Source organism: Carassius carassius, chromosome 11, assembly GCF_963082965.1.
Source record: "Carassius carassius chromosome 11, fCarCar2.1, whole genome shotgun sequence".
NCBI lineage: Eukaryota > Metazoa > Chordata > Actinopteri > Cypriniformes > Cyprinidae > Carassius > Carassius carassius.
In genome coordinates this window covers 10339074-10862624 of record NC_081765.1, presented here as the reverse complement: position 1 = coordinate 10862624, position 523551 = coordinate 10339074, and the positions used below count along the sequence as shown (strand labels likewise).

The 523551-nt window shown below is 39.5% G+C and overlaps 6 protein-coding genes and 2 long non-coding RNA genes across 10 annotated transcripts; 4 read left to right on the top strand and 4 right to left on the bottom strand.

Annotated features, from left to right (window-relative positions):
• Nucleotides 1-9330: 9330 nt before the first annotated feature.
• Nucleotides 9331-70236, bottom strand: LOC132152749 (UDP-glucuronic acid decarboxylase 1-like). Its single transcript, XM_059561614.1, has 15 exons — nt 69541-70236; nt 55492-55519; nt 54589-54637; nt 51669-51712; nt 49035-49095; nt 47005-47185; nt 37435-37539; nt 34282-34341; nt 32216-32337; nt 20742-20861; nt 18848-18891; nt 11779-11839; nt 10040-10097; nt 9853-9956; nt 9331-9715 (listed from the first exon to the last, which is right to left on the bottom strand). Exons 1-15 carry the CDS (start codon nt 69617-69619, stop codon nt 9584-9586), a joined length of 1248 nt encoding a protein of 415 aa, XP_059417597.1. The 5' UTR covers nt 69620-70236; the 3' UTR covers nt 9331-9583.
• A 31541-nt stretch (nt 70237-101777) lies between these two features.
• Nucleotides 101778-507522, top strand: LOC132152750 (vertebrate ancient opsin-like). Its single transcript, XM_059561616.1, has 5 exons — nt 101778-102296; nt 134405-134730; nt 140089-140322; nt 157373-157576; nt 507410-507522. Exons 1-5 carry the CDS (start codon nt 101924-101926, stop codon nt 507455-507457), a joined length of 1185 nt encoding a protein of 394 aa, XP_059417599.1. The 5' UTR covers nt 101778-101923; the 3' UTR covers nt 507458-507522.
• Nucleotides 146659-233028, bottom strand: LOC132152748 (beta-galactoside alpha-2,6-sialyltransferase 2). 2 transcript variants are annotated; one of them, XM_059561613.1, is made up of 6 exons: nt 232891-233028; nt 173009-174020; nt 167347-167444; nt 164415-164516; nt 161206-161380; nt 146659-148153 (listed from the first exon to the last, which is right to left on the bottom strand). In XM_059561613.1, exons 2-6 carry the CDS (start codon nt 173916-173918, stop codon nt 147906-147908), a joined length of 1533 nt encoding a protein of 510 aa, XP_059417596.1. In that variant the 5' UTR covers nt 173919-174020; nt 232891-233028; the 3' UTR covers nt 146659-147905. The 2 variants fall into 2 exon arrangements, with proteins under 2 accessions (XP_059417596.1, XP_059417595.1); XM_059561612.1 differs by lacking the exon at nt 232891-233028 and adding an exon at nt 174390-174890.
• On the top strand, nt 227513-229489 carry LOC132152753 (uncharacterized). The gene is made up of 2 exons (XR_009436573.1): nt 227513-227806; nt 228779-229489. It is a non-coding gene; the product is annotated as an uncharacterized LOC132152753 (long non-coding RNA).
• LOC132152396 (Golgi pH regulator-like) lies at nt 312686-319240 on the top strand. Its single transcript, XM_059561168.1, has 14 exons — nt 312686-312892; nt 313768-313827; nt 313917-314020; nt 314099-314205; nt 314487-314588; nt 314821-314941; nt 315038-315118; nt 315696-315805; nt 316476-316564; nt 316826-316918; nt 317015-317110; nt 317479-317568; nt 317774-317839; nt 318774-319240. Exons 1-14 carry the CDS (start codon nt 312851-312853, stop codon nt 318978-318980), a joined length of 1368 nt encoding a protein of 455 aa, XP_059417151.1. The 5' UTR covers nt 312686-312850; the 3' UTR covers nt 318981-319240.
• On the bottom strand, nt 326828-331914 carry LOC132152395 (uncharacterized). The gene is made up of 4 exons (XR_009436501.1): nt 331821-331914; nt 331635-331715; nt 329773-329802; nt 326828-327108 (listed from the first exon to the last, which is right to left on the bottom strand). It is a non-coding gene; the product is annotated as an uncharacterized LOC132152395 (long non-coding RNA).
• LOC132152394 (Na(+)/H(+) exchange regulatory cofactor NHE-RF3-like) lies at nt 340206-346966 on the bottom strand. 2 transcript variants are annotated; one of them, XM_059561167.1, is made up of 9 exons: nt 346829-346966; nt 345622-345833; nt 345302-345530; nt 344579-344715; nt 343927-344122; nt 342698-342894; nt 341897-342109; nt 341299-341625; nt 340206-340664 (listed from the first exon to the last, which is right to left on the bottom strand). In XM_059561167.1, exons 2-9 carry the CDS (start codon nt 345826-345828, stop codon nt 340593-340595), a joined length of 1578 nt encoding a protein of 525 aa, XP_059417150.1. In that variant the 5' UTR covers nt 345829-345833; nt 346829-346966; the 3' UTR covers nt 340206-340592. The 2 variants fall into 2 exon arrangements, with proteins under 2 accessions (XP_059417150.1, XP_059417149.1); XM_059561166.1 differs by lacking the exon at nt 346829-346966 and having other exon boundaries at nt 345622-345929.
• Nucleotides 384138-394728, top strand: LOC132152752 (cholecystokinin receptor-like). The gene is made up of 2 exons (XM_059561618.1): nt 384138-384390; nt 394050-394728. The coding sequence occupies exons 1-2, from the start codon at nt 384309-384311 to the stop codon at nt 394577-394579; spliced, it is 612 nt and encodes a 203-aa protein (XP_059417601.1). The 5' UTR covers nt 384138-384308; the 3' UTR covers nt 394580-394728.
• Nucleotides 507523-523551: the final 16029 nt, after the last annotated feature.

Sequence of the window (523551 nt, the reverse complement as noted above, 5' to 3'; positions counted from 1 at the left end):
CTCGCTCATTCTTTAATTCTCGCACACTAACTGTCTTCGCAAATGATCCATGTGATTCAAAGATGTTTACTGTTAGTACAACATTAAGCACATTTTGTAAATCAATGAGTTCAGAGTACAGCAATAAATACACTTTGCGCAAAAAACATTTGGATTTATTTTAGCAGAGTTCAGGAGCTAAAGCGGTTTCGTAATCAAATATTAATGTACTATGAGGATTTAACAATAGAAGGATACAACAAGCTTCTCTTCTTGTAAATGAGTCTGGTCGATGTCACATTGACATTTTCTACTTATTTTTTATATTGTTCAGCTTTCAGATAACTGAAACCAACTGGGATAAGTCCCATGTCCACCAAATTATAATCTTAACTGTCTCAAGGAAGCACTGAAAGATCAAACGAGCTTGAAGTCTGAGACTGAGGGAAGGCAAGAGCTCAGCTGTGGAGGAGTTAAATGACATTAGTGTTTCATGGTGTGTTTTACTGCTGACTGATTTACTTGTCAGGTTTCTTCATGTTCTTTTATGGCTTCCTATACTGTATACAGCTCCATGTTTGTAGGTTTATTTCATGTTCTCGTCAGGCTCTGTTATCTGTGCTGTACATCCAGCTCAGAGGGGTTTCAGTGAGTCAGCTTTCAATCATTTTCTCACCATTTAATCTTCAACTGTGAAATGTCATCACTATGACACTATTTCCACATTTTAGCAGGCTATACCTAAAATTTTACATGGCTGATTAAAATACATACTGTTGTGTACTTTTCTATATTAAAATGATTTCTCTTATACCAGTTTTTACTGAAATGTCAACACTGAACTGATTTTCATCAAAATTAAAATGATCCCTTTTTTCTTTTGAGGAGAGTGGTGCTCTCTAGGTCCACACTGAAACAACTGCCCATCCTAAATTTGTGTTTCCTTTTATTGGAGTAATGCGTTTGTGAAAGTCACTAAGCCCTACATGGACAAGGAGATTTAAACTATTTACATTCTAAGAATAACCCACTGTGAGCTGACCAAACATTCACAAGCAAAGTTCAGATCTTTCCACGTTGAAAAAGTAGTTTGATGTCAGTCTATATCCCTTGCTTCATTATGGAGAATTAGAGCAACAGCTCTGCTCATCTCTTTTCAAAAAAAGTACAATGCAAAAGTATAACAATCCTGAAATATTATACACAACATCACACTATTTAATATGAAACATAATCACTGCAAAGTGCAAATAAACTATCCAACTGCACTGAATGTCTGGCCTCAAAACACAGAGTATCACAAAACAGTGGGTTAACACAACACTTTGGGGGTTCGTCCAGCTGGTGCTACAACTTAAATGGTTCAAAATAACTTCCAAATATCTGTCCACTGTAGTGGATGCAATGTCTGGGACATGAATCATGACATCCCTCTGCTGTTACTCCTGCTCATGTAAGATGATATAATCCTGTAGCCAGAAAAAGGCTCTAATAAACCAGGCTTAGGTCTCCTGGATTACCTGAAACGCAGCTAACAACCAACAAATTGTTGGTGCTGCAAATTAGTGTGTGCTCACAATTCTCCTACCTCACCCTCTGGGCCTGTAAACGTAGCCTCCTGACCACTAACTGCCATTGTCTGTTTCCAGGCTATGTGTCCCATGAGATCAGCTTGATGAGGAAGATCAAACTTCACCTCCACTGTCTGAAACAAAGAGCTCCAACAATTCCAGAGTGTGTCCAGTCCAAACAACACATTCATCTGCTGTATACACACCACAGTCTGCATGAGCCAATACTAAAATCATCTCTTTTCACAAAACCGGTGCTTTTCTGTTACGGTTTAAAACACGCACCGATGTAGCAGAAAACATCTGGGTCATGTTTGCATTTTCTTCTGTCACTGGACATAATTCTAACTTTGAATTCAGGATTAGGCCTAAAATAATATTATTATAACTAATTATGGTTTTGAACATTTTCTGAGAATTGAACAAACTGTTCTAACCTAACTCAGAGGAAGTAGGATTATTATGATATTATATTATTATTATATTATTTATGTATTTGTATTTATTTATTTTATGAGGATTAAGGGAAAAAAGACCTCTTCCCCTTACAAATGGTTTCCAAATGTAAAAAAAAAAACAAAAAAAAGGAAGAAAGAAAAGTGTCATGTGCTACTGCAAAACGTGCGCTATTTTTGGAATAAGCACCCAAAATTACTAAGAAACAAATATTGGGTTTCATGCAGAAAATATGTTTCAGGGCAGTGCCATTGGAGTACATTTTACAATAAAATATATCTTAAAGTCTTTCTGCTTCAAAATTGTATGTTTAATTTAGTGTGTACCTCCCAGTTCTTTGTAAGTATTTGCACATTTTTTCCAAGTACAGTGAATCACACATCAGGGGCTTGGCAACAGTATAATAAATCAAGATTAGGAGATTTAAAGAACTGTAGGATTATGTTTCGCCATGAAAAGCTGCAACTCCATTTAATGTGGAAAAATACTAATGCTGCACATGTGTAAGCAGTTAAATATACAAGGAGACTGGGTCTTTCTGTTAGTCGACTTGGTTTACAGTAAATTACCAACTGCAGTATTCATTGAGAGCCGTTTGTGGGCTTCCCTCGTGCTCTCTCCTCTCTGTAAATTTGCTTGCAGATCAACGCCGTTGTGCAAATTGACAGAGAAGAAGACAAGAAGCCATGCTTCCTGAAAAGTTTTACCTTCGCCTGCTCTTTGTGATTCTATTGATGACTTGGGAAGTCGTGGCCTAGTGGTTAGAGAGTTTGACTCCTGACTCTAAGGTTGTGGGTTTGAGTCTTGGGCCAGCAATACCACAACTGAGGTGCCCTTGATCAAGGCACTGAACCCCAACTGCTCCCTGGGTGCTGCAGCATAAATGGCTGCCCACTGCTCCGGGTGTGTGTTCAAAGTGTGTGTGTGCACTTTGGATGGGTTAAATGCAGAGCATGAATTCTGAGTATGGGTCACCATACTTGGCTGTATTTCATGTCACTTTATTGGCACTCTCTGGTAACTTTTCCCCCCTTCTCATTCTTTCTTGCACTTTACAGCTCAATTGTTTCATAAAAAAATGTCAGCTACAAGTTTCTTGCAGTCTAGGCATGTCTGAAGTATGCATGTGGGTGAGAGTTTGAATGCATTAAAAATGTTTTGTTTTTGAATGAAGGTCTGAAAATATAGCTGGATGTCTCTTACATTTGTCTTCTTGATAAATATTCATGTCCTCTATGGTTTTGTGTAAATGTGTAGCGCTGAGAGTTAAAAAAAAAAAAAAAAACGAATAATGCAGGTGATACAATAGAAAACCACGTTGAATCAAAATTAATCAGTGGCTTGGATGTCACGTGCCTGAAACTAAAATAATGCAATAAACATTAACCAAATAACAGAGATTCTAACACAAAAAATGACAGCAACCCACCGCTTACAGACTGCCATTAACACAGTCAGTTACAATCAGTACCTAATTATATTTATATATCTACTTGTTTTATGAAACTCAAGTCAATTTAATATCAGTTGCTGTAATACTTATAATTCCATAAAGATATGAGTGTTTTTGTGTTCTTTATATAAAACTGTCTCTGTATGTTTCACTTCTTTATCACATGCATGTTTTATGATGTTTGTGAAAACTGCTGTCAGTAAATGCAAGGCTTTGTTTTTCCAGCCTGCATTCTGAGGGGTTGATGTTGTGTGTTGTGTACACAATAACACATCAATAACACATCAATAAGGGACGGTATTCCTTTGTTCCTTTTCTTGGTTCGCTTAATTCTTTACAATTTCTGTAGTTCCCTAAATATAAAATGAACAAAACGCAAGGAATACTGAGCAGATAACCAGTCATTATTGTAAAATAAACATTAAAAAGCGATCAGTTGGATTCCCAATGTGAAACCCAACCCCATTTCTTACCCAATAAATAAACAGATAATGGTCAGGAAAAATTGATTTGTGAGTAAATGATCTTGTTAAATTATATTCAATTTCTCCATAGGGAACTTATTTTTAAAGTTTAAAGCTCTGAAGTTTTTAAATGTATGCTTTTGTTGAAGGATTAGCATCAGTTCGTATTATTTCAACATATTTTTAAAGTACTATTATGTAACAGTGGAATATGCAGTAAAAAAATTAAAAAAAAAACTACTCACGACGCTATACAGAAAAATTTTAAGCTAATTGTGCCTCTCGAAGCACCATATAATCAAAACGCACCCTATGAACTCAAAATAATTAAATATTAGTGTTTGTCTGACTGTATGCATATCTTGCAATAAACTAAAATATTGTTTCTATAGATAAAATCAACAAAATTTTAATAGTTTTATGCTTCATGGGATTGTAGTTCTTTCCTTCACTAAATCCGTTTAACAGTCTTGTACCTTTCAAATACTTTTTTGCTTCAAGATAAAAGTATGATGTAATTCAAGATGTAATGTTGTGATTCATCTCAGGTGGTCCGTTTGGTCCATGACATCTCTGAATCTCTGTGGGGAAAATGAGTGGAAAAATACTTGCAGAAACATCACCGCTGAAAAGGTTGAGGCACTAATGCACTCCATGGAGTTAAATCAAATCTACAGGATTGCCTTGTTACATATACAGCCAATGTAAGCGGCCAGAGTTGTTGTTTTTTTTTAAACGTATATACATTTAAATCACTTTGTGAATTCAGTTGTGACCTCTCAATGTATTTTTGTGTCTTTAAGGGATTGATGGCATTTTCAGATTGAAAACAATGTTGCTGCAAAAACAGCATTAATAGATCTACACTCACCCAAAGGATTAGGAACACCATACTAATACTGTGTTTGACCCCCTTTCGCCTTCAGAACTGCTTTAATTCTACGTGGCATTGATTCAACGAGGTGCTGAAAGCATTCTTTAGAAATGTTGGCCCATATTGATAGAATAGCATCTTGCAGTTGATGGAGATTTGTGGGATGCACATCCAGGGCACGAAGCTCCCGTTCCACCACATCCCAAAGATGATCTATTGGGTTGAGATCTGGTGACTGTGGGGGCCATTTGAGTACAGTGAGCTCATTGTCATGTTCAAGAAACCAATTTGAAATGATTTGAGCTTTGTGACATGGTGCATTATCCTGCTGGAAGTAGCCATCAGAGGATGGGTACATTGTGGTCATAAAGCGACGGACATGGTCAGAAACAATCCTCAGGTAGGCCGTGGCATTTAAACAATGCCCAATTGGCACTAAGGAGCCTAAAGTGTGCCAAGAAAACATCCCCCACACCATTACACCACCACCACCAGCCTGCATGATGGATCCATGTTCTCATTCTGTTTACTCCAAATTCTGACTCTACCATCTGAATGTCTCAACAGAAATCGAGACTCATCAGACCAGGCAACATTTTTCCAGTCTTCAACTGTCCAATTTTGGTGAGCTCGTGCAAATTGTAGCCTCTTTTTCCTATTTGTAGTGGGGATGAGTGGTACCCGGTGGGGTCTTCTGCTGTTGTACCCCATCCGCCTCAAGGTTGTGCATGTTGTGGCTTCACAGATGCTTTGCTGCATACCTCGGTTGTAACGAGTGGTTATTTCAGTCAAAGTTGCTCTTTTATCAGCTTGAATCAGTCGACCCATTCTCCTCTGACCTCTAGCATCAACAAGGCATTTTCGCTCACAGGACTGCCACATACGGGATGTTTTTCCCTTTTCACACCATTCTTTGTAAACCCTAGAAATGGTTGTTGGTGAAAATCCCAGTAACTGAGCAGATTGTGAAATACTCAGACCGACCCGTCTGGCACCAACAACCATGCCACGCTTAAAATAGCTTAAATCACCTTTCTTTCCCATTCTGACATTCAGTTTGGAGTTCAGGAGATTGTCTTGACCAGGACCACACCCCTAAATGCATGAAGCAACTGCCATGTGATTGGTTGATTAGATAATTGCATTAATGAGAAATTGAACAGGTGTTCCTAATAATCCTTTAGATGAGTGTATACTAATTGTCCTTGATCATCATTCACAAGAGGATAATTACACCAGAGCAGAAAAGCATTGTATATCTGTGATGACACATCTTAAAAAGCAAATTGATTAAACAGTAAATTATATAATAATGTTCTGTGCATTTCAGTGACTCTGAATCATATAATCATGATCTTTTCGCTTGAACCTTTTCCTTCAGAGACTCGAAACGGATCTGGCCTACTGGAAGGACCACTACCAGTCCAGTGACCAGGGTCTCCAGCATCCCTCTCCCACAGGGCCTCGTGGCGCTGGCTCATACAGGCACGGGCCAAATGTCAACTATGACTACTACTAAAACACCAAGAATATGTTTCCAAGACATAACTGCTCTACACAGTGATGTCAGCTTGCTTCCAGCTGCAGCTTGTGCTTCCTCTTGAGAAAATCAAGAAAAAAAAAGTCAATTTTATAGTTCTATCATCATTTACTTGAAAATATCTATCGATCGATCTATCTATCTATCTATCTATCTATCTATCTATCTATCTATCTATCTATCTATCTATCTATCTATCTATCTATCTATCTCTCTATCTATCATAAATATTGAGCAGCAAATCATCATATTAGAATGACTTCTGAAGGACATGTGACACTGAAGACTAAGTAATGATGCTGAAAAATCACAGTCAAGTCAAGTCACCTTTATTTATATAGCGCTTTAAACAAAATAAAATTGCGTCAAAGCAACTGAACAACATTCATTAGGAAAACAGTGTGTCAATAATGCAAAATGATAGTTAAAGGCAGTTCATCATTGAATTCAGTGATGTCATCTCTGTTCAGTTAAATAGTGTCTATGCATTTATTTGCAATCAAGTCAACGATATCGCTGTAGATGAAGTGACCCCAACTAAGCAAGCCAGAGGCGACAGCGGCAAGGAACCGAAACTCCATCGGTGACAGAATGGAGAAAAAAACCTTGGGAGAAACCAGGCTCAGTTGGGGGGCCAGTTCTCCTCTGACCAGACAAAACCAGTAGTTCAGTAGTTCAGAATCATCTGTTTCCTGTGGTCTTGTCCTGGTGGTCCTTTGAGACAAGGTCTTTACAGGGGATCTGTATCTGGGGCTCTAGTTGTCCTGGTCTCCGCTGTCTTTCAGGGCTGTATAGGTCCTTTCTAGGTGCTGATCCACCATCTGGTCTGGATACGTACTGTATCCGGGTGACTGCAGTGACCCTCTGATCTGGATACAGACTGGATCTGGTGGCTACGGTGACCTCGGAATAAGAGAGAAACAGACAAATATTAGCGTAGATGCCATTCTTCTAATGATGTAACAAGTACATAGGGTGTTATGGGAAGTGTTTGCTGTTCCGGTTTACCTAATTAATGCAGCCTAAAAATCCTTTAACGGATTTGGATATTAAAAGCATATTAGTATGTTATGTGTAAGCCAGGTTAAAGAGATGGGTCTTTAATCTAGATTTAAACTGCAAGAGTGTGTCTGCCTCCCGAACAATGTTATGTAGGTTATTCCAGAGTTTAGGCGCCAAATAGGAAAAGGATCTGCCGCCCGCAGTTGATTTTGATATTCTAGGCATTATCAAATTGCCTGAGTTTTGAAAACGTAGCGGACGTAGAGGATTATAATGTAAAAGGAGCTCATTCAAACACTGAGGTGCTAAACCATTCAGGGCTTTATAAGTAATAAGCAATATTTTAAAATCTATACGATGTTTGATAGGGAGCCAGTGCAGTGTTGACAGGACCGGGCTAATATGGTCATACTTCCTGGTTCTAGTAAGAACTCTTGCTGCTGCATTTTGGACTAGCTGTAGTTTGTTTACTAAGCGTGCAGAACAACTACCCAATAAAGCATTACAATAATCTAACCTTGAGGTCATAAATGCATGGATTAACATTTCTGCATTTGACATTGAGAGCATAGGCCGTAATTTAGATATATTTTTGAGATGGAAAAATGCAATTTTACAAATGCTAGAAACGTGGCTTTCTAAGGAAAGATTGCGATCAAATAGCACACCTAGGTTCCTAACTGATGACGAAGAATTGACAGAGCAACCATCAAGTCTTAGACAGTGTTCTAGGTTATTACAAGCGGAGATTTTAGGTCCTATAATTAACACCTATGTTTTTTCAGAATTTAGCAGTAAGAAATTACTCGTCATCCAGTTTTTTTATATCGACTATGCATTCCATTAGTTTTTCAAATTGGTGTGTTTCACCGGGCCGCGAAGAAATATAGAGCTGAGTATCATCAGCATAACAGTGAAAGCTAACACCATGTTTCCTGATGAGATCTCCCAAGGGTAACATATAAAGCGTGAAGAGTAGCGGCCCTAGTACTGAGCCTTGAGGTACTCCATACTGCACGTGTGATCGATATGATACATCTTCATTTACTGCTACGAACTGATGGCGGTCATATAAGTACGATTTAAACCATGCTAATGCACTTCCACTGATGCCAACAAAGTGTTCAAGTCTATGCAAAAGAATGTTGTGGTCAATTGTGTCAAACGCAGCACTAAGATCCAATAAAACTAATAGAGAGATACACCCACGATCAGATGATAAGAGCAGATCATTTGTAACTCTAAGGAGAGCAGTCTCAGTACTATGATACGGTCTAAATCCTGACTGGAAATCCTCACATATACCATTTTTCTCTAAGAAGGAATATAATTGTGAGGATACCACCTTTTCTAGTATCTTGGACAGAAAAGGGAGATTTGAGATTGGAATCTCGAATAAATTACGTTTTAAAATGGAATAGAAAACTGTTATTTAAAATTGTATTAATGTTTCACAATAGTACTGTTTTGACTTTATTTGTGATCAAATAAATTCAGACTTGATAAACTAAAAGATACAAAACAACAGACAACTTCAGTAATGAAGAAGAGAGAGCGAGAGAGAAATGGATTTATGAATAGAAATGTAGCAGAGGACAGTCATTAGGCAGAAGAACAGAGAAAGTGAGTTTAAAAATACAATACAGTAAAAATCACAGTAAATATTTTATTAAAATATTCTTTTCACATGACATTAATAATAGGTTCAAAGTGCTGTATGAAGTTTCACAAAGGTAACAACAGATTTTGCTCAAAATCATCACAAAGATTAAAGCAGAATGAACATTTTCCAAAGCTTTTCTTTTATCCATCTCCTCAAATTTCTTGACAGAGCTGGATGAGGTTTCCTGCTCCAGTCCAGACATTAAAGATCTTTAAATAATTTCCATAATTTCCTACAGGTGTCCATTCAACAAACACACCTCTAGCTTTGACAATGATAAAAAAAATAGATTAAATCGGCACAGAATGTAAAAAAAGCCTGTGAAGATCTAAGCTTGCTTTAAATAACAAACGGACAACCGACGAACAAAAGTGCAAGGCAAAGTCTATAAATCAGATATCTTTGAGGCACACTTGACTGAAAAACAAACTCTTTAGAGACAGCTCTCTGCCTGAGCTCCATTTCAAAATATTCGCAAAAACATCAGAAGAATAATATTTTTCTAAAAGTTTGAGGTGGGAAACCCACGCTGTATAATGGCTGCTGAACGTCCATAGTCCTCCTGAGATCAACACAATTCATCAGATGTGTCTGGCTCTTCCTTTCTTCATGCGTGCAGCCTTGGGTTTGGGTATATACTGATTGTTGGCTTGATGCTCCAGCTCTCTGCTGAAGTACTGGATGGTTTTGTTCAAGCCTTCCTCCAGTGGCACCTGCAAACACATAATTCATAGTCCAATAAGATGTGTTATATCTGGATCAACCATAACTGAGACTTTCATGCATGCATACAAGATTTTTTAACACACAAAATGGTCCCAATATTCATGATGATCAGTTCATAACTCACCACAGGTTCCCAGCCCAGAAGCATTTTGGCCTTGCGGATGTCTGGCCGTCTTCTCTGTGGATCATCTTGTGCTTCTGGAAGGAACTGAATATGACTGCGGCTCACTGCGGAGACGATCAGCGGTGTGATGTTATTTTAATCACAGATTCTTAAACCCCATTCGCAATTTTATAGAATATCTACTAACCAACTAGACTCTTAATAAGCTGCGCAAACTCCAGTATGGTGTGTTCCTCTGGATTTCCCTAAAGATGAGAGAAAAGAAGGGGAGAGAGATCAACAGGTTTAGGTTGGAGAGGAACCTGAACTGAATCAGACTGAAGGCCAAGCAATTCAGATGAAAGACAACGTGCCAGGTGGAAAGTGCTATCAGCTCAAAAGTAATATAAAGGTTAGAAAAATAGCACTGAAAAATGGAAATAACGTGGCAGGCAATAGACTATGGTGTTTTTTAAATGTATAATATTTGTTCAGTCCACATTGCACAAATTTACTTGTTTCATCATGACAGACATTTTCATGTCAATCAAATGACTAAAAATTTGCTGTTTTAGTTAATATTAATTACTACATGTGCTAATACATTTTAAGTCGTATGAATTATTAATGTATTATAGAACAAACAAACAATGATGAATATTACATTTGTAAATTTACAGTAGGTTTTTAAAAGCTGTAGAAAAAAATTGAGTGCTGAATCGCTTAAAAATAAAATCCATAGGTTTCTGTAATAATCGTCTTTTTTATTTACTGTATACATATATACATACATATACACACACACACACACACACACATACATATATATATATATATATACAGTGAGTCGTCTCTCTTTCTATCTTGCTATATATATATATATATATATACATACAGTACAGATGAAAAGTTTGGAAACATTACTATTTTTAATGTTTTTGAAAGAAGTTTCTTCTGCTCATCAAGCCTGCATCTATTTGATCAAAAATACAGAAAAAATTTAATATTGTGATATATTATTACAATTTAAAATAATTGTTTTTAAATTTATTTAAATTATCATTTATTTCTGTGATGCAAAGCTGAATTTTTAGGATCATTATCACATGATCCTTTAGAAATTATTCTAATATGATGATTCATTATCAAAGTTGGAAACAGTTCTGCTGCTTAATATTTTTTCAGAACATGTGATACTTTTTTAGGATACTTTGATGAATAAAAAGTAAAAAAAATAAAAAAATATAAAATATAAATATTTTGTAATAACAATATACACTACTGGTCAGTAATTTGGGGTCAGTAATTTTTTCTTTCTTTTTTTAAAATAAAATCAATACTTTTATTCAGCAAGGATGTGTTAAATTGATAAAAAAAGTGATAGTAAAGAAAATATATTATTAGAATATATATTATTAGAATTTGTTTTTTTTTTTAATAAATGCAGTTCTTTTTAACCTTTTATTCATCAAATATATTAGACAGCAGAACTGTTTCCAACATTCATAATAAATCAGAATATTAGAATGATTTCTAAATGATCATGTGATAGACCGGATGTCACATGTGACACTGAAGGCTGGAGTAATGATGCTGAAAATTCAGCTTTGCATCACAGGAATAAATTATTTTTTAAAGTATATTCAAATAGAAAACTATTATTTTAAGTTGTAATAATATTTCACAATATTACTGTTTTTTTCTGTATTTTTGATCAAATAAATGCAGGCTTGATGAGCAGAAGAAACTTCTTTCAAAAACATTAAAAATAGTAATGTTTCCAAACTTTTGGTCTGTACTATATTACTATATATATATATATATATATATATATATATATATATATATATATATATATATATATATATAGCAAGAGAAAAAGGGAGACGACTCACTGTGTGAATAGCCCTGGAGGCAAAATTAATTCAGGAAAAATGCTAAACTCACCAGGTTAACTGGACTACTGATGTTACTATTCATCAGGGACACCAGGCCGTTCACTAGATCACTGGGAAGGAAGAAAAAGAAACACCTAAACCAAAGTATGTGGCCTCATGAAAGCACAGTGAAAGAATGATGCAGATGTGATGCCTCCAAAGGAAATAAAATGAAAAAGACTATTTAAACTCATTAATTGAATAGAGGCCTTTGGCAGTTTGTAAATCCAGTTGTATGATTGAGTCACAGTTCATTTCCTCTTCAGGGTGTTTCAAACACATATTTGTGAATTCCTTCAGTGTGTGTGTGTGTGTGTGTGTGTGGGCATGAACACAGTGGGGCAGCTGAGAGTCAAACCTTCAGCTTCAACATCAGCTTTTCAATTCAGTGTAAGACTCTCAGCACACATCCAATCCATTCAGTCTCAGAGAGGTGACAGCACCATGATGCTAAGACCATTAATAACAGTCTTTCAGTAACACCTCAGGTGTTGTCATCTACACCTCCACAAGGACAAAGGAACCAAATGAACACTGCTAGTTCAAGTCAAGTGTGAATTACGATACTTAAGACCTTTTCATTTGATATGACGAGGCTTAATTGGACGCAATGCAGATTGTGAGTAACAAATGGTTAAGGCTCACAAGGTCAGTTCAGCTTTGAGAGACCCAGCAGCCTACAGCGAGAGGAAGCTTGAGAGAAGTGTGCAATATCCCTCAAGTTCAGTTGTCTGCCTCCACTAACTTCTCTAATAACTGTCCAATACACATGAGAAATGATAAAGCATTTATTAGATCGATTGGTTTCTTTGGACCCTTTTCACATTTCCGGGAATCTCAAAATCAAAAAGCCATAGTTGACATTGCTGGGTAAACATCATGGTGAACCAACATTTTTTTAGTTTTGCGTAAAAGATTTGCGTTCACTCCCTCAGCCTATTTATTAGAAACAATCAAGTGTTAACAAGTTAATAAGATAATGAAAACAAAAAATGTACATTACTGTATATCTGTAAAAAATGTAAATATAAAAAATATATATATATAAATTTTTTTTTTGAAAAGGGTAAATTTTTGCACAAATGGACCCTTGTAGCCCCAGCCACCGTGCAATCTCATTGGCCCAAAATGCCACTCGCCGTTACTGCATTTCTAAACACACTTCAAAACTCTCTTGATTAGCCATTATTTTGTCAAGTGGAGCAGTTTTGCTGCTTGACACAGTAATGGCTCAGTGTGAAAAAAACGGCTTGTTGTTGGAAAAAGTGCTAGTTGCTTTGTGCCTGGTTCGAAACCTATGGATTTATTAAATAGAGAAGATGTATTGTGCAAGGCAGTCATCAATCAGTTATTATATTGGTGCAATTTGAATAACATTATGTTTAGGTAAAACTGGCAAGGGTTTTGTGCCCCATAACAAATATTCTCGTAGCAGGCCTTTTCTCAACAGTCTTGCCTAAAGCATGGGCTGTCAGAAAATGAATGAACTTATAAAGGGGACTGACAGAAACAAACTATTACTCATACTCAAGGGAAGCAGATTTTCATAGCCGTCTTAAGTGTTGATCACATCCCACTCATTTGTCCTTCACACATGAATTAGACCTCACACTGTGATCTCAATAGTCTCAGTGATCAGAGTTAAAATTTCTGATTGGCAAATGACAAAACGGTTAAAACAAATCCCAAAGTTTTACATTACACAAGGGGCTTGAGCAGCACAGTCTGAAATTAATAATTCTCCTGTCCGCATCCAATTTGAACAAACAGACTGTCATGCATAAGCATTCGTATTCAGACTACAATTTCACACTTCAGCAGATCTAACAGCTCGATCCGCTGTGCGAGGTTCATAAAAATAAAATTAAATGTAAGTCTTGTTGAAATGATATAGATGTCTGTTTGCTGAATGCCTACGATATGTGGAAAAGTGTTAGAGGACTACAACACTTTTTCATTTAGTTTTCATCTGTTAAACAAAGCCTGTAATGAAAACAGAGAATAAGATCTCTTTAAACATCTGCGCTCAGGTGCTGGAGTTCTCAGAGCTGTCAAAATAAAAGACACGGCACTGTTAAAATAATGTCCGATTGGAACACTTACTGGCCAAACAGAAAAAAATAAATAATTCACAGCTGATCCAGATAAAAAAAAAAAATGAGACTATGAGATCAATTATATGGGTATATCTTCTCTTCACAGAGTGTACACTGCTTTTTTGAGATAACTCTCCAGCATTTTTGTATCTTCAGGATGAATCAAACCATGCAGCGAAGCTATTTCTCCTGGAGCGGTGTGGGCTCTGACTCTGGCAGGGGTATCAGAGCCTGTAAAAAGCCAAGTTTTCAAACAATCCCCATGTTTATGAGTTCAGGAGTGGCCAAATCAACAGTTTGGTACATTCTGAGACAAAAAGATCACACTGGTGAGCTCAGCAATATAAAAAGGCCTGGACGTCCATGCAAGGCAACTGTGGTGGATGACTGGAGGATTCTTTCAATATTTTGTTTTTTGATAAAATCATAAGAACATGCAGAAACTAAGAAATAATTTCTTTCCATTAAGATGTTTATTTTGTTCAGGAAAAATGACTGGAAAAGTGTAAAGAATTCAAAAAACGTGAAGTGTTTGTCATGTTCTGACCATAAAGAGTCAATCACCTGATCTCAACCCAATTGAGCAGGTTTTACTTGCTGAAGACAAAGCTAAAGGCGAAAGACCCAGAAACAAGCAATAATTGAAGTCAGCTGCAGTAAAGGCCAGGTAAAGCATCACAAAGAAGAAAGCCCAGTCTTTGGTGATGTCTATTTATAAATAGTAGATAAATAGTAGTTGCTATTTCGTGGTCTAAAACATGAAAGAAAGCCATTATAACACTTGCATGAAAAGTGTAGAAAACACTGAACACAACTATGGGGCACAGTTGTGCTGCAGCAAGCATTACAAAAGAGAAATTAACTTCAAGGTTGATCCAGGTAAATGTGTGCAAATGTATTCCTATATCTTGTCTGGAGCACCCAAATCACTAAATCCGCCCCTTCAAACCAATGCAAAAATCTGAATTATTAACAGAGCAGATACAATACCTATAATCATTCAACATTTTAATTAATACCTTTAAATGTGAGGTTTATCATTTTTATTTATTTATTTTTTTTGACAAGACTTTATGTTAAGAAACATTCCTAATTTAAAATCTGTCCTTCGTTGTTAATGTGATTATTTTAATGTTTAATGTTGTTGGGGATGTCGTTAAAAATGTTGAATGTTAAAATAGGGGTCACTTGGAAAAAAGGTTAGGAACCACTGCTTTAAAGCATGCAAATAAATAGATATTTACATATTAAGAGACTGTATAAAGGAAATGCTCCCTCTAAATATCAAACTCACTATATGGTGATTGGTAATATTGCAAAGCCATTGTACCTGCGGGGTGCAATATGAACGCACCCTACATTTCCTTCTGATTTATTATGCTGCTTGAATGTGGCTGAATCATGATTATAATGAACTTACCAATGTCATAACTGTCAAAACCACTTCCTTTAGTGGGGTGATTACTGGCCTGTAGAATATGCTGTATATGAACATACTGTTAAAAGCTGGACATAGCTTTTAGATAATCGTTACTTTCTGAGGACTGTGGCGTCAGAAAGTCAGAAGTCTGAAAAGACTCACAGAGGAAAGCTGGAGAAAAAATTCTGCAGTCAATCCCATGTCTCATGTTACACAGTTCTAATTAAGTGAACTCTGCTTGCTTTTACAGGAGATTGTTTGTTCTACCAAGATAGTGAGACTTCAAATAACCAACGATGAATCTGATATCCCACCCCGCCAGAGTGATGAGTCTTCTAAGTATGGAGCCAAGGAGCAATATACCTCTAGATTAAATATTTTAAGTGTATTAAATTATCACATACTGTACAAACAATATATATATAGACCTAGTCTTGCACAAGTCATCTTTTTTTCTTTTCAAGTACATATTTTAAGTTTTTAACTTTAACATATGATTATGTAACCTACGTGTTTTACAGATCTCTGTACAAGTGTTAAGACACTGATTTTGATCGTATTAACAGGGCTTAATGCTGAAATTTTCTACTGGTCCGGTTCGGCCAGTGGTACATTTTCACAGGACTTGCCACAATCAATCAATCAATCAATCAATCAATCAATCAATCAGACTTATTGTTTTCATTGTTGACTGTAACATTGTATTGTAATAAATAACCATTTTGCACAAATAGGTACAATAGTTCAAAGATAAAACGTTACTGTGGGAAATATGCTTCAAAGACTGGGCAAAATAGGGATGAAATCCAAAAGATCTGTCAATAACGTGCTGCTGACGAGCACGAAAACTAGCCATTTATTGGGCATTTCTTGTCCTCCCAGATGTTTTGTTTTTCCTTATTACTATGGTGTCCTTTACGTCTATTAAAAATAACATCTTTATTTGCCTCTATATTTTTGAAAGGTATCTTTTCTTGTGTTTTTGTTCAGCCATTTTGTCAGTGCTTTATTATAGACTTATATGATTGCTAATTCACAACAGAAGACGATTATTAGGTTGAACGTTCAGAATACGATCCCATAGGTTATATTTCAGCACGAATTTCGCGAATGGACAGCGACTCTTAAGTAGCACGTAGAACGCGTTCATGTCAAGTAAAGTTTTTGGGAAAAGCATGTGGAATTGCGGCGAGCAAAGATACATTGTTATCGGGAAACTCGACCCAGATCAGATTTAAGCATTCATTAAAGTGAATCGGTTCAAAGGAGTCATTAGTTCGCAAATCGGACGAGTCATTAGTGGACAGATATGCTCATATGCTCCGCGCATATAACGTTACTCCCAAATATATTTTTAGGTCGCACAGATTAAATTTCAGAAGCATATGCGACAAAAATGTTGGCAATTTCTTACCTTGTAGAAGCTGCTAAACTTTCTAGCTAGAAGTAAGCAATAACCAACATGGCGTTACTTTGCTAAGTTAGCCCAGAATCGTTTAACATTAATGTTATGGAATCATGACAAAAGTGATCAATTGATTGGTTACATTTTACTAGACTTGCATATAAAAATGAAAGACAATATATTGGATTTGCTTACATGAATCACCCGTGTTCACGGTCTTCGTCAGTCAACTGAAGCTGTTCACGTGAGTAGATGGTTGACATGACGACATGATTCAAAGGCACAAAAACGTTGACAGCGGTGAGCGATCATTATTTTTATCAATACCCGACCCATCGCAACCGCCTACACCCCGAAACCAAAATCTTAGCTTTTTGATCAGTCAGTCAAGCATTCAAACACCAGCCAATGAAATTGCCATTTGCGCATTAGCTCCGCCCACTACCGGAGAAACTGGCATATCTCCTGCTTGTTCGAAAAAGTTGAATAATAACTTCTGTTATTATCAATGAAGCTGTCTACATTGTCAAATGAGTCTCTTACTTGCATTGCACGTACATCTGCCCTTTGTTATTTATGATGAGAGAATTCAGTCAGCTAGTGCAAACACTGAACAAAACTCTGGCACTTTAGCGATGACTTATATGAATGCTTCTGATTGGTCATTGCATTTATAAACTCAACAGAATCTTGTGTGAGTGTTTAGAATCTGCAGCACTAAAAACCGAGCAGAAAGAAATATGATGCATTACAAAAAGATCTAACTGTAATGCTGCGATAAATTACATTTTTATTTCATTTTCACTTTATTTGTGACAGCTATAACAGATTTAGGCTATATCATTTTCCCCGAAAAGAGAGAACCAACTCAAAACAAAGATTTAATCACAAATTATTGATATTACTGGTTTATTCAACAGAAATACTGGACACAAACGGATAATAACTGCTAAAATACTCGCAGGAAAAATGTTTCTCATGGTATGCACAGTGTGTACAGCCGCACACCTGCAGGTGCCAATGATTTCGACCACTCTGTTTCATAAACAGGGTTGGTGCTACAAGATGGCTCTGCCAGACCACTGTACTCCCTCTTTCAAAATTGTATATTTCACCAGACTATGCCAACAGACTGGGGAAATTGATATCACCCCCCCATTCCCCATTCCGATTTGGTCAGTTTTGGAACAGGGTTGGCTTACCAACAGTATGTTCAGATTCAAAGACAGGTCCCCTCAAATATATATTTTAAAATGTAAGAAGCCATTTATCCTATGAAAATTAAAAAATATATATTATCAATAATATGTAAAACATCCAGAACATATATAAAACCTGTTAACTCTGTCCCTACCACTGACTGGATTTTCCATCATTTATGACAACGCATTAGAGTACTATTAGCTGCATAAACCAGACAGTCTTTATTAAGCAAAATGAAACAGTAATGAGAAATTCTGTATATTTAGAGCATATGTTTATGTAACATATATGTATATATAAGGATATACGTATATCCATATCCACCAGTCATTTGCGTTTTCCCTAGTATAGTTTCATAGAAATCACATTGGGATGAGTCCAAAGACCATTAATAAATGTTAAATTTGCTTCCTCCAAAGCAACACCATATTATCAGTCTGTACACAACTTCACTCCAGCCTTTTAAATAAAAAACAGTGTTCAGCCTTTGAAATACTTTCAATGCAATTACCAGAGGGCATTAGTAATCCCATCAAAAGCAGACCTCCGTCCTTGAAAACACCATGGAGCAATTTGTTAGGAAGGTCTGTTTTTCCCTGAGGTTTATTTCATTAAGACAAAAGCTGGGACTGTACTGATCAGACTCATTTGCATGTTTTATTTGTGCTGTTATTTTTGACATTACAGAGACTGTATGGGGTTTTTCTCTACTCTTATCATTCACATGCACAATAACATTAGAAGGAACAATAGACAAAACTAGAGGTGACATGAAAATGGAAGGAAATGGAAAGAAAAAAAGGGACAAATAGATGTATTTTATAGATTTTTCTTCAAGTTCATGGTAGTTGTACATTTTTTTATAGTGCTTTTCATCCTATTTACTTTTGCATGTGAACAAAACAAATGAATACCCACTCATACATCTATTGTAGTTTTCTTTATCAGTGCTTACCTCACATACTGGAAAGCTCTTGTCTGAGAACCTGAACCATAAACCTGAAAAAAGTGCAGGAGAAACAAATAGAATCACAATCAGTCATCAGAGCACATGCAAGAGAAGGAGCTTCTACAAGGTGGCTGTGGAACAGTCAATAAGTATGAAAAATCTCCAAGTCAGAGTTCACATTTCTGTATTAATTTTTTTTTCTGAAGGTAGAAATGGGAAACAGCACATCTGGGTTCAACTGGATAGACTAACAAAAACATTAAAGCCCAGTTCAAACAACATGATTTTAGATGTCGGCAGATTGCTGTGCTGCATGAATAGCTGTCTGTCTTGAAATCGTTGTGTGTCATCGTCACTATGTGACACTATGTAAATGATCCGCAACATGCGATGACACACTACATGAGCTGACAACAACTGTCACCCAGTGACTCTATTCGGTCCCCCAACCACGTTCTGTCATAAAAAAAAAACTTATGCGAGAAGTGAAATGGTTGTTTATTTGAAAATGGATGTTAGGAAGAAAGTGCCACGAGCTATTTGGCATAACAGGCAACAATGACACTTAAATTATCAGTGCACCACTGCGCCACTGAAAAGGCTCCCTGACATACAGCTAAAGTTCAAAAGCACCATTTTTGCATTTGAAATTAATCTAATATTCCTTTTTTTTTTCTTCAAATCTACTCATCACAAGCATGCACGGCACTCATTTCAACATTTGTTTGTGTTCGCTGTCTGCTTGTCACTTATAACTAGGGTTGGGTGTCGTTTGAATTTGATCAATTCCGATTCCAAATCTGCTTATCCATTCCCAGTTTAGATTCCAATGTGGTTAAAAAAAGAAAGAAAAAAAGAAAAAGATATTTAAACATTTAGATAGTTAGACATGTATTCTGTCGCTTTTTGCAAAACATTTAGTTGCAACTGAATACCATGAACAAAAATCAGCAGGCAACATAAAATCTGGACTTGATTAAGAGCTGTTTGTTTGCAAAATAGAGCTGCACAATTCTGGATGAATTGAGATTTTTTAATTCATAAATTACATGCGATTTTTTTTTAAACAAAAATAATGTAATTTATGAATGAACGATTCAATGACTCACTTAATATTTACTCGTTTCATTATTGGATGAATCAGTGTTTTTGAATGAATCTCTTTAATGATTCAAAGACAAATAGATTTTTTTAACAGCTAATTTTTGCCACCTACTGGTGTAACAAATGAAAGCAATAAATCTTTATTTGAAATGTCAAACTACTTTCAAAAGGAGATTTACTGTATTTTAATTGCTGCATAACACATCAGTGTTTATATCCAAACTATAAACTTTTATCCTAGTACTTCTATGATGAACAAAAAAGTTGATCACACTGGTGTGATCGCACACGTCAAAGGTTTAACAGCTGAACTGTTGTCATTTAGGAAAGATAACGTTGGATTTTGAATCGTGTTTGCGATCTTTAACAATCTCTTTATTTAAAGTGCTGTCGTGTTGGTAAAGATACCTCTCAGTAATCGATAGGCGGAAATTTTTATTTAATTCTGGAATTGGAATCGATTTTCGATACCCAACCCTATGCAAAAAGTGAGACAATATTATTTAATTGTATTTAAAATGCCAGAATTAAATTAACCATTAACCAGTAGGTTTAGAAAAAAAGGCATCATTCTGTACAGATGCCAATTATATGTAGATTAAAAAATAACTAAATAAACAAATGTAATAAATGTGTTTTTTTTATGCGCGTTTAATTTCACAAAGCCATAAATTGAAATTATACCCATTTGTAAGTCTGTTCGAGTCTGAAATGAGTCAAAGGAATAACTGAGAGTTAGGTGGTTTAATTAACATTGCATTTGGTTCATTATTTTAACGAGGTGAATGGGTCTTACCGTCAGCGGCTCTCCTTGTAAAGCCTGCAGAATGAAATTACTGACCACTCGCCCGTCATTCATGTGCATGCGAGACCCGAAGGTGTTGAAGATCCGAGCTACTCTCACCTCCACACCTTCCTGTGAGACACAGAATCATGCAAACCCTATGAACACCATGAGTTCAGCAGCAAGTGTTAATTAATCCACAAACTGTGACTATTCTGGATTATATGCAGTTGTAGCTCAAAATGTATTACTAGAGTTTCACTGATTCTTTGTATTGACAATACTGCACTGATACATGAGCTCCTTGTAATCAGGTTATCCCATAGTACAGATCTCCCAAAGAAAATGATCTGTGTATCTGACTCAGAATATTTAATTTGTGTAGTCAATGTGAGGTGCAATGTTAAATACAGTGCTAATTTCGTTAACGAAGACCACAACGAAAAATATTCGTTAACAAAAAAATTTTCTGTGACTAAGAGGAGATGTTGACGGGCTAAAAATAATATCTGATGACATTTACAAAATTAAGATAACAAACAAGGTGTGCTGTCTGCAGCCTTTGCGCTGATCTTCATTTACAAACTTAACATTAAAATGAACTGTAACTCAGTGAATACTCAACGAAGAGAGTAAACTGTAAACTACAAATATTCTGTGATAAAGTAATCCATATGAAAACAATGCGATGTCCGTTTTTCATGTCTCCCTTCATTATCTTCTAATGTGACCACGCCCCCGCACTAAACACTTTATTCAGATTCTAATGTTTCACTGAAGCGCACGGCTTGAATACGCCACACAACAGACGACAACGCAGAGAGACTGTTCTTCAAGTTTTTTTTTATTTTACTGTTTGCTTCGCGATGAGAGGAATAAGACATAATTCACCCCAAAAAGATGTGATGTGGTTGAGGATTTGAGATTTCCTCAGAAAAAAAGAATGAAGCACTTTATTCAGCAGCGATCATAAACATGAGTAAGTCTCTTTTTATTTATTTATATACTTGTACTAGTTTTCCCATAACGTGTAAACATTTTACTAGTTAGACTTTTTCCAAACTATAATTATAATTATAAAAGTAGGGACTAAAAGTTGACAAAAATGCAATGACTTTTCGTCGAGTAAAACTAGACTAAAACTATGAAAGACTCAAATTACTAAAATGTGTCTAAGACTTAAGCATTTTCGTCTCTGACCAAGACTAAATCAAAAATGCCTGCCAAAATTAACACTAGTTAAACAAGGTATTAAAAACCACAGAGCATTTCAAAACAGGGCTGTAGCTGGGGTTTGCGGGGCCCTGGTGAAGGTTGTATCAGTGGGCCCTGTTTGAAATTGTTTAATTTGTGTGTTCGTTCTTATTATTTATTAGTGCTATTTACACAGTTTACGTTTTTTTCAAGTCTGTAGGTTTCCCGGTACAGAAAACGAATAATCAAATGTAAAATAACACTGCATAGTCTTCAATGTAAAATAAAATATACAACCAAACCATAATGTATTCAGACACCATCAAAATTTCTCACATTATCACAGTTTATTTGCTATAGTTTGGAAAATGGTAATAAAATATGACGAACTCAACCAACCAAAACTTCAGACAACTGTATGACAATATTTACACAACTATCAATACTTTGTTGACCAGTTACCAAGCAATGCTTAATTTTGTTCAGAATGTGGTGTGAAAGGTTGCATTAGCAATTCAGGAAAAAAAAAAAACATAAGCAATACAATGTGCTTTGTATGGTAATTAATAATTTTTGGTCCCAATTTTATTATTATTATTATTAATCAATTTCACTAGTAGTCCACTGTATGAAGAATTTTGGGGTATAATATGTCACAGTTCACTTTAGCTATACTCACTTACATAAATGTATTATAGTGTTCTGCACCTACTAGTAAAAAATATAAAAAAAATTATATCTGGTGTCTGAATAATTGTTGGTTTGACTGTGCATTAATTCTTGTTAAAAATACAAAGTACAAGATCAGTGAGTGATTTTCTTTCTTTTATTTTCTTGGATGAACATTACAGCAGATAGCTAAATTAGGCGCGGTCACTTTAAGAGACAATGAATGCATCCAATACAATACACATCCCATTTTTTTCTAAACTGTTTACTTTCACTTAAGACATAACCAACAGTTTTTTTTAACATACTTTCCAAGACGGGTATTTTGACATATTTTGTATGTATTTGTCGGTGCAAGAGCAAAACGAGGCAAATTCGGTGTTCAAGCGTTGAGACCAGAATACTGCGGAGCTGAATTGGGCTCTTTCACGTCCTTTTCTGTCTGTTTAAACTGCGATTTGCATTTGTTCGTTCATGTGCAGGAGGAACTTCGAGGAGAACTTCGCAAAGGAGAGTTCGGTTCAGTGTTGCTAAACGCGGATCTCTCTCCGCGTGCGCACCGAGCACAGCGCGCGAGTAACAGCTTCTCAGTTGAGCTTTTCCACGTCTTGTGTTTTAATGCTAACTATTTTTTAATTAAACTATTTTTAATGTTTAAACTGACAAGTGGCAAGGCTTAAAAACACTTGAAAATTATAAGCTTTCGTGAACACAAGCAGCAGTGGCCTGTCAACTGTCCTAGGCGCCTTTGCTTTACCATGATGGGCTGTATTCTTATATAGTTCATACACTTAAAAGTGTCTGGAGCTGAAAACAAACCACTAGGAAGACAAGCAATGTAAGAGATTATTTGAACTTGTTATAAGGGAAACGCCGGTATGAATTTTTATACCGGTTTAAAAGGGAAACATTACAAATTAAACGACAACAGATCCTCAATATCCAAACAAACAGATTACCCCAAAATAACGTTTTTACACATGAAAGTTGATAATATATAGGTACAAATTAAGCTTTTCTTGTGATTTTGCCATCTGTCATGTGTACAGATACTTGTCATGCATGAGAAATCCGATTAAACCTGATTATGTAGACTACAAGTCACATCTCATGACTTAAATCCAGAAGAATACAATACAAATAAGTCTAAATTAATTAGACTTCAAAATACCTTCTTTTACATTTTTAAAAGAAGAAAACTTCATACAGGTTTGGAACATCATGAGGGTGAATTAATTATGACAGAATGTCCAATTTCGGGATGAACTAGGCATATACTTTTAATTTGTGCTAACATTAATAATTAAAGTAATGATATAGCATCAATCAGTCATGATCATTTAATGGCATCTCTGGGGTGGCTGAGTGTGTCATGAAGTGTCTCTAGGTCGGAAAAGGTTGACAACTTCTACTCAAACACACTCTACCATCTTGAAGTAACACATCACTTAGTATTCTCCACAATGCCCCAAGCTTGCCAAACTAAGCAATCTCAATTAAGACAGGGTGTAAAGGCCAGAAGACATGGTCACATCAATAAAATAAGAAAAATAATAATCAAAAGAAAGATCACAGGGAAGAAGCAAAGCAAAGAAGTCAATAATTTAAACTGTTTATTTCTGTTCAAATAGCATCCCTATTCAATGGAACTGCAAAAATAATGACGTTTCAAAACATGTTTCCCAAAGACCCCTATGGACCCGTCTGCATCACATAATTCAGGGAATTTAAAATATGAATGGCTTACTTATGATCTCTGCATAATGAAATGGGACAGGACAAAATATTTTAAAATCTACATCTTACCACTATTCCTTTAAACAATGCACAGTGCACAAACTACAAAGTCCAATTACACACATTTTAGGCATGTAGAATAATGCAAGTAGACTTTTTATTATTATTACGTAATTGTGGCATCAGTAATTGTATTAGGATCAATTGTGCAGCCCTAATGTTTATTAGAAATCTGTTAAGTGACCATGCCTCCAAAATTCACTATTCTTATTTTTCCACAGACTGTGTGAGGGTTAGTAACTGAACTAACAAAGACTGGTTTTGAAACAACATAAGAGAGAGACTGGGATTTAACAAGAATAGTTGGATTTTTGGGTCAAGCAGCTCTATAATGAACTATGTGGACATGAATAAAAACATGAAAACTCATGAATAGCATTATAAATGAAGGATGGGCAGCAAAAATGCCAGACTACACGTAACAAGCATAAAACAAGGACAGCCTATTTAAGTGGCCTTTTTAGCAAGGAAAGGCACTCGCCTGATTGCAAGGCTATCATGTGATTACAGAACATGTGCGTGAGCATGACACATTTCAGTTGTGATGACAAGGCCATGTGTGGCCATGATTTCACCACCAGTAAGACAAGACACCTAAAGCAAGTATGTGATACAAATGCATAAAATGTTAGGCAACTATAATAGCCTTGGTTCTCAGATGACTTGAAAAATCTCTGATGACAATAAAAATGCATAAACCTTAAAAAAAAAAAAGAGATAAAATAAAATAAATAAAATCAGTAGGCTGTGCTGTGTACACAAAACAAGTTGCGACTCAAGTCATTTCCTGATTTCAGGCCCAGTTTTTGCACCCCTCTTAAATTTTTGTCAATTTTTGTCAATACCAACTCACGTTAAAGATGTGTGGGGATTAAATCAATGTGTGGCGAAGTTAATCACATTTCGATCAAAAATGACACCTTCAAAATAGCCTGGAAGAAAACTGTAAGGAATAGTTTGCAGCATGAGAGCAAAGCTGTCTTCAGGGAAAGAAGCTTCACATCAATGCTTTCCATTAGTTTGAATGAGGACTGAGAGAGCATTTTCAGAGCAATGACAGGTCTCAACAATACCGGAAAGCTGCAATTCAGGCTCCTGGTGACTGAGGTGACAGCAGAGACAAAGACATGAATTACAGCCACAGCCAGAGCCATAAGGCCAAACAGACGAAGGAAGCTCGTAAAGGAAACTGCTCGATAAGTGCTGGTGATGTAAGGGATGGAGAGACGGCACAAGGGATTGCAGTGGACTAATTAAGTCATTTGGAAGAAAGGCACATCACAACACATGGAGGTCAAAGGTGACACATATGTGTTTTACCAACCTGCAATTCTACAAAGTGGACTTCCATGAATATAATAGCTACTCAAACAAAACAAATGAGACATGGGCTAATTGAAATTAAGTACACATATAAGTATTTGTGATTTTTTGGTGCAAAGTAAACACAATGCTGTCAGAGCTGTGGAAGTGTAGTGGACATGCTCTTGATATGTTGAAGCCACAGCATTCATCTGGGTTAAACTAATTTAGCAGATAAGTCACTAGTTTACATGGACCCTACTAATCTGATCGTAATAGGACTAGAAGCACAATCAGAATAAAAAGTCACATGTAAACAGGTCAATCGGATTGAATTGGCCAGATCAGACTTAAATCAGATCAGACTTTGATCGGATTGTAAGGGGTGGTTTATTCCTTTTGTAATCCAAGTGAGAGGACATGTAAACACTTGATCGGATTGAAAACCTAAAATGGAAAGTACTGTGTATGTGCAGTGATGTAGAAATAGCGTAATGACGTATGATGCACAGAACTTGCTGTTCTTCCTGGTGAATAAAGTGTCATAAATGAGTGTTTTATCATCATAAAACTCCCCTTTCACTCAGCGTCTGTGAAGTGGAGCAGCACAATATCCCACCAGTCCTTGTTTAAGACTCTCATCAACAGACGACTGGTTCTGGGTGCAGGAAGGGCCACTTTTACAGTTTTATTATGTAAGCAGTACATATTAACCTGACCACTTTATTCAGCGTCTGTGGAAACATTATGTTCAGATTCGTCAATCAGAATGAATTCATTCCGATGGAAGCAGAGGTGTCCATGTAAACATACCTACTTTTAGGTGATGCAGGTAGCAAAGAACAGACACATGATTGTCTTAGGGTTTGTGTGTGTCTGTATTTGCACTCTGATCACATATGCAATTGTTTTTCCGTTTTTAAACATTTAAATATAACAAAAATTTATTTTACACATTTAAAGCATTATCATATAACATATCACATTTCAAATTATTTAACAAATGATTGCATATTTTATCATCATCAAACAATATTGTTTGTATTGTAGCCTTAGTAAATAGCATAAGCCATAAGCAATAAGTACAGCTCCCATTCACCATGTCCTCTGAGCATTCACTTAGCATCTAGAAGATCAATATTTTAATGGATTTATTCATCCATCTAAACAATGTATAACAACACCTTTAAGTTTGAAATTGTGAAAGTTAGAGATTTTACCTGAAAAATTAAATACTTCAAACACAAATTAGTGATAATGTAAGGTTGGAGAACAACAGAGTCTGTCCGGAGTCAGAAAGCAAAGCGCAATCAGATAAATAGGAAGGTCAATTGTTATGGATGGAAGGAAATGCATGAATGGAAGAGTGAATAGAATGAAGAGTAAATCTAACTGAGCATAAATGATTCCAGGGGACTGATGGAAGTACCTTCACTAGCCAAATGATCACGCCTCAGATACAGAGATTAACATGGGTGAGAGACAAATGGACTGATATGTATAAAAAAAGACATCCCCGTTGTGCAGGAAAGGAAAATAAAAGTAATATGCCAGATGCCACAACTCAGATGATATTCAAATGAATCTTGTGAGGGAGCATTTCTCATGTGGTGATACGCAGAGTGACAATGTATGTGTTAGAGGAACAGTGAATATAAAGACAATCTGAGAGTGACACCAAATGAAGAAAAACATAAAATACGTTGCACCAAAGGCTGGTGACAATCAATCATAAAATAATGTTTAACAAGATGACATAGGCAGGAAATTAAGATGTCACATAGATCCAGAGAGCCAGATGATTGTTGTTGGGATCACATCTTTTAGGTAGTGCCAAGATGTTTAACAGGCAGCCCGATAGACTTTATTTTGTCATTGCATTATATTAATCCGCTAAAGTGAGATTAAAGTACTGTTTTTGGTAACACTTTGTTAACGTAGCCGCTAAATATGGTACATTTGATGTGAGAGATGCTCTACCACATCCAACCAGATATGTCTAGACATATTCAATTCAAGTTTATTTGTATACTTATTTGTATATTGAGGGAAAAGCACAGGCCCTGCAGTAAAAAAAAACAAAGGTCCATCGATGCTGAAATAGCAGAGTATCTTGGCAGCCGACTTGCAGACAAACCAGATTAAGACAATTCTGCTTCAGTGGTGGCAGTTCAACAAAGAGCGCTTTTCTGTCCTCTCAAAATTTGCGCGTTTTATTTGGAAAAATTCTAGTGTGCCATCAGAGAGGGCATTCAGTGTGTGTGGGCGGATCTCGGAAGATGCACAAGTCTGGGACTGCAGACAAGTCTGCAATATACTTTTCATTCATAGTAATATGGAGTAAGCAAAGCAAGGCCCAGTGATCAAATTAATTTGTTTAAGTAGTCTACATTTTATATATATATATGTGTGTGTGTGTGTGTGTGTGTGTATGTATATATATATATATATATATATATATATATATATATATATATATATATATATATATATATATATATATATATATATATATATATTTGTATTATTTATTTACATTTTGGCAATAGCCTGTTAAGCAAGCTATTGAGAATGTGAAATCTGTGAAATTTTATTTCATTTTGTATTTAATTTGTAAAATTATATCTAGCCTATTTTCAAAGTTCTCTGTGTTTATTTATTTAATGTTAAAGTTATTTTCTAGTTAATCATTTGGTGTATGTATGCATGTATGTATAAAGTCTGCGGGGGCGGGTGGGAGTGGACACAAACATTGCAGGTGGGAGTGGAACACATAGGTTGCGGGAGCAGGCGGGAGTGGACAAACATTGCGGGTGCGGGCGGGAGTGGACACAAACATTACGGGTGTGGGTGGGAGTGGACACAAACATTACGGATGCGGGCGGGAGTGGACACAAACATTGCGGGTGTGGGTGGGAGTGGACACAAACATTGCGGGTGGGAGTGGACACAAACATTACGGGTGCGGGCGGGAGTGGACACAAACATTACTGGTGCGTGTGGGAGTGGACACAAACATTACTGGTGCGTGTGGGAGTGGACACAAACATTGCGGGTGCGGGCGGGAGTGGACACAAACATTACGGGTGTGGATGGGAGTGGACACAAACATTACGGGTGCGGGCGGGAGTGGACACAAACATTACGGGTGTGGGTGGGAGTGGACAACATTACGGGTGTGGGCGGGAGTGGACACAAACATTACGGGTGTGGGTGGGAGTGGACACAAACATTGCGGGTGGGAGTGGACACAAACAATACGGGTGCGGGCGGGAGTGGACACAAACATTACTGGTGAGGGTGGGAGTGGACACAAACATTACGGGTGCGGGTGGGAGTGGACACAAACATTACGGGTGCGGGTGGGAGTGGACAAACATTATGGGTGCGGGCAGGAGTGGACACAAACATTACGGGTGTGGGTGGGAGTGGACACAAACATTACTGGTGCGTGTGGGAGTGGACACAAACATTCCGGGTGCGGGCGGGAGTCGACACAAACATTGCGGGTGCGGGCGGGAGTGGACAACATTACGGGTGTGGGCGGGAGTGGACACAAACATTACGGGTGTGGGTGGGAGTGGACACAAACATTGCGGGTGGGAGTGGACACAAACAATACGGGTGCGGGCGGGAGTGGACACAAACATTACTGGTGAGGGTGGGAGTGGACACAAACATTACGGGTGCGGGTGGGAGTGGACAAACATTATGGGTGCGGGCGGGAGTGGACACAAACATTACGGGTGTGGGTGGGAGAGGACACAAACATTGCGGGTGCGGGCGGGAGCGGACACAAATATTACGGGTGCGGGCGGGAGTGGACACAAACATTACGGGTGCGGGCGGGAGTGGACACAAACATTACGGGTGTGGGTGGGAGTGGACACAAACATTACTGGTGCGTGTGGGAGTGGACACAAACATTACTGGTGCGTGTGGGAGTGGACACAAACATTGCGGGTGCGGGCGGGAGTGGACAAACATTGCGGGTGCGGGCGGGAGTGGACACAAACATTGCGGGTGCGGGCGGGAGTGGACAAACATTGCGGGTGCGGGCGGGAGTGGACACAAACATTACGGGTGTGGGTGGGAGTGGACACAAACATTGCGGGTGCGGGCGGGAGTGGACACAAACATTACTGGTGAGGGTGGGAGTGGACACAAACATTACTGGTGCGGGTGGGAGTGGACACAAACATTGCGGGTGCGAGTGGACAAACATTGCGGGTGGGAGTGGACACAAACATTGCGGGTGCGGGCGGGAGTGGACACAAACATTACGGGTGTGGGTGGGAGTGGACACAAACATTACGGGTGCGGGCGGGAGTGGACACAAACATTACGGGTGTGGGTGGGAGTGGACACAACATTACGGGTGTGGGTGGGAGTGGACACAAACATTGCGGGTGCGGGCGGGAGTGGACACAAACATTACGGGTGTGGGTGGGAGTGGACACAAACATTGCGGGTGGGAGTGGACACAAACAATACGGGTGCGGGCGGGAGTGGACACAAACATTACGGGTGCGGGTGGGAGTGGACACAAACATTACGGGTGCGGGTGGGAGTGGACAAACATTATGGGTGCGGGCGGGAGTGGACACAAACATTACGGGTGCGGGCGGGAGTGGACACAAACATTACGGGTGCGGGCGGGAGTGGACACAAACATTACGGGTGTGGGTGGGAGTGGACACAAACATTACTGGTGCGTGTGGGAGTGGACACAAACATTACTGGTGCGTGTGGGAGTGGACACAAACATTGCGGGTGCGGGCGGGAGTGGACAAACATTGCGGGTGCGGGCGGGAGTGGACAAACATTGCGGGTGCGGGCGGGAGTGGACAAACATTGCGGGTGCGGGCGGGAGTGGACACAAACATTACGGGTGTGGGTGGGAGTGGACACAAACATTGCGGGTGCGGGCGGGAGTGGACACAAACATTACTGGTGAGGGTGGGAGTGGACAAACATTACGAGTGCGGGTGGGAGTGGACACAAACATTACGGGTGCGGGTGGGAGTGGACACAAACATTACGGGTGCGGGCGGGAGTGGACACAAACATTGCGGGTGCGGGCGGGAGTGGACACAAACATTGCGGGTGGGAGTGGACACAAACATTACGGGTGCGGGTGGGAGTGGACACAAACATTACAGGTGCGGGCGGCATTGGACACATACATTACTGGTGCGGGCGGGAGTGGACACAAACATTACGGGTGCGGGCGGGAGTGGACACAAACATTACTGGTGCGGGTGGGAGTGGACACAAACATTACGGGTGTGGGTGGGAGTGGACACAAACATTACGGGTGCGGATGGGAGTGGAAACAAACATTACAGGTGACAAAACAATACATATAACACATACAAAATCGCATCATACTACATTAGATTACAAATCCAAGTCAATAATCACATATCTGATTTTCCTTAAGCCATACTTTAAGCGTGGTTTTAAAAATAATAAGGGCCTTATCATACACCCAGTGCAATGCGACGCAAAGCGTACATGTACATGACATGAGTTTGCTTTACTCAAATGGCCTCCACAGTCACCAGATCTCAATCCAATAGAGCAGCTTTAGGATGTGGTGGAACAGGAGATTCGCATCATGGATGTGCAGCCAACAAATCTGCAGCAACTGTGTGATGCTACCATGTAAATATGAACCAAAATCTCTGAGGAATGTTTCCAACACCTTGTTGAATCTATGCCATGAAGAATTAAGGCAGTTCTGAAGGCAAAAGGTGGCCAACCTGGTACAAGAAAGGTGTATAAAGTGGCCAGTGAGTGAGTGAGTGAGTGTGTGTGTGTGTGTGTATATATATATAGATTATTCGAGATCGAGAGAGAGAGGAATTTTTATTTTATTAATGTACTAATAGATAAGCTTAATCTTATCACATTTAAAGAGCCATCCAAAGTAGGTTATTTTTCCATATGTGTGATTATTCCCATAAATTTAGAATGACTTTTAGTACAAAAGTCATTGGTCAATCATGATTTGTTCATGAAAATGTTCGTATGCAGATTCCAAGCACAAATTCATGTATGGATGAGACCCACTGTTTCCATCTAAAAATGCTGCCAATGGTTTGGATTACCATTTCCATTTCACATTCAGTTTCTCATCAAACCCTGCATCCAGCTATGCTGCTGTGAGGTTGACCAACTCCCTTGTTTTCATCCCATACAAATATTTGTCACTCCTCCAAGTATAGAAATTTTAGCCCTTTGATGTATAAAGAATAGCAGAGATTCTTGCATCATTTCTTCAAGTGCTAAATGGCTTTGGAGGTCAAAGTTCAGTTTGTGACTTTATACATTATATGTATTCTTAGTTTCTCTGGTAATTGGGTCTTCATCTTTATGTTGCTTGGGTAAGAAAGTGACAGGACAGAACATGGAGTAGACTGGCTTAATACACCTTAAGAGCTGGATAAATAAACTTAAATGCATAAATCCAACTTATAAACAGTGGCAAGCAGTAATAAATTGGGGGATATCATCCTTACCTGTTTCATGTAGGCATAACACATTGTCTCAGCAACACGTTTTCCTTCATCATAACAGGCCCGGGGGCCAATAGGGTTTACATGACCCCAGTACTCCTCATTCTGGGGATGCACCTCTGGGTCTAATTGAAAACACAAAGATACAAATATGATATATGATACACAACCCCCTTTGGGTCTGTGTATTACATGGACTTGTAAAACAAGAGGGAGAACTAAAACATAATATATAACTAAAATATAACATCCAGACACCCATTTCATTGACATAAAAAAAGAAAAAAAATGTTTTGCTCTAAACATTCATGTCAAAATTATACAACACCCAAAAGCCATATTTTGTAGAGAATATTTTATAGCCTCTAAGTGTTCAAGCTTGTGTCATGTCTCTACTTCAATCTTGGCCAACTCCTCACCAAAGCTTCCAGATCACTGAATTTTGGATGAGATTGAACAGGCCACTCAAGAACATTCTACGACCAAACTCTGAACTAAGCTTCAGTAGATTTGGATGTATATTTTCAGATGGTTGCCCTTCTGGAAAGTCCAATGATCATCATGCTTTAGTCTATGCAACAAAGGCATCATAATATTTGCCAAAAATTGCCTACTACTAACATAAAGAATCAATGATGTCTTTCATATAGGGATGGGCATTTTTGTCAAATTCTCATTTCTATAATCGATTGGTCTCAATATCTGGGAAAAAGAGGACGTATGGTCATCCTATCTAAAATGAACCACTTTATAAAGCTGAAGAGTGAATGAACACCAGTAAATTAAAGCCCATTCTATGACATATCTTATGTGATTAATGATATATTAGATACACAACATAAAATAATATTACAACTTCTATCTGCACAAAAGAATGCAAATGCAAGTGAACTTCAACTAAGTGAAGCACTGTACGCTGAATCTCGCATACACTTTTCCATTGAGAGCATGCTGAAAAATTCAGGTTTTTTTTCCGCAGTAAATTGAGGCTGTGATCAAACATTTTATTCTGTTGATGAGTTTGTGCTTTTTATTCAATGCCCTTCAACGCCCTCAAATATATATATATGCGTTAACGGGAGATTCTTATCGGGCGATAAAAAAAATATCACCGTTAATCTATTCCCAAAGTTGGGTTGGGAGCTGGGTCTATACTAGGCAAGCTATGATGACTTTTACCTTGATATTTTAGGGCGGATTTATGCCTAGCCGAATTGCACTATAGGGGGTGAGAACGAGTCTTCGAACCTGTGTATATGCCTACTGTGAAATTACCACATCAAACGTGACATGCTAACATGGATGCAGCTGAACCCGCCGGGTTTGCTTCAGGGAATTTTTATTTTTATTTTTTAGAAGCTTCCCAATGGAAACCTTGACAAGACCCACGCCTGTTTCACACATACTCCGTCTGCAGTGTGTATGCAGTCCGTGTGCGTTTCGTATGTGGTGCTGAAGCAGCACGGACTTATACTCATTGTGCTTTCACACAGGACGCGTTTGCAGTCCGCTACTCGGTACGTGAACGATCGCTGCACTGCTGCAGACACACCGCTCCTGGAGCGCACGGACGGACCGCAACCGGGTGAACACTGGAATCCGTTAACATGGGTGAGTAAAAAAATATGCAACGCATACGGAGTATGTGTGAAACAGGCGTAAGGTTGTTTGCACCTTGTTCAATGTGGAATTAGTTTACAGCTTTCTCAAGCACTTTGTGATGCATTTTGGAAACAGGAGATGAGCCCCTGGTCTAATGCACCACCTGTCTTGAGAAACCCATTCTAAAAGACTTACTTTTAGTCATTATTTTATTGGGCACACATTAGCACACATATTCTGAATGCCTTTGGCAGAATTCAAATGAGCCATTTTAATCTAGATTAATTCCAAGGAACTTGTATTGTCTTGAAAATGTTCTTGTAGCCATCAACTTTCTACTGTAACAAAGCAATTTATTCTCAGTTTTTGCGAGAGCTCTTTTGACTAGGGCATATTTGCTACTAAATTATAAATTTTAGCACATGCATGGGCACTTTTTGTTTTAACAATTTTGTTTTGACATGTACCTCCATACACTTCTGAAGTTGAGGCAAGGAGTAAACGAGCTCCAACTCGCTTGGCCAATCCTGTGAATACAGAGAGACATGAGCAAATCAGTTGTTCAATTGTATCTAAGCAGATAAAGTTTGACTCATCAATCAATATGTGACTCCCATTGGGTGAGTCCGAAAAAACTAAGCCAGACATCAATCAAAAAGGTACTGCAAGAAAAAAGCAAAGATATCACGATCAGGATATCAGTCAAAGAAAAAAAGTCAATTTATTACAAAAGGACAGGATGTACAATATAAACAATTATCTGCACACTGATGCATTGAAATTTAATTTAAGCTTATATTTCCCCTGACAGAAACACATCTGTGTAGAACATTTTATTATATTAGTCAATGCACATATCATAGCAGTTGCAGTTCGGAAGTGGCACTAAAGGTTAATGCTCCATTATATTTGAAAATAATATATCCTCTATACTAAACCTAATCAATAGTGTGAGGAAAGAACAAACCTGAAATAAAAATGCATTTGCCAAAGAAACCATGTCATCATAAAACGGATCGTTCTATACTTGATTGATGCTGCTGTTGAGCTAATTTTTTTGTGTTTTCAGGGAGCCAAATTTATACTAAGTAATATCAGTAAGATATCGGTAGTATCTTTCTATGATCGCTTTCTGGTTTTGCAGCCACAGCAAATGGATTAAAATAGAGACCATCTTATGCCAACAGCCACTGGATTTGCTAACATATGTTACTATGGAGACCTTAGATTGTGACTTATGGCCAATGTCCCTTTTTCATGACACTGAAAATATGACAGTTCTGGACAGGAAAAATATACTTTGTAATGGCCCCTTAACCCTATCAAGTCGATTAACGCGGATACGCGTTTTGAGTCATTTTCTTAAATTACAAGAACTTAAATTACACTTTCAGTTTTAATTGTACAGATAAGAGCAATACATCAATCGAATCTGTAAAGGGTCTACTTTTTTTTGGATACAGACATAATAACAACAAAACTTTGTGCACTTATAAAATAAAGATAACAAACAAGGTGCGCTGTCTGCAGCCTTTGTCTGCGCTGATCTTCTTTTACAAACACGTCATTTAAATGAACTGTAACTCCGTGAATACTCAACGAAAATACATGAGAGAGATATCTATAGAAAGCTTGACATGTCTATTTTTAAACTAAACAAGTGCCGCCGAAAACAGATATTCTGTGATAAAGTAATCCATATGAAAACAACGCGATGTCTGTTTTTCATGTCTCCCTTCATTATATCTAATGTGACCACGCCCCCGCGCCGAACGCGCTATTCAGATTCAAACTGAAGCGCGCGGCTTGAATACGCCCATAACAGAAGAAAAAGCAGCCAGACTGTTCAAGTTTTTTTTATTTTACTGTTTGCTTCGCGATGAGAGGAATAACACATAATTCACCCCAAAAAGATGTGATGTGGTTGAGGATTTGAGAAATGGATTTCCTCAGAAAAAAAGAATGAAGCACTTTATTCAGCAGAGACCATAAACATGAGTAAGTCTCTTTTTATTTATTTATATACTTGTACTAGTTTTCACATAACGTGTAAACGTTTTACTAGTTAGACTTTTTCCAAATTATAATTCCTGACTAAATGTATAATCAAGTGAAACATTATGAAGTTTCAATAACAATATACAACACTATACCCTTCGAAAGCTTGATGTAAATAATATAAATGTAACAAATAGATAACTGTAACAAATGTAAAAACAATGCTTTTCTTTCCATTTATTCCCCCTAAAAACCCAGGAAAATATTCTCAGCTCTTTTCAACATTAATAATAATGATGATAATAATAACAACAAACGTTTTTTTTTTTTTTTTTTGTAGAAAATAAGATTGTTAAAAGGATTTCTGAAGGATTGTGTGACTGGAGTATTGATGCCAAACAATTTGTTTGAAAGTCAGCTTTGATTGTTTCTAATAAACTGTTTAACTGCTCCCCCAAGTGGATATTAAATTATGTTGTGGGATAATTAAATATATTCTTAATAAACTACAAACATAATATTATATAGATTTATTTTGTTCTCACATTCTCTCTTGTAACTCCTCACTCACAGTGGCACAGATGACTGAATGGCTCATTATGCAGCTCATTATGCGGGCCTTTGTCTTCTCAGGTGTAAATCACAATGATATTCATGGTAGTTGACGCCTACTCGCATATGACTTTTACCAACAAAAAGTGTCTTAGAAAATTTAAATCAATATATTGTTTTCTGTGAGTGAGTAAACAAGATGATTTTCACATCATTTAGAAAGTTTCAAAACCAGTTCTCAAAAATCCCGGGAACCATTGTTCTTTATGTGTTTTTTTGCCTTATTCAAGCATTTTAACATTTTTAGTTTTTCACTAACCACGCATAATATTTTTTTTCTCAAAAACACAATCATGTACATACATGCATTTCACATATTATTACAGCCCAGTTTGTGCTGATTACAGTGAGATTAGTCTTTACCCATTTAGATATTTATAAGAAACTGAAAAAAGCACAAATGTCAAGGCATGACAAAACTTCTCCAGGCCCCAAAAATACCCTTAGACTCCAGAGGGTTAAACCTGCTTGTCTTGAACCAGAAACCACTATTGTCATTCAACCAAAACGTTTAAGTTACAAATACGCATAGTAACATGCTAGAAGTAATACATTTAAATAAACTGGTTTAATCCAAGTCTTCTGAAAAGGCACAAGCACTTTAAATGATTTGATTAATGGATGCTCAAATTTGCTAGCTTGATTCACAAGAACCCTTGAGGCTTGTTCTTGTGCATCAATCAATACAGTTGAGCTTCTGTTTACCATATCTAATGTGCTCTATGTATGTGCACTGATCAATGCTCATGTGTGGATAGAGGCCTAAATTAAATCCGCTTCTCATATAAAGTGATTGTGTCTCTTCAGAGGGCTTAGATTTAAAAGCTCTATTTCACATGGATTATGTATCCTAAACTTTCTGATATGTCATAGTTTTAGGGGAGCAGACTTTCAATGAAGGGATGGAAATCTCTCAGGTTCCATTAAAAATATCTTAATTTTATGTTTCGTACATTAAAAAAAAGTCCAAGGACATGAACAGAGAATTTAAATGTTCCTATGATACATACCTAGCATGTTGAGAGTTCCAATAGTATTAGTTTTCAGTGTCTTGATAGGGTTATACATGTAGTTGGGTGGCGATGCAGGTGAGGCCAAATGATATATCTGGTCAACTGAGAAAAGAGGGGTACAAAAAAAACCAGACATTTGAGAGGAGAAACTATTTATTGAGCCATGTTCCATTCAGCACCAATCCTACTGCCAAAGGATAGACTGCACAGATAAAAATCAAAAACACACATTAGTATTTATGCCAATATAAACATCATCCAACTGCACAATGATTACAGATACTCAATTAGGCCTGAAGCAAATCCAAAACAAAAGCCTAAATACATGGTAACCATCTGCCCATTCGTATGCCCAATCAAATGAGTCTTGTTAATGCAAATTATTGTTTTGCGGCGTATTATGGCTAAAGACAGTTAATGCACAATCTTATTCATTCCATGAATCTATAATTAGGCACCAAAGTTGCTCAAATATTGTCCTCTTCCAAGAGAAATGACAGTGCACTCAAAATGCTACTGGCATTCATCCACCGGACCAATGCCATAGAAGGCTTACTGTATGCTGTAAACTGCATGAAAATACATCATTCTTTTGCGCGCACACGTTAACACACATACATATTAGAAAGGTCATGTTCAACAATATCTTCCATTACCATCACCATTTTTCATTGCTCTATCCATATCTAGTCTGATGTGAAGAAAGATGAATGTGACTAGTGGGGCGGGGCCGATATGGAAGTAAAATAATGACTTATGTCTTTGAAACAAAAAAGCATGCTGAATAGCACTATCTAAAAAAATAATCCATTGAATTAACAGTTCTTGCATTTTAATGCCTTGTATTTCCAGGGCTTGCATCTTTAGGTCCTGAAATTTAATATAGTTGTTCGTTTAAGCTGTGAATATTTCAATTAAAAATATTTCACACACTTTTTCATAATTAAAAAATCAATAATTCATATTCACGTTCCAGAATTCACTTCCAAAATATTAAATCGGTTAAAAAATACGATATAATATTCGACAGACAAATTTCGGTCCATTTTATTTCACTTTCCAAATTCGCTTCCACAAATTCAGTGGTTAAAATTCGGCAGATAATTGGCCCTTTCACATCCGGGAGCTGCAGGAATAGCAGTAGAGCACAGAGGCATGATCTCCAACTGCTGTCAGTCGCTCACCAGCAGGTGGTGCAAGCGGCTGTTATATAAGGCCAAAACAACAGGTGGATTAAGTAATACAGTTACAAAAACTGATCTGCAGAAATTAAGCAAGCGCTAGGTAGAAGTTTTGATTATCGGGGCATGTGGAAAAGCTGATTGTGCGTATGTTTATTTCAACCTCTTTGCTGTTACCAAGTAAGCAGCATTCAAAGGAGATTATAATAGTGTTTTACCCAACGCTGAATTACAGAACTAACATTACATCTAAGGAAGACACATATTGCTTTCGGTTGTTTAGTTTCCGTAACTTTGTGTCATGGCTTTTGCGTGCTGAGCTGTAATACTGGGGATCCCCTCACGTCACACTCCAGGATTCCCCAATGACGAGTAATGCTTCTCAGTCAAAAAATACTGTGATATAAGACCTCAGATCTCAGAATACATTGTATTGATGATTATGCAAACTATATAGACAGTTAAGCAGATGTAAAATATGAACGAACGCTCAAGGTTTCACACGGTTTCCCTCAGAAATCTGTTAAAGAAAAGAAAACACATTACGTGGCTCAGCGCACTAACAGTGACAGCGATTAAAAGACAAAACTCACATCTGACTGATGATGCAAACTATATACAGACAGATGAGGATATGAACGCAAGTTACGGAACAAGAAAAAGTGCATGTTATATATATAAAATAATTTATTTAATTTATTTAAAAAATAATTAATGAATGAATAAGGGGCCATTCACATATCGCGCCTAATAACGCGTGGAAAAGGCTATGTGCGCCACTTTCTCCTTTTTTCCAAAGCGCTCGGGCAGAAGCTCTCCTGAGGCTAAGCAACAATGACGCGCTCTCTCCATGAAGACGCGGAAATTTCAGCAAAGGATAAATGGATTTGCAGCACAAAAAAAATCGGTTTCAGTAGCTCTGATACTAAGTTTATTTCAAAGTGGCAATCCATATACAGCTATGATCAGCTGGTCCTTCATCTTGGCTGAGCTTTCAACGTTCAGGGAAAGGATGAAGCTGAATGTTTAGTTCTTGTCACATGACCTGCGGTGCACTTGTGGCATTCTGAAAGTTGAGATGTTTTTAACTCGATGCAGTGTGGATGCGCCTGGAAAAAACGGGGCCGCGTCGCACCGCGTGCGCATCGCGACCGCGTCGCTTCCATTATGAGCGCGCATACCGCGTGCCTACATTGGAAATAACGAAATTGAGCATGCAAAAGACGCGATATGTGAACGCCCCCTAAGAACTGCGGTCTTCTACTTCAAATATGCCGTGGAGAATCACAGAAAGTGACCGAATTCAAGAACATTGTTGCGGCATCTCTCAAGCAACGAATAAACACCGCTAACTTGGAGAATGCAGTGAAAACTCCTCTTCTCGCGTCTGCCCTAGACCCTCGGCACAAACATCTCAGGTTTCTCGATGAAAACATGAGAGAAGTAAGAAAAAAAACTTTTTTGAACATTATCAGAACATTTTCCTTGATGCGAGTGGTGCGGATGCAGTCGCCACGATGAAGAGGATGCAATGCCCACTCGTTGGAAAAGGCTGAGCCAGTTCTTCAGCAATGATTACAGAGAGTCCAGCCGAGACGAGTGGGAACAGTTCTTGCTGGAGCCATGTATTCCACCAGATGAGGATCGTATTCAGTGGTGAAACGAAAACACGAAGCGCTTCACAAAACGTATTCGCTTAGCACACCGTTATTGTGAGTCCCGACAACGTCTGTGCCGTCAGAGCGCGTTTTCTCCGCGGCCGGCCTTATTGTTAACAGACTAAGGAGCCGGCTTTCCCCCGATCATGTTTACATGCCCGTGTTTCTTAACAAGAACATGTAAAACAATAAAAAAAAGCAAAAAAGATTTGCTGACAGTTTAAAAGTTAAGTGTACAATATAATTGCTGCAGGCTGCTTTACCCTGTACTTTTATTTGTTTGCACGCATTGTTAAAGGTTTTCAGCTACAAAACACGACGTGTAATGTTCAAGCTTAGTGTGTGTACGCTTGTTCAAAATGACGAAAACAAATGTTGCTGAAAAATAACGTCTGACTCATTAAACTTAATTTAAATAAACAAATATTCGAATATTCTTTTTTTGTGAGCTCAAATATTCGAATGTGATATTTGTGGAAAACGCCCATCCCTAGTAAGTCAGTCTTGTATCTAGCAATGTACTACAACTGTTGGAACATGAAAACCCTTTCCAGGGATCTTTAAAATGTAAATAATTGTATACTGTAAATATATGAAGGGAGGTATTGGCAAAATCTCACCTGTAGAAAATCACTATGAGAAATACAAGATTAAGAATTTGACTGTGTTATTAAAAATTTTAATTAAAACACATTGGACCTTTTAACCCAGTCAGTGGAATTGTCAGATGGTCCCTTGGGTGCGATAGCACGTCAATAATTTCTTCAGTTTAAATTTTCAGAATATACCTAGATTGTTTTTAACTCATTTTTTTATGTTAATATAAATTGGTTGCATATTGTTAAAACTAATCGTGGTATGACTGTCGACTTTATAGATCAGCGGTAATGGAAATCAATTATAAAGAAAATGCAGCGCATTGGATTCTTTTTGACCCCATTTGCTTGCCTGTATATAGTTTGCATAATCATCAATACAATGTATTCTGAGATCTGAGGTCTTATATCACAGTATTATTTGACTGAGAAGCATTACTCGTCATTGGGGAATCCTGGAGTGTGACGTGAGGGGATCCCCAGTATTACAGCTCAGCACGCAAAAGCCATGACACAAAGTTACGGAAACTAAACAACCGAAAGCAATATGTGTCTTCCTTAGATGTAATGTTAGTTCTGTAATTCAGCGTTGGGTAAAACACCATTATAATCTCCTTTGAATGCTGCTTACTTGGTAACAGCAAAGAGGTTAAAATAAACATACGCACAATCAGCTTTTCCACATGCCCCGATAATCAAAACTTCTACCTAGCGCTTGCTTAATTTCTGCAGATCAGTTTTTGTAACTGTATTACTTAATCCACCTGTTGCTTTGGCCTTATATAACAGCCGCTTGCACCACCTGCTGGTGAGCGACTGACAGCAGTTGGAGATCATGCCTCTGTGCTCTACTGCTATTCCTGCAGCTCCCGGATGTGAAAGGGCCAATTATCTGCCGAATTTTAACCACTGAATTTGTGGAAGCGAATTTGGAAAGTGAAATAAAATGGACCGAAATTTGCCTGTCGAATATTATACATCGTATTTTTTTAACCGATTTAATATTTTGGAAGTGAATTCTGGAACGTGAATATGAATTATTGATTTTTTAATTATGAAAAGGTGTGTGAAATATTTTCAATTGAAATATTCACAGCTTAAATGAACAACTATATAAAATTTCAGGACCTAACAATGCAAGCCCTGGAAATACAAGGCATTAAAATGCAAGTACTGTTAATGCAATGCATTATTTTTCAGTTAGTGCTATTCAGCATGCTTTTTTGTTTCAAAGACATAAGTCATTATTTTACTTCCATAGGCCGAGAGCCGTGGGAACGGAGCGAGGCCAGTGGAGTGATTGGAAATGAGTGACACCTGCTCCACTCACCAGTCTCGAGTCCCACGGAGGAGATGGAAGGATATAAAACAGGAGCGACGACAGTGACGGACAAGAGAGGACCAGGCCTGGATTTTTGTTTGTGTTTATTTTGATTATTAAAGTCTTATTTGATTGTCCGCCGGTTCCCGCCTCCTCCTTCCCGATGAATATGAAGTTTGGAATGTATTACAATGAATAGTAATACATTCCAAAGGAAGGATGTGACTCAAAGCATAGGTGAGACAATATAATGAATGCATAATAAACACAATAAACAGACAAGTTCTCTTTCACTCTGAACAACCTCGATGCAGTGATAGCCAGGGATCAGTTAAAGAGGGCTGAGAAAGGAGATGAGTCAAAAAAGTAACTGAGGTTGAATAGGAATGACAAATCAAAAAGCGGAGAGATGCTGGTGCTGTGCTTTAGTTGGCATGGAGGAACGGAGCAAGAATCCCATAAGGTCTTCAAACTTTTTCAGGCCAAGGACTCAGTGATATAGAGTACAGAGATAAAGCAGAGACCCAACACACTGTATGTGTTGCCATTTTTTGTCTGCCCTATCATAATATGCTTAAAGTACCAAATTAATGCATTTGCATACTTTATTATGCTCTAAAGCACAGCTTATCCTTTAAGCTTTAAATCAAAAGCTATCAATATAATCATGAATAATGAGTAAATTTCTTGTAAAATAAATTTAATTTTACAATCAACCTTAAACCTCTTTTGTGTTGTTAAATTGATTTAACTTAGTTTTTTTAGATTCAAACAATTTTATAATAAGTTTCTTAAGATAAATTCTAAGAAGCTCATAAAAGTTCAGCTCTTAAAGAGTTAGTTCACCCAAAAATCAAAATTATGTCATTAATAACTTACCCTCATGTTGTTCCAAACCCGCAAGACCTCCGTTCATCTTTGGAACACAGTTTAAGATATTTTAGATTTAGTCCAAGAGCTCTCAGTCCCTCCATTGAAGCTGTGTGTACGGTACACTGTCCATGTCCAGAAAGGTAAGAAAAACATCATCAAAGTAGTCCATGTGACATCAGAGGTTCAGTTAGAATTTGTTGAAGAATCAAAAATATATTTTGGTCCAAAAAAAAATACGCGTTCACAACACTGCAGTGTAGTGATGTCCGGTTCGCGGACGAATCATTCGATTTAACCGGTTCTTCTTAGTGAACCGGTTGAACCAGTTCACCAAATCGAACTGAATCATTTTAAACTGTCTCCAATAAGCATTAATCCACAAATTACTTAAGCTGTTAACTTTTTTTATGTTAACATTTTTAGAACTGAAGATGAACACCGAGCAGAGCCAGTTAATGAACGAAAGATTGACTCATTCTTGAGTCAAGAACCGGTTGCATCTGTTTTCGGCTCACCAGTACACTGAACCAAGAACCGTTTCTGCCGATTCACATCCGATTTGAGAACCGAAGAGGCGATGATACTGCGCATGTGTGATTCAGCGTGAAGCAGATCGACACACAGAGCGTCTGAACCAAACTGATTCTTTTGGTGATTGATTCTGAACTGATTCTGTGCCAATGTTATGAGCCCAGGTAAACCGAAGGCTTGAATCAAGGGCAATCATCGCCAATGACATCATTATGTCGAGCGCAAAAGAACCCATGAAACGAACTGAACTTCCCATAACTACTGCAGTGACTTACATCAGCAGCGTCACTGCGGAGTCATGAATGCGGATGGACAACAGACCCGGAAGAGAATACAATGCTGAATAAAGTCGTAGTTTTTGTTATTTTTGGACCAAAATGTTTTTTAGATGCTTCAACAAATTCTAACTAACCCTCTGATGTCACATGGACTACTTTAATTATGTTTTTATTATCTTTCTGGACATGGACAGTATACCGTACATACATTTTCAATGGAGGGACAGAAACCTCTCGGACTAAATCTAAAATATCTTAAACTGTGTTCCGAAGATGAACGGAGGTCTTACGGGGTTGGAACGACATGAGGGTAAGTTATCACCAGGGTTTCTGCACCTAGGAACCACACAATTTGTGTTAGCTACACTTTCAACATATCTCCATTAGATTTATTTTACTACTACTAGAAAATAGAAATTACTTTTAATGTACCTTCTGATCACACTGCAAAAGTCTTTTGTCTTGTTTTCCAATATGTCTAAATAACTTTTTCATTTGGTCGCAACAGCACATGATTTGCTTTTTGGTTTATTTTTTATTTAGATTTTATTTTTTTGTTTGTTTTTGCTACAACATGGGATTAATCAATGCATGCTGATGAATGGTTTTTCAGTCATCAAAGTTTATAGTTATATGGTAAAAAATGTAAGATTAACATCAACCTGTTCTTTTTGAGTATTATTTCTGAACTGAAAATTGTGAACAGGAGTACCTCATTTGCTATGTTATAAGCTTGGCTTCAGAGTTCAGACGCTATCACTTGCAAATTTACAATCTTGGCATCACGTTTTACAAGAAAAGATAATTGTCTGTTGTGCTCACATCTATATACCCAGGACCCGGGGGGGACTTTCAAAACAGAGGCAGTGCTCACAGAGGCAGTAGAATCTAAATCATTTTCCTCTGTCTTTTTTTGAAAGCCTTTACACTTCTCATAATGATACCAGTCTGACTGGTTAAAAACACTGGGAGGATTTTTATCATTATAGGTTGGTTGAGTACACACACTGCCAACAAACATTTCAGTTCTAACAACTTGTAAAAGTGCATGTAGCATCGGATGAGCCCTTTAAAGGGAATGGGAAATGAGACATTGATTGGTTTACTGCACATTAAGCCCAAAGCACCACCATAACTCATTAAGTTTGTGGAACTCACTAAGTTTAACCAAGCAATCTCAAAGTTTTAGCACAGAAAGTTATTAAGCTAAATGGGTTCAAGTTAGCTGTACTTAAAATAATGAGTATTTTTCAACATTTTAGAGTGATCCATTAGGTGGGATCGATCTGCAACGTAAATCTGACTGGAGAAGCACATGGAAAGGTGAGTCAGTTCATGTTTAAATTAAAGTATTTTGGTTACCTGGACTTTCAGTGAAGGAACAGAAGTCTCTAAGGTTTCCTTAAAAGTTTGAAAAGTTTGAAAGACAAAGACTAATCTTTAGTCTTTTTTAATCTTTAGGTTTTGGAATGACACGAGGGAGAGTACATTTTCAGTTTTGGGTGAAACATCCCTTTAAGCTTGTGTTTGCACAAACATTTTTACAATGATTTTAATTGAAGTTATACATTATTGAACCTTGGTCAAAAATGTTTTTATACACTTAGAACATTGTAATATTGTGAAATTTTTTTTATCCTTGATAAGAGTTTCTTTTATATAGTTGCACAACTAATTATTTTAAGTGAACAGTACTTAAGTATACTTTATTAACAAGTTTTCTGTACAAATTGTTTTAAGTTATGCAAACTTAAAATTAACACACAACTTAAAAATTTTAAGGCAATTGGTTTCCTAACTTTCTCTAAGTAAAGTCAACTTATTTCATTTTACAGTGTAGGTACAACACTTTAAGCCTGGGACACACCAAGCCGATGCCGACGAACTAGCGTTGATGAAAGCCAACTGTGTTGTCGCCTCGCGTCGGGGTAAAAAGCTGCAGTTGAACACACGAGAGAACTACTGCCGACTGTTAGGTAGAATGCGCGTTCTGCGCCTGCATGTAAATGAGACAACTGTCTATTTCTGCAGATATATTCTTCTATATTCGTCATTCAAAAAGGGAAACTGACGCTGCCGGCTGAAGTTATACAAACCGTAAACAAAGCAGCGGGTGCTTACTGTTTTGAATATTAATCCTGCTAAACACTTTCTTTGTTCCACTCCTCTCGTGTTAATATTGAAATATTCGCCAAGGAACAATCAGGTAAGATGACATATCATTAGAACAGCCTCTATCTGTACCGTTTGACTTTGCTCGCTGTTTTGCTATTATTCTCGTCCACTGACTCGTTCACTAAGCTGAACAGCCAATCAGAGTTCCCTCTTTCACCGACGGCCCGATGCCGATTCAACATGTCGAATCAGCAGAAGAAAAGCAGACGAGGACCAATTTCAGCCGACGGTGTGGAAAACACACTGAGGAAACTTAGTCGGTCGACGCACAAAAACTGCCCTACGGCCGACCGTCGGCTTGGTGTGTTCCAGGCTTTAGGATCATGCGCCCAGCGTGCAGACCATTTTTCCTGTTGTTAAACTAGCAAAAGTGGATTCGGACACACCCTAAGCGCACTTGCACTGTGCACTTTAGACCATGTGCTTAGATCTTTAAAATACGGCCCAGTTAATTTAATACGACAGAAGAAAGTCAATACAATTTTGGGTGGCAGACAAAAGAGAGTTTAAATTAAAAATTAAATTAAATTCATGCATTTAGCAGATGCTTTTATCCAAAGCGACTTACAGTGCATTCAGGCTATCAATTTTTACCTATCATGTGTTCCCGGGGAATCGAACCCCCAACCTTGCGCTTGATAGCACAGTGCTCTACCAATTGAGCAGGAACACAGTTCAGCATACTGGTTTTAGGTATCAGACAAAACTCTGCTGGCTAGCTCCGGATCCCAGACAAAACAGATACCTTCTGATGAGATCTAGAAAAGAGACTGGATCAAATATTCTTGGCACGAAGTTTTGTTTTAACATTTTTGGCATAATCAACAGGATGTTAGCACAATCTAACACAAGGATGCTGTAACACTTTTATGTGTTTCTCCAACACATTGCTATAAATGTGTGTCTAAATTAAATAACATTTTGCTAAGTGAGCAATCATGTGAATACACGCACCTTCAATATAAAGAGGCTCCACCACATCATGGTTGATCAGTTCAAAGTTCTCATGGCCGATCCAGTGCTCAACATTGCGCTTGCGGCCAGTGAAGAAATTATCCACCACTGTCACTTCATGACCATCCATCATCAGCTTATCAGTGAGGTGCGAGCCCACGAATCCTGCCCCACCCGTGATCTATTAGAGTGTATATAATTTCACATGTCAACATTACTGAAATATACAGTTGAAACTAGCTATTTACATACACTTCAGAAAAAATACAAAAACTTTTATTTCTTTACTGTGATACATTAAATCAGAGTAAACTTTTTTCGTTTTTAGATCAATAAATATATTTAAAAGAAATAGTTTTGCATTTCTTAAATGTCAGAATCACGCAAATATATTTTTTTTTATTTTTTTTTTATCACTTTCATCAAAGTCATAAGTATACATACACTTCCTTAGTATTTGGTAGAATTGCCCCAAAACTGTTTCACTTGGGCCAAACGTTTTGGCTTCCACAAGCTTTCTACAGTAGTTTACTGGAATATTGTCCCACTCCTCTTGACAGAACTGGCATCTTGACAGCCTTCTTTCTTGCACTCACCTTTTCAGTGCCTCACACAAATGTTATATGGGAATGAGATCAGGGCCACTTGTGATGGCCACTCCAATACCTTGACTTTGTTGTCCTTAAACCACTTTGTAACTAATTTGGAGGTATGCTTGGGGTCATTGTCCATTTGGAAGACCCATTTGTAACCAAGCTTTAACTTCCTGGCTGATGTCTTCAGATTTTGCTTCAATATATCCACATACTTTTCTTTTCGCATGATGCCATCTGTTTTGTGAAGTGCACCAGTCCCTTTTGCAGCAAAGCAGCCCAACAACATTATACTACCATCCCCATACTTCACAGTTGGGATGGTGTTCTGAGACTTCAAAGCTTCGCCCTTTTTCATCCAAATATAATGTTTATCATTATGGCTGAACAGTTCAATTTTTGCTTTGTTGTTCCTCTCTGGGACTATATATATATATATAGTCCTCTCTGGGACTATATATAATACTAGCATATTATTGTCTGAACGGATGAATGTGGGACCTTAAGGCATCTGGAAATTGCACCTAAGGAAGAGCCACACTTGTGGAGGTCCACATTTTTTTTTCCTGATGTCTTGGTTGATTTCTCTTGAATTTCCGATGATGTCAAAGAAAGAGGCTCTGTTTTAATAATGCATCCACAAATGCGCCACCAATTAACTCAAATAGAATAATTTAACCTATCAGAAGCTTCTTAAGCTCAGAATGCAATCATCAGGAGTTTTCTTTTTGTTTAAAGACACAATAAACTTAGTGTATGTATACATCTGACTTTGATACATGCAAATTCTCCCTCGCTCAATTCTGACATTTAACAAATGCAAAAAATATGGTAATATTTATTGATCTAAAACAGAAAAAGTTTATTCTGATTTAATGTATGACAGTAAAGAAGTGTATGTAAATATCTGGTTTCAACTGTATATAGTTATAAATTACATTTTGTTTACTTAATTTGAGATACATTTTAAATAAGCAGCGGTCACACAGGACTGAATCACAACATGCGGTTAAATAAGCACAGTGTGTAATCAGAGGAATAGAGCAGTCTTTCTACTCCCTGCTGTTTCTGGTTTCCTCAATGCTTCTATCTACAATTCAGTCTCAATTTTCTGGGTGCAATGCTGCCTACTGAAAAACTTCCTACTACCTACTATAGTTATTTCATGGTTACGCATAGACAAATTACTTTTGCTTTAATCTGACATGGTAATCATATAAACACAGTAGATTTTATTCAATAACATTTCAGTTGGGAAAAAATGCCACTGATCTGCCAAAAAGTGGAAAATGAACAAACAAATGGCGATTAACTATGAAGATCAACTATAATTTAGTAAGGAGCGTGGGATTCCATTTATATCTGACAGACAGATGTACATGTATTATTGAAGCAGTAGTTTCTAAACACTAAAGAAGATTGAAAAGAACTTCTCACCAAAATCCTCTTTCGGTCCTTCTCGGATAAGAATTTCACAGGTGGATACTTCTGGGTAAAACTGTAAAATGAAAAATAAATAAATAAATACAGTACAGACCAAAAGTTTGGAAACATTACTATTTTTAATGTTTTTGAAAGAAGTTTATTCTGCTCATCAAGCCTGCATTTATTTGATCAAAAATACAGAAAAAATAGTAATATTGTGAAATATTATTACAACTTAAAATAATAGTTTTCTATTTGAATATACTTAAAAAAAATAATTTATTCCTGTGATGCAAAGCTGAATTTTCAGCATCATTACTCCATTCTTCAGTGTCACATGTAACAGCCAGATGTAATGATCATTTAGAAATCATTCTAATATTCTGATTTATTTTGAGTGTTGGAAACAGTTCTGCTGTCTAATATATTTGATGAATAAAAGGTTAAAAAGAACTGCATTTATTCAAAAATAAAAAAAAATTCTAATAATATATATTCTAATAATATATTTTCTTTACTATCACTTTTTATCAATTTAACACATCCTTGCTGAATAAAAGTATTGATTTTATTTTTTTAAAAAAGAAAGAAAAAAAATTACTGACCAGTAGTGTATATTGTTATTACAAAATATTTTTTTTTTACTTTTTATTCATTAAAGTATCCTAAAAAAGTATCACATGTTCTGAAAAAATATTAAGCGGCAGAACTGTTTCCAACTTTGATAATGAATCATCATATTAGACTGATTTCTAAAGGATCATGTGATATTGATCCTAAAAATTCAGCTTTGCATCACAGAAATAAATTATAATTAATATAAATTTTTTTCTGTATTTTTGATCAAATAAATGCAGGCTTGATGAGCAGAATTCTTTCAAAAACATTAAAAAATTCAAATAAGCATGATTCAAGACAATTATCTTCTATACCTCAACAGCACACTATACAGTATAGATACTTGAGTGCAAGGAAATCAATGCTGATGAAAAAAGACCTCAAGAACTGGATTTTAAACATTACATTCTTCTATACATTAAATTCTTACCGCCACCTATCTCTCAAATGGACCATTGACTCTATCTACAATCTCCATTAGGAGTGCCAATAGTCCATGTGAGAGATAGGTGGCGGTAATGCATTTAAAAAGTCTGAGATAAGCCATAAATCAAGGAGAAGAAGCTGATACCTCAGGAACCTGCTGCTGTGAAGCACGTTCACAAGAGTTCTAACAGTTCAGATATTGTGTGAATCAGAGGTAAAAAAAAACCTATGTATGTATCAATGTATTGTCATGAGCCGCAGGGTTTTACTCTTATAGATTCTGTTACAATTGCCATCCATTGTACAACTGAGAGACTGCACCAGCTGAAGTTAAAAATCATAATTTGTGTTCTACTAAAGAAACTAAGTCACCTACATTTCGGATGCCCTGGGGGTCAGCAGATAAAAATCTAATTTTCATTTTGGGTGATCTATCCCTTTAAGAACAAAATAACATCAATTCATCCCTCACAAAAATCTGTACCACTGCCCTTCCGAAGAGCTCTATTTATAATCATCAGTTTTCATTTCCTATTTTCTGTAAACCTGACTTCATGTTTTTAGCCTTTGCAGCTGATTTCTTTAATTGTGTGATTTGTGTCCTGCATGTAGAGATGCATTATATGTATTAGTGCTATATGTTATGTTAGATCAAGCTCAAGTGAAGAGAAACTACAGAGTTCTATCCAAAAGTTCACCCTCTTGCTCAAGTTATCAGGAATTAACTCCAAAACACTACTTTAGGGAAGCAGTGAATTGACACTTTTTTGAGCAGTGCCAGAATGAACAGCATAAACCTGTAGAAAGCGAAAAAAAAGGGGCTAAAGTTGTCACTGCCAAACAGGACAATCATTAATCCTTCCTCTCACATGCGTTTTCCCACAGAAACAGTAAGTAAAAATATATATATATATATATTTTAGGAGCACAGCCATGCTGATAATGCTGATGATAAATTAAAAAGTGACAACATATTTTTTGTTGTTGTTGTTGTTGTTGTTATTTTGGCAAAACTGATTTAGTTTTAGTAGGGAAAAAAAATAGATTCATTTCATACTGCAGCAATGAGATTTAAGCCCATTTTATTAATTTTATAACACAGATAATTTATACTGAGATGATTTCAGTGTTGGGATTAGTCAGAGCCCCGGGCAAATAAAACAGCATCATGTAATCTCCTACTGGTCTGGCTGAGATGTGCTAAAGTGAAGAGTAAGAGACGGCCACATTCTTCGGAGATTTCACATCTCATTAAAAAAATTACAAATAAAATAAATAACGGAGGAAAGATTGTGGAGCACATCATGCTTCAGCTCGTCTTTTCATCCATTCACCCCTGCTTAAGCTTCTCAAGGTTGTCTGTTTTAAGACACGCGACATCACGAAGCAAACTCGCTGTGTAATTTCAGGTTGAGAAATATCCTATCCATATGATTACTTTCTTATCGGGGCTTTTTCCTCACTACTGCAAAACGTATTTGTCAAGTGTGGCCACATTCAAAAATATTTTTTATCTGTTAAAGACCATGGTATGATATGAAGCACACCCAGACATGAAGCTAGCATAGTGTAGACATTTGTGGGTGTAAAATAAACACATACCTAAGCTCAAGTTCCCGTATCTTCTCCCTGAGAGGTGCCACTGCCTGTAATCAAGAGAGTTAGATATGACGGCAAGAATAGGACAGGATGGGCAAAGAAAATAAACATGAGACACAAAGAAACAAACAAAGAGAAATAAGCGGGCACAAATAAATTTATAAAGAGTGAGGTGGAATATACCCATTAGCCAGGTGAGACTGGGACAGTTAAAGCCTCCTAAAGAAAGCTTAACAGAGACAATGGCAGAAATGTATCTCTAACTGAGACAGTCTTGTAAGTTGTTGTGAAAAAAGGCCAAAATTACCCGAATTGTCCTGACTGAATAAAATACACCATCGTTTACACTACCATTCAAAAATGTAGGGTTGATAAGATTTTATGTTTTAGAAAGAAGTGCCTACTAAAGCTGCATTTATTTGATCAAAAATAAAGTACTATTGGGTAATTAATACATTATATCAAATAACAATAGAATACAATTTAATAATTATTAAAATTAAAATGAATTGTTTTCTATTTTAATATATTTTAATATATAATACATTTTTCTATTTGAATGTTTATGCTGAATGTTCAGCATCATTACTTCAGTCTTCAGTGTCACATGATCCTTCAGAAATTATTTAATATGCTGATTTTGTGCTCAAGAAGCATTTTTTTCTTATTACTAATGTTAAAATCGTTTGTGCTACTTGCTACTTGATATAGAAACTGTTTTTTTTATTCTTTGATTAATAGAAAGTTCAAAATAACATTTTTTTTTTAATTAATTAAACATTAAATGTCTTTACAATTACTTTTGTTCAATTTAATGCACATTATCTGAATATACATTTTATTATATCCCCTTGACCTAAAAAAAAATTAAATAAAAAAATAATTAAATAGTAATGTTTCCAAACTTTTGGTCTGTACTGTATATATATATATATATATATATATATATATATATATATATATATATGTTAAATGATGGCCAAAATGGCAAACATTAGCCTTAAAAAAGCGAAAGTCAAGATCTTGGGCAAAGAACATCTCTAAACCCTAACACCTCTTTAAATGAAATATCAAACGTCAGGCAGAGGAATAAATGTTAACGTTTCTAAAAGCTATCACAGATGCTGACAAATAAGCCTCAGTAGGTGTTGACACACTTTGATCCATAATGTCAAGCAGATAGGGTAAATGTGGTTTCTAATGAGCTTTTGGAAGGTGATAAGCAGACATCTGGGATCTATAATGAGAAGACAGAGATCAGAGTTCTACAGACATTTAATGTGAATGTATGTGTACAAACACCAGCATGAGTTGAATTAAATGGGTTTCAACCAGTTTACACTTTCTCAAACATGTTGCAAATTTGGTAGAAGTAAAAATACAGCCATCTACATTGGGTGGTTTTCAGAGCGTTGCCATGGGTGTTCTGGGTGGTTTCTTATACTGGACCACATCTGATATCCTGGCATCTATGATCTGCTTCTTTTCTACAATTTATACCAATGCAATATGTTCACCTGTTTAGTTATCCTTCAGGTGAAAACAGTTCATCTGATTGCTAAGAAATGTAACAGGTTATTTCAACTCAACTAGCCCCCTGATTTGAATTAACATTCATGTCTAAAGCGTAGTGATAAGGATTGAGCCATGTGTCATATTTTAAAAGCAACATGAAGAGTTGCCCTTTGTTGTTGAGTGAACCAGGATATTAAAAAATAATGTTGGATAGGACTTGATCCATCTGAAATGAATAGGATAGTGAAAAGCTGTTTCTGGTGACAGGTGACTGAAAAGGGAAGGGATTGGTGACTTCAGTGCCCTGTGTGTGTGTGTCATATGGTCATGACTTGAGACTGTTTTACAGCCAAAGAACACAAAGATGCTTAAGGCCAAATTTACTAAAAGCTTGGACCAATGCAAACCCTCTTTTGGTGTTAAAAACTATACTGTCAGGATTTACTAAAATGTGCAGTAAAAAAGTAGTTATTAAAATGTTTGGACACACTAATTTTTGTGACTGACCTTTATGCATGTGCATTTGGAAGAGTTTTCCCTTTCAGAGGCAAAATCTATGGGAGGAGACTATTTAAATGAACCACATCATGTGATTTTTTAAGTTTTGAGCTATTTACTGTTATTTTTGCCATAATTTATATATATATATATATATATATAAAAAAAGAAAAGCTGATTTAGTTGAGCTGCTCTTGGAAGATTGCATTGGTCAATATGGAAATGATCCAGTTGTGTTTATGTTCTTTACTTGTGCTTTAATTGTGCTCTCATATTAACTTGCCCTCTTTTGTAAATCTGGCCTTTAATATATTGAGCCAATTTCAGAAAACACATTTTTTTTATTCATTTCTTTGTGAGTTTGTTGCGTTAGGATTGGTGGTGTGTGATCCTCAGTTGTTTAGTGTATCTCAGTTGTTTAGTGTATGACGCCCAGTTTTGCTTTGTAACCATTTACAAAGTCAGCAAGTGTATGATGCCTACAGTGTTTAAAAATCTGTTCAGTGTAGTGTATTCCAGCCTTTACCTGTTACCCTCTGCAACACAGCATTGTCATAATGCTTTTCACAAACAAAGTCTGGGTAACATCACACATGTAGTCAGAACAGCATCACACACAGAGAAAGAGTATTTGGGGTTTCCAAGCAGAGCGTAATACAGATCAGCACTGCTTGTTACTTGACCCCTGACTAGGAAACTTAATTGCTATCAAATTAATCAGTAATTAAAAACTTAATTATAATACACTCTTGGGTAGCTGCACAATGTTTTCAGAAAGCCTGAAGTGTGGACATCAACTGTTATGTACATTTGGTTTCCAGTGAAAATAAGGCAGGACTTTACACTAAATGAAATTTGAAAAAGTAAACTACAAAAAAAGGGGGAAAAATAACAGCTTGTGCTAACAAACCTCATCTATCCTCTGCTCAGTCTTCATTTCTCTGTGTTCCTGTATAGACCTGGGGAAAAACACACACAAAAACAGATGGCTTTAACACAGCCACACAGATACACAAGTACACAAAGATTCACACTTGCACAGCAGAGCTTACTGAAGCACACAATACTCTTCTTCAGTTTAGTCTGGACACATGATGAAGATGCTCACAGTCAACAGTACCGCATGACAGCAGTTGATCTATCCCAAAGCTTGTTTTGCACGGCCTAGTGATTAGGTCTAATCTCTTTCTGGTTAATGCATTGTGCAGTGGTCATTCATGCAGGGTTTTAGCTACATTGGCTTCAATCAGAATCAAAGAACAGAACAGTTCAACCACTAATCACTTACAACATACCCAGAACTTGTAAATGTGATTAATCTTAATGAAATGGGATTTTCAAAAATAAGGAAATTGATTTTATTCATCTGGAAATTACTTAACTTTGAAAAGTAGGCATTGCATTAAATATCATGGGTTTGTTTGCATATTTTACCATATGTAAACCTATGGTTACAAACTCTGTCTTCAAGTCATAATACTTGTTTTTTTGAGTGTGATTAAAAAAAAAAAAAAAAAACCTTTGATATCATTATATATATATTAAAAATTCCTATAGGTATTGCTATAATTTTGCTACCTTGAAATATTTTGGGCAAGATCATTGTGTAGTGCTGTTATTGTGACAGCAAGAGAAAATATAATAAAAAGGTTTTGATAAGCAGCCCATGATAAGCAGCCCATCTGAACAGAATGACTGAAATCTACTACTTTTTCCACTGATATCTACTATTTTTATTCATTTTTAATTTTGCTGTAGAGTAAGCTGCAAAACTGTGTGAAACATCTTTTCTACGAAAAGAAATTATAATTACCTTATATTTGCGTAGGTTCCCCAGACAGCTAAAAGAAGAAAGAGAAGACATCAAAATCAAACCAAATATAATTACCATTACAACATCATTAATTAAAAAATACATAGTCAAAGTGTTGGACCACGAAGCAGGTGTTAATAAGTCTGTTTAGCTGAAAAGGGAAGATATATGTTCTCAGTTCATGTCCAATATTCATAGCAGAAAGAATAGGAGAGAGAAAATGTTTGTTTCTGAAAATAATTAGAAAATTGCTATTTAAAAAACAGTATTAAGCTGCAGAATGGAGAAGGAAGATGGGAAAACAGAAAACACAACAACGGCTTCTGAGCCATTTAGTTTATTTTTTTTTTCTCATGGAGTTAAAAGCATACAAAATCTCCACAAATGCATGCTGCAATTGAACATTAAATGCATCAAAATGAACAAATATGAAAAAATGGGTTTTATAAGCTCACAAAGCATTACACAAATACACATATCTTATGATAGTTATAATTTAAATGCACAAAAATATGCTTAGCAGTTTACATCTGTACCCTGCAGTGATAATATATATGAATGTGCATTTTCATTTCTTGAGTGTTATTTTTGCTGTGTTAATATAAGCATTTTGATCGGTTATTTTAAATGATCTCTTAAAACGCCATGCAGAAACTCTTTCTAAAGTGAAAAACACGAACAAGTCTAAATTACTTCACATGCTCTCACAGTTTGAAGCATCTGTCATAGGAAAACTACACATACTGGTGGAAATTATTAAGAGAAGCATCTTCTCCCAAGGATCGCCATCTCATGAATAATTATGAGACACTGACAATTTAGTGATGTACTATAATCTGACATGAAGATTTTAAATCCTGAAGACGAAAAAAAAAAAAGTTGCTAAGTTTCATGACCCTTTAACAATGTTTAGACATTTAAAATGCCAGTAAAATGTAACTGAAAGCAGTCTCTGGCTGCATTTACATGCACCCAGATAATCAGTTTGTAATCAGATTGACAGCTTAATCGGATTGAAAAACATTCATATAAACACCTTAATCAATCCGATTGAGCTCGATTCAAATGAAATTTTGATCGGATTGAAGGGGGTAGTTTATTCCTCTTCCAATATGATTGAGAGTGCATGTAAACACTCGATCGGATTGAACCACGAAACTGAAAGGACTGCGCATGTGCAAGGACATAGAAATAACGTAATGACATATGACGCACGGAAGGAGCGGCTCTTCCTTTTGAATAAAGTGTAGTATAAATGTGTGTCTCGTCATTTTAAAACCCCCCTCTACTCGGCAACTGTGAAGTGGAGCAAGACAACCTTGTTTTGGATACTCATCCACAGGCAAACCATTTGGGCGCGGGGAGTGGCATTTTTTTCTCACAAACAGTGAGAAACTTGATATTATATGTCACTTTCATTATTTGAGCTGTGTGTGCATGTAAAAAAAAATCTATTCAAGCATTCATGTAAACACTACAATCAGATTCATCAATCTTAATGAATTCAGTCCAATTGAATCAAAAGGTTTGCATGTAAACAGTCACTTTTTTGGATTCTGGACTGTGCTTTTGCTGTTACTACAGTACTTTAAGTCCAGATTGCTTCTGTCTCAAAGACAATATGAACAAAGACACACACATAAGTGATAGAATACAAGTTAAATGGTAACACTTTACAATAAGGTTCATTAGTTAACTACTTGAACTTTTCTCACACAGAACAACCTCCTTGACAGCAACCAATCTGGCTTCAGAAGTGGACATTCATCCGAGACTGCCTTGCTCTCAGTTGTTGAAGCTCTAAGACTGTCAAGAGCGGATTCCAAATCTTCAGTACTTATCTTGCTTGATCTGTCCGCTGCTTTTGACATGGTTAACCACCAGGTCCTCTGTCAACCCTACTGGCAAAGGGCATCTCAGGAATCGCACTCCATTGGTTAGAGTCTTACCTATCAGATAGGTCCTTCAAAGTATCTTGGTGAGGTGAGGTGTCCAAGTCACAACATCTGACTACTGGGGTGCCTCAGGGCTCAGTTTTTGGACCAATTCTCTTCTCTGTCTACATTGCATCATTAGGTTCTGTCATTCAGAAACATGGCTTTTCATACCACTGCTATGCTATTGACACTCAACTCTACCTCTCATTTCATCCTGATGATCCGATGATAGCTGCTCGCATCTTAGCTTGTATGACAGATATTTCTTGCTGGATGAAGGACCATCACCTTCAGCTCAACTTTGCAGAGACATGCGTGTGGTTTCAGCAAACCCATCGTTTGATCAAAATTTTACCATCCAGTTAGGCACATAACTCCTTAACACCATAACTCCTTCAAAAACAGCCATAAACCTTGGAGTTATAATTGATGATCAGCTGACTTTCTCAGACCACATTGCTAATGCTGATGCTGCACAACTCCCTGTTAAAGCTCTTGTTCTGTCCAGGCTAGACTATTGCAATATTCTCTTGGAAGGTCTTCCAGCCAGTTCTATCAAACCTTTACAATTCATCCAGAATGCGGCAGCAAGATGAATTTTTAATGAGGTAAGGTAAGGTAAACTTTTATTGTCCTCAGTAGGGAAATTTGTCTTGGCCCATGCTGCAACACATTAGACAAATACAATTCAGAAAATACACAGAATATTGGATACATAAACTTACAGCGCCATACTTCCTCTATTTAACAACTTCACAGACACTGGGATAAAAGAGTTTTTAAATCTCTTTAATCTGCAGCGAGGAACTCTGAACCTCCTGCCAGAAGGCAACAACTCATACTCTGTATTCAAAACATGGGGAAAATCAAAGACAATCCTCTCAGCGTGTCTTACAGTGGCATGTTCGTACATTGTTTGCAATGGTGTCCATTCATTCACTCCTATAATTTTCCAAGCAGTATGTATCATTCGTATCAGCTTTGATCTCGATTGCACAGATAAATTCCCAAACCATACTGTGATACAATATCTGATTAAACTCTCAATTACTGCCTGGTAAAAGATTACCATACATTTTTGATCAATCCCATGAATAGGGCTGGACGATTAATCGAAAAGTAATCGAAACCGAAATTCAGAACCTCTAACCGACTTCATTTTCCCATGTCGGTTATTTCATTTTTTTAATCCTGTTAATACTTCCCCCTTAAAAGCATACTACCGCGTGTGTAGCCACCAGTTTTGCCAACTTGGCAACTTTGTCGCTAGATTTAGTGACTTTTTCCAAAAAAGCGACTAGTGACAAATCTAGCGACTTTTTGGCAAAACTTTATTTAGTCTCTGAGACTCCTGCCGCACAAGCGTGAGCTCTCTCTCTCCCAGCGTGCACAACACCTCTCTTCTGTATCTGCTTTGTTCAGCGAGCGCAGAGAGGAGCAGCACATTCAGTAAAAAAAGAGAAGATATTCTGTCCCTTCTAACATTATCATATGTTTATTTGATTTCATTAGACAATGCTGTGAATAGGATTTTAGTGCAGATTAATGTTTGAGACCTGGTTATGTAGTCTTAATGGACCGCGTTTGAGACATTATAATATTAATTCCGTTGTCTGTTGTCAACAGAAACATTAAAATATGTTAATAAAAACTGTTTTATTGAGAATTTAGCTGAATTAAAATGCAGTATGTGAGCATAGGGAGGCAATACATACGACGCACTAACGTCATGCATATGCTAATTAGAAACTTTTCAGGCGGGGTTTAGCTACTTTCCACTGAAAGAAGTTGGCAACACTGGTAGCCACACGGCTCTGCCCCGTCCAGTCAGTGGCAAAAAAGCAAAACACGGAGGTGAACGCGGGTTCAACACATAGTGATGGTGCACGAGTGGTGAGCCTTGCATCTTCACTAAACTTTGTCAGTTGTTTTTGTTTTATGGTTTGGACATTCAAGCGATTAAACGATCGGATGTGTATTATTATATTGAGCTACCATGTTCGCGCAGCTGCATTGTGGCACGAACACTCATATAAACAGTAGCTGTGAAGATCACGCGCACAGAGGAACGCAGAAACTAGTTGTCAGCGCTGTCCTGTGATTTATCACTAAAGTAGCTTAGAATCTCAAAACTTATTGTAGCATATTTTTATACTTTAAGAAACTAGGCTATTTACAACCCACAGCTTCACAATAATAAAAAAAACGGTACGACTAATTCACACACGCAATCACTCATACTGGTACTGTGCTAATTTGTCTTTATCTGATCTTTATTTATCTCTTACACCGAGCAATAATCTGTAAGAAATGTTACGAACATAGATAAAATAACTGCTGATAGTGAGCTATGATGTCAGAAATATAAAAAAATATATATAAATATATAAAAAAAAATCTCACCTTTAGTAGTCAATAATATTCATAGTACAAACCTTGTCAGTGAACTATGAGGGGAAAAAAAAAATAGAAACAAAATAATCGTAACCGATGTAAAATGTTCAATCAATCGAGGTTTTGATTTTAGGCCATAATCGTGCAGCCCTACCCATGAACTCTCAGACGACGTAAAAAATGCAATCTTTGTTGTATCTTACTACAGAGATTATCCACATGTATATGCCATGTTAGTGAATCATCAAAAAAGACACCAAGATATTTATGAGCCTAAAAGAATGCACGTCACACCTCTGTTTATCAATTTGCACTGGCTACCAATAGCTTCTCGCTAGTGTTGTCACAGTACCAAAATTTCAGTATTCGGTACCGATATCAGTGAAAATCCACGTTTCTCGGTACCAATTTTGGTACAAAAGCAAAACACAAAAATATGCTAATTAACAAAAAAAAAACTTTTTAGAACTAAAAATAAACCCAATGCAATTTACAATTGTGTTTAAAGTTTTACTAAAAGTAATATAATTATGAAAAACAGTAAATAAGTTTCACACAAATTTAATTTGTCTTATAATTAATGAAATGTAAACATAAAAAAAGATAAATAATTGATTTATTCAAATTGATTTAATCAAAAATTTTTGATTTGCTATTAAAATTAATACATGGAAGAAATATTGTGTAATTTATTTCTTTAAAAATAAAGTTTTATACATTTTTTCAACAGTAGTAGCAGTATCACATACATTCTACTAAATAATGGTAATATTTCTAGCACAATGACTTTATGTAAAAACTAACTTTTATTTTGATGGGTTACCGTGAATACCTTTGAGACGGCAGATGCTGAAATTACTGCAAGCGTCAGGCGGTTCAGTCTATGTAGTAAACAAACCCGCACGTCTCTGCCATTCATTCATTCACACAGAGAACATGCAGAATTCATATTTCAACCAACTTTTGCAGCTTAACATTTACAGATACTGGTCCATATGGAGATTTGATTTGATTAATTTATGCTAACTTTGACATTTTCTGCTTCGCGGAAATCATAGCGCTGTATGCGTAAAGAACCGGGTTGAATGGGTACTCGGTACCACCAGTACTTAAAGAAACCTGGTACCGTGACATCTTTCTTTTTTTAATACCGAATTGGTACCGAAGTACTGGGTCTTTTGACAACACAACTGCTCACATAAAATTCAAGGCATCGATGTTTATTTACAAAACCACCATTGGCTCTGCACCTATTTACCTAAATTCATTACTTTAGACTTCAGAAGGTTGGGCTCTGTGTGTGGTGGCTCTTGATGCCTTGACGCCAGCCTTAGTCCATTCCTTGTGAAGTTCACTCAAATTCTTGAATCAATTTTCTCACAGTTGGTTGTGCATCTAGCTTAAAATATAATTTTATAGCTCCTTTTTTCATTCTTGTTCAGTTGTAAATACCATTAAATTTAAGAATTTCTTGTGGAGTGATGGAAACTAAATAGACTATTGTTTATATTGTCTGTAAATGTTTTGTTATATTAACTGGTATTTAATATATATAAATTAATGCAACTGTTTGCAACTACAAGGTTAACAGGTGTTTTTTGAGTTAGATCAATTTCTCTTTCATGAGATTACTTTTTCTGTAAAAAAAAATTTCTCTGTCATTTCTCATTTCTCAGCCAAAACTTTTATCAATGTACAATCATTCATACGATGGGATTGGCAGCATACAGATGTTTCATGAATTACATATGAATGTGTCATAATTTGATTTGTGCGCTCAGATCTGTGCTCATTTCTACGCTAGATTGATAATTGAGGCCCGCTGTCTCTATCGAGTAACTCTTCAATCAATCGACTTACTGATCAAAGCACATATATGTAGAAAAGATTGACTTGGGTAGGTGAGGCTCAACCTTCATATATAAATCATTATTATGAACATTAATAATGTAAAGAAGAGACCTTTACTCTTTTTAATAAATTAAATAAAAATAAAACCTATTTCTCTCTAAAACATGCACAAGGCCACATACTGGAAAGACAAACATCTGAGACCTGCCAATACACATCAAACATGAGAGTAAGAACTGAAAAAAGAAAATAAGAAAAAGAAAAGCAACTACGATTGCAAGACAATGGAACTTACGATCATAGTTAGCTAACAATGCCTTTGGCAATGCAATGCAGTTTGTCTGTACTGCTCAGACAATAAAAAAAAAATCATGATCATGAATAAATAATTGGGATATTGCCATATCGCCCACCCCTATCTGGTTATCCCATAAAGAGATACAGGGATGCACGATATATACATGTACTATATTGTTATACCTATTATACCTGATGTTTTGCTGCAGGTAGGAGGTAATGGTAGACTAGTTTGTCAAGGTCACTCTCTAAGTGAACATTTCTGTTGAGTCCAGGGGCCTCTTTAGGGATCCCAAAAAACTGGAGCAGTCATTTCGCAAAAAAGCATTCCCTATGACCCAAATACATCTTTCTGAAATTCTCCATCCTGGTTTTCGGGTCTACAGTGATTTAAAACTCAAGCCTATGTTAGTGGTTGCAATTGTGTCTTTAGAATCTTGGCAGAGTATTTTCCAAAATTATAGTATTATTCAAAAGTGAGAATTAAAAAAATGAAATGTACTTATTAACATGCTTTACAAGTGGAAACAATGGGAGAAATAGTACCTGAAAAAGCAGAAAAGAATTGAAACCAAATGACAGAAAGACAAAAACCAAGCATAAACATATGCTATTTATGACCCAGTTGCTAATTTAAAAAAAAAAAAAAAAAATTTTTAATTTTTTTTTTTGCTAATTAAGGAAGCTAGTCTGTAGACTTACTTCTAAAGCAAACTATTAAAAGTAATTAACATTATACTCAAGAGTTGATAGGTAGCAGTGCCGAGTCTAACATCATTGTGGTATTGATACTAGGGCTATAGCTATCGAATATTTTAGTAATCGAGTATTCTACCAAAAATTCCATCGATTAATCGAGTAATCGGATAAAATGTGTGCATTTAAAGTGCAATATTACTTATGCAAGAGAAAATAAGACTCCTGGGTCTCTTAAAATTAACAACTAAGTTTCCTTTTTTAGAAATTTTTATTTTTATTTTTTAAATGCATAGAATGCAATGCATACTTCAAAAACAAACATTTAATTAGTACCCATTGTTTCTCTGTCTGTACTTGTACTGTGAACAATGACAATAAAGTTGACAGATGAATTAAGTGCATTTAAGTGCCATTCAGTTGGGGTTTTAAATAAAGCATTTTCTGAGAAGCACATTAAACACATAAAACATTAATTTAATGTATCTTTTAATTATTGAAAATTAACTTAACTTTTTGGTAAATAAAGGGGATTTACTATTAAAAATAAAACATGGAAGAAATGTTGTGTGATTAAACCTTAAACATTTTTTTTTCTTTTTTTGGTAGTAGGCTATGTACATTCTGCTGAACAAGTCTTTAACCGGACTTTTATTTTGACAGGTTGACGTACCTTTACAGTTCTGTGTATGTGATGTGATGCTAGTTTTACTCAAATCAAACGGTCAAATGCTCATGAAGTGACTGTCAGAGCAGTTCTGGAGATGTTGTTCATGTGTTCACGTCCTTATTTAGTGAGACAGCAAACGCTGAAATTACCGGAGCGTAGAGTCTAGAAAATGCGCGAAATATGCGTTCAGCTTGGTTTCAGTTTTGATGTAAACAAGATCTTCTCCACATTGATGTTCTCTCTCTTTTTTTTTTTTTTCTTTTTTGTAGTGGCTTCAAACTGGATAGGCTAACATAACCTTATAATGCAATTCCACATACATCATCATCGCATCTCGTGTGCCACTAATAAAGATCAAGTATACTTCGGCCGTCCGCACACAGTCTGCATTATGTCCTTTTCGTCATCCAAGTGCGGGCATTTTTTGAGACCGCGGACGGTGCTCGTACACGAGGTGAAAGATGAGACAGCAGCTACTGTGTGTCGAGCTCGTCCGCCTTTGAAATTTGTGTAGACACGGCGAGATGGAATGGAACACAGACTGTGAAGTACCGGGGCTCATAAGGCAGCTTCCTTAATGCACACCTAAAATGTGGATGTGGATTTTTATTTTAAATTCAACGAATATTCGAAAAACTATTTTTTTGAAAGCCTATGTGATTTGTTGTTGTTGAAATTTAATCTTAAACACAGCCATGTTGAAGCCTGCAGTAAATGTTTTGCATTATGGCAGTCCACTCTGCTTATTGTTTTTCGAAAATGTTGCACTCCTGTTTGTCATTTTGCACGTATCTTCACGCCAATAAATCATCAGAAATATTGGTCTTTACCAATATATTGAATCTTTACATTCCTCCTGCCTGTTGTCCGTGGATTTACCTATATTTGGTGTTTTTTCCGTATAAAACTTATTTAGACATGCAAAATCGATTTTACAATCGATTCAATGAACACTCCTCACTCAAATCAAACAGGATTTTTTTCACAAAAGTCACAACCCAAGAAAGCGAAGTAAACGGTCTCTCATTTGTAGGTTGCATTGATACCTAGTGGTGGATGCAAGTAAAACAGTATAACAGTACCTCATTTTTTTCTTCTCACCTGAAATTCATGCAATAAACATGTTTTTGACAAAGATTTAAATTTGTTTGTGGTCTATATAGCCTGCATCAAAATGAGGCTTGCAATGATGCGCCCAAAGGCACGGGTCGAAGACCCAGTCAGTGACGTCACGATATGCTAATTTGTTTAAATTCATATCTACGTCATCACATCACAAAATTTTTTTTTTTACATTGAAACTTGAAAAAAAAAATATAGAACGACCTACTGACCTTTTTTTTTTTTTTATTACTGTTACTGCAAACCAAAATATTTTTAAGGATGGCCTTAGACGTAAAGAGCAGACTGATTGCTATAAAAAGGAGGGAAGAAGCGCTTCCAATTATTGTGTTCTTGTTAGCAATGGTTACCTCCAAAGAAACACATGCAGCCATCATCGCTTTGCTTAAAAATGACCATTTACTGGATCATCAAGAACTTGCAGTGAAAAAGTCTTTAGGACAAGGTGTCCAGCAAGTGCCAGGACTGTCAGCTACAGAATTGTGTCCCCAGCAGTGCAGAGCTTGCTCAGGAATGGCAGCAGGTTGGTGTGAAAGCATCTGTACATAGTGAGGCCAAGACTTTTGGACAATGGCTTGGTGTCAAGAAGGGCAGCAAAGAAGCCACTTCTCTCCAAGAAAAACATCAAGGACAGACTGAAATTCTGCAGGATGTACAAGGATTGGACAGCAGAAGACTGGTGCAAAGTTATTTTCTCTGATGAAGCTCCCTTCTGACTTTTTGGGACATCTGGAAAATCATTTGTTCTGAGAAGAAAAGGTTAAAGCTACTATGAGCCCTGCATTGTGCCAACAGTGAAGCACCCTGATACCATCCATGTGTGGGGTTGCTTTTCAACCAAGTGAGTGGGGTTGGGATAATTCTGCCCCAAAACACTGCCATGAATAAAGAATGGTATCAAAACGTCCTGCAACAATGACTTCCAATGATCCATGAGCAATTTGGTGATGATCCATGCATTTTCCAGCATGATGGAGCACTATGTCACAAAGCAAGAGTGATAAAGAAGTGGCTTGAAGATAATAGAATTGAAATTGTGGCCAGGCAATTCCCCGGATCTCAATCCCATAGAGGACCCACAAATTGTGATCAACTCCAAGAACTAATAAGGCAAGAATGGAACGCCATCAATCAGGATATGGCCCAGAATCTAATATCCAGCATGCCAGAGCGAACTGCAGAGGTCATGAAAAACAAAGGGTCAACACTGTAAATATTGACTCATATTTTTTTGATAAAAGCCTTTAAAACTTATGATATGTTTGTCATTATTTTTCAATAGACCAAAGAAACATGTGGAAAAATTATCTAATAATACTAAAGCAGCAAACTGTGCAGGCATTTATCACTGTCAAAACTTTTGGCCATGACATTCCTTAAGTATTTTAATATATGAATTATAGAAATTTATATTATTTAAGCATGGGCAGTTGAATGTGTTCTCATGTTACCAGTTCTCTGATGTTGGTTAGTGTTCATAATGACATGCAGATAATCCTACAAAACTGTTTTATTTAAAAATTATTTATTTATACATTTTGATGATTTAATTAATCATCCGATTTTCATCAACTCACACAGCCTGCAGTTCCCTCATGAACCCGTCCCACATATAAGGAACTGCTTGCTTTTTCGATCAAGACACACTCCAGCAAGAAAGACTCACCAGCAGAGAGCAAAATTAAAAGGACAATCTCTTTAATAATCTGCTTCACTTATTAGCATCACATGAATAGTGTGATGAATAGGCATCTAATTCAACTATCAAGCTGAATACGGAATAATCTGTAAATGTGCCTTTACGCACAGGTCTTTTCAACAGAAGAGCATTTACTGAGCAAAGAATACAGAGTAATGAATTACTAATGCAAGTATAAATGCAGAATGATGCCAGCAAACATATGCTGGTACCCAGTGCCAATTATAAGATGGTCCTGACCACAAACCTTTTCAAATTTTCTGTACTTTTTGAGAAAGAGCAATAATATGAATGAAAGAATATTCAACAGGGGCGATCCTGTTCAGTGCATAATTACCATTATAATCGATAATTATACTGGACAACGGTCACCGTCATGGCAGTGCAAGCCCAACGACTGCCTGGGATATTTTAAACAGGAAGGAAGTTGATTTCTAGTGTTTAGAGCTATTAACTCAGCAGGGAGATGCCGTGGGTGGTGATGCACCCTGCACTCAGCGACCCTCTCCGATTCTCCAGTGACTTACAAGTGAAAATGGATAGTGAGAAATGTGTATAAGATGAATGGTGCTTTTAATGCAGAATACAGCCTGAACTATTCTTATAAAATGAGACAACATTTCTACATATTCTATTATTAATAAATAATTCTTTAAATAGCAATCATCATCTTTCTCAGACAAACAGCTATTTATTTTTCCCCTTACTCATGCAGCCCTAAATAAACTATCAAACAAAACGATGACCTATACATGCCCATTTAGCTAAATCATCCTCTCATTTTTATGATGAACCAATCATCTGGTATGTCTTGTGAGCAGGCAAAAGAGGGACACAAAGCAGACTAACAATGCTTATTTGGGTCATCGCATGTAATCGCACATTCATTCAGGCTAATAATGGACACAACGTTCTTTCTAATCAGAACTGAATTACTTCAAAAAGATACCTCTTCAAACACAAATGTCCAATCTGATGTTTTATGTTTGACCTCCAACTAGAGCTAACATCGAGACTGCCAGATTCCTTTTCTAATAGACCATATGCACGATTACTTTCTGTTTTTTTTTTCCAGACTAACAAAACTACAGCAGCAACAAGTCTGGGTTGTATAAAACTTAAACAATGTAGTTTTTAAATTTAATCTTAACATTTAAAAATATTCAATGTATTATTTATTTGCTATAACTTTTTCATTTGTATTTAACTATATAGGTATTTGAATAATTCAGCATAATAGACTGTTGTCTGGCCTTATTTATTTATTTAAATGACAAGCGACTTTGTGACTTCCTGCACTTGCTATACTTCAGTGCTGTAAAGTACTAAATTCGTTATAATATTTATTTTGTAATAAATCAAAATACGTGAAAAAAATAAATAAAACTAGGGTGTTGAAATGGCAGCTGCAGCCAATGACTGGCACATTTCTTCATATCGTCTTCATACATTAGAAAGTAATGTAGATTTTACTGCACAACGTTGAGAAATAATAAATGCTTTACATTTTTTTTAAGATTTAAAAAATGTGCTCATGAAGGTAAGAGGTTGATTATCGAGAATACCATTACAATGTCGTTTAAGAGATTAGCATAACTGTCCACACAGTTACGATAGTGTTTATTTGTCAGCCTTCAAATGTACAGTTACGTGTCTGAGTACTTTCCTGGGATTACCAGCCTCTACATATAAAACTATATGTTCTTTAATAACATGAAACTGTATGTTAATTCCGCTATCATTATTTACGGTTTTGCAATTATTTTGTTTCTCAGTTTCGGTGAGAGTCTCTACCTATGTTTAGCAGATATAAAATGAGCTTCACCGGAAGATTACGAGCTGGCTTATCTTTATCCGGAAATTCTAGCGCTCTGTGCAAATGGTCAATTGTGTGTAGGGGTGGCAATATGGAAAAAATATCATATCAGTTTTTTTTTTTCCAGGAAAATCACAATTCGCGATTTTATCACAATTCTTCGTCATGTTGGTTTTACTATTTTTCAAGTTGTCTGAGCAGTACAGCCAAACTATAATAATTTACCCATTTAAAAAATAAAAGCCTTACAAGTTCACAAAATATAAAACAAAAAAGAACGGCAGATATTTAGGCCAAAGTGAGCGAAGATAAAATCTTCTTTCTCATTATTTTATTAGTTGTTAAAAAATAAGAACAAAGATACACATTACAGATACACATAATATACAAAATAAAACAAACAGTGCTTTATTTTCAGGTACAGTAGGTGTATTTAGCAGTAGCATAAAAATAAACGATAAATTATTGATTCTTATTAAAGCAACTGCATTAAAATTCTTCAGTCAAAAGCAGAGAGTGATTTTTTCTCTTTGTGCTCTGTTGTTTTATTAACAATAAAGAGACAGTTCACCCAAAAAAGATAATTCTGATATCATTTACTCGCTCTCAACCTTAATGAAAACCTCTTTCCCTAGAGCTGTCACATAACACAAAGTTGACCATGTCACATTACAGTTAAAAAATAGGTAACATTTAATTATGACACTGCCAAAACAGTAACTGCTGCTAAAATATTATAAACTCCCCCTGGCCAGTACATTTACCAACACACACACGGGGGTCAAAAAACTTTTTTTGTGTTTGTTTTCATTTTGTAAAACTAAAACTAAACTTTTGTAATTTCCATTTCCATAACTCTATGTACTAAAGTTAACATAACTAAAACTTAAATAATAATATCAATAAAATATTATTATTTTGGATTAACAGATAATATTATAAATGTACAAAAACACAAATTTACTCAAATTTTAAATAAAGTTTCATGAAAACTGAATATATATATATATATATATATATAATATTTCAAAACATTAATAAAAACTATAATAGTATCTAAATTATAGCAAAATAACACTAGACTTGGATTACACTCACGAAAAGCAATTTTAACATTAATTTAATAATTTAAACTTTATTAATTGTCAAACATTAAAGTTCATGAAAGATTATTCCATGATTGACAATTGATATTTCCATGTTTTTGCCAGACTGTGGAAGCACTGCATGGTACCAGCATGATATTTTAGGATAGAACCACAGCTCTTTGGGCATGTAACTTTAGAAAACCATGATATTTTGGACATGTGCCACGGAAAGTACATACAATTGGGCACAATGGATTTACCATCTGATACAATAGCTGAACTTAATTGATAGTACTTTTCTGAAGGGGAGTGGAGAGAAAGTGTGGTAAACGCATTTCCATGATTGAAATCCACGACATGTTATTAAATCCAATTACTTATAACCAAGTTTTCCATTGTTGTAGAAGCGGAGTACATGATATAGACAGACAGCTAGGAAGGTTTCATCTCATGCCAATCTGTCAGTGTCATATACTCACATGCGATGTAAGCGATGAGCGCGAGGACGATGAGGATCTTCATCATTCTTCTGTTAATGACTGTGATCATCCAGCTCATCCTCCAGCACAAACAACATTGAGCTCTTCCTCACCGATGCCACTGCATCTCACTCGCATCTATCTGTCGCACGCTCATATAACTTGCATGGGATTCAAGTCTAAAACTTACTAATACACACTGCACTGTAGTACCAAAACATGCAGGATAACTGAGTTATATTACCGACTAAACCGGTGAAATGCGAAAGTTTTTTATAACAGCTGCTGCCCTAAGCTAACCCGGCTAACTTCTTCTCTAGACGATTTCGACGTCAAAACAATATCTGACAGTTTAAGTAGTCCAACGTGTTTATTTTCAGCAAGAATTAGGCTGAATGCAGTTTATCGGTTAAAAAAGTGAAACGGCATTTTGGTTGGCAGTTATTTCTCTGAGGTCAGTCAGTTAGCCATGTAGCGTCAAGACTGTAATCATGCAGATAGAGATGCTAACTAACTACTGTGATGTGGTGCAATATTACGACTGTCTGTTGAAATCCTCTGTCTTGTCCGAGGTTCGCGGTTTATTGGTAATTTAATGTCATTAATCAAGAGCTCAAGGCAAGCAACAGAGCGACTGCAAACACCATATTCTCAGAGCAGGATAACATGAGTGAGGCTTTCTGTTATCGATTAACCATCCTGCCGCGATAGCAAGAAATTAAGTGTTTTATTTTCCGCTCAAATAGATGCAAACTACCGAACGAGCTCTTGTAAACATGTTGGTATTGTATTTCTGTTATGGGTGAATATAAAAAGATACGGGCTTTATCAGTATGTTTTCTTGTACGATGTCAGAGGAAAGTAATCAAGCACAGAAATCATTCACCATGAGAACAGTGGCCCATTCATGAAAAACATGAGTGGAGCGATGTAATAGTGCAGTGATTTTCCACGTTGACTCATATACCCCTGTGATTAGTTTGACTATCTTTTGATCTTTGGATAGCCATAGGAGGAAAAGAGCACCAGGTTTCTTCTCAGTAAGGAATAAAGCATGCAATTGGCAACTTTTCTCCCAGGACTCTGTTGGCTGCACTGTGCCAAAATTATTTATTGTGGGCTAAATGAAATGGAATGAATGAATGAATGAAACAATAAGTTCAGATGTATGTACAATTAGTTTCCTGTTAACATCAGATTTGCATTTCTTATTTATTTAAGCATATATTGAGTGTTTTGGAACAATAACTAAATGCACATGACTTTGTTGTTTAAAACTGATTAGTTGAAACTGTCACACTCTTCACAACTTCTAAACATTCTTTCATCATCTAAGCCATCACATGCAAAAGCAAAATGATCCATCAGTTATCAAATATTTGTTAAACATGTATGTAAATATCTGACATGGAATGGTAATGTCTGCTAAGTTGGCAAATGGCTGGACATAAGGGTTACAAAGCGGTGGACAATTTTCTGGTAGCTCAACCTTTGGGAGAGTTACTACATTTTACAGACATGCAATTCTGCAAATTCAGTTCTGATGTTCCAGTTGTGACAACTGAACTTTTAGTTGTTTTTCTCAATTGCTTTGGCTCATTTCTCAGTTGTGACTTTTTTTTTTTTTTTAAATCAAAACAATAAGTTCAGATCCCTGAACTAGTAGTTTCCTTTTCATACCATACTTGAATTTCTTATTAATTTAAGCAAAATGCATGTGCAAAAGAGTAAGTACTATTCTCAACAATTTGCATAATAACTAAAAGCAAAACTGATTAGCTGATCCTTAGTGAAACTGTCAATCTCTTCAAAACTTATAAACATTGTTTCAGCGTATGAGCCATCAAATTAAAAATGTTCCATTCATTTCTCAAAGTCTGTCAGTACATTCCCTGTGAATCAGAAAGTTTGTAATATCTTCTATATTGGCCAATGGCCTGCCCTTGCTTTTGAAACATGATTTACAGTTTTTCTTAGTCGTTTTGGTGCATTTCTCAGATCAGAAATGAAATTCTCAAAACTACTTGTTCAACCTCCACATCATCTAGTCACTTGTGCACATCATAAAACCAGTTTCTCCTTCTTTTGAACAAGTTGCGATTGCTTTGGAACATTCATGCAATTGATTATGTACATTTATTTGTGGTTTCCAAAATGATCAGATGCTAATGTCATGTTGCTCAAAATGTATTATGTGGTTCTCCCCCCAAAACATCTAGAGTCCATCGTATAAGTCATTAAATGCAAATTGGTTGATCTAGTTGTCATAAACTGTCAAAGCATATTTTCTACACATTTCTATTAGACTGTTTGTAAATTTGCCATGAATTGTGGAGGTGAATCTTGACTTTCTCTAATGAAGTGAAATGTAGATCATGCCAATTATAAACCGGTCCTCTGAAATAGCTCATGAACCTTCAACTGGAAAGCATATAGAGGGCATATAGAGGACAACACACTAGTTACAAATTCTGACATTCGATGAACATCCAGGAAATGATCAGGATCAACAGCTTAGAGCCAAAACAGAGCAAAAGACAGAAGAGACCAAGGATATAGGTGCATATTAGATGAAATAAGGGCCACTAGGTGGGTTTCCTGTGTTCGCCTTTGTTCCCATATTTCTTTTTCTTTTCTAAATCACAGTAAGATTGCAATTTTATTAGTTTTTTTTTTTCAATTGCTAACATCAGTCTGTTGTTATCATACCTTTAACACAATTCATGTTGTTTTCACACAGTCAATTAACACGTTTCTAAAATGCTTACATTTTATTTTCAGACAAGCTTTCTTATCTTTTTTTATGCTTAAACACATCATGACAGAAATGAAGACCTAATGTTCCAAACTTTAAATATAGTGTAAAGCCTCAACTTCTGCAACAACAGCAACTCAAAAGCATTGAAAAATATCTCTATATAAAATATTGTAACAACTGATAAGCATTTTTAAGTAACAGATTACTAAAATATTTAGAAATAGCTGATTCCAGTCTCAGTTGGAGGAATTGTCAGGTGTTGATGCTCTTTACATTACATCAACATAGAGTAAAAAATACCTCTTTGAATTGGTTTTGTGGATGCAGAACAACACAAAGAATCAAAGAGAGAAAAAAATCATGCCTGGGAGAGAAAAGGAATAGTTGGAGGATAGGAGTAGTTGGATCAGAAGAAGATAAGAGAGAGGAAGAGGTAGGGGAGGGTGTAAGAATGTGTGCTGGACTGTATATTTTTATGTTTGTTTGTTTATCTCTCTTAAACACATGGAACCTATGAAAGCTTATTTCTGCCATTGAATGTAAAGGGTAATTTTGACTGTGCTTCTCACAGTTCTGACTTTTACAGTATTTCTTGCAATTTTGAATCTGATAAAGTCTGAATTGCAAGATTTAAACTCGTAATTCCAAGAATAGAAGTCCAAATTGAAAGATAAAAAGTTCACAATTAGCTTCTTTTTTTAATCCTGTGACAGAAACAAGCTTGCATAGTAACCAAAGGCCATGTATGTTGTAATTTTTGTTGCTCATTGGCATCAGCTACCATCCACATCCATACCCCCACCCACTGGAGAGCAACTTCAATCAAGGTTCCAATTGAATTTCTGCATTCAGTTTTAGGCAGTATGTTCCCAAGAATGAACACATTCAACACTTACAGTTTTTCTCGATTGCTTAAACACATTTCTTGGAACTATGCCTCATATTCTCAAAACAGTAATCACAAATCCATAACTTCTCACCCAATTCCCCAAACAACCTATTTTCAGGTCAAAATGAAGCTCTACACTCAAAACCATTCACTCTTGCTGAAAAACCAAACTTTTCCCTCAGACATCACTCACAAGCCCTCAAAAACACAAACACTACAACACAGTCTTACACACTGATGAGATAAATTCAAAACAATATTTCATAAACCAGTAATAAGTTGTGTTCCTTGTGGTTCTCCCATGATGAACACATCATATACATCGTATACATTTGCACATTTTCTATTCATTACATAATGTACTGTACAGTACAATACACCAAACAACAACAGCAAGAAATTCTGCCCCAGCATCACACCTTTGGTCTGGGACAGACCAGAGATTCTGGTCAACATCACATGCTATACTGTCCCTAGTCAGGCAGCGGGGGTAAAATCCTCTTGCATGACTGAGCCACCCCTGTCACACATCAACTGTAAAATGGAAGCAGACAGAAACTCTCTCCATGTAAGGCGATTTGATGAGTGTGTTGTAACAGAGGAAAGCTTTCAAAAGTTACAGTAGAGTACACTGAGGTACACCTACCTGTTTTCCTCCCTGAATGTTTCTATGATCAAGGGGACGGTGAAGCAGCTTAAGTTAGGCTGGACTCATTGCCCAGCCTCCCTCATAGTCATACCATGGAAAAGGACATGGTCAACTAGTGGCACAAATTTAATCTGAGACTCGCTTTGTACATTTATAGACTTGCTTTCTTGCCCATCATCCTCCTCCTCGTTCCTCCTCCTCTTTCTCTTCCTTCACCTCTTCTTTCACTCCATACTGTTCTTGCTCATCCTCTTTCTTCTCCTTCCCCTCTGTTGTGTCCTCGACCTTTTCAATCATGTTTCTCTGGATCCATTTTTCCAAAACTGAATTAACTGACTGGGGCTCTTTTGTCTATCTATTGAAGGTTTATCTATCTATTTTGACTCCTAGTGTTTCCACGTGGGATTCTGTGTGCTAATTGAGCTCAAGCTATGCTGACTTGAGTGAACAATATTGAATGCTAGTGCTTTCTAAATGACCACATGGTGTAAGCACTGAAAAATGTAGGGTTTTGTGTTTAGAGTTTTGCAGTAAGAGTTCACCAAATCTGACTCATGTGTTAAAGCAGGGGAATGGTGTTTATAGTTCAGTGAAATGGGAGTGCTTTCTGAAAAATGGCGTTATGTTCAGTTAGTTAACTAAATTACAAAAAACAATGGAATTTTTGAATTTTTGTCTATTCAAGTAAAACTGAAACATCTATGTCGAACATGTAGAAGAAAGTAATGCAGTTTTTATAAAGCCATGAACTTTTAGTATTTTGACAGCCTCTATGCTATTGACTATATGTTTCCTATTGGATAGAAAAGCAGTGATAATGTTTTGTCCGAATGACTCGATTTTGAATTGGGTTTGCTGTGTTTTGATAGAGTTAGTTTATGTAGAAAACGCATTCAGCATTTTGAAGTGTAGAGTTTGTATTTATTTAACAAAATGTGGTTTTGGCCAGAAAATTAACTATTTGGCTAAGTGTGTGATGCAGTTGTGTTGCTGTGTTAAGAGTTTAGAAGAAGTACTTTAAGTACTGGTAAACGCTTGTTAGCAGTTGAAAAAAACTGTAGTAAAAAGGCAAACTGTGGATCCTATCCAGTCTCTTTCAATCAATACACCATTTACAGCATGTGTAAATTTGTTCTTTTGAAATGGATAGCATACATAAGAAGTGCAGCCTTCTGCATACCAGTAACTGTCATCCAAACTGTTGCTGTAGTTTATATCATGTAATTGTTAAATTGACAACATTACTTAGCATTTTGACTATTTTGTTTGTGAACAATGACATAAGGACTTTTCATTCTGATGGCACTGGTATGTTCACTGGCATAAATATTTACTTTTGAGAGATGAACTAAAGATTTTGAGTAAGTTACAGGCTTTTGCAGGTTATCCATTTTGTGGTGCTGTTTGTACAAATTGTTTTGAGAAATGCACATACTTCTTTGCAAATATTAAGTATTATTCGAGAAATGCACCAAAGCGAGTAGAAAAACTGTAAAGGTTTTGGGTGAGTAACTACATTTTGCAGGAATGTAAAATATTTGGATAATATTCAGAAATTTGCAAAGTGGTCTGGAGTTGGTGGGGGTTATGGGTTTCCACAGAACAGCTGACATAGATTTTATTTACTGACCAACAGACAGATGCAAATCTGCATATTAGAATGATTTCTGGAGGATCTATCAGAATTTTAGATGCTGGAAATTCAGCTTTGGCATCACAGGAATAAATTACATTTTAAATGTAATTTTGTTTCTGTGTCTGATGTGACTGCTAATTTTGGGGTTTGGGCCGTTCTTCTCTGGCCAGACAGGACAAGCATGGCATAGTTTTATTCCAGGTTGCAACACATGTCAGATTGTGTACAGGACTTGTCTGGTTCCAGTGGTCTTGTCCCAATGGCTGTATAGTTGACAAGGTCTTCGCAGAGCATCTGTCTCTGGGGCGCATCCAGTTGACGTGGTCTCTGCAGACATTCAGAGCTCTAGAGGTCATCTCTTGGTGCTGTTCCACTATCTGGACTGGATCTGGGTGGCCACGGTGATCATCTGATCTGGACACAGACTGGATCCGTATGGCTAGTGACCTCGGAATAATAATGAAAGAGAATAATGTTAGCACTGTTGTTATTTTTCTTACGATGTAATGAGTGCATCAGGTGTTATGGGAAGTGTTCCTTGTTGACCTAACAATCTAACAGTCTTTTAATGGATCTGAGTTATAGAAATGTGATGTGTATGCCAGGTTAAAGTGATGGATCTTTAATCTAGATTTAAAGCGACAGAGTGTGTCTGCCTCCCAAACAATGCTATAGATTACTACAACAACTGCCGAGAATCTTAACCCTTGTATGGTGTTCATATTTTTGTTATTTAGCCAGTGTTCGTGGGTCTGGTGGACTCGCTGCATTTTTGGGCTTTTACAGTTTTTTTCTGAATGCTTAAGCGCTTATCGTGATTCTTGTGGCACAATTTCTAAAACTATTAATATGTATAGCAAAACTACTCACTGAGTTTGCAAAACTAAAAGCACAAACACTGCTTTGCACTCAGTTTGCAATTTTGTAACACACACTTTGCAAAACTGGAGGCACGATTCACTGCACAACACTCTTTTTGTAGAACTTTAAACACAACTCACTGCTTACACTCAATTACCAAATTTCCAACACACTCCTAGCAAAATTATACACATGTATGGCTATCATTAACACTATTTTGCCAACTGTTTTAGATAATTAGTTCACTTTGCAATCAGCCTAAGCACTATAAATAAGCCACAGGTAAGCTGTCTGTGTGGAGTACAATGGAAGGAGCAGTAAGAGTGAGAAGAGTGAGAATCAGAGGAGGCCGAGGGAGAGGACGTGGAGGTGAAGAAGTTGGAGGAAGAGGACATGGAGGTGAAGAAGCGAGAGGGTTAGAGGAAGTTAGAGGAAGACGACAAGGAGGAGCAAGAAGAGGACGAGGAGGGGAAAGAGGAAGGGTAAGAAGAGTAAGAAATAGAATAACTGATGACATCAGAGCTACAATAGTCGAACATGTCATCAACCATGGGATGACCCTGAGGGAAGCTGGCCAACGGGTTCAGCCTAATTTGAGCCGCTACACTGTGGCAAGCATCATTAGGACATTTCGAAATGAGAATCGTAAGTACTTTGTAGCACTGCCATACTCTAATGAGAAACACAACAGTACCATACATTCAAAAATACTGAAATTGTTACTTTACAGAATTGCTAGAAGTCCAGATGTTGGGGGCAGAGGAAGAATGTTCACTCCAGAGCAAGAGACCCATATAGTGAACATGGTGATTGCCAATAATGCAATAAGACTGCGCGAAATACAGCAGCGCATAATTGATAATGACACCATCTTTCAAAATATACACAGTGTAAGCATTTCTGCACTAAGTCGTGTACTTGCGCGCCACAGAATAAGAATGAAGCAAATTTACAGAGTTCCTTTCGAGAGAAACACAGAACGTGTAAAGCAACAGCGATATGACTATGTGAAGGTAAGCTATAGTGTCATTGGTTCTGAATTTGGAAGTGCATACTGTAGTGCTGTGCATGGGCCTGATGTGTTGCATTTGTTTTGTCTTGTCCAGAGAGTGATGGAACTAGAAGCAGATGCCATGGGACATGAGCTACTTTTTGTAGATGTTCAGTAAAACCAGGAGACGTGGCAGGAACATTACTGGACACCGTGCCATCATCAATGTCCCAGGACAACGTGGTGGTAACATAACCATGTGTGCAGCTATAAGCCAAAATGGTGTTGTTCACCATCATGCAACCATAGGCCCATACAACACTGCACACATTATTGCATTCCTGGACACCTTAAATGACATGCTCACTGTTCAGAGACCAGAACATACCCGATATGTCATCATATGGGACAATGTTAGTTTCCATAGGGCTGCTTTGGTCCGCAACTGGTTTGCAGACCACCCATCCAAGGGAAGTCGTGGCCTAATGGTTAGAGAGTCGGACTCCCAATCGAAAGGTTGTGAGTTCGAGTCCCGGGCCGGCAGGAATTGTGGGTGGGGGGAGTGCATGTACAGTTCTCTCTCCACCCTCAATACCACGACTTAGGTGCCCTTGAGCAAGGCATCGAACCCCCAACTGCTCCCCGGGCGCCGCAGCATAAATGGCTGCCCACTGCTCCGGGTGTGTGCTCACAGTGTGTGTGTGTGTGTTCACTGCTCTGTGTGTGTGCATTTCGGATGGGTTAAATGCAGAGCACAAATTCTGAGTATGGGTCACCATACTTGGCTGAATGTCACTTCACTTCTCACTTCACTTCACTTCATCCTTCATGGCACTCAACCTCCCTCTATACTCTCCATTCTTAAATCCCATCGAGGAGTTCTTCTCTGCCTGGCGCTGGAAAGTGTACGACCGTCATCCTCATCAACAGGTAGCCCTTTTACAGGCAATGGAGGAGGCATGTGGAGATATTGGCAATGATTGGGCAAATCAGTGGCACTTGCGGCCCACCGCCGGTCTCGAGTCCCACGTAGGAGATGAAAGGATATAAAACTGGAGCGACGAGAGAGGACCAGGCCTGGACTTTTAGTTGTGTTTTGGTTTTTATTTGAGTTTCATTTTGATTGTCCGTCGGTTTCCGCCTCCTTCTTCCGGATGAATACGAAGGTTTTTATCATTACAGTGGTTCCGAAACCCGGGAGAAAGAGGGACGCGCTGCTGAAGATCCCTCGCCGCTGTGGTGAATCCGCGGTGCCATAGAGCTGGCGTGGAGTGTGCCGGACGCTCGAGGCGGTGGACTGGAGCGAGTTGCCGGGGACAGGCGAGCTCGCTGCCGACCGCCCGCGACGTGGAGGGACGGCTGCCGTCCGTGAGGGAGCGGAGGAGTTGGCGCCGTTCGCCAGAGAGCCGGAGCCTGCTGCCGTCCGCCTGAACGGGGAGGAGCAGGGAACGGGGGACTCCTGCCGGCTGCCCCAAACCGGAGGAGCCGTCGCCGTCCACCGGGCGGCGGAGGAGTGTCGTGCCGTCCGCCGAGGGCCGTCCAGTGCCACCGCCAGGCACTGCGGAGGAGATCGCCAAGCCGGTGGAGGGCCGAGCAGCAGTGCGTCTGGGAACCGGAATTTTTTTTTTTCTTCTCTCTCCCCTCTCTCGTCTCTGTCGCTCCTCCTTCCATCTCCTTTTCTCTCGCCTCGTCTGTCCTACCCCCAGGTTCCCGCAGGACTCCGTGAGCGGTCCCCCCCGGAGGGAGGGGGGGGGGGAGTAGAGCGCAGTCTCGTGGGTACCCCCCGGCCTGCGAGGGGCGATGGGGGTATGTGGCGAGTGGGGCGGGGCCGAGGGACGTGGGAACAAGGAGGGAGGCCGGCAATGATTGGGCAAATCAGTGGCACTTGCGGCCCACCGCCGGTCTCGAGTCCCACGTAGGAGATGGAAGGCTATAAAACTGGAGCGACGACAGTGAAGGACGAGAGAGGACCAGGCCTGGACTTTTAGTTGTGTTTTGGTTTTTATTTGAGCGCACCAGTCGTCCGTGAGGGGCTGGTGCGCTGTTTTGTGTTTATTTTGAAAAATTAAAGTTTCATTTTGATTGTCCGTCGGTTCCCGCCTCCTTCTTCCGGATGAATACAAAGGTTTTTATCATTACATATATATATTTTTTTTTTGTGGAATTACTATTTTGTGTTCTGACTTTGTCTTGGTTTTGATGAGTGTGAATAAACACCAATACTTAATGTTTGGATCCTTGTATGTTTACATGACACTATGACAAAAGTATGACTTCAAATTGACATCTGTACACAGAGAAAGCAAAAGCCAGATGTGTTTTGTATTCATACCATCAGTGTGTAGTTGGCACATTGTGTGCTTAGTAGATGATGGCTTGTGTTTACTGTTTGATACGAAAACACCATTTTTACGGTGTGAAGAGTTAATCTAGCTGTGTTCGCTTTTGCAAGAGAACTACAATGTTTTGATAATTGGGTGAAAGGTTTTCTTATTTGTGTGTAGAGTTTTGCAAAAATAGCCAATAGTTACAAAAAATGTGATTAAGCAATCAGAAAAAACTGTAATTCAACACAATCAAATATGTTGTGTTAAAATACTCAACAGATGTTAACTTCATCCCATCTCATCTCTCTCTCTCTCTCTCTCTCTCTCCCACACACACACACACACACAATAGCAGGCCCAGACAATAGGAGAACAGAGTAAAGGTACACAAAACCCAAAGACTTTTATTAGCCCTGGGTCGGACCCAGGCAATATGTAATATAAATATATACACGTCAATATATATATATATATATAGAGAGAGAGAGAGAGAGAGAGAGAGAGAGAGAGAGAAAGAGAGAGATTTCTTTTGATAAAAAATTTAAAACGGTCCACAGAACCAAACACCATACAGGGGTTAAGGGGTTATTTCTCACCAGTGAGAGTTTAAGCTCTCCAAGCTCAATATTACCAGTCTTAGGGTATGACTTTTTTCAAAATCAATAAATTAGTGTTTTCTTCACCTTGATTGAGAGTAAGACACACCGTTTCACCTTATTCTGGTTCTGTCAGGACAATGATTCACTCCGGACCTTTTGCCCATAAGGCTTTATGCTGTGTAGAAATAACAGACAATGTCTAATTGTATAAAAAAAATTAGAAAATTATGTATTTCTATTTGCTAACACACTACTCTGCATTGGACTGAAACCCTGCAGCACAGGTACATGATGACTTCACCGCATTGAGGGGCAAATGGCCATATAATGTGCAATCTTGGAAAATAACCTCCTTCCCTCAGCCAGAACACCGAAGATGGGTCATGGATGGGTCTTTCAGCGTGACAATGACCTGAAACATACCGCTGAGGCAACAAAGGAGTGGCTCAAGAAGAAGCACATTAAGGTCATGGAGTGGCCTAGCCAGTCTCCAGAGCTCAGTCCTATAGAAAATCTGTGGAAGGAGCTGAAACTTAGAGTAAAAAAATGTAAATGTAAAAACACACTGTAAATAGAAACAAATAAATAGCTGGTCCAGTTTTGATTGACTATTCTCCATTTACACTAAACACGGTCCAGATGGATTGTGACAATTTGCATGGTTTTAGGTGCTGGAAGTACGACTGATGGTGCTGCGGGTGGAGGCTGCGAAGCGACTTGGTCGAGCATTAGTGTTAATTTTGTCAGCTATTTTTAATTTAGTCTTAGTCTTGTATAAAATTTAACTTTTAGTTTTTATCAAATTTAGTCAACTTGTCCTGTTTTTGTCTAGTTTTAGACAGCGGAAACACACACACACACATATATAGGCTATCAGTGATGCGCGGGTTGATCCAAAATGAGCGGGTGCCTGCGGTCGCCCGCGGTAATATTTTTAATGATATTCGGGTCGCGGTCGGTCGGGTCCTAGTACTAGACACATTTTTTAAATACATAGGCCTACACTTTATTGGCTGAATAACTGGCATGAAGATGACGCACGAGCAGTTTGGAATAACGCCGTTTAAAAGAACGGCGTTAGGTAATGACGTTATTTTTTCAGTAACGGGGTAATCTAATTAATTACTTTTCCCGTACTTTTGCGTTACTATGCATTGATTGAATAAACTGTATAAACCGAACGCACCCCTGGCTCACACAGCTGAGGAGGTGGGTTAATAAGGAGATAGGCGATTATTATTGGCTAAGGCAGAGTCATGTGTTTCATGGTAGCCAATCAGAGCCACTGTTTTTACACACATGCCAGCACACGTGCCAGCGGCGCCACACACACACACACACACGCAACAGCTAAACAGCGATTCGCATCAGCAGAGATGGCGAGTAAGGAAAAATCCTATGAAAAGTTGGCATTTTCAAGGTGGAGATATAAGCACTACTTCAAATTCATTGTGGTCAAAGGCAAGAACGTGCATGTAATGTGTACATTATGTCCAGGATCGAAGATTTTGTCAAGATCCGCTGTAAGCAACTCTAATTTAATGAAGCATCTCACAACGACACACTCTACAAAGCTAGTGGCCAAAAACACTTTTCTTACAAAGATAATACTGGAAGAGCAGGATAAAACTCTTGTTGTCTGTTGACGTGAAATAAATATCGAAAGTTATGTACGAACATTCTAGGCCTACTCATTTCAACTGACTTGTTAAAACTGCTCAAAAAATACAAATTCTTTGACATAGGCTTTGACGAGTTACTTTTATTATAGTAATTCAATTACTAACTCAGTTACTTTTAAAGTAACGTTCCCAACAGTGCGCACAAGCTCAGTCTGCACGTAGAGATGGAGGCTGCAAAGAAGACTGCATGGGGAGCAACATCGCTGTTTTTGGTAAAACATGATTTTGACGACTTCATTAAGTTTTGTTTTATAGAAAACTCTTTTTAAAAGATTTTCTCTTTGTATATAAATTGTATCTTAATTTTGATCAATGTTTTATCAATCAGTTGCCCTTCTTTAATAAACAAGAAGCAAATATCCTAGCAGACAATATAATAAGGCACCGGCAGCATCACTTTCATTGCATGTGAACTAAACTCAGCGTGTGCCTCACAGATTTGAGAAATATAGGCTATATATTACAGACAGCTTGAAATGTCTTCTTTTAAACTAAAATATTCAAACCAAAATAAACGGGCTACTCTCTGATGATGTAATCCATATGAAATGTGCATTTCTCTCTGGCGTTCATGGCGAGTCTCCATCGTCAACTTCATCTTTGCAGCGACACAGAAAACACCAGTTTATTACTAAACAATAAAATGACTCCTTGCATATTTTCGAACCAGCAGGCCATTCTGGGTTGAGCGAGACCTCACAGAATGAGCGAGCGGAGCGGGATATTCAGAAATGCGCTCTCCGCTCACGAGCTCTGATCGGAACAAACCCGAGACTCAATGTCTGCTGACCTTGCAGACACATACAAATATACATTTTTTTTGCCTAGTTAGTTTTGCCTATATTCCTATGGCCCAATGACACTACGATGAGCATTTACTGCTTTTTAAAAATGCGGGTCAGGAAGCGGGTCGGGTACAATATTTTATTTTTATTTTTTAGCGGTCCGAGTCGCGCATCACTGATATATATATATATATATATATATATATATATATATATATATATATATATATATATATATATATATGTGACCTTTGGTTTAATCTGGCCCGGTTTGCCCCATTCTTCCACAGCACTCACACACACTCAGGTTGTGGATGATATTGAAATTTATTTCCCTGCACACAGAGCAGTGGAAAGAAGAGAACTGTGAGTCACGCTAATACAGCTCCCATCCACAGCAGTTCTCTCTAGCTCTGCTGCAGTTCATTCGAACTCTGTGCGCTATAGCGCCACCAGCACAACCAATAGGAAGCGCGATCACATTACAGCAGGATTTACTTAAAGAACCCTCATCTATAATATTTATCCCGTTACATACACCCCCCATAAATCCTGCTTAATGTGGACAAACCATAACAAGAAAAACCAACAGTGAAGAAAGATAAAAAAAATAAAATAAAAAAAGGGTATGCAACTCTCACTTTAGGTTTTCAATTAATAAAGAAGAGAAGACAAACTGCACATGGAGTATGATTATCAGTCAATCAATGGATTCTTCAATAAGAAGTACCTAGAGACAAGGGAGGCGCCTAACCCCAGTCTGAAAGTAGACTAAAGAGATGCCTGTTACACCTCAAAAAATTCAACATGTAATAACTCAATTGATTTCTAATCTCTTTATCAATTTGTTTCGGTGTTCTCTACTTTGCATTAAATAAAATATAACACTATGTAAAAATGCTTTTAACTAAATAAATGAAAGAACTCACTGTAGAGTCTGAACTGTCTATGTGTTGTTTGTTCATTTCATAAATCAGTCTTTTAGGATGGTTAATGACTCTGCCAAGTCTAGTTTGAGTCACTACAGCCTCAACTTGTCTTGGCTGTGAGCACACCACAGATTCCTGATCTTGGATGACTTCATTCTTGTCTTGTTCTGCTTGAGTTGAGTTAGAGTGTTGACCTCCTTCTTCAGGCAAATCAACATCACTTGTTACATTTACATCACTTATCACTTTGACATAATTTATTTCCTGCAGGTTCCCAGCATCAGTGCTTGCTGAGTCCAGTATCTCTGACAGACAATCTGACACGTCAGGTAAGTCTGTACAGTTTGTATGTTTATCCTCCTCATCAAAACCATCAGGATTACTTAATACCCAGTTTGCAGTTCGGTCATCATGATCAACTTCCTGAAGATCAGTTTCATCATTCACGTCATCATCCTTTTGATCAGATTCCTGATGTTCATCAACTGGTAGGAAGTTCACAGATAACAAAAAATTTCTATGGACTACCCTCACTTTGTCGGAGTTGATTTCTCAAATCCTGTAAACATTGATATCAGGATACACGGCAGTGACTTCATATGGAGATGACTCCCATTTGTCAGAAACTTTTCTTCTACCTTTTTCACCTCTGTTCACAACCAACACTCTATCTCCAACAGCCAGTGGACAGCCTTTCACCTTTCTGTTGTAAAGTCTGCCATGTCGTTCCTGCTCTTTCAGAGTGTGCATCCTTGCTATGTGAGCTGCTTCACGCAAGTCTGTCTTCAACTTGGACACAAAATCTTTGTAATCCACCACATCTTCATTAAGAAGCACATTCTGAAAGAAGACATCAATTGGGAGACGAGGAACTCTGCCAAACATAAGAAAGAATGGCGCAAAACCCGTTGTCTCATGTTCTGTGCAGTTGTAACAGAAGGTAAGTTGCTGAATCATCTGTGGCCATTTAGATTTAACTTTAGGGGGTAATGTCCTGATCATACTTCCAAGAGTCCTATTGAACCTCTCAGCAATGCCGTTACCCATGGGGTGGTATGGTGTTGTGTGTGATTTATCTACACCTGCCATGGTCAAAAGTTCCTTGATTAACTTGCTCTCCAAATTAGCCCCCTGGTCAGAATGAATTCTTTTGGGGAATCCATAGACCAGAAAGAAGTTATTCCAGAGTCTTTTCGCAACCTGTTTGGCTGATTGATTCTGGCATGGAAATGCGTGGGCCATTTTTGTAAAATGATCAGTCACAATCAGCACGTCTACCGACTTTCCTTCTTTGACCTCTGCCGACCAAAAGTCAGTGCAGACCAGCTCAAGTGGTTCTGATGTACGGATATTTTCCAGTGGAGCACAAGCATTGGGTTCTGAGGTTTTACCAACCACACATCGATGACAATTCTTCACATGATCATCGATATCTTTTTTCATACCAATCCAGAAGAATTGTTGTCTTGCTAGAGACAGTGTTCTGCTACGTCCTTGATGTCCTGCGGCATCATGGAGTCCATGAAGAACTTGCGCTTTCAATGAACCAGGTACAACAAACAGGTAGAGTTTCTTGTTTAGCTTTGGATCTCTCTTTACCTTATAAAGTACACCATTACAAACAACCAGTTTATCATGATGTTTCAACAGTTTCCGCACACTTGTGGATTCCTCTGTTTGTTCTTTCTTAGATGGTTTCCGACATCTTCCAATGTAGTACAAAAGCCGACTCAAGGTGCTGTCTTTCTCCTGTTCAATCACGATGTTGCTGTGTTGCAAAGGAGGGCTAAATTGTTGTGGTTGTGAAATGGCTGGCACTGTACCCAATACTTCACTCAAGCCTCCAGTAGTGTGTGCTGCTAACACTGCAGAAACTACCTGGCTCCCAGAAGAACCTGAAGGTGAGAGTCCATCACTGGTTGGGTCACAAGAACCTTTCCCATCCTTCTGCACCACCTGATGATTACTTGTGCACTTGAAAGCATCTTGGACAGTGTTGTCGACTACACCGCTAACATCCTTCAAGAGAGACAAGTAGGGTTCAGTGATAAGGTGATGTCCTATGCAAGACTGAACAAATGGCTCACGGCTCAAAGCATCTGCGACAACATTTTTTGTTCCTGGGACATACTTCAGATCAAAACTGTAAGATGCAAGTTTTGCCACCCATCGTTGTTCACATGCATCAAGTCGGGGTTTAGTCAGGATATATGTAAGAGGGTTGCTGTCGGTCCATGCCGTAAAGTGCCGTCCCCTCAGCCAATGGCTAAACTTCTCACAGATAGCCCACTTTAAGGCAAAGAACTCCAATCTGTGAGCTGGATAGTTCATTTGTGAGCGAGACAGAGTTCTGCTTGCAAAGGCTATGGGTCTGGCAATCTCTTCACCTGGCAGAACCTGTGACAATACAGCTCCCACTCCGTCGAAAGATGCATCGACAGCCAAAACAAAAGGTAGGTCAAAGTCTGGGTGAGCCAGTGTTACATTTTTTGTTAGTTCTAGTTTTAGTGTGTGCAAGGCTTCTGCACAATCAGCTGTCCAGTCAGTCGGTGAAAGTTTGAGGTAACTAATTTTCTTTCTTGTATTACGTCCTTTTGTGACAGTTGTCTGTTTTACTGAACCTGATGTCAACTTGAATAGAGGCTTTGCTTTTGCTGAGCATCCTTCAATAAAATGTTGATAGTACAGAACCATTCCAAGAAAGGACCTGATCTTTTTCTGACATGGTGTTTTTCCATCAGGTTCCATCAGATCAGAAGCTTGAATATTGTTAATATCCTCAACTTTACCAGGATCAGTCTTAATCCCTTCTTCACATACAATGTGGACAAGGAATTTCACAGATCGCCTCTTAAGAAACAGCATTTCTTTGGAGCCAACTTTAGATTGTGATGTGACAACCGCAAAAGAACCATTTCAAGATGTTGGAGGGCTACTGACTCAGAAGGGGAAAACACCATCAAATCATCAAGGTAACAGAGAACGCTGCTGAAATTCTCATCTCCAAAGATAGACATCATCATTCTCATGAAAGTGGCTGGGCTATTAGAGAGATCCTGAGGAAGCCTATTATACTCATGAAGTCCTAATGGGGAAGAGAAAGCAGTGTACTTTTTGTGTTCTTCTTCTAGGGGGACATTATAATACCCTGAGGTAAGATCCATGGTTGAGAAGAAGGTGTTGCCTCCTAAAGCAGCTAACACATCAGACTGGTGTGGTAAAGGATAAGCGTCTCTGACAGTCCTCGCGTTTAACCACCTAAAATCAGTGCAGATTCTGAGATCTCCATTCTTCTTCCAAACTAGTCCGAAAGGGGAAGCATAGTCACTATGTGACTTGCGGATGATTCCCTTTTCCTTCATCTCATTCAAAGCTGTCCTTAATTTAGCATACTGGCTTGGTGGTATACGCCTATATGGAAAATGGAAGGGTTTGTCATCCGTGAGATTAATCCGATGGACAAAGCCTTTAGCCTCTCCACAGTCCATTTTGTCTCTTGAGAAAACTGATTCATACATCTCAATAATTTGCAACAACTTGTCTTTCCAGTGGGCTGAAACTTCAAAATGACTCCAAGTCAAGTTCACCAAGGTTCAAGACTCGCTTCATCTCTTCACTGGATCTAGGTGGTAAGGGTTCCTCAGTACACTGCAGATTAGATTGAATCGGTTTCGGCAATGGTAAATCTTGCACAGCAATACAAGGTGACACGTCAGCTATTTTTGCATTTCTCTTTAATACAACTCTGTGATTAGTGGGGTTGATGACTTTTAAGGGGATAGAACCATCTCCCCATAGTGGTGTTATGACCCTTCCGACCAATATTTGCCTTGGTCTTGTTCTGGACTTGGTCGGTTCCACAATAACAGTGCTGCCTACTGACAAGACAGAAGACTGAGGTAGCTTACCCCAAACCAGATGTTCTGTTTGTGGCTCTAAAATTACACTCCTATGTAACTTTACTGTACCGACTTTTTCAGGTATGGATTCGCCTCTCCATCTTTCTGCATTTGAGAAAAGAGATAGAAACATACAACACTCATCACTCTCATTGTTACTCGACTTAGACATGAGCCTCCAGTAACCATCAGTTTCTCTCAGTTGCATCAGAAGTCTCTTTATGACGTTTGTGCCCAAAATCATCTCTTCAGTCTGCCCAGGCACAACTAAAGCAGGAATTATCATGGAGCAACCGTCCACTGTAGCTTTAAGATCATAGACTGCAGTGGGGGCAACACGATGGCCACCACAACCAACATTGACAATATCTTCTGCTGGCTAACTTATCATATCTGGGATATTTTTCAGCACCCGTTCTTCAGTGGACTCGCTAATAGTACATGCCATTGATCCACTATCAATTAAAGCCTTAATGACGAGATCCTTCTCAACTGAAACAGATGTGTAAAACAAGCTATCAGCTTTTGGAACTTTCTGAACACCCTGAAAGATGACCGTTTTGTCTGAAGTTACATCACTGAACATTTGACATAAAGATTCATAATCCATTTCATCTTCAAAACTGGATATGGGAGATTCACTCTCAAGATCTACGTGATCCTCCCTCACACGTAGATCACTTAGTTTGACTGATGGTTGACTGAGGAAGCATTCTTCCTTTCCTTTGGACACTGGAATCTGGGATGGTCAGACGAAAAACACTGGAAACAGAGCCTTTTGTCTTTACAGTGAGTAAAAGCAGAATGTGACATGTCCTTGCACACTAAGCACGGTGTATCATTCAAGCCTGGAATTCTTGGCATGGTGTTTCTCTTCCTATACTCCTTGCTCGCCTGTGCATTACTACTATTATTCATCAGAACTCTTTCCAACATATCGATCACTTTTTCCAGAGCCATGTTTTCTGACTGTTGTGAACTGTCACTGAAGTGAATCTTGTTCAGCTTTCACTGGGTTTGGGCCAGGACTTACACGCATCTCATTCATAGTGATTTTATTTTCACATTCAATCTGTCTGTTTCCTTGTCCAGTGGCTCTGAGATTTTTCTCTGAATGGTACTCATTAAGGATCTCTTGCACCATTTGTCAATGGTTTTTAAACGAAACGTCAGTGCTAGATCTGAACTTGGACAGTTCCTAATGAACATGCGTGTGACTTCGTTCAGTTGGTTGTCTAGTACCTTTCCCTGTTGTTTCAGACACTCAGCTGTGATGTCAGCAGTATGGTTCAGGCGTAACCAGTAATCAAAGGGATCCTCCCGAGGTTCTGGAAAAGTAGTGTAGAAATCTTGCAAAGGGACAGGAGAATACTGATGACAACTGAAATGCTTCCGTAATAAGGTGTAGATTGCATCAGGATTTGTTCTGATATCTAATCCGCTTGACAGTATCCCCACTTTAACAACATCTTTGGCTTTGCCTCTCAAGTGGATTAAAATTTCCTCACCTTGCTCTTCAGTAGGCAGAAACCCCTTTTTTATGAAGTTCTTCATGAGCTCCACCCACTCATCGAGTGTAACAGTGTCTGATGTATCGCCTCTAAAAGTAGGAGGATCTTTAACTTCCCTCTGACGCACTACTTGAATCTGTGATGCACTTGACATGGAGCACTGCTCAGGCGTGTGTCTACTATTGTGGTTATCTTGAGTTTGCTTAGGTGCAACTTCTGATTGACTTTGCAAATTCAAATGTGCAAGGATACTATCTGCCAGTTGAAGACCTACTTGCTGCACTATGTTACCCATCTGACTCATCATGTCACTGGTAAGGACTGGAGTTGATGTACTAATTGGCTGTGCAGTTTCAGAACTGCAATTCACATTAACAGGGTTTTCATTAGCATTTGGCTCAAGGAATGCTTTTGCTTCTAACCCCATACCATTGTTAGCGGCACCCATATTAGAGCTAATATCTGGGAAAGGAATAGGTGTCACTAATAGACCTCTCCCTCGACCAACACTAACTGGACTGCCCACATACCGAGATCCAGTTAACCTTGTGTTTTCCATAATCAAGTAATAGAAGTATATAAATGGGGGAAAAAAAAAACAATGTGTGTACTATATTATACTGCTGTGATAAAATATCAAACCACTTCAGAGTGTCCATTCAAAAGTCTCTTCCCTCTTCTTTTTTTAGTTTAAAGTCCAGCAATAACTAATAAAAGCTTAGCTGAAGGTCCTGTGCAGTGAAGAATGACGATAGGTCTGCCGGTCGGATGTTGGGATGATCTTCGACCACCTTGATTGAAGTCCTGAGTCACGGCACCAATGTGACCTTTGGTTTAATCTGGCCCGGTTTGCCCCATTCTTCCACAGCACTCACACACACTCAGGTTGTGGATGATATTGAAATTATTTCCCTGCACACAGAGCAGTGGAAAGAAGAGAATTGTGAGTCACGCTAATACAGCTCCCATCCACAACAGTTCTCTCTAGCTCTGCTGCAGTTCATTCGAACTCCGTGCGCTATAGCGCCACCAGCGCAACCAATAGGAAGCACGATCACATTACAGCAGGAATTACTTAAAGAACCCTCATCTATAATATTTATCCCGTTACATATATATACACAATGTCTACGGAAAGTATGCAGACCCCCTTAAATATTTCACTCTTTGTTATATTGCAGCCATTTGCTAAAATCATTTAAGTTCTCTTGGCGCCACGGTAGAGTTTAGCTACTCGACAAGATGCGGCACTGAATAAAATGGCCGATTTTGTCAAATTTCATGCAACGTCCCCAGCACCACATGGCAGACATGTAATACTTCATCTCTGACTCAAAAAACGTCATGCTTCTATACAAAAGCGGAGCTAGTGTGAGAGTGAGCCATTTTATCAGAGAAATATTGTCAACGTCAGGGAGTATTGGCATTAGATTATTATTAATATCATTATTATTATTATTATCTAATGGCATCAAAAAGCTTCAATAAACCCGCAATGAAGTGTTGGGACTTCTGTTCGCGGACCCTGATTCTGAAGGGGAATATCTGCATTCGGAAGACGATACTGAAAGTGAAAGTATAGCCCTAAAAACCTGTGCGGCCAAGTACAGGGATATTCTGGATGAAAACCTTCTCCAGACTGCTCAGGACCAACTGTGCCGAAGGTTCACCTTCCAACAAGACAATGACCCTAAGCACACAGCTAAAATAAAAAAGGAGTGGCTTCACAACAACTCTGTGACTGTTCTTGAATGGCCCAGCCAGAGCCCTGACTTAAACCCAATTGAGCATCTGTCATAAACCGGTCTCTTCCTTCTGTTTGTTTTCCTCCTTTCACACACGCGCACACTCATACAGCTGATTACTATTATCTCAGCGCTCGCGCTGCGCACACACACTCTAATCAGTCCCATTCATGTTTCTCCTCCTTACCTCTCTCGCAGCTGTTTTCCGTTAGAATCAACACTTACACTGATTATCTCTCACCTGATCCTTTTTGTCTCTCTGATTCTCTCGGCTACTTCTAGTCACTGTTTGCTCTGTCTTTTGTCGGATTATTGTAGAACGTAGTGTGTTCGCTCCGTTTCTCTGTCACTTTTCAGCAGTTTTCCTCTCGTGTGTCCCCTAGTCTTGTCTAGTCCTGTCCCGTCCTGCTCAGTTGTTACGTGAGTAAGAGTTGGTCATTAACCATTGTTCTCTGCCCAGTTTACCTCCTGTCAGTGGACCTTCACTCACCTGCCGCCTGCGAGCGGTTAGCGCCGGACACGGGGACGGAGAACTGTGTTTGATCTCTGTTCTTCTGGCCCTGGATTCCGGTCCCCTTTCACCTGTCCATCAAGGATCCTCTTTTGTTATTTCACAGACCTGCGTCTGTTGACGGCAGTCTCCTTGTTTGAAGTTTTGGACAATAAACTGTACTGCATAACCTCTGCTTTTGGGTCCTCTCTTCTGAACTGTGACAGAATAATCCGACCATGATGGACCCAGCGGGGGAAGGACCGTTTCGTACGGCCATCAAGCTGCAGGGAGTCACGCTGGGCAGGCACAATGCAGAGATCTCTGAGACTCAGTTTGATCAGCTGGTGGAGTTGGCGATCCGTCTGGACAAGCGCTTTGGGATGCGTCGTCATACTCGCGGTCTGGGGACCGAGCGACCAGTAACTCCGCCCACACCCTCTGTTCCTGCTCGGAGCGATCATGAAACGGAGCCTATGCAGCTGGGTGGTTTTCGGATCTCGACGGCTGAATGCCAGCGACGGATAATAAACCATCTTTGTCTCTACTGCGGCTCCAATGGCCACTTTGTGTCCTCCTGCTCTGTAAAGGGCCAGAGCTCGCCAGTAGCTAGGGGAGTTCTGGCGAGCGCAACTACTCTTCTCCCCTCGTCCAAGACACGCACTACCCTCCCGGTGACTCTCCGCTGGTCCACCTCTTCTGCCTCCTGCCTGGCTCTCATCGACTCTGGTTCGGAAGCAAGTTTTGTTGATGAGAGATGGGCACGTGAACATGACATTCCTCTTACTGACCTTGATGATTCCACTACTGTGCTCGCGTTGGATGCTAGTATAATTTCTAAGGTTCGTCGCTCCACCCGACCGGTGAGTCTCACCATCTCAGGGAACCATCAAGAGACAATATCTTTTTTTACTTTTCAGTCCCCCTTTACTCCTATTGTTTTGGGCCACCCATGGCTAGCTAAACACAATCCCCATATTAATTGGACTAATGGTTCTATCTTGTCTTGGAGTCTTTCGTGTCATGTTGATTGTCTAGTGTCTGCCATTCCTCCTGTTTCCTCTGTTTCTGTGTTTCAGGAAGAAGCCGGGGATTTGTCTGGAGTGCCAGGGGAGTACATCGATCTGCGAGTGGTTTTCAGTCGTGCCCGGACCACTTCTCTTCCTCCCCATTGACCTTACGATTGCGCTATCGATCTTCTTCCTGGTACTACTCCTCCTCGCGGTCGGTTGTATTCTTTATCTGCGCCCGAGCGTGAGGCCTTAGAGAAGTATCTCTCCGAGTCTATTGCAGCTGGTACTATCGTTTCTTCCTCCTCTCCCGCTGGTGCTGGATTTTTTTTTGTGAAAAAGAAGGACGGTTCTTTACGTCCCTGCATTGACTATCGTGGACTGAATGACATCACTATTAAGAACCGCTATCCCTTGCCTCTCATGTCTTCAGCCTTTGAGATCTTGCAGGGGGCGAAATTTTTCACAAAACTAGATCTACGCAATGCGTACCATTTAGTGCGAATCAAGGAAGGAGATGAGTGGAAGACCGCGTTTAACACGCCCCTCGGCCACTTTGAATACCGGGTTCTTCCCTTCGGTTTGGTCAACGCTCCCGCTGTCTTTCAGGCTCTTATTAATGATGTCCTGAGAGATATGCTTAACGTCTTCGTGTTTGTATAGATGACATACTTATTTTCTCACCCTCCTTCCAAGTGCACGTCCAGCATGTTCGTCGAGTCCTGCAACGCCTCTTAGAGAACCGCCTCTTTGTTAAAGCAGAGAAATGCATATTCCATTCTCCGTCAGTTACGTTTCTGGGATCTGTCGTTTCCGCTGAGGGAATAAGTATGGACCCTTCCAAGGTTCAAGCCGTCATTGATTGGCCTATACCCGATTCCCGAGTTGCTCTTCAGCGCTTCTTAGGTTTTGCTAATTTTTGTAGATGGTTTATTCAAAATTTTAAGTCAGGTGGCTGCCCCACTTACTGCGCTCACCTCGGTCAAGTCCCGTTTTACTTGGACCGAGGCGACCCAGTCTGCGTTCGACCTTCTGAAGACATTATTTACCTCCGCTCCTATTCTTATCAATCCTGACATCGAGAGACAATTCATCGTCGAGGTCGACGCGTCGGATGTGGGGGTGGGGGCGGTACTTTCACAGCGCTCACCTTTAGACGATAAGGTTCACCCGTGTGCATTCTATTCACATCGTCTCTCTTCTGCGGAGCGCAATTATGATGTAGGTAACCATGAGTTATTGGCCATTCGTCTGGCGTTAGGTGAGTGGCGCCATTGGTCAGAGGGCTCTTCACAGCCATTCATTGTCTGGACATATTACAGGAATCTTGAGTATATTTGATCCGCTAAGAGGCTCAATGCTCGTCAGGCTCGTTGGGCGCTTTTTTCTGTCGATTCAATTTCACGATTTCCTATAGACCTGGTTCTAAGAACACCAAGCCTGATGCTTTATCTCGTCTGTTCGGCTCCTCAGAGGATGCCGCAACCAAGGAGAACATTCTCCCCCGGGGGTGTGTGGTAGGGGCTGCCGTTTGGGGGGTTGAGCGGATAGTTAGACGGGCTCTAGACCGCGCTGTTACTCCACGACAGTGTCCCAAGCAATTATTATTCGTTCCCGAACCTGTCCATCCGGCAGTTCTCCATTGGGGGCATTCGTCTAAAGTCTCAGTTCATCCTGGTGTCAGGGGTACGCTCGCCGTTATTCGTCAAAGATTTTGGTGGCCTATTAGAGAACGTGATATTCGCCGTCACGTATCCGCGTGTCCTGTCTGCGCCCAGACTAAGTCTGGCAATTCACCCCCCGCCGGTTTACTCCGGCCACTTCCTACTCCGTCTCGTCCATGGTCGCATATCGCCTTAGATTTCGTCACGGGCCTCCCTCCATCCATGGGGAATACCGTCATCCTCACAGTGGTGGATCGATTTTCTAAGGCCGCCCACTTCGTTCCACTTCCCAAATTACCCTCTGCAAGAGAGACAGCTCAGGCGGTAGTAAATCATGTCTTCAAGCTCCACGGTCTCACCACAGATGTTGTTTCTGATAGGGGTCCGCAATTTATCTCTCAATTTTGGAGGGAGTTCTGCCGACAGATCGGCGCCAACGTCAGCTTATCGTCAGGTTATCACCCCCAAACTAACGGCAGGCAGAACGGGCCAATCAGATTTTAGGTCGTATGCTCCATAGTCTAGCATTCCAGGCTCCTTCCTCCTGGTGCGAACAGTTGCCGTGGGCTGAATATGGGCATAATTCATTACCGTCATCCGCCAAGGGGCTTTCCCCTTTTAACTGTTGCCTCGGTTATCAACCCCCGCTCTTCCCCTCTCAAGAGCTCATGGTTTCCGTTCCATCGGTTGAGGCATTCATTCAGAGATGCCATCGTACGTGGAGGAGGGTGAAAGCTGCTCTTTGTCGGACCAAGGCTCGCTCTCGCCGAGCAGCCAACCGTCGTCGCGTTAAGGCCCCTAGATATGTTTGCGGTCAGCGAGTCTGGCTCTCCACCATTAATCTTCCTCTACAGTCCAGCTCCCGTAAGCTCTCGCCACGGTACATAGGACCTTTTTCCATTATTAAGGTTCTCAACCCCGTTACTGTCAAACTCAAACTTCCTCCCAGTCTTCGACGCATCCATCCCGTATTTCACGTGTCTTGCTTTAAGTCCGTTATTCGGATGCCCACCTGCCCTGTCCCTCCGCCCCCTACCCTTGTTGAGGGTTCTCCGATCTATACTGTCCGCAGGCTTCTTGATGTTCGTCCTCGGGGTCGCGGTTTCCAGTGTCTGGTTGATTGGGAGGGATACGGTCCTGAGGAGAGAAGCTGGATTCCATCTCGGGACGTCCTGGACCGCTCGCTCATCGAGGATTTCCATCGCTCTCGCCAGACTTCACCTTTGGGAGCGCCAGGGGGCGCTCGTTGAAGGGGGGGTACTGTCATAAACCGGTCTCTTCCTTCTGTTTGTTTTCCTCCTTTCACACACGCGCACACTCATACAGCTGATTACTATTATCTCAGCGCTCGCGCTGCGCACACACACTCTAATCAGTCCCATTCATGTTTCTTCTCCTTACCTCTCTCGCAGCTGTTTTCCGTTAGAATCAACACTTACACTGATTATCTCTCACCTGATCCTTTTTGTCTCTCTGATTCTCTCGGCTACTTCTAGTCACTGTTTGCTCTGTCTTTTGTCGGATTATTGTAGAACGTAGTGTGTTCGCTCCGTTTCTCGGTCACTTCTTTTCAGCAGTTTTCCTCTTGTGTGTCCCCTAGTCTTGTCTAGTCCTGTCCCGTCCTGCTCAGTTGTTACGTGAGTAAGAGTTGGTCATTAACCATTGTTCTCTGCCCAGTTCACCTCCTGTCAGTGGACCTTCACTTACCTGCCGCCTGCGAGCGGTTAGCGCCGGACACGGGGACGGAGAACTGTGTTTGCTCTCTGTTCTTCTGGCACTGGATTCCGGTCCCCTTTCACCTGTCCATCAAGGATCCTCTTTTGTTATTTCACAGACCTGCATCTGTCGACGGCAGTCTCCTTGTTTGAAGTTTTGGACAATAAACTGTACTGCATAACCTCTGCTTTTGGGTCCTCTCTTCTGAACTGTGATAGCATCTCTGGAGAGATCTGAAAATGGCTGTCCACCAACGTTTACCATCTAATCTGACAGAACTACAGAGGCAAGGAGGAATGGCAGAGGATCCCCAAATCCAGGTGTGAAAAACTTCACCAACTTTCCCAAAAAGACTCATGGCAGTATTAGATCAAAAGGGTGCTTCTACTAAATTCTGGGCAAAGGGTCTGAATACTTAGGACCATGTGATATTACAGTTTTTCTTTTTTCATAAATGTGCAAAAATGTCAACAATTCTGTGTTTTTTCTTTCAATATGGGGTGCTGTGTGTACATTAATGATAAAAAAAGAACTTGATTTTAGCAAATGGCTGCAATATAACAAAGAGTGAAAAATTTAAGGGGGTCTGAATACTTTCCGTACCCACTGAATGTATATATATATATATATATATATATATATATATATATATATATTACTCAAATTTAATTGCAGTGATTGCTGGTATTTGGGAAAATTATTTTGACATTTCATCAGAAGTTTCTCCTTCACCAATAAGCACAAATCAGTAGAAAATTAACTGCATGGTTTATTTTGGTCGCTGTGATTTTGCCAAGTAAGACATGTTCCTGGATCAACATCTTCTGATGATCCTTGGTTCAACAGTATTGTCAGACTTAACCCAATCCCTACCCATAATTTATTCTTAAAATCAGTGGGAAATGATAGCTGATTAACATGGGTATAGAAGCACCTAACTCTTGTTGTAAGCCTAAAATAGATATTTTCTGAAAATCTCATTTCTGATTGGTTGATTGGAATTTTTCTCCAGGATCAACAAGGATGTTGTACTTGGTGGAATCATGCTCGCTGTTTATTTGACCTAATCTAGTGTTCAGATTTATAACAGGATATAAATTAGAGGCTAAATAAACACCAAAGACTTTCGGTACAAAACAAAACAAAAAACAAAAAAACAACAACACCAATCTCAAATATTATAACAGAGAAATTCCTAATAGTAATTCCAATAATTCCAAATTGCATTAATGTTTCTATTTTAAAGCAATGGCAAAAAAAATCAGCTAACCAAAACCAAAAAAGAGGGCACACCTAGCATGCCGAGGGTTATGCCACTGCCTGCTGTAGATAGGACAAGTTCTTGTGGTCTGTCCACAAAATGAAAGAATACTTGGACACCTCTAGTCAGTGGTGCCACTCTTCTAGTGAAATTCTTACAGCTAAAAATTCTTATGTTTTTTTTTCTTCATCTGAAGACAGGCTTATGAAAAAGGAGGAGCATAAATGAGCTTTATCTATGATTAATCTCTTAGAGAAATGCTCCTACTCCCACTTCAGATGCATCCACCTCAACCATTCAGGGTCTGGATGTACTAAAATTTGGGCAAAAGACAACCATTTCTTTAATCTGTCTAACGACTTCAAAGCTTCACCAGTCCAGTGAATACGAGTGGGTGAACTCTTAGTAAGAGCAGAAATGGGTGCAGAAATTTTGCTGATTTGCTGAAGTTGCAAATAAACCTCCTATTGAACTTGGCAAAGCCAAGTAATCTCTGTACCTGCTTCATTTTTCTGGGTTATGGCAGATACCTTGTTTGGTTCCATCTGGATGCTTTCTTGAGAGACAACGTAACTTGGGACACAAGAAACAAAAATATGTTTCTCAAGAAAGTTTCATCAGAACCTGTTTGACATGGTGAATATGTTCCTGTAGAGAGTTTGAGAAAATGATTATGTCTTAATAATAATTAATGTCATTTTGATAGACAAACAAAAAATGATTGAACATCTCCCTCATAAATGGATGAATGCTTGAAACAATGCTGGGGCATTAGCTAACCCGAAGGGCATGAATTGGTATTCCCAGTGGACAGTTGGGGTACTGAAGGCTGTCTTCCTTTAGTGTTAATTATGTCAACTATTTTTTTATATAGTCTTAGTACTGCGTCAAATGTACTTTTTATTTAAATCATATTTAGTCAACTTATTTTAGTTTTAGTAATAAAGCAAAAAGCCGGACAGAGTACATGTTGAACAGAAAAGCTCAGATTGGGGTATTTAAGCTCTTGTTACCTGGCAACCTTAAATTAAAGTCTTGTACAGCAGTCTGAAATGTTTTGGCTCCACTCTTTTCAACAAAAATAAAAATGTTTTTGTAAGGTTTTGCTCTTTTAACTAGATTTTCTTTATGTCTTTAGTACACCCCTCCTGCTTCCTTCATGGCTGGGAGTAAAGAAATTCTGGCAGCAGCTGAAGAGATGAGTGCTTGTTCCCAACCCATTACTAGATTTGACACCTATACCCCATGAATACTTAGATTTGAGAGAAGTATTTAGCAAAAAATGTGTTACCAAGCTACACCTCATAGATCATACAATTGTGCTATTGAACTTATCCCTTTTTCTTAATTTATTGTTTGCCTTAATTTTATGTTCTATGCTTGTTTTGTAACTTATCTTGTATATTGCATATTATGTCACTTCTGTCTGCTGTTTGGCTGTTCATTTGTTGTATATGTTATTTCCCTTATGTAAAGTGTCCTTGGGTATTTGAAAGGCACTATATAAATAAAAGATTATTATTATTATTATTATTATTACAGTACTATTCTTACTGTTTTACGGCCACTGTCTGAATGGGCAAACACTTGCTGAAGAGTGTTTGTGAACACCAGTAGATCTAAGCAAATGATAGACTGTTGCATCTAAGGCCTAATCTAGTGCACAATCACAGAACAAGGAGATTATGCAAGCAGTTTTAGCCTCCTCAGAAGCAAAGGTGGAAGGTTGAAGTACAAAGATGAGAGAAACTTGAGTCAGCAAACCCATGCAGGTACCAGGCTTACCATCATAATGCTGAGGGGCTGGGACCTTGTGTTACTGCTTATGGTGGAGGGTCTGGGGCTGGTGCTACCACAGGTTCTCGAGGCATGAGCTTGGAGGTGTTGCAGAGACTTCCTAATCTGGTTCACAGCATCTGTCAGCAGCCAAGTAGCCAGCTATGAAGTCACTGAGGTCCAAACCTCAAAAATAACAGTTCAAAAATAAAATTTGTTCTCTGAATGACTAATTTGCTGTTAAACTCCTCATATGAATGTCTGCTTGTATAATACAGTTTAATTAATAATAATTAGTGTCTGTGGTATAAAAATCATTGCTGCAAGACGCTGTCGGAGTGAACAGGGCTATTTGATCTGGGAAAAAAGGTCTAAGTAATCCAAGTAAGGTTCACAAGAGAACAGGCATTCACCAAATATCTGCCTAAACAAAATAACTTTAAAGTGAAGAGAAAGTAAAAGTGACGTGTAGTGTTCCATACTCAGAATTTGTGCTCTGCATTTAACCCATCCAAGAACTCACACACAGAAGTGAGTAGTGAACACTCTCTCACACACACACACACACACACACACACACACACACACACACACACACACACACACACAACGTGGCCAAATAACCAGATCGGTGGGCAGCAATTTTTTGCTGTGGGGCCCAGGGAGCAGTTGGTAGTGCCTTGCTCAAGGGTCTCACCTTAGTTGTGGCACTGAAGGTGGAAGAGAGCTTTGTAATGATTTGTATTGTAAAAAGCGCCATACAAATAAACTTGTATTGAATTGAAAAAATTTAATTGTGCTCTCTGTTTCCCTCCGCTGGACAGACCATGGTGTGACACTACTGTAAATGCTCAAAGACTGCTATTTGACTGTCTCATTAGCTTTTATCATTTAACTCAACTTATTTCCCATTTGAACTTCTTAAATTAAAAATACAGACTCAAAAGTTTAGAAGTGGATACTCCTTTGGAACAAAATATATCGCTGTGGAATGAAGACTAACTCTAATCATGTACCACAGGGCTCGGTTTTCTTTGTGATCCAATAACACTTGCTTGAGGACATTAATCACTGTTTAGTGATAAACCCATCTGCTTGATGCTTTTGAGGACACCAGTTTGTTAATAAACCAGGCAGCATCTCTCCGCTGTTCTTCCACGTTCGTCACTTCTGAGTGGCGCATGTGCACCTCATACGTCATCCTCCCGGGGCTGCTTCCATGTATAACCTTTGGTGCAAGCTAGATTAAAGTGATTATTACATTTTGAATATGGATTTTTTTTTCTAACACAAACACACTGATTCGCTACAGGAGGCCTTTGTTCATACCCCCGGAGCCGTGTGAGACACTTTTTTTATAATGGATGGATGCGCTTTATTTCACTTCTTTTGGAGTGATGAACTGCAACACCCACTCACTGCTATTAAACAGCTTGGAAGATCAAAGACAATTTTTAATATAACTCTGATTAGATTCGTCTTAAAGAAGAAAAACATATACTCCTAGGATGCCTGAGGGTGAGTAATTCATGGGCTAATAAATTTTTTTTTTAGGTGAACTTACCATTAAATATACAGTTAGAGGGGCAAAAATGTATCTTTCTGCTTATAGACGAATATTCTTTTTCTTTTAAAGATTCAGACAAGACTGCTAGACAAAACAAAACAACCACACACATCACCAGACAAATGACATGAGGTGTCCTTTTTACACTTACAGCTATGCAAAATGCTGAATGGATAAGTAGGTGAAAGCATATCCATCTGGAAGTAATCTTTGCAGGTTTTAGTCAACAGTCAGCTATAGGCATTAAAACCTGTAGTTCTGATCCTTTGCAATGTGAGCACCCTGGGGGATGAAAGATATGAACAGATTTAGATTTCATGAAAGTGAGAATGGACGAAGAAGGATGTTGGGATGCAAATAAACAAAACAAGAAAAAAATCTTTATATATTCAAAACCATCAAAACCACTGCTTTTTTGTTTAAATATCAAGACACAACATCCCAAAACCTTCTTCAAGTATGCAACAAATTTAACTGTAAAAAAAACAATAGTACAGTATTGTAGCTTTATTTCCTTAGGGAATAAGCAGGATTAATAAATCAATGTATCTTTGAATATGAACATATGAAGAGGAAACACATTTACACATTAATATTCTTCTAAGCAGTCTTAGGATAATGTTTGTTTGTTTGTTTGTTTTGCTTCTTGCTAATTTTAATTATAGGATTAATTTTCTTGAAAGAAAAAAAATTAAAATTTCAACAGAAGACTGTACAAATGCCATAGTAACTGTAAATTACCTTATATAAATGTTTATTAGATTCAATGGATGATATAATGCATGATGCAATGCATGAGGCTAATTAGTAGAAATCGACCAATAAAATGACCAACCCCATTTGGGTAAAACAACAACAACAACAACATTTAAACAGCCTATACGTCATGTTCTGGAGAGTTTCAAGAAACATCCTCCTTGCTCAAAAACAACTACAGTACTCAGCTGTCAGACACGCCTGGAACTTCTGGCTTCTATTGTCAGATGAAACTAAAAGAAAGAGCTTTTTGGCAGCAGACCGACCAGATCAAAATTGCAAGTTGTATCATGTACCTATTAGGTCGTCTCCTGCAGGTCAACTACAAAAAGCTAATAACGCTTTCTCTCATGACGTCAAGATGCCTTTATATTACACGCCTGTTGCGCGTTCATGGAGCAAAGCTCGCGCACTCAGCTGAAATACTACGACGGGTTCACAGCTGGGACTAAGAAGGGAACGTTTTGCCTCAAAAATGCAACAATGTTCAGACAGATGAAGAAGCACATGAACGGACACCCAACGGTCAGCATTAACATGAAAAACTAATACTAGTTCAAAAACTGATGGATCCTGCGAAAATTAATGAACAGAACAGTCTGGTTGCTACCTGGATAGTCGACTTGTGTGTTTCCTTTGAGCGTCAAGCGAAGAGCTTCTGTCAACAGTCCAAAGTGCTCTGAAATGTGAAGCGCGCTGTCAATCATCATTATCATCATCATCATCATCATCATCATCATCATCATCATCTGTACCTAATGATGATGCTGATGCGCCGGGCTGCGCTGAGGTGTTCACCAAATTGAGACTAACGGATAAATGAACGGCTTTTACCTCACGAAATCCAACACTGACTCAAAATAAATGTTTTAAGTATTCCTAATGATGTTTTCCGAGCAGGCTGATTTAAATTTCAGCTTTAACATGAGCGAGGAAGACCGGTTAACTCTTCTGGATGAGGACTGGAGCGACTCACCAGTGGAGACGCTCTCACGCGCGGGCTTCATCGCCCTGTCAGTGTTCCTGGGATTCATCATGACTTTCGGTTTTTTCAATAACTTTATCGTATTAGTCCTCTTCTGTAAGTTTAAGACGCTCAGGACGCCAGTTAACGTGCTGCTTCTTAACATTAGCGTCAGTGACATGCTGGTGTGTATGTTCGGGACGACCCTGAGCTTCGCGTCCAGTGTGCGGGGACGGTGGCTGCTCGGACGGCACGGCTGCATGTGGTACGGCTTTATCAACTCCTGCTTCGGTACGTAAACATAATACATTAATAATGTACTAGATATCATTTCATTCTATTATTTAAGTCTATTATTCTATTAATATAATTTCATTCTATTATTATTATTATTATTATAACTTTTTTACAAGTTGTAGGCTATAGTGGTACATTTTCAACTTAAAACTCAAAATGGATAACATTTCTAACACATTTTAAACCTGTCGATTTATTGCTAACATAAGGATGTTTGTTTTGATTTCTTTAATTAAAACTATTGTTTCAAACACAAAATTATTGTAACATGTAGTAAGAATGTTTGATTTCATCATTGTAACGTACTGAGAATGTTTGATTTCATCATTGTAACGTACTGAGAATGTTTGATTTCATCATTGTAACGTACTGAGAATGTTTGATTTCATCATTGTAACGTACTGAGAATGTTTTAATTTCATCATTGTAACATGTACTGAGAATGTTTGATTTCATCACAAGAACACAACAAATGATCTCCTTTCAAGTTGGTAATGTCAATTATCATTTGATGATCATTTAATATCAACAGGTAATTCAATGCAAACAATTCAAGGTGTTTCCAAACACATTTACATGTACTATATACATTTGGCTGAAGCTTTTATGCAATTCAGGGTACAATATATATATATATATATATATATATATATATATATATATATATATATATATATATATATATATATATATATATATATATATACACACGCACACATTTATTTATTTTTTCCATTTAATGCATTCTTGAAATCGAACCCAATGATCCCTGTTATACATTTCAAAGGTTGTAAGGTTAAGATTTACTGTAACTGTAATTAAGTAATTAAGATACTGATAATTAAGATACTAAGATAATTTAAAGATACTGTAATTGAGACTTACAGTACCATAACTGCATTTCAGTAACTACATAGTACTGTTATTATGTAATACATCAGTATACCACTGTAATTCATTCATTTGAATATAGATTTCAGTAGATATAAAAATTTTATATAGAATTAATTGTATTTTTATCCTAGGTACTACTGACATTCAATTCAACCAGACACAATTATAACAAAATATCAAATTCTTTAATTAAAACACAAATACAAAAATACACAGTCTTCCAATGCTGGAACAGTCTTCCAATGCTGGAAAAGTGTATCTTCACCATTTCTTTTTGCAGTGCACTATATTGTATTCCCTGGATTTATCTTCACAAAGAATATTCAGGCAACAGAAAAATAATATGGAAAAATATAATCCGTCAAATAATAGATATGAAGGCATTTTCAAAAAAACGTATGCTGCTCCAAAACGTAGGCCACATTTGCTCAACATCAACTTTGTAACAGAGAGAAACGTATTCCCTGAAAAACAAGAAGAAAATACACATTTTTAGAAGTCAAACCCAATATATAATATACAAACCTCTCAAAATCATAGTGAAGTTCTTCTCTTACCATGAATTATCAGTCTCAGTGTGGCTGACCTGCTCATGACACACACACACACACACACACACACACACACACACACACACACACACACACACACACACACACACACACACACAAACACACACACACACACACACACACACACACACACACACACACACACACACACACACACACACACATTGAAGTACATCTTAAATTCCATAAAAGAAAATTAAAAAAAGACTATAAAAAAATAATGCTAAAACTGGAAAGTCATTTGTTAATTAAAACGACAGTGCAGTTTACAGTGGTAAAGTTTATGTTACTGCCGTATTTACGAGTAAATATTACTAGGTTAAACTGGTGTGCAAAAAAATAAACAAAAAAAAAAAAATACAGAAAAAATATATATATGTAGGACCTTGTTTGGTCTTTCTGATGTCTTTTTTTAATAGATCGCATTAGTGATACTATCTATGGATGCGGGACAGTAAACTGATGTCCCGGTATATTTAGTATAATGTCACATGTATGATCTGTTTTAGTTTAGTTTTCGGTCTCCCTTACTCTGCCTAGTTAGTTTCCGTGGTTTTTGATGAATTAGCTCAACAACTGTTTCTGTTCTACTTGATTACTTTCCCAGTATTTAAAGCCTATGTTCTCCATTGTTCCTTTGTCTGCTATTGATGTTCATTCATTTGGATTTGTGTTTGGTTGTGCCTATTCTCTCCTGTGGATTATTAAAAGTACTCTTTTGAATAGCAGACCCTCAAAAGTTAGTATAGTTTAGCAGCGTTTTCCTCTTATTAATTTTTCAGTTGTTGCAAGCAATTTAACATGTCCAGTGTAGACAGTCCAGTCTTGAAGAGTTGTGCCATTGTAGACATGGTGTAAGGCAAATCCTGTCAATCTAAATGTAAGAAATTAGCAAAATACAAAACTTCAATAGAATGATGCCAAAGAGGCCATTACGGCAAATAGAGTAGTTTTACAGCAATTTTAAAAAAATTTAGTAAGTCTCTGTATGTGGTGTTTGACTGTGACGAGTGGGGCGGGGCCTGGGGACGTGGGAGCGAGGCCGGTGGAGTGATTGGAGATGAGCTACACCTGTAGCTCACCAGAGGGGACCAGGCCTGGGCTTCTCTTGTCCTTCACTGTCGTCGCTCCAGTTTTATATCTTTCCATCTCCTCCGTGGGCCTCGAGACCTGTGGGTCGAACATGCACTCAATATTTGGTAGGGGCTCCTTTTGCTTTAATTACTGCCTCAATTCAGCGTGGTATGGAGGTGATCAGTTTGTGGCACTGCTGAGGTGGTCTGGAAGCCCAGGTCTCTTTGACAGTGGCCTTCAGCTTATCTGGATTTTTTGGTCTCTTGTTTCTTATGTTCCTCTTGACAATCCCCCATAGATTATCTATGGGGTTCATGTCTGGTGAGTTTGCTGGCCAGTCAAGCACACCAACACCATGGTCATTTAACCAACTTTTGGTGCTTTTGGCAGTGTGGGTAGGTGCCAAATCCTGCTGGAAAATGAAATCAGCATCTTCAAAAAGCTGGTCAGCAGAAGGAAGCATGAAGTGCTCCAAAATTTGTTGGCAAACGGGTGCAGTGACTTTGGTTTTCAAAAAACACAATGGACCAACACCAGCAGATGACATTGCACCCAAATCATCACAGAATGTGGAAACTTAACACTGGACTTCAAGCAACTTGGGCTATGAGCTTCTCCACCCTTCCTCCAGGTTCTATGACCTTGGTTTCCGAATGAAATACAAAACTTGCTCTCATCTGAAAAGAGGGCTTTGGACCACTGGGCAACAGTCCAGTTCTTCTTCTCCTTAGCCCAGGTAAGACACCTCGGACGTTGTCCGTGGTTCACCAAATCCCTTGACACGTCTGTGTGTGGTGGCTCTTGATGCCTTGACCCCATACTAAGTCCATTCCTTGTGAAGTTCACTCAAATTCTTGAATTTGTTAAACTGAATTTAATACAAGAGTTTCACAATTTGAGTTGAATTACTGGAATTAATGAACTTTTCCATGACATTCTAATTTATTGAGATGCAACTGTATATATCAGTCAAACTGCACCAGAGTTTGTTTAAAAAAGCAAACAGAGAGACCCACATTTTCAGGAAGTCTTGGTCTTTATGTTTGATGAGCAGCGTTATTCAAAACATCCACACTTACAAAGCAATCACAGCAGGGTTTGTTTTTAAATAAACCAAACCTTCCCTATGTGAGCACACAATATATTCGTTTATTTGGTCTGGAGGGCATTGATGGATATTATGCTGCTGATGTTATTGTTAGAGGTGAAGAGATGAATATTTGATGATCTGATTTCAACAGCTGGTGATATGTTTTACAAAACTAATAACCCTGAAACAAGAAACTCGCATATCCTTGACTTCACAGTATGAATGTGTGTGGGTTTGTAACATTAAGAGGAGAAATTGTGAAGGTTTTAATACTGTTTGCGCTTTAGTGGTGGAAAAAATGTATCCCAGATACGTACACATAATCTGTTAGACATTCAATGTTTCTTTCTTCAGCAGTCTTTCTATACAAGTTGTTTTAGATCAGTCACCCGTTTTTTCTTTATTTTTTATGTTTACCGCTATAATTTGTTTCCCCAGTGTTAAGGAAACAGGTAACCAGTATTTAATATATACAGGCATGAATATTTAGTAAATATTATGTCATGATTTTCTAGCTCTAGGTGCACAGACTTTAGCAATAGTTCAAAAGGAAAGATGCTGTGTTTTGTTACACAGTGGTTTATGCCTGAAGCTTTGGCTATGTCAACGATTGCGTTTTAGAATAGATTCCCATCTGAAATGTAGGTTCCATAAAAAACATGATGCATGAATATTAATATAACATAAGAATGTTTTCTATTGCAATGTTTGTGATAAGAATATCACTTTATAAAAGGCACGCTTGAAGGTTTCAGTACATGACTTTAAACACACAAGTGTCTGCATGCATAAACATAGACACAAAACTCATAGGATTGTAACATGAATGGCCTGCTGTAAAATGCCATGTTATCTCACTGGAGCTGTATAGGAGCAGGTGGAATATATAAATCAGACAGCAAATTATTTCACTTTCAGTCATCCTCTATCTTTGCTTTTATTATCTGAGCTTCTCATCCTTTTTTGTCAGTCTGACTTTTCCACTTCTCAAGCTAAAACGCAGAGCTACCTTGCTGTCTAAATTAACTATTTTACTGGTTATGGTTTTTGGTGTGCTGAGCTAGCACAACCATTGATTAAATGGAAGAGAAAATGCCACAAGGCCAATTTTAATAGCCAGAATCACTGACCTCTGTTTGGACCTGGGCTTTAGCTCAGGCTATAATGTTTACACTGAAGCCTAATATTTTTGTAGCTGATTGTGTCCATCGAATAAATATAGCTTTTTTAATAAAAAAAGACTTGTTAAAGCAATATTTCGTCAAACAAGTTCATAAACAGGGAAAAAAAAAAATGAAATAAGGATGAAAATGTGTCCCAAAGAACTATGTACGTACTTTCTTATGCTAGGAATTCTACTGCTGCTACTGTAGTTCAAAAGATTTGTTTGAAGACTGTTACTAATTTGATAATCTCACATTTGAAATAGCAAGGACTGCTTTGAGCCTCTTAAGAAGGTACTGGTAGGTGTGTTTTCCAAATTACTCATTTATTTAAGTTGAGCTAACATTTACTGCAACTTGGAATTTGTCAGTTGTATTAACTTGAAAAGCAATCTAATTTACTTGTTAAAATCATGCAGACCATTAGCCTTAAAAATACCAAGTAGGTGTTACTCCAGTAAATTAAGTGGATAATATCCAGGTAACAATAAAAAGCATATGTGCTAACATAACCTACCGAGAGTAATGACGTGTGTTAAATTTAAACAAATATTTAATATGACTATATAATATGACAATTATTGAGTTGTCTCATCGAGGGATTTGTTCATTTCGTGTTGACCGCACATATGCAACTTCCTATTATTTTTATACAGGAAACAGAAATTATTAGTTCACCTCTCGAGTCTCATTCGTCCTGTGACAGCGCCATAGACAAGTTAGCAGTTTGTACCAGAAAGAGCAATGATTAGTTCACCTCCCGAGTCTTCGGGTCTGAGTTGTTCATTATTTTGTCACGTAACATCAGTGGATAGGGAAATTAGTTAATTGGATAGAGAAATTAGTTAATAATTCCCAGCATACAGTTAAAAATATGCAATGATTATGTTTGATCAATGTCGCATAAATAGATGTATTGTGGAATAAGGCTATTAACATGTAACATTTTAATTATATTCTGCTGAAGTGAACAAAATGACTTTTGATAAACTAGATTCAAAGATCTGAGTAAAATGAGCAGAACTTCTCATCACTAATAGAGATCAGTGCATCAACAACTGCTTTAAATGAAGCAGTCTACAGGCTTAGTCCCATCCTTGACCTACTGTAAGCACATCTCTAATCCTTACCACAATGGCAACTTTCCTAAAAACCTCAAACATAACAGAAACCCCTTTAACCTGCTAGCCAGCACCAGAACGCAGGCATCCTGAACACCCCTAAACTCGCACGTGTCAGTGTTTACGAATAGATTAAATGAAACGGGACAAATTTAATCTGAGAAAAATTTAGCATTCCATCACTTGCTCACCAATGGATCCTATGCAATGAATGGGTGCCGGATAAACTTGGATAAACTGCACTATATTTTTTCTTTTAAAAGGGATTTCAGTGAACGGCCCACAAGAATGACAATCATAACGTATTCTGGCTGTTATTGAATACACTACCTTCAAACAATGTTATGGGAAAAGTCTTCCAAAAGCAGCACATCCATTATTAATCTTATATTCTCACCAATATTATATTTTTCGTAAAATATAAAGATGTAAAGCCTGAAAGACTTTTACTTCTCATGCAAGATCTTTTGCATTGAATATGTTTCGAATGGGTCTTTCATCTTTTTTTAATACACTGTAAAAAATGAAACAAGCTATTTACTTAAAGGTCAAATACTGTGAAAGTTGAAATTTCCTGGCTTTTTTCACGATAACTGAGGTCTAGGGGCTATTTAACTACCATATAAATTTCAAAACAGTCTGTTGTAATTTTTCACGAACCATTGTGACTTCCGTAAAAAGTTTGCTTCAGAACTACACCGTCACCTCCTTCAGTCACCACCCCAAGCACCGCCCACTGTCCCAATCTCCATTTGTCAAACCCCCAGACAACATTGCATCTGTGCCATTGCTGAGCGTTGAGCAACAACAGCACTGAAACATGTCGAAAAAGTTAACTTTAACCATGAAATCTTACATAGCCAAATCTGTGCTGGTTTGAGTGGGCCGCCTCCAGTTTTCCCTTTTTTTTGATGCCTCCAGTTAGCGCTGTGATATTGGCTGACCCAAGTTACCTGTGGTTGGCCTGGCTGTTCGTCACTCAGAAAACAACAGGCCAATCAGAAAAGAGGCTCATGAATATTAATTTAGACAGTCTAAAATCGACCTGTTCTTAGCAGAACCCATGAGAAAGGAACTGTACAAATATAATGAGATGGTTTTTGGTAATTATACAGTAAATATATATTCTTAAGTACATCAAAACCTAAAATAAATCTCCGGAAAATTTTATAATATGGGACCTTTAAAAAAATTATGTAAGTGAATTGACATTCAGCCAAGTATGGTTACCCATACTCAGAATTCGTGCTCTGCATTTAACCCATCCAAAGTGCACACACACAGAGCAGTGAACACACACACACACTGTGAACACACACTCGGAGCAGTGGGCAGCCATTTATGCTGCGGCGCCCGGGGAAATAGTAACAATTTTATCATATTTTTGAGTAGTTTTTCCAGGCTTGGTTTTTTAATGGAATTTTCCTGAATTAATCATGTGAAATCTCCTAAATTAATTAATCTATGACACAATGAATTGGTGTGAGGTTATATTTGACTGAGTTTTTTGTACATTTAAAAGACTGCATACAAACAGCTCAAGTAGGAAAATACTTGATAATACTGGAAAATACTGCAGTAGCACTAGCAAAGCTACTACACGTTGATCAAGGATTAAAGCCTTAGAGGAGTAGGATCCATCACCATAAGCTATACTCTTCTGCACAATGGTAATGAATGCACTGTGCAATGGAAACTTCAATGTAACAGAAACTCTTTCAAATGTCAAATATAACTGAATATTCAACATTCCCCTTTACCAAAAACACATAAAATAGGATTTAATTTCAAAATGTATTCTACATATCCAGCCATTTGCAAAGCATGCTGGGGAAAAAAAAATCACTTCTAAAATAAAACTGCAAAATTTAGCTAATTCTCTTAAAGGTCCAATTTTTCGTGCTTTTTTGAAGCTTTGATTAGCCACATTTCCACTGTCGGCTTAACGCGGGCCGGGCGGGGCTCATAGCCTCGGGCCAGCAGCACCGAGGCCAGAATAGCGCAGGGTTTCCACAGTGGAGCCTGAAGCTCCGCTGCGCGTCACTAAAACACGCCTTTTACACGCCTCTCAGAACAATGTCATGCAACCTCATCATTTCACCAACAAAGAGAAGTTATCAGAAAACTAAGAAATAAGTCACTGGAACATGCGCGATCACAAAACAAACATGATAAAAGCGGCCGTTTGTTTGCATGCTTTTTATATATTCAAATTCTAAAAGCATTGATGTTTTAAGTATAGAATAAGTGATCCATTGATCATATTGATTATTGATTATTAATTTATCAGGACTCAAAATTAATCATACATAAATACACTTTATTTATTTATTTTTAACGCTTATGAAAATAGCCTGCTTATTCAGTCGAGTCTGTTTCTGTTTATTTGTAGCCACAGTAGCCGTCACATTTAGAATGAATGATAATATCTCTATTTTTATAAAAACTCCCGAACAAAAACATTATTATATTTTTTTATGATAGGCAACGTGAGCTAAACTCTAGAGACGAGGCTTATGACAGATAATATAAGTTACTAAATAAATACACGATTGTGATATAGAGAATATAAGAAGGTGACGTCTGATTTCTTCAAACGATTCATATTTACCATGTTTACTATGGTAATGTTAATGGCCAGCGTGCATAGTCTTTTGCATCGTTTATAAATATTTCTGCCTTGTATGGTGATTATAATCCACATCAGATCAAGTTATTTCAAACACTTGGTGCTAACTAAGAGTGAGGTTTGAGCTCAGCTTATCTTAAAAAGTCTTTAATACTGGTGTTAAAGCTGTTAACTTCCTGAAATGATCCGCGCTGACTCTCTTCACACGCAGAGAAACTCCGCCTTTGTTCATAACCCCTCCTCTAGCCCCAGCTGGCCAGCTTTGGCCCAAGGTTTTCGTCGGGCCAAAAAACCCTGGCCGTTGGCCCCGAGGAAGCTCCGGCGAGGCACGATCAAGCCCCGGAAGTGACCGTGGAAACGCAACTGGCCCTGGCACGCACTAGCACGCCCGGTTTAAGCTCGATCGTGGAAACATGGCTATTGTGTTTACAGTGTGCAATATAACATGTGTTCATGTTTCGGGTGTAAAAAAAAAAACAGTATTTTTCACTCAATTCACCTATCTGTATACCGCTGTTTTCACTGTCATAAAAATGGGCTTATGACTTCCTTGTTCTATATAGTCCCTCCTTTAGAAATACGTAACAAGTTCTGATTGTGTCAGCGGTTCCTGTTTTGAGAAACAAGTGGGCAGGATTTGTTTTGAAAACCTGGAAATCCTGATCTGAACGCACGTGCTGGAGATGTACTTATAATCACAGAATGCTTTTACTGACGAGATGCGCATGAAAATCGTGTTCGATTTTTTTGCACAGCCCTACCATCTAGTTAACAAAGCTAAACAGTGTTGCCCTTTGTGTAATAAGTAACAGAAACTGTTAAATGCACCAACTTTAATAAAATACACTTACCATTTGTGGTCCATAAACAACGCCTTCTCCAGACAAAGAGGGAACTGCTCCATCTTTCAAGAATAATCTTTGTGCGAATCCGGCATTAAACTGATTGAGATTGAGGAAGCTGTCCTCAGCAAATTGTGCTGCACATAGTTTTACATGTGGATTATAATTTTCAGGAACCAGGTTAAACATAAATTGTAACCATTAATCTCCAAGTACAGCGTCCCTGGGAAGCCCAAACAAAGATGATTGGACTCCGAGATGAAAATAACAGCGTTTCGATGACATGGCGACAAACACAAACGCAGCTCTTCCTCTTCTCCGTCGGAGCGCAACAAGGCCACGCCCCCCTTTTTGTGAATTCATGTGGGAGGTTAGTCAAAAAACTGTTTTAGTGACGTCATTACTGCAGGAATTAGAGGGATGTAGTCCAAACTGGTCGTTCGATGTAGGCGAATTCTGTTAAATAAAATATCTCGCTTGGCATTGAACTTTGAGCTTTAGAATTTTACAGATATTATTTATACTCTAACAAAAACATTACACACTAACTAAAGTTTAAAACATGGTATCACGAAGAACGGGACCTTTAAAATAAATATGTAGCTTTCTTTCCTTATTTTTATTTTTTTTATAGTTTAATCAATTCCTCAATTCAATCCCCAAAACTGCTTAAGTTCCTTTAAAAAAATGTTGAAAAGACATTTCTTGGTTTTATTACTAAAAAGTCCTCAATATTTTCTACACTACACTGAATCACAGTTTATTCAATTAAATATACACAATATAAGTTTCACCTAATTTTTTTTAATGAAAATTACAAGACCCATGATTTATTTTTTTTACAGTGGTGTGCATAAGAAATGGCATGTGCACATTTCAAAGCTCATGCTACCTGCAGAAGTTCTCCCAGTTGTCAATTATGGGCTGCATTAACAACACCGGAGGACTTTTTCTTGTAGTGCAGGAAGACTATTTACATTTGTGGTACATTTCTGGTGTTACAAGGAACCCCTGTGACAACACATAATTTAAAGCAATAGTTCACCCGAAAATGAAATTATGTCATCATCTGTAGAACATAAAAGTTGAACTGATTATCACTAACCTACATAAAAACACATTTTTTTTTAAATATATAAACATTTTAAAATATATTCTGTTTGGAAAGGCATGAGGTTAAGTAATTGGTGATGCTGACTGAGTGAACTGTAGGTCACTGAGGTCACTTCACATTTCGCCCCCTAAGGGATACTTTGGGGAATGTCATCAGCATGACTGGTGTCTGAAGCTTGTGTGAAAACACTCCAAATCACTGGCCCGCACTGCCCATAATGTCATTAGCGGAGTGGCCAGAAGTATTAGAGGGTGCCTGTAATGCACATCATCCACTTATTTTATCTGCTGTTTGTTTGCGTACATGTAGGAAACATTCTGCAAAATGTTTAATTTAGTGCATGCCTTCATTTGAGGACCTGATGACATGCATGCTTAATGCGTTTTGTCCATGTGCATATTGCACTTATTATGAATAAGCGTGAATGTGTGTTTTACTCACGAGACAGAGGGATAAATTTGCGGGGCTTCTGAGAGCAAAGGTAAAGCTTTGCCTTTTACTTGAGATTGTAGACAGTTTTTGTATAAGTGTTTTCACCTCACGAGGGAGTTGAATAGGCTCAATGCAAAGCATTCACGGCAGTTTCTGTTCTCGCCTGATTCTTGAGGGAATTTAGTGAACAGAGTGTGTTTGGCTCTCGGGGGAGCTAAATGAATGCTGCGTGATGCAATCTTGCCTTGTATGCTTGATTTTATTTTGAGGAATGAGAATTTAATGCCAACCACCCTTGGTTTGAGGGCTGCCGAGGCAGCTAGGCAGACTGATCATGGGGATTGTAGGCAGGCCATGGAAAAAAACTGATGACAAGTGCTTTCCATTTCAAGAGTTCTTTTCTTTGTGTTCTCTCCCGAGGGATAGTAGTCACATTCGCATGAGTATGTCCGGTTTTCGAGGGGATTATAGTAATGCTTGAACTAGGCACGCTAAGCTCTCAAAGGGAGTTAAATGTGTGTTGTTTGATGCGGTCAAAATATTTGGTTCCACCCAGGCTTGACTCTCTCTCTCGGGATGAGAGTTGAGCTCATACACTGATGGATTTGCTTGTGTGTGTATATGTGTATGTATTGTTGGATGTTATTTGTTACACTCAAATGTGCTGTGTCTGTCAGTCTTGGCCAGGATGCTCTTGTAAAAGAGATTCTTAATCTCAATTTATCAATGGTTAATCTCAAACCATTGCAGTGAGGCGGGATCTGGCACCAGGGTTGTAGGCGGGGCACAGAATGAGTAGAAAGCTTATGTTTTGAGGTCTTTTTGTCTCTCCTAAGCGGAAGTTTGTCAAAGATGTACTTATTTAAGAATGGTTCCCAATGGTTGAGAACAGAGAATGGTGAATTAGTAGATTACATACAAAGTCAATGCAAAGACACGATCAGACTATGGATCAGACGCATCCTCGCGCAGTTCTAGAGACACGATGCCCCGCGTTTGGCATGTATGCCCCATAATACTAATCTTGTTGATCGTTATAATGACATACGTTTTCTGTAAAGATACGAATCAAAACAACTCACCGGTCGATTAAAACACAAGTGAGATCGGCATCTCTTTCTAGTTGAAGTTTGTCACAATGCTCTCTCCATCTAGAAAATGCAACACGATATTGATCCTCGCTCTTTCTCTCCTCTTGTGCCAAACTCTTCTTGGGTCGTTTGGTTGGCCCGTATACTTACATTCACGGGAGCTGTCCTCGTCGAAAAAATCAGCGGCAAGACGGTAAACATGTTCCATAAATAAGTAACACAATCCACCATAAAACGTGCAAGAAGTAAATAAGGAACTGCTTGAAGCAAGCTAGTGGTTTGCTGGACGCTAGACACTACTTCTGCATTTGTCCACGACCCTGTTGTCATGTGGTTTCTATGTCAGTAAAGGCGGTAACAAAGGGTAACTAACGTCATTGACAGGCGACTGCACTTCCCCGTGTCACTGTTTTGAATGGGAATTTTCTCATGATTTAAAAGTAGCTGAAAACAGAGATATTGTTAGTAATCAGCTGGACAAAATATATAACACTAGCCTATTGTTTTTTGGATATTTTACTGCAAATATCGTACAAATTGTACCTTTAAAGGGTTATTTCACCCCCCCCCCCCCCAAAAAAAATAAAAATAAAATTCTGTCAATAATTACTCGCCCTCATGTGCAGAGATGTATAGTAACGAAGTAGAACTACTTCACTACTGTACTTAAGTACTAAAAGGCGGTATCTGTACTTTACTAGAGTATTATTTTTTTCTCCTACTGCCACTTTTACTTCAGTACATATTTTCGATGAGTTTAATACATTTACTCCGATATTTTTTTATGTGCTGCATCGTTACTCGTTACAATTATAAAAATGTTATGAATCATTCCATTACAAACAGAACTGTAGATGGCAGGTTTGATGAAGCTGGCACATCATTGAGCGAATCAAGTGATTAAGAAGACTGCGCGTGCTGACTGAACTGCTGTGAAGAGAGAGATGAACACAGAGCCGAGCCAGATAATGACTCGTTCACGAGTCAAGAACCGGTTGCATCGGTTTTCGAATTACCAGTAGTTGTTTCTGACAGTTCGATTCAATAAACCAGTTGAAGAAAACAGTTCACCGGTTCTTTTGCGCTTGACGTAATGGCGTCATTGGCATTGACTGCAAGGCTTCAGTTTACCTGGGCTCATAACATTAGAACAGAAACAGTTCAGAATCAATCACCAAAAGAATCAGTTCGGTTCACGCTCTGTGTGTCGGTTTGCTTTCACGCTGAATCACACATGCGCAGTATCATCAGCTCCTCGGTTCTCGAATCGGACACGTCTGACAGAAACGGTTCTTGACCACTGATGTATAATATAAGTTATATATATATAGATCAGTGTTCTTGACTCGTGAACGAGTCAGTCTGTTGTTCGTTATCTGGCTCGGCTCGGTGTTCATCTTCAGTTCTCTCTTCACATCAGTTCAGTCAGTGTACTGTTTGAGTAAATGAATTACCACGGGATATTGGTTTGTTTTAACTCAGAGGGAGTGTCAGTGACATTAAACAAGTTAACAGCTTAAGTCATTTGTGGATTAATGCGTATTGGAAACGATAACCGTTTAAAACGATTCAGTTCGATTTGGTGAACTGTTTCAAAAAGATCCGGTTACATCGAATGATTCATTCGCGAACCGGATATCACAAACTGCTTTGTTTTAAACTGCAAAAAATTCTAACAGACCATCTGATGTCACATGGACTACTTTGATGATGTTTTTCTTACCTTTCTGGACATGGACAGTATACCGTACACACAGCTTCAATGGAGGGACTGAGAGCTCTCGGACTAAATTTAAAATATCTTAAACTGTGTTCCAAAAATAAATGGAGGTCTTATGGGTTTGAAACAACATGGGTAAGTTATTAATGACATAATTTTGCAAATTGGGCGAACTAACCCTTTAATCTGTTTTTTTTGTTTACAAAAAGTTACAGTCAAAGGAATTGTGATTGTCCTTTAGGTTAATCATTTGAAATAGTAAAAACAATATGTTCAAACTTTTGACTACTTTCTTTAATAACTACATAACACAATACTTGTACTTTTACTTTCAGTACTTTAATAAATTTTCAAATCGACTACTTGCAATACTTAAGTACAAAAAATGTTGAATACTTTAGTACTTCTACTTAAGTGTGGTGCTTAAAGAGCACTTCAATTTCTACTCAAGTCATTTTTTTGATAGAGCACTTGTACTTTTACTCAAGTCTGGGTCTCTAGTACTTTATACATCTCTGCTCATGTGGTCCCAAAATTTTTGATGAAATCCGAGAGCTTTTTGACCCTGCATAGACAGCAATGCAACTGACATGTTCAAGGCCCAGTAGTAGGTGGCAAGGTAGTAGGTGATAAGGTAGTAAGGACATCGTTAATGTGACATCAGTGGTTCAGCCATAATGTTATGAAGCTACGAGAATACTTTTAGTGCACAAAGAAAATAAAATAACTTTATTCAACAATTTCTTCTCTTCCGTGGCAGTCTCTGCCATGCGTTCACAAAAACGCCCCTGTGGAAGAAGATCCTGGCAGTTTAGAACTTGCAAATGGAGGATTCCTGAAGAGGAGAAAGTTCTGGAATTGTTGCAGAAGAGAGAGGGCACTTGTGGTCATTATTGCTGTAGCAGTTTCCAAAACTCCCCAAATTCTCAATAATACAACAACAGCAGCTTAGCACATCTTGGCGTACCACTTTTTTCTTAGCGCAAATTTGAGCAACGACAGCTTAGCACCCTTTTTTGTGTTGTAGAGAACCTTTAAATCTTTCCTGAGGAGGAGGGATTTGCAAGTTGGCACCTTTCAGTTCCAGCGTATGACTAGCCGATGCTGTTGGAGGTGGTCATGGTATGGCTTCTCTGATGTTAGGTCTATTTGCATAGCTTAAAGTCCAAGTTTCAAACAAAGTGTTTTTCCTATGCATAATTAAATATTAATTATAATTATAATATATAATTATAAAATAAACAAAAATATCAAGACCAAACATCAGTGGGTAACACTGAACATTGACCCATGCATTCATATATACAGTATATAGCTTAATAGGTGAGGTTGCATACATTGTTGAATCACCTGCAGCACTCATTACGTACAGTATATACAGTTCTGTAAATGGATTTCAAGAAGCTTTAGTCAATTTTGTGTCCATTTTGTGTGAACGTATGTGAAGATGTGTCCTTCTTCTGTGACTTTGGCAAAAGGGCAGACATCAGTTTAAGGGAATCAGTGATTGTTCTCACTTAAGTCTCAAAAATGAAAAAGCATGTGGTGATTGGATAAGTCTTTGATCAATGCAATGCTGAAGTCCTCATTCCTGCCTTCCACAAATTATAAGCTTGATGAAGAACAAAATAGTCCTCATGTTATGTTTGAAAGGTTGTTTTCTCTGTTATTATTATTGATAAGCATAATATGGCATTGTAAAACTCATAAAATTAGTTTATTAACATTTTGTATTTATTATCAGCTGTTTAACATTTGTACCCTTATACAAATGGTTGTCATAATTTATTAAATTAATGTAAAAATTTAGTATTGTAGTAATTGTATAGTAATAAATTAGAAAACAATCTTTATAAAAAAAAAGTGTATATTTAAGAAAGTTAATCATCTATGATGGAAATATTATTAAGTAGTTTGTTGTAAATATAACCTCTACTCTATTCTGTTGCCTACCTCTGCTATGTCATGATCCCAGTTCTTTCTCTTTTCTATCTCTGTCTCCATCTGTTGGTTCTTTCTTTTCCTTTGCGCTCTCTTATCTCTACTCTCATCATCTTCAGCTGTTCCTCATTCTCTCCCGCTCACCTGCTCTCTATCTCCTATCATTAGGCTCTCTATTTCTAGCTCTGTCTCTTTCCATTCCCTGTTGGATTATTACTAACCACTTCAGATGTTTCTGACGTTTTTTGTGCTTTACCTACAGACCAATAGTCCTGTCCTCTCTAGTCTTGTCGTTTGGAAAGTCTTGTGTGGACTGTTTGTTACCTGTCTTGTTCTCCGCCCAGTCTACTGCCGTGAGGAGTAACGAAGGTCCGCCGCCTCACCGGTACCCCGTCTCGCTGATCAGGGGCTTCTCGGACCAGCCACTTAGGCTTCATTGTCTCATCCAGGAATTATCCCTGTACTCTGCCTTTGTTTTTCGGCCGTTGAGGCTTTGCCTTATTTCTATTAAAAGAGGATTAACCTGCCATTCGCCTCCTGGGTTCTCTCTCTCTCTGTTCCGTGACAGAATAATCCAACCAACATGAATCCGGCGAATGAGCATCCAGTCAAGGCCGCGGTGGAGATCCAGGGAGTCATGCTGGGCAAGCACGAGGAGGAACTTTCTGCTGCTCGTCAAGCCGTCGATACTCTAGCCGCCCAGATGGTCGACCTTACCAGACAGTTCCATCTTCTCCGCATGGACTCTGCCTGCAAGGCTGCGGACGCCGCTGAGCCCCGTGTGAACAATTTCCCCTGCTATGCGGGTGAGCAGACAGAGTGTATGTCTTTTCTAACTCAGTGTGAGGTTGTTTTCTCGCTTCAGCCTATCACCTACGCCCAGGATCGCACTCGTATCGCCTACATCATCTCTCTGCTCAAGGGAAGGGCTCGTTAGTGGGGAACGGCCGTGTGGAATGCCAATGGAGACTGTGTTAGCCAGTACACCCGTTTTAAGGAGGAGATGTTACGAGTCTTTGACCGATCAGTTCATGGTCCTGAAGCCTCACGTGTGCTGTCCACACTCCGCCAGGGAAGGCGTTCGATCGCGGATTTCTCTGTGGAGTTCCGTACTCTCTCCACCACCTGTGGATGGAATTAGCCCGCGAGGGTCTGGATGCTGAGATCAAGGATGTGGTTCTGGCCCGCGGGACTCCTTCACGCCTCGATCCCCTCATCGATTTGGCACTGCGCATTGAGAAGCGTTTCCTTCTGCGAGGACGCGCTCGCAACACTGAGCCCAAACTCCTCCTACCTCCGGGGACCAGTTCTCCCTCCGCTTCGATGGCAGCCCCAGAACCCATGCAGCTTGGCGGGATCCGCATCTCGGCTGCCGAGCGCCAGCGCCGCATCATTAATCGGCTCTGCCTTTACTGTGGCTCTGACAAGCACTTTGTCACCGGCTGTCAGTTAAAAGCCAAAGCTCACCAGTAGAGAGAGGGTTACTGGTGAGCGCATCCTCTCTGGACCCTCCGTCACGCCCACACACTACCTTTCCAGTACACCTGCGCTGGTCCAACTCCTCCACCTCCTGTCAAGCCATCTTAGACTCCGGTTCTGAGGGGAATTTCGTGGACGAAGCATGGGCTCTTGAGCACCGTATTCCTCTCATCAATCTTCAAGATCCCTCCACTGTCTTTGCCTTGGATGGTCGGGTGCTCGCCAGGGTTCGCCGTGCTACTGCCCCCTTGAGCCTCACCGTTTCTGGCAACCACCGTGAGACTATTTCTTTTTTGGTTTTTCACTCCCCTAATACCCCCATTGTTTTGGGCCACCCTTGGCTCATTGAGCATAACCCCCAGATTAACTGGCCTATGGGCACTATTCTTTCATGGAATCTTTCTTGTCATGTTAAGTGTTTTATGTCTGCTGTCCCTCCCGTGTCTTCGGTTTCTGTTTTTCAGGAGGAGCCGGGTGATTTGTCAGGAGTTCCGGAGGAGTACTTCGATTTGCGAGCGGTTTTCAGTCGTTCCCGGGCGGCTTCTCTTCCTCCACACTGACCCTATGATTGCAGCATCGAGCTTCTCCCTGGCACTACCCCTCCCCGGGGTAGACTTTACTCCCTCTCTGTCCCCGAGCGCGTGGCTTTAGAGAAGTATCTCTCCGAATCATTGGACGCAGGTACCATTGTCTCCTCTTCCTCTCCTGCTGGTGCGGGGTTTTTTTTTGTGAAGAAGAAGGACGGCTCTTTACGGCCCTGCATTGATTACAGAGGTTTAAATGACATAACTGTTAAGAACCGTTATCCCTTGCCACTTATGTCATCCGCCTTTGAGATCCTGCAGGGGGCGCAGTTCTTCACAAAACTAGACCTTCGCAATGCCTATCATCTTGTTTGCATTAAAGAGGGAGACGAGTGGAAGACCGCCTTTAATACCCCGCTCGGTCACTTTGAATACCGGGTTTTACCCTTCGGCCTAGTTAACGCCCCCGCAGTTTTTCAGGCTCTAGTCAACGATGTTCTCCGTGACATGCTTAATGTTTTTGTTTTCGTTTATCTCGACGATATCCTAATTTTTTCGCCTTCTCTCCAAGTTCATGTGTTGCTCGTTCGTCAGGTCCTTCAACGACTTTTGGAGAACAAATTGTTCGTCAAAGCTGAGAAATGCATCTTTCATGCCCAGTCCGGCACTTTCCTCGGTTCCGTTATCTCCGCTCAGGGGATTAGTATGGACCCGGCTAAGGTCCGCGCGGTCACGGACTGGCCTATTCCGGACTCTCGCGTTGCGCTTCAGCATTTCTTAGGTTTCGCCAATTTCTATCACCGATTTATTTTGAACTTTAGTCAGGTGGTAGCTCCTCTCACTGCGCTTACTTCTATAAAGACCCGTTTTGTTTGGAGTGAGGTTGCGCAGAAGGCTTTTGAGCGTCTTAAGTTTTTGTTTTCTTCCGCGCCTATTCTCATCTCTCCTGACGTGTCTAGACAATTTATCGTGGAGGTCGACCCCTCGGAGGTGGGAGTGGGGGCTATCCTCTCCCAGCGGTCACCTGCTGACGAGAGGATCCACCCTTGCGCGTTCTTTTCACACCGCCTGTCTCCATCCGAGTGTAATTACGATGTGGGTAACCGCGAGCTTTTGGCTATTCGTCTTGCATTGGGGAGTGGCGGCACTGGCTGGAGGGATCTTCAGTTCCGTTCATAGTCTGGACTGACCATCGTAACCTTGAATACATCCGTTCTGCTAAGAGACTTAACGCTCGTCCGGCTCGGTGGTCTCTTTTCTTTGCGCGTTTCGATTTCACTATTTCCTACCGTCCCGGTTCCAAGAATCAAAAACCTGACGCGCTCTCTCGCCAGTTCGCCTCTCCCGAATCCGTACCCACTGATGAGAGGATTCTTCCTCAAGGATTGGTGGTGGGTGCGGCTGTCTGGGGTATTGAACGAATTGTTAAACGCGCCCTTGCCCATTCTATCACACGTCGTCTCTGCCCCAGGGGTTTACTGTTCGTACCCTCTTCTGCGCGTCGCGCTGTTCTCCAGTGGGGTCACTCCTCTAAACTGTTTGCGCATCCAGGCGTTAGAGGTACTATCGCCTCGGTTTCGCAGAGGTTCTGGTGGCCCACTCGAGAACGTGATATCCGTCGTTTTGTAGCATCCTGTCCCGTTTGCGTTCAGACTAAGGTCAGCAACAGACCTCCCGTGGGTCTCCTCAGACCTTTACCTGTTCCGTCGCGTCCTTGGGCTCAGATTGCTCTCGATTTTATTACAGGGCTTCCTCTTTCGGGAGAAAATACTGTAATTCTCACTGTTATCGATCGCTTTTCTAAAGCGGCCCGTTTTGTCCCGCTTTCTAAACTCCCCTCCGCTAGAGAGACTGCCCAGATTGTCGTCGAGCATATTTTTAAGATTCACGGTCTTCCCGAGAATATCGTGTCTGATAGAGGTCCACAATTCTCCTCCTTTTTCTGGAGGGAGTTTTGTCGCCTCATCGGAGCTTCTGCCAGTCTCTCTTCGGGTTATCATCCCCAGACCAATGGACAGGCTGAGCGCGCTAACCAGACCATTGGACGCATTTTAAGCAGTCTCGCTTTCCGCAACCCCGCTTCCTGGTCTGAGCAACTCCCGTGGGCAGAATACGCTCATAATTCCGCCCCCTCTTCTGCCACTGGGCTGTTGCCTTTTCAATGCTGTCTAGGGTATCAACCTTCCCTCTTCCCCTCCTCTAACCCCTCCTCTAACGTCCCATCGGTCCAGACATTTGTCCAACGTTGCAGACGAACTTGGAGAACGGTTAGATCCACTCTGTGTAAGGCCCGCGCCATCACTCGCCGGGCTGCTGACAAGCGCCGTGTCAAGTGCCCTCGTTATGTTCGTGGTCAAAGGGTGTGGTTATCGACTCAGAATCTGCCACTCCAGTTCTCATCTTGTAAATTGGCCCCCAAATTTATTGGACCATACCGCGTCGTTAGGGTCCTCAGTCCTGTCTCGGTAAGACTTAGGTTGCCATCTAATCTCCGTCGCGTCCACCCTGTGTTTCATGTTTCTTGTCTTAAACCTGTAGTTCACCCCCCCCCCCCCCCCGTCTCCTCTCCCGTCGAGGGTTCCCCTGTCTATCGAGTCCGTAGACTCCTTGATGTTCGTCCCCGAGGGCGTGGTCGGCAGTTTCTCGTTGACTGGGAGGGGTATGGTCCTGAGGAGAGGAGCTGGATCCCCGCCCGGGACGTTCTTGACCGCTCGCTTATTGACGACTTTTACCGCTCCCGCCAGTCCTCCTCCTTGGGTGCGCCAGGGGGCGCACGTTGAGGAGGGGGTACTGTCATGATGCCAGATCTTTCTCTTTTCTATCTCTGTCTCTATCTGCTGGTTTTTTCTTTTCCTTTGCGCTCTCTTATCTCTACTCTCATCATCTTCAGCTGTTCCTCATTCTCTCCCGCTCACCTGCTCTCTATCTCCTATCATTAGGCTCTCTATTTCTAGCTCTGTCTCTTTCCATTCCCTGTTGGATTATTACTAACCACTTCAGATGTTTCTGACGTTTTTTGTGCTTTACCTACAGACCAATAGTCCTGTCCTGTCTAGTCTTGTCGTTTGGAAAGTCTTGTGTGGACTGTTTGTTACCTGTCTTGTTCTCCGCCCAGTCTACTGCCGTGAGGAGTAACGAAGGGTCCGCCGCCTCACCGGTACCCCGTCTCGCTGATCAGGGGCTTCTCGGACCAGCCACTTAGGCTTCATTGTCTCATCCAGGAATTATCCCTGTACTCTGCCTTTGTTTTTCGGCCGTTGCAGCTTTGCCTTATTTGTATTAAAAGAGGATTAACCTGCCATTCGCCTCCTGGGTTCTCTCTCTCTCTGTCCCGTGACATGCTAAATATGTTTCTGATTTGCACAGCTGGATTTGCTTTACCTCAAAGTAACACATCTCATTGGAGAAGCATTTGAGCAGGCAATTCATTCTCCTCAACTTATAATCAGAGGGACAAGTTGTTCCCTATCAAAGAGCTTTTTTGATCCATGATGTTTTAAGCCAGTCAGATAAGTTAAGGGGAGCATTTCATCCAAAAATGTAAATTCTGTCATAATTTTCTCTTCCTCTTATCATTCATAGCCTTTATGATTTTCGATCTTACATGAAACAAAAAATAAAATGTTTTTGTCCTCTGTAATGAAAGGCAGTTCAAAACAAATCAAGCTCTATTTTGATTACAATTGACAATCATTATGCGTGGACATATTCTTTCTTCACAATTTATTTTGTAACATGGAAAAAAACAATAACTACATAAGTAAAATGTCTCGGGCTACTTATGTAACCATGGTTCCCTTAGACACTGAGTCCTCTAGGGGTCGCTATGGGGGAATGCCTCGTCGTGACCCGTGTCTGAAGCATACATTGAAAAACACCAACAATGACCCCATTTCCATGGGAGTGGCCCTTGGTACGTTAGACAGCTGTCTGTGACATTATCCCTTATGGCCAAAGGCTTAGGCTACATACCCAAACTTACTTGTTAGGACCAGACTTGTGGGCCCGGGGTAGAGGTTAAGGCTTGGAATCACCATAACCCCATTTTGGTGGGTCGGTTTGGATTCAAGTGAAGGAAGTGACATTCAGCCAAGTATGGTGACCCATACTCAGAATTCGTGCTCTGCTTTTAACCCTTCCAAAGTGCACATACAGCAGTGAACACACACATACACACACACACACACACTGTGAACACACACCCAGAGCCATTTATGCTGCTGCGCCCAGGGAGCAGTTGGGGGTTCAGTGCCTTTCTCAAGGGCACCTAAGTCTAAGTGACGTAAGTGTTTAAGTGAAATCGTGGTATTGACGGCCCAAAATTCAAACCCACAACCCTAGGGTTAGGAGTCAAACTTTCTAACCACTAGGACACGACTTCCCCATAAATGTGTGACTGAAGTGTGTGTGACTGAAGCGATGGGGCAGTTTAGTGTCTTATACCCAAGGCATTGTGCCCTTTTTTTATTGTAAACATGCTACTGCAACCAACTTATTATCCCCATCCATTGGAAATTCTTTCTTTTTTTCGTTTACTGTTCTGCTCTTCATTTCTAGCTTCTTAACATGTGTAACTTCTGTGTTGTGCACAGAAGAAAGAAAGACAATGCTATTGTCATGAAAATCACTGGAACCTGGAGCTCTGTGTTTAGAGTCCATTATAGTTCAGTTAATGGTTTGTTATTGTGATTTTAAGTCATTTTCCCCATTTGATTGTTAGCAGTCAAGGTTTGTGTTTTTGTGGAGAACTCCTAGTATGGGCAGGGGTGTCAAGGCCTACCTCCAATCCTACTTAAAAATACCTCAACCAATTTATTAAAATGTTCAGGATTACTAGAATCTTCCAAGCAATTGTGTTTGGGCAGGTTGAAACTAAACTTCTAGGAGCAGGTTGGATAGTATGGTTCGTGAACATGAGTTGCGTTGATCACTATGGGAACACCTCTGTGTGACCGCAGACTGAAGCATGTGTGAAATAAGTCTAATAGAACAGCAAAACATCACAGATGGGTGACGTAGAGACCAGGAAACGACCTTATTTTCCGGACTATAAGTCGCACTTTTTTTCATAGTTTGGCTGTTCCTGCGACTTATAGTCAGGTGCGACTTATTTATCAAAATTAATTTGACATGAACCGAGAGATATGAACCAAGAGAAATGAACCAATAGAAAAATTTCCATCTACAGCCGCGAGAGGGCGCTCTTTGCTGCTCAGTGCTCTTGTAGTCTACCACTGAAGACATAGAGCGCCATCTCGCGGCTGTAGACAGTAATGTTTTCTCTTGGTGCTTGGTTCTAAATAAATGCGACTTATGGTCCAGTGCGACTTATATATGTTTTTTCCTCATCATGGCGTAGTTTTGGACTGATGCGACTTATAGTAAGGTGCGACGTATAGTCCGAAAAATACGGTATAAAAGTGCATCCATTGAAAACAGCATCAGCTTCTGTTCTTCAGCAAGTCTTGTGTCCATTAAAAACAAAATGTTTTGTAAGTGTGTGTGTTGTGCCAGAGCCTTGGTGGGCACAGAGAGACACTTGAGGTTGAACCTGTCTGACATGAAAGAGATGGATGCTCCGCTAGTGTCTTCAGGCCTCTCAAGCGACACAGTGAGCTCTGTTGTTGAGATGTTCCAGTAGTCTAGAATGCAGGCAGTGGCATTCCAGTCTTTTCCCCCTCGCTGATCCTGGACCTTATGGGTGGAACAGCCCCAGGTCTTCATACAGGGCAAAGCAGAAAAGGAGTGTCAATTCCTGTGTCCTCCCTCAAAAAGTTCAGGGGACGGGATGCCTCTCTCAGCTGCAGCCTTCTAGAGAGAAGACGGATCTGAGGACAAGGATTTTCTTATCTAGTAAAGCTATGGTGAAGAAGTCCTGAAGCTTAAGATGCCAGGCTTCTGAGGACAGGCTCCTCTGGGGAAGAGTGGAGATCATCTCCTCAAATGGTGCCCCTCTCTTCTCAGTGTCCTCTAATGCAGTCAGATCGGTTGGTCCCTACATGGTTTCCACTTCAGGGCAATGAGCTAGCGGCTCAGATTACACCAGAGAGACTGGTTCCCTTTGTAGACTTTTTGGCAGCGTGGATAGTTCTGTCAAACGTCTCACAATGGGTCCTGCAGACTGTAGAAAGGGGTTACAGAATCAAGTTTGGTTCTCGTCCAACTTGTTTTAATGAGGTTTACCCTACTCTAGTGGGTCCCAAGCAGGCTCTGGTAATGGGACAAGAAGGAAACAATCTCTTGAGGAAAGAGGCCATAGAACATGTTCCTCTTCTCTTTCAAATATAGTCCGGATTCTACAACTGATACTTCATCATTCTGACAAATTATGGGGGGTTGTGTATGATTATAGATCTTCGCCATCTGAACCATTCTGTCAAAGCATTCAACCTTGAAACTCACTTTCACCAAGTGTGTGGATGCAGCTCTGGCTCCTCTCAGACTCCAGGGCATCTGCATTCTAAACTATATTGACGATTGGTTGATTCTGACTCAATCAGAGCATGTGGGAGTTTAGCATTGAGAAGTTGCCCTCGCTCATATAAAAGAGCTGGGGTCAAGGCTAAACGCTTGTTGAGATTCACTATCTCAACAAATTAGAATACTTCATAAGACCAATAATAATAATAATAATAATAATAATACATGTACTCAATACTTGGTAGGGGCTCCTTTTGCTTTAATCACTGCCTCAATTCAGCGTGGCATGGAGGTGATTAATTTGTGGCACTGCTGACGTGGAATGGAAGCAGGTTTCTTTGACCATGACCCTCAGCCAATCTGCATTTTTTTGGTCTCTTTTTTCTCATTTTCCTTTTGACAGTACCCTATAGATTATCTATTGGGTTCAGGTCTGGTGAGTTTACTGGCCAGTCAAGAACAACAACACCATGGTAATTTAATCAACTTTTGGTGCTTTTGGCAGTGTGGGCAGGTTCCAAATCCTGCTGGAAAATGAAATCAGCATCTTCAAAAAGCTGGTCAGCAGAAGGAAGCATGAAGTGCTCCAAAATTTGTTTGTATATGGGTGCAGTGACTTTGGTTTTCAAAAAACACAATGGACTAACACCAGCAGATGACATTGCACCCACAATCATCATAGACTGTGGAAACTTAACACTGGACTTCAAGCAACCTTGGTTTCCGAATGAAATACAAAACTTGCTCTCATCTGAAAGGAGGACTTTGGACAACTGGTCAACAGTCCAGTTCTTCTTCTCCTTAGCCCATGTAAGATGCCTCTGATGTCGTCTGTTGGTCAGGAATGGCTTAACAAGAGGAATATGACAACTGTAGCCAAATTCCTTGTCACATCTGTGTGCCTTGACCCCAGCCTCAGTCCATTCCTTGTGAAGTTCACTCAATTTCTTGAATCGGTTTTGCTTGACATTCCTCATAAGGCTGCGGTTCTCTCGGTTGGTTGTGCATCTGTTTCTTCCACACTTTTTCCTTCCACTGTACTTTCTGTTTACATGCTTGGATACAGCACTCTTTGAACAGCCAGCTTCTTTGGCAATGAATGTTTGTGGCTTACCCTCCTTCTGAAAGGAGTCAATGATTGTCTTCTGGACAACTGTGAGATCAGCAGTCTTCCCCATGATTGTGTATCCTAGTGAACCAAACTGAGAGACCAATTTGAAGGCTCAGGAAACCTTTGCAGGTGTTTTGAGTTGATTAGCTGATTGGCATGTCACCATATTCTTATTTGTTGAGATAGTGAATTGGTTTTTTTTTCTGAAATGTGAGCCAAAATCATCACAATTAAAAGAACCAATGACTTAAGCTACTTCAGTCTGTATGCATTGAATTTATTTAATACACAAGCTTAAGAATTTGAGTTGAATTACTGAAATAAATGAATTTTTCCACAACATTCTAATTTATTGAGATTCACCTGTACAATCAATACAAGTGGGCATGTAATGATGAACCTGAGCCGGTTGAACACTGATAAAAATATGTGACAATTAAAATCGGTTGAGATGTTAAATGAATCACGATACATTTGGGGGTGGGAGTTATGTATCTCTGAGGGGACTGTCTTTAGGGAAAAAAAAGATATCTTCTTTTTATCTCACCCCTGTATAATGCATATTAAAGCAGTGTTTATAAGCACTGTGATTGTTTGTTTACAGGGGTAGCAAGGATGCTGTATTGCTGCTGTAAAATCTTCATCTCATTCAGTCCCTCTACGGCACAGTTACTCATTGCGCCGCTCGCGAGACGCATGCGGCTCGTCAAGCTATAACTGGCGGCTCGCATAGTAGCTTACAGTATCACACTGCCACTTGCCTTCAGAGCATGTGAGGCGGGAGCGAGCGGGGAGCGCGAGCGGGCGGATCTTGGACAGAGCGCAGAGTGGCAATTTCAAAAGGACGGTGGACGGAGCGTCGCATTTCCCGCTCCAATTTTGCTCTGCTCACACCACGAGTCTGAAGCATGCTCATTCAAGATGTGACTGAACATAAGGAGATTTTCAATTTTATTGAAAACCCCTTCCATGTGGATGTGTCCTCCCTCACGCCAACCATCACACAGCTCTGCCCTGGTAATCGTGCTGCTCTGGAGAGTGAAATAATTGAGCTGCAAACAAATAACATTCTCCAAGTTGAACTCAGAGCAGGTGTTGGCCACTTCTGGAATTTGGTTTCTGAAGCAGACTTTCCCACTTTGAAACCACTTGCACAGAAAGTGATGTCTTTCTTCATGAGCACATACACTTGTGAGTCAACATTTTTGACCATGAACACTATCAAGAGGAAACAGAGAAGCCGACTGACCCATGCTCATCTTGAATGTCTCACTGTCATTGCAACAACAAACTGCAAATACAACATGAAGAAAGTCAAGGTCAAGGACATGCATGCCAGCTTTCGCTCATCCCACTATTAAAGTAAATCTGGTCTTAAACGAAAATGTATTGGCCATGTTATTTCTTTTTTGTGGGATGTTCAATTTATATGTAGAAATGCACATTTGCAAATGACTTAGTAGGCTATGTTGTTGCAAAAGTGGCTCGCCTTTTGATTTTGCTCTGCCAATGTGGCTCTTGTGAAAAACATAGTGAGTATCACTGCTCTACGGTATATGTAGTTTTGTGCGGATGTTTTATGCAGTATTTTTTCACAAAACTGAAGTTAGATCATTCTGTTTTTTGTTTAAAATTTTAAATTATACAAAAACTGCTTGTGCTGCATGTATTCAGCATCTTTGTATGGATTGCGATTCAAATGCAGTGGCTTGTTTTGAATAAAAAGAGCATAGGCAAAACTTTAGTTTGTTTATATTAAGAGATTTATTTTGTATTTATTTATTTGATTTGGGGTTTGTTTTAAAATTAAATTTTTTTGTTTTTTATTTGACATATTTCAATTTCACAAAGAAATGTGCAGTGTCCAAGCAATAATAAAAGGACACCTTTTCATTTAGAATTTGTTGTCTTAAATCTAATTTTGTAAAATAAATATTAACGAAATTGTGAAATCAGTATTGTGAGTTGGGTGAATTGTTACATCCCTACCCACAAGACCTACAATGAGTCCAAAACATGGATAACATGATGAAAATTTTGTGCTGAACACAAAATAAAATATTTAGAACAATGCATTGATTGATTGATTGATTGATTTTCCGTACAAGTTGGAGAACAACACATTAAGTCATCTCAAGTTCAACTGATCATGACGGACTTGATCTCCTCAAGTCTGCTTCTCTAACACTTCACGCTTATATTCCATCATTATGATAATAAGAGAGCATTTGTACAAACCTATAAAATTTTTCATTTTATGGAGGAGTTATTATCGAGTAAACCAGTTAGTGTTAATCAAGCGGGCTGTAATGTAGGCTGACGCACTTCATATAAAGCTGTCTTGCTCATTACTTTTTCCATTACAGATAAGATTAAATTCAATCTGCTATTAAATAGATGTAGGATATTTGCTGCAATTAAGTGAAATGGCATTACAATGAACAAATCCTCCATTTTCAAAAAAATATCTTTGAAAACATTTTACAGCAAACTTACATTGCTAATGTATTGATATGGCTTATTGAGCAATACATCTTTATGGTTCATGAGTCCTGAAGAACAGAAAATTTGGAGCTGAGACACAGGACACAAACTTTGTGACTAAACAGCAGAACAATAAAGAAGATGCCAAAGAAAGTTTGTATGTCTCTGTATGTGTACTGGAAAGGTCTTAAGTTGAAACAGCTAAAAGGGATTTTTGTTGTGGCAAAAGCCTTGAAGTGACAAATATGAAATGACAGTTCATGTAACTATGTGCCTTTTCATTGAAGACATCTAACAAAGCTTATTTTTCAGAGATATGTACAACCATTTGGACTTGGCCTTCACTGGTGCACTACAGACAATATCTACAGTGACAAATCTACAGTGGCCCCAAAATCTCACTGGACACTTAAAGGCCAATTTATACTTCTGCGTCGAGGGTACGCCGTAGTGTACGTCGTAGGCTACGCATGTAGGTGACGCCGTCGTGAGCATTTATACTCCTGCGTTATGTCTGCGTTGCTCTGCAGTTGCACCGCCGAAACGCTAGTTGGCGGGGGCGGGTTTTAATGTTCCACTGTGTTTAGATTCCTCGCGGGTGTTGGCAAGCAATGGCGACTGAAAGAGAGCGGATCATGTTGGAGTTGGAGCTTATTGAGGTTGAAAAACAGTTAATTTTAGTGAAATTACTCAAATTAAATGCAGAAACGAGAGAAGGCGTCGGAGGAGAAGGTACGTGCGACCCATGAACCTGATGAGGCAGAAGGAGGGTGAATTTTCTGTGCTTGTCCGGCCACTGAGAGACATGGACGAGGAAATGCACTTCAGATATTTCCGAATGTCTGCTGGTAGATTCGACGATTTAGTTGCATTTCCCCTACACAACAACCTCATGCGTCCCTTTCCAGGTATGTCACAGACAAGATTTATTTAATGTAATAGTACTTCATGTATGTGTATATATGGTGGTGAATTCAGGTTGAGTGGGACACTTTTTGCCATTGAGATAACTTGGAAAAAGTGTCCCAATCAACCTGAATTTTATATATATATATATATATATATATATATATATATATTCATTCCTGATTACAGCTACATTGACACTCAATGATTGCCTATCAATTAATACTGTTTTATTTTTCTACATAGGGATGAACCTACCAATGGATAAGCAGACCTACAATTACCGTCACTCCAGAGCCAGACGCGTGATTGAGAATGCATTTGGCATTTTGGTTGCAAGGTGGCGAATCCTTGGACGACCTCTAGAATGTCTGCCAGACAAAGCAGTTGATATTGTGAAAGCTTGTTCTGTTTTACACAACTTGCTGGCCTACACAGATGAGGTCAGCACACCTGTTAGCAGATACATCCCTGCTAATTTCACAGACACTGACACTACAGGGTCACCTCAGCTCGGGGAGTGGCGCAGAGTGGTGTCAGGGGACACAAATCTTTTGGAACCACTAGATCCACGTCACCTTTCAAGGGCCCGCTCCACCAGAGCTGCAGTTGGTGTACGGAATGACCTGACAGCCTTCTTTCAGTCACCCCACGGAATTGTGCCATGGCAGAACAACATAGTGTGTCGTGGTCAACTTGGTCAGTAAATTGTACTGGTGTAAAATATATACACCAATAAATGACATGCAACCATGTAAATAAAGACCAGTTTTAACTGTTCACGTTGTTTCTTCTTTAATTACAGTAACCTGCACAATACAATGTGCAAACTATGTATAAAATAATGTAACATGTAAAGGTGCAATGGTCTAGAATTGTTTATATTAAATATAGATGCAAAAGAGCAAACTATACACAAATAAATACTGTTATTGATCTTAATTTGCTGTAACCTGAACCATACAATATGCATACAGCAGGAAATGACATAATTGGTTTCAAACTATATATACAAATAGGTTAAAATATGTAAAAGTGCAATGTATAAAGGTGCAATGGTCTAGAATTGTAGATTAAAAATAGATGCTAAAGAGCAAACACACACAAATGGGTAAACTATACATAAATCTTTATTTGCAGTAACCTGCACAAAACAATGTGCAAACAGCAGGAACAGGCAATTTTTTGTATGCAAACTATATACAAAGGCACAATTGTTTATTTTTTCTGCTGCCACTGAAACAGGACCTTGGACACATCAAACATTGCCTGCGCCCTGTGCTCCACTGGCACCCTTCGCAGCATGTCGGCAACAGTGTGCCCAAACCGGTCGCTCTCGTCATTTCCATGACTCAGTCTCTGTTGCAGCTCGACCCGCCGTTCCTCCAACTGAGCCTCCAACTGAGCAACTTGCATTTGGACCCAGTCCTCTTGTTCCTTCCTCTTCCTTTTCTGTTCCATCCTTGGACTGGGGGACTGAAGAGATGTCTGGGGGGACTGAAGCGATGTCTGGGGGGACTGAAGCGATGTCTGGGGGGGCTGAAGAGATGGCTGGGGGGACTGAAGAGATGGCTGGGGGGACTGAAGAGATGGCTGGGGGGACGGTGGACATGCTAGTTGGTCGTTATTGGCTGAAGGTCTCACAACAGCCGAACCATTGGAGTTTGTGCTTGAATCGCTCCCATCCTGCGATTATGAAAGAAATAGCAAATAGTGTAAGTTAGTTTTTTATATATAAAAGCTGATGCATCCAGTGTTAATTCACAGATAAACAGATAAACAGAGCTATGAATACTGCATATTCCTACATTGCAAATGCTACGTTGTTGCGTTTGTATTATCTGCAAGCCCAATATAATTACAATCTATTACATATAATATAAATACAATATAATTAAAACCCATTACACATGCTTTTTGTTTCCCAGGTATATTATTTTTGCACTAATCAATAACGTTACGGCGTGGAAGCATTGCTAGTTAAGTTAGCTAACCTAAAAACAACAGAGGTTCATAAAGGACGTGCATTATTTACCTTATCGTCAAAGTTTGACTCCGTAAGCCGGTGATTCACATGAGGTGCCAGCCAAGACAGGAATAAATAAAACGCTGGGACTTTTTTCCCTCCTGGATCCCCGCTCCTTGTGGCGAGCTTTTTACGGAGGCGAACGTACTTGTCTCGACAGTTCTTCCATCTCTTCATACAATCCGCTACATCCAAACTGACGTTGGAGGAAATCTCTCTCCACGAATTCGCTGCCACCTGGCAGTCTTTGTATTCTGCAGAAGACGAGTCATACAGATGGCTGTATTTCCGCACTTCTTCAAATAATCGCTCGGTCACTTGGTCCATTTCCATTTTCTTCACTGAACTTTCACCTGAACTTCTGAATTTAAAAATGGCGGGCGGTGCAGAAGAACACGCCGGAAATGCATAGCCGGAAATGCGATGCTACCAAGCCGACCAATCACAGATCTTGCGGTCCGCGTCGCCGCGACGCGTAGTTAAATTTTTGAGGAGGTGCGCATCAGGGTACGGTGAAGGGTACGACGTATGGTACACGTCAATGCGTATGCTACGCCGTACCTTCTACGCGCACCCGACGCAGAAGTATAAATTGGCCTTAAGTCACACTAATGTCTGAATGTCACCGCAAAATATCAAACCACATGGAATCTACAAACAGATGTGGCTGGAAATTATATAACTTCGCTTTTTTTAGACATTTTTACAATCAGTTTAATGAGCTGGTCTTGAGTGTATGGTTGCACCCTCTGTACTCTGTACTTTATTCGGTTGCATCATTTGGCAGCTAATAGGTCAAGCTCTCCTAAAAGTAACATTGTCGCACAATTTGGCATTTATCCCCAATGAACCAATAGTAGCCTTGAAATAAGCCAGAAGTTGTGTTGAAAAGCTATGATTCTGAGTTTATCCTTGGTCTTATTTTGGCTCACGTGACTAACAGTAAAAATGTTTTTCCATTGAAATACTATTCTACTTAAAATACATTTTTATATCTAAATAACATTCAGAAACTTTATGTGAAATTAGTATAGATCAATAAATAGTAAATAATGCTTCAAATAAGAAACAATTTATTACATTTATTTATTTACTTAAGAAGTTTATTGATTTAATGCAAACATATTGAGCATTGCGCAAGTTAGTGCCCCTTTATATCAAAACTAATTTTGAATGGTGAAAAGGTGATTATTTTTTTTTTTTTCATGACTATAAAGTCAGTTCTCCTTAAGCACACACAGGAGTCCTATCAGAGTAACAACAGGTGTTGTTCATGACATTAACCCCGTACATGATCCACTATTTGACAACCACAAACTACTTTATTCAAACTTGTTTAACAAATGTAAAGTTTCCAAAGAGCTTTTGGGTACTTTTGGGGTCTAAAGCTGTGCTTCACACAAAAAACTGTCCAGTTTCAGCTTACCTCAATGTTGAAGTTTTTGTCCTCTTTGTCTTCTCTCTCTCAGGCATCGTATCTCTGATATCCTTGGTGGTTCTTTCTTACGACCGCTACAGCACATTGACGGTGTACCATAACCGTGGTCCAGACTATCGCAAACCTCTTCTGGCAGTAGGGGGTTCGTGGCTTTACTCTTTGATCTGGACCGTGCCCCCTCTTCTGGGCTGGAGTAGTTATGGCCTGGAGGGTGCAGGAACCAGCTGCTCTGTTTCATGGACTGAGCGTACCGCCCAGTCTCGTGCCTACATCATCTGTCTGTTTCTGTTCTGCTTGGTCATACCAGTACTCATCATGGTCTACTGCTATGGGAGATTGCTGTACGCAGTCAAACAGGTAAACTGCGGTTCTGTGTTGTGCATATAAAAAACAGCTCGGAATAGGGATGGACAACTGATTATATATTTATATATATTACTTGAAGAAACCAATCCAATTACTTTTGAGGCTTAATACTATAGAAAAAAAAAGTTTTTCAGTTAGTGTGTTTCAGCTTGTTTATTTTCATTTAAAATATGGCATGCAGTTGCTTCAAACAATGATATAAACATCATTCAGTGTAAATTGTGATAATCGTAATTAATAATAACAATTACAATTTCTAGGGAATAATCAACAATTATGATTTTTGCCATAATCATGCAGCCCTGGCTTGGGATTCAAAACTCCTTTTGAATCTTTTACTGAATTTGCAAATGCTCTGACAGGATCTCAAGATGTTTGAAGATGCTGCCAATTCTGTGGACGTGCACTGCTTTATCCAAACTCAGAAAGCTGAAGTGTTAATTCAGAGGAAGTAGACGGTTTAATTGGTTGCCGAAAATTGTTAATTCTTTGTTAAATGTTTGTTTAAACCCATTTTAGTAATTATGCGCAAGAGAAGAAACCAGCAGAAAACGCACTAGAAAACTTGTGTTATGTTGTGTAATGTCAAACACTGAAGATGTTTGCATTTTTAGCAAATGTAGTAGCTGCTCAGGAGGACTATGACATATTTGGACCTTGTCAGATGCAAGCTCGTGAAGTTTTTTGTATTGGGATATATTCTCCATCCTGAAAGCAATAAAGGAGAACTGAAAGGGGCTTTGAAGGAAGAAATAAGCTATATGTTGTCATGGTTACTGAACATAAAGTAAGAAAAGGAACAGGAAAGCCTCAGTTTATATAAATACATACAGAGAAAACATAATTCTTTCAGCATGTTCTGTGGTGTCTGGTTCCTCGTGCAACCTGTTAAGAGTGCATGTCTGGTTCTTTGTGCCTGTTTGTGCATCAAGATGTCATTAATGTTTATGGCAGTATGATTGGATTTGGATACTGTATTACCTGGGCGTCCCAGTCACTGGAGTGTAATTGATTTCAGTTGGCTGCTGTGAGGAGGATAACATTCATATTTCATTCTGGCTTGAGAGGGACGAATTTATCCATCCAAGCCAATGTGACAGATCCCCATACAGTATATTCAGTTAATCATGTTGAATTTCTGATGCAATATTAATCAGACATTTTCCTATACACTCACATCTGTGACTTGCTGGGTGAAAATATGAAGCTTATATATGCTGCTTCATGTATAATGTGAAGAGGGCATGCAATAAATTGAGTACTAGGAGACATTCAGACATTCATGATCCCATATACTCGCATGCAAAGAAACATACATCTGTCACATGCAAAGAAATGCCATTTCTGTAGAGGGAGGATGTGTGCTTGTTACAGATAAAAGGGACTAGAAGATAAATTTACTTTCTGTAAATGACAATTATTTAGTGTAATTAGAGAGCCAATTTTATTAGTTATATTTACATAGAGCAGTAATTTGTTAAAAATTCAACTCATAGCCCAGTTAGAATGAAAAGGCTTAACAAATGTTGTCTAACTGAGTTTGATCCAGATTAAAATGTAGGCAGTCTTATTAATTCTTATTTATGATTTTTGATGCGTTACGCTAGCAACATAATAAAAAGAAATTTTAGATATAAAAGGGTAAATTTCAATATATACTTTCTCTTTGGAGTTTTATAAGCTGCTTGTGCATAGATAAAATCCCTAAAGTTGCAAAGACTAAAGTCTCAAACTCTTCATAAAAGTTAAGACTCATCCACACCCTCCTAAAACGCCTCATTTAAACATGCCCCCACATCTCTACGTCACTGTGTGGGAAGATTTGCATAACACCGCCCAAATGTTCACGCAAAGAAAGAAGGCAAAACTTTTATTCTCGCTGTAGAATTGTTGCTGCTGCCCCCGCCATGTCGCAGAGATGCTGTGTGTTTGGTTGGCCTTCCAACGAAGACTACGCGACTAGAAATCAGTGGTTAAGTTGTATTTACAACATTGTTCCAGCACAGTTGCTTGTTCCTTTTCTCGTCGCGCCGGGAGACGGCATCACAGTATGGTAAGGGGCGTAACATTTCCATCACATGCTTGAGGTATTCAGCCAATCAGCATGCACTTCATTCACTTCATTTTTCAGAATGATGAGCTTTGTAAATAATCTATTTAATATTAATATTCATTTAATTTAGTGAAATTACTAATATTTTTGATGCATTTACTTTTTCAAGATTCCTTGATGAATAGAACATAATAGATATACTCTGTATACCTGCATATAGACAGTTTCAACGGCAACAACATAAACAAACGGTACTGAGCATGCACGGTTTTGTGGCCCTTACTTAACTTCTGGTAGACTTCCGCAAATAATCAATAACAACAACAGCGAACTCCCTCTAGAGTAGATTTCTAATAATAAAATATCTGTCACTTATCATGAGTTTGTTACAGATCCTTGAATTCTTGCCTGGAAGCCAAGCCTCTCTTCGCACAGCGGTTATCCATTCTTGCCATCTCGTCTGGTCTTAGGAAACCGAAACATTTTTATTTTTGACAAGGCGTTTGTTCCAGATATCAGGTTGCATCCCACACCAAAACAAGCTGAGCCCAACTTCGGTCTACTCATCACCTTAACTTTAACTGCGTTTGTAGTCTGCACCATATTACTAGTGAGACCACTGATCCATATATAATTACTATATAATATTATATAATTATAATACAACCCGAATTCCGGAAAAGTTGGGATGTTTTTTAAATTTTAATAAAATGAAAACTAAAGGAATTTCAAATCACATGAGCCAATATTTTATTCACAATAGAACATAGATAACGTAGCAAATGTTTAAACTGAGAAATTTTACACTTTTATCCACTTAATTAGCTCATTTTAAATTTAATGCCTGCTACAGGTCTCAAAAAAGTTGGCACGGGGGCAACAAATGGCTAAAAAAGCAAGCAGTTTTGAAAAGATTCAGCTGGGAGAACATCTAGTGATTAATTAAGTTAATTGATATCAGGTCTGTAACATGATTAGCTATAAAAGCTTTGTCTTAGAGAAGCAGAGTCTCTCAGAAGTAAAGATGGGCAGAGGCTCTCCAATCTGTGAAAGACTGCGTAAAAAAAATTGTGGAAAACTTTAAAAACAATGTTCCTCAACGTCAAATTGCAAAGGCTTTGCAAATCTCATCATCTACAGTGCATAACATCATCAAAAGATTCAGAGAAACTGGAGAAATCTCTGTGCGTAAGGGACAAGGCCGGAGACCTTTATTGGATGCCCGTGGTCTTCGGGCTCTCAGACGACACTGCATCACTCATCGGCATGATTGTGTCAATGACATTACTAAATGGGCCCAGGAATACTTTCAGAAACCACTGTCGGTAAACACAATCCGCCGTGCCATCAGCAGATGCCAACTAAAGCTCTATCATGCAAAAAGGAAGCCATATGTGAACATGGTCCAGAAGCGCCGTCGTGTCCTGTGGGCCAAGGCTCATTTAAAATGGACTATTTCAAAGTGGAATAGTGTTTTATGGTCAGACGAGTCCAAATTTGACATTCTTGTTGGAAATCACGGACGCCGTGTCCTCCGGGCTAAAGAGGAGGGAGACCTTCCAGCATGTTATCAGCGTTCAGTTCAAAAGCCAGCATCTCTGATGGTATGGGGGTGCATAAGTGCATACGGTATGGGCAGCTTGCATGTTTTGGAAGGCTCTGTGAATGCTGAAAGGTATATAAAGGTTTTAGAGCAACATATGCTTCCCTCCAAACAACGTCTATTTCAGGGAAGGCCTTGTTTATTTCAGCAGGACAATGCAAAACCACATACTGCAGCTATAACAACAGCATGGCTTCGTCGTAGAAGAGTCCGGGTGCTAACCTGGCCTGCCTGCAGTCCAGATCTTTCACCTATAGAGAACATTTGGCACATCATTAAACGAAAAATACGTCAAAGACGACCCCGAACTCTTCAGCAGCTGGAAATCTATATAAGGCAAGAATGGGACCAAATTCCAACAGCAAAACTCCAGCAACTCATAGCCTCAATGCCCAGACGTCTTCAAACTGTTTTGAAAAGAAAAGGAGATGCTACAACATGGTAAACATGCCCCGTCCCAACTATTTTGAGACCTGTAGCAGAAATCAAAATTGAAATGAGCTAATTTTGTGCATAAAATTGTAAACTTTCTCAGTTTAAACATTTGCTATGTTATCTATGTTCTATTGTGAATAAAATATTGGCTCATGTGATTTGAAAGTCTTTTAGTTTTAATTTTATTAAAATGTAAAAAACGTCCCAACTTTTCCGGAATTCGGGTTGTATAATTATAATAATATATAATTATAATTGTTATATACAGTGAGTCGATAAACACAGACCGGAAGTTAACTTAGGGCCAAATGCGTGACCATGGCAATGCATATATATATATATATATATATAGTTTATTTACCTGCATTTCATGTGTCCCAGTTCCACAATTACACAAAGCAAGTGTGATTACAGTTGTCAGTACTAGGAGTTCTATAGGTGTGTGAGTGTCTGCAAGTGTAAACAGGAAAGGAAGATTTTAACAATGGGTAGAGAGAGGAGTTAGCCTAGATTACTCTGAAAATTATTTTTGTTTTTCATTGATGACTGAGCTCTCAGATAATTACAGACTGTCACTTTGTCCTTTCTGAAAGGCATTAATCAACTGATTATTATAAAATGTAATTCAAAAATACTCCTATGAACATTGTAACTTTTCCAACACTTTTCCGGTTCAAGAGCTCTCTTTAAGCATTGGTAAGGAGGACCAGGTCTCATTTCATGAAGGGTCCTCATGAAGTAAAAGTGTCAAAGACAAATAAACACGTACCTTTGCATCCACACAATTCAAAAAGGACAATAAACATGCCTTCATAAACGTAAGGTCATAGTTTCTGAACATTACGGATGGATGAAAAAACAATGATGATACTGTCTGGCCACTAAAATCAAATAATAATGTTACAGCCCACACATTTTTTCCCATGCTGTGCAACCTCAAAAAAAATAAAAAAAATAAAAAAACATGGTAAAACATGTTAATAGCTACTTAATGGTCTTTTTTGTCAATTCATCTGTGAACATTATTCCAGATAAACTGTTTATCTTTAGAATTTTTGTCTTATATCACAGGGCTCTCAAATGCTTGGTTGTTGAACATTCTAAACTGTGAAATTGAGTGCTGCGGGGCTTTTTGTAGGCCATCATCCTGAAGTCAATAGGTTTTTTAAACCGGTTATTGGTTAAACACCATTTTTACAATGGACACATTTCTCTTGATACCTCACATGCAGTAATCATCCCTGTGTCTCTGTCTCAGGTAGGAAAGATACGCAAGACAGCAGCACGGAAACGGGAATACCATGTTTTGTTCATGGTTATCACCACGGTGGTGTGTTACCTTCTGTGTTGGATGCCGTATGGGGTCGTGGCCATGATGGCTACATTTGGCCGGCCAGGAATCATCTCACCGGTGGCCAGCGTGGTGCCCTCTCTCCTCGCCAAGAGCAGCACGGTCATCAACCCGCTCATATACATCCTGATGAACAAACAGGTAATGGCACAAACTAATTCATATCCATTTCATATGCTAACTAAGGTTGATGTGCATGTATAAAAGTTTTCTCCTGTAATTATGACCAAGCTAATAATTTTCAAACTTCTTTATTAACAAAAATCGGGAGTATTTTGAATATTCAATTAACCACGTAATTAATACGCGTTCTGATTTTTCAAGTTTCAAAAACTGTTCTTTTATTCAAAACAACAGTTATTGAGATGGGAAAAGAAATGCGATGTCAGTTTACATCTAAATGTTTATTTGATAATATTTACTATAATAATGACAGCAAATTATGCTCAATATACAATCAACTTTAATAAACCAAGCCCCAATATTCACCGTAAATATGTAGTTAATATTACTAAGTATTTGTGTAATCACACTCAAAGTGTAAACAATATTAATAGTTTATTAATAAAACACTGCTATTGCTGAGGCATCCTGGTTGAGAACGTCTCAGGTTACGAATGTAACCTTGGTTCCCCGAGTAGGGAACGAGACACTGCATCCTCTAGGAGGTGCTATGGGGAACACATCACCAAAAAACACCAACAAGTTGGCCGATGACAGCCTCTGACGTCACTACCGGCGCGGCTATAAACAGACACAGGGAGAACACGTCATTCACTTCTTTGTCTGAAGCTTGCATCCGAAGCATGGCAGGGAGCTAAAGGATCAGGGAATCATGGCGAACACTAAGTACCAACTCTACCATTTCCATGGAAGTTGCCCCTGGGACGTTTAGACGGCGTGACAGTACCCCTTACGGCCAAAGGCCTAAGCTATATACCCAACTTAATCATTAGGGCCTCGGTCTGGGGTAGAGCTGAAGGCTTGGAATCAGGAAAGATTTGTTTAAAGGGATACGGCTAAGAACCTAGCATTTTATACCAAGTCTTGCCTGTCACACAGGGGCTACCGCTTGCTTTCGCATAAGCTTGCTGAAGGAGCTGTCTCAACAGATTCCTAATAGCAACACCCTGTTTAGAAAGGTATCCGAGGATACATAGGTGGAGTGGCGCCCAAGATGAACGGGGCTTTTACCAACTCAAGAAAGGGCACGAAGCAACCGCGTGAAGCCCTCACCATATAGGATTTTAGAAAGAACGCAGAATACTAGCGTGCAAACTTACTACAGTGGGTATTTAAGAAAGTGTGCAAAGACTTCACGTGCACACTTAGCATAGCATGGATTTTCAAATATTGTTCTAAGGAGGGGCTCTCATGGCACTCTGGTAGAGCAGCTCATAGATGGAATGGTGCATCTCAAAACAGTATGTTTGAGAGTAATCAACTCGATCTGTGGAAATAATGCTGGAGTTATCAGTCTCAGTCTCATATAAGAGGAGAACTCCGAATTCAGAGTAGCACGCTCATAGGCGACCCTTTTTGGAAAAGGGGAGCACTGTTAAACTGACACGAGAATTGCCCAAATAGCCCCTCATGTTGAGGGAAGCGATGCTTGAAGAGTATAAACAAATACACACTGGCGGAATGGAGTCCAAGGAACCGAGGTCTAATCATCTCAAGAAAGGGAATGAGGCGGAGCACGTAACCCTTACCATACAGGATTTCAAAAAGTGCGCAGAGTCTTGCGTGCACACTTACCACTTACGTGGATTTTAGAAAGTGCGCAAAGTGTTCACATGCACACTAACCACCATGCGTGTGTAACTAAAGGTTCCTAAGCATTGCAGAGGTGCTGAACCGCACGGGAGAGGCAAGCTCACAGTTTTACAAACCTCTGGCGAGGGGAGCATCACCTGAGGAAGCATATACAAGAAGACTTCTGTAACTGCCACCTCCACTTCCCACTGGATGCGACAGCACAACTAAGCGGCCAGGAGACTCCTCAGGGTGACCTGGCTGGACATCCATAAAATTCCCTGCAGTACTGTGCCATGCCTGATGATCAAGGAGGCTCCCGCAGAAACCTGTGATCTCAGCCGCCAAATACCGGAACATGAAGCTGGATGGCTGGTGCTGACGATGTTTAGTAAACACTAACTGAGCACCTGAAAGGAAACTCACAGAGTTTATTGGTAGACAAATAACCACCAGCAATTTAATACACAAGTAAATACAGAAAGGGTTACATACTCACCCACCCTTCTGCGTTGGAGCCCCACTCAAGGGCTGCCTCCTTTTAGTCCGGATCATTAGTAGGGTGGTTGCTATAAACATAGAACCAGCCAAAAACATTATAGGTCCAGCATAGGAGACTGTTATGCGAGTGGTTTCCACCTAACTTCGATCAGGTTGAGAGCTGGTGGTTACAGGGGAGTTAGGAAAGGGGGGGGGGATAAAAGCAGAAGTTAAAAATCCCTAAAGGGAATGAGTAGATACCTCGGTATCGCTCTGATTCAGACGAGAACGCTACCTTGTCTGGATCACATCCCTTAGGTTCTGCTTACCTCCTTGTGACCCATGATTCCTCTTACCCCTGGGGGAGGAGTGCGAGTCACGACACTAGCCTTCTGTGCCCGTCTTTGATCCTCAGATCGAGGCAGGCCAGGACCCCTATGTTGTTTGGGCTCAGACCTGGACCTTCGTGGAATGAAGGATCTGAAAGCAGCGGAGCGCACCTTCGTCTCCCTGAACTTCTCGATCACTGTCTCAACGGAAATACCTGTAAGTTCGGAAGGCAAAACATGAGCATCAAGAAGAAAGCCTTTTCTTTCTTCCCGATGTCTGCCAGGTTCATCCACAGACGTCTCTCTGCCACCACCATGGCCGCCATAGTCCTGCTCATGGCAGAGGCGGCCCACTTGGTAGCATGGAGAGAGATCTGTGGCGCGGCGCAGCTTGGCTACCTGATCAGGAGAAAGGCCCTCCCCTCTATCCAGGTCTCTTAGCAGATCAGTCTTGATATGCTTGAGACACCAGCATAGTATGTTATAAAACCACAGCCTGACCTGCTGCTGCATATGCCTTGCCATTTAAATGAGATGTATTTCTTAAAGAGGCTTAGACGGCAAGGAGGGATATTAAGAGTATGTCTCCCCCGCAGAAAGAAAGCTCTTTCTATAGAGAGCATCCTCTCATAGCCGTTTTCGCACAACTCTTTATGCCGAAACCGATGGATGCGAGATGAAAAAGGCCTCTTTCATTTCTTTTCATTCTCTGTATGGAGATAAACGAGAAATGGAAGGCTCACCTGAGCTGGAGGGCTATGATCAGAAAGATAACGATCATCAAGGTGGCCTCACGGCGTCACCTTGTTAGCACACTTTCATGGCAAGTCCAACTTTGCCGTAGCGCGATCCATAACCTCCAACAGGTCTACATATGCAGGGCAGGAGAATTGAGAAGGCTCAGCCTCAGCTTCTTCACCATCCTCAAATATCTCCTGCTTTTCCTGGGTAAAAACCCAGCAGGGCACTAACCTCAGTATCAACTAGGGGTGTCACGATTCTTCAAATCCTCGATTCGATTGCATTTTCGATTCTAAGGTCACAGTTCGATTCGATTCTCGATTTTTACATTTATTCTTTTTAAAGCACAGATTGTCATTTTTCAAACTAGACTTTTATGCAATATAATATCTGACCTTTGTTTGCAATGTACCACACTACATTGTCAAATTTAAAACTTTTATTAACAACATAATGTAACAATAACTTATATCTTTAGTCAATTGAAAACTTAAAATAAACTGCCATCCAGTTTCTCTTTTGTAAGTGCAGTCTTCTTCACAAAAGATGTCATTCAAGTTCACAACAAAACAAACAAAAACAATAAAACAGACATGTCCATAGTCTCTGAACAATTAAGTGTCTTAACCTATTTCCGAACAGATGAACATATACCACACGGATAACTACTTTTTATCCCCTGAGAATGATGACTGTATTTTTTCATTCTTTCATGTTCTTCCTACAGATGGATATGTTGTTTAGAGCTGCTCTTTGAGTTGTCAAAAACATTAACATTTTTTATAATAGAACAACACAAGACAACTGTAATAATTTTGCAGTTTTAAGTTCTTCTTAAAGAGGAATATGGAAAGAGAACTGCTAAAATATTACTACAATAATGCGTTCTACTTGGGATTTCGTAGCGTGGCTCTAGCACGCTAATTAAATGCCTAAAACCGGAGTTTTCCACCACCGAATAAGGTCGCATGTCCGCGGCTATGAATACTCCTACCACACGCGTAATTGCATTTGCACGAGTTGAGTTGCTTGGAAGTTTAATTCCAAATGAAGACGGAAGAGTAGTTTGTGTAGTTGTTGGTTTAACAGATAAATCTATGTTTTTGTGGTGCCTGCGGAGATGCCCTGCCATGTTAGTCGTGTTGCCAGTGAGAGAATATGGTACACGCACATAGCACAGCTTGCAAACTGTTGTTTTTTTGTCGACAACGCGAACGTTGTCAACATAACTCACTGGAAATCCAAAATACTTCCACACCAGCGACTTCAGTGAAAGAGGAGGGGATTCGAGTTCTGTCGATGGGTCTCCTGCATCTGCAGTTGCCATGCTATCTTTTGAGTGGCTGTTAGAGGAGGTTGACTCGCAGCACTTCCACACGTGTTTTTTTCCGCTTGGCAAGTAACCAGACGCAACATGGGGGCGTGACAGCATCGATGATTCCATTTTTTAATTCGAAGTTTGAGACTGTGACTTAATTTCGATCGATTTCGATCGATATATATAAATATAATTCTCTGGTATCTTACAGATACATGTTGTCTAAATTTTTATTATTATTATACATTTTAATCAAACAACAACGACAACAAAAAAGAGACAAGAATTTGGTAGGTTAAGGGTTACTGGATCAAGTAAAGGTGAAGGTTTTATTATACAAACAATGGTCAAAAGACTATTTAAACATGTAGTGGTTTGAAAAATTAATTCAATGACAAATGTATATTAACATATGGAGAAATAAACATTTTAAAACATCCCATGGCTTTTGAAAGGGAACTGGCCTGTAATAGACAATTGCAAATATTTACAATCTAAAGATAAATACTTTTTCACATACATAACATTAGCAGGGGAAAAACAAATAAAAGTATGTGTGGTGCAGACTTTATATACAGAAAACAAGGGAAAAAATAACTGACATTTAAAGAAAATTTGTTAAATGTATATACAGTAAGGAGAAAATGGAAGGTATAGAAGGGAAAGGAAAATACATTTAAAAGATGTGGCAAGGAATATTGGCACAGATACACAGCACCACAAATTGAGTACCATTCAAGTATTCTCTCTCTCTCTCTCTCTCTCTCTCACACACACAAACAGGAAAAAAGCAAGTTTGACAGTCCTCTGAATTGTACCATGCACATCCACCACACAGCATTGAAGTTCGCCAATGAAATCACCTCAGTTTCCTCTTTTCAAAGGTCATATACTCAAAACAGACCTAAACCTACAGACTCCGCTCACATTTCCCATTATAGGCTAAATCAGGAGTGTCAAACTTTTTCCCTGAGGGTCATAGCCCAAAGTTTAGCTCCAACTCTACAATCTAATCAAGTTCTTTAAGATCATTTAAACTAAAGATTGGGGTGTTGGAGCAGGTTGGAGCTAAGCTCGGCAGGACTGTGGCGATCCAGGAGCTGAGTTTGACACCCTAACTAAATCCTAACATTTCTAGAACTGTAAAGTTAATACTATGAATACTAACAAGCACTGTAATGTACATCCCCGCCCCCACTCCCTGAAAGTAGTCATATCACCCAACACATTAAAATATATATATATATTTTTTTTTACAGTGAACACTTGAAATAATACTCTTAAAACAGCCATGTCTCCAGTCACCATGTCTCGTCAGTGAGAAACAGGGACAGTGTTTATGCCGCTAAAACACCTCTTGTTAAAGGCTTAGAAAAAGACATTCACAGAGGAAGGACACACAACTCTGCCTCTGATCGTAGACCGCGAAAAAGACTAAAGAGAAAGTAGCAGACAGGTTTAGTCCCTCCATAGTTTCACATGACCATTTGGCCATCACAATGATAAACAATTGTCAGGCAAAGCCTTGGCCTGAAGGTTGGCATACATTACTGTTCAATTTTTATTTTATTTTTTCTTAAGAAACTAATACTTATAATCAGCATGGATGCATTCAGTTGATCAAGTCACAGTAAAAACATGAATAAAGTCACAAAAGATTTCCATTTCAAATATATGTCATTCTTTTGAACATTCTATTCAAAGAATCCTATCATGGTTTCTGCAAAAATATTCAGCAGCACAGCAGTTTTAAATATTGATTATAAGAAATATTTATTTGAACACCACATCAGCATGTTAGAATGATTTCTGAAGGTCATGTGACACTGATGTTTGGGGCAACAATGCTAAAAACTCAACTGTGCAAATGAAGGGGGAAAAAATTACATTTTAAAATATAATAAAATAGAAAAAACTTATTTTAAGTTGCGATAAAGTTTCACAATATCACTGTTTTACTGTATTTCTGAGCAAATAAATGCAGCCCTGGTGACCATAGGAGAAATTATTTTTAAAAACAAAAAAAGGGGAATGACCCCAAATGTTTCAATGGTATGCAAGTTTATATGCTCTTGCTCGGTCATTTAATTTCCATTACCCTGTTGATTAAAAAACACTATTTAATAATCAAACTGTCACAGACTGGAGGCAAGTGCACTGGACTGCATTGGTCACACATGCCAGACAACAACGGCCAGCCCAACAATGAGTCATACTGAGAAGATTTTACATCCAAACCTAATTTTGTATTCCACTGTAAAAAACAACAACAACATATTCTTCGGTTTTTCTACATCTACAATCCCCCAACATGAGGAAATAGGACAGAGTAAAGGTCAAATATTAGCTTGACAAATCTCTGCGTATCATAGTACTAGAAGGAAGATGAAATATTTCACCATGGTGAGAGCCGAAGCTTCAGAGTATCATGAGCTCCTGAGTGAAATCACTCTGCTTTTGAAGGATCCATCTACACAGAGTAGGAAAAAAATGATTGATTCATTTGCAACTAGTTCACCGAGACATTCTGGAAGAGGCTTATGAGTTAGGCATAATGTATTACAGCAGAAAGTGACACCTAAAAAATAAATAAAATACAAATCACAACGTTATGGTGTTAAAAGCTTTAAATCTGTCAGTATGCAGAAAAAAAAATCTTTAGACAGATTAATAAAGCTCATTTTAAGACAGAGTATAAATCTAGTCTTTGTGCCAAAATGTATTTATGTGATTGCTTTTTTCCCCCGACAGTGTAACTTTCAGTGTCTATGACTGCTAATACTTTAAACCCTGTGAAAAACAGAGTTCCATTAAAAATAATCAAATAAAATAAAAAAAACACTGTTTTTGATGGCTTTTACCACCACAAACATCCACAAACCTAAAAAGCTTTTCTTATGACGTATCTATTGCTGTTCTGACCATCTTTAAGCTTAGGCTCAGGAAATGCATTTTTGAGTGAACTACAGCACAAGGTTGGGTCCCGCAGAGCACCATTTATAGTCTATGCAACATGGTCCGTTCTGAACCGCCTCAGTGCGCTCCTGCATCAATCTGCAGATCACTTCTGCTTTACAAAGGCCGGTCCTGCATCTTTCTGTTCAGGGCTCACAGTGGACATTCTTGAATCCGGGGAGCGTGACTTTGCCTTTCCGTTTGAGATCGTCCTCGGAGCCGATGTTCATGCGCTGGATGAGCTTTTTCTCATAGAGCAGGGGATGGTATGCACCCAGAGTGCAGGCAGCATCGTAGTAACGCTCGTGATAGTGGCACAGGTCTGTCTGTCGCAGTGAAGGAATGTACTCGTACACGTGAACCTCTTCACACAAGGACATCATCAGCAGGATGCCTGAAAGACACACAAAAGAAGACATTAACAAAGCAGCCCACACACAGTGACAGAAGAGTACATCAGATTAGGGTTAAGGGGAGGAGAAAAAAGTTTCTTATTGAGAAAATAATTCTATAAAATAAATCATTTTATATTTCAATAAATAAGTAAAAAAAGTAATATACTTGAACTTGAATTGTATAAATAATTATTACATATTAATGAATATCAATTATAATCCTAATGTGTACACCATATTTTCCAGAATTTAAATTACATTTTTTAATCATCTGGACCATGCTGCGAAATGCCAAAGCAAAGTAATGCAATCAATGTCAAGCAAATGTAGATTTTATAGCGCATTTCCCACATGCTGTAGTTTCATTTTTGCTATAAATATTTTAGGCTAGGAATTGATATATTATTTTAGTTTTATCATATTTATCTAGAAAATAAATTGTACTATGTCAAAATTTGCATGTTGCAAGAAAAGTGTGGAAAAGTCTAAAGAAGATCACCAATTACAAGACACCACCCCCCAGCACTGTGGAAAATCAACGACTGGCAGACGATCTGAACGAGTTTTACTGCAGGTTTGAAAGAACACCCATCACCTGCCCTGAACGCCTCTCCACACAACCGTTCACACCAATAACAACTCCTGCAATCAACCCTGAATGCCTCTCCAAACAACCGTTCACACCATTAACAGCTCCGGCAACCCATCCTGAACACCTCTCCAATCAAACACTCTCACCATTCACACCTCCTGCATCCCCCCTCTCCCCCACACCTGTAATACAGATCAGCGAGGATGCGGTGCGCCAGGTCTTCCAGAAGCAGAAAAGGAAAAAAGCACCAGGCCCAGATTGTGTTACACCAGCCTGTCTGAAATTCTGTGCTGATCAGCTGGCCCCCATCTTCACAAAGATCTTCAACAGATCGCTGGAGCTGTGCGAAGTCCCTTCATGCTTCAAACGCTCCACCATCATCCCCATCCCAAAGAAACCCAAAATTACAGGACTAAATGACTACAGGCCTGTGGCTTTAACATCCGTAGTCATGAAGTCATTTGAAAAACTGGTGCTGGTCCACCTGAAGGACATCACTGGACCCTTGCTGGATCCTCTTCAGTTTGCCTACAGAGCAAACAGGTCTGTGGACGATGCAGTAAACATTGGACTGCGTTATGTTCTGCAACACCTAGACAGAGCGGGGACCTATGTGAGGATCCTGTTTGCGGACTTCAGCTCGGCTTTTAACACGATCATGCCAAACCTCCTCCTGCCCAAACTAACTCAGCTCTCCGTGCCCACCTCCGTCTGTCAGTGGATCAACAGCTTCCTGACAGACAGGCAGCAGCTAGTGAGACTGGGAAAATACACATCCAGCACCCATACAGTCAGCACCGGAGCTCCCCAGGGCTGCGTTCTCTCCCCACTGCTCTTCTCCCTGTATACTAATGATTGCACATCTAAGGACCCCTCTGTCAAGCTCCTGAAGTTTGCAGATGACACCACACTCATCGGCCTCATTCAGGACGGTGACGAGTCTGCTTACAGACAGGAGGTTAAAGAGCTGGCTGTCTGGTGCACTCTCAACAACCTGGAGCTTAACACGCTCAAAACAGTGGAGATGATTGTGGACTTCAGGAGAAACCCCCCTGCACTCCCCCCACTCACCATCATGAACAGCACTGTGACTGCAGTGGAGTCATTCAGGTTCCTGGGCACCACTATCTCTCAGGACCTGAAGTGGGACATTCACATTGACTCCATTGTGAAAAAGGCCCAGCAAAGGTTGTACTTCCTTCGCCAGCTGAGGAAGTTTAACCTGCCACAGGATCTGCTGAAACAGTTCTACTCCACATCATCTAATCCATCCTCTGCACTTCAATAACTGTCTGGTTCAGCTCAGCTTCTAAATCTGACCTCAGAAGACTACAGAGGGTAGTCCGGACTGCTGAGCGAATCATCGGTTCAACTCTCCCATCTATTCAAGAACTGTACTTATCCAGAGTGAGCAAAAGGGCTGTTAAAATCACTCTGGACCCCTCACATCCAGCACACTCCCTCTTTGAACTGTTGCCATCTGGTCGACGCTACAGAGCACTGAGCACCAGAACGACCAGACACAGAAACAGTTTATTCCCTCAGGCAATCCATCTTATGAACAGCTGATACACACTGAACACACTACACTTTATATTTATATACACATACACTTAATTTATCTAACACACATACTTAGTATACACTTAAATTTTGCACATAATATACATGTACATACATAACTGCATTTTTGTAATATACCTGCCTACTAGGGCTGCAACTAACGATTATTTTGATAATCGATTAATCTGTTGATTATTTTTACGATTAATCGGTTTATGTACATATTTTAGTTTTTTCCATTTTTTCCCCAAGTAAATTATTAATAAATGGTCTTTATCCTTCAGCATAGATTTTTAAGAGATTTTAACCATTTTGCACTGTCATATCCTAATCAAAAATATACCTGGAGTTGTTTTATTGTGTTAGTAATCCTTTGTCGAACTCTTCTGCAATCAGAACACTGACCCATACTCTAGCAAATTTCACAAGGAGATTTAAAATAATGTTTTCACCATGGCAGTCCTTAGAGCTCCTAAAGTAGTTTAACATCCCGAAACGAAGCTTATTAAGGAATCTTTCAGAACATATTTTCACGAAGAATAAGGATAAAACAGAATAAAATTGCAGTGCATTGTATTTTATTATTTACTGGGAAACAGCTTTATAGCTTTTGCTGTGAAATTGTAAACAATCCTTCGAATAAAGTGCCAGTGGCATGAAACCTGAATGGAACTCACAATTTAAAGTAAAATCCATCAGAAGGTTGTCCAGAAAAAAAAATTGGACAGTCACACACAAAAAACCTGCTGTGTGAAAATGAGCAGTGAATACTTAGAAAAAAAGTGCATTTCAAATATCTTTAAACATTTACCTCTCTCATTCAGTCATAATTAGGCTGCACGACTGAATTTTGAACTGGTAAACGACAAACTGATCACAGAACATGTTTGTAAAGCTTTAAATGTTAACTGTTAAAAATCAATGTTATCAGCTTTTACGACTAAACATTTGCAAACAACATTGTACTGGAGAATCTGCACAAATAAAAGTCTTAGGGGCCGTTCACATATCGTGCCTAAAAACGCGTGGAAAACGCTAGGCGCGCCGCTTTCTCCTTCTTTCCAAAGCGCTCGGGCAGAAGCGCCCCTGAGGCGTCTGCCTTTGATAAGCAACCATGACGTGCTCTCTCCTTGAAGACGCAGAAATTTCAGCAAAGGATAAATGGATTTGCAGCTCAAAAAAATCGCTTGCAGTAGCTCTGCTACTAAATTTATTTCAAAATGGAAATCCATATACAACTATGATAAGCTGTTCCTTTCATCTTGACTGAGCTTTTAACGTTGTTATGGGAAAGGATGAAGCTGATTGGTTAGTTCTTTTCACATGACCCGCGATGCGCTTGCAGCATTCTGAAAAGTTGAGATGTTTTTAACTCGATGCGGTGCGGTGTTGGAAATAACAACTTGAGCGTGCAAAAGACGCGATATGTGAACGTCCCCTTAAACAGTTCAGTAGTGCAGAGTTTACAGGTTACTCTTCTTTTTTGAAGGCTCAAAGAAAAGTACTCCCAGTCTCCCACATCCCGCTAAATGCTGCAGGGACGCTGTTCGGGAAGCACGTGACATAAAACGAGGCCAGCTATTGGCTATTCGCTACTTCTCCTGCTGTACTGGCTGAGTAAAACCTCCGGTGGCTCATTACTGCTACACTTTGGTCACCGCAGATTTGAAATATGCACGAAATGAGCCGCTTACGGCAAATAAAAGTTATTTAGCAACGAATCGATAACTAAATTAGTTGACAACTATTTTAATAATCGATTTTTATCGATTAAATCGATTCGTTGTTTCAGCTCTACTGCCTACAATTGTCAATTTGTATATTGTCATTCCTTATCTACTTATTTGTATTTTTTGTATTTTTATATTCTTTATTATGTGTTTTATGTTCTGTCGTTGTCATTCTGTTGTACTGCGGAGCTTCTGTCACGAAAACAAATTCCTCGTATGTGTAAACATACCTGGCAATAAAGCTCATTCTGATAATGTGCCAACAAATAAAATGTTTATACTAGGGCTGACAATGTTAAATTGTTAACGCATGACATTAATTTAAAAATTCTTCAAGCAGTCATATGCTGTCATTTAAATTTTTCCTTCTCTTTGGAGTGTTACAAGCTGTTCGTGCATTGATAAGGTCCCTAAAGCTGCAAAGACTAAAGTCTCAAACCTAAAGAGATATTCTTTATAAAATGTAAGACTGGTCCACACCCTCCTAAAATTCCTCATTTAAGTAAGTATTGTTTATTTATATAGCACCTTTCAAGAGCAAGTGTCACAACGTGTATATATATATATATATATATACACACACACACAGTAGGTAGACAGCCTAAATGGGCATTACCCTTGCATTACCCATGCTGCGGCACTGTAATTCAGTTGCGTGTTAAAATAATTCGCGAAACTACCGCCAGGTTAAAATTTGTTACTCTGGGTTAACAGTAATGAAAACTATTTTATACTTCGGCACAGAGCCTAGGCTTTCCAGTTTTTTTTTCTTTTCTTTTTTTTCTTCATTGCATCTGAAAATTACTTCATCACATTCACTTCACGTGCTCAGGCGCAGATCCGCCTCTCGAGTTGCTCAGCTGTGGACGATTTAAAAATGTTTGATATAAAGGTTGCTGTCCCATTTTATACAGGAATTGTTCATTTAAAAAAAAATAATTATATTGTTAGTTCTAATTATATTGTTAACACAAGTTCATTTAGGCTATTTAACATGCACTGTGACATTTTACCATTTTTACTTATAAACTCCTTGAGAATATAAAGTTAGTTTAATAGTATTTCAATTCAAGTTTAAAAAAAAGGTTTTAATTGCTTAAATTATTTTTATTAATTAATAATATGTTATCATGTTTATTCTTTAAGAAAATAAGGGAAAAAATAAGGGACGATCCGAATATTTTTTTGCTTCACCTATTTATGTAGGTTACAATTATATATATATATATATAAAAAAATAATAATAATAAAATAATGTCATTAAAAATACCATTGGTCTGAGTAAATTTGACCATTATAGCATTACTACTTTAAAGGTTAGTGATTTATGAAGTGAAAATACTGTGCAATTACAGCATAACAACTGAAGGTTTATGAAACATTAGCCAATAAAGCATTTTTTTAAACAACTGAACTTAAAGTTGTGAACTAAAATATAATTTCAACCATACAGCATGTGAATAAATAAAATGCATACTTTTCATAACATTTCATTATTGATAAAATGCATAACGTTTCTGGTGTTTGGATTTGTACTTCAATATAATGAGCTCCAAGTATAAGAATAGCCCTAGACTAGTTTCTCTCTCGCTCTCGCTCTCTCTCTCTCTCTCTCTCTCTCTCTCTCTCTCTCTCTCTAACAGCATTAGCTCAATGAAATACGTCTTCCTTTAGTTAGAATGAATGTTTTCCTGCCTTGCTAAATTGTTGGTCTCATGGTCAATAAGTTGTATTCGCCTCAATCTGATTCAGTAAAGTCAAATCGCAGACGGTGGAACTGCCTCACTGAGCGGAGTCCCGCGCACTGTGAGGCGGGAACAGAGGATTCCGCTTGGTCATAAAGCCTTCCGCAAACTCTATGTTCACAAATAGCAATGATTTTTGTAAAATAATGATTCATTATCAATTGATCATTTTTTATTATCATTATGGTCTTGTGAAAATAATAATATGGGCTGCGAGAAAATAATGAATACAAAGAGTAGTGCTGCTCAGTACAGGCATGTTTCAGCCCAGTAACACACCGTTCCTCAGAGCCAAAAAAAACAGACCGAATTCAGTTCAGCTGGAGGGGGTTGGGTTTTTGGGGGTAGTTATGTGTGGCTTGTGGGGGTCGAGATAAAGGTGTGAATCTCTTGCTCTTTCATATGGACAGTGTCTTATGAGGCTTTCACTTGTTGAACCGGTTTATATAGGAATGTTATTTTGGTTATAGACTAAAAAATGGTCTGCCCCCACGTAAGATTTTTCTAGTTCTAGTCATTCATTTGTTATATTCAACTAATCAGAGGTTTATATTAAATTTACATAATCAAAACTTAATATATTCCGTGCTCAAGCACATGCATTAAGTTTGCCACAAAGCACATGCAGAAGTAGTCTAATAATTGTGAATAATGAGACATTTTAATTATTTATTAATAAACAAATGTTTTCTTGTCGGCTGCAGGATGAAATTCACAGTGCTGGCTCTCTCCGACAAGAGAAATGCAACATTCAAATTACACAATTCGTTTTAGTTTAAAAAAAATTTCAAGCTTTCTGTAGATATATTTTTAATGTATGTGAGACACCACGATATTATGTTAATAAAAAAATTGAAATTCATTATCAGAAAAAAAATTCAAGTAATGAGACGGCGCCTCCCTGTCATTGATGCACATTAATAATTTTTGCACAAACACTTGAATATGAGTGTCGTGGACTTAAGCAGTCAAATGTAACAAATCAGCGAGGCAAAACTGATGTCTATTTGCGAAAATGTGCTTTGATGCACTTGTTTGATAACTTGTGGTTAAAGCGCCACTCAGCGGTCAAAAGCTGCAAATGCACTTTATAGGCGCCGCGGCGGTAAAAAGGGCCTTTTGAATGTCTAAAGCAGCCTGCAGCAATTAGGCTATTGTAGAACGTAGCCTACACTTAACTCTGAAACTTTTAAACTGTCAGCAAATCGTTTTTGCTATTTTTTCTATTGTTTTACATGTTCTTGTTAAGAAATACGGACATGTAAACATGATCGGGGGAAAGTCGGCTCCTTAGTCTGTTAACAATAAGGCCGGCCGCGGAGAAAACGTGCTCTGACGGCACAGACATTGGCGGGACTCACAAATAAAGGTGTGCTAAGCGAATAAGTTTTGTGAAGCGCTTCGTATTTTTGTCTCACCACTGAATGGGATCCTCATCTGGTGGAATACATGGCTCCAGCAAGAACTGTTCCCACTCGTCTCGGCTGGACTCTCTGTAATCATCGCTGAAGAACTGGCTCAGGCTGCATCCGCACCACTTGCATCAAGTGAAATGTTCTGATAATGTTCAAAAACGTTTTTTTTTCTTACTTCTCTCGTGTTTTCATCGAGAAACCTGAGATGTTTGTGCCGAGGGTCTAGGGCAGACGCGAGGAGTTTTCACTGCATTCTCCAAGTTAGCGGTGTTTATTCGTTGCTTGAGCGTTGCCGCAACAATGTTCTTGAATTCGGTCACTTTCTGTGACTCTCCACGGCATATTTGAAGTACTGTAGAAGACCGCAGTTCTTAGGGGCCGTTCACACAGTTAAAACATCTCAACTTTTCAGAATGCCGCAAGGGCACCGCAGGTCATGTGACAAGAACTAAACATTCAGCTTCATCCTTTCCCGTAACAACGTTGAAAGCTCAGCCAAGATGAAAGAACAGCTGATCATAGCTGTATATGAATTGCCATTTTGAAATAAATTTAGTAGCAGAGCTACTGAAAGTGATTTTTTGTGCTGCAAATCCTTTTATCCTTTGCTGAAATTTCCGCGTCTTCATGGAGAGAGCACGTCATTGTTGCTTAGCAACGGCAGACGCCTCAGGAGCGCTTCTGCCCGAGCACTTTGGAAAGAAGGAGAAAGCGGCGCGCCTAGCATTTTCCACGCCGTTTTTAGGCTTGCCTCTTATTCATTCATTAATTATTTTTTGCTTGCATACATCTTCAAATATGCTGTGGAGAATCACAGAAAGTGACAAAATTAGGTTTTATTGTGAACTTTTTTTTTTTTTTGCGAAATTCGAATATCATTTTTTTTTGAATAATTAGAGCAGAACGAATATTCGAATGTTCGACTATCCGTGCACACCCCTAGTGTGTGTGTGTGTGTGTATATATATATATATATATATATATACATACATACACGTATATATATATGTATATGTGTGTGTATATATATGTATATGTGTGTGTATATACATATATATATATATATATATATATATATATATATATATGTATGTATGTATGTATGTATGTGTGTATATATACATATGTATGTATGTATGTACAGTACAGACCAAAAGTTTGGACACACCTTCTCATTCAAAGAGTTTTCTTTATTTTCATGACTATGAAAATTGTAGATTCACACTGAAGGCATCAAGGGCTATTTGACCAAGAAGGAGAGTGATGGGGTGCTGCGTCAGATGACCTGGCCTCCACAGTCACCGGACCTGAACCCAATCGAGATGGTTTAGGGGTGAGCTGGATCGCAGACAGAAGGCAAAAGGGCCAACAAGTGCTAAGCATCTCTCGGGGAACACCTTAAAGACAGTTGGAAGACCATTTCAGGTGACTACCTCTTGAAGCTCATCAAGGGAATGCCAAGAGTGTGCAAAGCAGTAATCAAAGCAAAAGGTGGCTACTTTGAAGAACCTAGAATATGACATATTTTCAGTTGTTTCACAGTTGTTGTTTTTTTTTTTTGTTATGTATATAATTCAATATAATTCCACATGTGTTAATTCATAGTTTTGATGCCTTCAGTGTGAATCTACAGTTTTCATATTCATGAAAATAAAGAAAACTCTTTGAATGAGAAGGTGTGTCCAAACTTTTGGTCTGTACTGAATGCGTGTATATGTGTATGTATGCATGTATGCATGCATGCATGTATGTATATAATATAATATATATTATATCATTTGGATCTTTGGTGTCCTTCTGGAGTCTCCAAGTGTCCTTTTTTTAGATTAAGATTAAAATTAAAATTAAGACCTCTTAATTTATCTCAAAATAAACTGTCAGAAAATACAGTTGTGTAATAAATCACCCTTCAATTTTTTGGTTTACTTTACGGGATATAGCAAATGTTCACAAAAATGATCTTGTAAAAAAAAAAAAAAAAAAAGTGAAAGAAAAGATAAATGGTACATGCTTAATTTCATGATAATCCACCATAGGTCACCATTTAACCTGAACCCGATTTGTGGTGCAAATCTGCAGTTGCTTAGTTTGAAAAGCATTCATGTTTTTGAGACCGTGCTGAAAATGTTTCTCAGGTCTCAACGGTCTCTTCTCTCTTCTTTTTGTCCAAAAGTTCTACAGGTGTTTCTGCGTCCTGTTCTGCTGTCAGAGGCACTTGATGCAGAACGGTCACTCCTCCATGCCCTCCAAGACCACAGTTATCCAGCTCAACCGTAGAGTCCTCAGTAACATGGTTGCCTGCACCGCTCCGATCTCCACCGCCATCCACAAACACGACTGCAGCACTCCTGCCTCAGAGAGGACCAACCCTCCAGAGGTCACCACCTAACCTGACCCCTCCCAGCAGCCATGATGTCAAGCCTGCTTTGTTGTACTGAATGTAGCTTTTCAGTCGCATTCAACTTTTTATTTTCCTGGGCTTCTTTTACAGCTGTAATACTTCATTGTTAATCAAAAACAAAAACATTTAAAAACATGAAAAAGCATTTCATTGCCAAGTAGTCAGGTCTTTTGCTGTGCATGAAGAACCTTGAGTGCTCTCACTTTGCTGTTAGAAAAAAAACCAAACAAAAAAAGAACAAAAAAAAAAAACACTGCACAAGGACCACAGAACAAGATAGTGGCAAAGAAGGACCTAAATGTACACTGCGAGATATTGCATTAGTGTAAGCACATAGTTCGGTGTGACAAGGCTGCATCAAACACAGATCAATTTAGTTTTATGCCAAACACATCCATAAAATAGAAATTGTTGTTTTATTAAAAAACATGCCCATTTTATAAAAAAAAAAACTGTCCTAAAATGGTTAAATGTTGCTAATATATTTTCAAAGTATATCTACAAAATTGCATTACCTTTAAGATGTACACAAGCATATATACACTACAGTGAAAGAGTTAAGGGATCAGTAAGGTTTAAGGCTTTTATTCAGTAAGGAAGGGCACATTCAATTGAACAAATATGACAGTATTGACGATTTTATGTGGTTACAAAATATTTCAATTTTACTTTCTTTTATGGAATTCCCTAAAAATCCTCTAAAAATTCAACTTTTGCATCAAGTGAATAAATTACATTTTAAAAAAAGAAAACAGTTATTGAGTTTGTAGTAATATTTCACAACATTACTGTTTTTCCTGTATTTTCTGTTCAAATAACTACAGCCTTGGTGAGCATAAAAGACTCGTTTCAAAAACATGGGAACATTTTTCAGAGAAAAAAAAACCTTGTTACCAATACCAAAGAAAGAGCTCTCTTATCTGTTCCATCATACCTCAGATTGTTCCATTCCTATTAGTTATGTTTCAGATGATAAATTATATTGCGATCTGGGCGCATATCACTGATGTATAGAAAATTATTTTACCATAAAGTAGAGGCACACTGATCCAGATCACTTCACATCTGTGACAATGATAGTTTCAGCGACTACGCAATATAGTAAAGAACTTCCACAGGGGGAACCTTCATCACAAAAGACCAAACATCCTATACATAAAACAGATGAACATTTCACTTTGGATCCAAAACGATGAATTCACAGAGGACTGACTTCTGCTTTTGAAATGTGCTGAATGCATGCCTGGGGTTGTATATTCCTTAATAGTTTCTCTAAGGACACAATCACACTGCGTAAACTGCTCAACATCTCACTCTCCCATCTCCATGATACTGAAAGGACTGTGTATAAAGTGCCAAACCCTAAGAGGGCAATGAGACCATTCCTGCATTGAAGTATCTGCTTATTTGTAATAGTCAAAAAGATATTACCCAGAAATTATCTGTAATTGTTATGACATTACAAACTGGATATTTGTCCGTCGATTTGTTGTGCCATTTTTTGTTGAATTATAAATGCAGATTAATCTCTGAATATTGCACCACAGATTGATCTCAGAAGGCAACGAGTAATGAGAACCACAAGTATAAAATAAATGGGGGAGGTATAAACAGCCTTAAATGACTGTGAAAAGTGTCTTATAACAAAAGATCAGTGTCACATTTTCAATATTAAACCCAAATGTAACTACAACTAGTTCCAGACAAAGAACCTAAGCAGCATTATGTGATGCCATAATATACATTTTTACACCGATACAGTATTCAGTTATATCAGTGTTAGTGCTGTTTGGATGATGTTTTCAATTAATTTCCAGTTTGATGTGATATGAGTGGTCATCTTGTTAATTTGTGTTCTCAATAGCATCATTATTTATTCACTCAAACCACTTTGCGGATGTGGAACACATAAAAATGAGAGGCTGATTTAATGCATGAACAGTGTACTAGGCTAAGCATAGGTCGACAGTTCAATGGCTCTTCCTCCAATAAATGAAAAAGAAAAAACTTTAGAACTAGAAAATGCACAAAGGAAGCAGCCACATGACGCTTCCATAGTCATCACCATAGAAACAGACTATATCTATGAGGAGGGTATTTATGTGTCTGCAATATGACTGGATATCTACTGTTCAACAAGATCTGTAGCTACGTGCAATTACTTACAGAGTCAGAGGCAGTGTCGTGCTGAATTGTATCAGCCAAGCTCAAGTCTTTTGAGAAAAGTGAATACATGTAGCTGTGAGATAGCCAGAGAAAGTGAAGACTAAAATTTGCTGGGATGACTCTGTCTTCGTTTAAAGTCAGGCATAAAATGGAAATCCACCAATTTATCTGTTTTTAATATTATTATTTTATATATATATTTTTTGCCCATGAGATACCATAAAATGATTAGCTATTACCGTATTTTCCGGACTATAAGTCGCACTTTTTTCATAGTTTGACTGGTCCTGCGACTTATAGTCAGGTGCGACTTATTTATCAAATGGCACTTTTCCATTACCAGTACCAGCTTGGCTCGGCTCGCTTTTCGCTCCGTTTTCCATTGCAGATAGTACCTCCACAATAGTACCTGGTTGTCATAGCGACGCTGCAGGAAACTGCCGTGACGTAATCTTCTACGCGACACACACCCGCTAAATAAATGCGACTTATAGTCCAGTGCGACTTATATATGTTTTTTTCCTAATCATGACGTATTTTTGGACTGATGCGACTTATACTCAGGTGCGACTTATAGGCCGAAAAATACGGTAGTTAATTAAAGTTCTGCCAGTTTTCACCTGTGATATTACAACACTGAGAAGAATTACATTTGTATTGAGTCTGAAGTATACAGACGGCTTTTTGGCGGGAGCTGTTTCCATGGTGAATCGTAATATCGGTGCTCCATTGATAATGGCTTTTTATAGTTGTGGTGCATGCGCTTAACTCAGAGTCAGTCAATTAATTTAAAGTTGATTGAACCAACTCATTTCAGCTGTTCTGTAACCGAAAACTCAGAGTTTCCCATCTCAGGGTAAGTCAACTCCGAGTTCAAGTTTAAACTCAGGGTTGGTTGAACCTCCTTAGTGAAACGGGCCCCTGGACTTCTCCAATCATAATCAACATTAAATCAAAACAATTATTTTGTCACATTCCTAAAAGCCACAAGAGCAATTTTTTGAGCTTTATATTTTAGTTCAGAAACCAAAAGGACAAATACAGGAGTAGAAAATTGAAGTGAAAAATTCTTTCCATTTGTGGTTTCTTCTTCTCAAGTCACTACTAGCATTAATAGTGGTGCTGACTTGATGACAAACATGAAACAATTGAGAGGCTAATAAAACATTTGTGCTGTCTTTAAGAACAGATTCTTGAAAGTACAGCCAATTTCTTGGGAGACAATCACCAGAAATAATTGCAATCTGTTTGAGCTGTCTGACTGGGATTGATCAATTGACAGTTTCACCTCAACTACTAATAAAAGTTTGGATTGGGACTGTGAAAGTGGTTTTAAAAAAAAAAAAAAAGGAGAGAGTGTCATTGCTGTAATTTTACTTGTTATTGTTTGAGTTTTGAACCGGTAGCATAGACTGTGTGTGAGAGAGTGTGTCTCTTACCAATGAACCCTGAGGAGGGTGGATTGGGCTGAATGTTCTCCAGATTGTTTCCCTGAATCACATCCCATAACTGCCAGATGTATTTTGGGTGCAGGATGTAGAAAGGCTGAGCAGGGAAGAGAATCCTGTACTCCATATATGGAGCAAACAGGTTGTAGTCTGGATTTGAGTACCACTACAAAAACAAAACACACAACAACTACATGAGCAAAACGACTCAAAGAACTACCTAATCTGGTTTCATTTAAACCAGGGACAACTGTGGAAGGTTGAACATGGAAGGCTGTCCTTCAAACTGTCAGTGTTGGTGGTTCACGTTGCTGCAGTAACCTCAATAACGTTACACTGTGTGTGTGTGTGTATATATATTATTATATATATATATAATAATAATAATAATAATATGTGCGTGTGTGTGTGTGCTCTTGTTTTTGTGACATATCAGGACACAACTCTGTATAATGACGTGGGTATGACACAGGTATTACAAGGAGAGGGTGACTTATGAGGACATAAGCCATGTCCCCATTTTTCAAAACGCTTATAAATCATACAGAATGAGTTTTTTTGAGAAAGTAAAAATGCACAAAGTTTCCTGTGAGGGTTAGGTGTAGGGTTGGTGAAGGGCGAAGGAATATACAGTTTGTACAGTAAAAAAACCATTACGCCTATGGGATGTCCCCACTTTTCACAAAAACAAACATGTGTGCGTGTGTATGTGTGTGTGCGTCACATTTCGTTGCTTTGCAGCCTGGAATAAAGATGGAAAAGTATTTAGCTGTATTAACTAACATCCAAGTGAAAGATAACACCAACATGTTGTCCAATTAATTAATAAAATAAATCAATTAATAAAAAACTGAATCACTGAGTTGGAAAAAGGATCACCCCCTTTGTATCAGTATTTTGTTGAACCACCTTTTGCTTTAATTGCAGTCTTTAGTCTGTTTAGATTTGTCTCTGTCTCTAGACTTGGCAATATTTGCCCATTCTTTGCAGAACTTCTCAAGTTCATTTCAATTCAATGGTGAATGTTTGTAGACTGCAGTGTTCAAGTAATTTCACAGATTTTCAGTGGGATTAAGTCTGGGCTCTGACTTGACCATGCAAAAACAGTCACCCTTTTCTCCTTTAATTACTGTCTGCTCAGTTTTGCTGTATGCTTTGGGTCATTGTCATGTTGGAAGGTAAACCTTCTTCCCATTGACAACTTTCTGGCAGAGGGCAGCAGATTTTCCTCAAGAACTTGACAGTATTTCCCCCCCATTCTTCCTTCTATCCTAACAAGAGCTCCAGTTCCTGCTGCAGAGGAACACCCCAATCACAGGATAACACCACCTGCAGGAATGCTGTTAATTGGATGATGAACTGTATCGGGTTTTTTCTGCCAGACATATCATTAGGTGTTAAGGCCAAATAATTAAATTTTAGTCTACTCTGCCTCAGAATCTTTAATGTGCATTTTGGCAAATTCAGTTGTGACTCTAAAATGACAGTTGGTCTGAGTTGTGTTTGTGATCGACTCCCATGTTAATAATACATTTATTTCAGCATGTGTTAAAAAAAAAAAGTAAAAAGTTAGTTTAATAGTTCAATTGTAAATGGTTAAATAAAGTGCTCACAGAGAAAATGAAGAAAAAAGGCCAACCAAGAACATTATAAAGTGTACTTGGTGTCATACTGATAAGCAGAGCTGGGTAGATTACTTACAATTTGTAAACCGTTACCGATTGCAAATTACATGACAAAAAGTGTAGTTCGTAACAATCCATTACAATACACATTTTAGGTAATATAATAAGATTATTTTTTTTGATTACTTCTTACCTAACTTGTTTGAAACATTAATTTGAATAAGATAATATAGTACCACATTGATATAAAAATACAAAGGAGGAAATCTTAATGCAAACTTAAAATAAATCATTTGAATACTTTAAGATATCATACATTTTAATAAATAATTCATTTTAAAATTAAAATTAAATGCTTAATACAAAATTAGTTTTTTTCAAAGAACATGAACATGCAAATATGAGAAGTATTAAAATATTTATTTAAAAATCTCAGTGGTACTTCAAGTAAATGTATTAGGTAAAGGTTTAGCCGACAAAAAAGTTTGGGAATGCCTGAATTACATGCAAAAAATAAATAACATTAATTTGTGCTTTTGTGTTTGAAAAAAAAAAAGTCTTCCAAAGGCTTAATTTTTGGAATCTGATTACATAATCCAGATTATTAGTGTGATCAGTTACTACTCCAGTCTGTTGATACTGTAAGTACACAGAAGCTATGGTTAGATTAATGTATTAATGTATAAGAGTGATACTCAAGAAACAAGCATTTGAAAACTTTATTGTTGTGAAATGATACAAAAATAATGGTACAAATCTATTTTTAGTCACATGAAACATAATTTGTGATTACATGTGACTGGATTTAATAGGCTAACTGTGAAAATATTGAAAGAGATTGCATCATTATGCTGTTGCACTGATGTTAATAAAGATATGATACCAAGTTCAGCTTGAGGAAAGCCACAGAAGTTTGCACACTTTTGATCGGTTTACAAGTTCCAAGCCAGGGACCCGTAACAGTTGTACACAAATATTCAACAGGTTCATTGTGTTCGCTGTATGCACATCGTTCTCAAAATGCATTCATGTGCTTTGAGACATACTATTGTATTCTTGAAATGACAAGGAAAATAAAATAGCACACATGTGATGACGGGATGAAAACTGACATTTAAATTGACTGTACAGAATTAACTGCTGGCCTTGCATCTGTACAGAAATGTTCCTATTGACCTTCCTTGTCAACTTATTGACTTTCTTGTCAAGAGAAACAAAAGGACAGGTTGAAAGCATTTATAGTAATCTGCTCTCCAAACCCCTGCCGTTGTGGTGTCTTACGATTCACAGCGGTGTCTGAGCAGAGGCACTCAGACCAGATAAATCAGTGTAACCTTCGTGCATGGTGTCTGCACACACTCACAGCTATGTTCTCATCTGAATTGCAAAAGTACAATGTCACCTGCTCTCTGAATGTGCAAGGAGAAATTCTTGAGTTGTGATTGCTTTTAAGACATCAGAATATACTTTAAATGTTACATTGTTATTAAAAACGAATGAACTTTTTTTTTATATAAATATAAACATTGTTATAGGTGTGTTTAATATGTTTTGCATAGTTACTGTAGTACTCACTTTGTGCAGGTTGAGGGTGTATGGAGCAGGATCCCACGCCACTAGCGTTATATTCTTATACAGTGAGCTTGTGTTGAACTGGTGCTTGGGATTAGCCAGGATCTGCGAACAAAACAGATAACAGGCTATACTTAGTAGACAAACAAACGGAAAAGGAAAACCCAAAACGGAGGTCCTTCCAAGTTGAGTGCAAACAACTCCTTGGTTAGCCAAGAAACATACAACAGCATCATGGACTTTAACTTAAAGGGATGGTTCACCCAAAAATGAACATTATGTCATTAATTACTAACCCACATGTCATTCAAACTCACAAGACCTTCGTTCATCTTAGGAACCAAATTCTAACGATGTCCTTATCACCTTTCTGGGCCTTGAACGTGGTAGTTGCATTGCCATCTATGCAGGGTCAGAAAGCTCTAGGATTTACTCAAAATTATCTTAATTTGTGTTCCAAAGAAGAACAAAGGTCTTACAGGTTTGGAACAACATGAGGTTGAATAATGACAGAATTTAAATTTTTGGGTGAACTATCCTTCTAAACCAGGCACAATGCGTGTATAGGCTTTCCACTTCCGTTCACACTGAAAGTGAACATGCTGCGTACAGTAGCAACTCCTGAACATAAATTCCAGATTCTGGATCACATTGTAGACTATAGGAATTACTGTACTTCTGGCAGAAATCTAGTGTCCTTGCATAATTCAGCTTGAGGGTGGCACACTAATGTTGACTGGCAGGTTCTACAGGTTCTGGCAGGTATTTATTTTGTTTGAATGTTGATTAGAATGTTACAAGTTTTTGATAAAGCCACATCGATTCTAAGAACAACTCAGAAGTAAACATAAGTGAATGGGGAACTGCTAAAAACAAAACAAAAAAATACAGGCTACATTAATTATATTAACTTCAATACAGGCTACCACTTCATTTTTGGTTTGTTTAATATACTACTACTACAACTACTACCTTTTATTGGCTGTTCGTAGCAATTGCTTCTCTTTCTGGAAGGTAGCCTAGATATTTTGCATATCCCTCTTTATTTATAGGCTATTCACAAACTTTCACTTATTTGATGGCATTTCATTCATGTAAGAATGTGGCCCGCTAACTGACACTTTCAAGTGAGTTCTAAAGCAGAAAACAACTTTATTACACTCGGGATGATCTGTGCCACTCGCCATGCTCACAATCCTGCGAATTTGCTGAACTGACACAGACTGATTTTCACTTCTTTAGATGTACATAGCACTGACCAGAACTATTCACATAATGTACAATTAAATGGCAATTAAATCCCAATGAGTGCTCGATGCATTTCCATTTTTCACTGCAGATTTACTTTAGAAACACTTGTAGCATGGTTGAGCTCAGGAGGGCAGCAGCACACTCTGCCCCTCTCATAGCCAACCAACCGATCTCCTGAAGTCACACATTAAGTTTTTCATATATTCATCTCATCTGCATCTGAAAATTGTCTAGAAACTCTGAAAAAATAGTTCATTATTTTTTAAACATTAGGGGTTGAATAGATCAGTTGACCTTTGACCTATACGGACCAGACCCCACAGTTCGACACGCATGTAATCCGTGGATTAATAGCAAGATTTTGCCATAATAGAAGTGAGAGCAATTTTAAACCATTCTAATGCAAGAAGAGATGAAAGAGAACTTGATTAGGCACTCACGCGCTGTTTTCTATGTGCACACCCGCACACACAGGAAGCGTGCACATGCAGAGAGGTGCATTTCAGACAGCGTGTGAACACAGAACTGAATCTTCTTTTGCATCTAACTGCATTTGCAGACTATAAATACCTGCTGCCGTCATTAATGCCAATCCATCAAAACAAAACACAACTTTGACAGATTAATCTATATTTAATTTATACAGTAAACACTATGCAGTGTTATTTTACACTTAATTACTACATTTCTGTACCTGAATACTACGACCTCATTTTATTTGTAACTTTGTTCTATTGTATTTATCCATGCATGTAATTTGTTTATTTGTTCTTACTCTTTTACTGGCTGTTCACTTATCTTTAATCATGTTTGAACTTTCTTAGGCTAGTAGTTTTTGTTGTGGTATCAAAAGCCGTGTTTCCACCGCAGGAACTTTACCCAGGAACTAGGGACTTTGGGCTGGTACTCTGTGTGTTTCCATGGCAAGGAACCAGGATCCAAATAAAGTTCCGGGTAAAACATTGCCGCTCAGAAAGTCCCTGCTGGCGAGGTAGCACTTTTTCAAAGTTCCGGAACTTTCGTGGGCGGGACTTGGGCGCTAACATGCTGATTGGCTTGGAGTTCACGCAGCATTGTGATTTCAACCACCATTTATACCATATAAACATTGGCGACCTCGGAGTTATTCTTGACTGCTTCGATGCGGTGCAGTAAGATAAGGCATTGTTTTGATGCTTAAAACCTGTAAAGACATTTTTGAGAAAGACATCTTTGAGCATTCTTTTATGCATTTTATGTATTTATGGCATTTTTTATTAACAGTCCTCCCTGACTCAAGAGCTAAATGTCACCCATGGTTACCATCTTCAAAACAACTACTTTTGTGGTCCACAGAAACAAAGAGAGTCATGCAGTTTGAAATGGCATGCAGGTGAGTAAAAGGCAACAATTTTTTCCAGAGTGTCCTTTTCAGACGATATTCTGAAATGAATGAATACCTTTTATTGTCATTATACACACATACAATGAAATTAGAATAGTTTCCCTTCAACATAATTTACATATAGTACACAAAACACACAGTACCCACCGAGCATGTGTCCACTAGGACATGATGACTCAGATCTAGCTGAAAACACACACAGCCGAGCCAAAGGGTGTTCAAATGAGATCTGCTTCAATTATGAGTCACAGAAAGTCACAGTACTACCAATATGAACTGAAGACAACAAACGTCGCTCACCTGAGAGTTGATTATGCGTATGGTGGTTTTATTCCCAACGTCTCTTTCATAACCCTTTGTAGGCGCTGTATTAAAACGCAGCACTGCATCATGGGAATCTAGAATTACAAAAATGGGAGCTTTAATCACATGGTGCCTTCGACTGAGTCATGATTAAAGGAATAATGAGTGAAAAACAAAGGCATTTCACTCCTGCATAACTTCAGATAACAAGACAAAACAATATGTCCTAAGAGAAAGAGAACGCAAGGCCTCAATCCATTAAAGGCACTGACTATAAAAGGAAAAATAACAACAGAGCCAGAACACACATTGAAAATACATCAGGAGTGCATTGGTGGAAATGTGAGGGCGCAATGGACAGTAATTAAAAATAAACGGCGCTAGTAAACATGTTCCTCACACTGCTAAACCCTGTAAACTGTTGTTAAGAACTGAGCAAACAGCTTGTATAGCAGAAAATAAACAGATGCCATTTTTATTACTGGGTTCACCTCAGGAGGCTTTTTATTGATCGAATATCTTCCATTTAATCTACTGTGAGACTGAGTGACTTTAAAGGTCATGTTAAGTTCACTCAACAATCTCAGGACAATTTTCATTATTGGGTGAATGATCTCTGTCTGATGTACACCAAGTCGTTTTTTCACTCCATTACGGTGCAGCAGACAAAAAATTGATATGAAAAAAAGAAAAAAAAATTGATATGACAATTATGGGAAGTGCTTACTGCATGATTTTCCAGTTGCTAAACCCCCAGTTTGTGAATCAGGCATGTGGTTGTGATATAAGTGCCAAAACAGAATTACATTTTAATAATAAAAAAAGAGACCCTATTTTAACGTGTCCTTCTTAACTACTGATTGATATTATTAATTATTGACAAAATTTATGACTTATTAGGGTTAAGATTAAGATTTCTTTTAGGGTTAACTGCTTGTAATTATGCATAATTTGCTGTTATTACTATAGTGAATACATGTATATTTAAGAAATATTGTAAAATAAAATGATACCACATAATAATAAAAGAGAATAAAAAAATTAATAAAAATGAAAAAAAAAAAGCTTTAATGAATAAACCTATAATTAAATAATTAAATTTATAAAATAAATCGAACAGCTATTTTGATTAAATTTAAATTTAAAAATAAAGTAAATCATAATTTATACACAAAGGGATGCTATTTTAGTAAAATAAAGAAATGTTTAAATATAACTATTGCAAACTAAAAACTGAAAAAAAAACTTGTTCTAAAACAACATTGCTCTCTAGTGGACGAACTGTTTATAGCAAGATAATATTCATACAAAACATTCATTCATACATATAAATTTAATAGAGAGAGAGGGCGAGCGAGCGAGCGAGAGAGAATAAAATGTCAATGATGAATAGCCCTTTCTCCTGCATGTGACGGGACAATGACAGATCTTCAGGAAGCCCCTCACCTCTTCATCCATCTCTCCGTTCAGCCGACTTGCCGTTTATTGGCCTTCATCAACTAGCAATATTTTCAAAACAGTACATTTGAGCTTGACATCGAGCATTTCCCCACTATTTTGACAGGGGCATCAATCTCCTGAGAGAATATAAGTCACACCAGGAGAGGAAAAAGAGCCCACGCACGTGTGTGAAAGAAAAATTATGAAAAATGATATAGACACAGAATGGGGGAAAAAAGAAACTAAATAAACAATTATGTCGTGTTTTATATATGTGCTTTGTGGAGAGACATTGCAATACCACTAGATGGCAGATGAAGACCAACAACTGACATGTTACTAACAGTCCCATTGAACCTGACCTTTGACCGCTCAAGGTTTAGTCCACATTGCAGCTTTTCTCAAGTAAAGCACCAACTATTTAGACTATCTGACAGATATACAACCACAAGTACTTTTTATGCACCTTTCTGGGGCAGATAAACAAGAGGAATAAACAAAAGACATCAAGAGACAGCACACAAAGCATTGCTGAGGTACTGCTATGACCTTACAGAAACTCTGAGGCAAAAAAATAAGTTCTGAAATCCATACTGACAAACAGGGAAAACGCCATAGAGCAGAAAAAAATAAATAAATAAAAAACATATTGAAGCATCATTATAACTTTGTCTACTTTATGGCAGTCTCACAAAAGTTAAGAACAAGGTTATAATACCTACAGTTTCATTTAAACTGGAAAAAGTATTGCAAATAAAAAACAAAACAAATATATTCCAAAATAATGGTCAACAACTGTCGATTTGTTTAAAAAAAGTTTTTTTTTCTTTTTCTTTTCCACACATTTACAGTATATTAAGTTTAATACACAATGTAATATATCTGTGATAATTTCATATTTCACGGTAAAAAGCCCATTACAATTTATTTTATACTGCAACTGTAAATTGCTACACTGATGTTGTATTTATGGCCATCTACACTTTCACACGTTAAACGATCAAGCTTTTATATGGATACAGAAAACCACAGGGAGCCCTTAAAGCTTCTTTGACAACAGCTGGTTTACACTCGCCTCATTAGAAGTTTGGGAAGATGGTTGGCACAAGATTCATTCTTTTAATGAGCAATGTGGACCAAAATCAGAGCCCATGCAGAGATTGGTTTTGTGTGGAAAAACATTTACTGTGAACCAAATCGCTCCGAGACACTGAAAACACTGGATTCATGAGCTGCTCACATGTAAAACACAGTGTCATGTTTCACTCTAAAACATGCTATGCATAATTAATTAAATCATAGCCTTTGCGATCAGATAATCACACTAGGCCAAGTGGAAATTTCGATTTGTCAGGAAGCCTCAAGTGCCTCAAACTAAATTGATGCCACCACCCTGACAAGCTTTGGCAAACCCAGTGATGTTTTTTTTCTCCGTAGAACTGCACAATGAATTAACCAAAAAATATATAATTACACTGTGCATGCTGATAAAAAAAAAAAAAACCTGCGTTCTCTTACTTCCAGAAATTACGTAAAGAAAATCAATCCGATTAGATTTTGCAGTTAAGAGAAAGTACTTTCCATTTTGGTAAGCAATATGCATCAGACATTCAGCAAACGGACTGTGGGCTTCTGTAGGCGTTTCATCTGAGACTAGGATGGTAGACACATTTAGAACCAAAAAATAAAAGAAACAGCTGACAGACTGCACAGCATTGCATATGACTGCATTGGTAATGTGAATCAAAGCTGGAATCTCTCTGGAAAATAACTAACATGATAAACTACAGTGTTAATAACTGAGTGGCTTTGCCAAACAAAACATGACTAAACTGATCTTATATATATATGTATATAAGATGGCAGAAATTTTATTATTATTATTTCAATGCACAGTTGTTCAAAAATAAGGTTTAGATCAGCCAAGCCGGAGACAGGCTTCTCATGGAGAGCACTGACAACTCTGCTCTTGGCTGTGCCATGGATTTGCTGGCTCTCTAGCTTGTCCTTGAGTATACTTGGAGGGCACACTAGGTTGGCACGGCTGATGGGAAATGTTTAGACAAGACAAGCTGAATTTAATAGACAGGTTAAAGGGGCTGTGGAGAAATAGAACCTGATCAATGCGAGCCATACTTGTATACGGTGTGTAAATACTGCTACTTTACAACAACTGTAACAGACAGATGCTGCATGCATCTATGACAGGGTGCAGTACATCAGTGGCAAAAACACGTTCATGATTTCACACATAGTGATTTCACGACAGTGCAGTAGTGGATTTAAAAGAGTGAGCATTAATTTGGTCAGGTGACTTTAAGACCCTGCCCCAGCAACATTCAGCCACTAACCAGTCAACATGATGTAAAGTCATGAACAACAAAAGGTACAACTTCTGGATTCCCTTAACAGAGTTTCAAACCTGCAACCATTAAGACGGTTTCGTATAAATACGGCAAGACATTAATTATCGGACTGTAGTTGTGTATATTACTGTGACGTTTCTGTTTGGACTCGCATTCTGACGGCACCCATTCATTGCGATCTTTTTTCTCCTTTTCCGATAATCCATTACATCACAATACAAAGAAAAAAAAAAATCTGCCTGTACTCAAAATAACTCAATAAACCATCTCTCATAGACTCCTGCCAGAAGAAGAAAAAATCTGACAATAAAACCAATAGGAGCTACAGTTATGTCTTACCATAATAACAGCAATAAACTAATAATATACACAACTGTTATTAGCTCTATCATAATAATAGCAATAACATATAAATATTGGAGGAAAGTAAATTGCCCTACAGGGAAATTCACTGATATTTAGTGCAATTATGGAGAGAGAGAGAGAGAGAGAGAGAGAGAGAGAGAGAGAGAGAGAGAGAGAGAGAGAGAGAGAGAGAGAGAGAGAGAGAAATGTAATTAAAATGGTGATAGAAAGACAGTTAGAAAGCATCTAGCTTGTAAATGAACGTGAAACCATCCGTCTCATCATCACCACATGCCTTCATGAGACGCCAGAGTCACCATTATCCTGAGAAACAACAAAAGCTGTGCCGTCACCTTGGAAACCCTTCCTCTGTGCCACCATAGATGCCAAAGCTGGAGGAATCTGGGCTCTTTGTGTGCTCTGTGATGCTTGTGATTATGTAACCGCAAAGGGCATCAGTATCCCACTGACCCTTTCAGAGAAACTGGCATCACCACAGAGAAAGAAAAAAAAAAAAAACAAGTGAAGAGAATGATAGAGACTTAAACCAATCCACAACAAGGCCTCACTTCACAAGCAAATTTCACTTTTTTTTTTCAGGATAGTCTTCTGAAAAGTCTATTCGGGTTTTTGAAGAAACAGAACTAGAGATTGGTAATCTGAAGCATCAGTAAAAACAGAAAGAAAAAAAAAAACATGCCATAAGGAAATATTAAGCCATTGACAATTTCTCCTTTTTTTGAGTAGTAATTATGACTCTGAAATCTGACTGAAACAGCCTACAGTCAGGCTAATGAACTACATTTTTGCCCATTTTAGAAAACAAATAGGCAGGGATAAACCACTATTAAAATCTCTACAATACTGACAAGCTGCTAATTATTTCCATTGTTATTTTATGGAATATATCATAAAAGTCTGACATCAGATTTCAATACTATTCTATAAAAAATACATACAAATAAAAGTGATCCATTTTTAATGCTTCTAGTGAATTTACATTTATCACAACATCATAAAGTACGTAATATGCATTAAATAGGTAAATAGTAAACAGTTACTCTCTATTTGCAAATCTCATGCACTTTTCAATATTCAGCACAATACCATTTGTGCAGTACATACAGTATTCGTGCATACAAAGTTTTTTTCAAAATTGTTTACTTAATCCAATATAATGAATGCTTTTTGATGGAAGAGAGAGGTTTTGTGTATTTAAATTTGTTTGTATTAAGGGTTTTGAGAAAATGAGTTATGGTTTCAACAAATGTGTTTTAGCAATTCACTGTAAAACAAAAGGTAACCATGCAAAATAAAATCAAGTAAAAACTATCCTAAACAAATATTATAATATCATGATGATAATTACATTGTGCATGCAAACCAAATAGCCACTCAGATCTTTTCAAATAATTATTTTCAGATAATACCTACAGTAATACAATTATTAAGGATATTGTAGAGGGGTTTCCCAAATTAAAATCTTTAATTTTTCAACTTTAACTCACCAATCTCCTTGCCAAGTCTTGAGTGAAGCATGGCTCCGGCAGAGGTGACCACAGCGCAGGTCTTGAAGCCTGGCCCGTAGAGCTGGCTTAAGTGTAAAGCAGGTACAATCTTCTTCCAGCCTAAATTGGAGAAAGGCATTTCAACCCCATCCAAAGTTCGAACCTTCTCCCGCTTCTTCAGCTCACACAACACCTGCTGGCCACTCTGTTGTGTCCTCCGGTGCCCCCTGTAGGTCACGCCATGTTTATTATTATTCAGGTAGTCTTTCATAGCTCTCTGCAGGCGAGGACTGAGCATGCCCACTGACAAACTCCCTTTCCACAAACCGTGCACTACGGATTTTGACCTGGGAACGTAGTACTCATCCGGGTCAGAGTCGTCGTGCCTAGCCGTCCTCCTCCAGCCGTCATCTCCCACCTCCTCATCTTCCTCTTCTCCTCCCACCACCTCTTCCTCCTCTTCTTCATCCTGTTGAGGGGAATCCTGGTTATACTCTTGTCTCTCACGGCTGCGACTCACGGAGGCCGATCTGGAGCCCACGTCCTGGGTGCCGAATGTAGACCAGGCCGCCAGGCTCTGAGGGTCGGGATAGGGGTAGGCCTCCTGGCTGAGTGGACTAGGCTGGGGATCGGCACTGGGATTTTCCTCCTGGCTTTGTTCCTGTTGGGTGTTGCTGGAGGCTGAGGGGGTGGCGGAGGTGGCAAGCCCCAAATGGGTGACCATTATGGTGCGGGGGTTGCCCTGCAGCGAGGTCAGGCGGCGCGTGTCTGTGTAGGAGAGAGCAGCGGCTGACTGTGGGTCATCCACTCGTGACTCCATGAAGTAGGAGAAGAGTGCTAGGAACAGCAGCACCCAGGCCAGCATGAGGCCGAGGGTGAGCCGCCGCCACTGTTTCAGACTGGACTTCATTTTTTAGAAGTCCTCTCAGCCACACGCCGCTGCACTCCAGACCCAACTGAAGAAGGGTCAGCAGGACGCCTACAACAGGACAGGACTGGTTAACCTCATAACCTCAAAGAAAAACTTTCAGCTACAGATCACTAGCTTTAAAAGAAAGAAATCAAACTAGACCACTACAATATTCTTAAACACAAATCCACATTTTCAGTTGATTTCCTACAACAGAATTAAGACATCACCACTCATTAATCCTAAAATGACCTGTCTTGAAGGGTCATGAACTGCCTTTTTTATTATTTTGTATTGTTTGCCCACTGCTAAGATTGGCAAACAGTTGTGCATGTTTGAATGCCTACATCCTTGATGGAGATGGACACTGCTTTGATTAAGGTTAAAAATGAATAAATACTCCATACATATCAAACGGTTTGTAATAACAGACAAGGCAATAGTGACCACGTAATAAAAACAGTTACTCACACTTGAGTGATGCGACATTACTGTCGAATCCAATGTAGTCGGCACAGCATTGTCTTTTAGTTTCAATCTTTCAGAAAATCCTGCGATGAATTGGGTCTTGTTTGTAAACAAATCTGTGGTAAAATGAAGTGATAAAAAGACCAAGTTCTTTCTGATGCTGTATGGCTAAAAAAAGGCATTTTTTCTTATAACTTTTGAACGTTTTGTCAGAGAATAGTGATCTTGGTGTCCTTTTTGTCATGCTGAATCAATGGATGCTGATTATGTCATGACTGGACGAACCACCTTTGCACTATTTTGAATTTTGACATAAATTGCAATATCTTTTAAACAATTTGACACATTGGCACAAAATTTGGTAGGCTTCATTGTCATCCTGTCTCTAAGGGACCTGAGAAGTTTGAACACAGCTCCACCTAGTGTTCCAGAGATATGGTTTTTTTTTTGCAAAAACGATTATAACTTTTGAAAACAATGTCAAAAATCAGTTTTCCTTTCCAAAACACTGTCAAAAATCTACATTTCTTGGTTTATGTCGGTTCTGATGATATCTCTTTTGTCATTTTCCATCAATGTGCCTGTCCGCCATATTTAAGTGAATACATTTTTTTTTTTGCTTCTCCTAAAGACTTTGTCCAATTTTGCTAATCATAGTGACATGTTACGCTTTTGTGTTGTTCATTATCACAGATATGAAAGATATCCTTAGAAGCCTAGATATTTCATGTCAGCTGAGTGGCACAACTTGTAAATAAACATGCCCTGAACCTTGCAGGTTGTGGGTTCAAGTACCATGTGGATCATGACCAAACCGCAAAAGGTTGCATTCTCTTTATGCTTTTTTTGCAGTTACGGCTCTACAGTGCTTATTATTATTATTATACCAGATTACATCAAAGTCTGTACCTAAACCGATTTTCTATAATTCAACAATGTCGCACAAGCTCTGGTGAGGTTCAGCAATTTTTAGATTTCATTTGGATACATTGTTTGGTTAAAAAATTGAAAGTTACTCCAAGTAGACAGTAACACCAGAACATCAACCTGATATCAAGCAGCTGTCAACCTTATTTTATAAAGATCTGTTTGAAAAACCATCTTGTGATCTATACATATTCAAATTTTCTCTAACTGCAGATCTCAATTTAGACATGAGAACACCTGCCAGCGTAACTTACATATAGTCTATTTGTGGAGAAAAGGAAACTATAGCATTTTATGGAACGGAAACCACTGTATCGCATGTGTCAAGTTTGTTTAAATGCACAATAACCAGGCACACATTAAAAAAAAAAAAAAAAAACTTTTTTTTTTATACACAAACACATTTTAACTTATTGAATAGTGCTTGTTCCATAGGTAGCCTTTTTTAAACCATCTTAAATATTAGGGGTGTAACGGTTCACAAAATTCACGGTTCGGTTCGATACGATACACTGGTGTCACGGTTCGGTTCAGTATGGTTCGGTACGTTTTAGATACAGCAAAAAGAAAATTAAAAGAAAGATAAATTTACTTGATTTTTAAAAAAAATTTTATTTATTAAAACTAACAAAGTATGTTTTTTTTATTTTTTTTTTTACATTGAACAATGATGGAGCTATTCTTTACCCATCTTCTATGGTGTTTTCTTAGCAGCATACTGTATAAAACAAAAACAGCTCCTTATAAAAAAAAAATGAAAATGTTATGTTATATTAGTAGTTATGAACAAATACAAAGATGTAACTTTTTATATGGAACTCTATAACTCTTTATATTGAGTGTGTTTTTACTCAATTGGTTCTCTATAGGTCTTCTGTTTTTTGGAACAAAGCAGGAATTACGGTCTGTCTGAAATGGGCTCGTGAAGGAATATTGTAACGGGGCTCAATTACATTAAGCATGTTCTTAAAACCTACGTTTTCCACTACAGAGTAAGGCGCTCGCTCACTCAGTACGCGCTGACCAGAAAAAGAAGATCCTCCAATAACCAACAGGTCTGGTGTTTGGGTGCACTTTGGATTCCCTGTAAGCTATTATGGTGATAATAGAATGAATGGTAAATAGTAAGGTCTCATATCCGCGGCTATAACGTAAATGTAGCCTACCAATCGCCGTGGTGATGTCTTTTGCCCTGTTTGAATCCATTGGAAATGTCTGTCTAAATGCTGCGGGGATAGTTTGTTGCGTGTATGTTTCTCCTTTTTTTCGTCTTTTCCCAGATACTGACACACTAAGGTGATGCTGGCGTAAATGAGTTGACATGTTTCAAGTATTCCCGCTGGTGTTTTTTTTTGTATTCCCACTGGTGTACCCTAGATGCGACATATCGTTGTTTTTTTATCCACCACTCTCTTGCCATCACCATTATAGCTTACAGGGAATCCAAAGTGCACCCAAACACCAGACCTGTTGGTTATTGGAGGATCTTCTATTTCTGGTCTGTTAAACGCATTGGCCATTTTGCAACGAGCCTTCAGCGTGTATTACTGAGTTGCCTGTTACGTCGTTTGGGTTATTGGGCTACCTTGTTGAACGCATATCATTATATTTCACAATTTTTTTTATTTTCCAAATATAATTAATTAGTCCAACGAACAGTTCAATACGAATACGCGTATCATTACACCCCTAATATATATATGTTTTTTTTAATTAAATAAATGTAATTTTCACAGTTAAAATATTTATCCTGATTCTAAGCCGTTTAAATGAATGCACTTTGAAAAATTATTATTTACTTATGGCATAGTTTGTGTAAAGTTTGTGTACATTCAGTTTTGTTAAAACTGAATGTAAAATTTCCATCCAATTGGAATACAGTTTAAATAAATAAATTTAGGCTGGTTTTAATACATAACTGAACATGTTTTCTATATCCTAACCCAACCCCTAAATATGACCCTCTCAGAATTTTTCTTTGCCATTTTTTAAAACAAACAAACAAACAAACAAACAAACAAGTACAAATTTACTTACCTCACTGCAGTTCTATTTCCTTGCATCCATTTATCCTCAAACAGTTTGTCGGTCCCTGAAAGAAAAAAAGAGAGCAGCAATTAGAGAAGAGTACGAGTATCTTCCAAACAAACCCATACACACTGGACATGTGGTTTTGGTTGTGGTCATGATTATGTGCAATTTTGCCAGAAAGATTTTAAAAGAAAAATTGAAGTGGATTTTCTGAGACAGTCGAGATGCGGGGGAAGAAAATAAATCCTCAGTGGCTATCTTCTCAAACAAGAACATCTGGACTATTCGTCCAACAACAGATAAGTGGATTAGGGAATCTGAAATCCTTACCAATGGTGCTTTTAAAGTGGAATACTTTTGATAGACTAAGTCAGCAATTAAGTTTGGTGTCTAAATTCATCTGATTTAGAACAGCACTGCAACAGCAATCAGCACAGTGCTTGTGAACAATTTCATCATCTTCAACAAAACATTTAACTGTGGGACTACAAATGGCCTGCGGTGAGCAATGCTCCCATTACTATGCAGGATTCACAAAGCTATTTGTGAGGTGTTGTTTTGAGAAAGGACTGTGCCTTGCTGTTTGTCACAATGCTTCAAAAAAGCTCAAACTGTTGGATGACGTGAAACAAATGTTGTCCACCCATGAGATTTCCAATCTAAGAGTTTAGACTAGGGCTGGGATAAACGATTATTTTTTAAACGATTAATCTAGCGATTATTTTTTCGATGCATCGATTAATCTAACGATTAATTTTCAGACCGATTTGATTTCGATTATCTCCCCATTAATTGACTACTAACAATTTATACATGTTGATTTACATATCTGAATGAAAAAAACATCAATTCCTTAACATTGCAATATATGTTTATTGCTCTTAAAATTACAAAATAAAAGACTGACTAAGAATGCATTACTTTACACTTGTATAGAGATAGCATTCAATAAAACCTTGAAAACACATAGCTTACTGAAACAAGCTTACTGAACACATAGGGCCTAGCTTACTGAAAAAAAGTTCTTCTTTCAGATGAAAATAACAACAACTTGATGTCTAGTATTCAATAAAAAAGGTCACCCAAAATACTTGTTTAGAGCAATTGAAAGAATACAGTAACCAATGTAAACTTGAGGGCTTTATGCTAATACAGAGAGTGCTTTTACAAAAAAAAACAAAAATTAACAGTGGGAGCCAGCAGCCTGTCATGCTCCACGTGAAACTTTGACGTTCCGTCCTTTTTCTATCGTGTCTAATGATTTTGGTTAATATGCACAAGGGAGGGAGAGAGCAAGAAGCGCTCATGTAGTTTGAAGACTGTGAGTGCGCGAGCGCGTGTGAAACTTTGGTGTTTCGCCCTTTTTCTATCGTGTTTAATGATTTTGATTAATATGCACAAGGGAGGGAGAGAGCAAGAAGCGCTCGTGTTGTTTGAAGACTGTGAGTGCGCGCGCAGCCGGGGCTCTCTCGTACGCGCCCTGTCACTGTCACTCACCGATCAAATAAGGCTTTGACAGCCGCCAAAAAAAAAGATCAATGCAGAAAAACCCCTGGATTGGTTATATAACGTTGGACAGAATGTTGATCCGGCCATCACGTATATTCAGCGCACATAAAGTAAACTTTTTGCAAACGTTTTTTAGAGAAATAAAAACAGGTCTACGAATCGATGCGCACATTTTGCGTCGACGTATTTTTTGCGTCGACGTCATCGATGACCTCGACGCGTTGTCCCAGCCCTAGTTTAGACTGACTTTTTGCTCAAATAACTGACAAGCCAATAATGATAAATTGAAGTTTTGAACATCCCAAATCTTTATTTCTCCTCACATGTGGAGACTAACTAATCATCCAACTGGTATGACATGCTAGAAACAATGACGACACACTTCTTATGCTTTAGCCATCCTTCTCTCTTTTACCCATTCACGAACACTTATACGCAGAAAAAGTGTCTTACGTTTACAGCAAAGGCAAAAACCAAATCACAGCTGTAGGACAACGTCAGACATCCATAAATTAGACAAACATGAAGCCTGGTATTGAATAAAAAACATCTTGATATAATCCACAAATACTACTTGTGTTTTAAAGGAATAGTAAGGATAACTGGACCTCCAACTTTCTTAAATGCCCAGAGGTTTAAATATCTTATGCGTTTTAGACCATTTATACCCAGTGAAATAATAGAGTGACAGAGTAATAGATTACTGATAAATCCATGTCTGATGATGATCAGTGTATACAGACTGGAGAGTTATTTTCTAGGGCTGCAACTAACGATTATTTTGATAATCGATTAATCTTTCGATTATTTTTACGATTAATCGATTAATCGGTTTATGTACTTATATTTTAGTTTTGCCAATTTTTCCCCAAGTAAATTATAAATAAAGGGTATTTATCATTCAGCATAGATTTTTAAGAGATTTTAACCATTTTGCATTGTCATATCCTCATCAAAAATATACCTGGAGTTGTTTTATTATGTGTTAGTAATCCTTTGTCGAACTCTTCTGCAATCAAAACACTGACCCATACTCTAGCAAATTTCACAAGGAGATTTCAAATAATGTTTTCACCATGGCAGTCCTTAGAGTTCCTAAAGTAGTTCAACATCCTGAACAAAGCTTATTAAGGAATCTTTAAGAACATATTTTCATGAAGAATAAGGATAAAACAGAATAAAATTGCAGTGCATTGTATTTTATTATTTACTGGGAAACAGCTTTATAGCTTATGCTGTGAAATTGTAAACAATCTTTCGAAAAAAGTGCCAATGGCATGAAACCTGAATGGAACTCACATTTTAAAGTAAAATCCATCAGAAGGTTGTCCAGAAAAAAAAAAATTGAACACACAAAAAACCTGCTGTGTAAAAAAGAGCAGTGAATACTTAGAAAAAAGTGCATTTCAAATATATTTAAACATTTACCTCTCTCATTCAGTCATAATTAAGCTGCAAGACTGAATTATGAACTGGTAAACGACAAACTGATCACAGAACATGTTTGTAAAGCTTTAAATGTTAACTGTTAAAAAGCAATGTTATCAGCTTTCACGACTAAACATTAGCAAACAACATTGTACTGGAGAATCTGCACAAATAAAAGTCTTAGGGGCCGTTCACATATCGCGCCTAAAAACGCGTGGAAAATGCTAGGCGCACAGCTTTCTCCTTCTTTCCAAAGCGGTCGGGCAGAAGCGCCCCTGAGGCGTCTGCCTTTGCTAAGCAACCATGACGTGCTCTCTCCTTGAAGACGCGGAAATTTCAGCAAAGGATAAATGGATTTGCAGCTCTAAAAATCGCTTGCAGTAGCTCTGCTACTAAATTTATTTCAAAATGGCAATCCATATACAACTATGATCAGCTGTTCCTTCATCTTGGCTGAGCTTTCAGCGTTGTTACGGGAAAGGATGAAGCTGATTGGTTAGTTCTTGTCACATGACCTGGGTGCGCTTGCGGCTCTCTGAAAAGTTGAGATGTTTTTAACTCTAAGCGGTGCGGACGCGCCTGGAAAAACGGGCGGCTCGCATCAACGTCGCTTCCATTATGAGCGTGCATACCGCATGCCTACATTGGAAATAACGAACTTGAGCGATATGTGAACGACCCCTTAAACAGTTCAGTAGTGCAGAGTTTACAGGTTACTCTTTTTTTTTGAAGACTCAAAGTAAAGTACTCCCACATCCCGCTGAATGCGGCTGAATGCTGCAGGGATGCTGTTCGGGAAGCACGTGACATAAAACGAGGCCAGCTATTGGCTATTCGCTACTTCTCCTGCTATACTGGCTGAGTAAAACCTCCGGTGGCTCATTACTGCCACACTTTGGTCAGCCCAGATTTGAAATATGCACGAAATGAGCCGCTTATGGCAAATAAAAGGTATTTAGCAACTAATCGATGACTAAATTAGTTAACTATTTTAATAATCGATTTTAATCGATTAAATCGATTAGTTGTTTCAGCTCTATTATTTTCTTTGACAGTATTGACAAATCTATCATTTGTCAGTGATGAAGCTGCTCTTTATTGCCCTTGCAGATCGAGATACTCTCTACAATTCTTCTGATAACGTCAAAGCCTGTCAATGTTCTCTGAAGTTCTCAATATTTTCTGAAGAATCTTATTTTTATAAGGAATTATTTTTTCAAGAACTGCACTTAGGAAAATTTTATGAACCTCTTCAAATGTGTGTTTGTGTGTGTGTGTGTGTGTGTGTGTGTGTGTGTGTGTGTGTGTGTGTGTGTGTGGTGAGCACAGAGAGTTAGTGCGGCAGGCAGGATTTTCACATCGGTGAACAGTGAAAGTGTGACGTGGCAAAAGTACTTAGAGATAAAAGCAAAAGCGGAAATACATTAAGAGTTCAATGTTGAAGTGTAGGGGGGCAAAATTAATGACAGAGGGACAGACATGAAAATAAAAATGGTGGGACTCCAGCAAAATGCAAATATGCAATTCTAGGCCTTCAGCTTTAGGAGGGCTCAGCCCCTTATCTGAATATGAGATGCTTTAACATTTCACACTGCAGAACACTGCTGTTAAATGAACTACATGACATATTACAAAACTTCTCTCAAAGCCATAGCGCACAGGATATGGTTTGGGTTGATGTGACCTTTGATAGAGAGAGAAAAAAAAAACCCAATGTCATGGATTGCTAACCACATTTCATTTGTCTTAACCTGAGCCAAGTTGAAACTGACAGACACAAACATACTGTAACAGCAGAAATCTACATAAAACCCCAAGTGCAGGTCGATACGACTGAGCCAGGACACGATAAAATAAGCAAATAGACAGAAATAGAGAGAAAGACATAAAAAGGGGCCACGGAAGAGAAAGAACAGAGAGAAGCGTGGGAGTAACATGGCACATCAGTTACATTATTCATTAGACTCGCAAGACCCATCAAACCGGGTGCCTTCCCAGAGCTCTTTCAGGTCATTATTCAAGTTACTCTCACACACACAACAACAAACACTCACACACACACACCCCATTCCCTCAAAACATCTGCAATGGCTTCAGACAAATTAATATCATGTGTAGAAGTAGTACAACACTCATCATGGACCTGCACTGCAGTTTAGCCTGAAAAAAAAATCACTGTTGCAAAATTTCATATGTAAGAGAGGTTTCATTTCACAGCTTTGAAATGGGTGTCAGACTAAACACAACATCACTGGAATACAGGCTTTTACTTGCACTTTAAAGCAGAAAAACACACATTTCAAAGAAGGGCATGTCAGTGTATGCTGTGGTCAATATTGTTTCATTAGCATTAAATATTTCGTTTTACATTGACTAAAACAAACATTATTACAGGAAGAAAGTTTTATTTATTTAGGTCATGTTTAATTTAATTTTATATATTAATATATATGAATTTATTAATTAATCAATATATTAATCTAGTCATTAATTAAGTGTTGCAAGCAAAATTTACAGTTAATAAATGTTTATGTTATAGGCTACATGAGCTGTACAAATGTGCTGCCTTCCCCCAGCTGGAAAAATGTCTTGAATAAACCAACACAGATCTTACCAGCAACCAGAAGTAAAGCCACCATCTGGACCATGTCCATGAGAAAAACAGAGACGGGCAGAGGAAAGGACAAAGACGACTGCAAAGAAAGAAGGTGTTGAAGAGAGGTTCCTCTGAATCACTGCTGTCTGGGCAACTAATTGAAATAAATAAATAATCAGACAAACTATATAATAAAATAAAAATGGCACAAACAGAGAGTGAGTGGCTGTTTAAGTCGAAGCATTTTGCATTAAACGCTTCAAAGACCCCTGTAAGCAGTTTCATGTGGGCTGCCTTTGTCAGGTGCATTGACAAGACAGTTTGAGTGAAAAAATGATTTTCCTCAGCACATAACTGCAGCTCATTTCACAAAGCTCATAAGTCACAGAAAAACATCAGTCTTGACAGAGCGAGCAAGCGTTCATGCACATCCAGCAGAATGAGCGCAACAGACAATATTTAATGACAGAGTCAGCAGGACAACCATTTCGAACAAAGTACTGATTTTGATCAAATATTTGTCGTTGGATGCTATGAGAGTAAATGAATGACAGCAGCACATGTTCAAAGGAGGGAATCTTTGAGAAGTGTGAATCTGCAAAACAAAACCACCATCACTACTACACTAATTTGAATTAAGATTTCATATACATTTATTTATATCATTATTTAAAGTTATAAATTCACATTCACACAACTTTTGAAATGTTTGGAGTTGGTAAGATCAAACATAGGAAACATTGGTCAAAAATGTTTATTTCTTTGATTGTAAAACTGAATTTTCAGCATCATTACTAGTCTTCATTACAGTCTCTTTACTTAAATATAATAACCCTGATACACACACACACACTTTCTGTCCGTTTGGAATTTATTTCAATAATATACAAAAAGGAAGAAAAACTAAATTAGATGCATTAATTAGGCACATTAATGGACTGTTAAAAGAGTTGTTTGCTGCAGCTCAGATCGTGGGCGCACATAAACAGTCACTGGTGGCTCAAAACTGAAAGCATAAGTAGAAGAGGAAAATGGGAAAAGTGAATGGGAAAAGACCAGCTTGTTAAAGTTCTGGTTGAATTCACACCTCCCTTAGCAACAAGCCCCGTTCCCACACATCCATTATTCATAGATTTTGGTCTGATGCCACTGCAACGGAAAAATCTACAGTAATCTAACAGAATATTATAAACTCTGAAGGGGAGATACATTTCTAGGCTGTTTGTAGGCTTTTGTAAATGCTTTAATTTAGACCCTGTCATGCACTTTAAAGTAAGACAAAGAATTATTTCTTCACACGTCTGCTTAAAGGCTGTGTGCCGGAGGACGCTCAGAAGAAAATTCCTCTTCATCCATTTTGTCACAGGATTGTGAAGCATCCATTTAAATAGCTAATGTTCAAGCCTAGCTGGTATACATCACAGGACACTTCAGAGATGGAATCAGTCAAGGAGATGGAGGATATGGGCTGCCAGGAGCATAAACATCCTATTTGCTATTATAAGGTAGTTAGAAAGCTCTCTCTGAAGGTATGAGACCACAAGCAATCTGATTATATAACAACAATACCTGTATGTTTGGTTTGAAAGGATGTCGACCTTGAGAAATGAACATCAAGATGTAATGTAATGGATCTCATTTGGACCTTTTCAAGATGCCTTGCTTATTTACTATGTAATGGAGCTCATTTGGATGGCACCACTTTATGAGATGGAAAACTTATTTATGGAGAGGCAATCCTACCTGCACAAGCAAAAAATGCATAACAGGGAAACAACTTGGTTCTACGACAAAGAAAATGCTTTTTAACGCATACTCGTGTGAGTCTGATCAATCAAGACTTTGTGAAAACACTGTTTCAAAAGCAGCATTTATAACATGATTGACATTTATTTTGCGGATGTCCTTGTGCAAATGAAACGTTAACTTCAGAAAACCAAAGAAAGTCAAATCTGATGTTTCCAAACACACCAACTGTGCATTATAGTGTGTCGTTCGTGAACGAATCGTTCTTTTGAATCTTTTAGGTGAACGAATCGTTCTCGTCCACGCAATCCACTGACTCATATTTCTCGTTCACTGAAGTTCCTCCCTCCACAGCAGCGCGGCGCTATTAGCAGCGCATGCGCAGCTCGGTGAACCGGTTAACAACCATTTCATCCCGTCAAAGAATTACTCAACCTCGAGCCAATAGCCTTCAAGTATGAGATGTGACAGAGCATGTGATTTGTTGAATGTAGTAAAACAAATACGCCCTTCAATGAACGAGTTTCATATGAGTCTGAACGAGATCTAGAGATCTTATCGTTCGTGAATGAAATGACTGAACTGGTACACATGTCGTTTGTGAATGAGTTGAATGATTTAGTACATCTCGTTCGTGAATGAAATGACTGAACGGATACCCATGTCGTTCGTGAACGAGTTGAATGATTTAGTACATCTCGTTCGTGAATGAAATGACTGAACTGATACACATGTCGTTCGTGAATGAGTTGAATGAACGGATACGTCTTTCGTGAATGAAATGAACTGGTATAGCTTATCTCGTTCGTGAACGAAATGAATGAGAGTAAACCGGGTTAGTCTGCCATTTAGCATGTCAATCTCGCAAAATGCAAAGCACAGTTAGGGGTACTGTGCACATACGCTTGTTTTGATATTTAGCATACAGAATTCCACGTTTAATCCCCGATTTATGAATGTGAATATATAATATACAACCTATCTGACCAAACAATTAAAATGCTAATTAGGCAAGAAAACCTTCACTGAATCACTGAACGATTCTGAACGAATCATTTTGGTGAACGAACTGAAAATGAACAAATCTCTTGAAAGAATCATAATTTCCACCACTAGTGCATTATCACTTCACATTATCGAATTTATGTTGGTTTACAAATGGCAAATGTTAATGTATTACTTAATAAAATAAGTAGACAACATTGTCTTTGCCTGTAAAACAACTAACATGACTAAGATATCCAGAAATAAACATGAGTGGTTGAACATGCTTCAAAACTAGATGCACTAACCTCAAGAATGGTGACAACCAAAAATTTTAAAAAGATTAGCTCTTTACATCAAAGTACAACAAATAACTAACATTAATGATAAAAAAAAAAATATTATTAAGTCAGCAAACAGCAAAAAAAATAATCCTATAACAGTAACTGCGTAATTTATTCATGCTGCAATGCATGCTGGAAACTCACAAAGCCAATAAACAATATGAATTTCTTTGTTCAGACAACCGTGCTTGACTAGTTGGGGCATTTGGGGTAATTATGTTGGTCTGACAAGGGGTTTTATGTAGTTTCAAGAATTTATTTAAAAAAAATATATATTTTTTTTTTATTTGAGACTCAAAAGGTTTCATTAACTGGAAAATGTGCAGTTGCATTTTTTACAGTGTGACTGTTTGTGCAGATGTCTGATAAAATACAGCTGACTTTCATATTGTGAAACCCAAAAAGCAACATTTGCACTTTCAAATGGTTAAGCAACATTTTAGTTGTCATTGTAACAACTTTGAAGGCACTGATCCATTTCTTTTATTTCTCAAATCTATCTTGGGGCTTGACAGAGTGAGCATTGCACCTGCATTTCCCCGAAAAAAAAGAAAAAATTTTTTTTATGTGAAATGTAAAATGTATTTGAGCAAAGGTGCAAATAAGTCATTATGACATTTAATACATTTTGAATAACAGATGTCTTGTGTTAGAGGTCATCTTAATTTTGGGGACCTAAAAATTGGAAGCGGGAAGCGTCTAATGATGTTAAACTTCAAAAGCTATGGTTTCATTAAATAAATATGAAAAATGTGCAGGCTTGTGGTTTCAAAGAAGTTTGGAAACAATGAATAACATGCATTTATGATAAGCGATGGCTTACTGTCGTTACTGTGCTCTACAGTTAATGCATTATGGATGTTTACTTTGTGTTTTTAATTTTAATATGTTGTATAGGTTGTTAAGAGTACATATTTCATCTCTTCTATCCCTTACCTGTTTGAAAGAGCTGCCAGCAAGACATGTCAAAATAAGAGTGTATGTGCCACATTCAAAAAGGAATTAAAGAAATCATCTTTGAAGGCACCCAATGAGAAAGTGAGATTAAAAGTAATAAAAGTAACAAGATATACAGTGCTTATTTACAAAAATTACATAAAATAAAAAATACAACTGCAATGATTTAATCGGTTCAATTTAGGGATGTCAAATCTAATGCACTAGATGCCAGATTTTTTAAAAACAAATAGGCTAGGCCTACCGGAACGCAAAAATTATAAATCGGACATTTTCTAGAACGGAATCCAGCAGGAACAAATTAATGTGAGCAAAAGTGTTTTGCTGCAGCAGTGCCAATGGAAGCAGTTCATTTAATGTGCAGCACATTCACACGCGAGTCACATTTACGTTCGGAATAATTTTATTTTAAATATGTCATAATGTCAGTTGAAAACATTGCAATTGTGTTTTGAAATACAACGAGCACCACAAAACCATTTAAAGAGGCGTGTTCAGCGCTCTCCGTGCAGGATAGGAAAGTCAACAAAGTAAAATGACCTCAAACGGCTCGCTCTCTTCATTTTATGAAATGATCATAAATCACATCTATTCATTTTATAATCGTGCTACTAGCATTTTATTCAGACTAAAACCCCTTTAATTCAAGAGAGAAAGCATTTTGTGTGTGTGTGTGGCTTTTGCACATCCGGTCATGGCAGTGACTGCTGCCTGCAATAGACATTTTGCAGCATTATGGTAAACGGTTAATTAATTAATTGATCATTAATTTAAACAACGATCGATCATGGAAATAATCGAAATTTGACATCCCTAGTTCAATTGCTACAATTACTAATTGTCACAGATCTCCAAAAGCAATATATTATATACACGACACATTTTCTTATAAATATAATCATTTATAATAATTCTAATACTACTAATAATTAGAATTATTTTCAGTTTAGCTGTGAATAGAAATGTAAATAATATTTAAAATTACCACTTGTCATTTGAACCTTTGCAATATTGGTTTACAAATATTTAAAGTAGAAAAATAAAAAGTAAGTGAACTGACATTTAATAAATCAAAATCTCAAAAGCCCTAGTCACTGTTACGAGTGAAAATGTATTTTTCAGGACATCAATGCAGAGGTCTTGGCTTGACATGTTGTGGCACTAAAGGAGCAACACTCATTAGAGAGCTGTAATTCATACACCATATTGATCCATCTGCAGTCTGATGACGGAAACATAAGCGCCTTCAAATCAGAGTCAAAATGAGTGATTCAATACCTCAGCAGAAAAAGGGAATCCAGGAAGAAGTGAAAAGAAACTCAATCCAGAAATAAATGGCTAATTTAAAAAAAATAAAATAAAAAATTCAGCCACAAACAAAAAGTATCATAATGTACTCCCACTCATGTCTTTCAAAACCTGCAAGACTTCTTGTTGCTTTTTCATATAATGAATCTGAATTGGGACCAGAGCTCTTAAGCAAGATTTATCACCCATGTCACCATTCACTTTCATTACATGGAAAAGATTGTTCCATGGAAGGAAAGACCTAATACTGGTTGCCACACTGGTTGATAGTCATGCAGAGGAGTAAAATGATGACAGGATTTTAGGTAAAATACTCCTATGAGGCAAGAAAAGAGTTAATCTTTTCTTTTGTTTGAGTAATCACAAAAGGAGGAGGAGGAGCACAATAACACTGCCATTGAATTTCCCACCACATGCTCTCCTCTTTCCCGAGGCCCTCTGGAACATGAGAGCCAACTCATAATTGCACCCAGTGTCACTCAAGAACCCTTGAATGAGGCAAGATTCATGTTCAAGCGTAATTTAACACCATAAAAAGAGAAGGGAAAAAAACAACAACTTGATAACAAAAAGCACCACTCAACACCGGTAATGGTTTTCGATGTGCGTCTTGCAGTTATGCTAGTGCCATGGAGTGGAACATTTAAGTTGCCATACCACTAATGCCTCCCAACAAATTTGCTTATACATGCACACTGCTCCTAACCTCTTCTTAAAGGCCCTGGGAAAAGAGGGCAGAACAGGACCCCTATGAAGTTGAGTCAAAGGGGCTTTAAACACTGCACATGGAAGCACAGCTGTGAAGAGGTCCACTCCCACTCTTAGTGCCAGACTAAATCATTGCATTTAAATAAGTCTGGCTCAGCTCTTTGCTTCTGATCCTCATATTGAACTTGAACTGAAGCCCGATCAAGAAGGGCTGCTGTAATTCTCATAAACAGCAGCAGTGTCACCAAAAGGTTGGTGATAAAACTAGAACCCTGAAATCTGAACAGACTCAATCTGTTCCAAAACCTAATTATGCCCCGTTTCCACCGCAGGAACTTTACCCAGGAACTAGGGACTTTGGCCTGGTACTCGGTGTGTTTCCACCACAGGAACCAGGAACTAAATAAAGTTCCGGGTAAAAAAAATGCCCCTCAGAAAAACCTTGCTGGCGAGGTGGTACTTTTTCAAAGTTCCTGAACTTTCGGGGGCGGGACTTGGCCGCTAAACATCCTGATTGGTTGAGTTCACGCAGCATTGGTTGAGTTCAACCACCATTTATTCGGATCAACATTTTCAAAATATTACTGTTATTGTGTCATGAAATTTAATTTTAAAAGTATTTCAGGTGAGAATGTAGATGTTTAAAACTCAAATCTGTGGTTTATTTATAAAGACAGCGCCTATTTAAAATTGTGTTTCGCCGATCTCTGAGACGGTGAGCTCGACGCGACCAGCGGGAGCTCAGTCCTCATGTATCTGCCGAGAAGCAGCCTCTCCTCGGCTAGACCTTCTGATATGTGCCGCTGGCTCTGATGTCTCTTTAGTGGTTAAACATAAAATATAATTCAGCTGCGGGGTAAATCTAAAAGGTTTTCTTTGGTCTGTTTTCAATTTATCTATATGTTAAAATGAAAATAAAAAAGGCAAATCTATATAATATTTCGTTTCAGTGTAATGGCTGTATATATACACATATCCCTGAACTAAGTACATTTCTGCAGCTATTATTATGCTTAAATGAAAACGAAAGGAGGCAGTGGTATTTGATATCTTATTTCGTTTTATTGTAAATATACAGAGAGGAAAATAGTAGCCATGGTCAGCTGACTGAAGTTATCAAGTATATGCTGCTGTTTGCAGATTTCCTGGTTTTGCGTTGTCGCGGACATCACACTCCCGAGTCAAATGCACAAAGTCAGCACTACCGAGAATGCACGTCCAAAATCAAAGTACTTTGTATTGAGAAACGCGCGCAGAGCTACGTCACCAGTCTATTTGCCTAATCTTCCCGGTACTTTACACCGCGGTGGAAACGCAGAAAGCAACAGGTCTGGGGGGAAAAAAGTTCCTGGGAAAAAAAGTTCCTGGTACAAATGTTCCGGGTAATTTCGGTGGAAACGCGGCATTAGTTCCCTATGTAGGCAGCATTAAAAAATTAAATAAATAAATAAAATAAAAAACCCTTATCATTATTTATTCACCCTCATGTTATTTCAAATAGTTGGAGTGATTTAGTTCACACCACTTATTTTACAACACAAAGTTTGTTTTTCACATATCAAGGAAGAATGGTTCTGCTTCGGTTTACAATATCTGACGTGCATATAAAAATCCTAAATGAAGCCTGGTCATAGGTTTTGTGCAATATCATGATTTTTGATCGTGGATGATTAAAATGTCTCCATGATCTGCTTTTGAAAAAATATTGTAGTACTGCGTTAACTCAGTGGTACAGTTACACTCATAGGACACTGCACTTCAGAATCACAAAAATATATTATTTATGTGTGCTCCATGCTGGTTAAACATTTCTTTTGCGTGCTGATGTGCCTTCTCTGAGCTCGTACACCTGAAGTGCGCGCACACTAAAAAGCATGTTAAACCGCACCTGATTATTGTTATCTTTCATGTTTGTTTGTGCTAATACTATCTGATTGCACAAATACAGTCAAAAACACAAGGTTTACATAAACAGGTGCTGATCATATAATTAGAATATCATCAAAAAGTTGATTTCACTAATTCCATTCAAAAAAGTGAAACTTGTATATTATATTCATTCATTACACACAGACCGATATATTTCAAATGTTTATTTCTTTTAATTTTAATGATTATAACTGAGAACTAAGGAAAATCCCAAATTCAGTATCTCAGAAAATTTGAATATTGTGAAGAGGTTCAATATTGAAGACACCTGGTGCCACACTCTAATCAGCTAATTAACTCAAAACACCTGCTAAGGCCTTTAAATGGTCTCTCAGTTTAGTTCTGTAGGCTACACAATCATGGGGAAGACTGCTGACTTGACAGTTGTCCAAAAGATGACAATTGACACCTTGCACAAGGAGGGCAAGACACAAAAGGTCATTGCAAAAGAGCCTGGCTGTTCACAGAGCTCTGTGTCCAAGCACATTAAAAGAGAGGCGAAGGGAATGAAAAGATGTGGTAGGAAAAAAAAAAAAGTGTACAAGCAATAGGGATAACCGAACCCTGTAGAGGATTGCGAAACCAAACCCATTCAAAAATGTGGGGGAGATTCACAAAGTGGACTGCAGCTGGAGTCAGTGCTTCAAGAACCACTACGCACAGACGTATGCAAGACATGGGTTTCAGATGTCGCATTACTTGTGTCAAGCCACTCTTGAACAACAGACAGCATCAGAACCATCTCGCTTCATAAAGGACTGGACTGCTGCTGAGTGGTCCAAAGTTATGTTCTCTGATGAAAGTAAATTTTGCATTTCCTTTGGAAATCAGGGTCCCAGAGTCTAGAGGAAGACAGGAGAGGCACACAATCCACATTGCTTGAAAGTTTGTACAGTTTCCACAGTCAGTGATGGTTTGGGGTTCCATGTAATCTGCTGGTGTTGGTCCAGTGTTTTCTGAGGTCCAAGGTCAACGCAGGATACCAGGACGTTTTAGAGCACTTCATGCTTCCTGCTGCTGACCAACTTTAGGGACATGCAGATTTCATTTTCCAACAGGACTTGGCACCTGCACACAGTGCCAAAGTTACCAGTACCTGGTTTAAGGACCATGGTATCCCTGTTCTTAATTGGCCAGCAAACTCGCCTGACCTTATCCCCACAGAAAATCTATGGGGTATTGTGAAGAGGAAGATGCGATATGCCAGACCCAGCAATGCAGAAGAGCTGAAGGCCACTATCAGAGCATCCTGGGCTCTCATAACACCTGAGCAGTGCCACAAGGCTGATCGACTCCATGCCACGCCGCATTGCTGCAGTAATTCAGGCAAAAGGAGCCCCAACTAAGTATTGAGTGCTGTACATGCTCATACTTTTCATGTTCATACTTTTCAGTTGGCCAAGATTTCTAAAAATCCTTTTTGTATTGGTCTTAAGTAATATAAAAATTTTCTGAGATACTGAATTTGGGATGTTCCTTAGTTGTCAGTTATAATCTTTAAAATTAAAAGAAATAAACATTTGAAATATATCAGTCTGTGTGTAATGAATGAATGTTATATACAAGATTCACTTTTTGAATGGAATTTCTGAAATAAATCAACTTTTTGATGATATTCTAATTATATGACCAGCACCTGTAAATACAGTTGGTTATGTGTAAAGTGAAAGTAAACAGTTGCGTGCAAGTTGGGAGGAGAAACTGCTTATGATCTAAGGGGATTTTTTTTTTTAAAGGAGTGGGTGGATTGTTATCATTACAGGGTGGTTGCATACACAAACTTCCAACACACATTTATGTCCAAACACCATGCAAAAGTGAATATTGCATAATAGGTCCCCTTTAAGAGAGAGTAAATGACATATTTAAACATTTCTGGTGAACTATCGCTTTAAATATTAATAGAACAGCAAAACACAGAAAAATCTCTCACTGCTCTTCACTGAATAACTTAAACACAATTGCTTTAATAAGAATCAATGTATAAATGTATACAGTGCAGTGTATATAGTGTTTCATATTAATTTGTAAATTCAGTTCCTTGAATCCTACTGCTACATACACCTACTGTATCTAAAAAATAAAAGCACCGTTTGTTTTATTTGTATATTATGTGTATTTGTAATTTGTTCCTTTGGCCTGAATACCTGCCACTTTTTATTTTAAAGGTCACATTTTTTGTGTTTTTTTTTTAAGCTTTGATTGTGTTTACAGTGTGCAATATAACATGTTTTCATGTTTCGAGTGTAAAAAAAAAAAAAACAGTATTTTTCACACAATTCACTTATCTGTATACCACTGTTTTCACGGTCATAAAAACAGGCTGATGACTTCCTTGTTTTATGAAGTCCCTCCTTCAGAAATACGTGACAAGTTCTGATTGTGTCAGCGGTTCCTGTGTTGTGATTCGACACCAGCTTAGCGCACGCTGCCCTCTTGGACACGTGATTGAGCTAGTTTTGAGAAGCAAGTGGGCAGGATTTGTATTGAAAACCTGGTAATCCTGATCTGAACGCATGTGCTGGAGATGTACTCCTAATCACAGAACACCTTTACTGACGAGATGCACGTGAAAATCGCATTTGATTTTTTGCACAGCACTACCATCTAGTTAACAAAGCTAAACAGCGTTACCCTTTGTGTAATAAGTTACAGAAACTGTTAAACACACCAACTTAAAAACAAAATACACTTACCGGTAGGGATATGTCGGTATCAAATTTTCCTGTTGCGGTTAATTGATAATGCTTTTATCACGGTATACGGTATTATCACGGTATTGCAATTTTGTTTTAAAAAAGTGGTCATAATACAGTATAACAGGTTAAATAACTTTTTATTTTAACAAAAATAACTAAACATTTAAAACAAAGCAATACAGAAAAATATATAAAAGTTAAATGTTTTACACATTAAAGTGCAAAAGAACTATAAAAACCAATAGGTATCACTTTACAGTAAGACCTCATTAGTTAACCTTAGTTAATGCATTAACATTCAAGGCAAGTTTATTTATATAGCACATTTCGTACACAATGGTAATTCAAAAAGAAAGTAAAAAAAAAAATTCATGAAGAAAAATAATCACAAAAAAAAAAAAACAAGCAATTTAAGAACTTGAAAAGGATTTAAAAATGGACTTAAAATGAATTTAAGACCGTTTAAAAATAGCAAATGATTTTACATAAAATAGTGTAATACATAAAATATAGTGTAATCAGTTCGGACATCGCATAGTGCCCATTCAATAAATGCACAGCTAAACAATGAGCAATAGCTACATTTACTATAGAAGTTATTAATCTTAGTTAAAAAATACAAGTCTTAGTTCATGTTAGCTCATTAAATAACACAGTTGCAAATTTCAATTTTAACAATGTGTTATTAAATATTGGAATACCTAAGATTAATGAATGTTCAGAATAATTTTTTCATTGGCAGTTTATGTAGCCAACTAATGAAGCCATAATGTAAAGTGTGAATGAACAATAAAAGACACTTTCACTTTCAAACAATATCTAGGACATTTGTAGTCCAGATAAAAAAAAATGAATTTTTGAAGATAAATAACCTATTAAGTCTAAATATTTCAGTAGTTGGCTCTGTAATGAACACCATAGGGAAAACACAAATCTGAATGGTTTTAAATATGGTTTTAGAAAGTAACAGCTGCTTTTTTTTAGTGTGTTTAAAGGGTAAGGGCTGCATTTTAGCGCCATCAGCGCGTCTCTCACGTGTTCCTCCATGTGCTTCTCATGCGCACTTGTTCACATCAGAGCGCATGCGCTCTTTCAAGCAGCACACAGCAGTGTTGTGCATTTTAAGTAGGGCTGTGCAAAAAATCGAATGCGATTTTCATGCACATCTCACCAGTAAAGACGCTCCTGTAATTAGAAGTATATCTCCAGCACGTGCGTTCGGATCAGGGTTGCCAGGTTTTTACAACAAATCCTGCCCAGTTGCTTCTCAAAACTAGTCCAAAACTAGCCCAATCGCGCTTCGAGGTGGTTCCACGATAAAATTTGCTTCCCGGGGTTAAAATATACATTTTTTAGCAGGGTTGCCTTGGTAAAAATTCGCATTTTAGGGGCTAAATATCACGTTATTTGTATTGGGGTCACTTCATCCTGCGGACATGAAAAACAACCTCAGACTTGGCAATACTGGTTGGTATTCACTACACCGAGCCGTAATTCACTGACAATCTACACAAAATCAATGTTAAAATCACAGGCGATTCTTTGTCGATTTTGAAAACGATTTTGTGTTAGTTGTCGGTAGACTACGGCTCTGTGTAGTAACTGCCGCTCCACCTGAACCAGTGTTGCCAAGTCTGCGATTGTTTTTCATATCCGTGGTTTGAAGCAACCCCAATACCAATAACGTGATATTTAGCCCCTAAAATGCGAATTTTACCAAGGCAACCCTTCCAAAAAATGTATATTTTAATCCCGGGAAGCAAATTTTATCGGGGAACCTCCTGGAAATGCGATTGGTCTAGTTTTGAGAAGCAACTGGGCAGGATTTGTTGTGAAAACCTGGCAACCCTGATCTGAACTCATGTGCTGGAGATATAATTCCAATTACAGGAGCGTCTTGAGCGTACTGATGAGATGCACATGAAAATCCCTAATTTTAAGCAACTGATGGGAATACTATTCTTAAAATGCATTCCAAATTCTGAATAATTTATTTATGTATGTTTTTATTATTTATTAATGTAATTTATTAATGTATTTATTCACGGTATTTAGAAGTGCCCACTAGGGCTGTCAACGAATATTCTAAATTCAAATATGTATTCGAATAGTTTAAAAAAAACGAATTTCAAAGGTGAAAATTAATATTAGAAAATAAAGAAAATGTGGGAAAAAAAACGCCCGCGGTAGTAGAGGCGTGGTTGTCTGCATTGCGAGTGGGCGCGCTAGCACGCCTGAGGGTTCAGGAACAGGTCACAGGAGTCGCACTGTCTGGCACAGCATCACTGCTGAAACTTGACACGTCTTCATGGAAGATGCCAGCAAGTCCAGAGCCCAACTCGACCGCAGCAGAGAAAGTGAGGTAAAATTGTTGACCTGCGAGATACAGTTGTATGCAAGCTATTTAAAGGCCGTGTTGCAGGGTTAATTTAACAAATTTGTGCAATTTGCTTGTTGGTAATAAACATTTAAACTGTTATCCATTGTATTTTATGTTGTTGGGTATCACAAAACGGAATATAATACGAAAAAGTAGGTACTATCTTACAGCGGTCTCCTTTCCCCCACAATGCATTGAATCACGTCACGTTGGGTAGAGAATTTACCAAAACCCGCCTTGAGAGCATTGAGAGTGATTAGAGAGACTAGTAGACGAGAATATTCAGATAGCGCAGATTATAGATAAATAGATAAATACATAGATAGATAGATAGATAGACAAGCACCTGCCAAACACAGCGACACACACGCAGCTACGTTTGCAACAACATTTTCACCGGAAGAAAAGATAAACGCTTAAAAATGCCCATATAGTTAGCATGATGCCTTCTATTTCTAGATGACAAAGACAACGTTTACCCGTTCTACGACACTATGACAAAGGTTACCGGTACTTATCTGAACTAACGTCATGATCACTGCCACTAGATATAAAGAAAACGTTGATTTTTCCACCCGGTGCTACTCAATGACAGTAAAAAAAAAAAAAAAAATTAATATATATATATATATATATGTGTGTGTGTGTGTGTGTGTGTGTGTGTGTGTGTGTGCGTGTCATTATTGTGCACTGCTGCTCGTAGACTAGCTCCAGTGCTCATTGCTGAGATGCTAAATGATAGCAACTCACCAGGACACTTCACCAACTCTCCACTCATTCTCCTCGGACCATGCATTTAATTAGCTTGGACGGACATCAGTTCTTGGCAATTCCTCATTTGCCCTCTCACGTCTGGCAAGTTCGAAATTAAACAGCTGCAGGTCATCATACATGTTGGCTTTTGCCACCTCTTCCTCATCCCAGTCAGTCGCTATAACGTTAGTTCTGATGCTGCGTTCAAGGCAGGTTTTTGAGCTCGTAATCACTATTTCATACAACAAACTAACACAACTAACGACTTTGTACCGTTCCAGGCAAGTTACGCCAAACTTTCTGAGCACAAGGAATTGTAACTAGATTATTTATTTTATTGCAACGTTACATTGACCTAAAATCGTTTTTTCAACGTGTACCACTTGCATAAACACTGCATCCGTAGGCAGTATTATCCGTAGGGGCTGTCATTGTTGTTTCGCGTGCTGTGTGACCTCGGAACTCGGAATACATCGATCTAGTATGAGACACGAATTCACGGGTGGGAAGTCACGAGTTTGATTGCCGTTCCAGTGCACTTTCACGGGTTTAAGGTCGGAAAAACATGGGTTACGGGTTGCCTGGAACACGGCATCATACTAGACTGAGGCTATCTTTCCTAGACTTCTCCCCAACGTGACGTCATCGCCGAGTTGCGTAAAAAAACGTTAATACCAAAAACTTAAAAAATAGGTCTTTAAGACCATTTTTGAGACATTTTAAAAATGATATACATATATTGAGTGATTTATGTACCCATTAATCGAAAGTGGTGGTTAACCTGCAACATGGCCTTTAAGATGCATACCATTCGACCACTAGCAACATGAGGTCACATCTCAAAAATGTGCACCCAAATGAGCATGGCATAATGTGTGGAACTCCAGCTAAACAGTCACGTCTTGACACTTAACGTTACTTTGCATCGCCCGCCACAAGCTCTTTGTCTGCAACACGACAAGAGGCCATAACGGATAAAATAATTTAGTTCATTTGTAAGGACATGAGACCGATCAGTATCGCGGATGGGGCATGCTTCGGGGAGTTCTGTCAAGCAATGGATCCGAGGTTTGATTATTTATCGTTTCATGTCAAGGAAAAGTTCCATGTTTACCACAGCACAGCTCGCTAGGAACATTCAATGTCAGTTCTATATGCTGTAAAACTTCAATTAATATTAATAATATTTGTTTCAATCACTGAATGAAGCCTGCTAGATTTAAGACAACAGTCGCGACCTTAAATTGCTTGCACAAAAATTTGTTCATTTAAACCATTATGCGCAGAGAACGTGAGGGTGAGAGAGCTCGAGGTCTGCAGTCTTGCCATTAGTTGATTTCCTTGTTTTTGTGTAGGTAATACGTTGTCATATATGTTTAAACTTAAATAGACTATCTATACAAGTAGTTATGTCTCTTTGTATTATTTTGTCTTGTTATTGACGTAATGCACGTCTTTGACAACATGTGCAACCAGATGTTCGAATAGTTCGAATATTCGTGTATTTTTTAGAGGGAATATTCGAACGTCATTTGAGCAATTTTGACAGCCCTAGTGCCCACGATAACAATATTGTGCATATTAATCACTGCAATATATCGCATTACCGAATACCGGCACAAGTCTACTTACCGGTTGTGGTCCATAAACAATGCCTTCTCCAGACAAAAAGGGAACTGCTCCATCTTTCAAGAATAATCTTTGTGCGAATCTGGCATTAAACTGATTGAGGAAGCTGTCCTCAGCAAAATGTCAAAATTATAATTTTCGGGCACCGAGTTAAACAAATTGTAACCATTGATCTCTAAGTACAGCATCCCTGGGAAGGCCAAACAAAGGTGATTGGACTCAGAGATGAAAATAACAGCGTTTCGACGACATGGCGACAAACACACTCTTAAAACGCAACTCTTCCTCCTCCTCCATGTGAGGGCAACAAGACCACGCCCCCTTTTTTGTGTATTCCTGTGGGCGGAGGTTAGTCAAAAAACTGTTTAGTGACGTCATTACTGCAGGAACTAGAGTTCGATGTAGGCAAATTCTGTTAAATAAAATATCTCGCTTGGCATTGAACTTTGAGCTTTAGAATTTTACAGATATTATTTATACTCTAACAACTACATTACACACTACCTAAGTTTGAAACATGGGATCACGAAGAACGGGACCTTTAAATTTTGTTACCTTGTAAGGCTTTGGTTTTAAAATAGGGGAATTAGTTTGGCTACACTGCTCAGACAACTTGCAAAAATAATAAAACCAACATGACAAAATTTTTTGAAAATTTTGAATTGCGATTTTCCTGGAAATAAACAAAAAAAAAAAATGTAAAAATGTGCTGTCAACGTTAACGCGTTAACGCATGCGATTAATTTTTGTCTGGTTTAACGTGTCAAAATATTTAATGCAATTAACGCAGCATCCGTATTTTCTGCCATCCGTTGGCTAGCTTTACATTATATGATCACGCTCTTATTCATTTAAATGCTTTTAAACATTTCAAGCACGGCAAGACAAAAGAGAATGCGCTGTCTGTGAATGCCCTTATGTGACACATACACACGTACACACACACACAATGCATAGACAGGGTGCCATAATCCATTTCTTTTAAGCGCTTGCACTAACAATAAACATCCCAAAGTGCCAGTTTTGTAGATTATCCTCATAAGAGCAATCTTAAATGATTTATATGAAGTCTAAAATTAACAAAAAGAGTTGTGAGAGAATTAGGCGAGATCCATAGACAGTATATAAACGGTGAGATCCGCGTGTCTGTCTGCTCTTAAAGGGACAGCAGCCAATAAAGCTTCCTGTCAGTAAAGTTAAAGAACAAAGGGAACAGAGAAAATGACTCACTGCTCTTGACTAAATAACTTTTGTAGCTTTAATAAGGATTAACTATTTAATTTATAGTTTATGCAGTGCAGACTGCATATAACTTTGATAACTTTATTAAATTTCTGTATATTTCCTAACTGTTAAGACAGGAAGGGCAGGAGTAAACATGACATTTATTATGGGTTTATGTTAGCATTGTTTTAAGTTTACTTAAATTAAAAACTGTTATATTTTTGAAGCCTAATAATAAATGTAAAAAAATAAAAAAAAATCAGTAGCTGTATTAATATCAGTAATACTGGCCTTCATAAATAAAAAGATGCCATTTAAACAAGTATTTTAAATATACTGTCTTTATGTTGTTTCTACATTAATTTGATTAACTGTGAAATTATTACATTAAAAAATATATTAAAAACGTACAAAAACATTTCTTTTTTTATTGCGATTAATTACAGAAAAAATGTGTGATTAATCTAGTTAAAGTTTTTAATCGATTGACAGCACTAAAAAAAATATAAGACCGCCATATTACCCTCCTGGTCAACACAGAAACACAGGGATGCACGATATACAGGTAAAACATTGTTATACCTATTATACCGAAACATTTTGAGTGAAATGTTGATAAGTTCCCTCCACACTGAAAGTAATTCAGATCTGGAGTTCCAGTGTCCTGCTTAGTCTAGCATGAATCTCCTGAACTAGGTAATCAGGTGTTCAGAATTACTTTCACGTTACAGACAGGTTTGTTTAATTAAAGTTAGATTGAAAGTCCACAGGACACCGGCCCCCTATAGACTGATGATGAGCCCTGATGCAGATCTTTCAGTTAAAAATAAGATGGTGCCTTTGAAGGCAGCTACCCATCTAGGCAGCCCATTAGGTTTTGGAACAGAGCTAGTATCTGTGTGTGCGCCAAGCTGGCGCTCAACATGAGGTATTGCACTCACCCTGCAAGCGACCGTTTCGGCCCTCATTCCAGGCATCTTGCAGACTATCAGTCAAACACACACACACACACACACACACACACACACACACACACACGGCAAGCTCCCTGCCTGGTTTTAAACAAAGTCCTCCATAAGGGCTCTCCTCAGAGTCATGCACAAGCACAGCAACTATCTAAGAGGAAAGAAAGCAAACGGCTTTTGATCATGTCAGAGCTGAGAAAAAGGAAAAAAAAATGTCTCCCTCTTTGGGACTTCTGGGATCTCAGAAAAAATATATATAGTGCTACAGTGTCTCCCATACAGCCTTGTTTTGGCAATATAGCTGGACATTTATCATTTCTGTGACACCAAATACTGACCTATAGAGTGTTAAATGCTACAACTTGTAAGACAATACAATCTGTATAGTACAAATAAGAGAGAAAAACTGTTTCTAAAGTAAAGCTTGCTCAGGTGAAGAGAATAATCACAAGGTCTGCACACACACACCTGTCCTCACACCAGGCTCCATCTGTTTGACAGGAAACGTGGATGAACTCCGACCCTGAGAGCGGCAAATTAGAAAGGTGCTGTGTACCTGGGCACAGGATGACATCTCGTATTCAGCTGGGAGGAGACAGACAGTCTCCCAACTGTTCTGATGAACTGAAGCCAATTCTCACATACATGACCCATGAACCAGGAAGTGTATAGGAATACACACTAACATGAATCCACATGTAGGGCAGATTGGAGGCTTATTATAGCCGCCACATGATATAACTAAACAGATAGTTCACCCAAAAATTATAAATTTACTCACCCTCATGACTTTCCAAACCTGTATGACTGACTGACTTCAGCATGACACAAAAGATATTTTAAAAAATGTGTTTTTCTTTTTTTTCTTTTTTCAGGCAGTGCAAGCCAATGTTGTTCCATGTCATTAAGACTCCAAAGTTCTTCAAAATGTGTTATTTTGTCTCCCACAAAAGAAATTCATATAATCTAGCAACATGAGGGTGAGACTTAATGAAAAAAAATTTTTTTATTATTAGATTATTTTCAAACTACAATTAACATGATTGTGAAAGGAAGTCAATGGAACAAAATGTGTAGTATGACAGTCCGTTAAGAGACTTCTTTCAGAAAAATAAAAAAATAAAAAATAGTGGTCTCTTTTCATGCATCATGGTGGAATCAGTTTGTTGCTGAATGTGCTCTTTTGTCTCAGCTGTGCGCCAAGACTAATGGTGATATTCATGCTACACAATGGAGTAGAGAGAGAGCTCTCCTTCAGCAATCACTTTACCATGCGAAGGCAGTGTCTGATAATGGAGCCAAGCTTCCTGTGGACTCTGTTAAAGTTTTATGACTCTTTCATGATGCTGATCAAACATACCATGGAAAAGATGATAGCACCAGCTACAAAAGACTAGTGCATCAGTTAGATGCTTCAGAAATCATTATAATATGCTGCTTTGCTGCTCAAGAAACATTTCTTATTACTATTAAATCATGAAAACAGTTGCTTGTTTTATTTATTTGAAAACAGTGATCCATTTCCTTTTTCCAGGATTCAAGAGAACAGCATTTGACAAAGAAAGCTTTTACAACATGAAGTGTCTTTTCTCTCGATTTTAATCAATTTAATGCATCCTTAATGAATACCTAAAATCAAGTGCTTCATGTACTTGTGCTGCAAAACATTTTTCAAGGTATATAAAATATACTGCAACAGTGTTAAGACAGCTGCAGACACATTTTAATAATTATGGCTTCACAGAAATACATTTTATAATAAAAAAATAATAATAATACATTTTAACAGAATGCTTTAAAAGAAAACGAATGTACCCAGACCACAAGAAAAAAAAAAAAACAAAAAAAAAAAACACCTTAACACAGTGGAAAGTGATACCATCTCAGTTTACGATATTTAAGTGTGACAAACTGGGAACTGGATAAGAGGGGTATTTCCAGAAGCAGAAGTGCTAAATGAAATAATCGTCAAAAACACAGAGCTGAAGAAAAGTTCCCAGGAGGTACAAACTGACAGCTAACAGCAGGATGATCACTTCTCAATAGATTCCTGGAAGCATCAAAGGTCTTCACACAGCACCGTCTGTCAACCAGCCGACAAACGACAAATTCCCCAAGATATTTCTAAGCGAAATATCTAACATTTCTGCCTACTGTAATCAGGGAGGTCTATAATACCTAGAAAAATCCATCAGCATTCCCATCTTAACAACAGGTTGGTTGGCACAGGCACAATAAATAAAGCCTATTTGATTTCAAATATCAGCTTCAATCAAACAGGGTTGACATATCAAATATAACACTTCATGAAAGTGACTAATGTGCAAGAAAAATTACATAAGACTCCTTGTCACAACAGATACATAAAAAAAATGCTTTAACAAAACATCCTCTCTGAAAGGGCATTTGGAAGCAACAAGCTGAAAACCAACTGCTCTGATAGATCCTGGGCCACATAACATGCAAAGCTACTGTGATAATGTAGAAACATCACAACCTATTTTTTTTAAATAAATTCTTCTATACTATACATATTGTTCATATACTGTTAATAAGAATAATAATATATGTTTGCATGTACCCAAATAATTGTTTAGAACTGGACTGATGGCTCAATCGGACTATAAAGCCTTCATGTAAGGACCTCAATCAATTTGACTGAGCGCGATCTGAATACAATTTTGATCGGATTGGAGGGGGTGGTGTAGACCTGGAATATTTACAAACACTTGAATCCAACTATTTTCTCAGAGGCAAAACACTTTGTGTACAAGTGGCTATAGTAAAGACTACAGTCGTGGCCAAAAGTTTTGATAATTACATAAATATTAGTTTTCAAAAAGTTTGCTGCTAAACTGCTTTTAGATCTTTGTTTCAGTTGTTTCTGTGATGTACGGAAAGATAATTACAAGCACTTCATATGTTTCAAAGGCTTTTATCAACAATTACATGACATTTATGCAAAGAGTCAGTATTTGCAGTGTTGGCCCTTCTTTTTCAGGACCTCTGCAATTCGACTGGGCATGCTCTCAATCAACTTTTGGGCCAAATCCTGTCTGATAGCAACCCATTCTTTCATAATCACTTCTTGGAGTTTGTCAGAATTAGTGGGTTTTTGTTTGTCCACCCGCCTCTTGAGGATTGACCACAGGTTGACCTCAATGGGATTAAGATCTGGGGAGTTTCCAGGCCATGGACCCAAAATGTCAACATTCTGGTCCCCGAGCCACTTAGTTATCACTTTTGCCTTATGGCACTGTGCTCCATCGTGCTGGAAAATGCATTGTTCTTCACCAAACTGTTGTTGGATTGTTGGAAGAAGTTGCTGTTGGAGGGCGTTTTGGTACCATTCTTTATTCATGGCTGTGTTTTGGGGCAGAATTGTGAGTGAGCCCACTCCCTTGGATGAGAAGCAACCCCACACATGAATGGTGTCAGGATGCTTTACTGTTGGCATGACACAGGACTGATGGTAGCGCTCACCTTTCCTTCTCCGGACAAGCCTTTTTCCAGATGCCCCAAACAATCGGAAAGGGGCTTCATCGGAGAATATGACTTTGCCCCAGCCCTCAGCAGTCCATTCACTATACTTTCTGCAGAAGATCAATCTGTCCCTGATGTTTTTTTTTGGAGAGAAGTGGCTTCTTTGCTGCCCTTCTTGACACCAGGCCATCTTCCAAAAGTCTTGGCCTCACTGTGCGTGCAGAGCAAGCTCTGCACTGGTGGCACTCCGATCCCGCAGCTGAATCCTCTTTAGGAGACGATCCTGGCGCTTGCTGGACTTTCTTGGACGCCCTAAAGCCTTCTTTACAAGAATTGAACCTCTTTCCTTGAAGTTCTTGATGATCCTATAAATTGTTGATTTAGGTGCAATCTTAGTAGCCACAATATCCTTGCCTGTGAAGCCATTTTTATGCAACGCAATGATGGCTGCACGTGTTTCTTTGCAGGTCACCATGGTTAACAATGGAAGAACAATGATTTCAAGCATCACCCTTCTTTTTAACATGTCAAGTCTGCCATTCTAACCCAATCAGCCTGACATAATGATCTCCAGCCTTGTGCTCGTCAACATTCTCACCTGAGTTAACAAGACGATTACTGAAATGATCTCAGCAGGTCCTTTAATGACAGCAATGAAATGCAGTGGAAAGGTTTTTTTGGGATTAAGTTAATTTTCATGGCAAAGAAGGACTATGCAATTCATCTGAGCACTCTTCATAACATTCTGGAGTATATGCAAATTGCTATTATAAAAACTTAAGCAGCAACTTTTCCAATTTCCAATATTTATGTAATTCTCAAAACCTTTGGCCACGAATGTATTAGTAATGTTAAAGTAGATAATTTACTTACATTTAATGAGCATTCCATGTATTTAAAAAACACTTTTGTAAATTTAATTTAATGAAGAAACCCAAATTCGTCTTTTACCCGTTCATGTATTTATGCATATAAAAGGCATGTATAAAATGATAAAAATAAAGCATTAAAAACAAAAGCAAAAGATCAGTCATTAAATTGCTATGCTGAAATGAGAGCCCGGATGTAAACAGTCATAAACACACACTTCACACCCAATACAGTCTACAAGCAGTATAGGTATTATGTCTTTGATTACAAAATTGCTACGTCTGCAGGATAATTATCTGCATATAGTATTTTATACACTGCAGAATTAGCAATTACCTGAACATGTCACCAGTGACCTGCTCACATTCAGCTCAGAGGTTTACAAGCTTTCCCTTAGACTCAATTACACTTGCTGTGTACATTTATTCATTTATACATTTATTCACTTAGCTGACGCTTTTATCCAAAGCGACTTACAATTGCCACATATGTCAGAGGTCACACACCTCTGGAGCAACTAGGGGTTAAGTGTCTTGCTCAGGAACACATTGGTGTCTCACAGTGGATTCGAACCCGGGTCTTTCACACCAAAGACATGTGTCTTATCCACTGCGCTAGCACCACCCCACAACCCCATGTGTGTACTTCTAATTGAAGTTCATTCAATTTCATTGAGGTCTACAGCCCACCCCAGATAAATTTACCATCTTGGCGCTTGGAGGACTTGCCAAGAACCTCAGTGTTTGCCTGTCATCTGAAATTATACCCCTGTCTCCCCTGGGCCAGAGTCTGGCTGGTGTTATGCAGCGGCTTCCCCTGACACCTGACAGCCCATTAGACAGCACCCCAGAGAGCAGTGTAAAGCAGCGACACACAGGCCTGTGGGCAAGCAATCCATCCCTCAGTCACCGTAATGGACGTCTTGGTGGCTTTACACTCAATCAGCCACCGAAACAAGAAAATATGAACTACACCAAAACAAGTAAAATTTGTAGGGACGTTGCAAGTGCCAATACTTCAATAAAGCAAAACTAAAATCAACAAATAAATAAAAACATTGATAACACCAACCCTCTATGGACACCTTGGCAATTGAATCGCCATTGGCTAGTAAATATTTTAGTTTACTCGCCAGACTGATTGAGAGATAGAGAGATAGATAGTTAGATATAGTAAAATATTATTTGCAGTTTTTTTAACATCAGTTTTTACACTTAACATCAGTAAGCTTTTAACATCAGTCAGTCAAGCTTTATAATAATCATATATTATTTAATTTAACTTAATTATAAGTAAATTTGATAACCATGTTTGAATGCATATTAGTCATTAGTCAATAAGAACTATAAAACACACTAAGCATTACCAAGGATTAATGAGCTGCTGGATTCAAGAATATTAATCAGGTTTTGTGCGTTCGCTTTAACTGATTTGCTGAAATCAAAGCAGGGCCGATAATAGGTGAGCGCCTCCTAATGAGATTGCCATTTGCACATTAACTCCACCCACTACCGGAAAACCCAGCTGTTCTTAAAAGCTGAAGACTTCCATAGGAACGCAGTTATTTTGACAGGAAAATACAACAAAGAATATTGTTTAAATGTAGCACATCAATTCTCTCTTTCTCTCTCTCTCTCTGTGTGTGTGAGAGAGAAAGCGATGGCGACCGTCTTCATGGTACATCGAATACAGGTGCGCTGTGTATCCATTGAGATGAACTGAGAAACATCACAGATCGCTTGACGGAGAGTGAAACTCTGAAGCCCTCAGTCAGAGTGTTTGTGAGTGAAAATATATCTGTGCTAAACTTATACTTAGCCTCCAACTCACACACTGGTGAGTAAAATCTGAGAATTTATTAGGCATTGGCTAATATTGGATATCATTTAGTTGCCAGAATGAAGACTTAGTCGCATATGCGAGTGATTTACTTGCAATGTAGAGGGTTGTAACACTGTTCTGACAGTACTCCTTTAAAAGGAAAAAACTTAACTATATTTGAAAATAGGCTCATTTTACAATTCCCCTAGAGTTAAACAGTTGTGTTTTACTATTTTCTAATCCATTTAGCCGATCTCCAGGTCTGGCGGTAGCCCTTTTATTTAGCTGTAGCTTAGCATAGATCATTGAATCAGATTAGACCAAAAATGACCAAATAGTTTTGATATTTCTGTAGTAACATCATGTACCAAGACCGTCGGAAAATGAAAAGTTATGATTTTCTAGGCCGATGTGTCTAGGAACTAGACTCTCATTCCAGCGTAATTATCAAGGAACTAGTTATGTCAGATTCGTGAACGAATCGTTCAATTTAACCGGTTCTTCTTAGTGAACCGGTTGAACCAGTTCACCAAATCGAACTGAATCGTTTGAAACGGTTCACGTCTCCAATAAGCATTAATCCACAAATTACTTAAGCTGTTACCTTTTTTACGTGACTGACACTCCCTCCGAGTCAGAATAAACCAATATCCCGGAGTAATTCATTTACTCAAACAGTACACTGACTGAACTGCTGTGAAGACCGAACTGAAGATGAACATCGAGCCGAGCCAGATGACAAACGAACACGCCCACTGCTGGAGCAGTTCTCGCTCTCGAGTCAAGAACCAGTTGCATCGGTTTTCGGATCACCAGTACACTGAACGGAGAACCGTTTCTGTCGGACGCGTCCGATTTGAGAACCGATGAACTGATTCTCGTTCTCGAGTCAAGAACCGGTTGCATCGGTTTTTGGATCACCAGTACACTGAACCGAAAACCGTTTCTTTCGGACGCGTCCGATTTGAGAACCGATGAACTGATGATACTGCGCATGCATGTAATTTTTTAAGCATTTTGTTAAACATCGGAAAGTGTGATAAAATAACTTTTATTATTATTTTTTTTATTTTTTTTTTAAGATGAATGTTTCTAATCTGTATATTGTAGATAATGTATAGGATAAAGGGATTTTCAGGGAAGTTGGACAATAATTAAGACTATGTTTAATAGGAATAAGGGATGATTTATGAAATATCTGTACTGTATATATAGTTAATGATGACACATTCACAAATTGAGTTTGTAGTAAACAGAACGTGAACACGAGTAGAGCAGCTGATGAAACTGAACTGCAGCACGTGCCAGTTAGAGTGATTCTCGTTCTAGAGTCAAGAACCAGTTGCATCGGTTTTCGGATCATCAGTACACTGAACCGAAAACCGTTTCTTTCGGATGCGTCCGATTCGAGAGCCGAGGAGCTGATGATACTGCGCATGCATGATTCAGCGTGAAGCAGACTGACACACAGAGTCTGAACCGAACTGATTCTTTTGGTGATTGATTCTGAACTGATTCTGTGCTAATGTTATGAGCGCGGGTAAACCAAGGGCTTGGATGAAGGGCAATCTGGCGAAACGCAAGTTCATTTAATAAAAAATACATCGCAATGGATTATGTACAGTAAGTGGATCATGGTTTCTGTGCTGATGACACCTAATTTATTTAATTTATATCTTCAAGACTTAAATCCTCGTATGCACATTATTGCTGTTACTGAATTTGGGTGCATTGTTGCAAAACTCAAATGTAAACTTTTCATGATTATGAGGTTTTTAACTGACTAAAGTTATGATTACTGACTTATATATATATATTTGATAGACGTGACGCCATTACGTCATCGCCAATGACGTCATTACGTTGAGCGTAAAAGAACCGCTGAACCGTTTTTTCGAACTTCGAACTTCCCATCACTACAATGAACTTTTCTGCCGTACCATGGGTGATATTACGCAGCACCTGATGGTATGGCAGCAAAGTTCCTTGATTATTACTCCAGAATGAGATTATAGTTCTTAGTCATTTTAGCCTAGAAAATCACAACTTTTCATTTTCCATCGGTCTTAGTACATGATGTAACTACAGAAGAGTCAAGTTTTAAATATGAAAAATATAGAAACCCTTTGGACATTTTTGAGTGAGATGCTAACAGTTTAATTAGATTCAATGATCTATGCTGAGCTACAGCTAAAGTGCTACCGCCAGACCTGGAGATCGGCTGAATGGATTCAAAAACTGTAAAACTTCAGGGGAGTTGGAAAATGTTTTAAGTGTATTATTCAAAAATAGTGGAGTGTTCATTTTAAGCTTTAGAAATGTATGCTGTATGATGCATTGCACAAGAGTATAATGTTAAGGAAAATATTTAAATGGACTTAAAATAATGGCACTTTTTTTTTTACCCACTTTCCACTCACACTGCGAATATTACAAATTCAGGCCCAATCCCAATTCTACCCCTGCGCGTTCACGTGAAGGGGTGTCTCGATTTCTCTTTTGAATGGAGGGGTAGGGGTAAGGGGAAGGGCCAGATAGCCCTTCAAACGAAGATTTTTCGGGACCACACTTCAGACGAAGGGGTATGAATTATCTCTGCAACATGACTGCTACAGCGAACAAAAAGACACATAAATGTAAGCTTTTTTGGCATAAATAAAGATTTTAATGAAAAGTAATAATTTGTTTATGTTACATTCAATTGTGAGTTCATATTAATGGTCGTGTTACTCAAAGAAATGTTTGCAAAAAATTGCTAATAATTGCTAACATCATATCATTACAGACTGCATGATAGTGCCACAGCATATGTCTGATCACGGTGATAACTGCCGTAGACATTAATTAGAAATCGCTAAACCATTTTCTCAAATATTGCCTATTCGAGAGAGAGAGAGAGAGAGAGAGAGAGAAATGAAAGTTGCGTGTATTCGTGTCTGCTTCTTTTTATTGTGAGTTTACTTAAAAACAGTGATTGTATCCTCTCGTCGCTGGAAAATATAATGTAGCGATTCAGTATTTAAAATGTATTTAATAAAAGTCGTACACGTTTATTTTCTCCTGGATGTGTAAGCTGCACGATTTCCGATATGTGTGTGTGTGTGTCAGTAAGCAGCTCATTAATACAGAATGATAATTAAAGGCTCCAATGCACACCAGTATGTGTGTGTATTGTAAGACCTAGACGTCGCATTATGACGTGTGACGGCATAGTAGTGATGTCCCAATCCTTAGGGGAATATTTTCTCCCCTACCCCTTGACACTCTGTTTCAAGGGACAAGGGGAAGGGGTAGGCGGAGGGGTAGGGGAAGGGGAAGGGGTATAAAATAGAATTGGGATTGGGCCTAAATCAGGCCTTTCACTCTCATTCTCAATATACACATCTTAAAAGGAACTGTAATTTAATTGAAGCTTCTATTATTTTGGGAGTGTTGCATGAAAAACTGCTGAATGTATAGTACACACAGGTCCCAGTGTGTTAGTGGGAGCTGGTCGGGGGGACTGAGGTTCAGAGTTCAATGGTGCATGGGGGCAAAAGGGGTGGGGTGGGCAAGTTCGGGAGGGATGAATGAAGCCGTCCTTCAGTCTGCTGGTCCTGGCCTGGAGACTCCAACCATCATCTCAGATGCTCTCACTATGAGTTGTAGAGTCTTCCGGCAGGATGCGTTGCAGGCGCCATACCACACAGTGATGCAGCTAGTCAGGATGCTTTCTTTGGTGCCTCTGTAGAAGGTGCACATGATGGGGGCTGGGGCTTCTCGGTTTGACTAAACTTTAATTTAATTTTTTTGAAAGAAAAAAAAAAGTTTGGCTAAACAAATGATGACATGACATGATGAATATGCTTGGCTTTAGAGAATCAAGAAATTTGACTAAACTGTGTTATGATTTAATACAGGCATATAATAGAGATAATCTCAAAGAACAGATGGAGATGTCATAAAGCTCGGAAATGATTTCCACTCCTGTGTCCTGCATTAAGACCAGAGAGACTATGACTCACTGCCACACAAACAGCACAACGTTGAGTTCAAACAGAGACTCCTTTATCATAATTCCAAGTGTGGGACTTGAATAAGGTTTTCAATGAAACAATCCCACTCTAATAAACTATAGCACACAACCCCAAGAGAAAGAAAACATTGTTAACATAGACTGATTATTTTTCAGTTCTTAGAAGTCCTTCTCGAGTGAACAGCAGGAACTTGTCATTTCCTTTCTGGGATTTTAGATGGCTCAGCTCCTAAAATTGTTCAGACATGCTCATACAAACATAATGCCTCACCAGCCGCAAGCAAACTACAAAGGTATCAAAAGTTCAGAATCATGTGCTTAAAGTCCATTGTTCTCTGACTGTTAAAGCAGTAATGCTGTAATGTTTCAACAACATATTCAAAACAACAACACTCAATGCTGGGTTATATACAACCCATTGCTGGGTAAAATATGGACAAACTCAGCAATTGGGTTGTTTTGACCCAGTGGTTGGGTAAAATGTTTAACCCAACCACTGGGTCAAAACAACCCCATATTTTACCCAGCAGTTTTTAAAGTGAACACACAAGACCATATTTATTTTGTTAAAAACTCACCTATTGTGAGAAGAAGTCTGTGTCCAATCATTTATGTAAATTATGGATGTGGCCTTTAAAATGTTGGCTCCATTATCATCATTATGCACAGATGATTTTCCAGTTCCAAATTTATAAGAGCATCCTTTAATCCCTGTGCTAATGGTTCAACAGTGTGGACCTCAGAGACGGGAGAAAAAAAAATAAAAATAAAACCCTTCTGTAGATACCGATTTTTCAACTCAAAATCACCATTAATGACATGGATGCTCACGTACGGTTCCATTGCTCTGCTGGACCATAACTTTTAAGTTGCTGTGAAATTCTGTACATTGAAGCGGAACCTCGAGATTGTTCCATGACATGTATTGTGCATAGCAAGTAATGCATATGAAAAATAATTACGAGAGGGCATGTCATGCAATAGCACTTATCAAGATTTGGATCCATATTTGAAATTATAAGTTTTCCACAGTGATCACTGGAGCCACATTTTTGGCCAGGTGAAATGCAATTGCATCAGTTCTTTCTTTCTGCTTTTGGGAGTTTGATGGGAATGCTGTTGCAACAGTTTGGTGGTGTTAACGTTTGGTGCAGAAATGACCAATAAACACAGCTTGCAATGTGTGGTTTGCTAAACCGCATTATCTGGTTTGAAAACAAAAAAGTCCACACTTCAGAAAAAAAGAAAAAAAAATCCACATTTGGGCTATCATCAGACTTGCACTTTGATCTGCTCACTCATTCTTCTGTTCTGCCTCGCTTCTGTTCAAATTTCACGTTTCTCGACTGTCAGGTGCACTGTGCTTGCTATGCAACTAGCACATTTCTTTCACAATATCTGATGTGACATCAAGGCGGCATTGAACCTGCTATCTAGAGATCAGAGTTACGCTCCTCTTGCCGAAATGTTAATTGCCAAATCGTAGAAATGCAGAATTAAGATTGTGTTGGGGATGAATCGAGATTGTGATGTTTTAACAATTAATCATGCAGCTTTAGTGTTAATGCCAAGCGAGCCAGGATCAAATTTAACAATTTCTCTTTTGGTCCTGACCAAGACAACAAAGAGAACTAAAACACAAGTCTAAATAAACAAAGACTACAATGGCAGCACTGCCGAGCATAAAACTCAATTTTCATCAACTGAGCAGCCAGACTCAAACTCAACAGGCCAGACAAACATTGACACTCCATTTATCAGTATGTTGATAAATGTGGCTGCCACGTTATATAATACAGGGAGTGAAATCAGTACAGTACCATACAGAGGTAGCTGAAGCGGACACCTAAAGGGATATACACAACAAGGGGTATCAGAATCCCATTTTAAAAGGCATGTCCTACAAAGCCTACAAATGACCAAAAGACATTATATTAAATATTAAAATATGTATTATAATTTTGAATTGGTTCATATGCATCTTTTTACCCCGGCTAGATGCCTGTAGCTTATTTTGCAACAAAGTGAAGGTTTGTAATTAAATCGCAGTGTTCTCTTCTGCACACAACTGGGGAAAAATGTTTTGACTTTTGCTTCTTCATGCAAAATTAATAAGCACTGAATATTTCAGAGACAAAAAACTAAAGCAAAAAACAAAGCAGAATATAGTTGCGTTTGAGGAATTTTTTGGCAAAATATAAAGACACCTGTATGACCATTTGCGGTACTTTAAATGTTCTTTTAAGATAAAATGCCATGAAGCTCACAAAAGCAAATCTCAGACATTTTCATTTTAACAGCCTTCTTCCAAACATCAGTTTCTATTCCTTGTGTCATTCCAAAGATATACGATTTCCATTCCTCTTTGAAACACAAATGAAGATATTCTTAATGAACCTAGATTTCATTTTCTCCATTTAAAGTCCATGAAACCAATAAATAACCAGATTCATATGGATTTCCTTTACAATGTCTTGTACTTTCTGCTCCATTAATGTTTTGGTTGTGTGGGATGATGAAAAAATATAATTTGTGTTCCATTTGTGTATCAATTTCATTTATGTTCCAAGCCCTGGGGCTACAACTTTTTTTTTTTTCATATATATATATATATATAGCTTATCCAATCAAAATTTTTGAAGCATTCAAATTTCACAATTCTTGTTGCCAATTCCAATATCACAAAATAAAATAAAAATATATAAAAATACTAGCCCAAAAACAAAACTGACTGAAGACAAGTAAACAGTCATGAATTACAATAGAACAAAGAAACTGAGCTACAAACACTTAAAGTGCTGAATAAGAAATATTATAATTGTATAAATTAAATAGACTTCAAACAGACTGAATAGTCTTCACTGCATAAATTCAATATACATTATATTACAAAAGCAATTCGGTCAAGGCCAGTGAGTGATTTTCTTTCTAATGTTTTATTTACATTACTGATACAAATGGCAACAGCAGTTATATTAGGCTGCTTTGGAGGAATAGTTCACCCAAAAATGTAAGTTATGTTGTTCTAAACCTGAATGAGTTTCCTTCTGCGGTTGAATGCAGATGTATATATTTGGAACAATACTGATAAACAAACCGTTTCTGTGCCCCCATGTGCCCCCAAAATTTTTGGGTGAACTATATCGCTTTAAAATCTCATCATATAATGCCAGGATCTTATAATAGCCAATTAGTGCACATGCACATGCTATTAAAGTTCATTTAGGACAAAAATGACTGTGTTGACGAGGAGACAGGCATTTTGACATAACTATGTGTATTCAAACGTCTAAGCACAAGGCGCGAAAAATAACTCTTCGTTTAGTCAGGCGCTGTACGAACAAGTGAGCTCAAATAAGAATTTATTTTTTACTTATTGCTCTTTGCATGACCATTTCTAGATTACACCAGAATGAAGTGAAGAGACATTAGGCGTAGCGATCACCTGATAAGATAGGCTATGTGCAGTTTGTTCAAAAGTGAAATATATAATGAATGCATTTGATTGGTAAACCAAATTCAAATGTGACATTTTAATCTCTAATGGTAAAGCATGGAATTTATGGACAAACTCCACTAAATAATAGCGCTGAAATTGAGGGGCGTGGTGGGGCTTCGGCAATCGGCACTACCGATGTCCTTCAAGCCAATCACAGGCCCCCTCCTTGCTCGGGCCCTGGGGCTTCAGCCCCGCCTAGCCTAATGGTTAACGCGCCCCTGGCTGTTTCACTAAATGGCAGGACAAAAAATAAATCTTTGGCCCTTAACACTGAAGAACTGAGTTTTTGGCTAGTGTGTAATAACATCCATTAAGCTGTCTGTTTGCGCTGTCCTTCTGAAATGACCTTGTACTAGTTAAGTGATTTTATTGTCTGATGGGTTAAGGTTACAGCAGTTGTTGTGTGGTAATTACAGTTGCCTGATATTCTTTGTGTACATTGGGATGTAATGAGTTAAGACTGAGTAAATCTGCAAATTAGCTGTGCTGAGGTTCCTCACCCTGCTGCCTCTTCTGATTACCTTGCAGCTCCACAGTTCTCTTTTTTTCGATTGTGAAAATCACCTACATAGGCTGCTCCACTGCTAAAACATTTTTTTTTTAATGCAAGTCTGCCATGTGACAATGTCACTTTCAACATGCAAAACTATACCCCTATGGCCATATGAAAACAGGAAAGGTTAAAGAGGGGGAAAAGGATGAGTAAGAGATGTTTAGGATGGGGGAGAGGGGGTTTGATTCAAAGCTTAGTTTTCATTCACCACACCAATACATAATTCAATATTGTAGGTGCCAGGTTTGGATTGATGTCTTTTATTTTGAAATTCACTTCCAATTTGTGATGTCACTTGACACAGGTGCATATTATCTGTTAGTTTGCGTGTGGTTAGGAGGTAGGAAGGGGGTGAGTAGCTGGGACGCTCACTTTCTGTTAACTAAATTGTAGCGGCAGCCAGTAACCGTTAAGAGACTGAGTAGAGGGAGTAAATGATGACGCGTTTTCATTTCATTTCATTTCATTGTTTTGTTTACTTTACTGTTATTCAATGTTACAATAAATCACCAGGATTTGCAGTGGAAACGCGTCATCATTTACTCCCTCTACTCAGTCTCTTAGCGGTTACTGGCTGCCGTAGGGCTGTTGCGGTTAACAAATTTCCCCTGCGGTTATTATGAGTGGCTCAATAGCGCGATATGTGGTATTACCGACGGGTTTTTTGTTGTTGTTTTTTTACATAATCTTTCCTGATTTTGCTGCATACAAAGCTCTATCGTTGAGTTATGTAGCATATATTGTTGCTTTTTTAACTGACAGAGAGACACATTTTAAAACATTTTTGTTTATTGTTAAATGCCAAACAGCAACAAGAACATGCGTTTTCCAAAAAAATAAATAAATAAATAAATCAAAGAGTTCTAACATGTATTACACATGTATTAGCGCGCGACTTTGGAGGGCAGCGGAAATCTAGACTGATTATCGCGCCACCACTGGCCCACCAGGACACTGGATTCGCATGGAGTCACTCCTCATGCAGATAGCGTGTGAGCTCGTTATTTGCTGATGCTCTCTTGGGTATGGGCACTGACGCGGAGGTTGTCTGTGACTTCAGCAGGTATGCCTGTTACTTTCACGGCTGTATTTTACAGATTTCGCAAAGGCTTCAGCAACTCCTAACTGTCGGCCGGTACCGGTCTCAGCTGTTTTTTTTTATGTTGCTCCGCGCCCTGATGCTTGAGGGGACAGCTGCGCTGGATGACAGGGGACACTCTAAAACGCTTACCATGAAAAACGCTTAACATGGCTTAATGTACTAAGACAGTGATATTAACAGACCAAACTCACTAAAAATCATGCTAATAAAGTATACCATATATAATAAATCAGATGAGCCCTGAATATGAATGCAACTCGTTTAATAACACGTTAAGCCTTTTCCTCCCAAAGAAAACCGTTATAAGAAAACGCTTAATGTGGCTTAATGTAATAAGACAGTGATTTTTAAAAACCAAACTCACTAAACATTATACTAATAAAGTATACTGTGTACAAAAAAAACAGATGAGCCCTGAATATGAATTCAACTCGTTTAATAACACGTTAAGCCTTATGATGGTTTTCTATGGGAGGAAAAGGCTTAACGTGTTATTAAACGCGTTGAATTCATATTCAGGGATCATCTGATTTTTTTTGTAGATCGTATACTTTATTAATATGATGTTTAGTGAGTTTGGTCCGTTAATATCACTGTATTATTAAACCACGTTAAGCGTTTTAGAATGTCCCGATGACCTCAAATTAGATGTAGGCCTATTGCCACGTCACAGGAACCTTTTAGCCGCAAATGTTGCATATCGGCTCATCTAGGCTACATTCGCTGGTTCGCCCTTTTCATTGGGTTGAAAGCCGAAATGTTCTCAAACTGGCGACGTGACATTAGGTTTTGGGACTAGACCGAGCGCCTCCCATCGTTTCAGCCGGCCTATTCAAAACAAACGAAGCACCATAAAGCTAACATTACAACGGCTCGCAAGAAAATTACAGTCGTAACCATATTGTATCATTAATTTATTTAACATTGAATGCACAGTGACAAATTGAAAAAAAATGTCAATTTGTTGCGGTCTCTGCGGTTGCTATCTTTCCTCTGCGGTTTGCTTGTCAATAGCGCGGTATTACAATATTGCGGTTATCGCGACAGCCCTAGGCTGCCGCTACAAATATAATATAATTGTAACGAATTAAAACGTCCTAATTACGGGAAGGAGGAGGCGGGAACCGGCAGGCAAAGGCAAAATGAAAGCTTTAATAATAAAATAAACACAAAACAGGCGTCAGCCCCTCATGGACGACTGACGCACACGAATAAAAACCAAACACAACTAAAACCCAGGCCTGGGGGGTATTCCAGAAAGCAGGTTATGTGACATACCCGGGTATGTTTAAGAGTAAGTAAATGGATAACCTCAACTTTCGGTTCCAAAAACGGAGGTAACTTTCAGGTTATGTTAGTTGTCATAGCAACTCACTCTCTGAACATCATTTACTCCAGAGCAGGTTATGTTCCAGGATTAGTTCACTTCAGCGAGCCTTCAGTGGGTGTGACAGATACCGCACAACATTATTATATAATATTGGAATATGTAATATAGCCTATATATATATATATATATATGTGTATGTTAATGAGGAAGCGCTATTATAAGTAATAAATAAGGTAATATATTATTCTAATATGATTATTTCTTTTATTGGCATATATAAGAGTTATCTGTAAATTATGTATTAAGAGGTATGTATAAATTATAAAACACTATGACAAGGTAATGTTTAACTTATATATATTTATATATGTTATATCTCACTGCATGGAGTGGCATTTTTCTATAATGTCTAAATTCTAAATCAAAATACATATCTGATATGACTTAATGTATAATTAACAAACAATATAATTCACATTCTCAAGTATTAAAGATTAAATGGAAAAAAATAAAAATGATTGCACAGCCATCAATTAGGTGGCGATATGCTCTAAGCATGTAAACAACTAATTAACAAAAGAAGAAGAAAGAAACAGCATGGCGCGCTTTTTCTTAGCGTCCGTTTCTATAGTGACTCGTAGATTCGTCGCTCTGTTGAGAATGTCTTGAGTCTTAACCAGGAACATACTCTGAGTTGAATTAACTTACTCCCGGACGAGTTTTTAGAACCACATACCTCGAGTAAGCAAGGTTTGGGGTTAATCAACCGAGAGTTCAGGTTTTAGTTCACGGTAAGTTAACCCTGCTTTCTGGAATACCCCCCTGGTCCTCTCTCGTCCTTCACTATAGTCGCTCCAGTTTTATATCCTTCCATCTCCTCCGTGGGACTCGAGACCGGTGGGTTGAGCAGGTGTCGCTCATCTCCAATCAGTCCACCGGACTCGCTCCTTTTCCCACGGCTCTCGGCCCCGCCCCACTCGTCACAATAATATAATACGATAATTTTCAGTCCAACTAAAGAAATTGTCACCAAAACATAATACAACACAATGTAATGTAATATAGTTTCAGTCTAATTGAAGAAACGGTCACCACCAATATATTACCAATGTATTGTGAACTATAGCTAGCCATAGGTCTTCGTTGGACCTGCAAAATTTGGAAGAAAATGTGGATCATTTTGGAAATATCAGTTAAAATGGGAACTTTATATCTATTGAATGACCAGTAGAAAACTTTTTGTAGAATCCTAGATGATATAACATGTAACATGACTGGGGGCAAATGTATATTGAACATGTAGGGAAGCAAAGAACTCCGACCTGAAAACTATTAAAAGACAACAGTGTTCCACTGACCCCACTTACAATCTATACAACATAAAACCCACATGATCATTGATCAGGAATTGCAAGATGCATTGGCGGTCAATAAGCCACATGTCTGTAACGGTTATCTGACATGGTAGACGATACAGCCTGCATGTGTCATGTTTCATTTGAAAAATTAACTCCAACAGCAATCCTACAGCATCTACAGCCACAGTTTTGATATCCAGATCATACGGTCTCTCCTCTGAGAGCCAGCATATCTCAGGAGCAATGTTAAAGCAAGTGTGGTTTTGTAGTTTTGAAACTGGTATTTTAAAATGGATCACAGTTAACTACTTTTAACAGATCACTGGTGATTTTAACTACAGTATTCAGGGGTGTAAATTTTGTTGGGCGTGGGGGGTGGTGGAATAAACAAAATTTCTCAAGACAGATTTTTAAAGGGGACACATAATACAGCTTAAATTGTACTTGTAAGGATATGTATACAGAGGAACAGCCAAATTAGAAAGATCATACCAAATTAGAAAACTTCAAGGTGTTGAGGTTGTGCCATGACAGTGCTCGTGTCCATTGTAGACATTACTATCTGTCAGAGTGTTGCTGGTTTCCCCGTGGAATTGGGCTACTTTATCACTGTTGCCGTGGGTTGAAGCAACCCCAATAACATGTATTTTTGCACCCTTAACCCGATTTTTACTGGGGGACCCCCTCCAAACATGGTTAGGTTGGCCTAGTTTTGGGTAACACTTGGGATGGTTTTGTTGTTTAAAAAAACAAAACAAACAGGTAATCAGAATCAGAATCAGAATCAGAAAGAGCTTTATTGCCAAGTATGCTTGCGCATACAAGGAATTTGTTTTAGTGACATAAGCTTCCAGTAAACAGACACACAACAACACACAGAAAAAAAAAAAAAAAAAAAAAAAAAAAATTTACGGGAGAATTACAAATTGGCAAATAAATAAGTGTATAAACAATTGTGCTATAAATGATAATGGAATAGGATTGAGTGAGATGCAGGAATGTTCTAGGATGGAGGGGTAACAAATAAATATAAGGATATTGCACATTTTTGCATAAGCATAAGTTTAAGTGGGAAACATTTAACTGTTCATGAGGTAGATTGCCTGGGGGAAGAAACTATTCTTGTGCCTTGCTGTTCTTGTATTTGCGGCTCTGAGGCGCCGGCCAGATGGCAAAAGTTCAAAGATGGGGTGACTTGGATGTGAGGGATCCAGAGTGATTTTCTGAGTCCTTTTCCTCACTCTGGATGTGTACAGTTCTTGGAGGGTGGGCAGGGGAGCACCAATAATCCTTTCAGCAGTCCGAACAGTTCTCTGTAGTCTTCTGATATCTGATTTTGTAGCTGAACCAAACCAGACAGTAATTGAAGTACACAGGACTGACTCAATGACGGCTGAGTAGAACTGTTTCAGCAGCTCCTGTGGCAGGTTAAACTTCCTCAGCTGGCGAAGGAAGTACAACCTTTGTTGGGCTTTTTTCACAATGGAGCCAATGTGATTGTCCCACTTCAGGTCCTGAGAGATGTTATTATTGTTATTATTGCTAACATAGCGGACTCATCGAAAATTGGCATCATCTGTTCTTAAAGAGAAAACCACTCCATCCAATGTTTAAGTGAATAAAATAGCCTTGACAGCTGACTACTGACTGTTCTCTCTCTCACCGGACTTGTGTGTGTAGGTGACGTAAAGGAGGAAAGCAGGCATTTGGAACGAAGCACTGTGAGGCAAGGGGGGGGGGGGACTTAAAATGTTTCTAAACATAAAATTGATCTTTTGTTTGTTTTATTTATTTATAGAGCACCATTAAAACAACACTGGGTTGACCAATGTGCTGTACAATAGCAACTAAGAAACCAACATTAATCACCAACATCACAGGAATAAAAAGAGTAACAAAAAGCAAGTAAAAAAAAAACAACATAGAAAAGAAGGAGAGCCACTTTGTCGAGTCAATGTGTTGAGCCAAAGACCAAGTCTAATAAATACAATTTCATTTATTTTTTATATATTTTTTAAAAACCAATGTAGGTAATAGCAAAGTCCTTTCAGGCAAGTCGTGCCACTCGGCCGCCATCTTGGCAACGCCTCCGAGCAGCTTTTTCAGAATAACAAGACCAGCTCCTATCTAAATGAATGGGCAGAGAGTCAGAACTGCACTTTCACTGGTCACCGGGACATAAAACAGCATGTATAGAAACAGCAGTGAAATATGATAAAAATCGTTGAAAGTTTTTGATGACTTTGTCCCAAAATAAGGTTTAAAACGCCTTTTTCCCCACAGGTTATACCTTTACTACACATGGGCAAGGGTTCCTCAACTGTGCGCATACGTCAGTGGAACCAGACGATAGGCTTAAATGTTTCCAGGCTTGACTGTTAAAAGCAGATGGTTGGCTTTGCAGCGGGAGGGGCGGGACATGTGCACACAACTGCCATCTTTGCCATTACGGGTTTTCCTTATATAGTTGTATTGAGGATTGAGGAAGTGGCATGTCTCTTATAAACTTACTCTGGTAATAGTCTATGGTCTAAAGGCAAGCCCAATGCTTAGGGGCCCGGTTTGAGTTGTTTTACTAATTACACAATTATTTAAAGTATGAAACATTGTTATCTACAATACACTAGGGCTCCACAATAAATCACATGCGATATTTAATGCGCATCTTGTCAGTAAAGCCGGTTCTGTAATCAGCGGTAAATCTCAAATCACCTGCACACTTTTACACGGAGCAGCATTAACTACATAAACCACGATCATATTTTGCGCAGCTTGTCAGTGAACAATGGCTCTGTGTAGCAAGGCCACCCTTAAAAATATTTTGGTTTGCAGTAACAGTAAATTTTTTTTTTAAATGGGTCGTTAGGTCGGACTATATTTTTTTTTTCAAGTTTCAATGTAAAAAAAAAAAGTAAATTTTTGTGATGGTGATGACGTCGGTATGAATTTAAACAAATTAGCATATCATGACGTCACTGACTGGGTCTTCAACCCGTGCCTTCGGGCGCATCATTGCAAACCTCATTTTGATGCAGGCTATATAGACCACAAACAAATTTAAATCTTTGTCAAAAACATGTTTATTGCATGAATTTCAGGTGAGAAAAAAAATTAGGTACTGTTTTACTTTCATCCACCGCTACGTATCAATGCAAACTACAAATGAGAGAACGTTTACTTTGCTTTCTTGGGTTGTCACTTTTGTGAAAAAAATCCTGTTTGATTTGAGTGACGAGTGTTCATTGAATCGATTGTAAAATCGATTTTGCATGTCTAAAGTTTTATACGGCAAATAACACCAAATATAGGTAAATCCACTGACAACAGGCAGGAGGAATGTAAAGATTCAATATATTGGTAAAGACCAATATTTCTGATGATATATTGGCGTGAAGTTACGTGCAAAATGACAAACAGGAGTGCAACATTTTCGAAAAACAGTAAGCAGAGTGGACTGCCATAACCCTGCTAACACACGACGTAACAGTTACGTAACGTATTGGTAATTTTTGGTAATTCCATGACTTACCAATTGACAACGTAACTACGACGTCGCATGCACGTAATTGTATTACCATCACATTACCAACTCACAATGTCGTCAGTACGTCCTTCCAACATAAGATAACCAAGAACGTCCCAGATAGGTCCTCTATTCGTAATATATTGGTAACTTCATGACTTACTGGCAACGTAACTACAACTTCGTATGCACGTAATTTTAATTACCATAATTTTTGTACATTCTTTATATGCTCCCTGAGTATAGTGCTATTTATAAAGTGTAATTAAACTTCAGACTAGGGCTGGGCGATATATCGATATAAAAAATATATCGATATATTTTTAGACGCGATATGGAATTAGACCATATCGCATAAATCGATATAGTTCAAATTTGCGCTGCTCCCCGCGCCAGCGCCCCTCCTCTTCGAGGGGGGGGGGGGGGGGGGGGGGGGGTGGGGGTGCAGGCACAGAGCCACTCTTCAACAAACATGGAGGAAGCAACTACGTCTGCGGAGCGCACGGAGGAATTGGTTAGTAAAAGAAAAAGCAGTGGCTCAGTAATTTGGAGATGGTTCGGATTCAAAGTATCAGATGAGCAACAACATCACGTTATTTGTAGGGAGTGCAATAAACAAGTTACAGCCAGGGGTGGAAGCACTACAAATCTTTTTCACCACCTAAAACAGTGGCACAAACTGCAGTACGAAGAGTCTTTGAAACTGCGCGCTGCAGAAGCCCCAGCCGCAAGCCATCGACAACCCGAAAAAGCTCCAGCCCCGAAACAAAGCTCACTGCAAACTTCATTTTCCCGCAATGTGCCTTATGAAAAGAAAAGTGTCAAGTGGTGTAATATAACTAAAGCGGTGTCCTACCACATTGCTAAAGATATGGTCCCCGTTGCAACTGTGGCACAAATCGGATTCCAAAAGCTACTGAAAACTATGGACCCGAGATATGAGCTTCCCAGTCGCAACTACTTTGCACGAGAAGCACTGCCACAAATGTACACTGAAATCAGACAGAGCCTTGCTGACCGGCTCGCTAACGTGACCCATTTTGCGTTGACCAGCGATATGTGGTCGAGCAGGACGTGTGAGCCTTACATGAGCATGACAGTTCACTTCATTCAAGACTGGGAGATGAAAACAGCGTGTCTGCAAACAAGTTATTTCCCCCAGGACCACACCGGTGAGCACATAGCTGAGGCCCTGCAGGACGCAATTGCAAGCTGGAAACTCCAAGAAAAGTATCTGGTTGCTATAACAACCGACAACGGGAGCAACATCGTCAAAGCGGTTGAGCTGAACGAGTGGCTGAGGATGCAGTGCTTCGGTCACAGACTGCACTTGGCTATTGGTGAGTGCAGTGTTGTAAGGAGTATTCAGATATTTTACTTTAATCAAAAACATTAAAATGTTAGTTTTTCCTTATTTTCCTTTGTGTTTCTGTCTGCAACTTTGTGTTTTATGCTGCTGTCTTGGCCAGGTGTCCGTTGAAATGCAGTATGTATTGTTAAATATAGGTTAAATAGATTAATAAAACACAAAACTTAAAGTGTTAAATGTAAAATCATTTACAATACAGAATGGTAGATTTCAGAACCATTTTTATTAGGTTTCCGTTATTGGATAAGAATTAGTGATGCATCGATGTATTTACCACTTTAATGTTACAGCTGGTAAAGGTGAGGTAATTATGACTTTAAAATGCTGGTTAGCCTGTTGTTATCATCAAGGTAACATATATATTTAGCTATTATGATAGACTATAGTTTTTTCTCTGGATTGAAAATAGCAAACTGCAAAGTAACTAGAAACTAATGTTGACACATATGCCTAGACATTGTGGAGTTTTTAGTGGAGTAGAAATATGAAGTAGCATTAAAAAATAGCATTAATATTAAATACTAAGAACAACAACAAGAACGGAACACGAGTAAATGTACATACAGTAGAGTCATCATTTATAAATTATACAAAAATAATAATACATTAAAATCACTTACATGATTAAAATTCAGAAAAAAATATAATATTTGATATTTATGATTAGTACTGGTGTTGATTAAAAAAATAAACTATGAAACAAGAAAATAATATTAATGTAGAATATTTCTAAAGCTTGATTTTGGATTAGTTGTATGAATGTGTTAAAGTGAAACCAGAGTCAAATTTCTCACATAAGCACATTTGTTTAATAGTTTTTTATGATTCTGACAGGACATGGCATGAATGACAAGCGTGTCACCCGGGCCATTTCTTTGTGCAAAAGAATTGTAAGCTGTTTTTCGTACAGCTGGAAGAAAAGGAGACATCTTGCTGAAGTCCAGATTCAGCTGGGTCTGCCAAGTCACCAACTCATAACCGAGTCTGCCACACGCTGGGGATCCAGGCAGCAGATGATAGAGAGAGTCCTGGAGCAGGAAGGAGCACTGGCCAAAGTCCTGTCTAATGACAAAAAGACCAGGCATCTTGTCCCTACCTGGCAGGACTTAGAGGTCCTAGAAGCAGTCCAAAAGGTCCTGAAACCTCTCCAGGACTTTACTGATGCTTTATCAGGTGAGGAGTACGTCACTCTATCATATGTGAAACCTGTGCTGCACCTTTTTAACGAAAGTCTCCTGGCATGTGAAGAGGGTGATAGCGAGCTTTGTAAAACGATCAAGACCAGCATTGTTGAGTACCTCAACAGCAAATATTCTGACCCAGCCACTACTGACCTTTTGGAGATGGCTTCATTTGTGGATCCTCGGTTCAGGGCCACCTACATCCCAAGTGAAAAAGTCGATGCATTAAAGCACAGAGCTGTCTTGGAGGTGGAGACGCTACTGGCTGATCAGAGCAGCTGTCAACCGCCTTGCCTATGTGTGCCCACTGTGCCTGAGCCTGCAGATGGAGAAGCAGCAGTAGCACCAAAAGCTAAGAGACTGGCAAGCTTCTTCAAGAAGCGCACAGCCACCACCACTGCACCAACCAAGAGGGAGGCTATTGAAAATGAACTGTCAAGTTACTTGCAGTCCGCAAGTGTGGAGAGTGACACTGATCCTCTCAAGTGGTGGAAGGATCATGAAGTTTTCTTTCCATCTCTGAGCCACCTGGCAAAAAAGTATCTCTTGGTACCAGCTACCAGTTCACCCTCCGAAAGGGTTTTCAGCTGTAGTGGCAATATCGTGACCTGCCACAGAGCATCTCTGAAGCCGGATGCTGTTGACAGGCTGGTGTTTCTCGCACAAAATCTTTAAACGAAGGAGGATACGCTTGTCTGTCTTCTAATGTCTACCTCAAGACAGCATTACTGTTTATCAAAGTAAAAAAAGAGGGGGGAAATGTTTATTGAGTTGATAATCTGTTTCTTGTGCAACTGGTTGAGACTGTTCAGATAAGAAATTGAGTTAACAAAAAGGAAAAGGTAACCTCAGGCTGATGTTTAAAAAAAATGTTCTTAAACTGATCACTTTTTGTTCTTTCTTTATATGTAAATGCTGCCCTTAAGTTACTAGGGTTTGTCATATTCTTTTGTGATGTTCGTTATTTGCATCTGTGGATTTGTTAGAAAGGAGAATAAAATCTGTTTTGATTTTAATAAGCCATTATAGTTGTAAAACTAAAAAAATTTTATATTGTACTTTTCTCATTTAAATATATTTATTTAGGAAAAAGATTGGCCTATTTTAATAGCCTATTTTATAGGCTATTTTTAAGATATTTTTTTTATTTAAATGTGCACCTTATGGAGCTTTGATTTCAAAAAAGGTACTCCTGTCCTATTGTTATACAGTATTATTATTTTTTTTTTTTAATTTTATTGTTATTTGAACAGCTGAGCATTTAATTATGAACCAGGTGAAGAAACCTGTTTACTATTTATTCAGTTGATTTTGCAACTGTTCACTGAAATGGCCGGTTTCAATAAAACTACTTGTGACGTCATATTTGGCTTTGACAGAACATTTGCTCTCACTTTGCGGAAAAAATATCGGGATATATATCGTATATCGATATTCAGCCTAAATATATCGGGATATGACTTTTTGTCCATATCGCCCAGCCCTACTTCAGACACAAGATTAAACGTTCCTTAAAGATAAAATGTGTTTCTTTTCACCAAGTCAGAATATGGACATGCTTTTAATATATAGTGACGTGGCATATAGCGCGCGCGCGCTTCCACAACTGATGCACCCACGTGCACAATATTGACAAGAAAGGAAATACATTTTTCGGAGTTGTGAAACTTTCTATTTCGTAAGTAGTTGTGAACGTGAAATAATGACAGACAAGTCTTCATCTCCGTAAAGACGCTAAAACCCTTTTTTAATATTATTGTTTTTATTAGCCTACTAGCCGTTGAGAGTTACCATGGCAACCGCGGACACATCAGCTGCTGGAGAGGAGAGGACTCATCTGACAGTTTCTCTGTTTCTCGTCAGTTATACCAAAGAAAAGTTCAACAACTGCGACAGATTGGTTAAGTAACATATGTTAATATTATCCACAGTCTACTTTAAGTACTTTTGTTAACATTTATACCTCTGTGATTATGGCATCTTAATTATCTGATATGTCTGCTAGCAAATATTATGCTAGCTTAGAAGCATAAGTATAACAATAGATTTGAGCTCTTATTAATGAACGTTTGGGCTTTTAATCACATCTTATGTGTAAAGGAGCGGTTTTGATAGCTTTGTAAATGTTTTTGATGATAATATGTCAAAAAATAAATGGAAGTAAGCTAATTAATTAAAACTAAAAGTCTGCACTGTAGAGTCTATCAGTGACGTCACTCGCGGTCTAAATTTGGCTGACACCATTTCAAACCAGTGTTTCAAACACGTTTTGATTTTTCATTGTAAACAAATATTGATTAAAATTGTACTGTGATTTCAGGAGTGTCTTAAAAACCCTCTAAAACAGAGGGGAAGTTCCAAGAAAATTTCTAATGGGAGCTGCTGACAGAGATAGAAAACACAGGTGATCCGAGGAAGCTTATTAAATAACTTAATATTTATTTTACACAACATATCATTATGCATCTGTAACATCAAAAAATGTGAATACTGGTATTTTAAGATTTATATGTATGTTTTCCATTTTGCTATTTTTCTTTTCTGCATTTCCCCTATTCTCTAGTTTGTTTATTTCTAATAAGGAGCTGGAGGCTGTGGAGAAGCAGATCCGTGACCTCGTGGAGAAGCAGGCCCAGCTGAGAGAGTGGAGAGCTGTGCTGGAAACATTCAGGGGTTGACGCTCATAAGTCCAGGGTAAGTAAACAGCTAACCCTACTACCACCTCTACTCTGTGTGGTTCTCAGCACAAGCTTGGTGCACCCAGGACGCGATCTTCCCAGATGTCCACAGCGTAAGACATGAGCAAGGACCTGGGCGATGACCTCTCTCCTTCCAACGCCTCCGGTCTTCAGGATCTCCACCTGCAGGAGCTCCACTTCGCGAGACGGAGACGGAGACGCTGAAGAGGGACTTCAGGAGCCTGATCGAGACAGTTTGCAGCACGACACCCGCGGCGACGATCATCGTGTCAGGACCACTGCCCATGTATCGACGAGGACACGAAAGGTTCAGTAGACTTTTTGCTTTAAATGAATGGATGTTGTCATGGTGTAAAGAACAGAAACTGCTATTTGTTAATAACTGGAATCTTTTCTGGGAGCGTCCTAGGCTGTTTCGCGCTGATAGCCTGCACCCCAGCAGAGTCGGAGCGGAGCTGCTCTCTGACAACATCTCCAGGACACTTCGCTCCATGTGACTAGTAAGACAATTCTCAAATAACTATTATGATGAGTTTTGTTCTACACGCTCAAATAGAAGTACTTGTGCTGCCCAATCAATAAAGATTGTTTTTGTTCCAGTGTTAATTTTGACAGGCATTTTTGATTTAGCATTAGTCTAAACTCCACCAAACTACTGTTATAAGCATGAGCCTCGTCAGACTGGTCATGGCTGAGGTGTTGCAACAATATATAGTGATATTCTCAATGTTACCCAGAAAACAGGATACAGGTTTAACTCATTCGAAATACTTCAGCTTAATGTTACACTGTCAGACATGCAAAAGAAATCTAATGTATCTCTTTCTCTGGCTACTAGGGGTGTGACGAGACACTTATCCCACAAGACGAGATGAGACACGAGACTGGGTTCATGAGAGCGAGACAAGATTTTTTTTTTTTTTTTTAAGAAATCCTCAATGATTTTTTTTTTGCTTTACTGACACTGTTTTCCTAATGAATGTTGTTCAGTTGCTTTGACGCAATGTATTTTGTTTAAAGCGATATATAAATAAAGGTGACTTTGACTTTGAATGATAAAATAAATATTTCATTTCATTTCATTCATCTCCTTTTTCGTAGTACATACATTTTCACATCAATTTATTAAAAGTAAAAAAAAAAAAAAAAAAAACATGTTTAGGGCCCTATGAAATGTTTCATTTTTTCCCCAGCATATTATTTTTTATTATTATTGTTAACAAATTCTGTATTTTAGCATGTCTAACTATTTGAATGCATAACACAACTTAATTTATTCATTTTATTTTTTCTTAAAGGTAGCCTTACTGATATAGATATCATACCTCAAAGTGTTGTTACTGACCACTTCCTTGTATCGTGCATGCTGCATATTACTGATATTAACTATATTTCCAAAATGAGCATTATGAATGTAAGAGCCTTACATTACATTTATAACAATCATTGTTAATGTTTGAATTGTATTTCAGGGCAGTTTGTGAAGACAGATAATCAAGAGAAGTCAGTTCCAGATCCACCTTCCACACCAGACCTTTCTCTCACGAGGATTGCTGTCTACTACCATATTGTGTTCTCTTCAGACTTCGGGGGATGCAGATATTACTCAGGGACATGAACACTTGAATATTGCAAGAATAGAGAAAGTAAGAATTACTTAAGATTTTAGAATTTAATGTTAATTGCTTAAACATATATACATATATATTTTTTTTAGATATATTTTTTTGGCAGTGTGAACTGGCCATAATGCTGTATGATAGGTGTGAGATTCATTAAACTTGATTTGCTATAATACATCTGTTCATAAGCTATTGCATATTATTTTCAATGAATTATTTGTAGTGGTTTGGTTAAGGGTGTGATTAGCTGACGTATTATTTGTGGGAGCTTGTGATTAGTTGATGAATGTGTGCATTGTTAATGCTAATATTTAAATGCAATGTACTGAGTGCCTACTAAGACTTGCATGTTGGTGCATAATGTTTTGACCCTGGATGCTTACAGAAGGGTATAGATATTTAAATATATGGAAATGTATTTATTATTAATATATCTCAATCTATGTGCTGCTGTATGGGCTGAATGCTTTCAATCATATTTCGCTGTATATCCTATGTTTTTATTAATAATCTGGGTGTATTACTGTTCATATTTGCTTGTTAATAAATTAACTGAATTAATTTCGAGTATGTATTCATCATTCACAGCTGCTGAAACAGCCTTTAAATTAGTTTGGGCATATGAGGACATAAATTAGGTTCAAGTACTGCATGTCTGCCCATAGAATAATTATAAAAAATGACCAACTGATTACCAGCACACGACCACCGATCCGCGACGTTGCCACGACGTCGCAGTTACTTAAAGGCAACGTCACAAATTTACGTTGTGGCGACGTATCTGGGAATTTCACTTTTCCGGTTGCCACGACGTAACTAATTACGTCGCCACGACGAAAGTTTGGTCACCAGATTACGTTGCAGTTACGTAACAGTTACGTATTTGTGTTAGCTGGGAATGCAAAACATTTACTGCAGGCTTCAACATGGCTGTGTTTACGATTAAATTACAACAACAAAAAAAATCGCATAGGCGATTTTCTTAGGCTATCAAAAAAATATTTTTTCGAATATTCGTCGAATTTAAAATAAAAATCCACATTCGAATGCGCATATGAATTTTAGGTGTGCATTAAGGAAGCTGCCTTATGAGCCCTGGTACGTGTTCCATTCCATCTCGCCGCACGCTCAGCTGTCTACACAACTTTCAAAGGCGGACGAGCTCGACACGCAGTATCTGCTTTCTCATCTTTCACCTCGTGTACGCGCACGAGATGCGATGACAATATATGTGTCATTGCATTATAAGGTTATGTTAGCCTATCCAGTTGAAGCCACTTTAAAAAAAAATAAAATCAATGTGGAGAAGATCTTGTTTACATCAAAACTGAAACCAAGCCGTTCACACAGAACGCATATTTCGCGCATCTCATGTTTTTAAATGAAAAAATGTATCCTGTGTGACTGGTTTTCTGCCCTTTTTATTTATTTAACAATGCATGCATACACGATGCTGTTTTGTTTATAGTTCTTTAAGCAACTTAATAATAATTGGTTCATAAACATTATTTTAAATATTATGTTTTTTTCACAGTCATGTATTCTAATGCTTTGAATAAACATGCAGTAATATGCATCTTGAGCCTCAGAAGAGAAGAAAAAAAGCTTTTCTTCACCCTAACTGAAATTATGCATTTCAAATTCGAATACAATTATTTAAGTAAAAAATTCGTATTTAGTTTTTTCAGCTATTTTGACAGCCCTAGGCGATTCAAGCCCGAAACTGTATGAGACTGAATACCGGCTGAATTCACAGTTCTGTTGTAAAAAGAGAAACATTGTGCAGAAGTACTATTTGCTGTTATGCGTGTTTGTCCGAAGCTGCAGTTGCTGTGTGACGCCTGTTCAAAAAAAAAAAAACCTGGAAGCAATCCGAGAAAAGGTCGTTAAAATCATTTTCTTATTTTCGTTTTCGAAACTTGTGTTGGTTGATTCGTGCTTGATTCGTGCAATAGATTTTCGAACATAAAGTGACAGTCGACACGGTCACGGTTTTAGACTAGAGAGGAGAAGGGATGGGAAAAGATCTGGGCACAGTTTTCCAGAACTTTGTGCCAAGTTAAAGCAGTGTCGAGCTGTTTTAATGAATTTTTTTAGATGTATTATGGTGCCCGAACCCGTATGACTTTGAACAGTGACCGCGAACATTTAGTTTACTGCAGCCGCAGCCATCATTACCAAGCGTGAACCGTTGACTCTGACATTGAGTGAGATTATGAGACGAAGCGAACGCACAGGCCACAGTGTGACATCCGTGTAAACACAGATGACGTCAAGGGTTTTTTTTTAATTAAAGAAGATAGCCTTCATTTGTATGTAGGCCAAGGCAATTTATATATTTACAATACTTACTTAAATATAATTAATAGTATTTTATTGCGTTTGTATTAGTTGTTTGAAGAGTAAAAAAATAATTGGTGGGTCTTAACACAAATTTACAATCGGCAAGTCGGTCGGACTAAAAGCAAAAAAAAAAAAAAAAATTGAGTCGGTGCTAAATTGACAGGGTCGGTCGGGTTACGACAAACAAGAATATTTTTAAGGATGGCCTAAATGCTGCTCCATGTGAAAGCGTGCAGGTGATTTACAACATGCGCATTAAATATTGCATGCGATTTAACGTGCAACCCTACCCAACACATGACTGGTTTTTAAATCATATTTTTAGGGGAGACAACACTCGGATAGATTTTTTTTAAATGCATCACCTCATTTAGTCTCTTATAGGTCTGCAGTGTGTAAAAGTGATTGTGTTTGAGCACAATGTAGGCTTTGTATCTGGTCTTGTTGCTCTGTTACAGGTAGTTTAAAACCAGCATCCATAGTCTCTAGACACCATTTCCCATTATAGGCATTTTTTTCCTACTCCAAAAATGTCCCATTGTTCTTGTGACTTCATCTGAATTGAGTCTGTCACACTGCTTGTCCTTGCCATGTCTAGATTCAGTCACTAAGCCAGATGTACACACAAAATTAGACACCTACTTGCATAAACCTTACATAGTCTTCAACTGTTCTTGATGTAATAATACTAAATTTATTAATAACAACAGTTATCAAAGGATAAGCACATCTTATCACCAACCTATGATGTGCATAACAGAATCAGAATGTGCTTTTATTCAGTAAGTGTGTGCAAACAATAAGGAATTTGCTGCTGAGCTCTTGGTACAAACAGTCTTCATGTAGCCTATAGCAAATTTCTACTGAACTAAGAAACATCAAACACCTATGTCTATTTCAGAAGACCTTATCACAACACTCCTTTCAAGATTTTAATAAGGGCCCCAAATATGGTAATCCCAACAAAGGACATTTTCAGCAATTCAACACAAGCATCCATGTGTGCACCTAACAAGACCTGAAATCTGGAAGTCATTTAGAAAAAAAAAGAAAAGAAAAAAAGCACGGAAAAATCCATTCATTTGAAACTTCCACCCCTACCACCCAACCAGCACATGTTCTCCCTAGTCTGCTCACCTGGCAGATAAACGGTTCTTGCATATCCTGTAGATGCCATCAGACTGGATTTCAGGTCTGCTGTGTGAGGGATTGAATTGAACTTCAGCATGCATGCAAATGAAGTGCCAGTGAACACAGAGGAGAAGGGTTTTGAAGTACACTGAACACAACACTGCCTGAGTTTTGAACGCTAGCAAAGGGTTTACAAGCAAAAGCACCCAGATGTTGTGCAGCCATCGCTGCAAAATCACACGCTCAAATAATTACAGATCTCATCTCTTTCTTTAGGATAGATACATCGTGTCCACAGAGGCGACAGAACAACGTGGAGTAAATGACGGCGAGACTGAATGTAGCTTAATTAAAACAATCATGTAAATAAATAAACATCCTAATAACACGTCCATAATATACTAATCGCAGTGATTCAAGGCTTATTATCTCATGTATTCACAAATTGTTGCTAACATAACGGAGTGGGGAGCACGGCTTAACGTTACCTGAGAAATCAGCCCGCGTTCATTGTTCTTTGGCGACTGGCGAGGTTAATATATTCCTCTCGATCCTTTCCAGCCGCTATTGTTTGCGTGCTTTGAAAAAGAGAGATCTGGAGGTGTGCTGCGGGATTGGTGGTGTTGCTCAAGCGGTAACGGAGGACCGTCGATGTCTTTGATTCCTCCGGCTCTCGGTGTGTTTCATCAGATGAGTTTTGTGGAGGGGGAGGAGCCTCGGATTTGCTTCTTTAAACAGAGCGCTTGATTAAGAGTTAGCGGCGCTCTAACCATCTTAGCCTTCTCTATTGGATTAGCTAGGATTCAGGATGATATACAAGACAATCTTGCAGGGGCTCTATGATTGATCTAGAGCTGCCATAACTAATAGCAGGTTTTTAAATCTATTAGCAGGTTTTTAAAACTATTTTAAATCATATGCATTTTTAGATTAATATATATATATATATATATATATATATATATATATATATATATATATATATATATATATATATATATATATATATATATATAAGCCCCTTGCAAATAATATTGAAGTAAAAGGCCACTTATGTGTACTTGAAGAGAGTCTTATAGTGGGCTAAACATTCCAAAAACATTATGTTTTAATACTATTTTAATGCTTTAAATACTTAATTTGATGTGTTTACTAACCTAAAGCACAAGTAAGGTGCTTTTATTCATCATTTTATATATTGACATTTTGATATAATTTAAAGTAAATATTTTAAATGTGCTAAACTGCAACTCCTTCATTAGAAGTACTGTATACAATTACAGATATATTCAAATTGACATACACATTTCAAAAGAGTGTCTATAAAGATTACTTAAACCATATTTAAAAGACAATAAAAGTAATTCTGCAAATATAAAGATGTACTTAAGTACTAAGCAGCTCAGAAAAGCACTCTAAAGTTCAACTAACTGTATAAAACTTCCAACAATGCCACCCAACCAGCACATATTTAATTAATACAATAACAAGTGTAAAAACTAAACAAAACAAAAACAAAAATAAGTGTACTGCTTTTCCATAAGGTGTATGACTGTGTAATTGTAGATTGCAATAGAGTATCTTCAATGCAGATCCAGTGGTGATCATTGCTGGGTAGAAATGCTTACAAACTAAGACAACATCATGGAGATGGGTGCCAGAGTACTCTTGTATATTTGGTGGAATTCAACCATAGATATATTAGATTACTTGTTTTGCCATTTCTTCATGTAAAAGCAGAAATATTTAAAATACACATACTTCCTTTAGTATTAGTATTTATGCTAATTACTGTTCCACATAGGACTTTTCAGACTTTTTTCACTCCATATTCTTGTAGACATTTAAGGTGCGAATAGAAAGCAGCAAATTATATTATACTTCATAGCTTCAAACTTTTTTATTAGGTCATACCCATTTGCAAAGCCTTGAAATTTGCAATATTCTGCAATCATGCATTGCATGTGTTCAAAAATTGCTGTAATCAAAAAAAATATATATATATAAAAAGAAAAAAATGCTGAGTATGATATGGAAAGAAGCTTCTGCTATAGTATATTATATGCTGTGGTGGAGCGCATTCTGACCTCCCCTATAGTGAAAACAGTCTGCCTCTTAATTGTTTCATTATTAAATGTCAATAAGTAAATGTCTTGCCAATCTGTGGATATTCAGTCATTTGTGTGCCATTACAAGTGATTGCTTCGTTGGCAGCACAATTACATTGATGCAGTGAAATTCCAGCTATGACTGCATGTGTTATTTCATTGGAAAGGTCATCGGCGGAGAGAGACCTAGATGACAATGGCTCGCCATGCTGGTAGTGCTGATGATGAGGCGAGAGAGTATACAATTGCTCCTCCAGGGTGATGAGAAAATTGATCCATTTGTTTGACATTGTCATTGAACACCTGTGTTGAAAAAAGAACACAAAAAGAAAGAAAGAAGCGGATGTGTAACCAGGTGCATTTGAGTATTGTGGCGGGGTGAAGAAGGACACGACGAGGAGGTACAGGTGAGTTCCCCGAAGGGTGGATTTTTATTAATAAATATAGGGTTGAAGGCGGTGGCGTGAGGTGGCTTGGTGCAGGGTGCTCGGCTTCCTCTTCGGTCTGTGCGCTGTGGTAGTGTGGGTCCGTTGTGCTCCCCCGTGTGCGGTGGGGCTGGTGGTCACACACTGCTCTCTGCAAACAAGACAGATAGATAGGTTTTGCCGAGTCTCGTGGAGACATCTCTCACCTCTGTGTTCGTTTGCAGTGCTTAAGGCAGTTCTTGATGGTGCGCAGGTGTGGCCGCTCAGCTCGTGACGAGCAGGAGCAGGTGTGACTGTTCGCTTTCCAGGGGGACGCTGATGAGAGCTCGGGACATGTGTCACACTCCCCCCCCTAAGCGTCGTCCTAGTCCTGTGGAGAAGCGGGGAAACTGGGGGAGGGCGGGGAGTGGACCCTGACAGACCTGCGAAAGCTGCCCAAAACCGAGAGAGTCCATCGGCGTTGGCGTTGGCCGTTCCCGCTCGGTTTTTATAATCCAACCAAGTCCTCCCAAGTCTCCGAGTGTATGACGACGTCGATGTAGGCCGCCGCGTATGCCTGATGCTGCCGGAGGAGGACGTCCATCAGCCTCTGGAAGGTGGCCGGTGCTCCATGGAGGCCGAAGGGAAGAACCCGGTATTGCCAGTGTCCGTATGGGGTCGAGAAGGCCGTCTTCGGCTTGGCCTGTTCCGAGAGAGGGACTTGCCAGTATCCCTTAGTGAGGTCGAGGGTTGATATAAACCGGGCCCTTTCCAGACGGTCCAACAACTCATCGACGCGGGGCATGGGGTAGCAGTCGAACTCGGAGACTTCGTTGAGGCGGCGGAAGTCATTACAGAAGCGGAGGGTGCCGTCGGGCTTCGGAACCATGACGATGGGGCTGGACCATGGGCTGTGAGATGGTTCAATTACCCCTAACCTCAGCATCTCCTGTACCTCATCCTCGATGGCGTGTCTCCGAGCCTCCGGGACACGGTAGGGCCGCTGCCGGACGATGGTTCCAGGTGGCGTGCGGACGTCATGTTCCAAGACGTGGGTCCGCCCAGGCTGGGGGGAGAACACATCCGGAAATTGACTGACCAGTTGCTGCAGCTCGGTCTTCTGGGCGGCGGAGAGTTGAGGGTCCATGTCCACAACCACGGGAGTCGCCTTGGTGTAGGCCGAGAGCTGAGGCCCAGTTCCGACCCAGCGCTTCAGGAGGTTAATGTGATAGAGCTGGTCCCTCCTCCGTCTTCCGGGCTGTCGCACTCTGTATTTAACGGGGCCGACCTTTTCGATGACGGTGTATGGACCCAGCCAGGTGGCCAGGAACTTGCAGGCGGCCGTGGGGACCAGGACATGGTCTCCTCGCTGGAACTCCCGTGGTTGGGCCGCCCGATTATAATGTCGCTGCTGGGCCTGTTGTGCCTTGACGAGGTGCTCCCGGACGATGGGCATCACTCGGTCAATCCGCTCCCGCATCTCACGCATGTGCTTCACGGTGGTACGGTGTACGGTCGGTTGTTGTTCCCAGGCCTCTCGGGCAACGTCGAGCAGACCACGGGCTGGCGGCCGAAGAGTAGTTCAAATGGTGTGAAGCCGGTGGAGGCCTGAGGGACCTCCCGAACCCCGAAGAGGACATATGGCAGCATCTTGTCCCAGTCCCTTTTATCTTCGGCCGTCACTCGGCGCAGCATCTGCTTCAGGGTCTGGTTGAACCGCTCGACGAGCCCGTCGGTCTGGGGTCGGTACACCGTGGTACGGAGCTGATGGACCTTCAGGAGTTTGCAGAGGTCCCCCATCATCCGGGACATGAACTGGGTGCCCTGGTCAGTCAGTATCTGGGATGGGATGCCGACCCGACTAAACAGCAGGAAGAGTTCCTGGGCGATGGCTTTGGTAGTGGCTTTTCGGAGGGGAATGGCCTCAGGGTAGTGGGTGGCATAATCCACGAGTTGCATGTTAATCAAATTCTTTTATGTCATATTTACAGTATAACTCAGGCTAAAAATGTTTATGTATTTACAATACATATATTTACAAAAAATAATTTGCTTAAATAAGCACAGCTAAAAACTTACTAAAAAGTAACTATAGCTTACATAAAAATTAATAACAAAAACGTTTGTTGTCATGATTACCTTTTGTTCTTGCATGTGTCACGGACCACATTAAGATCTCACCGGGCCCTGCGGGTTATAACTTACTGCATGGTCCCCATTACAATAATAATATATGTAGCTTTAAATAGGATTTTTGTCCTATCAAAATTTTTAATGCACTGAAATTGCATAATTCTTGTTGTAAGTTACACACACAAATACTAGCTTAAGTAAAACCAAGCTTAGAGAAGACAAATAAACAAAGAAATCAACCTACAGTACTTGAAAAACTTAAAGCACTGAATAAGAAATATTTAATATATATATATATATATATATATATATATATATATATATAATATTGGATTCAAAGGGGACCAGAATATATCTTCAAAATATACTATTTTATGCTTAAAACTTTAAAACTTTAAATGATAAGCTTACACCATGGCACGCAAAACGATTGACATAGGCCTATTCCTACAAGGTTATCTCCCAACCCTTTAGAAAATTTGTTCAAACACATAAAATCAAAATACATTCACTAAGTTAATAATCAAACTAACCTAAAATCTGAAAGGGACGATGACGCTGTGTTTTTGTCTGCTCGGTGTCCACTTGCTGTTCCACAACATCCTCTCCATCATCAGCCTAAAATAACCTGATAGCTGGTGATTTTTTGAACTCATGTTTTCTCTGCTGTTTGTCTTTGAAGTGTTTCATTTTTTGAGCCCCTCTCTCACATTTTCTATTAGAATAGCTGACATTTTTACTTATTGAAGATTGAAGACTGTAGGTGAATGCAGACATCAGGCGCAGCAATCATCTGACAGGCTATGTGCACAGGACATTCAAAATAAATGCATTTGATTGGGAAACCAAATTTAAACTACATTTCAATCTCTAATGGTATTTCTAACCGAACATCCAGTCACGGGCCCCCAATTGCTCGGGCCCCAAGGCTTCAGCGGCCCTTGCTGTGTGTTGCTTAGTTCCTCATCTAATGTGTATTTAAGCCCTGAGTTTGGTTGTGTTTATTGTCCAGTTATGTCTTTGTGTTAGCTGCAAATTTGTAGCATTTGTTGCTCCTGCAAAAAGATTACTTTTGTTTTCAGTTTTGTAAACAGCTGTTATAGATTCACCTCTCCTTGTACTCTCATTTTGCCTCACCCGATGTGACAGATAATGATGTAAAATGTTCTTTATGTTTGTTCTCGGAGCTTAACATTTTTGACCCAATGACACCCATTGTATGGTCATAAAACATCTGAAACATTCTTCAAAATATTTTATTTTGTGTTCCTTCAAGTTTGGAACAAGTCAGTAAATAATATAATTTAAATTTTTGGCAGAACTATACCTGTTTACCCATCAAACCCTCAGTTTCAGTATGTTAAGTTTCAGTTTTCTGGATTAAAACCAGGTCAAGACTCTCAGGCTGAACATTCGGCCCCCTTAAAAGTCATCTATCCACCTTTTACCCCACCCTGGTAATCCCTCATTAGCTTTTCCTCCCACTTTCCTTGCCTCTCACTGGACCAACTTGTTGGTAGCAGAATATAGCTGCTATCTCTGTATTTTCCACTTCATTACCTTTAGAATCTATTAAGCTCCTGCATCCTGTACCTTTGAAATGTTACTGCTCTAGCTATTTTCTTACTCTGTGCTCTCATCAAAGATGAGGCGCTTTAAAGTCTCAGCACTTTTGGAGACAGCACATTATGTAGTGAGGAACTAAAGTAATGAGACTTTTCCACTGGATGACCAACAGTTATTTATCAACACAAGCCATTTGTTCACTGCTGTGGTAAATGGTCCTGTAGTCTAATGGCTTACTGTCACGGTTGGTAAACCGTGATCTTTGGGTTTTGCACTTTGTGGTGAAGTCTGTGTGTTTCGCGTCTGCACTGATTAGTTTGTGGGCGTCTCCGTTAATTGTCATCAGCAGCAGCTGTCACTCATTACACACTTCCTATATATTGGCTTGTCTCACTTCTTGTGTTTGTGAGAACGTTGTTTCATGTCTGATCTCTGTCTCTTGCTTCTGTGTTGTTTGCGTTGGATGTCCGTGTCTTCCCCCGGAACCTCATCCACTCTCCGCACTTCCACAAAGCATCACGACTTACCTTCGGTTCGATTCCCCGCAGTTCCTGTGCCATCCTCTCCTGCTGCCTTCTCACCGTCACCATCCGGATTCCTCACCGCCTCACCGTCGTCTTGGATTGTCGTCTTCCCAGCATTGTGTTGTACCCTTGTTTGTCCGTTTCATATTCATTAAACTGTTTAACTCACACTTGTTTCCGGCTCCTCTTTCACCCAGTCCTCACACTTACTGTGTGGTTAGACTCCAAATATAATCAAAGATTAAACATCAAGCAGGAATACTTTCTCATGTTCCTTCTTGTGAATACCAGCATTATTTTGATCAAAATCACTTCATTATCATCTCAGCCACCAGTAATGCTCCAATCAGCTTTATAATCGTCATCAACAAACAGTATTCTCATCTGTTTAATATTTGAATTCATTCCAGTGACTCACAGGAAGAAAAGTAATCGAATCGAATTTTAGCTAATGTTTTCCTAATATTTGCCTGGTGCCCTGATTTATTTCTGTTTGTTGTAACCATAGGGACAGAACTATTCTCATTCAGGCTTTTTTGGCAAGACACAAAAAAAGATAATTTAGCCACTGAGACCCATCTGCTCTAATCAGAGTCTTCTGATTGAATGTAATGTGGGTCAGTTAATTTCTAAGAGGCCCATTTTAACCCCTTCAGAGTCAGTCTTTAGTCCTCTTAACATGCACTTTCAAGCCTTCCTCTTGTGTGGAATCTGAAAAGCTGAATGAAATGGTTTATTTCTCAAACTGTGTTCCAGTCACTGAAGCATATACAGTATGTGAATTTTAAAGGCAGCTTTCAAAGGTTATTGTAGCTTCCAAGAGATGGAAACCTCTTGCTTTCAGTCTGTTTTTTGTCCCTTATTTCTAGAGGCTGTAAAGGTGGTTCATACTGAGCCAAATAGTGTTGATGGTGTTGTGCATTACCATAGAAAGTTCTCCTACAGTTAGCAGTACCCTAGCTGAGCTCACCCATCCATTACAGCCTCTTACTGGGCCCCAACAGCCTCTTCCTGCTGTCCTAAGATGAAGCGATTTGGCAGAACCAGCACAAACTGGTGCAGACAGCTCTCCTAACGTAAACACAGAATGCCGGGAACAGGAAATTTTTATGTGGTGTTGCTTTGTCAGCCTACAAAGTGCTTACACAATCATTTGTTTCTTCATCCAACACATTGTCAGATGGGATGTCTAGGGATTGGATGAGAATAACCCAGACCTCCATAGATGGCACTGAAGCAAGAAGTTACGAGAAACTGCCTCCCTTGGATGTTTCTGTGGCCATTCACCTCTGCTGGCCCACTGCCATCGGGTGGAAATTGAAAGCCCTCACCCTTCCAAGCCATGCAGAAAAACATCTGCACTCGCTGGACAAGCATTCTCCTCGGCCTGGCAGGGGGCCTGTAGGTGTACTGTAGGTGGCCTGCTGCTGTTTCTAGTCACCCCAAGTCTGCTTGTTGTGAATGCTGGGCCCGTTCAAGAGCCTACACACATATCCGCTGTAATAACAGGCAAAATAAAACATAAATATACTCAGAAAGAGAGCAAATTTCCTCTTCTGATTATCATGAGAGTTGGGTCTCCTCATGGTGACATAATATTCCAATCAATCCAACCCCTTTCCAAGATGGCGCTGCCGAGTTCGGATGCCATCCAGGTAGCTCCGTTTGCATTCCAAATGCAGAATGAGCAGACAAGGCTATTTTATTAACAAAACATAGACTGGAACAGCTGGGGGAATTTGCAGTGAAACGGTCCAAACAGATGGGCAGGGCAGACAATACGGGCAGGAGGGATGACCACAGAGACAGTCCAAGATGACCATGGGCTTGAGCACAGAGGAGGCAGCTCCAGAGGAAGGGCCAGGCAGACACAGGAAACCCGTAGCTTCAAGTGAAACTCAAATGTCACCAGTCTAGTCGCCAGGTAGAGACTCACGAGACTTGACACGTGAGAGAGGTGAGCTGCTTCCAGGCAGTGGGGTCCAGTGGCCAGGAAATCTGAGTGGGGGCAAGACAGGACAATACACAAAACAAGACTAGACTCAAAATGACACACAGAGAAATAGAAATAGAAAATAGAAAATAGAAAACAAAGAGTGAACAAAAGGCAAAATAACCAAAACTATCCAAAGAAATAAATCAGTTTAAAAACAAAAAGGCAGGATCCAAAAAAGGAACTGCACTCTCAAACTGAGTAAATGAAACCCTAAATCAAAAAGAGAAAAACAAAAACTAGATTAGGATGTGCACAATCAAAAAACAAGAACTAGATAAAACTAAAAGGCCAAAAAGGAACCGAGGATATAGACTAACTAGACAAGAGATCAAAAACAACTTGAGCAAGATCAAAAGGATAAATTCTGGCCCAAGAAGCAGGTAAACACCAAAAACGAACCAGCAGAGACACAAGGAAAGAGAACCCGATATATAGAGCAGTACACATGAGGATCAGGTGAAAACAATCAAGCAGACAAGGGCTAAACAAGGGGGCGTGACCAAGGGTAACAAGGAGGTGGGACAAGGGGAGCATGTGGCAGACACGAACAAAGACAGAACCATGTGCTTAGACACAAAACAAACAAGGAAACATGGAACAGAGACAAGATGGACAGGAACGTCAGGGCAGGATCCTGACAGTGTCGGGTCTCGGGGCTAATCACCTGTCTTTTTGGTGTGGGTGTGTGTGTGTTGGGATGGTTTGACAGCTCACCGCGTCTGCCTGTTTGTGTTTTCCCCGCCTCCCTTGTTTCCCCGTTGTTAACCTTAATTGCTCGCCACCTGTTCTCTATGTCCTTCTAATTTTTTTCCCTTTATTATTCCCTGTGTTTCTCTGTCTATTGTCAGACTGTTGTTATTCATACCAATAGCTCCGATCATCTAGCAGCTCTTTGAACTCACCTTGTCGTGTCTTGTCCTCAGGCTCCAGTGTGTTTAGTTGATTCCTCTGCCCTTGTTCTTACAAGCCTTGAGCTCCTAGTAGCTTCCAGCTGTTCATTCCTCCGGTCCGGCGGTTATACGTACTTCTGTGAAACGTGACTCATCTGCTACTCATCCTGTCACTGCGAGTGAAACCTGTGAAACGTGACTCATCTGCTACTCATCCTGTCACTGCGAGTGTAACCTATGAACCGTGACTCTTCTCCTCTGTTTCGAATAAAGCCTTGAGTTTACCTGCATCTGAATCCAGCCTGCTTTCTCCTGACAGAACAGTCTGACCAGATTATGGATTCAGCGGGATCTGATCCGCTTCGCTCGGCTCTCGTTCAACAGGGAGTGTTGTTGGGGCAGCATGCCACCCAGCTCTACACCACTGCGCAGGATGTGGACGTTCTCAGTGCCCGAGTCTCCGAACTCCTCACACGGGTGGACGATCTTCAGCGAGAGGCAACGAGCCGGGGGCCCGTTCCTCACACCGGTATGTCACACGAGTCCGAACCCCATGCCAACAATCCGCCGGTCTACGATGGCGATCCTAACGCCTGTCAAGCGTTTCTCTCCCAATGCTCGCTGGTGTTTTCTCTGCAGCCCCGGCGTTACGCAAATGAAGAGACCAAGGTGGCTTACGTCCTTACACTCCTCTCGGGCCGTGCCCGCGAATGGGGAATCGCCGTATGGAGATCGCGGGCTCCCTGTTGTGCCACCTTCGCGGATTTCAGTCTAGAGATGGCCAAATTGTTTGATCGCTCTGCTCAGGGTGACGAGGCGGCGGCCCAGTTATCACGACTGTCTCAGGGGAGGAGCTCCGTCACTGACTATGCTATCCAGTTCCAGACTTTAGCTGCGGCATGCGGCTGGAATGACAGCGCGCTGCGCGCTCGTTTTCTTGAGGGGTTGGATTTCGCAATTTCGGATGAACTCGCGGCCATAGAGCTCCCACGGGAATTGGATAGGCTCATTAGTCTCGCGCTCCGCATTGAGGGTCGTCTTAGCCGGCGCCGCCAACAACGGCAAACACCCGCCCCGTGGCGCCACCTAGAGTCCTCCTCTGCCAGTTCAGCCGGCCGACAGCCCTCGGAGGAGGAGCCCATGCAGTTGGGTCGTCTACGGCTTACGCCACGGCAGAAGCAGGAGCGTTTGTCGTCGGGGGCGTGTCTATACTGCGGCAAGGGAGGCCACTTCGCCCTTCAGTGTCCGTTAAAAGCCAGGGCCCACCAGTGAGGCGGAGAGTCCTGGTGGGCACGGTTCTCAGCTCAAGCTCTCCTGCAGCACGCACTCAGCTGCCGTTCCAACTCTCCTTCCAGAGTCCTTTACACACTGGACTCGCCCTTGTGGACTCAGGGACTGAGGGGAACTTCCTTGATGCTGCCTCTGCTCAACGTTGGAGAATCCCGCTTGTTCCTTTAGTTAGTCCCGTTTCAGCATGGTCATTAGCTGGCCGTCCCCTTACCACCATCACCCACGTCACTCCCAAGATAGACCTCCATATTGCTGGCAGTCATCATGAGCGGATTGAACTGTTTATTATTGATTCCCCTAAGGCTCCTTTAATTCTGGGACACCCATGGTTGCACAAGCACAATCCCCACATTGATTGGGTTAGTAATTCTGTTTTAGCCTGGAGTCAGTCTTGTCACGTGTCATGTTTGGGTGCTGCTTTTTGTCCTGTCTCTGTGTCTTGTGTTCCTCAGGAGGATCCCTCTGACCTGACTGGTGTTCCGGCAGAGTACCATGATCTCCGGCCGGTCTTCAGTAAGGCCCGGGCCACCTCGCTACCTCCGCATCGCCCTTACGACTGTGCCATTGATCTCCTCCCGGGCTCTTCTCCGCCTAAGGGTAGTTTATATTCCCTTTCTGGTCCTGAGAGAGAGGCCATGGACAAGTACATACGTGAGTCACTTCAGGCTGGGCTCATCAGCCATTCCTCCTCTCCCGCTGGTGCAGGGTTTTTCTTTGTTCAGAAGAAGGACGGCTCCCTGCGGCCTTGTATTGATTACAGAGGTTTGAATGACATTACTATCAAGAACAGGTACCCCCTACCTTTAATGTCTTCTGCTTTTGAATTATTACAGGGAGCTCAGGTCTTCACCAAGTTAGACCTGCGCAACGCCTACCACTTGGTGCGCATTCGGGAGGGGGATGAGTGGAAGACGGCATTTAACACCCCTTCGGGACACTACGAGTACTTGGTTCTTCCGTTTGGTCTGACCAATGCTCCAGCCGTTTTCCAGGGACTCGTCAACAGTGTGTTGGGTGACATGATTAATCAATTTGTCTTTGTGTATTTGGATGATATTTTGATTTTTTCTTCTTCTCTCCAATTACACACCCAGCATGTCAGACGGGTTCTCCAGCGGTTACTAGAGAACCAGTTGTTTGTCAAGGCGGAGAAGTGCGAATTCCACGCTGAGTGTGTTACGTTCCTTGGCCATATTATTTCTACGGAGGGGATCAAGCCTGATCCCGCTAAGATTGAAGCTGTTGCCCAGTGGCCGGTCCCTGACTCCCGGAAGGCTCTGCAGCGTTTCCTGGGTTTTGCCAACTTCTACCGGCGTTACATCCGGAATTTTGGTCAGATCGCTGCACCGCTGACAGCCTTAACCTCCACTAAGGTGTCCTTCAGGTGGAACCAGGAAGCGCAGGTAGCCTTTGACATTTTAAAGTCCCGTTTTGTCTCTGCACCTGTTCTGATGGTTCCAGATCCGGAGGCCCAGTTCATTGTCGAGGTTGATGCTTCGGACGTTGGGGTTGGCGCAGTTCTATCTCAGCGTTCCCTCCATGATGGGAAGGTTCATCCTTGTGCATTCTTCTCTCGTCGTCTCAGCCCTGCAGAACGTAACTATGACATCGGCAACAGAGAGCTGCTGGCGGTGCGATTGGCCTTGGGTGAGTGGCGTCATTGGTTGGAGGGGTCAGCGCAGCCCTTCTTGGTCTGGACGGATCACAGGAACCTTGAATACATCCGTTCGGCCAAGAGGCTGAGCTCGCGTCAGGCCCGCTGGGCGCTCTTCTTTGCCAGATTCAACTTCACCCTCTCGTACCGGCCGGGATCAAAGAACACCAAGCCTGATGCCCTCTCTCGCCTGTTCGGTGCTCGGGGGGGGGGGGGAGTTTGCGGCCGAGGCCATCCTTCCTGAGGGGGTGGTGGTCGGGGCTCTTTCGTGGGGTATTGAGCAGCGAGTTGAGGAGGCCGGTCGAGGGGTGCAGGTGCCGGGAGAGTGCCCGGCGGGCAGGTTGCCAGTGCCGGCTGCGCTGCGCTCTGAGGTCCTTGAGTGGGGTCACTCATCCAGGTTAGTCTGCCATCCAGGTATTCGGAGAACGTTGTCTGCCATCCGACAGCGTTTTTGGTGGCCTACTATGGCCGCAGATGTTAGACAGTTTGTGTTGGCCTGCCCCACATGTGCCCAAAGTAAGCCTGTCAATCGCCCTCCTGATGGTCTACTGCATCCTCTCCCTATCCCTTCCCGTCCTTGGTCACACATTGCCCTTGATTTCGTCTCTGGGCTTCCTCCTTCGAAGGGAAACACTGTAGTTCTCACGGTGGTGGATCGCTTTTCCAAAGCGGTTCATTTTATTCCCCTACCCAAGCTACCCTCCGCCCGGGAGACCGCCCAACTGGTGGTGGATCATGTCTTCCGTCTCCACGGGTTACCGGTGGATGTGGTTTCAGATAGGGGTCCCCAGTTCGTCTCCGGGTTCTGGAGGGAATTTTGTAGACAGATTGGGGCCTCTGCTAGTCTGTCATCTGGTTTTCATCCTCAGACCAATGGGCAGTGTGAGCGGGCCAACCAGGATCTAGGAAGAATGCTCCGCTGTCTAGCATCCAACAATCCGAGTTCCTGGTGTCAGCAGCTCTCCTGGGCAGAATACGCCCATAACACCCTTCCTGCGGCCGCGTCAGGTATGTCCCCTTTTGAGTGTGCTGTTGGTTATAATCCACCTCTGTTCCCATCACAGGAACCCGACGCAGCGGTTCCATCCGCCCTGGCTTTCGTCCAGCGCTGCCGTCGCACTTGGGAGAGAGTCAGGAGGATTTTGGTCCAAACCTCTGACAGAACCAAGGCTGCAGCTGATCGTCGCCGGTCCTCTCCTCCTACCTATGTGTGTGGTCAACGGGTTTGGCTCTCTACCAAGGATCTGCCTCTCCGGGCGCCTTCTCGTAAGCTGGCACCCAGATTCATTGGGCCTTTCCGCATCACCAAGGTGGTTAGTCCGGTGGCGATCAGGCTCAAGCTCCCTCCTACTCTTGGTCGGGTTCACCCGGTGTTTCATGTTTCCAGGGTCAAGCCTGTGTTCTCTTCCCCCCTTAATCCTGCTTGCAGTCGCCCCACCCCACCACCCCCTCGTCTTGTGGATGGATCTCCTACCTATACGGTTAAGAGATTACTCGATGAGCGGCGCCGCGGCAGGGGGTTTCAGTATCTTGTGGACTGGGAGGGGTATGGTCCAGAGGAGAGGTGTTGGGTGCCGTCCCCGGACATTCTGGACCGCTTGTTGATTGAGGACTTCCAGCGGCATCGAGGTAGGCCCCCTTCCTAGAGCGCCAGGTGATGCTCCTGGGAGGGCTGGTACTGTCGGGTCTCAGGGCTAATCACCTGTCTTTTGGGTGTGGGTGTGGGTGTGTGTGTGTTGGGATGGTTTGACAGCTCACCGCGTCTGCCTGTTTGTGTTTTCCCCGCCTCCCTTGTTTCCCCGTTGTTAACCTTAATTGCTCGCCACCTGTTCTCTATGTCCTTCTAATTTTTTCTTCTTTATTATTCCCTGTGTTTCTCTGTCTATTGTCAGACTGTTGTTATTCATACCAATAGCTCTGATCATCTAGCAGCTCTTTGAACTCACCTTGTCGTGTCTTGTCCTCAGGCTCCAGTGTGTTTAGTTGATTCCTCTGCCCTTGTTCTTACAAGCCTTGAGCTCCTAGTAGCTTCCAGCTGTTCATTCCTCCGGTCCGGCGGTTATACGTACTTCTGTGAAACGTGACTCATCTGCTACTCATCCTGTCACTGCGAGTGTAACCTATGAACCGTGACTCTTCTCCTCTGTTTCCAGCAGAGACACAAGGAGAGAGAACCCGATATATAGAGCAGTACACATGAGGATCAGGTGAAAACAATCAAGCAGACAAGGGCTAAACAAGGGGGCGTGACCAAGGGTAACAAGGAGGTGGGACAAGGGGAGCACGTGGCAGACACGAACAAAGACAGAACCATGTGCTTAGACACAAAACAAACAAGGAAACATGGAACAGAGACAAGATGGACAGGACCGTCAGGGCAGGATCCTGACACTTATTTACTTACTTTTGCTTTCTCTTTTAACACACATAACGTGTGCACGGATCATTTACAACAAAGAAACACTTCTATACATTGGACACCGCTTCACTGACCTGTTTCAGGACACTTTATCCTCTACTCACATTTCACTGCTGGTTATATATGCTCTGTATAATCGTGTATGTGACAAATAAAAATAATGAATCTCGAATCTCTTGAATACCTTGTCATGCGGGCCAAGGCCTGGCAGACCATCCCTGGAGTGTCAAATTGGGTCTCGGGGATAATAAAACAAGATTATTCACTTTTATTCATTTAAAGTCCCCCACGATTCATCAGTATGGTTCCCACCTTGGTACAGAGCAAAGACGCACATGTCCTGCACTCCGAGGTGATGAATTTACTGGTAAAATGAGCAGTGGAGATGGTTCCTCAAGCCCAGAGTGAGTCGGGCTTTTACAGCTATTACTTCCTCAACCCCAAAAAGGATGGCAGCCTATGGCCCATCCTCAAGCTCAGGCACCTGAACTTTGCCCTCATGAAACGACCATTCAGGATGACTACATTAAAACCAGTCCTCTCACAAGTATGCCCAGGGGACTGAATCTTTTCTCTGGAAACTGTTTTTAGTTTAGCACAGTGTCAAATTAAGATAATTTATGAGAATTGTTTTATTTTTTTACTTTGTAACTTGTGTTTGAAATAACCTCTGGGAACTGATTCTTACATCATAGTATTCTATACATTGATAAAGGCTATGTTGATTAGAATTGCAATATAAATATACATTATCCATATGAAAATACGTGATATGGCTTGAAGAACACATATAAACCTATACACTGTTGCAGTCATGTGCTGATTCTCATCCTATTTGTGACTCTGGACCACAAATCCAGTCATAAGTCATACCCCATATTTGTAGCAATAGCCAAAAATACATTTCATGGGTCAAAATTATTGATTTGTTTCATGAAGATATTTTGTAAATTTACTACTGTACATATATCAAAACTTAATTTTTGATTAGTAATATGCATTGCTGAGAACTTTAAATGCAATTTTCTCAATATTTAGATTGTTTGCACCCTTAGATTCCAGATTTCCAAATAGTTGTATCTCAGCCAAATATTATCCTATCTATCTAACAAATCATGCATCAATGGAAAGCTTATTTATTCAGCTTTCAGATAATATAATATCTTAATAATTGACCCTTAAGATTGGTTTTGTGTCCAGGGTCATATTTCATCATATAAAACACTTATGTCTGCATTTTATTCAGCAACAGTTGGATGCCTTTGCCATATAAGGGATTTCCAGGAAGGTAATTTGTTTTATTACTCCTTTGAGTCTTGCTTGTGGACTTTCTGCTCAAGGGTGCCCTCCGTTGTCAAGAATGAATTAATCAAATAACACGTGAGATTTTAACACTTCATAATGGATTAATGGTGCTGGATTATTATTAAGATATTATTGTATGTGCACTATTCATTTTTAAATATCGCCAATAACGGTATGTTGCGACACTCCTAATTAACACGATAAAAATATTTCATTATTTATTTATGTATTTATAAGAACACTATTTTAAGAGCATATAAGCCTGTACCTGATGCTTATCACCAACGATTCCAAGGTTACTAAAAATTTGAAAAACAAACTTGTATGGAGTTTGCTCAGGAAAAAGAGATTATGTTTACAAGGTGGTGTAAGACTCAGAAAGTAGAAACCTCGAACCAGTTAAAGTTGTTAATTCTTGTAGAGACATTTAAAAACTGTGTACCCGGAACAGTGTCTACTTAACTGAATGAGAAAAAGGCAGCATCAGTGAAAACAGACAACAATAGCCTTACAGAGTGCCAAGAAAACTTTACCATGTCTTTCCTTGCTGTTACCCGACCCTAGCAATGCAAAAACAACTCAAAGCTGACAGACAGTCTGAAGTTTTGTTACATTCTGATGGTGAGGTCATTATGGGGAAAATATTAGCCTTTCCTTCTGAGAATATGAATGAAAGTGGTTTTGTTCCATTGCATCAGTCTGATGGTGGGAAAATCGAAGGTGACCCACATGGTATGACTTCAACAGACAACATCATTTTTGAATCATCTGACATTTTTTTCTGAGGATTCTGTCTTGTATGACAAAGAAGTAATGATTTCAGAGGTGTGTACTAATAGTGATATTGAGACTGAACTACCCTCTTGCTACTTTATTAAAGAGGGCATTGTTGCTAAGACGGTGGACCTGCAAAAGTGAACTGAACATTCAAGTCGTAGTTCCTCTAAAATAAGTCTGTGATTAGGCTAGCTCATGTTTGTTGGGCTGGAAATATGGGGGTGAGAAAAAAACCAACTTTTTCTACACAGTTTGGCCGTTCGTCCACATGTAAATGCAGCGCCAAGTCACTGAAACCGAACATTTTTGAAAACTCCTGCCAGGGTGAGGATTTTCAAAAAGTGTAGTGTAGTGTGTTTGTGTAGAAAGCAAAACCAGAGTTTTTGGCTTTTGACGTCTGAGCCTGTGCTGTTATCTCCACCTACTTTAAACTTTTTCAGGCTTCTGATTGGCTAACATGTCTTTACGGTTGAGATTATATCGCCACCTGTTGGTTTGGCATGATCTTGACAGTTCATCATAGCATGCGTTTACATTTTCATGTGGACAGAGATTTTTTTTTTTTTTAATGGAAGAAGGAAAACTCAGTTTATAAAAATACATATTGAAATATGAAATTATTCAATATTAGCATGTTTAATTTTTTAAAAAAACTTAATATAAATGTAAAAATAGCATAGATGTTAGGTCCCTGATCACCCTGTCGGGGCTAATTCTGTTATAACAACTGGCCGGATGTACATTATCCTGCTTTTTACATGGCTACTTTCCACTCTCATGCCCTTGCCCTTTGTGTGTGTTTTACCTCCTGTGCTCCAGGCTGTATTTGTTTGAAACGAGAGACCGAATCCACAATACCAGGATGACACAATTAATTGTACACTTGTACACATAATACTGAATCAAGATTCAAAGTTACCCGGATGATTCTGTGTTCTTAGCTTTTACCGGTTGTTATCCACTGATAATATACCTCGGAATGTCATTATTGACCAATCAGAATCCAGTATTCCACAGAGTCATGTAACATCAAATATCAACTGCTACCAATAAATCCTCTATTGATATATCATTTATATCCATTACTGATATAATAATGACATGTCATGCATCCCTAATAATAAAGCAAATTTAAGCTTACCTTAAATATTCCTTCATTCACACATCACTGAATTTTTACATCACAGTATATTTAATCTTAAGCCATCATGTAAAAATTTAAGGAACACAGAGCCAATGATAACACAAAATAGTCTTTAATGAATCCAACAAACAGGGTATATCCACACAGGAAGCACTGAATGACACACAAATTGAGCTGGTAGACCCGAAGACTGAACAGACTGGGGCTTTTAAACACAGGATGACGAGTAACTAAGGAGACACACCTGGAATCAAATTAACAAAATTAACAGGAGTCAGAAACTGGGTCACTAAAAACATGCACAGACAGGTCCATAATCCAGACAATAAAGCCATAATTTCTGTTCAGTTTTAATACATCCATTTCATAGATTTGGTGCTTACTATTATTCAAAAATATGGGGCATAATTATAATGAATAGGGATGGGACAATATATAAATCCTGGTCAATATATAGTCAGTAATTATTTATATGTAATGACTAATAATTGATACATAGCTGACATTAAAATCCTATTCCATTTTTTATTTTATTTTTTATATATAATTTAAAAATATATTCTATTGACTCAGGTACTCTGTCACATCCAAAAACCTAGTATGTAACCAAATGCAAGGGCATATTCAACAGTAAATTCTCTGTACCAGCAGTATCCGATACCAATATGATTCCTTTATGTCATGCATACTGTACCTAATAACAAAACAACTTTGAACTGTCCTTAAATGTTCCTTCATTTGCATTTCACTGGGTATTTACATCACAGTACATTTACTCTGATGTCATAATTTAGATGGAATTAAAATAGCCATCAGTCTGAAGGAATCCCCGCCAAAATATTTAGTGGAGATTCTTAAGAGAGACATAGTGCAGTTTGATCCTAATGTCTAGGAGATAATGTTTTATCTTATTAGATCATTATAATCATGTTGATACACAGCTCCCTCATGATCTTCTTGTCTCAGCATCTCTCTTTCTGAATGCCCAGTGTGTCATATCGGGCTCATTTACTTATCAGCTTGGTCTATGATAATGTGTTCATTATCAAATCAGCACTGCCAGATTAACTACTCCTAACTAATGGGCTTTGAAAGAAATCTTATCTTCAGTGTTAACATCATGCTAATGCCTTCTGGTATTTTTACCCAGCTCACATCTGTTTGCAGTTTTTCCAACAATGATTTTTCTAGTGCATAATTTCTGTTATACAGTAGGCAAAGCTCCTCAGCATGTATGTGAAAGCAGAACAAAGTTTATCAGGATGATTTGCCTTTCATAGATTAGTCACTTTAGCTCCAAAAGTCCTGATTAGTTTATCTGTATAGGCTGCTACTGTAAGTACTTAGAGGAGGCGGGAAATGTTCTAGTGTAACACCTCCCATCCTTAGACCCTTTTGACTGTCTGTTTTCTCAGTTCTCAGTGATTAGACGAGTCAAGCTCGCGCTCTCTCCCCTTAACTGGCGGGAACTAGGTTGTTACCATGGCAACAAATGCAGTGACGGACATGACTTTGTGCATTATGTGTGTTGGTCCAACATGAAAGTCATGCCTTGAGTGGAATTGGAGGAAGGGGAAGTGAAAAATCCTGCAATCTAAAATTTGTGCCACATGGTCCCAAACACTCATCTTGGCATATAAATTCATCCAGCATGACATGAACTGCATGGAATGTCAATATGGACACTCTCAGACTTGTAGCCTGCTTTGTTTATGCTCATTTTGTGCATCACGCAGGGAAGCGTTGAGATATTTTCTGCATATTTTCCTTCATACAGCACTTTCACTGAAACTGGCCTGAGATAACCTCAGTATTTCTATTTTGACTTTTTATTCATGTTTCTCCCACCCCTACCCCTACCCCTGTGTTAAGGAGCTGTCACACACATCTGTTTTGAGTGGCTGGTAAGCATTTATGGGGTAATTATCTACAACAGGCCATGGTTACACACACAGAAATACAGCCAGTCTTCATCAGTGCAGGTTTTCCACAGTCTGTACTTGTATTATTTAAATACAATACAATTGCATCTCTTAAACTTAAAAAAATACATTATTACCAGTATTTATTTTCTAAAGAGATCAAATCTGAACATTTAGTGCATGATTATTTTATTTTATTTTTTCTGGTAAAATGAGTTGTAGATTGTACAAGAACATTGAACTACATTTTGTACTAGATCTATATTTCTTAAAGGAAATACTAGTGCTTACAAGACAGCAATAGTGTTATGGTTTTAGGTGTGGGTTTTAGGCTTTTGCTCTGGAGAAATGAACTACTGTACATACAGTATAAGAAAACAATCAGTAGAAGAACAGATACTGTCCTGGCAGAAAATGACCAGTACATTTTTTAATTAAGTTTCTGGACATTTCCTTCAACACAATATGTAATTCAAAATACAGGTAAAATACCTGTTAAAAATCAATATGTAAAGTTCCTTCATATTACGCAATAATTGGTGTCATATTACACAAATTTAGTGTAGAAACAATTTTCACTTGGAATTTTCACAAACAATTACAAGTAAAGTGCAAAAAACTAAAATATACCATTTTGAAATAGTAAAACTAAAATAGTATTTTCGAGAAATACATAATACACAATAAACTTTTATTTCATTTACATTGAAAAATCAATTTTTAGTGTAAGAAAACATCAATCAACACATACCTGAATATATCTGACTATGAATATTTCTTTACAGTTTAGCATGCAAAAATCAGTAAATCTGTGTTATTTTAGTATTACTTATATACTATTATAATTTGTATTAAGATTTTTAATTAGCTTTTATTTATATTTTCAGTTTTAATTTTTTTTTTATTTTTGTTAACTCTTATTTTTTTTATAATTTTTGTTAACACTTATTTTTTAATATTTCTAAATAGATTTAATTTTAATAGTTTAATATTGAAAATTATAATTCAGTTAGCATTTTTAACTGATTTTAATCAGTTGCACAGGGAAGTGATTTTTTTTATCTTTTCCCCCTCTATGTTATTGTATTGCATCTTTTTCTCAATTAACAATATTTTAATAGTTTTAGTTTTAGTTAACAATAACAACACTGGTTCAAAAGCCATGTTAAAATGTTGGGGGCAGCTTAATGGCTTAATGGTTCGAGAGCTGGACTAGTTACCAGAAGGTCGCTGGTTTGAGTCTCCTGCTGGCAGGAGTTGTAGGTGGGGGAGGGAGACAATGAACAGCACTCTCTTCCACCCTCAATACCCATGACTGAAGTGCCCTTGAGCAAGGCACTGAATCCCCAGTTGTTCCCCGGGCGCTGGATCTATAGCTGCCCACTGCTCCAGGTGTGTGTTCACAGTGTGTTCCCTTCTCACTGCTGTGTGTGTGTGTGCACTTGGATGGGTTAAATGCAGAGCACCAATTCTGAGTATGTTACCATACCATACTTGGCAAATGTCACAACTTTTTTACTGTCCCAAGAGAACATGGGAACCCAGGAACTGTAAGATTTCAGAAAGCTGAAAAAAGGCAGAAAACTGCGAGCCAGGTGAACATGAGAACAGAGAACATGAGCAAGTTAAGGGTGGCCTCCATGGCCACGACAGGATCAGTTGAGTGCTCAGAATGTTCGGCTGAGACATGACTAGACCCTAGAAGTTCCACAGAGACGAGGAGAGGCTCTGGTAGTTCAGCAGAGACGAGGAGATGCTCTGGTAGTTCAGCAGAGGCGTGGAGAGGCTCTGGTAGTTCAGCAGAGGTGTGGAGAGGCTCTGGTAGTTCAGCAGAGGCGTGGAGAGGCTCTGGTAGTTCCGCAGAGGCGTGGAGAGGCTCTGGTAGTTCCGCAGAGGCGTGGAGAGGCTCTGGTAGTTCCGCAGAGGCGTGGAGAGGCTCTGGTAGTTCCGCAGAGACGTGGAGAGGCTCTGGTAGTTCCGCAGAGGCGTAGAGAGGCTCTGGTAGTTCAGCAGAGGCGTGGAGAGGCTCTGGTAGTTCAGCAGAGGCGTGGAGAGGCTCTGGTAGTTCCGCAGAGGCATGGAGAGGCTCTGGTAGTTCCGCAGAGACGTGGAAAGGCTCTGGTAGTTCCGCAGAGACGTGGAGAGGCTCTGGTAGTTTCGCAGAGTTTAGACTGGATTCAGGAAGATCAATGGTGACTTGGCTCTGCTCATGAAGATCATTGGTGACTTGACTCTGCTCATGAAGATAATTGGTGACCTGACTCTGCTCATGAAGATCAATGGTGACTTGCCTTTGTCCATGAATATCAATGGTGACTTGCCTTTGTCCATGAATATCAATGGTGACTTGCCTCTGCTCATGAAGATCAATGGTGACTTGACTCTGCTCATGAAGATCATTGGTGACTTGCATTTGTTCATGAAGATCAATGGTGACTTGCCTTTGCCCATGAAGAACACCGGTGACTTGCCTTTGCCCATGAAGAACACCGGTGACTTGCCTTGGCTCTGGAGTGTCAACGGTGACTAGCCCTGACTCTGGAGTGTCAACGGTGACTGGCCCTGACTCTGGAGTGTCAACGGTGACTGGCCCTGACTCTGGAAGGTCAATGGTGACTGGCCCTGACTCTGGAAGGTCAACGGTGACTGGCCCTGACTCTGGAAGGTCAACGGTGACTAGCCCTGACTCTGGAAGGTCAACGGTGACTAGCCCTGACTCTGGAAGGTCAACGGTGACTAGCCCTGCCTCTGGAAGGTCAACGGTGACTAGCCCTGCCTCTGGAAGGTCAACGGTGACTAGCTCTGACTCTGGAGGGTCAACAGGAACCTGACTCGACTCTGGAGGGTCAACTGTGGCTGTCATCCTGTGCAGAGGTGCTGGACAAGCAGCCATCTTGTGCTATGACTCTGCACCGGTGGCCATCTTAGGCCGTGGCGCTGGGCTGGCGGCCATCTTGGGCAGTGGCGCTGGGCCGGCGGCCATCTTGGGCAGTGGCGCTGGGCCGGCAGCCATCTTGGGCAGTGGCGCTGGGCTTGCGGCCATCTTGCGCTGTGCTGGCGGCCATCTTGGGCAGTGGTGCTGGGCTGGCGGCCAGCTTGTGCTGTGGCCCTGGGCTGGCAGCCATCTTGCGTCGTGACGCTGGACTGGTGACCACCTTGTGCTGTGGCACTGGGCTGGCGGCCATCTTGCATCCTGGCGCTGGGCTGGCGACCACCTTGTGCTGTGGTGCTGTGCTGACGGCCATCTTGTGCAGTGGCGCTGGGCTGGCGGTCCTCCTGTCTGTAGACCCCAGTCTAGAATCGGCCATCCCACCTGGAGAGACAGGTGTGGCTGGGGTATTCCACGGAGACCGATGTTGTAGATAAAATACAAACTCCCAGAAATTATAGGCGTCCAACTGCTCCATTTCAATTCGAGGCTGGGGAATGGGAATGAAGTCCCACACCGCTGGATCTCGACATGGATGGAGTCCTTCTGTTACGATCGGAGACCCAGGGAAACACAGGAGACAAGAGATCCCAGTTATCCCAGAACAAGAGATCCCAGATCCCAGTGTGGGTTTTAATGGGTAATCCAAATCCGAAATCAACAAGCAGGGGTCAAAACCATAAATCCATCCAACAAATAAACAACAGGGAAAGGAACAGGAACTCGGAAGACGAGGAAACTTGGTGACGGAATGAAAGGACTCCATGCAGACAAACAGAAAAGGACTGGTTAATATAGGGAGGATAATGACTAACAAGTGAAGACACCTGAGTGCAATTAACAGGACTGCAAATACTGTGATGAAGGGACAAGGCTTAGTGGGAATTGTAGTGCCTACAGTGAGGTGCTTATAGGGAAGTGAGACCACTAGTGGAGACTCAGGGAAATGGAGACCAGACAGCGATAATTTATTTCTTGATCGCTGATACAGTCAGAGGTGGGTAGAGTACCCACAAACTGTACTCAAGTAAAAGTAAAAGTACTTCTAGAAATATTTACTCAAGTAAAAGTAAAAGTACTAGTCTTGAATAGTTACTTGAGTAAGAGTAAAAGAGTATCGGATAAAAAATCTACTCAAGTAGTTAGTTACTAGTTACTTTGGGTCATATATACTGAGCCTATTTTTATTTAGATATATAGATAAAATGTATGTAATGTATGTGTGCATGTATAAATGTATATATTTCATCAGCCTTTACTCCAATTGATGTAATTTATTATAAAACCCTGTCTGTTTACTTAAGTAACAGATATAGGTGTCATGCCATAACATATTTTTAATACGACTGACTTTATATTAAATGTGAATTTAACATTGAAAGTTAATGTGATATAAATATTGCTACTAATCTTTCATTGTTCAGAAAGAGAGCAAATAACATTTACATTATCAAAGATCATTTTCACTGACAGTCTAGATTTCAATCACTCTCAGAAACTCCCATTAAAATCACTGAAACTGTTAACACTGTGAAATCAATATCTTAATTACAGATTCGTACACACATCTGCACTTTGTTGTTTCTGACGAGAGAATTCGCCAGAAAGAGGTATTCAGTCAACGAGCGAGTGAAGGAAGCACCGGCATTTTAGCGATGACTCATCGGAACGCCTCTGATTGGCCAATGCTTTAATAAGCTCAAAAGAATCATGTGTGATTGGTTATAATGCGCAGTGTTGTAAAAACACATCTATCTCTGGCTAAGCGCCAGCAAGCGATCACAGATCTGAATTTAGTAGCTGATGATATGACTTGCTGAACGTACTGGCACTGGTGTTATTGTATTAAAATTAATAAAATCTTAATGGAAGCTGCATTCAACTTGACTCCCCTCTGTTATAAGCCACACACGTATACAACAAACTAATGTCAGAGGTATCGTGTACTGTAATCGAATGTAGCCCAAGTTATTACCTGTTAAACAGTAGACAGCACATGCGGTGTTCATCTAATAAGGATCTCCATCGCTAGCAAATAATAGCCTTTGCAGATTTGCTTTCAATTCAGTGCAGTTCCAGCCACGTTTTCAACGCTGCGGATGTTAAACGTTACAACTCTGAGTGAACCACTTCAGACGCTCAGCGAGCGCGGCAGGAAACTGAATGAATCATTCAAACTGATTCATGAACCAATTCACTCGTTTGCCAATTGGTTTGATCAAGCCTTTGAACAGAATTGACTCAAAAGAATGAATCATTCGCGAATGGGCATCGCTCATTGCCCAGAGAAAAGTAGACGGCGCGTTTGGAATAAACTGAAGCATTTATAACATTTATTGCATTAAGATAAAGTAACGAGAGGAGCGTCGCCCACAGTAATGAAGTAAAAGTACAGATTTTTCCCCAAAAATTTACTCAAGTAAGAGTATAAAGTACCCATCTTTAAATATACTCCGAAAAGTATTAGTTACCCCAAATAATTACTCAAGAAAATGTAACGAAGTAAATGTAACTCGTTACTACCCACCTCTGGATACAGTAGTATATAAAAAGTTAAAGAATGTATGGGTCATAAAGAATGTAATAAAGGAATAGATATTGTGCAAACTCCAAACACAATTATATATTCAAATTTTTAATTTAGCTTGTCATGAATAATTGCAATGTTGATAAATGCAGATCAGTGAGGTTCAGTCTGTTTGTTGACTTGTTCAGGCTTAATTAATTGCCAGTGTTTAATACTTGTCAGAGGTTTAGTACAAACCCTGAGCAGAATGTTTGAGGAATATCAATGCGGTGTTGCCTCACGAACCCCATAGAACTGAAAGCTAAAAACAGTGAATGATGAAACACCCAAGAGTGGACATCTCTCTGTGAAGCCCTTTCCTCACTACAACAACCAGTGGTTGCAAGCAGAGCATGTTTTTAATAAGCACCATGTAATTTCTCATTTTGCCTGGGTCAGTTAAAGAACTGCAGTGCCTTCTCCTCTGACAACCTCCAAATGACTGACGATTGGTGTGCTATAGGGAGACTTCATTTGCAGCCAGACAGGAAACATTTTAAAATAGCAAAGAACAATTTTAGGTAGTGAGTAATTTATAACTGGCATAATATATTTAGCAAGGACAGGAACAATTACAAAGCTCGATGCAGGAGGGCCTATGTATACGAGTGCAAAATCTCAAATTTTCTTTACATTTGTATGCCTAAAGGCCAAGTCAAACCAGGACGCAGGGCCGTGCACAGACATTTTGAGGGGCAGAGGCCAAAATCACTTGGGGTGGGGCAGTTATTGCTCAGCTGTATTTTTTACGTTTTAGGCACTTAGTTTTTAGCAAAAGATAGAAATAACAGACTTTTTTTGTTGGTGAAAATACTAGTGGCCTAAGACTTTTGCACAGTACTGTTTATACACACACATACACAGAGTGGTTGTTGGGGTGCTGGGGGTTCAAGAGGGGGCACCTCAACCAATGAGGGCAGAGGGATGGTTGCTCTATTTCTAGGGAATGAAAATGAGGCTGTAAAGAACTGTCCAGTGTGAAGGAGTGGATGCAGAGTTGCCATATCCTTCATACTGATATTTATTATATTATTACATGATTTCTTGTTTGACTATTAATCAAGTTATGGCAAGAGTGAAATGTGTAACCTTATGTGCGCTTATGACATATTAAAGAATCCTGTTCTACCCTATATTTCTTTTCCTCAAGATTAATGTCCACATATTATGTGTGTGTATCCAACCGTAATGATAAGACACTCGCCAGTGCTAGAAAGCCTTGAATTTGAGATGAGTTCTCTGTGTATGTGTGTTAGTATCTGTCTGTACAGGGAAAAGCTCACAGTCCCAGGACAAACAATCAACTGCCAGTGTCCAGCGTATCAGTTATACGTCTTTGGAGAGTTATCTAGGTTTTGGAACCAATCAGAATTTTATTGACTTATGTATTGATGCAATTAGTATTGTAATGAAGTGACGTGGTAAAGATGCATTATGATTGTTGTGTGTGGGGGGGGGGGATTTGAGGGAAGAGGGGGTTGAGTTAAATAATTGTTGGGGTTGAGTTAAATAATTGTTGCACCTGACCATTGATGAGCGTGAAGGAGAGAGAATGATAAATAGAGAAGCACAGCAAAGTGTGAGAGGGCTGGGAAGCAGTGTTTTTGCTAAACGCCGAGCTGCACTCAAGGTTGGGGGGTGGGTGCCGTTCGCATGCTGTTTAGGGCTGCCGGCGGTGAAGATAGTTTAGCGGGCTAACCTGTAGATAAGGCTGGGTATAGGAGTGCGTTGGGCGGCGCGGCTTCTCAGACCAGGGGTGCTCCGTTTTCGCTACAGTCGGGGGCCTCGCGAGTGCTGGACTGGTGACTGCTTGTTCCCCTCTACCAACCAGTGCCAAAGCCTAGACCCTGGGGGAGGGTCTTGTATCCCGGGAGAGCTAAGTTTTTAACTCTTTGTGTGTGTGTGTGCGCGTGTGTGTGTGTGTGTGTGTGTGTGTGTGATTTTTAAATCTAGCAGTATAGCCATTTCATGATGGGGTGGGAGGGTTATGATGAACTGAATTCTTATGTGGCAGTCTGATGGCGTCTTTGGCGTGAAGGTTACGTTTTGTGTGAACTTGTGCCGTGTCCTGCGGGGTGATATGTGTTTCATAGCTTTGGTTTATTTATTGTGGTTCTCTGTGTAGCAGCTTCTATGGTGGTGTTGTTCGCCCAGATTTGTTTAACATTAGTACTTAGGACTTCCAGAACCTGACCCAGTTTGACATGTTTGGTAACTGCATGAATTCTATATGTAATAAAGATTACTGTTTCTACCCCTGTGGTGTTGCTTGGTCTGTAGAGTAGATTCCTCTAGCCACAACATTAAATTCCCTATCTAGGTTTATTACAGTATCCTCTGTCAAGGTATAACTGTGGTTGATTTTGAGTTGTAGGGGGGCGGCCTACGAACTCCGTCGAGAGTATTGAAGCTGACTTCTGCTGATGAAATTGCAAACTATTTTCTTCAAGTAAAATTATTATTATTAATTGAACTCATCTCTGACTCCTGGTCTTCATTGCGACATATCTGGTCCTTGGGTTTTAACTGTAAATTCCCCTACAAGTGTGTTCAGTGTATTGTACTGTTCTTTAGCAACATACAGATTGTTAAGCTGCTGAAATGTTTTTATGAAAAACAAAAAACATGCCATCGTATACACTTTTAGTCTATCCCTCACAGCTAAAACATATAACGTTGATTTAAATTTTTTTTTTTTTAAATGTGCAGTTTTCTAGTTGTGATTAATGTTATTTAAATGTTACAAAAAAGTTTTTTGGAATGCAAATTATGTATAAATAACACAATAAGAATGTTTGAAGAATGTTGTTCTAAGAATGTTTCCTCTCAACCTTATGCGAACGTACATGAAATACAAATAACATCATCAGAACATCCGCTAATGTTGATATAATAATGTTTTTTTCATCTGCCGCTTTAAATGCTCACGCTGATTGGCTGTCAATGTTTTAATTGTTCATCAGCAGGAAATTGTTATTTTTTGATTCCAAAGATATTGTTCCTCTGTGCTGTTATTGTTATAGCTATAGTGTGGACTCTGCTATTCTTTTTAATTTAGAACAATTATAAAACGATATATTTACTGTTATCATTATAGTTATCATCCTTGTTGTGAACGGTCTTAACAGTTTTAAGAACAGAGCCCAAACCCGATATCTCACTACCTTACATACATTACTCTGCTATACATAAAACATGATAACGAATGCTAAGCACAAAGAAAGAGTGAGTAAAAGAGAACAGCACTGCACATCCACTGAGCTGGAGTTCATACAGTCATGAAATATGTATGGGCTAACCATTAACCACACTGTCTTCTAGTCTGCTGCACTCAACAGAGCTCAGCGGAGATGTTCTCTCAGGGCTTCATTCACTAATCACACACTTTCTGCTCAAAGAAAATGTTTTCAACCTGATAAATCACTTTACAACATCTGCAGCTGCAAAAACAGATATGATCAAATTTGAGTGTGACCATTTGCAGTAAATGAATATGGGAAGGAAGTCCAAACATACGCAAGGAACAGTAACAATATCATGCATGGCTGTAATAAACATGCTAACTAAACATCTACAGACCTGTATAATAAATAATAGTATAATTACAGTGTAATAGATTTATTATTATCACTGAAATGTCATTTCTGCACCACTATGCCATCTAGTGTTACCAGACAAAAATGGTAAAATAATGACTGTTTTCAAATAAGTTTTTCACATTACATACCATATATGATCTTGAATTTAGATGAAAGTTTCACAGATATGCTCACCCAATCTGCATTTATTTAACAAAAAATGCAGTTATGTTGTGAAAAATTATTACAGTTTAAAATGATGATATAATAAAATAAACAAACAAATAAAATGATGATAAAATAAAATAAATACATAAAATTATGTAATTTATTTCTGTGATGCAAGTTTGATTCTGTGTCTTCAGTGTTAAATGATCATAAATGATTCTAATATGCAGATTTTTTTGCCCAATAATTATTTTGTAAACTTTAACATGTTTTTTTTTTTTTTTTTAGGATTCTTTGATGAAAAAAAAAAAAAATAATAGAAAGAAAGAAAAAGAAAGAAAGAAAAAAGGAAGAATATTTTAGCATTTAAAATACTCACTCTACCTGCTTTCTGAACTTGCCAGATGTGTGAAAACAAACACTGGAAACGCATAACTTATTTAAAATGTCTTAACTTAATTTTCATAATGTTTAACCCATTTCGTTTTTTTTATTTTTTATTCTGGTCTGCTTTGTATTTGACGAATATAACCTTAACATTTATTTGAATGCTGAATGCCATCATGTCAACTATGCATCATTGTAATGTTGCCAAGGAAACTTGATGGTGTCTTTTACAACACATTTACAATGTACCCATATTAAACAACACGCCTGAAATGTGGTCTCTGGTTTAACTTAAAAGGGTTTTAAAGGGTAAGTAAAAAAAAACAAACAAAAAAAAAACACTTGCTCTTCTATGATTCAACGTATAATAATAATAATAATAATAATAATAATAATAATAATAATAATAATAAATACATACAAGATTTATCCTGCCTTTTTCTGTATTGAAAGACAACTATAGACTCTATAGATCTTCCGTGTTCCGAAGATGAATGGAGGTCTTACGGGTTTGGAACGACATGAGAGTGAGTCATTAATGACATAATTTTCATTTTTGGGTGAACTATCCCTTTAACTACTGTAGTACGATGCATTAATGGAACTAACTAGTCGCTATTTCCCAAACAAGTGGGAGCTAATAACATCAGGCAGGTGGTGGAGCAATATCTTCTGTTATATGGTTTGAGATCAAATTAATGTTAGATTATTACATTTCCCACAAAGCCTTGTCCCTTCATCACGGTAATTGCACACCTGTTAATTGCACTCAGGTGTCTTCACTTTCATCGTCATTATCCTGTCTATTTAAACCGGTCTGTTTTCTGTCTGTGTCATGGAGTCCTTATTTTCCGTCACTGGGTTTCCTCGTGTTCCCTCGAGTTTCTTGTTTCCTGTTTGTTTATTTCTGGACTGAGTTTTGGTTATGACCCCCTGCTTGTTTGATTCTGACATACTGCTCTTGGATCTCTCGTCTCCTGTGTCCTGATCGTTACACATGGTACCTAAATACTGTTCACAGCTCCCTGCTTCCTGTGCATGGGAAATCCATTGAAATTTCCCGAAATCCTTCTGCATCTTCACAAATAGGCAAAAATTACTGGAGAAGTGTGACACAATATATCTCTGTAAATAAATACAATTTAAATACATGTTTCTTACACTTTAATGCCCTTTGAATGGAACAAATATGCTCCTTTCGAACTGGAATCATGGCGGAATATACTGTTATGTCCACTTTGCAGGGCACAGTCAAACATGTAGAGCAGTGTTACACGAGGACTGGAATTGAGAACCACTGATCTAGAATGAAATTTGTATGTAATGAAAGATACAGATACTGTATTACTGTGGATCAAAATCCACAGACATAATCATTTAGGACAGGGTTTTTTTTTTTTTTTTTTTTTTTGCTTGTAAACAGTGCTCGATTCCTGCACGGTCAGTGTGATTTCGCCAAGTACAACATGTTCCTGGAACAACATTCCAATCAACCAATCAGAATTGAGATATAACTTTTCAGGAAATATCTGTTTTAGGCTTAAAATCAGGGTAAGGGGCTTCTACACCATTGTTAATCAGCCACCATTTCCCTCTGATTTTAGGAATAAATTATGGGTAATATTAGTCAATGTCAATGTCAATGTCAATGTCACCTTTATTTATATAGCGCTTTAAACAAAATACATTGCGTCAAAGCAACTGAACAACATTCATTAGGAAAACAGTGTCAATAATGCAAAAATGATATTTAAAGGCAGTTCATCATTGGATTCAGTTATGTCATCTCTGTTCAGTTAAATAGTGTCTGTGCATTTAATTGCAATCAAGTCAATGATATCGCTGTAGATGAATTGTCCCCAACTAAGCAAGCCAGAGGCGACAGCGGCAAGGAACCGAAACTCCATTGGTGACAGAATGGAGAAAAAAACCTTGGGAGAAACCAGGCTCAGTTGGGGGGCCAGTTCTCCTCTGACCAGACGAAACCAGTAGTTCAATTCCAGGCTGCAGCAAAGTCAGATTGTGCAGAAGAATCAACTGTTTCCTGTGGTCTTGTCCTGGTGCTCCTCTGAGACAAGGTCTTTACAGGGGATCTGTATCTGGGGCTCTAGTTGTCCTGGTCTCCACTGTCTTTCAGGGATGTAGAGGTCCTTTCTAGGTGCTGATCCAGCATCTGGTCTGGATACGTACTGGATCCGGGTGACTGCAGTGACCCTCTGATCTGGACACAGACTGGATCTGGTGGCCACGTTGACCTCGGAACAAGAGAGAAACAGACAAATATTAGTGTAGATGCCATTCTTCTAATGATGTAGCAAGTACATAGGGTGTTATGGGAAGTGTTTCCGGTTCCGGTTTACCTAATTAATGCAGCCTAAAAATCCTTTAACGGATTTGGATAATAAAAGCATATTAGTATGTTATGTGTATGCCAGGTTAAAGAGATGGGTCTTTAATCTAGATTTAAACTGCAAGAGTGTGTCTGCCTCCCGAACAATGTTAGGTAGGTTATTCCAGAGTTTGGGCGCCAAATAGGAAAAGGATCTGCCGCCTGCAGTTGATTTTGATATTCTAGGTATTATCAAATTGCCTAAGTTTTGAGAACGTAGCGGACGTAGAGGATTATAATGTAAAAGGAGCTCATTCAAATACTGAGGTGCTAAACCATTCAGGGCTTTATAAGTAATAAGCAATATTTTAAAATCTATGCGATGCTTGATAGGGAGCCAGTGCAGTGTTGACAGGACCGGGCTAATATGGTCATACTTCCTGGTTCTAGTAAGAACTCTTGCTGCTGCATTTTGGACTAGCTGTAGTTTGTTTACTAAGCGTGCAGAACAACCACCCAATAAAGCATTACAATAATCTAACCTTGAGGTCATAAATGCATGGATTAACATTTCTGCATTTGACATTGAGAGCATAGGCCGTAATTTAGATATATTTTTGAGATGGAAAAATGCAATTTTACAAATGCTAGAAACATGGCTTTCTAAGGAAAGATTGCGATCAAATAGCACACCTAGGTTCCTAACTGATGACGAAGAATTGACAGAGCAACCATCAAGTCTTAGACAGTGTTCTAGTTTATTACAAGCAGACTTTTTAGGTCCTTTAATTAACACCTCTGTTTTTTCAGAATTTAGCAGTAAGAAATTACTCGTCATCCAGTTTTTTATATCAACTATGCAATCCATTAGTTTTTCAAATTGGTGTGTTTCACCGGGCTGCGAAGAAATATAGAGCTGAGTATCATCAGCATAACAGTGAAAGCTAACACCATGTTTCCTGATGATATCTCCCAAGGGTAACATATAAAGCGTGAAGAGTAGCGGCCCTAGTACTGAGCCTTGAGGTACTCCATACTGCACTTGTGATCGATAGGATACATCTTCATTCACTGCTACGAACTGATGGCGGTCATATAAGTACGATTTAAACCATGCTAATGCACTTCCACTGATGCCAACAAAGTGTTCAAGTCTATGCAAAAGAATGTTGTGGTCAATTGTGTCAAACGCAGCACTAAGATCCAATAAAACTAATAGAGAGATACACCCACGATCAGATGATAAGAGCAGATCATTTGTAACTCTAAGGAGAGCAGTCTCAGTACTATGATACGGTCTAAATCCTGACTGGAAATCCTCACATATACCATTTTTCTCTAAGAAGGAATATAATTGTGTGGATACCACCTTTTCTAGTATCTTGGACAGAAAAGGGAGATTCGAGATTGGTCTATAATTAACTAGTTCTTTGGGGTCAAGTTGTGGTTTTTTGATGAGAGGCTTAATAACAGCCAGTTTGAAGGTTTTGGGGACATATCCTAATGACAATGAGGAATTAATAATAGTCAGAAGAGGATCTATGACTTCTGGAAGCACCTCTTTTAGGAGCTTAGATGGTATAGGGTCTAACATACATGTTGTTGGTTTAGATGATTTAACAAGTTTATACAATTCTTCCTCTCCTATGGTAGAGAATGAGTGGAACTGTTCCTCAGGGGGTCTATAGTGCACTCTCTGATGTGATACTGTAGCTGACGTCTGAATGGTTGCAATTTTATCTCTAATAGTATCGATTTTAGAAGTAAAGTAGTTCATAAAGTCATTACTGCTGTGGTGTTGGGAAATGTCAACACTTGTTGAGGCTTTATTTTTCGTTAATTTAGCCACTGTATTGAATAAATACCTGGGGTTATGTTTGTTTTCTTCTAAAAGAGAAGAAAAGTAATCGGATCTAGCAGTTTTTAATGCTTTTCTGTAGGATATGTTACTTTCCCGCCAAGCAATACGAAATACCTCTAGTTTTGTTTTCCTCCAGCTGCGCTCCATTTTTCGGGCTGCTCTCTTTAGGGTGTGAGTATGCTCATTATACCATGGTGTCAAACTGTTTTCCTTAACCTTCCTTAAGCGTAAAGGAGCAACTTTATTTAAAGTGCTAGAAAAGAGAGAGTCCATAGTTTCTGTTACATCATCAAGTTGTTCTGAGGTTTTGGATATGCTAAGGAATTTGGATACATCAGGAAGATAACTTAAAAAGCAGTCTTTTGTGTTAGAAGTGATGGTTCTTCCATACTTGTAACAAGAAGTAGAATTTACAATTTTGGCTATATGAATTTTGCAAAGAACTAAATAATGATCTGAAATATCATCACTTGGCTGAATAATTTCAACACCATCAACATCAATTCCATGTGACAGTATTAAATCTAGAGTATGATTTCGACAATGAGTAGGTCCTGAAACGTGTTGTCTAACACCAATAGAGTTCAGAATGTCTATAAATGCTGATCCCAATGCATCGTTTTCATTATCAACATGGATATTAAAATCACCAACCATTAAAACTTTATCTGCAGCCAGAACTAACTCGGATGTAAAATCACCAAACTCTTTAATAAAGTCTGTATGGTGCCCTGGTGGCCTGTATACAGTAGCCAGTACAAACATAACATGGGATTTATCATTAACATTTGTTTCTTTGGATAATGTTATATGAAGTAACATTACTTCAAACGAGTTATACTTGTAGCCTGCCCTCTGAGAAATCCTGAAAACGTTGTTATAAATTGAAGCAACACCTCCACCTTTGCCTTTTAGACGTGGCTCATGTTTATAACAGTAATCTTGGGGGGTGGACTCATTTAAAATAATGTAATCATCAGGTTTTAGCCAGGTTTCTGTCAAACAGAGTACATCTATATTATGATCAGTGATCATATTATTTACAAAAAGTGTTTTCGTAGAAAGGGATCTGATATTCAATAAGCCAAGCTTTATCATTTGTTTATCCATATTGCTTCTGTTTTTTATTCGTTGAACCTCAATTAAATTGTTAATCTTAACTTGGTTTGGACGTTTTTTGTATTTTCTAGTTCGGGGAACAGACACAGTCTCTATAGTGTGATATCTAGGTGAAAGAGTCTCTATGTGCTGAGAATTAACTGACCTCTGTGACGGGAGGCAGCTAGCAGACGGTCGGTTTAGCCAGTCTGTCTGCTTCCTGACCTGGGCCCCAGTTAGTCAAGTATAAACACTAAGACTATTTGCCATATTTCTAGAGAGAAGAGTGGCGCCACCCCAGGAGGGATGAAGACCATCTCTTTTAAACAGGTCAGGTCTGCCCCAAAAGCTCGTCCAATTGTCTATGAAACCTATGTTATTCTGTGGGCACCACTTAGACATCCAGCCATTGAGTGATGACAATCTGCTATGCATCTCATCACCACGGTAAGCAGGGAGGGGACCAGAGCATATTACAGTGTCTGACATCGTGCTTGCAAGTTCACACACCTCTTTAATGTTATTTAATGTTAGTGATAGGGATTGGGTTAAGTCTGAATTTCTGGCTAATAATGTTGATCGAGGATCATCAAAAGATGTTGATCCAGGAACATGCCCAACTTGTCAAAATCACGGCGACCATTCGTGCACATTTCTTTACATATTACTGTGCATATTACTTGTGGATTATTGTGATGTTTTTATAAGATCTTTGAACTCTTTGATGGCATGCATTCACTTCATAAAACAATGGTTTCAGGAAACTCCATATCCTTGAACTACTGTATGACGGTAACAATGGAATGTTTGGCTGTGGAGTAGGCAGCATAACACAAAAATCTGACATACTTCACTGGGACTGCAAACCAGACACCTAAATCAGCTCTTTAAGATGCAGGAAGCTCTGGAAATAAACGGCGCTGTCAGCCTGTGCAATTTATTTTTAGTGTGTCTGTAAAAGTCCTTATGTACAATAAACACTGCATGCAGCAATGCAAGAATGACATAGTACCCAACAACACTCAACATTGCACACTGCACTTATTCTTGAAAAATACAGGCAAGACCCAGTGGCTTTATGAATATATGACCCATATGACCTACAGTTCTCTGGGTGTAACAGGGGTAATGCGTTAAGCACAGATCCCCAGACAGAGCGGATGTTTCTTATCTATCATCCACCTGACTGCCTTCCAGTAAAACATTTTTTCCCCCTTTAGGCTCTATTACAGAGACTGAAACAGCAGTGGGATAAGAGCTTCTGTGTTTGCTCATCCGTGTGTGAGGGGCCAGAGAATGGAGCTCTCCCCCTGCTTCACTGACTGCTCATAGGAAAGGTGCCAGGCTGGCACAGGATGTTCAAATGACTGTAAGTTCTTGAGATAACATTTTCACAACCTTAATGTCCTATTTAAAACCGGCAAGTACAGAGATCCAGAAGGGCAAATGCCCATTTCAAAATATGGGGGACATATTTATGCCCCATTTACTTCTAAAACATTCGAAGTAGTACCTTAAGGATACATATCACATGGTAGAAATATGCACATTTTAGGGGCAGGAAAGGTATAAAGTCATACCTTTAAAGGGATAGTTCACCCAAAAATGAAAATTCTGTCAATAATTACTCAACCTCATGTCATTCGTAAAGACATTTGTTCATCTTCGGAACACAAAAGAAGATATTTTTGATGAAATCCAAGAGCTGTCTGACCCTGTATAGAAAGCATTGCAACTGAAATGTTTTATGGCCCAGAAAGGCAGTAAGGGCATCAGTGTTTCAACCACAATGTTATCAAGCTGTGAGAAGTTTTTCTTTATTGAACAATATCTTCTCTTCCAATTCAACAACATTCCTACAATTAAAAATTAATTTTACATTTATTTCTGAATGCCCGATTCACACGAGTAGTGTCACAAATTTACTTTTGATTGGTGACCCAGAATAGTGCTCTTGAATATTTGTTATTTATTTACCCTACATGCTTTGGATTTAGCCCTATCACATGAGTAAACCTATTTTATGAGTTTCATGTCATTTGTATGTATTTGTAAAATTTGCTAAAAAAAAAAGAAAAAAAGGGGAAAGGTCTAGTGAAGGTCTATTCCTGCACGTAACCCTCAGTGGGACTTCTTACAAACTTGATTGTACAAATTCATAAAAATTCACTACTAATTCAACAAAATGAATAATAGTTACAAATTTCCATGAGAGTGTGTTGTAAAATATTTAAGCGTTCCTTTCATTTCAAGGTCTAAATTTAATTTTGAATCTCAGTGTGGTTTCAGTGTCTGCAGTATGAGACATCAGAATTATTCCCTTGAGCGATATAATTAAATGCACTTTCTCAGATGGGACACTCCCTGTATTTGTCACAAGTCGGTCAGGCTCACCACAACGCACTCCCCACTTGAGTTTTAATCATCGGCACCTGATCACCATTTAATTATCAATCTTCCCCAGCACTATAAAAGCACACACCTTGGATCCTCAGTTGTCCGATTTCATGACTACCCAGCAGATCATTGCCCGGCTAGTTACTTGCATTAACTCCTGCTTATACTAACCATTTGTTTTTACCTTCTCTCTCAGCAATCTACCTGCTCCATTCCGTGATCCCTGTTACTCTCCAGCGATACATCCATCTGTACCCTCTCTACTCACGATCGCCGAGGTGTGTGCTCACCATCCTCCACTGTGCTCACCATCCTCAATCAATCTGGTCACCCCATCTGGCAAGTTGATACACGTTGTCAAGGATCCTCCTTCAATCTCCATTCCCATACATTTATTCTTATATTCTGTGACCTCCAATAAATATCAGTTTTCACTATCCTCTGTCCTAGTCCATTTCGTTACAGAAGATCGGACCGGAAAAGCTGAGGATGAGTAAAGCCGATCTGTTTCAAGAACTGGTGGATTCTTTGTGGCGGTTATTAACACCTCACGCCACTACCCCAGCTTCTCCAGCAAGGACTCATGCACCACAACATCCTGCATCTTCTTCGTCGGCAAACATCGTCTATTCTAGTCCGGTAATCCGACCAACACCATACTCCGGATCGGCGGAGGATTGCAACAGGTTTCTTCTTCAGTGTTCACTCGCAATTGAGACTCAACCAAAGTTATATCCCAACGAACAATCTAAAATTGCCTATATCATCTCATCCCTCACAGGTCCCACTCTACGATGGGGACAGACCATTTGGACACAAGCCGGCCCGGCCACTCGATCCCTAGACAATTTCATTGCTCACTTCCGGGAAGTATTTGGCACCACCAAGGGCGATTCATCTGTGGGTGAGAAATTATATAATTTAAAACAAAGCAAGATAAATATACACCAGTATACCCTGCAATTCAGAACCCTAGCAGCAGGCAGTAGCTGGAACGAGACTTCCCTACTTACTGCCTTCCGTTAAGGTCTGGATCCTAAGTTGCACCTCCACCTGGCCACGTATGACGACTCCTATGGTTTAGAGAGATTTATCCAGCTCACAATTAGATGTTTCAATCCCCTTCAAACCTGCCTTCAAGAATCCTCACCTGCCAGCTTACCCACATGGTATCGCCGAACTGAAACCCAATGCAAACTGATAGCTATCTGTTAACACCTACTGAGCGGCAGAGGCGGCTGACCCAGGAACTGTGCCTTTACTGTGGCTCAGAATCCCACCACATCCTGGCTTGCTCCCTTCGCCCACCACGGCCAGCGGTGAGTTATATCCAACCGTCACCTATTAAGATGAATCCACTCATTGTACAACTTACTGCTGACAACATCACTCTTCCAGTTACCGCCCTCCTTGACTCCGGGTCAGCCGGGAACTTTATCTTGGGGAGCCTCTGCCAGCTCAAGCTACCAGCCCGCGCTACCAAAACCATCTACCAAGTAATCACCATCCCCGGAAAACCCCTCAACCATCATCACATTTGATACAGTGTGGGTCCCATCCAAATGTCTGTCGGCATAAAGAATCTATTACCTTCCTAGTGTTAGAAGAATCAACAGCTGACATCATGCTCGTTCAACACAATCCAGTTGTCTCCTGGTCCTCATGCGAAATCCTCCTGTGGGTTGACCAGTGTTTTCTATCTTGCTTCCCTCACAGACCCTCACCACCGCTCAGGACCTCTGAAGCCTTACCCATCAACGCCACCTCCGTAGAAAGGCATGTAGATAAATGCTCCATTGATAGTCCCCCTTGTTACCAAGAGTTCCAAGACGTCTTCTGTCCACAAAAAGCCTCACAACTTCCTCCACACCGCCCTTGGGATTGTGCCATAGACCTGATTCAGGGTTCGCCAGTACCTCGCGGGGAAATCTACCCGCCCTCCCTTCCTGAACAGAAGGCCATGGAGGAGTATATCGAAGAGGCTCTGAAACAGGGTTACATTGTTCCATCCACATCCCCTGCCACTTCCAGCTTCTTCTTCATGGCCAAGAAGGATGGAGGTCTGCGACCCTGCATCGACTACCGAGCCTTAAACCAAGTGACAGTCAAATTCCGGTATCCTCTTCCCCTCGTCCCAGCCGCCCTAGAACAGCTCAGAGGAGCAGCTATCTTTTCTAAGTTAGATCCCAGAAGTGCTTATAACCTCATTCGAACATCACCAACATGTAAAAATAGTCCTCACCCAGTTATGCAAATACCAACTCTTCCTCAAGGCAGAAAAATGCACCTTCCATCAACCATCCGTTCAATTACTAGGCTATATTATCAATAGCTCAGACATTCATATGGACGAGGGGAAGATCCAAGCCGTCACCTCCTGGGCGCCGTTTTATAAAAAATTACAGTGCCATTACCAGTCCTATCACAGACCTCCTCCGTAACAAACCCAAATCACTGTCCTGGACTCCTACTGCCACTGAAGCCTTCGCGAATCTCAAACAGGCCTTCACCAGAGCCCCTATCCTTGTTCATCCTGACCCACAGCATCCTTTCGAAGTGGAAGTGGATGCCCCAACCACTGGAGTTGGGGCGGTACTATCTCAGCGGCAGGGGACCCCTCCAAAACTCCATCCATGGGCCTTCTTTTCCCAGAAACTCAGCCCGGCGGAGAGAAACTATGACATTGGTAATCGGGAACTTCTTGCCATCAAATTGGCACCGGGAAGAATGGCGACATTGGTTCGAGGGAGCAGCACACCCTTTCACTGTATTCACTGACCACAATAACTTACTGTATCTCGGGGAGGTAAAACGTCTGTATCCTCGCCAGGCTCGATGGGCCCAATTCTTCACCCAGTTTCACTTTTCTATATCCTATTGACCAGGTCCTCGCAATACCAAAGCTGATGCCCTCTCCCGCATCCACATGCCAGATGAAAGCACAGACAAACCTGAAATGATCATTCCAACACAACTCATCACCAGCCCGATACAATGGAACTCTCCACCAGTCACCTCCGAAGTCCCTCCTCCTTCTCCGCCGGGCTGTCCCCCGGACTCAGATATATTCCTCGGACACAATGCACCCCTCTCATACATACTACTCACACCTCTCTAGGCACTGGCCACCCAGGGGCCGAAGTGACTCCCTCGCTGCTAAAAGACCGCTTCTGGTGGCCCAGCATGGCAGAGGATGTGAGAAAGTATGTCCGATGTTGCACCGATTGCGCCATCTCCAAAAGTCCTTGACATCTTCCAGCTGGCAAACTCCACCCATTACCCATTCCTAACTGTCCCTGGTGGCACCTAGGAGTGGACTTCATCACGGATTTACCCCCCTCTGATGCTAATACCTGTATTCTGGTCATCATAGATAGATTCTCGAAATTCTGTCGGCTCATCCTCTTACAGGGTATGGAAATCCTTCTACTCACTCCTAGCTCACTCCAAGCCTCTCCTCAGGTTACCATCCACAATCCAATGGCGAAACAGAAAGGAAAATACAGGAAGTAGAACGCTTCCTCAGGACCTTCTGCCATGGCCACCAGGACTCCTGGAACCAGTTCCTGGGCTGGGCCGAGTACTCCCAGAATTCCCTCCGCCAACCATCCACGGGTCTTACACCGTTTCAGTGCATACTTGGTTACCAGCCCCCGCTCTTCCCTTGGTTTGGAGACCCCTCCGACATTCCTGCTGTCAACTACTGTTTCCGGTAGAGCGAGAGAGTCTGGGACGAGGCACACCATCACCTCCAGCGGGCAGTGTGCAGGCAGAAGATGGCAGCCGATCTGCGTCGCGCATCTACTCCCACCTACCAACCGGGACAGAAGGTCTGGCTGTCCACTCGTGACATCCGACTGTGCCTGCCCTGCAAGAAATTGAGTCCCAGATTCGTCGGACCCCTTCACCATCTTAGAACAAGTTAACCCAGTCACCTACAAACTCCAACTCCCTCCTCAATATAAGATTAATCCCACTTTCCATTTGTCCCTTCTAAAACCCTTTCACCCTCCTCAGAGGCCAGACAGAGCCTGGCCAGACAGAGGAACCCCCTCTCCCACTACTACTAGAGGAAGGTGCCCTCTACAAAGTAAGGAAGATCTTGCAATCCCGGCGCCTTGGTGGTAGATTAGAGTATCTCATCGACTGGGAAGGTTACGGCCCAGAAGAATGTTCCTGGGTCCCTCGAGACGACATCCTAGACCCCATGCTCCTAGAGGAATTCCATGCCTCGCACCCAGATCGCCCTGCTCCCAGAGGCTGAGGAAGACCACCACGTCGTCGGGGTCGGCGGCCCTCAGGAGCGGGCCCTGGAGGAGAGGGTACTGTCACAAGTCGGTCAGGCTCATCACAAAAAAAAAATGGATGTGCAAAATAAGGACACACTTCTATCAGACTCCAATCCGATTTGAAAATACAGCTCTCATTCTTTTCAGATTAAATGGATCTTGTTTGAGATACAAAAATTAGTTTAGTTGATTTTATCACTGAAAAACTGAAAAATTGATGAATGTCCAGCTAAAACAATTCAGAAAAAACATTCAATGAATGGTGTATTGGTAATGTTTTCAGAACATTATTAAAGACTTGATTGGATGAACATGTTAAGTGAACATTCTAATAATGTTACTGGAAAAACACTAATTTATAACTTACTTCTGGGAATGTTCCCTGTTACCTTGGAATACAGTACCAAATATTATACAAAAGTAACAAAAATGTCCTGCAATTAGAAGATTAATACTATACAGGCCAAACAATATTATATAATGAATAATGAACATTCCAAAAGCTGTGTAAGAAATAAATAAGCTGTGTAAAGATTAAATAAAAAAATTTAAAAAATAAAATAAAAGAGGTGTCTAAATAACTTTTGGGTTTCATGCTATCAACAGTCAGTAATTAACTGCACAAAACAATGTTTATAATATAGTGTGTGTCATATTTTTTATACGTTTTAAAGATTTGTTTATTGTTCTCAATTCCCCTGATTTGACTATAGCTTCTGTAAATGAATTTGCACTAACAATCTGTATTTATTGTATATGCATCTACGCATATCTATGGAATTTGTATTTGCATTTATCACTGATTTATCTGCTATCTAAAAAATCACAGGAGATCTGAGACTAGCTGAAACCCCTGTATGTGGTATATATTTAAGAAATCGAATGCACAGTCCAAGATGGTGGTGAGGAATGACGAATCCGGAAGGCGGATGTGAGTTGGCAGCAGGAAGGCAAGGCAAGGCAAGGCAAGGCAAGTTTATTTATATAGCACATTTCATACACAATGGTAATTCAAAGTGCTTTACATAAAAGAAAGTAAAATAATAATGAAGAAAAATAATAACAAGAATAAAACAAGCAATTTTAAAACTTTTAAAATTATTAAAACTGTACTTATTTAAAATTAGTTTAAAACAGTTAGAAAATGATTTTACATAAAAAGAAATTAAAAAAACAGTGAAAATATATATTGCAATCAGTTCGGACATTGCACAGTGCTCATTCAATAAATGCACAGCTAAACAGATGAGTTTTAAGTCTAGATTTAAATGTGACTAGTGTTTTAGCACATCTGATCTCTTCTGGATGCTTATTCCAACTGCGGGTGGCATAGTAACTAAAGGAGGACTCCCCTTGTTTTGTGTGAACCCTTGGTATTTCTAACTGACTCGATCCTAATGATCTGAGTGGTCTGTTAGGTTTATATTCAGTGAGCATATCTGAAATATATTTCGGTCCTAGGTCATTTAGTGACTTATATACGAGTAAAACTACTTTAAAATCAATCCTAAATGTAACTGGAAGCCAGTGTAAGGACCTGAGGACTGGTGTGATATGCTCAGATTTTCTGGTTCTAGTCAGAATCCTGGCAGCAGCGTTCTGGATGAGCTGCAGCTGTCTAATGGTCTTTTTGGGAAGGTCGGTGAGGAGCCCATTACAATAGTCCACCCTGCTGGTGACGAAGGCATGAACAAGTTTCTCCAAGTCTTGGCTGGAAACAAAAGATCTAATTCTTGCAATGTTTTTTAAATGATAGTATGCTGATTTAGTTACTGCTTTGACATGACTATTGAAACTAAGGTCTGTCTCCAGAATCACACCAAGATTCCTGACTTGATTATTAGTTGTTTGACCCCTAGAGTTAAGGTATGCATTCACCTTGAACACTTCATCTTTGTTTCCAAATGCAATGACTTCAGTTTTTTCCTTGTTTAACTGAAGAAAGTTCTGGCACATCCAACTATTAATTTCATCAATGCATTGGTAGAGGGAGTCAATTGGGCTGTAGTCATTTGGAGATAAGGCTAGGTAAATCTGGGTATCATCAGCATAGCTGTGATAGGCAATTTGGTTCTTTCTCACTATTTGACTTAGTGGAAGCATATACAGGCTAAACAAGAGCGGTGCAAGAATTGACCCTTGTGGGACTCCGCATGTCATGGACGTCCACTTAGACTTATGCTCTGCTAGACTCACATAATAGCCTCTCCCTTCTAAGTATGACCTGAACCATTTGAGTACCATCCCAGAAAGCCCGACCCAGTTTTCCAGTCTCTCTAGTTGTATGTTTTGATCGACAGTGTCAAACGCAGCACTGAGATCTAGCAATACCAGCACCGATATTTTGCCAGAGTCACAATTTAAGCGAATATCATTTATTATATTAATGAGTGCTGTCTCTGTGCTGTGATGCGGTCGAAAACCAGATTGTAAATTTTCCAGGTATCCATTTGAGTTTAAGTATTTGTTCAGCTGATTAAAAACGACCTTTTCTATAATTTTACCTATAAAAGGAAGATTAGATATTGGTCTAAAATTGCTCAAAATGGTGTTATTGTCACGGCTTACGCTGCTGGAAGGAACACGGAGCTGAGGGATAAACGAAACAAGGATTTATTAAATAAAACATAGGCAAGGTAAGAAGCAAATAACAGGTGGAAAGTGGCAAGTAACAGGTAACAGGTAACAGGTAACAGGTAACAAGAGACAAGTGACAAATGGACAAGTGGACAAGTAGACGAGTAGACGAGTAGACGAGTAGACCCGACAAAACAGAACTGAAAGGACAAGGCATTTATACAAAGGATAATTGGGAAAACACAGGTGGATGGCATGACTTAATTAACAGGGACAAAAACACACAAAATGAGTCCAGGTGTGTGACAGTACTCCCCCCTCCCGGTAGGTGCGTCCTCGCACCGTAGAAACAACAAAGGGAGGCGTGGGTGGGAACTTGGGAGGAGGTTCCGGTGGAGGACAGCCTCCCAGGAGGGGGCCAGCAGACAGGGACCACAGAGGAAGGAGCCAGGGAGGAGATGACGGAGGGAGGAGCCAGGGAGGAGACAGGAAGGATCTGAAGCAGGAGGTACCCAGCAGGACCCAGGCCACAGCCATAACGGCCCAAGGTGGGGCCGACGGAGGAAGGAGCCATGGAGGAGGAATGGTCACCGACTCCAGGGACTCGACCCACGGCAACGGAGCAAGTGGAGGAGGAGCCCGAGGCGGAGACGGAGAGCCGAAGAGCCAGGGTGACGGGGAGGAGCCGGAGGTCCTAGGCGGAACTGATGGCTCTGTTGACTGACGCGGCAAAGTGGATCCGGAAGGCCGCGGTGAGGCCAGAGTGACCGAGGACTGAGGTGTAGCCGAGGGGATGAAGGAGCCTGACGGAGCCGGAGGGACGGAGGGATGAGGCGAAGCCGGAGGAGTGGAGTCCCGAGGCATAGGATGGACGACGCCAGACCAAGGCGGAGCCGGAGGGACGAGGGAGCCAGGCAGAGCATGTGGACTGCCGGGCCACGGCGGAGAGGAAGGAGCTAGGAGCCATGGTGGAGCCGACGGGTCAACGGGCCGAGGCGGAGTCCAGGCCTCAGAGGCTGGAGGCGGAGGTGAGGGAGACGCCGACCAAGGCGTCGCTGGAGGATGGCGGTCCCGCTGAGCTCGCACCACAATGATGGTAGGCTGAGGGCGAGCAGAGGGGCAGCCAGACGACAGCGGAGGAGGAGGCAGGAGTGGGTGGGAGGGTGGGAATTTTGGAGGAGCAGGCATTGGAGTAAGCTCTGGGGCTGGAGCCCTTCCTGGGCTTAACGGAGGATCAGGAGCCCGTCCTGGGCTTAACGGAGGATCAGGAGCCCGTCCTGGGCTTAACGGGGGTTCAGGGGCCCGTCCTGGGCTTAAAGGGGGTTCAGGAGCCCGTCCTCGGCTTAACGGGGGATCAGGAGCCCGTCCTGGGCTTAAAGGAGGATCAGGAGCCCGTCCTCTGCTTAACGGGGGATCAGGAGCCCGTCCTGGGCTTAAAGGAGGATCAGGAGCCCGTCCTGGGCTTAACGGGGGAACAGGAGCCCGTCCTGGGCTTAACGGGGGAACAGGAGCCCGTCCTGGGCTTAACAGGGAATCAGGCGCCCGTCCTGGGCTTAATGGAGGATCAGGAGCCCGTCCTGGGCTTAAAGGAGGATCAGGAGCCCGTCCTGGGCTTAAAGGAGGATCAGGAGCCCGTCCTGGGCTTAACGAGGGAACAGGAGCCCGTCCTGGGCTTAACGGGGGAACAGGAGCCCTTCCTGGGCTTAACAGAGGATCAGGAGCCCGTCTTGGGCTTAACGGGGGAACAGGAGCCCATCCTGGGCTTAACGGGGGAACAGGAGCCCATCCTGGGCTTAACGGGGGAACAGGAGCCCGTCCTGGGCTTAACGGGGGAACAGGAGCCCGTCCTGGGCTTAACGGGGAATCAGGAGCCCTTCCTGGGCTTAACAGAGGATCAGGAGCCCGTCCTGGGCTTACAGGAGGATCAGGAGCCCGTCCTGGGCTTAACGGAAGATCAGGAGCCCTTCCTGGGCTTAACAGAGGATCAGGAGCCCGTCCTGGGCTTACAGGAGGATCAGGAGCCCGTCCTGGGCTTAACGGAAGATCAGGAGCCCTTCCTGGGCTTATCAGAGGATCTGGCATAGGTGAATTGGAAACCCCCTCATTTTGACCCATTTGGCGCTCCACATTTTGCTCCCTCGTGGCGGGCAGTGTCGCCGGCTCTCGCACCTGGTCTGACGGGTTGCTCTCTGGCTCTCCGTCATCGGTGGGCTCGGGCTTATGCCTCGTACCGTGGGGAGATTGTAGGCTGGGCTCTGGGTCCAGAGTGGACCTGGCGAGATCCTCCATTGGGCCGACCGTGAGAGGTGACCCATTTCTCACCAGATTCCACTCTATGAATGCAGCGAAATCCTCCCGAGGACCATCTTCGGGCGACGGCGCGTGGTCCGGGTAGCTGGTGGCATTAGCTATCAAGAGAAACGTCTGGTATGGTCCTCGAGAGACAGTCCCAGTCAAGTAACAGGTAACAGGTAACAAGTGACAAGTGACAAATGGACAAGTGGACAAGTAGACGAGTAGACGAGTAGACCCGACAAAACAGAACTGAAAGGACAAGGCATTTATACAAAGGATAATTGGGAAAACACAGGTGGATGGCATGACTTAATTAACAGGGACAAAAACACACAAAATGAGTCCAGGTGTGTGACAGTTATCAAGATTGCTCTTTTTCAGAAGGGGCTTAACAACTGCATTTTTTAAGGAGTTTGGAAATTTCCCAGAAAGAAGTGAGGCGTTCACCACTTCTAAAAGATCTGCTTCTAAGCAGTTAAGCACACTTTTGAAAAAAGATGTGGGAAGTGTGTCAAGACAGCAGGTTGATGATTTTAGGTGCTGCACTATGTCTTCCAGAATTTTGCTATCAATTGCTTCAAAAATAGACATAGTATCTTTTTGATATTGTGGCCTAATCTGTCTGACCTCTGCATTACTTGAGGATGTGCTAATCGCCTTCCTGATATTGATGATCTTCTCAGAAAAGAAGGATGCAAACTCATTGCATTTGCTGTCTGATAGCATTTCACTGGGAATCTGACTTGGGGGGTTTGTCAGTCTCTCAACAGTGGCAAAAAGAGTATGGGTGTTATTTAAGTTACTGTTTATAAGACTTGAGAAGAAATTCTGTCTAGCTGTGGCTAGTTTCACATTAAAAGCATGAAGGCTGTCTTTGTAGATGCTATAGTGAATTTCAAGTTTTGTCTTCCGCCACATCCGCTCTGCTTTTCTGCATTGTCTTTTCATAGTCTGAACTGCTGTTGATCTTCTCCAAACTGATTTCTGTCTGTTTGTTTTCTTACTGATTATTATTGGAGCAATATCATCAATAACATTCTTAACTTTTGATTTGAATGAATCAAGGAGAGTATCAACAGAGTCTGCAGAAATGCTTGGTGTTAAAGATATAGCCTCCATAAACAGTACACTTGTGTTCTCGTTAATGCATCTCCTTCTGACAGAGACCGATCTAGATTCAGTTGTAGCAGACATCAAAATATCAAAGAAAATACAGAAGTGATCAGATAGTGCTATGTCCTTAATAACAATGGATGAGATGTTTAGACCCCTACTGATGATTAAGTCTAGAGTGTGTCCACCTTTGTGTGTGGGTCCATGCACATTCTGAGTCAAGTCAAAAGTGTTTAGAACCGTTATCATTTCTTTTGTAGTTTTGTTTTCTGAATTATCTATGTGAATATTAAAATCCCCTGCAATAGCAAAACAGTCAAACTCTGAGGAAATCATTGATAGCATTTCTGTGACCTCTTCAACAAAGGCTGGAGAGTATTTTGGAGGCCTGTAAATAATAATAAACAGAATGCGTGGAGCACCTTTCAGCACAATCCCTAGATATTCAAAAGACAAGTACTGACCAAATGACACTTGCTTGCATTGATAGACATCTTTAAATAGAGCAGCTACACCCCCACCTCTCTTAACAGTCCTGCAAACACTCATGTAAGTGAAGTTAGGAGGGGCTGCTTCATTAAGGACTGTTGCATTGCAGCTGTCTTCTAGCCATGTTTCGTTTAGAAACATAAAATCCAGATTGTTTGTGGTTATAAAGTCATTGATTAGAAATGATTTATTTTTTAGTGAGCGGATGTTTAAAGATGCTAACTTGATGGCTGTGCTTTGTGTCTTTACATCAATTTTAGTTTGATGCATAATAGGCCGCAGATTAGATGAGTTTGCCCTTCGGCTTGAGATGGCCTTAGACTTTCTATCACGTGATAAAACTGAAATAGAGAAAGCTACAGGCACACTGGGTTCCCGCTTGTTCAGTAGGCATTTATGAATGTTGCTGTTATTATAGCGGGGACCCGACACATATCACTGAGAGCTGCTATCAGTTGTTTTTAGTTCACCTTCAGCAGATAGAGGGTTTGGGCCCTGGCGTTGTGGCAGTGGTCGAAGAGCTCTCGCAGGAGCAGGGACCACAGGCTTTGGTGGTTTTGGGGCCTGCCGTTTTTTTTGTGATATCTGCTGGCTTGCAGCAAATGAGTGAGAGAGTTTAGTCCCAGCATACACCAATTCATCCATTTTCTGTGAGAAGCACAGAAGGGGAGATGCTGGAGAAAGTGATAATGTGTCTGGTGAAATGGGCTGTGTCTCTGGTGTTTCCGGTGGCTGTGATATGTTGTCCTGGCTTCCCTGGCTGTTTTCCAGAAAGTAATCCCTGGGTGCTGAATCTTGTAGCTGTTTTGATACATCACAGTCAGTCTGTGAGGAGGTCTGTGGGCAGGGTTCAGTCGGGATAGTGTCCATGAGCAGTGCTTGTTTTGGCTGTGTGGTGTTTTCCGTGTCCTTGTGGGATATGTCAACCACATGATGACTCGGACCCGGTGTGTGTGTGCTGAATGGATTGACACACTCTGCTGAAGGATGACGGAGGGAAAAGTAGATATTGTCCTTAAACACTCTAGCACCAAGTTTGTTTGGGTGTTTGGGTGTAAACAATTGTCTATGGCCCCAGAAAAGATTGAAGTTGTCAATGAAATTCACTCCTTTTATATTACAAGATCTTTGTAGCCATGTTTTCAGCCCAAGCAACCGTGAAAACATATTTGTTCCCCTTGCTGGGAGTGGTCCACTGATGAACGACTGAACTTTAAGTCTTCGAAGTGTTTCAAAGAGTTCACTGAAGTCCTTCTTAAGGAGTTCTGCCTGCTCTTTCCGAATATCATTCTTCCCCACATGGATGATGATTCGATTTGCAGTATTGTGCTTCATCAGAATGTTCTGAAGTTCCTTGTTCACATCAGAGACCGTTGCTTGAGGAAGGCAGCATGTTGTTGTAGTCCTGCTACGGATGTTTCTGATAACAGAGTCACCCACTATCAGAGTCCTTGGCTCGGCTGCGCCCTGAGCTGAAAGCCGCTGTCTGCTCGTCCTTGAGCGCCTGTTAATAGCAGTGTTAGCTGCTGGCTGATCAGATCCATGTTTAAATACATTTGGGGATTCCTCACCCACATTCATTAATGTTTCAAATCTGTTCTCAAGATGTATAGGGGGTGGTTGAATGCCAGTATTCACAAGCCTTGTCATAGTCGAATTTGGGGTAGAGGAAGCTACGGCAGCAATTCGAGAAACTCGTGACAATCTGATATTTCGTGTTCCTTTGGGTCTCGCTCCCTGTTTGTGCCATCGATTAGTGTGGCGATCAGTTTCAGCTTGTTCCTCTACACTTGGTATAAACTGTTGAGATTCATAAGATTCATGGGACTCACCGGCTGTATGCTGAGAAGGTCCATGACGACGGTCTACTAAGTGTTCCGTCTGTTTTGGAATTCCAGCAAGTAACTTTGTTTCAAGAATCACAATCCTTTGTAGAAGTTTGCAGCAGTTCGTGCAACAAGTAGATCCAACAGGAGGCATTTTTTCTCTCTTCTGTTTGAATGTAGGCAGTTGTTTTCCCCTCTCTGGAATGTAAGCAGCTGGCAGTGGGAGGCAAAGTTTTCTTTTTGTAGTGTTATTTCAGTCCCAAAGAGTTTTTAGTTTTAGCGTTTGTGCCACAAAATCTGTTTTTGAGCACTGTGCTGATCTGCTGATGTAGAAATCTTAGAAAAATCAGAGAAAAGTACAGAAATAAGAAGCAAAGCGCAGAGCAGTAACCTAGAACGTCCGAACGGTAGCAAAGCCAGAAGCAGTCCCCGAGGAGAGGGTGACACAGGAATTGCGGGGAAGCGAGCCGTAGGTAAGTGGTGTTGCTTGGTGGTGGGTTGCGTAGAGTGGACGGGGTTCCGGGGAGATACGGACATCCAATGCAGAAACACACAAGAAAGCAAGGCATAGGTTACAAACATGAAACAACGCTCTCACGAACACAAGATGCTAGACAAGCCAATATATAGGGATGAGTGACAGCTGTTGCTGATGACAACTAACGGAGACGCCCACAAACTAATCAGTGCTGACATGTAAAACACAGACTTCACCCACAAAGTGCAAAACCCAGAGATCACGGTTTACCAACCGTGACAGTACCCCCCCTCTAAGAACGCCTCCTGGAGTTCCCAGAAGTGCCTACCTGCTGATTGTAATCATCAATAAGGGAGTGATCAAGTATGTCCCTAGCAGGTACCCAACTCCTCTCCTCCAGACCGTAACCTTCCCAGTTCACCAAGTCTTGGATTCCTTGTCCCCTCCGTCTCGAGTCCAGAATACGATTAACCGAATAGGTCGGTTCCCCATCTACGAGACGCGGCGGCGGGGGAACCGGGATAGGCAGATTAACACGTGAATAAAACACGGGTTTAATTTTGGACACATGGAAGGCGGGATGTATCCTCCTGTACGCTGGAGGTAATTTGAGGCGGACTGTTACCGGACTAATGATCTTAGTGATAGTAAACGGGCCAATGAATTTTGGAGCTAATTTGTTAGAAACGGCACGGAGAGGAATATTGTTAGTAGAAAGCCACACCTTTTGACCCACGACGTAAACGGGAGGCTTTGACCGGTGGCGATCGGCCTTGGTCTTAGTGTGCTCCTGCATCCGGAGCAGAGTCTCGCGGGCTCTGATCCAGGTGCGGTGGCACCTCTGGACAAATGCGTGAGCGGAGGGGGCCGCAACTTCCGATTCCAGACTAGGAAAAGCTGGTGGCTGGTAACCTAAGCTGCACTGAAACGGAGAGAGGCCCGTGGCTGATACTGGTAACGAATTGTGAGCATACTCCACCATAGAGAGTTGTTGGCTCCAGGAAGAAGGATTCTTGGAGACCAAACATCGCAACGTTCTCTCTAAATCTTGGTTGGCTCGCTCAGACTGCCCGTTACTCTGGGGATGATAACCCGAAGACAGACTAACCGTCGCTCCTAGCAATTTACAAAATTCCTTCCAAAATTTGGATATGAATTGGGATCCCCTGTCAGAAACCACGTCTACCGGGAGGCCATGTAACCGAAAGACGTGATCTAGGACAGTGACCACTGTCTCCTTGGCTGTAGGTAATTTGGGCAAGGGAATGAAATGTGCCGCCTTCGAGAACAGGTCCCCTATGGTCAAAACGACCATCATGCCATTAGAGGGCGGGAGGGCGGTAACAAAATCTAGTGCAATATGTGACCAGGGTCTCGAAGGGACAGACAGCGGTTGAAGATGCCCATCCGGAGGCCGGTTAGACGACTTACTACTGGCGCAAACTGAGCAAGCCAAAACAAAATCGTGGACGTCACGAGCCTTAAGTGGCCACCAGAATCGTTGTTTAACTAACCTCTTGGTTCGGCTTATCCCTGGATGACAAGCAACGTTAGAGCAGTGACCCCACTGAATAACTTCGGACCGTAACTCTTCCGGCACAAATAAACGATTCGGTGGGCAACCGGGCATTACCCCTTCTAAGGCCGTCTTGACCTTCGATTCGACCTCCCATACGAGTGCTGAGAATACTATTTTCTCAGGTAAAATACACTCAGGAGTCACCGTGCGGGCGGACAGATCAAAAAGACGTGACAAAGAATGGGGTTTGACATTCTTGGAACCCGGGCGGTACGACGTTAAATCAAAACGACCTAAAAAAAGTGCCCACCGAGCCTGCCTGGAATTGAGTCTTGTACTCAATTCCTGGAATGTACTCTAAATTCTTGTGATCAGTCCAAACAATGAAAGTTACCCCTGACCCTTCCAACCAGTGACGCCACTCCTCTAAAGCTAATTTGATGGCCAACAATTCTCTGTTACCAATGTCATAATTGCATTCAGAAGGAGATAAACGATGAGAGAAAAATGCGCAGGGATGCATCTTATCGTCCGAGGCAGCACGTTGGGAAAGAACTGCTCCTACCCCCACCTCTGATGCGTCGACCTCCACCATGAACTGCCGTGTGGGATCAGGGGCTACAAGGATGGGAGCCGAAATGAAGCGGCTCTTGAGGTTGGTAAATGCAGTCTCTGCTGCATCCGACCACCTGAACGGAGTACTGGGGGAGGTCAAGGCCGTCAGAGATGAGACTAGTTGGCTGAAATTACGAATGAAATGTCGGTAAAAATTGGCGAACCCCAGAAACTGCTGTAGGGCCTTACGGGAATCTGGAGATGGCCAATCTATCACAGCCTTAACCTTGTCAGGATCCATACGTATTCCCTCGGACGAGACGATATACCCTAGGAAGGGCACAGACTGTGCATGGCATACGCATTTCTCCGCCTTGACAAAAAGCCCATTCTCGAGTAATCTCTGGAGCACTCGTCTGACATGTTGAACATGTTCCTGGAGAGATGAAGAAAAAAATCAGTATGTCATCCAGGTAAACATATATAAACTGATCTACCATGTCTCTCAACACGTCATTAACGAGTGCTTGGAAAACCCCTGGCGAGTTGGAGAGCCCGAACGGCATCACCAAATATTCAAAGTGCCCTCTAGGGGTGTTAAAGGCGGTTTTCCATTCATCCCCCTTCCTGATGTGGACCAAATGATAAGCGTTACGTAAATCCAATTTTGTGAATACGGATGCTCCCTTTAACCTCTCGAAAGCTAAAGACATCAATGGTAACGGATAGGTGTTCTTTATCGTGATGTTGTTCAGCTCTCGGTAGTCAAGAGGAAGGGCGGATGAACCTCGATGCCAAGGAATCAGAAATGTATTTCTCCATGGCCTCCCTCTCCGGAATAGAAAGAGAGTAAAGCTTGCCTTTAGGCGGAGACTTACCTGGCACTAAATCTATAGCACAGTCGTAGGAACGATGCGGAGGATGAGAAGCAGCATGGGACTTACTGAACACCTCCTTCAGGTCCAAGTACTCTGCGGGCACGTTTGATAACACCATGGTCTCTTTCTGAAAGACAGAAACAGGCACAACAGGACAAGCAGAAACCAGACAAGACTCATGACAACTTTCACTCCACAAGGTGACCGTGTTGGAACCCCAATCCACTCGTGGATTATGTTTGATTAACCAGGGGTGACCTAAAACAATGGGAGCTACAGGGGAGTCCATGAGGTAAAAGGATATGGTTTCACTGTGGTTGCCTGAGGTGAGCAGAGTTATGGGTTCAGTGTAGTGGGTGACGTGTGGCAGTTCCTGGCCATTGAGTGCGGTGACATGGATGGGATGAGAAACAGGAAGGACTGGAAGGTTCAGGTGACGTGCAAGGAGAGGGTCAATGAAATTACCTTCGGCCCCAGAGTCCAGAAGGGCGTGTCAGTCGTGAGTGTGGTTCTCCCACCGCAGTTTCACCGGAAGGAGAGTCGATGATGTGGTTGAGGACTTCCCGGCGGAGATCCCACCCGATAGTAGCCTACTCTGAGCCACCGCAAAATAAGCATAGTCCTTGGGACCTCCGTTGTTCTCTCGACTCGAGCGGCCCCTTTCCGGAGAGACATAATGGCGTGTAGGACTGACTTGTCTACCCAGGCGGTTAATCCGAGCGTCCACCCGGAGTGCCAGGTCGATTAGGCCGTTGAGCGTAGGGGGCAGCTCGAGGAGGTAGATTTCCTTCTGAACACGGTCGGCCAGCCCATGCAGGAATCGATCCCACTGCGCCGCCTCGTTCCACTGGCACGTGGCCGCCAGGGTGCGGAACTGAATGGAATAGTCCACCACTGATAATTTACCTTGTTTAAGGTCTGAGAGCTGGTGAGCAGCCTTCCTGCCGGCCGCGGCTCGATCGAAGACCCGTTTCATCTCTTCGGAGAGGGAGTGGAACGAGGCGCAACACAGATGTTGATTCTCCCACACCGCCGTCCCCCATAAGGCGACTCTGCCAGAGAGTAGGGTAAGAGCAAATGCAACCTTGGACTCCTCTGTCACGAAGGTGCGGGGCTGCAATGCAAAATGCATGGAACATTTGTTAAGGAAAGTCTTGCAAAAGTTTGGCTCACCGGAGTAACTCTCTGGCGCTGGAAGTCGCGGCTCTGGCCGGAAGTGGTCCTGGGAGGTCTCCCGGGGGATGGGCGGCGCAGGCGGTGCGGTGGGCGCAGTGGGAGAGGTGAGTTGATGAATCCGCTGGGTGAGCTCGGACACCTGTGTCACCAGTGCTTGGATTGCGCGTCCGGTGTTCACGATGGTCTCCTGCTGCTGATCCATGCGTATGACGCTGTGGTGAATGAATTCAGACAGTGAAGTGGTGCAAACTACAAACTAATCAGTGCTGACGCGTAACACAGACTTCACCCACAAAGTGCAAAACCCAGAGATCATGCTTTACCAACCGTGACACCCGTCCCCTCTGTGGGATGCCTACATTTTCTTCAGTATATTACGATTAAATCTAATCTAATCTTGATAAACTATATATCGGTGCAAAGATATATTTTACCAATGTTTTTTGTTAAAAATTATGTAGGAAAAGTAATAGATTAATTTATGACAAGAGTGCACCCTCAAAAATCTACATCATAACAGGAGTTCTGACCTTTGTTAAAAAAAAAGACTTATTCATTGCCTTTTTCTCTACAACATTTTATAAATCATCAGAAATGATATATCAAATGATATATCAAAACTTAAAATCTCAAAATTCATCCTTTAAAACCCATTTTAAAATCAGACATTGCATTAACATGAAAATGGTTCATCATTTTCATGTTACAAAATGTTTTCATTCATGAATGATAAAAATGTAAGTTTGGATTGTGCATTATAAAGTCTATGTTTAAAAATGTGAGTGACAGTTAAGGGGTTAAGCTAAAGTTGTTACAAAGTCATACTAAAAAAATGGCCCCCATTGCGAATGTCTGCAGCTGATATTTATGTTGACAAGACAGAAACCTGGAGGAGCTAGAAACTAGCTTGAAGTGCTAGTTAAGCATCTTAACATTAGTGGGTTTTCCTATATTGCTGTAGGCCTCATAAGAGTAGGTGCTCAAAACCTGTCCTGCTGTACTATTGCTCCTATGAAGAGCTGCTATCAAAACTTTAATTTCTCAGTGCTTATAGCCTCAGGGCCTGTGAGCTCATTTCTTCACCCATGTTAAGACTGATCCAGTGGCAGCTGCTGGTCCCATCAGGACTCATAGCTCATCTCCAGCCCTTCCAGACCTCCAGGCGAGGTTGGGTGGAGATGGTAGGAAATTAATTTGAACATGTCTGTCATTGTCATATTTGTATTCACGACTCCTCTACATATGATATATATTATTTAAATGTTTATTTAAGTTCAGGAGGATCAAATAAAAGAGAAGACATGAAATGAGCTATGAGGCTTGCTCATGAGATCAACTGTTTAAGTTTTTAGCCAAATGTTTTTTTTTTTTTTTTTCTTAAACAGCAAATTAATACAAAGGCAAAGTTAAGACTGCTAAGAAAAGAAAAGTGTTCAGAATCAAAATGAATACTGTAAGCAAAATCAGATATCAAAGCATGACACTAGAATGAAATCCTTCATTCCTCCCTCTGTCATAGATATCAATGGAGGCCCAGGTGTTTCTCAGGGCTTAATTCATGTCTAGACAATTCAAAAACAAATATAGATGAGAAAGACGAATTATAAATTCTTGTTAAAGAACAGCAAAGAAGAAAATGACATTAACGTAAAAAAAGATGTCAGTCATCCATCAAGCTAGTTCCGGTTTAGGGAAATGACTTGTAATGACATATAACAGGATTTATTTATTTTTTAAATCAATCTAGAGACATGGTTTATAAAATTCTAATTTCTAACAATTTGAGCACAACAACTTTAAGAAGGCTGAACAGTCAATCCTGTCAATCCTGTTCATGTAGTGCACTCGGAATAGAAAATCGTGGCACAATCTATATATATATATATATATTGAGCCATGATTCATAGTGCTACGAATGAGTTTAATGAGTGAGCTAGTGTAATGTACCTCAAAGACAACAGAAGAAAAGTGTAGAAAAATACTGTATTATAGTGGAAAACCATCCTCATGTCACTACAGATGTTTGGACCAATGATGGAGACATTTAATATTGATTTGAGTTTAAATTATTTCATAAGTAGGAGAGACATACAACTAAACACTTGAGACATGAAACTTTGAATAGCTATGTACAAAATAAGTTGCCACGGACAAGAGTTAATTACATGGTTAATTGTAAATTATACAAATCTGACCAAAGAATGCCATAGCTGACCAATCAGAATCAGATATTCCACAAAGTATATCCAGAACTGGAATGAGTTAAAGGGGTCATAAGATGCTACATGCCCTTTTACAAGTTGTTTCAACTGAAATGTGTGTACACAGACACCCCATAAGGATATATATATATAGAAGAGTGGGGTGGGGTCAGCAGAGCTCATTAACATTTAAAGGAAAATGCTACAAAACGGCTTCCTCAGAAAAAAAGAGCTGTTTTTGACAGGGTAAAAAATACTACCATTGAGAAATTTTAACCAAACTATGTTACAAACTTTTCATTAAGACCCTAAAGAATCATATCAACTTAGCATCTGATGATCCCTTTAAGCCGTCTTGAAGCACTGAGCTAAAAGACTAACACATGACCACTGACCCCTGAGTTCATTCCATCTACGAGCAAAATACACAACCATATGCTACCTGATCTGGACCAGCAAGTGTATCTAATCATGAAAAGTAAAATATAATGAAAGTGAAAGTGAAGTGACATTCGGCCAAGTATGGTGACCCATACTCAGAATTTGTGCTCTGCGTTTAACCCATCCGAAGTGCACACACACAGAGCAGTGAACACACACACACACTGTGAGCACACACCCGGAGCAGTGGGCAGCCATTTATGCTGCGGCGCCCGGGGAGCAGTTGGGGGTTTGATGCCTTGCTCAAGGGCACCTAAGTCATGGTATTGAGGGTGGTGAGAGAACTGTACTTGCACTCCCCCCACCCACAATTCCTGCCAGCCCGGGACTCGAACTCACAACCTTTCGATTGGGAGTCCGACTCTCTAACCATTAGGCCACGACTTCCTCAATAGATGAGCTGTGTGTGACAGTGATTGTTTCATTTGAAGTGACTGTTACTATTTACACAAGTGCAATTTAGGCAGGAAGTTTCACTGGGAACTGATATCATCTTGCCTTTGGGCATGTAAGCATGCACACACACACACACACACACACACACACACACACACACTGACACACATGTTGACATGCTCAGATCATCCAAACTAGAAAGGTCATGCAAAATGTTTATTTTTGTGGCAGCACAGCTGTGTTGTGTGTGGATTTATGTGACTATATAATATGTGTTCAGCTATATATAAGCCCTCATTAAACATAAATTCATTTAGTATTTCAATGAAGCTATTACATGTGAATAGCTTCATATATTTTTTTATATCATATACGTATCAAATATTTTTTTTTTTCACATATTTTTTTATATCAATCAACATGCAGCCATATAGGTCACGCACATATTGAAAACTATAAGCTCTAGTTTCCTATATATGGAAATATTTAACATATCACATTATATTTCCGTAAGGGATGCTAGTTAGTCCATTAACTAATGGGACCATTTTTTTTCTAAAGTGTTAAAATTTACTCATATACGTATCAAACTGGCATTCAGTCATATTACTTCATGTTCCAGTGTTATGATGTACAGAGGATGAGGGTGAACCCACATGCGGGATTTATTAGGAATACAGAGATATGGAGATGAATGGCTAATATCACAGATGATACAGAAGCACAGGTGAGTGATCACAGATCAACACTATTGCAGGAACACACTTTGTGGAATACAGAAAAGAACAGAAAACGCCACAGGGATCGCTGGAGAAACCAGACCACTTATCTTCTTAGGAACACCCATTAGAGATACAGGTAAAATATTTGCAGCGAATCGCTGGAGAAACCCAATGTCGTTTCTATAGATACAGAGTTTAAATGCTAGTCCTGATGAGTGGATGACAAGGTGCAGTTCTGTGTGATTGATCTGTAACCAAGGAACCCACTCAAACACGGGAGAAGACAAAAACAACAGGACAAAATAAGAGTCCAAGAAACATAAAATTCAGCAGAAACTTTGTCATGTAATTTATGGGTAAATTATCATAAAATTGGTCTATGCTAATCATGAATTATAACTTTTTTGAAGTCATACTACAACCCGAATTCCGGAAAAGTTGGGACGTTTTTTAAATTTTAATAAAATAAAAACTAAAAGACTTTCAAATCACATGAGCCAATATTTTATTCACAATAGAACATAGATAACATAGCAAATGTTTAAACTGAGAAAGTTTACAATTTTATGCACAAAATGAGCTCATTTCTATTTTGATTTCTGCTACAGGTCTCAAAATAGTTGGGACGGGGCATGTTTACCATGGTGTAGCATCTCCTTTTCTTTTCAAAACAGTTTGAAGACGTCTGGTCATTGAGGCTATGAGTTGCTGGAGTTTTGCTGTTTGAATTTGGTCCCATTCTTGCCTTATATAGATTTCCAGCTGCTGAAGAGTTCGTGGTCGTCTTTGACGTATTTTTCGTTTAATGATGCGCCAAATGTTCTCTATAGGTGAAAGATCTGGACTGCAGGCAGGCCAGGTTAGCACCCGGACTCTTTTACGACGAAGCCATGCTGTTGTTATAGCTGCAGTATGTGGTTTTGCATTGTCCTGCTGAAATAAACAAGGCCTTCCCTGAAATAGACATTGTTTGGAGGGAAGCATATGTTGCTCTAAAACCTTTATATACCTTTCAGCATTCACAGAGCCTTCCAAAACATGCAAGCTGCCCATACCGTATGCACTTATGCACCCCCATACCATCAGAGATGCTGGCTTTAGAACTGAATGCTGATAACATGCTGGAAGGTCTCCCTCCTCTTTAGCCCGGAGGACACGGCGTCCGTGATTTCCAACAAGAATGTCAAATTTGGACTCGTCTGACCATAAAACACTATTCCACTTTGAAATAGTCCATTTTAAATGAGCCTTGGCCCACAGGACACGACGGCGCTTCTGGACCATGTTCACATATGGCTTTCTTTTTGCATGATAGAGCTTTAGTTGGCATCTGCTGATGGCCCGGCGGATTGTGTTTACCGACAGTGGTTTCTGAAAGTATTCCTGGGCCCATTTAGTAATGTCATTGACACAATCATGCCGATGAGTGATGCAGTGTCGTCTGAGAGCCCGAAGACCACGGGCATCCAATAAAGGTCTCCGGCCTTGTCCCTTACGCACAGAGATTTCACCAGTTTCTCTGAATCTTTTGATGATGTTATGCACTGTAGATGATGAGATTTGCAAAGCCTTTGCAATTTGACGTTGAGGAACATTGTTTTTAAAGTTTTCCACAATTTTTTTACGCAGTCTTTCACAGATTGGAGAGCCTCTGCCCATCTTTACTTCTGAGAGACTCTGCTTCTCTAAGACAAAGCTTTTATAGCTAATCATGTTACAGACCTGATATCAATTAACTTAATTAATCACTAGATGTTCTCCCAGCTGAATCTTTTCAAAACGGCTTGCTTTTTTAGCCATTTGTTGCCCCCGTGCCAATTTTTTTGAGACCTGTAGCAGGCATTAAATTTTAAATGAGCTAATTAAGTGGATAAAAGTGTAAAATTTCTCAGTTTAAACATTTGCTACGTTATCTATGTTCTATTGTGAATAAAATATTGGCTAATGTGATTTGAAATTCCTTTAGTTTTCATTTTATTAAAATTTAAAAAACGTCCCAACTTTTTGTGGAATTCGGATTGTATATAGATCTGTGAATCTTTCCCTGTTGTAAGCTTCTAAAATGATTCATCCAAAAAAGTTTACCCAAAAATTCTGTCATAAGTTACATATTGACATTGATCAACCCACATAAAAAGCCCATCAAACATGCGAAACAGACATGCTCAAACATAAAAGATTGACATGCGAGAGCAAGCCTCAGTTGTTCTTGTGTCAAGCAAGCACATTTGAGCTCCTGTTTACCATATTATATGTGCTATATGTATGTGCAAATTCAAGCCTAATTCATAGCACAGAAGACTTGGAATAAACAGTATAAATCATATGTTACCCTGGACCACAAAACCAGACATAAGCGGCCATCTTTCAAACTGAAATCATATGAAAGCTGAATAAATAAGTTAGGATAGGACAATATTTGGCTGAGATAAAACTATTTGGAAATCCAGAATCTGAGGGTGCAAAAAAAAAAAAAAAAACTGTTCAAAATATTGAGAAAATTGCCTTTAATGTTTCCAAATGAAGTTCATATTATTAATAAAAAAAATATTAAGTTTTAATATATTTACAGTAGGGTCTTTACAAAATATCTTTATGGAACATGATCTTTACTTAATATCATAATGATTTTTGGCATGAAAGAAAAACTATATTTTGTCAGGTCTAGCTCACTTTTGGGTACAAATATGTCCCCAAAATATAGTTAAATAGGTACACACACACACACTTAGAATTATTTTCCATTGTTAGTTTGCTAGTTTATTTTAATAATATTAACAAATGGAACAACATGAGTGGGACAGAATTGTGATTTGTTATGTGAATTAATTTAAATGAAATGATGCTGTTGTTAAATCTGTGTATACTGGGGTGATTTCTCTGAGATATTTCCTGATGCAGCAGAAAATGTCCTATAGCTGCACTGTCTGTTTTTCCCTTCCTGAGAGCCGGAGACAGCAGGCATGACACATACCGAACTAGAGAATGAGGGACAGGAAGACAAAGAATTACAGGCAGGCAGACAAAACAATTAACACTGAAAGAAGCTAAGAAAAAAGTATCAAAGCAGTTATCAGTGTTACGTAATGAAACTGCTCCCCAGGGGCTGCAGCAATGTGACTGCCCACTCCTCTGAGTTTTTGTTCATGGTGTGTGTGTGTTCAATGCTGTGTGTACACTTGGATGGGTTTAATGCAGAGCACAAATTCAGAGTATGGGTCACCATACTTCGCTACCAACACTTCACTTTCACTTTCAAACTACAGGAGATACAGACACCCATAATCATACAACCAAATAAAAATTCACTATAAGAGGTCCAATAAAAATGGAGGAAACAACTGTGGCATTTATTTAATAATTTTTTTTATATTGGTTTAATAAATAATAATGTGCTTTTTATTTTTATTTTTATTTTTTATTTATTTTTATTTTTTGCTTTTCTTTAGTTTGAACCTAAAAAAACGATAGTATTTTTCCTTGACATCAGAAAGCTGATGTGCAAATGAAATACTGGGTACTCCAGCTTTACTGCTTGCAGAAATTATTAATTTTGTATTAATTTTTTTTTATTTTTCAGCATTTTTTTTTCTTCCTACATTACAGAAAATATGATATGCATTTTAAAAAGACCTCAAAATAAAGATTAACATATTTCAAAGGTTTTATTTTTCATTGTCTTTATTATAAGTAAAATATATTAAACATTGGCCAATAAAATTATTTTAGTTTTGTCCTAAATTTGATCAATTTTAACCTAAAAGGAAAGTTGCAATTATTTGTTTGTTTGTTTATTTATTTGCTTTTGATAAACATGAAAATTCCGTCATTATTCTACTCCTCATTTACACCCTTATTTCATTCCAAATCTGTATGTCTTTTAAAATAAAATAAAAATAATCAGCAAATGGCTGCTGATGAAAATCTCTTGTTCATCCAAAGAATGAGTCATACTAACATGCATTCTGGTCTTCACTATGTTCTGTCTAAAAAAAAAAAAAAAGCTGAGAGCTGTATTTGAGAGAGACTGAAGGAAATGTATAGGCCGATATGAAGGACGGTAGGAAACAGGGAAGGGGAGAAATATTGCAACTGATAGAAATACTGATAAGAGTCTTTCAATCCAAAATGAAGGCTGTAAATTGGGCCACCATGCGGCTTTGAGTTGCTTGCACTGATTTACAGATATTTATAATAGAGAATGCCGGAAGTTCATTCTGTATTTTTCTCTCTTTCTCTGAATGTTTATATTTAGATGTTGTATTCGGGTGAGTGTGGAATCATAGGATATTCTGTGCACTCCCTGAGGAGTTTACACTCCTCTGAAGCTTTTGCAACCTTATACTAACATACAGTATAATGTAACACTACTAAACAGCATCTTGTGGGTTTTAATAATGTCATATTGTACTGTACTCTATTGCAGGGTCAGTGCTCATGAAACTGATTTTCATGTTTGTGTGTGTGTTTAAAAATGTTAAATTAAATCAATCAACAGATTTAAATTCTTCTTCTGAAACTTCTAATGTGATGTGGCTGTTATGGCACACACACACACACACACACACACACACACACACACACACACACATATATATATATATATTATATATATATATATATATATATATATATATATTGCAACTAATATACGTCATACGTCAGAATGCTGTTCATAGACTTCAATTCAGCATTCAACACAATCATCCCTCAATGGCTTATTCACAAACTGGTCCAGCTGGGACTCAACACTTCGCTGTGCAACTGGCTGTTGGACTTTCTGACTGGAAGACCTCAGGCAGTACGGGTCGCCAGCAACACATCCAGCACAATCACACTGAACACTGGGGCCCCCCAAGGATGTGTGCTGAGCCACCTCTTCTTCACTCTGCTGACCCACGATTGCACACCATCACACAACTTCAACCTCTTCATTAAGTTTGCAGATGACACAATTGTAGTGGGTCTCATTAGCAACAGATATGAGACAAACTACAGGAGCGAGGTGAGCCACCTGGTCGGGTGGTGCAGTGACAACAATCTCTCTTTGAATGTGGAGAAGAGGAAGGAGATTGTTGTTGACTTCAGGAGAGATCGGGTCAGTCTTTTGTTCATTATCTGCCTCGGCTCGGTGTTCATCTTCAGTTTCTTCTTCACAGCAGTTCAGTCAGTGTACCGTTTGTGTACATGATTTACTCCGGGATATTGGTTTGTTTGAACTCAGAGGGAGTGTCAGCCACATTAAAAAAGTTTACAGCTTAAGTCATTTGTGGATTAATATGTATTGGAGACTCGAACCGTTTAAAACGATTCAGTTCGACTCACATCAAGCCCTTATGACAGTACAAGATCCAACGTATGTCCCTGTATATGTGTAGAGTCACTGATCCACTGGGATAGATTAAAAGCATTGATAATATTAAGAAACTCATGTGATAAGGGGTTAGACGGACAGCAGACATGGATATTAAAGTCACCCACCAATAGAAAGTGATTGTAATTTGTGGCCATATTGCCGACCAGTTCAGTGAGATGCTGTATAAAATCCTTAGTGGAGTGCGGAGGATGGTAAATCACCACTAGACATACGGGACCATTTCCAAGTGAAGAAACTGAGCTTTAAAGCTGGAAAAGGCCGTTCCAGGGACCAATCGACAGCGTACAGAGAGAGAGTTCTTTAAAATTGTTACTATACCACCCTCGCGTCCACTCGGACAAGGAGAGTTAAAAAATGTACAATCAGCAGGGATCAGATCAGAAAACGGAGTTAGATCACCAACCTTTATCCAAGTTTCCTTGATAAACATAAAATCCAAGTTGTGTACTGAGTAAAAGTGACTTTGTGCTTCTTTGGGATGGTACAATCAAGCGACGTTCACTTGCAGAATGCAAGCTTCTAGAGGGCACATAAGTCTGAAATAATAAATTTTGATAAATGGGTGCAGAGCCAGTGGTAGTTTTGTAGGCAAACATCAATGCCTTTAATTTTATGTGTGCAGCTATTGGTAGCCAGTGCAAATAGATAAACAGAGGTGTGACGTGTATTATTTTTGGCTCATTAAAAATGTATCTTGCTGCCGCATTCTGGATTAATTGTAAAGGTTTTGATAGAACTGGCTGGAAGACCTGCCAAGAGAGCATTGCAATAGTCCACCCTGGACAGAACAAGAGCTTGAACAAGGAGTTGTGCAGCATGTTCCGAAAGAAAGGGTCAGATCTTCTTGATGTTGAATAAAGCAAATCTGCAGGATCGGACAGTTTTAGCAATGTGGTCTGAGAAAATCAGCTGATCATCAATCATAACTCCAAGGCTTTTGGCTGTTTTCGAAGGAGTTATGGTTGATGTGCCTAACTTCATTTTCATTTCATTTATTTATTCTCTTTTCATGGTAATGCAACACAAAATGCCACAACAACAATCCACACAAACACAACAAAAATACATTCCATGACAAGAAGAACAGGAGTAGGATGAAGAAAAAAGAATCTTATAAACTCCTACCCCATTCTTATAATAAGAAAGTTACAAATTAGATGGCCTAACCGACATGAAGAAAAATAAAAAATAAATAACAACGAGAAAAAAAAAAAAAAAAAAAAAAAAAATGAAAAATAACGCAGACCAGATGTAATCTACTTTCATTTTTAACAATTTTCCTTAATTTTTTGTGTTTGTTTTACTATTAATTCTGCTTACACAACACTAAACGAACACAAACAACATTAATGCAATAATGACAACTCTGGCATCAAAGACAATGACGAGACCATAATCATTCATATTATAGTTTTAAGAATTTTCACCATCATCTTTATACAAGTTCAGTATCTTCTCTTTATACTTATATTTAAATCGAACTATATTTGAACAACATTTTAAATCATTCTCTAAACAATTCCATCTTTTCACACCAGAAATTGAAACACACATTTGTTTGAGGGTATTTCCAGCAAAAGGTTGTTTAAAATCATTATTTCTTCTACTTGTCTCACTATTTATAGTAAAAAGGGTTTGCAGTCCATGTGGTAACAAGCAATGTTTTGCTTTATGAACAACTAATAAAGTTTGTAAAGAAACCAAGTCCTTCAATTTAAGTAGTCCTGACCTCAGAAACAGTCCTGTAGTATGTTCTCTTGGAGCAACTCCATTAATTATCCTTATTGCCCTTTTTTGCAAAATAAATAAGGGCATTAAATTAGTAAAATATGAATTACCCCATACCTCCAAACAATACATCAAATAGGGCAAAATAAAGGAACAATAAAGGATTCTCATTGCTTTATAATTTAACATAAACTTTACTTTACTCAAAACAGCAATATTTTTACACATTTTATTTCTTACATAGGCTATATGTGATTTCCATTTAAATATTTCATCAATGAGTACTCCTAAAAACCTAAATTCTGACACTCTCTCAATAGTTATTCCATTTAGATTCAAACAAACATTATCAGAACATTTTTGATTCGTAAACAACATAAATTTAGTTTTACTTAAATTTAACGACAGTTTATTTTTGTTAAACCATTTCTGAAGTAGGACCAATTCTTGTTCAATAGTTTTGATTAAGATTTTTAAGTTCTTCCCCGATACAAAAAAATTTGTATCGTCCGCAAAAAGAACAAAACATAAAATCTTTGATTCATCACAGAGATCATTAATGTATAAAATAAATAATTTAGGCCCCAACACAGAGCCTTGAGGGACTCCACACTGTATTGTTTCCAACTTAGATTCATGGCCTAAATACTCTACATATTGTTGTCTATTTTCTAAATAACTAATAATCCAATTTAATACTACACCTCTAATTCCATATGTCTGTAATTTAGATATCAATATTCCATGATCGAGAGTGTCAAAGGCCTTTTTAAGGTCAATAAAAACTCCAACTGTGTGATTTTTATTCTCCAATTCTGTAGTAATATCCTCTGTGATTTTCATCAAAGCCATAGCTGTTGAGCGGGTGCTACGAAACCCAAACTGATTATCATTTATCAAAGAATGTTTTTCAAGAAAATAATCCAATTTTTTAACAAAAAGCTTCTCCAGAATTTTTGAAAATTGGGAAAGCAAAGATATAGGCCTATAATTTGTAAGACTATGCCTATCACCAGTTTTAAAACAAGGAATAATTTTAGCCACCTTCATTTTATCTGGAAAAAAACCTGTATTAAAAGACAAATTAATTATATATTTTAATGGTCTAATAATGCAACGTAGAGTTTCTTTGACAATATACATATCTAAGCCATCACTATCACACGAATTTTTACTTTTTAATTTAGAGACAGTGGAAATAATTTCACTCTCACTAACTTCATCAAGAAAAATGGATTGCATGACTCTGCTTTCACCTATCCAGCTTTTATTATGTAATGGTATAGTTTTGGCAAGATTTGGACCAACATTAACAAAAAATGAATTAAATTCATCAGCCATTTTTTCACCACATATCTCGACATTCTGTTCATTCATTAAATATAATGGCTGACTATAATTCATTTTACTGCCTATAACCTCCCTTAAAACTTTCCACATATTTTTGATATTATTTTTATTTTCCATCAACAAGTTTATATAATAATCTTTCTTTGCACGTCTCATTATAGTAGTCAACTTATTTTTGTAAGCTTTATATTTATTTTCTACATTTACCGTCCGATATTTTACAAAATCCCGATAAAGCTTATTCTTCTTTTTACACGATTTCAATATACCTTTCGTTAACCAAGGTTTATTATTATTTCTTGCTTTATCATTCAATATTTTTATTGGGCAATTATTATTATATAACCATAAATACTTTTTCAAAAATAATTCATATGCCTTATTTACATTATTTGTACTATAAACATTGTCCCAATGTTCTTTCATTAGATCATCCCTAAATCTATTTAATCTTTCCTCAGTTCTTAACCTAATAACTTTACTATACTTTTCTTTATTTGTTTTTACTTCACAGAAGTGAGTTACAAATATCGGTAAATGATCCGTTGTATCATTTATCAAAAGACCACTTTTGACCGTTTTTTCAAATATATTTACAAAAATATTATCAATTAACGTGGCACAACTGGAAGTTATTCGGCTAGGCTTAGTAATAGTAGGATAAAGGCCTCTACTGTACATTAAATCTAGAAAATCTAAACCACTAGTATGATTTGACACATTCAAAAGATTTATATTAAAATCCCCACAAATTATAGACACTTTATTTTCATTCAACCCAAATAATAATTGCTCCAGCTTGTTATTAAATGCTGTAATACTAGATCCTGGAGTTCTATATATACATGTGACAACAATATTCCTCTGTTTCTTCATTTCGATCTCAACAGTTAAACATTCCATTAAATCTTCTGTTGCAGTAGTCATACACTCAATTGTTTTGCATTTCAGATCACTACTAACATAACTTGATGGTGAAATTGTGATGAAACGATGGGTTTGCTGGAACCACAAGCAATTCTGTCTTGACAAGGTTGAGTTGAAGGTGAGGGTCCATCATCCAGCAAGAAATGTCTGTTAGACAAGTTGAAATGCGAGTAGCTACCGTCGGATCATCAGGTTGGAATGAGAGGTAGAGTTGAGTGTCATCAGCATAGCAAGTGGCATGAAAAGCCATGTTTCTGAATGACAGAACATGAGAGAGAAGAGAAGTGGTCCATGAACTGATCCCTGAGGCACCCCAGTGGTCAGATGTTGTGACTTGGACACCTCACCTCTCCAAGATACTTTGAAGGACCTATCTGATAGGTAAGACTCAAACCACTGAAGTATGGTTCCTGAGATGCCCTTTGCCAGTAGGGTTGATAGGAGGATCTGGTGGTTAACCGTGTCAAAAGTAGCGGACAGATCAAGCAGGATAAGTACTGAAGATTTGGATTCCGCTCTTGCCAGTATTAGGGCTTCAACAACTGAGAGCAAGGCAGTCTCAGTTGAATCTCCACTACTGAAGCCAGATTGGTTGCTGTCAAGGAGGTTGTTCTGTGTGAGAAATGCAGAGACTTGGTTGAACACAACTCGTTCAAGTGTTTTTGCAATGAAAGGAACAAGGGAAACTGGTCTGTAGTTCTCTAAAAGAGATGGGTTGAGGTTGGGTTTCTTAAGTACTGGAGTTATACGAGCCTGTCTAAATGATGAGGGAAAAACACCAGTGTGGAGGGATGTGTTAATGATGTGAATGAGTGCAGGTACAACTGCAGGAGAAATGGCTTGAAGGAGATGAGATGGAATAAGATCAAGCGGGCAAGTGGTAGGATGATTAGAAAGGATGAGTTTGGTGACTTCTGCCTTAGAGAGTGAAGAGAAGGAGTGTTTGTTTGTTGGTTGAGCTTGACTGATTGTGGTGTGGAAAATTGTGCACTGATGTTTTTAATTTTATTAATGAGAAACGTGGCAAAGTTGTCAGTTATTAGGGATGAAGCGTGAGGGGGAGGAGGAGGACAAAGAAGTCAGGAAAATGTTTTAAAAAGCATGCGAGAGTTAGATGAATTGTTAATTTTGTTATGGTAGTATGACATTTTAGCCGTGGAGAGATTAGCAGAGAAGGAAGATAGGAGTGACTGGTACACTGATACTGATATATTCTTAAAAGCATTAGTTTAACTTTTTAGTAGCCATATGCATATTTATCTTTACATATTGCTCTATGAATATAACTTCAAAATTTTCTGTCCACAACGAGGAAAGAATATAGAGAAAGGTGATTTCTCCATAGTAGGATCTGTATTTCTCTTACTAAAATGTAATATGAAGATGGCTTCAGTGTGACCAGTGTTGCAAGACACAAGATTCATCAGAATAAAATCTGTGTGTATAATGTCTTTTTCTCCTGCAGCTTTAAGGACAGACGAAATCCCATGATTCAATCTCATATTTGCATACTTGATGTACATTTAAAAACCCAGGAGGCTGGGAATAAAGAGCAGGATGGTAATATAAAAGCAAACAGAATGAGATCATTGGGTAGACACTGGGGCATCATGAAAAGAATCTGGTTTGTATGTGGATCATGAAGACCATGTTGAAATGGGAAACTGGTGATTTCTCCTGTAATCATAAGTCAAATTCTCTCTCATTAGTACCCAAGAAAGCTCAGACTAACAGACTTTGGTTACAACCAAGAGAGAACCACAAAATGAAAGAGCAAGAGAGGACAGATTAATAGTGCAACTTAGAAAAGTGGGAAAAAAATTATTCAGATAATTTATTCAAACTTAAAAATACCTGAACATCTAGATCTTGGTACAGAACTAACCCCTTTTTGAGCCAATTTAATTTGACAACCATAATGTGTACAGAAAATTTCTTTTTTAACAATTTCATTTTAAAGAATTCATACAATGAAATCCCTACTGCATACCCACAACTGACAATAAATTCAAAAGAAATTAAAAGAAACATTTTATCATATTAACCTGTTAATATGCAGTTCATTTATGGAGTATGGAGGTGTGTTCTTCTGGGCTATCAGTGATGTTTGCCTTCTATGGATTCCATTTTTGGCCAGTGTCTTTCAGCACAAATGGTGACCTTTACTGATGCAAGAGAGGCCTGCAGCTCTTTCACTGTTGTTCCTGGGTCTTTTGTGGCTTCCTGGATGAGTGGTCACTGTGCTCTTAGAGGAATTAAAAAGAAAAACATCACTTCAAAGGATGTCGTCTACTGTGCCGAGATTTCTTCCGTTTGAGGATAATGTCTCTTACTAGCCCCTTACACAGTACGTTGGTCCCGGAAAATTGCAGGAACACTGTCGGATTGCCTTCTGTGTGAACGCAATAACATACCGGGATTGATTCTGGGATCCATCCTAGGTTAGGGACCTAGTAAAGCCCCTTTCACACTGAGATTCCAGATAATACACGGGTCCCGGCAATTGTTCCTGGATCATTAGATTTTGGTTCATTCACACTACCAGTGATTTTCCGGAATCTGTGCGTGTGTTCACACACAACCTGTGAAGGTCCCATAATGACACGTGACATCAGGATGTGACAAGTAATGTATGATTCGAAAACACTAGGGACGTTAACTTTCACTTAAACTGCTGAACAATCTCATCTTTAGAGTGGATAATGAGAATCTACCTGATCTCTGCTTCATTATAGTTTGCACATAAAACATGCATCATCACTATGACACACCCTTTATGGCATTGGTTCTGGCTTTTGTTCACACAGAGCTCATTCCGAGACTGAACCCGGCAATGTTACTAGGTCCCCAACCCAGGATCGATCCCGGAATCAATCACGGGACGTGTTTGCATTCACACAGAATGCAATCCGGCAATGTTCCGGCAATTTTCCAGGACCAACGTCCAGTGTGAAAGGGGCTTAACAATTGCCTGGACACATTACCCGTGTGTTATCCAGAATCTCAGTGTGAAAGGGGCTACTGTGGTTCTTTAGACTCCAAGAGCCTTTGAAATAGCTTTGTAACCCTCCACAAGTTGGTGTTTTTCTTTCATTTTTGAAATAGTGTGTTAAGACCTTTTACCAACTTCATGCTGTTGAGATGATATTTATTTGTTGATAGAACAGTACAGGGCTGGCAGAAACCAGAACTGGTTGTGTCAAGTCCATCTGAATCCTATTTTAGCTTCAGTCATTGTTACACTGGCCTAGTTGGTATTACATAACTCTATCCTTCAATAAATAACATTATCATTTAAAAGCTGTTTTTACAGTTTATTACTACTATAGTTCCCATTATTCCTCATAAGCTGATAAGACTTCCTCATAAACTGATAAGATATAATCCATTATCTAAAGAATTATTTCTCTTTTATCCTTTTTGATCAAGTTAAATATATTTGAGTTGTGTAGTGCTATGAGTCTGACCCATAGGGAAAATTACAGAAATCACTCAACATCTGGAGTAGAGAGAGAGAGCGACAAAGGTCAAGGCATACAGCTTAAACTGAGATGAGTGCTTGAAGTAAATCACAGCTAAGAGATGAACCGCAGCTTTTGTCCCTCTAATCTCTCACATATACGTCAGCAAATTACTTCCAAGCAAATTTCTCTATGTGTAATCATTCAGTGTCTCATGCTTCACAAGAAACTTATCTACAATTACTTCAAACTGAATGAACTTCATTTGAACTCACACTTTCTCTGTAGTCTCTGTTCTTTTCATTCTCTCTGACTTTGAAGTCCAGAGGTCCTTGCATTATTTGCCCACTCAAAGTTTCTCTATCTCATCACAGATTTTAAATTAGGTGCGATAATCCTCATAAATTGATCTTTCCTTTCATCCAAATAGGTATAGAGATCAGACAGAGCCTCAGTACAGGCTAATTTTTTATTATTATTATTATTACATTGGAAAGTCACTCAACCTATATAGTTTTTAGTTATTTTTACAAGCCTTTACAATGTATATTTTAGTGGATGAAGTCTGTTCTCCTCAAGTTTCCACAATTTTCTCGAGTATGCACTTCCACAAATAGGAATTGTTACTATATCCAACACAGTCTCATGGCAATTGATAACTATTTTATGTTTTGGCAAATTGGTGACTAATTCATATGAATATTTGTAATCTCATTTCTACATTTTTGTTCAACTCATTTACAAACCAGTGTCAGTTAGGTATGGGCTTTCATGTTTTTTAGTCCTTTCTGTCAAGTTCTTCCTTGATGAAACTCTGAAGTGACAGACATTCCCCTAAGGAATGCTTTATTTTTGTGATGTGCTAAGCAAAAGAAGTAGAAAACCCGCCTCTGTCTGTTTGTTTTAGATGTGTCTCTCATTATTTCACTCTTGTCTATGAGTGGTGAAGCCGTTTGTCAGTGGTGTGATGGCATCTCTGCCTCAACACGTCCCCTGACATACTCTGTAGAGGCCGTAAAGCATACGACATACCACTGGCAAAATAAACACAGCTCCACATTGTGTAAATATGCAGGCCTTCCCAGAATAAAGCCAGGTCTTCTGCCCTTACAATCACTGTAAACATAACCTCAAGTTATATTACTTGAAATTAATAAGAAATATATGTCACGTTTCTGAACTTGTTTCCTTATTTGGTCCTCTTCCTTTTCGTGTTTTAGTTAAGTGATTGATCCCCACCTGTTTCCAGTTCCCTCATTACCTTCTGTGTGTATAATTACCCATTCTGTTCAGTTCCTCCTCGTCCGTGATTGTTTAGCGTTGTTGATGTGTTCGTTGTATGTATGCTAAATGTAATCCTGTTAATATAGTCTGTACCTTTTTCATCAGTAAACTCCTTATTTGTTCCAGTTCCTCTTCTCTCCCTTTGTTTTACGTTTAGCACCACCACATCTGTAACAATATAATAAAACGAATAAATATTATAGATAAACATTAATAAGATAATAATAATTAGAATAAACTTTTCTTTCACAGAATAGTACCTCAATTTTGTTGATATATTAAATATTAAGAATTATTGTAATTATAATTATCGTATCCTTTTCAAAAACTACAATAATTATACAATGTAAATAATAAGTCCAATTTTGATTATTCTATTATGACCAATAGAATAATTATGGTGATTTGTAATTAGAACAGAACAGAACTTTTTATTTATTTATTTATTTATTTTATGTTGAAGTATTTTATGCTATTGCAGAATAATTTTCAGAGGCAACATTAAATTGGAAATCTGAAATATGGTCTCAAGCCATTAAAATTTGTGTTAATGTAAAAAAAGAAAACGAAAAAAAAAATGTTGTTTTTTTTCGTTTTATGGTAAAATACTGGCATCTGTGGTTGCAAGAACTTCACCGTAAAAAAATATGGTAGCAACATTTTAGGTTTTACAGACATAGCTTAAATTCACAATAATACTGATAATAATAATAAAAAACTTATTTGAAGAACTGATGTATTGCTAATTTACCAACCTAGTGAAGTACTAATATCTGTTTTGTACCACTGTAATACACTGATAACCACTAACAACAGATTGGGATAAGAAAGTCAAAATAGTGAATCAAAGCTCATAACAAACAGCTTTTCCACAAGCTGAGAAGGGAAATGCTTATAGAATAGTGTCATTTACACAAATACTAAACACCAGCATGGTAACACACATGATACTGAAATAATGCAATAAACAATAATTTAACAACATTAGATGTAAGATAAAACCCCAGTGTACATAACTGATAAGAAACAAATCTAGAAAAATAAAATAAATTAAAGCTGCAAGCAGCGATGAACGGGCCCTCGCACCCGGGCACACCACCAGCGAGTAGCTTTAGTAAAAAAAGGCGAACGGCGAGAAATATGCATTTAAAGTCGTAAATGTAATTGGAATATATCAAAGTTTATTCCATAAATGTGCCAGTCTTCCTGTTGCCAACAGGTGGCGCTATCATTATAATGAAATATTGGCCTTCAGATGTGTTCAGGCCAGGACTCTTATCGAACATGTGAAGTTTGGGGAAGATCAAACATTTTCTGCCTGAATTACAACCACTTCTCTTCCTATGGCGAGACATCAAATTTTGTCACTTCGGTGCTCGGGCCCTAATAATAATAAACGGAGCAATTCCAAGAGGGTCCTCGCACCATCGGTGCTCTGGCCCTAATAATAATAAATGGAGCAGATACAATAGGGTCCTCACACCTACGGTGCTTGGGCCCTAATAATAATAAACGGAGCAATTCCAAGAGGGTCCTCGCACCATCGGTGCTCGGGCCCTAATAATCCTAAGGAAAACAATAGGGCTCTCGCCCTCCAGGCTTGAGCCCTAATAATAATAAGAATAATCCTTAGGGGAACAATAGGGCTATTTGCCCCTTCGGGCTCGAGCCCTAATAAACAGAACAGATACAATTGGGTCCTCGCACCTCGGTGCTCGGGCCCTAATAATAAACGGAACAGAAACAAGAGGGTCCTCACACCATCGGTGCTCGGGCTCTAATAATAATAATAATAATCCTTAGAAAATCAATAGGGCTCTGCCCCCCTTCGGGCTTGAGCCCTAAAAATAATCCTAAGGAAAACAATAGGGCTCTCGCCCTCCAGGCTTGAGCCCTAATAATAATAAACGGAGCAGATACAATAGGGTCCTCACACCTTCGGTGCTCGGGCCCTAATAATAATAAACAAAGCAGATACAAGAGGGTCCTTGCACCTCGGTGCTCGGGCCCAAATAAACGGAGCAATTCCAAGAGGGTCCTCGCACCATCGGTGCTCGGGCCCTAATAAAACCTAAGAAGAAACAGTTATTTCAATGAAAAAAAACTTAAAATATGAAGTGTCATGCAAGGAATTTTGGGAGTGTCAATTTACATTTTTCACTGTAAATTATACAACGATGTGTTCTTTTTCATGTCCAAAACTAACAATACTTTACTGTTAAACAAATTTATTCACCATACATAGTATGGAAACTTACAGTTAACTAATTAACATTTTTTACTGTGTCATTTTTACAGTCTTTTTTTTTTACGGTGTATAGGTTGTATTTGCACAGGTTTAGACTGCAAAATAAGCAGATTTGTGTAGAATTATAACATTAATCCCCACAGCTGAAGGTTAAAGCTGACACTGATGCCATGAACCATGAAATGGATGTTCGAGTTGTGTGTACACCACTATGGAGTTGTGGAGACAGGCTTAATTTAGCTCTCACAGAAGAGGATTCTGACACAGATTGTGTGTGACAGCTGTTTCCTCCCACATATACACAAACATGCTTTCAGACTTTTCCTCCCGCTCATATTCACACAGACACCCACCCTTTTAGAGATAAAATCCTTCCTCTGGAAAATAAAATTGAAAATCAGTAAATGCGCAATGTAAGATGGGTGAAAGGTCACTGGTGCACCATTGCTGAGACACGGATAAACACAGATGCTGATAATTAGTATGTGACTTTAAAACCAATTAAAGTTATTCACTCCTTAATTGCGAGCTTCATCTTTCAGTTCAAGCCCGAAAGGGGAACAGAGTCACGTGACAGACACAGCTCGTATGTGTTTGCAGTACACAAGCCACGGAAGGTTAAGACAGCTGACTCGAATGTGTGTCACTGTCTCCCCTTTCTCTCTCTCTCTCTCTCACACACACACACACACACACACACACACACACACACACACACACACACACACACATGGGGTGCAAAACTCTGCATTTGAACAGTCAATAGCAAATACTTAAACCAATAACAAACTTACAGTAGCTACTGTAATTCAGAAGTGCAGATTGTCGTAGCAAAGTCAGAATTACCTCCTCCCCTGGGTTCATGAAACATTCGTCCATAAAATGCGTTACTGTTCTGTTGTAAGTAATCTTAAAGATTCCTAAATGTATCTACTTTTGGAAGGCCAAATAAAGTGTTTTTGCTTTCGCTTAGAAACACACAGCATCTCCCTGACATGGTTGCTTCAACACTAACCGCGGTTACTGAAACCTTCTTTCTTTGCATGAACATGTGGGTGGCATTATGCAAATATTTCCACATAGTGATGTAGACATGTGGGGGCATATTTGAATGAGCCGTTTTAGGGGGGCGTAGCAGAGTCTTAACTTTGATAAAGAATAGCTAGTTGGATTTTTGTGGATTTTTGTAACTTTACAGATCGTCTTCATGTGCCAAGTGCTTGTAACACTCCAAAGAGAAAGGAAAATTTGAAATCGCATCACACGACCCCTTTAAAAAGAAGATTATGTTAAAACTGTTTGCATAGTATAGTACTTTTCTATTCTTGTCATGCAGCATTGTGTTTACTGGTTTCTCAATTATTATATACAAAGCACATTCACATAAAAAATACAAAAATAAATACCACCAGACAATCAATGCATTGCTGCATAAATTTATTAAATATGAAAATAAAAACTTGGAGCTGAAAGAGGCCTGAGAGACTGTATCTTTCTTTAGCACTCTCAAATGCAAACAAAATTGCTTTCCCAAGAGTCCTTACTTCGCTTCATTGTCGAGGATGCTTCCCCACACACCAGTCCTAGACTCCTGCAGTATATAAATAAATCAACCAATGAATTAGAAATCTCTGTCAACTCCAATTGTGTGCTGACAGTGCTGTGGGACACCTGAGCATCTGTTTCAATTCACACCTCAGCACTGTGAAGAAGCTCTTCAGGGGCTGTGAGCAAGTCAAGCCTTTTGTGGTGTTGTGGGAGGCCTTGACTTAATGCTTATTTTCTTTGGGCAAGTTGTAGCAAAAAGAGAGTGATGGTGGACCAAAACAGCTGCTTTCAACGGGTTTTGCTTCAGGAAACAGGTTTTTATTGCTCAGAAGCTGCTGTTTGAAGCTCACAGGATCTCACATATCTTCTAGTCAACTTTTTTCAGATGTTTCTCCTAAAGTGCTTTTTTTTTAGATAAAATTTGACATACAATACAAGTAAAGTGCTACAATATAACAGTTTTTTTACACTCACCAGGACCCTTGAAAGGTTTTTTAAGACTCTTTCCACAGTAAGCACAACAGCAATCTATATGGACTAAACTGTGGATCATTTCTCATTGCTTTGCTACAAAATACATTCAATGACTACATCTTTCAAATTACATTAACCCTTTTTTTTACACTCAAACACAACCACCACTGAAATTGTATGTACCTACAAACCAATTTTCATGTTTTTCAAATATGTTAAAATTAAAAGGATAGTTCACCTAAAAATTAAAACTGTCAATCAGTACTCCTCAAAGTGTTCCAAACCTGTGATGAACATAAAAGAAGATATTTTGAAGATTGTTAGTAACTCCATTGACTTCCATAGTACTATATAACAGCCTACTATATTTCTGTAATACTAAAATATATTCCAGATCTAAAAAAAAATGTAACACTATCAAATCAAAACTTTAATTTTCATTACGATCTATACAAAAAGGGACATCTTAGGAATAATTTTGCACCGTAATGTAAACAAGGACTATGTAACATACTACGGTGGATTCTAACAGCAGAGAGGAGCCGTCCTTGTTTTGTAAATACATTTTATAAAATAAAACATAAAATACTCTATTTTTAGTTGTTTTTTAGATTGCTAAAAAACAGGCTATATGCAAACTGTGACAAAACGACAACCCTTGCTAGTGTTATGAAAAGCACTTAATTTGAGACATGTATGAAGTGTTTTTGTAGTTTTAGTACATTTAGTACATTTTGGATTTGCATCCCTTTTACATCCATCTTTACATCTGTGAGGAGCACTGCATGAAGGGTTTCGAAAAATCTGACATACTTTAACTATTGAGAAATATGTTCTATCACAACTGTAAAAAACGTCCCAACTAAAGTCTCCATTTGATCAAAGTTTAATATTGTTGCTCTCTATAAAAACTATTCCTGTAATTACTGTATATCAAAAAACCCATCAATATGCAAAAAAATAGGCTACACAACATTTTTAATAGAATTTTGACTTGTAACTAAACATGATGCAAAGAGAAGAAACTGCAAATGATGTAAGTAATGTTTTGATGTTTATGTGTTATGAAAATAACACCACAGGCTGAATGGAAGTGTAATCTGTTGGGGACTAAGCCACTGGGACTGCTGTGTGGTGACAGCTTTCACAGGATGCGATTTAGCCAAGACTCCCATGTTCTCTGTTCCATATGTCGCTTCAATCTGAAGAGACTTTCCATCTTAATAATGAAACACCTAGCCCCTGGCCTCAATCACACACTATAACTCTCTCTCTCTCTCTCTCTCTCTCTCTCTCTCTCTCTCTCTCTCTCTCTCTCTCTCTCTCTCTCTCAACAAAAATAAATAAATAAAAAATGACTTTATTGGCATGACTGTAAATGATACAATATTGCAAAGGTTAGTAGTACATGTACAAAAATATAAAAACATAAAATAATAAAATAAATACTAATTAAATGAAAACCACAGTAATAGAATGGAAGATTATAACGTCTTAGATGTATTAAATTGTAACAGATTATAACATGTGAACATTTGATACCACAGTCTTTAACTTACATAGAAACACACATAAGGATCACTGTGGTGGACAGTAGGGTAACACTGAGGTTAGACACAAAACACATTCACCTGCTGTCTCTCTCTCTCTCTCTCTCTCTCTCTCTCACACACACACACACACACACACACACACACACATTCACCTGCTCTCTCTCTCTCTCTCATACACACAAACACACACATTCACTTGCTCTCTCTCTCTCTCTCTCTCTCTCACACACACACACACACACATTCACCTGCTGTCTCTCTCTCTCTCTCTCTTTCACACACACACACACATACACACACACACATACACACACACACACACACACACACACACACACACACACACACACACACACACACACACACACACACATTCACCTGCTCTCTCTCTCTCTCTCTCTCTCTCTCTCATACACACAAACACACACATTCACTTGCTCTCTCTCTCTCTCTCTCTCTCTCTCACACACACACACACACACATTCACCTGCTGTCTCTCTCTCTCTCTCTCTCTCACACACACACACACACATACACACACATACACACACACACACACACACACACACACACACACACACACACACATTCACCTGCTCTCTCTCTCTCTCTCTCTCTCTCTCTCATACACACAAACACACACATTCACTTGCTCTCTCTCTCTCTCTCTCTCTCTCTATCTCTCACAGACACACACATTCACCTGCTCTCTCTCTCTCTCTCACACACACACACACACACACACACACACACACACACACACACACACACACACACACACACACACACACACACACATTCACCTGAGGTCTCTCGGGCTGAGGCACATTCACAAATATCTAGCAGCAAGTGCTGCTGTCTGTCCCTCTCCTAATACTATCTTTATTTGTTCTGTTTCACTAATGGCTGTAAAGTTCTTTATTAAGTTGGTGAATTTGTTCAAGTAAGGGTTTCTTATATATTTATGACAGTAAAGAAGCAAGTGCCTCTCTGTCTCAATCTCTCCTGTCAATTTGCTCTCTGGGTAACCAGCTCTTTCTGTGTCTGCCCGTCTCGATGGCTAGATTGTGCCTGGACCTGTGCCTGGGCCTGTACCTGGTCAGGATCTGCCTCTGCTTTGTGTCTCTGACACTCTCTAAAATTTGATTTTAGAGTTCAGTAGAATCATAGTTTACTTTGTGTTTTAGTTTTCTGGTCCCAATGTTCCAGATATTTGTTAGATTGTTTGATAATTTGATTTATTTTGATGTTCGGGTGAAAAGCAGAGCTGGTCTGAGACTGGTTAGTGTTAGTAGTAGTAGAGTTTAGTCAGGTTAATAACTAGCTGTCTGAGTAGACTCTTTTCGGGGTTCAGTTCTGGGGTTTGTAGCACTTAAAAATGTAGCGATTCTGTGGGACTTGATTTAAGATGCATCCAGAATTTGAGGGATCTTTTGTGCACATTAATTATCGATGGGAATCGGCCTAATTGTGCTCTACATGCGTTATAGGGCATTTTTCTTTGTAGGTTAAGAATCATTTGGCAGAATTCTTTGTGTAGGGCTTTTGTTGGGTGTCTGTCCCACCTATGGCTCTGATCACTGAGTGGACCCCAAACCTCACTTCCTCACAGCGGTATGGGCTAAATTACGCTATCAAAGATTTTACACCAATTTGGAAGCAGTATTTCAATATTTTGAATTTTTTTCTTGAGTGATTCTCTCTCTCTCTCTCTCTCAGCAAAATATCCACTTTGCATCGGCAAAACATTTGTAAATAAATAAATAAATACATTTAGATTAATAGTGTGTATTACCAGCAGCAGCAACAACAACAGCAGCAACAACAATAAAAAACATCTCTGCTCAAAATGTCTTTCATCATTTTTGAGGCAGTGGCGAACTCTAGCGGTCGAATTATGAACCAGTTGATGATGATTTTACTGTGCGCCGGAAAACATCTTTGTCCCATGCCATGACGTCAGCAACTTGACAGCTCAGTCGGATTCTTGCTCTGTTCAATGTTTTCTTCTCTATATAAACAGAGCGTTTTAAACACAATGAGCTGAGAGTACGTTTGTCATTTTCTGTATATAAATTCCCTACTACACGCTGCACCATGTCTTTCTTCGTAGATTCAGTGATCATGTTCACTTCTCAGGTAAGTCTCATATCTCTTTCATTAAAAAAGGCATATTCGCTACAACACTAACACATATGACAGTGAACAACATGTGAACAACATGTTACCAAGATTAAATGGTTTGAATTATAAAAAAGCAATTAAATAATATAAAAGGTGTCTGCCTGACTGACAAATGCCTAATAATAAATAAATGTTCCCTCCTGGTGGAATGACCTCCCCAGCTCAATCCGGACAGCTGAGTCCTTAGCCATCTTCAAGAATCGGCTTAAAACACATCTCTTCCATCTTTATTTGACCCTCTAACTTTAACACTCACTATTCTAATTCTATTCTTTAAAAAAATCTAACTACCTTTCTAATCTTTTTAAATTCTATTTTCTTTTCATTAATTATGCAATTGTATGTGTGTGTGTGTGTGTGTGTGTGTGTGTGTGTGTGTGTATGTGTAAAGACATCTAACACTAGCTTGCTCTATTCTTTTTTTATTGTATCTGTTTTCTTTATATTATATTTATTTAAAATCCCATGCTAGGTGTACTGTGTTAACCTAACTGAGACTTGTTATAGCACTTAAATATCAATCCTCTTTTTGTTGTTTTTGATTGCTTCCACTGTCCTCCTCTGTAAGTCGTTTTGGATAAAAGCGTCTGCTAAACGAATAAATGTAAATGTAAATATATGTGTGTGTGTGTGTGTGTGTGTTATTATTTAAAAAACAAACAAACAAACAAAAACAATTGATTCGAGCTCAATGGCAGTGGATCTGCTCCACATGAATATTTCAAAATCTTTTTTCCACCAATCTGAAGGTGAAAGGTCATTGTTTTATGTTTTGTTTGTGAATATTGCAACACATTAATACACTCGCTGACATGATTTTGTGTCCACAGGTGCTGTTTTTTGGGTTTGGGTGGCTGTTTTTCATGAGGCAGTTGTTTAAAGATTATGAGGTATCGTGTATAAGAGTGTAGATTTAGACCAGTCTTGTTTTCCTCCTGCCTTTCAGTGTTCATCATACAGGTCTGTCTCAATTCCTCAGGTTCGACAGTATGTTGTGCAGGTGGTCTTTTCAATCACATTTGCCTTTTCCTGCACTATGTTTGAGCTCATTATCTTTGAGATCCTTGGTGTATTAAACAGCACGTGAGTATGCTTGATTTACACATATTGGATGATGAGAACTGTAGATCAGATGCTCACATGTTGTTTGTATCTAAACAGGTCCAGATATTTCCATTGGAAGCTGAATTTGTATGTTATATTACTAGTTCTGATCTTTGTGGTGCCGTTCTACATTGGCTACTTTGTGGTCAGTAATATACGATTATGTAAGTAGATTTTTTTCTCTCTCTACGAATTCTGTAAATTTTTGTCAAAAGGAATAGTTCACACAAAAATGGAAATCTGATAAAAATGTACTCTCCTTCAGACCATCCTTTGGTATTTTTATTTTTTATTTTTTCATTTAGCATTATCACTTGCTCACAAATAGATTCTCTGCAGTGAATGGGTGCCATCAGATTGAGTACCTTTTCAACAAATTGTAATTTTTGGGTGAATTATTCCTTTAAATTTGCTTATGCACCCTACTTGTGTTGCTCTTTTATAGTGCAGAGACAAAGGTTGCTTTTTTCATGCGTGGTCTGGTTCACATTCATGTATTTCTTCTGGAAACTGGGCGATCCTTTCCCTATACTTAGTCCAAAACATGGTAGGCACTGTCAACATGAAACTTTTATCTATCTATTTATAAATGTAACATAATATTTATCAAAAAATAAATAATTGACTGGTGTATGAAAATTAATAGATTTTTGAGAACAATCATTTGTTATATTTGGAATAATGTGTTCACCTTCAAGCACATTAAGAAAGTAAATATATTGAAATAATTGTCTTGCAGCCTGAAATGTAGATGTATATCTTTTTTCTTGTATTCTCAGGCATTCTATCTATAGAGCAGCTGATCAGTCGTGTGGGGGTCATTGGGGTCACACTGATGGCTCTGCTGTCTGGCTTTGGTGCTGTGAATTGTCCTTATACATACATGTCGTATTTCCTGAGGTATCTGTGCTCTACAATAACAGAGAAGAGCGTTTTGTATTTTTTTTTATATTTTATATGTAAGATACTAGATGTTTGTTTGGTTTATTTGCTCAGAAATGTGACTGACAGTGATATCCTGGCCCTGGAGAGAAGACTTCTCCAGACTATGGACATGATTGTCAGTAAAAAGAAAAGGTAAGCACGCAGTATAAAGAGAGGGATCCAATCAGAAAGAGGAAACATGTTCACAAAATCACAGGCATTTCTGTCTGTCTATTTATTTATTTATTTACACATTTGTTTACATTTTTGTTCTTTAAAGATATATATATTACAAATATAAAATAAAATATTTACAGAAATAAATCACTCCATTTGTACACATTACTGTTCTAAGTTATTATTATTATTATTTTATTTATGTAAGTAGTCTCTTTTGTTCACCAAGGCTGTGTTTATTTGATCATGAAAAATATAGTAAACACAATAATACTGTGAAATATTACTACAATTTAAAATAACTGTTTTCTCTGTTAATATATTTAAAATTATTATTTATTCCTGTGTCGGTAAAGCTCATTTTTCAGCAGCTATTAAATCCAGTCTTCAGTGTCACATTACCATTATTATGATGAAAACATGATGTTGAAAAAACTTTCACTTTCTGACCGTACATTTTTGGATGGTATATTAACCTAAAGTAGTGTATTTTTCAGTTTTGTCATAACAGAACAAGGTTTTTCTTTTTAAGAACTTTTTTAAATATTTGTAGGATTGCCATGACAAGAAGGCAAATGTACCAGCGTGGAGAGGAGCAGAATAAACAGACGGGATTCTGGGGGATGATCAAGAGTGTGACCTCCTCACCATCAGGCAGTGAGAGTATCCTTAATGAGTCAGCTGACTGAGGCAGCAGGCTAATAGTGCAAGTTCTGAGTTGGTTATTTACAGTAGTCTCATTTAGATGAAACTTTGCAACTGGAGAATTACTGAGATCACATTTCATCACCATTGTGCTCCAAGTGTCTGAACAAAGCACTTAACCCCTGCTCGTCCCTGGAGGACTGCCACAGCAGTTTAATTTAAAACAGTAGCTAATGGGCAGTAAATAATGTGTGTATATGTGAGCATGTGCATGTTAAATAGATTGGTTAACCCTTTAACATTCCTGTAAAATTAGCCTAAAATTCCTAAAACAGGTAGATAACCGCCGGATGGTACAGTGGAATGCTATTAACCTGCTGGCTAAAAACAATACTTCTCAATTGGTTTCGTTTCAGCTACCAGATTTTACAATGCATATTTTTATTCTGCAAAAGCAAATAATAATTTTAATAAAGCCAGACTTTGAAATTTATTAATTTGATTGTTTTTTAACTGACTACAAATCCACATTTAATGTAGTCTAGGTAGTTCATTGTTTTCGAGGCTGAGAGCACTAATTTTGGGGGGATTGTGATGCACTAGTTTAGGACCACAGGCTAAAGTTTAATTGCTGCTGTGACTTGTGGATCTTCTGAGGGATGTTTGTTTCTTAACTCTGGCACTGCAGATCTTTTTGTGATCCAGCAGGAAGTGGATGCTCTGGAGGAACTCAGTAGACAGCTTTTCCTGGAGACCGTTGACCTGCAAGCCACCAAGGTATTTAACAAATGACATTTTGAAATGATAATTTGTTTCGTTTCTATATACAGGGATCCCATGCTCATGTAAAACCTGCAAGTAAGCAAATGTAGTTAATGCTTTTTTTTTTTTTTTTTCTTTCTTTCTTTTTTTTTTTTAATAGCCAGTAATCACAGGACAGTCATGAAAATCCTTTGGCCAAAATGCATGGAAATTCTTTATAGAAATAAAAGTAAATATTATAAACACTATAATGATCTTTTATCTCTGTACCCCAAGGAACGCATAGAGTACTCAAAAACATTTCAAGGGAAATACTTCAACTTCTTAGGGTATTTCTTCTCCATCTACTGTGTGTGGAAAATATTCATGGTATGAATTGTTTTTGCTCATTTTGTTTGGCATGTATTATAAAACACTGTAAAAACGTGTCTTCATCAGTGACATGCTCTAATGTATTCTTTTTAGGCCACTATAAACATAGTGTTTGACCGTGTGGGGAAGACTGACCCAGTGACCAGAGGAATCGAGATCACAGTCAACTATCTCGGCATCCAGTTTGATGTATGTTATCGTCAGCTGTAGAATAATGATTACATTAGTTAGTCCACACTCGTGTATGTAATTGTTATGTATCTACTCTAATAGACTTTAAACTCCTGACTGTGGTTGTATGTGCATGCTGTGATTTTGTGTGCTGTGTCAGCTGACATTTACTGCGTTGGTTGGCAGTTAATTGTTTCCCAGCCTGTTAAATGATGGTTTAATCTTTCCCCATGAGGAGGTAATGATTCAGCCTCTTAAACATGTAATCTGGGTCCAGCTTCATTCTTGCTCACTACTGATAAGTGCAAATGCTACTCATCCCTTTCTAATGGATAAAGCCTCGCAGTTCATGTGCAGCAGAACTTAAACCTTTGTTTTCCCCACAGGTCAAGTTCTGGTCTCAGCACATTTCTTTTATCCTGGTGGGAATCATCATAGTCACGTCAATACGAGGCCTTTTAATCACACTCACCAAGGTAATAAAGGGTGAACATGTTTTTTTCTCATTCAGTCTTATCACTTTAGGGGAAATGGTCACATACTACTGCCATTGTCAAGGGAGGTTTCCTTAAGCAACTGCACCATGGTCTTGCCCAATTTCAGTTTTTGAGAAGCTATAATGATGTTTAAAGCTCATAAAAAGCAGTTTTGATGTGGTATCTCTTTATGTTTTGTTCACAGTTTTTCTACGCTATCTCCAGCAGCAAGTCCTCCAATGTCATTGTGCTTGTCCTGGCTCAGATCATGGTGAGGCATAATATTAAAAAAGCACTATTTTAGAAGGACTGCTTTTAATTTAATCAAACGATAAATAAAGACATCCATATATCAGCAAAATTTGGTCATAGTCAGTAAGAAATTTCATACATTTCATGCACATTTAAATTTTAGGGTCAGTAAGATATTTTTATATTTATTTATTTTTTTAAAGAAATTCATGCTTTTTTATTAATCAAGGTTGCATTAGATTGGTTAAAAATGACAGTTAACATTTATAATGTTTCAAAAGTCCTTGATTTAAAAAAAATTTAAATCACTGTTCTTTGTTCATAAAAGATTCCTGAGGAACAAAAAAAAGTCTCATGGTTTCCACAAAAATATTAAGCAGAACTGTTTTCAGCATTGATAATAATAAGTGTTTTTGAGCAGCAAATCAGCAGAGGAATGGAGTAATGATATTTAATAAATATCAGATTTGTAATCACAGGAATAAATTACAGTTTAACTTATTTTCTAATAGAAAACAGTTATTTAAGTTTTTAAGATTTTACAATATAATATAAAATACCTAAACAGAATTTACTGACCCCAGATTTATGAAAGGTAGGGTGAAAACAGTTCAGTGTTCAGTAGAAATAATGGATAACTTTTAATAATTTTTTCACGTAGTGTCAAAATGTATGTAATATTATAAATAATACTATTATATCATGAAATCACAATAAAGTCTACAATATATAGAGATAGGAGTCATAAAGGAACTTTTTCAGCTCTAATTCTGAATTCATACTTTTATGTTCCTGAACCATAAACAAAATCAGATGTCATAACAATCATTTGATTCAAGTTTAGATTTTAAAAAAGAACAGCCAATTCTGAATTATAACTGTTTTTGATTCCCGGTCCTACCAACAAAACGGTATGACATCTCTCTTTCTCTCTCTCCGCTCTCTGTTTTTAGGGAATGTATTTTGTGTCGTCTGTGCTCCTGATGCGGATGAGCATGCCTTTAGAGTACCGCACTATAGTGACGGAGGTCCTGGGAGAACTGCAGTTTAACTTCTACCACCGCTGGTTTGACGTGATCTTCCTGGTCAGTGCTCTCTCCAGCATCCTTTTTCTCTACCTGGCTCATAAACAGGCACCTGAGAAGCACATGTCCCTGTGACCTCACAAGTGACCTCATCAGAGAGAGACACACAGGACTGAAGTGTCTCCTTCTTTTGTCTCTCCTTTTAGAAGGACTTTTATGTCTCTGTCCTGTAATGAGCATTAATGGGTCTGTATTTCCTGAATCAGGAGGTGCCCAGAAACAAGGTGTTTATATGACTTTGGGTTCAAAAAATGTTGATTTGCTGTCTCATTTAAATAAACTCATATTAATGGAGGGGACAGAATGGTATACAGTGTGGGTGTAGTTTTTCTCAGTGTATTTATATATATATATATATTAGTGCTGTCAACGTTAACGCATGCGATTAATTTTTGTCTGGTTTAACGTGTCAAAATATTTAACGCAATTAACGCAGCATCCGTATTTTCTGCCATCCGTTGGCTAGCTTTACATTATATGATCACACTCTTATTCATTTAAATGCTTTTAAACATTTCAAGTGCGGCAAGACAAAAGAGAATGCGCTGTCTGTGAATGCCCTTATGTGACACATACACACCTACACACACACACACACACACACACACAATGCATAGACAGGGCGCCAGAATCCAGTTCTCTTAAGTGCTTGAACTAACAATAAACATCCCAAAGTGCCAGTTTTGTCGATTATCCTCATAAGAGCAATCTTAAATGATTCATATAAAGTCTAAAATGAACAAAAAGAGTTGTGAGAGAATGAGGCGAGATCCATAGACAGTATATAAACGGTGAGATCCGCGTGTCTGTCTGCTCTTAAAGGGACAGCAGCCAATAAAGCTTCCTGTCAGTAAAGTTAAAGAACAAAGGGAACAGAGAAAATGACTCGCTGCTCTTGACTAAATAACTTTTGTAGCTTTAATAAGGATTAACTATTTAATTTATAGTTTATGCAGTGCAGACTGCATATAACTTTGATAACTTTATTAAATTTCTGTATATTTCCTAACTGTTAAGACAGGAAGGGCAGGAGTAAACATGACATTTATTATGGGTTTATGTTAGCATTGTTTTAAGTTTACTTAAATTAAAAACTGTTATATTTTTGAAGCCTAATAATAAATGTAAAAAAAAAAAAAAATCAGTAGCTGTATTAATATCAGTAATACTGGCCTTCATTCATAAAAAGATGCCATTTAAACAAGTATTTAATTAAAAAAATATATTAAAAACGTACAAAAACATTTCTTTTTTTATTGCAATTAATTGCGATTAATAACAGAAAAAATGTGTGATTAATCTAGTTAAAGTTTTTAATCGATTGACAGCACTAATATATATATATATATATATATATATATATATATATATATATATATATATATATATATATATATATATATATATATATTAATGGTGGGCATAGATTAATTTTTTTAATCTAGATTAATCTCACTAGTGATCTTGATTTAATCTAGATTAAAATGGCTCATTCGAATTCTGCCGAAGGCATTCAGAATATGTATGTTACCCAAATAAAATTGAAAAACAGTAAGTCTTTGAGAAGGGGTTTATCAAGCCAGGTGGTGCATTAGAAAAAGGGCTCATCTCCTGTTTCCAAAATGCATCACAAAGTGCTTGAAAAAGTGGGACCTGTTTGAAGTTGTTTAATTTGTATGTTCGTTTATTTTTATTTATTTGTGCTATTTACACAATGTTTAAGTTTTTTTCAAGTTTGTAGGTGTCCAGGTACAGAAACCAAATAATTAAATGTAAAATAGCACTGGATAGTCTTCAATGTAAAAAATGAAATATACAATTAAACCTACATTTATTCAGACACCTTCAACATTTCTCACATTATTACAGTTTTGCTATATATATCAAAAATTATATCTGGTGTCTGAATAATTTTTGTTTTGACTGTTAAAACTAGAAAGTAATTCAGTCAAGAGCAGTGAGTGATTTTCATTTTCATTTTCTTGGATTAACATTACAGCAGTCAGTAGCTAAATTAGGCGCGGTCACTTTAAGAGACGATGAACGCATCCAATATAAAATACACATCCCATTTTTTTCCTCAACTGTTTACTTTCACTTAAGAAATAACTGAAGGTTTTTTCGAGCATAATTTCCAAGGTGGATATTTTGACATATTTTGTATGTATTTGTCGGCACAAGAGCAAAAATAAGCAAATTCGATGTTCAAGTGTTTTGAGACGTCTTTCTCTGCGCGAGCCCTGAACACCAGAACACCGCGAGTACTGAATTGGGCTCTTTCACATCTTTTTGTTTGTTCAAACTGCGATTTGTATTTGTTCGTTCAGGTGCAGGAGGGACTTCTAGGAGAACATCGCAGAAGAAAGCTCGGTTCAGTGTTGCTGTCTGTTATACGCGGCTCTCTCTCTCGTGCGCACCGAACACAGCACGCGAGTAACCAGCTACACTGTTCAGCTTTTCCGCGTCTTGTGTTTTTGGATGCTTTAATGTTTAAATTGACAAGCGGTAAGGCTTAAAAACACGTGAAAAAGATAAGCTTTCGTGACGATGCGCAGCAGTGGCCCGTCAACTGTCCTGAGCATCTTTTTAGGATGGCCTCAGCCAGTCGGTTATATAAAATATCAAGGTGAAAGTCATCATAGCTTGCTTAGTCTAGACCCAGCTCCCAACCCAACTTTGAGAATAGATTAACAGCGCTATTTTTTTTTTATTGCCCGATAAGAGTCTAACGTTAACGCAGCACGTTAACGCCGATAACGGCCCACCACTAATATATATATATTTTTCAAACCAGGTGTTATTATGTTTACCACGGTAGGTGAACAAACTAATTGCTCTCACTAGTTTGTTTGCCATTAAATCAGCTACTCTTAAGCGATCTTTTATCATTCATAGACATCACATATATATCTCAGCAACACTCAGAGATGTTACAGTGGACAGGTGGTCTCTTGTTTTTCTTTCAGGCCTTTTTTGTTACTATCATTCCATGTCTCATTAAGAACTGTAATAATTCATACGTGGATACTGTATTGAGTGGTAGTCATAATTTTCTACTGAAATCATGTCAACTAGAAAAGGGTTAAGAATATATGCATCAAGTTGGGGTTTTGTGTTATTCTTTTGTGGAAGATGGAAAGGTGCTTTTGATATACTAAAAAAGGCATTGTCTACATGCCAGAGATGTAACAGTCTCCAATTTATGTTCAAATACAGAAAGCTCAGATTGCAATTAAAAGGCTTTTTTAAGCATTATCTCTGTTTCTTATTGGTACATTTGGCAGTTTGATGCTGATTTAAAAAGCTTTACAATAAATAAATAATGTTTTGTGAAGAGTCATCTGAATGGTGTACACCAGGGGTGGGGAACAGTTGATCCTGGAGTGCCACTTTCCTGCAGAGTTTAACTTCAGCCCTCTGAAAAACTCTGCAGGACACAGGCCCTCCATGATCAATGTTCCCCACCCCTGCTGTACATTTAAACATGTTTTAATTATGTATGGTGCAGGTCATCCTCATGTTCATTGGCTGCCACTTCTATATACGCTATTGCGTAATGTTGTCTGGTGATGTGAAGAGCGAAAATAAGCCAATTAAACACTTATCATCATGCTTTGCCTATGGAAAAATAATGATTAATGATCCTGATTGTGTAAAACTCATTAGTATCAGTGTCTTTTACATTAAACAAGTGCTATACAGTAAATATGTATACATTGATAAAGTGTTCCCATCATTCATATTCAATTTAGGGTCATCAGACTAGGAAAATACAGCAAGTCATTTGCATTGTGTTCAACCTATGCTTTATGAGGTTGTGCCTTCCCTGAGAACCGAATGCATGACCTTTGACTCGCTAATGCCATACTTTCATGTAGTTACTGTTTGAGATACAGGAACTCCTCAGCAAATAAAATCTTGTGTTCACTTTATGCATTATAATGAACAATGTGAAGGTCTTGGTGGAGGAATAGGTCTGCTATGCTGCTGCTGATGGTTACTGCTGTATTTGTAGGTTATTGCTGCTATTGAACTTGCTACTGCCAATGCATAAGCCGATATGGTGCTGTGAGTATTTAAGACATACTGTTTCTGCACAAATAACATATATAAATAACCCACCAACAAAGCTGGAATGAGAAGATAAACAACAGCTAAGATGTACAGTATATGCTGTTGACAGCATGAAAACAAACTGCTGACATGCATTAATGTGCTTGAAAGCATCCCCAAGGCAGGAGAGAGATAAAATGATAAAATCCCCTGTATAAGCAGATCTACTGCCAAGACATATGCTGCTGCTACGGACAGCCATGAGATCGTGTGTTTGTTATCTATGTGAGCCTGGGCCTGCTTTGCTGAATGACTTAACACTAGTGGACTATTGCTGTGTGTACCTGATCAGTTCACCAGATACTGTTAAACTGAAGACTTGACTGTTGCCATCTGTTGCCATCTGGTCGACGCTACAGAGCACTGAGCACCAGAACGACCAGACACAGGAACAGTTTCTTCCCTCAGGCAATCCATCTTATGAACAGCTGATACACACTGAACACACTGAACACACTACACTTTATATTTATATACACATACACTTAATTTATCTAACACACATACTTAGTATACACTTACATTTTGCACATAATATACATGTACATACATAACTGCATTTTTGTAATATACCTGCCTACAATTGTAAATTTGTATATTGTCATTCCTTATCTACTTATTTGTATTTTTTGTATTTTTATATTCTTTTATTATGTGTTTTATGTTCTGTCGCTGTCATTCTGTTGTACTGCGGAGCTTCTGTCACGAAAACAAATTCCTCGTATGTGTAAACATACCTGGCAATAAAGCTCATTCTGATTCTGATTCTGATTCTGATTGACTTAAATGTGTTTCTGGGCTAGTGGAGCCCAGATAAATTAACTAATGGCTTAGCAGTGAGAACCTGCATGGGTGCTGTGCCCTTAGAGTTATTTGACTAACGACCTAAAAATGAACAACAAATACAGCTCAAACTTACTTAGGTAGAAACACACATTATTCATTACAAATGAATCACATTCTAAGCTGACAGATGAAGTCCTTCCCAGCAACAACCTGACTCAGGCTCAGGTGACCTGAGCAAATACTTAAATTTGGTCAAGCAATAAATATCATCATCATATCCTCTTACTCCCCCCTTCCCCCCTTTTTTATCTTTATATTAAATTAATTTGTAAATATCCTTAACTATAGCTAAAGATAATTTTTTTCATAAACTCTAAGAGTGAGCGGTCTCTTCCGAACTGCCTGCATCGAATGTGCGAATGTGTTCACGTATATGTGGGTAAATGATTTACTGTTGCTTGAAGTAAGGATGTTGACAGTAGGGCATTTGTGGAAGACAGTTACATGGGTTCACCTTGAGTTAGATTGGAGTAAAGCTTTGAAACACCAACTGCAAACCGATCCCACTTAACCCTCTCAAGTCGATTAACGCGGATACGCGTTTTGAGTCATTTTCTCCTGATAACCCCGAGAAGAACTTAAATTACACTTTCAGTTTTAATCGTACAGATAAGAGCAATACATCAATCGAATCTGTAAAGGGTCTACTTTTTTTTGGATACAGACATAATAACAACAAAACTTTGTGCACTTATAAAATAAAGATAACAAACAAGGTGCGCTGTCTGCAGCCTTTGTCTGCGCTGATCTTCTTTTACAAACACGTCATTTAAATGAACTGTAACTCCGTGAATACTCAACGAAAATACATGAGAGAGATATCTATAGAAAGCTTGACATGTCTATTTTTAAACTAAACCGAATGTCTGTTTTTCATGTCTCCCTTCATTATATCTAATGTGACCACGCCCCCGCGCTGAACGCGCTATTCAGATTCAAACTGAAGCGCGCGGCTTGAATACGCCCATAACAGAAGAAAAAGCAGCCAGACTGTTTTTTTATTTTACTGTTTGCTTCGCGATGAGAGGAATAACACATAATTCACCCCAAAAAGATGTGATGTGGTTGAGGATTTGAGAAATGGATTTCCTCAGAAAAAAAGAATGAAGCACTTTATTCAGCAGAGATCATAAACATGAGTAAGTCTCTTTTTATTTATTTATATACTTGTACTAGTTTTCACATAACGTGTAAACGTTTTACTAGTTAGACTTTTTCCAAACTATAATTCCTGACTAAATGTATAATCAAGTGAAACATTATGAAGTTTCAATAACAATATACAACACTATACCCTTAAAAAGCTTGATGTAAATAAATGTAACAAATAGATAACTGTAACAAATGTAAAAACAATGCTTTTCTTTCAATTTATTCCCCCTAAAAACCCAGAATAATATTCTCAGCTCTTTTCAACATTAATAATAATGATGATAATAATAACAACAAATGTTTATTTTTTTTTTTTTTTGTAGAAAATAAGATTGTTAAAAGGATTTCTGAAGGATTGTGTGACTGGAGTAAGCATGCCAAACAATTTGTTTGAAAGTCAGCTTTGATTGTTTCTAATAAACGGTTTAACTGCTCCCCCAAGTGGATATTAAATTATGTTGTGGGATAATTAAATATATTCTTAATAAACTACAAACATAAAATTATATAGATTTATTTTGTTCTCACATTCTCTCTTGTAACTCCTCACTCACAGTGGCACAGATGACTGAATGGCTCATTATGCAGCTCATTATGCGACCCTTTGTCTTCTCAGGTGTAAATCACAATGATATTCATGGTAGTTGACGCCTACTCGCATATGACTTTTACCAACAAAAAGTGTCTTAGAAAATTTAAATCAATATATTGTTTTCTGTGAGTGAGTAAACAAGATGATTTTCACATCATTTAGAAAGAAAAATTCTAGGCTACAAGCTCCAGTTCTCAAAGATCCCGGGAACCATTGTTCTTTATGTGTTTTTTTGCCTTATTCAAGCGTTTTAACATTTTTAGTTTTTCACTAACCACGCATAATATTTTTTTTCTCAAAAACACAATCATGTACATACATGCATTACACATATTATTATAGCCCAGTTTGTGCTGATTACAGTGAGATTAGTCTTTACCCATTTAGATATTTATAAGAAACTGAAAAAAGCACAAATGTCAGGGCATGACAAAACTTCTCCAGGCCCCAAAAATACCCTTAGACTAGGGGATCCTTCCCAGACAACAAAACTCATCTGGGCCAAATCTGGAAGATCTGAATATATATATATATATATATATATATATATATATATATATATATATATATATATATATATATATATATATACACCTACGCTAATATTAGTCTGTTTCTCTCTTATTCCGAGGTCACCGTAGCCACCAGATCCAGTCTGTATCCAGATCAGAGGGTCACTGCAGTCACCCGGATGCAGTACGTATCCAGACCAGATGGTGGATCAGCACCTAGAAAGGACCTATACAGCCCTGAAAGACAGTGGAGACCAGGACAACTAGAGCCCCAGATACAGATCCCCTGTATAGACCTTGTCTCAGATGACCATCAGGACAAGACCACAGGAAACAGATGATTTTCGTGGACAATCTGACTTTGCTGCAGCCTGGAATTGAACTACTGGTTTCGTCTGGTCAGAGGAGAACTGGCCCCCCAACTGAGCCTGGTTTCTCCCAAGGTTTTTTTCTCCATTCTGTCACCGATGGAGTTTCGGTTCCTTGCCGTTGTCGCCTCTGGATTGCTTAGTTGGGGTCACTTCATCTACAGCGATATCGTTGACTTGTTTGCAAATAAATGTACAGACACTATTTAACTATTTACACACATTTGACTTGACTGAACATGAGCAGCGCATGCTATTATGTGTCAGCTGAAGGGTCAGAGAGGTCTCGGAATTCTTCAAAAATATCTTAATTTGTGTTCCGAAGATGAATAAGGAGACCTTACAGGTTTAGAACGACATGAGAATGAGTAATTAATGACAGAATTTAAATTTTTGGGTGAACAAACCCTTTAAACCAGTGCTACACAATGAAAAAGAGAATAATCTGAATAATTACCACAGGGAAATGTTTATATCACAGGGAAATGTTCTTATAAATGTGTCACCATTGTGTGCTTGAGTTGGTTCTAGTAGTCCTCTGCAATGCTGTTTTTGAGATAAATGTGAGCCCTACGTCTGACTCCACAGCTTAAAGACAGTTCCCTCCTTTTCATTTGTCTCTAAAAAACAAAGCAAAAAAAAAAACATGACATATGGACAAAAATGTTATTGCCATACACACACACACACTCGCACTCACACACACACACGTATGCGTGCATACTGTACATACAGTACACACACACATACTGTATACACACACATTTAAGGTCAAAAGTTTACATACACCTTGCAGAATCTACAAAATGTTGAACATTTTTGACAAAAGAGGGATCATACAAAATCTTATTTTTTTATTTAGTACTAGCCTGAATCAGATATTTCACATAAAATATATTGTCCACAAGAGAAAATAGTTTACTTTATAAAAATGACCCCGTTCAATAGTTTACATAGACTTGGTACTTAATACTGTGTTGTTAGCTGAATGATTCACAGTGGGTTTTTTTTTTTTTTTTTAAGTGATAGTAGTTCATGAGTCCCTTATTGGTCCCGAACCATTTAACTGCCTGCTGTTCTTCAGAAAAACCCTTCAGCTCCCACAAATTCTGTGGTTTTTCAGCATTTGTGTATTTGAACTCTTTCCAAGAGTTCAATGATTTTGAGATCCATCTTTTCACACAGAGGACAACTGAGGGAATCAAACACTACTATTACAGAAGGTTGAAACATTCACTGATGCTCCAGAATGAAACACAATGCATTAAGGGGGTGACAACTTTTTGAATTTGAAGTTCAGTGTAAATTGAACTTATTTATAATAACTGACAACAAAGAAGAAAAGCAAGGGGAAAGCTGTCACCAGTTTTATATAATAAAAAAAATACACAACTAATTTCATATTATACATATTTTATGAATGTATGAGTTTAATTTAGTATTAGAAAGCAAGGAAGGCAAGATTTAAGACTTATGTTTAAGAGTCTCAGTTTATTAACAAGCTCCATTGTGGAAATTAGTGCACGTGACAGTGTCACACATACACTTCCTTTATCCACTGACTTGAGATGAAAAGTAGATTGTGCCAAAATGACACACAGACTTATTATAGCACTGATTTAGGACTATGACTGTCATAACAGGTACAGGTACATCTCAATAAACTAGAATGTCACGGAAAAGTTCATTTATTTCAGTAATTTAACTCAAATTTGAAAAAAATTGTGTATTAAATAAATTCAGTGCACACAAACTGAAGTAGTTTAAGTCTTTGGTTATTTTAATTGTGATGATTTTGGTTAACATTTAACAAAAACTCACCAATTCACTATCAAACAAATTAGAATATGGTGACATGCCAATCAGCTAATCAACTCAAAACACCTGCAAAGGTTTCCTGAGCTTTCAAAATGGTCTCTCAGTTTGGTTCACTAGGCTACACAATCATGGGGAAGACTGCTGATCTCACAGTTGTCCAGAAAACAATTATTGACACCCTTCACAAGGTAAGCCACAAACATTCATTGTCAATAAGCTGGCTATTCACAGAGTGCTGTATCCAAGCATGTTAACAGAAAGTTGAGTGGAACGAAAAAGTGTGGAAGAACAAGATGCACAACCAACCGATTGTATTCCTCTTGTTAAGCCACTCCTGAACCACAGTCAACGTCAGAGGCGTCTTACCTGGGCTAAGGATAAGAAGAACTGGACTGTTGCTCATTGGTCCAAAGTCCTCTTTTCAGATGAGAGCAATTTTTTTTTATTTAATTTGGAAACCAATGTCCTTGAGTCTGGAGAAAGGATGGAGAAGCTCAAAGCCCAAGTCGCTTGAAGTCCAGTGTTAAGTATCCACATTCTGTGATGATATGGGGTGCAATGTCATCTGCTGGTGTTGGTCCATTGTGTTTTTTGGAAACCAAAGTCACTGCAACCGTTTACCAAGAAATTTTGGAGAACTTCATGCTTCCTTCTGCTGACCAGCTTTTTGAAGATGCTGATTTCATTTTCTAGCAGGATTCGGCACCTGCACACACTGCCAAAAGCACCAAAAGTTGGTTAAATGACCAAGGTGTCGGTGTGCTTGACTGGCCAGCAAACTCACCAGACCTGAACCCCAGAGAGAATCTATGGGCTATTGTCAAGAAGAAGATGAGAAACAAGAGACCAAAGCAGATGAGCTGAAGCCCACTGTCAAAGAAACCTGGGCTTCCAGACCACCTTAGCAGTGCCACAAACTGATCATCTTCATGCCACGCCGAACTGAGGCAGTAATTAAAGCAAAAGGAGCCCCTACCAAGTATTTAGTACATCTACAGTAAATGAACATACTTTCCAGAAGGCCAACAATTCACTAAATTTTTTTTTTATGAAGTATTTTAATTTGTTGAGGTGAATTGGTGGGTTTTTGTCAAATTTGAGCCAAAATCATCACAATTAAAAGAACCAAAGACTTAAACTACTTCAGTCTGTGTGCACTGAATTTATTTAATACACGAGTTTCACAATTTGAGTTGAATTACTGAAATAAATGAACTTTTCCATGACATTCTAATTTATTGAGATGCACCCGTATATAGTTCAGGATGCTGAGTGTGAAGTTATTTAAAGGAGCATTTTTCCAGAAAGCTGCAAACCACAATCGGTCCTAACAGACATTATGCTTTGAACAGCACTAGTTGTAACATTAGCAGGCACTCAATATTATCAATACTCAATTATACATTGTAGCATTCAAATAGTTTTAATAACTTAACCTCCACTGAAATAGAAAAAAGGGGGGACACCTTACTATTTGACAGTCCCTGCTCTGGAACCTGAAATTGAAACAGATTGTTATATAGTGTTGCTGGACAATTTCTCAATACATTTACTCAAAAACGGAGCATACTGTTAGCAGAAATAAAAGCATCTTTTGGCAAAGATTTTATAAATATAAAAATTAAAACATACCAAACAATATAATGTAATACATGTCCCTCTCTGTTTCTATCATTCAGGATGCCCCTGAGAACGTTCTGTCTGCTTAATAAGGGTACTGTCAACAGTTTGGACACATTACTATTTTTAATATTTTTGAAATATGTCTCTTGCTCATCAAGCCAGCATTTATCTGATCAACTGTAATAGTTCAAAAATTTCACATTTCAAATAATGGTTTTCTATCTTAACATACTTCAAAATATTATTTATTGATCAAAGCTCGGTGTTGGAAACGTTGTGCTGCTTATTATTATTATTATTAAGCATTTGTGCTGCTTATTTTTTTATTTAATTTTTTCAATTCAATTTTTGGGGGGGGGGGGCATGTGATACTTGTTTTAGGATTTATTGATGAATAAAAAATTACTTATTCAGCTTTTCCATCACATAAATAAATAATATTTTAATGAAACATTTTAAAGACTTATCATCAGTTAAAATATTTATTTTCTTTGTGAATATATTGTGAAATGTTATTTATTTCTGTGATCAAATCTGTATTTTCAGCATAATTTCTCCAGTCTTCAGTGTCACATGATCTTCAGAAATCATTCTAATATGATGATTTGCTGCTCAAGATGAAAAAATGTTTGATATGTGTGTTATTAAATAGAAATGACTGTTTTCATTCAGCATATAGCCATTAAATTGATAGAAGTAAAACATTTATAATGTTGCAAAAATATATTTCAAATAAATTATGTTCTTTTGAACTTTCTGTTCACCAAAGAATCATAAAAATGTATCCAGGAAATTTTAAGCAGAAAAAACTTTTTTTTTTTTTTTATAAGAACCATTACTGATAACTGAGTACCAAAATAAATCCAGCACTCAACCTGCATTTTGGAATAATTTCTGAAGGATCATGCTCTGAAGACTGCAGTAATGATGCTGAAAATTTACAGGAATAAACTACATCTTAAAATACATTCAAACAGAAAATAATTATTTAACATTGTAATAATATTTCACAATATTACTTTTAACTTTATATTTGATCAAATAAATGCAAGCAGTCTTAAAGGATTAGCTCACTTCTAAATCAATTTACTCATAATTTACTCCCTTTATTTGTTGTCTTTCTTTCTTCAGTCAAAAATAAATTAAGGTTTTTGAGGAAAACATTCCAGGATTTCTCTCTTTATAGTGGACTTCAGTGGGGTCCAAATTGCATCTTCAAAACATAATCCCAGATGAGTAAGAAGGGTCTTATCTAGCGAAACGATCGGTCATTTCCTAAAAAAAAAAAGGATTGACAATTATTTGGGTTTGTCCTCAAACACTTGTCTTGCATAGCTCTGCAATGCACACGTGTACTCTGTGCAGTTCCGTTGGAAACAGATCAAAAATTCAAGCATTTCCTCGGCTGATCGTGTACAGCCCTTTGAAACTGCACTGGAGCTGCAATTTGGATCTTTCCCCTATTGAACCCCACTTAAGTCCACTATAGAGAAAAACTCTGGAATGTTTTCCTCAAAAATAAGGAAATTTTAATTCAGAAGTGAACTAACGTTAATCCTATTTTAGAGTTAGCACTTAAACGTTGCTAGCTCACTATAATTACCACACAGCAATCTTAAAAAAAAAAAAAAGAAAGAGTTAAAAGAACTTAAGCTTAAATTAAGTAATTAAGTTAAACATTTGTTAATTATGTATAATTGCAGACCTCTGGAAGTTTTCTTCATGTAAGCAAGTCCTCTGATAACATAGGCCTTAGTGTTCGCCAACAATACAGTCTGACACAGATCTAAGGATCAATAAACACCAAACCTTTAAGTTATCGAGTAAGTTACACTGCATAATATGACATTGATTTATTAGTAAAACAGTTTGTTCACACGGTGTGTCATACCTTGGTGAGGTTTTTGAGGATAACAGCGAGCAGTCTGTATTTTCCTCGACCGTCTTGACGTCTTCTCCTGTCCTAAACTCCAGGTTTGAAAACGGATCCGGATCGGAGTCGTCTGCTGTCTGGGTTGTGAAACTGTGCTCCTACTGGGAAGCTTGAGGGTTTTTCTGTCTCTACTTGCTTCTCTTTGGGTCCCCAACAGATACAGGTGCTCCCTGATGGAACATTGCAGACATGGGTGCTTGACCTGGCTCCCTGGAGCCAAACGTTTTGACGAGGCTTCTATTGCCTCCACTTTCCCCCTCTCTTTGAGAGCCTGGTCAGAACAGATCTGCTGTGCAGAGGCAAACGTCTGTAACTTAGATTTTTGTCAAAATTGAGTTATTGATATTTTGGGACATCCTTTATCTTGTGCATAAGTATCTTGAGTCAATTTCATTGTTTTTCTGAGAAAATGATGGGTCATATCAACCGTAACTTTGAAAAGCCCTGGAGAAACCAAGGCAGAACACTTTATAACATCAGTTGCTCTTTCACTTTGTTTGGAACGCTCAAATTGAGTTATGGTGTTCTGCCTTTATTTAACTGCATCAAAATGAAGTTACGGTGGCAGTTTGGAGTTATACAGTGATCTGCCTTTTTTACTGTCCATTAAAGGATTAGTTCAGCCAAAAATTTAAATTAAGCCAAAAATTACTCACCCTGAAGTCATCCTAGGTGTATATGACTTTCTTCTTTCAGACAAATTCAGTTGGAGTTATTTAAAAAATTGGTCTCTGATCTTTCAAGCAATTTGATGCAGTTTAGCGGGTGTTGTTGTTCAGCTTCGAGTACCAGCAAGCGCCGGCAGGGGTGCCGGGGGTATGGCCTCGAGACGCAGCGTCTCGTTCCCTCGAGGAACTAGGGTTACATATGTAACCTAGAGACGTTCCTCTTCAGGAACTCGAGCTGCATCGAAAACGCTTTTGGGGAATGAGTACCAATGCTGCCAGACTACCAAACCCCTGCCCAGTGTGTATCCGAAGAGCACAGCCGCACCATTCTCAAGCCGCTCGCTTCTGCTCACTCAAGCTGGCGGTGGTTCACTATAGACCACGGCTCACTCTAGGCCTCCGTCCTCTGCTCACTCAAGGCGTACACTACTTTGTTTTTGCCTTCCATATGAAAACATGACTAGAAATCATATTTATATCACGTTTATAATGGGTTTTATGTTTTTGTCTCATCGCTCCGGCCGGACAAGGCTTCACAATGTTAAGAGGCAAAACATTTCTGTCTCACGCCTGAGGCCTAAATTTTTTATGTAGATAATTTTCATTACTAAAACATCTTATTGTTAAATTTCCAGTGTCCTACTTACAATTAATTTCCCTGGAAAAACTTTAAAGTAATTTTTCTTATTTTCACACTCAGTTCAGTTCTTTTGCCTTTGTAGGGCAGTGATGCTCCTTGTTCAAAAGAGTCATGAGGTTTCTCCTGCCTCATTGTCATTGATTAGATGATGGTTAGACAGATAATCCAAAGTATGGACCAAGGTTATGCAAGATTGCTTCTGTATTCAAAGAACACTATCTAGATTTGTGAAACCTTGTGAGAGAAAAAGAGAGGGAAAAGATGAGCTGAGTAAACTGAATAATAAAAAAAGAGTATGGAATTTAGTTGCAGAGTCTTGTGTTAATTGGCCAATTTCTATGTCACTAAGGATCACCCATATGCTTAGAAAGGGACCTGAATATATTGAAAAGTGTTGTGTTGTTGATCAGAGAGTTAATAATGCGTCATTAATTATCAACACTATGTTTACAACTTAACACTGCACACTGTACAGTTTTGGCCATCTTAGCCCCTGATGAAGAAATAGGCCCTACTATATATTGTGACAGCTTTTAAGGCTTGCATGCACTGAAGAACCTGAATGATGAACTGATGGACTGATGAAAAGGTTTTTTTTTTTTTGTGACTGCACATACAGGACACCACTGATGTAGTGTTTCACTAAATCTTACCATATTATTCACAACTACTTGTTTATGTACATATATAGCCTAATGACTTCACCCTAAGCTAGAATAATGCATATTTTGCATTTTTCAGAGACACTTTTTGTTGCTAGAAAAAGTCTATGCTCAGACTGTAAAATGTCCACACATTTCAGCTTCAGTTGCTGCCTTACTTTTTTCCAAGTAATTTCAACTTAAATTACATTAAACCAATCTAAAAAACATGTTGAATTTCATAAAAATTTTCAACTTATTTTGATGACTTAAAGAATGTAAAATCATAAGTTGCCATAGCATACTAATAATATAATTTGTAACACTGTGTATAGGGAAATATCAATATATAGATTACGTTCCCTATCTGTCGGTCACTACGAGTTATGTCGAACGACATATGGGGTCTCACTTGGGAGGCCAATCATCTCTGAATTTAAGAGAAAACGCCAATAAAAAAATTGGCTAGTGGATTAACACACCTGAGCCACTCCCCGTGCCACGGGTATAAATAGGGCGACAGGTGCATCCACTCATTAGATTTTTGCTTCGGAGCCGAGTAGTTGATGAGAGCAGTCACTACAAAGCCATTCATCTTTGTTTTAAAGAAGCTGTTCCTGGTCGGTGTGACGGCGCGGTACAGCGGTGTCCCTGTGACGGCGATTCCCCTGGGCGCTTCGGCTAAAAGAGACAGTTTTCTAAAAGAGCAAATCACGGGCGATTCGCGTCTTTTTCAAGATGCTGTTTCGTCCGTGTCCTTCTGGATGCGGTCGTTTCCTGTCTTCGGTGGACGGTCACGAGCGTTGTCTGCAGTGTCTGGGCGTCCAACACGCTGAGGCTGCGCTCGTGGATGATTCATGCATCTACTGTGGGCGTATGAACATGGCAGCGCTGCGATCGCGTCTCTCACTCCTCAAGGGGAGTGCAGCAGACCCCTCTGTCGCCACCCGTCCCGGTTTCTCTGGCTCGAGCAGAGGACCGCCGGCTGGCGCTCTGGGAAATCTGAGGGTTACAGTGAGAGCTTCTCCGCCGGGCCATGCCCCACGGACCTCTCACTCCTCCCGCAGCGCCTGTCCCGTGCAGCTGCCGATTGATTCTGCTGGGCCGTCTCACGGCGGTCCCAGCGTGTCTTTCGGTGCGCCGCCCGAAGATCAGATGTCGATCGCTGCATCGGGGGATGGGTTATCGACCTCTGAGGATGAGGATTTGGCGGGGCTGCCCCCCTCGGGTGTTGTCGCTGCTGCCGAATCTGACTTGGAGTTGTCGGCCATGCTTGCCCGGGCAGCCGTGAGTATCGGGCTGGAGGTGACTACACCGCCCAGTCCCGAGCCCTCGCGGCTGGATGATTGGTTTCTCGGCCCGGGACGCGGCTCACAACCTCGTTCTGCTCCGGTGCCTTTCTTCCCGGAGGTGCATGAAGAGGTGACGAAGTCGTGGACGGCCCCTTTCACTGACTTCGCCTTACGGGCGACGAAGGTCACGGTGCGGTCCCTCGGGAAGGCGATGTCCACGCTGGTGGTCCAGGAGCGGCATCTCTGGCTGAACCTGGCTGAGATGAGGGACATGGACAAGGCCCGCTTTCCCGATGCTCCCATCTCCCAGGTAGGCCTGTTCGGCGACACTGTCGAGGACTTTGCCCAGCAGTTCTCGGCGGTGCAAAAGCAGACTGAGGCCATCCAACACATCTTGCCCCGACGTGTGCCTCCGGTTGCCACCATTCCGTCGCGGGCAGCGCCTCAGCCTGCTCGTCGCCGTGGGCGCCCCCCTGCGTCCTCCACACCAGCTCCACCCCGTGCTGAGAGTTCTTCGAGGCCGGCGCGTCGAGCCCCGCGCAGGAGAGTGGCGCCCCCCGTGTCACTCCCGGCTGCGAAGTCCTCAAGGAAGTCGACTAAGCGGCCCTGACACGGGCAATTCGGAGATGTGGGGAACTGCTCTTCAGGAGCTGGCGAAGACAGCGCCACTCCTTCCCCCAGAGGAGGGCCTGGTGGAAAATCTTCAGTTTATGTTTCTTTCTGTTCCGCCGCTGGTCAAACGGCCAGTGGCACCCACTTTTTCAAAAGAAGAGCAAATTCCCCTTCCTCCGAGTTGCAAGGCTCGTGGATTGACAATGAGCGACGCACAGCCTCCTCACTCTCACCCACGACGCCCCCTTTCGCCAGCGGTCGAGAAGTCGCGGTTCGGAGACGCAACGCCTCTCCACGCGTCTCTGGCCAGTTCCTCCGGGAACACTGGGAGTGTGGCTGTGATGACTCAGGACGCAATGCCTTCTGGGCCTTCCGACACAACTCCCCATCGCTGCACCACTGCGGGTATGTTGACTGTCCCTTTGGTGCCACTTGTACGGAGTCTGGGAGCGTGGCTTCGCTGCCCAACCCGTCACGCTGGCTCATCCGGACGGTCCGACTCGGCTACGCGATTCAGTTCGCCCGGCGACCTCCCAAGTTCAATGGCGTGCTCGAGACTTCGGTGGCAGTCCGGGACGCCTCTGTCTTGCGCGAGGAGATTGCTGTCCTGCTGGTGAAGGATGCAATCGAGCCGGTCCCTCCAGCCGAGATGAGGACAGGGTTTTACAGCCCCTTACTTCATCGTGCCCAAGAAAAGCGGTGGCCTTCGACCTATCCTGGATCTGCGAGTCTTGAATCGGGCCCTGCACAAGCTCCCGTTCAGGATGTTGACGCAGAAACGCATTATCAAATGCGTCCAGCCCCAGGATTGGTTTGCAGCGATCGACCTGAAAGACGCGTACTTTCATGTCTCGATCCTCCCTCGTCACAGACCGTTTCTGCGGTTTGCCTTCGAGGGTCAGGCGTGGCAGTACAAGGTCCTCCCCTTCGGGCTCTCCCTGTCCCCCCGTGTCTTCACGAAGGTCGAGGAGGGCGCCCTTGCCCCACTCTGGGAAGACGACTGGCTAATTTTGGCCCGGTCCCGAGAGGAGTTGTGCGATCACAGGGACTTTGTGCTCCGGCACCTCAGTCAGTTGGGGCTTCAGGTCAACCGGGAGAAGAGCAAGCTCTCCCCTGTGCAGAGAATCTCTTATCTCGGTATGGAGTTAGACTCGGTGAGTATGACGGCACGTCTCACCAGCGAGCGTGCCCAGTCAGGGCACAGATGCACTGGCACACAGCTGGCCTCGGGCTTTACGCAAGTATGCGTTTCCCCCAGTGAGCCTGCTCGCACAGACACTGTGCAAGGTCAGGGAGGACGAGGAACAAGCCCTGTTGGTTGCGCCTTATTGGCCCACCCGGACCTGGTTTTCAGAACTCATGCTCATCGTGACAGCCCCTCCCTGGCGCATCCCCCTGAGGAGAGACCTTCTCTTTCAGGGGATTGTCACCATTTGGCACCCGCTTCCAGATCTCTGGAACCTCCACGTGTGGCTTCTGGATGGGACGCGGCAGACCTAAGTGATCTGCCCCCAGCAGTGGTAGACACTATCACTCAGGCTAGAGCCCCTTCTACGAGGCAGGCCTATGCTCTGAAGTGGAGTCTGTTCATGAATTGATGTTCTTCTCACCGAGAAGACCCCCGGAGATGCCCGGTCAGAGTCGTGCTTTCTTTTTTGCAAGAAAGGTTGGAGCGTGGGCTGTCACCCTCCACCCTGAAAGTGTATGTGGCTGCCATTGCAGCCCATCACGATGCAGTGGACGGCCGGTCGCTGGGGAGGCATGACCTGATCGTTAGGTTCCTGAGGGGTGCCAGAAGGTTACATCCTCCTAGGACACCCCTGATTCCCTCCTGGGACCTCTCGATTGTCCTGGCGGGACTTCAGAGGGGTCCCTTTGAGCCGCTGGATTCAGTCGAGCTTAAGTTCCTGTCTCTCAAGACAGCGCTCCTGATCGCGCTCACTTCCATCAAGAGGGTCGGGGACCTCCAAGCATTTTCGGTAAGTGAAGAGTGCCTTGTGTTCGGGCCGGCCTACTCTCACGTTGTCCTGAGACCCCGGCCTGGATACGTGCCCAAGGTTCCCACCACTCCCTTCCGAGACCAGGTGGTGAACCTGCAAGCGCTGCCCCTGGAGGAGGCAGATCCAGCCTTGGCGTCGCTGTGTCCCGTAAGAGCGCTTCGCATATAAGTGGACCGCACCCAGAGCTTCAGAAGCTCTGAGCAGCTCCTGGTCTGCTTTGGAGGTCAGCAGAAGGGGAAGGCTGTCTCTAAGCAGAGGTTGGCCCACTGGATAGTGGATGCCATCACCTTGGCTTACCATTCCCAAGGCGAGCCGTGCCCCCTGGGGGTGAGGGCCCACTCCACACGGAGTGTGGCCTCCTCCTATGCACTGGCGCACGGCGCCTCTCTGGCAGACGTCTGTCGAGCTGCGGGCTGGGTGACACCTAACACCTTTGCGAGGTTTTACAACCTCCGTGTGGAGCCAGTTTCTTCCCGTGTGTTGGGTAACAGGTAATTGGCGGGAAGGGCTGGCTGGGTGTCACGCTTGCTGCGCCATTCCCCATAACACGGGGATGTGAGCGCCTTTCTTCTCCCAGTAGAGTTCCCCGGTTGGCGTACCCTGGTCGAGCATCTTCCAGCACCCTCGGCAGTCAGACTTGGCGGAGCAGTCTGTCGCCAGGCCCAGTACTGGCGTTAGCATGCCCAGAGTTCCGGTCAGCCCCTGTACTGGGCTAGGTGTTCATATGGCTTGGTTCCCTACGGGTAATCCCATATGTGTATTCTTCCACGGTAAGGTTTCCCTCTTGGCAAACCCGTGTCTTCCCTTGGCAGACCCGTTCTGTCAGTCTCTTCTGGCAGCCGTTCCATCCCTACTCCAAGGTAGGACCTGCCTCAGAGACCCCTTCCACATGTAGTACTGCCCCCTGGGTCAGTCCATATCGGTATATCCACATGTCACCTCCCTACGGGTAGGATGTGGTCTCCGTAGCGACCTTTTCCTAGGCTCGCTTCCCCATTGTCTTGCCAGCTGAAAGAACAAATAGGGAAGATTTGAAGCAATCTTTCTCTGAAGGTTGAAATCCCTTCCATTAACTTTATGTGGGCGGAACAGCAGCATGGCCTTCTCCAGCAGCGATGTACTCACCCTTTGGCCCCTTCGGTACCAAGGTCAGTGAATTTGCGCTGGGGCTTTGGGAAGGTTACGACCTTAAGCGTAGCTTTTGTGGCACGCCAGGGCTTGTCGACAATTGCAGCGCCACAGGGTTGTGACGGTGTTCAGGTTGTGGCGTTTTCCATAGGACCCCATATGTCGTTCGACATAACTCGTAGTGACCGACAGATAGGGAACGTCTCGGTTACGTACGTAACCCTCGTTCCCTGATGGAGGGAACGGAGACGTTATGTCCCCATGCCACAACCTTGAACCAATCGCTGTTGCCGGGACACGTTCTCGGCTCCTCAGCGTAAAACCTAATGAGTGGATTCACCTGTCGCCCTATTTATACCCGTGGCACGGGGAGTGGCTCAGGTGTGTTAATCCACTAGCCAATTTTCATTGGCGTTTTCTCTTAAATTCAGAGATGATTGGCCTCCCAAGTGAGACCCCATATGTCGTTCGACATAACGTCTCCGTTCCCTCCATCAGGGAACGAGGGTTACGTACGTAACCGAGACGTTTCTTTTTTTAAACAACAAACTTCAAACTCATCGAATCCACTTGTTAATTCTTGAAGTGAAATTTTATGCCTGGAAGAGGGAAATTTTAGAAAATTATAAAATTTCAACTTTTAATGTTATTTTCACTTGACTTAATAAAGTACATTCAGTTGACTAAAAATGTGTTTTTTAAATAACATTACAAGGTTAAAGGAAAACTACTACTTTTTTTAAAGAGTACTTTAACATTCAAAGTGTTATCACATTCAATCAGTCCTAAATAGTTTAAATGTTCTATGTTTAACATGTTAAATGTTAACATGAAGCAATTTACAAAATGAGCAATATAAGTGCAAGTTAAAGGAACATGCTGACTTTTTGGGACTTTAGCTTATTCACCATATCCACCACAGGGTAAGGCTCCTTCATCTGTCCAGTCTGTTTGGTGTTGGTGCACTTCATTGCACATGCGCCAACTTCGTGGTCATTACAGTGCGCATGCTCCAACCTCCAAATCAACTTGTATGCTTGTTAACTTCCATTTACAAATCGAATTTACAAGTAATACTAGGTTGGTCCAACGATTGTTGAACCAACGTCTTTTCACTAGTTAAAGCCAACATTTTTGCATTTAATTGTCCAGTTATGTAAAATACAATCATTATAACTTTTTGTGAGTTGGATTTTTTACAGTGTACAGAATGACATGCCAGTGTGCATTGATTTTTAATTCATGATGTAGATTTGCTTGTAGATTTGACTGACATTTATTTTTCTTTATGTGGCAGGTACCTAAAATATACAAACATTGGTGCTAACACTTGCTAAATAAATACTGATTGCACCTTTAAAATAAGAATGGTTTTCACATTTGACACACCAAATAAAGAGATTTTATTCAAAAGGCATCCATGAGAAAATGACAAACTATTCTGTAGAATAAATTATATATCAAGAAGTATGCATTTCCTGAAAGACCCTAACAATTTGTCTTTTTTATTTGTTATTTCATGCATCACAAGCATAATAAATCCAGTTCAAATAGATTGTTGTTGTTGTAGTTCCCAATGAAAGCAGTGCAGAAATAATCATTGTCACTAATGGCCTTGTAATTTCACATTGATCAGTGGTCTTACAGTCTTTTGTTCAAAGAGGCTTTTCCCCTCTTAACAGATTGTACAGTACTTGATCAGGTGAGTGTCACTGTCCCTAAATCACAGTATTGGAAGTATCTTTTAGTTCAGAGTTTTTCGTCCTCACTAGCATCTGATGCTGAAGATGATGGTGACGAAGAGGATGAAGACGACGATGACTAGGGTGAAAAAAAAAGTTACAGTTAGCAAGGTCATGGTTTGTACCCTTAAAGGAAGCGTTAATAGATTTACCTCAGAATATGACAAAAGAAGGTAATCACAATATACACTACCACTAGATTTTTGTAAGGTTTTTTAAATAAGTCTCTTATGCTCACCAAGGCTACATTTACTTGATCAAAAATACAGTACAGATGCAAAATATTATATTATTGTTATTATTATTATTATTATTAAAATAGCGGTTTACTATTTTAATATGTTTTAATTCGTAATTTATTCCTGTGATGGCTATCACTCTAAAATGCTGATTTGGTGCTCGAGAAACATTTCTTATTATTATCAATGTTAAAAGCAATTGATAATGCTTAATATTTTTTTTGGAAATCATGAGACTTTTTTTCAGATTTTTTGATGCATAATAAAAAAGAACAACACTTATTTAAATAGAAATCAATTAAAATAGAAAATTCGGCCAGCATACAGTTCTTCAAAATGTTTTTTACATTACACAGATTTTGAATGGCATGGACGTGAGCAAATGAGTAAATGATGGCAGAATTAAAAACTTTGTATTGTGAGGTATATTGTGAATACTGAAACCATTTAGAAATGCTGAAAAGCAGTACTGACCCTTGACCGGGTTTGAGCAGGTGGAGTGGCCGGTCTTTCGTTGTCCCTTTCTGTATCTTTCCTCTCATCATCCTGTGCATAAGCTGGTTCTGGAACATCAGCTGAGGGCTCTTTATTCAGCAGCTGAGGGGTGATGGCGATTCCCTGTGCTTTCAGGTGCTCATAGGCTGTCCTTTCAGCCACTAGGAGGACTAGCGTGTCCCCGCTCTTGCAGATGAGGTTAACAACTTCCTCATGTGTGCTCATTTCCACATTCATCCCATTCACCTCCACAACAATGTCATCATCCTCCAGTCCAGCTCTGTCTGCTGCTCCACCTTTCACCACCTGTAAGAAAACACATTAACAGGTTAATTCAACCCACAATGAAAATCAGTTACCCACCCTCAACTTCTATATCTGAAGGACATTTTTTTGAAGAATATCATGTCCACTCTTTTACATATAATGAAAGTGATTGGGTGTATCTCCAAAATGAAAATCAATTCTCCATCCACTGAAAATTTGTTTTCATGTTTAAAAAAAAAGATATTTTAATTGATTAAAATCTGCATAAATCTGTTCATTGTGAAAACAATTAAATCTCTTGATGTCCCACCTCTTTGATGTACTGTCCGTTAACTCCAAGGATGCCATTGAGATGGAAACCAAATCCAGCAGCGGTCTTCTCCAGCCGGCACAGTTTGGGTTTGTGGTCCACATCTGCTGGGGCAGGTACTGCTGGAGCAGGTATAGCTTCAGCTTCATGCGCAGCATAGCTGGGCGGGGATCCTCTCATTTCCTTCCAGTAGAGAAGTGGAGAAACACCACCCTATAGTATTACACAATTAATATAGAATGTAATTTAAGATTAAAATTTTACATTTAAATACACAGTCACCAGTATACTCTTCAGTATCAGTGTTAATATTTCAAATCAATATTTATTGCTGCATTGTGTAACGGAGGCCAGCAGGTGGGTGCTGTGCAGGTAAACCTCACGCCACCTGATCACAAGAGTTGCACTAACAACTGACTCTAGTGGCTGCAGTCATTTAGCCTCCTTGTTAGTGTGTCTGCCTCCCATGCCGGAGGCCCATTCAGAGTGAGAACGAGGTGTGGCGGTGAGGTCCTGGGAGAAAGGGGTTACATTGGTGCCGTGACCCGGATGTGAGTGCGGTTTAGTTGGGTGAGTGTAACAGAGGTCAACGGATAGGTGCTGTGCAAGTAAATCTCACTCCCCTGATCTCAAGTGATGCGTTAGTGGCTGCAGTCATTTAGCCTCCTTGTTAGTGCGTCCGCATTCCATGCCGGAGACCAGAGTTCAAGGCCCACTCGAAGCGAAGATGAGGTGGGTCGGTGAGGACCTGGGAGAGAGGGGTCACAATTGCAGCAATCTTAGTGAATGAAAAGAACTCACCAATTTGTAAATTTTCTCTGTTTCAGCATCCAGCACCAGGAGGGAGCACTTGTTTCCTTGTTGAGATATTTTTTCCACCACCTGTTCATGCCTGCAGTTATCTATTTCCTGTCCATTTACAGCCACTAGTCTGTCCATATTCTTCAGTCCTGCTCGGTCCGCAGGACTTCCTTTGTCTATTTCTCCAATGTAATGACCTGAGACAGATAACAAAATATGACATGAATCAAATATTAAAACATAAAACAAATATTTTTTCTAATTTCAATTTATCTAAGGTGACCACATGTCCTGGATTTGTAAATTGCCTAAAAATGTACCCCCAACAGCTCCCCAGGCGCCGCAGCATAAATGGCTGCCCACTGCTCCGGGTGTGTGTTCACGGTATGTGTGTGTGTATGTGTATGTGTGAGCTTTGGATGGGTTAAATGCAGAGCATGAATTCTGAGTATGGGTCACCATACTTGGCTGTATGTCACGTCACTTTCACTTTCAAATCAAAGCCAAAACCCTGACATACTAGGCAATTTAGAAATCCAAATACATCATTTACTGCACATAAGAACATCTTGTTTTTACAGCATCTTAAATAAATTTCAGTAGATAACCTTTGCATCTCACTGTACAGTGTCATCAACATTCCTCTGAATCACAGTTACACAATGCCATGAACACATTGCCCTTACACTGCAGTTAACTTCAGTAAGTTCATTATGCGCCACCATGCTAGAAAGAACAATAAACAGAAGAACTACTGAATTTGGGGTGCTAACACCAAATTTCCAGGATCCAGGAAGCTACAATCCCACTGTATTTCCCCTGAGTTCATGTCTGTGAGCAGGTTGCTCCGGAGAGGTGTCTATGCAATTGGTGTATTGTAAGTCAATTAGGATGAACTATGAAATTCTTTAAACTTACAAAATAATGAATAAAAACATTATCTGCAACTATTTTACATTTCTTGGCTGGTCAAATACAGATGAACTGATAAAACCCTCAGCAGGAACCAAAAGATAACACTCAGAAAGGAACAAGGTGCTTTTGGAAAGATGTTGTATATACAAAATAAAAGCTTCACCAATATTCTATTTTAAACTCTCTTTTGAACAACTGAAGCAGATTTAATTTAGACTGCAATTAGGCTAAATTTAAATCAGTTTTACAATAAAATGTTTAATAGGCTAAATTTCATGTTGACTTCCTCACATTGACACATGGCAAGCACTTACCTGCACGGTTAGGATCTTCCTTCAGGATAAAACCATAACCATCTGCTCTCTTAGTCATGTCTGCAATGCGTGGCTTATGTGGGAGGTGCCTGACTGTGGCATGAGCCATACTTGGTCGAATGCCTTTGCTCTTGAAGAATTTGTCAGTGTCCTCATCCACCAACAGAAGCATCAGTTTGTCCCCGGCTGCTTTCACCTACAATAATAATAGGAGTAGATTATTCTAATATTTTCCTAAAACACTGATATTTGGGGTAATGTAATGTAAAACAGTAGAGTCAATATCTTCAGCAGCATCCATTCAGGTTGCAAAGAAAATAAGATATTTTAAAGATTGTTGGTAACCAAAACATTCTGAGTCCCACTGACTTCCACTGCATGAAAACAAAACATAACAGAAGTCAGTGGCACCCGGAACTGTTTGGTTAACCAACATTCTTCTAAATATCTTCTTTTGTGTTCCATGAAATTAAGTAAGTCATACAGGTTTGGAACAGTATGAGCATGATTGAATGATGACACAATTTTCAGTTTTGGGTGGACTATCCCATTAAAGATTTTCTAAAATGGCAAAGCTACTGTTTTATAAAATTGGTGATAAAGAAATAATGTTAAAAGTTTGCAGTTAGAATGAAGCATAATTTTAACGTACCTTTTGCACAATCTGATCATGTGAGAGATTCTCCACATTTTCACTGTTTATCTCCAGTATACGATCACTCAGCTTCACACCGGCCTGATCAGCTATTCCTCCAGACACCACGTCTGTCATGAATATGCCTTGAGTACCTGAGAGAAAACAGGGTTAGAGCAAATAACTCCTGTTAGTGCTTCATCTCACATGTCAGACAACATATTTTCTGACAATGATCAAAATTGGTAGATTAATTCAAAACAGGTATAAGAAAATGAGTTACAGTTTAACTTTCTCAGGCTCAGATGACCATTCACTGACTGTTGACAGCAATGGAAAACACTTTCTTGAGTTGTTAAGCTCTAATCCGACAAGCTAATCATAAGGATTTATGAGGATTAGCTAATGACTGAATTTAACAAAGTTTGGCACGTTCCACTAAGATGGTTTAACATCCATGAAACCGTTCCACTGCACAAAAGGGTTTTTTATAATGAAAAAAAAGCCTTTTCCATTATTATTAAACTCTTCTTAAAAAAAAAAGTTATTTTAAAATGATTCTTTGGGGAACCGAAAATGGTTTTTCTATGGCATTTCTACAAAAACCCTCTTTTGGAACCTTTATTTTCAAGCGTTTTATTTTAAGAATGTAATAAATTCAAATCACAATGTCTACACACATTTAATATTTATGTATTTTCACCATTATTGGGACCTGGCTATGGGAGTTTTTTTGCTTACCTTTGGTAGACTTTAAGGAGAAACCAAATCCACTGCTGTTTTTTGCCAGATAACAAAGTTTGGCTTTCGCGGCTGGTGCAGACACTCCATTCATGGTGGGCTGGTTCTGAACCGACTGAGAATGAGGGTCAGCAAGATTCACACCGTTGGCTTTGGCCATCTTATATGCCTCTTCTCCAAGGACGTGCAATGTGACACTCATCCCACTCTTTCTCACCAAATCTGCAACCTGTCCCGAGAAAAAGACGAGTGTGAGATTTATCACCAAACTATTGAAATAAATTCAATTGACAGAAAGTAAATTTTCAAATGCATTATACCTGACTATGCTCCAAACTGTCCACAAATGTTCCATTGACTCTGATTATGCGGTCTCCATCCTTCAGACCAGCCAGTTCAGCCACACCGCCCATCTCCAGGGCTCTGATCAGTTGACCATCTTCGCCGTGCTCCACTCGGAGGTAGAAGCCATAGCCCTGTCCCTCTCGCTTAGTCAGAGTAATGATATGTAGTTTTGGCCCAGCCATTTTTCCTGTCAGGAGAGATCCATCGATCAGTGTTGCTTTCATGCTGAGGTCATCTCTGATGTGGTAATATGCTCTTCTTTGTACATCTGATGTTATTTTATCATAGATGCACACAATTCATTATATACCAGTCATCTGGTGATACAATTGGTAATTACAATCCAGCAATGTGGCAATGAAGCGTGTGGAGACCAAATTAATTTCTCAGAATAAATAGCGGTGTTATAATGGCAAAATATTGTTTGATAAATCACAGGTGTTAGTAATCAATGGCAACAGACTGGTGCAGCAGATTACACACAGAGGTGAACATGATTATGTAATTGTATGTCCTTGAAATGGAGTGATAACTGGGGTAATATAGAATTATCAAAGGCCATATAATCACTGCCCTGTTTTGCATCTGCTGAACTCAGTCACAGAAGTTTTAAAGTCGACGTAAAATGACATTTGTAAAGTAATTTACTTAAATGTCTGTGCAAAACAGGGTATCCAAAAACATTTCATAAAACAGATATAGATAAAAAATATTTCAGAGGCAAAGCAATTCTTAATTAAACATAAATTTAAATGAAATAGTTACAAAATGTAATTGTTAATATCAAATGAAATTATTAGAGCAAATAATATTGTATTAAATTGGTGTATAAATTGCATTAAACATTTTCATTTTTCAACTTTTTTTAATAATATGCCCTAATAAATCATGCAATATAAGACCTAGATTGTTCATAACAAATATATAGTACTTTAAAATGTCTTGTTAAATTTAAATAGAAGCAGAGCGATTAAAAACACAAACAAATAATACATACTGTACATACATACACAAAGAATAAAACAAAACAAAGAGTGAGAGTGATGAAGTGCCTGAAAGTGTTTGTCAAAGCACTAAAACTCTTGTATCTTAAATAAATAAATAAAATAGGAGTGAGTGCAAAAATGTTAACAAAGTGGTGTGTGTTTGATCAAGTTTTTTTTTTTTTTTTCTAAAGCGTACCTTGCAGTTTGCTGTCTCAGTAATTATGAATGCTGATCATGAAATCTTTAATGGGAAGAACTATCATTAAGGCTTTTAAGACTAAGATTGCCTATAGCCTTGGTTCATTTTGATAAATGTTTTACCAGGGGAAAAAGCAGAAGCATCTAGCTGTGGGTTCAAGCACAACAGATTCCACATCAATTCCACAATACCTCACACATCAGCTTCTCACACTTGAGTGCTCCATGGACTGCTCTATGAGCTGCTAATGCTTTCACATCATCACATTATGCCTAAAACCACCTCCTTGCTGGTGTTTAATAATTAATGCTACTTGCGTCAAGTTTCTCATCTGTGCAAATTATATGAAAGCAAAAACTTCACTTAAGCCATCAAACTGCATTGTAAAATTTCTTGACATGATTCCCTGAGAGTCTTCGCTTAAAATCTATTCTATTCTATTTTGATAAAATAATATTATAATGATATCACTGAATATATTTTTATATTCAACGCACATATTTCTTTCTGAAGGCAACATGATTTTTCTAAAAATACAACTATGTTGTGAAACGAAGTGTGTGTCACTCACCAGCTGCAGTCTAAAGGAGGTGGCTGCCTGCTTCTGCTCAGGTGTTATCTAGCGCTGTGTAAGTGTGTGTGAAGGACTTTGACAGGCCAAAGGTTGATCTAAAAGGTGAGTTATTTAACCATGTCACGTGGCTCGAGGTTTATTCTCTGTTGCCACGAGTGACCATATTGTTCCCTAAAGCAATTTATACAAAAATATAATGTTTTTAATAAGACATTTTTCATTTGTAAATCTGAAGTCTGCAAGGATATTCACTCTATTTACTGGGCTCTAAGAGTGTGTTAAAAAAAAGAGAAAGGTGCCATAATGTTTATTACTTTCTCTCTATTCCAATAAAGAACAGATGCCTGTGCAAATAACTGGGATCATGCACTGATTCACGGGTCAGTCTTCTGGTAAAGCATACCCTCTTAAAGTAATTGGTGTTTTTAGTAGGCCACTCAAATGTTCTGAGTATTAGCAAACTCATTAAAGCTAAATCCTGATAGAGTCAAGTGGACAATGTGTGTAAATTCACAAATTAGTTTGTATTGCCTCAACAAACAGTCAAACAGATCAAAATCTACAAAGCCATTTTCATAGACAAGCAAATCAAGATGCATGTATTATCATACAAAAATGTTAGAATCATATAATTGAATCAAATGATCATCAACTTTTTTTTCCTAGTCAATATGTGACTAGAAATGTATAATCAATAAACCTGCCATGAAATATGATTACTGAAGTTTAAGACAACTGCACCTTGTCTGTACTATGGATATGTATTAATTTAAGATGGAATGGTGAGAAAATGTATTAAAACTAAAATGCATTATGTTAGTCCTTACAAAAATGTATTTAATCCCTTTTTAAAAAGCACAAGTGGCTTTACCAAATCCACTTTGAATTATTAGACAACCATTCAGCTTCCACAAGAGGGCGCTGATGCCTCACTCCACCTGACTCATCATTCAGATCTTTCTCTAAAACTCCCTGCGCACGTAGCCTACTCCAGAAACTCCTTTTAATGTCTCCTCCTCTCCAAGATGCTTAAATCCCTGAATCCCACCGACTCACCAGCAAACTCCCACCCCTGCTGTTTAAGAGCTCATCAATAAACCCTCAGCTCAGTCCACGCGCGAGGAGAGGCTCAGTGGCGCTCCGTGTTTCATCACATTATCATCCAGAGCAACTGTGCCTTCAACACACTGCTGAGCAGCAACGAGCGAAACGTTATTATTTCAGCATACGCTGATCTTATTTCTCCATACTTACATTTTTATTTATGCTTAATTAATACATTTTCAATTTGCGCTCTCTAAGCCACTTGCTGTTTGCGCTTTCATTAGATAGGCTACTGTTGACGGATGACTGCGAGGAACTGCTAATATAAAACAGTTGTGGTTAGGTCCGAGATGGATGTACAAAGGCTAAATGTTACATTTGGGATCTGGACATGCCTTCAGCTTCAGAACAGCTCGGTTCTGAACGGGTCCTTAAACGGGAGTCTGGAGATCTCCAACGGCACCTGCGGAGACGCGCTTCTGCTGCCCAAGACAGAACCGGTGCGACCTAAAGGTGAGGATCTCCGACACACATTCAGCACCGGAAAGCTGTCTCGCTCGCGTTCGTTCTAGACACTCCATCTCCTTCACTCCGAGGTACCAAAGCTTGTCATGACCATGTTTTGACATTATGAAGAGGTTGCAGCACCTTTCAACTTGAAGTAAAATCAGGAAGTTGGGGTTGGGTATATAAACATTTTCAGTAAGCATAAAAGCAAGACTGCAAGTTTCAATGAGAGCGAGCTCTTGGATAAAAGCGTTCGCCTGAGGAGGTAACCATAGTGAGAGAAGGTAGCCTACTCTGCGCCTTCCGTACGATTCATTCAAAAAATATAGGTTATATCTGTTATCACTTCATGATGTACGTTTTGTTTAAAACGTCTTGTAGATACTCGACGTTTGCGCTTTAGAAACGCAAATACAATTCTATTAAGCAAGACAAACCTTAGAGATTGCTTCCCTAAAATCAGGTTGCTAAAAGAAATTTACATTTTAAGGGAAAGGATGATGCTTGTTATATCTTGGAAAATTGTAAATTAATTTCTGCCAGCATGGCTACAGCTTGATTTGTCACTGCAGGGGTAATTCAGATGTGATTATAATCTTATACCGTTTATTAAGTTTGCGCCCGGTCAGCCCAAGAGAGATGCTACAACACAAGAATAATGAAGTAAGTCAGCATGTGGAAACCTGATGTAGTCTAGCTATTTAATTAGACGCCTGTGAACAATGCTCTGTATAACATGCCACATTTGCGACACATATTTAGGTTTGAAGATCTCATATAAATCATACAATCTAATAAATACATGTAGTCATATGCGTGGTCACATTCATGACCAGTGGGGAAACACAGAGCCCTCATTTTGAACAAATGACAATTAAAATTATAAAAGTTGTAGATTTAAAATTATATTAAAAGAGACACAGTACAGTAAAACATGCATTTTATAGTTTTATAAAATATGTATAGCATTGATAGTAAAATAAGCAAATACGTAGATACATATACATAATGTTACTTAATTCTCTGCATCATTCTATTGGGTCTTTATGAGCAACTGAGATTTTTTTTTTTTTTACTTTGTAGTTTCCAACTGTTTCCAAATGAGGAATATAAAACACTTTCAGTAATCCTTATAAAGGCAAGCAGTTGTTTCATTAGGCTATCCAAAATGTGCATCACACATGTGCTCACACCGTTAAGAAAAATAAATAAATAAACTCCTAAACACAAATCTAAATGAAGCCAGTGGTGTCTATTCAAGAAACAGTTTGCAGGCTTTCCACTGATATTAGAATCACTGCCAAAGTAAGTGAATAAATCCGCAGACCTCACTGCATCACCCCTCTGGGCATTATGAACCGAGGGGCTGTTTTATGGAATGCAGAGATTATTTATCTTGTGGAAAATGAAGCAATGAAGTGCAAATTCTACATATCCACATTGAATGTTAACTGTAAAACATAAAACTGTAAATATATATATAAAAGGAAAACCAATATAAGCAATAATACTTTGCTGGGAAGAAAGCAGATGTTAAATATTACTTAGACAAATTGTCCTTACAATAGATTAGAGATGGACATTACATGTCAGGCTCCAACTGCCACTTGCAACATATGAAGTCATAACCACAGGGTCACCAAGGCTTCATGCTGTTGTGTGCTTTAACAGGATTGTAAACTTCATGGTTCTGACTGGATTTTTAAAAATCTAAATCTGAATATTAAATTTGATAATTTTTAGATCTGTTTTAGACTAATTCCACCATAAATAATTAAATAATTAAAATAACACATGCAGAAGAGATCAAAAGAACAGTGATTAGATGTGACTTTAAAAATGAAAAAAAAAAAGCAAAAAATAGATAACGAAAACAAGTCACTGATCATTGCTATAAAAATGTTTTGTTAAGTTAATTCTGAAAATGTGCTTTCAATATCTAAATTAACGGGTTTTATTTATTACGAAATATTCACTCAAATCAACCTGACTTCTTCATTAGTTTACCCTAATAAATGTCATTTTAAAAAGACAGCTGAAGTTGAAACAGCTCTTTGATACACACTACTACACATGTTCACATTTTACAGCAAAAACAAGCGATTTCTCACTTTGATGAAAGCAGTCAGTATACCTCGGGTGCAGGCTAAATTTACTGCATTGGTACTGAGGAGCCAAATCAGTGACTGCTCGACAATGCACATATTTGCTGTCCATTTCCTCCATCAGCAGAGGCTGTTGTGCTCTCTGTTCTTGTATTCAGTATAATCCCTGATCATCAAACACACATCTGTCATTATCGCCATTACACAGTGCTCCAACAGTGCTCTTCAGATCCACAGAGTGTTAGCTTACACTGCACACTCATTCATTCTTCTTTATGATGACCTCAGGCATGCTTCAGGCAATCAGTCATTTCAGTGATTTTCTGTGAATCTAAGAAAATCTATTCACTGCATTGTGAATAGATCCATTAAGGATACTTATTTTGTATAGAAGCTTATTTCCACCATGGAAATAAATAAATACAAATAAAAATAACTGACTTTTTGTCTCACATTCTGACTTTTTTCTTTTCTTTTCTTTCAGTTGCAAATTTATATCTCACAGTTCAAACTTTTATTTATTTATTTATTTCATAATTGCGAGTTTATATCTCACAAATGTGATTTAACATCTCACAATTATGAAGATTTTTTTTTTCTGGATAATTATTTTCTTTTTTTTATTTGTTTATAGAGCACAATTAAAACAACACTGGGTTGACCAAAGTGCTGTACAATAGCATCACATGAAGAAACCAACATCATCACCAACATCACAGGGAGAAAAAGAGTAATACAAAGCAAGTAAAACAAACATCATAGAAAAAAGGAGAGCATCTTTGTTAAGTCAATGAGTGGAACCAAAGGCTAACTCCAATAAATACAATTAAATTTTTTTTTAAAGAACCCAATGTAGGTAAAAGACTGAGATATAAAGACAAGCTCATCCAACCCTTAGAGGCCACCACTGAAAATGTCTGATCACCACTCAGCTTTAATCTTGTCCTAGGGATGTCTAAAATCATCTGGTTTGATGACCTTAGATTCTTTTGAGGTATGTAAAAGATTAGTTAAGTAAGAGTGTGCCAGATTGTGTAAGACTTTAAGATAAGTAGTTTAAAATCGACTCTGTGATGAACAGGAAGCCAATCTAAAGTAGCTAAAATAGGTTTTATATTCTGGTGTTCACGAACACCTATCAATAATCTAGCAGCAGCATTCTGCACTACACTGTAAAAAAAAATTATAATAAAACAATTGTTTCAACTTAAAAAAGTAAGTGTTCGTGCTGCCTTAAAATGTTAAGTTTTGTGAACTTAAATTGTGAAGTTGTCTCAGCTGACGATAAAGTTGACATGACTTACAAAAACTAGTGCAATAAACATAATTTAAGTTTTCTGAGCTTAAATTGTGAAGTTGCCTTAACTAAGAATAAAGTTGATAGGACTTATAAAAACAAGTGCAACATACATAATTTAGGTTTTCTGAACTTAAATTGTGAAGTTGTCTCAACTAAGAATAAAGCTGATAGGACTTTATAAAACAAAAGCAATAAACAATACGTTTTGTGAACTTAAATTAAGTTAATAAAAGAATAGAGCTGAATAGACGAAGTGTATTCAGTGTATTCATTGAAGTGCAATGAACAATATCAGTTTAACATTTAAAATGACAATTTGTCTTAACTGAGGATAAATCATCTGGATCTTATTTTTGGATCTTATCATCTTATTTTCCCATTAAAACCACTTCATTAACTGATACTTTAAACATACAGTGATGTACTGCATAAACAAAACAGCGTAAAATACAGAGTAATGCTCTGCATGAATTACACTATATTAAGCAAACAGTGCTGTTATGCATAAAACAAATGTACTGCACAAACATACAGTAATGTACTACATTAAGAATGATACTGTATAAACGTTCAGTAATGTACATTAACAACAATACTGTATAAACAGATAACAAGTGTCTAAAATCAAACAAAGTATTTTTATATTAAGCTACATAAATTGTCACTGCATAAAGTACCACATTAAGAAAAAAATTCATTGAGCATTCATCGTTTTAAAACAACCAGAAATTCACCAGGCTAAATCATGAACAACAAAAAGGCACAGAACATAAACCTTTCAGTTAGGACACTACACAGTTTTGGAAAGGAGTCTATTTTTCAGCCCATGCACATTCACAGAACACTGATCACCTCTGAGGTCAATGAAAATCTTTTGAATGACCTCATATGTGTAGCGTAGTTTTTTGGGATAATCAATATTAACCACAAAAAAAAGCCCGACTAGTAGAGCCACAGCATGAGGGAGGTCTTCGGCATCACTCAGGACAACCTGTTCCTTCAGTACCAGGTAAAAGTCAAAGGCATCATATCCATCAGCAGAGGTGGAAAGTAACGAATTACATTTACTCGCGTTACTGTAATTGAGTAGCTTTTTTGTGTACTAATACTTTTTAAAGTAATTTTTTTAATCTGTAATTTTACTTTTACTTAAGTATATTTTGTTTGAAGTATTGTACTTCGCTACATTTTAAAACACATTAATTACTGAGTAAAAAAAATAAAAAAAAATAAAAATAAATCGCTCCCTGGAAACTACGGCATAATGGGCAGGAGGTCAAACTGGCGCTAAAATCACAAGAAAGATGCAGACGGACAAAACAGGCGTTAGTGGTGCAGACACCGCTGAAAACGAAACCCCGTCATATTCTGAAGTTTAACTCGAAGGAAATGAAGTGAACCCCTGGCCATATGTATGCTCTATTATGCAGTGTGAGCTGTACTTTCCTAGGAAGACCAAACTAGCAGCTTATAAAATCTCGACAAGACCTCAACCCTTCGCAAGAATGTAGAGGTAAGCTAAATAATTGCATCGTTGCATTGGTGGTTAAAATGAAGCTTTGACATTTTAGCAAGAGGTTTTGCACAAATTAGCTAAAAAGACCGTGGTGAGGATTGTGCTATTTTTGTTTTAATGATATGCGCGCGCATTTATAGTGCGTTCTTTCACTGTGTGATTCAGTCTCCTAAAATGCATTTAGAATGATCACAAAATTGAAGATATAGGGGCAGAAAATTCACATATTTATATAATTTCATATATTAAATCAAAATCACACAAAGAATGCCATCGTTTCCTCCAAAAATCATCATGAATATATACATACATATATGTAACAGTTCAGTAAACAAGTTAATTAAGAGACTTGCGTTTTAGACACCATATTGCCTTTTTCAGCTCTATTTCTACAACAGAAAATAATTCCAAACACAGCCACCAAAGCACAGTTTTGCGTCTCTGAGCAACGTGACAGTGTTTCGTTCCTGAATGAATCAAACGTTTAAATGATTCGGTTCAATCGCAATGACTCACTTATTAAAAGTGACTTGCTGACACATACTGGCCATTTTAATTTCACATTTAAAGTATCTTTTGATTTTTTTTTAATAATTAATTTCTTATCTTTTCAAATGAGTATTCAACATTTTATGTCTTGTACATCAAAACATTATTCATGCATTTGTAACTGCAGGTTAAATGCATTCTTGTCCTGCACTAAACAGTGTAATACATCTAAATGCCACTTCCAATGAATCTTCTGCATTTCCTCTGCATTAAAAGATGAGTTTGTTGATACTGATTTGCCTGGTAACAGCCCAAATGTTTTATTATTCTAAATAACTGATTCCTTTAATTAAAAACAACTAGTTTGAGATTAATAGACCTATCCCAGGGGTGTCAAACTCAGTTCCTGGAGGGCCATAGCCCTGCAGAGTTTAGTTCTAACCCTGCTCCAGCACACATATCATGTAGTTTTCAAATAAACCTAAATGATTAGATTAGCTGGATCAGGTGTGTTTAATTAGGGTTATATCTAAACTGTGCAGGACTGTGGCCCTCCAGGAACTGAGTTTGACACCCTTGGCCTGTCCCATTTTGACTCCCTCCCACTGTTAAAATGTAACTAAGTAATTTTTACTCTGAGTAAAGTTTAAATGAGCTACTTTTTACTTTTACTTGAGTAGATTTTTAGACTGGTACTTTTACTTGTACTTAAGTAAAATTTCATTAATGTAATGGTACTTTTACTTGAGTAGAATATTTTTGTACTCTTTCCACCTCTGTCCATCAGGCATTATGAGAATGCCCACATCCATTCCCACCATCACATGGTCAATGTCAGTTTCCTACAGCAAGTATATTATCAAAACATTTACTGAGAATGTCAGTTATTTTATTGAAAGTGTATAACCCAATTTTTAGCAGAAATTTATGTAGTGAAAGTATCTTAATTCTGAGACCCTGTCTTGTTTGTATTTTACAGTTTTCTACATCAAATCATCCTACATAATGTATGAAGATTCTATGAAAATATAACCCTGATATCTTTAATACTGACCAAGGCCATGTCAAAAGATTGAAATCACAGTGAAATTAACAACTAAAATTCAACTTTGGCATTTATTTGGCATTTATCTCATAATTAGATTATAAAACTATAATACATTTCATAGACAGGGTCCTGATTAAACATATCCAGAACATTATTTTAAGCAAAGGTATAATATTTACATGCAAATCTACCTCTGCTGACTTGAAGAAATCTGATGGATCCTCGCCGAGGTAATGTGGATGGCCTTGAAGAACAACGGCCCTTTTCATTGACATGGAATTCTTAAATAAAATAAAAAATTATTAGATTGATTTAGGGTAAGGCTGACAATGTAAATGCTTTATAACTATTATCGTGGAAATCAGGGGTGCTGCTGCATCTGCTGGAGTGTAGCCCATGAAAAAATGCGAGGTGCTGGTGGTGCATGTTAAATGAACATTTTGTAACAAAACAAAAAATATTAATTTGTATATTCGAAATTCACAGAAAAAACCTACAACAAGCAGCAACAGTAAACAAGTTGAATCAAATTGATTGTTGAAGTCGTTTGTTGGCAAGACTTTTTGATCATATTCATCAGTCTGTGCTGTAACCAAATCAAGAATTAATGACCGTTTCTACAAATACAGCAGAGAAACAACGAGAGCATCCATTTACCTCAGCATCAAACCAATCTCGCCTTCTCAGACTTGTGGCATTTATTTTGATTTTTAACATTAGATCTTTCCTATTCTTGGAACAAAATTAATGCATAAAGTCGATTCAGTAAATACTAGAACTTCAAATTGGACTGGCTTCTATGGTCAGATGAAATAATAATAAATAAAAAAAACATTTTTAGCAGCAAACACTCAAGATGGGTTTGGTGAACACAGGGATAAAAAGTACCCCATGTGTACTATTAAATATATAGCTGTTTTTTGATGTTGTAGGCCTATATTTCTGTTGGAGGTCCTGGGGCCTTTTGCACCAGCTAGACATAAAAAAGCTGGGTGTAATCCCTACGTTGGGCTTTGCAACGTCCAACTTTACAATAAATATTTACACCTGTTGCAAATATTGATAGAATATGGATTCTATCAAATACTAACATAAATTAAATAAGTGACTGACTCTGTTAGAAATCTTATAATGGGCCATGTTTGGATCTTCCAACCAAACAATATTCCAAACACAAACTTCAAAAACAACACAAAAATGGGTCACTGAGCACAAAACCAGGCGTCTGCTCTGGCCAGTCCTCTGACCTGAATCCTGTAGAAAGTGAGTGAGGTTGACTGAAGAGAAGCACCACCTGTCACACACCTGGACTCATTTTGTGTGTTTTTGCCCCTGTGACCCAGTTTCTGTCTTCCGTGTCTGGTTTGATTAGTTTCCAGGTGTGTCTCTTCATTTCCCCATGTGTTCCATGTCCCTGTTAATTTAGTCATGCCATCCACCTGTGTTTCCCCATTATCCTTTGTATAAATGCCTTGTCCTTTCAGTTCTGTTTTGTCGGGTCTACTCGTCTACGTGTCAACTTGTCCACTTGTCACCTGTTACTTGCCACTTGCCTCTTGCCACCTGTTATTTTGCTACTTACCATGCCTATGTTTGAGTTAATAAATCCTTGTTTCGTTTATCCCTCGGCTTCGTGTTCCTTCCAGCAGCGTAAGCCGTGACAGAAGACCCGACCTAAAAAGTTATAAACTGCGTGTTTTCCCTCCGTTTTTTTTTTTCGTTTTTTCACTGTCTTTTTCTTTCCGTAGTGTGTCATGGATCCCCTCTATCGCCCCGAATACCTCCTCCTCCTGCTGGAGCAGGAGGGACTGTCTCTCGAGGACCATACCAGACGGTTTCTCTGGATAGCTAATGCCACCAGCTACCCGGACCACGCGCTCTGCACCTTTTATCACGCCAGCCTGAACTCCAGGTGCAGAGCGTTGTCGCCCGAAGATGGTCCTCGGGAGGATTTCGCCGCCTTTATAGAGTGGAATCTGGTGAGAAATGGGTCACCTCTCACGGTCGGCCCAATGGAGGATCTCGCCAGGTCCACTCTGGACCCAGAGCCCAGCCTACAATCTCCCCACGGTACGAGGCATAAGCCCGAGCCCACCGATGACGGAGAGCCAGAGAGCAACCCGTCAGACCAGGTGCGAGAGCCGGCGACACTGCCCACCACGAGGGAGCATAATGTGGAGCGCCAAATGGGTCAAAATGAGGGGGTTTCCAATGCACCTATGCCAGATCCTCCTGTAAGCCCAGGACGGGCTCCTGATTCCCCGTTAAGCCCAGGACGGGCTCCTGTTCCCCCGTTAAGCCCAGGACGGGCTCCTGATCCTCCGTTAAGCCCAGGACGGGCTCCTGATCCTCTGTTAAGCCCAGGAAGGGCTCCTGATTCCCCGTTAAGCCCAGGACGGGCTCCTGATCCTCCTTTAAGCCCAGGACGGGCTCCTGATCCTCCTTTAAGCCCAGGACGGGCTCCTGATCCCCCGTTAAGCCCAGGACGGGCTCCTGTTCCCCCGTTAAGCCCAGGACGGGCTCCTGTTCCCCCGTTAAGCCCAGGACGGGCTCCTGTTCCCCCGTTAAGCCCAGGACGGGCTCCTGTTCCCCCGTTAAACCCAGGACGGGCTCCTGATCCTCCGTTAAGCCCAGGACGGGCTCCTGATCCTCCTTTAAGCCCAGGACGGGCTCCTGAACCCCCGTTAAGCCGAGGACGGGCTCCTGAACCCCCGTTAAGCCGAGGACGGGCTCCTGAACCCCCGTTAAGCCCAGGACGGGCTCCTGATCCTCCGTTAAGCCCAGGACGGGCTCCTGATCCTCCGTTAAGCCCAAGAAGGGCTCCAGCCCCAGAGCTTACTCCAATGCCTGCTCCTCCAAAATTCCCACCCTCCCACCCACTCCTGCCTCCTCCTCCGCTGTCGTCTGGCTGCTCGCCCCCAGCCTACCATCATTGTGGTGCAAGCTCAGCGGGACCGCCATCCTCCAGCGACGCCTTGGTCGGCGTCTCCCTCACCTCCGCCTCCAGCCTCTGAGGCCTGGACTCCGCCTCGGCCCGTTGACCCGTCGGCTCCACCATGGCTCCTAGCTCCTTCCTCTCCGCCGTGGCCCGGCAGTCCGCAGGCTCTGCCTTGGTCTGGCGTCGTCCATCCTATGCCTCGGGACTCCACTCCTGCGGCTTCGCCTCATCCCTCCGTCCCTCCGGCTCCGTCATGCTCCTTCATCCCCTCGGCTACACCTCAGTCCTCGGTCACTCTGGCCTCACCGCGGCCTTCCGGATCCACATCGCCGCGTCAGTCACCAGAGCCATCAGTTCCGCCTAGGACCTCCGGCTCCTCCCCGTCACCCTGGCTCTCCGTCTCCGCCTCGGGCTCCTCCTCCACTTGCTCCGTTGCCGTGGGTCGAGTCCCTGGAGTCGGTGACTATTCCTCCTCCATGGCTCCTTCCACCGTCGGCCCCACCTTGGGCCGTTATGGCTGTGGCCTGGGTCCTGCTGGGTACCTCCTGCTTCAGATCCTTCCTGTCTCCTCCCTGGCTCCTCCCTCCGTCATCTCCTCCCTGGCTCCTTCCTCTGTGGTCCCTGTCTGCTGGCCCCCTCCTGGGAGGCTGTCCTCCACAGGAACCTCCTCCCAAGTTCCCACCCACGCCTCCCTTTGTTGTTTCTACGGTGCGAGGACGCACCTACCTGGAGGGGGGAGTACTGTCACACACCTGGACTCATTTTGTGTGTTTTTGCCCCTGTGACCCAGTTTCTGTCTTCCGTGTCTGGTTTGATTAGTTTCCAGGTGTGTCTCTTCATTTCCCCATGTGTTCCATGTCCCTGTTAATTTAGTCATGCCATCCACCTGTGTTTCCCCATTATCCTTTGTATAAATGCCTTGTCCTTTCAGTTCTGTTTTGTCGGGTCTACGTGTCTACGTGTCTACGTGTCTACTTGTCTACTTGTCACCTGTTACTTGCCACTTGCCTCTTGCCACCTGTTATTTTGCTACTTACCATGCCTATGTTTGAGTTAATAAATCCTTGTTTCGTTTATCCCTCGGCTTCGTGTTCCTTCCAGCAGCGTAAGCCGTGACACCACCAACATGGAGATGGGAATCTGAAGTGATTCTGGATGAAGGAATAGTCTCTGATCTCTTGTCAGGTTATCTCTAACGTCATCAGGCATTATAGGAGAACATTTAGAGCGGTTAAACTGGCAAATGGAGGTTTCAAAAATAATTCAATAAAAGGGTGTTGTTAATTGTGGCCAAAGTGTATTTAAGAAAAACATTTATTATCAAATGAAAGGTTAGAGTTTTGTGATTTTTAAAAAAAACTAAAAGATCAAAAGGATTAACAATGCAGATTAAATAGTTTTTTTTTCTGGTGTCATTTTATTACACATAACTTTCTGAACTTTATTTAGTTGTAAGCGAGTTAACAGTGATTGGCTCACACCTGCATATACAGAATTACAGTACTCCAGTCTTACAAAAATAAAGACATGAATAAGCTTTTCAAAATTTCTGGTTGACAGAAATGGTTTTACGTTAGTAATCTCAAATATAATTTGCTGACATCCATTGTTTAACTTAATGCAAACAATTTAGTAGAGATGTAATTTTCCTCTTGTCCTGTTTTCTTAAAGGTAGATACACCTGAGTATAATCAGCAAAACAATGAAAAGAAACTCCATGCTTTTGAAAAATAGAACCCAAGGGCAGCATATACAGTAAGAACAAGACTGGACCAAGAATTGAACCTTGGGGAAAACCACAATTCAATAGAGCAAACTTAGAATAAGATTGACTGATATTAAAAAGGTCCTATTAGAAAGAAATGATCTGAACCACTCAAGAGCTATGTCTCGGATACCCAGTCTTTTCTATACCCGTAATAAGGATATTGTGAGCAATAGTATCGAATGCTGCACTTAGATCTACTCCTAATGTAAGACTTTTATTTACTAATGTCAATAGGCTTTGGCCAATAATCTCAAAAGTCTGTTTAATAATTTTTGATAGGACTATATCATGGCAGCAGTTTGTAGGTGTCACGGCGCGTCTGGGTCCAAACGCAGGGAAATATCTTTTAATTATAACAAGAACAAAAAGGCCAACAAGGCAAAAACAAAACAGAAACAAATAACAGGGAACAAGCCGAAATGGCTGAGCCACTCAACTGGACAGCCAGGTCAATGTAACTCTCCAGCGTCTCGTCGGGGTGCCAGAATAGCATAAGGGACTTGAAGGGCTCGGCTAGTACTCCCCAGAAGAAGACCATTAGACAGGTCTTCTCTGTTGCCGACAGCCACGAAGTCCCAAGCATAATCCTCGATGCTTCGCTCTTCCTGGCGGACATCAAGGAATTTCCCTGCTGGATCCATATTTGCTGGCTGCATTCTGTCATGGTGTGGTAGGACGCGCCGAGGAAGAAACAGGGTCTGGATCCAAACGCAGGGAAATATCTTTTAATTACAACGTTGTATAACAAGAACAAAAAGGCCAACAAGGCAAAAACAAAACAGAAATGAATAACAGGGAACAAGCCTAAATGCAAGCACTAGAAACACGGTTTACACAAACAACGATTAATGCAGCCAGACAGAGTGGTGTGTGAGACAAAACTATATACTCATGAACAAATTGGGAACAGCTGTGTGTGTGTGAGTATGTGACAGGTGTGTCCAACTAGTGACCATAGACAGTAAAAAAATGGACACAGCGACCCCATTGGATTCAACGGAGACAAGTGAAGTCAATTAGAAGCACTTACTTCCTGGGGGTCGGGCATACTGCGCAGACTCAAAATGAGCTTGATGACGTAGATGTCACGTGAGCAACCTGTAAGCCTTCTAATCGCTGTGCCAAGAGCTGAATCACCAACCGAATCTTGCAGAGAAGGCGAGCGTGAACAGGAGAAAATTTTGGTAAGTATTCTGATTAATTATATCCCTTAACTTTATGCCTCCTCCACGTCCCCCCGATAGCCTCATAGACAGTAAAAGATTGCCTGCGAGCTTCTCCTCCTGTCCATACGGTAATTTCTCTACTGTGCGACAGAGAGTCGCAGGTTATGACGCAATCGTTAGCCTATTTTTTACAAAAACTGCTTCTACGGGGCCACAACGTAAGCTACAAGGTAATGGAGCCTTTTATACATTTTCGTGTTTCTTTAGAAATAATTAATGGACAAATGGAGTCTTTAAACGCCTCAGATGTAAAGTTATTAGCTGTCAAAGTGACGCCAAAATGAATGGGAGTCAATGGAATGCTAACAGCAGGTGGGGGTCCGCTATCCAATGGCGGCGCCCAGGGCTGCTTCAATAAAATATGAAACCCTGCCCCCCCTGCTAGTGACCAGGTGTGCATGTACGTGTGTGAGTGGGTGACCCAGCTGTGCGCAGTGAAGGTAATGAGTCCAGGAGAATGGAAGTGGTGCACTCTGGTGGTGAGAGGGAGGACCACCTGGTCAGGACTCATGACAGGAGGTTTCAACTGACCAATTATCTTTGATAAAGACTGACGTGAAGAGGAGAAAATTGATTAAATATCACCAATGTGCAACTCGTAGATAGAGAGTTTAAAAAAAAACAGACACAATCTGCATTCTAATATCGATAACTTTCTGGACAAAAACTTTATCAAGTCACCACATGCTGTAGCAGGAAGAGGAAAACAGGTGGAAAAAGGATTTAGTACAGAATTGTATTAAATAACACTTTTGAATTCCCATTATACCTCGAGATTAACCCAGCAAAATTGTTCATTTTAGCAGTTTTTACTGCATTCTGGTAGGTAACTAAAGCATCCTGTAAAAATGTTTATGACATGTTTATAACTTATCCTCCTTCCACCTACGCTCTGCTCTCCAACAAGCTCGTCTCAAATTTTGTGTACCCTCGTTTAACCAAGGATCAGATTTAGTCTTACCACTCTTAGCCCTTAACGGGGCTACAGAGTTTAGAAAAAAGGAAGAGGTAGATTTTAATATATCAAAAGCTACATTTACATCACAAGAGCCATCAAGAACACCAAAAATGTCTGATTCAGAAAATAAGGTCTTAAACCTCTCGATGGCAGCTGTTGTTACATTATGAATCTGACGAGCTGGAGGACAGATAATCTGAGTGACGCATGAAGTTAAAAAACTACTGAGAATAAACATATGATCTGAAAAAACTGAGTTTTGAATTTCAATATCCCCAACAGAAAGGCCCAAAGATAATATTAGGTCCAGGGCGTGACCTTTTTCATGAGTAGGACCCTGCACATGTTGGACATGTTGGAAGTTGAAGGAGTCAGTAAGATTCAAAAAGTCTTTAGCCAGTGAATTTGGTGAACAGCAGACATGCACATTGAAATCCCTCACTATTAAAAGTTTATCATATTTCACCCAAAAATTCACTAAAGTCCCTTATCAAATCTTTGTTGAATTTTGAAGGACGATATACCACAGCACAGAGTACTGAGGTGTTCAACTGTAACAACTACTGCTCAAAACTAGTATAATGTGTGGTCTGTAGAGTCCGACAGTTCAAGCTGCTTTTAAAAATAGTTGCCACCTCCGCGACCAGAGGCCCATGGGGAATTTAAAAAAGCCACAGTTAGACGGTAGCAACTCAGAAAGTGAACTTAGATCACCAGTATTTAACCAGGTCTCTGTTAAAAATAAAATGTCCAAATTCTGAGAATCAAAGAAATCCTTTAAGATAAAATATTTGCTTGAGAGTGACCACAGATTAATCAGAGCAAATTTTAATTTGGGTCTTTAGTCTTTGCAACTGTACATATCTTCTTTATGGACCAAGAGCTTGTAACACTCCAAAGAGAAAGGAAAAATTAAAACCGCATCATATGACCGCTTTAAAGTCAACCAGTTCGATGGGAGCATTGCTTGCTTTTTGGGTTAAAAGAATTACTTAATATGAAATTCGAATGATGTCACAATTAGAGATTAGACTGTACAGAAATTGAAATCTATATTCTAATACACACTATATTCAGCCATGCAACACTGATGTTGTTAACATTAATAATAATTTGCAGGATTTGATGTGATATGAGCCAATCGATCGTTAGATTAAATCACCATTGTTAGCGTGATTTATTGTAATGCTTTTTTCCTCAGTTGGTCAGAACAAAGCATGGCACACCTTACAGTCATGCCCAACAGTATGGACACTCTTGGTAAATATGATCAAAGAAGGCTGTGAAAATTTATCTGCATTGTTAATCCTTTTGATTTTTTATTTAATAAATTCACAAAAATCTAACATTTCATTGGATAATAATAATTTAAAATGGGGGGACATATCATTATGAAATAAATGTTTTTCTCTAATACACATTGGCTACAATTAAGGACACCCTTTTATTGAATTATTTTTAAACCTCCATTTGCCAGTTTAACAGCTCAAAATGTTCTCCTATAATGCATGACGAGGTTAGAGAACACCTGACAAGGGATCAGAGACCATTCCTTCATCTAGAATCACTTCAGACCCTTTAGATTCCCAGCTCCATGTTGGTGGTGCTGCTCTTCAGTTCACCATACTCATTTTCTATAGGGTTCAGGTCAGATGACTGGAATGACCATAGCAAAACTTGGTTTTGTGCCCAATGACCCATTTCTGTGTTGTTTTTGAGGTTTGTGTTTGGATTATTGTACGGTTGGATGATTCAAACATGGTCCATTATAAGATTTCTAACAGAGTCATTCACTTTTTGATTTTTTTATCTGTTGGTATTTGATAGAATCAAATATGCCATGTATCTAAACAAGATGCCCAGGACCTTCAGGAAAAATATAAGCCCACAACATCAAAAATACAGCAGTATATTTCATTGTACACATGGGGTACTTTTTACCCCTGTTTTCACCAAACCCATCTTGAGTGTTTGCTGCTAAAAAGCTCATTTTTTAGTTTCATCTGACCATAGAAGCCAGTTCCATTTGAACTTCCAGTCGTGTCTGATAAATGAATATGCTGGAGTTTGTTTTTGGATGAGCTAAGGCAATTTTTCTTGAAACCCTCCTAAACAACATGTGGTGATGTAGGTGCTGTTTCACAATTTTTTTATGGATTTCTGACCCCCATTTCAGCCACTTCACTAATTTGTGAAGCTCAATTATATTTTGCTGCACATCAGAAATATATTCTTTGGTTTTTCTCATTGTGATGGATGATTAGGGGCATTTGGGCCTTGTTTTTTCCACCTATTTATATTTATGTTAAACAGGAAGCAATGGCTGGATAGTTTCATGTTCATAATCACCCTGGAGTACTCAAAATTGTGAATATGAATGGGAATATACTTCAGAGTTATTTTACTCATAAGAATTTCTAGGGGTGTCCTTAATTGTGGCCAATGTGTATCAGAGAAAAACATTTATTTCATAATGATATTTCCCCCCATTTTAAATTCGTATTATCCAATGAAAGGTTAGATTTTGTGAATTGTTTAAATAAAAGATCAAAAGGATTAACAATGCAGATCAATTTTCACAGCCTTCTTTGGTCATATTTACCAAGGGTGTCCATATTTTTGGGTATGACTGTACTTGTTCAGATGACAATATATGATGAAAATTCTTATTTGGGTCATATATTCCAAGATGTAGGCTAGAATCTGTGATTACTAAGTGCAGTGAATATCCACACCGGTGCGGTGTCTGACAGCAACACATTCACCTCAAAACAGATTCATCTGCACTGGATCACAACCCATGCATGGAATATAATTCCGCAAGGAACTGCAATTCTAGGTATTCTAACATAGATGGCAACAAAGAGGCGAAACTTACAGACTGCAGCTTTAACTATGCATAATGGACCCCATTAGAAAAAACCTGAGACCCACTGTTATGACTAACTCAAAGCCATAACAAGTGATAGGAGACCATGCCACAAACAAACGGTACAAAACATAAATTTATTGTGTATCCAACACAGTTTAAACAACAAAATCCAAATATGGGGTGTGTGAATGTCAATATCAGTAGTGTAAGGCAAATGCATGGATGTAGTATGAGGTGTATGAGTGCAAGTGTTGAGTGTAACAAAAGGCAAAAACTTAAATAAACTCAAATGTGCATCAGTGAAGAATGCTGTCGTCCCGAGCGAGGCATGGACCTGAACAGGTCAACCGAGCAGCGTTCAAGCTTTGAGCCACCGGAACTCAGCAGGAAGAGAGCCCCGAATCCAGCAGTGAATCTCCTATTTAAACACCATTCTCAGGTGACAGCAATCAAGTCTGAAATAGAGGAGGAGCAAGAGAACAAGCAAAAACAGGCCAAGGGCCGTAACACCCACCAGTTCATCACTATGATAAAACACATGCTGGGTTAGACAGGCAGTACAAGTCATTTGCTCTGAAGCAATGCAACTACTGAGCTCAGGTTAGATGCCTGTTGAGTTCACTCAGAATGAGGTCATCAGTCATGAGCCCATAACATTTAGATGAGTCCAGAGATGATCTTATGGATCTTATGGATGCTACAGTATATGGCTTCATAACAATACAAAGAATCTGCAAGTCAGCAAAGCATTTTACATTTACATTTAATCATTTAGCAGACGCTTTTATCCAAAGCGACTTACAAATGAGAACAATAGAAGCAGTCAGGTCAACAAGAGAACAACTACAGTATACAAGGGCCATGACAAGTCTCAATTAGTCTAGTATAGAACACATAGCCAGGTTTTTTTTTTTTAATAAATGAAAAGACAAGAAAAGGAAAAGTGCTAGTGTTAGTTGGTTAAGTGCAGGCAAAAAAGATGAGTCTTAAGATGTTTCTTGAAAATGAGTAAAGACTCGTACGAATTGAGAGTGGGAGTTCATTCCACCAGCTGGGCACAGTCCAGGAAAAGGTCCGTGAGAGTGATTTTGAACTTCTTTGGGATGGCACCACAAGGCGTCGCTCACTTGCAGAGCGCAAACTTCTGGAGGGCACATAAGATTTAACCAGTGAGTTTAGGTAAGTTGGTGCCGTGCCAGTGGTCGTCTTGTAGGCAAGCATCAGTACCTTGAATTTGATACGAGCGCCTACTGGTAGCCAGTGTAACCTGATGAGGAGAGGAGTAAGGTGAGCTTTTTTCGGCTCATTAAAGACAGCCCTCGCTGCTGCATTCTGGATCAACTGCAGAGGCTTGACAGTACATGCAGGAAGGCCCGCCAGGAGAGCATTACAATAGTCCAGTCTGGAGAGAACAAGAGCTTGGACAAGAAGTTGGGTTGCTTGCTCTGACAGGAAGGGTCTAATCTTCCTAATGTTGTATAAGGCAAACCTGCAGGACCGGGTCGTTGTAGCAATGTGGTCTGTGAAGCTTAACTGATGATCCATCACAACTCCTAGGTTTATGGCTGTCCTAGAAGGAGTAATGGTTGATGAGCCCAGCTGTATAGAGAAGTTGTGATGAAGCAATGGGTTAGCTGGAATCACCAGGAGTTCTGTCTTTGTAAGGTTAAGCTGAAGGTGATGGTCATTCATCCAGCTAGAAATGTCACTCAGACAGGCTGAAATGCGAGCAGCTTCCGTCGGGTCGTCTGGCTGGAATGAGAAGTAGAGTTGGGTGTCATCAGCGTAGCAGTGATAAGAAAAGCCATGCTTCTGAATGACAGATCCTAATGATGTCATGTAGATGGAGAAGAGAAGTGGTCCAAGTACTGAGCCTTGAGGAACCCCAGTAGCAAGGTGGTTTGACTTTGAAACATCACCCCTCCAAGACACACTGAAGGATCTGTCAGAGAGGTAGGACTTAACCCACAGGAGTGCAGTTCCAGAGATGCCCATCTTTCTGAGGGTGGACAGGAGAATCTGGTGATTAACAGTGTCAAAAGCAGCAGACAGGTCCAGTAAGATGAGTACCGAGGATTTTGAAGCTGCTCTTGCTAGTCGCAGGGCTTCAGTAACCGAGAGCAGAGCAGTCTCAGTTGAGTGGGCACTTTTGAAGCCAGATTGGTTGCTGTCCAGGAGGTTGTTCTGTACAAGGAACATAGAAAGCTGGTTGAACACAGCTCGCTCAAGTGTCTTTGCAATGAATGGAAGAAGGGATACCGGTCTGTAGTTTTCAAGAAGCGCTGGATTTAGAGATGGTTTCTTGAGCAGTGGACTTACCCGAGTCTGCTTGAATGCTGAGGGAAATGTTCCAGAGTGAAGAGAGGAGTTGATAATGTGAGTAAGTGAAGGTATGACTGAAGAAGAGATCGCTTAAAGGAGGTGAGTGGGGATTGGATCAAGTGGACAAGTAGTAGGATGATTGGACAGGAGAAGTTTGGAGACGTCCATCTCTGAGAGTGGGGAGAAGGAGGAGAAAGAGTGTGCGTTGGTCATTGTGAAGTTGTCCTCAGTCTGCGGTGTGGAGAATTGGTCACTTATGGATCTTGTCTTATTTGTGAAGAAAGCTGCAAAGTCGTCCGCTGTAAGAGTCGATGGAGGAGGTGGTGGCGGCGGATTAAGAAGAGAAGAGATAGTCTTGAAGAGTGTCCGGCGTCACAACAGTTGTTAATTTTGTTGTGGTAGTAGGATGTTTTAGCCATGAAGACATTTGCAGAGAAGGAAGAGAGGAGAGACTGATACACGCTGAGGTCGGTAGAGTTTCTTGATTTCTGCCATTTCCTCTCTGCAGCCCTGAGTTTAGAGCGATGTTCACGGAGAACCTCGGTCAGCCAGGGGGCAGATGGGGCAGTGCGTGCTGGTCTAGACAACAGTGGGCAAAAGTTGTCCAAGCAAGATGTTAAAGTGGAGCAAAGAGTGTCCGTAGCGCTGTTCGTGTCCAGAGCAGAAAACTGAGAGAGTGCAGGAAGTGAGGATGAAACCACAGAAGATAGGCGAGATGGAGAGAGTGAGCGTAGGTTCCGTCGAAAGGTGACCTGCGTTGGAGTGTGAGGAACTTCAGGAGTAAGTGCTAGGTTAGCAGTAATGAGGAAGTGGTCTGAGGTGTGCAGTGGAGCAACTGAAGAGTTGTCCACAGAGCAACAGCGCGTGTAGATGAGGTCCAGTTGGTTGCCTGATTTGTGTCGCTGTAGTAGACACTAGCTTGAGATCAAATGAGGTGAGTAGAGTTTTGAAGTCAGCAGCCTGGGGCTTATCTAGGTGGATGTTGAAGTCACCAAGCAGTACCAGAGGAGTACCATCTTCAGGAAAGTTTGATAGCAGCACATCCAACTCATTTGATGTGATTCAAATGAACCAGTACCTGTAGGTGATGGCTGAAGATCAAATTTCCATTCTTTTGATATAAGGAGACCCGTACCTCCACCCCTCCCAGTGGTACGAGGAGTGTGGGAACAAGTGAAATTAGTGGAGAGGGCTGCAGGGGTGGCAGTATCTTCAGGTTTGATCCAAGTCTCTGTCAGTGCCATGAGGTTGAGACCAGAATGAGTAGCAAGAGAAGAAATGAAGTCTGCTTTGTTAACTGCAGACTGGCAGTTCCAGAGACCAACTGGAATAGAGAGCGTAGTAGTAGAGGTCAGAGGGACAGGTTTGTCAGACAGGCCTTCCTGCGATGTACATAGCGTGCTCTCCGAGTGTTAGTAGTGATAGTAGAGATCTGAAAGCACATAGTGACTACAAGTGTAAGAGATATTTGAGAACAAGGTATACAAAAAGTAAAGAAAGAGGAAAAAAGCAATACTCAAGTGCCCTGTCAGTGTCCTTGCTTGGTGGAGTCGCGCAGGTAGAGTCGATTGTCTTTACCCTCGTCCGTCTTCACACGAGGAGGGCTCACACGAGGGCTGCCGCGACCGCTGCGAAACCTAACACTTTTGTATTTGCCTTATTACCTGTGATTGAAGTCAGCTGGCCACACCTCACTATTTAACAGATCGAAACTGGGCAGTCACACGATAGACAAACGCAAAACCAAGCGCCACTTTCAGCACATATTTACCAGGGTAAGACACGCACAATTTAAACCAAAAACTTTCCTAGCAATGACGATCACACAGTAGTCTAATGAGAAAACGACACAAAACACTCACAAGCTGCTGTCCTTCTCTGTTGCTCGACTGTTTCTTCTGCATTATATTAAAGCAGAATTAATATTTCACACTGTTCACAGAAAGAAAGAAAGAAAGAAAGAAAGAAAGAAAGAAAGAAAGAAAGAAAGAATAAGACACTGTATACACAGTATACAGAGTTCCTGGGCAGTTGTAATGGTGTTCATAGACAAATGTGTTGTTTGGTTGTCCTCAGCACATCAGACAGTGATCCGAATCCAAATTATGGCATTACCTATGTTTTTGGCTCTCGTGTAGAAGCAAATAACTCACAAACATTTGCTGCCCAGTAATTTAAGAGCCCATTTATTATACATTTACTTCCACACTGCATTACTTATCCTTTTTAAGATTTTCATATATTTGTGTTTGAAAGAGACCGTGAAAGCAGTATCTGAAATTAATTGGTTTTAAACAACAATATTTCCTCCCTGCAATTGATTTACAAGGGTTTTTTATTTTTTATTATTTTTTTTAACCTGTGTATTGGAATATTTCTATTTGTATAATAGAATGGAGCCTGCTTTTTTTTTATATCTGAATTGAATCAGTATCGGATATGAAATAAAATGTTACATGAAAAAATCTAAACTCAAAAACAAAACAAACAATTATGAATGTTTGTTGCCTAACTAAAAAAAAAAAAAAAAAAAAAAAAAAAAAAAGATTTTCAAGTTAAGGTACAAAAATTAGTAATACTGAAATAAATCTAAGTTGAAGCTAAGTGGAAATCAAAATAAATCTGTAAATATAAAAATAAAGCTACTTTAAACTTAATATTTAGTGTAGCGGAATATAATTAGAATATATATTAATTGAATATAATAAATATAATATAATTAACTTTAATTACTTGTGGTACCATTGCCAGTTTAAGTTAAATTTTTGCCCAGAGTCCAGGTTAAATTATTCCACTGTTTATTCTTACATATTCCTAACTTCAACAATGTCTGAATGTTTATACAATTCTTGCCATCGATAAGACTTCACCTGACACTTGAGACTGTTGAGTTGTAAACTTGTGTGGGCTCTTCCACTCACACAGCCTGTCCTGATGCAGTCTCAATCTCTGACAGTTTTATGGTTATTAACCGTAAATTATTAAGCTCCCAGACTCTATGTAGATTGATGTCATGACGTTGGGGAGAAAATTAATGGTTTCTGTTGTGATTTGCTCACAGAATGTGAGTATAGAGACCCTAAATGTATATAGCAAAACATAACTGGGTACATTTACTGCAGGTAAATATTTTTCCTAATGTTTCATGTGTGCTTTGTCCTGTGGATTTTAACCCTTAAATACATGAAGGTTTTGCCAATCATTAGTATATATTCAGGTCTTTAGTGACCCAGACCAATATATCCAGCACGGAAAAACGCTCATGATATTTTAAGAACTATTACAGAAGAATAAAATAAAGCATATTTCATTACCTTTTGAAACTTAGAAGGGTTCAATTTGAGCAGATGATTTACCATCACTTTCATCTTCAGAGCGCATTTCTGTTGTACATTCAGCATTTGGTTCATATTCATGATCATTTTCAATGACTTCAAAATCAATATTTTGATCACTGGCAGCTTATTAACCACATCCACCATTAAATGACAGTGACATTAATTTTTCATTGCGTACTTTAATTACTCTGCAGTAAAGCCATTCAAACCAGTAAAATTTTTGTTGATGATATTCTTTTGTTTTATGTCTGCAGGAATTATGACTGAAACATCAGTTTGTCATTGTGTATCAAACATTTCCACCTCTAGGAATAAAGATGCATTGCACAAATTATTCAAATTATTCAAAATTATTCAAAATCAAGATTTTTTTTAATCATACAAATAAAATATACATAATATACATTCAAATGTACATATCTCAAGTCTCTAGCGACCCTATACAAATCCCCCCCCCCAAAAAAATACTACTACTAATAATAATAATAATCAGAAAACAGACATTCTTTTATGTTTTTATTATTATTATTATTATTATTTTCTTGTTATATTGTTTATAATGAATAGACTGAGGAACACTAAGAAATTTGTTGGCTAACTTTAAAGGGGTCATATGATGCTGCTAAAAATAACATTATTTGGTGTATTTGGTGTAATGAAATGTATTTATGCGGTTTAAGGTTAAAAAACACATTATTTTCCACATACTGTATATTATTGTTTCTCCTCTATGCCCCGCCTTCTGAAAAGCTTCGATTTTTACAAGGCTCATTGGTCTGATAAGCGTAGTGTGCTGTGTTTGGCCAGCTAACCAGTGCATGGTGATTGGCCGAATACCTCCAGTGTGTGATGGAAATGTTATGCCCCTTTACATATTGTAATGCCCTGTCCAGCCAGAGCGACAAGACATAAACATAAAACCCATTATAAACGTGATATAAACATGATTTCTAGTCTTGTCCTCTTTTGGAAGGCCAAACAAAGTACTTTCACTTTCTCAACCAAACAGTGTCACACACCGCAGGCCTTGAGTGAGCGAAGGCTGGAGGCGTAGAGTGAGCCGCGGCCTAGAGTGAGTGGAGGCCAGCTTGAGTGAGCAGAGCATTGCTTCTCTGCTTTGGGAATATTGATTAAAGCCTATATGGACTGCTAAACTCTGATTTTCCCTGACAATCTAGATCCCAAAATCCATGATTAGGCATCCATCTGTTTCAGAACTGATCACTTCTTGCTGCAAAATGCTGCAACTATTTGTAACTCACAGCTTTATCAATGTTGGTGAAATACTAATTTTAAACTATAGAATGTCAAGTTAAGTAACTGTTCTTGAAAAAAAATATATAAAAAGGAGGTGCTATTTAAGAAGGCAATTAATTATTATGAGATTTTATGTTATATTTTAAATATCTATATTTTTATATATTTATGTGGCTCAGTAAAGGGTAATTTATGGTCATAGCTAGGACTGCACAATATGCTGCATTTAATCATGATCACAATTTCTGCTTCTCTCGATTTATTAACCCTTGTGGATTGTTCAAATTCACTACTCTTTCGGTATGTTCGGGATGAAAACATCCACTCATTTAAACTGCTATAAAAATGTATCAGATTCATATTTTTTTTTCTTCATTTTTTTTTGCATAAATCTGTTAATCAACTTCAGTCCTGATCAAAACTACCAAATGTAAAAAAAAAATCCAAGATATTAAATCTTTAATTGCCAAGTTCATAAATGATGTCACTGATTTGGGGGGAAAAACACACAAAATGACTTATTTTCAATATAAAAGTAATTGTGGCTGGATTTTTTTTTTACTTTTTATAACAGTCTTGGGCATGTCAAAGATTAGTAGCAACATTGGCTTTGATGCATTTTTAGTTTTTGTGCAGCATTAGATTTAAATTTTTTCTCCCTAATTTGTTGTTGGTGGCTGTTTTTGCCCCATTGACTTCCATTATAGCGACATTTTTTGATTGCAAAGCCATGACACCATATAATCATGCATTCTTGATTGTTTGTGGTTTTCCCTTTTGGGAAGAGGTAAAATTTGTTATTTTTACAGTTGATCACTAGGTGGGACCATTAACCCTTTAGATAGGCCTGTGCAAAAAAAGGCTTAGTTTCTGGCTTGTATATGGAGTTATATGGTATATAACAGCAAATTATAGTGTTTGTGTGTGTGTGCGATTCTTGATTGTTGGTGTTTTTCCCTGTTGGGAAGAGGTAACATTTGTTATTTTTTACAGTTGATCTCTAGGTGGGACCATTAACCCTTTAGATAGGCCTGTGCAAGAAAAGCTTAGTTTCTGACTTGTATATGAAGCTATATGGAGTATAACAGCATATTATATTGTGTGTGTATGTGTGTGTGTGTGTGAGAAAGAGAGAGAGAGAGAGAGAGTGTGTGAGAAAGACCTTTGCACACTTACCTTAATGTATTTCAGAAAATCAAAATTTACACCTCAGCTCTCAGAACTACATGGAGTAAACAAAAGTAAAATATATAAATTTAAAAAAAAAAAAAAATAATGTATGACTCAAAATAAGATTTGTCACCAAAAATCATTCCACTAGCTCAAACACAGAGAAAGTTGTGGCCAAAATAAGACTCAACTTTACCCCTTAGTGGACGAAAACGTCCCCAACAACGCATAAGGGTTAAGCATAATCATCTGGCAAACATGTAAGTTGGAGTTTAGTGATCTTCATTGAGATATTCTGCTCAAGTAAAAGTAAATGTATTATCATTATTATTTTTATTTAAATTTTTTGCATTGAGCTCTGTGAGCAAACCATGTGACTAGACATTCTCTTGATTTGTGCTTATGTGAAAGTGTAGTAATTCTGATGAAATGTAAAATAAATAAATAAATAATAATAATTAATTAATTATTATTATTATGTTTTTACATTTCATCAGAATTATTGTACTTTCACAATAAACTAATTAATAATCCTGTTTTTTTTAGCAAAATAAAAGCGATTATCAGTTTAACCATTATTGTGCAGCTTTAAACTTAATAATAAATATATTAACAAAGTAAATAAAATGACACTAGACTAGTAGCTAAAAAGTTTGAATATTAAGGTATAGATGTAAAACATATAATATCTCCTTAATTCACCATCTCTTACTTGAGTTAGTTATTTCCCTCAAGTCTGTTATAGCATTGATTATAACAATGACCTGGTCTTAGAGCACACACAAATTTACACAATAAATAATAAACACAATTTACACAAATTTAAAATATTTATTCACTCACATTTGGCCCAAGATTCACAATTCATGCAACTAACTTTCATGACATCTTGATTCTTTTTTTATTGTAATTTTATTCATGCATTCGTTCTCTGGTTTAATACCTGTATTCATAACCAAGCTCAATCTTCTCATGAATTGATCATGAGGCCAAAGCATCGATGAAGTAGTAAATTGTAGAGTTTTAGAAAGGGGAAAAACACCCCAGATGCATACAACACGTTTTTCTTTCTTTCTTTCTTTCTTTCTTTCTTTCTTTCTTTCTTTCTTTCTTTCTTTCTTTCTTTCTTTCGGAATCATTTATTTTGAGAGAGTCTTGAGCACAAATACCAGTAAATCAACTATTGCAAACCTTAGTAAGTACACACGTTATTTACGTTATTTAAGGCCAGCTGCAAAAATATCCATGATGTTTCATCACTTTTCACTGCATTTATTTAGTAAATGCTGACAGTAGACAGTGGAAATGCCAATACATACACTGTTGTTTAAAAAAATGTACTAATAAATTATGAATGGGCATTGAACAAATAAAAGGTCATCACATGAATTCTTAAAAAAAAAAAAGGGTTCCAAACCTTTTTTTTTTTTGCACCAATGTTAAAGAACCATTTTGAGTTCCAGAAAGAACCCTTCAATGAACAGTTCTTTTTTATAGTATGCAGAACATTTGAACAATCTTAAGAACTTTAATGGAAATTTTGTTAATGGAAAGATTCCATGGATGTTAAAGATTCTTCTTGGAACCATAGAAGCCAATAAATAACCTTTTTTTTTTTTTTTTAAGAACCATCACTCCCCCCTGAATGGTTCAAAAGGACTTTTTACAGATCAGTCCACCAGTGGATACCAGTCTCATATGGTTTAATAAATGATCAATGACCTACAGTTTTTAGGTTTTGTTGGTCCCTCGTTTTCAGCGAGTTATTGGCAGTTTTAAACTCCATGCTGTCTTGAATGGTTTTAATAGCAATGTGACTTACAAAGGACCACAGTACAGGTTTGTGTAATATAGGACATGTTGAAAGATCATCCTAAAACAAACATCTGTCTTAGATGGCAAGATTGCATGGTGAAATATGCTGAGGGAGACATTCATCCACAGGAAGAAGAGCACAGAGGAAAGAGTACTTGAATTCACATTTGTCACATTTCAGTTTGCAAGGGGAACAACTGTTTAATTCTCTGTAATAATTATTGTCTATTTCTTCCGAAACCTTTTCTCCTAACTGAGTTGGTTGCATTCATCAGTGTGTGTTTCTGATTTCTTTATATGTTTCTACTATTTTTCTATGTCTCAGTCTGTTTGGTCTTTTTTTGAGTGGTCAGTCTTCGGAAACATTAATTTGTGGAAACAGTGATATCATGTGCATTGCTTATAAGGTGTTCAATCTATTGGTACTGGTACATCTAAAAATAGAATATCATGGAAAAGTTCTTTATTTTTTTGTAATTTTAATTAAAAAAAGCAAACTTTCGTATATTCTAGATTCATTGCACACAAACTGAAATATTTCAAGAGTTTTTTGTTTTAATTCTGATGGTTATGACTTACAGCTTAGGAAAATTAAAATAAGAATATTTTCTCAAAGATCAATACAATTTATTTTTTTTATTTACAAAACAGAAATGTTCAAGCTCTCCAAAGCAGGTTGAATTATGCACACAATACTTGGTTAGGGCTCCTTTTTCATTTGCATGAATTACTGCTTCAGTGTAGCATGGCAAGGAGGCGATAAGCCTGTGGCACTGCTGAGGTATTATTGAAGACAATGCCTGTACATTAACATTTTCAACAATGCAAAGAAAACAAAAGTACATTGTTGTTGTGTATACATACCTTAAGATAGCTCAACAACCCTTGTAAAAAAAGATGTACACTTAATTTTATTGAACGCTTGTAGTGTACTGAATCTTAATTAAAAGGCCACCTACTTTAAGTACACTTTCATGACTGTTTCTGAACACACTTCATGACACTTTTAAAACTGTCATGCTTTAAAAATTACACTTATATACTCTGCAATATGTTAACTATAATATTTAAACTGTAACTATGTTTTTTAAATTAAACTATTATTATTTATTTGCAATTAACCTTCAGTTAAATGTCCATAAAAAAAAAAAAGAAAAAAGAAAAATACATTACGTTTACACTTAAGTATGATGAAATGTACTTGTTTTCACAAGGAACTGACATCAATTTTCATAGAGGTATCAACTATTAGAAAAAGGTCAGCTCTAGATGGGTTCTTAGTCACTTTTAAAATGGTAAAGCTTCTGAAACATGTTGTCACTGGAGCGGTTCCATCAAAGGGACACCTTTGTACATTTATGCATTTTTTTTTTATTTTTTATTTTTTTTTTTATTTTTTTTACTGAAGCATGAATAATAGTGAGTTAAAAATGGTAAATTAATCCAATTACGATCAGATGATGATGATGATGATATGATGATGCATGCTGTTTTAACCCTAAATCAAGTCAATCCCATCCCAAGGCAACATGCCGTGGTTTTCTAACAAGGTCTGTGAAACCCACAACTATGACAGAATTCACAGCAATCCTCAAACAGCTTAGTTCACACTTTACCCACATAGTGAGGCTAATGTGTACCAGAGAGTATAGTGCCATGTGGAGGATACTTGATAACCAACGACGAGCCACTCATGTGGACCACATCTCTCATGAGTCCTGAGGATATCAGCAGCATTTTGGTGGATCTAATCCTTTAAGACCAGTGGCTACAGGCGATCAGTAATGGAGCGCACACAGAACCCTGAGCTGTAGTCAAACGTGGCCTCAATTGATTGCTTTAGCCTGACTAAACCACAAACAGGAAATGACTGTTCACATCCCATAATGCTCATGCTGACTCACATTGACTGCTCTCTGCAGAGGCAGTGATGAAAAGCAGTTGGAATATGTCACACAATGTACAAAAGTCATTAGAGCCAGATCAAAATAAGCCTTGAAGTGACAGTTCACCTTTAAGACTTTGAAAAATGTCTCATAGAGTCAAGGGGTCCATTGATATTCACTGTAAACAAAAAAACATTTGAAAACAGCTTCTTAAAAATGTTGTGTTCCACAAAAGAAAGAAAAATTTACCAAAATTACCATATTGTCTAAAAATATGCAATATCAGAGGAATAAAAAAAAAAAAATCACATATACTGTATGTCAAGCTATAACCACTGTAGACATTAAGGTGTATTCTGAATAGTGCTCGTATTCAGAATAAAGGCTCATCAAATATGCTATTTTTTTTTCAACGATTCATTATTAAGGGCCAGTCACACTGAACTTTTCATCCCTTTACTTCCATACATGCACATGCAAATGTGGGAGGCCAGACACAAAAGCTCAGACAAAGAAGTTTCACGTTTTGTTTCATTCCAAAGTAAAAGTTTGGTGAACTCTGCCCTGCAAATTTATATTGCGTGAAGACGCGTGACCAATAGAATATCATCATGAGCTCCTAGTTGAACTAAAATTATACAAACTTGACATTTTCAGGATTAAAGTGTAGCAGAAAAGTGGCATAGACAGCACATTTTACCTTTTGGATGTATTATATGTTGATATTAACATATAAATGATGTTTTAAAAAAAGACGCTGCAGAGCATGATGTCATATTACGACCATTGCTGTGTCTGTAGATATTTTGCATGCTCAACGTCTAATGTAAAAGTGGCTTTACACTTCTAACTGGTTTCTTACATTTTGTCCTGTCAAACAAAAAAAAGTTATTATTTTTAAATGTCATAAGTTTTTTTTCCAGTTTTGTTTTATTTGTTTATTTTGTGACATTTTCTTGTCTGGTGTGAAATGGCTTGTATTTATTAAACTCAGCGGAAATTAAACCAGTCCATGTCAGCTCTGTAGGATAAGATGGCCAGTGTATTTCTGATAAATGTATTTATTTGCATATGTGGAAACATTTATGCACAATTTAACTAGTCTTTTTAAAATGTCTGGAGATTTATTTATCTTTCTCAACAATGCCTGTGTATATTACAAAACTGTAACAATAATACATTTTCCTGCATAGATAGATCAGTATCATTTAGGATATGAATACTATGAAACTTTAGATTTTATCTATTAACATGAAGGACTATTGTTGATGCTATAAAATGAATTCATTGTAAGTTTATGAGATTCCTGGAGAGTAACGATTCAATACTGTTTTGCAGCAATCCTGCAGTTTTTCTCCATTAGTCACTGTAGTTCCCTCTGATCGATTCACAATCAGACAGCTTTCCAATTATACATTAGCATTTCAGTTACAGATATCAACTTTCCACCTCCTGCTTAAACAAAGTGATGGGCTGTGTCAGAAAGAATCATTCCTTGTGTAAAAATTCTGATTTATGGCCACAGAGATCAGCTAGAAAAACACAATCAATCAGCCTGGTCTGAACAAAATGCAGAGCTTTAAGTGTTTGAGTGAGCTGTTACATTCTGAGGATGTTATTTCATGATGGCTAGATTTTCCATTACCAGCTTGAGGTTGCATTGAGGACCATTAGAGGCACTCATCACTTCAAAAAATTCAGAAAGTTAGCAAGAAAACCTGACAGCACGTAGCTAATTTATAAATTAACTTTCTAAAACAATGTATGTTTTATGGGGGATTTAGATCCAGTCATGGTGAAGTACAGAAAATAATAATAATAATAATAAATAAATAATAATACTAATAATTATTAAATTAATCATTAAAAAAATATATATTTATTAATTAGTTGATTGATTTTAAAATGCAGTGGCAGGAATCATGCAGTCTAATTTTAGTTAGTCCAGTACTGTACATTTATTTTGGGTTATTAACTGAATTTGAATCCCAGTCTTGTTGCTTGTTAATTAAACACTCTACCTGACATGTCACAATGATTCATTAAATTGTTACAAATTGTTCTGTTTTCTTTGGTCATATCTTACCCCTCTTCAGGAAGGAAGATTTAGTTACATTTTTTGGCAGCACAACATTTAGAAATTACCATTTGCTAGCAATAACATATAATTTACCATCGGGCAATTGTGGACTGTGTGAAAAATGAACTCAAAAAGTAATCAAAGGAGAGTGTGGAGAGTTTATTAAGTCCTTTTCTTAGTCCTTTTGACTATTATAATAATTAAATGTATATGCAATGATCTGATATATTTAAAAGTTATTAGTGATTTTAAACTGAGCCTCCCACATCTTCACAGTCTATAGTTTTTTTGTAACTTATTATTAGCTGTCTTGTTTTCCTTGCCTTTAATATGTTAATCTGTTATTTGATCTTTGTCTTTCAGAAATGGATTTGCTCCGCATACTGCTGTACTCTCTCATATTCCTGCTGAGTGTGTTTGGTAACCTGCTCATCATTGTGGTTTTGGTGGTGAACAAGCGAATGCGGACGGTGACCAACTCATTCCTGCTCTCCCTGGCCATTAGTGATCTCATGATGGCTATTTTCTGCATGCCCTTCACTCTTATTCCAAACCTGTTGGAGGATTTCATCTTTGGAGCTGCCATGTGCAAGATTGTGGCCTATCTTATGGGTGAGATGAACTTTCATGTCTTCTAACCTTAAATGAGCCTGTTATTAGTGTAGCCCACTAAATCACAAAGAACATAACTTCTTTGCACTGGATATTCTGCTGGCTTATGGGACCTTCATAAGCACTGGTAAATCACAAGCTTCAAGTGCTCTCGCCTAGATCTTCAGAACTTAAATCTTAAGTCTTAAATCTTAAGCTCAATTATGACACTATTGTCTTTCAGTTGCTTTACAGCAGAATCTGAACTGATTCTAATTTTAAGTGTTTCTTATTATTATTATTATTTTCTGTTTTGATTTAACTTAGTAATTCATGAAACATTTATTTAACATAAATTCATTTGCACAATATTTGTGTTTTCTCTTTATTATGACAGGTGGTCTAATAAATTTAAGCACTGTGCTTAACAAATTTATTAGACCACCTTTCACAATAAAAGAGAAAACACAAATATTTTAGGAATCTGTCAATAACTTGCTCAAAACTAAAGCTTTTCTCATTTCAAACATAACCAAAAAACTTAAAATAAAAACGTAAAGTGATGTGGCGGCTATGGTTTACGCACTTTGCTGTTTCCTGTAAAACTTGCAGAAACTGTTGCATTGTACAGTATTTTAAATAATCTATTATTATGGTATCATGTATTTCAGGGTTTGGTTTATTAAAAATACTGTATTGTAAAAACAACACAAATAATCTGCAACATGAGCCACACTATAAAACACAGCTCAAACTGGCTAGGTGAGACTGCTCTTCATCTGCAAAACAATTACCAGGATGTCAGATTTTGGCACCTACACTTGCTTTGAGAAATTGGCCACTGATGTAGACATATCTATGCATGCGTCTAGCTTGATCTGCATATTTTCATGGATCACTACCTCCCTAAATGAAAGTAAAGGCTCACCCAGCAACAGCCGGGACAATGCCAAGGTAAGATCTGACACACATGGACCTCTGGCAAATGTCTTAAAGGGGCAAAAAAAATAATAAAATGAAAGACAATTCTGTTTTGGACATCAGTGGACAATATTGATTTGCATTTGCATAAAAGTCACAGGCACAAGGAACGATTCAGGTACAGTTTTACTGGCATACACGGATGATCACATAGCGTTTCTAAAGGATGTTTTTCTCCTGTATTATGTTGACTATCTGGCGGAGGCCCTGGAGGTGACACAGTTCAAAGAGAGCAGATCTTATTTGCTTGAGAGTGTGCGAGTGCCTGCGGCCCACACAGTGTCAGAGTGCGACAGGGCAGCACATCCAACACGCTGTGCCAACCACAACCTCCTTCTCACTGTTTGTTATTCGAAGGGGTGGAGAAGGAAGGGGATTTGTAAAGGAAAGAACAATTTCCTTGGTATGAGCTCCAATGTGGAGGGTGAAATCAGCTCAAAGCTCTCGGGTCATTGGGGCAGTAATTCCACAGACATGAGAGGCTGTCGGAAATCTCACTTTACATCACCTGCCAACAAACTAATCAGTTTCTAACTAAGCTTTATATTGTATTAGAAAATATAAATAATTTTGGGGAAAATATAAGAAGTTGCATTGAATACATATGGCGATACGAGCAACTGAATCAGACAATTTGGTGGATAAACCATTTAGACAAGATCTTGACTCCTGACTCAATGCAAATGTGCCAATTTCTTTGTGCAAATTCACTAAAATGTATGGGAAAAATGAAATGCACAGAACATGGTAGCATTACTTTATTATGGATTGAAGTTACATTTACAAGGGTAGTTATAGGATAGCTATAGGATACATTGACAAAAAAAGCATGACACTAAAATAATGCAATAAACATCAACATAAAACCCTAAACTACATAACCAATAAATACTAATAAAAACTAAGAAATTAAATGAAAAACTATTAAATATGATCTGTTACACACTGAATTCTGTGAATACCATGTAGGGTTTCCACTGTCAATTAAAATATGATTTTTTCACTTCCAAAAACTTACATTTAACTTTTTTTTACTGTAAAATTGTTGCAAAAAACTTATTGCAAAATTACTGTAAATTTGGAAATGTCTTGTTAGATTTCTTACAGTTTTCCACCATATATAGTAAGGCAACTTACTGATCAACCAGTCATCAGGTTCTTACCATAGCATTTCAGTCTTTTGTGGTTAAAATTACTATATATTCTGTATATACAGTATATATATATATATATATATATATATATATATATTTATTTATTTATTTATTACAGGAATCTCTGTCTGCATATCTACCTTCAGTCTGGTGGCAATAGCCATTGAGAGGTACAGTGCCATTTGCGACCCACTAAAGTCCCGAGCATGGCAGACCCGATCCCATGCCTACAAAGTCATTGCTTCCACCTGGGTCCTATCCTTCCTCATTATGACACCTTATCCCATCTTCAGCACACTGGTAAAGTTCACCAAGCCCAACAATATTACAGCCCACATGTGCCGCCATGACTGGTCGAAGAGTGAGGTGGAGCAAGCCTGGTGAGTGCTCATATGCTTTTATTTTATATGACAGTCAAGTGGAAAAGAGACATCACCTAGATCAGACTCAAATCTGGTTCCTCCAGAGATAGCAGTGCATATATCCTGAGCACATGCACAAACCACTACAACACAGCTCGTACAGTTTACATCAAGTGTCAGGCTGCGATGCATGAACTAACAGTTTTTGGAAGCAATTTTTTGATAGGGTCATAGAGTCTACGCTACCAAATAGGTTAAGCAGCAACCATTGTTTTCAATTCATGAAATGATTCTTGAGCAACAAATCATTATTATTATAATGATTTCTGAAGGATCATCTGACTCTGAAGACTGGCAAAATGATCCTGAAATTGCAACTTTGTAAATAAAAACAAACAAATAAGAGTTCTTTTAATATTCTAATATTTTACAATATTACAGTTTTTACTATACTTTATCAAAAACATAAATAAACATTGTGTTAATAGATATTTTTTTGTATACTAACATACTTAAAACAATTGTCTGATGTAATAAAGAGCATGTTGCAGATTCTGTCCTTAGAGCTTAAATGGTTTTGAACTCTGAAATCTCCTTTCATGGGAAATAATCCTATCACTCATATAACATCATTGACTGTCTGTGTTTGTTTTAATATGAGAGGCAAAGACAGAAACAGAGTCATTCTACAGCACTCTTATAAGGAGCCGGGGACTTAAACATCAGTTTATGGCACATTTATGTTTTAGAATAGCTGTTGCTAGGTAGACAGCAAGGAACAACAGTACTCTCTCTCCATGTTCAATGCTCTGAGTTTGCTTGTAATTTTTTCTTATTCTTTCTGCATATTCTGTTACAGCAAGGTTTGGCATAAAAAGAGTTTTGCTACATGGAAGAGGTGTTGTTAGGCACATCACAATTATGTTCCCTTCAAGCTCTGCGAATGCATGACCACACATCTCTGATGATAATTATCAATATTTAAATCAATTCAGAAATATAATCAGAATAAAAAATCACTTGTAGAAAAAGAAAACAATGTTTTGAATAATCTATGTGAAACAGTTTTCATTAAATTAGACAAGTGGCTATCCTAGGATAAATATATCATTGAGTGGGATTATATATATTTTAAAGGAAAAGTTTAACCAAAATGCTAATTTTCTGAATGTGTACTCAACCTCAGGTTATCCAATATGTAAATGGGTTTGTTTATTCATCTGATCAGATTTATGGAAATTTTGCATTACATCACTTGCCTACTAGTGGATCCTCTGCAGTGAATGGGTGCTGTCAGAATAAGAGTCCAAACAGCTGATGAAAACATCACAATAGTCAACAAGTAATGTACATGACTCCAATCCAGCAATTAATAAATAAATAAATCGTTAAGGCATTTTGACTTTAAACCATCACTTCTGGCCATAACCTACAACAGGGGTAGCGAACTCCGGTCCTTGAGAGCTGCAGCCCTGCAGAGTTCAGCCCCAAACCCTAATTAAATCTCACCTGCCTGTAGCTTTCTAGTTACCCTTCAGACCTTGATTAGGTTATTCAGGTGTGTTTGATTAGGGTTGAAAAAAAAAAGGACCTACATTCACCACCCCGACCTATAATAATGATTCCTCTCATGAAAAAGCACATCTCCTGTTGTCCTCTCATTAAAACATAAATAAATTAAAATAAATTAAAAAAATAAAATAAAATCACTGGCATATTTGTTTTAAACTATTTTGAACTGTTTTCAGTTGCATACAGTGTTTGATGTGGCATATTTCTTTTCTGATACTCCAATATTAATTGGAGAAAACAATATTATGGATAGAAGACATATTTTAGTCGTTAGCATCAATTTGAAATTAATAACATCTTAATGTTGAATTTGTTTAGTACATGAAGCTTTTAACTTCAAAAGACGTTAATTGATGGAAAGCTGTTTGGACTCATTCTGACGGCAGCCTTTCACTGCAGAGCAAGTGATTTAATGCTAAATTTCTCCAAATATGTTCCCATTAATCTTGGAGTCTTGAATTGCCTGAGGGTGACTACATTTTCAGGACATTTCACATTTGGTTAAATTATTCCTTTAAACAAGGTTTCAAACACTTTTCACGTCCCCTTATGTTTCAGGTGCATCCTGTTGCTTATTGTTCTGTTCTTCATTCCTGGAGTGGTGATGATCATCGCTTATGGGCTCATTTCTCGAGAACTCTACCGTGGAATACAGTTTGAATTGGAGGAGAAGATGGGACAGAGTGGTGAGACAATTATGAAGTCAATAACACATTAGAGTCTAATTCAGTGTCATGTTTTAGTAAGCCCCAGACTGTCCCATAGGGTACTGACCGCTTTGATTGTATTAGATGACCTACCGTGAAGATTTAATTGTTTGTTTGTACAGTCATGTCCATCTGTTTGTGAATGAGGCTCAATTTTCCAAGTAATGAAATGTGACCTATTGGATTTTCGAAAATATAATTACAGCTGTGCAACATTTCAGCAACCACCCATAAAATAGCAATAAGAAAAAAAGCAGGAAATATAATCCTTAATATTACCTTTAAATTGCTCATTGATGAAGCTTTCACAAGTTAATATCTGCTGGATTGCTTAGATTTTGTCCCCTCCTGAATTCCGCTGTTCGACACTAAATCACATTCTATTATTGTTCTAAATATGCCCCCATTTCCCCTGCACTGCAGTAATCTAACATTCAAACACTCCATCGCTGAGTCACCAATCTACCCATTAATGTTTTCATTTGAATTAGTTAAATGTCATTTCATTTCCCATTTCATAAGTAACAATTTGAACAAAAAAAAGGAAAAATCAAGAATGTCAAAATACAAATTGCTGTGAGGTCTTATGAGTGAAAGACACAAGGGTTGGGAATCTTAAATAATGTAATGATTCTGAATCCATTTCTTTTGTTTGTTTCCAGTTCCTTACTGGTTTATTTCATTAATAGAATTGTTAAATAATTAGTCTAAATTAGTCTTATATATTACAGAAGAACCCCCCCCCCCCCCTCTTTCATAAGAGTATTACTAAAAACGAAAACTCTTTTCCAAATATTTAACTACTACTTAAATCAGTACGTTTATTTAAGTCTCATGAGCCTTAAAGGGTTACTCACCCCCAAGGAACCCTAGGTGTATATGACTTTCTTCTTTCATACAAATCCAGTTGGAGTTATATTAAAAAATTGTCTTTGATCTTTCAATCTTTTAATCAAAATAAAAATGGCCCTTCCATTAAAAATAGTGTCTCGTACGGCTCCTGGCGGTGAACAAAGGCCTCGATGTAGCGACTCGATGCGTTTTTTGTAAGAAAAATATCCATATTCACTGTTGTGCATGCGCTGGTGAGTCTTACGAATGTAACCCTGGTTCCTTGAAGGAACGAGACACTGCTTCGAACGCTTTGGGGAACGTCCCTGACGAGACCGACTCTGAATATCATGAGCAATCTGTCCAATGGAAAGGTGTGACGTCAAGGGTGGGGTGACGTAGCGACCAGGAAGCTATAAAAGCACGTGCCACGCAGCTGGCTTCAGCTTCGAGTAGGGAAGCAAGCGCCGGCAGGGCTGCCGGGAGTATGGCGATATGACGCAGCTTCTCGTTCCTTCAAGGAACCAGGGTTACATTCGTAACCTTGAGACGTTCCTTTTCAGGAACTCGAGCTGCATCTAATGCTTTGGGGAACGATGTGCCCAAGCTGCCAGACTTCCAAATCCCTGCCTAGTGTGTAACCAAAGAGCACAGCTAAGACTAGAGAACAGAAGAGCCCGGAATGGCTCGCATATCTACGTCATAAAATCTGACAAATGTAGAGGGTGTGGACCACTGGCAGCGTTGCAGATGTCCAAGAGGGACACACCTGCCGAGAAGGCCCTAGAGGCTGCCATACCCCGAGTGGAGTGAGCCTTGGTTCCCAAAGGAAGGAGAAGACCAGATGACTCATAGGAGACATTGATAGCCTCGACTATCCAACGACTTAGGGTCTGCTTAGAGGCAGGAAAACCCTTTTTAGGAGGACAGTAGCAAACAAGAAACTGGTCTGATTTTTTCCACAGGGCAGCTCTGTGGAAGTATGCGTCCAGTGCTCGCACTGGACACATACAATTTAGCTTTTCCTGGTCTGGCTCCCGAAAGGGAGGAGGGCAGAAGGCCTGCAGTACTATGGGTTGTGACATAACAGAGGGAACCTTAGGAACATAACCCGCTCGAGGGTATAAAAATGCTTTGGCCATACCAGGGGCAAAGTCTAGGTAAGTAGGGGCCACCGAAAGGGCCTAAAGATCTCCAACTCTCTTTAGCGAGGTGATAGCCAGTAACAGGGCAGTCTTTAGAGTCAGATGTCCATCTGAGATATCATGTATCAGCTCGAATGGAGCTTTACATAGAGCATCTAAAACCACAACCAAGTCCCATGGGGGAACATGGGACCGTACTGGAGGCCTCAGCCTCAGCGCACCACGGAGGAAACGTGTAACTAGGGGGTGTCTACCCACTGACTGATGCGTACAAACGAAGTCTCGGCCAGGTCTGTACCATAGCGTCCAATCCCAGGGGAGCTGGATGAACTAGAGAGAACCAGAGGGGACATTGCGATGTCTCCTGAGTCACAAAGAGGTCCACCTGGGCTGTGCCAAACACTCATATCTGCTTCAACACCTCGGGGTGAAGTTTCCATTCCCCGGGCCTCGGCCCCTGTCTCAACAGTACGTCTGCTCCCACATTCCATCTCCCAGGAATATACACTGCTCTGAGCGAGAGGAGTTTGCCCTGGGACCACAGAAGGATCTGCTGTGCCAGCTTGTACAAGGGGCGCGAATGCAGACCCCCCTGGTGATTGATGTAAGAGACCACCGATGTGTTGTCGGTGCGCACCAACACATGGTGATCCCTCAGGTCTGGGAGGAAATGTTTCAATGCTCGATAGACCGCTAGCATCTCTAGGCAATTGATGTGCCATGTCAGGTGGCGACCACTCCACAGACCGCGGGCAGCGTGGCCACTCATGACCGCACCCCAACCGGTGAGGGACGCGTCTGTCGCTAGCGTTACACGGCGACAAAGAGCTAAGGCACGAAGGCACCGACGTGTGACATTGATAGTTCGAAGTGGATTCCCCCTCGAGGAAAAACCCTTGGACTTGAGCCACCACTGCAGGGTTCTGCATTATGCCTCATGTCTGCATAAGGAGGGGAACCAGAGCTGCATCTACACATTTCGTGAACGTGCGGGGTGAGAGTGCAAGGCCGAAGGGAAGTACTCGATATTGATAAGCTTTGCCCCCGAAAGCAAACCTCAGAAACTTCCTGTGTTGTGGAAGGATGGATATATGAAAGTATGCGTCTTTGAGATCTATTGTGACAAACCAGTCCTCGGATCTGATTTGAGCTACAACCTGTTTGACAGTGAGCATTTTGAACTTCAGTGGCATAACTGAGCGGTTCAGATGATGTAAGTCTAAGATCGGACGCAACCCCCATCCTTCTTTGGAACTATGAAATACCGGCTGTAAAACCCAGATTCCCTGTGTTGTGGAGGGACCACCTCGATGGCCTCCTTCCTTAATAGGGTATTCACTTCTTGTTCCATAACCAGAGCCTGCTGGGGGCCGACTATCGTCGGTGTAACCCCATTGAATATTGGCGGTGGATGACCGAACTGAATGCAGCAGCCTTTTTCTAACGTACGCAGGACCCAATGAGATACATTTGGCAGTAGTTTCCACGCTTCTAAATAATCTACTAAGGGAATCAGTCTCTCGAGACTGACCTCTGGCGTAAGAGTCCCCTGAAGGGGCAGCGAGCGTCCCAGCTCCCCTACACTCGCAGGCGGAAATAACTGGAAATAACTGCGTCCTGAAACTTTGGCAGGGTTGGCAGACCGACCTCCCGAGGGCACTGAGGTGAGACGGGCACCGTATATTGAGGTGGACCGCGCTCTACCCCATTAGGGGCTGCCCTCTGCATCCCTAAGCCACTGGCTTCAGGATTTCTTCGTTGAGGACTTCCTGGCCTCGATAATTGTTCGAAGGTCTGACTTGGTCCTGGAAGTCCCCGACTCAGAGCGTCGCTGAGGCCCTCGGTCCCGACGTTGGGGAGCACGTGATAGACAGATAGTCCGCGAGCGTCTGTTCGACCCGTGGCATCGCTCTATAACCCCACCCCCCCAGCCCCATCATGTTGCCATAATATAGTGAATTGGGGCCGAAGAGGCGGGTTGAGTATGGAAAATTCCACGATCTCGCGATTTCATCATGGAGATCGGGAAAGAACAGAAGGCTCCGATGTGGAGGTAGTTGCCTCCGCTGCAGAAAGCATTCATCTAGCTTGTTTTTCTGCGGCTCAGAATGTTTCTCGGTAGGCCAGTCGATTTTTTATTCATCTACTGCGTGAGTAACCACCTCCAAAAGCTCCTCATATTGGGGCAATAGGGGTGGCAAATCCCCACTAACAGTCTCCACATCGACCTCCTCGGAGGAAGAGAGGTGAAGAGCTGATCCCTCACCCTGGGGGAAGGAAACCGATGAACGTGCTTCCGAACCCAGGGTTTGGGCGCCGGATCTAGCAGATGAAGAAGGAGATAAGGACTGGCCCGTCTCCATTCCCTCTGCCAGATCCACCTGTGAACCCCATGAGTGCAGCAGTTGTTCTGCCTCGGCAGAGGCAGGGCCAGCACCACGGGGAATGCTAGTAAAGTCGAGAGCCGACTCAGCGTGCTTCGATCCCAGGCAAGCCACGTATAGACAATCTATAACGTGGCTTGGAATCGCCCCTCACATGCTTGGTCTTAACCTTAACTTTAGGCATATTTAGCTGTTTTATATTTTAAAGACAGACAACAACAAATAGGACCAACAGGACAGACTTTTGACATGCACACACAGAGCAATTGATGACAGACGCGAAGCTGAAGCCAGCTGCCTAGCACGTGCTATTATAGCTTCCTGGTCGCTACGTCACCCCGCCCGTGACGTCACGCCCTTCCATTGGACAGATTGCACACGATATTCAGAGTCGGTCTCGTCAGGGATGTTCCCCAAAGCATTCGACCCAGCTCGAGTTCCTGAAAAGGAACCAATGTTTCCTCTTGGCTTATATTGAAATCCTCTGACATTTTTCTTTACAAATCCTCGTTTTGTACTTGTAATTAGTAACCATTGTTTTGTTTTGATTGCTCCGCTGCGTTTACAAGTTCGTGAATCTGATTGTAAGAGTCATTTGGTTGTGACTGATTTGATTAATTATTTCAGGGCTTCAAAATGTGTATTCTTTATTTTATTTTATTTTTTATCCACAATTTTCTACAATTATTACTTTGGTATTTGCCACTTAATGGTCAAGTGTCATACTCTACTATTACATTATTATTATTGTTATTATTATTATTATTATTTTTATTATTATTATTATTAAAGGGTACATAACATACACAGTTTCACCTAATCTCATGTTAACCTTGAGTACCTATAGAGTAGTACTGCATCCTTCATACATCCAAAAAGTCTTTAGCTTTATCATATTTTTAAAAGAAAAATACAGCTTTCCGATTCTTTCCGGAAAAAGCTGAGCACCCGGAGGCGTGCTGTGAGCAGAGCTATAATACTGATGTTTCGTGTTGTTTCCATTAACATATCTTCACTTATGTACTGATTTTCAACAAAATACAGAAATCTGTTGCAATTGTACTTACATGAATGGGGTCTTATATCACAGGGACAGCTCCATGTTTTAATAGCAAACGATGTGCAAATCCAGCGTCGACCTTGGCCTTGTTTATAAAACATTTGTCACTCAAATGACCAGAACACACAAACGCACTTGATACACTTCGTGGCTGCCGCAGAAAAACAAACTGCATCCACTGTTCATGTAACGCTGGGTTCTTGGGGAAGCTGAACATGGTCAACTTTACCTCACATCCAAAAATGTACTTATTTGGAGGCATTCTCGAACAAATCCTACGCAGCGCTGCCGACGATTTTGAAGTGCGTTGATGTGCGCGGTCTCCCTCTCCTCTGGTCAATGTGTGTGCGTGGGTGCGCTTTTCTGACAGAAATTCTCATATAAGGAGTTCCGCTCTTGTCTACGTCATTAGATCCATGATCGAAAAAAAAAACAGCTGAAACTTGTACCAACCCCGAAGTAAGATTTTCGGCCAGAAATTCTCAGTCATTCTTCTAAATTAATTTTTTACACCTTTGGCCATGTTTAGCATGAGAATCCATCTCTTTAACTCTGTGAACAACTCTGAATATACGAAACACCATTGTACCCCCCCTTTAATGTATTTTGTTTCAATAATGTATTCTTTAATATTTAATGTTGAGGAAATTTCATGGTACTATACAACATTCACCTCTAAATTGTGGATTATTTATTTCTACATAAAATAATACACATACAAGAAAAAAAAAATCTTATTATTTTGAATTATTTTAGTAATTTAGATTTTACCCCTCCCCCACAAAAATTGCTGAAGTAAAAAATTCTAAATGTAAACATTTTACATCTAATACCACCACAAGTGTTAATTTAGCCAAACTGCCTGAAGGCCGTTTCACACTGATCGAGAAACAATTGTTTGCCTTCTGCTAATTCATGCAGGCCACTAGGTGGCACCTACCAGCAATGCAGTTTTTCTTCATGTAGCGTATGTGTCTTGTATGGTTTACATCGTCCGCTGTTCAATATACAGCATTAAATTAATATAAATAACATTTGGTTCTTCATCAGAAACACAAACTATCCATAATGCTTACAAGAATACATCTGGAAATATAATTAAAAGTACAATTAGCATCAAGCTACATTCAAAATGTAATTATTAAAGGTCCCATGACATGGATTATTTCCTTTTCTTTAAAAGCTTTTTAATGTTTCCTTATGTGTACTTATATTGTTAGTATGATTTTTACATTTAAAATTTAGAAATAAAAAGCATTTTTATATCCTGATATTAGCCCTCTGGCTTGAATGCTCTGTTTGAAGGGGCGTGTCTGCTGTGAGACTCAGAGTAAACGACAACTGTTGTGAATGGCTGACATATTTGCATTCGAAATGCGTATTACATGTGGAACCCCTCTCAAATATATATATATATATATATATATATACTATTACAGCTGTCGAGGTTTAACGATTCGTGGAAGTGTTGATTATATAATCATTTTTTCGATCTTTTCCCATCACATGAAAGGCTGCAGTGATGAGCATTGAGTAGACCGAGTCTGTTTATCGCGTGAATGCAGTGATCTCGTCATTATTGCAACACGTTTTCTCTCAAAAAATGCTTTCACCACAACTAACAGCAAACACATGAATGCACCACATGAATACAGTAAGAGCTTTGTTGTGCAGCATTCCAGCGTCATTCATTGTAACGGCAGTTTAGGCAAGAGTGCAGATATACTCGCGATGTGTGACAGCTCCGAAAAAAAAGGGAGCATTCTGATCACTCTCTGTAGTTAAATCACAATTTAAATAACAGATTTGTTTCATGCTACTAAGAGAAACAACGTGAAGTTGATCGTTTAGTCACTGGCTTGATTCACTGATGCATAAACAGTATTAAACGATTTAGAAAGAAAGTCTGTGTGAACTTGAATAATTACACATGAGAAATCGCTGATCACAGATCAGGCATTAATGAACACGGTTACTCACTGTTTGTGGCGGTGCTGTCGAATCCATATAATAAAAGTGTGTTTGTTACGCCTGTGCTGACATTGCGACTGAATTATATGTAAATATTTGGGCGGGCAAAGCAGAGAAAGAGGAGGTAACATTTCTCCTTATAACGTCACCAGGAGGAGATTCCAGATCAGCCCGTTTGAGCTTCCATTTTCTCAAAGGCAGAGAAAGATAGCAAAATCTTGATTTACACCGATTAGAATTTCTAGAAACTTGGGGACCATATACAGGCTAGGGGAACTCATATTAATGTTAAAACACCTCAGAAAGTGAAATTTTCATGTCATAGAACCTTTAATGTTTTTGCTCAAAACCCACTTTAAAAGCATCATCGAGTGCTTGTAATAACTTCTAGTTGTGATCTAAAATGTATTTTGATTCTAAAATAGGCAGATATGCACTCTTTGTATGTTTTATAATGGATAGAACACTATCTGCTTGTCATGTGTCATAAACATCCATTATTGTTAAAAAAAATTAAAATACCATGAGCTACATAAAAACATAAACAGAAAATATTCACAATCATAGGTCTATTTGCTTTCATATCTCATGTATAGAAATATGTTTATCTTTTTTATATATGGAAGGGCAAGAGATATGATTACATGATTGACAGGTCTAGAGTGCATGTGCTATAACACTCGCATTCGTGGAAGAAAATAGACAGTGCTCTTCATAACACATAATTCAGTGGAGAATTAATAGAAATGTTATTTTGTATAAAGAACATGTGAGAATAAATCTGTTCTTAAATACCAACAATAACAAGAAGTTAGCATCCACTCATCTCTCTTGCGGGCATAGGCGGAAATCGCGGGGGGGTTGGGGGGGGTCCGGACCCCCCCTATCTGAGGGTTGTCCCCCCATAAAATATAATTGAAATATGTGTATTGTAAATAATATAATGATATATAGTTAAACTAATTGTGTAAGTAGTAAAACAATACAAATGCAAACGGAGCAACAACAACAAAAAAAGTTTTAAACATCTCGAGTTCTCCCTGCTTTGCCTCAAATTGCTTTGGTCCACTGCCTGCTCCCATTTTCATCTCACCTCACCACCGACATACACACAGTCTTGTACGTTAGATTAGATTAGCGTGGGTGCGCATTTAGATTTTCCCGCGTTCACTATGATTTAGTCGGTTTACTTCATTTAATATAGTCAATCTAATATAACATCACAATAAGAGTGCAGTTGTTCTCCAGATATTAGCATAACAAATGTGATTTAGATTTGTATAAAAATTGAATAAACAATAAGTTAATATTAAGTGCATTTTAGGCACCATATTGCCTGTTTTAGCTCTATTTCACCAACGAAAAAAGTTGAAAACTAATCTACAGCAGTAACAGCACTGATTTTGAGAAACACAATGAGGAGGTGTTTCCTAACTGAATGAATCCACTTTTTGAACAAATCAGTCATTGACGTAATAAAAAATTTTTTTTTGTTTTTCTCCCCTCTCTTTTACTTTTACCGATCTCACTATACAGTTGTGTGAGGATGTAGCCTATGTCTAAGAGTGTGTATGCCTTCATTTTGCTAGGCATGGCAAATGTTTTTATATATGCATGTTTTAATTATAACTGTGAAGCAACAACATTGCTATTAAATGTGCTATACAAATAAATAAAAGTTGCGGTTAAGTTCAAATTCCATTGTATTTTGGTGGCTTGATTTTGTAAACAACTTCAAAAACATTGCAAAAAAATAAAATGTTTTGCAGAATGTTTTGGTCAATTTAGTCAGCTTTTTCGTTGAACCAGAAAGAAACTTTGAGAAGAAGGATAATGGAACGGTCTCCATGCAATAGTAAGGCTTTCCTCTCTGTACACATATCCTTAAGTACAATCCTGCCTGTTTTATTGGTGTCCCCTTCAAAACTTGCTCGTGAGAAATGTTATGTTTATTGTCCCCCCCAACATTTAGATGAGATTTTCGCCCCTGCTTGCGGGAAACAAGTCCTCTACTTCAGTGGTTTTACGTTCATGCTCAATACAGTCTGTTGTTCTAGCACGTCATTGCGTCCAATATTTGTTTCGCTTTTTCACACTTAGTATGGAAAGACCTTAACATACTGACTCAATTATTTTATGCAGGAAATGTAAATGTGGTTTAAAATGTAAGCTTCCCCTTGATCTGTATTTATCTAAATAATTCCTCAGAGATTTTTTCTTGAGGAATGTGCTATGTTTCCTCTTTAGGAATGAAAAATGGTATCAGCGCCACTGTCTTATATAGCAGTGATGATGGAGACGGCTGCTACATCCAGGTATCCAAGAGGCCCAGCTCAATGGAGATGTCAGCACTCACCCCAACAGGCTCCGCAAAGGTGGACCGACCTCGTAGCAACACGTCCGAGGCTAAACTAATGGCCAAGAAGCGAGTGATCCGTATGCTCATTGTCATTGTGGCTATGTTCTTCATCTGCTGGATGCCCCTGTACTCTGTCAACACCTGGAAAGCATTCGACCTTCCCTCGGCCCACAGGGCTCTTTCTGGAGCCCCCATCTCATTCATTCACCTGCTGTCCTACACATCTGCCTGTGTCAACCCAATTATCTACTGCTTTATGAACAAGCGCTTTCGAAAGGCACTTCTCACCACCTTCTCCTGCTGCTGCTGGCCCTGCCAGAGAAAAGGCTTCAGGGAAGGTGATGATGAGGTTAATGCCACTGGAGCGTCCATGTCTAAGTTCAGCTACACCACTGTCAGCACAATGGGACCATGCTGATTCTCAGAGGACCCAGGCTGGGCAAGATGGAGAAGAATCGGGGTTGATGTTGACATATTGTGAGGGTTTACTTTGTTAGCAGACTTAGATATCACCTACACTCTTAAAACTGCTTGGTTGTTTCAACCCAACTTTGGGTCCGATATGGACTAAACCAACCATTGGGTTAAATTTTTCATAAAATTTTTTAACCTAAAAGTTAGGTTAGTCCATATTTGACCCAAAGTTGGGTTGAAACAGCAAAGCAAACCACATGCTACATTAACATCAGTCATTGTTTTAAGATCTATGATTGATCATGTTGTTACACATATACTCTAGACTTGAATAAATGTATATATATACATATATATATATATATATATATATATATATATATATATATATATATATATATATATATACATTTAGAATATACATATATATATATAAGTTGGTGTCCAATAACTTGGTAGGAAAGGTCACACCAACCTCACCCTCTCCTGTCAAAGGTCTGTTACTAGCACCCATTAAAAATAACAAGGAGCCCAAATGACTGCTTGCGACACTCCTTTCTGACTGAATTGGGATATCGTTTTGGTGCAGAAGAACCCCACAATTGTAATTTTTTACCATGAATAACAATCTGTGTTATTCATGGGAAAGTTTGTGGCACAGAGTTTGCTGTAGAAAATTTTGTATTAGATGCAAGCAGGACAATGGCTCTTCAGGATGGGAAGAAGCTTACTGGTCGCCTTTATCAACTGAGTGATAATGTTGACCTTGCTAGATGTTGTCAAAGTCAGCAAGACAATCAACTCAGCAAGAAGCAGAGTTTCTGGAGCTGTTAGTGTTCACTGAGAAACGGCTGCATTAACTGACTTGCTCAAATGACTATATCAATGACTGAAAATGGCTAGTAGAATGCCAGTCTTACACTTATGTTGCTATCCTTATGTTGTAGTTTTAAGTGCCTGCATAGTGTTTTTAAAATCTTTTCTGAGGTCAGTGTTCATCAGGAGAGATTTCATTCGTAAGATCAGAACTCTAAAACACTTTCCAAAGTCTGAGCCAACAGTTTTATACTGAAAGTCACAATATTCTACAGTATTACCATGAGGTTAATGATGATGATCTGTTGCTAGACAGGACCTTGCTTTTTGCAGTTGGCTTCATCTTCATATTTTGGGCTAAAGTGGTTTTGTTTTTGAAGTTGTCCTTCATGGCCTTCACAGTCTGTGGCTGTAGGTGACTTCAACTGAACGAGGAGCTTAAACCCCTTAATTGGTATGAACTCATTCCAATATGTCATAATCTCACAGATTGATTTATGACTGCTTTCAAATGTCCTCATAAATTTAAAGCTATAAGTGTATTAAGGTCCTCCCAAACAGTCCTCATCAAACAAACAGCAAAGAACACTTAAACCTGACTTTTGAATGTTTTGTCCTTTTTTTAGAAGAGAAAATGTTACAGAGACAGGCTTGATTAAATGTCAGATATTTTTGAGTGCCGCTGGCCCCATGGGAAACCAGACATGATTCTGTGACTACTGAATATTTCAAGTCACTAAAATTGATAATTTAATGACTGACTTTTAATAAAATTAAATGACAAATTTAAGTGACAAAAAATTTAAGTGCTGCCAAAGTGTCAACTGCAGTGATTAGTTCATTGCACCTTTTCAGCCACTTTGTACTAAATTGCACTTTGTTACTAATGAAAAAAATCAAGCTGAAAATCCCAAAACTCCCAAAAATTATGTTGTGACACTTTGAATGTATGTATACAAAGATTATTTTTGTCATAACTATGGACATATTTTTACAGTGTATTTCCTCTACATTGAATTTTTCTAACAGTTAATGTAAAAGAAAGAGAGAAAGAAAGAAAGAAAGAGAGAAAGAAAGAAAGAAAGAAAGAAAGAAAGAAAGAAAGAAAGAAAGAAAGAAAGAAAGAGAAAAAAACTCCAAAAATTATCATGAACTCATTACTCATCAAGTAACTAATTTAAGATTCAAATTCAAACATTACAATTCCTCAAATGGTCACAAATTACTATCCCATGGGGTATTGTTTTTAAACCTATGAAACAAAAATAAGAATAACTAATCATGATTCATGTCATGATGTTTTTCAGTTCATTTGTAAAGAAAGAAAACAAAATAAGGGACAAAAAAATAATAAAAAAACATAAATTATTGATTTGAACAGCATACATTTCAGTTACCAGGCTTGTTTTATGATCCTTGATAACTACGAAGACTTGTTTTCTCCAAAATTCATAATTCAGGTTTGGTGTTGATGAAGGGATGCTTGAGCTTTACAGTTGGGGCTTTGGGATACATAAGGCAAATGGATGTGAAACACTTGTTTAAAACATGGTATTGAGTCATTTTTGTCTTTGTACTTTACATTGCTCATGCTCAGTTCAGCCATTATGTGAAAAAGGAGTCCTTACATCAGTTGGTGCATTTGAGCATAAATTCCACCAAAGAGCAAAACTTTATGTATATAAAAAAAAAAAAAAACAGCAGTTGAGCATATTATGGGAACCACCATAAATACTCCCCAAAATATTTATATTACTTTCCTTCCTATTTAATTTGCCACCTACTCCTCTTATCTCCAATAGTCTGTCCCTTTCATTCCTGATTTCAGTTTTTCCACTGGCTAAACATGGCTTTCTAATCAATGTGCATCTGTCCCTGAACTTACTTTTCAGTGAAGAGTGTCAACATTGCATTGATATCTTGTTATCCTCCAGCCCTGATGAGCATCCATCACAGAGCAGCCCTTAAAACCTGCCAGTTCCCCCATTACATATATGCTGCTTGGCCATCCGAACTTTCCCTGATGTAACTGTCAGGGTGTATCAGATGTTTCCCCGATGTACCAGTAATAATGCATTGTTCCCCTGTGCCGCTCATGACTTGGGTAATTGGTCGGCATTAAGGATCACACACAAAGATTACTGCTTGCAATGTGTGCTTTGAAAAAGGATCAGAATACTTTTATGTAAGCCAATCTTTAAATTGCATTGCATCACTCAGTCTTAAAAAGGTTTGTTTGGCAGATGTTTTTGCTTTATTCTAAAGAGAAGAGAAATGAGGTCAGCAGATGCATTTAGTTCTGACCTTTCCAATCCCATCATGACTTCTTTGTTATGAGACTAATATATAGCCAGTGGTAGAGATCCTCCTTTGAAGATGTTTGCGAAACAGACGTCTGACTAACTCAGGTTTGGATCCAGATTGAGAAACCATGTGTTTCTTGTGTAAAACAACTGGCACACAACTTGTTTTCCTATGAAGCATCTACGTTTATGAAAGAGTCCAAAAGTGAGAGAAAAACCTATAATTAGCACATAGCGAATTTGTGTTTGAATGCTTAGTGAACTGTGAATGCAACAGTAAAATGGATCATAGCCCTCTGTAGGCTGCACATATGTCGATTGCAAATGATAATTTGGATATGACCCTGTTGCATATTCAGATTTTAATAGCCTATGGCAGTCCACCATGGGGCTTTTCTAGTGCAAAAAAAAAAAAAAAACCCACACATAAACCAAACCGCTACTTTCACTCCGGATATGCTCTCATGAGGGAAACATCTGACATAATGGTTTTGGATTTGTGGAACATGGAATCAGTTAAATTCTAAACACTTAAATAAATACGACTGAACAGACAGAAACAACATCTGGTAGGTGAATCTGGTAAAACAACAAGTGTTTAAAAATCACCTATGACTGTGGAAAATTCAATTCATAAATGAGCTGTTTCTCAATAATTAGTCGGACATAGCACCTGCCTCTGTCTGGAGGCATTTCACTGTTGTAAAATCTCTGAATTTGGGTGCTATGGCTGAAAATGTAGGGGCTGTAAAACACTGATTTCCCTGAGGTGTGTTTGAGAAGTCTGCAAGAGGGCTGAACACATTGTTGTTGTGGCCCACAGCTTTATCAGCCTCATCAGTCAAGATGACAAAAAACACTAAGGCAGCCAACTTCATACAGACAGAAGACAGTGTTTTTTGACGTGTTTGTCTAAAATCTTTAGTCAGAGGAGCTTTTGTAGTCAGAAAATACCAATGGCATCTGATTTTTACAAACCCTATCCAAACCACTTCCATGTGTGGTTTTAAAAATAATTTTTTTGGAATGAACTTCAGTCTGACTGGATTTCAAGTCATTTTTTCTGCACTCTAAAAATGCTGGGTCAAAAACAACCCAGTTTGGCTCATTTTTGCAACTCAACACTGGGTCAAAAAAGAGAAAAACCTAGCACCAGTTTGTTCTGACCCAGCTCAGTTGGGTTAAATGTTTGACCCAACATGTTAGGCTTTATTCAACTCATTTATTGTTTAAAAATTCTCTGATTCTGAATCAGATTCTGACTCTGAAAGACTCTGATTCTCCGCTGCCTGTCCCGATCTCTGCTTGTTTCTGGTTACGATTCTGGTTATTCCCTGACAAACCTGACGCCATTCCTGATTTCTGCCTGTCTGAACATTCTGTTTAATAAATGCTGCACATGGATCCGAACGCCTCTGACTCCTCGTTACATAGAAAGAGAGAATTTTTTTTTTTTTTTTTTTAAATAGTTTTTCTTTTTCTTCACATTTTCTCTCACCAACAAATACACTACTAACACTACAGCCAAACCATCAGGCTGAGTGTCACCAAGAAAAACAGACCGAAAGTTGGGAATAAACTGTGTATTGTAGTGAATCAACAGGACAGTAACCTTTACGTTTACAGTGTTTTTAAACACTCCTCTCATGTGCCATTCTCTGTTGTTCAACCTAGCATCCTTATCCAACCATCTCAACTCAACCTTTAGGTTGAAAAAGTAAAACATGCAGTGTTGTCTTGAGCTTTGTATGAAAATTTTCTCTCATTGTGTGCTAACTCATGAATATATAAAATTCCACTCATGTTCTCTCATGTGCTTCAGGAGTTCAGTACAAGAGAAATATACCATAATGGACATGAGCTGATGGATTTTTTTTTTTTTTTTCTGGACTCTTACATCTTTCCCAAAGCAACTTGTTTAGATACATTGGCTTTATACTAAACTATTTGTACAAACGGATCAAATTTCATCACTGAATGACATTTGGTCTGAAAGACTGGATTTAAAAACAAATCGGATTTATGTGCACAGGTCAAGCCTAAAGGTCCTTTTAAACATTTTTTTAGATGTATTTAAAACATTCATCTCTTTTGCATGCAGCTTAACACAGCCTTGCAACCAGGCTTAAGCAGCATCTGTTACTAAAACAGTGGACAGATTTTACTCAGAAAGCATTATGATCTATTACTGGCTCATGCAAGCTGAAGACAGATTGTGCTTTCTAAAACAAATAGCAAACCTATGCTCATCACATCAAAGATGTTCAGATTTAATTAAAGCGATGTTCTCCAAAGAGCGAATCATCAAGAAGTACCATTTATAATACAACAATACAAATAATAGTATCTTAATTTAATCTTTTGTAATCTGTTTAGTGGACTCGTATTTTCTTTGTGATTGATTGTAAAATGTTTGTACAGAGCAATTTGTACAACGTAACTGGTGAAGAGATCCATCATTCAAAAATATTTCATAATGACAAATCTGATCTACCGTTGTGCTAATTTCTGTCTCAGAAAATGTATTTTTATAAAACAAAAAAAAAGACAGAAAAAGAAATATATTCCTGTACAAGTGCACTGCAATTATATCCCAAGACCATGTTAATAGCTGAGCATGCAACAGAAAGAGTTGAAATATTTTAAAGATACATTTACGTAAATATGCTACATATGAAAAGAATAAAGGCCTGTACACACCAATAACGCTAACTTTATTAGTGTCAATACCCGTGTATAACTTTCTGTTTAATATAAAGTCCACGCTGCAGTTTTGTCATTTGCTGCTTTAAATGCTCAAGCTCTTTAAAGTCAGGTGAATTCTGATTGGCTGTCAATAATTTTCACCTGAAAAAAAAAAAAAAAAACTAAAAGTTCTGGAAGTGATTCCAACAATATTGTTCCTCTGTGTAATTTTCATGATAGCTGTCATGTGGACTATTCTTTTGAATTTAGAATGATTATTATATCTATATAATTACCATTATAGTTACAGTATCATCCTTGGTGTGAATAGGTCTAAATTAAATAAAAATAAAATAATTAAATAAAATAAAATAAAATAAAATAAAATAAAATAAAATAAAATAAAATAAAATAAAATAAAATGAAATAGTTAAAGAAATGTTAAATACTCTCAAGGTGAACATGTTGTCAAAATGTGTTTTGTAGTTCAAAAAAGAGTCTTGTGAAACTGATGAGTGTTGTTCATGATTGCATTGAGCTGTAATCATCTCCAGACACTTTTAACTGATGCCAGCTCATATGTCTAGTTGTTACATCTACTGACCTCCATGCAATGATATCTCCACCCCAGCAATATGAGTTGTGATACGTTTCATGCGTCTCGATGTAGAAATGCGTCTCGATGTAGGGTGTGTCATAGGAGAAAAACCTTGTGCTGCAACTGGCTGTAGCTGTTGGCTAGTGATAGAAAACTCAAATAAATGATGCACTGTACATTATGTCGTTTTTATGTTATTACCCTCCGCAAACTTAAATTTATTTATATCAAACTTAAGTTATTGCTGAACTACAAATTATTACTCTTCTGATTAATAAGAAAAAACAACCAAATAAATGAAAAAAAAATCAAACAAACAAATGAAGACGTGTGTCCTCCCCACCTGCTGGATTTATGCTGGTCTGCATGTCTGATTATGTATATATTCTGATGTCAGGTTGTACAACAAACAAAAAAAGATTACTTCCATTAATTTATTTATTTTTAGAATTAATATTAGTTATGCGAGCAGCTCTTTTATTATTTTTGTGTAATACTGTAAGAATTTTAAAGGATTTAACATTTTATCTGTGTATTGTATAAACAAAACTAAGGAATATAAAAAAAGAGTAAAGAAAAAGTGGAACAGTATAGACTTTAGGCCACCAATGCCTTAAGATTATGTGTGTGTACATAAACGTGTATCTGAATTTAATGACTAGCTGATAGTCTTTGAGCAGAGAATATATATGTATAGTATAGTATATATGACACTACATATGACACTACATCATTTTAATAATGCTCATAATCTCAAAACAATCTCAAATCTCAGAATCATCCTCTTTTCTGTATTTCCACAGCAAGTATAAATTGTGCCTGCAAACCCAAGAAACTGACGCTTTTTCCTGTCACAGTGTGTAAATCTTCTGATGCTGTGTAATTTGATGTTGTATTAATCGTATAATCTGTAATCATATAATAAAGGTCATCAACTCTTCAGTGTCTTCTGCAAATAATACCACAATCAAACATGCTCTCAACACAATAAATAACTTGAAGACACATTGTAGAATGATACGGTTATTGGTGTGGTTCAATACAGTTTCTAAGTTCACTAAGGTTGCAAAACACTTTGTGTAATTTATCAGCGATGTACTGTACCTTTTCCAAAATTTAAGATATGAATTGGATATAAATACCATAGCGGTATATGTTTACAAGCTTTAATGGATGGGGCAAGTATATGTGATGTGTCATATCGGGAACATGATTATTATGTTTTTTGCTTGGACCAGAAAAAACTTTTAGAGAGAAGCAGAAGGATATTGATTGATCTTTCAAACTAACACTGTACATTTATTCATAGGTGATTACTTTCCTCCCTCTCACAGCAAATATGACCTGAAGTACATGAAGGTTTTGATCTAAAATGGCTCGCAAGATTACTGAGGAAAATGCTCACTCAAAAAATATTCTGACATCTAAGCAGTTTTGCCTCCCTAAATGTTCCAGATGAAACTTTTGACTGATGCCTCTAAAGCCTCGTTCAGACTGTCAGGGCATATCCTATTTTGTGCATATCCGGATGGAATCTGATTTGAATAACTGGCTGTCCACACAGTGTATCGCAACAGTGTGTCCATAAGAACTCTTTAGTTTTACTGAATGTGCGTTAGTTATTATGGTAACGCTGTTGCATTGTTATGCCTGCGCTAAACACACCAATAGGGAAACGCATGGCGAACATAGTTCTAGGCAGCTCTCTTGACCGCATTACAGTTCCATATCACTTCGCATAGTTTCATGTAATAATATTCAAGCAGTTTGCACAAAAAGGTGTTGTCAGTGCTGTCCTGACAATTTATCAGTTAGCCTATATAGTGTAGCAACTTAAAGGCTACACATGACATTTCTCACTAGCGAGGAGACAACGCTGTGAAGAGAATCAAAGATGTAGCCTAATTCACACAAGCTCTCTCTCTCTCTCTCTGTGTGTGTATCTGTCTCTCTCACTCTCTTTCTTATAACTTAATTAATAACTGCATTAGAATGATATCAACGGCTCAAGCCTCCATTACCAGCTTTAAAATGACAAAAGAGGCATTGGATGAGATGCGGAAGAAATAATTATCCGCTTAGCGTTGTGGCCGCATCACCACCTCAAGTGTGCATTATTTTTCTAATAATTCAATGGCCCGGAGTCAATTATACATATTTTTCCCCCTTCAAGCGTTGTAGAAAAACATATATGTGCATGCAAACACACATACACATCAAGTGAGCTCGGAGATTAAATGACACTAAAAGGTTTCAGATAGCATGTGTTCAAGAGAAGAAAACCCATCAAACACTTGTCTTCAGCAAGCTATTCTGAGTTCAGACAGTGCTTAAAGCATCGCCAAAAGTAAAACTAGGAATGTGTCCTTTCCATTTATCCCTGAACTTTACTGGCTTGGAATACTCGTACATCAAATGAGCAGTCTGGAGCCAAAACATCACAAACATCAAAGTTTCGGAGGATGTCACCTAACCACCTTGTTAGTGACTGAAAAGAAAAGACAGAGAATATGTGAAACACTGGATCGTGCATTTATGCTCCTACCCCCAAAGCATCTGGATATCAGAAGAAAAAAGGCAGCGGAGGAGGAAATGGTAAGGTGGATTAGCACTGTCTAGATCTGACCAGAGGACATACATTTTAAAGAGGCCATCTGCATTCACATAGGCTGCCTCTAAGTTATATCATCAAAAAAAATTAAAAAATAATAAAAATGAATAAAAAAAAATATATAAAAAAAAATAAAAATGGTAATATGGAGGGTAAGGAGCCAGTAAAGAGATTTTACACTGAGCCAGTCAACTAAGAGATTTTACACTACCCATACATTGTTCTGAGACATGGTCAACAATCAGAATGAAGATGAAGACCCAATTTCAACTCAGAGACAGCCTGCAACAACCATGACTCAAAAACAGAGATGAGGTGCAGCCGTTTAGAAGTGAAACAGGATGATCAACATGATGACAGCAAATCAAGCATAGGCAGGTCAAGTGAGTCGGACTTGTGTAGAATTTGACACACCTTTGCTCATGGATGCTCAATTCTTCAATTAGGTTAAGGTAATCACCTGCAACATATACGTCATGTGACCATTTAAGACACTTCATAGTATTGAATATGCACCTGTAGTGTGCTTCAAATCTACAAATATATAGTTAAAACATTTACTATAAAATGTATTAATTCAATGAATTCTTAACAAATGTAAGTACACTTTTCAAAGTGTGCTTTGTAATAATTTCACATTAAAAGTTTTACTTTTCCTTTCAAATAGTTATGCTTAATCATTTTTTAATATAAATAAGTGCACTTATTTTGATGTTGTGGTGACTAACTAAAGTACATGTAAAGAACTTAACAATAATTTAGTGTATATTGTAGTGTGTTATTCAAAATTAAATTAAAAGTACAGACCTAACCTTTACCCTAACCCCAACTATTGTAATAACAATTAATTATGCATAATTGCAAGCAAGTAACCCTAAGCCAAACCCTAATCCTAACCCCAACCATATAGTAAGTATAGTTAATTAATATTATGCAGTGCTTAAATGTATAATTACACTCTAACAAGGAAACCTTAAAATAAAGTCTAACCTTAGTGTACCATAAATGATCGGCATTACATTCAGCAGTACACTCATATATTTCATCTAAATGTTCAGATAACTGCATTTTATGTAAATTTTGGACTACAATATTTTAATATAATTGTCATTACCATGCAATTAATGCACAAAAACATTGCATTCAGTTAGTGCTAATATAAACTAAGCAGTAAAACTAATTTGCAAATGAATTCACAAGAACAGAGTTTCAAACATTTCAGCTGCAACTATCCTGAGCTTTAACTTCAACAGATGAAGATATCAAAAAGTCCTGTTGTAAAGAGCCTCCAAAAACATCTAACCCTACAAAAACATCTGCAATAATATTACGAGAGAGAGAGAGAGAGAGAGAGAGAGAGAGAGAAACTAGGACAGATCATAATAAAACGCCCAGCTTTCCCCTGTGGTTGCTAGTTAACCACTTCAGCTGTTATTTTGATTTTTTGAGAATTAGGCATATGCAATATTGGACCCACCGGTGGGTCCCCAGAGTTGATGTGGTTAAAGTCCCAGATAACACAACACTGCCAATGTGGCACTGCCACCTCATTTCTTGGTGCCTTTACGGCATCTTACTAATGAAGAGAGCAGAGTGTTTCTCCCTATTAAAGTCATGGAAAATAAGGCACTTGATTTTGATTGTGGTTTTGAGAGGCAAATGAATGCAGTATGTTATACTGCTCTTGTAGGAATCTCAGACCAGAGCTGAAATATAATGCAATAATAATAATCCATCAAAGACATTATTGGCTTTTGTGATTCCAGTCTCAATAATCTCCAGTCAAAGTAATGTCTGACACTGTACATCAAGAACAGATGTTCCTGCACAACACCTGATCAAATCACACTAACACAATGAACCATGTTGACTAGCTCCTTATAAAAGGCAAAGAAAAAGTTACTGTGGCAACTTCAAGGCCATTGGCCATTTTAGGCCATTTTATTCCCAGGGAAAGCATGAACTGATTAAATGTATACAACTTTTATTTTTGGACACTTTTTCCACTTTGGATAACTGAATAACTGCCAAATATATGCATAACATTTTCCAAAAATGTCCATGTAGTGAGTATGGACTTTTATTTGAAATGTTTTCTTTAAACATCTTATTAATCAACTATTATTAAAGCTATTGTACAGCACTGTAATATGAAGGTAAACATTTTATGAAGTTGTTTTTGTATTATTCACATTATGTTTTTGTCAATATTTACAAAAATATATATTTTTTAATTGTATATTAATTTAAATATATTTTTATTTTTACTTTAAAAAAAAGTCTCATTTGTATTATTTATTAATAAAAATTTTCTCCAGGATGATTTATTTATTTCAAATTAAGACATATCTTTTTTAAAGTTTTACTTTAAATGAACAATAATAAGAATAAAAAAGCATTAATGGAAAGCAATAACCTATCCCACATGGCCAGCAAAGACTCAAGGTCTACGTATTCGTCTAGTGGTTTAACGCAAACAGTTAACATGGAAAATACATAAAACTGTCATTTAAAGTAATATTTATGTTCTTTAAAAGATTTGTAGTATTTGAATTTCCATGTGGAACACTGGACCTATACAGCTGGTACACATACCAAAATTTTAGATCAATCGTCAAAGATAAACTAGGCCTATATCTGATATCTTCAGAATAGGCAACGAGGCTGGGTAATATCCCGAGTCACCACAAGACAATATCCTAAGGCTTCTGTTTACACCAGGCTGCTGTCTACATTAAACAATGAGAGCAAGTTTTAAACTGAAAAAGTTTTACGAAAAAATATTGCAACACATTGGGAATACGTATGTGGCTGAGTACAGCAGGTTCCACTTAAACTATTAAAACTAATGGAAAACCAATCAGTGGCATAGAAGCATTTTTTTTTTTACACTTAAAAGCCATAGTTCTATGTTTTCATTGAGTTTTTGTTTTTGTAATCAATAGCCTATCACAAAATGTAGATGCATCTAAATTTAGACTTAACAGATAATATACTTGTCAACACTGCTTATCATTATTGTGAAATGCACTGTAGAATCTTCCCACAGAGACCAAGAAAATGTTGTTAGTTTACAATCCAGAAATTGATTCAAAAGAAAATGCATGTTCACCCAAAATGCATGGATTTCATTGGTCATGTTCATAGAGTAAAGTGTGTTGGAATATCTCTGAGATTAAGGTTTCGGAGTCAAGACACTGAGTGGATATATTTGTGACACAAGCAGTGAAGAATGTCAATTGTCATGAAAAACTATGCCAAAATCAAAGAAACAATGCAATTTACAACTTGGCACATCTTTCTCAGTTACCTGCTAACTAGACATAAATAATTTACTGTATAACACATCCAATGCAGCAGGTGCATTAGATTAGTAAAATTTAATCACAAACTGGAAATAAATAAAAAAACTGCAAGTGAAAATAAAGTGATGTGACAGCCAAGTACGGTGATCCATACTCAGAATTTGTGCTCTGCATTTAACCCAATCAAAGTGCACACACACAGCAGTGAGCACACACACACACACACACACACACACACACTGTGAACACAAACCCGGAGCAGTGGGCAGCCATTTATGCTGCAGCACCCAGGGAGAAGTTGGGGGTTCGGTGCCTTGTTCAAGGGCACCTCAGTCGTGGTATTGCCAGTAGAGGTCTTCACGGGTCCAAAAATTCATGCCCAAACCCGAAAAAGACCCGCAATGTAATACACCGAACTGACCCAGACCTGTCCATTATTTCAAAAGCTGGAAGTGGACCCGTGTAGATCCGAGAAATGCCTACCCGATCCTGACCTGGACCCGTCTATTATTTGAAAGCTGGACCCGAACCCACTGGGAAGACACAGACCCGACTGGACCCGATTGTCATATATTCCACCTTAAATTGCTATTACAAGTCAATAAACCTGTTGTGAAAAACACAGCTTTTTGTCTTAACTAATTTAAGGAGCCGTAGTCTCTCTTCCTTGTAGCTGACCACCAGTGATGCATTACAATCCTCCGACAAGAAAGTTATCCATGTTATTCCTCTCTTTATTCCAAGTCCAAACTTAATCCACTAATTATAATAAATATAATAAATATTCTTGATGTTTGCATTGCATTCTATGCATTTAAAAAGTAAAAAAAAAACTTTTCTAAAAAAGGAAACTTAGTTGTTCATTTTAAGAGACCCAGGAGTCTTATTTTCTCTTGCATAATTAATATTGCACTTTAATTAAGCAAAAACACATTTTTTCCGATTATTCGATTAATCGATGGAATTTTTGGTAGAATACTCGAGTAGAGCTACAGCCCTACTCGAGTTAACTTGCATAATGACTTCGACTGTTTGCCCTTTTGAAAAATGCTTTGTTTGAGGACTTTGTATTTATTTGTAGATCTTGTTTTACATTTGCGGATCATGAGGACTTTGTTTGCTGATTTTTTATCTATTTGTAGATTGTGTGTTGTGTTTACAAGTTGTAATATCTATTTATGACTTTTAGTCTGTCCATTTTCAATGGTTTTGGCATCATTTTACCCCCATACATCTAGTTCATGTATAGTCAGACGCAGCTGTCATATCGCGCGTCCTGTAACAAATCTGCTGCATCTGCGCACGGAAGTTATCAGTCTAAATGTTCTGCAAAATCAGTAAACGGTGAAAACCAATACTAGATTTCATTTAAAGTCCAACATTTGAACACTAACTTTGGACATAAATGAACTTGTTAAAAATAAAGTATCCTATTCAAAATGGGTAAGTTCATATATTTGGAGTAAAGTTGAATTGAACTGATGCATCATCCATACAGCGCTCCGGACCGCGCGCCTCATGACGAGCTCGACGCACCGCCACAGAAACAAGAATGAGATGCATTCTGACATAACTGTGGCATTAAACTCAGTCAGTGAGGGCTCGTTTAAAATACTGCACATATATAGGCCATTCAGTTTATTGTTAAAGGGATAGTTCACCCAAATAGCAAAATTATGTCATTAATAACTCACCCTCATGTCGTTCCAAACCCGTGAGACGTTTATCTTGTGAGCACAGTTTAAGATATTTTAGATTTAGTCCGAGAGCTCTCAGTCCTTCCATTGAAGCTGTGTGAACGGTCTACTGTCCATGTCCAGAAAGGTAAGAAAAACATCTTCAAAGTAGTCCATGTGACATCAGAGGATCAGTTAGAATTTTTTGAATCTGAATTTGAATTTTTATCTGGTTCGCGAACGAATTATTCGATGTAACCGGATCTTTTTGAACCAGTTCACCAAATCGAACTGAATCGTTTTAAACGGTTCCCGTCTCCAATACGCATTAATCCACAAATTACTTAAGCTGTTAACTTTTTTTAATGTGGCTGACACTCCCTCTGAGTTCAAACAAACCAATATCCCGGAGTAATTCATGCACTCAAACAGTACACTGACTGAACTGCAGTGAAGAGAGAACTGAAGATGAACACCGAGCCGAGCCAGATAATGAACAAAACATAGGCTCGTTCACGAGTCAAGAACCGGTTGCATCGGTTTTCGGATCACCAGTACTTCTTTCGGACAGTTCGATTCAATAAACTGGTTGAAGAAAACGGTTCACCGGTTCTTTTGCGCTCGACGTAATGGCATCCTTGGCGATGATTGCCTTTGATTCAAGCCTTCGGTTTACCCGCGCTCATAACAATAGCACAGAATCAGTTCAGAATCAATCACCGAAAGAATCAGTTTGGTTCAGATGCTCTGTGTGTCAGTCTGCTTCACACTGAATCACACATGCGCAGTATCATCAGCTCCTCGGTCCTCGAATCAGACGCGTCTGACAGAAACGGTTCGTGACTCGAGAACGAGTCAGTCTGTTGTTCGTTATCTGGCTCGGCTCGGCTCGGTGTTCATCTTCAGTTCTCTCTTCACAGCAGTTCAGTCAGTGTACTGTTTGAGTACATGAATTACTCCGGGACATTGTTTTTTTTTAACTTGTTTGAGGGAGTGTCAGCCACACTAAAAAAGTTAACAGCTTAAGTCATTTGTGGATTAATGCGTATTGGAGACACTAACCATTTAAAACGATTCAGTTCGATTTGGTGAACTGGTTCAAAAAGATCCGGTTACATCGAATGATTCGTTCGCGAATCGGATATCACAAACTGCTTTGTTTTGAACTCTCTCTCACAACAGACACGGAAGAGAAGACAATGCTGAATAAAGTCGTAGTTTTTGCTATTTTTGGACCAAAATGTATTTTCAATGCTTCAAAAAATTCTAACTGACCCTCTGATGTCACATGGACAACTTTGATGATGTTTTTCTTACCTTTCTGGACATGGACAGTATACCATTCACACAGCTTCAATGGAGGGACTGAGAGCTCTCTGACTAAATCTAAAATATCTTAAACTGTGTTCCAAAGATAAATGGAGGTCTTACGGGTTTGGAATAACATGAGGGTAAGTTATTAATGATATAATTTTGCTATTTGGGTGAACTATCCCTTTAAAGTGCAATGAGATACCTTACATCTTCAGACGATGTACGTCTTTTTGTGGATGGAGATTTTGTCAACGGCTGAAACTATGTATTTTACATGCATCACATTATAGTGCGGTGTGCATGAAAATAATTACAAGGCGGCAGAGCGCACTTATCATCTCACGTTGTCCTTCTACGTCATCACCACATAGTAAGTGTTATAAGTTAAGTGGTCTTTAAGAGAAGGACTAAGTGAGATCCACCATGGATGATAAGTTCGCTCTGCCGCCTTCTTATTATTTTGTCTTTACTTTTAAATTGTAATGCCAAGAAAGAGTTAATCTCTCATTTATGAGAACAGCGCTTTGCCCCGTATCAGCCTTTAAATGTGTGGGACACCAACTCCTCTTTTTCTATCTCTTTCATTTCATGGATTTAACAAGTTATCCGAGTCAAAGCGGACAAATTCATCGACTACAAGCCTGCATCCTCCTGCGCTCGCGCGCGGTGTGTGTGTATGTGTGTGTGTGTGTGAAATGTGGTGCTGAAGTGAAATAGCTGGCCAGTTTGATAGCCGAATTATAATAAGCCGCCTAATAAAAATAAAAATAGTAGTTCTTATTATTATAATCTAATACATTAATAGGAAAATATCAACATATCATTTTGATTATCGACAGAGAAATCTGCTTATCTCAATATTTCTGACTATCGTCGATACACGATACCATCGTCTATCGGCACAACCCTAGTGTGAAATCACACATGTGGATTGCAATAATATTTCTCTACAATGAAAATGGGCCTATGGGTGAATATGACTGACCCTCTGACAGTCATGTTATGAATCAGCAGTAAGTACTTTCAAGAGTAATGATAGTACCAATACCATGCTATAATTGATCATTAAACTTTAAAATTAGGTTAATAAAAAAAAAAAAAGTTTGAAATCCCTGCTCTTGAACAGTGGTTCACTATTGAACTGACAGCAACATACTCTGAACATTTTCAGATTTCATCTCTCTCTGAATCTCTGCAAGTTTATATGAGGTATTGGATCTGACTTAAAATCCACAAACACACACTGCACACAATTCAAATGTTTCTCATGATCTTTCATCAGAGCCACATTTCTTGTATAAACCAGAAAGCAAAGCAAAGTATAAAGCTTAGCTAAATAATAATAATAATAATAATAACAATATATACTCTCTTTCTTTTGAATACTGAATGGCAGTCCTGCATGAAATAAAAGAGACTGTCACAGAGAATCTGAGACAATAAGGTCCCTTGATAGCCAAAGTGTGCACTTTCTTGTTTTGTGTGGTTTGCATATTATCTTTGCTCTGCTGGTCAGAAATGAAAGCCTTTAAATACTGTACAGTTAATGTGGTCTTCCAGTTTGATAAGTGAAATTAGTAATGACTCGATGGAGCATTCCACTTGAGAGTAACTTGCACGGTAGAACAAATCTGACATTTCCAATTTCCTCTCATTTAGCACTTAGAGGATTGGGATGGGTGTTGCTGAAGCAGCAGTGATTCTCATTATGTGGGGGAACCCTTTCATCCACACAGCCCAAACTGACAGGTGACCTTTCAATGTGTCACTTATCCACACTCTGTCTCATTCGTTCTGTTCATTTGGGCCTGGAGAAAAGGTGAGGAGATCCTCATCTCTGGCCAGGTCTTGTTTTGTAAAGCGCTCAGTTAAGATGAAAAAGTCTGATTTTAAATTCAGTCGGGACCTGTTCTGTCCCGTATGATTTATGCATGGCTGTTATCAGACAGGGAAAATTATGCTATTTTGATGTTGTCGTAATAATGATGCAATTACAGTAACTGTACTCATTTAACTGTTTTAACTCTCCCTGTCTCTTTCTATTAATCTGCTCCTTTATGAAATTCATGTAGAGTCAAATTTTGCTTTTGAGACCAGTTTGTAAAAAATATTATTAAAGTATTTAAATTAAAGAATATCTGATCATTTTGAGATCTTTTTGCCCCTTAAGACGTGTTAACACCATCACATATGAAACCTGTTACAGTAAATTAGCTTTTGCCGGATTTGCTATTGTGGTTAATATACCACATCTATTATTCACACATGCAATGGCTTTCCATCTTTTACCTATAGACCTTTGCTACAGTACCATTCACATATAAGATTAGAATCTTATATAGAATCTTTAATAGAATCAGTAACGATTCCAGTAATGTCAACTAATGTAATAATCCACTAAATCATTGCATCAGCTCCTTCAGGACTTTTGTGACTTGCTCAAACTCTTTGACAGCAGACTTCTCATGTCAGAGAATAATAATTCGCTAACATTTTCAAACTGTTAAAAACATACAGATTCATTCACTCACTCACAGTACAGAGCTCAAACGGAGCATGGAACTAGTTATGTCCAAAGTCGTGAGTTTAATTAGATACAATATTTAAATAAATACAATGCATACTATAAATTAGTTATGCTCCGATTGATCGGCTACCGAACACAATTGGCCGATAATTGCTTTGGGATGATTGATCGGTGGTCTCCAAAAAGGCCTGCCGTGAGAGGTATGGCATGACATGTAGCAGCACCGTCCCAGTCTCTGTCCAGCGCGGGTGAAATAATTATAATGCTTTAGGTGAGGTTCAATTCATATTTCTTCATTAAATAACTGATACAGTAATTTGAAAAATTTGTTTCTGTGAGACATAATTTCACAAACAGCATTAATGAATCACCGTGCACTCTCTTTCTCTCTCAAAATGCAAATGGCTTCAAATCACATCGTGTCTGCTCTATGAGTAAGCTGCACTCTGCATAGCTGACACAGGAATTGTCACTTGCACTATTCAAAGCAGTGTCGCATCATCACTAAAGTTTATATATTGCATTTTGTCTTTTTAATACTTGCCAGTGTTAAAACCATTCAACGCTTGCGTGCTTTCCTGAAGACCGCGTGTGCTCATGCACATTTTTTTTTTTTTTGCTGCGCTGCACGCACTGAATTAAAGTAACAGTGCATTGTTTGTTGTAAATATGAACATGCATTGACACAAAAAATTTAGTAATCAGTGAAAATGTGAAAGTCGTGACATTTGCGAAGTATGGTAACCCATACTCGGAATTGGTGCTCTGCATTTAACCATCCAAGCGCACACACACACAGCAGTGAGTAGGAAACACACACATACACCAGGAACACACACCCGGAGCAGTGGGCAGCTATTTTTTCCAGTGCCCGGGGAGCAATTGGGGGTTCAGTGCCTTGCTCAAGGGCACTTCAGCCATGGGTATTGTGGGTGGAAGAGCGCTGTTCATTACATTACATCATAAATGCATATAATTAAAGTCTACTGTGTTTCACAGCTAACACATAGGCTATGGTTTTTTGGCTATGTTTAAAGGAAAAGACCACTTTTAGATAATCATAGCATAAATCTAAATCATTTTAAAGTTCTTAATTAAAGTTTTTTATGAACCACAGGATTGCTTGGAGCACCCCTACTAAATGCACATGGTCAAGCGCTGAATGTTAAATGTATGCCTAGGCATGGCTATATCGATGAACTAGGAATTGTTCACCTTATACATCAGATTGAGATGCATTTCATTCTTTCTCTGCATTTGTAAAAGTAAAAATACATTTTTATATATATCAAAGTCTTCTACCATTTTTTATCTATGTGTGAAGAACACAGTACTTAGTACCTGTTCCATTATCTCATGTCTCATGCAACAGATAAATCTGAACTTCAGCATGATTTCTTTTTCTTACAAGTCATGAGGCAATGGCATTTTACAATGAAAGCTGAAGTAACGGTTCTTCAGGTAGCAGTTTTTGAATGTGTTTGTAATTTTAGCGCTACAGGAGATGTAGACAGTGATTTCTTTTGGGTTTCTCACACAAAGCAATCATTTGGAATATTCATCATTTTGGTTACACTTTATTTTAAGGTGTTATTAGGTACGTTTACATGAACACTTAGGTTGTCCATGTTAGGTTAGGTTAGGCTAGGCTCCCTCATGTTTTCCTATTCCCATATTTGGTCTCCCTGTTCCTGCTCCCTGATTGTTTCCAATTTGATCCAGGTGTGTCTTGTCTTCCCCTGATTAAGTTCTGCATTTAAGGAGTTCTTCACCCACCCCCCCAACCCCGCTATTATGGAGATTATGGCACACTTCATTGCCCTAACCCAGGGGTCTCCAACCTTTTTGTGAGTGAGGGCTCCCTGAAGGGATAAAATAGTCTTGAGGGCTACTTGTTTGATATAGGCACACACACACACACACACACACACACACACACAAAGTTTCAAGTTTTGAAAAATACAACAACAAACTGTAATATTGTTAAATATGACTATTGAATATATAATTACCGTAAATACCCGAATATAAGACTAAAAATAGCCTTTTTTGTCCTAAAAAATGGGGGGGTCGTCTTATATTCGCGATATATACATAATCACGGGGGGAAAGGGAGAAAGAACAACGGCATAAATATGAAATAGTGACTGAATGATATACTTTACATACTTGCATGTAAAATTAGAAAAGCAACATAATATCTGTGTTTAACTAAATTAAAACACTGCTCCTCTGCAGCGCGATACGCAGAGAGAACAAGAGAAGTGCGCGCACGAGACGCAGAGCGAGAGAGAGAGACAGAGAGGTGCGAAGAGCGAGAGAGAGAGAGAGGTGCGCGCACGAGACGCAGAAAGAGAGAGATAGAGAGACGTGCAGATTCTAAATATTTTAAATTATTGAATTATTTTATTATGTTTTAATGGTATATGAAATGTCACCAATAGTTATTTTCTCATTTTATGCCATTATCATAAAAAAAAAATGAAAGATTACAATTCAGGCTATTTATAGAACGTGCTCGGCGGGCGACTCAGAGACTCCACGCGGGCTACCAGGTGCCCGCGGGCACCATGTTGGAGACCACTGCCCTAACCCATAGGGATCTCCCCTTTGTCATGTATTGCCGCGTTTCCACCGAAATTACCCAGAACATTTGTACCAGGAACTTTTTTCCCCCCAGACCTGTTGCTTTCTGCGTTTCCACTGCGGTGTAAAGTACCGGGAAGATTAGGCAAATAGACTGGTGACGTAGGTCTGCGCGCGTTTCTCAATACAAAGTACGCTGATTTTGGACGTGCATTCTCGGTAGTTCAGACTTTGTGCATTTGACTCGAGAGTGTGATGTCCGCGACGACGCAAGTCCAGTAAATCTGCAAACAGCAGCGTACTTGATAACTTCAGTCAGCTGACCATGGCTACTGCTATTTTCCTCTCTGTATATTTACAATAAAATGAAATAGGATATCAAATACCACTGCCTCCTTTCTTTTTCAGTTAAGCATAATAACAGCTGCAGAAATGTAATTAGTTCAGGGATATGTGTATATATACAGCCATTACAATGAAACGAAATATTATATAGATTTGCCTTTTTTATTTTCATTTTAACATATAGATAAATTGAATACAGACCAAAGATAATCTGTTAGATTTACCCAAAACAAATTATATTTTATGTTTAACCACTAAAGAGACATCAGAGCCAGCGGCACACATCAGAAGGTCTAGCCGAGGTGAGGCTGCTTCTCGGCGGATAGATGATCACTGAGCTCCCGCTGGTCGCGTGGAGCTGACCGTCTCTGAGATCGGCGAAACACATTTTTAGATAGGCGCTGTCTTTATAAATAAACCACAGATTTGAGTTTTAAACAACTACATTCTCTCCTGAAATACTTTTAAAATTACATTTCATGACACAATAAAACAGTAATATTTTGAACATGATCCGAATAAATGGTGGTTGAACTCAATCAATGCTGCGTGAACTCAACTCGCTTTGGCTACTACAATTTTCCTCTCAGTATATTTACAATAAAACGAAATAGGATATCAAATACCACTGCCTCCTTTCGTTTTCATTTAAGCATAATAACAGCTGCAGAAATGTACTTAGTTCAGGGATGTGTGTATATATACAGCCATTACAATGAAACAAAATATTATATAGATTTGACGTTTTTATTTTTATTTTAACATATAGATAAATTGAATACAGACCAAAGAAAACCTGTTAGATTTACCCCGCAGCTGAATTATATTTTATGTTTAACCACTAAAGAGACATCAGAGCCAGCGGCACACATCAGAAGGTCTAGCCGAGGTGAGGCTGCTTCTCGGCGGATAGATGATCAGTGAGCTCCCGCTGGTCGCGTGGAGCTGACCGTCTCTGAGATCGGCGAAACACATTTTTAAATAGGCGCTGTCTTCATAAATAAACCACAGATTTGAGTTTTAAACAACTACATTCTCGCCTGAAATACTTTTAAAATTACATTTCATGACACAATAACAGTAATATTTTGAAAATGTCGATCCGAATAAATGGTGGTTGAACTCAACCAATGCTGTGTGAACTCAACCAATCAGGATGTTTAAAGTCCCGTCCCCGAAAGTTCCGGAACTTTGAAAAAGTACCACCTCGCCAGCAGGGACTTTCTGAGGCGCATTTTTTTACCCCAAACTTTATTTGGTTCCTGGTTCCTGCGGTGGAAACACACCGAGTACCAGGCCAAAGTCCCTAGTTCCTGGGTAAAGTTCCTGCGGTGGAAACGCGGCAACATGCCAGGGAGTTCAGCGGGCTCACTGCAGTGAGGGCTTCAGATGACGCCACCATCAACTACCATAATATCATTCCCTTGTGGATCTCCCAGACGCCACAGGACTAAGCTGGAGTAAAGGGATCCTTCGGTGTATGGAGAGTGTCCGGCCCTGAGCCAGAACCAGGCATTCCCAAGTCCGCCTGCTGTTCCTCAGTCAAGTCGTGGCCATTCCTCAGTCAAACCCGCCAGCCACTCAATGTTCACGTCCGCTGGCCACTCCATTGTCAAGAACACCGGCCGCGCCGTTGTCAAGCCCACCAGCCGCTCATCTCTCAATCCTGCCAGCCGCGACACTTACCTCTAGCTAAAGGAGGGGGATGAGGAGGAAAAGCCTGTTTTCCGCCCTCATCCTAGCCCCAGAGCTCGCTCCAGTGTCGGTTCCAGTCCCAGAACATGCTTCAGTGTAGGCTCCAGCCCCAGAGCTCGCTCCAGTGTTGACTCCAGCCTCAGAGCTCACTCCAGTGTCGGCTCCAGCCCCAGAGCTCTCTCCAGTGTCGGCTCTAGCCCCATAATCCAGTCCAAGGTGGGCTCCAGTTCCTGAGTTTAGCCCACGGAGGGCTCCTGTCCCCAAGTTTAGCCCAGAGAGGGCTCATATCCCAGATTTTAGCCCAGAGATGATTCCAGTACCTGAGTCTAGCACAGAAAGGGGGCTCTAACCCAGAGAGGGCTTCTAGTCCCAGAGTTTAGCCCAGAGTGGGAATGTCTTCCTCTATCATCTTGTTAACTGTGAACACAAACTGAGGGAACTAATGAGTAACAGTGGAAACCAATAGGAACATGTCTGGAAACCATGACAACGGATAATGTACAAGAACACAGGCAAACAGGAACAGGGAAAAGAATTAAAACGGAACCAAAAGTAAACAAACAGAAGGAGACTATTACAACAATAAAACTACAACACTTTGATCATAAAACTTAGCATTTAAATATCATTATTGTGAGGTATAGAGGACAACTGATATTTACATGGATTTATATTCAAGTGGTCTGTTTTACTCCTATAAAATCTCCTTTATATACACACCTATACAGTCTATAAAAAGGCACTAAATTTACATGCAATAAAATCAACAAACCATCATATTCTCAATATATTATACTATGTGAGCCATAAAAGCATGATGTATCAGATATAATACAAAACATAAAACACACACAAACTTTAAAATAATAATAAATATTTTGTCTGAAGTTTCATTTTGGATTTTTATTGAAAAATATAGAAAAATATCAATATCAATCCAATTTTTTTTTCTTTATACAAACAAGTTGTTTTGGATAAAAGTTATATGAATAGATAAAGAAGTAGAAAATATATATAAAAGTTTGTCAGCAATCAGGCAGGGGCTACTTCAGGCAGTAGCATGTGCAGTCTGAAGGTAACAGTGATCTGAAAACCCTCCAGGGAACCAACCCTCAGCGGACCATTGGTCCTCTTGCACTCTGCAACCAGTTACGCTGTCAAAGGAACATGTTGGGCCCTCTACAAGGAGCGTACCAGCAGTATCTTTTGGCGATCCTCCCAATGATTAGATATAGATCGCTGCATCGGAGGTTGAGCCGGAGCTTTCTGGAGATGAAGATTTGGCTGTGCTGCTGCCCTCTGGGACTGTATCGGATCTGGAATTGTATCGGGACTGCAATGCCTGAATCGGATCTGGAAATGATGGCTATGTTTCCCAGGCTGCCGTGAGGGTAGGGCTTAAGTGGAGATCTCCACAGTGTCCCAAGTTGTAAAGATTAGAAGTTTGGTTCTTCGGGGTGGCCCGGGTTGGTTTTCAGGGCCCCGCCCCAATGCCATTCTTCCCGGAGGTGCATGATCTTACCAGGTCATGAAAGTATCCTTTTTCTGCCAGAAACCAACCTGCTAACTCATCCTCCCTCACCACTCTCAACTGTGGTACAGCTAGGGGGCATACGGGTGTCCCCCTGGTGGAGCGGTCCATTGCGATGCAGTTGTGTACTAATACCGCCTCCACGGGGCAGGACAAACTGTACCTCCCCTCCTGGGTTTGTAGGTTCTCACCTGGTCTGTCTGACAACGCTTATATGCCTTGTGGAGAAGCTGCCTCTGCCTTACACGCTACAGCATTACTGCAGGTTCTTCAAGCTTAAGCACTGAGGGACCTGCACGAGGGTGGTCATGATCAGGAAGTACTGAAAGAGCTCCGAACCGCAACTAACCTCACGCTCCAAGTGACGAAAGTCACTGTGAGTTCTCTGGGTCATGCAATGTCCACACTTGTGGTCCAGGAGCGTCACCTCTGGCTGTGTCTGGTCAACATGGTCCACATGAGGGATGCTGATAAGTACGGTTCCTCAAGACCACTGTATCCCATACCGGCCTCTTTGGTGACGCAGTCGAGAACATGGCCCAGCAGTTCTCCGCTGCATAGGAGCAGAATGAGGTCAATTCAACACGTCTTCCATCCATCTGCCAGCTGCAGTGCGCTGCCTGCTCGTCGCTGAGATCATCATCTGATAATCGATTAACCCTCCCATTGTCTCGTTTGAAATCTAAAGGTGATAGAGCCTTTTCTGCATTAGCCTTTAAGCTGTGGAATTTGTTACCTAAATCTGTTAGGTTATCATCTTCTTTATCTTCATTTAAATCATAATTTAAAACTTATCTCTTTTCTCAGGCCTATTGACAAATGTTGGATAAGTTGGTCTTAGTGAGTTAAATTCTTATTCTTATTTGTTTTATGGGTTTATGGCTGTTGATTTACATTTTAAACTCTGTATTTTTATCATTGTATTGTGTTAGCAATAATGTTGTTTAAAGGAGCTAGAAAAATAAAGATGACCTTGACCTTGACATGCATATTCACAGCTCCTTTTTTCAGGTCAACTACCGGACACCTCCCCAAAGCATGTCGGAGTTATCGATCACAATTTTAATCAAGCCAGTAGATTGCCCTCGCATCGCCTGGCTCATAGCAACTGAGGGTGCTCATTTCCCTGCTGTGAGGAGGATGACTCATTGTCCTTAAAAATCTGATTTGTTTTTATTCACACAGTTTCTCGCTATGTGCCCGATGCCATTACACTTAAAGCAAATAGGTTGGCCGTCATCAGAATATCTAGACTGCATTGTAAATTTAGGATGATTTAAAGATATGGGCTTAGGGCAGTGTTGAGTCAGTGTCTGAACAGCTTGAGTTAACTCCCATATGGCTTTGGGGAGGTTGGCTTTGCCCTGCTCTCCTACTACTTTCAGAACATCATCAAGTGTAACAGAGCTTGCTAAAGGCATCACCATAGCCAGACACTAATCTTCTTTATTCTCAAAGCTTACACTACAATTACTGGCTACTTTATTAGCACTCAATCTGGTATCTTCAAGAGACCACATTAATGCTTCATCCCTTACTTCAATCAAAGTGGACTGTGGTTTGTCACTTTCCAACTTACAAAGTTCCCTTCGTAGTGCTACATCCCTGACTTCCTCAATGAACTGGTTATGTAGAGCAACATTAGCTTTGGAAATGACATTAGAAGACTGCTTTAAAACAGTATTCCTTATCTGTGAAAGGGCATGAGAGTATATACGGAGGTCTTCACCATCCAGCTGTTTGTGAGTGTAGAATGTCTGTAATAGCTGGACCGCACTACATTTTTCTCTAAAGGCTGCTCTTAAATATGAGAAGATGTCCTCTGTTTGTGAAGGCTATCCCCTTGCCTTAACCTAAACTGTTCTACAGCAGCAGCTTTAGCAGGGAAAGAATCAAATCAGCTTGATCTATAGGCGTCTGGTTTCTTACGAACAGTACTCTTTCCACCTCTTCAATAAACTCATCCATATTTCTAACATCTTTGCCAAGATTGCAACTAAAGGGCTGAATGTGATGTTCTCTGGGCACATACACATATGACCTAGTTGTTCTCTACTCAGGTTGGCAATAGCTGCCAAAGTTTTGGAAGGCTTTCAACTGAGCTCTTGTATCTGTTCTTGCACACTAGCTGCGCCATGTACTACCGCAGCTTCTTCCTCCGGCTGTGACATGTTTATGAAAATTTCACAGTTCTTTCACCACCACAAAGTCCTTGTCAAATGCTCTTTGTTTATCAGTTGAAAGGATATGCTGTCTGTAATGTGTATATGACGCTCTCTTCTTCTTCTGCAGAACACACATCACTGTCTCCCGACTTGCAGCCATGCTTGTAGTTCAACAGCAGACAGCGATGTCTCCTCTATCTCCAGCTAGCCCATCCCTTGGCCTCAAAATCCTTGACCAACATCCCCAGCAGCTGGATTTACACTGCACAGTTGACCACTCTCACTGCGAGTCCTGCAACTCAAGTACCATAGGTGTATTTGGTGTAATGCAATGTGTTTATGTGGTTTAAGGTTCAAACAACATTATTTTCCACATACTTTACATTATTATTTCTCCTCTATGCCCTGCCTTTCTGAAATGCGTTGATTTTTACAAAGCTCATTGTTCTGAAAAGTGAGGCGTGCTCTGATTGGCCAGCTATCCAGTGCATTGTGATTGGCCGAATACCTCAAGCGTGTGACGGGAATGTTTTGCCCCTTAACATACTGTGATGCCATCTCCTGGTACGACCAGATAAAACCAATAAATCTCATTACAAACGAGGCATTTGTTGTAATCCAGTGGGGACATAATTACTGATTATAATGACTTGTGTTTTTATGCATTGTGTTGCTTATCGCACCACATAAACATAAAACCGTGTCTGCATTTGTGAGCGGAGAAATGACAGACAACAAGCACTACTCTACACTGCTCAAAACTCATGTTTAAATCATCAGTGGCAAATTCTTTAAATATAAAACCTGTACTTACAGGCTGTGAGTCAGAAGCGCCAGACTGTCCCTGCAAAGTTGGAACTGTCTCACTTTATAGAGCACAGACCTATTGCAGGCTAGTCTGCAGGTTCATAAAATGCTTCACACACTGCAGGGTTGAGGGAGGAACAGCGCGGACAGCAGATTAGAGGATGGACACATGTGACGACCCTGGGCTGGACTTCGATTCCTACAGGATGAAAGCCGATACGGCGATCAACAGCGTTAAGTTCATGTATTTCCTCAGCGACCAGCACGGATCAGCTCTAGGCATGACAAAATGGATATCGTCCTCTTTTGGAAGGCCAAACAAAGTAGTTTTGCTTTCACAGCACAGTCTCTACAACATGGAGACAACAACAATAATACAGCGAGAAGAAAAGTGAATATTTGGGCGGTGTTGTGCAAATCTTCCCACACAGTGATGTAGACATGTGGGGGCATGTTTAAACGAGCCGTTTTAGGAGGGCGTGGACAAGACTTAAAAAAAAGTATCTTTAAATTTGATACTTTAATCTTTGCAACCTTACAGATCTTCTTTATTCACCAAGCTTGTAACACTATTTTAGTTAGTTGACAATTGCCAAGGCAATACTTCTCATTTCGGTTTAGTTTAAGTTTTTAATTTAATTATTATTTATTTATTTATTTTTATTAAGTATTTATTTAATGAATTATTATTTTATTAATATTAATTTCAATTAACAAAATAGTGTTTAATAGTTTTAGTATGTTCTTTTCTGTTGTGTTACATGGGATTGATTCATAGAGGTAAGGTAAATTCTCTGGGAGGAAATGAAGCCATAAGCTCAATAGATCATATTTGCATATCATTAAATACACGTTGAGGGGTTTCAGAAGTGTCAGCCACAGCCATGACAGTGCCCAGATGACATTAAAGATAGTCTATGTTGAATGTCAGCTTACACTCTCATTGATTTTAGTTAAAATGGTTTAAATGTCAGCTTGGTGAAAAGCATGTGAGACAATTTTATATTCAAATAAATACTAGTTAAAATACAAGTTAAATACTTAACTTATAGACTAACTTTCCTTAGAAAAGTTACATCCACAAACGTACCCACACATTGTCATTATCCATACCATGCTTAAATTCCATCTTACTGATACTGAACTTCCTTGACTTAACTAATGACTTCTCTGTCATTAGATGTTTTTGCTTCTACTGTTTATAGATGGATGACTAATGTATTACTCAAAACATGTAATTGTGTGATTAGCTGGCACAATACACAGTAAAGGGCACTGATTTAATGTTGTTTTAAAACAATATTATTAGTACTGCGTCGCTGATGACTAATCAAGATCATGAAGTAGTTTTTTTTTTTTTTTTTTTTTTTTTTTTAAATAAAGAAGGAAGTGATAAAAGTGTGTACTTTTGGCCTGGGATGGACTGGGGCTACAAACATCATATATTCCTTTCCCCACCATTATCTGTTCCTGGACAGTTCATGTGCAGATAAATAGTGGGAGAAGTAAGAAGCCTGAGGTAGGAAATTATATCACAGTGAGCAGCACAGCTTGGAATAAATTAGACAAAAAATATTTTCAAATAGAGGACAGAACTTAGAGGAGATACAAATTGTGTAAAACTGCAGCAATAAATTTGCAACAAATAAGTGGAGAGCTCTTCTAAGCTCTGTGGTGGATAAAAGCTTAAATGGGTTGGAAATCTTTGCATATTTACTTTGTATATTCATTTAGCACATAAGTCAACTACATTTCCTTACCTCTAGCTATTTCCTCTGTGACTGGAACAGTCAACGTCCATTTCCTTCATAAAAGTGTGTGGCAGTACAGGCATTTGCCATTTTTAAAAGGGTTGAGCCAATCCAAGTGATACGTCATCCAATAATTTGCATTATTGGATAGTTGATAACTATCACATTGAACAAAACTGAAAACCACAAACAAGTCTTTTGTGATGGTTTTCGGACTTTTCATCACCTACATACACTACTGTTCAAAAGTGTGGGCTCAATTAAATATATTTGAATGAAAATAAAAATTTCATTCAGCAATGATACATTCAATTGATCTAAAATGACAGTAAAGGCAGAAACACTTTCTAATAACTTTCATTAATAAATCATGAACAAACATTATATAATTAAATAATAAAACTTAATGCTTAACAGATTAGTTAATGCATTTACATAGCTATTTATATTTACATAGACATATGAGATAATGTTCCTGTTAATGTTTACTTATGAACGTACTAAGCAATATGAACATTTAAAGTAAATTGAAGTGCTTACAAATGTTAAAAACAATTAATTTGACCTTCATTTGTTGGTCTTCGTTTGTTGTGTAGACTTCTATTTACACATCTTATCAAATTATCTATTCTGTGTGCGAAATAGTGGTGACCCCGACTACGGATTTTCATAGTCGAATCGGAATTTTCGAATCTTGCTGATATTCGACTGATAGTCGAATCATATATTTGGGGGTGGGGCAAAATACATTGAGTCAAGTCAGACATTCGACAGCCATAATTACTGATGTTACACAGGGAAAATGTGTAACAAATGCCTCGCAGATACAAACAGGGTAAATAATGTTTTTATGTTTTGATTAAAAGATAGTTAACACTAAACCTCAGCGAAACCCTAACAATTCGCAATTTTTACAACAGTGCTCTCATTATAAAGTTAGCCTATATGACAGAAGTTATTAATGTTCTGCATTTCTGTTTTGAGCTGCACGCGCTGAAGATGACCAGTAGAGTGAGCATTTGATAGCACGTTTTTAATCAATGGGATTAAACTCATAATTTAATGTAGAATACACTTCGTTATTTAGACAACATAACATTAATATTAAGACTTATAGGCTCTCTGCAAAAAGAGCCCAAATGCAGATACAATGTGCAGAATTGTTTCTGCAACAATGTGCAGAAACATGGCAGCTAACCTCTAAAGATTCACAGTGTTTTATTATAATGGTCTTCTCATTATAATGGTATGGATGTGACAGTCCAGTCATAGTTATTAATATTCTGCATTGTAGTTTTACCTGCTCGCGTTATGCGCTGAAGAGATTTCACTGTAGTACTACAATAAAGTGCTTAACTGAACCAAACACATTTCATATCAGGTAAATAATATATCCACGATATATATACACCGGCTGAAATGTTTTGAAATCACTTGTACCCTACCTCTTCGAAAAAATCCAGTCTCTGTCTGTGTCTGTTTGAGTCTTGGTAAAGTTTTAAATCCCTGCTGCCAAGATGCTCCTCTGTCGTTCACAGATTATGGAAAGTGAAACATAAATCTATACGGCTGGTTGGATGTATTCACGCACTTCAAAGATTTTTATTTGAAGCTTCTTATTTTCAGATTGTTATTCATGGCTTTATCATAATAGGCTGTGTATTAACTTATTGGGAGTTGGGAGAAACCGGTAGTTCTATGTGAAATCAGACATTTGAGCTCCCACATATAGTCAGAAGGGCATAATCAATAACACCCGCGAATATTCGACTGTGAGATTGGTAGTTGAATCAGGCTCCTCGAATCGAAGCATCGAATCGGCTATATTCGGGGTAACCCCTAGCGCGAAAGATCATATTTTATGCACAAGTGGACTTGAATTTTTGTGTTTGTCTCGCAAAGAAGAAAGTATTTAGAGTGCACAAAAATCTATTTTGTATTTAAAATAAGTTTTTTGATTTGTACAGACATTCTCTTTTGCGCATGCAATGTTTCATTAGCCTGCTCATCTGATGCCCGTCCTCAGTGCTCGCTAAATCCAGATGTCATAAAGAGATTTAACTTAGACTGAAAGTCAAAAATTATTAAATGCCCATGAGAAATATCCAAAACTAATACAATACTAGAAATTGCAAAGTTAATGAATAACCATTGGAAAGGAAAATGCTTAGTGGGTCAGTGAGTAGTACTTTGCAGGTAACGACTGATGTTAGTGGCTGTGGCCATTTAGCCTCCTTGTTAGTGCGTCCGGCTCCCATGCCGGAGACCCGGGTTCGAGCCCCGCTTGGAGTGAGTGCGAGGAGCGGTGGAGAGGACCCGGGAGAGAGGGTTTACATTGGTGCCGTGACCCGGATGGGAGTGAGGTTTAGGAACATGAAGTAGGTGTCAAGTTCTCAGAGACTTAAGTATAGCCTCCTAAAAAATGACCCCTACTTAATAAGAATTACACACGCCACAATCTGAACACAGTCACAACACTGTGGCGCTGCAATTGTCGACAAGCCCTGGCGTGCCACAAAAGATACTCTTAAGGTCGTAACCTTCCCAAAGCCCCAGCGCAAATTCACTGACCTTGGTACCGAAGGGGCCAAAGGGAGAGTACATCACTGCTGGAGAAGGCCACGCTGCTGTTCGGCCCACCCAAAGTTAGTGGAAGGGATTTCAACCTTCGGAGAAAGATTGCTTCAAATCTTCCCTATTTGTTCTTACAGCTTGGCAAGACGATGGGGAAGCGAACCTTAAGAAAAGGTCGCTACGGAGACCACATCCTACCCATAGGGAGGTGACATGTGGAGATACTGATATGGACTGGCCCGGGGGGCAGTACTACATATGGAATGGGTCTCTGAGGCAGGTCCTACCTTAGAGTAGGGATGGAACAGCTGCCAGAAGAGACTGACAGAGCGGGTCTGTCAAGGGAAGACACGGCTTTGCCAAGAGGGAAACCTTACCGTGGAAGAATACACATATGGGATTACCCGTAGGGAATCAAGCCATATGAACACCTAGCCCAGTACAGGGGCTGACCGGAACTCCGCCTGGCGACATACTGCTCCGCCAAGTCTGACTGCCGAGGGTGCTGGAGGAAGCTCGACCAGGGTACGCCAACCGGGGAACTCTACTGGGAGAAGAAATGCGCTCACATCCCCGTGTTAGGGGGAATGGCGCAGCAAGCGTGACACCCAGCCCTTCCCTCCAATTACCTGTTACCCAACACACGGGAAGAAACTGGCTCTACACGGAGGTTGTAAAACCTCGCAAAGGTGTTGGGTGTCGCCCAGCCCGCAGCTCGACAGATGTCTGCCAGAGAGGCGCCGTGCCCCAGCGCATGGGAGGAGGCCACTCTCCGTGTGGAGTGGGCCCTCACCCCCAGGGGGCATGGCTCGCCTTGTGAATAGTATGCCAAGGCGATGGCATCCACTATCCAGTGGGCCAACCTCTGCTTGGAGACAGCCTTCTTCTTCTGCTGACCTCCAAAGCAGACCTGGAGCTGCTCAGAGCTTCTGAAGCTCTGGTTGCAGTCCCCGTATATGCAAAGCACTCTTATGGGATACAGCAACGGCAAGGCTGGATCTGCCTCCTCCAGGGGCAGTGCTTGCAGGTTCACCACCTGGTCTCGGAAGGGAGTGGTGGGAACCTTGGGCACGTATCCCGGCCGAGGGCTCAGGACAACGTGAGTGTAGGCCGGCCCGAACACAAGGCACGCTTGGATGTCCCCAACCCTTTTGATGGAAGTGAGCGTGACCAGAAGCGCTGTCTTAAGAGACAGGAACTTAAGCTCGACTGAATCCAGCGGCTCAAAGAGACCCCTCTGAAGTCCCGCCAGGACAATAGAGAGGTCCCAGGAGGGAATCAGGGGTGTCCTAGGAGGATGTAACCTTCTGGCACCCCTCAGGAACCTAACGATCAGGTCATGCCTCCCCAGGGACCGGCCGTCCACTGCATCGTGATGGGCTGCAATGGCAGCCACATACACTTTCAGGGTGGAGGGTGACAGCCCACACTCCAACCTTTCTTGCAGGAAAGAAGGCACGACTCTGACCGGGCATCTCCGGGGGTCTTCTCGGTGAGAAGAACACCAATTCGTGAACAGACTCCACTTCAGAGCATAGGCCTGCCTCGTAGATGGGGCTCTAGCCTGACTGATAGTGTCTACCACCACTGGGGGCAGATCACTTAGGTCTGCCATGTCCCGTACAGAAGCCACACTCTGCACAGGGAAGAGGTTGCTCTTCTCTCGGTTGACCTGAAGCCCCAACTGACTGAGGTGCCAGAGCACCAAGTCCCTGTGATCGCACAACTGCTCTTGGGACCGGGCCATAATGAGCCAGTCGTCGAAATAGTTGAGGAACCTGACGCACACTTCCCAGAGTGGGGCAAGGGCGTCCTGGGGCTGAACGCATTTGAGAATGCGTTCAGGACAGCAATCTCCTCGCGCAAGACAGAGGCATCCCGGACTGCCACCGAAGAGGATGCTATTGAACTTGGGAGGTCGCCGGGCGAACTGAATCGTATAACCGAGTCGGACCATCCGACAGCGTCCATCAGCGTGTTGGACGCCCAGACACTGCAGACAACGCTCGTGACCGTCAACCAAAGACAGAAAACGACCGCATCCAGAAGGACACGGACGAAAGGCATCTTGAAAAAGACGCGAATCATCCGTGATTTGCTCTTTTAGAAACTGCTCTTTCAGCCGAAGCGCCCAGGGGAATCGCTCACAGGGACACCGCTGTATTGTGCCATCACACCGACCAGGAACAGCTCTCGAACACACAGATGAAGGCTCTGTAGAGACTGGATACATCAACTAGTCGGCTCCGAAGCAAAAATCTAATGAGTGGATGCACCTGTCACCCTATTTATACCTGTAGCTGATCTGACTCGAACCAGACAAATTAAAGAGTCGATCAGGGCTGTGTTTGAAACACGAGCCAAATTCCTCAGTAAGGCAACAGGAAGTCATAAAAAATTCTGTGCCACATGTCCCAAGCAAGATAACCAACCAACCAACGCTTTCACAGAACAGCTTTTAACATTAACACCACTAGAACAATTATTGACAATTTCAATTCGGAGAAGAGATTGTCAAATTTGTTGTTCATAATTGATAGGCAACGCCGGACATCACGTGTAAACCCATGAGAGTACTACACAAGATCCTTTGACTTCCCCCACCTAGCAGAACCAGACTGAAATTCCTAAGGCGGGCATTTTAACCTCTGGTCTCCACAGAAATCTTTGTCAGATAATGGCACAGAAAACTTTCTTTTCTACATATATATATATATATATATATATATATATATATATATATATATATGGACGAAAAAGAACTCAAAAAGACTTATAAATGATTATAAGTCCATCGCTTCACTCCATATTCATTTATATGTAACCCACACATTTGACTATCATGTTTATAATCCCTTATTGTGTATATCTTTTAATAACTATTGGATAGCTTAAGGATACATGTTCATGTTTCATATGTATGTGCTTGAATCTGCTTGCTTGAAACTCATGACCATCAGTTTTTTTTTTTGTCAAATGTATCATATTCTTGTTATAGGAATCATCCAAAATTAGACCCTGCAAGAGCGGAAAAATTCGGACCATGTGCTTGATAAGATAACATATGATTTATGATACCCCCGAGCCAAGACAATATCTGATTGGTCACGACAACATTTGAGGTGTGGCCAACAGGCCAGTTTAAATACTCAGGACAACATAAAATTCTGCTTTTAGCTTCTAGCTTTGCTCTGCTATTAGTCATGTATGCTTTTAGTTTTAGCTTTGCTTTTGCTATCAGTCATGCCAGCTTTTAGCTTTTGGCTTTGCTTCTTAGCTTTAGCTTTTAGCCATGCTGTTAGTCATCACTGTTCTTTGAGCGCGGTTCCAGCGTGTTTCGGCCTGCATGCCTGCTGCTACTTAGCCATAATGAGAAGAAACACCACCTAGTCTCGTCAAACTTTACTTCTTTTCTTTTCCGTTTGAGAGTTTCGTGTTCTGAGTTAAGTTTTTATAATGCCGTGTGTGACCTCGAGTGCCCGTTCAACTTCAACCAGCCACACAGCTACGCGTCTTCAGCCAACGCCCAACCACGGGCTTCCCAAGACGTCACTTCAGCGATTACTGAACTTCCAGCCAATCAGCGACATCGGGAAAAACCCCTTTCAACGACAACAACGGGAACGCAGGCAATGTACCTTCAGACATTTGTACTGGTGTATCCAATATAATTTTAACCTCATTGAGGAACTCAATGCGAGGGTTAATTTAGTGATTGATGGTTGTTCATGTCTATGCAATTTCACGTATTGCTGTAAACTTGGGAGTCCACATTTCCATGCTCTTAAACTCATCTTTCCCTAACTTTTGATCTTCCTGCAACTTGTGTGAATGTGTGAGTGCGTGCGTTCATGTGTTAGATTAGTTTATATGTCTTAGATTTATCTAATAAAACCTTATTCATATTGAAAAGAGAAGTATCTTGTGTTTTGTGATTACAGGTTAATGTCTTAAACTGCCGATCTTGTTACTGTGCTAATTCATAGTGTTTTCACTATACTTTGGATATTAATATCCAGCGCAGATTTGATGTTAAACGGCTCGTTCAGTGAATCGCAGGGCGTCTCAGTGATAAGCCGTGAAACAGTGATTCTGTTCAAATTCCCTTTAAAATCTTAAATGATTCCCTTTGAGCTAAATTAAACTGTTTCCCTTACATACCCGTTGGCACGGGGAGTGGCTCAGGTATGTTAAATCCACTAGCCAATTTTCATTGGCGTTTTCTCTTAAACTCAGAGATGATTGGCCTCCCAAGTGAGACCCCATATGTCGTTCCACATAACTCGTAGTGAGCGACAGATAGAGAACTCAGTGTATGTATGTAAGATGTTTGTACTTACCATTTGTGCAAAAGGATCAACCTGTCCTCCAACCAATACAAATCCCTGAAATACGACCCATCAGAGCGTATCCTACAATTGCGCCCCTATCGGCAAAAGGTCATTTTCATATTATTGTTTTGCATTCTTTTATTTGCACTCTGGTTTGTGTTTCGTGTAGCTCAGTTGGTAGATTATTGCGTTATACCTTGATATGTAATCATGCTGTCATGGGTTCGATCCCAGGGAACGGACGTGCACGAAAATTTATATGCTCAATAAATCATAATTTAGCATGATTTCTGTGAGGGTTAGGTTTAGGGGTGGGGTTAGGTGTGGTCATTCGAACGAATAAGCAACCTAGTAAAATATGTAGGAAATACTGTGAGATCGGTGTAAAAAGCCCACACATTGCATTTAAATAAACGTGCGTTTTGATTGGTAATGACGTGATACGTCATTTCATGACGACAGACGCAACGCGATACTTTCATTATTTTTATGCCCGCTAGATGGTGCTTAACTTTAAAACGTAAATATGGCTCGTAATAAGGTGCTTGTACAAACGACCTATATGGTCGTTTTTTATTGGAGGACAGGCTCAAAAGGATGCAGTGTTTAATTAATACACACTAATTATTTTTACTTGCATTTTTCAGGATTTAAACACTTTGGCACAACGTTGCTCGCTGACAGTTGTGGAATTTATGCTGGTCAGCCAAAGACTGATCAATAAAAATTTGATCATAAGAATGCATCAAAGATTATCCAGTAAATTTTATTCAGTCATTTTATCACTTTATTTCATGCTTCCTGCTCTTTCTGTATCTGAATCTCTTCTAAAAGTATAATGTCCGGTTTCACAAACAGCTTAAACCAGGAATAGGCCTTAGTTTAGGACTAGGCCTTAGTAGCAAATTTTACAAAAGTGCCTTAGAAAAAAAAACAAAAAACATTAGGGTGTGTATCTTGACACAGAACAATGACACTCACATATTTTAAGATAAGTGAGAGCAGGATATTTTCAGCTGAGACAGCCTAAACATGCAATTTAGTCTGGGACTAGTTTAAGCCTTTTCTGTGAAACTGGGGGTATGAGATAATAAAATAGAGATTAAAGAGAGACAGTGAAGATTGGATCTAAAACATTTGATTCATTAACATTTCATGTAATCTATTACACTGATACATGTATTTTTCATTCGGCCATAAAATTTTACTTTAAAAGAATGATCTATTCATCATACACATGTGAGCACAAATACAAACAAACACAAGCACACACACCCTCCCACCACACACTCAAACATAATCATGCACGCATATATCTGCACTCACACAGTGTACATGTATACATGCCTACACTTTTATATAACCTAATAAATAAATATAGACTGTAAGCATTGAATTAAACGATAAAATCAGAAGACTATTTAATATTTCTGTTCAATAAAACCATAAAATGTGCTTCACACACTTGGGTTGAACTGTTCTGGAACATAAAACTGTGAATACAACTTAATAAATTATTTCTAGATGTGTCCTCTTTTGGGAGGCCAAACTAAGTAGTTTCGCTTTCACAATGAAGCAGCATCTCCACGACATGGCGCTGGCGGCAAAAGCAAGAATAAAAGGTTACGACTTCTTTCCTTGCATGAACATATGGGTAGCTTTATGCAAATCTTCCCACATCGTTACATAGACATGTGGAGGCGTGTTTAAATTAGACATTTTAGGAGAGTGTGGACGAGTCTTAACTTTTATAAAGAATATCTCTTTGGATTTGAGACTTTAGTCTTTGCAACTTTACAGATCTTCTTTATGCACAATCAGCCTGTAACACGCTTTAAAACTTTAGATCGCATCATATGACCCCTTTTACTGAAAAATAGTACCTGTCTGGTTTTCTGAGAATAAAAGTATTTAACATTTGTTCCTGAGGTACACGGTGCATCCCCTTTTCCTGCCGCCATTTTGAATATATTATGTAATATCTTAAAAAAAAAAATTTTTAAATTTGTTTTTTATATATAAAAAGACAACAATTAAATGGAATCGTAGACAACACTTTGGGGTTTGCCAGTTGGTGGTTGGGACATGATGCTACATCAATAAATGGTTCAAAATGGCTTCCAAATATCTGTCCACTGTAGGGACCACGATGCATTAGAGGGTTATTCATTTGCAAATGTTTATAAACAATTACTAATCATTTAGTATCTTTATGGGGATTGGACTTTTGGCGAATGTAACAAAGTTTCTGTAAAGGGTGGCTGGTTACGTTTAGCTAAATGCTTGCTATAAACATAACAGATTATAATGTTTGTGCAAAATAATAATAATAAAAAAACATTATTGCCTCAACACTCACATTAGTATACTACCTTTAACCAACTCTCAAACCTACCCATCCCACCAAACCTGTCTTTAACCTTACCAGTATCACACCTCAATTTGAATCATTTTATCTGTTAAATTATGTGTACATTTTCAATAAGTGCTTAATCATATGGAATTGAAAGTTTAATGACATGTGTGAGCATTTTAACTTACATGAAATAATGATTTGTTTGAACATTATCTATTGTTTATTAAGTTTATTAACAAACATTAGCAAGCACATTATCTCATGTTTCTAACCCTTTGAATATATATTAACTAAATATCTAATTAAGCATTATAAAATGTTTGTTAATGATTTATTAATTAAAGTTATTATAAAGTGTTACCCAGAATAAAGGAAAATGTGGCACTGATAACTGGAGTAATGGCTGCTGAAAATGTATCTTTGCCACCACAGGAATAAATTGTAAAAAACATATTCTTATCAATATCCACATATATTACGACATATTCAAATATTATTTTAAAATTGTATAATATTATTTCACAACATTGTTTCACGAATAAAAACAGCCTTGCTGTGCATGAGACCTCTTCCAAAAACATTAAAACATTTTACTTTAAAATCAACCTTTACACATTGTATAAAACTTCATATTCGGTCAGGAAAATGTAGCAATGGTGAAGTTTGTTGCTACTGCCACTGTATAGTGTTTCAGGAGAAAAAGTAAATCAGATGGACCCTTGGCCTTGAGCCCTTGCCATTGAACTATGATAATTTTTTTTCCCAAAAGTTTGTTAGGATCTTTATTAACTCAGTTACTTTTAGTGGATTTAGCAGCTTCTTTTCCTTCTAAAGCACCTCTTACAATTATGGTGACAGTTATCCTGAGGGAAAGGAGTGGAGTTAAAAGCCTGGCTCAAAGGCAAGATGGAGACAAAGTGTTTTCATGAAGATCTCTCATTAAGTTAATAATTCAAAACCACTGGGCTACAATTAATCACCAGCTTAAATCAAGCCCTCTTGTGTCACTAAGTGCAGTTGCCAATATTATTTTATCCACTGGGTTTCATTATTTTTTTGTCATTGTTTTCTTAATTGTTGCAAACTTTCCATCTTAGCACCTCCTGAAAGACCCTTCACTCTTTCCAAAGTGATACATATCCCCTTGCATTCCCTAACCATGCACAGCTCCTTTCCTCTCCCACACATCTACTTCCTTCGTTCCACTCTACCTCCATCTTTCCCCTTTGGCTGGCTCCATTCCCATACAGTATGTCCAGTGATGGGCAGCTCCACAAACTGACACCCTGACCCTGCACATCAAAGCCCCAATCAAAGCACTTAGCAGAAGGGAGACGGCCCCAGCAGAGCCCCTTCAATAATGCATGCTTACAGCAGAGCTCACAGTGCATCATTCATGTAAACAGATAGACAAACAGACCCATGGAAGAGGACATGCAGCAGTCTACTTTCAAGTTAAAAGCATGCCTTTTTAAAGTGAAAGTTAATCTATATCTGAAAATACTCATTCTACAATATTTAGTAGTAGCTTATCAGTGGTGACTTTCATATGTCAGAAATTTTCAGAAAAATGTATACAAGACGTAGTCAACCAGACGATGACTATTAACAGCAATTATTATATGATGCAATCACACTTGTAGCAATATTTGTTAGTTCTGTATGTTGTTTCAAGGTCCTCTGAGGAGTTAGCATCATCTCTTCTCAGGTGTTCTTGATCCAGACTGGAGCTTGTTTAAATCCTAGTTACCACGGGATGTAAATTCTGTGGCAAAACAGAGAAACAAATAGAGACATAATTAGCGTACTGTAGCTGCTGTTCATAATAACTCACATTAGATCAGATTCAACTTCAGTCACAAATTATGAGATGCATTATTTGACTGCTTGGCGAAAGAGATGTGTTTTTAATCTAGATTTAAACAGAGAGTGTGTGTCTGAACCCCGAGCATTATCAGGAAGGCTGTTCCAGAGTTTGGGAGCCAAATGCAAAAAAGCTTGACCTCCTTTAGTGGACTTTGCTACCATAGGAACTACCAAAAGTCCAGCGTTTTGTGACCTTAGGGAGTGTGATAAATTGTAGTGTGGTATAAGGCTAGTTAGGTAAACAGGAGCTGAACCATTTATGGGGTTATAGGTAAGTATTAATCATTTGTAACTGAAACGGAACTTAATAGGTAGCCAGTACATTGACTGTAAAATTGGGGTAATATTATCATATTTTCGTGACTGTTGTGCTCGGGTCTCAGGGGCCGAGGGCTGTTGTGAACGAGAGGCTGAGGCAATTGGATCCATGTGCAAAGCTTTATTGTAACACACCAGAAGACACTTTAGAGCTGACATGCAACACAAGCAGACAAAACCAAAGGGCAATCCAAACTCGTAGTCAGAAGTGAGCAGATGTCAGGGCAGGCAGAGTAACGTTCGTAAATGTCCAGGAAAACAGGCTAAAGTCAAAACCAGGGAAACGGGAATCTTAGAAATAATGCTCGGAACTGTCTGCAGGAATAACACTGGCAAAACAAGACTTCGCAACTAAACAATGGGAAGAACAGTCCAGATATAGGTGAGCTGAAGATGTCCAGGTGATGGTAATGAGAGATGATAAGGTGACTGGAATGATGGGAAGTGCAGTTCCTAGAATTCGGGAGATAGTGATCTGATGATTCCAGAGGGAGGCAGCACGGAGCGCTCCGTGACAGAGCCCCCATCCTGCGAGAGGCTCCGGAAGCGAGGACCTGGATGGCGGCGGGGGCCCCCGCGGGGCCTCGGGGCTGGACGATCCGGGTGTTCTTGATGGAAGGAAGCCACCAAAGAGGGATCCAGAATGTCTTGGGACCTGACCCAGGAGCGTTCCTCTGGGCTGTACCCCTCCCAGTCGATGAGGTACTGGAGAACCCGGCCGCGACGCCGGGAATCCAAGACCTCTCGCACCCGGTACGCCTGCTCGCCGCTGACATCAATGGGGGGAGCCTGCACTGGAGCGACCTCCTCCTGGACCTCCTCTCTCCTGGGAGCTGCTGCGGGCCTGAGGAGAGACACATGGAAAGTGGGTGAGATACGATAAGTAGAAGGAAGTGCAAGACGATAAGACACAGGTGTGATCTGACGGAGGATCTGGAAGGGACCAATGAATCGGGGAGATAGCTTTTTGCATGGGAGTTTTAAACGGAAGTCCCGGGTGGATAACCACACCCACTGTCCCGGGCGGTAACGGGGACCCCCGCGCCTCCTTCGGTCAGCCTGGTGTTGGAACTGGTGGACGGCTCGTTGGAGGTGGACATGCGCAGAGTTCCATGTTTCCTCGTTACGTTGAAGCCAAGAATCAACAGCCGGGAGATTCGTGGGCTCGCCGGCCCATGGGAACAGCGGGGGTTGGAACCCTAGCACACACTGGAATGGAGTTAGTCTGGTGGCAGGCTTACGGAGAGAATTCTGGGCATACTCCGCCCAAACCAGGTATCGGCTCCAGTCCTGTTGGTTCTGATGACAGTAGGTACGGAGGTAGCGTGTGAGGTCCTGATTGAGACGCTCGACCTGTCCGTTGGCCTGAGGGTGGTACCCCGAAATTAGGCTTACATTTATATTTAACTTGGAACAGAGCTCTCTCCAGACTCGTGAAGTGAATTGAGAACCACGGTCCGAGACAATGTCCTCCGGAAGACCATAAAGACGGAATACTTGATGCATGAGTACCTCCGCCGTCTGTAGGGCGGTGGGCAGACCAGCAAGGGGGATGAAACGTCAGGCATTGGAGAATCGATCAACCACGGAAAGGACAGCAGTGTATCCCTGGGAGGAAGGAAGATCAGAGACAAAATCCACAGCTATGTGGGACCATGGGCGTCGAGGAACTGGTAGGGGCTGAAGGAGTCCGGCTGGTTTCAAATGTGAGGATTTGACAGTATTGCAGACGGTGCATTGGTGGATGAACTTGATGACGTCAGCTTTTAACGAGGACCACTAGAAACGGTTAGTGACAAGATGCTGGGTAGCAGAAATCCCGGGGTGACCTGCACTGGGGGTGCAATGAACCCACTGGAGAACTCGAGAGCGGAGTTCGGGAGGCACGAAGAGTCGATCAGGGGGACACTCGGAAGGGACAGGATGGTTCCTCAAGGTAATCTCCGAGATGATATCCCATTGAACTGGCAAAACAATGAGTGTGGATGGCAGAATTGATGTGGGTTCAAACTGTTCACGGGAACCATCGAACTGGCGAGAGAGCGCATCAGCTTTCCATTCTTAGATCCTGGACGATAGGTAATTTCAAAATTATATCTGGAGAAGAACAGAGACCATCTGGCCTGTCGGGCATTCAAACGTTTGGCTGATCTAATGTACTCCAGGTTGCGATGGTCAGTGAGAACGGTGAATGGATGGCGAGATCCCTCAAGCCAATGTCTCCACTCCTCGAAGGCGGCTTTCATAGCCAAAAGTTCTCTGTCTCCCACCTTGTAATTCCGTTCTGCAGGATTGAGCTTGCGTGTATAAAATGCACAGGGAAACATCTTAGCCGGGTTACCGTGGCGTTGGGACAGAATAGCGCCGGTGCCGGTGTTAGAGGCGTCCACCTCCACAATGAATTCCCGTTCGGGATCCGGATGGTGAAGAATGGGAGCTGAGGTGAACTTTTCCTTTAGAAGATTGAACGCAAACGTGCTCTCAGACGACCACTTGAAATGTCCCCCCCCCCCCCCTGAAGGAGGGATGTTAGCGGGACCACAGTGATGCTGAAGTTTCGGATAAACCTTCGATAGAAATTCGCAAACCCCAGGAAACGTTGAAGCTCCTTCACAGTGGTGGGTTGAGGCCAGTTCACAACGGCTGTAACCTTGCTGTCATCCATGGTAACACCCTCTGCGCTGATGACATAGCCAAGGAAGGATATGCGGGTTTGATGAAATTCACACTTCTGAACCTTTGCATACAGCTGGTTGTCGATGAGGCATTGGAGGACAGCTCGCACATCCCGTACATGGTCTTCAAAGGAATTTGAATAAATAAGGATGTCATCAATATAAACTATGACTCTCTGGCTCAGAAAGCCGTCTTCCACTCATCAACCCTCCGAATCCGAATAAGATTATAGGCATTCCGTAAGTCAAGCTTTGTAAAAAAACTTAGCGGTGCGAAGCATCTCCAGGGCTGCAGGAACCAGAGGCAGAGGGTAGCGATATTTCACAGTAACTTCGTTCAGACTACAATAGTCGATACAAGGACGAAGGCCTCCATCCTTTTTTTTCACAAAAAAGAACCCAGCTGAAACAGGAGAAGTAGAGGGTGTAATGAAGCCCTTAGCGAGTTGTTCATCTATGTAAGCCTTCATTGCGTCAGTCTCAGGTTGGGATAATGGATATACTCTCCCGCGGGGAGGTAACGCTCCAGGCAACAGTTCGATTGCGCAGTCTCCTGCACGATGGGGTGGTAGCCGAGAAGCCTCCTGCTCACTGAAAGCCTGGGCGAGGTCGTGATAAACAGCTGGAACACCTTGGAGATCTGGATTTTTGATACAATCCTGGGCTGCTTCAGGACCATGGACAGCGGGTTGACAGTGGGAAATACAGTGAGGGGACCACTGAATAATCCTCCTTTCAGACCACGAAATATGAGGATTGTGCTTCTCCAGCCAGGGAAATCCTAGGATTAACGGATGAAGAGGAGAGTGGATAGTGAACAGATGAATTAATTCAGTATGTTTAGTTCCAATGTTAAGGGTGAGCTGTTTAGTGGTGTACTGGACCTGACCCGACCCCAGGGGGCGCCCGTCTAGCGCTACCACAGCCACACGGGATCCACATGGAATTAGAGATAAATTATGAGCTTTAGCAAAGGCCAGATCAATGAAGTTTCCAGCTGCGCCAGAGTCAATTAAAGCTGTAACTTTTAGGGATTCATTAGTAATACACATAGAAACCTCCAAATTGAGAGAGTTAGAATAACGAGTATTGGGACTCACCGCAGAAAAATCGCCGTGAATGGGTCTCACGGGACAGGACGCCCTCAGATGGCCGGTTTGAGCGCAGTATAAACAGAGATTGTTTCTCAGCTTCCTCTCGCGCTCCTCTGTGGAAAGGTGCGTGAAGCCGATTTGCATGGGTTCGGGCCCGGAGCTGGCGGAGGGATACTCGTTGAAGTGTGTTCTGAGTGAGGTGCGGCGGGCTCGCGAGAGGTTATCCAGACGAACAGCGAGCTCCATGAGTTGACTCAAAGTTTTGTCGTCGTCGCGGCAGGCTAATTCTCCCTGAAGATCCGCGTGCAGGCCCTTTCGATAGAGGAGTTTAAGTGGATCGTCGGTCCAGCCCGTCTGAGCCGCGGGGGTGCGAAATGAGAGAGTATAATCTGCCGCCGTGGAATTTCCTTGACGTAAGGATAATAATTGCTCACCGGGATCCTTCCCTCCCGCGGCGTGTTCAAAAACCTCTCGAAACTGAGCAATGAAGTCGTCATAACTCGGGAATGAAAGCTCTCCTCCTGCCCAGAGTGCGGTGGCCCATTCCAGTGCCCGTCCCGTGAGAAGAGAACAGATAAAAGCTACACGAGCATCATCAGAAGGAAACAACTGTGGCTGTTGGCTGATGTAAAGCGTACACTGCAGAAGAAATCCCTTGCAAGCAGCAGGTGAGCCATTAAATTTCTCAGGTAGAGATAAACGAGGATTATTCGAGGCGGTACTCACGCTGGGTGATGGTGGAACAGGTGGACTGGCATTTTGAGCTTGATTAGTGGCTGTCGCTTGAGTTTTAAGGGCTTGCATGGTTTTCACTAACTCGTCAGTAATGGAGGTTAGTTTTACCAGTTGTTGTTGATGTACGGTGAGAACTGAGGCTTGACTCGAGAGCTCCGTAGAGAGATGATGTAAAGCTGCTGGATCCGGGGCTGGCAAAGTCTTCTGTTGTGCTCGGGTCTCAGGGGCCGAGGGCTGTTGTGAACGAGAGGCTGAGGCAATTGGATCCATGTGCAAAGCTTTATTGTAACACACCAGAAGACACTTTAGAGCTGACATGCAACACAAGCAGACAAAACCAAAGGGCAATCCAAACTCGTAGTCAGAAGTGAGCAGATGTCAGGGCAGGCAGAGTAACGTTCGTAAATGTCCAGGAAAACAGGCTAAAGTCAAAACCAGGGAAACGGGAATCTTAGAAATAATGCTCGGAACTGTCTGCAGGAATAACACTGGCAAAACAAGACTTCGCAACTAAACAATGGGAAGAACAGTCCAGATATAGGTGAGCTGAAGATATCCATGTGATGGTAATGAGAGATGATAAGGTGACTGGAATGATGGGAAGTGCAGTTCCTAGAATTCGGGAGATAGTGATTTGATGATTCCATAGGGAGGCAGCACGGAGCGCTCCGTGACAGTGACCTGGTAAGGACTCTAGCTGCTGCATTTTGGACTACCTGTAGCTTGTTTATTGAAGATGCAGGACAACCACCTAGAAGTGCATTACAATAGTCCAGTCTAGAGGTCATGAATGCATGAACTAGCTTTTCTGCATCAGAAAAACGTAACATGTTTCATAGCTTGGCAATGTTTCTAAGATGGAAGAATGCTGTTTTTGTAACATGGGAAATATGTTTTTCAAAAGACAAGTTGGTGTCTAATATAACACCCAGATTTTAGACTGTAGAGGAAGTAACAGTACATCAGTCTATTTGCAAACTATAGTCTACGAGATTCTGTGTACTGTTTTTTGTCTTATCAGAATTTAATAGGAGAAAATTATTCGTCATCCAATCTTTTACATTTTTAACACACTCTATTAGCTTAGAAAATTTAGAAGTTTCATCTGGTCTCGTTGAGATATATAGTTGAGTATCATCAGCATAACAGTGCAAACTTATACAGTAGTTTTGGTAACACTTTAGAATAGGTAACACTTATAAGTTGCTTATTAGCATGCATATTACTGGGATATTAGCCATGTATTAGTGCTAATTAAGAACATATTAATGCCTTATTCTACTTGACCTTATTCTACATCCCTAATCTTACCCAATACCTTAACCTAACAACTACCTTACTAACTATTAATAAGCAGCAAATTAAGAAATTATTGAGAGAAATGTCGTAGTTAATAGTTAACAAGTGTAACCTATTCTAAAGTGTCATCGTAGTTTCTAATAATATTTCCAAGGAGCAACATGTATATTGAAAATAGCAGAGGACCTAGGACAGATCCTTGTGGCACTCCATATTTTACTGGTGATAAATGAGATGACTCTCCATTTAAATAAACAAAATTGTAGTGATCAGACAGGTAGGATCTAAACCATCTTAGAGCCTGCCCTTGAATACCTGTGTAGTTTTGCAATCAATCTGTGAGTATGTCGTGATCTATGGTGTCGAGCGCAGCACTAAGATCAAGTAAAACTACATCTCGATTTCTGTTGAGACATTCAAATGGTATAGAGTCAGAATTTGGCGTAAACAGAATGAGAACATGGATCTGTCATGCCTTGTTACCACTGTGTAGGCTGGTGGTGGTGGTGTAATGGTGTGGGGGATGTTTTCTTGGCACACTTTAGGCCCCTTAGTGCCAACTGGGCATGGTTTAAATGCCATGGCCTACCTGAGCATTGTTTCTGACCATGTCCATCCCTTTATGACCACCATGTATCCATCCTCTGATGGCTACTTCCAGCAGGATAATGCACCATGTCACAAAGCTCAAATCATTTCAAATTGGTTTCTTGAACATGACAATGAGTTCACTGTCCTAAAATGGCCCCCACAGTCACCAGATCTCAACCCAATAGAGCATCTTTGGGATGTGGTGGAACGTGAGCTTCGTGCCCTGGATGTGCATCCCACAAATCTGCATCAACTGCAAGATGCTATCCTATCAAAATGGGCCAACATTTCTAAAGAATGCTTTCAGCACCTTGTTGAATCAATGCCACGTAGAATTAAGGCAGTTCTGAAGGCGAAAGGAGGTCAAACACAATATTAGTATGGTGTTCGTGTTCCTAATAATCCTTTAGTTGAATGTATATGCCAATAATAAACATAAACCTAGAATCTAGAAACCTGAAACAACAGAATTCTTCATCTTGAGTATTCATATGTATGCAACAGATAGAGCAGCATCTGGAACATCAAATACTGGGGATGTATCCCCTTCATTGTCTATTTACATTGGACTAATGCAAACAGCACAGTATCATTCATAATTTTATTTTTATTTTTTTTCTGTCCAAGAGTAAAAAATAAATAATAAAATAATAAAACACTAACCAATTGCTATAAAAAAGACATTACATTCCAGAAGACAGTAAAAATAAAGAAATATCAAACACATCAGTGCAGCTAAACAACACAAGCTTCTAAATACATAAACATAATACATTTTTACTTTTAATGTCATTGGAAAGCTGCAAATTTAAACAGTATTATCTACATCTAGAGTAAATAGACCTTATTCTTTACATGGTATTATTCTTACTGACGTCGTCCATGTAAGTATTTATACTCTCTACGTGTCTGTTACTAGAGTCATCACCAATATTCTACATATTCTGTATCTGAAATACCCAGTTTGTAGCATAATATTTCACATTTAGCTTTTGGGGCACCCAACTGCTGCATCTTTCCAGCCATGTTCTTCATTGCATCGCCACCATCATGTGACAGGAGAACGAGTTCACTTATGCAGAACCTGATTTTACCAAGTGAGACATACTCCTGGGACAACATCTTTGTTAGGTGCTTGTATATCAGTGTCATTCATCTATCATTTCCTCTGATTTTAAGGATCACTCATGGTTAAGGTTAGGTTTAGATGTAGGGATATGGTCAAGAATAAATTTTTGGAGTAAAATGTTGTTCCAGGGTCAACAAAATATGTTGACCTAGGAACACATCTAACTCAGCAATATCAGGACGTGCTTCACTTATCACTTTCTATAATTTACAGATTTTAGTTTTTTTCTACTACAAAATTAATCTAGGATACAATAAAATTGAAAATAGTCATTGCTGGCCCATGTGCTTAAAAACTCTGTAGAACTGAAATGACCAAGGAGGGCCTTGCATTCACTAACTTGCACTGGGATTTGCTCTATGCTTGTGATGGCCCTGTTTACTGCCCATCACTATCCTGTAGAATGATGAAGTGTCTAAAAACTCTTGAATTACACATCAAATCCTGTTTACTGTTGCATTATGATATGCTATTGTGCATTCAGGTTCTCATAGTACTCATGAGGCAGGTGATACAGGTCTTCTTAACTTTGAGGTGAGAAAATCCACAGAGGACATATTTTCCTGTGGCAAACAGCATCCTGCATAATTCAGCAGGTCATTAGGACTCCTGCTCAGTGGAAAAGCACTGTATTACTTCATTAATCTTGTGTCGTGTCTAGAGCCTGCAGAATATGTTAAACAAATGCGTGCTGAAAATGATGTACTCTATTACGAATGATTGCATTTCCCTTCTTGTCTCCGAGACATTCCATAGACTGAATTTAGATATGACCATGACTTATAAATTTGCATCAGCATCAGACATTACAGGCTTAATGTTAGAAATAGTTTCAGCAGTATATTTAACATCCATTATTACAAACATAACGTTAAGAAAATAACTTATTTCATCAATTACTTTTTACTTGCACTTAGCGATGCTGCACAGGTGGAAACTGCGTCATATTATGACAGCTCCGTATGCTTAACAAATAATGCGTCACTAACGCCAAATATGTATCCGCTAGAAGTTTCATAGTGCATATTTTGCATAATACAAACTCTTAACAGGTATAAAATGTGGATATAATACATAAAATTTATTATATTTAATACAATAATATAATACGATATAATTATATATAATACAATATAATTACATATAAATGTAAAGAATTCACAACAGCTGCCCCCACATTTGAGTAGCAAATGTGCAAGTTAATTCTTTAACCTTGTGCTCTCCTCATTTGAGAGTCAAAAAGTGCCCGGACACCTGAAACTTAACTCTTTTTTTTTCTTCAGTAAAGTCAGTATAATATATTTCTGTTCAATAATTTTTTACTTTTGTATTTTGAGAGAATTTCATGGTACTAATTAATATTTATGCAATAATTATGATACATTTTTCCCATTTAAAATAGTAATATATATATATATATATATATATATATATATATATATATATATATATATATATATATGCAGTTTTTCAGATTAATATAAAGACTAGGCTTTTAAAACCCAATTTTTTAAGGCAGAATAGTACCTTCTGGTGAGAGCAAAAACATAAAAACCTGTAATTTCATAGTGTAACAGTTAGATTACTGTACAGGACTATAGAGAGGCTTGTGAATTCCCTAGTTGTTTTTATACATAATTGCTTAATTTTATTAGGTTGTGGATTTAAATGTATATTAAGGTATTCTAAAATACTTCTTTTGTCAAGGTTTATACATATTTTTTTGTTTTAAATGCTGATTTTTTTTCTTTTTTTTTTTTTGCATTATTATTGCTACATTTTAACCTGAACACAGAAAGCACTTTGTTATACAAAACATTAAAATTCTATAAAAATGTAACAAAAATGATTAGGAATGCTTTATCAGAGCTTAGTCCTTCTGGGTCTGATCTGATTTTAACCTCTTATTTTGGCCATACGGTTATAGCCATACCAATTCATTTGATTATGTATAATTCTGTATTTGTGTGTACAAGTGTGTGTCTGCACATGTGTGAGTTGGTGTGTTGATTTTGCACTCTAGATGTTTTAGAGTTTCATCTCTTCGTTGCAGTGATTTTTTTTTTTTTCGCATTTTGGGGCATTTGAAGATTGTACACGTAAAAATGTTCTGTAGTTTTGCAATCAATCATATCATGCAATCATAGCTTGCGGTGCAGCTATGATTTTTTTAATTGGCCTTGTGTATTCTTTGCCTTGAACATTGACATGTGCTGTTCTTACACATCCATCATTACTGACCTCAGTCTTGGTATCTTTGCCAATGGGCCATTGAGCCCTGGGAAGTTGTAGATCGATTATCAACACTACTGAACCAACTGCCAGAGTCTCTGATGGTTTGTATCACTTTTGGCATGTCTGTAGTGTGGGTAAGTAATTCCTGGTGAGTGCAGAACTGCATTATGTGGAGCTAGCTGCACTTTAATTGGGATTTCTCGTCGGCACCATGAAAATTTGTGCCACAATCTGACCTGATCTCTATTGGTCTACCACGTCTGGCAATGAATCTCTGAAGAACAAGCAAGAAGGCATCCACGTCCACGGAGTTGAGAAGCTCTATATGAACAGCTCTTGTGGTAAGGCATTTGATAAAGACACCCCAAAATTTTTCATCCCTTCTGCCTATTTTGACATGATAAGGGCCGAAACAAACCACTCCAGTAGAGTAAAACAGTGGACAGAGAATCTGAGCCATTCTGGTGGCAGGTCTGGCATCTGTGTGAAGATCTTGAAGCAAGTTTGGGTCTTCTCAATCTCTTCTTTTGGACCACAGTTGCTGAATGAGCACTTTTGCTTGCATGGTGAAAGGCACAATGAAGCCCAGTGAATCATACTGCATTGCTATGAGTATATAGGCTGTTCTCATTGCTAGTGTGGCATATCCGATAGGACAATAGTGGTATCCCAGTGTATCAGCAGCACGATTCCACCTGAGACCTAAAGTTGGTTGCGTAGAATCAGTCCTGTTCTGTTCAAGCCATTGTTCTGCAGCTGAAGAACTTGCTTCTGTGGGTAGATGTGATATCACTGATGGTTGGTTGCTAGCCTGTTGTCTGAGGTGAAAACTACTAGGGATGTCCAGATCCGATCACGTGATCGGAAATCGGGCCCGATCGCGTGGTTTCAGACTCGATCGGAATCGGACGTTACCTCCCGATCAGGACTCGGATATATATATATATTCTCATTCATTTTTAACACATCTTTTGTTATGCAGTGGCACAGAGTTAGTCCCTTTTGACTCCACACAGAAACAGCAACGCGTGCGGCATGACATCACTTTGTTTTCAAGAGCTGGTGTGAATAAATATAGATTCAAACTCAAAGAGACATGATAGTTTGCGCATGACCTGATATTTCATTCAGACCCAGAATACAGCGAGATGAACATCACAGAGCGCTAAACTCTCATGCAGTGTGTGTTTCATTCATACTCGAAGCCGGAGTGCGCTCTCGCGGTGATATCAGGAAATTTCTAATATGGACAAAAGCGTCCAGCTATGCTGTGGTGCTCACAGGAAAACAGAAACTTATGCAAACACGAAGACATTAATATACGATCACGACAATAAATTGTTCTTCAAGTCATCTCCAGCAGGTGATAAATAAAGTAGGAAAAATGCAGTGCTGATTGACATAGTATTTATTACAGTATAGAAACTATTCTGCATTATTATGTGATAAACAGTGTTTGTAGTATATTAACAAATCATTATTATTTGTTATTGTCCAGCATTTATAGATTTCTAAGCCAATTAAAAGCTAGAAATTAGAGAAAAATTAAAGTTGCCTATACTACCAGTCAGAAGTTTTTGAACAGTAAGCTTGTTAAGGTTTTTTTTTTTTTTTAAAGAAGTCCCTTCTATTCACCAAGCCTGCATTTATTTGATCCAAAGTACAGCAAAACAGTAAGATTTTGAAATATTTTTACTAGCCTAATTAAAATAGCTGTTTTATATTTGAATATATTTAAAAATGTAATTTATTGAACATCCTGGATCTTTTTTTTCGCTCTTCTTTATTCTTTTTTTTATGTATTATAGAAGTATCGGATCGGGACTCGGTATCGGCAGATACTCAAAATCAAATGACTCGGACTCGGACTCGAGGACAAAAAAACCTGATCGGGACATCCCTAAAAACTACCCATTCCCAGCAGACTGCTCAGTTGATTATCTGTTATCTTGGCCTCAGATGTGGTGGGAAAGCTCATCAGATAATTGTCCATATAAAAATATGACGGAACATTATGTGGATATCCACACATACAGCCACGTGGTGTTGATGGAAACTCAAGAGAACGCCCAACAATGATGGGCCAAGTGCAGGCCCTGGCAGAAGCAGAAGATGATTCAGAGACAGACCTTGATACCTGAACTAGCAACTGAAGACCAATCTTGGTTTATCTTTTTGACACACCAGGTGGTGGGGAATATACCAGGCCTCCTCTGATTTGGTGTGTCCTTCAGGGTTGAAGCTTAGTAACATAGCCTGCTTTAATGGGTTTATTAATCTTTATTATCAGGCTTTTTTTTTTTTGTTTTTTTTTTTAGATGGAGGACAGCTGATTGTTAAGTAGTCTTATGGCTTGAAGATAGAAGCTGTTCTTAAGTCTGGTTGTCTGTGATCGGATGGATCGGAAACGTCTGCCAGATGGCAGTGTGGCAAACAGGTGATGAGCAGGGTGAGTGCGATCCTTAATGATGCTGCGAGCCTTTCTCAAGCAGCGAGTTTGATAGATGTCCTGTAAGGCTGGGAGTTTATGTCCAATGATGAGCTCTGCTGTTCTCACCACTCACTGAAGAGCTTTGCGGTCCAAAGAAGAGCAGTTGCCGTACCATACAGTGATGCAGCTGGTCAGAATGCTCTCAATAGTGCAGCGGTAGAAGTTTGACATGATGTTAGAGGTGATGCCAAACCTCTTCAGTCTCTGCAGGAAGTAGAGACGCTGATGGGCTGTTCTCACTATGGTCTCTGAGTGAAGGCTCCAGGAAAGATCCTCAGAGATGTGAATGCCAAGGAACTTGTTGCTCTTAACTGTCTCTACTATCTCTCCGTTAATATGAAGGGGAACGTGAGCCTCTCTCTGTGACTTCCTGTAGTCCATAATCATCTCCTTGGTCTTGCTGACGTTTAGAGAGAGATTGTTATCAGCACACCATGCTGTGAGTGCATTAACCTCATCTCTGTAGGATGTCTCATTGCCATTAGTGATGAGTCCTAGGATTGTAGTATCGTCAGCAAATTTGATGATGATGTTGGAGCTATGCTTAGCAAAGCAAGTCATAAGTGAACAGTGAGTACAAGAGAGGACTGAGTACACATCCCAGTGGGGCACCAGTGCTGAGTATAAGTGAGGAGGATGTGTGATTGCAAATTCTGACCACCTGGGCTCTTCCGGTCAGGAAGTCCAGGACCCAGTTACATAAATGACTGTTAACACCCAGATTTTTCAGTTTGGCTATAAGTTTGGTAGGGATGATGGTGTTAAATGCAGAGCTGTAATCAACAAACAGCATCCGGACATAGGTGTCTCTTCCCTCCAAGTGTTCTAGTGCAGAGTGTATGGCCATTGCAATGGCGTCATCAATGGATCTGTTAGAATGGTAAGCAAATTGTAATGGGTCCAAGGTGTCAGGCAGAGAGGAGCAGATGTGGGATTTGACTAGCCGTTCGAAACACTTCATGATGACTGATGTCAGTGCTACAGGGCGGTAGTCATTCAGGCAGGAGCCAGTTGTTTTCTTGGGAACAGGGATGATGGTGGTTTGCTTGAAGCATGTGGGGATCACTGTAAGTCTCAAGGAGAGGTTGAAGATGTAGGTGAAGACATCTGCTAACTGGACAGCACATGCCTCACGACACGTCCGTGTATGCCATCTGGACCTGGAGCTTTGTGGCCGTTGACTCTCTTGAAGGCCTTACTCACTTTGTGTGTGGTTAGAACCAAGGGGCAGGTGTCAGTTTCAGCAGGTATTTTCACAGCAGGAAATGTATTGTCTGCCTCAAAACGAGCATAGAATGTATTGAGCTCATTTGGTAAAGAGGCAGACAAAGACACACCACTGCTCCACATGCGTTGGGGGTCAGAGCCATGATATTCTGACTCCACTCTGTCCCTAAAGTCTCTTTTGGCTGATTTTATTGATCTTTGAAGGTCATACCTGGACTTCTTATAAGCAGTTAAATCAGTTGAAGGCAGCAGTCCGTGCTCTTAATTTGGCCCACACCTCACTGTTGACCCATGGTTTCTGGTTTGGAAATGATTTAACGTTAACAACATCCTCTATGCATTTGTTAATGTAGCCTATCACAGAGTCTGTGTATTCCTGTATGTTGTCTCCTGCTGCATCTTGAAACATCTGCCAGTCTGTGGAATCAAAGCAGTCCTGCAGTGTGAAGATGGCCTCTTCACTCCATTTGTAGACTGTTTTAGTAACCGGTTTTTCCTGTTTGAGGCATTGTCTGTAGGCTGGTAACAGCAGTATGCTAATGTGGTCACCTTTGCCAAATGCTGGTCGGGGGAGGGGTTTGTAACTGTCCTTTAGTGTTGAATAGCAGTGATCTAATGTCTGATCACCTCGAGTAGGGACATTTATGTGTTGGTAGAATTTGGGAAGAACTTTCCTTATATTCACCCTGTTAAAATCCCCAACAACAATAAAAGCAGAGTCAGGATGAGCAATTTCTAATCTGTTTATGGTGCTGTACAGTTCGTCCAATGCGAGAGAAGTTCGATCTCAGGGGAGCAGTGTGTAGATAAAACTGTAACATCAGTGCCCCAGCGAGTGTTTATCATAAAGAACACACCTCCACCTCTGCTCTTACCGGAGTTTAGCGATCTGTCATGACGAAAAACGGAGAATCCAGGCGGTGTAATGGCCGTATCGGGTACTTCTGAGTGTAACCACGTCTCACAGAAAGCCAGAACGCAGCAGTTACGAATGTCCCGTTGGTATGTGATTCTCGCATTAAGTTCATCAAGTTTGTTATCCAGAGATTGTATGTTGGCTAACAAGATGGTAGGGAAAGGAGGATTACAACTTCTTTACCGCGATCTGCATAGAATTCCAGCACGTTTGCCTTTCCTCCTTTTCCGACGGTGTCTTAGAACGCAAGCCGGCAACAGAGGGAGCGCGTAGACGCCGAAGGTGGAGTTCAGAGGCGGCGTTGTTTCTGAACCGAAGTTTAAATTTGATCGGATGTCCAGTAGTGTTTGTCGATCATACTGTATTAGAGTCTGTACTCTCTGAGCAAAAGTAAGTATACTAAGTAACACGAATAACACAAAAAAACCCACAAAAAACAGCAAAGTTTGCACAGAGCGCTCGTCAGCGACGCCATCGTAGCGGCACGCCGGCACAATCTTATTTATGCACAATCTGCTTGTATCACTCAAAAGAGAAAAGAAAACTTGAAATTGGATTTTATGACCCCTTTAAAACTTGCTGATGGGATTCAGTGGCATTCCACAGGATGAATTGCGGCATGCCGGGGAAAAAAACCCGCATTCTTAAAGGCCACATATGTAAATTCTCCTCCCCCTTCATATTTGTCTCCCTTTTAATTTATGCTTTACCTTTGCAGTTTAAGTGACGTGAAGTGAAAAGTAAAGTGACATGTGGCCGAGTATGGTGATCCATATTCGGAATTTGTGCTCTGCATTTAACCCATCCAAGGCCACACACACAGTAATGATCACACACACACCATTAATATACACTTGGAGCAGCGGTGCCTGGGGAGCAGTTGGGGGTTCAGTGCAACCTGTCCTCCAACCAGTATGCCATATAGGTCGTTTGTACAAATCTCTGAAATACGACCCATCAGAGCATATACTACAATTGCGCCCCTATCGGCAAAAGGACGTTTTCATGTTATTCATATTTGCACTATAAGTCAGGTTTTGTGTAGCTCAGTTGGTAGCGCATTACGTTATGCAATGATATTTGATCATAGGTTTGATCCCAGAGATATGCTCTATAAATCATGATTTTGCATGATTTCTGTGAGGGGTAGGTTAAGGGGTGGGGTTAGGTGTGGTCATTCGAACGAATAAGCCACCTAGTAAAATATGTTAAAATTACTGTCAGATCGGTGTAAAAAGTCCACACTTTGAATTTAAATGAACGCACATTTTGATTGGTAATGACAGTTATACGTCATTTAATGACGACAGAAGCAACACAACACTGTCATTATTTTTACGCTTGTAGAGGGCGCTTAGCTTTAAAACGTAAGTATAGGTCATAATAAGGTGCTTGCACAAACAAAATATATGGTCGTTTATGTTGGAGAACAGAATCTTCAGTGCATTGCTCAAGAGTCTCACCTCAGTTGGGGTATTGAAGTTGGAAGAAAGCGCTGGTCATTCACTCCCCCATCAACAATTCCTGTCGGACCTGAGACATGAACCTGCAACCTTTGAAGTATAAGTCTGACTCTCTAACCATTAGGCCATGACTGTCAGGATTATTAGATGGAGTGCCCATGAACTTCATTAGAGGGCACTCCACTCAGGACCATTCCACCCATCAACCACCAGATGTCACTTGGACACTAGCACCTCTCATACTGTTGCACCACACCCGAACTACATTACCCATGAGTCACTGCATCACAATCACCCTGCCACACCTGCACCTCATTCATCAGCCAATTTCCTTGCCACACCTGCACCTCATTTACACACACACATAAAAGCAGCACATTCACTCTCACTCACTGCGAAGTCTTGTTTAGCCAGTCTGACATTTCCGAGCGTTTTCCCTGTGTTTATTATTCCTGTGTTTTGACCTTTGGACTGTTTATTCCGACTCTGATTCTCCGCTGCCTGTCTCGATCCCTGCTTGTTTCTGATTACGATTCTGGTTATCCCTGACACACCTGATGCCATTCCTGATTTCTGCCTGTTTGACCATTCTTTAATAAAATGCTGCATATGGATCCGAACGCCTCCGACTCCTTGTTACAGAAGACTTCGCCCAAACCAGGATCCAGCAGCTTTAAGGAGTAAATCCAGGTCAGCCATGAATCCAGTAAGCCAACTTATGCGTTTACGTCAGGGAATTAGGCCCATCGAGGACTATGTGAAGAACTTTATTGAGTTTGCCCATTTATCTATCATGGACGAGATGTGCCTGATGATATTTTTTCGTGGTGGCCTATCTGAGCCGCTTGCCTCACTCATGCCTTTGCATGATCCTCACTGGACTCTGCAGTATTATATTGATCTGGCACTCCAACTGAGCAGCTCTGCATATACTGTGGGTGTTGTGGAGGAGGAACGCAGCACTTTTGCAGTATCCACCACTCCTGAGCCTTGTCCTGTTATGGCCGCCAGCCCAGCGCCTCTGCACAAGATGGCCACCAGCCCAGAGCCTCTGCACAAGATGGCCGCCAGCCCAGCGCCGCTGCACAAGATGGCCACCAGCCCAACACCACTGCACAAGATGGCCGCCTCAGTTGAATTTCCAGAGTCAAGTCAGGTCCCCGTCGACTTTCCAGAGTCAGGTCAAGTCTCCACTGACCGTCCAGAACAAGAGTCCAATCAGGTCACTGTTGACCATCCAGAGTCAGGTCAAGTCTTCGCTGACCTTTCAGAGTCAGGGTTATTTCCTGTTGGCCTTCCAGAGTCGAGTCAGTTGACCGTTGCATTTTCAGAGTCGAGTCAGGTTCCAGTGAACTCTCCAGAGTCGAGTCAGGTTCCAGTGAACTCTCCAGAGTCAGGGCTAGTCACCATGGACTCTCCAGAGTCAGGGCTAGTCACCATGGACTCTCCAGAGTCAGGGCTAGTCACCATGGACTCTCCAGAGTCAGGGCTAGTCACCATGGACTCTCCAGAGTCAGGGCTAGTCACCATGGACTCTCCAGAGTCAGGGCTAGTCACCATGGACTCTCCAGAGTCAGGGCTAGTCACCATGGACTCTCCAGAGTCAGGGCTAGTCACCATGGACTCTCCAGAGTCAGGGCTAGTCACCATGGACTCTCCAGAGTCAGGGCTAGTCACCATGGACTCTCCAGAGTCAGGGCTAGTCACCATGGACTTTCCAGAGTCAGGGCTTGTCACCATGGACTTTCCAGAGTCAGGGCTTGTCACCATGGACTTTCCAGAGTCAGGGCTAGTCACCATGGACTTTCCAGAGTCAGGGCTAGTCACCATGGACTTTCCAGAGTCAGGGCTAGTCACCATGGACTTTCCAGAGCCAAGGCTAGTCACCATGGACCTTCCAGAGCCAAGGCTAGTCACCATGGACTTTCCAGAGCCAAGGCTAGTCACCATGGACTTTCCAGAGCCAAGGCTAGTCACTGGTGTTCTTCATAGACAAAGTCAAGTCACCGTTGATCTTCATGAGCAAAGTCAAGTCACCGTTGATCTTCATGAGCAAAGTCAAGTCACCGTTGATCTTCATGAGCAAAGTCAAGTCACCGTTGATCTTCATGAGCAAAGTCAAGTCATCAACGATCTTCATGAGCAAAGTCAAGTCACCATTAACCTCCGTGAACTGAGTCAAGTCACAGTTGATCCTCAGGAACCAAGTCAAGTCACCAACGATCTTCATGAGCAAAGTCAAGTCACCAACGATCTTCATGAGCAAAGTCAAGTCACCAACGATCTTCATGAACTAACTCAAATCACCAACGATCTTCATGAGCAAAGTCAAGTCACCAACGATCTTCATGAGCAAAGTCAAGTCACAGTTGATCCTCAGGAACCAAGTCAAGTCACCAACGATCTTCATGAGCAAAGTCAAGTCATCAACGATCTTCATGAGCAAAGTCAAGTCATCAACGATCTTCATGAGCAAAGTCAAGTCACAGTTGATCCTCAGGAACCAAGTCAAGTCACCAACGATCTTCATGGGCACAGTCAAGTCACAGCTGATCTTCATGAACCCAATCAAATCACCACAGATCTACCAGAGCCTCGTCACATCTCAGCCGAACTCCCAGAGCCTCGTCACATCTCAGAGCTCTCGTCCTATCCTGTCACGGCCAGGGAGGCCGTCAATGAGCTCTCATTCATTCCGGTCTGGGCTATGGAGACCATCCACCAACTCTCTGTCTGTCCTGTCATGACCACGGAGGTCCTCCATGAACTAACCGCCTGCCCTGTAATGGCCAAGGAGGCCAGCTACCATCTCATCACGGCCACGGAGGCCGCTATTAACCTGTCAATGTTCTCTGTTTCAGTCCAACCTGAGCAGACTTGCGGTCCGGTGCCATCGACTCCACTGTGGTGGTCCTCTGCTTCACCCTGGTGGGCTTCTGTCCCGTCTGCTCGGCTGTGGTGGTCCTCTGCTCCGCCCTGGTGGGCTTCTGTCCCGTCTGCTCGGCTGTGGTGGTCCTCTGCTCCGCCCTGGTGGGCTTCTGTCCTGTCTGCTCGGCTGTGGTGGTCCTCTGCTCCGCCCTGGTGGGCTTCTGTCCCGTCTGCTCGGCTGTGGTGGTCCTCTGCACCGCCCTGGTGGGCTTCTGTCCCGTCTGCTCTGCTGTGGTGGTCCTCTACTCCTCCCTGGTGGGCTCCAGCTCCACCTGCTCCACTCTGGTGGGCTGCCACGCCACCTGCTCTGCCTTGGTGGACCCTTGTTCCACATTTAGGCCCAAGGCGGGCTCCCGTTCCCGAGTTAAGCCCATGGCGGGCCCCTGTTTCCTATGCCAGGCCCAGGAGGGGCTCCTGTTTTCCTGAGTTAGGCCCAGGAAGGGCTCCAGTTCCACCTGCTCTGCCCCAGTCCACTGCACTTCCTCATGGACCTGGCCCTCCATCCCTCCCCCTGTTCCGCCTCCGCTCCACCGCCCTCCTAGATTGTTTTGAGCGTCTGGAAGCCGCTCCTTTGGGGGTGGGCTATGTCACGATTATTAGATGGAGTGCCCATGAACTTCATTAGAGGGCACTCCACTCAGGACCATTCCACCCATCAACCACCAGATGTCACTTGGACACTAGCACCTCTCATACTGTTGCACCACACCCGAACTACATTACCCATGAGTGACTGCATCACAATCACCCTGCCACACCTGCACCTCATTCATCAGCCAATTTCCTTGCCACACCTGCACCTCATTTACACACACACATAAAAGCAGCACATTCACTCTCACTCACTGCGAAGTCTTGTTTAGCCAGTCTGACATTTCCGAGCGTTTTCCCTGTGTTTATTATTCCTGTGTTTTGACCTTTTGGACTGTTTATTCCGACTCTGATTCTCCGCTGCCTGTCTCGATCCCTGCTTGTTTCTGATTACGATTCTGGTTATCCCTGACACACCTGACGCCATTCCTGATTTCTGCCTGTTTGACCATTCTTTAATAAAATGCTGCATATGGATCCGAACGCCTCCGACTCCTTGTTACAATGACTGCCTATTATAAACTAAACCCTACAGCTCCCATATTTCAACAGATTAAATAAACCATACATTTCCCATATTATCTTGATTTAATATTTATTATGAATTTCTTAACCAAACTTTAGCAACATAAGAGAAGATCCCATGAGCACTTGCTTGATCCCTTGATGATGCTTGAATTATCTACAATACTCCAATACACAGATACGTTTTACTTCTATTCCCGTGCAACCTTATGAAAACTTGTTTAAATAAATAAACAAACCAATAAATAAATAAAATATTTACAAGTTTATATCTGGGAATTGTGACATTTTTCTCAGAATTGTGTTTAAATTTCGCAATTCAAACTTATTTTTTTCACTACAGAATAAAATAAATAAATCAAAATCAAAAGGCAATGCAACTTTTAATCTAACAATTACACATTTTCATGCAGTTCTCTGAGTTTATATCTCACAAGTTAACATTAATGTGTCAGTATGGTTGGTATGCACAAAAACCACCAAATATCATGATATCATTGATATTACCACCAAACCACAATGTTTATTTATTTTTAGGAAATCAATGTTAAGATTACATATTGAAGGTGTGCTTCCTGTGTCATTGATTTAATCAATCAAAAATCGACATTCATTAGAGATAAAGCTCTGAGCGCTTCAATCAGATGCCATGATTAACAGTCGAGAGCAGCATTAGCACAAAACAAATAAATAAATAAAATGTCCCTTAATCATTTAAAAAAAATCTAAATGTTCATTAACCCTTGTGGATTGTTCAAATTCACTACCCTTTCGAGTTGTTCGGGATGAAAACATCCACTCAATTAAACTGCTGTAAAAACATATCATTTTTTGCATAAATCTGTTAATCAACCTCAGTCCTGATCAAAACTACCAAATGTTTTTAAAAAAATCCAAGATTTTAACTATTTAATTGCCAAGTTCATAAATGATGTCACTGATTTGGGGAAAAAACACACAAAATGACTTATTTTCAATATAAAAGTAATTGTGGCTGGATTTTTTTTTTACTTTTTATAACAGTCTTGGGCATGTCAAAGATTAGTAGCAACATTGGCTTTGATGCATTTTTAGTTTTTGTGCAACATTAGATTTAATTTTTTTCTCTAATTTGTTGTTGGTGGCTGTTTTTGCCCCATTGACTTCCATTATAATGAAATTTTTTGATTGCAAAGCCATGACACCATGTAATCATGCATTATTGATTGTTTGTGGTTTTCCTTTTTGGGAAGAGGTAAAATTTGTTAATTTTACAGTTGATCACTAGGTGGGACCATTAACCCTTTAGATAGGCCCGTGCAAAAAAAAGGCTTAGTTTCTGGCTTGTATATGGAGTTATATGGAGTATAACAGCAAATTATAGTGTTTGTGTGTGTGTGAGATTCTTGATTGTTGGTGTTTTTCCCTGTTGGGAAGAGGTAACATTTGTTATTTTTAAAGTTGATCACTAGGTGGGACCATTAACCATTTAGATAGGCCTGTGCAAAAAAAGCTTAGTTTCTGACTTGTATATGAAGCTATATGGAGTATAACAGCATATCATATTGAGTGTGTATGTGTGTGTGTGAAAGAGAGAGAGAGTGTGTGTGAGAGAGACCTTTGCGCACTTACCTTAATGTATTTCAGAAAATCACAATGTACATCTCAGCTCTTAGAACTACATGGAGTAAACAAAAGTGTATTTATGCACCTGCTGCCTTTTAATGGTGGTGAAAGTATTTGGTTGTTAAGTGATGACGTAAGAAGCGCTGTTTCCGGGTCCAGCCCTCAACTTGCTTCACTTGAGAGTATGACCTCAGCAGCCGTTTATGAGCACTGTTTATTTCATATTGATAATTTAAGTTAAACGCTTTCAAACTTACGATATACACTACAGTCTCCGTGCTCACAGCGTCCCAAACACAAATAATTTTTATATATTTTTTTATATGTATATTTTCATTGTCTGGCTATCTGGTACTTAGGTATGGAGTTAAAGGTTAATATTATAACTTTTTCGCTAGTATTCTATCACATTGTGAGTTTATATTAGCACCTTTTGTTGTTTTCTCGTGGTAACTGATAGAGCGTTTGGACATGGAAGCGCTGCTATGTGACGTCAGACTTAACAAGCGAATAGACTAAACAAAAGCAAAGTACGTGGATTTAAACACTTGCATGCCATCGTGCTGGATATTTAATGGTGAGAAGAGCAGCAAGCAACACGAGAAAGGGCTTGACTTGTACCAAAGTTTTAGAAATGATTATGTAGCGTGACCCCTCCAGCGAGCTGCAGCTTATTTGAAGTTGGTATTGCATTTTGGTTCATAATACATTATGTTCATAAATTTGTGAAGTAGATTTTTTTTACAGGATTTTAAGGTTTTAAACTGGCTTTACCATCAAGAAAAGAGGAGCATTTAACTTAAAGGCCATCTGTACTTTTCACCATCAAAAGGAAGCAGGTGCATAAACACACTTTTTTTTTATTGTTTACTCCATGTAGTTCTGAGAGCATGAGGTGCATATTTTGATTTTGGTAACACTTTAGAATACTGTTTCTTACTTACTACATTACTAATAAGGAATTATTGAAGAACTAAGATATGATTATTCATTAACACTTAACTCACTACTGTTAACTATTAAGAAAGATGTGTTAATTAATCAGTATGTAATATAATTGTATGACTGTGTTAAGTAACAGTTAGCTAATCAATAACTAATATATTCTGTGATACCTCCTGAAGAACTACTATTAATTATCTACTAGTTAAGGCTCAAGAAAAATAACTATGAAATAACTACTACTGAACAGTTATACGCAAAAAAAAAAACACACTATAATAATCAGGCTGTGTCCCACAAATCAAGTACTTGAGTAAAAGATCCCTCAATAAAATATATCTCCAGTAAAATTATAAGTAGTATAATTCATTTTCAAAATTACTTGAGTAAATGAACAAGTACAAAGTACTACTACAGTAGCAACTTTGTTACAGCCCACTTATTAGCCTATAATGGAAATGAAATATGGATTTTGTTTGCTTCTAAATGTTTAACTTTTGATTATGAAATGTTTGTTAAATTAGTTAAAATGTGCTGTATTAAGAAATTTTCTCATCTGAAATAAACAGATGAGAGTATTTTACAAAGTTTATGATTACTTTTATAGGTTGTTCTTAGTCAAAATGATGTAGTTTATTATTATTTACTAATAGGTTCACTTTAGAATTCTGTAAATCCTGCAAAATTATCTGATAATTCTTTATTAATTACTAATGGGTTCCCTATGTTTTCACTTTAGAATACTGTTTCAGATTCTAAGTAATTCTTGAGGAATTATCTAATAATTCAGCCTGATCTCACAATCAAAACGTACATATTTAGACGTAAATTAAAACTGTCCAATAAGTATGTGCCTTTATGTATTTACAGTGTCGTTTACGTATAATCTGGACGTAATTACAGGTTCGATACATAACTAAATTTACGTAAAAACAACCTCAAATACGTACAGATAGAACGTTTTCTCTGACCAGTCAGTTATCCATAGAAGCTGCTTTTCAATGCGTATCGGATTATTATATATTTTTTTATTTATATTTTCCCTTTTTATAATTTTTTTGATAAATGTAAGATCCCTAAACCCCACCCGAACCTAAACCTACCCATTTTATACAGAATGTAAAAAGAATAAAACATAATAAAACACAATTTTAGTAAAAATATAACATTAAAACGTTATTTTGAGCCACTGACGTTAATCCTACACCTACCCCTAAACCTACCTATAACCATTTCTTAAAACTACATAACGTTACTGTTATAAATAAACAAATAACAGACAAACAAACGTAACATTAATCATTTATTCTTTGCGAAAATATCAAAAGTGGTACCAAAAGTAGTTCAAATGATAATGAGTTCCAGTCGCAGTCCTCTCTTGAGGTAATAGTTTTAAGGTACAGAGCAGAATTTAATTTATTAATCCGTGAAATTATGAATCTTCTCTCCGTGAAGGCGCACTGGCGCAGTACTGATTTCAAATGTCTATCAACTGAAACACGGCATGTCACAATCTGTGACGAATAAGGTGAGAACCAATGAGAGTTCAATATCAGTGGCGTAAACCATGTCGTAACGTTTCTCGAGGGTGGCGCACTGGCACTATTTTCAAATTCGAATCATATCATAATAACGAGCGCGGGCTTTGACTGTGACGGTCGCTGTAGCTGAGAATGAAGATGAAGATCGATTGATAAAGGGCTGAATTTGGATATGTTCCTTGCAAACATCTGGATTCTAAAGATATGGAATACAGCAAACAAATAAAATGGATGTGATTTGTAATTTTATGCTGTGCTTTTGTGTATCTATGGTTGTAATGCCAGTCATTGGATAGGAGAAAATCGCACAGCAAAATATGACAAAATGGTTAAACAATTAACGTTACATAAATTGTATTCAATTTAAGGTTTCAAAGTGTAGTCTCGTTTAACATTATGTAATCCCCGAAACGAGTTTGCAGCATGTGCAGAAATTTTATTTCCTATTAAGTAGATGAGTAAACTGCTTTCAATAAATTTACTAAAAACATGTATTGATATGACAAATACAACAGATTTAAATCATTAAAGCCACGATTTTAATATTAATACATGGGAATTCATATACATTCACACTTTACGTTAGATTATTTACGTTTTTTTAGCTGTTAACGTAAGTATTTTTACGTTTTACTGCTATAAATACGTGAAGGTTGTATGTTTTTATGTGCATGAAAACGTAAGTAAATGTACGTGTGGTAGAACCACATTTAACATAAAAATACACACGTATTCTCATGAGATCACGTTGCAGCTGAATAATTCTTTATTAATTACTAATGGGTTCTCAACATTTCCACTTTAGAATAGGCCTAATGTTTCAGTTTCAAAATAAGTCCTTCAGAATTATTTGATAATTAATTATTAATTACTAATGGGTTCCCCTATGTTTTCACTTTAGAATACTGTTTCAGATTCTAAGTAATTCTTGAGGAATTATCTAATAATGTTTTTATTAATTACTAATGGGTTCCCAACATTTCCACTTTAGAATAGGTCTAATGTTTCAGGTTCAAAATAAGTCCTACATAATTATTTGATAATTCTTTATTAATTACTAATGGGTTCCCTATGTTTTCACTTTAGAATACTGTTTCAGATTCTAAGTAATTCTTCAGGAATTATCTGATAATTCTTTATTAATTATTAATGGGTTCCCAATATTTTCACTTTAGAATAGGCCTAATGTTTCAGGTTCAAAATAAGTCCTGCATAATTATTTGATAATTCTTTATTAATTACAAATTGGATACCTGTATTTTCAAAAATCTAATTAATGATAATGTGGTATATGCTGAGGAGGCACACATACAGTACTGTATATAAAATATAAAAACTAAGGTAAGTTATCGCAAGGCACTGGAGTCATGGTGGGGTTCCTATTGGAAGCTGATTTCTTACAAAACACACTCACAAAACAATTTACTACATAGGCAAAACCTCTATAAAATGTATTGTATTTATTAATATTGCATTTTCATACCACTACTACTATTGCTAATAAGATTTATATGAAAGGGTCACAATTCAATGTATTTGTGTAAAACTGTACATTAGTAGTTACTTCATAGTTATTTCTCTTGAGCCTTAACTAGTAGATAATTAATAGTAGTTCTTCAGGAGGTATCACAGAATATATTAGTTACTGATTAGCTAACTGTTACTTAACATAATCATAAAATTATATTACATACTGATTAATTAACACATCTTCCTTAGTAGTTAACAGTAGTGAGTTAAGTATTAATGAATAATCACCTCTTAGTTCTTCAATAATTCCTTATTAGTAATGTAGTAAGTAAGAAACAGTATTCTAAAGTGTTACCTTGATTTTTTTCAAATACTGTTCATCAAGGTAAGTGCACAAAGGTCTCTCTCACACCCTCTCTTTCTCTCTCTCTCTCTATCACACACACACACACACACACACACACACACACACACACACACACACACACACACACACACACACACACACACACACACACACACACTATAATTTGCTATTATACTCCATATAACTCCATACAAGCCAGAAACTAAGCCTTTTTTTGCACAGGCCTATCTAAAGGGTTAATGGTCCCACCTAGTGATCAACAGTAAAAAATAACAAATGTTACCTCTTCCCAACAGGGAAAACCACCAACAATCAAGAATCACACACACACACAAACACTATAATTTGCTGTTATACTCCATATAACTCCATATACAAGCCAGAAACCAAGCCTTTTTTTGCACAGGCCTATCTAAAGGGTTAATGGTCCCACCTAGTGATCAACTGTAAAAATACATTTTTTTTACCTCTTCCCAAAAGTGAAAACAACAAACAATCAAGAATGCATGATTATATGGTGTCATGGTTTTGCAATCAAAAAATGTCGTTATAATGGAAGTCAATGGGGCAAAAACAGCCACCAACAACAAATTAGGGAGAAAAAATTTAAATCTAATGCTGCACAAAAACTAACAATGCATCAAAGCCAATCTTGTTACTAATCTTTGACATGCCCAAGACTGTGATAAAAGGTAAAAAGAAATCCAGTCCACAATCACTTTTTATATTGAAAATATGTAATTTTGTGTGTTTTTTTCCCAAATCAGTGACATCATTTATGAACTTGGTAATTAAAAAGTTAAAATCTTGGAATTTTTAAAAATAATTGGTAGTTTTGATCAGGACTGAGGTCGATTAATAGATTTATGCCAAAAAAAATTTGAAAAAAATATTTAGCTGATACATTTTTACAGCAGTTGAATTTAGTGGATGTTTTCATCCACGAACATCCTGAAAGGGTAGTGAATTTGCCCACAGTGTACCGTTGAGTTTTTGAAAAATTTCAAAGCATTTTCCCAAGATATGGGTCAAAATAAGATTTGTCACCAAAAATCATTCCATTAGCTCAAACACAGAGAAAGTTGTGGCCAAAATAAGACTCAACTTTACCCCCTAGTGGACGAAAACGTCCCCAACAACGCACAAGGGTTAAACAGTGGGCTATCAGTCATTGCATGTCATCTAATGTGACTGATGACTGCTGATTAATGAGTTCTCAAATGGTTGGGACTTTGCAACAAACAAAGTATTGAAACTGTGATGTAAATGACTAACAGTGCTTGAAATTTAACCCTTTGAGTAGTACTGTCATGATCCTGGTATTCTCTCTCTCTCTCATTAGCCTCTCATTACTAGCTCTCACACTCTAGCTCATTATCCTACTCACCTTCAGCTGCTCTCCATCATCTCATTCCAACTCTCTTTCCGCACCTGTTTCCTACTTTCGCTGATTAGACGCTCTATTTCTAGACTTTCCCTTCCTCTGTTCTTTGTCAGATTATTGCCTGATGTTGCATATCCATAACCCTCTTCCTTACCTCTGTGTAGTCCAGTTGTGTCGTGTCCCGTCTGAAGTGTGTACCCTATTGCAGCTTTATCACCTCACATCTGCTCTGTTCTTCCTCCCTTTACGTGAGTGGTCCATGGTTGGCGTTTCCGTGCTCTGTACGCACCCAGCCGCTCTCTCTCTCTGCCTCCCGGGGTTTTCCCGTGGCCGGTCCAGTCCGCAGTGTTCTGTTGCTACTCAGCTGAAAGACTTTCTGTTCCTGTGGGGCTGAGACTATTATCAGTTGGAGTTATTACCCAAAGCCTTTGTGTTTGATCATACTGCCTCGACGGCTACCTGTGTTACCTTCTGCTTATTGAGAATCTTCATTAAACTGTCAAAATCGCCTTCTGCTTTTGGGTCCTCTCTCCTAATCTCTGACAGAATAATCTGACCAAAATGGACCCAGCGAAGGAGAGTCCCCTTCAGTCCGCACTCGAACTCCAGGGAGTCATGCTGGGCCGTCATGAGGAGGAGCTGACCGCCGCTCGAAACGCGATGGTTTCCCTCGCTGCTCGTATGACTGAGATGTCGCAGGAGCTTCTTCATCTTCGCCTCGAGTCATCCAGAAGTCAGGACGTGCAAGAGCCCAGAATCAATAACCCACCTTGTTATACCGGTGAGCCCAGGGAATTTCCGTTCATTTCTGACCCAGTGCGAGGTTGTTTTCTCGTTACAGTCATCCACATATGTCAGTGAGCGCTCCCGCATGGCCTTCATCATCTCCCTGCTGACCGGCCGGGCACGAGAGTGGGGAAAAGCGGTGTGGAACTCCGACGCCAACTGCCTCACTCATTATTCCCTCTTCAGGGAGGAGATGCTACGGGTCTTTGACCATTCTGCGCACGGGGCGGAGGCCTCCCGGCAGCTGTCCATGCTGCGTCAAGGAAAGGGAACTGCAGCAGATTTCTCGGTCGAGTTCTGCACTTTATCCACTTCCTGCAACTGGAACGAGTCTGCCCTGGTCGCCCGTTTCCTAGATGGGCTCCGTGCCGATATCAAGGATGAGATCCTCGCACGCGAAGTCCCCACCTGTCTGGACCCTCTAATCGACTTGGCCATCCGAGTGGAGAAGCGCTTTGAGGTGCGACGCCGCAGCCGCTACCAGGAAGGACCTCTTTCCTCCGCCTCTACACCGCCCCCCCAGCGCCGACTCTGAACCCATGCAGTTGGGTGGACTCCGTATCTCCGCGGCCAAATGCTAACGCCGCATCATGTCCCGTCTATGTATGTACTGCGGATCTGCCTCTCACCGGATCGCTACCTGTCCAGTAAAAGCCAGCGCTCACCAGTAGAGAGAGGGTTACTGGTGAGCGCTTCAACCCTAGACCCTCCGTCACGCACGCGCACAACTTTCTCTGCCCTTCTCCGCTGGCCGGGTTCCTCTGCCTCTTGCACAGCCTTGGTTGACTCAGGAGCTAAGGGGAACTTCGTGGATGAAGTCTGGGCTCGTGAGCAGGGGATTCCCCTCATAGAACGCAGGGACCGCACACCTGTCCATGCACTTGATGGTAGTATCCTCTCTAGAGTGCGCTTTGCCACAGCTCCGGTGAGTCTCACCATTTCTGGAAATCATCAAGAGACAATTTCTTTTTTTATTTTTCATTCCCCTTATAGCCCTGTTGTTTTAGGCCATCCCTGGTTAGTTGAACATAGCCCACAGATAAACTGGTCTAAGGGTTCTATCCTTTCTTGGAGTTTGTCGTGTCATGCTAAGTGTTTAATGTCTGCAATTCCCCCTGTCTCTTCTGTCTCTGTTTCTCAGGAGGAGCCAGGTGATTTGTCTGGGGTTCCGGAGGAGTACCATGATCTGCGAGCGGTTTTCAGTCGTTCCAGGGCCACTTCTCTTCCTCCCCATCGACCCTATGATTGCTGTATCGATCTCCTGCCGGGGACCACGCCCCCTCGGGGGAGACTTTATTCCCTCTCTGCTCCTGATCACGAGGCTCTAGAGAAGTATCTGTCCGAGTCAATAGAAGCAGGTACCATCATCCCTTCCTCCTCTCCTGCCGGTGCAGGTTTTTTCTTTGTTAAAAAGAAAGACGGTTCTTCACGCCCCTGTATAGATTATCGAGGGCTGAATGACATCACGGTCAAGAACCGTTACCCTCTGCCGCTCATGTCATCCGCCTTCGAGATCCTACGGGGGGCCAAAGTCTTTTCGAAATTAGACCTTCGTAATGCTTACCATTTAGTCCGCATAAGGGAGGGGGATGAGTGGAAGACGGCATTTAACACACCCTTAGGCCACTTTGAATATCGTGTCCTTCCCTTCGGGTTAGTAAACGCCCCCGCCGTGTTCCAGGCGTTAATTAATGATGTTCTCAGAGATATGTTGAACATTTTTGTCTTTGTCTATCTCGATGACATTTTAATTTTCTCCCCCTCTCTCCAAGTACATACCCAGCACGTTCGTCAGGTCCTCCAGCGACTTCTCGAGAACCGACTATTCGTCAAGGCCGAGAAGTGTACGTTTCACGCTCAGTCCATTTCCTTTTTAGGATCTATTATTTCTGCGGAGGGCATTGGCATGGATCCCTCCAAGGTCAGGGCGGTCACCGAGTGGCCAGTCCCGGATTCGCGCGTAGTGCTTCAACGGTTTTTGGGCTTCGCAAACTTTTACAGTCGATTTATCCGTAACTATAGCCTTATCGCCGCCCCGTTAACTGCTCTTACATCTGCCAAGGTCCGTTTTCTCTGGACTGAGGAGGCTCAAGCCGGCTTTGATCGCCTTAAACTCCTTTTTACATCCGCACCCATCTTAAAGAATCCCGACGTCTCCAGACAGTTCGTTGTTGAGGTTGACGCGTCAGAGGTGGGCGTGGGGGCTGTTCTCTCCCAGCGCTCATCCTCTGATGAGAAGATCCATCCCTGTGCTTATTATTCACATCGCCTAACCCCTGCCGAACGCAAATATGACGTCGGTAATCGCAAACTTCATCCATCTCGCCTTAGGAGAGTGACGTCACTGGCTTGAGGGCGCTCCTGTCCCGTTCATTGTCTGGACTGATCACAGAAATTTAGAGTACATTCGTCGGCCAAAAGACTCAACGCTCGACAGGCTTGCTGGGCTCTTTTTTTCACCTGCTTTCACTTTTCTATCTCCTATTGTCCCGGTTCAAAGAACCTTAAACCAGACACGCTTTCGCGACAGTTCGCGTTGCCAGAGGATGTTCCCACCGAGGAGGAGATCCTTCCTCAGAGCATGGTGGTGGGTGCAGCTGTCTGGAGAATCGAACGATTGGTCAAACGCTCTCTAGCTCACACTATCTCTCCCCGTCTTTGTCCTAGGGGCCTGTTATTTGTTCCCCCTTCCGCCCGTCTCACCTTCCTCCAATGGGGTCACGCCTCCAAATTGTTCACCCATCCCAGCGTTAGGGGCACCATCGCTGCTATTCGCCAAAGGTTCTGGTGGCCCTCTCGTGAACGTGACATACGCCATTTTATCGCTTCATGCTCTATCTGCGCCCAGACTAAGTCAGGTAACTCGCCCCCTGCGGGTTTACTACGCCCCCTTCCTTTACCGTCATGCCCTTGGTCACACATCGCCATGGACTTTATCACTGGTCTTCCTTCCTCTGAGGGAAACTCCGTGATACTTACAGTCGTTGACCGGTTCTCTAAGGCCGCCCGCTTTATCCCGCTACCCAAGCTCCCATCCGCTAAGGAGACAGCCCAGATCGTTGTCAACCAGATTTTTAAGATTCATGGGCTCCCCACCAACATCGTCTCTGATAGGGGTCCCCAATTTTCCTCTCTCTTTTGGAGGGAGTTCTGTCGCCTAATAGGAGCGTTGGTTAGTCTCTCCTCCGGCTTCCATCTGCAGACTAACGGCCAGGCCGAGCGGACCAACCAGATAGTCGGGCGTATCCTCCGTAGTCTTGCCTTCCGTAACCCCGCCTCCTGGTCAGAACAGCTCCCCTGGGCAGAGTACGCGCACAATTCCGCTCCGTCCTCTGCCACAGGCTTATCCCCTTTCGAGTGTTACCTCGGATACCGACCTCCGCTCTTTTCCTCACAAGACGCTGAGTGTAGAGTTCTATCTGTCACTGCCTTTATTCAACGCGCTAGACGTACTTGGAGAAGGGTCCCGATCCGCCCTATGTAAGACTCGTACTCGGCAGGCCGCTAATAAGCGTTGAATCTAGAGCCCCCGCTATTCCGTGGGCCAGAGGGTTTGGCTTTCTACCCTAAATCTTCCCCTTCAATCTTCATCGCGTAAATTGGCTCTCAAATTCGTCGGGCCGTTCCGTATCCTAAAGGTTCTCAGTCCTGTCGCTCTCAAACTCAAATTATCCTCCAACCTCCAACACATTCACCCTGTCTTTCATGTCTCTTGCATTAAACCCGTTGTCCCCCCAAAATATGTGTATGATGACAAAAGATGTGAGCTTGGATGACTTTGTTTAGGATTTGCACACAAATCTATTTCATGCTCTGTTTGAAAATTATTGTATATTATTTTGCATCACAAAGCACTATTCAGTACAGTAGAATAGGCCTTTTCAAAGTGCACAGACTGTGGAAGTGCTGTAATATTTTAAATAGTCAAGGTCATCTGAACCTATTGAATCTTTTAAGAGTCATGAACATGATTTATACCTTAATCTGGAAGGCTTTTCTCTTTTTCTCTCTATCCTCATCAGCAGCAAGCAATAATAATTTCAAATTTCCCCTGTTCTAAAACCTACTGAAATGATTATTGAATAAATGTAATTTAAACATTTTTAAATGACATTATTTGACCCTACAAAATGATTTTCAGGGTTTTTTTTTTACAGTCACACTTTAGTTTGGGGACAAATTCTCACTATCAACTAACTATTAACTATGACTTTTGCCTCTCCTAATTTGCTTCTATTGATAGATAATAAGATAGTAGTTAAGTTTCGGTATGGGGTAGGATTAAGGGATCTAAAATATGGTCATTCAGAAAAAGGCATTAAAATGCTTTATAGGGCTTTTCACACTGCAATTAACCTCGGGTTATCGCAGTTCTAAACACCACTTTTAACCCTGCGTAGAGGAACATTTCACACATGTAATTTAGAAATGGTGTTAGAACCGCTTTTTTACCGTGGTTATGAAACCCTGATCTGGAGCAGAGTTAGTACTGCTTTTGCTGTGTTAATTCGGCATTGAGGTGCTAACCCTTGCAAAGTGTAAAATGGAGCGATGTTAGAATGTTACAGCTAGATGCTTAGCTACTGACATCCAATCGCATTCCTCATGTTCACATACTTTGAACACTCACAGAAACAGCGTGCATTGAATAAACAGTGGTGTTAGTGTTTGAGTGAAAAATGTCAAATAGTGATGGAAAACGTGAACTGCAGTGAAGAAGAAATTGTTTTATTCTTACCTTAATAGTCCGCTGAAAAGTACATTCAGGAAAAACTTTATACATATAATACCATAAATATGTAAAGGTAGATGCCACATTCGAATGGTCCAGACACATCGACGTATCCACCATTTAGGAATGGTTGATGTGTCGCCACTCACAACAAGTTGTGGGCTACAGCTACCCTATCTGTCATCTTAGCCCCCCTAAAGCTATCTAAATGATCAGGCCAGTGCTGCTTCATCAAGAATGTTTATCATTCTCAAGTGATTTAAAGGTATAGAGGCACAAGACGGCCTGAAAGAAATCTAAATGTGGTACTAACACGCTGCCATAGATTGTCTCTGTGCGCACACACCTGAAGCATGCACACAAGCAAGCTGTCCCTCAGACAGCACGTAAATACCAAATATTTCACGTTATGAGCAAATAGGCACAAAATGATGTTAGAATGGATGTCTCGACAAGTAAAAACAAACAAACAAACATAAAAAAACAGTTGGTTATGTTTTAAAAGAATGTAAACAGTTAAATAATAAAAAAGGTATTCACTTCCTTCCTGTCACATGAGACTGTCAAGTTCATACCCCTACTTCCAGGAAGCATGGCGAACGTTAACCCTCCCAATAATTGTAATTGTTATGTTCAATTCAATTCAAGTTTATGTGTATAGCGTTTTTTACGATACAAATCATTGCAAAGCCATTAAGTTTATACAATATTTAGTTGTAGCTTATCAGTGGTGACTGTCAGTTTATATGCATATGGCAGAAATCTTCAGAAAAAATAATTAAAGACGTAGTCAAACAGACGATGAGCAATATTAGCAGCAATTACTATATGATGCAATCACACCTGTAGCAAAATTTGGTAGTTCTGTATGTTGTTTCAGGGTTAGCGCCATCTGAGGTCCTCTGAGGGGGTGACATCATCTTTTCTCGGGTGTTCTGGATCCAGACTAAAGCTTGTGTAAATCCTAGTTACCAAGGGGATGTCAATCTCATGGCAAAACAGAGAAACAAATAGAAACATAATTAGCATAGCTGCTGTTCCAAACAAGTAAAATGAATTAGTTTAACCCAAGCTACCGAATAATAATGAACATTTGATCAGATAAAGAGTTTGGGAGCCAAATGCAAAAAAGCTCGACCTCCTTCAAATCGTCCAGCGTTTTGTGATTTATTGTAACGTGGTAGAAGGCTAGTTAAGTAAACAGGAGCTAAACCATTTAGGGCCTTATAGTTTTAGATTTTATATTTTGTTACTGATACAAACTTAATAGGTAGTCAGGGCAGAGACTGTAAAATTGGGGTAATATGATCATATATTCTTGACCTGATAAGGACGCTGTTTTTTGGACTACCTGTAGTTTGTTTATTGAAGATGCAGGACTACCACCTAGCAGTGCATTACAATAGTCCAGGCTAGAGGTCATGAATGCATGAACTAGCTTTTCTGCACCAGAAACAGGTTAAATGTTTTGTAGCTCGGCAATGTTTCTAAGATGGAAGAATGCCAATTTCTTCTCAGAATTGGCAATCACACATCCTCCTCACTTACACTCAGCACTGGTGCCCCACAGGGATGTGTATTCAGTCCTCTCTTGTACTCCAAGTTCACATATGACTGCTCTGCTAAGCATAGCTCCAACATCATCATCAAATTTGCTGACGATACTACTATCCTAGGACTCATCACTAATGGCGATGAGACATCCTACAGAGATGAGGTTAATGCACTAACAGCATGGTGTGCTGATAACAATCTCTCTCTAAATGTCAGAAAGACCAAGGAGATGATTGTGGACTACAGGAAGTCACAGAGAGAGAGAGTCATATTCACATTCACATCAATGGAGAGATAGTAGAGACAGTTTAGAGCTACAAATTCCTTGGCATTAACATCTCTGAGGATCTTTCCTGGAGCCTTCACTCAGAGACCATAATGAAAACAGCCTGTCAGCGTCTCTACTTCCTGTGGAGACTGAAGATGTTTGGCATCTCCTCTAACATCATGTCAAACTTCAACCGCTGCACTATTGAGAGCATTCTGACTGGCTGCATCACTGTATTGTACGGCAACGGCTCTTCTTTGGACCACAAAGCTCTTCAGCGAGTGGTGAGAACAGCAGATCTCATCATTGGACATAAACTTCCAGCCTTACAGGACATCTATCAGACTCGCTGCTTGAGAAAGGCTCGCAGCATCATCAAGGACCGCACTCATCCTGCTCATCACCTGTTTGCCACACTGCCATCTGGCAGACGTTTCCGATCCATCCGATCACTGACAACCAGACTGAAGAACAACTTCTATCTTCTAGCCATACTTAACAATCAGCTGTCCTCCATCTAAAAAAACAACAAAAAAAACTTTTTTAATATTCCTTCATGTTACTCTGTGACACTCTATAATGACTTTTTGGACATTGCTCTGCTCAGGAATACATCTGAATGTGTGCTGCTCTTAAGTTTATTTATTGCATCTGCACTGCCACTTCATTTTCCTCCATGTAGCTTTACGTCACTCTACAATGACACTTTAGACACCGTTCTACCCCAGTAATCAAAATATTACCTCAGGACTACTTGTGAACACTATAACTATTAACACTGATTACCTTTATTGTACCTGTTACTTCCACTTATGGGCATATAATGCTCTGTCCATGTCTTTCTGTTTATGGGCACTGTTGTCACTCAAGAACCTCAGTACTCTCCACGTACGACTATGTTTTATGTCTTGTTATTGTCACTGTATGTCTGAGCCTCGTCACAAGCATTTCAATGCCCAGTTTTCTCCAGTGTTAACTATGCAAATGACAAATAAATGCCTGTTGACTTGACTCTTGAATGCTGTTTTTTTTAATATGGGAAATATGGTTTTCAAAAGAAAAGTTGCTGTCTAATATAAAATAACACCCAGATTTTGAGTGTAAAGAAAATAACAGTACATCCCTCTAATTGCAAAATGTAATCTACGAGTTTATTGGTCCAATAAGTAATATCTCTGTCTAATCTGAATTTAACAGGAGAAAATTATTGGTCATCCAATCTTTTACATTTTTAACACTCTGTTAGCTTAGATAATTTTGAAGTTTAATCTGGTCTCGTTGAGATATATAGTTGAGTATAATCAGCATAACAGTGGAAACTAATCCCATATTTTCTAATAAAATTACCAAGAGGCAACATGTATATTGAAAATAGCAGAGGACCTAGGACAGATCCTTGTGGCACTCCATATTTTACTGGTGATAAATTAGATGACTTCCCATTTAAATAAACAAAGTTTTAGTGATCGGACAGGTAGGATCTAAACCATTTTAAAGCCTGTCCTTGAATGTCCCGAAACCTGTCCCGAAACCAAGATGGCGCCGCACATGGCTGCTTCAGTGCTTGGCTCTCCAGTGTTTGTACTGTTTTTGTTCGTTTTTCCTGTTTTTTGTTTAACAAACACGATCAGTTTCACCAGGGATGAACTGCTGAACATTCGGCAGAACACAGCACATGATATTTTTCCGGATTTCTATTATACAGACGTTTTACTGAACATTGTTATCGGAGGAGCAGCGGCGCTGATCAAGCGCTTCAGGACGCGCAGACGGGGAAAGCGAGCGGGAGCGCTCGTCAGACTCAGCAAGCGCGGATTTCGAACGCCGTTGCCTAGCATCCATCTGGCAAATCTACGCTCTCTACCCAACAAAACGGACGAACTCCTTCTGCTCTCTCGGACAAATAAGGATTTCTCTCACTCTGCTGCTCTGTGTTTCACGGAAACCTGGCTGAATGACGCCATACCGGACAGCGCACTCCATCTGCCAGGCTTTCAGCTGTTCAGAGCGGACCGCGAAGCAGAATCAACGGGGAAATCGCGCGGCGGCGGGACATGCTTTTACATCAATGAACGGTGGTGTACAGATGTAACTGTGTTAAAGAAGATGTGCTGTCCTGATCTAGAAACGCAGTTTATCAACTGCAAGCCGTTCTATTCGCCGCGGGAGTTTCACTCGCTCATTCTGGTTAGTGTTTACATTCCACCTCAAGCACATGTGAGCTCAGCTTTACAGAAACTCGCTGATCAGATCACAGACACAGAACAACAACACCCGGACTCTGTTTTAATCATTCTTGGGGACTTTAATAAAGCCAATCTCTCCCGTGAACTGCCAAAATACAGACAGCATGTTACCTGTCCCACCAGAGACAGTAATATACTGGATCACTGTTACACCACAATAAAGGATGCATATCACTCTGTTCCACGAGCAGCTTTGGGACGTTCTGATCACTGTCTGGTTCATCTTATACCGACCTACAAGCAGAAACTTAAATCTGCTAAACCTGTAGTAAAGACTGTGAAGAGATGGACCAGCGAAACAGAGCAGGATTTACAATCTTGTTTTGACATCACAGACTGGAGCGTTTTTGAAGCTGCTACCACCGATCTGGACGAACTCACAGAGACTGTAACATCCTATATTAGTTTCTGTGAGGACATATGCATTCCTACCAGGACTTATTTAACATTCAACAATGATAAGCCATGGTTTACAGTAAAACTCAGACACCTTCGTCAGGCCAAAGAGGATGCCAACAGAAATGGGGACAGGGTCTTGTACAATCAGGCCAGGAACACACTGAACAAAGAGATTAGAGCGTCTAAAAAGACCTACGCTAAAAAGTTGGAAGACCAGTTTACTTCCAACGACTCTACTTCAGTTTGGAGAGGACTGAGAGTCATCACAAACTACAAGACACCATCCCCTTGCACTGAGGCTAATCAACGACTTGCTAACGACCTGAATGAGTTTTATTGTAGATTTGAAACCCCCAACACCCACTCTGACCATCTCCCTACACAACCATTAACACCTCCTGCAATCCCCCTCTCCATACCTCCTGCTCTTCAAATCTGTGAAGATGATGTGCGCCAGGTCTTCAAGAAAAACAAAAGAAGAAAAGCACCAGGCCCAGATGGCGTTACACCAGCCTGTCTGAAAATCTGTGCTGACCAGCTGGCCCCCATCTTTACACAGATCTTCAACAGATCTCTGGAGTTGTGTGAAGTGCCTTCCTGCTTCAAACGCTCCACCATAATCCCTATTCCAAAGAAACCCAAGATAACAGGACTAAACGACTACAGACCTGTGGCTCTAACGTCTGTCGTCATGAAGTCATTTGAAAAACTGGTTCTGGCTTATCTGAAGGACATCACTGGACCCTTACTGGACCCCCTGCAGTTTGCGTACCGAGCAAACAGGTCCGTGGATGATGCAATCAACATGGCATTGCACTTCATCCTGCAACATCTGGACAAAACGGGGACTTATGTGAGGATCCTGTTTGTGGACTTTAGTTCGGCTTTCAACACCATCATCCCAACAACCCTCCAGACCAAACTGACCCAGCTCTCTGTTCCTAGCTCTATCTGTCAGTGGATCACCAGCTTTCTGACAGATAGGCAACAGTTAGTGAGACTGGGGAAATTCATGTCAAACAGCTGCTCCACCAACACTGGTGCCCCTCAGGGATGTGTTCTCTCCCCTCTGCTCTTCTCCCTGTACACCAACGACTGCACCTCTAAAGACCCCTCTGTCAAGCTCCTGAAGTTTGCAGACGACACTACAGTCATCGGCCTCATCCAGGACGGTGACGAGTCTGCTTACAGACAGGAGGTTGAGCAGCTGGCTGTCTGGTGCAGTCTTAACAACCTGGAGCTGAACACGCTCAAAACAGTGGAGATGACTGTGGACTTTAGGAGAAACCCCCCTGCACTTTCCCCACTCACCATCATGAACAGCACTGTGGCTGCAGTGGAGTCATTCAGATTCCTGGGAACCACCATCTCTCAGGACCTGAAGTGGGACAATCACATTGGCTCCATTGTGAAAAAAGCCCAACAAAGGTTGTACTTCCTTCGCCAGCTGAGGAAGTTTAACCTGCCACAGGAGCTGCTGAAACAGTTCTACTCAGCCGTCATTGAGTCAGTCCTGTGTACTTCAATTACTGTCTGGTTTGGTTCAGCTCCAAAATCAGATATCAGAAGACTACAGAGAACTGTTCGGACTGCTGAAAGGATTATTGGTGCTCCCCTGCCCACCCTCCAAGAACTGTACACATCCAGAGTGAGGAAAAGGACTCAGAAAATCACTCTGGATCCCTCACATCCAAGTCACCCCATCTTTGAACTTTTGCCATCTGGCCGGCGCCTCAGAGCCGCAAATACAAGAACAGCAAGGCACAAGAATAGTTTCTTCCCCCAGGCAATCTACCTCATGAACAGTTAAATGTTTCCCACTTAAACTTATGCTTATGCAAAAATGTGCAATATCCTTATATTTATTTGTTACCCCTCCATCCTAGAACATTCCTGCATCTCACTCAATCCTATTCCATTATCATTTGTAGCACAATTGTTTATACACTTATTTATTTGCCAATTTGTAATTCTCCTGTAAATTTTTTTATTTTTTTTTTTTTTTTTTTGTCTGTGTGTTGTTGTCTCTGTTTACTGGAAGCTTATGTCACTAAAACAAATTCCTTGTATGCGCAAGCATACTTGGCAATAAAGCTCTTTCTGATTCTGATTGAATACCTGTATAGTTTTGTAATTGATCTATGAGTATGTCATGAACTATGGTGTCGAAAGCAGCACTAAGATCAAGTAAAATAAGCAATGAGATGCAGCCTTGATCTGACGCAACTTTTTCTAAAATTTACACATAAATGGAAGATTTGAAATGGGCATATCATTTGCCAGCTCACCAGTTGTGGTTTCTTAATAAGAGCCTTAATATCGGCCAGTTTTAATATTTTTGGGAAGTGACCTTAAAATAACGATGATTTAATAATATTGAGAACCAGTTCTTCTGCTACAGGTAACAACTCTTTCAGTAATTTTCATTGAGTTTTTGGATATGCTGTGTGGATATGATAGTTCATGTGTATTTTTGGGTACATAGAGCAGTTGAGATAAATCAGGCTTTGGTGGTGGAACAATAGTTCTGCCTAGACGGTAACGCTGAGCCATATAGTTAATATCAGTGATACGTAGCATGCACAATACAAGGAAATGATCGGTAACATCTTCACTTTGAGGTACGATAGCTATATGAGTTAGATCGATTCCATGGGATATAATTAAATCTAGTGTATGATTAAAATGATTAGTGGGCCTGGTGTCATTTTGCTTGATTCCAAAAGAGTTTATTAGGTCAGTATACGCAAGTCCTAATGCATCATTTGTATTATCAACGTGAATGTTAAATCTCAGACAATTAGCACTTTATCAACTGTAACCAAATGTTCTGAAAGGAAATCTGGAAATTATTTTAGGAATTCTGTATACGTCCATGGTGGACTATGCACAGTAGCCAGAGCAAGAGATAAAATAGATTTATTTTGCATATCTGACAGTGTTACATGAAGCAGAAGTATTTTGAATGAGTTAAATCTGTTTTCTGAGAAACATTGAGAAAATCACTATACATTGTTGCAACACCTCCACCATGACCAGTATGACGAGGCTCATGCTTATAACAGTAGTTTGGTGGAAACTCATTTAGACCAATATAATCATTTGGTTTTAGCCAGGATTCAGTCAAGTACATCAAAACTATTATCTGTGATCATTTAATTTACAATAACTGCTTTGGGTGTGAGAAATCTAATGTTTATGAGCCCAAACTTTAAAAATAGTTTTTGTTCATTTATTTTACAATTTTCTGGTTTAATCACGACAAGATTTTCTCTAGATCCTACATTAAATTTATATTTTGAACTTACTATTCGCAGAACAGACACAGTCTTGATAGATTGGACAGCGCAAGTACTTCTATCATTTAAGCAGGTAGAACAAAAGCCATCATAGTATTTATTTGAGAATTGGCTTGCTAGTCATATTGAGTGAAGCGTCCTGGAGATGTTGTCCGACAGGAGTACCACTCTGACTCTGCACGGGTGCAGGCCATCAGCGCAAAAAAGCCTACGACGCTCCTAGAAAAGATTCCAATTATTAACGGCTAACGGCTAACGTAGCACGGATGTGTCAGATGATGGAGTCTCTGACTCAGAGTGTCACATTCCGTCTCGTGGAGGGGAGCGAAGCGGTTCCAGGTGGAGATCTCGAAGACCGGAGGGGGAGAAGTCATCACCCGGGGACTGGCTCGCGTCCTCCACTGTGGATGCACCCACGGTACCCAGCTCAATCATGTCCTCATCTGCACTCAAAGGTAGACATACATCCGCCATTACAGCAAGTAACAGTGAGTAAAGCAATGGTTATGTGTGTGAATAGAGTATTAGCAATACAAGCAGGATTAGTGGCAACCAAGCAGGGGATGTTAACGTGCTATAAGCTAAATAGCGGACTCGGGAAATTAAAGTAGGCGGGGTTAACTGTTCACAGAAGCAGAGCGCAAAGCGTCAGTTTAACGTTAAAGAGAGTGAGGTAAGATGAAGCTGCAAATCATTTAATATTAGTCAGTTTTTAATTATGAATATATATATATATATATATATATATATATATATATATATATATATATATATATATATATATATATATAAAATATTATTTATTTATTTTTTTATCCAGTTTGGATGCATTTCATTCTTATTGGTCAAGGGCCTTAATTCATTTTATGACCAGTAGCTTATGATTCCATTATAATGTTGAAATTCAGACAAGTAATGAGTTTACATTTACATTATTATATGAAATCACCTACTTCAGTCAGTCATCGAACAATATGGGCCTATAAAAAACAACAACAACAAAAAAAAACTTCATATACTTTCAGGTATATCCTTTTTTATTATACATAGATGTTATATTTTCTTCATTGTATTTATTTTTTATTTATTTATTTTCATTTAACTTTTTGATACACAATACCCTGTTGGGGCAACTTAATGGCTGCACTTTGTTCTGAACTAACAAAGTGCAGCCAAGACACTTTAAGACAAATGGATTTGTTGTGTTTCATATTTAAGAGATTATAAGCTAGATGCAGCCTTTTTTTGGGTTTGCATCGAATGTTCTTTGAATTTAGTGCATAATAAATTTGTTTATCGATCAGTTAAAAGCAGTTATTTTGAGTTAGATGCCAAATGCTCTCCTCCTGTTCAGATTTCACATTGAAGGGTAGAATAAAACATTTGCCCACCGGCAACTATAGTTACCTCACTTTCAAATATGATTTTCAAGAAAAAAAAAAACACGGGAAAGTAAATCCAGAACATTTTCAAATAGGACACTATTAACATGACTATATGCATGAAACCATTTAATACTATTTTGTATTTAAATACACTTTTAAAAAAAGTATTTTGCATGGAATCATTTAATCTGAGTGTTTTTGAATGTTTAAAATACAAAAGGTATCAACCTCCTTATTAGACTGCTGATTTCATGCAGGGATGGGCATTGTTTGAAATACATCTATTTGAAATACCATTTTGTATTTTGTATTTAAATACCTTTGGAAAAAGTCAAATGTATTTTGTATTTAAATACATTTAATCTTAGTAATTTGTTTACTTGCTGCCCATACAGTAAATCAGCAGTCCAATAAAGAGGTTGATTTGCAAAAAGTCTTTGATGTAATTTGAAACTACAAAAATTTGATTTTATGAAATTAGATTAAATGTATATAAATACAAAAAAACAGCATTTTGTATTTCAAATACTGCACATGTATTTAAAATACTGCCCATGCCTGCTACATGCCCACTCAACTATGTGTAGCACACTTCAAATTGCACAGAAAAAAAACAGCGTTTCAGACAGTTTTTCTGTGATGTGGTAAGGTTGGGGGTTGTTTAGGGGGCTGGGGGGTGAGATGGGCCATGTTTAAGGTGTTTAAGGAGGTAGGGGGTTTGTGTGGGGTTTCAGAGTAGGGTGTGGTAATTTGAGTTCAGGGCTCTCACAACCTGGGGGAAGAAGCTGTTGAGTCGTCTGGTGGAGCAGGCTCTTATACTCCAGTACCGTCTTCCTGATGGTAGGAGCTGGAAGAAACTGTGGGAAGGATAGGTGGTGTCCTTCACAATACTGTTGGCTTTGCTGGAGCATCGTGAAAGGAATATGTCCAGGATGGACGGGAGAGGGGCACAGATGATCATTGCAGCTGTGTTCACTGTCCACTGGAGGGTCTTGCAGTCTGCTGCACTACAGTTCCCATACCAGACAGTGATGCAGCTGGTCAGCAAACTCTCTATGGTGCCCCTGTAGAATGTGGTGTGGATGGGTGGAGGGAGACTTGCTCTTTTCAGCCGGCAGAGAAAGTATAGGTGCTGTTGTGCCTTCTTGGAGAGTGACATGGTGTTGGTGGTCCAGGTGAGATCCTCTGTGATGTGCCACCCCAAAGATTTAGTGCTGCTGACTCTTTCAACAGTCAAGCTGTCGATGGTCAGTGTGGGGTGGTCAGCGGAGTTTCTCCTGAAGTCCATCACAACCTTTTGTGTCTTACTCAAAATTGAGGGACAAGTTGTTAGTGCCACACCATTCAGCCAGCTGTGGCATTTCCTCTCTGTAGTGCGTTTCATCTATGTTGCTGATGAGCTCTACCATAGTTGTGTCATCAGCAAACATGATGATGTGGTTGGAGCTGAACTTGGCAGTCCAGTCGTGGGTCAGCAGCATGAAGAGCCGGTTAGAGAGTCCAGGATCCAATTACAGTGGGAGGTATTTAGGCACAGCAGGATGCTGAGATGAAGTCGTTGAACAGAATTCTAACATAGGAGTCTTTATTTTCTATGTGGGTAAGAGCCAGGTGGAGGGTGGAGGAAGTTGCAACATCTGTAGAGCGGTTTGGAAAATATGCAAACTGGAGCGGATCGAGTGTGTTAGGGAGGCTGGTTTTGATGTTGTGCATGAGTAACCTCTCAAAGCACTTAATCATGATTGGAGTCAGTACTATGGTATGGTAGTCATTTAGACAGGACACAGGTGATTTCTTTGGTACCAGTATCATTGCTGTGGATTTGAGACATGTGGGGACGACGGCCTGGCTTAGCGAGGTGTTGAAGATATCTGTTAGGACATCAGTCAACTGTGCAGCACAATCTCTCAGTTCATGGCCAGGTATATTGTCAGGAGCTGCAGCCTTGCATGGGTTAATCCTAGATAGGGTCTTCCTTACATCGGCTGTATATAACAATAAGAGTATATAACAAAAATAACAGAAAACTAAAGCAAAACATATATCTTTGCCTCATTTTAAGACTTTAGCCTATAAAAGTCCTAAAGCAGCTCTGAATGAGGTGTGTTGTGTTGAATGCTTCAAAACATATCTAACCAGCGGGATTTTTTCAACAGCACAGTGGAACGTGAATGGTTGTAGTGTCTACTGAGGGCTGCACAAAGGTAAATCAGGGATGGATACTCTGTGACTTATGAATGGTGGATACAATTACTTTTTGAAAGGTCACTTCATCATTATATTTCAGATTTTCCACCTTATTGATGAGAAATAGTTTTGCACTTCAGAAGGAATATTTTAAGTCATCATCAGACAACATTTTAACGATTTGTTCAGCACCTTGGGGAGATGATGCAGACTATGAAATAAGCATTATCATGAATCATGTTTTGCTTTAGAGAAGCCATCAGCCTCATAATAACGTCTGTACTGAGCACTGGGACAAAATAGACTTTGGAACAGAAGAAATAAAAGGTGATGTATCAAGGAATTGTTTTGAATGGGTGTGTGTTTTTAATGTAATCAGAGCTATTAGATGCTAAAAGTTGCCCATATGTGTAAAAGTGTGTCTTTGTGTGTGAGCCCTGTCATGTAAGGATTTCTTTCTTGTTATTGTTGTCCTTATCTCTGATTCCCTAAAGGCTGTTGAATGGACTTTGTCATCAGCAGGGAAAGTGATTTATCACTTTCTAATTATGCTCTGTTCCCTGGCTTCATAGATTGCCCTGCACACGAGGCCATGAGCTGTAAGTCATCATGCTCCTAAATGTTAACGCCATGGCAACCAAGAATGAAAGGTCTGAGAAATGGCTTTGGAATCAAAGTGCAAAGTGTACACCGTGCAACAGTGTGTGATACATGATGGCAGGTATGGGAGCTGTCTGATTAAATTGTAATCCAGGTCATGTTTTCCTAATGGTTGACCATCTAGGCTGCTAACACAAATAAATGTTCATTTGAAGGTGACAAGGAAGGTAAATTTACTGTGATAATCAAGCTCTATATTATACCTGTGCCTTTTATCAGGACTCTTCAGCCCAGTTCAGCCCAAGGGACTGTACATGGAATTAATGTTCCATACACCGCTTTGTAGAACAACATCTGCTAAATGGAAAGTGAGTAAATGTAATATACATATAGGCTGTCAATCGATAAAAAATTTGTATCTAATTAATCACATCCTTTTTCTGTGATTAATCGCGATTAATCACTCAATTCATGAAATTAAGCATAGACCATTTATCTTGTTTCAAATGTTTATTTTGTCATCATCATTTGCTACGTCCAGCAAAGTAAACCAAAACATTGAAGGGTGATTCTCAAAAATCTATATTTTCTGCAAGCTTTTATCAAGATAAATTTTGATGTCTTTCCCAAAAAGGACACGAAACTCCAAAAGGACAAACAAGAACCAAATGATATAAGGAGACCATATAAGCACATATGAAAGAAGAAGGAGAAGAAAAAAAAAATTTATAGTATGTGTACAGTTCAACAGCAAAGAGCGTTATTACATTTTAGATGAGCCAAGTTGCAATACTGAACAAGACCACATGTAGATGCCAAAAAAAAAAAAAAAAATACAAACCAACTGCCCGATAACTGCATATATCTACTACAGTACACGGATCCATTCAGAATAACTAAACACAGCAACATACACATGACAAATCATAGCATTATCGTGAATGTGTGTGGAAACAACATAAATGTGTGGACATTTTTGTGCCTGTGCATAAATATATAATGTGCGATCAGTGTGTCAAAAGCACTCATACATGCATTGCTATAATGGACTCGCGCGTGCTTACTGTACTGTACGACTCCTGTACGCCACCGCAATCATGTTTACCTTGATTGCAGTCTTCATCCATCAAAACGTTACTAATGAGACTGATTATCCAGTCGGATGTGTGTGTGTGTGTGTGTCTGTGTGTGCTCTTGTTTTTGTGACATATCAGGACACAACTCTGTATAATGACATGGGTATGACACAGGGATTACAAGGAGGGGTGTAATATTATTACAGTTAAAATAAATAATAATAATAATAATTTGCATTTATTTTAAAATGTAATTTATTCCTCTGTTAGCAAAGCTGAATTTTCAGTAGCCATGCAGTCTTCAGTGTCACATGATCCTTTGCAACGTTTCAAAATATTTTTTCCCCCCAAATAAATATTGCTTATGAATTTACATTTATAATAATTAAGAACCATTATTAATAATTTATGTAATTCTATAATTAAAATAAGTGATCTTATGTATTGAATCTGAATTTAAGGATTTGTAGTTCTCCAAACGTGAATTCAGTTATTAAACATAATCAAAAAAATCAAAAAATAAAAATAAACTGATTGTGGATTTAACAAAAGTACAAATTGCTTCATCTCAGAGGTCATGATAGGTATAGAAAGGTATATGTTATTGTTAAAAATATATGCCACATTAAACTAAAGCCTTTTTGATATCAGAGTTAAACTGTCAGACTCATCAAGTAAAACTTGGTTGATTATATGCAAGTCTTTAAGGACAGACCTCCTGTGAGCTCCATGGGGTTGTTAATCAATGGCATATGCTTTTATTGAAGCCATCTGTTTGAATTATTTCAACTTATTTTAACTGCGGAATTTGTAATGAAAAGCTACTTTATCCATAACTCTGAGCAGAAAATCCCACCAATCAGAGAGTTGCAGCCAGCAAATCCCACCAAAAGAGCAACAACGCAACAATGTTCTGTAGTCGAGATGGTCTCTCTACACTCTCAAAATACTTGTAAAATATTTGTACTATGCTCTCAAAAGACTTACTTTATATATGCATATTTTGCACAAAAAATAAATAAATAAATTTAAATATATTCTTTCTATAGATGTAATCAACAACTTTGTTTTACAACTTTACTTATGTTAACTTTGCAAAAATGTAATTACTGTATGTTTCACCATCTTTTTTAATTTGATTCTCATTCACAATGCTTCATGGGATTTTAGTTCTTTCCCTGTTTTAATCTGTTAAATACACAGTCCTGTACCTTTGTTTTTGCTAGCTTTAACAAAGACTTTCTGAAATCCCCTGCATGGGAAAGATGAATAAAATAGTAATCCAAAAAAAAAAAAAACGTTTGCAAACCAGCGCTGCTGAAAAAGTAGGCAGGCACTAATGCACAACACATTTAATGCAAATACTTGTTCCATGTAATTACATTAATATTTTTTTTTTCTACTGTACATCAGTCTTCTTTGCAACTGGGAACTGTGATGATCCTCTGTCATCTTCAAAGCCATAATACGAAGCAAAACATTTAAGCCTTCTGGGGACCTCATAAATTTCTAAAAAGCACCATATTTCATTACTCCACAGTTATAAAACTGTAAACATGCCCTTGAGAACTCAGGCTTCAGGGAAAGTCTGGTAAGTGTATAGGCTCTGTGACTGACGGTTGTGCAAAACCCCTGCTCAACTCGCCAACGCACAGTGGCACATGTCTATGCCCACAGAACTCTCTGAGCTCAGATCATGAAGTGCACAGATGCAACACCAGACAGAAACTATCCAGTTTGTCCAAGAAGGATTGAAAAAGCACAGCAGATTAATCATATAATTTTTGGTGTGTTTGCATAGGGTAGTAAATGTGTGCATAAACTACAGTTGGTTGGCGTTTTCTCTGATGCCGCTGCCATCTCCATCTACTCCCTGTTAAATTCTGTATACAAAATGTTATGATGAACTATTTCAATCAGCATTTAGGTGAGAGATTTAGCATTGGGGGAGGGATTTGAATGAAGGAAAGAGGGGTGATTTAAACACACCAAATCACCAGATTTCCTACACAGAGTGACTAAGATTCATGGCTTACTTATGATTGCCTGAGTTTCTTTGCTCTTTTCAGTTAACAGCACACAGTTGTAGCATGCTTGTCTTTATTAACCATTCCAGGTAACTAATCTTTTTTTTCATGAAAAGTTGATGATATTTTTGTCTTACATATGTATTACTTCATGTCAGGTGTTTTTTTTTTTTTTTTTTTTTTTCTCAATCTTACACTGTGTTAAACAAGCATGTCAGATTCCTTTTGTCACATTCATTTTTTCAAAGTAAGGTGTTTAAAATAAACAGAAGTAAAACAGAATCATAAGACTCTTGTGTATTCACTTTATATTTCCTCATATTATGTCGAGACTATATGTGTTCCAAGCGCCTCAGAGAAGCTGGCATTATCAGATTTCTATTTTTATTTTTTTATTTTTTTTCTGCCTTACCTGTAAGTAACTTGTAGTATTATGATATTAATCTTGTATGTCCTTTTCATAATGGTTCAGAAGTCATCAGTGTAATTTGTTGTGAGAATAGAGTGTCTATTCAAAAAGTATATTCCACTCTGAAAGATCAAATCATATCATAATTTACTTAAGTGAAAAATGTATTATATTATAAGTATTACTTATTAAGAGTATTTGCCACAGTTGTTGACAAAGAATGACCCCAACCACTGAGAAGATTTATGTTAATTATCATTCAGCTTTAATATTGTCCTTTGCTAAGCCTCATGCTAATGTTTCAAAAGTAATTGGCAGGAAATCATATCAGGTTATCACAGCAGTCATTCACATGGTTCACTCTCCATCATGACTTGCCTTTGCAGTAAATGAAAAGCTCACCTCCAATTACAGATTTTCCATGAGCCTGGTAAGATTTAAGATACTTGAGACTGAGAGGAGAAAAGAGCAGGAATGGGATTCTGAAGGAGGAAACCGGAGGGAGAAAAAGAGCTGTACTCTCTGCTAATGAATGACGTACATGTCTATAAGTGTCAGACTCTCTTGACTCCTTCTCTTTTGGAGAATCAACATGTCTGGTCCGGCAGAGCTGAGTGGAGTGTCAGGTCCATGGGCAAACTCTTCTGTCACTTGGCACTGCTGATGGAGTTTCTCAAATGCTTCAGCTATGCATCTCCTCTTGTATTGTTGCACATATGAGTATATGTCCAAGTAAGTACCTTCATGACGCAATGGAAAGAGGTCGCAGGTGAATCTAATCAAATGAACCGAGACCCATTGTGTTTTTAATCAGTGAACTAAGCGGCGTTTTAGGGCTGAGTGAGCAGATATGGCCCTGATATGATTAGTTTTCGGTGCTTGGAGAGCCGATGTTATGGTCGTGAGCACAGGCCGCTTACTTCAGCCAAAATAAAATGGAATTCTTTATGGCATTGTACTAAAGTGAACAAATGCTCTTCAGAATAAAGATACAATAAATAAGTAATTGCATGGAGAGACATTATGTCTCCTTAGAGCTGTCTTCCTACCTGCCCAGGATTTTAATAATAGATGTTTCCTGTACCTCTTCACTTTTTGGAAACGGCTGTGCGATCAGCACTCCCCCAAACCCAATCATACATAGATTGTGTGTGTGAGAATGGTGTTTTTTAGCTGAAAGTATTTTCTCCTGCCTTTGTCTGTATGTCAATGTGAGAGGAAGGGGCTTAATACTGTCACTCAAATGAGCTGGATTTAATTTTTCCTTTCTTTGTACTCTGACCTAAACACAGCTGATTAGCTGATTTTCTTTAATCATTATTATTTTCTCTTCTATGCTGCGTGTATAACACGGTCAGGTTGAGAGGTGTGTCAGAACATTGCAATATTGCTTTCTTTGCTGTTTAGGTTTATTGATTTGATTAATGAAAAAACAGAGAAACTCACATGTACACAATTGTTAGCTGAATTTTCTTTTCTGATATTACACATTAATGTAAGCTGAGCATTTGCTTTGATGTTCTTGAGTAAGCAGTGTTTAACACAGTCAGATTCAGATGTGGGTGCAAAAAAATCCATTAAAACTCTAGCAGAGGTTTGTCAGAGCATTGCCATTGTGCTATTGCCTTGTGGGCAAGTGAGAAATGTTAAATAAAGCAACATAGTAAAAAGATGAAAATACTTGATTTTACTTTCAATTCCTTTTACATTCTCCAAGGTAATACCATTTAAATTATTCATAACTCCACGTAGGACGTTTCTGTGCATAAATGTAAGCACTGTGGCAGTAGTAATGCAATATTTAGAAAATGTACTCTTGTACTCTTGACACTCAAGTACTTTTAAAAACAAGTACTTCGGTACTTTTACTTAAGTAGACATCTGACTGTAGTACTTTCACTTGTACTTGAGTAAAATTTTGCATGGGGTTTCTGTACTTTTACTCAAGTAATGAAACTGTGTACTCTGTCCGCCTCTGTACATTTTCCCTCCTAATTAGTGTATTGCAGTACAGCTCAAGTCGTTCTGTTTTTAGAATGCTGTAGGATTCTGACATTCATTCAGGGGACTTCACCTGCCATTTAATGTGTTTTTTTATTTCACAGCACAACCTCAAAACATACATTTGATAAAAGTGGATTGGATTGGGATTCCCCAACAACAGGTTTACATGCATGTAAGGTAAAAAAAACAAAAAAAAACAATTTTTTATTATATATATATATGGGGTGGTGCTAGCGCAGTGGATAAGACACATGTCTTTGGTGTGAGAGACCCGGGTTCGAATCCACTGTGAGACACCAATGTGTCCCTGAGCAAGACACTTAACCCCTAGTTGCTCCAGAGGTGTGCGACCTCTGACATATGTGGCAATTGTAAGTCGCTTTGGATAAAAGCGTCAGCTAAGTGAATAAATGTATATATATATATATATATATATATATATATATATATATATATAAAATGTAACATATTACAATGCATATTATGATTATATATATATTCATAATATGCATTATAATACGTTACATTTTTAACGACTCAAACAATTTGTTCAAAGATTCATCTTTCCAAACCCCTCCTTTGCATGAGGTTACAATGCTGACTGGTCCGATGACCTAGTCTGTTGTGATTGGTCTACTGTGAACAGAGCATGTCGGAAAAGGAATGACCATCACCAGTACCGGAATATGGCTTATCAGTAATTAAGCCTATTATTATAGTGATAGTGCTTCACTCTGTTCTAAAAATAAAGAATCAGAGAGGAAAAAGATGTTTTACACTAATGTTAGTGAACCGGACCCACATCTTGGTAGTAAAGACCCAAACGATAAAGGTATATGCAGACATAGAACAAAGACATGGTGTACTGATAAAGCACTGCTGTTTGTAAGTCAATGTATTTCTAACGCATCTGGTATTTCTCCATCCTTTATCGTGACTCCAAGTACAACAGACATTCTATATTAATCGACACATTTGCAGACAATAGCAGGCCCACAGCTGATTATCAGAACAATAACGTGAGTTACCCAGAGACTTACAGCTGCACTTACTGTATACACAACACCAAAACTAAACTTTTTTTTTACACTAGACAGAACATAAAAGCAACAATTATTAATCACACTTACAGTTTGTGATTGGAAGAAGAGAACTGTTCCAAACAACCGGGCAACTGACTCATCTTTGAAAGACAACTGGTTTACGAATCCCACTTTGAACGGGCAGAGACTGGAGAAGCAGTCGTCAGAGAAATGACGAAAACACAGCAAAAAGTTGTGATTATACTGCTGTAGTATCATAGTAAAGATTAATTTTAACCACTGATTATTCACAGCCTCATCCTTCGGAAGTGAAAATAAACTGAATTACTGACACAGCATCTTCTCGACATTACATTATCCACACAAACGAGATATAGTGTTTGAAGTTTGTTTTTAGCAGGATGTCAACGCAGAACATAGGCGGGCATTATGCAAATGTAAGAATTTGTTACGTGTGAAATTCATGGAACGGGATTCTTAATTCAAAATGACTCGTTTCAGCGGTTCAGAGTTTGGAAAAATTTGTTTTTTTTAAACATGCAGATTTCACTTCACATGTTGTTAATTGATGGACTGGAGTTGTGTGGATTCTACTTGTGATGTTTTTATCAGCTGTTTGAACTCTCTTTCTGACGGCACCCTTTCACTGCAGAGGATCCATTTGTGAGCAAGTGATGTAATTCTAATTTTTTTCCCAAATTTGTTCTGCTGGAGAAACAAACTAAATCTACACTTTGAATAATCTGAGCGTGAGTACATTTTCAGCAAGTGCTATTTTTTGGGTGAACTCCTTCAAGGTTAGGGGTAGCGCTTGGGTTAGATGCTAAAAAAAATATTATTAACTTGATATAAAAATTATGGAAGTCAATGAGACACTCTTACTATGGTGAAACAAACAAATGTAAGTGTGTGTGTGTGTGCTCTTGTTTTTGTGACATATCAGGACACAACTTTGTATAATGACATGGGTATGACACAGGTATTACAAGGAGAGGGTGACTTATGAGGACATAACCCATGTCCCCATTTTTCAAAACGCTTATAAATCATACCGAATGAGTTTTTTTTTTGTTGAGAAAGTAAAAATGCACAAAGTTTCCTGTGAGGGTTATGGTTAGGTGTAGGGTTGGTGTAGGGCCATATAATATACAGTTTATACAGTATAAAAACCATTACACTTATGGGATGTCCCCACTTTTTACAAAAACAAACGTGTGTGTGTGTGTGTGTGTGTCTGTATACATGTGCATGTCAGGTTTTGCCTGCATTGTTGGGACCAGATGTCCCCACAAGGATAATAAAACCTGAAATCACCCACATTGGGGAAGAACCACAGGGAAAACAGCTTCATAAACAGACTAAATGCTTAAAAAAATGCAAAATGGGTTTCTGTGAAGGTCAGGTTTAAGCGTAGAGAATAGTAAATCGTTAGCTTAGTATTAAAAGTCCCCACCATGATAGAAAAACAAATGTGTAAGAAAGAAAGTCACAAAGCACTCAGAACAGATATACAATTTTCAAAGACCCCAGTCATGTGGCACTAAAGACCCTGTTCTGTTGTGATAATATCTCACCATAATAGTGTTTTGAGAATGAAGGACCACTAGTGTCTGGCTAAGGATTTTTTTCCTGGATAAAGACAAAATGAGTTTTATCTGCTATCATTCACTGACCTCTACTGGGAGACATTATGCATTGCAAGTATCCGCGTGCAAGCTGATTGAATGCATCCCTAAAGTCCACCCTGACATCTAACCCTAATCATAGTGGGAAGTATATGAGCTTTTTTTCTTTCTTTCTTTCTTTCTTTCTTTCTTTCTTTCTTTCTTTCTTTCTTTCTTTCTTTCTTTCTTTCTTTCTTTCTTTGACAACTGGTGTCCATGGTATAAACAGATTCGTATCCACTCAGATGCTTTGTAGAATGATATTGTGCCTTCCCATATGACCGCCTGCAACTAGCATGTGAAGTAAAGTTTATAGGGTATTTTTAAAGAAACAAGCCCTTCAAAATGTGCAGTCAAATGTGATGTCTTATTAGGAGAAAGAAGTACTTTTCAACTAATTTCTTGAGTCTTTTAATATAAAAAAAATCTAACTTTCCAATAAGAAATGAATAAATAAAATGCAAAAGCTCAGCACCTCAATGTGAAGCTTGTTATAAACACTAGGTGATGCTGCAGGTGAAAGCACTCAATACAGTGACTGTGCAGCAACAGTCAAGCCAACAGATGGAGCTGTAGGTCAACAATTTGAAGTGGGTAAAAGAATGAATTCATTTTACTGTCAATACAAATGAAGAACCCCCTCACACACCCAGTGCTGGGTCAGTCTGTGCCAAACCGGTTAAAACTGGATGCATGTGGCAACGTTCATTTTGTATTATGTCCTGAGAGAAAACTTGACTGACAGGAAACTTCCTGAATGAAATTAAGGTTTGCATTACATTGTATTCCTGTCAGATTATAACTGTATAAACAGGAAAACTATTGTAGTCTCACATTTGAAGGGTTGGAACTTAAATGTCTGACAGATGAGATGGCATAAGGTGAAGCTGAATTTGATGTAACTTTTAAATCATGAATATAATTAATTTAATGAACAGTTTAATGAACAGTAACAGCTGATTCCAGTTTTATTCCCATAGATTCCCACTTGCTGCTAAAACATTTACTGGATGTTTTTGAGTATTTTATGTTTGTAAGCCTGACTTGGCATTGAAACAATATATATATATTGTATGTGGACTGTTCTTGTCTTATAGATAGATAGATAGATAGATAGATAGATAGATAGATAGATAGATAGATAGATAGATAGATGGATAGATAGATTTTAGATTGCATTATTATTATTTAAAATAATAATAATAATAATAATAAAATAAATAAACTTTAATATTTGTTTGGCTTGCCCAGCACTATGCAAAAAAATAAAGTTAAAAATAAAAATAAAATAAAACACGCGACAATTGTTAATGGATAAACATAACATTAATGGGTCAATATAACCCAAATGTGTTCTTTCCAGTATTTACTCAGCCCTGGGTTGCCAAATAACCCAGAAATAGTTGTTTTTAACCCAGTATTTAACCCAGTGAAATTGTGTTGCTTAGCGAAATAACAGAATGCTGCTATGGAAGAAATACTTTGTTTTACCTTTTACCTTAGTCAGTCACTGCTCAATCGTTATTCCACTCAAAACATGTTAAATAAGATCTTTATTATCAGATCTACAGATTTACAGATTTTCTTTCTTTTTTTAATCTGCCAATTACAGTTCCAAGCCTATCATCATCATCATCATCATCTGACAAGTTCTTTGAAAACATTTCATTAGCAGTAGGTGGAGCTAAATGACTTTATAATTTCAGTTCCTGCCTTTCATTAGAGGAACATAGAGTGATATCTATCTATAGAGTGATATCCTTTTTGAATCAGTGTTGCAATATTTAGTCAAATTCTTCTCAGAAGTGTCTCTCACACTCTGCAGCCTGTAGCTGCAAATTGAGTATAGCTGCAGTGATCAAATATTCAAATCATTGCAAACTATTTGGCAGAGACTGTGTTAATGGGAGAAGCCAAAAAGAGGCTGCTGATTCCTCTGGAGGAAAACAAACAGACAAAAATAGGGGAGCATGTGATTGAGACAGCAGGAGCAGGCATTACCCTGTGAGATCAGAACAGATCTGTACATAAAGGTTATAGCACAACCACAGCTCAAAAATCACTCAAGATACAGAGCCAAACACATGTATGAATATTCAGGAACATGCATGTTTCACAATACAGTGCCAGTCAACCTTAGAACAGCATCATTTCAAAATATCTAAATGCATTTATATGTATATTACTATATATAATTGTAGGCATTGTCTGATTAGTCTATTTTGATCAAAAATCACTGTCAGTCTCCCCCACTCACACCGCTGTCAGTTACTGCCTCACCAGGACAACCATGCCTTATCTTGGCCAATGGGGATGCTGCTTTCTGAACACACCCAGCACAGTCACATTTGGAACACAAACGCTAGATCTGCATAAGGATGATGAACTGTGATTGGACACTTGGCAAGTGCAATTGCATCAATCAGTTGCTATGATGACAGCACTGGGGTTGCTGTGAGGTTGGGTCATATATCAGCATAATAATATACAGATGGAGTTGTTCAAATTCCGTCTACTGCTGCGACAATGCAGCCAATAACTGCTGAAACATCCTGGACTGGTCATAACTCATCTTTGCATAAATAATGCATGTTTGCAAGTGTAACAACCACAGAGAGAAGAAAAACACCCCAATCACACACACTCAAAAAAAAGTGTCACTTAAAATGTAAAATACCCTTAACACACTTGGGCAAGCAACCCCAGGATCATTTTCACAGCAGTAGAATCCATACACACATGGTCTCTTACTCCGTCAGTGCAGATAATAATTGGGGCCCCTTTCATGCGGACTGATGTTTCTCAGAGTGTTATGGAAAAAAGCATGCAGGTCTGTCCATATGAGTTTTTGTACCGTATTTTCCGGACTATAAGTCGCACTTTTTTTCATAGTTTGACTGGTCCTGCGACTTATAGTCAGGTGCGACTTATTTATCTAAATTAATTTGACATGAACTGAGAGAAATGAACCAAGAGAAATGAACCAATAGAAAACATTACCATCTCCAGCAGTGAGAGGGCGCTCTATGCTGCTCAGTGCTCCTGTAGTCTACACTGAAAACACAGAGCGCCCTCTCGCGGCTGTAGACGGTAATGTTTTCTCTTGGTTCTTGCTTCTAAATAAATGCGACTTATAGTCCAGTGCGACTTATATATGTTTTTTTCCTCATCATGACATATTTTTGGACTGATGCGACTTATACTCATGTGTGACTTATAGTCCGAAAAATACGGTATATGTGATGGAAAGAGTAATAGAAGATGTGAGGTGAAGACTGACAGCTGGTAAACATGCTCTCCTCAGTTCCACAACTCAATTGCAGCAGACAGTTCAGTCCCCACAGCCCAGGGGCCTCTTGATATTGCATTGGAACTCTCTGACTTTGCATTTTCACTGTGAAACATGAATTATAGTATTATATATATATATATATATATATATATATATATATATATATATATATTCTGTACTTCATTAAAATCGCCGTAAAAACTGCAATATTGTGAAATATTATTACTATTTAAAATTACTATTCTATTTTAATTTATTTTAAAATGTAATAAATAAATAAAAGGAATATATATTGCACAACGCTGAGCTGAAAAGCATTGTTGTTCCTGACACTGACCTTCATTCATTTTACACTGTACAGTATTGTTCTTCATGTACAGTATATAAATACCAGGCTAGGCGCTGAAACCAGGCAGCTTAGTGCAGCACTCAGAATATGTATAGAAATTAATAAATTATTACTTAATTAAAACCAAACTTGTTATCATTTGTGGTAAAACTTTATAATATCAATGCCTAAATAAAATGTTACTTTAATATGCATTTAAGTGACAATTCAAGAACTAACCTTAACTATGACATGAGTCATATGAATTCATGTGTGAAAACTTACCCCCAAAGTGTTATTCATTCATTAACTGACTGACATGTACTAACATGCAGTCAAGATGGTTGTCATTCACACATGAATTCATGAGATAAATCATAGTTAAAGTTAGTTCTTGATTATTAAATGCCTTAACTCATCATTAGTTCACATCAAATTTATATTTAATTTAGGTATTGATACTTTGTTTGTTTGTGTCATAGAAATGTGCCATTTTAAACCAAAATACCTGCTATCTTTGGATGTATCCTATGTGCAGGTGCAAAAGCATGTGTGTGTGTGTTTATTGCTTGTTTGTGTACATTTTTAATCTAAGTGACTTAATTAGGTGCTTACTAAAGACCATCTTGACATGCATGTGTGTTTATCTTGATCACAGTGTGGGGGACGTCTGTGACTGCTCTGGGGTGTGGTGATTAATGGCACAATGTCGTACATGTAGCGGTCACGCTGCCTCGCTGGGGATGGACTAATGAATTGCACCCCATTGAGCGCTGTCCTATTACTGGGGATGCCTTTTCAAGGCAGAGCTCTTATGTAACAGCAAGATTTGGGGTTAATGGGCATCTTTGAGAAGTGATCATTGCTTTGCATTACATTGCAGTTGCTGTGCTGCCAAAGATCCGCACTGACTGTTTTCACCAGCCCACTCATCTGTCTGGCCGTATTACCCTGGACACAAGTACATCTGAGCATCCAGCCGATGAGCCCGCAACCTGCCTCCAGTCAACATCACCACGTCCCACTGAGAGAGCGTATGTGCATGTGCCTGCACTTGTGTGTTTTGCAATGGTCATTATCTTGTTATTCTGGAAAATTGATTATTTCTCTCTGTTCACCATTCATGCACCAGAAAAGTTGTTTACTACCTAACCATAGACTCAAGGATTTGCTGGTTAGCTAGTCCAGTGAGCTACTGCTGGTAGATGTCCTTTCTACACCAATTTGTTGGTAAAACATATGATGGCAATTCAAAAATACTCATGCATTCTAATAATACGATTTTTACAAATATTTTGTTATTTTATAGTAGATTTTGCTAGCACCCAATTTTTTTAGGTCTTAATAGCTTGAAATAGTCTGTGCCTTGACATTATAGCTAGAGTGTGTATTTCAGAAAGGACGATTTTAGTATTGTTCTGTGTATTTTATCTAAAATAATTAACTACATAATTAACACAACTAATTAATAATTCTATATTTCTAATATGTATATGATATGTATTTAATATTTAATATTATATGCCCCCTGTTTCATATAGCTGCATTAATAATAAAAAAAAAAGTTATCCAACAAATTAGGGCATGTTTTCAAAATATTACTTATTTTCACTGAATACATAAACATAATAAATAAAGAAATGTCTCTCAAATCAATTTATTTCTGCCTTTATTTACATGTACGGATAGTTTATAAGATTATGAAATTCAAAGTTTGGGTCAGACACAAGAATACAATGGTAAGATCTACATATAAGTCATTTAAAATCAGTAGTGAAGTCATGGTGGGAAAAAAAAAGAGACGAAAAGAAAAGGTTTATAATCTGTTAGTTTTAACAAAAATCAAGCCCTGGGACATAAAAGTGCCTGAAGTTTAAGAAACACCCACATATATTTGAGCCAAAAGTCAGGGGTGACAGATCTAATGAAGATGCCTAAAGTCATCATATTAGGAACAACTATTCTAAAAAAGCATTTTATTGGATCAAATCTGTAATAGAGAGAGAGTGTGTGAGTTGGACAATGAGGGATCTAATGTGTTAATTACTCTCTTAATGGGAGTAATTAATGAGAGGAAAGCATATTTCTTTTCAGGCTCGGCGGTTGAGTTTTTATGTTCTTCACGTCGATCGTCACTGACTAATCTGAGCACAAAGCGGGGGTTTAATCAGCTGAACATAATAATTGGACATATCTCTGACAGAGAGGGCTGCCCTGTGTGTATCTTTGACTGCCTTGTCCAGTCTATGTGTATGTGTGTATGCTCTCTCTGGGCCCTGCCAGGGATAAATTAGATGGAAATTGCTGTATGTCTTTAGTGGCAATCAGAGCTCCTCCTGTGAAGTGAAAGTAGACATTAACTAATAAAGGAAACATTTCTCTTGCAAATGAGCATCTCACTTTTTTTCATCTTCAAGCCGATCGATAACTTTTCCCAAATCTAAATGTCATAAATAGCATCAAAATCTTCTTTGAGGTGGGTTGGGTTGATTATCAGCAGTGAATGTTCTTAAATATAAAAATGTTAATTAAATCTTAAATTAAATGTAAATTAAATTGAAACCTGACCTGTTATTCTACTTGTGTTAGTAAACACAACACTTAACAATTATATATAAATATATATATATATATATATATATATATATATATATATATATATATATATATATATATATATATATGTAAGGGATAATGAATTATCCCACTTATACCATGGTCATTTGTCAGTTGTCATCACTGAGAAATTAAAGCTGTAAATTATATAATGATAATAAAAAATGATGGTTATTTTGGTCCGTTTTGGCTCATTAACGCTAGCATTCTGCCCACTTCAAATCAGACACCGAGAATAAATAGTGTGGTAACCACAATTATTTAATACATTGTAGCATTTCCTTGAATTAATTATAGATTTATTAGTTATTTTGTGTCTGAATGAATGAATGAATGAATGTATTATTATAATTATTTATTTTAAATGTTTCAAAACAAACTGATTATATAAACATTACTCTTTCGCAAACATTATAGGGATGTTACATTTGAATGGTCTTTGTACATTCTGAAACAAGTAATAACAATTAAAGACCATGGTAATATCTAGTAGACATTGTACAAAAGCAATATATGTGAGTAATAGGACTGTTCTCTGCTCTGCAGCCATTGATGTAGCCAATGTTCCTGAGGGCGATGAGATGGAATCATGGCTATCTGAGTGAGATGATTTGACCACGATGTGATTACTGCTGTCTTCTCTGTGCTGCTGTGATTCTCCAGGGCTTCTCGTGCATTACAGAGGACGAAGCAGAGCAGCCTCTCGACAGCTACAGTCTCAATCTACCATAAGCCTGTTTACAAAAGATATGAGTGTCTCATGGTTCCTATTGTGTCATTCTGGTTGCATATGCATTTTTGAGCATGTGAATGTGACAGATTAATGATGTCTGTAATAAAATGTTTCACTGATGTGTTTTAATTTACTCCACTGCGATTGAAATATACTATATCAGTTGTTTCCCAACCATTTTTTTCCCTTATATACACCCACAGGCCCACCAACAAGTTCAAGTATCCCTTGATCGTAACAATAGAGAAATGTGCTCCTTTTGACTCATATTATATTGTGTGTTATTATTATTATAATATTTAGCATTATCATTATTATTATTAAAGTGGCCATTATTATGATTGTGTACATTTACAACTAACAAGCTAATAGATTTCATATGGGATGTCTGCTGTTGTTTTCGAAAAAAAAATATTATTATTATTATTATTTACGAAAAGAGTGTCCATAAATTAAATACATTTATACATTTTAACCTTTAAATTAGGCTACATCATATTTCCAGATTGTCTAATACCCACTGTTCTCGGGGTAAACATACAGAAACGTTCTCCATGGAAAACATCTAATAGCACATTCATTTCTGAATGAAACCCAGGTGGCAATTTATTTATTTATTTTTAATGTATATATTTGAAAATCTGAGGAATTTAATTTGTTATTAGCTTTGCGTCCCTGAAGGAAAGCAGTTAAATTCGGCATCAGAACGTTTTTTTTTCTTAGAAGCCTCCAAAATTGGAGCTGGATACAGCTGAAAGAGACATTTATTCATAATAGAAATTTCATCACCAGTCAGGAAACGTTTTGTGTGGGTGTGCAAGCATGTGCATGTGTCTTTATCAATATGCCCTTCATGAAACAGGCATATTTAATAAACAATATGAATTAGCAATTTAAGTCAATTCAAATTGTTTGCTATATTTGTATTCACTATTTGTTGTATAGTACATTTTGGAACATATGTTGTTCCAGTGCATTTTTACTAAATAGTAGTCCTTTATTAACACTATGACAGATGCATTATTGATTTTATTTATTCGGTGGCAACATTAATATGATAAAATACACCAAAGTTCAATAATTAGTTACTTTTAGTATTAATAACAAACAAATTATATGCCAAGTAATATAGCTCATTAATGTATTGTCTGTTTGCTGTTGTCAAGCATTCTATCAACAGTGTATTAATATGAAGCATCATTCCAAATAATAACATTTATAATCAGCTGTATGGAATATGTTGATGACCGTAATGTTTATATGTGTGGGTGTAGTGACATTTGTATATCTGTTTGATTTTATGACTACTGAAATTTGGGTATGGTCTGTAACTTGACATGGTTGACAACTGTTTTTTTTTTTAAACTGTATTGTGCCAACATGGACATTAGCCATTAAAAAAAATGTTGTGAAGAAAATTGCTGTTATTGTTTTTATTTTTATTTTTTAAAGGTGAATGCACAATCAACACATGGGTGTAATGGCTCCAAACCAACAGAGGCTCCTGATGAGTGACAGAAACAGTGTGCATTTACTAAATTCATGTTAACTTCTACACAGCTATTCATTTATCACAGTATAATGGCAAATGCCATAATAATAATGTTTGTTAGTAAGGGGAAAAAAACGGAAGTTGACGAAAACAATTTTCAAAATGGATTTGACACACGACAGCTGATTACATTAGGAGTGATCAGTGTGCTACTTCCATTATAGCAGTGGTGTGAAAAACCCTGTTTGGGTAGGTTGGGCTTGACATATTTGACATACCACTGGTTGTTCTTATGAAAAGGTGTCACTTTTTCGATCTTGCCAGTACTTGAAAATACTTGGCCACATCATATCACTTCAGGTAACAAAAACACTAGCATTAGCTTGGTGGAAAAAGTGGCTCTGGGTATATATGTGAAAACCCACATGCTGTTTTAAAGTGTCATAATAAGGTGTTTTAGTGTTTTGCAGGAATGCACTTTCTTATTGCTTTCAACCCTGCTGCACTGTAACACACACGTCACAGAGGTCAGTTAATTCTCAGCACATAGAGACTCTTTCATCTAGATATCACACTATAGAGACTGTGTCTGTTCCCCGAACTAGAAAATACAAAAAATGTCCAAACCAAGTTAAGATTAACAATTTAATTGAGGTTCAACAAATAAAAAAACAGATGCAATATGGATAAACAAATGATAAAGCTTGGCTTATTGAATATCAGATCCCTTTCTACGAAAACACTTTTTGTAAATAATATGATCACTGATCATAATATAGATGTACTCTGTTTGACAGAAACCTGGCTAAAACCTGATGATTACATTATTTTAAATGAGTCCACCCCCCAAGATTACTGTTATAAACATGAGCCGCGTCTAAAAGGCAAAGGGGGAGGTGTTGCTTCAATTTATAACAACGTTTTCAGGATTTCTCAGAGTGCAGGCTTCAAGTATAACTCGTTTGAAGTAATGGTGCTTCATATAACATTATCCAGAGAAACAAATGTTAATGATAAATCCCCTGTTATGTTTGTACTGGCTACTGTATACAGGCCACCAGGGCACCATACAGACTTTATTAAAGAGTTTGGTGATTTTACATCTGAGTTAGTTCTGGCTGCAGATAAAGTTTTAATAGTTGGTGATTTTAATATCCATGTTGATAATGAAAAAGATGCATTGGGATCAGCATTTATAGACATTCTGAACTCTAGTGGGGTTTCGTAGACAAAACGTTTCAGGACCTACTCATTGTTGAAATCATACTCTAGATTTAATACTGTCACATGGCATTGATGTTGATAGTGTTGAAATTATTCTGCCAAGTGATGATATCTCAGATCATTACTTAGTTCTGTGCAAACTTCATATAGCCAAAATTGTAAATTCTACATCTTGTTACAAGTATGGAAGAACCATCACTTCTACCACAAAACACTGCTTTTTAAGTTATCTTCCTGATGTATCCAAATTCCTTACCACATCCAAAACCTCAGAACAACTTGATGATGTAACAGAAACTATGGATTCTCTCTTTTCTAGCACTTTAAATACAGTTGCTCCTTTACGCTTAAGGAAGGTTAAGGAAAACAGTTTGACACCATGGTATAATGAGCATACTCGCACCCTAAAGAGAGCAGCCCGAAAAATGGAGCCCAGCTGGAGGAAAACAAAACTAGAGGTATTTCGTATTGCTTGGCGGGAAAGTAACCTATCCTACAGAAAAGCATTAAAAACTGCTAGATCCGATTACTTTTCTTCTCTTTTAGAAGAAAACAAACATAACCCCAGGTATTTAATCAATACAGTGTTTAAATTAACAAAAAATAAAGCCTCAACAAATGTTGACATTTCCCAACAACACAGCAGTAATGACTTTATGAACTACTTTACTTCTAAAATCGATACTATTAGAGATAAAATTGCAACCATTCAGCCGTCAGCTACAGTATCACATCAGACAGTGCACTATAGACCCCCTGAGGAACAGTTCAACTCATTCTCTACTATAGGAGAGGAAGAATTGTATAAACTTGTTAAATCATCTAAACCAACAACATGTTAGACCCTATACCATCTAAGCTCCTAAAAGAGGTGCTTCCAGAAGTCATAGATCCTTTTCTGACTATTATTAATTCCTCATTGTCATTAGGATATGGTCCCAAAACCTTCAAACTGGCTGTTATTAAGCCTCTCATCAAAAAAACACAACTTGACCCCAAAGAACTAGTTAATTATAGACCAATCTCGAATCTCCCTTTTCTGTCCAAGATACTAGAAAAGGTGGTATCCTCACAATTGTATTCCTTATTAGAGAAAAATGGTATATGTGAGGATTTCCAGTCAGGATTTAGACCGTATCATAGTACTGAGACTGCTCTCCTTAGAGTTACAAATGATCTGCTCTTATCATCTGATTGTGGGTATTTCTCTCTATTAGTTTTATTGGATCTTAGTGCTGCATTTGACACAATTGACCACAACATTCTTTTGCATAGACTTGAACACTTTGTTGGCATCAATGGAAGTGCATTAGCATGGTTTAAATCGTACTTATATGACCGCCATCAGTTCGTAGCAGAAAATGAAGATGTATCATATCGATCACACGTGCAGTATGGAGTACCTCAAGGCTCAGTACTAGGGCCGCTACTCTTCACGCTTTATATGTTACCCTTGGGAGATATCATCCGGAAACATGGTGTTAGCTTTCACTGTTATGCTGATGATACTCAGCTCTATATTTCTTCGCGGCCCAGTGAAACACACCAATTGGAAAAACTAATGGAATGCATAGTCGATATTAAAAACTGGATGACGAGTAATTTCTTACTGCTAAATTCTGAAAAAAAACAGAGGTGTTAATTATAGGACCTAAAAACTCTGCTTGTAATAACCTAGAACACTGTCTAAGACTTGATGGTTGCTCTGTCAATTCTTCGTCATCAGTTGACGAACCTAGGTGTGCTATTTGATCGCAATCTTTCCTTAGAAAGCCACGTTTCTAGCATTTGTAAAACTGCATTTTTCCATCTCAAAAATATATCTAAATTATGGCCTATGCTCTCAATGTCAAATGCAGAAATGTTAATCCATGCATTTATGACCTCAAGGTTAGATTATTGTAATGCTTTATTGGGTGGTTGTTCTGCACGCTTAGTAAACAAACTACAGCTAGTCCAAAATGCAGCAGCAAGAGTTCTTACTAGAACCAGGAAGTATGACCATATTAGCCCGGTCCTGTCAACACTGCACTGGCTCCCTATCAAACATCGTATAGATTTAAAAATATTGCTTATTACTTATAAAGCCCTGAATGGTTTTGCACCTCAGTATTTGAATGATCTCCTTTTACATTGTAATCCTCTACGTTCCGCTACGTTCTCAAAACTCAGGCAATTTGATAACACCTAGAATATCAAAATCAACTGCGGGCAGCAGATCCTTTTTCTATTTGGCGCCTAAACTCTGGAATAACCTACCCAGAGCCATAGAGAGAGAGAGAGTTGCGACAACGGAAGTTCGAAATGTTTGGTTGTCACGTGATTCATGTAGACTTCAGAAAGTTCCAGGAAGTGCGTTGGCGGCCATTCAAACTGATAGATTAGAGTGACAAAACTGCGATTTCTGGTAATAAGGAGTCAATAAATGCATTTATTTTATATATTTATACAACACACCGACATATCTATGTAGCATGAATATGTAGTTATAGCAATGTTGTTTTTAAAATATCAAATCAGGTAATTTTTGAGGATTAGTGTTCAATTAACTTACCGTTATTTTAAAAACTTATTTCAGGCTAACGTTAAGTTGTATAAACACGGGTTGCGGTTGCCTTTTTACGTTACATATTATTTTTTCCACTGATCTCATGTTAACTAATGTCATATTGATGACTTTCAGATAGTACAGAGACAGGCTGGTGACAGTTGATTTTCCGCTTGAACTGCACTATACTGTTAGCAGCAGTAATAAGCATTTTAAGTAAATGTAAAATGAAGCTTATTGCTTACATTTCTTACAATTACATATATTAATATAATTATGTACTTATTCATATACACAATATATTTGTTACGGATCACTCGGAGACAGAGGAGTAACAGATGAAAGATGTAGTTTATTAAATGGACACAAGCAGAGGAGCGGGAAGTGAGGAGTGGATGGGTGCTGGGATCCATGCCGGGAAGGAGGGTACCACACACACGCACCGTGGGGTCTTTGGGAGGATCTTGGAGGTAATCCCTGGAGAGAAGACGGAAGAAGAGACTTCTGAGGTTATCCTTGGAGAGAAGGTAAAGAGAAGTTAGTCCTAATAGTTAGCGCAGGAATGATCTTGTCGCGAACGTGACCGGACAATGACTGAGTGCGTGTGTGTGGCTTTTGTGGTGCTGAGGTGGATGAAGGTGATGCGGATCAGGTGGTGATGATTAGTACTCAGGTGAGGGTGTGCGTCGTGATTGTGTGGAGGAGGAACCTGGCGTGTTTGTGACAGTACCCCCCTCCCCAGGGCCCGCTCCTGAGGGCCGGGGACCCCGACATCGTGGTGGGCGTCCTCTACCCCTGGGAGCTGGTCGGTTGGGGTGTCTTGAGTGGAAGGTATCCAGCAAGGAGGGGTCCAAGATGTCGTTGCGTGGGACCCAGGAGCGTTCCTCTGGACCGTAGCCTTCCCAGTCCACTAGATACTCAAGCTGCCCACCACGCCGCCGGGAGTCCAGGATGTCCTTGACCGAGTAGGCTGCGCCGTCATCTAGGAGGAGAGGAGGGGGGGCTTCCGTCTCGCCAGGTTCTGTGGAGGGAAGAACAGAAGGATGGTGAGGTTTCAGGAGTGAGACATGGAATGTGGGGTGAATCCGGTACTCGGGAGAAAGTTGCAGTTTGTAGGTGACCGGATTGATCGGCTGGGTGATAGTGAACGGGCCAATGAATCTGGGACTAAGCTTGCGGCAGGGTAGACGCAGGCGGATGTCCCGGGTAGACAGCCAGACCTTCTGACCGGGTTGGTACTTGGGGGCCTCGGAACGGCGAAGGTCGGCTGCCGTCCTGCGTCTACGGAGCGCCCGTTGAAGTTGGTGATGGGCCGCGTCCCAGACCCTCTCGCTCTCCCGGAACCAATAGTCGACCGTGGGAACGTCAGAGGGCTCTCCAGACCAGGGAAACAGGGGTGGCTGGTAGCCGAGTACGCACTGGAAGGGTGTGAGTCCGGTGGTGGGTTGACGGAGGGAGTTCTGTGCGTACTCGGCCCACCCCAGGAATTGGTTCCAGGAGTTCTGGTGGCAGTGACAGAAGGTACGGAGGAAGCGTCCGATCTCCTGAACCTTCCTTTCCGTCTGCCCGTTGGACTGCGGGTGGTAGCCGGAGGACAGGCTGATGGCCACACCTAGGAGGGAGTGAAATGCTTTCCATACCCGGGAGATGAATTGGGGGCCCCGATCCGACACTATGTCCTCTGGGATGCCGAAGTACCTGAAGACATGGTTAAACATCAGTTCTGCCGTTTCCATGGCAGTGGGGAGACCGTTCAGAGGAAGAAGACGACATGCTTTAGAAAATCTATCCACAACAATCAGAATACATGTGTTATTGTCAGAGGGAGGAAGGTCGGTCATGAAATCCACTCCCAGGTGTGACCACGGGCGGTTGGGGACGGGCAGAGGATGGAGTTTGCCAGATGGTAGATGGCAAGGACTCTTGGACATGGCGCAGCTGTTATATCCACTCACGTACCTTCTGACATCCGAGGCCATGTTGGGCCACCAGAAGCGTTCCCGTAGCAACGAGAGGGTTTCATTGACCCCCGGGTGACCAGTGCCAAGTGATGTATGGGTGGCGTGGATGAGAGGAGTGCGACGTGTCCTGGGGATGTACTGGTGCCCTGGTGGGCAACCCGGCGGAGCGTTGGCAGGAGTTTCGGCTGGAGGTAGGGTTTCGGCAGACCAAGTGATAGGGGCAAAAATAACTTTGTCTGGGAGGATGGGTTCGGGGTTCTCAGACCTCTCTTCGGGTGAGTAACATCTGGACAGAGCATCGGCCTTGACATTCTTTGCCCCAGGGCGGTACGTGATGGAGAACTGGAAGCGGGTGAAGAATAGCGCCCAGCGGGCTTGTCTGGGGTTGAGTCTCTTGGCTGCCCTAAGGTATTCCAGGTTTTTATGGTCAGTGAGAACTTGAAAGGGGTGTTTGGCTCCCTCCAGGTAATGTCTCCACTCCTCCAGGGCAAAGCTTGATGGCAAGTAGCTCCCTGTTGCCAATGTCGTAGTTCACCTCCGCCGGGTTGAGCTTCCTGGAGAAGAAGGCACATGGATGGAGGCGGCTGGGCGTCCCCTGCTGCTGAGACAGGACCGCACCCACTCCGGTGGTAGAGGCGTCCACCTCCACGACGAATGGTAAATCTGGGTTAGGATGCACGAGGAGTGGGGCGGTCGTAAAGGCCAGCTTCAGGGCCTGAAAGGCTTCTGTGGTGGCTGGAGTCCAAGACAGGGACTTGGGCTTCTGACGAAGGAGGTTGGTTAGAGGACTGGTGATGGTACTAAAGTTCTGAATGAATCGTCTGTAGAAGTTTGTGAAGCCCAGGAATCGCTGTAGTTCCTTGATGGTGGTAGGAACGGGCCAATCCCGGACGGTGCTTACCTTCCCCTCGTCCATCCGGATGCCACTGCGGTCGATGGTATAGCCAAGGAACTGCACTGAGGGCTGATGGAATGAGCACTTCTCTGCTTTTAGGTAGAGCTGGAAGTCCCTCAGGCGTTGCAGGACCTCCGCAACGTGGCGTCGATGTTCGGCCTGGCTCCGGGAATATATCAGGATGTCATCGATATACACTAGGACGAATTGATGGAGGAAATCCCGGAGCACCTCATGCATGAAATCCTGGAATACGGAGGGGGCGTTTACTAGCCCATACGGCATCACGCAGTACTCGTAGTGGCCAGTAGGGGTGATGAAGGCGGTCTTCCACTCGTCCCCCTCGCATATCCGGATGAGGTTATACGCGCTGCGGAGGTCCAACTTGGAGAATACAGTGGCACCACGGAGATGTTCTAGGGCCGCTGGGACGAGGGGAAGAGGATAGCGAAACTTCTGAGTAATTTTATTCAGGGCTCTGTAGTCGATACATGGCCGCAAACCTCCATCCTTCTTGGCCACGAAGAAGAAACTCGAAGCAGCAGGGGAGGTAGATGGGCGGATGTATCCTTGAGCCAGCGCCTCCCTGATGTAATCCTCCATTGCCTTCTCCTCGGGAACGGATAGGGGATAGATCCGTCCCCTAGGCACTGGTTCACCCGGCAGCAGATCTATGGCACAGTCCCATGGCCGGTGTGGAGGCAGCTTGGAGGCACGCTTCGGGCAGAAAACATCACTGAAGGGGGCGTAGCACTGGGGTATGGAGATGGACTGGTTGACGACAGGGCTTTCAATAGAGGTGGTGTAGACTGGTAGTGATTCGGAGGGACGTTCCACGGGAACTGGACAGCCGGAGATACAGGATTGAAAGCAGGCTTTGCCCCACTTCAGGATTTCTCCGGTCTTCCAATCACCGGGTTATGCTGCTCCAACCACGGGCGCCCTAGGATGACGTCAGCGGTGGAATCCTCCAGAACCAGCAGATGAATGTTCTCATGGTGAAGGAGTCCAGTTTGGAGAGAGATTGGACCCACGTAGTGGCGTACATACTTCTTGCTTAACGGCCTGCCGGTGATGGTGTGGATTTGGTAAGCGGCCGCCGTGGACGAGGTTGGGAGACTGAGTTAACGGCAGAGGGCGCCGGAGATGAAGTTGCCAGCTGACCCAGAATCGAGGAGTGCGGAAACTGGAAGAGACACATCAGCCGCAGTAAGTGTCACAACAGTGGTGAGTGGTCTCATCGAATATCGTGAAGGAAGGATGGCACTCACCATGGGACGAGGAGGACGGACGGGGCACCCAGCTATGGTATGCCCCGGAGCTGCACAGTACAGACAAAGATTCTGGGCCAGCCGTCTTTGACGCTCCGCCATAGTGAGGCGGTAGGAGTCCACGAACTGGCTGGTTCTGGGGAGCTGACGTTCTCTGGCCGGCAGAGCGGAGAGGAGGAATGCGCCTGGCCCTGGTGCTCTTCTAAGCACGGCTGCATACGAGTGGCGAAGCGGATGGACAGCTGGATGAATCGCTCGAGGCCGATGGTATCCTCGTATGCAGCGAGATGCAACCGCACACTGGGCTCCAATCCTTGGCGATAGGTAGTGAGAAGGGCCTGTTCGTTCCATCCACTAGAGGCCGCCAGAGTCCTGAACTGCAAGGCATAATCATTGACAGACATATTCCCTTGTTTCAAGTTGTATAATCTCTCACCTATAGAGGAGTCCCAGGCAGGTTTGCAGAAAACTTCCCGGAAGTGTTCGATGAAGCTAGAATATGACTGGGTTACAGGATTATTCTGGGTCCAGAGAGAGTCTGCCCATTGTAAAGCCTTGCCTTGTAACTGGGAGATAATGAAAGCTACCTTGGCTCGATCCGTAGGGTACGAGAGCGGTTGCATCTCCAGGACCAGTGAACACTGAAGCAAGAATCCGCTGCATTCCTCCGCTGAACCAGAGTAGGGCGCTGGCCGTGCCATGGGACTGGCGTGCACGGCAGGTGAAGGAGGGATGATAGGATCCGCGGAAGTGCTCGCTGGTGGTGGTGATGCAGGTGCTGACATAAGTGTACGGCGGAGTGCATCTACTAATTCCTGGAAGGGATCCGTGAGGCTCATGCTTGTGTCTCTCGGTGCTGGTCCGGTCATCTGTTACGGATCACTCAGAGACAGAGGAGTAACAGATGAAAGATGTAGTTTATTAAATGGACACAAGCAGAGAAGCGGGAAGTGAGGAGTGGATGGGTGCTGGGATCCGTGCCGGGAAGGAGGGTACCACACACACGCACCGTGGGGTCTTTGGGAGGATCTTGGAGGTAATCCCTGGAGAGAAGACGGAAGAAGGTAAAGAGGAGTTAGTCCTAATAGTCAGCGCAGGAATGATCTTGTCGCGAACGTGACCGGACAATGACTGAGTGCCTGTGTGTGGCTTTTGTGGTGCTGAGGTGGATGAAGGTGATGCGGATCAGGTGGTGATGATTAGTACTCAGGTGAGGGTGTGCGTCGTGATCGTGTGGAGGAGGAACCTGGCGTGTTTGTGACAATATTCAGGCATACTCGTATACAAACATGTACACTGCCATTCAAAAGTAACGATGCTGAAAATACAGCTTGGCATCACATGAGTATATTACATTTTAAAATAGAAAACAGTTATTTTAAATTGTAATTATATATTACGAGATGACTTTTTCTTCGTATTTTTATTGAAATAAATGCAATTAACTATTTACAGCAATTCACGAATACATTTTTAATAAATTTAATAGCATTCCAAGCATTTTGTATGTGTCCTTTCTTTCATGTTGTCCTTGCATAGTCTCCACCATGGTTTGCTGTGTTGCATGGGGATCCCCCCGCTGTATGGCTTCCCCGCTGACATGGAGAGGAGAAAATAATGGTTGGATCAAGTCAGCAGCAGCAATCTAAATATAAATAAAAATTACAAGAACAACAAAAAATTGTTAGGTAGTTATACTTAAATTTATTTAAACCCAGGGAGCTGAGACATTGCAGGGAGTCATCAGTGTTACCTATAACTGTGCATTTAATATGTGGGTAGACAAAAAAAAAAAAAAAAAGTTGTGTGTGGAAACTAAACTCAAGTCACTCTGCAGGCACATTTTGAGGAAAACCAATTTGTCATGACCAAAAAATTAAAGAGTAGGCTGAGACCAGGTGCTATTCCGACAACCTTTGTGGTCAAAAAGAGGAGTGCCCCTGCTCCACGATGCACCCCTAGACCTGTAAACATACAGCAAATCGCTGCTGATTACAGCTATATTATTTCAGGTGATACAAATATAATAAGTACAAACTCGTACTAGTTGAAGTAATATTTCTAATTTTGAAGTGATGTGATATTTTCAATATTTAAAATTAGCAATTCCATGTATTCTGCCTCTATCAGTTTCAAAGGTTGTGGAAAAAATGAATGAGGACACTTAGAGAAGGGAAAGTGACAGTGAAGAAATAGAGGACATGGCTAGAGAGGAGAGACAGGGACAGCTGACACTACTCAGTCAGCCAGCAGCAGTGGTGGAGGAAGTACTTAAGTTTAGTACTTAAGTAAAAGTACAACTACCCTGCAAAATATATACTTAAGTAAAAGTATAATTACTACATCAACATCTTACTTAAGTAAAATTCATAAGTACATACTTTTAAATTTACTTTAAAGTATTTTTTTAAGTAAAAGTACAATCAGTTGTCTCAATGTCTGGGCTGTTCAATTGTAACAATCACAAACAATATCTATTGTGTACTGGAAAGAGTTGTTGTGCAATACTGACACTGTAAAAATCTGGTTATTTACGTATTACTCATTAAATAATAATTAAGCTAAGCCAATTATGACATATTTTAATCAAATTTGTATGACCAGTTTATTCTGCTCAACAACAGTTGCTTTAGTCCTTTACCTTTGCCTGCATGGGGAAAACGTAGCCAAAACTGCATTTGAGGCTTATACTCCATTGATTACAGAAAATCCAAAAGCATTAGGCTAATAATGTATAACACATTAGAATGAGAAAAAAATAAGCACCAAACAAAATTTGACAAGGGTGAGTGCTTCTTTTAAAACATGCAAGCAATATTGCTATTTAGAACTCTGATCAACCTAACATTAACAGGACAAAAAAAACAGAACCTATGTGAAAAACAATGAAGTCAATATAAAGGCAGATGTTACGATTGATGAGCAGAAGAAACATTAAAAATAGTAATGTGTCCAAACTTTTGGCCTGTACTGTGTGTGTATATATATATATATATATATATATATATGTTTGCAAATTCTAAAAAATGTCATGATATTGACGAAAAACAAATGTCATAGTGCAAAATTGTTCACAATCGAATCAAACCAAGATATAGTTTTGCCTGCATGCTTACTTGTGAATGTCAACTAAACTTAAAATGTCAATGAGCTTTTTCACATTTGGCTCCCAAACTCTGGAATAGCCTTCCTGATAATGTTCGGGGTTCAGACACACTCTCTCTGTTTAAATCTAGATTAAAAACGCATCTCTTTCGCCAAACATTCGAATAATGTATCTCTTAAATTGTGAGTGTAGTTGCATCTGCATTTTTATTCTTTAGCTTGGGTTAAACTAATTTTACTTTGTTGGATCAGCAGCTATGCTAATGATGTCTCTATTTTGTTTCTATGTTTTGCCATGGGATTTACATCCCATGGTAACTAGGATTTACACAAGCTCCAGTCTGGATCCAGAACACCTGAGAAGAGATGATGCTGACCCTCAGAGGACCCCAGATGATGCTAACCTTGAATCAACAAACAGAACTAACAATTATTGCTACATGTGTGACTGCATCCTATAATTACTATTAATTAATAATATTGATAGTTCATCATCTAGCTGACTACGTCTTGTATTATTATTATTATTATTTTTATTTTTCTAAAATCCTGTCAAACGTGCACAAACTACTAGCTACTACTAAATATTGTAGAAACATAATTTTCTGTAAAGTTGCTTTGTAACGATTTGTATTGTAAAAAGCGCTATACAAATAAACTTGAATTGAATTGAATTGAAATACCCAATGTTGAATGGTAAAGAAGCTAGGGGCCGACGCCATATAAAAAGTTTGAACATTTTTTCATAGAGTCAAAACAAACAGCTATTTTAGCCAACTACGAATGTACAGATATAGCAGTAGTTTGCTCATCTCCAAAAATGTAACGTACTAGCAAGCTATCGTCCCTGCTGTGCTAATAACCAGCTAAAGAAGTTGCCCTTTTAGGGTAACGTTACCACTAACTTACGTCAAACAAATATTATACTGGTGTGATATTTTTGTTATGTTGACATCCGTTTTTCTATAACAGTCATAGCAAGTTTGTAACTTAAATATTAATAACTAGCATTGCATGTCTTACCTCTATGTTTCTTAAAATTTGAAGGGGAGTTTTTAAACGCCAACAGTTCTTTGCGTTGAGGTAGGCACTTGACACATTGAAAACGCCAGGAGTCATTCTTTGAACCTTTAAATTCAAATAACTTGCTTAAATAAGGCCAGGGATGTCTCTCAGAATCAGAGCTGCAGGGCACAGGCTCAAGCTCAGTCGACGTTGTTGGCTCTTCGTCAGGGGCGTCATGCATTCATGTTTTTTGAGGGGGCACATTTTTTTTTGGGGGGGGGGGGGGGGGGGTTGGGGGTATAAGTCATTCTACGAAAGCACTGTATAACTGATATAGGCTTATTTTTTTATTATTTTTTTTCCTTTTTATTCAAAACAATTCCAAACATGCTTAATATATCAGGAAATATCTCGTTTCTCAAATATGTGTAAACGCGTTTTGCACCTTTATAGATTGCTATTTGATTAATATATGGAAATGTAGTGTAATCTATTAACTACACATAAAAACCTGACTTTTTACTTAAGTGCCATATCATGCCATAAAACATTTTTAATACGACTGAATTTGCATTTAATGTAAATTTTAATAACAATATTGTAAGATACTTATTTTAACACTTTCATTTTACAGAGAGTAAAGAACATTTACATTATCAAAAAACATTTTCATTCAGTCTAGCCAGAGTTCAGGCACTCTCAAAAACTCCCATTAAAATCACTGAAGAACTTTACATTATGAAACGAATATCTTACTTACATTCGTACGCACATCTGCACTTTTTGTTGTTTCTGATGAGAGAATTCGCTAAATAATTCAGTCAGCGAGCAAGTGAACAAAACACTGCGTTTCAGTGATGACTCTTCTGGACGTCTCTGATTGGCCATTGCATCCATAAGCGCAACAGAATAGTTTCTGATTGGTTATCATGAAGCGTTGTACGAACGCGTCTGTCTCTGGCTCAGCGCCAGCCAGCGAACGCAGATTTGAATTTAGTAGCTGATGCTGTGCACTGAACGATCTAATCACACCGCTGTGATTGTATCAAATATATAAAAAATATTATTCTGCAATTTTTTCTTTTTCGTTTGGAAGCTGCATTTAAAATCCACTTGGCTCAGAAATCTGAGGGGGCACGTGCCCCCTCACTTCGAATGGGCACGACGCCTCTGCTCTTTGTCCATGTTTGATATTTGGTGTCCACCGTGTCCTTTTCTTCGATTTACATCAGTTCCGCTTGTGTTGTTTCAAAATGCGCGCCGAGCGCGTGAGTTCTTTGACCAATCAGATCTCCAATCTGTTTCAACGTGCATTGGCCAGCAATGCCAAAACGTCAGTCGACCAATATTTTTTTTATGCAAGATTCGGAAGGATGTAACGACACGCATTTTAATAATGTAGTGGAGTACAAAGTACAGATAATTGCTGAAAAATCTACTTGAGTAAAAGTATAAGTATGCATTATTTTTTTTACTTAAGTAAAGTATAGATATGTAAAAATTTACTTAAGTACAGTAACGAAGTACAAATACTTCGTTACATTCCACCACTGGCCAGCAGCAAGTCAGTCAGCAGCCAGTCAGCATTCCAGTGAACCATCAGCCGGTTACCTGGGTCTATTAAAAAAATTAAAGAGACAAGAAAAAAAATATCAAACAATGCAAAGGCAGCACTAAGAAAAATAAAGAATGAAAATGCAGCTTTAAAAACAAATGGTCCCCTCAGCACTCCTGACCTGCATCCTCACTGATGCTCCATCACAGAACAGTCCAGTGGCACCACTAACGGTTTGTTCTGCTGCATTTCTACGGCGGGGCATCGGTTTGCTGCTACTTCCGGGAACTATTGAGAGGCTCCACGAGCCGCCATTGCTGTAAAAAAAGCGTTCCATTGGAGTCAATGGAGTTGTCGCAACTCTTTCTCTATATGGCTCTGAACCTACCTAACATTGTTCGGGAGGCACACACACTCTTGCAGTTTAAATCTAGATTAAAGATCCATCTATTTAACCTGGCTTACACATAACATACTAATATGCTTTTAATATCAAAATCCATTAAAGGATTTTTAGGCTGCATTAATTAGGTTAACCGGAACCGGAAACACTTCCCATAACACCCTATGTACTTGCTACATCATTAGAAGAATGGCATCTACGCTAATATTTGTCTGTTTCTCTCTTATTCTGAGGTCACCGTAGCCACCAGATCCAGTCTGTATCCAGATCAGAGGGTCACTGCAGTCACCCGGATACAGTACGTATCCAGACCAGATGGTGGATCAGCACCTAGAAAGGACCTCTACTGCCCTGAAAGACAGCGGAGACCAGGACAACTAGAGCCCCAGATACAGATCCCCTGTAAAGACCTAGTCTCAGAGGAACACCAGGACAAGACCACAGGAAACAGATGATTCTTCTGCACAATCTGACTTTGCTGCAGCCTGGAATTGAATTACTGGTTTCGTCTGGTCAGAGGAGAACTGGCCCCCCAACTGAGCCTGGTTTTTCTCAAAGTTTTTTTCTCCATTTTGTCACCGATGGAGTTTCGGTTCCTTGCTGCTGTCGCCTCTGGCTTGCTTAGTTGGGGTCACTTCATCTACAGCGATATCGTTGACTTGATTGCAAATAAATGCATAGACACTATTTAACTGAACAGAGATGACATCACTGAATTCAATGATGAACTGCCTTTAACTATCATTTTGCATTATTGACACACTGTTTTCCTAATGAATGTTGTTCAGTTGCTTTGACGCAATGTATTTTGTTTAAAGCGCTATATTAAATAAAGGTGACTTGACACAGGTATCCAGTACCAACCACACATAAACAGCACCAATGCAAATAGAGGCGGTGATCTTCAGAGAGTTTGTCAACCACTTACATTCAGACTGAATCCAGCATAAATTAGCGATGATGACAGTGCTCTGGCAGCTGCTGAAGCGCTAGTGTGAGGGTGAAAAACAATTTGCAATTCCCAATCGCCTCACTTGTAAGGATACACTTTCTGGATTGACCTCTTTTCACCTGGAATTATTGATCTTTAGTATCACCCTCGGGTCACTATGACAGGTAGGCAGCTGCCTGAGGCAATATGATGTATGTGTGTGTGCGTGTCTGCAGAATTTGAAATCAATCAGTATAAGGAATGGCTGTCAGGGCATGACCCTTGTTGAGTCGAAGGGCTTGAATGAAGCTGGTAAGAGGCATTGAGTGACACAACCTACAGTATATCTGCTTTAAAATAGCTATCTCAGCAAAACCGGCATGCGTTTTAGCATCAGACTGTTTTTTATTTCAGTGGTTATTGTGAAGAACGACATGTGCAGAAATTATTTGAGGCACCTGGGGTTGAATTATCCTCAATTTCTCAAAGGCTTTGGTCTTATTACTTTGTATCTTACACTTTCTTATATGTCTATTCATTCTCTGTCACATGACACACGTCTTCTCTTCAGTCTGACCATTTTCTCACTTTCATTTCCTTCAGCCTTCCTTTTTTACCCCTCTTTTGTGACTCTCTGCTTTTTGAGTGTACGCTGATTTAAGACTATCAAGGTTTTTGACATTCAGACAACTTGCTAGATTGCAGCCAGTAAAGGCATGGCCATGACCCTCCAGCCATTCCTTAAATCAGAGTCCAGGGTCTGATGGAAGTTCATAATGTTAGATCATCCTCTTTTGTAGGGACACATTGATTTACGATCTGTGGCTGTACACTGACATTCCAGAACCATCACTATTTCTCTCTGTCACTCTCTCTTCTCCATTCTCCAGTAGACATTCAAGTCAGAGATTTAAAAAGATGCAGTCAATTTAACATTCATTTGTTTATGTGGCATTGTTTATAAGTCCATTAACATATTTTCAGAAAGTGTGAAGTGTGTAATTTTTGTGCAACTAGTAGCACCAACTGGAATTGCAAAAATAATGACTATTTAAGTTTTAAAGCTCAGTTCCCATAAAATACTCTATATCCAAAATATATGTAGTATTATGCAATGGGCTCGGTGCACAAGATGGTGCTCAATATTTATCTGTTTTGTGAAAGATCTGCAGCATAATTCATTATCTGTCTATAAGCAGTGCATGTATATTTTTACATAGATAAAAGAAATATTAAAATTATTCATGTTTTAGTTGTATCCTTTTACAGTCCGTTTTTTCCATTTTAAAAATATTTTGATGCAAAGTTAAGTGTAAAATATTAAAATGTGTTGTGAAAATAATTATGAAACACAATGTATGTGCACAATTGAGAACAGGACCTGAAGATAAATCGCAGCCCATGTCTCACGAGGTAAATATTTCATAAAAATTAAATACAAATGTAATACAAAAATTTTAGCGAAATAAATAATTTGTACATTTACGTAATTGGTAAGGGAAAAAGATATTATGTAGCTGTTGATTACACACCATGAGTTCAACTTTATTTTCATGATGAGTAGGGATTAGTATATTTCATTCAGTTACCGGACCATAAAAAATTTCAAATTCACCGGCTCAGGTAACATTTATAGTATAGTAATATTAGCAGTGTAGATCTTATTTGTATTTAAAATGATATTTTAAATCCTGTAAAAATATAAAGAAGGTAATATTTGTATTTCTCCGGTTCCCTTTCAGTCGGTCACTCTCAACGCCACGTCGGTGACCGACGAATATGGGATATCGCTTCGATAGACCAATCTACTTTGAGTGTAAACTAAACAAGCCAATGCACATTTGCATGCAATTATTGCATCCAGCTGCCACTGATCACTGCGTGAGTATAAGATGGCAGCAGGTGCAATGCATACCAGCTTTTCGCTTCGAAGCCGAGTGTTAGTATCGCTCTGCTCAACTGTGTCTGCTGTGAACTACGAGTTCAGCACGCTCTAGGAAGCTTCGTGTGTTGGCGAGACGGCGCTTCTGCGGCGGGCATTCCTGTGTCGAGTGGATTGCACACTTCAGGTTGCACTACCCCTGTCGTGTTGCAAGCGGCTCAGCACTCAGCTTCACAGGTGCGTCTTTGTAAAGACGATGGCTCGTCCTCATAAGGATGCCAGACCAGAACCACTTCCGGCAGTAGCGGGTGGTTTGAGGCTCACAGTGGTGGCAAACCCCACGGGGAACCAACCCTCTGGGGACCACCACTCCTCTTGCACCTCTGATCCAGTGGAGCAACCCACGGAATGCGCTGGGCCCTCTTCAAGGAGCATACCAGCGTTATCCAGTGGGCCTCCCCCGACCGGATGTCGATCTCAGCATCGGAGGGAGAGCTGTCGGATGAAGATTTGGCTGTGCTGCCGCCCTCTGGGACGGTGGCAAAGCCTGAGTCGGATCCCGAAATGGCAGCTATGCTTTCCCCGGGCCTGTAGGCATTTGTCTGGTCTGGCCAGCAGTGCCTATGCGGCTTGCGGGGAAGCTGCTTCCGCCTTACACGCTATGGCGTTACTGCAGGTGCACCAGGCTAAGGCACTGAAGGACCTGCACGAGGGTGGTCACGATCCAGCGCTTCTGTAAGAACTCTGAACCACCACTGACCTTGCGCTTCGAGCGACAAAGGTCACCGCGAGTTAGCTGGGTCGTGCAATGTCCACATTAGTGGTCCAGGAGCGCCATCTCTGGCTGGGTCTGGCAGACATGAGGGACACCCACAAGGTCAGGTTTCTCAATGCCCCTGTGTCCCAGACCGGCCTCTTCGGCGACGCAGACGAGAGCTTTGCCCAGCAGTTCTCGGCTGCCCAGAAGCAGACTGCGGTGATCCGACACATCCTGCCCCGGAAGGCAGCTGCTGCCTCCACCCGCCCGCCGGCCGCAGTGCCCAAGCCTGCCCAAGCCTACATTTACATTTACATTTACATTTACATTTAATCATTTAGCAGACGCTTTTATCCAAAGCGACTTACAAATGAGAACAATAGCCTAGGGCAGCCCCCTGCATCCCCCTGCATCTGCCCCCGCTCCAGCACCTCATCTGCAGCAGCCTCCAAGTGGTGCCGTAGAGCTAGGCGCAGACAGGCTGCCACTCCCGTCCTGGCCCCTGTCAAACCTGGCAGTGAGTGGAAGAGCAAGAGGCCCCAGGACGGGTGACCCAGAGAGGGGTAGCTGATTTCTGGGGGATGGTGAAGGCACCTCTACCTCCCCTGGAGGAGGGCCAGGCGGAGAATCTGGAAATCTCGACGGGAGAGCAGTTTTCTCCCTCTCTGGGTCCCAGGAGGGCACGGAGAGTTGCGGACGGCCAAGCACTGTACCTCACTCATCCTCCTCGTTCGCCAGATGGCAGCAGCGGGCGGTTCGAGAGCGTCAACAAAGGCCCTACTCACGCATCCTCTGCCAACCCGTGGAACCCGGTGAGCCCTGCACCCCACACTCACACCACACTCCGGCCTGCTCACAAGCCGCCCGAGTTGGGTCCCTGTGTTCCACCTCGCTGCCCCACTGCAGGTACAGCTGTGGTTCCGCTGGTCCCGCTTGTACGGTTTTTAAGCGCCTGGTCAGTGCTACTCAGCCCGTCTCGCTGGTTTCTGCGGACCATCAGCCTCGGCTATGCAATTCAGTTCGCCCGGCGTCCCCCCAGGTTCCACGGTATCCGCTTCACTACAGTGAAAGTGTCCGATGCCCCTGTTTTGCGGGAAGAGATCGCAGTCCTACTGGCGAAGGACGCAATAGAGCCGGTCCCTCCAGCCTATATGAGGACAGAGTTTTACAGCCATTACTTCATTGTACCCAAGAAAGGCGGTGGGTTACGACCGATCTTGGATCTGTGAGTTTTGAATCGGACCCTTCACCAGCTACCATTCAAAATGTTGACACAGAAATGCATTTTCGGGTGCGTCGGTCCCCAAGATTGGTTTGCAGCGTTCGACCTGAAGGACGCGTACTTTCATGTATCCATCCTTCCGCGCCACAGACCTTTTCTGCAGTTTGCGTTCGAAGGACGGGCATAGCAGTACAAGGTCCTGCCCTTTGGGCTGTCCCTGTCTTCACGAAGGTCACGGAGACAGCTCTTGTTTCCCTCAGAGAGCAGGGTGTTCACATTCTCAACTATCTAGACGATTGGCCTATACTAGCACAATCTCGGGCTCAGTTGTGCGAGCACAGGGATTTGGTGCTCCGGCACCTGAGCCTGTTGGGCCTTCGGGTCGACTGGGAAAGAGCAAACTCTTGCCGAGGCAGAGGATCTCTTTTCTTGGTATGGAGTTGGACTCGGTCAAACAGACAGCACGCCTCACAGAGTAACGTGCACGGTCGGTGCTAGCCTGCTTGAATACATTCAAGGGCAGGACAGCGGTCCCCACTGAAACTCTTTCAGATGGTCCTGGGGCATATGGCGGCTGCGGCGGCACTTACACCGCTCTGCCTATTACATATGAGACCGTTTACAGCACTGGCTTTATGGCCGAGTCACGAGGTGGTCGTGGAAGCGCGGCACTCACCGGGTCCGAGTTACACCGGCCTGTCGCCAAACCCTCACCCCGTGGTCAGATCTTGCATTTCTCCAGGCAGGGGTGGCCCTAGAGCAGATCTCCAGGCATGCTGTGGTTTACACGGATGCCTCCACCACCGGCTGGGGGGCCACGTACAATGGGCATGCAGTCTCAGCATGCGCTGGTCCGAACGGACAGCACTGCGACCATTGCGTACATCAACCGACAAGGTGGTCTGCGCTCCCTTCGCATGACGCAACTCGCTCGCTTCCTCCTCCTTTGGAGTCAGAAGGTTCTGAGGTCACTTCTTGCCTTTCACATTTCAGGCCTGCTCAATCGTACAGCCGACGAGCTGTCTCGAGCAATGCTCCCGGGAGAATGGCGACTCCATCCCCTGACAGTCAGGTAGACCTGTTTGCTTCTCCAGAGACCTCTCACTGCCAGTTGTTCTACTCCCTGACCGAGGGAACTCTCGGCACGGATGCACTGGCACACAGCTGGCCGCAGGAACTACGCAAGTATGCGTTTCCCCCAGTGAGCCTTCTCGCACAGACACTCTGCAAAGTCCAGGAGGATGAGGAGCAAGTTTTGCTAGTAGCGCCGTATTGGCCTACTCGGACCTGGTTCCCCAAACTAGTGCTCCTCTCGACAGACCTCCTTGGCCGATTTCTCTGAGGAGGGATTTACTCACTCAGAGATGGGGCACCATTTGGCACCCACGTCCAGACCTTTGGAAACTCCATGTCTGGTCCCTGGACGGGACGCGGAGGTTCTAGGTGACCTTCCCCAAGAGGTAGTGAACACCATCACTTCAGCAAGAGCACTGTCTACGAGACACGCTTACGCCTTGAAGTGGAACCTGTTCGTTGAGTGGTGTTCTTCTCGCCGAGAAGACCCCCGAAGATGCCCGATTGCGGTCATGCTATCCTTTCTGCAGCAAGGGCTGGAGCGAAGGGTGTCTACCTCCACCCTCAAAGTCCAGGTTGCTGCTATTGCTGCGTACCATGACCCCGTGAATGGGAAGTCTTTGGGTAAGCATGACCTCATCGTCAGGTTCCTTTTCCGTCAGGTTAAATCCTTCCCGGCCCCCCTCTATACCCTCTTGGGACCTGACTCTAGTGCTTAAATCACTACAGCAGGGCCCATTCGAGCCTTTGCATTCAGTTGAGCAAGTTTCTTTCATTGAAAACTCTGCTCCTGCTTGCACTGGCCTCCATCAAGAGGGTAGGGGAACTGCATGCATTTTCGGTCGACGATTCAAGCCTAGAGTTTGGGCCGGCTGACTCCCAGGTAATCCTGAGGCCCCGACCTGGCTACGTGCCCAAGGTTCCCACTACATCCTTCAAAGACCAAGTGGGGAACCTGCAAGCGCTGTCTCTAGAGAAGGGAGTCCCAGCCCTGGCTGTGCTTTGTCCTGTCCGAGCATTAAGGTGCTACGTAGACCGGACACAAAGCTTCAGGACCTCAGACCAGCTCTTTGTCTGTTATGGAGGCCGGCAGAAGGGGAGTGCCGTCTCCAAGCAGAGGATGGCCCACTGGATTGTGGATGCCATAACCCTGGCTTATCAGGCTTAGGGTGTGCCCTGCCCGTTCAGGTTGCGATCTCACTCAACTACAAGTATTGTATCCTCCTGGGCGCTGGCTCGTGGTGCCTCGCTGACAGATATAGAGCTGCGGACTGGGCGACCCCTAACACGTTCGCTAGGTTCTATAGCCTTCGTGTAGAGCCTGAGTCCTCCTGTGTTCTCACCTCAAATGGGTAGTGGCACTGTGAGGCCCCGGTTAGTGTCGGCTTGCTTAAACTGCTCCAGAGTGTCCGTACTGTAGACCCTGTTGAGATCCTCCATTACCCTAAGCAGCTGGACGCGGCGGAACGTCCGGCGCCAGGCCTTCATGATGAATCCGTGAGAACCATGGGTGGGTTCCATATTGAGACCTAAGCGGTACTCGTATGTGTATAGTCCACAGTATAGCCTTAGAGCCCATGTTTCCCCGGCAGACTTCTATTTACCCAAGAGGGTTTTTAATGACCTCAAATTTCTCTGTATACTTTCTAAACGGATGCTATTTGTGTGTTTGCCTCCGAGACCTCCTTCGGGAAGGATGGGGCTTCCGCAGCATCCCGGTTCCAAGTGGAATGGGTACGTTTTCCCAGTGTTATCCAATCTCATGCAGTGAGACCTAATAGGGGCACAGGCGGCTCGCACAGGGCACTGGAAGGGGCAGTACCCATGGTGCTTTGATAGGGATCCCATATTTGTTGGTCACCGATGTGGCGTCGAGAGTGACTGACTGAAAGGGAACGCCTTGGTTACTTGTGGTAACCCTCGTTCCCTGAAGGAGGGAACGGAGACGCCACGTCCCGTCGCCATGGTTGCTGTACTGCCGCTGAGCTGCCGGGTCCCCGGCTCGGCTCCTCAGTGAAAACCTGGTATGCATTGCACATGCTGCCTTCTTATACTCATGCAGTGATAAGCGGCAGCTGGATGCAATAATAGCATGCCAATGTGCATTGGGTCGTTTAGTTTACACTCGAAGTAGATCAGTCTATCGAAGCGATATCCCATATTCGTCGGTCACCGACGTGGTGTCTCCGTTCCCTCCTTCAGGGAACGAGGGTTACCATACGTAAACCGAGACATTCTCTGCACTGGATTTTAGCACAACAGGTGTCCTGACATTTTATCCTACCCTGTCAGATTTTTCTACCTGGGTTTACTGTGCATGCACACATCAATATCGCGTCCTTTTTCTCATGCTAAACAACGATATTTAATGTATCTGCATTACAGTAAGGGTAGGTTAAGGGTTGGGGTATGTGTAGACTTTAATAAAAACGCAATCTAATTGGTAGAAAATAATATTGTTGGTTTACTGTAGCTGTATCCATTCTAGCTACAACCGCGAATATAACACATAATTACTGTATTTGCAGTACTGTAAGGGTAGGTTTAGGGTTGTGGTAGGTGTAGACGTTAATAAACCATAACTTTACAGTAGCATTTTTCGTTGTCGAATTGTACTACCCACTGTTTTAGTGGGAGGTAGGAAAATCTGACAGCGTAGGACAAATCGACAGAACACCGGAAATATCTATGCACACACTCGCAAGACCGGAAATCCATATATATATATATATATATATATATTCTCCTCGTTCATTTTAGAAGCTTCTGAGGCAAAACTGAATATAACCCCACTGAATCTTCTGATCTATGAAAGAGATTCAGTTTTCCTCTGGATCACTACAGAGAGTGCTGGTACAGTGCATAGTTATAATACCGATGACAACTAATAATAATTAGCTAATTAATAAGTTGCATACATCCATCCATTTATTATCCAGTAATGTAGGCCTTATGTAGGCCTGCTGGACATAGTCAGGAAAACACCTAGGATGAATGGTAGCTGCATTCACACTTGGACTATTCATTTCACCTTGAACCCACAAGGGTCATTTGATCACTTATGATTCACTGTTCCCTCATGGAAATGAGACTGTCATTATGTCTTTTTGGCTCTCATTATCTAAACCGTTCCAAATTCAAACCGGAAACTTGCACTCGCTCAATCTTTCCACATTTCAGATTTCTTGGATCACTCACTCTGATCCAACACCCCCCCTCTCTCTCTGTTTTCTAATCTTACCCACAATGCTTTGCAAAACACTCTAGTCTTATTCTCACCTATTATTGACACTCTCGCTCCCACTGTCTATCATATCTTCTTAATACATTTCTCACACCGCTTTTACTTTTTGCTTGACAACCTGCCTTCTTTTGGTTTTTGGTGTTCCCAGATTTATTTATTTTTCTCTCCTCAGTAGAAGTGCCGTTTACCTCATTTGACCTTTCTCCAAGCTTTACTCTGTCAGGGCTAGGTATTTACATTGTACCCAAAAACACCGGAGGTAGGAAGAAAGGGACTGAGAAGCATCATGTGCTCAGAGAGAGGGGTCAGATTGTATCCCATCCCACTGTCATTGTGCCCAGGTGAGGGAAATATAACTGGTCTGAAAATCAAAGCTCAGTGCAGCAACGGCTGCACACACACATCCTAAATCCTATGGCTTATGCCTGTGTTTGCTGCAAGAAAATGCTGTTTGATCAGAAATGCGTGGTTTAGAAATATCAATGTCTCACAATTTAATGTAAACACAGATCTTTCTTTGTTGTCCTGTTTTGGAATGTCCTCTCCAATGAGTTTATTGCTCTTTTCCAAAACCTAGTGAGCTGTTTTTTTGTCTACATGGGCAGCTGCCCTATTGTAACCTCATAAGTGGATGTGACGATTGTGCACCAGAGAGACACAGGGAGAGGGAGAGATCCAATTGCAGGGAAGATGTATTAATCAAATAAGGGTATCCAAATAAACAGTCCAGGAAAACAAACAAAACAAAAGAGGGTACAGGAAGGAAAGGGAACTCGGGGAACGAGAAGGCAAGGGTAAATCTCGTGAGACGAGAACGCTGGTAACACGAAGGGTAAGGACTCCATACAAACAACAGGTAAAGACTGGTATTTATTAGGAGTATAATGACAAATAGATTGCCTGCACCTGGTGCAATTAACTGGAGTGCAATTACTGTGAAGACAGGACCAGACTAAAGGAATTCTAGTGCCTACGGTGAAGTGCCTAAGGGGAAGTGAGCCCACTAGTGAACACCCAGGGAAACAAAGACTAGACAGCATGACAGTGGACCATATTGAGCACTCTACAGCATTTCCTTATGACATACCAATGGTTTTTCAACACAAAGCCCATGAGAGGCTTGACTACCAATTGATTTCAGTTGAGTTAGGTATTAGCATATTGCTAAGCTAATAGTGATGCTCTAATAACACTATGGCACACTAACAAAAAGAGCAATGATAGATTTTGAGATAGATAGATAGATAGATAGATAGATAGATAGATAGATAGATAGATAGATAGATAGATAGATAGATAGATAGATAGATAGATAGATCTGCATCATTTATCCTTTTGATCTTTAATTTAAAAAATTTACAAAATTCTAACCTATCATTGAAGTAAAACAATGGAAAGTGGGGGGAAAATCTCATAAAATAAATGCTTTTCTCTAGTTCACGTTGACCACAATTATTGGCCCCTCCTTTTCCCAAGATAACAGCTCTGAGTTATGTTTTACAATGCCTGATGAGCGGCGGAGAACACCTGAATAGATGTCAGATATAGTCTATGATTTGCACCAAACGCATCTGGTGGGTTTGCTGCCAAAAATGTATTTTTTGTTTGTTTGTTTCATTTGACCATAGAAGCCAATCAAGTTTGAAGTTCCATCAACGTTTGCGTAAGTACTAGTAGACATTTTAGGGAAGTAACACGTAAGATTTTAATCATATTTTATAGAATTTATGAAATGAACGAAAACGAAATGACTCGAAAAAAGATTTGTTCATTTTGCTGAAAAAGACTCAAAGGTCTGAGTCGGTAAAATGATTAGAACTTCCCATCACTAGTGTTTTAAAGGCAACTGAAATGAAGCATCAAGAAAGACGTCAGCTGGCCAGCCACACTGAGACTGATAATTCATAGTAAGAGGAGAACTTCATTATGATTTTGAGAGGCTTGTGTATTATATATGGGGTTTGCCTCATAAACAATTTTAATTTCTTTAAAATAACATATTTCTCTCGGTAACAAAGTGGATAAATAAAAAATAAAATGAATTATAAATAAAAGTTATAAAATCGAATGAAATCCATATTCAAATTAATGAATTACAATAGCATACTGATGAACCAGATTTTCTACAGTAATCATACTGTAAAACTAAAATACAGCAATGTATTTTAAATCTTACAAAAAAAAAAAAAAAACCTTTGAAAGGTCTAACAGGGTGGAGTTTGTTTTTGGATGAGTGAGGTGGATTTTTCTTGAAACCTTCCCAAACAACATGTGGTGATGTAGGGGCTGTTTGATATGATTATTTTGACCACAAGAGTCAATTAATCTCTGCAATTCTACAGCTGTGATCATTAAAGAGTCTTTGGCCACTCAAACTCTCCTCCTCACTGTGCATTAGGACGATATTGACAAAAAAATTTCTTCCAGGCAGATTTGTAACATTTTTAGTTGATTGGAATTTCTTATTTATTATCCTGATGGTGGAAATGAGGCTATTCAATGCTACAGCTATTTTCTTACAGTCACTTCCTATTTTGTGGAGCTCAGATATGTTTTAAATACTTTTCAAAATTTAATAATAATAATAATAATAATTATGAAGTAAAATAATAAAAGGCAAATAACATACATATTTTAAAATATATCTATGTAAATAATTTTTCACTAAATTTTAGTTAAGTTGACAGTCGTGTCATTTGACCAGGGTGGGAGACTATATCATGAAAACAGCATGACTGCAACACATTGTCCCCGTACCTCACAAACAAAGACACACACAAACACACACACACACGTTTGATTTTGTGAAAAGTGGGGACATCCTATAGGCATAATGGTTTTTATACTGTATAAAATGTATATTCTATGGCCCTACACCAACCCTACACCTAACCCTAACCCTCACAGGAAACTTTGTGCATTTTTACTTTCTCAAAAATAACTCATTCTGTATGAGTAAAAATGGGGACATGGGTTATGTCCTCATAAGTCACCCTCTCCTTGTAATATCTGTGTCATACCCATGTCATTATGCAAAGTTGTGTCCTGATATCTCACAAAAACATGCGCACACACACACACACACACAACACACACACACACACACACACACTTCCTTTGTAGAACTGGGATTGCAGTCAAGTTCGCTTGGCATGGCAGACTGTGTTTGGATTCTCCCCCTATCCAATTAAATTGTATTGACGAGTATGAAAAGTGAGTGTGAGTCCATGTAAGGTCTCTGTGTCCCAACTGGAGGGGTGCCAGATAACCTCCTGTCCGAAAAAGCACCAGCCATCAATTCACTCTGCAGACTTCAGAGTGACCAACACTCTTCGCTCCTAACAGCCTATGCTCCTGTTAGTACTTACAATGCCTAGCACATTGTTGCGCATTTTCCAATTAATATAAATGGCGGCAACTTTGTGAAACTGGATCTGCAGAGATGGTCATGAATATAACCATAAGCATAATTACATATACAAAGTGAAGACAGTAATTTAAGGAAAGAGCTAATCATTGAAGCTGAGCTGTTACAATCTGTGTGTGTGTGTGTGTGTGTGTGTGTGTTATGCTTTTCATTAAAACTGGACTGTTTTTTGGCAGTCTAGATTACTCAGAATAAAATCAGATTTTATGTTCAATTTTAAATAATAATGCCGGACATTTTATACACACATAAACATCATATGGAATCCATTTAAAGGTTAAAGTTAAAGGTTCAGTAGTGGTATGGATGAAGTATTTTACAAAAGTTTTCAATGATTGATGTCACTGCATAATGATTTCTCCTTTCTCTTTGATTAATTAGTTTGTCAGCATTTACGGAGATAAATCAAGTAGTATTTAGCTGGTCATGTGACCTCAACATGTCTGGCCCCATGAGGACCTGCTCCATTTAAAATAAATCAGCTTTTAGGCCACTGGAATGACTGTTTTTATCTAATGAGTTTTTAACTAATATGGACATACAGTACATGATTTTAAACAAACTTATTTACTAACATACTAATAACTAAAGTTCTTATTTATGTGCATAAATAATGTAATGTTGGAGACAGGTTAAATGCACTTTTACAGCTCACAGCACACACAACATTTTTATGTTTTAGCACTAAATACAGAAAACTGTATACATATATGTAAAATTTAAAAATTTTAATATTTTCAGCTCATCAGAATTATCAGCCCGAGTCCGACACGAGCCCGTGTTTTTATTTATTTATTTATTTATTTTATTAGCTACACAGCGGAAGCCTGACCTATTTGCAACAATTAAAAAAGGGGTCAGTTTTGTGTTATGTTTCTTTTCATTTCTTTATCAAGTTAATTTTCTATATTTTCTATTTTGCACTCTTAAAAAAGTGATGACCAGTATCTTCTCCAACCTCTCT

Coding starts and splice junctions, on each gene's coding strand:
- LOC132152396 (XM_059561168.1), top strand. CDS start 312,851: ATGTCTTTCTTCGTAGATTCAGTGATCATGTTCACTTCTCAG. Junction 312,893..313,767: donor TGATCATGTTCACTTCTCAG/GTAAGTCTCATA, acceptor TTGTGTCCACAG/GTGCTGTTTTTTGGGTTTGG. Junction 314,942..315,037: donor TACATGTCGTATTTCCTGAG/GTATCTGTGCTC, acceptor TTATTTGCTCAG/AAATGTGACTGACAGTGATA.
- LOC132152750 (XM_059561616.1), top strand. CDS start 101,924: ATGATGTTTTCCGAGCAGGCTGATTTAAATTTCAGCTTTAACATGAGC. Junction 102,297..134,404: donor CTTTATCAACTCCTGCTTCG/GTACGTAAACAT, acceptor TCTCTCTCTCAG/GCATCGTATCTCTGATATCC. Junction 157,577..507,409: donor AGAGGACCAACCCTCCAGAG/GTCACCACCTAA, acceptor CATGGTAACTAG/GATTTACACAAGCTCCAGTC.
- LOC132152748 (XM_059561613.1), bottom strand. CDS start 173,918: ATGAAGTCCAGTCTGAAACAGTGGCGGCGGCTCACCCTCGGCCTCATG. Junction 167,445..173,008: donor AAGACTTGGCAAGGAGATTG/GTGAGTTAAAGT, acceptor TTGTAATTCTAG/ATTCCCATGATGCAGTGCTG. Junction 161,381..164,414: donor ACACCCTCAACCTGCACAAA/GTGAGTACTACA, acceptor TTGTTTTTGTAG/TGGTACTCAAATCCAGACTA.
- LOC132152752 (XM_059561618.1), top strand. CDS start 384,309: ATGATCATCGCTTATGGGCTCATTTCTCGAGAACTCTACCGTGGAATA. Junction 384,391..394,049: donor GGAGAAGATGGGACAGAGTG/GTGAGACAATTA, acceptor TTTCCTCTTTAG/GAATGAAAAATGGTATCAGC.
- LOC132152394 (XM_059561166.1), bottom strand. CDS start 345,870: ATGAAAGCAACACTGATCGATGGATCTCTCCTGACAGGAAAAATGGCT. Junction 345,531..345,621: donor ACAGTTTGGAGCATAGTCAG/GTATAATGCATT, acceptor TTCTCGGGACAG/GTTGCAGATTTGGTGAGAAA. Junction 342,110..342,697: donor CAGAGAAAATTTACAAATTG/GTGAGTTCTTTT, acceptor GTAATACTATAG/GGTGGTGTTTCTCCACTTCT.
- LOC132152749 (XM_059561614.1), bottom strand. CDS start 69,619: ATGAGCTGGATGATCACAGTCATTAACAGAAGAATGATGAAGATCCTC. Junction 55,520..69,540: donor GCTCATCGCTTACATCGCAT/GTGAGTATATGA, acceptor TTCTTCTTTTAG/CTGTCTGGGGAACCTACGCA. Junction 34,342..37,434: donor TGGAACTCTCAACATGCTAG/GTATGTATCATA, acceptor CTGTATTCACAG/GATTGGCCAAGCGAGTTGGA.